Source organism: Oncorhynchus tshawytscha, linkage group LG01 (genome assembly GCF_018296145.1).
Source record: "Oncorhynchus tshawytscha isolate Ot180627B linkage group LG01, Otsh_v2.0, whole genome shotgun sequence".
In the NCBI taxonomy this organism is placed as follows: Eukaryota; Metazoa; Chordata; class Actinopteri; order Salmoniformes; family Salmonidae; genus Oncorhynchus; species Oncorhynchus tshawytscha.
The window spans coordinates 11,712,673-12,145,172 of record NC_056429.1 but is presented as its reverse complement, the minus strand read 5'-3'; the positions used below and the strand labels follow the sequence as shown (position 1 = coordinate 12,145,172).

Genomic DNA, 432,500 nt, shown 5'->3' with positions numbered 1-432,500 from the left:
AGGAGCATTGTTAAATCTCAGAGCTGTTTCCCAAAAGCATCATAAGGATATGTTAATCATTAGAACCTTCATAGGAGCATTGTTAAATCTCAGAGCTGTTTCCCAAAACCATCATAAGGATATGTTAATCATTAGAACCTTCATAGGAGCATTGTTAAATCTCAGAGCTGTTTCCCAAAACCATAATTAGTCAAGTTGCAGTTGAAAATTCTGCCTCAGACAGCTAAGTGCTTTGTTAAATGCTTTTTTTGCCCTTCCGCATCTCCTTCTGCGCAGAAGATCTCCCCTAAACATAGAAACAAGATGTTTATCTGTCTCTCTGTGACTGACGATAACTTCGGCATGAAGTTGACTACAAATAAACAGTTGTCAATGTCTTGGCAATTCAACAAGCTGTCACGACTTCTACCGAAGGTAACTCCTCTCCCTGTTCGGGCGGTGCTCGGCGCTCGGCGTCGCCGGTCTACTAAAGTGTCGGAACTGTGTTTGTTCCTCCGTGCGTTTGCACGAGTTTCTGATTATTCGAGAGCGTAGTTTTGGGATTTTTGTCTGTGCCGTTTTTGTATTGGTGGACTATATTATTAAACACGCTTCTCAGACATCCCTGCTCTCCTGCGCCTGACTCCTACACCGCTCACCAAGACGCATGTTATCACAGAATCCTGCACCTATATAATTATGGAGTCAGCAGGAGCGGACGCACTCCCAGGGTCCGTGGAGGAGCGAGTTCAACACCACACGGCAGTGTTACACCGACTGGGGACCGCCATGGATCAGGTGATGGCGACGATGGAGAGATGGGAGAGAGGTGGCCTTCCCACACCGTTATCAGCCACACCCCAACCAGTACCACTACCCTCTCCTTCATTGCCGGAGCACAGTGGGATTCGAGTCGCCCTCCCGAGGGAGTATGATGGGACGGCGGCCGGGTGCCAGGGCTTCTTACTCCAGATGGACCTATACCTGGCGACCGTTCGTCCGGCTCCTTCAAGGGGTGAGAGCGTGAACGCCCTCGTTTCCTGCCTCGCAGGTAAAGCCCTGGAGTGGGCCAACGCGGTATGGAACGATCCTGACTCGGCGAGGGACCACTACCCAGAGTTCACCAGCCGCTTTCGGGCCGTGTTCGATCACCCACCTGAGGGTAGAGCGGCGGGTGAACGGCTGTTCCATCTGAGGCAGGAGAGGAGGAGTGCTCAGGACTTTGCTCTAGATTTCCGGACCTTGGCCGCTGGCGCGGGATGGAACGACAGGGCCTTGATCGATCACTATAGGTGTAGTTTGCGTGAGGACGTCCGTAGGGAGCTGGCCTGTAGAGACACCAACCTGTCCTTGGACCAATTGATTGACATGTCCATTCGGTTGGACAACTTGCTGGCGACCCGCGGACGTCCAGATCGGGCTCTGTCAGTTCCATCTCCCAGCTCCACCACACCAACACCCATGGAGCTAGGAGGTGCTTCAGCGAGGGCGACCGGAGGAGGGGGCCTTTCCTGTGCCAGCTGTGGTCGCAGAGGGCACACTGCTGACCGGTGCTGGGGGGATCCCCCCGGGAGTCGAGACGCCAGGCCGAGCACTGCCTGGACACCTCAGGTGAGTCGGCACCAGGCTCACCCAGAGCCCCCTGTTGGTCACATGTATGTATGGATTGTTTTTCCTGAATTTTCCCCTCTTTCCCGGCATAAGGCGCTAGTAGATTCAGGCGCGGCGGTGAATTTTGTTGACCGCGGTTTAGCGAACAGGTTAGGGATTCCCCTTGTTCAGCTGGACAAACCCTTCCCAGTGCACGCCTTAGATAGCCGACCATTAGGGTCAGGGCTATTCAGGGAGGCCACGGCTCCACTGGGTATGGTTACGCAGGAGGGTCATGAGGAGAGAATTAGTCTCTTCCTCATTGATTCTCCTGCGTTTCCGGTGGTGTTGGGGATCCCCTGGTTGGCCCGTCACAACCCCAGGATTTCGTGGCAACAGAGGGCTCTACAGGGGTGGTCGGAGGAGTGCTCAGGCAGGTGTGTAGGAGTTTCCATCGGTGCTACAACGGTGAAGAGTCCAGACCAAGTCTCCACCGTGCACATTCCCTCAGAATATGCCGATTTGGCTATCGCCTTCTGAAAAAAGAAGGCGACCCAATTACCACCTCATCGACGAGGGGATTGTGCGATAAATCTCCTGGTAGGGGCTGCACTTCCCAGGAGTCACGTGTATCCCCTGTCACAGGAGGAGACGGTGGCTATGGAGACATACAAATCGGAATCTCTGGGGCAGGGGTTCATTCGGCCCTCCATCTCACCTGCCTCCTCGAGTTTCTTTTTTGTGAAGAAGAAGGAGGGTGGTCTGCGTCCGTGCATTGACTATAGAGGTCTAAATTCCATCACGGTGGGGTATAGTTACCCGCTACCTCTCATTGCCACGGTGATTGAGTCATTTCACGGAGCACGGTTTTTCACAAAACTGGATCTCAGGAGTGCATATAACTTGGTGCGTATCCGGAAGGGAGATGAGTGGAAGACGCGTTTAGTACCACATCCGGCCATTATGAGTACCTCGTCATGCCGTACGGGTTGAAGAATGATCCAGCAGTCTTCCAATCTTTTGTGGATGAGATTCTCAGGGACCTGCACGGTCAGGGTGTGGTGGTTTACATCGATGATATTCTGGTCTATTCCGCTACACGGGCCGCGCATGTGTCTCTGGTGCGCAGGGTACTTGGGCGACTGTTGGAGCATGACCTGTACGTCAAGGCTGAGAAATGCTCGTTCTTCCAACAGGCCGTCTCCTTCCTTGGATATCGCATTTCCACATCGGGGTTGGTGATGGAGGATGACCGCATTGCAGCCGTGCGTAATTGTCCGACTCCAACCACGGTAAAGGAGGTGCAGCGGTTCTTAGGGTTTGCCAACTACTACCGGAGGTTTATCCGGGGTTTTGGGCAGGTGGCTGCGCCCATTACGTCACTGCTGAAGGGGGGGCCGACGCGTCTGGGATGGTCGGCTGAGGCGGACAGGGCTTTTGGTCGCCTGAAGGCCCTTTTTACCTCGGCTCCCGTGCTGGCGCATCCGGACCCCTCTTTGGCATTTATAGTGGAGGTGGACGCATCCGAGGTTGGGGTTGGAGCCGTGCTCTCCCAGCGCTCGGGTGTGCCACCGAAGCTCCGCCCCTGTGCTTTCTTTTCTCGGAAGCTCAGCCCGGCGGAGCGAAACTATGACGTGGGGGATCGGCTAGCTGTTGTCAGAGCCCTGAAGGTGTGGAGACATTGGCTTGAGGGGGCCCAACACCCTTTCCTCATCTGGACTGACCATCGTAATCTAGAGTACATTCGGGCAGCGAGGAGACTGAACCCTCGTCAGGCAAGGTGGGCCATGTTTTTCACCCGATTTAGGTTTACCATCTCCTATAGACCAGGCTCCCAGAACACTAAGGCAGACGCACTGTCCCGACTATATGATACGGAGGAGCGGGCCATTGATCCTGCACCCATCCTCCCGGCTTCTTGTCTAGTGGCACCTGTAAGGTGGGAGGTGGACGCAGACATTGAGCGAGCATCGCGTGTTGAGCCCACTCCACCATAGTGTCCAGCGGGACGGGTGTATGTTCCGCTGGAGGTTAGAGACAGGTTAATTTGGTGGGCTCACACATCCCCCTCCTCTGGTCACCCGGGGATCGGGAGGACGGTGCGATGTCTTAGTGGGAAGTACTGGTGGCCCACTTTAGCCAAGGACGTGAGGGTTTGTGTCCTCCTGCTCAGTGTGCGCTCAGTGCAAGGCTCCTAGGCACCTGCCCAGAGGGAAGTTACAACCCCTTCCCGTTCCACAGCGGCCTTGGTCACACCTGTCGGTTGACTTCTTGACCGATCTGCCACCGTCACAGGGCAACACCACGATCCTGGTCGTTGTGGATCGGTTTTCTAAGTCCTGTCGTCTCCTCCCTTTGCCCGGTCTCCCTACGGCCCTACAGACGGTGGAGGCCCTGTTTACTCACGTCTTCCGGCACTACGGGGTGCCTGAGGATATTGTTTCTGGTCGGGGTCCCCAGTTCACGTCCAGGGTGTGGAAGGCGTTCATGGAACGTTTGGGGGTCTCGGTCAGCCTGACCTCTGGGTTTCACCCCGAGAGTAATGGGCAGGTGGAAAGAGTGAACCAGGATGTGGGTAGGTTTCTGCGGTCGTATTGCAAGGACCGGCCAGGGGAGTGGGCGAAGTACATCCCCTGGGCGGAGATGGCCCAGAACTCACTCCCCCACTCCTCTACGAACCTGTCGCCTTTCCAATGTGTGTTGAGCTATCAGCCGGTCCTGGTACCATGGCATCAGAGCCAGACCGAGGCTCCTGCGGTGGATGATTGGGTGAATCGCTCAAGGGAAACCTGGGAGGCCGCCCACGGGTACCTTAAACGGGCCGAAGGGCGGCAGAAGGCCAGTGCCGACCGCCACCGCAGCGAGGCCCCTGTGTACACACCGGGGGACCGGGTCTGGCTCTCGACCCGAAACCTGCCCCTCCACCTGGCCTGCCGGAAGCTGGGTCCGCAGTTTGTGGGGCCATTCAAAGTCCTGAGGAGAATAAACGAGGTGTGTTATAGGTTACAGCTCCCCCCGTATTACCATATTAACCCCTCGTTTCATGTGTCTCTCCTCAGGCCGGTGGTGGCTGGTCCGCTTCAAGAAGATGAGGTGCGGGAGGTCCCTCCGCCCCCCCTGGACATCGGGGGGGCGCCGGCGTATGCAGTTCGGTCCAGACTGGACTCGAGGCGTCGGGTGGGGGGTCTTCAGTACCTCGTGGACTGGGAGGGGTACGGTCCGGAGGAGAGATGCTGGGTGCCGGTGGAGGACGTACTGGATCCACCTATGCTAAGGGAGTTTCACCGCCTCCATCCGGATCGCCCTGCGCCTCGTCCTCCGGGTCGTCCTCGAGGCTGGCGTCGTCACGCTGCAGAAGCCGCGCGTCAGGGGGGGTACTGTCACGACTTCTACCGAAGGTAACTCCTCTCCCTGTTCGGGCGGCGCTCTGCGCTCGGCGTCACCGGTCTACTAGCCGCTACCGATCCCTTTTTCTTTTTCTGGTTGTTTTGTCTGTGTTCCTTTTCACACCTGGTTTTCAATTGCTCTGATTTCTGTGGGTATATAGGGCACCTGTTACCTGCCGTATTTCGTGCAGGATTAGACTTGTGTGTATTGCGCTCGATTGTATTCGAGGTTTGTTGTTTTTTTTCGCTATTACGCACGTGTATGTCAAGTGTCGGAACTGTGTTTGTTCCTCCGTGCGTTTGCACGAGTTTCTGAGTATTCGAGAGCGTAGTTTTGGGATTTTTGTCTGTGCCGTTTTTGTATTGGTGGACTATATTATTAAACACGCTTCTCAGACATCCCTGCTCTCCTGCACCTGACTCCTACACCGCTCACCAAGACGCATGTTATCACACAAGCGAAGTTCAGTAGGCTACATAGGCCTGTATTTCAATCATATTAAAATCTATTTAATCTTCAGTCAATTGACTTCTTTTTGTAGACTTTACGGTCTGTAATTTTTGCCTCAATATATAGTTCATGATGTTTAACTACATGTGCCAAATGAATCTGTGATTTAGTGCATTATTATAGGGTAAGTATCAGAAAAAGCCGCCTCAATATTTTGCAGCCATGAGGTGGTAATAGCTCTCTGGGAGCTGATCCGTCGTCAGTACTGTGGAATAATTCTAATGTTAAGGTAAGATTTGAATGGAGAAATCTGATCAAGGAGCAGCCCTGCCTTTCTTTCAATCAATATCTACACCTTCTCCAACAATGCACTTAGTGAATGTTCTCTCTGCGTGGGGTTTTGTTGAAACGCATGTGACATCTTCGGCCGTTATAAGAAAGCTGCATCACTTAAACACTAGTAAGCTTCAGTTCCATTGCTATCTGGAAACCGGGCTTTGGTCTTTACCTTTACACTTTGCTGGTTGCTCCTCCTGAGGTTTCAGAGTCTTTGCCTCAGCTGCAGCAACCAAGGAGACATCTAACAAGAAATAGGAAAATTAAGGATGTTAATACCAACAGTGGGGGAGGGGGGTGCAGTTGTATAACACTTTCAATGTACAAAAGAACTGTTAACTAAGATGACCTTTGCACTGGGTCTGTTTGACCTCAGCACCAGCCAACAAGATGGAGGAATCTGGAGGAGAGGGAGGTGGTATACAGTCAGTGTAAGTGAAAGTGTTGAAACTACCCTCACATATCACACTTTATTCTCTGTCTATCCCCTTTTTACCTTTGAGCTTTGCTGGTTGATTCTTGTCAGGGTCCTGAATCTTAACCTCCTCAGCAATAGAGATGGAGTAATCTGACATTTGAATAAAATGGTGTGTGAAAATGTGGGTGAAAAGGTAAGTGTTAATGATTTCATGGGAGTTTCCTACCATTACAAAATATTAGTGATGATTTTCACATGCTGTCAAACTAGCTCAGCACTCCTCATTGTAATTCCACTGACTGCCTTCTTACCTCCGCACGTTGCTGGTTGGTCTGTTTCCTCATCAATCTCAAAATCAGCTGTAATTTCCTCAGTCTCACTGTCACTCTCTGACCAGTCATTGTCCAGGTCCATTTCACCTTTGACCTTTGCTGCCTGGTCTGTCTGAGTGTTGTTAGTCTTTCCTTCAACTGCTAGTTGATCCTCGTCTGGGCCCTGAGTCTTAACCATTGCCGCTGCGAAAATGGAAAAATCTGAAAGAGATGACAAATGTTTGAAAAGGTAAGTGTCATTGATCAGTGGAGTTCTCTACATTTAATGACAGATCAGTGATCATTTACATATGTTGTCAAACTATTTTTTTTTTTTTTACCTTTGCATGTTTCCGATTGGTCTTCCTGAGGATGCTGAGTCTCTGCCTCTGCTCCAGCAAGTATCCTGTCCTCCTTCTTCTCCTCCTGACTCTCTAACTGTCCTGTGTCCTTTTGGTCATCCTTTTCTTTCTCTTGGTTGGATTTGACCCTCTCGCTGTCATTGCTATCTGACCCCTTTCCAGGAACCAAAGTGAGCTCGTCAGATTCTGTCGCTCCATTGGTTTTGTATGTCTCTGTGTCTTGGCTTTGAACCTCTTTTCTCTCACCCTCCTCTCTCTTTGTGTTGCTTTGAGTTGTTTTCTCTTTCTCAACGTTGTTGTCCATATTGTCTTTCTTCATGTTTGGTTTCCCACTCTTATCATCATCACATTCACTTCTTATCACATTTCTTACTGTTCTCTCATCACTCTCAGTATCTGTCTTATCTTCAACCTCCTCCTCCTCATCCGTTTCCTTTATTTCTTCACTAATGTCCTCAGTGTCACTGTCGATTATTTCCTCAATCTCGCTGTAGTCACTCTCTGACCAGTCTATATCACCTGCCAGGTCATTTTGAACTTTTACTTTTCCTGGTTGATCATTTTGACAGTAATTTGTAGCTACCTTCTCCTCAACAAGCATATTTTTATGTCCATCCTTTTGTTTCATCTCAGTGAAACCATCATCATCATCACTGCTGTTACATTTTTCCTCGGTCAGGAGTGCTTCCATCGTTTCATTCTTCTCTTTGTCTGTCTTCTTCTGGTGTGCTTTGACACTTTTACTGTCATCACAATCTGAACATTCTGAATCACTTCTGTCTTTCGGACATTCATGACTTCCAAAGTGAAATTCCCACACATCCAAGGCTGTCTTGTTTAGCTCTTTCATCCTCACTGTGTCTTCCACCCTCTTTCTTTCCTCCTTCTCCTCCTCCATCGTGGTCTTCTCTGCATGCTGTCTTTCCATCTTTTTCATCCTCTCCTCCAACTCTCTCATTTTTCCAAACATTTCATTCTTCATGTCTTCCAGTTTCCTCATTTTCATTTCCTCCTCGTGCTTCCTTTTCTCTTCTCTAATCTGACTCTCAAGATCTCTCTTCCTGTCCTCCTCCAACTCTCTCATTTTTCCAAACATTTCATTCTTCATGTCTTCCAGTTTCCTCATTTTCATTTCCTCCTCGTGCTTCCTTTTCTCTTCTCTAATCTGACTCTCAAGATCTCTCTTCCTGTCCTCCTCCCTCTCCTCCAGCTCTCTCATTTGTTTCTCCATATGTGTCAAATTTTCTTCTGCAATCTGTCTCTGCCTCTTTTCTTTCATTAGGTCCTCTTCCAGTTTCCTCATTTTCATTTCCTCCTCATGCTTTCTTTCCTCGTCTCTTTTTCTCATATCTTCTCTAATCTGACTGTCAAGTTCTCTCTTCCTCTCCTCCTCCAACTCTCTCATTTTTCCAAACATTTCATTCTTCATGTCTTCCAGTTTCCTCATTTTCATTTCCTCCTCGTGCTTCCTTTTCTCTTCTCTAATCTGACTCTCACATTCTCTCTTCCTCTCCTCCTCCCTCTCCTCCAGCTCTCTCATTTGTTTCTCCATATGTGTCAAATTTTCTTCTGCAATCTGTCTCTGCCTCTTTTCTTTCATTAGGTCCTCTTCCAGTTTCCTCATTTTCATTTCCTCCTCATGCTTTCTTTCCTCGTCTCTTTTTCTCATATCTTCTCTAAGCTGACTCTCAAGTTCTCTCTTCCTCTCCCCGTCCCTCTCCATCATTTGTTTCTCCATGTGTGTCAAATTTTCTTCTGCAATCTGTCTCTGTCTCTTTTCTTTCAGGAGCTCTCTCCTGTCTCCTTCCCTTGCTTCCTTCACACACTTTTCTCGCATATTATTTTCATCTTCCTTTCTCTCTTCCAGGTTTCTTCTCTTTCCATCACTCAGTGTCTCCGTTAGACTGGCTTGCTTTTTCAGCATCTGTTGTTCTTCTCCCATCTTTCTCTTTCCTTCTTCCACCTTTCTCTTTGCCTTCCTTTCTGCTTTCATCCATGACTCTTCCTTTCGGATGTCTTCTTCCTTCCTGTAAAACTCTTTCCATTCCTCCACTCTCTTATTTTCAAATATCTCCCACTCATCTCTCTCCTCCTGTCTCTTCTTCTGGAGCTCCATCTGTTTCTCTACCTTCTGCCTCTCAGATTTCTCCCTGAACCTCCTCATTTCCTCCTCCATCTCTCTCTCCCTTTCCCTCATTCTAATATCCATTAACAGCAACTCTTCATCCTTCATTTGATTTATTTTTGCAAGCTCCTTCTTCTCCTCCCTCTTCATCCTCTCAAGTCTGTCCCTCTCCACCTCCTTCAACACCTTCTCTCTATTCATCTCCAGATGCTGGTAATCCTGCTGTTGTCTCTCTTCTGCATACATCTCCATCTTCTGTCTCTCTATCCGTCTCGTCTCCTCCATACAGGCCCATTTCTTTAGCAGGCCTACCTCTTTCCTTAGCAGGCCCACCTCAACATGCCAGTCGCTCTGACCAATACTGTGCACTTCCATAACGAATGAGCTCTAAAAGAGAGTTTTTAAATGTTAGCATCCTACAGGATGCTGCTAAAGGAAAACAAGTCCTTTAACAACCTAAAGACGGCATCGGCATCAAAAGGCATCAAGCAAGTCACTTTTAACAGTTCATTATAGCCATTCAAACTACTATTAAAGCATTTAACCTATGCGGTGTCTTTCATCAATGCCTACATTTCTAGTGCCTCTAATAGTGCCTCTAATACATTATCTTGCATCTCACCATAAAACAGCCCTGTATCCAAATTTATAAAGCTGTGACCAACCAATTATGCAAACTTCTCTTTATACTATAGATTTTGTGTAAATCTTTTCTAAATGTTTATTGTATAGTACAATATGCTGTTAAATGTGTTTTGAGACATTACTAATCAATTGAAACTCCTCAGTAATCAAGCTCAGGTTCGATAATCCAGATTATACAGTTATCAGTTTAGATAAATTAATGCAAACCAATCTTTAACCAAGAAAATATTAATTTAAACATAAACAGGAGTTAGATACTTGCAGTAGGCTACGCAAGTAGATATGAATTTCTATCATATTTGCCTAAAACCGTCCTCTCCATTATAGTAGATTCACCATAACTTTTGGAAAAATTTATAAACATGACTTACCAATATCATGACCTTCTCCAACTAACTTTCTCTCGGAATGTTCTCCCACCTAAGATTCTAGCCTAATAGCAAGAGGATTCTATCTTCTTATGACCGCATGATCCATTATGACATCACTTTAAGAACGCAATTACTCATCCTCAATGCTTCACTGTGTGCAACTACAGACTCCAAGTTCATTGTTTTATTTATTTCACCTTTATTTAACCAGGTAGGCCAGTTGAGAACAAGTTCTCATTTACAACAGCAACCTGGACAAAATAAAGCATAGCAGTGCGACAAAAACAACAACACAGAGTTACACATAAACAAACGTACAGTCAATAACACAAAGGAAAAGAGAAAAAGAAAGATCTATGTACAGTGTGTGCAAATGTAGAAGAGTAGTGGAACTCACACAGCCACTACATAACAGAGATGTGTTGTGTTCCAATAAAACCAATGAGGCTTTGTTAGTGAGATCATTGATTATACAGTACTGGCCATTGAAGACATTGTTTTCCTGAATGATCTACTGCAATGACGAACTGGCACATAAGTTGATCTGCTTTGCAGCAATACATTTGGTAAGAAATGCATTCATTCCCTTTCAACATCCAAACTTCATGGAATTATCAAAAGCATAATTTTACAGTACTGTTTATGACCTACTTGAACTTAAAATGAGGCCTCAAACGAGAGTCCAGAGAAAGAAGAAACAGCGCCTCACGCCATGGAAGATTTAATTACAAACCACCTCCAGTAGAGTTTAAAGACCTACTGCACCCAAATGTACTAGGTGCTTTTAGCAATGCGGCTGTATTTACAGAACATACACTAACATTGCTTCAATTGTACTGGGTGGTACAACAACAGTCCGTGAGAAGCAAGAAGTTAAATACAATTCCATTTAAACTTACTGTACCGGTGGGTAGGGTGGTTGGACATTATGATGGGGGAATATGAGACAAATTATCTAAAGGATAATATTATTGAACATACTTTACAAATGTGGGTCTGTAGTAGACCCACTTCCTCTCCTCTTACCTCCTGTCAAAATAAAACTCCCCCACAAGTTATTAATTTTTTGTCCACCTATAACGGAAGTGCAAGGACTATAAGTGCTGGATAGAACATAGACTTAGATAGACATGGCATCATTGTATCTGTTCTATTATAGCATCTGTGCGAGCATGGGCAGTGCCATTGAGACCATCTCCATTTTGAAGTAGTCCATGTTCTTCTACTACTACATGTATAAGTTGGTAAACAAACTGAAAGGGTGCACACTGACACCTGGAGTGTGTTGTTTGAACAGGTATAAATCCAAGTTTGGCAATTTACTGCCACCTGCAGCTACGGAATGCTTACTCACAAGTGTAATTCATTGGCTGATCCACGCTGGTGACCTGCATGGAATTATATGACTACCAGTTGACTACTTCGAAATGGTGAAAGTCCTCAATGGTGCTGCCCATGCTAAAACGAGTAGCTTTTGGGTACTAGAGTCCTCTATCTATCTCTATGGGATACAAGTAGTAGGCCTAACATGAAAGACCGTTTGAGTGTGTCTGAAGTTTTGAAAATACATAACACTTATTTAATTGTATTTATTTTACCCATATATGGCTACACATAGGCCTACAATCATATTCATTCCATTTTATTGAAATATTTGCTCTCTAAACCTGCTCATCGCAAAGCCTCTTTCTCCAGCACCAAAATTAGAATACGTTGTGACGCCATGCGTAATTTTCAGCCCTTCCCCTTTTGGTGAATCCCGAAGAATCCGTTATTCAATTGTGGCAGTCGAAAACAGCAATGTTGTTTCCTTATGTATAGAATGGTTCTCAGTAACCTGATAAATTACTAAAGAAATGCTTCGACTAAGATAATATTGATACGTTCTCTAAGTCACCCAGTGCGGTGGCTTACTGGTGAAGGCATGGAAAAACAACCGAGGTTATTGGCATCCCAACTCTTCCTGAAAAACAGCGTCTTCGAAGTATTGTTAAACGGTGTGCTTCTGACATGGAAAGAGATTCCGGCCAATAAAAAAGTAGTTTCCGGCAGCATACATCACCCCATCAAAGGCGGTAAGTGTCATAAGATAAACCGGATATTAAGTGTGAAGATATATGTTACTAAAATACTCCGACTGAGATCGATGGACAGAGGTGATTTATAGCCTATAGTATGTTGTCTTTGTTGGATATATTCGCTGTTCAGGTGACGTGCGCAGACTAAGGTTAGTCTTAAAATATGTCAATTATTCGTTGCTGCACCTAACCTTTTTGCTGATGAAAGACAATACATTATTGTTATTGTCAACGAATGACATGGTATGTTAAAGCCTACTGTATAGGCCTATTCGAAACCGAGAGTGACAATTTAGTGCAGTCTTTTATTTTAATGTACATTTTTATTAGATACATTTTTATCGTAGCAGCGAGACTATCCATTTCCCAGAACTATGTTTTAAATGAACGCAAGCCAATTATGAGCTGTTGGATGACAACTGCGGCCCTGGTTTTGGGTAGCGTCGCTATTTCGGGTCAATTGGATGGTACGCCATTTGTTCTTGGAGTTCTTCTTTATGAGTTGCCTGACATTTGTCATCACCTCATACGGTAGGGCTAATAACCACTATAGCGCTTGCACGGTAGCCTTCATGTTTTACTTATCCTTCATGTTGTCAGTCTATTCCCAGTACATTTAAACGCACAAAGCATAATAATTCTAGGCTGTTCATTATGTATTAGCCTTTATTATAGGCTAATTAGATTCAGTAATGTATTGATATTCAGATTGATTAAATTGTTATTATAGCCTACTAGGTTACATGAGCCAACATGTCTGAATGGAATAGGCTGCGTTTGCCTACACAGGCAGCCCAATTCAGAAGTTTGTCACTTGGTCTTTTGACCATTCAAATCAGATATTTTCACATTAGATATTTTACAGGTCAAAATACCATTTAGTGAAAAAAAGATCAGAATTGGGCTGCCTGTGTAAAGTGAGCCATAGTACGACATCCCTTGTCACCTGAGATTCAGACGAGGAGCAAACATAGAGACAGGGGTCTCCTCTTTGTGTCTGTGGCATTATAGCGTCTAACAGCATTGGCTGTGCCGTTGAGGCTATCTCCATTTTGAAGTAGTAATTTTTCTTCACGATTGGCTGATCTGTCAAGATAACCGTTGGACATGACTCCAACAAGTTCACCAGGAAAGATCAGCCAATGAAGTGGAAGTCCCACCCAGTTGACTACATTGAAATGGTGGAAGCCCTCAATGGCACTACCCATGCTAATATGGACTTTTAGCCTCGTTCATTATCCTATGGGAGCAAAGCATATCCACATGGGGACGTATGGAATGTGCTTACGTTTGACATTTGAGTAATTTAGCATATGCGACTTACAGGAGCAATTGGAGTTAAATGCCTTGCTCAAGGGTACATCGACAAAGATTTCATCTAGTCGGTGCAGGGATTTGAACCAGCAACCTTTTGGTTACTGGCTCAACGCTCTTAACATCTAGGCTACCTGCCGGCACTGTTTAACTCGGTATGGTCTGTTGAATTAAATGTGGCAGTAGGCCTACCACCCCTGAAACCAGGCCTAAATGGAAATTGACTCTACTAAAAGCTTTTTGGATATTCAAAGCATCTTATTGTGGTGAATTCAAAAGCATAGGCTACACTAGAGATATGAGGGAAGAGAGCGGGTTCACGCTCCTTATGGTAAATGATAGGCCACGTAGAATTTATAGGAATCCACGGACAATTGTCGTCAACCAATCCAAACTATTTAGATTTCCAAGTCAGGAAATCAACAATATAACATGTTTGATGCTAATTCGGATATTTAATAACTTATCTAAAAATATGATGAAATTCTATGATTTTTATGATCGCTATCACAGATTGAGTTGCAGTCTTGTCTGCGGCCTAATTCTGTAGTAGACCCTGTGCCATTCAGATTCTCTCATTCTAACAACGAACAGGACAGCCTCACCAAAAGCAAACACACCCATCACTTTCACTGTCAATGGATAGAGGAAGGCCTAGCACGGGTCTTCCACAATGTAGTTCCTGGCACATTTTTCCATCAGGTGTTGTTGTAATGTTTCAAACAGTCCAATGCAAACCCATCCATATTTGTTTAAAGATGAACGGTGAACACTCTGAATCAGAGCTGAGAAGGGCATTCACTCATGATGTCACTCACCACACTATGATGGATAAGGGCCTACTGTTCTGTTGACATTTTCCCTCTGCTTGCTTGGCCCTTTGACATTTCCATGGAGGGCTAATGTTAGCTAGTCTGATTTGGTGTTAGCAGAAACATGTGTCCTGCAAAGCAGGCCCATAACCTACCAAGGGTTTTAATTTCTCCCGCTCCTCATCCCCCAACCCAACTTTCTTTCTATGGCTGTTATTAGCGAAACCAGTACACTAGTTGCACAACTAGGAAAGATCCGGCTAGTGCATAGGACAACGGTGACTTGTGTTTTCCAGAGCAGCGCCATACAATGTGGCTGGTACAGTATGTTGCTGTTGTGAGGAGCTAATGGATTTCAGTTATGTAATACTGTTCAATAAGTCATTGGGGTCAACTCTGGGGTTCAGTTTGAGCATCAGGGGTATGAGGAGGAAAGTCATGAAGAATTGCTGTGTGTGTGTTTGTGTGTCAGTATATTTCAAAAGAAAGAAGATTATCTTCAAACATTCCAAATATCAATTGTATTGATCTTCTCATTCAATGGAGAAACTGTCAAATGAGAACCTATGGTTTAGGGTCAAACTAGGTAGGTAGACCTTGATGAGTACAGTTTGTCTGTGATGACTCAGGCTGGGATTCAATCTGAAACCGTGCCATTTAAAGGCCGCTACAGACCCTACTCAAACAAAACGATGGAGTGCTGCATACGGTCCGTTCTAAAATTTGAGCCAAACAAAAGTATGTAGAAAACAACGCCTGTTACCTGCAGCGTTTACCATGAATGCGATCTCTGCTAACACGGTCACATTACCTTTTAAAAGCTGCCTTGTCTACTGGCATGATCATATTGACACCTGTCCTTGGACATAATTTTCGTTGACAAAATGACCCAGAGCACTGGAGCAAAGGCCCTACCCCCTTCACTTCACAATCACTGGCCTCCCTCCCTTCAGTGTTTTCATGCCTGATATTTCATGCCTGACCCATATCCAGATAGCTAGTCGGTAAACATCGGTATCTATTCTTAGCTCGCACAATATCATGTTGGCTTATTCTGTGGCTATGTATTAGGTACACCTTCCAAATATTGAGTTACACCCCCCTCCCCTTTCAAATTATTGGGGCATGGACTCTACAGAGTGTTAAAAGAGATGCTGGCCCATTTTGACTACAATGCTTCTCACAGTTGTCAGGTTGGCTGGATGTCCTTTAGGTGGTGGACCTGCAATGGTGCAGTTCTTGACACAAACCAGTGCATCTGTCACCTACTACCATACCCTGTTCAATGACACTTAAATCTTTGGTCTTGCCCATTCACCTTCTGAATGGCACACATACACAATCCATGTCTCAATTGTCTCAATGCTTAAATCCTTCTTTAACCTGTGTCCTTCCCTTCATTTACACTGATTTTAAGTGGTTTTAACAGGTGACATCAGTAAGGAATCATAGCTTTCATCTGGTCAGTCTGTCATGAAAAGAGCAAATGTTTTGTCTACTCAGTGTTTATCACTAGAAAGATTGTAGATATTAGTAAACCATGACCCAAGGAGTTGATAACATTGGCCAACTACGTATCTGAGAATCAAGTGTGTTATGTAGCATTTAGGCCTGCGATCAAATATGGTATGACTAACCATTATAATGTCCTCGGCTACAAAGGACCAATGGTGTACATTCAGCAGGCCAATGTTAAGACCTATATCTCTTACAGCTTATAGCTGTAAGTTGTCATAACAAAAATTATCCTGTCATACTTATGTGGTGGCTTCCCATGTGGACAATATATCTGTCTAGAGATAAAACGGACTAGTGACCTCCCTGTGTCGTTAGTTCTTTCATCTTGAGGCTGTCAAAGGTCTGTTCATTTATTTCAGAATGGATGGGCTTTGGCGTCGAATCTATTCATTTCAGGAGCTGGAAAAAGTCCATTAAATTCAGAGATATCTGATGTTCCAAGGACAAAAGTCTGGAAAATGAGCAATCACAAGCAGCGTTGTTGAAATAATAATCTCTCCAGATGAAAGGGGGATAGTCTTTGATAAAAACACTTTTTTTCAGGCTTAAATGGTAAATTAGTTTCAACTTATTTCTCATAAGATTATTATTTTCCATTCTCCAGCTAAAAGGGATCAAATTACACAAGACCTTATCTCAGAGTAGATTGAAAGCTGGCTCCACTGTCTTCAGTGCCAAAATCTGCTGCATCTGAGCGAAACGCACGTTGAACTAAGACCGAGAGGAAGCGGTAAAGTGAGAGGCCCAACTATGCTGAAATCGGTCTCCTTTCCTGCAGGTGGAATTTATATTTTTTCATTCGTTTAAAAAAAAAAAAAAAAAAAAAGCCCACCAAGCAAGGAGTTTTTGTCTGGGGGTCAATGAGTGTTGAATTTGACCAACAAAGAATGGCTTATTTGTTACGTGAGGTTTATTTGATTTGAATAGAAGTTTCATAATAAGGAGAACACGTGACATCCCTGCAACCTTCAGAAAAAAGTTGTCTCGAGATGGATGTGCATATTCATGGTTTGAGGCTAGTAGCATAGCATCTCTCCATTGAATACAGGCGGTTGATGTCAACAACCCTCATTGAGTATTCAAAAAAAAATATTACAATAATGAGATGTATCCACCAATCCAAAGAAAATATAGGCCGGCGCTAGACTGTCTACTTTAATTGGAGGATATTTTCATACATATCGGGTTAACTTTTTGTACATAGTCCCCCCATTTTAGTGGACCAAACGTATTGAGAGCGATTCACTTGTATTAGAGTAGTCAAGGGTTTAGTATTTGTTTCCATATTGCTAGCACACAATGATTACATCGAGTCACTTTTATTATAAATAAAAATAGAATGTTACTAAACACTTCTACATTAATGTGGATGCTAACATTATTACGCATAGTCCTGAATAAATTGTGAATAATGATTAGTGACAATGTTTGCAGCTCAAATATCATACCACCAAGACATGTTAACTTCTCCCCATTATAATAATGGGAGATTTGCAGTTTTTTTTTTGGGGGGGATTGATATTTATGCCTCTAACTTTCTCATCAATATTCAGGATTATCCATATTCATGGTAGCATTAACAGTAATGTTATGTTTAGAAACATTCTATTCTTAGTTACAAAAGTGACTCCAAAATGACACTACATTGTTTACTATTCATTTCTATTGTGCAGAACATAATCTGAAACACAGCCAAAACAAACAGCAAATGCATCAAACAAGTTTGTAGCGACACAAGCTTGATTTAATCACTGCATTCTAGGAATATGGGACCATATTAGTGAATTTATCCCAATACTTCTGGTCCCTAAAATGGGGCTACAATGTACAAAAAGTATTGTAATTTCGAACCAATTTATCCGATATGGATGAAAAAACCCTCAAACTTGAACCTAGTAGTCATTATACCAATTTGAAATCCAAAGTGCTAGAGTACGGAGCCAAAACAACATGTCACTGTCCCAATACTTCTGGAGCTCACTAGAGTGACTAGTTTGAAATGCTTTTGCCAGCTGTATTTGACGGGGTTCCCTTTGCTTGACAATGTTCCTATATCTCCGATCAGATTTAAAGGACATGAAAGTTGAAAAGATTAAATCAAACCCATTTGCTATGAAGAGGCCTAGTGAATCGGGCTGGATTTTGAAGTTCATCTTGACGAGTATGCTTTTAACCTCTCTAGGGTAGGTGAGATGCTAACGTCCCACCAGGCCAACATCCGGTGAAACTGCAGAGAGCTAACATTCTAAATACACCATTTGTTATAGTAAACATTCTTGTAAATACATTTATTTTACATCATTTAAAAGATGAACGTCGTATTAATCCAACTCCTGTGTCAGATTTCAAAAAGCCGTTACTGCGAAAGCAAACATGCTATTTTCAGGGGGACGGCGCCACGCACACACAAGTATTACTAGCATTTTCCAACCAAGCATTAGCATCATGAAAGTCAGAAATAACAATAAGGATGGTGCCGGGGCATGGACCACAAAAAATTTACATTTGTGTGGGACACCTGGGTGACTTCATGCTCAATATCATGTAGCTCGCTAATTTTCGAAGTTATCTGTCCAAAACTTTGCTCAGATATTGTTGCCATCTTATGTTCTTCATTCAAATCATCCACAGCATCCTATCTGTATGTTTGGCTGTTCTTGGTCATTTGAAAGATGATGCAGCAACAATAAAAAACAGAAAACAAATGTTTATTTCCTTGTATTTTCTTCTACCAGATCTATTCTGTGTTATCCTCCTACATTAAATTCACATTTTTCCACAAAATTCAGAGTGTTTCCTTTCAAATGATAACAATAATGTGCATATCCTTGCCTCTGGGCCTGAGCCAAAGGCAGTTAGATTAGGATATGTCTTTAGGCGGAAATTGAGAAGAAGGGGGAGGTACCCCAAAGAAGTTAAAGTAATTGCAAAAAGGTTCCTATGTAGTGACAGGACACAGAACACCTTTGACCCCCATCTAGGCTTACATCAAATACAGTGAGCTGTTTGTGTAGTGGTGCTCCTAGTTGTAATGGAGTGTGGTGTGGTTTCTTGCCCTCAGCCAATGGTGATATTCCCACAGGGAATTTCACACACACATCATCTGTGTTCACAACCTTGGTAAGTATGTACAAAATCAAATCAAATTTATTTATATAGCCCTTCGTACATCAGCTGATATCTCAAAGTGCTGTACAGAAACCCAGCCTAAAACCCCAAACAGCAAGCAATGCAGGTGTAGAAGCACGGTGGCTAGGAAAAACTCCCTAGAAAGGCCAAAACCTAGGAAGAAACCTAGAGAGGAACCAGGCTATGTGGGGTGGCCAGTCCTCTTCTGGCTGTGCCGGGTGGAGATTATAACAGAACATGGCCAAGATGTTCAAATGTTCATAAATGACCAGCATGGTCGAATAATAATAAGGCAGAACAGTTGAAACTGGAGCAGCAGCACGGCCAGGTGGACTGGGGACAGCAAGGAGTCATCATGTCAGGTAGTCCTGGGGCATGGCCCTAGGGCTCAGGTCAGTTGAAACTGGAGCAGCAGCACGGTCAGGTGGAAGTTGAAACTGGAGCAGCAGCACGGCCAGGTGGACTGGGGACAGCAAGGAGTGGCCTGTAAAATGTGTGGTCAAGTATTACGGAGATGTTTGTGTAAAATATCTAAAGAAAAGTGGTGCAAGTAAGCACATTCTCTGCTGATGCAGTTGCATGTTTCATGTTTATGTGAAAATGGGGGAACTTTTGTGAACACGGTTCTCTAACCAAATTGGTTTGACCTGGTTTGTAAAAGGGTTGGCACCTCTTGGGACATTGTGAAGGTTGAGGAGATTAGGGCTGGGTGATATATCAAATTAAGTTGATTATGCGTCTCATATATCCTGATAACAAGTTCAAACAGGTGACATTAATACAGGTAACGAGTGGAGGACAAAGGAGCCTCTTAAAGAAGAAGTTACAGGTCTGTGAGAGCCAGAAATCTTGCTTGTTTGTAGGTGACCAAATACTTATTTTCCACCATAATTTGCAAATAAATTCATTAAAAATCCTTCAATGTGATTTTTCTGGATTTCTTTTCTCATTTTGTCTGTCATAGTTGAAGTGTACCTATGATGAAAATTACAGGCCTCTCATCTTTATAATGTGGGAGAACTTGCACAATTGGTGGCTGACTAAATACTTTTTTGCCCCACTGTATATGTGTAAATGTATGTACCAGTCAGACACATCTACTCATTCAAGGGGGTTTTATTTATTTTTAAAATTGAGAATAATAGTGAAGACATTAACTATGAAATAACACAATGAAATAACACTTGGAGTCATGTTGTAACCAAAAAAGTGTTTGAGGTTCTTCAAAGCAGCCACCCAGCTGCCAGCTTCACCTGGAATGCTTTTCCAATAGTCTTGAATGAGTTCCCACATATGCAGAACACTTGTTGGCCGCTTTTCTATCACTCAGCGGTCTTTCATCCCAAACCATCTTAACTTCTCTAGGGAATTTTGGATAAAAAGCATGCCCAAATTAAACTTCCTGCTACTCAGGCCCAGAAGATATGATATGCATATAACTGGTAGATTTGGATAGAAAACGCTCTAAAGTTTCCAAAACTGTTAAAATAGTGTCTGCGATGATTGGCAGGTGAGAATCCACTTCCTGAAATCCATTCACAAAGTCGTTTTTTTTTTTTTTGGGGGGTTGTAGTGTTCTATTCAATGCCATTACAGTATCCATTGACTTAGGACTCAAATTGCAGTTCCTATGCCTTCCACTAGATGTCAACAATCTTTAGAAATTGTTTCGGGCTTGTATTCTGATGAATGAGAGAGTAAGACCAGTCTGAATGAGTGGACCTTGCCGTGGCAGAGCTTTTTCATGCGCAATCCCGAGAGAGTGCCTTTTCATTTTATATTGACATTATTGTCCGGTTGAAATATGATTGTTTATTTAGGCTAAAAACAACCTGGGGATTGAATATAAACATCGTTTGACATGTTTCTATGAACTTTACGGATACAATTTGGATTTTATGTCTGCCCGTTTTGACTGCGTTTGAGCCTGTGGATTACTGACGAAAACGTGCGAACAAAACTGAGGTTTTTGGATATCATTTTTTTTCTTAGCTCTCATGGTCTAGTTAAAAATACCTCTCTACGGCATGCAAAGACTGACATGAGGAAATCTGATTCACTACCCAATTTAGAAATGGCACTACCTGCCGACCCCTTGCACCTCACTGTGTTTAGGGACAGGGATGGTGCCTCACAGTAGAGGCCTTCACGGGTCCAAAACGTTTATCATACGGACACGATATGCATGAATATATATTTTTTATATAGATACCTGTTCCGAACGGACCCGAGAACCACTCGACCCATTGCATATAGGCCTGGTCGGCTCTAGACTCGATCTGAGTGAGGGAAGCAGCAGAAAAGTCAATTTTTAAGAAACCAGAGCTGAGGTAGAAAGTGGTGACGCTCTAGCAGGTGCCGTGCTGTATGTAGGCTACAGTGAGAGTGAGTGAGTGACTCAGGGTGCAGGGAGGGAGACACAGCAACCAATCAAGCCAACTTGCGCTATAGTAGACTAATAGCTGCCAGATATAGGTTATTTATCATCCAATAGGATTGCGTAATACTTGTCTTGACTGCATCAAACCGGGATAAGCTAGCTAGATAAGCTAATTGAAGCTGCATACACTTTCCTGTCCTACACAGTTACAAATAACATCTCCATTCAGAATAATAAGTAACAGCCTACCTGTTGGCTCTTGGTCGTTGTAGCCTATCCTTGCCTTTTAACTTCCATCTTCCATTGATTAGACATCTCTTAACTTTTGCCACACACTGAGGCTCTATGACTGTATCCTGTTGGTGCTTTTATGACTTATGATTGGCCAACAACAAGCTACACGCATCACTCATGAAAAGCAAGAGCAGCAGCATCAATTATACAAGCACCTGCTCCCTCACCTCTCCTCTTCTCTCCCCTGTAGCGGTCTCGTATGGGTCCTTCCAGACATCAGGTAAATTGCACATACCCGATAGTAAGACTAATTAAAAGCCGATCAGACCCGTGACATTAGTTAGAATTCTGGATCTGGACCCTCTCGGGTATTCGTGTACAGGTGGATCCATGAAGACCTCTACATCAGCTTGTTGAGCCAAGTTACTCCCGCCATACCTCTCCTCCCAAGTCACTCCCGCCATACCTCTCCTCTATAGTGGCCTTTATTTACACCCCTTAGCCAATGGGGTTGTTGGCACCTCCAGCAATGGTGGACTTGGTCAATATAGTCTTTGATAAATCTCACATGTTAATAACATGTCATAGGTCATGGATGGGTACTTTAAAAGTTGACTTCTCAGTCGACACAAACTGCATTCGAGGTCAGCTTGAAGGGTTTGGAAAGGACAGAAATAAAACATACACTACCGTTACAAAGTTTTTTGGTCACTTAGAAATGTCCTTGTTTTTTAAAGAAAAGCACATTTTTGGTCCATTTAAAATACAAGAAATTGATCAGAAATACAGTGTAGACATTGTTAATGTTGTAAATTACTATTGTAGCTGGAAACGGCAGATTTTTAATGGAATATCTACATAGGCGTACAGAGACCCATTATCAGCAACCATCACTCCTGTGTTCCAATGGCGTGTTGTTAGCTAATCCAAGTTGATAATTTTAAAAGGCTAATTGATCATTAGAAAACCCTTTTGCAATTGTTAGCATTGCTGAAAACTGTTGTACTGATTTAAAGAAACAATAAAACAGTCCTTTAGACTAGTTGAGTATCTGGAGCATCAGCATTTGTGGATTCGATTACAGGCTCAAAATTGCAAACTGGCTCTAACCAGACTAGAAAGTGGGAGGCCCCGGTGCACAACTGATCAAGAGGACAAGTACATTAGAGTGTCTAGTTTGATAAGCAGACACCTCACAAGTCCTCAACTGGCAGCTTCACTGTTGATGTTGAGACTGGTGTTTTGCAGGTACAATTTAATGAAGCTGCCAGTAGGGCTGGGCGATATGGCAAATAAATTAGCACGATATTTATATATGAACTTGAACAAACCGTGGTTAGAGCATTGGGCCAGTAACCGAAAGATTGTTCGATCAAATCCCCGAGCTGAAAAGGTACAAATCTGGCGTTCTACCTCTGAACAGGGCAGTTAACCCACTGATCCCAGATAGACTGTCATTGTAAATAAGAAGTTGTTCTTAACTGACTTGCCTAGTTAAATAAAGTTTACTTTTTTTATTATGTGAGCTACACATAAAATTATACTTGAAGGAAAATTGTTCCATGTTTTCGGCCAGGGAGCACGTACCTGTGGTCAATTAAATTGATAAGCCTCTTGAGACCTTCCTTTTCGACTGTGCTAATTGGTAGCATGTCCTTAGCAATGCAATGTATAATAGCATTTGTGATGTCTGTTTGTTTGTAGGGCATAAACGCTGTCAATGTTGACTGCTTCGGGCAAACATCCCTAGATTGGCTAGTGCTCGAGGGGCTTTTATCAAAAACTCAAACTTCCTGCATGTTCCTAAGAGTGACTTTGATTCAGATGTTGAAGAAGGTTTGTCGTATTACCAGACTTCGTAGCCACCTGTCTATGGCACAATTTGCACCGAACATTGCTCTGCTCTTTGTCGGACTTCAAAAGCCAAACCACTTCCAAATTACTGAAACAGTTTAACCCTTTTTATCAATAATTTCTTCGTTGGAAGCTTCTCCTTCTCCATGGCTATCACTGCCACTGTTTTTGCCTACATCACTCATTTTTCGTGGTTAATAGTGGCTACTCCATCACTTGAGGTGCTAAGTGGGTTTTAGTGGCCGTATACCTCTCCTTGTGCATAGTGTCACTTCTCTGCACACTCCTGCTGCGTCACAGAGGTGAAATGGACTGCTGTACCTAACTATTCTATATCAACATTATCAAAAATGAATCTAAACGTTTTATTTAGTTATTGAGAGAAGTAATTACCTCATTATTGATATTGATTTATCGCCCAGCCATAGCTACCAGTTGAGGACTTGTGAGCCGTCTGTTTCTCAAACTAGACTCTAATGTACTTGTCCTCTTGCTCAGTTGTGCACCGGGACCTCCCACTCTTTCTATCATTAATGAATGATCAACACAGAAGTCTCACGAGGTCATTAATGTTTCCCTGATTTCCTATAGAGCTGTTATAGAACTGCTGTGGGCACAAAAACAAATGAATGCAGGATCGGCTCATGATAATGACTTCAGGAAAATGGTGGTAATAACAGGCACCATTAATGTAGGAGTTGCCCTAACAATATGGTATTGTTTGGTCCATAGTGATTGATCTAATCTTTCTCCAAATGATCCCCTTCTATTATCCATCAGTAGTGCTCTCTATGGCAGGAGCGGTCAACAGCTATACAACACTAATGGTTCTCCCCCTCCTTGCCTTCCAACACTACCTCCACCCTAATGCTGAAATCAAACTGTTAATAGCCCATTAGAGCTCCCATCTCATCACATTAACTTTATTAGCAGGAAGATATCCAAGCTGTAATTGATATAGCCAGCCAAGTTTGTTTGGGTAGGTATAAGAGAGATTCTGAGATCCTGGCACATAGTCTGTGGCACATAGTCTCTCTTGTTTTGTGTGTGTGTGTGTGTGCTTTTCCAATACATTTAATTTCTAAAGGGTACATCTCTGGTTCCTGCCACATTGTGACAGATTGATTTGGTGTGTTTAACAGGTACCAGCCACAGCGTGTCCGTGTCTGAGATCCTAGCAGTCCGGGAGCTCGATGTGGGTGGTGGGACGAACGATGATGGCAGGTGGCAGAAAATGCCCCAGAAACTGACTGAGGCCTATCCATATGCATTCACAGGTACACATTGTTGGTCATCTAGACCAATCTACAGATAATGGATTCAATATGTAGTGTGATTACCCATAAAATTATGAATTCACTCAAGGTTTATACATATGTCCATTCAATAGAGAATTGCTTCTGAAAAATGATAGTCCAAACCATGTCTCTACCATATACACTGCTTTCAGAAAGTATTCATACCCCTTGACTTATTCCACATTTTGTTTATACAGCCTGAATTCAAAATAGATTAAAGTAAAAATTCTCACCCATCTACACACAATACCCCATAATGACAAAATTAAAACGTTTTAGAAATTGTTGCAAATTTATGAAAAATGAAATGCATAGATATCATTTGCATAAGTATTCACATCCCTCAGTAAATACTTTAGAAGCACCTTTGGTAGCAATTACAGCTGTGAGTCTTTCTGGGTAAGTCTCCTAAGCGCTTTCCACACCTGGATTGTGCAACATTTGCCCATTTCTTTAAAAAAATTATTCAAGCTCTGTCAAATTTGGTTGTTGGACATTGCTGGAGAACCATTTTCAGGTCTTGCCATAGATTTTCAAGTAACTTTGTCAACTGTAACTTGGCCACTCAAACATTCACTGTCTTCTTGATAAGCAACTCCATTATACATTTGGCATTGTGTTTTGGGGTATTGTACTGCTGAAAGGTGAATTAATCACCCAGTGTCTGGTGGAAAGCAGACTGCTCTTAGCTCCGTTTCTTTTTTTAATCCTGAAAAACTCCATTCCTTAACAATACAAGCATACCCATAACATGATGCAGCCACCACTATGCTTGGAAATATTAAGAGTGATACTCAGTAATGTATTGGATTTGTCCCAAACATAACACTTTGTATTCAGGACGAAAAGTGAATTGCTTTGCCACTTTGTTTGCAGTATTACTTTAGTGCCTTGTTGCAAATATGTTTTGGAATATTTGTATTCTGTACAGGCTTCCTTTTCACTCTGTTAATTAGGTTAGTATTGTGGAGTAACTACACTGTTGTTGATTCATCCTCAGTTTTCTCCTATCACAGCCATTAAACTCTGCAACTGTTTTAAAGTCATCATTGGCCTCATGGTGAAATCCCTGAGCGGTTTCTTTCGTCTCCGTCAACTGAGTTAGGAAGGTCGCCTGCATCTTTGTAGTGACTGGGTGTATTGATATACCATCCAGTGTAATTAATAACTTCACCATGCTCAATACGGTAGATAATACCGCAATGTAAATTAGTTTTGTTAAGCCTCTGTACCCTGTTACCCCTTCGCATCCCCCTTCCACAGTGTCTTATGTGGAGAGAGCGAGGCAGCACCGCTGGCGGTGTAGTGACGTCACCTTCCACTGTTCAGACGGGGTGCTGCGTCAGCAGTGGATCCAGACCATCAGAGAGCAGCTCACAGCACTGAGTATGGCTGAGTATTACTGACAATGAATATGCTTGTTGAAGTTTGGCTGCAAAGCTTACTCAGAAATGAGTGGCCTTCATTCTGTTCTGTTAATCAGTGTACTGAGCGATTAACCGTCATTTCATATTTTTTCCGGTCATTAAACAACTCATTGACCGTCTGTTCAATTACTTGAATTCAATCTAGTTTGTTTTTTTATGTGAGCCCAGAGTGCCATTTCTCTAGAGAGAAATCAACAGAAAGACAGAAATCTAGACAGAAATCAAGTAAACTATGTGGGACAAGGGGCTGAAGGGAGTTGTCATTTTCATTAAGCAAATATTCAACCTAGTTCAGCTCAGAAACATGATAATTAACTACAATCCAATTGTGCCAGGTTTTTTTTATAGTTTTGGACAGAGATCAGAGCGGTTGCCAACATCAGTCCAAAATAAGCCCAATGTGTTTCTATGTTCTTATTTTGGACCTCAACTTGTCGCCTGCCTTTGACAACGGCTCCCATTGTTAGGGCAGAGACATCATTATATACAGATCTCTGGACGGATACACTTTTACGCTTGCTATGTTAGGTTAGATGCACACAGAGCGGAATGTACACAATGCTGAGAGGGACAGAGACCGTTTGAAAGTATGCCTTATCTACTTTGAAGAACTAGTTAAATGATTTCATCAGACAGCTCTGCAACATAAGCTACTTAGGAAGGCTACCTAAATAGAATTACTAGACAGTACAGTATGGGGAGCACAGAGAGAACGTTAGTTTTGGCTCGCTGACTGCTACTACCTGAGCAGAGATGAGATGACTTTAAGGATCTGATATTTGATTTCATAGGAAATGACTGTTTTTCTATTGATCTCTGTAATATTTGTGTTGTGGAGAAATGACCAGGCAGGAGACGGGAGTACAGTTAGTTTTAGTTTAGTCAAAACCCCCCGTGCTCTACAGTTCGCGGCATTCCAGTGCGCATGTGCATTTCCTATTAGGTGTAGTAACGTAACACTGCCGTAATGCATTACTGCTTAATAACAGCACAGTAACTAATATAAACAGATGTAGATCCCAGATACTACACTCCTCCCCCATAGTGTTTACCTCCCAGAGAACAAGGTAAATATGTTAGGTAACTACTAATGCAATATCTGAACAATGCATTCTTAAACATTTTTCAACTACTGGGTTGAAGCAGACTTTTCAGAGCCCAGCACAAATCCAGGGGATTATTCTGCCCCGAAGATGGAGTTTGTGTCCTAATAACTAACCCAGGTAATGTCCTTTTTCTTTCCTTTTATCTAGGACATATTAAAGTGTTTGTTTTACTGTCCGTTACCTCCTTAACCAGCTCAACTCACAGGTCAAGCTTTTGAGGTGCCCTTCGCTGTCGAATAGGATATCTCCGCTCCTCCTGGGCTTCCTGTGGTGGGGCAGGTTCGGGTGGAAGGTCAGGCTCTGTCTCTCCCCTACGTCCACAGTCAGGAGAATAGTCCTGGGGGTCGTTATTGTTCTTGTTCTCTCGGCATGTCTCTGCTGGGGCGTTGGCCCGTAGCAGATGATCCACATGAACGTTGACCTGGCGATGACCAATTTGGACTTGGTAAGTCAAAGGTCCTCTGCGTTGCAAGATCACACCTGAGTTCCACAGGCGCTTGGGGTGTCTGAAATCACGTACCATCACCCTCTCTTCCTCTTTGAATTCTCTGACAGTCTTTGAGTGTCTGTCATGAGCTTTCTTCTGCTGTAGCTGGTGCTTTGCCACAGTGCTTGACAAGTCTGGTTTCAACAATGTCAGGCGGGTACGTGGTTGGCGTTTCAGAAACAGTTCAGCTGGTGTACATTCCGTTACTGTGTGTGGGGTGTTACGGTAAGTAAACAGGAACCGGGGAAGCCTTTGGTGGGTGGGCACAGACTGAACCTCGAGTCTAGTCCAGGCCTTAAAGGTTTGCACGACTCTCTCCGCTGCTCCGTTTGATTGTGGATGGTAAGGTGGTGACAGGATGTGCCTCACTCCATTGTTCTTGAGAAACATTTCAAAATCGTTTGACGTGAACGGGGGGGCATTGTCCGATACAAGCTCCTTGACTAGTCCAAAGGATGCAAAACAGGTGTCTGAGAAGATTGATGGTCTTCTCAGCTGTGGTCAGTTGAGTAGGGAACACTTCCACCCACTTGGAATGGACATTGACGACAACAAGGAAATGTTGCTTGTCAATTTCGCCGTAATCCACATGGATGCGTTCCCAAGGTGTAGCAGCCCAGGACCATGGATGAAGAGGTGCAGCAGCAGGCTTGTTGCGAACAGCTTCACAAGGTGAGCAGTGGCCTACATGCTGTTGAATGTCCTGATCCAGTCCAGGCCACCACAGATGACTGCGAGCGAGTGCTTTCATTCGAGAGATCCCTGGATGTCCCTCATGCAGGTCAGATGGCAGTCTCCTCTGGAATTTGTGAGGTACCACCACCCTTGATCCCCACAGAACACACCCTTGATCAGTGGACAACTGGTCTTTCTTGTCGATGAATGGATGAAGGTTATCGTCATTTACGAAGGTTGGCCAACCACCTAATGTTAAGTCCAAGACTTTGGAAAGCACTGGGTCTTTCCTTGTTTCCTCTGCTATGTCAGAAGCAGATATGGGCAGTTCATCAATGAGAGAGATCTGGAAGACTGCTCTATCATCTTCACTGTCGGAGTCACTATTGCATGGTAGTCTTAATAGTGCATCGGCATTTGCGAGATCACTGGATCGTCTGTACTCAATCTCATAGTCTTAGGCTAACTATCAGAGCCCAACGTTGCATTCGAAGTGCAGCAAGGGTTGGTATAGCTGATTTTGGTCCAAGGATGGCCAACAGAGGCTTGTGATCTGTCAGCAGTTGGAACTTCCTTCCGTAGAGGTATTTGTGAAACTTCTTCACTCCGAATATTATGCTCAGGGCTTCCTTCTCAATTTGAGCATAATTTTTCTCACTTGGTGACAGAATCCGTGACGCAAATGCAATAGGGTATTCTTCACCTGACGGTAGAACATGTGAGATGACGGCTCCTAATCCGTATGGAGATGCATCACACGCGAGTCTCAGCTTCATCTCTGTGTTATAGTGGGCAAGCCACTTGCTCTTTAGCAGATGCTGTTTGCAAGTCTTGAATGCTTATTCGCATTGTGGAGACCAATTCCACTTTGTATCGGCCTGCAGTTGGTGAAGCGGATGCAACAATGTGGACAAGTTTGCCACAAACTTTCTGTAATAGTTTAGGAGTCCCAAAAATGACCTCAGCTCTGAGATATTTGTGGGTGCTGGAGCGTTTACGATTGCTTCCACCTTGCTGTTGGTTGGGTGCAGGCCTTGTGCATCAATCTTGTATCCGAGATACTCCACTGAGTCCTGGAGGAACTCACTTGCTGCGTTTCATTCTCACTCCGTATTTCTCCAGTCTTGACATCACTTTGTCCAGCACTACAAGGTGCTCTCCAATGGTTGGTGCTGACACGAGGATGTCGTCCATGAAGCACACAACATGGTCTATACCGTCCAAGATCTGATCCATTGTTTGTTGGAATATCGCTGGAGCTGTCGATTCCATAGGCCAAGCGATTGAATCTGAATAGCCCCTTGTGTGTATTGATGGTCAGATACTGTTCTGACTCCGGATCCAGCTTCAATTGCTGATAAGCGAATGCCAGGTCCAGCTTACTGAAAACCTTCCCACCAGCTAGAGTGGCAAACATATCTTCAGCGTTTGGTAGTGGATATTCCTCTGGTAGTATGCAGCGATTTACTGTGACCTTGTAGTCACCGCACATTCTGACGGTCTTGTCTTTCTTTGGGACTACAACAATCGGAGCGGCCCAGTCGCTCCTTGCTACTTTCGTCATTGTTATTCTTCTGTTTGTGAAAGATAGGCTTGGTTCCTTCTTGCACTCTGACTTTTGCTGTGAAGTCTTGTATTTCACCGTAGCCATCTTTGAAAAGTTCTTTGTGCTTCTCCAGCATGTTAGTGAGTGTAGCCTGACTCACTGGTTTGTCATTTCTGAGACTGAAGATTTCTCCCCAGTTCAACTTGATCTTTTGTAGCCAGTTTCTGCCTAGCAAGGCTGATTTTTCTCCTTTAACAATGACAAGCGGTAGCGTCCACTCCTTTCCCTCATACCGGACTGGTACCTGGATCTGCCCTAACACAGGAATAGTGTCACCAGTGTATGAAGAAAGGCGGATGGACGCGGGCTGAAGAGGACACTTTCAGTTTTTCTTTGTAGAGTCTCTCTGGAACCAGAGATACAGACGCTCCGGTGTCCAGCTGCATTTTTACTGGTTTTCCCGCTAACTCCATGTTGAGATAGATTCCATCTTTTAGTTGTTGAGCTGTGTACACTGTGAACAGTTCCACTACTGTTTCAGTTGTACCTTCCTCTTCTTGTGCTGCGTCTGACACTTTGTGCGCTCTTTCTGTGCGTTTCAAGGCTTTACACACTCTGTAAATGTCCAACCTTTCCACAATTGTGGTACTTTTCCTTTTGGAATCGACATTCACTGTGCTGATGATTATCTCCCCCACATCTGTAGCAACTTGGCTTAGACATTTGAGATGTGGGCTGCTTTGTTCTTGTGTAACCTTGAGGACGGGACTGAAAAAAGTGTGACTTTTGTGAGCTGTTTTCACCACGTGCATCACTGACCTTGTTAACACCTTTCTGACGTTCTGCATGTCCTGATAGCTCAATAGTATCCCTGTGGGCAAGCTCGAGTCCAAGTGCTCTATCACAGGCTTTCTTAAAGGTCAGGTCCTTCTCTGACAGGAGCCTTCTGTGATATGCTTCACCTGTGAGACCACATACAGACTTGTCTCGGAGAGCATCATCAAGAAATCGTGCAAACTCACATGTACTTGCCAGCCTTTTCAAAGCAAGGATGTAGTCAGCCACGGTTTCCCCTGGACTCTGGTGACGTTGGTCAAATCTGAAACGTTCTGCAATGAGAATTGGCTTAGGCTTGAAATACCTCGAAAGAGTTTCAGTCAGTTCTGCATAGTTCAACTCCACTGCTTTCATTGGTTCAATGAGACCTTTCAGCAATCCATACTCAGTTGGACCCAAAACACTGAGAAATACGTCTGCTTTCTTTCCATCTCTGATTTCATTTGCAGCCAGCCAACGCTCAAAACGCTCCAAATAGGAATCAAAATCCTCTTGTAGCCTCAAACTCTGGTACTCGACCAATGGTTGCCATTTTCACAGTTTAATTGTTCAGTTTCCTTATATTCCTTAATTTTCTGAATATTCATTTACTTCTTCACTTCAGAAGTTTCTGCAATTACTTCATTCACTGCACTCATTTGTATTAATGTACACACCGTGTTACGTTCCTTCTTCCTTTTTTTGACAATATTTCTCCACTGAGATCGACTAATTCCAATGGGTTCAATGACAGTTTATTTTATTTAACCACCAGAGGGCAGTGTCACTATTCTGGACTCCAATAGTCTTGCTACTTGGCAGCTCCTGAATACTGTACTAGCAGTGCTAGCAGTGCTTAGCCTTCTCTACTGGCGAAAGAAAATAAATATAACTGACGAATTACATAATTATTTTGAGTTTCATTACTCACGCAACATTCCTTCCTTCAAGCAATGTCCGTTTATGTAGTTTAATCACCTCGTCGCCACTGTAATATTTGTGTTGTGGAGAAATGACCAGGCAGGAGACGGGAGTACAATTAGTTTTCGTTTAGTCAAAACCCCCTGTGCTCTACAGTTCGCGGCATTCCAGTGCGCATGTGCATTTCCTATTAGGTGTAGTAACGTAACACTGCCGTAATGCATTACTGCTTAGTAACAGCACAGTAACTAACATAAACAGATGTAGATCCCAGATACTACAATCTCTACCAAGGTGGACCTGACAGAGACAATGGAATATTTTCTATGTTTTGGCAGTTATTTTGTTTTTTAAAGCATTAAATACATTATTGAAAACCGTGCTTTTTTTCAAAAATCAAACCGAACCGACCTCAAAGAGCCCTAATTGTTCAGTACTATTGTTCAGCCTACAGCCTAGAAATTGATCTGGGGAAAAATCTTTCACTTGACTTCTTGCAGCTAGCAGACCCAAGCATTTGCTGGTGTACATCAACCCTTATGGGGGCAAGCAGCAAGGCGAGTGCATTTATGAGCAGAAAGTCGCGCCTCTCTTCGCCTGTGCCTCCATCTCCACAGACGTGATTGGTGAGTTCCTGCCAAAGACATTAAACATGCTTTAATAAAAGATGAGTCTTTATGGGCCAAGTCAAATTGTTCACTGTAGGCAAATGGGCACAAGCTCTCTCAGGCCGCACTGGAATATGACATAATTTACGGCCGCCATCTATCATCCTAGTTCCTCATTGGAAAGGATGATGGTCGATGAATACTGGATTCCTTTACATCCAGTTTACTTCTCAGACTAGAGAAAGACTGGACATTTGTCAAAGTCACACATTTTGACGAATTACATTTAACTATACAGCTGCTTGTGTTGATATCAAGATATTGATACAGTATTTGAACAATTGTAAAAAATTAAAAAATCTAAGGTGGGTGTGAATGTTTGCACATAAAATCAAACTATTCCTTTGGCTACAAATTGTTTCAATGTCTAACAATTAGAGAAGAGAAAATGTACTTTAGGACTTCCTCTATCTCAGACTTCTTTATAGAAAATGCTTAGTCGATATATTGCTCCAAGTGAGTGAATGATTACTCCCGAAGTCCAAAATATCGATTTATGCAATAAATTCGGAAAACATCATGCAATATAAATGAATCAATTGTAAACCTGTTCAAGTTGACATTTCAAGTGTGTCTCAACTACAAGAAGCACTTGAAAGACAAACGTGAAGCATGCTGAGACGTCTAACTCTTTCCTGGTCATTTGTTGTCATAGTTACAGAGCATGCCAATCATGCCAGAGACCACCTGAAGACAGAGGCGGAGTTAAAGAAATATGATGGGTAAGTCGAGGATGGAGATGTTCTCAATGTCATTGTCGCTATAGTAATCAAAGGTCTGTTTTCAAGACCTCTTTGTAGTCTGGTTTTCAGCTCAACTATCACCTAATCATATCCAACCAATCACAGTTGAACTAAAAACACCCCCGGTCAAGTATATTAATCTCAAACGACAAACAAAAAGATCAGTTTTGTTGTTCTGATCTTTGTGTGTTACATGACCTTTGACCTCTATGCAGAGTGGTGTGTGTGGGCGGGGACGGCATGTTCAGCGAGATAGTTCACGGCCTGGTCTCTCGAACACAGAGGGATAACGGAGTGGACCAGAACAGCCCGGAGGAGAAGCTGGTACCCTGTAGTCTCCGCATCGGCATAATACCCGCAGGTTAGTCAAGGCCCCACGCAGACATTCACAAGCACATGCATGTACACATTCTATACATGCCATCTGCAAGCATTCTCCTCTCTTTTTGTCTTGACAATATAGAATCTTATTTATATTTAATATTTTGGATTTAATGTAACAATGTTCTTGTCTATAGCTATTTTGTTTTATGTGGAAGAGTAGCTCCTGCATGTGCAACAGCTAACAGCTAAAAAACACACTATCACTATGTTTACACAGCAATGATCACATAATAAGCTATCAATAGCTCAATTTATAAACTAATGTCAACCATGAGGTCCATTTCATGTACACTACCTGTGTTGATTTCCGCGTTCCATTTTTCCATCTTACACACACACACACACACCCACCCTGGCCGTGATCCCACTCTCAATGGTGTTGGGATATGCAATAAAAAACATTTCCAATACATGCATGCATATTAGTACACACTTGTACATGTATGAGAGAGGACAATTATAAGCACCCACCAAATTATTATTATTATTATTACAAACACACACACTGCTAGCTTTTGTCTGTGTAGTCAGGAACATAATGTATCATTGTCTTGTTTTGTGTGGTATCCAGGTTCAACGGACTGCATCTGCTATGCCACTGTCGGCATCAATGACCCTGTGACCTCAGCTTTGCATGTCATAGTGGGTGGGTGTAGTTATCTACATTGAAATATTAACAGCACTTCCAATTAAATTGCCTTTTAAAAATAGTGTAACTGACATTTGTATACAGCACAGACTATAGTAGCATAAGCGTTCTTTGTCACTGTTCCAGGTCATTCCTGGAGATTCATTGTGAATAGAAATGTCTCGTGTTTGACACTTCTATGTTATCGCTATGGCACACTCAGCTGACCAACAAGTGACAGCCATGACCTACTTATTCAGAGCTTTTGAGATAAGATGAAACTGCTGGAGGTCAGTGTGGGTGGGTGGATGGGTGTGCAGGTGTGTTTTTTTTATAGTAAAAGCAGTGTGTCATCACACCTCTTTAAGACACTGTACCCCACACACACAGTATCTGTGGAGGATCACTCATACTAGACTTGGGGGGGCGTCTTCACAGGAGACTCCCAGCCAATGGACGTGTGCTCGGTCCATCACAACAACACATTCTTGAGGTATTCCATCTCCCTGCTTGGATATGGTTTCTACGGCGACGTGCTGGCAGACAGCGAGAGGAAACGCTGGATGGGACCAGCCAGATACGACTTTTCAGGTGGGTCAGAGGAGTAGCTTTAGCTGTTTTAGGAAATACAACCATTGTTGCAGTAGTCTCTTGTCATTGCTAGTGATATGGCATGATGTCGTTTTGTGCAGGTTTTAAGACGTTTCTGACACATCACCACTATGAAGGGGCTGTGTCTTTTCTACCAGCAACTGACATACTGGGAACACCGCGAGACAAGACCAGGTGTAGAGCTGGGTATGTAACACTGTACACGTACCACCTGTTGTGTAGTTTAGTATTACATGGTTGTCTAGATGGTGCAAAGGAGATTGCTCAATTGTCTAGCCAACTCATTCCTGCTTTCCAGGTGCTTCATATGCCAGCACGACGGGCAGCTGTATTCAGGGGATTCCCCAGAGGAATCCAAGACTGCTCCAGATGTCTCAGACAGAGGTAGGTACAGTATCTCTGCCTGAACGCACATATGGCCTCAACTCTACTGAAACCTGCTCAATGTTTTCACCACAAAGCCCCAACCTCTGTTTCTGCTCTATCCCAGAATATGAAGTGGGGTGGGGGGTGGTCAGAGGGAAGTTCCTGGCCATCAACGCGGCCAGTATGAGCTGTGCCTGTCCCCGTAGCCCCATGGGCCTGTCCCCCGCCGCCCACCTCGCTGACGGCACCACCGACCTCATCCTCGTACGCAAGTGCTCCCGGTTCAACTTCCTGCGCCACCTGCTACGCCACACCAGCAAAGACGACCAGGTAAAGACACTGGATGGGGCTACTGCAATGGTTTCTTGATTTCTGTGGGTACTCCAACCCGGGTCCATAGCAGTGGTTGCATGAGATGGTTAACTCGCCACTTTCCTGTATCAGGGATTTCACTTTCTCACTTCTGTTCCTCCCCCCTTCAGTTTGACATGACCTTTGTAGAGGTGCACCGTGTGCGGCGCTTCCGTTTCACACCACGCCACTGCCAAAACGACTCGGAGCTGGACCTGAGGGAGAACGGCAAGCAGCTCTTCAGCCAGATCTGCCGGGACCACCCGGCCTGCAGCTGCAGCCCTGCCTATAGCAGCTGGAACTGTGACGGCGAGATCCTCCCCCACGCTGCCATTGAAGTCGGGTACGCAACCCTCTACATGGAAATATTACACACTTCTAAAAGTTTATTTTCTGCACTGTGCTGTCTTCAACATTTGAATTGAATTCCTGTCTTTGTTTTTTTTCCCTGACAATGTTTTTCTTTGTATTCTGCCCTGCCAGAGTTCACTGCCAGTTGATCAAGCTGTTTGCACGAGGGATCGAAGAGCAGCCTTTGTTTGAGGACCTCGCCAACCCCCAGTGTGCACTCTAGGTCCCCTCGCCCCTCCGCTGCCCTACCCTATCAGTGACTGGAACAGTCCTACAGCGTTTCAAAGACTCCCTCTGCTGTCACTTACCTTAGCCCTGTGCACTACCTTTCTCTAATGTACTTTCTGGGGACATTTTGGAGGTCACAATTACACAGGTCAAAGAGTGCTGGTACATTTACGGAGGTTCATTATATCCACTATAGCGAAGAAGAAATCATGAACATTTTAAAAGAATGTACCCCCTTCCTGCTATCCTTTTGCAATAAAGAGATGTTAACCAACACTTAACGTGCTGTTCAACATTTGTAGAACTTCCGTTTGCACGTGTTGGAATGTATGCTGCTCCAAATGATGGAGAATTGTTACAAAGCTTTGTTTGTTTATTTATCCATTTGGAGAAACCCAATATTAAAGGATGTTTGAATGTTTCTAGCTGCTTGCCTTGTTTGATGTTATTTCCCTGCACCTAAAAAGCATGAATTTGAATACATTTGTGTGGATGATAGGATATTGGATGAACCAGAGCACACTATGGGTGCCAGATGCCAGCTAACCTGTCACCTTAATCTGGTAATTTAATATGTCCTATATAGCTACAGTATACCACCAGACTGGCTAGAGTCACACTGAAAACTCAATGTACTGTAGCGTATCAACAGTTTATGCCCTGAAACATGTGACTTGGTAGCATTAAAATAGACGCAGCAGACTCATTTTTACCAGGCTATTTCTTCCATTGCTGCGATGTCATTCCATGTTAATATGATGTGGTGTCTGAGGTTGCTGTCAGAAAAGTGTTGCAGTGCTTGGTGTCTTGCGTATCATATTGCCTTCTGCACACGCTGTTCTGGGTGTCTTTTCCCCGCACTGTCAAGCTGGCCTTGCTGGTGTGACCCCTCACTGTCAAGCTGGCCTTGCTGGTGCGGCCCCGCACTGTCAAGCTGGCCTTGCTGGTGCGGCCCCGCACTGTCAAGCTGGCCTTGCTGGTGCGGCCCCGCACTGTCAAGCTGGCCTTGCTGGTGCGGCCCCGCACTGTCAAGCTGGCCTTGCTGGTGCGGCCCCGCACTGTCAAGCTGGCCTTGCTGGTGCGGCCCCGCACTGTCAAGCTGGCCTTGCTGGTGCGGCCCCGCACTGTCAAGCTGGCCTTGCTGGTGCGGCCCCGCACTGTCAAGCTGGCCTTGCTGGTGCGGCCCCGCACTGTCAAGCTGGCCTTGCTGGTGCGGACAAGGAAAATAGTATCTATTCATGGTTGTTCACTGCTTAATTTTTTTTTTTTCATCTGACCAAAATACTAGTCTCAACTGTATGCTGTGGTGATGCAGCCTGGTTTAGATGTCATGCTGCTGTGGTGATGCAGCCTGGTTTGGATGTCATGCTGCTGTGGTGATGCAGCCTGGTTTAGATGTCATGTGTGCTGTGGTGATGCAGCCTGGTTTATGTGGTGATGATGTCATGCTGCTGTGGTGATGCAGCCTGGTTTAGATGTCATGGTGATGCGTTCTGGTTTAGATGTGGTGATGCATTCTGGTTTAGATGTCATGCTGCTGTGGTGATGCGTTCTGGTTTAGATGTCATGCTACTGTGGTGATGCAGCCTGGTTTAGATGTCATGCTGCTGTGGTGATGCAGCCTGGTTTAGATGTCATGCTGCTGTGGTGATGCAGCCTGGTTTAGATGTCATGCTGCTGTGGTGATGCAGCCTGGTTTAGATGTCATGCTGCTGTGGTGATGCAGCCTGGTTTAGATGCATTCTGGTTTAGATGTCATGCTCCTGTGGTGATGCATTCTGGTTTAGATGTCATGATCCTGTGGTGATGCAGTCTGGTTTAGATGTCATTGTGTAGTGATTTTGCCTAAAACGTCTGGTATACTCCCTCATACCATTGACTTAACACTGCAGCTAGTACTGGAGGTCACATAGCATCCCCAGTGTCTGAAAGTAAAAGATTGATCTGAGATGTGTCTTCAGCAATAAATGTACACACTTGATGAAGAGCTCTAGTCTGCCTTGATTTTGGAAGGATATAATTACAATCTCAAATCAAATGTTATTGAATTTGTATGTCACATGCCTTGTAAACAACAGGTGTAGACTAACAGTGAAATCCTTACTTACTGGCCCAACAATGCAGAGAGGGGGAGAAATGGAAAAATAGTAACACAAGGAATAAATACACAATGAGTAACGATAACTTGGCTATATACACAGCGTACCAGTACTGAGTCAATGAGTAACGATAACTTGGCTATATACACATTGTACCAGTACCGAGTCAATGAGTAACGATAACTTGGCTATATACACAGGGTACCAGTACCGATTTGATGTGCAAGGGCATGAGGTAATTGAGGTAGATATGTACATGCACTCAGTGGCCAGTTTTAGGTACACCCCTCGTTCACTAAAATGGTTCGCTCCTATAAGCGGTGAGTCACATGGCCATGGCTTGCTACATAACGCAGGCAGACAGGCATCGAGGTATTCATTTACTGTTAGAATAGGCAAAGCAAGAGACCTACAGTAAGCGACTCTGAGTGTGTTATGATCGTAGGTTCCAGTATCTTAGAAACGTCCGGCCTCCTGGGCTTTTCACGCATGACAGTCGGTAGACCCAGCCCAGGAGGCCGGATGTTTCTAAGATACTGGAACCGACGATCATAACAGGCTCGGAGTCGCTTACAGTAGGTTTACCGTGATTGGTGAGACAAACCAAAAACATCCAGTCAGCGGCTCGTTGATGAGAGGTTGAAGGAAAATGGCAAGAATCGTGCAAGCTAACAGGCAGACCACAAACCGTTAAATAGCGGCATAGTACAACAGTGGTGTGCAGAACGGCCTCTCAGAACGGACAACTCATTGGTCCTTGCTATTGCAGCAGATGACCACAACAGGTCACACTCCCATCAGCTAAAAAGAAGTGGCTCCAGTGGGCACGCGATCACAACACTGGACAATTGATTTGAAAAACATTGCATGGTCCGATGAACTGGAACATGCTGCCGTATACATCGATCCAGAGCATCCCAAACGTGCTCAACGGATGACATGTCTGAGTATGCAGGCCATGGAAAACTGGGACATTTTCAGCTTCCAGGAATTGTGTACAGATGTACAGACGACATGGGGTTGTGCATTATCATGCTGAGACGTGGCGATGGCAACGGATGAATGGCACGACAATGCACCTCAGGATCTCGTCACGGTATCTCTGTGCATTCCAATTGCCATCGATAAAATGCAATTGTGTTTGATGTCTGTAGCTTATGCCTGTCCATACTATAACCCCAACTCCACCATCGTCCACCAAAGTCTGTTACGATGCCAAACTGCAGTCAGGTCAAGACCCTGGCGAGCACAACGAGCACGCAGATGAGCTTCACTGAGTTGGTTTCTGACAGAGATTCTTTGGTTGTGCAAACCCACAGTTTCATCAGCTGAACGGGTGGCTGTTCTCAGACAATCCCGCATGTGAAGAAGCTGGATGTGGAGGTCCTGGGCTGGCGTGGTTACATGGGGTCTGCGATTGTGAGGCCCGTTGGAAAAACTGCCAAATTCTCTAAAACGATGCTAGAGGCAGCTTACGGTAGAGAAATGAACATTCAATTATCTGGCAACAGCTCTGGTGGACATTCCTGCTGTCAGCATGCCAATTGCCCATTCCTTTACAGCTTGAGACACCTGTGGCATTGTGTTGTGTGACAAAACTGCACATTTTAGTGGCCTTTTATTGTCCCCAACACAAGGTGCACCTATGTAATTATCATGCTGATTAATCAGCTTCTTGATATGCCACACCTGTCAGGTGGATGGGTCTTGGCACAGGATGAATACTCACTCACAGGGATGTAAACTAGCTTTTTGTGTATATGCAACATTTCTGGGATATTTTATTTCAGGTCATGAAACATGGGACCAACACTTTATATTTTTGTTCAGTATAGATGGGTGAACCTAATTAACTGTCCACTGAGTGTATAACTAGGAATAAAGTGACTAGGCAACAGGGTAGATAATAAACAGTAGGAGCAGCGTATATGATGAGTCAAAGTTCGTGCAAAAATGGTCAATGCAAATAGCTACCCGGATTAACTATTTAGCAGTCTTATAGCTTCGGGGTATGAGCTGTTCAAGGTCCTGTTGGTTCCAGACTTGGCGCGTAGGTACCGCTTGGCCTGCGGTAGCAGAGAGAACAGTCTATGATTTGGCTGGCTGGAGTCTTGAGGATCTGAGGGCCCTTGGCAAATCTTTTCAAAGTCCCGAGGAGGAAGAGGCGTTGTCGTGCCCTCTTCAATGCTGTGTTGGAGTGTGTGGACCATGATAGATCCTTAGTGATCTGGAAACTGAGGAACTTGAAACTCTCGACCAGCTTGTGGTGTGTACTTTATTATAATCTAAGGACATGTTAATTCCGCTATGCCACAGAATCGTCTACATGAATGTGGATGATACCATGATTACGGATAATCCTGAATTAATCGTGAATAATGATGAGACGCACATATCATACTTCTCAAAAAATGCCTGTCTTGGAGGTATGATATTTGTGCGTCTAACTGTCTCACTTGGTATTGTTCACGATTCATTCAGAATGATCCGTAATCATGGTAGCACCCATATGAATGTAGAATTGTTTCGAAATTCTGATTTACAATAAAAGTGACTCCAAAATGGCACAATACATGATTTACTATTCATTTCTATTGGGCACAAACTAATCTGAAACACAACCAAAACAAACAGCCAATGCGTCCAATAAATGTGTAGTCACAAGCTTGATGTAGTCATTGTGTGGTAGGAATATGGGACCAAATGCTTAACGCTTTATTACTTTAATGCACTTAAGTGAATTTGTCCCTGTACTTTTGCTCCCCTAAAATGAGGGGACAATCCACAAAAAGTGTTGTAATTTCAAAATGGTTCACCCGGTATGGATGAAAACAACCTCAAATTAAAGCTGACAGTCTGCACTGTAACCTCATAGTAATTGTACCATTTCAAATCAAACAATGACTATTGTATAAAGCTGATCTAAGAAAACATTTCTTAGAAAGTATACATTTTTGTAACAATGCAGCTGCTATTATACGGAACAATCAAAGACTGAGTACATTGTAGAATACTCTTTCAGAAAATTGCCTTGAAGTGAAGTTACAGCTGTTTCAGAAGCTGTGTCACTGACTGGTCCACCACTGTCACATCCTTGAGCATTTTTTTTTCAATATGACTTGGTGTGTGAAATAACAATGTTTGAACTGTTCTGACACAGTATCTGCTTAAAAGCTCAGCAAATTCTCAGCGTGCATTCTGTCAAGGGACTAAGAGACATCCTGACTCATGTCATTTCAAAAGCAAACAACGCCATCACTCCAATCCCCAATCCACTGTCTCCCTCTGTGTATTCCGCAAAAGACTCAGCTTTGTTCATTTTCTACTCTAGTTTTCCTCAAATACAGTCTCAGAATGGTCTTGTGCGTGCAGCTGAGATGAAGGATGCTTCTTAAACGTTCAGTTTGTCCAACTGTAGTTAGAGATTTTCATGAGCCCCTTGAGGATGGGGTTACAACGTGCAGAGTACATGCAGAGTGCCGAGTTACAACGTGCAGAGTCAGCCTCTTGAAATAGAACATCTATGAGGAGAGGTACAGTAGAACAATTGAGCGAGAATCATTCTTAACATGCTAGTTTCTCAATATCATTAATTTCATGAATTGAAAAGGAGTACTATGGGATATGCTGTTTGAGTAAGGTTAAGTGATATTTTCAAGATTTTATAAAATTTTAATGATGTATGTCCTTATGCATTAGTTAAGGGGATGTGAAAGGATCTGGCCTGAGATAGCGGTGTGTAATGTTTGAGTGGTACCCCTTTTCCACTCACTGTAAATTAGCTCGATGTGCATAAGTAGGACATTGCTGCAGATAGAGATGCACTGAAACGTCCTCTACTTGGGGGAAGAGAGAAGGGCTCTTTAATATGATATGTGCCGTCTGGCCTCCTAGATTAGGACCAGGAAAGAGACAAATGAAAGAAGAGGCTGAAGTACAAGAGTATTTTACCCAAGGGGGCACATTGACCAATCCCTTCTCTTCTTTTCAAATTACACCATCTACTTAGGCATCCTCGTTTTGCAAGGAATCTTGCCTACATTCCCAATTCCTCTCTGACCATCCTCTCTGAATTGTCCACCAGGCAGCCATTAAGACAGATGATCCTCCATCCATCCAAGATCCTTTAGCTTTAGCTCAGCAGAACCGAATTATGCCGATTCATCAGCCACTGTGACACCTTCCCCTCCACAAGCACTAGGCACCCCTTCAACTCTTGAACTCCAGTGTGTGCAGTTTGGTTCACCTCCGGACCCGTTAGAAGCTCAACGTATCAGCGGGGCACTCCTAATGCTGCATTCTTAAAGCTGGAGGTGCCTCCTTCATTTATGCCTACCCAATTTACAGTACAGGAGCCCTGAGAGTTGCTGACTGTAGCAGAGTGCGGTTTCCCTTATGGAGTGGAGAGCAGTGTGTGTGTTTGAGAGGCCATTACTCCACTAGGAGCTGTGGGGCCCTAGCCGTCACCCCTACGGAGTGTGGTGTGTGTGTGTGTTTGAGAGGACATTACTCCACTAGGAGCTGTGGGGCCCTAGCCGTCACCCCTACGGAGTGTGGTATGTGTGGTGCCAATGCAGCGCTGTGGGAAGTGCCGTGTAAACGCAGCCACAGCATGGCAGAGGAGGCTTAATGAAGCCCTACACTGCATGACACAGATCAACTCTGTCTAGTAAGCTTTCTCAATACAAGTGTAATGAACTTGCATTCTCCAGCACAAACACCCCCATTGCCCCTGAACACCACACACTCAGAATTCTCTCATCATGACATTACAACTGAGACCCTGATATTAGTACGTTTTCACCAATAAAACCTCAAACAAATGTACAACAGAAAGCTCCCTTATTGATCTTGCAGGTTTCAAGATGTTACAGATCGGTATGAAGAATGATGTGGAGATTCGTCTGTTTTGGTTGACAGTGTAATATTCTGAGTACATGACTGTATAAATAGTATTTAAACTTCTGAATAAATGTGTGGACTTCTTATTGACTTTAAATGTTATTTTTAACCTTCATTTTAACAGGGAGACAGAGACCTAGGTCTCTTTTTCAAACGTGCCCTGTATAATACAGCTACGCCTGGTGAAATTGGCCAATGTGAGGATGGTTTGCCAGACATTCATTTCCAACACTATGATGCAATAATGCATTTGGGCCCACTGTTGTTCATTTTGTATATCAACAACATTGGGGATCTTATTGAAACAGCGGATGTTCATTTTTATGCAGATGATACTGTTCTTTATTCAAGTGGTAGTAGTTTATCTTTAGCTTTTGAAAATGCCCAAAGAGCATTTAACATCACACAACAGAATCTGTATGATTTAAAGCTGAGTAAAACAAAATGCATGGTATTTTCAAATCCCAGGCATGTAACAAATCATGTCATTGCTACATTGACTGGACATACTATAGAGCAAGTTAAAGTGTACTAATATTTGGGTGTGTGGGTTGATGATAAGCTGAGCTTCACTGTGCATGTAGAGAACTTGATAAGGAAGCTCAAGCTGGAAATAGGATTTTATTACCAGCATTGTTTATTACCAGCATTGCAAGGCTTGTTTTTCTTTTGAGGCCAGGAAGGAGCTGGTAAGATGTACATTACTGTTGGTTTTAGATTTTAGTGATGTTATATATATGCAGGCCTCAGCCACTACCCTGAGAGCACTTGATTCAGTGTATCATGCAGCCCTCAGGTTCATTACAAATCAGAAATGTCTAACACATCATTGGGATCTCTACAGCGCTGTTTTTGTATATGTATTGTAGGCTTAAACACTGGTATACACTGATTTATCTGGCCATATTGTAGGCTTAAACACTGGTATACACTGATTTATCAGGCCATATTGTAGGCTTAAACACTGGTATACACTGATTTATCAGGCCATATTGTAGGCTTAAACACTGGTATACACTGATTTATCTGGCCATATTGTAGGCTTAAACACTGGTATACACTGATTTATCTGGCCATATTGTAGGCTTAAACACTGGTATACACTGATTTATCAGGCCATATTGTAGGCTTAAACACTGGTATACACTGATTTATCAGGCCATATTGTAGGCTTAAACACTGGTATACACTGATTTATCTGGCCAGGCTTAAACACTGGTATACACTGATTTATCAGGCCATATTGTAGGCTTAAACACTGGTAGGCTTAAACTAGGCTTAAACACTGGTATACACTGATTTATCTGGCCATATTGTAGGCTTAAACACTGGTATACACTGATTTATCAGGCCATATTGTAGGCTTAAACACTGGTATACACTGATTTATCTGGCCATATTGTAGGCTTAAACACTGGTATACACTGATTTATCAGGCCATATTGTAGGCTTAAACACTGGTATACACTGATTTATCAGGCCATATTGTAGGCTTAAACACTGGTATACACTGATTTATCAGGCCATATTGTAGGCTTAAACACTGGTATACACTGATTTATCAGGCCATATTGTAGGCTTAAACACTGGTATACACTGATTTATCAGGCCATATTGTAGGCTTAAACACTGGTATACACTGATTTATCAGGCCATATTGTAGGCTTAAACACTGGTATACACTGATTTATCAGGCCATATTGTAGGCTTAAACACTGGTATACACTGATTTATCTGGCCATATTGTAGGCTTAAACACTGGTATACACTGATTTATCAGGCCATATTGTAGGCTTAAACACTGGTATACACTGATTTATCTGGCCATATTGTAGGCTTAAACACTGGTATACACTGATTTATCAGGCCATATTGTAGGCTTAAACACTGGTATACACTGATTTATCTGGCCATATTGTAGGCTTAAACACTGGTATACACTGATTTATCAGGCCATTTTGGGTAAAATGCCATTTTATCTCCGTTCTTTTTTAGACAGGTCAGTAAATAAATATCAATTATGGTCCCATTCTGATTTGCTTCTAACAGTACCAAAAATTAGAACAGGTCATGGTAGAAATAGTTTAAGTTACTTAGCACCGTGGTCCTGGAATTCTCTCCTGAACATTTTAAAATGTAATGATCTAGTTTTGTTGGTGGAGTTAAAACACTTGATCGATGTATATATCATAGAAGAGTGTAATTGTTTTTAGGCCAGCTGTTTTTAGTCAAGATGTTTGTGTTTTTAATGTAATATATAATTGTTGTACTGTATGTGTGTTTATAGTTTTGTTTCATGTTGTGTTTGTGTATGTAAGTTGTTTTGTCTGAAACGTTGTTCTCCCTGCTGCTATTGGACCAGGTCTCTCTTGGAAAAGAGATGTTATCTCAATGAGATAAAACCTGTGTAAATAAAGGTAAAATACATTTTAAAAATGGTCTATTCAAGTCTAAATTTGTTGTCAGGGGATGAGGTAGTTTTACATAGAAGATAAGCTCTTCTCTTATTAAGTAACTTGATTAGGCATAATCAAATCCCACTAATTCACAATAAGACACACAGGAACCTATGATTATCAATTTCAGTTAAATACATTGGAAATGCAGTTGTTCATTCACAATGTCCATCTGTATAAAATGCTGTTGGGTTGGAAGAGATTTGTCTTACCCATGTCCTTGTGACTAGACTTGATTAACTTCCAGCTTACTGAGACGGTCAGAAGGAAACAAAGGTTAGGGAACTTTAATACACCTGAGAGAAAATGGACACCTGCATTAAAATAATGTCCCCTAACCTAATAAAGTGGAGGGACCAGAGCATTTGAAAGGTTGTGACATGGACCTGAAGGTAATAGAATGAGCAGCTTTTTTCACCACGCTGCCTCTGGAAAAAGATGACCTGTCAAGCAAGACTGTAGAGTCAGTCAATGTAGGGTAATTTCACCGGAGAGAATTCAAGACCCCAGGCCCTGCTGGTGGCAGGGTTCTGTGGTCAGATGTTCTCAGGAATTGGAAATTGAATTGAGCCTCCGCTATAAAGAAATGCTCCATGTGCAAAATTACCAGCAGTGTTCTGAAAAACACAAGCTATATTTGGGTCATATCTGATAAATGTATTAAAGTAGGCAATGTGCCAAATCCATTTGAGATTGACTTGCTCATTTAGAATCAGTACCAAGAGCAATTAAGATGGAGATCACTTTATTGGTCAATTACACACAAGGTCCAACTGAAATTTGACTTCCGCTATTAACCTAAGCCCTCCGAAACACAAACACTGTGTATACAAAACATTAAGAACACCTGCTATTTCCATGACATAGACTGACCAGGTGAAAGCTATGATCCGTTATTGATGTCATTTCAATCAGTGTAAATGAAGGGGAGGAGACAGGTTAAAGAAGGATTGTTAGGCCTTGAGACAATTGAGACATGGATTGTGTATGTGTGCCATTCAGAGGGTGAATGGGCAAGACCAAAGATTTAAGTGCCTTTGAACGGGGTATGGTAGTAGGTGCCAAGCAGGTGCCCCCGATTTGTGTCAAGAACTGCAACCCTGCTGTGTTTTTCACATTCAACAGTTACCTGTGTGTATCAAGGATGGTCCACCATTCAAAGGACATCCAGCCAACTTGACACAACTGTGGGAAGCATTGGAGTCAACATTGGCCAGCATCCCTGTGGAACACTTTCAACACCTTGTAGAGTCCTCCCCCAGCAAATTGAGGATGTTCTGAGGGCAAAAGGGGGTTGCAACTCAATATTAGAAAGGTGTTCTTAATTGTTGGTATACTCAGTGTACATACACAGGTTTAGGAGAGGTGCAGGAGGCTGCCACACTGGGCGCTGCTGTTGTGGGGGATTAAGTGCCTTGCTCAAGAGCACAACGGCAGGATATGGTATCTAGGATTTCACACCAGCAACCCTCCTGTTACTAGCTCACTTCTTTGACCAGGGATTCGAACTGGTAACCCTCCAGTTGCTGGCTCACCTCTTTTACCGCTAGGCTACTAGCTGAAGCTTACACAAAAATGGGGGAATCAGTAAGACTTTACTATTGGAAAGGATGTATCAGTTTAAATCACCACAAACATAAAAGTATTTTGGGCCACAAATGAAAGCAATTTATTAGTGTAAAATATATTTCAAAAAGCAAGTCTATTAACTTAGTGGGAGGAATGACCTCGATTCAGGGCTTGAAAGCTACAGTAGCAGCATGTCTCCAAAGCTCACAACTCAAAATCAAATAAAATCTAATTTTATATGTCACATACACATGGTTAGCAGATGTTAATGCGAGTGTAGCGAAATGCTTGTGCTTCTAGTTCCGACAATGCAGTAATTACCAACGGGTAATCTAACTTAACAATTCCACAACTACTACCTTATACACACAAGTGTAAAGGGATAAAGAATATGTACATAAAGATATATGAATGAGTGATGGTACAGAACGGCATAGGCAAGATGCAGTAGATGGTATCGAGTACATTATATACATATGAGATGAGTAATGTAGGGTATGTAAACATTATATCAAGTAGCATTGTTTAAAGTGGCTAGTGATACATTTTTTACATCAATTTCCAATAATGCAAACTCTATTATCAATACAGACTTGCCACCCAAGCCAATGTGTTCTCTTGTGTTATCTGAAAGGACCTTCAATGACAGCTGGCCTGTGACCCATTTTGTGTAAGGCAGAACACAGGATCCAGGAGAAAAACATATTCTTGGTCGTACTGATGGTGAGTTGCTGAAGTTCTTGTCGGCTGTATGTAAAGAAACCTAAGATCTGGGGTTAAGAAATAACACGTAAAAAAACAAAAAACTGCATAGTTTCACCAGGCGGCCAGGAAGTCGCGTTAGCAGATGTTAAGCTTGACAAACCCAAAAAGGATATAACATATCATACTAAGTGGGTGATGTAGAAAACAATTGTGCATTACTCCACTAGGAGCTGTGGGGCCCTAGTATCGTCACCCATATGACGGAGTGTTATCAAGTGTGTGTGTGTGTGTGATGTGTGTGTGTGATGTGTGTGTGATGTGTGATGTGTGTGTGTGTGTGTGTGTGTGTGTGTGTGTGTGTGTGTGTGTGTGTGTGTGTGTGTGTGTGTGTGTGTGTGTGTGTGTGTGTGTGTGTGTGTGTGTGCGTGCGTGCGTGCGTGCGTGCGTGCGTGCGTGCGTGCGTGCGTGTGTGTTTAAGAGGCTATTACTCCACCAGGAGCTGTGGGGCCCTATCCATCACCCCTACGGACTTTGGTATGTGTGGTGCAAATGCAGAACTGTGGGAAGTGCAGTGTAAACGCAGCCACAGCATGGCAGAGGAGGCTTAATGAAGCCCAACACTGCATGACACAGATCAACTCTGTCTAGTAAGCTTTCTCAATACAAGTGTAATGAAGTTGCATTCTCCAGCACAAACACCCCCATTGCCCCTCAACACCACATACAGTTGAAGTCGGAAGTTTACATACACTTAGGTTGGAGTCATTAAAACTTGTTTTTCAACCACTCCACAAATTTCTTGTTAACAAACTATACTTTTGGCAAGTCAGTTAGGGCATCTATTTTGTGCATGACAAGTAATTTTACCAACAATTGTTTATTTCACTTATAATTCACTGCATCACAACTACAGTGGGTCAGAAGTTTACATACATTAAGTTGACTGTGCCTTTAACAGCTTGGAAAAATCCAGAAAATTATTTAATGGCTTTAGAATTTTCTGATAGGCTAATTGACATAATCTGAGTCAATTGGAGGTGTACCTGTGGATGTATTTCAAGGCCTACCTTCAAACTCAGTGCCACTTTGCTTGACATCATGTGAAAATTAAAAGAAATCAGCCATGACCTCAGAAAAAAAATGTTAGACCTCCATGTCTGGTTCATCCTTGGGAGCAATTTCAAAATGACTGAAGGTACCCACGTTCATCTGTACAAACAATAGTATGCAAGTCTAAACACCATGGGACCACGCAGACGTCATACCACTCAGGAAGGAGACACGTTCTGTCTCCTAGAGATGAATGTACTTGTGTGCGAAAAGTGCAAATCAATTCCAGAACAACATTAAAGGACCTTGTGAAGATGCTGGAGGAAACAGGTACAAACGTATCTATATCCACAGTAAAACGAGTCCTATATCTACATTACCTGAAAGGCCGACCAGCAAGGAAGAAGCCACTGCTCCAAAACCTCCATAAAAAAGCTAGATTACAGTTTGCAACTGCACATGGGGACAAAGATCGTACTTTTTGGAGAAATGTCCTCTGGTCTGATGAAACAAAAATAGAACTGTTTGGCCATAACGACCATCGTTATGTTTGGAGAAAAAAGGGGGAGGTTGCCAACCGAAGAACACCATCCCAACCGTGAGGCACAGGGGTGGCAGCATCATGTTGTGGGGGTGCTTTGCTGCAGGAGGGACTGGTGGACCTCACAAAATAGATGGCATCATGAGGTAGGAATATTATGTGGATATACTGAAGCAACATCTCAAGACATCAGGAAGTTAAAGCTTGGTCGCAAATGGGTCTTCCAGATGGACAACAACCCCAAACATACTTCCAAAGTTGTGGCAAAATGGCTTAAGGACAACAAAGTCAAGGTATTGGAGTGGCCATCACAAAGCCCTGACCTCAATCCCATAGAAAATTTGTGGGCAGAACTGAAAAAGCATGTGCGAGCAAGGAGGACTGCAAACCTGACTCAGTTACACCAGTTCTGTCAGGAGGAATGGGCCAAAATTCACCCAACTTATTGTGGGAAGCTGGTGGAAGGCTACCCGGAACGTTTGACCCAAACGTTTGACCCAAGTTAAAGTGAAAGGCATTGCTACCAAATACTAATTGAGTATATGTAAACTTCTGACCCACTGGGAATGAGTCAGAAGGGAAATAAAAGCTGAAATAAATCATTCTCTCTACTATTATTCTGACATTTCACATTCTTAAAATAAAGTGTTGATCCTAACTGACTTAAGACAGGGAATTTTTACTCGGATTAAATGTCAGGAATTGTGAAAACTGAATTTAAATGTATTTGGCTAAGGTGTATGTAAACTTCCGACTTCAACTGTACACAGCACTCTTTGTTCTAAATTTGTTCTATAGCGGTATCCATACACATTTATATGCAGTGATCACAATATAGTGGGTATATCCAGGAAAGACAACATTACATATTCTGGGCCTAAAATAGTGTATAAGAGATCATATAAAATCTTTTGCTGACATTCTTATGTGGATAATGTTAAAAATATTTGTTGGTTTGATGTGAACAGTAAGGGCCATACAGATGCTGCACTTGATGAATTTATGACATTGCTTCTTCCAATTATTGATAAACATGCACCTGTTAAGAAACTGACTGTTAGAACTGTTAAGGCCCCATGGATCTTTGAGGAATTGAAAAACTGTATGGTTGAAAGAGATGGGGCAAAAGGAGTGGCTAATACGTCTGGCTGCACATCTGATTGGCTGACTCCCTGCAAATTTAGAAATTATGAGACTAAACTCAACAAAAAGAAGCAGAAACCGTATTATGAAGCTAAGTTCAATAATATAAATAATGTAGGGAAAAAACTTTAGAGTACTTTCAATTAAATTATGGTCAGAAAGACAAATTCAACTCCATCTTTCATCGAATCAGATGGCTTTTTCATCACAAAACCATTTGATGTTGCCAATATTTTAATGATTATTTCATTGGCAAAATGGGCAAACTTAAGCAGGAAATGCCAACAACAAGGGGCTCCCGAGTGGTGCAGCTGTCACGACTTCCACGAAGGTAGTTCCTCTCCCTGTTCGGGCGGCGCTCGGCGACGCTGGCCTACTAGCCATCACCGATCCTTTTTTCCTTTTCTGTTTGCTTTGTCTTTGGTTATTTCACACCTGGTTTAATTTGCCTTAATTTCTGTGTGTATATATTTACCCTGTTGCCTGCCTAGGTTTGTGCGGGGTTGTTTTATTTTGTGATGTAGCTCGGTGAGGTTTTGCCCTATTTTTTGTTTCACGCATTGACTAAGATTGTGCTATTTAGGAGCTCTGTTTGTTCCTCCTTGCGTGAGTAACGGGTGTCTTTGTTGTCGAGGGCGTTTGACTTTTGGATTGTGCCATACCTGTGTTTGGTGGACTTGCCTATTAAAAGTATGCATCTCAGACATCTCTGCTCTCCTGCGCCTGACTCCTTCACCTACCTCCTAACGCATTGTCACAGCAGCGGTCTAAGGCACTTCATCTCAGACATCTCTGCTCTCCTGTGCATGACTCCTTCACCTACCTCCTAACGCAACATTGTCACAGCAGCGGTCTAAGGCACTTCATCTCAGACATCTCTGCTCTCCTGCATGACTCCTTCACCTACCTCCTAACGCAACATTGTCACATCAGAGGTCTAAGGCACTTCATCTCAGAGCCAGAGGCCTCACTACTGACACAGCATGGATTCGAACCAGGGTGTCACAGCGTAGTCTGTGTTTGGCCGGTGTAGCCTTCATTGTAAATAAGAATTTGTTCTTAACCGACTTGCCAAATATATTTTTTTAAATGAACAATGAGACCTTGTACTAATGCAGGAAAAAAACTATAACGAAAGAAAAGCATTGTAAGTTAACATTTTGAAAAGTTAGTGTGGGAGATAAAATCATTATCTATCAATAATGACAAACCTCATGGTATTGACAGCATAGACGGAAAGCTACTGAGGATGGTAGCTAACTCTAGTGCCACTCCTATTTGTTATATCTTCAATCTGAGCCTTGAGGAAATTAGTTGTCCTCAGGCCTGGAGGGAAGCCAAAGCCATTACGCTACCCAAGAGTGGTAAAGCAGCCTTTACTGGTTCTAACAGCAGACCTATCAAAAACAATTGTGTTTGACCAAATACAATCCTATTTCTTTGTAAACAAATTAACAACAGACTTTCAGCATGTTTATAGAGAAGGGCACTCAACATGTAATGTACTGACACAAATGACTGGATGATTGGTTAAAATAAATGTTTATAAGAAGATTGTGGGAGCTGTACAGTTAAATTTCAGTGCAGTCTTTGATATCATTGACCATGTATTATGGCTTTTCAGCCTATGCCATATTGCTGATTCAGAGATATCTATCTAATAGAACACAGAGGGTTTTCTTTATTGGAAGCTTCTCTAATTTCAAACATGTAAAGTGTGGTGTACTGCAGGGCAGCTCTCTAGGCCCTCTACTCTTTTCTATTTTTACCAATGACCTGCCACTGGCACCAAACAAAGCATTTGTGTCCATGTATGCTAATGATTTAACCATATACGCATTAGCAACCACAACTAATGACGTTACTGAAACCATTAACAAGGAGTTGCAGACAATTTTGGAATGGGTGGCCAGTAATAAACTGGTCCTGAACATCTCTTAAACTAAGAGCATTGTATTTGGTACAAATCATTCCTTAAGTTATAGACCTCAGCTGAATCTGGTAATGAATGGTGTGGTTGTTGAACAAGTTAAGGAGACTACAATCTCAGATAGCACTAAGTAATTTAAACTGTCAAAATACATACACTAGATGACCACTAGATGTGGACGCCTGTTCGTCAACATCTCATTCCATGGTCATTCATATGGAGTTGGTCCCCCCTTTGCTGCTATAACAACCTCAACTCTTCTGGGGTGACTTTCCATTAGATGTTGGAACATTGTTGAGGGTACTTACTTGATTTAGCCACAAGAGCATTAGTGAGGTCGGGCACTGATGTTGTGGCAATTATGCCTGGCTCACAGTCAATGATTCAGCCAAAAGGTGTTCAATGGGTTTGAGGTCAGTGTTCTGTGCAGGCCAGTCAAGTTCTTCCACTCCGATCTCGACTAACCATTTCTGTCTGGACCTCGCTTTGTGCACGGGGGCATTGTCATGCTGGAACAGGAAAGGGCCTTCCCCAAACTGTTGCCACAAAGTTGGAAGCACAGAATCATCTAGAATGTAATTGCATGCTGTAGTGTTACGATATCCCTTCACTGGAACACAGGGACCTAGCCCGACAATAAAAAACAGCCCCAAACGATAATTCCTCCTCCACCAAACTTTACAGTTGGCACTATGAATTGGGGTAGGTAGTAATCTCCTGGCATCCGCCAAAAGCCAGATTCATTCGAAGGACTGCCAAGTTGTGAAACTTGATTCATCACTCCAGAGAATGTGTTTGCACTGCACCAGAGTCCAATAGCGGCGAGCTTTACACCACTCCAGCTGACACTTGGCATTGCTTATGTTGATCTTAGGCTTGTGTGCGGCTGCTCGAATGGCAGTTTGGAACTCAATAGTGAGTGTTGCAACTGAGGACAGACGATTTTTACACGCTACGCACTTCAGCACTCTGCAGTTCCATTCAGTGAGCTTGTGTGGCCTACCACTTCGCGGCTGAGCCGTCATTGCTCCTAAAAGTTTCCACTTCATAATAACAGCACTTACAGTTGATCGGGGCAGCTCTAGCAGGGCAAACCATTGACGAACTGACTTGTTGGAAAGGTGGCATCCTATGTCGGTGCTACGTTGAATGTCACTGTGCTCTTCAGTAAGGCCATTCTACTGACAATGTTTGTCTATGGAGATTGTATGGCTGTGTGCTCAATTATATACATCTGTCAGCAACAGGTGGTGGATCCACTAATTTGAAGGGGTGTCCACATACTTCTGTCTATATAGTGTAGACTCAATGGTTGTAAAGATGGGGAGAGGTCTGTCCATAATATGCTCTGCTTTTTGACACCAAACTCCACAAAGCATGTACGGCAGGCTCTAGTTTGATCTTTTATTGATTATTGTCCAGTCATGTGGTCAAGTGCTGCAAAGAAAGACCTAGTTAAGTTGCAGCTGACCCAGAACAGAGCTGCACGTCTTGCTCTTCATTGTAATCAGAGGGCTAATATTAATACTATGCATGCCAGTCTCTCTTGGCTAATAGTTGAGCAAAGACTGACAGCGTCACTTCTTGTTTTTATTAGAAACATTAATGTGTTGGAAATTCCAAATTGTTTGCATAGTCAACTTACAAACAGCACTGACACACACACACGTACCTCACCAGACATGCTACCACGGGTCTTTTCACAGTCCCCAGGTCCAGAACAAATTCAAGGAAACGTACAGTTTTATACAGAGCCATGAGTGAATGGAACTCCCTTCCATCTTAAATTGCGCAAGTGAACAGCAAACCTGGTTTCAAAAAACAAATAAAGCAACACATCACGGCACAACGCCTCTCCCCCATGTGACCTACTTGTTGTGTGCATGTACCGACATGTATGTGCAACTGATAGGTACACACACGACATGTTCATGTTTTTAAATATATGTACATTTTAAAGTCTTCTGTCTGTATGTTTCGTTATGTGTCGAACCCCAGTAAGACTAGCTGTTGCCATTGCCATCGCTTAATAAATACAAAAAAATCATCATTAAGCTACAACTGAGACCCTGATAATAATACTTTTTGCACCAATAAAACCCCAAACAAGCATACAACAGAAAGCCCCCTTAGTGGTCTTGTAGGTTCCAAGATGTTTCAGATCTATATGAAGAAAGTGTAAGATTCTTAGTAAATGACTGAATAAATAGTCATTCAACTTGTGAATAAGTGTGTGGACTGTGTTATGACTGCTGCAATCGGCCAATGTAAGGATGGTTTGCCAGACATTCATTTCCAACACTAAGATAATGCATTATCTATTCAATAAGTCAGAATTTGTTGTCAGGGGGTGAAAGAGACTAGCGGTTGAAAGAGACTAGCGGGTGAAAGAGACTAGCGGTTGAAAGAGACTAGCGGGTGAAAGAGACTAGCGGTTGAAAGAGACTAGCGGGTGAAAGAGACTAGCGGTTGAAAGAGACTAGCGGGTGAAAGAGACTAGCGGTCGAAAGAGACTAGCAGGTGAAAGAGACTAGCAGGTGAAAGAGACTGGCGGTTGAAAGAGACTAGTGGTTGAAAGAGACTAGCAGGTGAAAGAGACTAGCGGTTGAAAGAGACTAGCGGTTGAAAGAGACTAGCGGTCGAAATAGACTAGCGGTCGAAAGAGACTAGCGGTCGAAATAGACTAGCGGGTGAAAGAGACTAGCGGTTGAAAGAGACTAGCGGTTGAAAGTGACTAGCGGTTGAAAGAGACTAGTGGTTGAAAGAGACTAGCGGTTGAAAAAGACTAGCGGTTGAAAGAGACTAGCGGGTGAAAGAGACTAGAAGCAAATTGATTAGGCATAAGCTTACACAAGAAGCGAAGAATCTGATTTATCGGTTTAAATACAATTATTTTGTGACACAAATGAAAGCATTTGTTAGTGCAATATCTGTTTGAAAAGCTAGGTCAATAAACTTAAGGGGGGAATGACCTGGATTCAGGGCTTTACCAAGTCGATGAAAGCTAGCCACCTGTCTCCAAGGCTCACAACTCTATTATCAATACAGATTTGCGACACAAAAGCCAGTGCGTGCTCTTTTGTTATCCTAAAGGACCTTCAATGACACCCAATGCTGGTGCACCCCCCATTTTGTTGACGAACACACATTTGCGAGGGAGTTGACAAATTAGACGCCACCCGGTTTAATGGGCTCGTTACATAAAATGACAGCGAGCAGAAAAATAAAGCTACACCAGCACTTTAATGCCACTGCCCCTGGCATGATGAGGAGATATTTTTGCTCCCTTCCTCTCCCAACCGCTGTCTTTGCTCACTGTTATGATGCCGGTCATACATTACAGTGCTGTCTGGACCAGCATGGCAATGAAGCAGGGTCATTTTCCACTCGCTGTCACATCTGCAAAGATATGACAATTCCACACAAACAACCAAGACACGCAAACAGACACACACGCACACAGACACAAATCAAATCAAATATATTTATATAGCCCTTCTCTTACACACACACTCTCAAACGCAAGCAGGCACATACGCACACAGACACAAATAAAATCAAATATATTTATATAGCCCTTCTCTTACACACACACTCTCAAACGCAAGCAGGCACATACGCACACAGACACAAATCAAATCAAATATATTTATATAGCCCTTCTCTTACACACACACTCTCAAACGCAAGCAGGCACATACGCACACAGACACAAATCAAATCAAATATATTTATATAGCACACAGACAGACAAATCAAATCAAATCAAGTATATTTATATAGCCCTTCTCGTACACACACACTCTCAAACGCAAGCAGACACACACACACACACAGACACAAATAAAATCAAATATATTTATATAGCCCTTCTCTTACACACACACTCTCAAACGCAAGCAGACACACACGCACACAGACACAAATAAAATCAAATATATTTATATAGCCCTTCTCTTACACACACACTCTCAAACGCAAGCAGACACACATGCACACAGACACAAATCAAATCAAATATATTTATATAGCCCTTCTCTTACACACACACTCTCAAACGCAAGCAGGCACACACGCACACAGACACAAATCAAATCAAATATATTTATATAGCCCTTCTACACACACACTTCAAACGCAAGCAGACACACACGCACACAGACACAAATCAAATCAAATATATTTATATACTCTCAAACTCAAACGCAAGCAGGCACACACGCACACAGACACAAATCAAATCAAATATATTTATATAGCCCTTCTCTTACACACACACTCTCAAACGCAAGCAGGCACACACGCACACAGATACAAATCAAATCAAATATATTTATATAGCCCTTCTCTTACACACACACTCTCAAACGCAAGCAGGCACACACGCACACAGACACAAATCAAATCAAATATATTTATATAGCCCTTCTCTTACACACACACTCTCAAACGCAAGCAGACACACACGCACACAGACACAAATCAAATCAAATATATTTATATAGCCCTTCTCGTACACACACACTCTCAAACGCAAGCAGACACACACGCACACAGACACAAATCAAATCAAATATATTTATATAGCCCTTCTCTTACACACACACTCTCAAACGCAAGCAGACACACACGCACACAGATACACTCTCTCTCCATTTTCTATATGTATTTACTTCACAGGTATAGTTGCACTAATGACCATCCAGGCTCATTCTGAGTTGTTTCCTCGAGGACATTAGAGAGACAAATATCCATCATGCAACAAATGAACAGCTGTTTCCACCCAGTGTGTTTGTGTGCATAAACCTCTCCACAACTGCCCTCACTCTAAGTCAGTGAGTGGCGAGACTCAGAGTGTGCCTGGCGAGAGAGCAAGAGATCCCAGCCAGGCTGCAGTTAGTGTTCAGTGCTGTTTAGGCAGCAGTTCACTTCTCTGCCAGCCTAGACCGGGGTCACATGGAGAAACTGGCAGAATTCTGTCTTTCAACTCAGTCAGAAACCCCTCTCTCTCTCTTTCTCACACCATCTATCGCCATCCTCCCCCTGCTATCCCTATCCTTCCATACTATCTCAACTCATTGAGCCACCGCAATGCAGAGTTTATCTAGAAATCCAACTCATGACTAAGAGGAACATAAGCGTGTACAGTTTTGTTTCCCATTTACTTGTATCTAGGGGGAGGTAAATCTAAATGTTTTTATTACCATTTTCTAGCCCGTTGTTGAAAGCTCTTATGACGTCTGACTCAATGTTTCCTGGTGGGTGACTATTCAATACATGTTCATGTATTTATCAGTTCAATTATTTTCAGGATATGCAAATTGCCCATCCTGCTGGCAGAGATGGGTAATATTTATATTACTTGTATTTGAAATATGTATATAATTACGTTATATATATATAAACACACACACACAGAGTTGAAGTCAGAAGTTTACATACACCTCAGCCAAATACATTTAAACTCAGTTTTTCACAATTCCTGACATTTAATCAGAGTAAAAATTCCCTGTCTTGGGTCAGTTAGGATCACCACTTCATTTTATGAATGTATTTCAGCTTTTATTTCTTTCACCAAATTCCCAGTGGGTCAGAAGTTTACATACACTCAAATAGTATTTGGTAGCATTGCCTTTAAATTGTTTAACTTAGATCAAACGTTTTGGTAGCCTTCCACAAGCTTCCCACAATAAGTTGGGTGAATTTTGGCCCATTCCTCCTGACAGAGCTGGTGTAACTGAGTCAGGTTTGTAGTCCTCCTTGCTCGCACTTTTTCAGTTCTGTCCTTAAGCCATTTTGTCACAACTTTAGAAGTATGCTTGGGATCATTGTCCATTTGGAAGACCCATTTGCGACCAACTTTTAACTTCCTGACTGATGTCTTGAGATGTTGCTCCAATATATCCACATAATTTTCCTACCTCATGATGCGATCTGTTTTGTGAATTGCACCAGTCCCTCCTGCCACCCCCGTGCTTAATGGTTGGGATGTTGTTCTGTGGCTTGCAACCTCCCCGCTTTTCCCTCCAAACATAACAATGGTAATTTTGGCCAAACAGTTCCATTTTTGTTTCATCAGACCAGAGAACATTAATCCAAAAAATACATCTTTGTCCACATGTGCAGTTGCAAACTGTAGTCTAGCTTTTTTATGGCGGTTTTGGATCAGTGGCTTCTTCCTTGCTGAGCGGCCTTTGAGGTTATGTCGATATAGGACTCATTTTACTGTGGATATAGATTCTTCTGTACCTGTTTCCTTCAGCATCTTCACAAGGTCCTTTGCTGTTGTTCTGGGATTGATTTTCACTTTTCGCACCAAAGTACGTTCATCTCTAGGGGACAGAATACATCTCCTTCCTGAGCGGTATGACGGCTGTGTGGTCCCATTGTGTTTATACTTGCGTACTATTGTTTGTACAAATGAACGTGGTACCTTCAGGTGTTTGAAAATTGCTCCCAAGGATGAACCAGACTTGTGGAGGTCTACATTTTTTTCTGAAGTCTTGGCTGATTTCTTTGGATTTTCCCATGATGTCAAGCAAAGAGGCACTGGGTTTGAAGGTAGGCCTTGAAATACCTCCACAGGTACACCTCCAATTGACTCAAATGATGTCAATTAGCCTATCAGAAGCTTCTAAAGCCTTGACATAATTTTCTGGAATTTTCCAAGCTGTTCAAAGGCACAGTCAACTTAGTGAATGTAAACTTCTGACCCACTGGAATTGTGATACAATGAATTATAAGTGAAATAATCTGTCTGTAAACAATTGTTGGAAAAATTACTTGTGTCATAGACAAAGTAGATGTCCTGACCGACTTACCAAAACTATAGTTTGTAAAAGAAATACAAAATATTTTTCTATACCATTTTTTAAATTCTGGTTCACTATTATGTGAAATGTTGTTGGCACTATGTTGTGATAATAGAGTGTGCTAAAATGACCAACATTTTAATGTAATTTTAAAAAATGAACACTTAAAAATCACACTGATCTATTAGTCTCATGAGCTCCACCCCTAAACAAGGCCAATAATGATACCTTGTGTGCTTTGTATTTGTTCATTTAGGTAATTTAGCAGAGCAACTTACAGTCAGTGCATTAAACTAAGGTAGATAACAATCACATAGCACATTCATAGCAAACCTCTATTTTCTGGGAGGGGTTACTGTTACAGAGAATGTTATTGTAGTGAAGGTGTGTATTTTTTGTAAATTTAGAAAATGCAAAATACAGTACTGGTATTTTATCTAAGTAGAATACTTTGCCAAAGTATTTTGTATTTTAGTTTGATACTTTGGTCTTTAGAGTATCTTGTATTTGTAGCAAGATCCATTTGTATTTATCTGTTGCCTATCTCTCCCTGCTGCTATGGCTGATAAGTGAGCAACTGGACTGTTTCACTGATACATGCAGGTGCTTTTGCACAACTAATGATGCTGTAAGTTATTACAGTAATGCTTGCTGTTACACACACACACACTTTCCTATAAATGATGCTATTAAGCATACGTACTCATATGCAACTGTAATGGTTGGTGTCCCACTGTGGGTCTAATTGACTGGATAGATTCATTTGGAGATCATCCAGCAGGAATAGTGTTCATAAACAGCATGTGCTGCCATTTGCTGGCTTTCAGCTCCTTTTCGCTGTTCCGCTAAAGGGTCTGCTCCTGCTGAAGATATGCTAGTGAAGAAGCTAAATGACACCGTAGCGTCAAAGCCATAAATACACTGAATTTGGCGAACTAGGTTTGAGTTTCACAATTTAAATTGGCGCCGTGTTGGCACCAATGTGGGTGACTGCAAATTGCATAATGCTAAGCCATCATTTCTGCTCATCTCTAATGAAAGTGAAATACAATGTAATCTTAGCAAGTAGATAAATCATTGATAGTGTGTCTGAAACTATGAACTCACATTTGAGAATAATTAATTGAAAATAAATACTCATATCCTCTACTCCAGGGGTAGACAACCCTGGTCCTTGTGTGTCGCAGTAACTTCATGTTTTTAATAGTTGACTCATAATATAGATGCAGAAAGTACACAGCATAGTGGTCAATTTCCGCAACAACTTAGAGTGTTGGAGCATGAGGCTCAACTGCTGTTTCGGTCCCGTGGCTACCACGCTGTGAACGTGGTGAAGCGAACCGGTGCACACGAGCAGATACTGTGTGTGACCAGATACTGTGTGTGACCAGATACTGTGTGTGACCGTGTGAGAGTGAAGTCTTGCATCCCGCTCATCTCAATAGCTGCAGTGTTGCTCGTGGCAACGGCATTTCGCTGAGTCTACTTTTAACTGACCTGGAACACCAGGTGTGTTGAATTTAAGCAATCCCCGTACTGATCAATTAAGTAACCAGCTCAGTGTGGTGCCGAGTTGGGAAACAATCCTTCAGGAACAGGGTTGCCTGCTCTACTCCAACCGCATACAGCAAGAGCATGAACATCAGGTGTAGAAAGAGACAATACAAGTAACTAACTCCCAGTAATGGGAATAAACTGGGTCCCCTCTTCACAGTTCACCCAACAGATTATCATTAGATCCTTATGTCCCTCTCCCCCTATGGTCCATTTACTGTCAATTCATTTAGTGTGGGGAAGAGAGAAAGGGATACAGAGTTCAGTGAACAGGGAAAATGACCATATTGATCATGGGGTTGGCTGCCTTTGTGGCAGGGAGAACTGACCTTGTCGGCCTTCTCCTCTCAACCAATCAAATATCAATTTTCTCCATCTTCTCTCACCCCCAGGCCAATCAAAAGCTCACCCTCTCGACACTCAGCCAATGAAAAACTGATGTATTATGCCCTCTGACTCTCACCAAATGGGGTGGAAAATACTGTAGAAGACAACATACCCTTCCTTACAAGCTGCAGTAACAAAGTAGAAAATGTATTTTAAATTTGTAGCAGTGACAGTTCCACCTCAAATGCAATAAAACAAAACTCCCCAGAAAGTAACACCCTCAGATACATCACACGTATCCCCTCATCAGTGGAACCCTCATGCCTATCTCTGTTTTCAGGAAACATCAATCTGCCAAGTTGCAGAGGGTGTCATGCCAAACATGCAGGTAATGTATTCCCTGCCACTTCCTCTTCCTGTGCTGTGTGGGTCTCAACCCACAAGCCAATCTCCGTTCTGCTGCCCCAGAGACGGGCCCAGACTGACATCACAAAGAGCATTGCCTACGTTTGATTACACAGTGCTTGAAGGTTTTTCTCTATCATTTCCCTTCTGTGTCTAGATGTTTCTGTTCACTTCTCCAATGTTTTGACAGCTCTCCAAAGCTCTTCAACATTACAGTTTATAGGTGAGAGTGGGGTAAGTTGAAACAAAGGGGTAAGTTAAGCCACCTTTTTTTTGTAGGAAACCATACACAAAATGTATCATTTGACCATTTCATTGAGTCTGAGGGAAGAAACCGCATGGAAAAAGTGGTAAGCAGGTTAGGTCCAAAAAATGGATTTTATCCAAGTCAAATTAATTTGTGTTAGAGGTTTCATGATGCTTGTTTCAAAGCCAAGTAGATCATTTTAAGATTGTTCTATACATCAGCTGGGGTCTCTATAAGCTTCAATATGTTGCTGAATGTCAAAAATGTCTCAACTTCCCCCACAAGCGAAGATTGTTGTAAGCCAACCTAATAAGGATATGTGTTGGGAAAGGGGAAAACTAGAGTATTGGAACCCAGTCCCAGACCTTTCAGGTAAGAAGCCATTTCAGAGAATTGGAACATTGCCATAAAATCTAAACCTGCTCACCACATAGTGCCCCTAAAGTGCTGTATTCAATACAGCCAGTTGATTTCTCTCTGAACTTTGCCAAAAATCTAATTTAGAAGGACAGTGAACAAAAAGTAGTATTACTCGCACAGATGTTTCATTGGCCATTACTTTCAGCGGTCACCAGTGCTATTGAGGAGAGTAAATGGGCCCTCTAGAATACCCCATTAGTGCTAGTGATAAGCCCAACAGTACAAGGAGGGCTCTGGCTTCTGTGAAAGGTAAAGGCTCTGTGGAATAGTGCCCCAATGAACATTTTTTTCACTCAAACTCTTTCTCACCATACAATACAATTACACAGGAGAGCACGCAAAAGAGAAAGGTCTTCATGACTCAATGTTTGTGTGTTCAAACTGATTGTTACATGTGAATGCATACTCACAAGCCGGGGTACGCATGTTGGCCATATTCTGTTATAATCTCCATCCGGCACAGCCAGAAGAGGACTGGCCACCCCTCATAGCCTGGTTCCTCTCTAGGTTTCTTACTAGGTTCCGGCCTTTCTAGGGAGTTTTTCCTAGCCACCGTGCTTCTACACCTTTATTGCTTGCTGTTTCGGTTTTAGGCTGGGTTTCTGTACAGCACTTTGAGATATCAGCTGATGTAAGAAGGGCTTTATGAATACATTTGATTTGATGTGCACGTACTGTACACACATATACACTTTAGGGACTCCAGCACCATGTGACATAGCAACATCTTCTGGCCTAATGGGGAATTACTGAAATGCTTGCTTTTTAGCATGATAGACCATAGAGATAGATAGAGGACTCTAGTGGCCAAAACCCTGTTTTAGCAGCACATTTGATCAGACTTTCACCATTTTGAAGTAGTCAACTGGGTGGAACTTCCTATGGGTTAAGGATGATCACATAATTCCATCCAGGTCACCAGGAGGCCAATTAATTATATTAATGAGCAAATGTTCCATAATTGCAGGTGGCAGTAAATCGGCAAACTTGGCTTTATATATGTTCAAACAACACACTCCAGGTGTCAGTATGCACCCTTTCAGTTTGTTTACCAACTCATAAATGTAGTAGTAGAAGAACATGGACAACTTCAAAATGGAGATGGTCTCAATGGCACCGCCCGTGCTCTCACAGACGCCATAATTGGACAGATACAACGATGTCATGCCTATGTGAGAGACACTGTAACCTCCATCATCTGAAGTCCACGTAAAGATTGCAGAATCAAGCCAAGTTTGTAGTTGTGTGCAGGAGGATTCCACATGGTAGAGGAGATGCTGGGATGGAATGATTTGTCCAATTCAATGCTATGTTCCCTGCTGCATTTAGTTGACGTTTTTCCATGTTTGGCATTGAGTCTTCAGAGTCTTATAAAAAAAATGGGAGATTGACGCTGTCCAATAGTAGAGACCTGTGCTGTTAAACTCCCTCTTCCAGCTCACCTCCATGCTGTTTGACCCTGGGTCTCCTCCCTGCAGTCATAACACCTTTTCCCTACATCCTCTTTCATCTTCTCACCACAGATCACTCCCATCGTGCCTCAGATCTCAGCCATACATCCTGTATGTCTCCAGGTAGACACCGGCTCAAAATGACTGCCATCAATCATCTTAGTAGGTCAAACACTGTCACTCGGTCCCAAATCTAACCCCAGTCCGTACCTCGTGGGCACTAGATCTGAAATTATGTGACAGGTAAAAGCCAATACAGTCATAGCTCCTTCTATGGCCAAAATTGTATGGTTTCATACAACCTTAATCAGGACGTGACCTCCAATATTTCAGTCAATGTCACAAGCCTGCGAAACCAGAGCGTTCCCATATGAACTCTAATTGCAATCTGAGAGCACATATGTTATTTAGCCTTTCCAGGTGAAAAGTGTTGGGAGGGAAAGTAGAGTTCCTAATGGGAGTGGATTACACAGAGGAGGCTGGTGGGAGGAGCTATAGGAGGACAGGCTCATTGGTAGTAATAGCGATTAAGAAGAAATGTGTGTTTCTCTCCACCGTATGTAGAACAGTTGGACCATGGCAGAGGCAGTCAAATGGAGTCGCGTGGAGACTTTGGGATTTTGTCCAGATGCCAAAGAGTGACTCCCCGATGTAATAAAAATGTTTAAAAAACACACCCCTCTACGATTTGTCATTGGCACCAGCTGTCCCTCCCATCCAGCCCTGGGGGCAGTGTCACAGAAAAGTTCTAGGAGCGTGGCCAAATGGCAGTCCGAATCTCTCTGGGAGCCGCCAGGGACATTTGCTGGGCACATTTAAGTGACCTGACTAACTTGCCATTTAGTTCAAAACCATGGGAGGCATCGGTCCAGCCTCTGCAACCACAGACACAGAACAGGGCCGCCATCAGTCCATTAGCTAACGGCTAATTATAAAACACTCGCTAATTATGAAAGACAATAATGGCTGCCTTGCTAACTGCCTCTGTTTGTATCTTGCTAACTGTCCATGCTAACTGCCTATGATTGCCTGCCATTTTGTCTCTATCTGTTGCCTGGATGGATGAGGCCCTAAGCAACAAACAACAGAACACAGGTTGTGGTCCAGTTAGCTCCATCACCCAGCCAGCTTGGGTGTCTGAAAAGGAGGTCACCCAGTGCTTTGTGGCAAATGTACTCACTGTTATCATTATCTCTGGTCCTCTGTGGACAAAGTGCTGCAGTGTGAATGGCAGATGGGCCCTTGATGAGGTACCACACAGTGTTCCAGGAGACTGTTGAGTGTCTGTCTCCCTGTGAAGGCCAGGAGGCTAGCTGAAGTCTGATGGGGACTCAATGTTGAGGACATTTAGACAATGGGATTTGGAGGAAGAAGCTGCTCAAAGGAGTAAACCAATCCAATCACCCCTATGAGATGCTGATTAGACCAGAGAGAAGCACTTATATTCATTTAGAACATTTTCTGATTCAGATCCTGGCGTGTTTGGTACGCTGATCCCTGCTTAATGTTTCACACCAGAAGTAAACTGAGTTAGCTAACTAGATGTGGTTGTGGGTTCCGAGATTGCATCAAATCTGGCAAGAACAAATTCTGCTACTTGCCTGTGTGGTTGGTCCATGATCCAGTACCAGCTATTGTGATGTGTTCGTGCAAGTCGCATGGAGCAACATGTACAATATCATGGACATTACCCCACTCTACAACCTTCCCACAGATTGCTGTGTTTGAACTCTTCTAACACCAAAGTTATAATCTATGATAAGGATATAAATCAAAGAGAACAACCTCTCTGACTCTCCTCTATGTGTATCTATCTACATGGGAGTGCCTGGTGTGCTTGCAGTATTGTAATCACCTGGGGACCACTGAGACAGGTTGGGTACACCCCCCTGAACACTGCATTTACCCATCCACCATGCCTCCTGTACACCCACATTAGTTGAGCTATTTGGGGGGAAATATCACACCTGTGGGGGTCCATTTATCATGCAAGCGGGGAGTTAACTAAATGGGTCTCTAAAGTGATGCAAGGCTTCAGACATACATAGCATCATAGTGATGGTGAGGAAATAAACAAACACACACATTAACAACAGCGGACGAGGGGAAAGCTAGTTGGAGAAAGCTGGAAGATGTACAGTACCAGTCAAAAGTTTGGATACAGCTACTCATTCAAGGGTTTTTGTTTATTTTAACTATTTTCTACATTGTAGAATAATAGTGAATACATCAGAACTATGAAATAACACATGTGGAATCATGTAGTAACGTTAAAAGTATTCAACAAATCCAATCAAAATATATTTTATATTTGAGATTCTTCAAACCAGCCACCCTTTGCCTTGATGACAACTTTGCACACTTTTGGCATTCTCTCAACCAAATTCACCTGGAATGTTTTTCCAAAGGTCTTGAAGGAGTTCCCACATATGCTGAGCATTTGTTGGCTGCTTTTCTTTCACTCTGCGGTCCAACTCATCCCAAACCATCTCAATTGGGTTGAGGTCGGGTGATTGTGGAAGCCAGGTCATCTGATGCAACACTACATCACTCTCCTTCTTGGTCAAATAGCCTTTACACAGCTTGGAGGTGTGTTGGGTCATTGCCCTGTTGAAAAAACAATGATAGACCCACTAAGAGCAAACCAGATGGGGATGCCTTGAATTCTAAATAATCACAAAGTGTCACCAACAAAGCACCCACACACCATCACACCTCCTCCTCCATGCTTCACGGTTGGAACCACACATGGGGAGATCATCCGTTCACCTACTCTGTGTCTCACAAAGACACTGTGGTTGGAACCAAAAATCTCACATTTTGACTCATCAGACCAAAGGACAGATTTCCACCAGTCTAATGTCAATTGCTCGTGTTTCTTGGCCCAAGCTAGTCTCTTCTTCTTATTGGTGTCATTTAGTAGTGGTTCCTTTGCAGCAATTCAACCAAGAAGGCCTGATTCATGAAGTCTCCTCTGAACAATTGATGTTGATATGTGTCTGTTACTTGAACTCTGTGAGGCTGGTAACTCTAATGAACTTATCCTTTGCAACAGAGGTAACTCTGTGTCTTCCTTTCCTGTGGTGGTCCTCGTGAGAGCCAGTTTCATTGTAGCACTTGATTGTTTCTGTTTTTGTTTATATGGACTTGGTCTTTTACCAAATAGGGCTATCTTCTGTATACCACCCTTACCTTGTCACAACACAACTGATTGGCTGAAACACATTAAGAAGGAAAGAAATTCCACAAATTAACTTTTAACAAGGCACACTGGTTAATTTAAATGCATTCCTGGTTATTAACTCCTGAAGCTGGTTGAGAGAATGCCTAGAGTGTGCAAATCTGTCATCAAGGCAAAGGGTGGCTACTTTGAAGAATCTGAAATATAAAATATATTTTGATTTGTTTAACACTTTTTTTGTTACATAACTTACATGATTTTTCATAGTTTTGATGTCTATACTATTATTCTACAATGTAGAAAATAGTACAAATAAATAAAAACCCTTGAATGAGTAGGTGTTTCTAAACTTTTGACTGGTACTGTATATCTGATGTGTCAAATTGTTTTTGTAGGCAATATACACCTACACACACACACACACACACAGAATACAGTGAGGCCAGAGATTTCGCCTCCTTGTCTTCCAGCCTACTGATCTCCTGTTTTCCAACCTACTGTTCTCCTGTGGTCCAGCCTACTGGCTGCCTGTGTTCCAGCCTACTGACCTCCTTGTGTTGCAGACTACTGATCTCCTTGTGTTACAGACTACCGATCTCCTTGTGTTCCAGCCTACTGGCTTCCTTGTCTTCCAGCCTACTGATATCCTTGTGTTCCAGACTACTGGCCTCCTTGTGTTCCAGTCTACTGACCTCCTTGTGTTGCAGACTACTGATCTCCTTGTGTTCCAGACTACCAATCTTCTTGTGTTCCAGCCTACTGGCCTCCTTGTCTTCCAGCCTACTGATCTCCGTGCGTTCCAGACTACTGGCCTCCTTGTGTTCCAGCCTACTGATCACATTGTGTTCCAGACTACCTGTGTTCCAGCCTACTGTTCTCCTGTGTTCCAGCCAACTGATTTCCATGGTGTTCCAGCCTACTGGCCTCCTTGTGTTCCAGCCTATTGCTCTTCTTGTCTTCCAGCCTACTGCTCTCCTTGTCTTCCAGCAGTTCCATTCTACTGATCACATTGTGTTCCAGACTACTGATCTCCTGTGTTCCAGCCTACTGTTCTCCTGTGTTCCAGCCAACTGATTTCCTATGGTGTTCCAGCCTACTGGCCTCCTTGTGTTCCAGCCTACTGGCCTCCTTGTCTTCCAGCCTACTGATCTCCTTGTGTTCCAGACTACTGGCCTCCTTATGTTCCAGCCTGCTGGCCTCCTTGTGTTCTGGCCTCCTTGTGTTCTGGCCTCCTGTGTTCCATTCTACTGATCACATTGTGTTCCAGACTACTGATCTCCTGTGTTCCAGCCTACTGTTCTCCTGTGTTCCAGCCAACTGATTTCCTATGGTGTTCCAGCCTACTGGCCTCCTTGTGTTCCAGCCTATTGCTCTTCTTGTCTTCCAGCCTACTGCTCTCCTTGTCTTCCAGCCTACTGCTCTCCTTGTCTTCCAGCTTACTGCTCTCCTTGTCTTCCAGCCTATTAAAGCGATGTGGCCTGTCTTGTGAGTCCTCATGAGTTCTCTGAAAAAGAGTCGATGGCTCTGAGCACAACCAGGCCTATTCTCACAGTAAACACTCTCAGCCCGGCACCTGGAATGCAATAAGCAGGGGGGCCAGGTACTGGAACTACCACCTGTGGACCACTGTGTGAGCTGAGGAGAGGAGCGTGGGATGATACAGTGCATTCATCCTAAATTATATACAGTGTTTACTTCCTTCAGGCTTCTAACTGCTCTCCCCGGTCAGGCACTTCAGAGGAGTACAGCAGAGGTCTGAGGGGGAAGAGAGAGAGAGAGAGAGAGAGAGAGAGAGTGTGTGTGTGTGTGTGTGTCATTACTGAAGGAGCCCTCCTCCAATACTCGATTATCCAAAGTGATTCATTTGTCTTTTTTGGAAGCCCACACATAAGGGAGATCTAAGTACAACTCTTAGCTACCTTCCTCCGCCAAGGAGTGATGAGGAGAGAGAGAGAGTGTGTGTGTGTGTGTGTGTACCGTACAAAATTAAAACAACAGATGAAAAGTCCATTACAGAAAGAGGCCAGTCATTTACTATGCACCATCCTTAACAGTGCAGCCAGCAACTGTGGCTTCCTTTATGCACTATGGTTGTCATTCATGTAGACACACTGCCACGTCGTGGCGAGTGGATGCATGACAGTGCACTGCCTGCTAAGTTTTCAGTTTACCTTTGAATCCCTATACTGAACAATGAACCAATGAGATTCCCTTTCCACGACCAGCAGTTGAATACAGTTCATGTTAGGAAGAAAATGTTATCACTATCAAAATACTATCTCAGAGAGAGAGCGGGAGAGAGTTAAGGCGAGAGAGAAAAAGCGAGAGAGGAGGAGAGAGAGGAGGAGAGAGAGGAGGAGAGAGAGGAGGAGAGAGAGGAGGAGAGAGAGGGGGTATTGAAAAGGTAAAGAAAGAGCAGTGGATTAGTGAAGCTCACCTGAGCAGAATGTTTAACAAAGTCACTCCCGAGGGAGTTGATTAATGGGCAATGCGCTTCCCTCCAGATGGCCAACAAGCATCGCAGGCAGAAACAGGAACCCGCTCGATCACACCGAATGCCTCGTCGCCTACCTCATACTCACTCTGGATTAGCACAAACACTGACAAACGTTCACACAAACATTCACATAATGTTGGTACAGATCTGTTGTTAAAACCGCTGAAGCCACAAAAACCCACTGGGCACAGACGTCAATTCAATGTTGGTTCAACTTAATTTCATGAAATGTTGTGGAAACAACGTTGATTCAACCAGCGTGTGCCCAGTGGGAATCATTTTATGGTAAGCGTTTTCCACTCTCAAACCAATTTCACTTGCCCCAACTCCACCTATTCTCCCAACTCCACCTACTCTCCCCACTCCACCTACTCTCCCCACTCCACCTACTCTCCCCACTCCACCTACTCTCCCCAACTCCACCTACTCTCCCCACTCCACCTACTCTCCCCAACTCCACCTACTCTCCCCCACTCCACCTACTCTCCCCACTCCACCTACTCTCCCCACTCCACCTACTCTCCCAACTCCACCTACTCTCCCCACTCCACCTACTCTCCCCACTCCACCTATTCTGAAAGAAGTGGGAAATGCCACACAATGAAGCATCAGCACATCTGATCATCCAGGGGAGACATGGGCAGCACATGGGTGGGAGCATTGGGCCAGTAACCGGAAAAGTTGCTGGATCGAATCCCAGAGCTGACAAGGTAAAAATCTGTCGTTCCGCCCCTGAGCAAGGCAGTTAACCCACTGTTCCCTGGGCGCCGAAGACGTGGATGTCGATTAAGGCAGCCCCCGCACCTCTGATTCAGAGGTTGGGTTAAATGCGAAAGACACATTTCAGTTGAATGCATTCAGTTGTACAACTTACTAGCCCCCCCCCCTTCTTCTCTTTATTGTGTCTATGAACAGGAGAACAAGGTTATAACGTGAGGTGACACAATGTCTGTTTTCATCAGACAACAACTCTGAGAGTTTCAAACAACATCGCTTGGAAATGTGTAGCTTCAACCAACTGACCCCCTAAAGGTTCACTGACTTTCCTTTCGCTCCATCGAACTAACCAGTCCTTTTTGATGATTGATTTAGGAATTTCATCAAGTCACATAGAAAGGTGACACACCAATTTCTAGATGTCTGTGAGAAGAGATTGTGTTTTTCAATGGATAACCCCCAGATTCAGCTTTTAAAAATAGACTTATTTCACTAAGGAGAGGATTCTGAAATGCTCATTTTACACACGTGGTTCTTTTCTCAAATTCCCATCATAAGAAAACACAAGGCATCACATTTTGAAAGAGGGAATCAAAGCTTAAATTGTGGGTATTTCTCTGTCACCTTGATGTTAATGACTTTTCTTGAAATAATGATGTGCTTGGAAGCTCCACTCATCTCATTTGAAGACATATTAAGGCTATATTAACGGTAAGTGGGTTCTTCATATAGCACACCACAGTCACTCACGCACACACCTTAACTTCAACATCTGTTTAACCTCAACATCATTAACAAAAACACTGCCTCCACAGCAAACCAGAACCATGAAAAACAATCTCCCAAACTCCCATGGGCTCCAGATGATACATACCCAAGAAATGTGTGTCCAGCTAATTAGAATTGACAATGTGACAGCTTTCCACACAACTCTGCCTTGAAAGACTCAAGGGTTTATCCCAGCATCTTTTAGCAGTAAGAGAAACGGGAAGGTTCTTGGGAAATAAAAATTAGATTCCAGAAATCCATGAATAGTTTGCCTTTCCCTCTAGAATAGGTTGATTCAGAATCTATTCTCTTCTTCTCATCTCACCATTTGAAAAACAAACATAGGTACAACATAGATACAATATGGTAATGTGGTACCCTTTGAAAGCCCTGTGGTGAAGGGCATTGAAGCAAACAATGCAGTGACTGTCCTGTCCTCTGGTTCTCTCATTCACAGTTGAGCAGCTTATCAGAGGGCAGTAATGATATAGATTGGGAGATGCAGGCTTCCTCTCAGAGGAGCAGGTTCCCTCTCTAGGTTCAACAGTACGTGACAGAACAGTACACCTGCACACACAAATTGTTCCAAACCAAAATATGTCCAGAGTAATCTCTGTTTGCAAGTAGGAGAAGAATTGCGAGCAAACCACCCCAAAACAATAGCATTCAATATGAGGCAGGGCCCCACAAGTATAAGAGGAGCTGTCGCTACTCCAGCGCGGGCATGCATATTAGAAACAGTGAAGAGCAGAGGCAAATGAAAATACTGATGCCTGCTGCAAACAGGGTGCCATCCCTGGCTATGATTAAATCCAGCATCTGCTGATGTAGTTCACCTCTGGGAAGTGACAGAACAGACATCGTTTTGCGGTTCGGTGCAGGATAGAACCCAAAAGAGAAACTTTCAAATGGAAAAAGGCTGTGATAACACAGCAGACTGATGGATGCAAGGCGGCCCATATTCAAAGTCGTCCCCCAGACAGAATAGGAGCCAATTACTGAGACAGGCATCCCAAGAGCCACCATGAAGGCAATCACACCCCAACAGGAGATGTGTTTACTTGGTGTCCAGGGAGACATGGTGGCAGAGAAGGCCTTTGGGCCAAATGAAAATGTTCCAAGATTTCTTCCCAACGCATAGAGACACACCAATAGGAATTGTACAACTTACCAATGAAAACGGAATACAGATACCAAAACAATTCTTTACCACCCAGTCCCTTTATTTTCGACATATCTATACCCTTGGGAGGGTAAATATTTTTGGACAGAGTCCATTGCACAATGATGTCAGGCTGCTTACCTACAGGGGAATCATGCACCCATTAATTTAGATGGAGCACGGAGTACGTGAAGATGGAGGGGGGGTTATCAGAGATTTCTGAGAATTTAGCTTTTTTTGAAACACATAAAACAGCATTTTCCTGCAATCTAGAGCCGTAATCATTATTCCTAATCCTATCTAAAAAATTAAAAAATGTTTATTTTTCTGAATAAGCTAAGCATAGCGCTTTACATGTTTTATTATCATTTGAATTAATGATGCAAATGGGTTATTTAAGAACCTTTTTAGACATTTTAGCAAATGTATATAAAAAATATATACAGTATATATCACATTTACATAAGTATTCAGACTGTTTACTCAGTACTTTGTTGAAGCACCTTAAACAGCAATAACAGCCTTGAGTCTGCTCCATTCATCCTTGCCTCGATCCTGACTACTCTTCCAGTCCCTGTCGCTGAAAAACATCCCCACACCATGCTTCAGCGAAGGGATGGTGGCAGGTTTCCTCCAAATGTGACACTTGGCATTCAGGCCAAAGAGTTTTTTGGTTTCATGGTTTCATTCCAGAGAATCTTATTTCTCATGGTCTGAGAGTCTTTAGGTACCTTTTGGCAAACTCCAAGCGGGCTGTCATGTGCCTTTTACTGAGGATGGCTGGCCACTCTACCACAAAGGCCTGATTGGTGGAGTGCTGCAGAGATGGTTGTCCTTCTGGAAGGTTCTCCCATCTCCACAGAGGAACTCTAGAGCTCTGTCAGAGTGACCATCGGGTTCTTGGTCACCTCCCTGACCAAGGCGCTTCTCCCCCGATTGCTCAGTTTGGCCGGGTGGCCAGCTCTAATAAGAGTCTTGGTGGTTCCAAACTTCTTCCATTTAAGAATGATGGAGGCCACTGTGTTCCTGGGTACCTTAAATGCTGCAGACATTTTTTAGTCCCCTACCCCGGATCTGTGCCTCGACACAATCGTCTCTGAGCTCTACGGAGAATTATTTCGACCTCATGGCTTGGTTTTTGCTCTGACATGCACTGTCAACTGTGGTACCTTATATAGACAGGTGTGTGCCTTTCCAAATCATGTCCAATCAATTGAATTTACCACAGGTGGACTCCAATCAAGTTGGATGATGATCCAATCTCAAGGATGATCAATAGAAACAGGATGCACCTGACCTCAATTTCATGTATCATAGCAAATGGTCTGAATACTTATGTAAATAAGTTATTTCTGTTTTTTCTGTTTATAAATATGCAAAATAATTCTAAAAACCTGTTTTCACTTTGGCATTATGTGGTATTGTGTGTAGATTGATGAGAATTTTTCTAATTAAAATCATTTTAGAATAACGCTGTAACATAGCAAAATGTGGAAAAAGTCCAGGGAACTGCCTGCTTTCCGAAGGCACTGTATTTCACATTGAAGCTGTAATCCTGAATGGTGAAACGATCACGTCCATTTGAGATGTAACAAAAAAAGAAGTTACTGCAAACAATGAACATCATTGTGTGCGCGATAGAACAGCAGAATATGTATTGTCATTTTTTGTACCATGTTGCATAATGCTCCTCACCTCTGCTTCGTCAACAAAAACAATAACAGCAGCGGTGAGGGTGCTGCTGTTTCCCTTCAGCTGGTCATAACACATCACGTTTTGAAAGAGGGAATCTTAAATGATTTATCTTCGACAAGTAAACAAATAACATCACCTTGATGTTAATGACTTTTCTTGAAGATAACAATGTGCTTGGAAGCTCCAATCGTCTCGTTTGAAGACATGAAGGATATATTAAGTGGGTTCTTCATATGGCAGGTGCGCACACACACACACACACACACACACACACACACACACACACACACACACACACACACACACATACACACACACACACCTTAACTTCAACATCTGTTTAACCTCAACATCATTAACAAAAGCAGCACTATGAAAAACAATCTCCCAAACTCCCATGGGCCCCAGATTATACATACCCAATGAATGTGTGTGTCCAGCTAATTAGAATTGACAATGTGACAGTTTTCCCACACAACTCTACATTGAAAGACTCAAGGGCTTATCCCAGCATCTAGTCAGCAGAAATAAAAATGTAAAAGTTCTAGGCAAATGAAAATGACATTCCAGAAAACATTGAATAGCTTGTCTTTCCAACTACAAAAAGGTTGATTCATCATCTATTCTCTTCTTCTCATCTCACCATCAGAAAAACAAACATAGGTACAACATATAGTTTTAGTGCCTTCGGAAAGTTTTCATACCCCTTGACTTTTTCAACATGTTGTTGAAGCCTGAATTATAAAAAAACGACTGTCACTAGCCTACACACAACTCACCATAATGTCGAAGTAGAATTATGTTTTTCAAAATGTTGACAAATTAATTAAAAATTAAAAACTGAAATGTATTGAGTCAATAATGTTTCAACCCCTTTGGTATGGCAAGTCTAAATAAGTTCAGGAGAACACATTTGCTTAACAAGTCACAGAAGTTGCATGGACAATAATAGTGTTTAATGTGCATTTTGAATGACTACCTTATATCTGTGTCCCACACATATGATTGAGCAGTGAATTTCTAACACAGATTCAACCACAAAGACCAGAAAGGTTTTCCAATGCCTCGCAAAGGGCACCTATTGGTAGATGGGTATACAAAAAAAGCAGACATTGAATATACCTTTGAGCATGGTTAAGTTACAGTATTAATTGCCCTTTGGATGGTGTATCAATACATCCAGTCACTACAAAGATACAGGGGTCCTTCGTAACTCAGTCGTCAGAGAGGAAGGAACCACTCAGGGATTTCATCACAAGGCCAATGGTGACTTTAAAACAGTTACAGAGTCGAATGGTGGTAATAGGAGAAAACTGAGGATGGATCAACAACATTGTAGTTATTCCACAACACTAACATAATTGACAGAGTGAAAACAAAGAAGTTTGTACGTTATAAAAAATATTCCAAAACATACGTTCTGTTTGCAACAAGGCAATTAAGTAATACTGCAAAAAAATGTGATCAACAAACAATTTGACAGAGCTTGAAGAACTTTGAAAGGAGTACATTTACATTTGTAATTTAGCAGACGCTTTAAACAAGAGCAACTTATACTAGTGAGTGCATAGATTTTTATACTGGTCCTCCAATGGAATTGTACCCACAACCCTGGCATTACAACACCATGCTCTAACAACTGAGCCACACAGGATCACAAGAGAAACAGGCAAATGTTGCAAAATCCAGGTGTGGAAAGTGCTTACAGACTTACCCAGAAAGACTCACGAACGTAATTGCTGCCAAAGGTGATTAACATGTATTGACTCAGGGGTTTGAATACTTATCAAATCAAATATGTGTTTCATTTGTCATGTTTTTTTAAATTTTTTTTATTTTTTACAAATGTTACAAATGTCCTTCCAATTTGACATTACAGATGTATGTTATGCAAATTGTTTAAAAAAAAGACAATTAAATACCTTTTAATGCCACATTGTAACACAACAAAATGTAAAAAAGTCAAGGGGTGTGAATACTTTCTGAAGGCACTATAACTGCCAAAATAAAGGAAACACCAACATAAAGTGTCTTAAAAGCATAATGCAGTTAAAAGTGTGTTTATGTATACACTATATAAACTAAAGTATGTAGACACCCCTTACAATTTGTGGATTCAGCTATTTCAGCCACACCCACTGCTGACAGGTGTATAAAATCGAGTACACAGCCATGCAATCTCCAAAGACAAACATTGGCCTTACTGAAGAGCTCAGTGACTTTCAACATGACACCTTAATAGGATGCCACTTTTCCAACAAGTCAGTTCCTCACATTTCTGCCCTGCTAGAGCTGCCCCGATCGACTGTAAGTGATGTTATTGTGAAGTGGAAACGTCTAGCAGCAACAACGGCTCAGCTGGGAAGTGGTAGGCCACATAAGCTCACAGAATGAGACCGTAGAGTGCTGAAGTGCGTAGTGTGGAAAAAATCGCCTGTCCTCTGTTGCAACACTCACGACTGAGTTCCAAACAGCTTCTGGAAGCAACGTCAGCACAATAACTGTTTGTTGTGAGCTTCATGAAATGAGTTTCCATGGCCAAGCTGCAGCACACAAGCCTAAGTTCACCATGCGCAATGCCAAGCGTTTGCTGGAGTGGTGAGCGATGAGCTCATCGCCATTGGACTCCGAAGCACTGGAATCGCATTCTCTGGAGTGACGAATCACACTTCACCATCTGGCAGTCCGACAAACTAAGCTGGGTTTGACGGATGCCAGGAGAACACTACCTACCCCAATGCATAGTGCCAACTGTAAATTTTGTTGGTGGAGGAATAAGGGTCTGGGGCTGTTTATTAGTGTTTGGGCTAGGCCCCTTAGTAAGGGGAATCAATTACATTATAGACGATTATTTGCTTCCAACTTTGTGGAAACAGTTTGGGGAAGGCCCTTTCCTGTTTCAGCATGACAATGGCCCCGTGCACAAACCGAGGTCCATACAGAAATGGTTTGTCGAGATCGGAGTGGAAGAACTTGACTGGCCTGCACAGAGCCCTTACCTCAACCCCATCAAACACCTTTGGGATGAATTGGAACTGTGAGCCAAGCCTAATGGCCCAACATCAGTGCCAGACCTCACTAATGCTATTGTGGCTGAATGGAAGCAAGTCCCCGTAGCAATGTTCCAACATCTAGTGGAAAACCTTCCCAGAAGAGTGGAGGCTCTTGTAGCAGCAAAGGGGTGACCAACTCCATATTATTTTGGTCATGTAGTGCATTTACACACTATGAGGTTGGAATAATACTGTGAAATTGTGAAAATAATGATAATGACCTTTTAGTGTAAGAGCAATTTGAAAAGTTTAGTGAAATGGAGTTTTGGCCTAGGAAGGGAAGCCAAGCCGCGAGCCAAGCCGCGAGCAGTGACACGAGCCTACCAGACGAGCTAAATGACTTCTATGCATGCTTCGAGGCAAGCAACACAGAAGCATGCATGAGAGCACCAGTTGTTCTGGATGACTGTGTGATCACGCTCTCTGTAGCCGATGTGAGTTGACCTTTAAACAGGTCAACATTCACAAGGCCGCATGGCCGACCCGTAGCACTCACGTCTGTAGCCATTAAGTGTTTTGAAAGGCTAGTCATGGCTCACATCAACACCATTATCCCAGAAACCCAAGACCCCCTCCAAATTGTATACCAACCCAACAGATCCGCAGATGACGCAATCTCTATTGCACTCCACACTGGCCTTTCCCATCTGGACAGAAGGAACACCTAGTTGAGAATGCTGTTCATTGACTACAGCTCAGCATTTAACACCATAGTGTTTTCAAAGCTCATCACTAAGATAAGGACCCTGGGACTAAACACCTCCCTCTGCAACTGGATCCTGGAATTCCTTACGGGCTGCCCTCAGGTGGTAAGGTTAGACAACCACATGCTGATCCTCAACACGGGGGCCCCTCAGTTGTTCGTACTTAGTCCCCTCCTGTACTCCCTGTTCACCCATGATTGCGTGGCCAACGACGACTCTAAAACCATCATTAAGTTAGCAGATGACACAAAGGTCACCTGATCCCGACAACAATGTGACAGCCTAGGAGGTCAGAGTCCTGGCAGTGTGGTGCCAGGACAACAACCTCTCCTTCAACACAATCAAGACAAAGGAGATGATCGTGGACTACAGGAAAGGAGATCCGAGCATGCCCCAATTCTCATTGACGGGACTGTAGTTGAGCAGGTTGAGAGCTTCAAGTTCTTTGAAGTCCACAAAACCAACAAACAGTCATGGTCCAAACATACCAAGACAGTTGTGAAAAGGGCATGAAAATACCTATTCCCACTCAGGAGACTGAAAAGATTTGGTATGGATCCTCAGATCCTTAAAAAGTTCTACAGCTGCACCATCGAGAGCATCCTAACTGGTTGCATCACTGCCTGGTAATGCAACTGCTCGGCATCCGACTGCAAGGCACTACAGAGGGTAGTGTGTGCAGCCCAGTACATAACTGGTGCCAAGCTTCCTGCCATCCAGGACCTCTATGGCTACCCGAACTATTTGCATTGTCTACCCGGCTACCCAGACTATTTGCATTGACCCACCCTTTTTTTACGCTGCTGCTATTCGCTGTTTATTATCTACATATAGTCACTTTACCCCTACCTACATGTACATATAACCTCATTATTGTTATTTTATGATTTTATTTTCTTCTATTCATTAGTTTATTTAGTAAATATTTCCTTAACTCTTACTTTTCTTAAAAGTGCATTGTTGATTAAGGGCTTGTAAGTAAGCATTTCACGGTAAGGTCTACAGCTGTTGTAATTGGAGCATGTGACAAGTAAAATGTGATTTGATTTGACAATCAAATCAAATCAAATCAAATTGTATTTGTCACATACACATGGTTAGCAGATGTTAATGCGAGTGTAGCGAAATGCTTGTGCTTCTAGTTCCGACAATGCAGTAATAACAAACAAGTAATCTAACTAACAATTCCAAAACTACTGTCTTATACACAGTGTAAGGGGATAGAGAATATGTACATAAGGATATATGAATGAGTGATGGTACAGAGCAGCATAGGCAAGATACAGTAGATGGTATCGAGTACAGTATATACATATGAGATAAGTATGTAAACCAAGTGGCATAGTTAAAGTGGCTAGTGATACATGTATTACATAAGGATGCAGTCGATGATATAGAGTACAGTGTATACGTATGCATATGAGATGAATAATGTAGGGTAAGTAACATTATATAAGGTAGCATTGTTTAAAGTGGCTAGTGATATATTTACATCATTTCCTATCAATTCTCATTATTAAAGTGGCTGGAGTTGAGTCAGTGTCAGTGTGTTGGCAGCAGCCACTCAATGTTAGTGGTGGCTGTTTCACAGTCTGATGGCCTTGAGATAGAAGCTGTTTTTCAGTCTCTCGGTCCCAGCTTTGATGCACCTGTACCGACCTCGCCTTCTGGATGATAGCGGGGTGAACAGGCAGTGGCTCGGGTGGTTGATGTCCTTGATGATCTTTATGGCCTTCCTGTAACATCGAGTGGTGTAGGTGTCCTGGAGGGCAGGTAGATTGCCCCCGGTGATGCGTTGTGCAGACCTCACTACCCTCTGGAGAGCCTTACGGTTGAGGGCGGAGCAGTTGCCGTACCAGGTGGTGATACAGCCCGCCAGGATGCTCTCGATTGTGCATCTGTAGAAGTTAATAGACCAATAAGAAAGAGTTCCAAACCTCTCTGCCAATAACAACTAGTTTTCAGTTTTCTCCTTCCCACTCAGACCACTCCCAGACAGTCTAGCAATATATTTGCTTGAGAAATTGCTCTTAGCTAAAAAGCTATTTTTATTTTTTTTATTTTTACAATTTAATTAAAAACAAATCACAGTAAGGTACTTCATTCTTACCCAGAAATGACTTAATATTGAGATAAACATGAATACATTGGACCTTTAAAAGGGAGTTTGGCCACCACGAGCCAGATAAGCTTCAATGCACCTTGGCATAGATTCTACAAGTGTCTGGAACTCTATTGTAGGGATGTGACAACATTGTAACATGAGAAATTCCATAATTTGGTCTTTTGTTGATGGTATTGAAAATGGTTGTCTCAGACGCTGCTCCAGAGTCTCTCATAAGTGTTCAATTGGGAAGCACCTGCTTTCAATATACTTTGTGTCCCTCATTTACTCAACTGTTATCATTATTCTGGCAGTTACATGTAGATACAATATGGTAATGTGGTACCATTTGAATGCATTGTGATGAAGACCATTGACCCAACCAATGCAGTGACTGTCCTGTCCTCAGGTTCTCTCATTCACAGTTGAGCAGCTTAGCAGAGGGCAGTAATGATATAGATTGGGAGATGCAGGCTTCCTCTCAGAGGAGCAGGTTCCCTCTCTAGGTTCAACAGAACATGACAGAACAGTACACCTGCACACACAAATTGTTCCAAAACGTAATATGTCCAGAGTAATCTCTGTTTTCAAGTAGGAGCAGAATTGTGTGCAAACCACCCCAAAACAATAGCATTCAGTATGAGGCAGGGCCCCACAAGTATAAGAGGAGCTGTCGCTACTCCAGCGCGGGCATGCATATTAGAAACAGTGAAGAGCAGAGGCAAATGAAAATACTGATGCCTGCTGCAAACAGGGTGCCATCCCTGGCTATGATTAAATCCAGCATCTGCTGATGTAGTTCACCTCTGGGAAGTGACAGAACAGACATCGTTTTGCGGTTCGGTGCAGGATAGAACCCAAAAGAGAAACTTTCAAATGGAAAAAGGCTGTGATAACACAGCAGACTGATGGATGCAAGGCGGCCCATATTCAAAGTCGTCCCCCAGACAGAATAGGAGCCAATTACTTGTATTTTATTTAACTAGGCAAATCAGATAAGAACAAATTCTTATTTCCAATGACAGCCTATCAAAAGACAAAAGGGCTCCTGAGGGGACAGGGGCTGGGATTTTTTTAAAGTACAAAAAATAGAACAAAACACACAAACGTCATAAAGAGAGACCTAAGACAACAACATAGCATGGCAGAAACAAATGACAACACAGCATGGTAGCAACACAACATGACAACAACATAATAGCAGCACAACATGGTAGCAGCACAAAACACGATACAAATATTATTGGGCACAGACATTAGCACAAATGGCAAGAAGGTAGAGACAACAATACATCACGCAAAGGCATCTCAAGGCATCTCATTACTGAGACAGGCATCTCAAGAGCCACCATGAAGGCAATTCCACCCCAACAGGAGATTTGTTTATTTGGTGTCCAGAGATACGTGGTGGCTGAGAAGGTCTTTGGGCCAAATGAAAATGGTCCAAGATTGGTTCCCAATGCTTAGAAACACACCCATGGGAATTGTACAACTTACCAGTGAAAATGGAATATACAGTGGGGCAAAAAAAGTATTTAGTCAGCCACCAATTGTGCAAGTTCTCTCACTTAAAAAGATGAGAGAGGCCTGTCATTTTCATCATAGGTACACTTCAACTATGACAGACAAAATGATTTTAAAAAATCAGAAATTCACATTGTAGGATTTTTAATGAATTTATTTGCAAATTATGGTGGAAAATAAGTATTTGGTCAATAACAAAAGTTTATCTCAATACTTTGTTATATAGCCTTTGTTGGCAATGACAGAGGTCAAACGTTTTCTATAAGTATTCACAAGGTTTTCACACACTGTTGCTGGCCCCTGTGATGTACTGGGCCGTTCGCAATACCTGTAGTGCCTTGCTCATCTCTTCAGTGGGTCATATGATTGAGTGTAGTCTGGCCCAGGAGTGGGAAGGTGAACGGAAAGGCTCTGGAGCAACAAACCGCCCTTGCTGTCTCTGCCTGGCCGGTTCCCCTCTTTCCACTGGGATTCTCTGCCTCTAACCCTATTACAGGGGCTGAGTTACTTGAGTGGGTTGAGTCAATGATGTGATCTACCTGTCTGGGTTGCCCCCCCCCTTGGGTTGTGCGTGGCGGAGATCTTTGTGGGCTATACTCGGCCTTGTCTCAGGATGGTAAGTTGGTGGTTGAAGATATCCCTCTAGTGGTGTGGGGGCTGTGCTTTGGCAAAGTGGGTGGGGTTATATCCTACCTGTTTTTCCCTGTCCGGGGGTGTCCTCGGATGGGGCCACAGTGTCTCCTGACCCCTCCTGTCTCAGCCTCCAGTATTTATGCTGCAGTAGTTTATGTGTCGGGGGGCTAGGGTCAGTTTGTTATATCTGGAGTACTTCTCCTGTCCTATTCGGTGTCCTGTGTGAAGTTAAGTGTGCTCTCTCTCATTCTCTCTTTCTCTCTTTCTTTCTCTCTCTCGGAGGACCTGAGCCCTAGGACCATGCCTCAGGAATACCTGACATGATGACTCCTTGCTGTCCCCAGTTCACCTGGCCGTGCTGCTGCTCCAGTTTCAACTGTTCTGCCTTATTATTATTTGACCATGCTGGTCATTTATGAACATTTGAACATCTTGGCCATGTTCTGTTATAATCTCCACCCGGCACAACCAGAAGAGGACTGGCCACCCCACATAGCCTGGTTCCTCTCTAGGTTTCTTCCTAGGTTTTGGCCTTTTCTAGGGAGTTTTTCCTAGCCACCATGCTTCTACACCTGCATTGCTTGCTGTTTGGGGTTTTAGGCTGGGTTTCTGTACAGCACTTTGAGATATCAGCTGATGTACGAAGGGCTATATAAATAAATTTGATTTGATTTTGATATATATTGTTATTTTTTACTACTCCTCTTTAATTACTTGTTACTTTTATCTCTTATTCTTATCCATATTTTTTTAAACTGCGCTGTTGGTTAGGGGCTCGTAAGTAATCATTTCATTTCACCTGTTGTATTCGGAGCATGTGACTAATCAAATTTGATTTGATTTTGATTTGATTTGACATTGCACATTTTTGGAACATTGATGCTGCAACGTTCATCTGCCCAAATAGAACAGAATTCGACAGAAAACACAATGTTTACTGGACAGGACCCTTAACCCCAATTATCACTCAACAAGTGAGCCAAACCTTGGTGTTAACGGTCCTGTATCCGCTTTACCAGGGTGCGCTGTAGTGTTAGTCTGAGTGACCTGAACTTTAGGAATTTATTACACTGCAATTAGCAGGAACAGCTGGGAAACCAGAGGATGATTTCAGGCATAATTGGCTCTGAAATGTCAACTTTTAACACCACTGGGACATTCCCTTAAACCACGCTGGCTGGCTGCTGCAGCTACACAGCCTAGAGACCAGCTTGGCCACCGCATTACATATGTGACATTAATATTCACCTCACATGAAAGGCAAATTCAAACATGAGCAAAATAAGTGGACATGGAGCAAATTAGGGGGTGCGAGATAAGGGTGGTCAGTAAGTGAAGTCGTGAAAACCTGTATGATCAATTGTCTGTTGCATCTCCATATGTTGAACTGCAGCCATGCTAAGAGGGAGGAGAAGCACAGTGGCAAGATGAGACACTTTCCTTATCAATGTGGGTCCCTCTATCAACAAACCACCATTCATAAAGGCTTCATAAGCCCTACATAACTGCTTCTCAGAAGTCATACTACATAAACCCACTGTGATGTAGACTTTCAAGCATGCCCTCCCACTGAGAACGCAACCATACCTACACCTGGCTCATCCAAGGTGCAACCTGACAATTTACTACCAATTTGACAAAGGTGTAGTAAACAGCGCTGTGCTCCCAGAGCTGTAAGTGATTACACTGCTCAGTACTGGAGGGAGCCAGATGGTTTATTCATGCAGAGAAAAATGTGCAGAGCTTTCCTATTGCCTCTAAACAAGACGAGCAGCTTGGGGAATAAGCCAGACATTTCAACATACAAAACCCATCACCACCATTTGTTTACAAACAGCTGCAGGGACAGCACCATTGTACTTTAAACATCTGTTTATTTTGTTTACTCTTTCCATAATAACTTTATACGTATGGGTGAAAATATTAATTATATACAAGGCGTTCAGAAAACAATTATCGGAAACGAGGGCAGATTGTAAATGTTATATAGTATTGTGTAGACGACATTGGGCTGGAGATCATCCTTTGCATAGCTTTGAATCTTATGATCTAGTGACACCAAGTGGTTTCGGTAGGGAGTGTAAATCATAAATGAGTAAGCCACACACAGCAAACATTGAGCAGTGATACCAAGTTACTGAGAAACTTGAAGGAAATGAAAACAACTACGCCTACATGCCTGTGCATGCCACACCCCCTTCCATTGTACTGTATGTACCATGGCCACAAAAAAAGGCTTCTTAAAACAAACATTGATGCTGAAAATTGGTATAATTTTGTAAATGACAGATCTTTATGTCAAGACGCATCATTCACCCAAGTTTCATCAAAATCGGGCCAGTGGTATCTGAGATATCACGTGGGTTAGCTAGACTCATATCCCTGAGCATGTGTCAAATTTCCTCTCTGAGTCAAACAGATCAAGAGATATAGACATGTGCCCATAATAGCGCCACCATGTGGCCGATATGAATATTCTTACGTATGTTGAGTATTGACAGTGTTTGCAACATGTGTACCAAATGTTGTTACAATACAAACCTCATTGACTGATTTATATGCATTTATGTGTCCAGACCATGCCCACGTGAATGCTTGTTGGTCAATAGTGGCCATGGTGTTTTAGGTACTAGTCTGGAAAATATTACATTGAGAGAACTTTGTCCATAAATGGTACATAAAGTTTACTGTAGATCGGTCATTCTGTGCCACAGGAATAGCGTTTTAAGTGTTTTTCACAAAATTCGAAATGGCGGAAAAACCATCATGGCAAACCTTATGGGTCCCTGAGACAAATGTGTTCCTTGTGAGGAGAGAGACATGTGTACCAAATATCATGACTTTAGGTCAAATGGGGTTAGGGGTGTGATCTTTCAAAGTTTGCATTTTCAATCGCTTGTTATAGCAACACCATCTGGCCAATCAGTGTAATTTTGCAAATGCTGAATTTCTATGGCAAGACGCATCATTCACCCAAGTTTTGTCAAGATCGGGTCAGTGCTATCGGAGATATCGCTTGTGATGAACGAACTACTAAAGGACGGAGACATATTCCCAGGCCCCTCCCCGATCGTGGGGGACAATAAAACCCTAATTAGATCAATAATTTAATTCATTATCACAGTGAGCTCACAAAGTCTTCATTGTTTTTTATTTTTTATCTTGAGTTCCAATTGAATCTACTACAACTAAAATACAAGAAAGTTTTTGCTGGTAGGTAAAAAGACGCCCAAAACTTTTACAATCAGTATACAACCTGACTAATAAGACATTAGCCTAACTAGGAGTAGAATAGTCTCCTATTCTATGCCGTTCCTTCACTGTGAGCAACAATGAGATTACAGTAGTGCAACTCTTAATCTTCCTTTGGGTTCTACTTAGTTTGCTAAATCAGCTTTTAGTTTTCTTGCACCTTATTTGTGGAACAGTCTTCAAAATGTTCTTAAATGGGATGTTTTGGTGCCTCTAGGGCAATTCAGACAGCTGATTGAGGATCTTATAACTGATGAATATGTTTGTTTTTTATTCTGCTTGCATTTTGATGTGTGTATTTATGTAGTTTATGTAATTCAGGGCTCATCTGTGACAGAAACCTTGGTCTCAGTTTGACACCCTGATAAAATAAAGGTTAAATAAAAAATATTTAACAACTCCATTTATGAAGTGAGAATTGAGTGTGATTTTAATCTTTGGAGGTCTGAAAGCAGAGGACTGATGAGGTTCCTCTTCGGTGTCGTTATCTGGTGATATTATACAGTTGTGAGAGTAGGAGTAAGGTTTCTCTCCTGTGTGCACTCTGATGAACTGTTACAATATCAGATCTTGTGAAGGACTTTCTGCAGTCAGAGCAGGAGTAAGGTTTCTCACCTGTGTGCACTCTGATGAACTGTTACCATATCAGATCTTGTGAAGAACTTCCCACAGAGCAGGAGTAAGGCTTCTCTCCAGTGTGAATTCTCTGATGAACTGTCAGATGACTTGATGTTGTAAAGCACTTCCCACAGTCAGAGCAGGAGTAAGATTTATTTAATGTGTTTATCTGCTGAATACAATTGAAGTTACCCAATTGAGAGAAACTTTGCCCACAGTCAGAGCAATTGTAAAGCTTCTCTCCAGTGTGTTCTTAAAACTTTTTCAAGCTTTGATGGAAATTGAAAAATCTTCTCACAATGTGGGCAGTTGTGAGACCAGTTAGCTCTGTGATCTTCCTGCTGTTGCTCTCTGGATGTAGAGAATGTCTCGACTTTGTCAGGACTCTTTCCTGTGTGAATGACACAAGAGCCAATCAGTTAAAATAAACCATTTATCAATGCATGTAGATGACAAAGGTAAATAAAAACAATTGTAAAACTATATAAGGTACATTTTGTCAAGTGAATTTGGGTGTGCTTGATTCAGCTGTAGATTCAGCATGCAATAAAAGTGCACGCTCCTAGTTTCCATTGTTGATTGACATAGGCCTATCTTTGTGGCCTGATCAGTAATTCTAAAATGAGGTCACGGAAGACACACAAGAGAGAACAATGGAGTCAATACAGAAAGGGAAAGAACATTCATTATGGAGGTTGACCCTCTTTCTCTTTAAATAAAAAACAGATTTCCCAACCTCTTTTTTTCTACTCTTTGTCTTAAATGTTGACATTAAGCCTCATTGTTTGACTGCAGTCTTCCCGCTTCATTGAAGCCATCTCTGGATCCTACGCTGCATACTGGGCTCCACTGTCACCAACAGGACCCAGTGACTCTGGTTTGGGCTCAGTGTGGAAGGAGCGAGGCAGGCTGGGTTTGTCCTCACTGTCCAAAATTAAACACCAAACTGAAGTTCAACAAACTGGGGCTAGTTGTGTTGATAAATTGACCTGAAATAGCACTGAATTATTGTGCTCCTACGCTAAATAGTTATTTATGAAATAATAATAGTGCAATCCAATGGAGAACAAATCAATTAAAATTATCACTAGTTGGATGGTAACCCCGACTAGACCACGCTGGACAGCATGGTCATGTCAGAACTAGTTGGATGGTAACCCCGACTTGACCACACTGGACAGCATGGTCATGTCAGAACTAGTTGGATGGTAACCCCGACTTGACCACACTGGACAGCATGGTCATGTCAGAACTAGTTGGATGGTAACCCCGACTTGACTACATTGGACAGCATGGTCATGTCAGAACTAGTTGGATGGTGACTTGACTACATTGGACAGCATGGTCATGTCAGAACTAGTTGGATGGACCTAGACCACGCTGGACAGCATGGTCATGTCAGAACTAGTTGGATGGTAACCCCGACTTGACTACATTGGACAGCATGGTCATGTCAGAACTAGTTGGATGGTAACCCCGACTTGACTACATTGGACAGCATGGTCATGTCAGAACTAGTTGGATGGTAACCCGACTTGACTGCATTGGACAGCATGGTCACGTCAGAACTAGTTGGATGGTAACCCCGACTTGACTACATTGGACAGCATGGTCATGTCAGAACTAGTTGGATGGTAACCCCGACTTGACTACATTGGACAGCATGGTCATGTCAGAACTAGTTGGATGGTAACCCCGACTTGACCACACTGGACAGCATGGTCATGTCAGAACTAGTTGGATGGTAACCCCGACTTGACTACATTGGACAGCATGGTCATGTCAGAACTAGTTGGATGGTAACCCCGACTTGACCACACTGGACAGCATGGTCATGTCAGAACTAGTTGGATGGTAACCCCGACTTGACTATGCTGGACAGCATGGTCATGTCAGAACTAGTTGGATGGATCATACCAGTACAAGATTAACTACCCCAAGATATACTGTTAGCCTACTTCTTTCCCGTCCAAGGACCTTATACAGTAAGGTTTTTGGACAGCAACACATTATATATTTTTTTGTCTCTGAACTCCAGCACTTTGTATTTTAAATGATAGTTTCAAGTTTTTAATGTCACGTGTACAAGTACAGGGAAATGCCTAATATTGCAAGCTCCAAGCCCAACAATGCAGTAATCAATATCAATGTAGTAAAAATCAAATCAAAATCAAAAACAAGGTAGAACAAAAACTCACAATAAATCAAAATAAGGAATAAGAAGAACACGAGAAAGTAAATGCTATATACAGGGATACATTGACTGTGAGGTTGAACCATTTAGAAACTACAGCACTTTTTGTACATAGTCCACCCCAAAAGGGGGTCATCAATATTTGCACAAATTCACTTATATCTGTATTAAAGTAGTCAAAAGGTTTTGTATTTGGTCCTATATTCTTAACACACAATGAGTACACCAAGCTTATGATTACTTGTTTTGGTTGAATTCAGATGATGTGGTGCCCAATGGAAATTAATGGTAAATAATGTATTGTGTCATTTTGGAATCCCTTTTATTGTAACTAATAATAGGCTAGAAATTGTTTCTGAAATCTTCTACATCAATGTGGATGCTACCATGATTACAGATAATCCTTAATGAATCATGAATAATGATGAGTGAGAAAGTTAGAGGCACAAACATCATACCCCATTAGCAATAACGGGAGGTTAACATTTTTGGTGGGGTGTGATATTTATGCCTAACTTTCTCACTAATCATTATTCACGGTTCATTAATGATTATCAGTAGTCATAGTAGCATCCACATTACATGTAGAAGTGTTTAGAAACATATTATATTCTTATTTAATATAAAAGTGACTCAAAATTATACAATACATTATCTACCATTCATTTCTATTGGGCACAAAATAATCAGAAACAACCAAAACAAACTGCAAATGCATCCAACAAATTTGTAAGCTAATTAGAGTCGCAAGCTAATTAGAAAAGGTGGTCCTCTGTCTTCCATAAACAAGTACTGTAACATGGAAATATGGCCATGTGGGAACACTAACCCTATAAAGTTGTGTAGTAATTTAAGCTTTTATTATTAGTATTATTTCTCGCAGATATGAAATGTTTCCTGAACTGTATTGCAAGGGAGGCGTTTTTACGTTTAGACAGAGCTTTGGGGCAGCATCAGAGCATCGGTGCATTTCCCTCAGGTAATCAAAAGGTACGTGGAATGACTCCAGTGCCATTGGAGAACTGAGGTACAGTATAATAAGAGCTGGAGACCGAGTTCAAGATGTCCAACCGTTGTTCTCAAGGGTATACACACACGTTTGCATACGCCTATGTAACGGATGTGAAATGGCTAGCTTAGTTAGCGGTGCGCGCTAAATAGCGTTTCAATCTGTGACGTCACTTGCTCTGAGACCTTGAAGTAGTAGTTCCCCTTGCTCTGCACGGGCCGCGGCTTTCGTGGAGCGATGGGTAACGATGCTTCGTGGGTGTCAGTTGTTGGCGTGTGCAGAGTGTCCCTGGTTCACGCCCGGGTATGGGCGAGGGGACGGTCTAAAGTTATACTGTTACATTGATGCTGTTGCTGCGGAAAAAAGGAGGTCAAAAGGGGGGTGAGTGTAACGGATGTGAAACGGCTAGCTTAGTTAAAGATGAGAGAGGCGACCAAATACTTATTTTCCACCATAATTTGCAAATAAATTCATTAAAAATCCTACAATGTGATTTTCTGGATTTTTTTTCTTCTCATTTTGCCTGTCATAGTTGAAGTGTACCTATGATGAAAATTACAGGCCTCTCTCATCTTTAAAAGTGGGAGAACTTGCACAATTGGTGGCTGACTAAATACTGTATGTATGTATGTATGTTTTTGCCCCACTGTATATATATATATATATATACACACATATATATATAAATATAAATATATATACACATACACACACAGTACCAGTCAAAAGTTGACAGACCTACTCATTCAAGGATATTTTTTCCCCCTGTACTATTTTCTGTGACTTTCAACTGCATTTGCATTGATGTCAGAGTTTTTAGATGGACAATAGAGCCCTGAGTACCAGGCAGTTAGGACCTTATGGTAGTTAGCAAGTTAGGCAGGCCTACTACAAAAAGGCATGCACTGAGTGCATAAAAGATGACCATTGAGTCATGGTGACGTGGAATTTTAATGCAGTCATGACTCATGATTGCGGGTAATATAGTCACCGCAACAGACCTAGTCTTGACCCAGTGCTTCCCAAACTTTGCAAGTGCAGTACGATATGCCTCCCGAGATCAAGGGAGCATCCCGATCACAGGGCTAAAGAAATGAATAAGCAACACAGTCAACTTTGAACTGTGAAACAAAGTTACTGAGAAACTAAAGAAAATGCCAAAAAAAAATCAATACTTTAAATTGGTTTACTTAAATAATGTACATAACATTTTACAATAAACATTATATTCTTTAAAAAAATGAGGGATTTATATATTACATTATTTCATATATAAAATCATTTGTCAGTGGACACCGCAGATTACAAAGTATTCAAAACTAAGCAGTAATCTTTCCTAAAACAGTTAAATGGATTGGGAAGTATTATGCAAAATCTGCTAACAAGAATTTACAGTTAAAAGAAATACTTGGTTAACATGATTAGCACTGCAGTGTCCAAGCCTTTGAGTGGTTTAAACAATCTCTGCACCTCTGATACAGAACTATAGAGACAATGTCCATCCTTCTCTGAAAATGTATACAGGTTCACAATCCTCCTGAACCACTGTAAAGGACATGGTAGGTCAACACTGCAATGTGGCAGAAACTGCACCTAACCTACCAGAGGACTTGGTGAAGCCATTGCCATCATACTGAGAGTTAACAATTGATGAAGAGGAGTCAACGAGGGCTTTTTTTTTTTACAACACCTTGTTGATGGTTTGGGAACACAGTAATGATGACTTTCAATCTTCCAGTTGACAGCCATGCCATAAACTGACATTGTTCAGACAGAGAGTGGTGATTCACACAGATTTGTTAGCAACATTACTCCACGAAATGACACCTTTCAATTCACTCTCCTCTTGCAAAGAGTGTTGCATAGTGTTGCATAAGTCTTTGATTGGCCTAATTAGCATAAATACCTGCATGTTACTGCCAAAGATAGATACTGGATGATAGAGAGGAAGAGGAGAAGCTAAATCTGTTCTCTTCAGCAGCAGGTGGCATTTTTTCATTTTTAGAAGTAAAAGCACAAGACAGTTGTGACAGGAAAATATAAAAATGGAATACTTTACTAAACATCTGCATATGCGCAAAAAAAAAGGTGAGTTTAAACATGTGACCACTTAGGGTTATCAGCACACAAACGTTCTCCATCACAAGATTTACCAACCCAGTCTTCATACCCTCAGTCTCACAAGGAATCAAACGGTCCGAAAGCAGTGGAGGTTAGAACTGAACCACTGTAAACAGTACAGGTATAGGGCAAAACTAAATGAGAAGCAGTAAAATAAACCTTTTGGCCAACAACAAAAAATACAATCTGTACATTCTGTGCTTCTTAAAGGCCCAGTACAGTCAACTTTCAGTTTTTTCAGATTTTGTTTTATATCAAATAACACTGTTAAAGCCAGAACAAATGTGATTAGTATTATTTCCTGATAATTGCTGGTTGAAAATACAATCTACACAGGACCCTCTAATCAGCAGGTTTGCATGGGCGAGTGTCAGCTTTCCATGGTGACATCACCATGAGGCAAAATGATTAATAGATCAATAACAAATAGTTCCAAACCTTTCTGACAATAACAGCTAGTTTTAGTAGTATGTGTCCAGCCCACTTCCAGACAGTCTAGCAATGTTCTTGCTTGAAAAATGTATCTTAGCTAAGAAGCTATTTTGGTTTACTTCTTACCATTTTAAATGGAAAACAAACCACTCAGACCACTCTCAGCAAGTCCTAGAAAAATTCTTGCTAGAGAAAGTTTGTTGCTAAAGCAATTTTTTACCTATTTCTATTGGAAATCTATTAGAGTAAGAAACGTAATTATTACCCTGATATTGATATAAAAATGGCTGCATTGGGCCTTTAAGTATATATCTAACTTCCTGGAGAGGCTTGGAGAGTGAAAGACCTAAGTTACTAGATATAGACCAAGGATGTCAAACCATTTTTTGGATGCGGGGGGACGACAAATTCAATATACTTTTAAATGACTAAAACCAAATTGAAACTGTGTAGGAATGATAATGGACCTACATACAGTTTCTTGACTGTATCCAACTCGCTAATAATCACTGAAATGAAAGCCAGACCGTCAGGGAGCATCGGAATTTCCCAAAACGATGGATAGAGGTTTATTTTTTGCAGATTTTGAGAGCGAGGATTTTTATTTATTTATTCTGTGCTGCCCTCCAGACCTCGTTGAAGACCGAATGCGGACCCCCGGGGCAAAATGAGTTTGACACACCCTGGCGTACTGCACAATTTAAACGCTTGCCACCCAATCCCCCCTTCCCCAAAACATGTGTCGACATTGAACAAAAAATTGTGCCTTCCTGCATTATACTTATGCTCAAATGTTTAATCTATTCTACTGAGACATTTACTTCATGTTTGTATTCATATATTAAATGATTTATTGTTGTTGCATTGTCGAGAAGGAACCTGCAAGTCAGCATTTTGTTGGACGGTGTATACCATGTATCCCGTACATACGCCTAATGAAACGTAGACTAAAGGCATCAAACAGAAAATGTCCAGTTAGATAGAGTCACTAGTATGTGTTCAGCTAGAACATAGTTAAGCGTTTACTTCAAACCCCTCTACCATTTGGTGTCAAAACCCAAAAGGAAGTGTTATTACCAACATTTCGGCTCGTGATTCAAACTAGCACAAATTACCGATATTACACTGCACTTATTAAGTTGTCAAAATTTTTAAAAATACATTTTAAGAACGTGTACTTTCGTGATCCAATGGCAATTTCCGTGAAGTTACACCTCAGAATTAATGGAAAGCAAAAAGTACAGTGCCTCATTGGTTTGAATCCTGGCCTACATCTGTGAGAAGATTAGAAAAGGCTTCATTGAGTGGTTGAACAAGGCAGTGTAGAAAAGGCTTCTGCTTTTTGGAAATAGCTTGTTTTGGTATTGTTTTCCATGTAATCTGTCCAATAAAGTTCTCACAACACATTCCAAAAAACACTCCATAAAACCTACATAGTTTTACTAAGCCAATTAGGTATATGTAGAATGTCACATATTATAAATCACATACTGATCTACATAATAAACACACTCTAAGGCTTCAGAAATACTATGTCATGTTTATGTGGTGCGTATGAATGCATCATGACTCCTTAACATGTACATGTAAATCCATACCTTTCCTTTAACAAGACACAAATATGTGTGAGAAAGTTATTCCCTACAATATCTCCAGCATTCCCCCGGCTTTTAGCTGAACATCTTTACATTATTCCTGTTCCATCCCTCAAAATAAAGGCTACTGTTGAAATTCTACTAAAATATCATCAACTGGGGCACATGAAGGCTTGAGGTTTTCGTAAACGTGAGCACTATTTTTTTTAACCTAACAAGGCATGGTTTCTGGTGCACTTGTTAACTGACACTTCCAAAATGTGTAGCCTAAGACCTGTGCAAGGCCACCAGTGATATCTATATCAATCAAAATCAATCCTATTGAAGGCAGAAGCGGAGGGCATTCAGTGGAGCAATGGGCACCAATGTGCATGCGATACACACTATGGGATTGACAGACAATCCTGTCAGACAGACAAGGAGATCCAGCCTCCTCCTGAAACAGCACAATAGACGACTAATGTATAACCACCACACACACACACACGGCTGCTGAGGGGAGGACGGCTCATAATAATGGCCGGAACGGAGCAAATGGAATGGCATCAAACAACTGGAAACAATGTGTTTGATACCATTCCACTGATTCTGCTCCAGTCATTACCACAATACCTTCCTCCCCAATTAAGGTGCCACCAACCTCCTGTGACACACTGAAAACCTCAGTACAGAGAAACAGCTAAACAAGAACCAAGTGTGGCTCTATCCCTTGACACAACAGCCTCGACCCAACCAATAGGAGGCAGGAGGCAGCAATGGTCCAGGAGTCGTAGTTCCTTAGTTAGACCCAATGAGGAGCTTGAGTCATCAGCGAGAGGATAGAAAGACCTTGGGCTCTATAGTGATGGACGAGGCCTCAAATCAAGTGGATACCATATTCACATGCTAATCTATGTGCCAAGGCTCCCTGGCTTGGTGGAGGAATCCACCACCTTGGCATGGATACTAGCTTAACATATTTTCACAAGTAATAAATGGCCAGTCGCAGTGGTGGCTCTCGGTGTACTACATAGCTATGTCTCTGTGTCAGTAAGGAAGTCCCTGGTGAAGGTAGCCATCTTGGTTCGTTAGGTCTCAGGGTTGATGGCTGTAGTCATGGTCGCCGTCTTCATGTACTGTGTGAAGATGGCATCAAAGGCCTCGTCCCTGTGGATCATGGCACCAAACACCAACGGCTGAGAGAGAGAGAAATAAAGACAGAGGTAGACAAGTAGACAGATGTAGAGTGACAAGCCGGGAGGAAAGGAGGGTGGAAGATCACAGATCAACTTATTAATAGTATATTGACCAACAGTACCAGACCTAAATAGAGAGAAAACATGGTCTAAAATAGACTGTCCATAAGTGTTCCTACCTTCTGGGTGGACGGTGTTGCTATGGAGATTCCCATTCCAGACCCAGGCAGTACAGACAAGACTTTGTACTGTGGGACAAAAAAAAAACATTTACATTCTACTGCAGCAGTACATTTTTAGAAACCAAAGAATTGAGGCATTGGACAGAAGGTGGAGCAAAGATGAAGACACCCACCTTCTGAATATCAGTGATGTCAATCAGTTTGATGACTTTATTCTTTTTAGAAGAGTTTGACCTGGAGCTTGAGCTTTCAAAGCAAAGGTAACTGGTGATGGATAGAAAACACATAATAAGCATGAAGAAGTAGGCCAATATAATACACCTGAATACACAAACTAATACAACATGATGCCAAGTGGGATTTCTACATGTGACAGCTAGGTGTTGGCAGTAGATGGCTTACTTTTCAGTGACAAAGAGCACCCCATTACGGATGTAGTCAGTGGGACTCTTCCTGTCCCTGTTGATCAAGCAGCATCGCCAGCCATTCTCACACACTGCAAACAAAACCAATCAAGACACACGCAAAAGTCTGCCACACTGCCAACACACAGTCAATATTGATGGTTTCACAGCTTGCACTGCCCCAACATAACACAATAAATAAACACTAAGTTCATCATTGACTATGGAAACAGAGTCAACATGTAACAGGGGAGGAAGCTAGCCAGGCACAATGTAGCTGTCGCTGCTGAGGTTTATTCTGTGGCGCTCTACCAACCTGCTAGAGGGCGCTCATCCTCGGATAGATTGAAGACCTCGTGGAAAGAACCCTTCTTAGTATTGTAGACCCTGCCAGTCTGTTCCTCTAGACTGGTACCGCATGCTAGGCCTGTCCCTAGACTCCCACGAGCTACTGCCGGCTGAATCTAAGAGAAACAGAGTGGGGAAAAGGACAGAGGGAGAGAGGAAAGGACAGAGGGAGAGAGGAAAGGACAGAGGGAGAGAGGGATGGACGGAGGAAGAGAGGGATGGACGGAGGGAGAGAGGGATGGACGGAGGAAGAGAGGGATGGACGGAGGAAGAGAGGGATGGACGGAGGAAGAGAGGGATGGACGGAGGAAGAGAGGGATGGATGGAGGAGAGAGGGCAGCATGTTAGACCAGGAACCAGAGAATTAGCTAAACCCAAGCAGCACATGTGTATTATAGCAGACTCTCTCAAACCAGCAGCTTGGCTTTGACTTCAGCATCAATCAAAGCTTACTCAGGTGAGCAGTTGTTTGGGAAGCAGTGTATATTGGCTGGGGTGCTTGTAGAGCGCGTTGGGTGCCTTGCTTATGGGGATGTGAATGATAAGGTTGTGGTGTGTCTCATGCAAGGCATGAAGCCATGAACTCATACGGGACCATAATCTTTCACAGTAAAGAATGAAACGTGTCAAAAAAGACTGGAAGATAGTGAGACGGGCTTATCATTTTTAGTACATTTCTCCAGAATACACACACTGGAAAACATAGATAAATATTGATAAGTGATAAAACAACCTTTAATAATTGTATGTGATTTTATGAGAGAGTAGATATGATATTATGATAGATATTGCACTAGGAACTAAACTTTTGGCACAAACTACAAATACTATTAATGAACCACTATCTTTCCAAAACATATAAGCAGTTTCTACCAGTTACTACCTCACCACACACAAACACTTTGAATATAGGGTTCCTTCTGAAAGTGTCTGAGAACAGATCCAGTCAAAAGTAACATGAAGCTGATTGAGAGAATGTCTTCACTATTACAGCACTGTGGTAGATGCATATGTTTAAACTACGGGGCACATTTTGATCTCACAGTTATCATGGCTCTACTACTGAATTCCAAATGGGCAAGGGGACCATTTGGAATGCAGCTCATCGCTAATGACACACACACACAGGTGATGGTGGCGTACACACAGGCACACAAGAACCAAAGTGCACACTAGGTAGCCCTACCTTTTCATACCCAGAGAGCTGAGAGGGAGAAACAGAAAACTCAGGAGATCAGACATTGACATGAGGGATCCCACAGTCCCAGCTGCTGTGAACACCCACATGAATAGGGAGGAACCGCGACAATGACACACATCAATATGAAGTGGTTGGTTGCACCTTAATTGGGGAGGACGGGCTCGTGTCATGACTGGAACGGAATAGGTGGAACGGTATCAAATACATGGTTTGATGCCCCTCCATTTACGCCGTTCCAGCCATTATTATGCACCGTCCTCCCCTCAGCAGCCTCCACTGGTGTACACATATGCACATAAACACTGAGTGGACAAAACATTAAGAACACCGGCTCTTTCCATGACAGACTGACCAGGTGAATCCAGGAGAAAGATATGATCCCTTTGATGTCACTTGTTAAATCCACTTCAATCAGTGTAGATGAAGGAGAGACAGATTAAAGAAGGATTTTTAAAACTTGAAACAACTGAGACATGTATTGTGTATGTGTGCCATACAGAGGGTGAATGGTCAAGAGAAAAGTTGCCTTTGAAACGGGGTATGCTATTAGGTGTCAGGCGCACCGGTTTGTCAAGAACAACAACGTTGCTGGGTTTTTCACGCTCAACAGTGTGTGTATCAAGAATGCTCCACCACCCAAAGGACATTCAGTCAACTTGACACAACTGTGGGAAGCATTGGAGTCAACATGGGCCAGCATCCCTGTGGAGCGCTTTCCACACCTTGTAGAGTGGATGCACTGAGGAATTGAGGCTGTTCTGAGGGTAAAAGGGGGTGCAACTCAATATTAGGAAGGTGTTCCTGATGTTTTGTACACAATGCAGAAAGATACAGTTGAAGTCGGGAGTTTATATACACCTTAGCCAACGACATTTAAACTCAGTTTTTCACAATTCCTGACATTTAATCCTAGTAAAATATACCCTGTCTTAGGTCAGTTAGGATCAACACTTTATTTTAAGAATGTGAAATAAGAATGTCAGAATAATAGTAGAGAGAGTTATTTATTTCAGCTTTTATTACTTTCATCACATTCCCAGTGGGTCAGAAGTTTACATACACTCAATTAGTATCTGGTAGCATTGCCTTTAAATTGTTTAACTTGGGTCAAACGTGTCGGGTAGCCTTCCACCAGCTACCCACAATAAGTTGGGTGAATTTTGGCCCATTCCTCCTAACAGAGCTGGTGTAACTGAGTCAGGTTTGTAGGCCTCCTTGCTCGCACACGCTTTTTCAGTTCTGCTAACAAATTTCTACAGGATTGAGGTCAGGGCTTTGTGATGGCCACTCCAATACCTTGACTTTGTTGTCATTCAGCCATAACTTTGGAAGTATGCTTGTGGTCATTGTCCATTTGGAAGACACATTTGCGAACAAGCTTTTAACTTCCTGACTGATGTCTTGAGATGTTGCTTCAAAATATCAACATCTCAAGAAAAGCACCCCCACAACATGATTCTGCCACCCCTGTTCTTCGGCTTACAAGCCTCCCCCTTTTTCCTCCAAACATAACTATGGTCATTATGGCAAAACAGTTATATTTTTGTTTCGTCAGACCAGAGGACATTTCTCCAAAAAGTATGATCTTTGTCCCCATGTGCAGTTGCAAACCGTAGTCTGGCTTTTTTATGGCGGTTTTGGAGCAGTGGCTTCTTCCTTGCTGAGCGGCCTTTCAGGTTATGTCGATATAGGACTTGTTTTACTGTGGATATAGATACTTTTGTACCGGTTTCCTCCAACATCTTCACAAGGTCCTTTGCTGTTGTCCTGGGATTGATTTGCACTTTTCGCACCAAAGTACATTCATCTCTAGGAGACAGAAAGCATCTCCTTCCTGAGCGGTATGACGGCTGCCGGGTCCCATTGTGTTTATACTTGCATATTATTGTTTGTACAGATGAATGTGTGACCTTCAGGCGTTTGGAAATTGCTCCCAAGGATGAACCAGACTTGGAGGTTTATAATTAGTTTTCTGAGGTCTTGGCTGATTTCTTATGACTTTCCCATGATGTCAAGCAAAGAGGCACTGAGTTTTAAGGTAGGCCTTGAAAAACATCCACAGGTACACCTCCAATTGGCTCAAATGATGTTAATTAGCCAATCAGAAGCTTCTAAAGCCATGGCGTAATTTTCTGGAATTTTCCAAGCTGTTTAAAGGCACAGTCGCCTTAGTGTATGTAAACTTCTGACCCACTGGAATTGTGATAGTCAATTATAAGTTAAATAATCTGTCTGTAAACAATTGTTGGAAAAATTAATTGTGTCTTGCACAAAGTAGGTGTCCTAGCCGACTTGCCAAAACTATAGTTCGTTAACAAGACATTTGTGGAGTGTATGTAAACTTCCGACCGCAACTGTACATGTATTACATATAACAGTATAGAGTCTGAGACATACCCGTCTGGACAGTGTGGCGCCCCCACGCTCCTTCAGCTGGGGGTCTGTGGGCAGGCTGGTCCAGATGATGTGGGGCGTGTCATACTTGTCCCTTAGTTTGGGACAGCTCCTAAACAGGAAGTCGATGATGAAGAACTTGATCCCTGCATACAGCCCTGGAGAGGTGGCACAAGGAAAAGGGATGAGAGGTGGCACAAGGAAAAGGGATGAGAGGTGGCACAAGGAAAAGGGATGAGAGGTGGCACAAGGAAAAGGGATGAGAGGTGGCACAAGGAAAGGGGATGAGAGGTGGCACAAGGAAAAGGGATGAGAGGTGGCACAAGGAAAAGGGATGAGAGGTGGCACAAGGAAAGGGGATGAGAGGTGGCACAAGGAAAGGGGATGAGAGGTGGCACAAGGAAAGGGGATGAGAGGTGGCACAAGGAAAGGGGATGAGAGGTGGCACAAGGAAAGGGGATGAGAGGTGGCACAAGGAAAGGGGATGAGAGGTGGCACAAGGAAAAGGGATGGGAGGTGGCACAAGGAAAGGGGATGAGAGGTGGCACAAGGAAAGGGGATGAGAGGTGGCACAAGGAAAGGGGATGAGAGGTGGCACAAGGAAAAGGGATGAGGTGGCATAAGGAAAAGGGATGAGAGGTGGCACAAGGAAAGGGGATGAGAGGTGGTACAAGGAAAGGGGATGAGAGGTGGTACAAGGAAAGGGGATGAGAGGTGGCACAAGGAAAAGGGATGGGAGGTGGCACAAGGAAAGGGGATGAGAGGTGGCACAAGGAAAGGGGATGAGAGGTGGCACAAGGAAAGGGGATGAGAGGTGGCACAAGGAAAGGGGATGAGAGGTGGCACAAGGAAAGGGGATGAGAGGTGGCACAAGGAAAGGGGATGAGAGGTGGCACAAGGAAAAGGGATGAGAGGTGGCACAAGGAAAGGGGATGAGAGGTGGCACAAGGAAAGGGGATGAGAGGTGGCACAAGGAAAGGGGATGAGAGGTGGCACAAGGAAAGGGGATGAGAGGTGGCACAAGGAAAGGGGATGAGAGGTGGCACAAGGAAAGGGGATGAGAGGTGGCACAAGGAAAGGGGATGAGAGGTGGCACAAGGAAAGGGGATGAGAGGTGGCACAAGGAAAGGGGATGAGAGGTGGCACAAGGAAAGGGGATGAGAGGTGGCACAAGGAAAGGGGATGAGAGGTGGCACAAGGAAAGGGGATGAGAGGTGGCACAAGGAAAAGGGATGAGAGGTGGCACAAGGAAAGGGGATGAGAGGTGGCACAAGGAAAAGGGATGGAGGTGGCACAAGGAAAGGGGATGAGAGGTGGCACAAGGAAAAGGGGATGAGAGGTGGCACAAGGAAAAGGGATGAGAGGTGGCATAAGGAAAAGGGATGAGAGGTGGCACAAGGAAAGGGGATGAGAGGTGGCATAAGGAAAAGGGATGAGAGGTGGCACAAGGAAAAGGGATGAGAGGTGGCACAAGGAAAAGGGATGAGAGGTGGCACAAGGAAAGGGGATGAGAGGTGGCACAAGGAAAAGGGATGAGAGGTGGTACAAGGAAAGGGGATGAGAGGTGGCATAAGGAAAAGGGATGAGAGGTGGCATAAGGAAAAGGGATGAGAGGTGGCACAAGGAAAAGGGATGAGAGGTGGTACAAGGAAAGGGGATGAGAGGTGGCACAAGGAAAAGGGATGAGAGGTGGCACAAGGAAAAGGGATGAGAGGTGGCATAAGGAAAAGGGATGAGAGGTGGTACAAGGAAAGGGGATGAGAGGTGGCACAATGAAAAGGGATGAGAGGTGGTACAAGGAAAGGGGATGAGAGGTGGCACAAGGAAAGTGGATGAGAGGTGGCACAAGGAAAGGGGATGAGAGGTGGCACAAGGAAAGGGGATGAGAGGTGGCACAAGGAAAGGGGTGAGAGGTGGCACAAGGAAAGGGGATGAGAGGTGGCACAAGGAAAGGGGATGAGAGGTGGCACAAGGAAAAGGGATGAGAGGTGGCACAAGGAAAGGGGATGAGAGGAGATACAAGGAAAGGGGATGAGAGGTGGCACAAGGAAAGGGGATGAGAGGTGGCACAAGGAAAGGGGATGAGAGGTGGCACAAGGAAAGGGGATGAGAGGAGCACAAGGAAAGGGGATGAGAGGTGGCACAAGGAAAGGGGATGAGAGGAGATACAAGGAAAGGGGATGAGAGGAGATACAAGGAAAGGGGATGAGAGGTGGCACAAGGAAAGGGGATGAGAGGAGATACAAGGAAAGGGGATGAGAGGAGATACAAGGAAAGGGGATGAGAGGTGGCACAAGGAAAGGGGATGAGAGGAGATACAAGGAAAGGGGATGAGAGGTGGCACAAGGAAAGGGGATGAGAGGTGGCACAAGGAAAGGGATGAGAGGTGGCACAAGGAAAGGGGATGAGAGGAGATACAAGGAAAGGGGATGAGAGGTGGCACAAGGAAAAGGGATGAGAGGTGGCACAAGGAAAGGGGATGAGAGGAGATACAAGGAAAGGGGATGAGAGGAGATACAAGGAAAGGGGATGAGAGGTGGCACAAGGAAAGGGGATGAGAGGAGATACAAGGAAAGGGGATGAGAGGTGGCACAAGGAAAGGGGATGAGAGGAGATACAAGGAAAAGGGATGAGAGGAGATACAAGGAAAGGGGATGAGAGGAGATACAAGGAAAGGGGATGAGAGGTGGCACAAGGAAAGGGATGAGAGGAGATACAAGGAAAGGGGATGAGAGGTGGCACAAGGAAAGGGAATGAGAGGAGATACAAGGAAAGGGGATGAGAGGAGATACAAGGAAAGGGGATGAGAGGAGATACAAGGAAAGGGGATGAGAGGAGATACAAGGAAAGGGGATGAGAGGGAGATACAAGGAAAGGGATGAGAGGAGATACAAGGAAAGGGGATGAGAGGTGGCACAAGGAAAGGGGATGAGAGGAGATACAAGGAAAGGGGATGAGAGGTGGCACAAGGAAAGGGGATGAGAGGAGATACAAGGAAAGGGGATGAGAGGAGATACAAGGAAAGGGGATGAGAGGTGGCACAAGGAAAGGGGATGAGAGGAGATACAAGGAAAGGGGATGAGAGGTGGCACAAGGAAAGGGGATGAGAGGAGATACAAGGAAAGGGGATGAGAGGTGGCACAAGGAAAGGGGATGAGAGGAGATACACCTCCATGGATCACGAGGATCTCTCCATTCATCTTTTTTTCTGTATTTTTCTCAGTGCTTGGGGCCATCACTGGGTAGGTATAGTGGCAAGTCAATCAATCAAATGTATTTACAGATACCCAGCCTAAAACCACCAAAGAGCAAGCAATACAGAAGCATGGAAAAACTCCCTAGAAAGACCGGAACCTAGAACGAAACCTAGAGAGGAACCAGGCTCTGAGCGGTCCTCTTCTGGCTGTGCCGGGTAGAGATTTAAGAGTGCATTATTCAAGAAGTTCAAACGTTAACAGATGACCAGCAGGGTCAGACAATAACCATGGAGGATGTTCTGATCTCAGGTCATGCGAGGGTTTTACATATTGTACCAACCCATCATGAAGCCCATGAGTTTGTAGGGAAGGAGACAGGAGCAGATGAAGGCCACCCACAGACCGATGTAGAGCTTCTGAGTGATCTCAGGATGCACCCACATGAACAGGCTGAAACACAGGGGCACACAAGGATACAAAGTGTGAAACAAGTTGGTTAACAACCTTAAATAAACTGGAAACACACACACACACACGTCACTCACTTCTTTATTTTCTCCAGGACATCTGCCATCTTTCCAAATAGATTCTGTGAAGAACACACACATGTGAAAACAGCACACCAGCTTAAGAGAGCAACACCTCACATCACAAAGTAGATGTCATCGTGACACCTCTCGCACTTTATCTTCTTTTTTCTCTCTCCCCCATTTCGATCATGTCTCATCGCTGCAACTCCCCAAAGGGCTCAGGAGGTCGAGGCATGCATCCTCTGAAACATGACCCGCCAAACCGTGCTTCTTAACACCCGTCTGCTTAACCCGGAAGCCAGCACCAACAATGTGTCGGATGAAACACTGTTCACCTGACGACCGAGGTCAGTCTGCAGGCGCCCCGCCCGCCACAAGGAGTCGATAGAGTGCGATGAGTCAAGTAAAGCCCCCCGGCCAAACCTAACCCGGACAACACCGGGCCAATTGTGCACCACCCTATGGGACTCCCGATCACGGCCAGTTGTGATACAGCCTGGGAATGAACCAGGGTCTGTAGTGACGCCTCTAACACTCTAACGCGGCCTTAGACCGCTACGCCACTCGGGAGCCCATCTCTCGCCCTTTCTAAATCAAAAGGTGATCAATGATGATCAAATCACATGACCACAGCTCACCTGTGCTTTTTGAGCGACATCAAGAACTAACTGGAACTTCTCTGAAACAGTCAGATCCTCCTTTGGTGGATCCTGGGAAAAGATGAAAAGTTACATCCAAAACTATTCCCCCCCCAAAGCAGAAATTGTTCTGGTAACAACCAGTGCCCCCAAATTGGCAAACACTGAAGGCGTAAGGGCTTGAAGGGACGGCAGGGTAGCCTAGTGGTTAGAGCGTTGGACGAGTAACCGGAAGGTTGCAAGTTCAAACCCCCGAGCTGACAAGGTACAAATCTGTCGTTCTGCCCCTGAACAGGCAGTTAACCCACTGTTCCTAGGCAGTCATTGAAAATAAGAATTTGTTCTTAACTGACTTGCCTAGTTAAATAAAAGGTCAAATAAAAATAAAAAGGGGGAGGTTTGTTTTTGGACCCCCTTCCCAAAAGGGGGAGGTTTGTTTTTGGACCCCCTTCCCAAAAGGGGGAGGTTTGTTTTTGGACCCCCTTCCCAAAAGGGGGAGGTTTGTTTTTGGACCCCCTTCCCAAAAGGGGGAGGTTTGTTTTTGGACCCCCTTCCCAAAAGGGGGAGGTTTGTTTTTGGACCCCCTTCCCAAAAGAGGTTAACATCATACACTTCTTACCGCAGGTTCAGAGATCTCCGGCACAATACTCCACTGGATCCTCCAACCTCTGAGAAGAAAGCAGAGAGAGACATGTTTGACTTATTTCACAAGCAGATTGTTAATTGTTCCACTGGACTATAGGTGATGCACATTGCAAAGAGGTAAGCTACCTGGAAATGAGGTAATTCAAGGACAGCCTGAGAATGGCTAGGAAGAGAAACAAGGGGATGGCCCAACCGTGCCACGCTGCATTCACATAGATCTGTGGAAAACAGAGAGGGAGTGGGGGAGGGGAGAACAGGTCACACAATCTACCATCGCTAGTCTATAACCCATACCAAGTATGGTCATCTCGTTACTATGCAATAGATATTATACACTGTACTCATGCAGATGCCAATAAAGAGAGAAATTTTTATGTAAATCTATAAACAAATATATATAATGTATATGTATATAATATATATAAATATATATAGAAATATATAATACACACACACACGGGGATAGAGATATTGATCTTCATTGCTGGGATCTTTCATACGCTGTGATAGTGTGTGTGTGCGTGTGCACACTCACAATGAAGGCAAAGGTTGACGTATACACGGAGTGCCAGCTGGATAAGGCAAAAAGGTTCCTCTTGAAGTTAGTGACAGGTTTGGCACCTCGCTCTACAGAGGAGTAGAAAGTATTGACCATTAAAGCACAATCAGAGATTGAGACAAAAATCTATTTATTATTACAAACACATTTTTCATATTCCGATTTTCATATTCTGATTATATTTCAGAATATTCATCAAGATACCCCTGACAGAGTGTGATTGTTACATTTTGTCCACTAAATGTACAGTACTTACTGAGTCGTCTCATGTTTTCAGTCAATCTGAGGACAGGGGACAAGAGAAAGGGAGTTTGATTCAACTAGAACTCTGCATGACAAAAGCATAAACAATGTAAGACAAGCACAAACAGAACTAGATATGTTTTGGTGGAGAAAAAGTACAAAATGATCTTGCTGCATTTAGGCACCATTCATGAGAAAGTATGTGGTGCTTGGAAGAATCTCTGGTCTCAGAAGGTATTTTTGTCTGCCTCTCTATCCCATCTCCCCATCTCTTTCAGCCTCCAAAACTAACATCAAGGCCATTTCAACTGGTGCACAATGAATGCTCCTTCCATCTCTTCCCTCCCTCTCTACCATCTAATATGTACTTGGATAAAGTTACAGCCAGGATAGTTTGAGTCAGGCTACCCATGACTCCACAGGCATGGTAAACACTGAGTGTTCTCTCCCTTCTCTCTTTCTCTCACCCCTCTGTCTATTGTACTTGTATTCAGTACGAATCCCCATGACTCCAGTCTACGTCATTCAGGAGAGGACTGAGAATTGGAGAAAGAACCGGAGCCCTAAAAACTGACACGGGGCCAGTTGGTGCAGTTCCACTCAACAAGGTAACTGTATGAACTGTGTAGGGAGAGCTGATCCTTAATCAGTCATAAAAAGCGAAGAACAAAAAAAAGGCCAGCTGCAATGCCCTCAACCCACCACCAGGGGTCAGACAATCCTCCCACTTCCATAACACCATGGTTACAACCTCTGCTGTGCTGAAAGCCCTGGGATTGGCTGTAGGTTATAATATTAGGCCAATCAGACATCAGGGTGAGCTCATGAGGACAGTAGTTCCCATCATGACTGGCTACTTTACGGTGGGTGCTGATGAATAGCATGCTGACAGACTCTAGGCCCATTACAAAGCCATCAGTTTTATGACCCTTCTCTAAGCAGCATGTACTGTGCCCTTTGAGCCGGTTAACCTGATGACTACAGTGGCTGGCTGGTCGTCCACGCTGATCAAACAAGAGGAGAGAGGCCGAGGGGAGCAATTACAGAGGAAATGATGAAGTCAGAATCTAGAGTACATCATTTCTCAATGGGAAAGCATTGGTTGTCTGAGGTGGTTGTGGTTATGGGGGCAGTTCTCACCTCTTAGCGCTTAGCGGCTCCTCTGGCTCCACCGTGTTCACCTCCGGCTGGAAGCGGAAGTCCTCGATGTACCCTCCAAACCGGTCGTACAGCCACGTCTGCAGCCGCGAGTACATGGTCTCCTTCTGCTTGTCTGCAGAGGAACCGATTGGATATTGTTAGACCTCGTTTTGTTGAATCAAGTCTGTTAGAGCTGGGTTGCAACAAAAGCCTGCACATCCTTTCCAGGACTAGTGTTGGTGACCGCTGCCTATACTGTAGGAAATAACCATGTTGTTTGAAATGGAAATACATTTGACCAACTCAACATTTAACTCAACATTACCCGACTTGTACTTATAGTAGTATCAAATGTTGTGAGCACAACACCACTGTGTCATTTTGGTCAGGCCTAAGTTACCACACCCACTGTGTTATTTTGGTCAGGCCTAAGTTACCACACCCACTGTGTTATTTTGGTCAGGCCTAAGTTACCACACCACTGTGTCATTTTGGTCAGGCCTAAGTTACCACACCCACTGTGTTATTTTGGTCAGGCCTAAGTTACCACACCACTGTGTTATTTTGGTCAGGCCTAAGTTACCCCACACCCACTGTGTTATTTTGGTCAGGCCTAAGTTACCACACCCACTGTGTTATTTTGGTCAGGCCTAAGTTACCACACCCACTGTGTTATTTTGGTCAGGCCTAAGTTACCACACCCACTGTGTTATTTTGGTCAGGCCTAAGTTACCACACCCACTGTGTTATTTTGGTCAGGCCTAAGTTACCACACCCACTGTGTTATTTTGGTCAGGCCTAAGTTACCACACCACTGTGTTATTTTGGTCAGGCCTAAGTTACCACACCACTGTGTTATTTTGGTCAGGCCTAAGTTACCACACCACTGTGTTATTTTGGTCAGGCCTAAGTTACCACACCACTGTGTTATTTTGGTCAGGCAGGCCTAAATTACCACACCCACTGTGTTATTTTGGTCAGGCCTAAGTTACCACACCCACTGTGTTATTTTGGTCAGGCCTAAGTTACCACACCCACTGTGTTATTTTGGTCAGGCCTAAATTACCACACCCACTGTGTTATTTTGGTCAGGCCTAAGTTATTTCAGTTACATCAGTATTTCTTAATCTGCATCAAAGTGTATCTGAACACCCTTCTCTCTCACCACATGCTGAATTATCACTAGTGCACATCTCTGGAACCAATTAACTAACAGCTCTCTACCAGACACCTCATTCAAATGAATAGCAGCCCGACATCACACCCAATTAAAATAGACAACACTGCTTATTCCCCTTAGACACCTCACATGTGTACCATTAAAATCTGCACCACAGCCTCCCTGTTTGGAATATAGAAGAATTAAGAGTGGCTGAGTGGACGAGCAATGTGGTGGTCAGTCTTCCTACAGTAGGCAGACGGGTAGCCTCCCAACTCCCACAATGTTAACATCGGTCTGGGATTTCCGAGACTATGGTGGTGGGTTTTGGAGGGAGAGTGATGACAAACGGTTAAAGTGTTTACGTCTGAGGTCAAGCATAAGGCCGCACACTGAATTCTTACATCTGAAAATACACTGAACAAAAATATAAATGCAACATGTAGTGTTGGTCCCATGTTTCATGGTCTGAAATAACAGATCCTAGAATTGTTCCATATGCACAAAAAGCCTTTTTTCTTTCAAATTGTGTACACAAATTTGCTTAAATCCCTGTTATTGAGCATTTCTCCTTTTCCAAGATAATCCAGCCACCTGACAGGTGTGGCATATCAACAACCTGGTTAAACATCATGATCATTACACAGGTGCACCTTGTGCTGGGGACAAACGGTCACTAAAATGTTCAGTTTTGTCTCAACACAATGCCACAGATGTCTCAAGTTGAGGGAGCATGCAATTGGCATGTTGACTGCAGGATTGTCCACCAGAGCTGTTGGCAGAGAACTGAATGTTAATTTCTCAACCATAAGCCAACTCCAATGTCATTTTAGAGAATTTGGCAGTACGTCCAACCGGCCTCACAACCGCAGACCACGTGTATAGTGTTGTGTGGGTGAGCAGTTTACTGATGTCATCGTTGTGAACAGAGTGCCCCATGGTGGTGGTGGGGTTATGGTATGGGCAGGCATAAGCTACTGACAATGAACACAGCGGATCTATGGCAATTTGAATGCACAGAGATACGGTTACGAGATGCTGAGGCCCATTGTCGTGCCATTCATCAGCCGCCATGACATGTTTCAGTATGATAATGCACGGCCCCATGTCTCAAGGATCTGTACACCATTCCTGGAAGCTAAAAGTGTCCCAGTTCTTCCATGGCCGGCATTCTCACCAGACATGTCACCCATTAAGCATGTATTGGATGCTCTGGATCAACGTGTACGACAGCGTGTTCCAGTTCCCGCCAATATCCAGCAACTTCATCAAATCTTTGAAATTATTGCATGTTGTGTTTATATTTTTGTTCAGTATACTTAAATCTCTTGTGGACAGACAAAGGCATAACATAGGATGGTATCGTAGCGTCTGTCAATATGGGATGCGACGAATAACAAGGAAGTTTGTTCCCGAGACCCTAAAAGATTGTCACCGATCATTTGGACAAGTCACAATTTCTCAGGTGTTCGCATCTTTTGTTTTAGAAATGGGACATTTGGCCCATGCTTTGGCTGAGGGTTTCTGTTTGAGGTGGTGGAGACTTTACTAGTGTCATTAGTATCTTATCTCATAATCTAACCTGACGCAATTACGCCAGATTTTTGTTCTGGGTTTCCGAGAATAGCAAATACCTGAATAGGTTGTCTGACAAGAAAAGTAAGCAACCATTGTAGTTGGGGCTTTCAGGTAAAATGTCATTTCTAGGGCAGTCCCAGGCAGTCCCAGGCAGTCCCAGACAGTCCCAGACAGTCCCAGACAGTCCCAGACAGTCCCAGGCATTCTCCATACGGTGAAACATCTTATTCACTACAACGTTTTAAAAAGCTACAGCTTGCAGTAGGCCTACATAATGCATTTTTATGAACCATACGAGCCTATTTATTGTGGGGCAGGGACAATACCCACTTAAGGAGTTAAAGCAGCCACTAGAAGTACAAAGAAAGCCTCATTTGAAAACCAGGCTGACTGAATTAAGTGGAGAACCCTGGTGTGAGAAAATGTGGATTTGAGCATGGCCACAGGGGAGTAGAAAGGCAAATGCTCCACAGCCACATTCATACACCTTATAGAAATGTGTGACATTCCCTACAGAGAGAGAGAGAGGGATGCAATTCATCACACATTCCTCTTCCTCCTGTCCCCACACCTTCACTGGAGCACTCCCACTTACACACACTTCCTGTTTGTGCTGTGTGTTGCACACACACACACACCAGCGTAAGTGACACACACACACACACACACACACACACACACGAGAGATTGTTTTTTGATGGGTAGTGAGCAGAGAGGCTAAGAAAAGCACATTGCTTCAACTGTAACTCCCACACAGAGAAGCCGATCCCTGAGATTCAGAGAGCTGAAAAGATGAGACGAGTCACTCCTTCAACTCTTCTCCATTCCATTCCAGAGGCCTTATTAGACAGGTCATGTGAATTTGAAAAGGTGAGTGAGGTGGAGTGTTAAGGCGCTGGTGGCCTCTGTCTAATGACAGACATTCTAAAGATTTGTGAAGGAGCTCGTCGGTCATGATTCTAATAACCTGTGCGTATCTTTAGCTGTCTACAGTATATACCCGTTTCTGGGTGACCTGTACTGTTGGCTGTGGGAGCTGCAGGTGTTGCTCTGGGTGGCTGTGGTGCGGAATCTTCTGATCTAGGAACAGGAGAGACAAAGCATTAGTAGTAGGTAGAGCATTAACCATGGCTTCAGAAAAACACATTACCTTATTGAGACATTATTGTGCCAGACAAGTGAATGCAAAAACAATATTGGTTTCACTTATCAGTGATCACAAAAGAAAATAAATGAGACGTCATCTTAACGTTTTTTTTCTAGCCTTCAAAGGATTGACACAGAGGGATTTTTCCATGTAAAACAAATTGAGACTTCACAGACACAGATGTGTTTTATACTTAGACATATGACATTAGAGACCTTTGGGTTTAGTGTTACAAAGGCTAGGGTATTGAGGGAGTCACTATGTGCATGAATGCTTATTGGCAGCCTGGCTCGGCCTCTTGACATATTCCCAATACCCAACTCAAGGGAGAGGCTCTATTTTTAACAGGGACAAGACATAGAGACCGACACACACACACACACCGACCGACACACACACACAGGGACCGACACACATACACACACACACACACACGGACCGACCGACCCACACACACACAAACACCAACCGACAAACACACACACACACACACAGGGACCGACCAACACATAGGGACCGACTGACCCACACACACAGGGACCGACCGACAGACCCACACACAGGGACCGACCGACCCACACACAGGGACCGACCGACCCACACACACAGGGACCGACCGACCCACACACACAGGGACCGACCGACCCACACACACAGGGACCGACCGACCCACACACACAGGGACCGACCGACCCACACACACAGGGACCGACCGACCCACACACACAGGGACCGACCGACCCACACACACAGGGACCAACCGACCCACACACACAGGGACCGACCGACCCACACACAGGGACCGACCGACCCACCCACACACACACAGGGACCGACCGACCCACACACACAGGGAACGACTGACCGACCCACCCACACACACACACACACACACACACACACACACACACACACACACACAGGGACCGACCGACCCACACACACAGGGACCGACCGACCCACACACACAGGGACCGACCGACCCACACACAGGGACCGACCGACCCACCCACACACACACAGGGACCGACCGACCCACACACACAGGGAACGACTGACCGACCCCCACACACACACACACACACACACACACACACACACACACACAGGGACCGACCGACAAACACACACACGGACCGACCGACAAACACACACACAGGGACCGACCGACCCACACACACAGGGACCGACCCACCCACCCACCCACCCACACACACACACAGGGACCGACCGACCGACCCACACACACAGGGACCGACCGACCGACCGACCCACCCACACACACACACACACACACACACACACACACAGGGACCGACCGACCCACACACACAGGGACCGACCGACCCACACACACACACACACAGGGACCGACCGACCCACACACACAGGGGACCGACCCACCCACACACACACACACACACAGGGACCGACCGACCCACACACACAGGGACCGACCGACCCCACACACACAGGGACCGACCGACCCACACACACAGGGACCGACCGACCCACCCACACACACACAGGGACCGACCGACCCACCCACACACACAGGGACCGACCGACCGACCCACACACAGGGACCGACCGACCGACCGACCCACACACAGGGACCGACCGACCGACCGACCCACACACACACACAGGGACCGACCGACCCACACACACAGGGACCGACCGACCCACACACACACACACACACACCACCCACACACACAGGGACCGACCGACCCACACACACAGGGACCGACCGACCCACACACACAGGGACCGACCGACCCACACACACAGGGACCGACCGACCCACCCACCCACACACACACACACAGGGACCGACCGACCGACCCACACACACAGGGACCGACCACCGACCGACCACCGACCGACCGACCCACACACACACACACACACACAGGGACCGACCGACCCACACACACACATACACACAGGGACCGACCGACCCACACACACAGGGACCGACCGACCCACCCACACACACACACACACAGGGACCGACCGACCCACACACACAGGGACCGACCGACCCACACACACACAGGGACCGACCGACCCACCCACACACACACAGGGACCGACCGACCGACCCACACACAGGGACCGACCGACCGACCGACCCACACACAGGGACCGACCACCCACACACACACACAGGGATCGACCGACCCACACACACAGGGACCGACCCACACACACACACACACACACACACACACACACACACACACACACACACAGGGACCCACACACACAGGGACCGACCGACCCACACACACAGGGACCGACCGACCCACACACACAGGGACCGACCGACCCACACACACACATACACACAGGGACCGACCGACCGACCCACCCACACACACAGGGACCGACCGACCCACACACACACACACACACATACACACAGGGACCGACCGACCCACCCACACACACAGGGACCGACCGACCCCACACACACACACAGGGACCGACCGACCCACCCACACACACAGGGACCGACCGACCCACACACACACACACACACACACACAGGGATCGACAGACCCACACAGGGACCAAACAACCCACACACACAGGGATCGACCGACCCACACACAGGGATCGACCGACCCCACACACACACACACAGGGACCGACCCACACACACACACACAGGGACCGACGGACCGACCGACCCACACACACACAGGGACCGACCGACAAACCACACACAGGGACCGACCGACACACACACACACAGGGACCGACCGACACACACACACAGGGGCCGACCGACCGACACACACACACACACACACAGGGACCAACCGACCCACACACAAACACAGACAAATAAACTTTGATTTGATTTTGAGTTGAGCGGTTGTAAATCCCGCTCATCGCTCATGGAGCTCCACTAAATACCGCTCCACTAAATACCGCTCCACTAAATACCGCTCCACTAAATACCGCTCCACTAAATACCGCTCCACTAAATACCGCTCCACTGAATACCGCTCCTCTGAATACCGCTCCTCTGAATACCGCTCCTCTGAATACCGCTCCTCTAAATACCGCTCCTCTAAATACCGCTCCTCTAAATACCGCTCCTCTAAATACCGCTCCTCTAAATACCGCTCCTCTAAATACCGCTCCTCTAAATACCGCTCCTCACACACAGGAAAATAAACTCCCGCTCTATTCATTAAAAATCCCAATGTAACCATCTATTTTTGTGACTACTTGGACCTACCGTTTGGTTTTGAAGTATTGAAACCAAATGAAAAGTATTATAATAAAGATGAAAGGTGAATGTAAGAAGAGCTCATCATTTCAAACAGGCCACATGTCATATTAAACAGCAAATCAACTCTAAATAGGTCAGGAGCCAGACAAGGAGCCTAAGAAAGAACCAAATGAATTATTCAGGCTATATTATTTCTATTATTTCAAGGCTATAGCTTACAAAGAAATACATTGTGACACGAGGCTGGTAAGGAGTCAGGGACATTAAGCGCTCAGCATTTAAAAAACATTTTGTTGTATTAAATCATTATGGTCTATAAATTGTGCATATCAGCTGTGACTTACTTTAGAACAAAATACAAATAAAAAAATGTAAAAGCCTTATTATTAATTTTTGCCTTTGAATCTATTTTTAGAGTCTGTGGCATCAGGCTCATGCGATGGTTCCTGGAGAGTCAGCCAGCAGTGGAGAATATCCTCTCCACGCTTGCAGAGCCACTCGTGATGCTAAACACCCCTTTTGGCCAAGCTTGCCAGGCTGGGTAGGGATGCATGTTTTTTAAATTATTTATAGGCCTCTAGGTTTGTATAATTCAATCAAAACGGAAAGCTCCTTGAAAGTTGGAATATTCCAGGACTATTGGGACAAAAAAAATCTATTATTACGGCCTATTGTATAGACAATAGGACAAAAATGAAGGGAACAGATTTTATGTTTATAAATAGTTTGGTACATTGACACAATTATCTATTAATTAGCTACCCACCTCGTTCCTTTCTTTAGAAACTGTCTTTTCAGATTCCACAATGATTCTTTAGTTATGGACATTACGTCACCACACTCCCCCACTTGGTCCTCATCTTCGGAAGTCACTTTGCTTTTGCACCTGTGTGTTTTATCAGTTTCTTTATGAAAATATTTAGCGAACTCCATGATATTAGCTAAAGCACGGGGCTATAGCAGCACACAAGTAGACTACAAATGCACGCTGGGCCAAGGCATGCCCTGAGCTCGTGATGTGAGCGCTACTGGAGCGAAATTGGAGCGGGCTAGAAGGCCACCGCTTCAGCCTTTGGAAATCTCGCTCAGCGTTCCAGTCAAATCGGGAACGCTCAGCTCACACACACACACACAGGGGCCGACACACACAGGGGCCGACACACACAGGGGCCGACACACGGAAGCCAGCAGTAGAGCGTCTGCGCACACACCTCTTACCTCGTTTTGAGAACTTCTAAGTTCAGTTTCTGTTCCAAGTCCAGCCTTTTCGATCTCTCTTTCTCCAGTTCATGTTTCAGTGTCTCTATATTGGTTTCTTCTCGAAGTTTCCTCAACTCCTCCTCTGAAAAATAGAGCAATGAAAGCCCATAAGTTTGGCTCAGCCAACACATATTTCCGACTGTTACCACCTAGGTCTTGGTGAGTCACTGCCACAGGCACCTGTCCAAACTTGTCAATCTTAAGTCACCGATATTGATCAATTAGCACAGTTGATGAGGTTACCGGTGGAATCAGATATGGTTGAAACTAAAATAAGTACAAGCTGAACTTTAGGAACAGGGTTGCCTAGCCCTTGGAAAAGATGTTTGGCCATAATTATGTTTACAGTCCCCAAATCATTGAGATGTTATTTGACCGAGCAGAGAGGGGGAAAGGAAGATGAAGTAAACCTCGTCTCATTCAGAACCGGTTGTAAGTCATTACAAATGTATGTAGCACAGAGTCCTGCCAGAGAACACCTCAAATCTACTTTATCACTGTAATTGAACTAAGACCGTAGACAGAGTGAAATGTCCTTTCATAAGGAATGTTCCCCCCCATGACCACAGTATTACATGGTTCTCACAGAAAACAATGTTCTCAAGTAGACTGTTTCTCATTCTGTACTTCTGTAATCAGCAAGATAAATCATGATTTGATTGGATTTTAAAGCGGTGGGTAAAAGCAATTAGAACGAGGTAGACTGGTAGGCAACAGGGTACCAACTATGTCAACTGTCTTGGTCCCTCAGTTAGTTGACTGAGGAGAACACCTCAGGCCGGGGGCAAAAAAAAAAAAAAAGCAGTCACTTCCAGACCAGCTTGTGGTCCTTCAGTTTCAGCATTACAAGACGTTAGATTGGACCTCTGCAGAACAGATTTAGTCAGGCAAGGCATCTTGAGTATGTGTGGCATGATTTAAAATGGCTTACTTCTCACGAGTCCGCTCCTCTAGCGGTTGGCATTAAAAAGGGAACATTCTCATGAACCCATTCCATAATGTGTGAACTGTGACATATAGGCCAACTCTGGTCCACTTTGCATGTCATGATTCATTTGGTGAGAGGGGGACAGAGAAGAGGTGTAAAATAATGGAGGGAGATATTAGTGAAAAATAAGACCAAGGCCGAGAGAGATACTAAGGAGGAGGGGGAGGAGAGGACAGGTGAGAGGAAAGAGTTAGTGCAGGAGAAAGAGAAATTAGAAAGAGCTAGTATTTGCAGCTACTGGATGGCCCCCAATCTGTTCACTGTACTGGGAGAAAGTTCACCTCGCAAGCTCAACAGCACAAGAAACTGATAAAGGACCTACTAGAGGGAATGATTGATACCGGTGGTAAAGTTCTAGGTTGAGCAACGCCGGAGCTTGAAAGTGACTGCATGCCTGTTATAACAGCTTAGTGTTGTTACCAGCTTACCACAAGGTTACCTGGGACAACAGCAGCCTGGTTAATAATTCAATACAGCTAGAGCCTGCTGTAACAAGGGTCACAGTCTTAACCCTCTAAGCTTGAGGGGGGTTCTAAGCTAAAGATGGTCATACCAAGGATTATTTAGCTAGTCGATTTTGATTTTTAAGACCACTTAATGGAGAAAAAAATATATATATATATATATATACACACACACACACATATATATATACACACACACACATATATATATATATATATACACACACATATATGTATGTATGTATGTATGTACATATATATATATATATATATACACACACACACACACATACATATATATATATACACACACATGTATGTATGTATGTATGTATGTATGTATGTATGTATGTATGTATGTATGTATGTATGTATGTATGTACACACACATACATGTATGTATGTACACATGTATGTACACATACATGTATGTATGTACACACACACACACACACACATACATATATATACACACACACACACACACACACACACACACATATATATATATATATACACACACACACATACACATATATATATATATATACATACACACATACATACATACATACACACACATACATACATACACACATTTATTGGATGAAACATTGAATTTGGAATTAATGCTATTAGCCAATAGAAACCCACTGAATAACAGATTCAATACATGGAAGAGATAGTTCCCCCCCCAAAAAATAAAAAAGAAGATTGTTCTGAAGTGTCGGTCCTATATCTGAGAGATATAAGAAAGATCAGGAAACAATGTCATTTTAAAAAGTATTAAAACATTTTTTTCCCATTCATTTATCACTTTATTTTAGGCACTAAACTATCGAGATATATGCTTCCATTCATTTTTATAAAACGGTACCGGGGACCTTCAGACAAGTCTTGTGGGCATCCTACAGCACCATGGCGTCCGTGAGAGTCTAATCTGTCAATTGAGGATCATAATAGTTTGCAGGGCAAACTGTTCGGACGCTAGACGTTTCGTAACAAGAACAATTTTTGTGATGTCCCATGGTCCAACAAACACGGCTCTAGCTCTGCCACCTTTCACCTCAGATGATATCGGTGGATACGGTGGCTTGAAACGCAGTCCATGCAAAAAAAGATCTCTAGCCTAAACAGACGGATTTTGATGAGGATATTTGTATTATGTTAATTCGATTTCAGCGAGGACTCAGAAATTGTAGGCTAAGGGTTTTAAAGAGACACTTTCTAACCTGACCAAGCTAAAAGAACGATACAGCGGATGAGGCTTATCATTGTTGTTGTGTATCATTTACAGCTGAAGTCAGAAGTTTACATACACCTTAGCCAAATACATTTAAAATCAGTTTTTCACAATTCCTATCATTTAATCGTAGTAAAAATTCCCCGTAGGTCAGTTAGGATCACCACTTTATTTTAAGAATGTGAAATGTCAGAATAATAGTAGAGAGAATTATTTATTTAAGCTTTTATTACTTTCATCACATTCACAGTGGGTCAGACGTTTACATACACTCAATTAGTATTTGGTAGCATTGCCTTTAAATTGTTTAACTTGGGTCAAACGTTTTGGGTAGCCTTCCACAAGCTATCCACAATAAGTTGGGTGAATTCAGACCATGTCCTAGCCGTGTCTGAATCCTGGCTTAGGAAGGCCACCAAAAACCAAGAAATTTCCATCCCTAACTATAACATTTTCCAAATAGATAGAACTGCCAAAGGGGGTGGAGTTGCAATCTACTGTAGAGATAGTAAGACGGATCTCTGCAGGCTATCTAGGTCTGTGCCCCAAAAATTTGAGCTTCTACTTTTAAAATCCACCTGTCCAGAAACAAGTCTTTCACCGTTGCCGCTTGCTATAGATCACCTTCTGCCCCCAACTGTGCCCTGGACACCATATGTGAATTGATTGCCCCCCCATCTATCTTCAGAGCTGGTGCTGTTAGGTGACCTAAACCGGGACATGCTTAACACCCCGGCCATCCTACAATCCAAGCTTGATACCCTCAATCTCACACAAATTATCAAGGAACCTACCACCCCGAATCTGTAAACACGGGCACCCTCAGAGATCATCCTAACCAACCTGCCCTCCAAATACACCTCTGCCGTCTTCAACCAGGATCTCAGCAACTCATTTCCTGCGTCCGTAATGGGTCTGTGGTCAAACGACCACCCCTCATCACTGTCAAACGCTCCCTAAAACACTTCAGCAAGCAGGCCTTTCTAATCGACCTGGCCCGGGTATCCTGGAAAGATATTGACCTCATTCCGTCAGTAGAGGATGCTTGGTTATTCATTAAAAGTGCTAATCTCACCATCTTAAATAAGCATACCCCATTCAAAAACTGTTGAAACAGGAACAGATATAGCCCTTGGTTCACTCCAGACCTGACTGCCATTGACCAGCACAAAAACATCCTGTGGCGTACTGCGTTAGCATAGAGTAACCTCCGCGATATGCAACTTTTCAGGGAAGTTAGGAACCAATACACACAGGCAGTTAGGAAAGCAAAGGCCAGCTTCTTCAAACAGAAATGTGCATCCTGTAGTACAAACTCCAAAAAGCTCTGGGACACTAAAGTTGCTCCCAAGGATGAACCAGAATTTTTTTTCTGAGGTCTTGGCTGATTTCTTTTGATTTTCCCAAGATGTCAAGCAAAGAGGCACTTTGTTTGAAGGTAGGGCTTGAAGTACATCCACAGGTACACCTCCAATTGACTCAAATTATGTCAATTAGCCTATCAGAAGCTTCTGAAGCCTTGACATCATTTTCTGGAATTTTCCAAGCTGTTTGAAGGCACAGTCAACTTAGTGTATGTAAACTTCTGACCCACTGGAATTGTGATATAGAGTATCATAAGTGAAATAATCTGTCTGTAAACCACTGTTGGAGAAATGACTTGTGTCATGCACAAAGTAGATGTTCTAACCGACTTGCCAAAACTATAGTTTGTTAACAAGAAATTTGTGGAGTGGTTGAAAAAACATTTTCAGATATTTCCTGTACCTACCACACAACATCAAGCTAATTGGAAAATCTGCCACCATAGCAACACAACCTATGACACCCTCTGCGGAATGTTTGCAAGTTATAAATATTCAAATGTTCCCCTTGATGAATGAGGAACAAAATTGAGCATAGCCGCCCAACCACCTTAGCAGGATATTGGCATCATGGCTAAGTTCTCCTGTCGTCATAGTTACAATGTTTTAGGATTTCCCCACAGCTTCACACAAAAGAGCAAAAAGCCCAGTTGTTCACATCAATTCCCAACCGTCTTGTAAGCGACAACTTCAGCCCAGAAACCAAGGAGCTGATCAAGGCCTAGGTGATCGTTCTTCATTTAAACATCTGAATAGTAGGAGTCATCTGAAGGCAGAAACCGGGTTGTTACTCTTTAGCGCATCCACATCCTAATGTATCGTTTGTTTCCTGCTACATCAACTGTGACTGGGCCACCATGAGACTGGGGTAAACCACATCCTCTTCCTGGTATCAGGACACATGGAAGTATGTGAATGTACTGAACGTAACTGACATGTTGAATCCATTTCAAATATGACCCGTCATCTAACCAAAAAAACGGTTTCTAAAGAGAGAACGTTCTGGCCTACCTCTTGTTGAGTGAAACGATGTTCACGCCCTTCTCTTGATAGTGACATGCTTTTCAACAAAAGAAAGCTACATTAATTTCCATTCAAAGAGGACTAAAGAACTATCAAGGACAAAAGTGCATTCCTGTAGAGAAAAACCATAGGAACCGAAAACAACTATACTCAAACTATCCAATCAAAAGGTGGATGAAATAAATGCATGGCAAGTATACATATTAGATATTCTCCTCAGATGTGAAACTGGAGTGTGTTGAAGTATTCCTATTTCATTAAGGATCCACATTAGATTCTGCCAAGGCAGCAGCTACTGTCCCTGGGGTCTAGCAACATTAAGACAGTGTGCTCCACACTAAAAGACGAGCTCTCCCTTTTAGCCTCCAATTCTCAACTTCTCCAATTGGTTTGGCCCCCATAAAGCCCTACTATACAAGGCTTTTTCGGGTCATCACCTCAGTCATATAGAAACAGACTGCTTTTTCTGAATGAGTACCACACGGCATGCTAACCTGCTAACCAGTAGCTGCTGGGGTTGCTGCAGAGCCAGGAGGGAGAATAGGAAGCCACGTATGCCCCGGATAACCTAGTTATGTAAGTCAAACATTTGCATAGAGGCCTTTATTTAACAATGTGCCAGAGAGCATCCTCTCATTATCACATGCATGGCTTCCCATGTCTGGCCAAGCCTCTGGATGGGGGGACAGGGCACTCAGTTACCACAGTTCTGTGTATGTTTCTACAACAGCGACTGTTTTAGTAGCCAAATAGGCCCATATCTAAGACATTTAATCTCACTTCAGATTTTTCTGAGCCAGCGGTTGGTTTAAAGTGGTTGTACCCAGTTTCTAATATAACTGAAATGTATCTCCGACTTTCTGAATTCTGCTATCTCACAGTGCCTTGTTTTGACTAGCTGCCAACACAAGACAATTTTTCTTAATGTCTCCAACACACTGTTGAGGTCGCTCTCGTCTTTTATCATAGTATAGTAAATGTCCAACTGTCAGTTTCACTGGACACCTACTGGTATGTTAAGGGAGGTGCTGTATCTTTAACACTGGCCAACAGGGTAAACAAGTTATTTACTACCGTTACACAGGCTTGTTAGAGTTCGGTATCTAGCCTGTAAGTCTCTACTAGGTAGAATTACAATAGTGTTCTATGTGAGGTCTTCGCTTCATTCATAAAGCTATGTATTGTAACATATTGGCGGTAGATGACAGGAGAAAAATCATACAACCATGACCAACTGTCCCAGGATCAGTGTCTGACAGATAGGCCTACAGTGGGTATAAACATGTGAGTCAACAGACCAATGCCTGCCAGGAAATGCAGCATCACTTCACACCCAAATACTTTCCCCTGAGAAACCTGAGCTTGTCTGCCATGCTTCACAACAAGTAAACAGCGAGTGGGATAACATCTTCAGGCCAGCCTGGAGATTCCTTAGGTATCGCTATGCAACCTCACCCAGGCATTTCACAATGTCACACAGGAGGAGGTGGGCTGATGTGACTATCCCTTGTTCTGGCCTGGAGCCAGAGACTAGCAGAGGAACCTGGAAACAATCCTAACTGGTTCTGCCTCATGGCACCAAAGGACAGTTACTTGTTATCCACTCCACATCCCCTGATATCTCTGGGGGCAAGCTGTTATATAAAAAGTGCAAAAAGAACCTGGGATACTTTACTAGCAATGCTTACAAGAACATAATCCATAAATAACATCTGATACTGCTACTACCCCATCTAAAATAACGACCACATTCTACGCCACTGTTGAAGGTGTAGCCCTGGTTACACTGGTCCCACCCTTAGCAGCTTTGGCAGAAAGTCTTTTCAACCCCTGAAAAAGGGGGAAGTAGGGACTCTGCTCAGGCGTCTTTCTACACACGACCAAGTGTGTCAACAGATGAGGTTGGCTTCGAAGACTATAAAAATGCAATGTGGTTTCTAGCCAGCATAGGTTAATAATTACCAAGAGCAAGGGAGTGGACATATAGAGTACTACTGAAGAAACCATTCGTACTACTGCTATCCTCCAGTTACTGTACCAGTGGACCAGAAAAAAGACACCCAATGGTCTTTCAATGCCTGGCTGCCTTTCTTCGGAGTGGAGTAGCTTAAGTAATATCCTCTATTAATAACCACTGTTTTTATTTACTGGCACAGTAAGAAGGTCCGGGTCTGACCTTTCATGTCCTCCCCTGCTGCAGAGCCCTCAGGATGAGCGAGCACGCACGCCCACAAACACTGTTGGTGCCCCTCAAAGTGGATGATCGCCTCCCTACATGATTATTTCTTGTGAAGTGCCAAATTTTGTTTACAATTTTGTGAAGTGCGGAGGTCACTCTAGGATTTTTCATATCAAGACAGCAAGGAGGGGGAAAAAATAATAGAAAATACACATTTCTGTCTCTCTCTCTATGAGGCTCTTCCTGTGGCAGGTTGTGTAAAATGACAGATTGCGAGTGTGAAATCCAAGCTATTTAGGGGAAATGGTAAACATGATCAAAAACCTATTCAAATACAAACACAAAAGCAATGTGAATGTTATCCATCTCCAAAGGTTAGGCAACACTGTTGTCTGTGCAGTTGTAGAGGGTGATGATATCACAAAATGGACTGTCTGTTAGACAAATGTATTGATCGCAGAGCAGATTGGCCTCAATTGATCAGCAATGCAGGGTGTGCTGTTCATGTGTGTAAACATCACTGCGGTCGGGTATGTTTAACTTTTAAGATGCACTATGCAGAAATCACACCGCAATTTCCTGGTTGCCAAAATTCAGTCTGTGACAAAATAAGCAAGTATAGTGTAGACTAGAGAATCATTGTACCATCTAAACCGCTGTTGTATACAGTACCTGACCAAAAGTGTGTGGACACCTGCTCGTCGCACATCTCATTCCAAAATCATGGGCATTAATATGGAGTTGGTCTGCCTTTGCTCCTATAACAGCCTCCATTCTTCTGGGAAGGCTTTCCACTAGATGCTGGAACATTGCTGCAGGGACTTGCTTCCATTCAGCCACTCAAGCATTAGTGAGGTCTGGCATTGATGTTGGGCAATTAGGCCTGGCTTGCAGTTGGCATTCCAATTCATCCCAAAGGTGTTCGATGGGGTTGAGGTCAGGGCTCTAATACAGGCCAGTCAAGTTCTTCCACACCGATCTCGACAAACAATTTCTGAATGAACCTCAATTTGTGCACGGGGGCATTGTCATGCTAAAAGGGCCTTCACCAAAATGTTGGAAGCACAGAATCGTCTAGAATGTTATTGTAAGCTGTAACGTTAAGATTTCCATTCACTGGAACTAATGGGCCAAGCACAAACCATGAAAAACAGCCCCAGTCCATTGTTCCTCCTCCACCATACTTTAAAGTTGGCTCTATGCATTTGGGGAGGTAGCATTCTCCTGGCATCCGCCAAACCCAGATTCGTCCGTCAGACTGCCAGATGATGAAGCATGATTCATCACTCCAGAGATTGCATTTCCACTGATCCAGAGTAAAATGGGAGCGAGCTTTACACCACTCCAGCCCTCGCTTGGCAATCTTAGGCTTGTGTGCGGCTTTTGCAACTGATTGAGTCTGTAATACCAACCTGTTTCAAGCAGACTACCATAGTCCCTGTGCACAAGAACACTAAGGTAACCTGCCTAAATGACTACAGACCTGTAGCACTCACGTCCGTAGCCATGAAGTGCTTTGAAAGGCTGGTAATGGCTCGCATCAACACCATTATCCCAGAAACCCTAGACCCACTCCAATTTGCATTCCGCCCCAACAGATCCACAGATGATGCAATCTCTATTGCACTCCACACTGCTCTTGCCCACCTGGACAAAAGGAGCACCTACGTGAGAATTATATTTCTTAACTACAGCACAGTGTTCAACACCATAGTACCCTCAGAGCTCATCACTAAGCTAAGGATCCTGGGACTAAACACCTCCCTCTGTAACTGGATCCTGACGGGCCGCCCCCAGGTGGTGAGGGTAGGTAGCAACACATCTGCCACGCTGATCCTCAACACTGGAGCCCCTCAGGGGTGCATGCTCAGTCCCCTCCTGTACTCCCTGTTCACCCACGACTGCGTGGCCAGACACGCCTCCAATAACCTTATTAAGTTTGCAGACGACAACAGTGGTAGGCCTGATCCCCAACAACGACGAGACAGCCTATAGGGAGGAGGTCAGAGACCTGGCCATGTGGTGCCAGAATAACAACCTATCCCTCAACATCACCAAGACTAAGGAGATGATTGTGGACTACAGGAAAAGGAGGACCGAGCACGCCCCCATTCCCATCGACAGGGCTGTAGTGGAGCAGATTGAGAGCTTCAAGTTCCTTGGTGTCCACATCACCAACAAACTAGAATGGTCCAAACACACCAAGAGGGCACGACAAAGCCTATTCCCCCTCAGGAAACTAGAAAGATTTGGCATGGGTCCTCAGATCCTCAAAAAGGTTCTACAGCTGCAACAGAGAGCATCCTGACTGGTATGGCAACTGCTCGGCCTCCGACCGCAAGGCACTACAGAGTGTAGGGCGTACGGCCCAGTACATCACTGGGGCTAAGCTGCCTGCCATCCAGGACCTCTAAATCAGGCGGTGTCAAAGGAAGGCCCTAAAATTTGTCAAAGACCCCAGCCATAGACTCTCTACTACCGCATGGTAAGCGGTACAGGAGCGCCAAGTCTTGGACCTCCAAGACTCCTGAACAGGTAACCAAATGGCTACTCGGACTATTTGCATTGTGCCCCCCCAAAACTCCTCTTTTACGCTGCTGCTAACCTCGGTTTATCATATATGCATAGTCACTTTAACTCTTCATTCATGTACACACTACCTCAATTAGCCCGACCAACCGGTGTTCCCGCACATTGGCTACCCGGACCATCTGTATTGTGTCCCGCCACCCACCACCCACCAACCCCTCTTTTACGCTACTGCTACTCTCTGTTCATCATATATGCATAGTCACTTTAACCATACCTACATGTACATACTACCTCAATCAGCCTGACTAACCAGTGTCTGTATATAGCCTCGCTACTGTTATTTCTCACAGTCTTTCTTACTGTTGTTTTTATTTCTTTACTTATCTATTGTTCACCTAATACCTTTTTTAACTTAGACATTGCACTGTTGGTTAGAGCCTGTAAGTAAGCATTTCACTGTAAGGTCTACTACACCTGTTGTATTCTGCGCAGGTGACAAATAAACTTTGAATTGATTTGACACCTGTATTTGGGGAGTTTATGTTCAAATCGGGTTCAAGTACGGGCTCTGGCTGGGCCACTCGCCAGAAGCCACTCCTGTGTTGTCTTGGCTGTGTGCTTAGGGTCGTTGTCCTGTTGGAAGATGAACCTTCACCCCAGTCTGAGGTCCTGAGCAGGTTTTCATCAAGGATCTCGGTACTTTGCTCCGTCCATATTTCCCACGATACTGAAAAGTCTCCCAGTCCCTGCCGCTGAAAAACATCCCCACAGCATGATGCTGTCACCACCATGATTCACCTTAGGGATGGTGCCAGGGTTTCCTCCAGACGTGACGCTTGGTATTCAGGCTAAAGAGTTCAATCTTGGTTTCATCAGACCAGAGAATCTTGTTTCTCTTGTTTCTCATGAGAGTCCTTTATATACCTTTTGGCAAACTCCAAGAGGACTGTCATGCCTTTTACTGAAGAGTGGCATCCGTCTGGCCACTCTACCATAAAGGCCTGATTGGTGGAGTGCTGCAGAGATGGTTGTCATTCTGAAAGGGTCTCCCATCTCCACAGAGGAACTCTGGAGCTCTGTCACAGTGACCATTGGGTTCTTGGACAACTCCTAGGTGGCCAGCTCTAGGAAGAGTCTTGGTGGTTCCCAACTTCTTCCATATAAGAATGATGGAGGGCAATGTGTTCTTGGGGACCTTCAATGCGGCAGACGTTTTTTGTTACCCTTCCCCAGATCTGTGCCTCGACACAATCCTGTCTCGGAGCTCTATGGACAATTCCTTCGAACTCATGGCTTGGTTTTTGCTCTGACATGCACTGTCAACTGTGGGACCTTATATAGACAGGTGTGTGCCTTTCCAAATCATGTCCAATTAATTTAAATTTACCACATGTGGATTCCAATGAAGTTGTAGAAACATCAAGGATGATCAATGGAAACAACTTAAATGATCATAGCAAAGGATCTGAATACCTATATAAATAAGACATTTCTGTTTTCTATTTTTAATACACTTGTAAACATTTCTAAAAACCTGTTTTCGCTTTGTCATTATGGGGTATTGTGTGAAGATTGATAAGGAAAAACATGTAAATCAATTTTAGTTTAAGGCTGCAATGTGACAAAATGTGGAAAAGGGGAAGGGGTCTGAATACTTTGAATGCATCTTTTCAATAACCAAAAATATTGTATTTTTAGCTGGTGTACAAAACCGAAAGTAAAAGACGCACTAAAAACTTAGCAGGAAGCATAGAAATAGCACATCACAGATCTACCACTTCTTAGACTTCCTTTCAATGAGTGTGTGTGTGTGTTTCACTATTTTCTGATCATCATAGGGCTAATCTCCTGCGCATGCCGACACCCTAAGAACCCAAGTCTTATTTTCTTTCCATATCTGATATTTTTTTCCTGACTGTCCACACTCAGTTTTACATGTGACCCCTATCAGATGTGTGCATTCACATTGATGTAGCCTCTGAAGTATCACACATACTCAATTCTCATTTCCTGTCACTGTTCCTTTCAATTTTGTGCAGTTGTTGTTGTGGTAACGGCAGGTCATGTGCTAACAATCTGAGCGTCCAGACTGAGGTCACATATGGAGCATCAGAATGGTTTCTACTAAATGTGTATGTGATCAATAAAATGTTATTTGAATGAATGCAAGCATGACTAAGTCGCTTTGGATAAAAAGAGTCTTCAAAATGGCATATATTATTGTTAAATGACCGACTCATCAAAGCAGAAAAGGACAAAGCTGCTAATTTACTCAAATCACTGACCACCTCCCTGAAGGCTCATGGCAAAGCAGGGCCAGGGCTCAAAACAAGACAGACAAACAGCAATCCCTTTTACAAATCTACAAACTGCTCATCTCACAGTCATTGGAATATCAACTTCAGTACCAACTTTGGAAATCTGATTATTAGAAAAAGACTCACTATATACACATGTGCTTCAGTAGAGCAGCTACAGTACATTTGGCGATTGCACTCTTTCCATTAGTACCCTTTGGTGCTAGACAGAGGACAATGGGCTCTGCAATGAGAACCAGCCACCAGCCCATATTGCTGACATACAGCCTGCATCCCAGATGGAGGGCTGAGGTGAAATGAAGGCCACACACCACTTCTGTACTTCCATCTCCTCAATGTGTTGAATAATATCATGGTATTTTTGGGGTATCCGGATATTCGTAATAGATGCAACATCAAATTGTTGTAAAGAAGCTAGATAGCCAATACTCCATTCATTTGAAACAGCCTACCTGTTGGTTGATCATTGTAGCCTAATCCTTCTCATTTAGCCAATGTAATTCTGAAATTTTGATTCCATTTTGTATCGATTAGAAATCTCCCACTTAACTTGCTACACATGGAGCCTCTGTAGCGCCACTTGGATTGAGCTACGTGTGAAATGTGTGTAGACTATCGGTATGTCTATTTAAAATGGGGCGCACTCAAAAACTCTATTTTATAAAGATGACAAATTTAATGGTGTATCCTTGTAGGCTACGTAGCAATGTCACAGATAACAATGAAAATGCTTTGTCTAAAGTTAAAATAGGCCTATATTTTTTTTCTCTCTAAAAAATGAACACACTACCAAGTAATCAAATACTGTTCGGATATTTGAATAACTGTGCCCATTCTTATATAGGACTATAGTCACTCACAGATAGTACTGTAGCGAGGTCAGTGATCATACTAAGCTCAAGTTGATCTAATATAAAAGCCAGATATAAGAGGGCTATATGAGCAAATGCAATTCTGCAGCTAGGAAAGCCCTGAAGGCGAGTCCAATTACATTTACACACACATCCTAATGGGTTCACCAACTAACAGACAACTTGACATGAAAGACAGATTACCAAGGCTGCTTTGTTTATTGCTAAATCAACAAACAAACATGTGAAGAGATTTTCCCTTTTTTGCAAATCAAAATCTTACTGCTAGAGGTTTTACTAACTTCTCCTTAAACCTAGACTGAAAAAAAATGTGAAATACTCACGTAGGAAGTGCTTTTCCAGTAAGGCAATTTCCAGGTGGCCTTTCACCTCATTGAGTCCATCTGTCTCAGTCCTCTGATAGTCCTGGATGGCTGCAGCCATAGCAAGTGTCCCCGGACCAGCCTGGATGTGGGCACACACACACACACACAAGAACACGCAGTGAGGAGAGAAGAATAACCTCCCTGCCAATGTGAGCTACTGTAGACTCTGGTTCAAAACACCGGCACACAGCACCTCAAAACTCTCACACACACGTAGATAAATGCAGGCACGCTGACTGCAGAAGACTCCATTTCACCTTGCAGTTTCTCCCTGCACCATCCAGCCTAGCTCAAACTGCGGTGTAATTGTGTATGCAGACTATCATCTGAATCATGACCCAACACACACACAGAGAGAGAGAGAGAGAGACAGAGAGACAAACAGAGACAGAGAGAGAGAGAGACAGAGACAGAGACAGAGAGAGAGAGATAGAGACAGACAGAGAGCGAGCGAAACAAAGAATATTGTGAAAGTACACAAGGATAGCCACAGAGTTACATTGAGATAGTAACTAGTGTTGGTACTGTGCTACTCAAAAAGAGGGGAGGAAAACATCTAGATGACTTTATTTCAGATCCTCTCAGCAGGGGGATAAGAATAAGAATAAGCAAAGACAGCTTGTGTCAGAAGGTGGGAAATCAGCACACTTTGGTAACGATGAGTGGGAGAGGAAGATACCACAAGCCCAGCTTTGATTAAAAGGTCTCCTCTCAGATGAATAAAGCTAGTACATTTCGACAAGGGATATTATAATTCGCTACTGTACTACAACGTACTGTGTAATTTATTAATGAATAAGACTCGTCAAAGCCAGGTCTCAGTCTTCCACTATTACACTGAAACAAGTTAGAAACAATGACTGACACGAGAAGAATATTGACAGACATTGTGAAACATGTCAAGACACACATCCCTTACGGACCTTTAACATGACAACCAGAACAAAACATTCCATTCATACAATTGTCTTCAACATGAACGTCTGAGCACCGATAAGGCGGTGTGTAGGTAGAAACTGCTACATGATGTTAATCAATGATTGCATACGGCACATATTTTCCAAACTCTATTTTAGCTTAGAATATGCCATATCTAGGCCAGATTTAAGGCTACTTTAAGAGTGCAATTATGATGGGAAAGTAGTGCTCGTCTGCTCTGTAAAATGTAGTAATAGGAGTACATTAACACCATCCCTCGCACCATTACCCAGAGAAGCAGTGACCCAATTCACTAAGTCTGCTAATTGAGAAATGGGTCCTATTAATGTACATTCATTTATTCCATCTGTGTAAATTAGACCTCACTGTTAATTATATGTACCCCATAAAAGTGCAACAAAGTACAACAAAACGAGTTAAACAGTGACATTACAGGCCTGCTATGCCTACCTGTTGGTTGATCATTGTCGCCTAATCCTTCTCATTTAGCCAATGTAATTCTGTAATTTTGATTCCATTTTGCATCGATTAGAAATCTCCCACTTAACTTGCTACACATGGAGCCTCTGTAGCGCCACTTGGATTGAGCTACGTGTGAAAGTGTGTAGACTACCTGTATGTATTTTTTATTATTATTATTTTTTTAAATGGGGCGCACTCAAAAACTCTATTTTATAAAAATGTCAAATTGAATGGTCTACCCTTGTAGGCTATGTAGCAATGTCACAGATAACAATGAAAATGCTTTGTATAAAGTTAAAATAGGTAGGCTGTGGAGATAAATACAGTTGCTTGCAAAGGTATTCATCCCCTTGACATTTTTACTATTTTGTTGCATTACAACCTGTCATTTAAATGGATTTTTATTTGGATATCATGTAATGGACATACACAAAATTGTCCAAATTGTTTCCAAAAATTCAAAAACGGAAAAGTGGTGCGTGCATATGTATTCAACAGCTTTGCTATGAAGTCCCTGAATAAGATCTGGTGTAGGGTTGCAAAGGGTTGGACATTTTTTGGTAAATTTCTGGAATTTTTCTGGAAATTTTCCATGGGATGTTAAGCCCATGTGGGTTTTAGCTTGCTTGAGCCTGCTAACCGAGGAGTGTTAATTCACCCGTTTCCATACATGTTTCATTTTAAAACATTTATCTTACAAAGGAGTTGTTTAATCTAACTGCTTAACTTTTATCTGTACATGGAATTTGATTTGTTTTTGTATCTTTACAGGAAAATGCCACGGGCACCATCTGATGTGTGGAGACATTTCACTGCAGCTAATGTAGAAGGAAAAGCTGTGAACATTTGCAAATACTGTGCCAAATCACATGTGAGGAATGCAACAACGATGCAGAATCATCTGGCCAAGTGCATAAAGTTCCCTCAGCGCTCACAACAAGCAACCTCTAACAATAGTCCCTCTACTTCTATTTGAGGTGAAAATGATGAATCAGACACCTTTTCGATAGCAAAAGCTCATGTTCCTCCTGGTATCAGAAGTTTTTTTTTCTTGCTCAAGCTGTGTATGCAAATGGTTCACCTCTGATACTCACAGGCAATGTGTATTGGAAGACATTTCTGAATGTTCTTCACGCAGCATACACCCCTCCAACCAGACATGCTTTATCTACTCATTTCCTGGATGCAGAGTTCAACAGAGTTCAAATGAAGGTCAAGCAAATCATAGAGAAAGCAGAATGTATTGTAATAATATCTGATGGGTGGTTGAATGTTTGTGGGCAAGGAATAATTAACTACATCATCTCCACCCCTCAACCAGTGTTCTACAAGAGCACATACACAAGGGACAACAGACACACCGGTCTCTACATCGCAGATGAGCTGAAGGCAGCCATCAATGATCACAGAAGGTATTTGCATTGGCGACAGGCAATGCTGCAAACATGAAGGCTGCTTTGTCTAAAGTGGAGGAGTCCTAGCCTCACATCACACCTATTGGCTGTGCTGCTCATGCATTGAATCTGCTCGTTAAGGACGTCATGGCACTGAAAACAATGGATACACTCTACAAGAGAGCCAAGGAAATGGTTTGGTATTTGAAGGGTCATCAAGTTATAGCAGCAATCTACCTCACCAAGCAAAGTGAGAAGAATAAGAGCACCACATTGAAGCTGCCCAGCAACACCTGTTAGGGTGGTCTTGTTGTCATGTTTGACAGTCTCCTGGAGGGGAAGGAGTCTCTCCAAGCACAGTATGCTGATATGGACAGACCAATCAAGATTATCCTCTTGGATGATGTATTTTGGGAGAGAGTGGTAAGCAGCATGAAACCTGTAGCAGTAGCCATTGCACGGATTGAGGGAGACAATGCCATCCTGTCTGATGTTCAGACTCTGCTTGCAGATGTAAGAGAAGAAATCCGTACTGCCCTGCTCACTTCACTGATTCTCCAAGCAGAGGAAACTGTAGTTCTGAAATACAAAAAAAAACATGAAGACTTCTGCCTGAAGCCCATACATGCTGCAGCATACATGTTGGACCCCAAGTATGCTGGCAAGAGCATCCTGTCTGGTGCAGAGATCAACAAGGCCTATGGTGTCATCACTAACGTGTCTCACCACCTTGGCCTGGATGAGGACAAGGTTCTTGGCAGTCTGACCAAGTACACTTCCAAGCAAGGGCTTTGGGATGGAGTTGCAATATGGCAGTCATGCCAACATCTCATCAGCCACCTGCTGGAAGGGACCGTGGATCTGAGGCTTTTTCCCGTTGCCTCGATCATCCTCCAAATCACACCAACATCAGCCAACTCAGAGAGCAACTGGTCCATGTTTGGGAACACACACACCAAAGCACGCATCAGGCTGACCAATACAAGCGTTGAAAAATTGGCGGCCATCTAGGCAGATTTGAGACTTTTTGAGCCTGACAACAAGCCATCTACAACAAGGTTGGAAAGTGACAGTGAAGAGTCAGAGTCTGACGTTCAAGAGGTGGACATTGTGGTCCAGGGAGAAGACATGGAAGCTTGAGAAGAAGACAACCACAGCTTTAGTTTCTAGACTATCGTTTTACAGATGTATGTTGAAAACGCTTTTGGGAGATGCGATGGATCATTGGGGATCATTCAATATTTCCTTTCTTTTGTTGTTCAGTGAAATCATCATGTGAAGAGTCAACCCATTTATTTAAAGTTCAATTTGTAACTAAATAGTGTGTGATGACGTGATCAAATGACTCATAACTTTGATCTGTTTGAAATCATAGTTTGAAATGAAAGATATTTCTCCATCTTCAAACTTCTTCAAAAAAGAAGTTATCAACCTCGCTCAAAAAAATAAGAACATGAAAGCACAAGAATATGCAGACAAATGAAATAAGATAATTGAAAAATACTTGTTCTTCTCATGCACTAAGCGAAGTTGAGTTGGCCGGTAGTATGCTGCAGCTAGGCCCTGGTCTGCTCTAGTCTGACTAAGGCCTGCAGTGACGCAGACAGCGATTGGACAGCTTTCTCTCAATCCTTGAGTGGACTAAAATCAACAGAAAGGGGTTTGCATAAACGTCAAAAGGAAGACATTATGGGCGAAATTCCCCCGAAACTGGCGGCGGCACCTCGAGATGGCTAGTGGGTGGACTTCATGAAGTGATCTGGAAGAAACTAGATTAGGAATGCAAAACAATGACATATTTTGTTTGAGAGAGAATTAGGGGAAGTGAAGTCTGAAGAGATACAATTTCTGTGGTTATATTATAATACCAATATTCACTTACAGGAGCACTCACAGGGTCTTGCAGTTCTTCAGTGTCTTTAATTTTCAGCAAGGGCTTAGGCTTCATCAGGATCTCTTCGCTACATTCAGTGTCAGATGTGTTGGGCGATTCACCAAGATCCAGGAACACATCTGGCCGTTGGCCCCGAAACCGGATTTTGTCCAATCGCTTTAGCATGTTCAACACAGTCGTCTTGGTCTTTATCTTAACGTGGCATATGGCATCCCTGCAGGGACAAAAAGGAAGAAAGACAAGTGATTACAATCAAATATTTTACCGGCAACTCACTGACCAGGGCACGTCTCCATGAGATAAAAAGGTTGAATTGTCTTCAATAAAAATATCTGAAAATTCTATGAGCAATTTGAAATGCCAACTCAAAGATTCCTGTGCAACAATATAGTACTTACTTGTGCACTTCACATGACGTTGCATTCTATTACAGGCATCAGGATGGTATGAATTGCATCCACATAGTCATTCAATTCAGCATGACATAATTTCTCTGCAATCTCCTACGGGAGAAATAAAAACCTCTACTCATATCAGTAATGAGACTTATTGGAGAATGAACAACTCCCATATCACTTATCCCTATGATAAGACAATGGAAACATTGAATACTTCAGCCTTACAAGGAAATTAAGATACAATAAACATTCAGTATTATGATAGCCAAATGTCTATATTCTACCTTCTTAACTTTGACCCCTTGTAATCTAGAATCCACTATTCTAAAAAGTATTCTTTCTCCAAAACTTAACTGGATGGTTATACATGTTGCACCAGCTTCCTAAAGTAGGGTCCGAGTGGTATGAGTCCAATGAGCTTGTGACAGAAGGCGTGCGGGTGAGTTAGGCAATCATTTTAGGACTGGACCGCCCCTGCATGATCTCTTTACTGTATGTAGGTAAGAGAGAAAGCTGGACCCTTTAGCCTCTGCCCAGACAGCGAGATCGGGAAGAGACTGAAAGACGGAGTGGAAAAGATAGAAAGCGAAAAAGAGAGAAAGAGATGTGCTACACAGCCAAATTTCATCATCGCACCATAGCACCCATTCATCATGAGACGGGTGAAAAGTTGCCCTTTATAACATTAGATCCCAAGTTTAAATTTAGGAGGAATTAAAATCTTAGATCCTGCATTTCCACCCAGAGCACAGAAGAAAGCCAATCAGAAGTACAGAATTGGAACCCGCCCTCAGGAGTGCTAACAGACTGACCTATAGTATAAAACATGTCCTGGGATCAAACATGTGTTGCCTGCTCTGGAAATTAACTGAATACAAATATAAAATGAAACATGCAACAATGTCAAAGATTTAACGGAGTTACAGATCATAAGGAAATCAGTCAATTGAAATAAATTCATTAGGCCCTAATTTATGGATGTCACATGACTGGGAATACAGATATGCATCTGTTGGTCACAGATACCTTTAAAAAAAGTAAGAGGTCTGGATCAGAAAACCAGCCAGTATCTGGTGTTACCACCATTTGCCTCACGCAGCACGACATCTCCTTCGTATAGAGTTGATCAAGCAGTTGATTGTGGCCCTTGGAATGTTGTCCCACTCCTCTTCAATGGCTGTGCGAAATTTCTGGATATTGGCAGAAACTAAAACACTCTGACGTACACGTCGATCGAGAGCATCCAATACATGCTTAATGGGTGAGAATGCCGGCCATGGAAGAACTGGGACAATTTCAGCTTCCAGGAATTGTGCATAGATCCTTGTGCATCATTATGCTGAAACATGGCATGGCGGCAGATGAATAGCAAGACAATGGGCCTCAGCATCTCGTCATGGTATCTCTGTGCATTCAAATTGCCATTGATAAAATGCAATTGTGTTTGCTGTCCATAGCTTATGCCTGCCATACCATAACCCCACCGTCACCATGGGACAATCTGTTCACAACATTCACACCTGCAAACCGCTCGCCCACAAGACACCACACACATAGTCTGTGGTTGAGAGGCCAGTGGGACGTACTGCCAAGTTCTCTAAAACGACATTGGAGGTGGCTTATGGTAGAGAAATGACCATTACATTCTCTGGCAACACCTCTGGTGGGCATTCCTGCAGTCAGCATGCCAATTGCACGCTCTACTAAAATTTGAGACATGTGTGGCATTGTATTGTGTGACAAAACTGTACATTTTAGAGTGGCCTTTTATTGTCCCCACCTGTACACCTGTGTAATGATCATGCTGTTAAACCAGCTTCTTGATATGCCACACCTGTCAGGTGGATGGATTATCTTGGCAAAGGAGAAATGCTCACTAACATGGAAGTAAACTCATTTGTATACAGAATGAGAGAAATATACTTTTTGTCCTTATGGAAAATCTCTGGGATCTTATATTTCAGTTCATGAAAAACTTGACATGTTTCCTTAATAATTTTGTCCAGTGTATAAAGCTCCAGGGTAGTCCGTCTCATTCTAGATCCAGCTCACGGACGACAGGCCTCATGTCGTAATGAATGATACTATCAGAGGTTTATAGTGGCAGCCTGTCCATTATCCCACAGGAGTGGGGTGCTGGGGAGGGATCATCAATCAACAAACACAATCAGTGGGTTGGACAAGATCGGCCTGTGCAAGTCACGCACCTATTTCCTCCGGTTAACCATTAATAACCATATAACCATTAATCTTTTTGAGTTAAGGGGTTTGACATAAGCTGATCCCTACAGATTGTAACAAAATCATAAGCAGAAAGGTGTTCATCTGTGTAAAGTAAATGGAGCAATGAGAAAGAACCTCAATCTTTTACGCCAGGGATCATCGACTAGATTCAGCAGTGAGACAATTATTTCTTCAGTGGATGGTCAGAACATCATACCAAATATATTTTAGACTGCAAATTGACCGCAAGAAGCCTAATATTTGACTAAAACAATCATTTCAAATTATGCTTACATTTGTATACAATAACATCTCTCCATTATACAAATAAAATAACCCCGCCAGTCATGGCAAGTTGCTCGGTAGGAAAGGGCCTCGTGGCTTGGTTTTTGCTCTGACATGCACTATCAACGGTAAGACCTTATATAGACAGGTGTGTGACTTTCCAAATCATGTCCAATCAATTGAGTTTACCACAGGTGGACCTCCAATCAAGTTGTAGAAATGTCACAAGGATGAGCAATGCAAACGAGATGCAGCCGAGCTCAATTTCAAGTCTCATACCAAAGGGTCTGAATACGTATGTAAATAAGGTGTTTTTTTTACTTGTAATACATTTGCAAAAATTGTTGCACAACAATTTAAGTCAGTTATTCATAATGTTTGTCAAAGTATGATATATTTGGGCTTGAAATGACATCCAAACTGCCCACTTTGTGTAAGTCAAATCAAATCAACATTTATTGGTCACATACACAGAGGCTCAGATGTTATCACAGTTGCAGAGAAATGTTTGTTTCTAGCTCCAACAGTGCAGCAATAAATAAAAACAATACACACAATCCATAAAAATAAATATAATTATATAGGATGAGCCATGACTAGAATACACTATATACATATAAAGTGGGTGGAACAGTATGTAAACGTTATTAAAGTGACCAGTGTTTAATGAATATGTACATACGGCAGCAGTCTCTGAACAGGGTGGCGTACCGGATGGTAGTTGGCTAGAACAGGGACTAAGGTTCAGGGCAGGATACTCGGCGGTGGCCAGCTAGTGATGACTGTTTAACAGTCTGATGGCCTTGAAATTAAAGCTGTTTCGCAGTCTCTCTGTCCCAGCTTTATGCACCTGTATTGTACTGCCTTCTAGATAGTAGCTGGGTGAACAGGCCGTGGATCAGGTGGCTGATGTCCTTGATGATCTTCTTGGCCTTCCTTTGACACAAGGTGCTGTATATGTCCTGGAGGGAATGTTGTGTGCCCTGGTATTGCGTTGGGCTGACCACACCACCCTTTGGAGAGCCCTGTCATTGCGGACAGTGCAATTGCTGTACCAGGCAGTGATACAGCCCGACAGGATGCTCTCAATGGTGCATCTGTAGAAGTTTGTGAGAGAGTCTTAGGGGCCAAGTTGAATTTCTTCAGCCTCCTGAGGTTGAAGAGGCACTGTTGCGCCTGAATCAAATAACATTTTATTAGTCACATGCGCCAAATACAACATGTGACGAATAAAATTTCACCTTACATTGAAATACTTACAAAGTGACTACGCATAGATGACAGAGTAGCAGTGGTGTAAAAAGGGGCAATGCAAATAGTCTGGGTAGCCATTTGACTAGACGTTCAGGAGCCTTATGGCTTGGGGGTAGAAGCTGTTTAGAAGCCCCTTGGACCTAGACTTGGCGCTCCGGTACCGCTTGCCGTGCGGCAGCAGAGAGAACAGTCTATGACTGGGGTGACTGGGGTCTTTGACAATTTTTAGGGCTTTCCTCTAACCCCGCCTGGTAAAGAGGTCCTGGATGGCAGGAAGCTTGGCCCCAGCGATGTTCCCGGGCCGTTCGCACTACCCTCTGTAGTGCCTTGCGGTTGGAGTCCAAGCAGTTGCAATACAAGGCAGTGATGCAACCAGACAGGATGCTCTCGATGGTGCAGCTGTAGAACCTTTTGAGGATCTGAGGACCCATGCCAAATCTTTTCAGTCTCCTGAGGGGGGAATAGGTTTTGTCGTGCCCTCTTCACAACTGTCTTGGGGTGCTTGGACCATGTTAGTTTGTTGGTGATGTGGACACCAAGGAACGTGGTCACACAGTATTCCGGAACAGCTGGTGCTCTCATGCATGTAGCATAGAAGTAGTTTAGCTCGTCTGGTAGGCTTGTGTCACTGGACAGCTCTATGCTGTGCTTCCCTGTTGTATTCGGCGCATGTGACTAATAAAATTTGATATGGTACTTAACTAGCCTCTCAAAGCACTTCAATGACAGGAGTGAGTGCTACAGGGCAATAGTAATTTAGTTCAGTTACCTTTGCTTTCTTGGGTACAGGAACAACGTTGGACATCTCAAAGCAAGTGGGGACAACAGACTGGCATATGGAGAGATTGAATATGTCCATAAACACTCCAGCCAGCTGGTCTGCACATGCTCCAAGGATGCAGCTTGGGATGCCGTCTGAGCCGGCAGCCTTGCGAGGGTTAACACGCATAAAATGACTTACTCCGTCGGCCGCGAAGAACGAGAGCACAGTCCTCATGACCTGCAGAGAGCCGGGACCAAAGTAACAAAGCCTACCATCAGTAACACACTACGCCGCCAGGGACTCAAATCTTGCAGTGCCAGACGTGTCCCCCTGCTTAAGCCAGTACATGTCCAGGCCTGTCTGAAATTTGCTAGAGAGCATTTGGATGATCCAGAAGAAGATTGGGAGAATGTCATATGGTCAGATGAAACCAAAATATAACTTTTTGTTAAAAACTCAACTCGTCGTGTTTGGAAGACAACGAATGCTATGTTGCATCCAAAGAACACCATAACTACTGTGAAGCATGGGGGTGGAAACATCATGCTTTGGGGCTGTTTTTCTGCAAAAGGACCAGGACGACCAGGACGACTAAAGGAAAGAATGAATGGGGCCATGTATCGTGAGATATATCGTGAGATTGAGTGAAAACCTCCTTCCATCGGCAAGGGCATTGAAGATGAAACGTGGCTGGGTCTTTCAGCATGACAATGATCCCAAACACATCGCCCGGGCAACGAAGGAGTGGCTTCGTAAGAAGCATTTCAAGGTCCTGGAGTGGCCTAGCCAGTCTCCAGATCTCAACCCCATAGAAAATCTATGGAGGGAGTTGAAAGTCTGTGTTGCCCAGCAACAGCCCCAAAACATCACTGCTCTAGAGGAGATCTGCATGGAGGAATGGGCCAAAATACCAGCAACAGTGTGTGAAAACCTTGTGAAGACTTACAGAAAACGTTTGACCTCTCATTGCCAACAAAAGGTATAAAACAAAGTATTGAGATAAGTATTTGGTCAATAAAAGTTTATTTTCCACCATAATTTGCAAATAAATTCATTCAAAATCCTACAATGTGATTTTCTGGAAAAAATATTCTAATTTTGTCTGTCATAGTTGAAGTGTACCTATGATGAAAATTACAGGCCTCTCATCTTTTTAACTGGGAGAACTTGCACAATTGGTGGCTGACTAAATACTTTTTTGCCCCACTGTAGCTGTGCCACTAGAGATTCTGGGTCGAGTCCAGGCTCTGTCGCAGCCGGCCCCGACCGGGAGGCCCATGGGGCTGCACACAATTGGCCAAGCGTCATCCGGGTTAAGGAGGGTTCGGCCGGCAGGGATATCCTTGTCTCATCGCGCTCTAGTGACTCCTGTGGTGGGCCGGGCGCAGTGCACGCTGACACGGTCGCCAGGTGTACGGTGTTGACTCCGACACATTGGTGCGGCTGGCTTCCGGGTTGGATGGGCATTGTGTCAAGAAGCAGTGCAGCTTGGTTGGGTTGTGTTTCGAAGGATGCATGGCTCTCGACCTTCGCCTCTCCCGAGTCCGTACGGGAGTTGCAGCGATGACACAAGACTGTAACTACTACCGATTGGATATCACGAAATTGGGGAGAAAAAAAGGGGTGAAAACACACAAAAATAATAATCTTGAAGCATAGATTCCGATTGGTCAGACTAACCGTTAACAGCCCTTACCACGGGAGCTTCCTGTTTTAAGATTATGCCTATAGGTGGGGAGGAGCAGAATGAAGGCGTGATCTGATTTGCAGGGGGGTGAGAGAAGGACTTGTGTTGCGCATGTAGCACAGGAGATGTCTTTTCCTATGATGTGACACATTCTTTTCAGTCTACGTTTCATTTCAGGGCTGGGTTTTAGTTGAACGTTACCACCCACCAGCATGGCATTGTTTATTAATCAGAAAGAGCTTCAAAGTTATTCCTTTTCACGACTGAGATAAGCCAAACAGCCTTGTGTCCACTTGGCCGACTGACCCATGGAGCAAACTAAAATACCAGAAAATTATCATAATCCATTGGATAATTTGTAAATGTTCACTTATTTTTTTAGCTAATCTGTTATATATATGACCATTTTATAAAATGGTATAATTGCGTGGTATGATAGCATTTTGCAAACGAGCTCCCCCCGTCGCCCGAAGATGAATGGTTTTGCCCACTAAAGTTGCTTCACTGCTTTAATTGGTGTAACATTAGATATAAACCCCAAGTGTCTTCCAGATAATGAAAAGGCTCCCGCAAAAAAACAAACAGAATTCAAGAAGAGATCATGAGCAAAGCCATTGTAGCCTAACATTTCACTTCCCCCATGAGAACAATGAGCACGGGTTGACTTGGCTTTGTAGTACCGGGGCATGCTAGCAGCCTACCTACCAAAATTTGCACCATTTTATTTTACCTTTATTTAACTAGGCAAGTTAGTTAAGAACAAATTCTTATTTTCAATGACGGCCTAGGTTAACTGCCTGTTCAAGGGCAGAACGACAGATTTGTACCTTGTCAGCTCAGGGATTTGAACTTGCAACCTTCCGGTTACTAGTCCAACCACTAGGCTACCCTGCCGCCCCATTGTCCATTACAATGTATAAATACACATATCAGGTATCTGTCAACAGTTATCCATATTACCGGAGCGGCATCTTATTCTAACTATTCTATTCTGAATTCGCAATTTATGTAAGATAAGAAAAATTTGAAGATAACAATAGTTGGCAAAGTCAAATCCATCTGTGGTGAAGTTCCCTAAATCAATGCTTATGGCAAATCCAGCTACAGAACCAGCCATAGAGCCAGCTGGCTAATCTTTTGAATATAGTTATGTTTTAAACAGTAACAACACATAACATTAGCTAGCTAGATAAGGTTAGCAAGATAGCTAGCTATGTAGATCAGGTTAGCATGCTAGCTAGCTACACTGACAGCTGTCAATGCCCTATTTGTCGATGTTTATCAACTCCACATGGAAACTCCCACACCGAATTTGTGAATATGTATAAGTAGACTTCGTCATTCTTCAGAGGTGTAACTTAAGTGAATTTCCTCTTTTCCTCTATTTTTTACAACAAAATTCAAGAGCTAGTCACATTGCATGCTCTTTTACAAAGAGCACATGGAGCAACCATGACGCGACTAACCACTGTTGAGCAGCACAAGAGAGTTGATCAAGTTACACTTAATTCACTGTTTGCTTGCTAAATATCTTATGAAATAAATTAACTAGGATGTGCCAAATACATTTTATCCAGTGATATATTTGGTTGAGATAGTTGTATATATTTGAGCTGGATTGGCTGTTCTTGCATTTAGTTTGTGCGCTTGTTAGCGTTTACCTAGCATCCGCTATGGGAATTTGCTATTACTTTTTTAGCATATATTTAAAAAAACATATAATACATTTGGAAAGATAGCGCCCCTTGTGTTTACTGCCAGTAATGCCATATACCCCAATATGGTACAGGAACAGTATGAAAATCATCTGGATACCGCCCAAACCTTGTAAATGGTTTCCATTGCAAGACGTATTGAATACAACCCTAGTGAAAGCCCATCACTCCAATTGTTTGGGCAGTTCAGTAATGCCATGGAATTCCCTATTTATTTTCTGTTCTTGTGTATAGACATGAGGGGGTTAATATAAGATGACAATATTATGGACTGTGTTATGGTATTAATGGAGGGGGGGTAGGATTATTGACAGCTGGGATATCCCAGGATGCCCAGCCCACCTCAGAATCTGAATGTTCCGGTGCAAGACGTTTGGGTGAGGTTTTATACAACACGTGTAGGCTATCATTTCACGATAACAATGTTGCACCTCACCAGATAATCATGAAGAACATTGTATAACTATTGTAAATCTGACACAAAATTATCCAGTTTTAGTCGTACTGATGGCTAACACAAGAGGCAATACTACATAATGAAAATAAATAACATGTATTGTAATTGTATCCAAAAACTTCAAATGCAGTCAGGGGAAGACACGTTGACAAGTTCTCTATCTAGAGTAGCCAATGAGTGCAGAATGAGAGCGTGATATCAAGTTAAACCAACGTCGTGCAATTAACCTAAATGAATTGCACGACACGACTATGCCTGTTGCACTTAGAACTATCGGGTTGAATAAATAAGAAGCGGTCAGAAAGTTTCTTACCCATAACGAAATCGGTAACAAAGTTTCATTAACGCTATCGTTACTCCGTAGGTCGCCTTTTCCCACCTGCCACCTTGTTTCAAAGAAACCCTCCGTTGGTCCGCCCGGCTCACGCCCAAGTATTTACATTGAACTCCATAAATAAAATTATCTTATGGCAAACAATGCAAGAGGTCCACACAAAAAAAGGGTGGGGGTGCGATGACGTCCCGCTGCGTTCTACGAGTTTTATGAACTCATTCGACAACAATACCCTGTTTAAAATGTATGTTGGAGCCTTACAGTGAATGAGGCGTTCACGCTACCAGGAAATTTCGTCAATGTCAGCGACTAAACTCTTAAAGGGGCCGCCAATTAATGTTTTCACAGAACAGAGTTTCTTTTCTACAGCAACTAGCTACACAAAGAAATGTCCTAAAATTAAAACGTGACACAGCTATAAATAAACGTACGTAGGAAGGGTGTTATAGGTATGGCCTATAGAGAGACTCACTGAAACTTTCACAAAAAAAGTTGTGATCTATTGACATGATAGAATAGTTTTTCCATTAACATTGACTGATAGAGCATATCATGTTTTCATTTCCAATGGTGTAAGGCCAATGGGTGAGAAGGATGGAGGCTGCAATGTGTGCATTTTAGGGTCTCATATGCTCACACCCAGTGGGTGATCACCTGTCTGTTGGGTGTCATGGGTATTTTGCTCAGGAGGAAAGGGGCTTCTGCAGGAAGGCTACATTGATGTGAAGGGTCAATGGGAGTATGGTGAAGGTCACTGGAGGTATGGTGAAGGTCACTGGAGGTATGGTGAAGGTCACTGGGGGTATGGTGAAGGTCACTGGGGGTATGGTGGAGTCTGAAAAAGGCTATAGGAGGACACCACTATGTTATACTGTGTTATGTACACTCCCTATCAAAAGTTTTAGGATACCTACTCATTCAAGGGTTTTTCTTTATTTTCTCCATTGTAGAATAATAGTGAAGACATCAACACTATGAAATAACACACATGGAATCATGTATTAACCAAAAAGTGTTAAACAAATCCAAATATATTTTATATATTTGAGATTCTTCTAATAGCCACCCTTTGCCTTGATGACAGCTTTGCACACTCTTGGCATTCTCTCAACCAGCTTCACCTGGAATGCTTTTCCAAAAGTGTTGAAGGAGTTCCCACATATGCTGAGCACTTGATGGCTGCTTTTCCAACTCATCCCAAAAAATCTACATTTTAAATCTCAATTGTATATATTATATATATTACAACATCTCAAACATGGAAAATAAAAGTACCTGAATACAAATGAAAAGGTCAAAAGATGAATGAAAAGTTAAACTGCCTAATCTCTTCTGCAGGCAGCACATGAAAAGGGTGGCTCCCTGTTGCTTCAGTTGTTGGGCCTGTTCCTCCTCCCAGGCAGCATTGTGAAGTTCTCACCACATACGACTGGTCATCATCAGGTAAGGAGAACCCCCTTAATGACTCTTTTAGGGTCCTTGATCACTGTAATGGGGGAACCTCCGTAAGTGTTTTTGTTCTCATGTCCTGTAGTGTTGGGCCTGCATTCTCCACCAAATGTGTCAGTGTGGGGTGAAGCTGAAAGTGAGGTATTTTTAGGGCTTCAAAGGACACAGCCACCGCTTCGCCAAACTTCTCCAGAAGTGTGCCCTTGTATATACTATCGTGCAATAGAAGCAGTGTACTGAGTATACTTGGTTTAAAATGTAGTAAAACAATCTACCACACCGGTAAAGTTCATATGTACTTTACCGGTATCTCTCTTCATTGTTCATGCATGTTACTTTTTTCTTCTAGGATATATTCAGAGCCTCGAATGTATTCCATTATAATGTCAATTCTGGCCTAGAGCTCTTGCAAAAAACCTAAACACGTTTCGAGATAGATTACAGGTGTTGTGTTCTACAATGACCACAAGTTGGCAGTATCACATTATACTTGCCAGCATCTTGTGAGTTGAACATATTTGATTTCTTCCAACACTGCAAATCATATTTCATTATTTTTGAAAAAAGGATGAATAAAAGTAAATGACATTGGTATATTTTCCCTAAAATACAGTAGAACATTTGGATGCACAGACATTTCTTCTAAAGTAGCCTACTGTGTACTACAGTGCATCCGGAAAGTATTCAGACCCCTTGACTTTTTCCACATGTTGTTACGTTACAGCATTGCTCTAAAATGTATTAAATATTTCTTTCCCCCTCATCATACCACACACAATAACCTGTTTTTGCTTTGCCATTATGGGTTTTCAGAAATGTTTTGCAAAATTTAAAAAATGAAATATTACATTTACATAAGTATTCAGACCCTTTACTCAGTACTTTGTTGAAGCACCTTTGGTAGCGATTACAGCCTCAAGTCTTCTTGGGTATTGTAACGGCATCCCCTCTCTGAGGAGAAGCGAGAAGGATCGGAGGACCAATGTACAGCGTGGTAAGTGTCCATAACGTTTATTTTAAGATATAAACGGAACACTATGAAAATACAAAACAATAAACGTGAACATGAACGAAACCGAACCAGTAGCGTGTGGCAACAAACACACACACGGAAACAAACACCCACAACTCAAAAGTGAAACCCAGGCTACCTAGGTATGATTCTCAATCAGAGACAACTAACGACACCTGCCTCTGATTGAGAACCATACTAGGCTGAACTCAAAACCCCAATATAGAAAAACACACAAACTGCCCACCCCAACTCACGCCCTGACCAAACTAAATAAATAAAAAACAAAGGAAATAAAGGTCAGAAAGTGACAGGTATGACACTACAAGCTTGGTACATCTGTATTTGGGGAGTTTCTCCCATTCCTCTCTGCAGGTCCTCTCAAGCTCTGTCAGGTTGGATGGGGAGCGTCACTGCACAGCTATTTTCACATCTCTCCAGAGAAGTTCGATCGGGTTCAAGTCCGGACTCTGTCTGGGGCACTCAAGGACATTTAGAGACTTGTCCCGAAGCCACTCCTGCAGTGCCTTGGCTGTATGTTTAGGGTTGTTGCCTTGTTGGAAGGTGAACATTCGCCCCAGTCTGAGGTCCTGAGCACTCTGGAGTGCTTTCGTCAAGGATCTCTCTGTACTTTGCTCCATTCATCTTTCCTTCGATCCTGCCACTGAAAAACATCCCCACAGCACGATGCTGCCACCACCATGTCTCACCGTAGGGATGGTGCCAAGTTTCATCCAGATGTGACTCTTGGCATTCAGGCCAAAGAGTTCAATCTTTTTTTTTATCAGATCAAGGCCTGCGTTCTTTAGGTGCGTTTTGGCAAACTCCAAGCTGGCTGTCATGAGCCTTTTACTGAGGAGTGGCTTCCGTCTGGCCACTCTACCATAAATGCCTGATTGGTGGAGTGCTGCAGAGATGGTTGTCCTTCTAGAAGGTTCTCCCATCTGCACATAGGAACTCTGAAGCTCTGTCAGAGTGACCATTGGGTTCTTGGTCCACTCCCTCACCAATGACCTTCTACCCCGATTGCTCAGTTTGACTGGGCAGACAGCTCTAATAAGAGTCTTGTTGGTTCCACTTTATTCTTGGGGACCTTCAATGCTGCAGACATTGTTTGGCACGCTTTCCCAGATCTGTGCCTCGACACGATCCTGTCCCGGAGCTCTATGGCATGGCTTGGTTTTTCCTCTGACATGCACTGTTCACTGTGGGGCCTTATATAGACAGGTGTGTGCCTTGTTCCAGCGTTCATTATCTCGTCACTCATGATGATCTCAGGAGAACCGTGGGTGTTGAAGATGTCCATCATCGCCTTGGAGGTGGTCTTACCAGTCTTGTCCTTGATGGGTATCATACAAAATGAGAATCTATTTTTGGTTCCAAGCACCCTTTTTAATGGGTTACGGAATGGAATTTAGAGTTAAACACATACTCTTCCTTTACTGATGTTAATGGGTATTGCCTCCACCCACTTGGTAAAGTGATCGGTCGGGTCAGACACCAGCTGTTGCCATTTCTGTATTTCGTGAAGGATCCGATGAGGTCCACCCCTAACATTTGTAGTGTTAGAAAGAAGATTACTTTACTTTATTCTTATCCGTATCTGTCTCATACATTATGCCGATTTTCATATTTGTAAGGATACTGACACACACACACATTCTATAATATTGAACTCTGCTGTGGTCAAAAAAATTTGTGTCCCAATTTGAATTGGGACACATACCGATCATGTGCCTTGGTTAAACAACTTTGATGCCACAGTCTTTGCCTTCTCAAACTTCTTGCAGGCTAGACAGGGTACTGACCTTTTGGCAAAAAGTGACAAATTGAAACATTGTTTGCTCTCTGATGTGACATTCATTGAAATCATAATAATTTCAGATTCAATAGAATGTGTTTGATAAACAAAAGGTTATTTCAATTGCCCAGATGTTCACCTCCTTGACAATTCCCCGTCAGAAGAAGCGTAGGCTGATTTGGCAATCATGCGCTTCACTCCGTAATGGCCAGCATGCATCTCGATCAGCACGGCCTCCTTCTCCTCCTTAGTAAAAATCACCCTCCTGTATAGTATAGCTGGCCATCCTTCCCCCGTAGGTACATATGCTTGCCAATCAAGTTGGAAGAGAAGAGTTGTTGAAATACTCAAGTCTAAGTACATTTGCACTTCTGTCTTTCTCTATCGTTCTCTGTCTGTCTTCCACTCTCTTGTTATTTGATGCCATACCATTTACTCCATTTCAGACATTATGAGCCATCCTCCCTCAGCAGCCTCCAATGAACTATATATATATATATATATATATATATATATATATATATATATATATATATATATATATATATATATATATATAGCATGTTGCTAGCTATATATATATATATATATAGCTAGCAACATGTAGTTGACCAACTAGCTAGATAGAAAATGGTTGTACATAGCTAAATCAGTCCAGTTATCTAATAGAAGTTAACTGCTGAACGTTACCCTGAATTTCTCTGAATGTTGCACCTTTTGTCGAGATCAGTGGTGCCTTCATAGTACTTTGCCTGATTAGAAAGATAAAAGAACATCTCTTCGAGGGATGCCAATGAAGTGCAAGCTAGCTAGCTAGCTAGCTAACATTAGCTAAATCAAACTGGCTGGCTGGCTAGCTAGCTGACTAGGCAGGCTGAGGTAAATAAGTACAGTAACAGTAGCTAGCAACGTCAATCTAAAAACAGCTTAAATTATTTCTTCCTATTTAACAATATGTTCTTATATAAAGACAAATATATGGAAAAGAAAGTGTTCTCTTTCCAGTATTTTAGGTCCTCTGAATCAACAGTGGTCACTGTCAAAAACAATGTCCTAGGAGAGCAGTGTCCTAGAAAAACACTGTCCTGGGAGAAAATGATTCTGAGGTAAGAATTTTGTGTGGAATGAGCGAGCACTTATGAGGGGAAATGGAACTGGAACTACCCGCGTTCTCCTTCCTTTGAGACCGCTATGAGGTAAAATAGAGCCAAGCAACCAGCATAGCAATGGACTCTTTGGTTTATGACGTAATCCTATCAGAATTTTGCAAATTCTAGCAACAGCCCTAGCAACAGAAGCTACAGTAGAACTCATCAAATCTCATTGTGACGCTGGAGGGGGACACTTTTTAGCAGGGGGACACTGTTTAGCATGACAGGCCCTTATAGACAGGTGTGTGCCTTTCCAAATCATTTGAATTTACCACAGGTGTACTCCAATCAAGTTGTAGAAACATCTCAAGGATCATCAATGGAAACACAACGCACGTGTGCTCAATTTCGAGTCTCATAGCAAAGAGTCTGCATACTTATGTAAATAAAGTATTTTTGTTTTTTATTTTGAATAAATTTGCAAACATTTCTAAAAACCTACTTTCGCTTTGTCATTATGAGGTATCATGTGTAGATTGGCGAGGAAAATATGTATTTAATCAATTTTATATTAAGTCTGTAACGTAACAAAATGTGGAAAAAGTCAAGGGGCCTGATTACTTTCCGAATGCACCGTATGTAAACAGAAGCAGCAAGAACCTTTTGGCAAAATCATGTTAGGTTAAGTTATGGGTGGAACATCCCTTTTAAAGACAGGCGTTAAAGGCATGTTCCTCTCAAAATACAAAGTAACAGGATTTTTCCGCTTACCTTGACTGAAATGGATTGGGAAATTCTCCATTAGATCCTTATGCAGTGAATTTCAATAAATATGTTGGATGGACAGAATTATAGTGAAATTGAACACCCCAAACCTGGTGACAAACCATCTCATCCATTTGACCTTTGATCTTTGCTCTCACTTCATTCATTTAATAATTTAGCTCCAAATTGTATCACTTTATACAGCACAGTTCAAACATGTAATGTCAGAAACGTGATGCTGTTCTCCTGTCACCTGATGGAACATTGGCTTTCACTGAATGGTTCTCACTTCTGAAATGTTAATGAGGAGTTTCCACTGCCTTTTCATACCCTCTCCTCAGTGCCTGGACTACAAAACTGGACTGCAAACATTACTGGGTCCTTTGATTAACAGACAGGTGAAGTGGGTAAGGTGTGAATTAATTAGATGCCATGGTTGCAGCCATGATATGTGCGTTGCCCAGTGACGCCCATAGGGCTAATCTGTCTGCATATGTCCCTAAAAGTACTGATGGCGTTTTCCTCTTTAATTATTAAACTTCTGAAGCAGCTTTAAGCCATTGAGAAAAATATTAGTGAGGTTATGTTTGTGTGTGTGTGTGTGTGTGTGTGTGTGTGCATTTGTGGTAGTGTTTCTGGGTCATGCATGTCAATTTACTTTACTTTTGCTTTTAAGTTAAAGATACACCAAAGACTTGTAGTTGCTAATAATTCACACAATCCTTAGTTTTAGGCTAATAACAGCTTTAGGCTTTCACAAGCTCCACATTTGATAAACAGACCATGCTTGGTTGATTGGCAAGGTGCTAGAATCAATTCTTTATCTCTGCCCCCTGAAAATGCTTTCTTGCCCACACATGACCATAGTTCATGGACACAGACCTACTCTCTCCCAAACAAAAGGCCTCATTGACCAGTAGGCCACGTGCATTTAGCATGCGTAAAAACTGAAATAGATGACTAAGCTAAAGAGAGACCTCTGCAAAAAGGATCTTGAAAATGCCTACTAGACACAAGCAACCAACAATCCACTCAGAAAGAAGCTGACGTGATTGTGAAACGTAGCCTGATCCCTGCTTTTCAGATTCATCCCTCTTTGCGGTGGAACTGGCCAAATTTCATGTTAGGGGTAGCTTTCAAACAGGGCCACTGGCAGGGAGGGTATCATATGATATCTTTCTCTGCTACCCTACATACAGTATCAGGTCTGCACATTCTGCAGAGAGGCAACAAGGTCTAGACTCTAAATTGTATTCTAATCCTTCTCTCTCTCTGTCTGTGTCTGTCTGTCTGTCTCTCTCTCTCGCTCTGTCTCTCTTTCGTGTGTGCCTCTAATCCTGCTGTCTAGCTGCAGTGTGTGTGTGTGTGTGTGTGTATAATCCTGCTGTGTCTGTGTGTATGTGTGCATCTATAATCTGGCTGTGTGTTTAGGCACAGTGTACTTTAATCCTCCTCCTAATGTGGGCATCCGTGCACATGAGGGTGTGTGTATGCGTGTACAATATATGTTGGTTTACGTCACCTTGAGTCACAGCAGTAGTGAGGTGATATGGGGCCTTGATCAGGGGATACTTGATCTCTTAATTGGGGTTGATGAGAGGCGGGACTCTAGAACAAAGGGATGGGAAAGTGGTGGGGGTAGGGTATGGAATCAACACGTCCTCACTGCTCGCTAAGGTCCTTGAGGCAATAGCTAACCGAATGACTAGTGGGTGGAGAAGGGTTGGGTTGGGTGAGGGGACACAGGTTTAGTGGTTTGCTCCACAAGCATTAGCGCCCTAGTGCCACAGTCCCAGAGCATAGTATACCTCACAGGCAAAGGCTGAGCCACTGCCACGCAGCAGCCCCTGGATGGATATGCGTGCCTATTTATAGCTAATCCTGTTTCAGCGAGGTCGTGCTCTCTACCTTCCCTGAGACGGAGCAATTGGAGTTAAGTGCCGCTCGCGTGCTGTCGTCGTCCGAGAGGAGGCTGGCAAAGGATGCAGCTAGGAAGCAGACAGAGCTCCATTCCTGTTTGTGACCGTTGATGGACAGATTGTCAGGGCTCTTCTGGGATATTTCTGACATGGCTGCTTCTCTTCACCTCTGCACACAAGTCCTGCCCCGCTGACGGCCATATCTGTGACTCACCTGTAAGTGACTCCGCCTTGACTTAATATAAACATATATCATATCAAATCAATATGAACAGTCATTTGTGGGCTCTAGGGGGTTTTATTGGAGCTCATTAGATTTGCAGTTCATTTTATTAGGATTACAACAACAAAACATGTTAGTGAAAATAGGATCATTTGCATGACCAGATGTGACTGCTCTTTGGATTTAGAATGTAATTTTTTAAAGCTATACCAATGGTTTATTTATCCTTAATTTATGATTTGATCTGACACACACACACACACACACACACACACAAACACAGTGTGGTAGCAACACATATGTTATCAAGACATTCTCTAAGTATGCATTTACAAGGTGAAAGGTTAATGTGTGCGACCATATTAAGATTAAGCATCTTAATACTGGAACAAATATGACATGGTTTAAAACGTTGCCATACGGTGGGTCTACACACAATACTGTATACAAGCATTTGGGTGTCTGGCTAGTCGGTATTAGCAGTGCCTTCAGAAAGTATCCACACCCCTTTACATTACTAGTGCTTCCAGTGAATTTTACAGAATTTAAAATATAATCTTTTTCACCCTGGCTAATCAATCTCTCCTGTATAGCTGAGTGGCATTGAAGCTCATGCCGGATGGCTTTTATTCAGTCAAAGCCCATGTCAGGGCTAACTGTATGTAGCCATTATCAATGCCATAATATTGTCCGACACTACGAATATGGAGTTTTTGACTCCGTCCCGCCCCTCTGGAAACTTCTTTCTCAAAATCTAAGGATCTGAATCCCGTTCTGTTTATGTCATATTTTACACACACATTCACGTTTCTCTCTTTGCTCAACCTCTTCTGAACCCTCAACCAATTTGATCAATATGATAATGTAGCCTATGTCTCTGCCTCATATCTCAACAGCTGTGATATGAATGAACCTTCCAAAAATATATATGAAGGCTACAACCTTCTCTATTTGTTGTAACGGATTGTGCTGTAGCACTAGCATGTTGCAGTCTACACATTGCATTGGTGCAAAACAATTAGCATTTTGTGTAAAGATATTATCTTTATAGTTACGCTGCCATATAGCAAGCAGTCTGCCTCCTGTTTAGCCAATGTGAGAAAATAACATGAAATCGCTATTGACTTATCTTTCTGTGTTTTGCTTGTTTGATATGCTGTGTAGGCTGCATATACAGTGCCTTCAGAAAGTATTCACATCCCCTGACTTTTTCCACATTTTCTTCTGTTACAGCCCGAATGTAAAATTTATACAATTTTTTTTTTGTCACTGGCTTACAAACAATACCCCATAATGTCGAAGTGGAATTATGTTTACAAATTACACTGAACAAAAATATTATTTTTTGTATTTATTTGACCTTTTTATTTAACTAGGCAGGTCAGTGAAGAACAAATTCTTATTTTCAATGATGGCCTAGGAACAGTGGGTTAACTGCCTTGTTCAGGGACAGAGCAACAGATTTTTACCATGTCAGCTGTGGGATTTGATCTTGGAACCTTACAGTTACTAGTCCAATGCTCTAACCACTAGGCTACCTGCCACCTCAAATATATAAACACAACATGCAACAATTTCAAAGATTTTACTGAGTTACAGTTTATATAAGGAAATCAGTCAATTGAAATTAATTCATCAGCCACTAATCTGTGGATTTCACATGACTGGGAATACAGATATGCATTTGTTGGTCACTGAGCCCTTAAAAAAAAGGTAGGGGCGTGGATCCAAAAAACAGTCAGAATTTGGTGTGACCACCATTTGCCTCATGCAGTGCAACACATCTCCTTCTCATAGAGTTGATCAGGCTGTTGTTTGTGTCCTGTGGAATGTTGTCCCACTCCTCTTCAATGGCTGTCGAAGTTGCTGGATATTGGCAGGAACTGTAACACTGTTGTTGATCCAGAGCATCCCAAACAGGCTCACTGAGTGACATATCTGATGTGTATGCAGTCCATGGAAGATCTGGGACATTTTCAGCTTCCAGGAATTGTGTACAGATCCTTGCAACATGGGGCCATGCATTATCATGCTGAAACATGAGGTGATGGCGGCAGATGAATGGTATGACAATGGGCCTCAGGTATCTCTGTGCATTCAAATTTCAATTAAAATGCAATTGTGTTCGTTGCTCGTAGCTTATGCCTCCGCATACCATAACCGCACCGCCACCATGGGGCAGTCTGTTTACATCTGCAAATGGCTCGCCTACGCACAATGCTATACAGTGTCTGCCATCGGCCCCGTACAGTTGAAACTGGGATTAATTTGTGAAGAGCACACCTCTCCACCATGCCAGTGGCCATCGAAGGTGAGCATTTGCCCACAGACGTTGGTTACGATGCTGAACTGCAGTCAGGTCAAGACCCTGGTGAGGATGACAAGCACGCAGATGAGCTTCCCTGAGACGGTTTCTGACCGTTTATGCAGAAATTCTCCGGTTGTGCAAACCCACGGTTTCATCAGCTGTCTGGGTGGTTGGTCTCAGACGATCCTGCAGATGAAGATGTGGAGGTCCAGGGCTGGCATGGTTACCTGTGGTCTGCGGTTGTGAGGCCGGTTGGACGTACTGCCACATTCTCTAAAATGACATTGGAGGTGGCTCATGGTAGAGAAATTAACATTCAATTCTACAGCAACAGCTCTGGTGGACATTCCTGCAGTCAGCATGCCAACAACCCGCTCCCCCAAAACTTGAGACATCTGTGGCATTGTGCTGTGTGTCAAAACTGCCAAAGGTGCTTCTACAAAGTATTAACTCAGGGGTGGGAATACTTATGTTAAGGAGATATTACTGTATTTAATTTTCAAGAAACATGTTTTCACTTTGTCATTATGGGGTGTTGTGTGTAGATGTGTAAGAAACTATTGATTTAAATACATTTAGCATTCAGGCTGTAACACATCAAATAAGTCATAATAATGGAATAAGTCAAGGGGTATGGATACTTTCTGAAGGCACTGTTTCTTGCCTAAGTAGCTGCATGTAACTCCGCTCCTGAAAAAAGAACATGAACTTGCTAGACAATCTGTTTGTGTCGTGCTTATGTTTGCAATAACTTATTGTTACAACACACAAAGAACTTAGTTTTTGAACGGTTCTGTGTACAAGCGGCAGCGGAGTCACGGAGCAGCATCTGAAAGGAGGTAGGCTAGTGGATCCCACATGCGCAGAAATCTCAGTATTTTTAGCAACAGCAAGAAAGACCACCCCCACAACATTTCTGTTTTGTGCCTAAGAAGTTTTTCCTGATTATTGTGCTTGGTGAGCCAGGACATCATCAAAAGTCTTCCAGATGAGAGGCAACCCTGGATTAATTTACACTAACTACACACTGGTTTCCATGATACGAAACATTGTTTCCATGTAACCCAATGTTTTTTTCTACGTAATGTAATATCAAAACATTTCCATTTGATGACGTATCATCCTGGGAATTGTTGTGTTTCTAGTAGTGAAGTCATAAAGTACAGAAGAGAAATGCATATACAGGGGCACACGGACAGAGAAGGCTGGAGAGAGAACCCCGTCCAAAGGGGTGATGTGTGAGCTTAAGTGGTTAGCACGGCCACTAGACCAGACTGCGGCACAATGATTTCTAATAGCTTTCAGATTGTCTGTTGTTATAGTATTGATGGCATCAGTGGAGAGGGAAAGCTGTCCAAATTAATGTCTGTGCACGCATGCACAGACACACACACATTTGTTTCTCCAGCCTCCATTTAGCATTAAGACAAATATAATTGATGAGAGAGTCATTGTTTGTTTGTGCTTCCCTTACCAAGGTCTAGTTTGCCTTTACAAGGTATTTAAATAGTTTCCATCGTCACTGAGATTCACAGTGCATAAGTGTTATGGATGTAAGAGAAACGCATGCACACTCATCATCAGGGTCATGTGCTAGTTTTGTTCTGTTGAAATGCAACTAAATCCATGCATGGCTAGTGTAATGATGCATGCTTTCGCTTTCTGGTGGCAGTGTGTGAAATCAGACAGAAAATGGATAAGGCGCATGTACATTGACAGAGATCCTGGAGAAAGGCCCAACTGATATAAAGGTCCTGACATTAAAGAGCTGAATGCTTCCGGACAAAATATATCTCAGGTCGACGCGCTGTCTCCTGTCATTTTTATGAAATATTTAATTTAATTTTAATTTTATTTATTCATATTCATGCCATGTTTTCACATGACAGGGGTAAAGATGAAAGATAGTACTTCCAGATGTTGTGTACAACTTTCAGACAATCAGCCACCCTAGCACGATAGTGGAAAATTGTGTTTTATTAAGAAGGTACACACATTTTCCCAGGTTTTCTAGGCCTGCTCGCCATTAAAGCTAGTTTAGGAGCAAACCGACGCCAGAATGAAGGGTATTTTATGTAACTGTTCAGCTGGGCAGATCACGTCCAGACGATAGTGGATCCGTCAAAAGATGGGTAAATAGCGACAAATAGCAGCTGTCCAGGCTGAGTAGGAAGTTCAGTCTACCTGGAAAGATTTCACTCAAGGAAAGAGTACAAAGTGATACCATGCCTTACTCATGAGCTAAACCTCAACTGATTTCAGTAGAAGCATAAATATCCATTATCATTCCTTTAGACATTATAATATCTAAAAGTTCCACTCTTGTGTTTAACCTGTGGATATTTAATGTATTAATCAGCCCCGCAGTCCCAGCAAAACATGGTACATGCCCTGGTTGTGATTATAATAAATTCATCAAATTGAAATCTTCCTTTAGGGCAACAACTGTGCCCCAAGCTGCAATTTTTCAGATGTAATACCACAGGCAAAGTAGACCTGGCCTTACAGTGGTAAAAACAAAGGGGGTGGCGTTGTCTTCACTTTTCCACAGTGTGTCTCCCATTCACAGTGTTAGTGGCTCTCTCAGGAACAGCAAACAGTGGCTGCTGAGCGCACCAATGCCACAGATTGTCTAATTAGATTAAGCCAGAGGCTTTCCTGAGATAATCATTGAGCGAGCCTTTTTCCTCGAATGAAGCCTGTGTCGGTAGAGAGTCTGCTCGCTGAAGGTCAAACCAAAATTTTCGAAGGAAAATCTGCAATTTGTACATGTCCCCGAGAAGGTTAACTATCTGGATAACCTCGAGAAGTGCCGGAAGAGCTTCCTTTGGGGATAATGGGGGTGTTTCTGGAGTTCTGTGAAAGACACTGCCTTCTCTAACCGGACTGGTGGTATTACAAGAATATACCTCCTGTTGATATGAGGATAAGAAAAGGGGGATTTCTAGTAAGTACAAACTCCAATATTAGTTCATGTAGAAACAATTTCTAAAATCAATAGTTAGTGTCAATATGAAATGTTGTACAGAAATGTGTGTCATGTCCCTTTTAATAATGCTCCAGTTGGTTCTGCTGGTGTCTGCTACCATTGTAAGGTATTGTCCAGGGTCACTGGTTAGCTGTGCTTCATGGGGTTATACTTCTTATTGCTCCATGGGGTAGAATTAAGAGTCATGTATTGCAATGGTGATTTTTACCTGCTCATACTTTCTGGTGTTTGAGTTGAGGCCTGATAATCTTGTCTCCTTCCATCACAGACACTGTCTGTTCAGCCCTAATTAGAATCCAAGACTTTCTCGACCTCTGAATCGACTCCATGGATCGATGTCTTCAGGCTTCACAATTTTCACCGCAAGGCACACCCACCGTGTTTGTAATTAGTTGCACCTTGTGTGTTATTATTAGCCCTACTAGGCCTAGATATGTCAGTAAGGATGAGCATATGGGTCTTCAACATCTATTTGTCCTTTGACCTTAGAAAGAGTTCAGTTTTTTCTACAGTTTCTCTCCTAATTTCATGGGATTTTTCAAGTGAAGTACACTTTGCCTAAAGCTAATCATTCTAGGGCCAACATTTGTTATGTAGCTGAACTAATTTTAGTATTTCATGTCTTAAATGGACTTGGCAGATATTCCCTTCCCAGCTCCCTGGGCCTCATGTTAAAGCCATCTGTCACCTTGTGTACTAGCCAGTGGGTCTGAGTTTCAGGTGGGCTCGCCCCTAACATAACTCTCACTTCAAGTTCACTGAGCCAAAAACTATTAATTGATTGACTCAGTTGGGATGTCTAGAGCTATAACCGTTAGAGACAATAATTTCCTCATCATTTCAGGAGAATGATAACTCTGGTGATTCGATTGTATTGTAGTTTACAGCATTGACCTGGAATACAAAGATACATTGGATAACAATGTAACATTTAGAAAACAATGGTCATGTCTTTGTTGAATTATGGGTGAATTCTACCTCGTAGCTTTTGCACACAGAGGCTCTGCAGAAGCTTGGCATAAACGTTGCCTAAGATCTCCAAATATTTACTTTAAGGCAGATGTTCGCTATTCCTGTTGCTGTTAGCTTTGTGTTTGCTACCCAAGATATGGAGTAGTAGCAGGTAGCAGTTTGGTTTACAATTTAGAAAGTAAACCTAATTCTAATTATTCCTCTTTGGAAAGCATTGCAGAGAATTAAAATTTCAGTGTACTTCTGGAATTGAAAATGGAATCTACCCCAACCCTGGCAGACAGTTAGACAATATCAACAGGAGTATCAGCGTACATAATTGGTGAGGTTCAATGTTATTCTTCATTAATGTGGCAAAAGAACAGCATTTCGCCATATGCAGTATCCAGTTTGTCAAAATGAAAGACCTTAGACAAAAAAGGGAAAACCTTTTACTCAATTTTTTTTTTTTTTTTTTCAGATGTAGCCTTGTGGAGGACTTCAGCCAACACCAACAGCCAAGATGAGAGAGTGGGCTTACAGGAATCAAATTAAAATGTCAGTCTTCTTATCCAAGTCACGCTCCATGGAGTCAAGCAACGTACATCCCTGAGAAATAACAGCAGTTCATGGAAAATACCGGATTTTGCCTCTGAAGATTTGACTTGCCTTTTTTGGGAAAGCCTCTCTCCACCAGTCTTGAGCTATAGAGGAGACATGGCCAGCAACTCGTTCCGTGAGTCGAAGCGTGGTAGACATGCACAGGCCAACCATGATGTTGGAGATTTCAACTGCTCGCTCAAGGAGCTGCGCTCCCTCATGGAACTCAGGGGACCTGAGGGAATAACTAGAATCCAAGAATGTTATGGAGATGTCCAAGGACTCTGTACCAGACTGAAAACATCACCTATTGATGGTAAATATGCTGCTGACCATCCTTGCTTTGTGTCTTTTTGTTCTCTTTTCAGGTCTGGTTCCTGATATACCAATACTCCTATTGCTCATCAGGGCTTAACTCCAATGCAGTGAATTGTAATTTAAGAAAAACCCTCATTTTAGAAATGGATGCATTTAACTAATGAGTTGAATTCTAATTAATCTGGTTGATTCTGAAATTAAATTGACTTCAACCTGACCGATAATAAAAGTTCATGGTTACATTTTGAATACAATAAGAATTCTAGCATCTACAACAGCAAAGTAGAATGATTATAGATACTGCATTGATTCCATTGGAGTTGTCATGAGTTACTCCTGCTACACTAATCTCAAGACATGCATGCCTTTTAGCACAATGTCTTGTTGAGTTGATTGTATTGAGGGAAACTGGTGTGGGCTTTGAGTGGAAGGCACTCCGCAGGGCCCGGCTGTCACTTCTCTACACTTGGGGATAACTCACACTTTTCACACAGTTTGGCTGCTTCAGGGGACAGATGTCAAAGTGTGTTCATGTGGTTTGGATATGTAAGACTCATTGACAGACTGGACTTGTCTTGTGTTGGTATCAATGAGAGGTATGACTGGACTTCGAAATGGAGAATTAAGTAAAAAACTATTATGAATAGTGTGGCCTGCATAATATTCATACAATAATTTGAAAACATTTATAAGCTTTTAAAATGATTACAACTAATACAAAAATATACAGTATAATTTATAAAGCATTTAAATATGCATTGATATACATTTACTAGCAATATACACTACCGTTCAAAAGTTTGGGGTCACTTAGAAATGTCCTTGTTTTCCATAAAAACATACATTAAATGAGTTGCAAAATTAATAGGAAATACAGTCAAGAAGTTGAGAAGGTTATAAATAATGATTTTCAATTTAAATAATAATTGTGTCCTTCAAATTTTTGCTGTCGTCAAAGAATCCTCAATTTGTAGCAATTACAGCCTTGCAGACCTTTGGCATTCTATATGTCAATTGGTTGAGGTAGACTTCACCCCATGCTTCCTGAAGCACCTCCCACAAGTTGGATTGGCTTGATGGGCACTTCTTACGTACCATACGGTCAATCTGCTCCCACAACAGCTCAATAGGGTTGAGATCCGGTGACTGTGCTGGCCACTCCATTATAGACAGAATACCAGCTGACTGCGTCTTCATTAAATAGTTATTGCATAGTTTGGAGCTGAAATTTGGGTGATTGTCCTTTTGTAGGAGGGCTCCAATTAACCATAATTGGCTCCAATTAACCATAATCCACAGGGTATGGCATGGCAAAATGGAGTGACAGTCTTCCTTCTTCAAGATCCCTTTTACCATGTACAAATCTCCCACTTTACCAACACCAAAGCACCCCCAGACCATCACATTGCCTCCACCATGCTTGACCGATGGCGTCAAGCACCCCTCCAGCATCTTTACATTTTTTTCTGCGTCTCACGAATGTTCTTCTTTGTGATCTGAACACCTTAAACTTAGATTCTTCTGTCCCCATAACACTTTTTTTCAGCCTTCCTCTGTCCAGTGTCTGTGTTCTTTTGCCTATCTTAATCTTTTCTTTTTATTGGCCAGTCTGAGATGTGGCTTTTTCTTTGCAACTCTACCTAGCATCCCGGAGTCACCGCTTCACTGTTGACGTTGAGACTGGTGTTTTGCGGGTACTATTTAATGAAGCTGCCAGTTGAGGACTTGTGAGGCGTCTGTTTCTCAAACTAGACACTCTAATGTACTTGTACTGTTGCTCAGTTGTGCACCGGGGCCTCCGACTCCTCTTTCTATTCTGGTTAGAGCCAGTTTGCTCTGTTCTGTGAAGGGGATAGTACACAGCGTTGTACGAGATCTTAAGTTTTTTGGCAATTTCTCGTATGGAATAGCCTTCATTTCTCAGAACAAGAATAGACTGATGAGTTTCAGAAGAAAGTTCTTTGTTTCTGACCATTTTGAGCCTGTAATCGAACCCACAAATGCTGATGTTCCAGATACTCAACTAGTCTAAAGAAGGCCAGTTTTATTGCTTCTTTAATCAGCACAACAGTTTTCAGCTGTGCTAACATAATTGCAAAAGGGTTTTCTAATGATCAATTAGCTAATCCAAGTTGATCATTTGAAAAGGCTAACACAACGTGCTATTGGAACACAGGAGTGATGGTTGCTGATAATGGGCCTATGTACGGCTATGTAGATATTCCATTAAAAATCTGCCATTTCCAGCTACAATAGTCATTTACAACATTAACAATATCTACACTGTATTTCTGGTCAATTTGATGTTATTTTAAAATGGACCAAAAATGTGCTTTTCTTTCAAAAACAAGGACATTTCTAAGTGACACCAAACTTTTGAAAGGTAGTGTTTATTGGCTTATTCATATATATTTTTCCCCAGTTGAAGGCTGATGGGAAAGACAGATTTTGTTGGAACAGAAAACAGCTTCAAATCCATATGTGGATGGATTGATGTGATGTTAAATATTGTTTGGCTGACACATTAGCCATAAACCTTTTTCCAGTTTGATATACTTGTGCTGATGCTCTACTCTGCTCCTATCTGCTCACACAGAATACAGAGGCCACTTTGTGACACACCTAGACTACTACTTCCCTGTTGTGCTTCTGCGTAAACACTTTGATGACCTTTGTTGAACTCATAGGGAATTATATTTAGAATGTGATTCCGGATAACAGAAAAAATGTACAATGCTCCCTCCCTGTTTAAGATTGTATTATAATTTTTTAGAATACACTTTTTTTTCTGCAAATTCATGTGTTAAACATCAATTTTGCAACAACCGATGGTTCTCCCGATCACTGCAGGTTGTGATACACAGGTTCGATCCCGGGCTGTATGTAGTGACGCCGTCTTAGACCGCTACGCCACTCAGGAGACCCTTACTTTATTGTTTACAGAACATTAGGGTCTGAATGATCATTAAACCAAAGCCACACCCTTTCTTTAACAGGATTCACCCTATGACCACCCCTTCCCCCAACATTAGCTTAGCAAATTACCTTAAGATATATTTCCATCCAAAGTTTTGCCAGCTTTGTTGACCTTGACAGTAGCCTGTGGACCAGGAGAAATGTGACTCACTCTTGGGTTTGTATACATACATAGGTACAGCCACTATATGCTGATATTAGCATGTATGATAACAAAATAAAAAAGAGAGTTTAACTCTAAAGTATTTGTATTTTAATCAGCTTCAATTTCTTATACTATCACCTCCATATCCCATAATTTGTTCCCATCCCATAATGGGTATGTTGATTTATGTTTTTAAGAATAAAAAAGGGAGCTGAAATACAGTGTACAGTCGTGGCCAAAAGTTTTGAGAATGACACAAATATTAATTTTCACAAAGTCTGCTGCCTCAGTTTGTTTGGCAATTTGCATATACTCCAGTAAGTTATGAAGAGGGATCAGATGAATTACAATGAATTGCAAAGTCCCTCTTTGGCATGCAAATGAACTGAATCCCACAAAAACATTTCCACTGCATTTCAGCTCTGCCACCATGTCAGTGATTCTCTCGTTAACACAAGTGTGAGGGTTGACAAGTACAAGGCTGGAGATCACTCTGTCATGCTGATTGAGTTTGAATGACAGACTGGAAGCTTCAAAAGGAGGGTGGTGCTTGGAATCATTGTTCTTCCTCTGTCAATCATGGTTACCTGCAAGGAAACATGTGCCATCATCATTGCTTTGCACAAAAAGTGCTTCACAGGCAAGGATATTGCTGCCAGTAAGATTGCACCTAAATCAACCATTTATCGGATCATCAAGAACTTCAAGGAGAGTGGTTCAATTGTTGTGAAGAAGGCTTCAGGGCGCCCAAGAAAGTCCAGCAAGCGCCAGGACTGTCTCCTAAAGTTGATTCAGCTGCGGGATCGGGGCACCACCAGTACAGAGCTTGCTCAGGAATGGCAGCAGGCAGGTGTAAGTGCATCTGCACGCACAGTGAGGCAAAGACTTTTGGAGGATGGCCTGGTGTCAAGAAGGGCAGCAAAGAAGCCACTTCTCTACAGGAAAAACATCAGGGAGAGACTTATATTCTGCTAAAGGTACAGGGATTGGACTGCTGAGGACTGGGGTAAAGTAATTTTCTCTGATGAATCCCATTTCCGATTGTTTAGGGCATCCGGAAAAAAGCTTGTCCGGAGAAGACAAGGTGAGCGCTACCACCAGTCCTGTGTCATGCCAACAGTAAAGCATCCTGAGACCATTCATGTGTGGGGTTGCTTCTCAGCCAAGGGAGTGGGCTCACTCACAATTTTGCCTAAGAACACAGCCATGAATTAAAGAATGGTACCAACACATCCTCCTTGAGCAACTTCTCGCTATTTTGGGTCCATGGCCAGGAAACTCCCCAGACCTTAATCCCATTGAGAATTTATGGTCAATCCTCAAGACGTGGGTGGACAAACAAAACCCCACAAATTCTGACAAACTCCAAGTATTGATTATGCAAGAATGGGCTGCCATCAGTCAGGATGTGTCCCAGAAGTTAATTGACAGCATGCCAGGGCGGATTGCAGAGGTCTTGAAAAAGAAGGGTCAACACTGCAAATATTGACTCTCTTTGCATCAACTTCATGTAATTGTTAATAAAAGCCTTTGACACTTATGAAATGCTTGGAATTATACTTCAGTATTCCATAGTAACATCTGACAAAAATATCTAAAGACACTGAAGCAGCAAACTTTGTGAAAATTGATATTTATGTCATTCTCAACTTTTGGCCACGACTGTACACTTGACCTGCACACCTGCTATTATTATGGGAGCAATAGCTGCACACCTGCTATTAATATGGCATTGGTTGAAGCTAAATGTTAAATTCAAATCTCCCTACCATCACATCTAAGCCAATATGTCACCAATATTGATGAAAATTCGCAAATCAACACACTCCCTGCCTCTCGTCATGAGCTGTCCGGCCTTTACCGGAAGCCACATACCAGAATTTTAACAGGGTCATTAGCATCACCTCAAATTCTAGACATCGGATTAAAACGAGACTAATGCATCCATAATGTGACCATTGGATTTAAGAAATGTTGGATTGACTGAGTTTGTAGGTGTAATGTTTTTTTTAAATGTATAATTTATTGCTCTTACGTGCTAATTTCTGTCCATTTAGAACCAACGATGTGCTACCTTTTTTGTAGTATTTCTGACAATGCTAACATCCTTTTCAAGCAAAGTCCAATGTTCCAATACCGGGTCCAGTGACTCAGTTGCTCGGCAAAAACACAGCGGCTGCTGCAACATAAGAAGTGGTTGACAAAAAACCTAGGCTACTGAAGATGGCTAGCTATATGGTGGTTAATCAATTATTAGCTAGCTTGATAATATTACCTGGCTAACATAAGCTAACGTTAGCTTGCTTGTACAAAGTCCAGCAGCTAGCCTCTATAGCCAAGTTAGTTAACACCAGTCAGCTGAAAGCTAGCTAGCCAATGAACAGGCAAAGAAGGGTAACTAGCTATATTTTTTAATGGTAGGTTTTTACGCAAATAATAATTTAGCTAACTAGCTAGAGCCAGACAACAACAGCTGACATTGACACAGAAGCTAGGTAATAATAGCTAGCTCAGATCCAAATGCCAGTCCTACATTTTTCCACAAAACATAGCTAGCTGGCTTGCTAGCTAGGTATAGTACATCAGTTCAAAACCCACACCAAACTTTGCGGAAATTGTCATGCTGCTGCCTTACAATGCATGCAATGGGCTTTTGCAACACAACCTAGCTACTCTATAGTCCAAGCTACAGTAAGAGCTAGCCATATTTCACTGAGACAGGACAACAACTCAAACTGTAGCTGAGAAAGAAAATGCACATGTATACAGTGTGGTTGTGCAAATGCATGCTTGCCAGTTCTGAACATTCAGATTCAATTCCAGTATACTCCTTCTCCTGTCTTGGCATTTTAATCCAAATGTGAGATGACCAACATTGTCAAACTAACAACTCTGCCATTTGATTGTATTTACAGCTTTGATCTGGATGCTGTACTTGCCCTTTATGTGGGCACAAATTCCTCCATGGTTCGTTGGACAAAGCCTATGGGGAAATGAATGGAATTTTGCAGCGTTTTTGGATAATCGCCAAAAATAAGGTCTGTGGTAAACGCAGGCTTAGAAGATCTTATATGTTTTGTTCTATGAGATCATCTTCACCAGCTAACGTAACTTTTTGTAAATGTTGAAGCATTTATGCTATAAAAAAAGCACATAAAGCACATGAAGGCTTCATAATTTATAAAGGTGTCATGTTAACTGATTGATATTATCTCATAGAACAAAACGTGTTAAAATCAGACCTTATTTATGTGGTTTATCCCAAAACCCTATTCTTTCCCCATTCATTTTTCACATATGGATGGCTGAACAAACCATAGGTAACTAATTTCCGGGTTTTAGGACTACAAGCTGGCTAACTGTGGCTAACTCTATTCCAGTGGTGCATCGTGCTAGGGGTAGGGGGCAGGGGGCTAATGCCCCTCCAAACCCGGATTATACCTCTGCATACCTCTGCCGTGCTTTAGGCTAGAACTAAACTGTAGTTTCTATGGCTGAGTGATACAACCTTCAAAAGTCACTGACCAGCAACCCTTGCAGTTATCCAAAGACACCACCTGTGGCATTAAGGGACAGACTTTTTGGCAGAGGCAAAATTAAAGGTTACAAAAGCACTGGCAATGACAGACTTCTGGTTCCCCCTAAGAAGTCTGCCTTTGCATGTAGAAATGTTGTATAATGCCCTTTAAAATAAGAAATGCCTACTCCACCCATGCTCTACCAAGGTTTTCCAGTACACCGCTTTGACCTACTACAGTAGCTATGTTGGTCTATTGTACTTCAAACAATGTGTATGCAGGTTGCATAGGATTCAAACCTTCTCAAACACCCTAATACATACTCTTCAGAGGAATAATGGACTTTACAGTGTCCTGTTATTAAAATAATGTGTATGTAAAAATGTATATATATACAGTACCAGTCCAAAGTTTAGACACACCTACTCATTCATGGGTTTTTCTTTATTTGTACTTTTTTTTTACATTGTAGAATATTAGTGAAAACATCAAAGCAATGAAATAACACACATGGAATGATGTAGTAACTGAAAAAGTGTTAAACAAATCAAAATATATTTTATATTTGAGATTCTTAAAAGTAGTCACCCTTTGTCTCGATGACAGTTAATTTGTGGCATTTATTTCCATCTTAATGCATTTGAGCCAATCCGTTGTGTTGTGACAAGGTAGGGGTGGTATACAGACGATAGCCCTATTTGGTAAAAGAGCAAGTCCATATTATGACAAGAAAAGCTCAAATAAGCAAAGAGAAACGACAGTCCATAATTACTTTAAGACATGAAGGTCAGTCAATACAGAAAATGTCAAGAACTTTGAAAGTTTCTTCAAGTGCAGTTGCAAAAACCATTCAGGGCTATGATGAAACTGGCTCTCATGAGGACCGCCACAGGGAAGAAAGATCCAGAGTTACCTCTGCTGCAGAGGATAAGTTCATTAGAGTTAACAGCCTCAGAAATTGCAGCCCAAATAAATGCTTCACAGAGTTCAAGTAACAGACACACCTCAACATCATCTGTCGAGACTGCGAGAATCAGGCCTTCATGGTTGATTTGCTGCAAAGAAACCACTACTAAAGGACACCAACAATAATAAGAAACGTGCTTGGCCCAAGAAACACGAGCAATGGATATTACACAGGTGGAAATTTGTCCTTTGGTCTGATGAGCCCAAATGTGCGGTGTGGGTGAATGGATGATCTCCGCATATGTGGTTCCCACCGTGAAGCATGGAGGAGGAGGTGTGATGTTGTGGGGGTGCTTTGCTGGTGACACTGCTAGTGATTTATTTAGAATTCAAGGCACACTTAATCAGCATGGCTACCACAGCATTCTACAGCGATACGCCATCCCATCTGGTTTGCGCTTAGTGGGACTATCCTTTGTTTTTCAACAGGACAATGACCCAACACACCTCCAGGCTGTGTAAGGGCTATTTGACCACGAAGGTAATGACATATGTAATGAACTGCCTATCGATCAGCACAGCAATTGATTAAACAGGACCATGTTTGCAAATCAAGTGTTTCTGAGCTTTTGTCAATATTACACAGGTAAGCTAACAGTTACAGAAATCAGGCATGCAGACAGGCTGTATAGACCTCTATATACAGTGCCTTCATAAAGTATTCACACCCCTTGACTTATTCCACATTTTGTTGTGTTACAGCCTGAATTCAAAATTGATTTTTAAAAAAAATTCTCACCCATCTACAAATAATACCCCATAATTATACAGTGACAACATGTTTTTAGATTTTTATTCAAATTCATTGAGAATTAAATACAGAAATATCCCATTTACATAAGTATTCACACCCCTGAGTCAATACCCTGTAGAAGCACCTTTGGCGGCGATTACAGCTTTGAGTCATTTAGTTATGTCTGTATCAGCTTTGTACATCTGGATTTGGGGATTTTCTCCCATACTTCTTTGCAGATTTTCTCAAGCTATGTTAAGATAATGGGGAGCGGCGGTGAACAGCAAGGATTTGCCTGTATTTGGCTCCATTAATTGTTCCTTCTATCCTTACCAGTCTCCCAGTCCCTGCTGCTGTTTAAGGATCCCCATAGCATGATGCTGCCACCACCATGCTTTATGGTAGGGATGGTGTTAGACGGGTGATGAGCTGTGCCTGAGATATTTCTGTATTTCATTATCAATACATTTTCAAAAATGTCTAATGCATGTTTTCACTTTGTCATTATGGGCTATTGTGTGTACAGTGGCTTGCGGAAGTATTCACCTCCCTTGGCATTTTTCCTATTTTGTTGCCTTACAACCTGGAATAAAATGTTTTTTTTGGGGGGGTTGAATAATTTGATTTACACATCTTTGAAGATGCAAAATATTGTTTCTTGTGAAACAAACAAGAAATAAGACAAAAAAAAACAGAAGACTTGAGTGTGCATATCTATTCACCCCCCCCCTAAAGTCAATACTTTGTATAGCAATCTATTGCAGCAATTACAGCTGCAAGTCTCTTGGGGTATGTCTTTATAAGCTTGGCACATCTAGCCATTGGGATTTTTGCCCATTCTTCAAGGCAGCGCCTTCAAGTTGGATGGGTTCCGCTAGTGTACAGCAATCTTTAAGTCATACCACAGATTCTCAATTGGATTGAGTTCTGGGCTTTGACTAGGCCATTCCATATCATTTAAATGTTTCCCCTTAAACCACTTTAAGGGGTTTTAGCAGTATGCTTAGGGTCATTGTCCTGCTGGAAGGTGAACCTCCGTCCCAGTCTCAAATCTCTGGAAGGCTGAAACAGGTTTCCCTCAAGTATTTCCCTGTATTTAACGCCATCCATCATTCCTTCACTTCTGACCAGTTTCCCAGTCCCTGGTGTTCTTCGGGTGATGAGAGGTGTTGGGTTTGCACCAGACATAGCGTTTTCCTTGATGGCCAAAAAGCTCAATTTTAGTCTCAACTGACCAGAGTACCTTCTTCCATACGTTTGGGGAGTCTCCCACATGCCGTTTACCGTACACCAAACACGCTTGTTTTTTTTCTTCAAGCAGTGGCTTTTTTCTGGCCACTCTTCCATAAATCCCAGCTAAGTGGACCTATGGACAGATACTCCAATCTTCAATCTCCTCTGTGGAGCTTTGCAGCGCCTTCCGGGTTATCTTTGGTCTCTTTGTTGCCTCTGATTAATGCCATCCTTGCCTGGTCCGTGAGTTTTGGTGCGCGGCCCTCTCTTGACAGGTTTGTTGTGGTGCCATATTCTTTTCATTTTTAATAATGGATTTAATGGTGCTCTGTGGGATGTTCAAAGTTTCAGATATTTTTTTATAACCCAATCCTGATCTGGACTTCTCCACAACTTTGTCCTTGAACTGTTTGGAGAGCTCCTTGGTCTTCATGGTGCCACTTGCTTGGTGGTGCCACTTGCTTAGTGGTGTTCCAGAATCTGACGCCTTTCAGAACAGGTGTGTGTATATATACTGAGATCATGTGACAGATCATGTGACACTTAGTTTGTACACAGGTGGACTTTATTTAACTAATTATGTGACTTCTGAAGGTAATTGGTTTCACAAGATCTTATTTAGGGGCTTCATAGCAAAGGGATGAATACATATGCACGTATCACTTTTCCGTTTCTTATTTTTTAGAATTTTTTGAAACAAGTTTAATTTTTTCATTTCACTTCAACAATTTGGAATATTTTGTGTATGTCCATTACATGAAATACAAATAAAAATCTATTGAAATTACAGGTTGTAATGCAACGAAATAGGAAAAAAGGGGGGTGAATACTTTTGCAAGGCACTGTAGATCGGTGATAAAAACAAAGTATCATTTTAGCCATTTTGAATTCAGGCTGTAACGCAACATCATGTGGAATAGGTCAAAGGGTATGAATACTTTCAGAAGGCACTGCATGAATAAATGTGTCCAACACACCACCACCTGCTGTTATGTTGGGCACATACTGACCAAATAAAGATGTTATGAAATATTTTTTTCTCAAATACATGTTTTGCTAAAGTAACGTTGAATGAAATAGAGTCAAAACAGCTCACTCAATCAAGCATGATGGTCTTGTAAGTATAAAATTAAACTTAATTTCGTATAATTAAAAAAAGTTTGAAAAGGTAGTGGAATGGAGTATGTAGTGTAGTGTGTAGTGTGTAGTGTGTAAAGAATCTAATACAAATCACATTATTGTGTGATCACCTCTTCTTCTAAGAGTATGAATTAGGCTGATTTGCGAAGGTTTGAATCCTAATCAACCTGCCTACACATTGTTTGAAGTGCAATAGACCAACATGGGCTACTGTAGTAGGGCAAAGCTGTGTACTAGAAAACCTTGGTCGAGCATGGGTGGAGTTGGCATTGTGGTCCTCATGTGAATTTCCTTTCTGTTTTGGCTTCACACCAATGTCTGCATCTCACTTAAAACAATTTTTGTTTCTAATAGGTATAGGTGTTTTGGAGCCCAAGTTCCTTGGTGTTCCATGAGGACAGGGCTTTCCATGCAGTGTCACATTCTGTCCTTTGACATTTGCCAGGCATTATTTATTCATTCACAATGGCCTTCTCATGCACACTCAATAAACAACTTTAGCATTTTGTCGTCATGCACCATTTCTGACCCACCAACTGAGACATGATTGACATACATAGAGCATTAAAATGTCACACGCAGCTTGACTACATAGGAAAATCCATTCGACCGACACATAAAGATGCACTGCTGCGCCACTGCAATATAACTCAATGGCGACCTGTGGGTGCAGATTGATTTACCTTGTGTAATCTCCCTCACCTTAAACGCCCGAGCATGGCAGTTGATTGCTTGGTTCAGGACTAATCTCTCATGCTTGTGTAACATTTTTATTGCTCCTTTTTGTTCATTTTTGAAAGATGTGGCAGCTCAAAGCCTGTATGTCTAGCATTATTCAGTGATAGGTTGAAGCAGAACCGCAGGTGCTTTTCCCCTGAGTTGGATTCTAACCTTTAAGTGTCAGAAGAAGCTAAATTGCTTTGAGGGAATAAGCATACAAACTCAACTGAGGTCAGAGAAGGCCTAGGCTGCTCTCGATGCAGGCTGCCTGGAGTCACACAAGCAGCCATTTGACCCATACTGCAGTGATAACGATAGAGTCATCCGCTCTCCAGGGGGAATTCAAGATAGGTCATGCCTCATAATATTAGTTCAAAGTAGGGTGATATGGCGTAAAAATCATATTTCTGTTTTTTTTCTCAATCCCATGGGTGATTCATGATCTTGTTTTTCTTTTCTCAAATTACAATTAAACCTCAAGGCACTGCATTTCAAACAGTCAGCAATAATCTAATGAATTCAGGGCTTGTAATATTATACCTAGGCTTAATATAATCCTTCCAACACCATAGGACCCACTAAAGATTTTGTTAACTATTTTATCAAAATAGTTTAACCAGCTAATTTCGCAATAATCACTGATTTGGCATTCAAGTTTGTCTATGAAATGCCCCTTTTGTCAAAATAAATACCAGAACCATGCACAATGCACATCCCCACTAAAAATGACCAACTTCTTGTAACAAGCATTATAGAAAATTTAACACAGGTCTCATAAACAACCTTTCAAGCACAAGCTCACATTGTAGTGTTTCTTTCATCACACCATGTCACGTTGGCCATAAGACATACGCCCCCGCCCCTCTTCTTACCAGAAAGATGTTTGTTTCTGTCGGCGCGATGCGTGGAGAAACCCGCTGGCTGCACCGCTTCGGATTGCGGAGAATTCTCTTCGATTATAATCACAGCCGTATATATCCACCCCCAAGCAGACACATCGATGGCTCTGAACGAACTTTATTTAACTCTCTGCAAACTGGAAACGATTTATCCGGAGGCTGCATTCATTGTAGCCGGGGATTTTAACAAGGCTAATCTGAAAACAAGACTCCCTAAATTTTATCAGCATATCGATTGCGCAACCAGGGGTGGAAAGACCCTGGATCATTGTTACTCTAACTTCCGCGACGCATATAAGGCCCTGCCCCGCCCCCTTTCGGAAAAGCTGACCACGACTCCATTTTGTTGATCCCTGCCTACAGACAGAAACTAAAACAAGAAGCTCCCACGCTGAGGTCTGTCCAACGCTGACTACACACTCCAAGACTGCTTCCATCACGTGGACTGGGAGATGTTTCATATTGCGTCAGACAACAACATTGACGAATACGCTGATACGGTGTGCGAGTTCATTAGAACGTGCGTTGAAGATGTCGTTCCCATAGCAACGATTAAAACATTCCCTAACCAGAAACCGTGGATTGATGGCAGCATTCGTGTGAAACTGAAGGCACGAACCACTGCTTTTAATCAGGGCAAGGTGTCTGGTAACATGGCTGAATACAAACAGTGCAGCTATTCCCTCCGCAAGGCTATCAAACAAGCTAAGCGCCAGTACAGAGACAAAGTAGAATCTCAATTCAACGGCTCAGACACAAGAGGTATGTGGCAGGGTCTACAGTCAATCACGGACTACAGGAAGAAACCCAGCCCAGTCACGGACCAGGATGTCTTGCTCCCAGGCAGACTAAATAACTTTTTGCCCGCTTTGAGGACAATACAGTGCCACTGACACGGCCTGCAACGGAAACATGCGGTCTCTCCTTCACTGCAGCCGAAGTGAGTAAGACATTTAAACGTGTTAACCCTCGCAAGGCTGCAGGCCCAGACGGCATCCCCAGCCGCGCCCTCAGAGCATGCGCAGACCAGCTGGCCGGTGTGTTTACGGACATATTCAATCAATCCCTATACCAGTCTGCTGTTCCCACATGCTTCAAGAGGGCCACCATTGTTCCTGTTCCCAAGAAAGCTAAGGTAACTGAGCTAAACGACTACCGCCCCGTAGCACTCACATCCGTCATCATGAAGTGCTTTGAGAGACTAGTCAAGGACCATATCACCTCCACCCTACCTGACACCCTTGACCCACTCCAATTTGCTTACCGCCCAAATAGGTCCACAGACGATGCAATCTCAACCACACTGCACACTGCCCTAACCCATCTGTACAAGAGGAATACCTATGTGAGAATGCTGTTCATCGACTACAGCTCGGCATTCAACACCATAGTACCCTCCAAGCTCGTCATCAAGCTCGAGACCCTGGGTCTCGACCCCGCCCTGTGCAACTGGGTACTGGACTTCCTGACGGGCCGCCCCCAGGTGGTGAGGGTAGGCAACAACATCTCCTCCCCGCTGATCCTCAACACTGGGGCCCCACAAGGGTGCGTTCTGAGCCCTCTCCTGTACTCCCTGTTCACCCACGACTGCGTGGCCATGCACGCCTCCAACTCAATCATCAAGTTTGCGGACGACACAACAGTGGTAGGCTTGATTACCAACAACGACGAGACGGCCTACAGGGAGGAGGTGAGGGCCCTCGGAGTGTGGTGTCAGGAAAATAACCTCACACTCAACGTCAACAAAACTAAGGAGATGATTGTGGACTTCAGGAAACAGCAGAGGGAACACCCCCATCCACATCGATGGAACAGTAGTGGAGAGGGTAGCAAGTTTTAAGTTCCTCGGCATACACATCACAGACAAACTGAATTGGTCCACTCACACAGACAGCATCGTGAGGAAGGCGCAGCAGCGCCTCTTCAACCTCAGGAGGCTGAAGAAATTCGGCTTGTCACCAAAAGCACTCACAAACTTCTACAGATGCACAATCGAGAGCATCCTGGCGGGCTGTATCACCGCCTGGTATGGCAACTGCACCGCCCTCAACCGTAAGGCTCTCCAGAGGGTAGTGAGGTCTGCACAACGCATCACCGGGGCAAACTACCTGCCCTCCAGGACACCTACACCACCCGATGCTACAGGAAGGCCATAAAGATCATCAAGGACATCAACCACCCGAGCCACTGCCTGTTCACCCCGCTGCCATCCAGAAGGCGAGGTCAGTACAGGTGCATCAAAGCTGGGACCGAGAGACTGAAAAACAGCTTCTATCTCAAGGCCATCAGACTGTTAAACAGCCACCACTAACATTGAGTGGCTACTGCCAACACACTGTCAATGACACTGACTCTACTCCAGCCACTTTAATCATGGGAATCGATGGGAAATGATGTAAATATATCACTAGCCACTTTAAACAATGCTACCTTATATAATGTTACTTACCCTACATTGTTCATCTCATATGCATACGTTGATACTGTACTCTATATCATCGACTGCATCCTTATGTAATACATGTATCACTAGCCACTTTAACTATGCCACTTGGTTTACATACTTATCTCATATGTATATACTGTACTCGATATCATCTACTGTATCTTGCCTATGCTGCTCTGTACCATCACTCATTCATATATCCTTATGTACATATTCTTTATCCCCTTACACTGTGTATGACAGTAGTTTTTTTTGGAATTGTTAGTTAGATTACTTGCTCGTTATTACTGCATTGTCGGAACTAGAAGCACAAGCATTTCGCTACACTCGCATTAACATCTGCTAACCATGTGTATGTGACAAATAAAATTTGATTTGATTTGATTTGATTTAGTGAGTAACCAGATAAATATTTATATTTTAAGTCTAGCCAACTTGGATCTATTTACTGGCTAACAAGGTTGAACAGTTGACCTGTTATGAACACACCCTCCTGTCCATCTCCAACTGTTAGAACAGCATGCTAGCCTGTCCACTTTGTTTAGATGTTGAAATCAAGGGGCCTACCTGTACACATAAGACAATGCTTTTTTATCAGAATGAGAAGGAGTTGCCAATTCTTTATATAAATGTGTAATTTTATGCTCATTGCACATTTATAAAATGACTAGACAGCTAGCACATAACAGTCTGTGGCTAAAATGTTGCTAGCGGTATGTGCTACAACAATGCCACATGCAACAGAAGCTGAGCATTAATTTTCCAGAAACAAAGTTAATTGATATTCTAGTAGGGTCATATTTCTGGAGTTGTGACAAAAAAAGATATCATTAGAAAGGTTAAAGGGAAATTTCAAAATGTTTCATATTCATCATCTCCAGCACCACCCCAACAGCAACATATGTGAAAATTCTACGTTTCTACACTACCGGTCAAAGGTTTTTGAATACCTACTCATTCAAGGGTTTTTCTTTATTTAAAAAATAATAATTCTACGTTGTAGAATAATAGTGAAGACATCAAAACTATGGAATAACACATATGGAATAATGTAGTAACCAAAAAAGTGTTGAACAAATCAAAATATATTTTATATTTGAGATTCTTCAAATATCCACCCTTTGCCTTGATGACAGCTTTGCACACTCTTTGAAATCTCTCAACCAGCTTCACCTGGAATGCTTTTCCAACAGTCTTGAATGGGTTCTCACATATGCTGAGGGATTGTTGGCTGCTTTTCCTTCACTATGCAGTCCGACTCATCCCAAACCATCTCAATTTGGTTGAGGTCGGGGGATTGTGGAGGCCAGGTCATCTGATGCAGCACTCCATCACTCTCCTTCTTGGTAAAATAGCCCTTACACAGCCTGGAGGTGTGTTGGGTCAATGTCCTGTTGAAAAACAAATGATAGTCCCACTAAGCCCAAGCTAGATGGGATGGTGTATCACTGCAGAATGCTGTGGTAGCCATGGTGGTTAAGTGTGCCTTGAATTCTAAATAAATCGCAGACAGTGTCACCAGCAAAACACCCCACACCATAACACCTCCTCCTCCTTGTTTTACGGTGGGAAATGTACATGCAGAGATCATCCTTTCAACCACACTACGTCTCACAAAGACACGGCGGTTGGAAACAAAAACCTCAAATTTGCACTCTAATGTCCATTGCTCCTGTTTCTTGGCCCAATCAAGTCTCTTCTTCTTATTGGTGTCCTTTAGTAGTGGTTTCTTTGCAGCAATTCAACCATGAAGACCTGGTTCACACAGTCTCCTCTGAACAGTTGATGTTCAGATGTGTCTGTTACTTGCACTCTGTGAAGCATTTATTTGGGCTGCAATTTCTTGAAATGTTCCATATTGACTGACCTTCATGTCTTAAAGTAATGATGGAGTGTCATTTCTCTTTGCTTATTTGAGCTATTCTTGCCATAATATGGACTTGGTCTTTTACCAAATAGGGCTATCTTCCGTATAACCCCCCTACCTTGTCACCACAAAACTGATTGGCTCAAAAGCATTAAGAAGGAAAGAAATTCCACAAATTAACTTTGAAGAAAGCACAACTGTTAAGTGAAATGCATTCCAGGTGACTACATCATGAAACTGGTTGAGGAAATGCCAAGTGTGCAAAGCTGTCATCAAGGCAAAGGGTTGCAGACCATCTCTCCTCACTAGCTGGTTGAAGTTGTGTGCCCACAAGCAGCAATGCTTATTATTTTGCATTGCTAAATTTGACATGGCATGATTGAAAAACTACAGATGTCTTTGTTTCACACACACACACCACATTGGTGTCACTGACCATTACTTTTTAGGTATACTATGTTGATAGACAAGGCTGCCGTCTCTTGTCCCTTTTATTTTGTCATTGTCATAGAAGCACTAGAGATCTCTATAAAATCTAACGAGAATACAGTATAAGAGGAGTAAACTGAGTTTGTTGTGTGACTTCTTTTGCCTGTCCATTTGGCTCAGAGATTAGATCAGTTTGCTTTCTGTATCAGAGGGGCAGAGGCAGAATCACCTAATGGAAATGTGTGTCTTTGTCATCATTTTCTTTTAAATCAATGATTAAATGTAAAGAAAAGTACAGCCAATACAATCTCAGATCTGGTTGCATTATGAAGCACCTTTCAGCGAGAATACATGTGTCCATCAAAAAGGTTTTGGTGTGCTTTTGTGTAGTTTTGGTGTGACACTTTCTGTCTGCAAAATAACCAAAATCTTACCAAGAATATTGCAGGTCGCAGGTGCATCATTAAACAGGATCCCATACTGACTGTTGGTATCTGCATGGTATCTGCACAGTATCTGCATAGTATTGCCGTCATGGACAATGTAAAAAAAGATACATCTTACTGCAAGTATTTTGAGTGGTCTTTTTGCACATGCCAGTGCTATTTAACATACTTTTGAGTCTAGCATGTTGTTTGAGGGCAGATGAGGGCTTTGAATGGCATTGATTTGCCTAGCCTGTTCTAAAGACCCTTGTGATGTAACATTCCATGGGCCGTGTTCATGGTCCTCCGACCTTTGTCAGGTTTAGTCATAAACACAGCCCATGCAGAGCCACCACAAAGGTCTAAAGCTTCAGGTTAGAAAGCCTCCAAAAACAAACAACTCTAACCGTTCTTGACAGGTTCTGTTTCTGCTGTTCAGTGTGTGAACATAATGAAAAGTTCAAACAGACAAGTCTGCATTACTTTGCTCAGAAATGGGAGTTCAAGCAGGGGGAGAGTAACACTATTTTTCTCATTTTGGGATGCATGTACAGATTATCATCCTGTTGCAGATCTTTCCTGCAATGCAGACATTTAAAAAGGCTTCTGAAGTTTGTTTTGTCCCTACGAAAATGTCCATCAATAATATTTCACATAATAATTCACCTTTCCTGTTGCTGCAGTATTATGATGGTTCAGATTAAGATCCTATATCTGTATCTGATACTATATGAATTCTAGACAATACAAAATGCCATACAGTTGTTAATAATTCCTTTCCCTCCTTTCGTCTCTAGGGTTAGGAGGGCATGCTGACGACATCGCCAGAAGGAAAGAGGAGTTTGGACAGAACGTAATACCTCCAAAAAAGCCAAAAACATTTCTTCAGTTAGTGTGGGAAGCGTTGCAAGATGTGACACTAATTATCCTAGAAGTGGCAGCCATCATTTCATTAGGCCTTTCTTTTTATAGACCTCCAGATGCCGAAAGAGAAAGTAAGTATCTACTCTTATTTGAAATACCATGTCCTCTAATGCAGTGTTTCCCAAACTTGCACCCCTTCAAACATTCAACATCCAGCTGCGAACCCCCTCTACTAGCACCTGGGTCAGCGCACTCTCAAATGTTGTTTTTTGCCATCATTGTAAGCCCGCCACACACACGCTATACATTTATTAAACATAAGAATGAGTGTGAGTTGTCACAACCCGGCTCATGGGAAGTGATAAAGAGCTCTTATAGGACCAGGGCACAAATAATAATATAATAATAATCAATAATTATGCTCTTTATTTAGCCATCTTAGATATGAAACCTTATTTGTTAATGGAAAATTGTAAATAACTCAACACGGGTTAATGAGAAGGGTGTGCTTGAAAGGATGCACATAACTCTGCAATGTTGAATTGTATTGTAGAGAGTCTGTCTTAAATCATTTTCCACACACAGCCTATGCCTGTTTAGTTTTCATGCTAGTGAGGGCTGAGAATCCACTCTCACATAGGTACGTGGTTGCAATGGGCATCAGTGTCTTAACAGCGCGATTTGCCAAGGCAAGAAACTCTGAGCGCAGCCCTATCCAGAAATCTGGCACTGGCTTCTGATTAAATGACATTTTCACAGAACTGCTTGTTGCAATTTCGATGAGGCTCTCTTGTTCAGATATCAGTAAGTGGACTGGAGGCAGGGCATGAAAGTGATAACGAGTCCAGTTGTTTGTGTCATCTGTTTCGGGAAAGTACCTGGGTAATTGCACACCCAACTCACTCAGGTGCTTCACTATATCACATTTGACATTGTCCGTAAGCTTGAGTTAATTTGCACACAGAAATAATACAATGATGGAAAGACCTGTGTGTTGTTCTTGTTAATGCAGACAGAGAAGAGATCCAACTTCTTAGCCTCAATTTTGTCCCGCACATTGAATATAGTTGCGGAGAGTCCCTGTAATCCTAGATTCAGATCATTCAGGCGAGAAAAAACATCAACCAGATAGGCCAGTAGTGTGAGAAACTGATCATCATGTAAGCGGTCAGACAAGTGAAAATTATGGTCAGTAAAGAAAACTTTAAGCTCGTCTCTCAATTTAAAAAACGTGTCAATACTTTGCCCCTTGATAACCAAAGCACTTCTGTATGTTGTAAAAGCGTTACATGGTCGCTGCACATATCATTGCATAGTGCAGAAAATACACAAGAGTTCAAAGGCCTTGCTTTAACAAAGTTATTTACAATCGTAGTGTCCAAAATGTATTTCAAACTGTCAGGCATTCCCTTGGCAGCAAGAGCCTCTCGGTGGATGTTGCAGTGTACCCAAGTGGCGTCTGGAGCAACTGCTTGTACGTGTGTTACCACTCCACTATGTCTCCCTGTCATGGCTTTTGCGCCATCAGTACAGATACCAACACATCCTGACCACCAAAGTCCATTTGATATCACAAAGCTGTCCAAATATCCTCTCCTGTTGTCCTGGTTTCCAGTGGTTTGCGGAAGAGGATGTCTTCCTTAATTGACCCTAAACATAACAGACATTTACCAGGAGCTGTGCCAGGCCCGCCACGTCTGTTGACTCATCCAGCTGTAACGCATATAATTCACTGGCTTGTGAAGGAGTAGTTGTTTTTCGAAACATCTCCTGTCATGTCATTGATGCATTGTGAAACAGTGTTGTTTGATGAAGACATTGTCTGCATAGTTTTTTTGGGCCTTTCCCTCAGCATTGTCCCAGCCATATCCGCGGCAGCAGGAAGAAGTAAGTCCTCCACAATAGTATGGGGCTTGCCTGTCCTAGCCACTCGGTAGCTCAGTGTCACACCCTGGCCATAGAGAGGCTTTTATTCTCTATTTTGGTTAGGCCAGGGTGTGACTAGGGTGGGCATTCTATCTTCCTTTTTCTATGTGTTTGTATGTCGTTGGTTTTGGCCGGGTATGGTTCTCAATCAGGGACAGTCTGTCGTTGTCTCTGATTGAGAACTATACTTAGGTAGCTCTTGCCCAACAAGGGTTTTGTGGGTAGTTGTTTTCTGTTTTGTGTATTGCACCTTGCAGAACTGTTCGTTTGTTGTTTTTCTTCTAGTGTTGGTATTTATTAAACGTATTATGAATGCTTACCACGCTGCACCTTGGTCCTCTTCTCCTTCTCCTTCTACCACGCTGCACCTTGGTCCTCTTCTCCTTCTCCTTCTCCTTCTACCACGCTGCACCTTGGTCCTCTTCTCCTTCTCCTTCTACCATGCTGCACCTCGGTCCTCTTCTCCTTCTCCTTCTACCACGCTGCACCTTGGTCCTCTTCTCCTTCTCCTACCACGCTGTACCTTGGTCCTCTTCTCCTTCTACCACGCTGTACCTTGGTCCTCTTCTCCTTCTCCTTCTACCACGCTGCACCTTGGTCCTCTTCTCCTTCTCCTTCTACCACGCTGCACCTTGGTCCTCTTCTCCTTCTCCTTCTACCACGCTGCACCTTGGTCCTCTTCTCCTTCTACCACGCTGCACCTTGGTCCTCTTCTCCTTCTCCCACGCTGCACCTTGGTCCTCTTCTCCTTCTACCACGCTGCACCTTGGTCCTCTTCTCCTTCTACCCCGCTGCACCTTGGTCCTCTTCTCCTTCTCCTTCTACCACGCTGCACCTTGGTCCTCTTCTCCTTCTCCTTCTACCACGCTGCACCTTGGTCCTCTTCTCCTTCTCCTTCTACCACGCTGCATCTTGGTCCTCTTCTCCTTCTCCCGACGACATTCGTTACACTCAGCATCTAGCCCCTTCTTATTAATGGTATCTGTTGCTTTTACACATGTCTTACTTCTCGAAAGTAGTCTTTATTCTCGCTCAATAAACTCCTGTGGCTTATTTTTCAAATGGTCATGTTTTGTTTCTAAATGTCTGCGCAAGAGTGAAGGTTTACCGAGACAGAGTAACAGTTAATGTGATTGGATGTTAATTATTTGATTAGGCTAGTTGTATTTGACATTGTGTTATTATTTTGCTGAACACTAGATGGTTTCATTTCATTTTTGCCAGTGAAACAAGGCTACTCAGGCGAGAAAGAAACATCACCCAAATGTATAGCCCCGTTGGAAACTATAAATGTACTGTTTGAAAATGTGAATCACATTTATATTTGGCGTACCCCCCACGGCATTGCGCGTACCCCCCACGGCATTGCGCGTACCCCTGGGGTACCCCAGTTTGGGAATACCTGCTCTAATGGATTAATCACCAGGTGATTCATATTTACTCAATCAAATACCAAAAGATCTGATTGTTGCTACTTTGCAACTGTAAACTTCATGCATGCAGTCATACATGCGTTTGGTTTGTGCAGTTGCTGGTAATTGGTTATTGGACGGATAGTTAGTATTTCATTGCAGACCAAAACAAGCAGATCTAATTTCAGACGGCACTTTGTTTCTGTGTCCTCCTGGGGATCGTCACAAGTCTCTGACTTTGTTGATAGAAAGAGATACAGCTTGGTACACAGTGTGAGTATCCTGCCTATTATCTAATCATAAAGGGGTTCACTCTGAAACTGATACACTTCAATCAATCCATAATCCCATTCCACAAAGGACTTCAGTGGCAGTAGTCGGTCGCAGTGTACTTCCTGGGATCAAAACAGTGTACTTCCTGTTTTATAATCATTGTAGGATACTTTCTGTGGGATCCTTTGGGTAATGGCCATGCTACCAAAGACAATATTGTCAATGTCATCAGAATGAATGAGCTACTTGTCCTCAATTTAGGGTTAGGCCTGAGGTATAAAAACACAATTCTGTAGGGAATGCAATGTACTTCTGTCCTTTGTAGCACGTCCAGATAGTGACAACTGTCCCTTTCTTTCAGATTGTGGGAAGGCAGCGGGAGGAGTGGAGGATGAGGGGGAGGCAGACACGGGCTGGATTGAGGGTGCCGCCATCCTCCTGTCTGTCGTCTGTGTGGTCCTGGTGACGGCGTTCAATGACTGGAGTAAAGAGAAGCAGTTCCGTGGGCTGCAGAGCCGTATTGAACAGGAGCAGAAGTTCACGGTGGTCCGCGGAGGCCAAGTCATCCAGATCCACGTGGCTGAGATCGTAGTCGGCGATGTTGCACAAGTGAAATACGGTATGGTCCTGAAAGAAGAATGCCATTCAGTGTTTATTTGTGTGTGTGTCCGTGTGCTAGCTTGCATACAGTATGTGTGTGTGCCCTAAAACCAAAGAGCAATCCTACTTTTTTCCTCTACTCGGTCTGAATCTGGGGTAAATGAGCTAACTCACCCAGCTGAACAGTCTGGTGTATATGTATGTTTTTCCAGGTGACCTTCTTCCTGCTGATGGTGTGCTAATCCAGGGAAATGATTTGAAAATCGATGAAAGCTCTCTAACCGGTGAATCTGACCATGTCAAGAAGACATTGGACAACGATCCCATGCTGCTGTCAGGTAATGATGATGAGCCTTCCTCTCTTCATATAATATGGCTGATGTCTAGTTACAAATCCAATATGGATCAGACTGTATAACGCCCAGTGGTATCACTCCCCTTTCAAGCTAAAATCCTTAGTTGATAAGTACTTTTTAAAAAACTTATAAGTGAATGATATTGATTCTTGAAAAAATAACTTTATAAATGCCTCATGAGCTTTGTTCAACTGTTGTACCCCATCTAAAGCTAGTTTTACTACAATGTTTATCAACAACATAAAACAAACTCTGTATAGCCTTTAAACATGGTTAAAAATTTAATTTTGATATCCATGCTGTATCACATCCGGCCGTGATTGGGAGTCCCATAGGGCGGCGCACAATTGGCCCAGCATCGTCCGGGTTTAGCCGGGGTAGGCCGTCATTGTAAATAAGAATTTGTTCTTTAACTGACTTGCCTAGTTAAATAAAGGTTAAATAAAAAAATAAAACAATTATAATATCATGGATGGTCAGTCCTTGCATCCATTTCTTGTTCTATGAATTTGAGAGTGCTTACATTTATCCAGGCCCATCACTCAGCTTTTTAAAGAAACAGAGGCGGGGTGTCGCTTTGTTATTGTTTTAATTAATGAGGGAGTTAATTCCCCGGGCACGTCCCGGGTGAAGCGGGTTAGCGTTGATTGCATTTGTTTTGGAATTGAGTTGCCTCCCGGGCGTGAGCCAGGTGCCCTCGTTCTGGCCAACGGCGAAGTTGGCTCAAAACAAAGGTTACGTAGTTTGAAGCACGTGGAGTAATGTGTAGGATTCTGTGTTTTCAAATGCAAACATGATTGATTTTGATTAACAGGCTTTATCTGCCTTCTCAATGAAAAGTAGTTTGAAAATTCAAACATATATTTTCTGGTTTCTGAACGATGCATCATCCTGCCTTGTTGACAACAGATTACTGTTCCATTTGAGAAGGGCTCTTCTACCTCACCGGTTTTGCATGTTCACGTCATGGGCCATAGCCCCATGCAATTCGCAACATATCATACGAAATGGATGACGTTGTAGACAATTGTGACCAATTTCGGGGACCCTTTTTGTCTCGTATTTGCCAAAGCAGCAGCTACTCTTCGTGAGCCCTACTTTCAAAACTACTGGCTGAAATGATACAAGACCTTTTGGAGCGTCACTTTAATCAAACGTCCTCATGGATTGTAGCTTGAAGGCTTGACTGCCACTGCACAACACGACCACATGGGTCTCCTTGTTTGTAGACTACTACTAAGAGATGATAATAGATTGAGGCACTTGTTTTTCTCCCTTGAAATACTGTAGTTGCTGTGGCACTGGCAGGCACCTGAAAAAAAAGTGAATGAATGGGGATTTAGGTGACGGAATGGACCATTTGATTTCCCATCCCTACTCAAGTAGAGAATAACAACATTTACTACTCATGCCCTGTCTATCATGACCAAAAAAGCCTGGTATATATTATTGTTGTGAGAGAGGCTATAAGGACACAGCTGACGCTTAAACTGACTAGCCAAAACTTCCAACTGTCCCTTACCTTTACCCTAACCTTAACCAAACCCTTAGCCCTGACCCTAACACTTACCCTACCTCATAACCCTAATCTTAACCTAATTTTTATCTGTTTGGTGCATCAGACGTTATAGCCTTTTCCTATTACTGTCAATCACTCTTCTTAAGAGCTCTTAGGAGTCAACAGCTACTTGAAACAGCACGCTCTCTATTCCTCCATAGATACTGTTAGGCCATACAAGTTTAATTACATATTTAATTACATATTTAACAGATGCCCCTCTTCACTTTTCTCAAACATGCAATAAAAGTCTGAAAATGTACCATCCCATTTTAGTTGGAGAGATTCCATTGTTAAGGTTCCTGTGATCATGTCTGTCCCATGTCTGTCTTTTCTTTCGTCAGGTACCCACGTCATGGAGGGTTCTGGGAAGATATTGATCACAGCAGTAGGTGTCAACTCCCAGACCGGCATCATTTACACACTACTTGGAGCCGAGGAAGACGAAGATGACGATGAGGACGAAAAGGCGGAGAAGGAAAGGAAAAAGAGGGAGAAAGAGGAGAAGAAGAAAGAGAATGAGAGGAAAAAGAAAGAGAAGAAAGAAAAGAAGGACAAAAAAGACAAACTGGACAAGAAAAGTATGTTGAACTGGATTGTTCTTTCATAGCCATCTGTCACTAAATGTGTCAAACAAACCTCTCACCTCTGTCCATTGTATTAACTGTTACGAATAGACCTACTTGCTTTTTATTGAGACTCGCCATAGGAGTAAACATAAAATTGAATTGTTTTGAGAAACTCTGTCCAACAGGTGTTGTAAGATATTCGATTATGCTATCATTTATCCCAGAAGGCATACACTTGCTACATTGTGCCAGTGGCATGACATAAAGCTATCTGCTTCCATAGAGGTGATGGCAGACAGGGTTATTCTCCCTTTATTAACTGAAGTGGTCAATCAATCATTCAAGAGAGATAGTAAAATGACGTTTTTGGCTTTGGGTCATCTATTAAAATACCTGAAAATGTTTAAGCTATCTTCAATGATAAGATGTCTGCCAATGGTGTGTGAGTAACATGCACATTCAATACTTCCACTCAGATGCTGGGCCAATGATAAAAACACTATGAATAACAAAGTTATGGGGGAGCACACTACACAAACAGTTTCTATAGCTGAATTGTGGTGCATGTTAATCACAGCATGTGGGAGCACTATAGAAGATGCAGATTTAAGATCTCAGCTGGTTAACATATCAGTTAACTGGCTGCAGTTGGGTCAGTTGGACCATGAACCTCTCTCCTGTCACACCCCGGCTAAAAACAGTTACTGCCTGTGAATTAAACAACCTGGTCCTTAGCTTCCTGCCAAGAGTGTTAGAGGAGCGTTGTGTTTAAGTCTGTAATCCCAGTATCATTGATCAGGGGATTGTCATAGTGAGGGAGTACACTATTAGGGAGTTGAGACAGAAATGCATGTCAGAGCATTTACACCTCTTAGTTTCCAATGCGATGTAAAGGGCTAGCCGTCAATAAAACTCACATCCAAGGGAACACATTACAACTAGAAGGGTTTTGCCACTCTGCAAAAGTGAGAAGCTCTTTGCTGATGTGTAAATGGATAAGGTTTTAAGTGCAGTGGTTTCTTTCTCTCCACAGATAAGAAAGATGAGAAAAACAAGAAAGGTAGGTTTGTTATTGTGTGTTATATCTACATTGAAGCTGCTAGTTTTTATTTGTGTGCACTTCACGAGCATGGTGTGTTTATTTTGAGTACTGTATAGTTTGGTTTGTGTGTTTATATAGACTCTGTATGATCTGGTCTGCGTGAGGTGGGTAAAGTCTGAGCTAGGCCTCGCTGCCGGTGCGGCCCTGTGTTTCCCGGAGGGCATATGGTAATATGTGTGTCCCTGTGGTCCGAGCAGCAGGTGCTCTTGACTCCGCTCATGGTGATTAGGACCAAGGAGATTACAGCTCTTAATCTCAGCAGCTGCTTTCCCCCTCTGCTTTTCTTCCTTTAGCTAACAACCTGTACTGTTTTCGGATCAGCACACTTAAACACTTCCACCCACACGCTCACTCACACATTTGCCTGGATGAACAAGGTCCCTTTACTTCACTTACTAACGTGTTGAGTATTTAGGGTTCTAGTGCGTGTGTATTGTACATTTACAGAACATGGGCATGTTTTGGGATGATGGCGGTTGGATTGGCTTGTAGAGAATCTCAGCCAAGAAAGAGCAATAATCCCCAGACTAGGATTAAAGACTGCGAGCCAAACACCATAGTGTCACTGCAGTGTATTACATAGAATAGCACCCCCTATCCGTTTCCATGCAGTATCAACAACCCCTGCCATCCAACTATGAATCCTTACACACCAATGTACTATTTTATTTCCCCCATTTAATTATTTGTTAATTGGATGCATCAACAATTCTTATTACAATTATTGTATTATGAGGTGCTCATGTTTGCTCATTTTTGACTTTTTTTCTAATGTATCTGGAAAAAATAAAGAGAGAACTGAAGGGAATGTTACAGTATTGTCACGGTCGTCATGAGAAGTAGACCAAAGTGCAGCGTGGTGAGCGTACATTTTCTTTTTATTTGATAATGTCGCCAACAAAAACAAACAACCAAAAAAAACGACTGTGAAGCTTACAAGGGCTATAGTACCCCTAACAAAGACAACTTCCCACAAAACCAACAGGGAAAAGGCTGCCAAAGTATGATTCCCAATCAGAGACAACGATAGACAGATGTCCCTGATTGAGAACCATACCCGGCCAAACACAAAGAAATAGAAAACATAGGAAATAAGAACATAGAACGCCCACCCCAAATCACACCCTGACCAAGCCAAAATAGAGTGGCGCCTCTGGTGTGGGGACCCTCGTTGCGGGCCCCGGACTGGGGACCCTCGCTGCTGGCCCCGGACTGGGGACCCTCGCTGCTGGCCCTGGACTGAGGATCCTCGCTGCGGGCCCCGGACTGTGGATCATCACTGATGGGAGGAGACGTATAGGCAGCCTGGTGCGTGGGGCTGCCACAGGGCCCTCCAGGCTGGGAAGGCATACAGGAGGCCTGGTTCTGGGAGCAGGCACAGGATGAACCGGGCTGTGGGGGAGCACTGGAGATCTGGTGCTTATCCCTGGCACCACTCTTCCAGGCTGAATGCCCACTTTAGCCCGGCACCTCCCGAGCGCAGGCACAGGTTGAACCGGGCTTTGGGGGAGCACTGGAGATCTGGTGCTTATCCCTGGCACCACTCTTCCAGGCTGAATGCCCACTTTAGCCCGGCACCTCCCGAGTGCAGGCACAGGTCAAACCGGGCTTTGGGGGAGCACTGGAGATCTGGTGCTTATCCCTGGCACCACTCTTCCAGGCTGAATGCCCAATTTAGCCCGGCACCTCCCGAGCGCAGGCACAGGTCAAACCGGGCTTTGGGGGAGCACTGGAGATCTGGTGCTTATCCCTGGCACCACTCTTCCAGGCTGAATGCCCACTTTAGCCCGGCACCTCCCGAGTGCAGGCACAGGTCAAACCGGGCTGTGGGGGAGCACTGGAGATCTGGTGCTTAACACGTGCACCTCTCCTTTGGCTGAATGCCCACTTTAGCCCGGCACCTCCCGGGCAGGCACAGGTCAAACCGGGCTGTGGGGGACGCACTGAGCAGTCACAGCGCACCCTTTTGGCTGAAGACCAAGAGCTCTGAGAGTTGGCACAATCCGCCCTGGCTGGATGCCCATTCTTGCGTGGCACCGGAGACCAAGAGCTCTGAGTTGGCACAATCCGCCCTGGCTGGTCCCCACGGTAAGCACGGGGAGTTGGCTCAGGTCTATAACCCGACTCCGCCAATCTCCCCTTGTGCCCCCTCCCCCAAATTTTGGGGGGGCTGCCTCTCCTGCCTGCTTCGATGGTTAGCCTCCTCATATCGCCGCCGGTCCTCCTTCGCTGCAGTCATCTCCTCCTTTGGGCAGCGATACTCCCCAGCCTGCCTCCAGGGTCCCTTACTGTCCAGGATCTCCCCCCATGTCCAGGAGTCCCTTTCACCACACTGCTTGGTCCTTTGGTGGTAGGAAGTTCTGTCACAGCCATCGTCGGAATGACACCAAGGTGCAGTGTGGTGAGCGTACATTTTCTTTTTATTTGATAATGTCGCAAACAAAAATAACAAAAACGACCATGACGCTTACAAGGGCTATAATACCCCTAACAAAGACAACTTCCCACAAAACCAACAGGGAAAAAGGCTGCCTAAGTATGATTCCCAATCAGAGACAACGATAGACAGCTGTCCCTGATTGAGAACCATACCCGGCCAAACACAAAGAAATAGAAAACGTAGAAAATCAAAACATAGAACGCCCAGCCCAAATCACAAACCAAAACAGAGACATAAAAAGGCTCTCAGGGTCAGGGCGTGACAAGTTTGATACTGTAGAAGTAGATTTCTCCTGGTTTTTACTGCCTTATTCCTTATTTTATTCCTTACACTCAGGGAGTACAATTATTCAGGGAGTATAGTTACTCAAGGACTATTGTTAGTTACTCAGGGAGTATAGTTAGTTACTCAGAGAGTCTAATTATTCAGGTAGTATAGTTATTTACTCAGGGAGTGTAGTTGCTTAGGGTGTATAGTTAGTTACTCAGAGAGTATAGTTAGTTACTCTGGAATATATCCACTTCTGGAGTATAGTTAGTTACTAATGGAGTATAGTTAGTTACTCGGAGAGCATAGTTACTCAGTGAGTATAGTTACAGAGTATAGTTATTCTGGGAGTATAGTTACACTCTTGTCATCTCTGAGGAAATTCATTTTGATGGGCCCATGTTGTGAATTAGATGTGAACCCGATGTTTCCCAAAATGTCTCTATTTCAACTTAATGTCATTTGAACCCATCCTCTTGTCTCCCTCAGGTAAGTCTAAGGGTGGTGCAGGCGTGGAAATGCAGCCCCTAAACAGTGACGATGGAGGAGAGGAGAAGAAGAAAGCCAACCTACCGAAGAAGGAAAAGTCTGTGCTCCAGGGGAAGTTGACCAAATTAGCAGTGCAGATCGGCAAAGCAGGTAAGACCATCACAAGGGAAGCCCTCTATTTCAACCAAGCAAAATTTGGAAAAAATTTGGAATTCTGAATTCTGATTTCCACAGCAGATTGTCTCAGTTTGTAATTATTAAAGATATTTTCCTCTTTCATTGTGTTCACTCCTATCCTTTCACCTGTCCAGGCCTGTTCATGTCGGGATTGACAGTAATCATCCTGATAACTCTGTTTATGGTGGACACTTTCTGGATCCAGGGCCTTCCATGGGTCGCGGACTGCACACCCATCTACATACAGTTCTGTGTCAAGTTCTTCATCATAGGTGTAACTGTGCTAGTGGTGGCCGTGCCCGAAGGTCTCCCCTTGGCCGTCACCATCTCATTGGCCTACTCTGTCAAAGTAGGTATCACTACCAGGTTAACACAGTATGTATAATTCAGACAGGAGTAATTAAGAAACCCATTGCCAGATCACAAATAATAGCCTCCTCTCTTCTTCAGAAAATGATGAAAGACAACAACCTGGTGAGGCACCTGGATGCCTGTGAAACCATGGGCAACGCCACAGCCATCTGCTCTGACAAAACGGGGACATTAACCATGAACAGGATGACCGTGGTCCAGGCTTATCTGGGAGACAGGCACTACAGGGTGGTTCCTGAGCCTGACCTCATCCCAGGCAAAGTCTTGGACCTGCTCGTTATGGGCATCGGAGTCAACTGTGCTTACACTTCCAAGATCATGGTAAGTGAAAATATTTCACTCTGTTGAGATTTTCAACTCTGGCAAACAGAACACAAAAAGATCTGCAATAAAGCTATTTTCTTGGCAATCTTTTATTGACATCTGTTTAAATACATTGAGTGCCAGGTCAGGGATTTCAAGCCAGAGCCAAATCCTCTTGAGATCTGGGTACTTAGACTTTCATTTCGATCATGCATTGATATCAATGGGAAATATTTGTAAAGAATTGAATTTATGTTAGTTGATTTGAAGTTTGGAACTGACCTTAATGTGTAAATGGTTTGTCTCAGTCTCCTGAGAAGGAGGGCGGGCTGCCGCGCCAAGTGGGCAACAAGACTGAATGTGCCTTGCTGGGCTTTGCCTTGGATCTAAGACGGGACTATATGACCATCCGCAATGAGGTCCCAGAGGAGAAGCTCTTCAAGGTCTACACCTTCAACTCAGTCAGGAAGTCCATGAGCACGGTGCTAAAGAACGCAGATGGGAGCTACCGCATGTTCAGCAAAGGAGCATCAGAGATCCTCCTGAAGAAGTAGGCCGGGACTTTCTGTTTTTCCCTTTCGTGCAAATTAACTTGCTCAGTATTATTTGTCAGAAATATTAGAAACCTAATATAAATATAAACCTAATATATACGGTATATAAATATAAACCTAATATATACCGTATATAAACTTAATATCAATATAAACCTAATATATACAGTATATAAATATAAACCTAATATATACAGTATATAAACCTAATATAAATATAAACCTAATATATACAGTATATAAATATAAACCTAATATATAAGGTATATAAACTTAATATAAACCTAATATAAACCTAAAATAAATTCCCTCTTTATCTCAACACAGGTGTTGTAAGATCATGACAGCCAATGGGGAGGCTAAGGTCTTTAAGTCCAGGGACAGAGATCACGTGGTGAAGAAGGTGATCGAGCCCATGGCCTCCGAGGGCCTCAGGACCATCTGCCTGGCCTACAGGGACTTCCCCCCTGCTGACGGCGAGCCTGACTGGGAAAACGAAACTGACATCCTCACCGGCCTCACCTGTTTGTGTGTGGTGGGCATCGAGGACCCCGTACGGCCAGAGGTAAAAGGGCCATTGGAGCCCAAACAAAAGGTCCTTGTTGCAAACGTCTAATTAATTGAAGAAGGTAAATGTTTGTGTTGCTATAACCCTCAACAGTGTACATGTATAATCACTCTAAAAAGGAAAGCAGGTGTTTGTGAGTGTGTCTCTGGGGCATTGAATTATAAGCAAAACACACATTTCCATAATCTGAAGAGAAAAAATGGACAGTAAGGTATTCTTCTTCCACCCTAGGTCCCTGACGCCATTAAGAGGTGTCAGCGTGCTGGCATCACGGTGCGCATGGTCACAGGGGACAACATCAACACGGCTCGGGCCATCGCTAGCAAGTGTGGCATACTGCAGCCCGGAGATGACTTCCTCTGTATAGACGGCAAAGAGTTCAACCGACGAATTAGAAATGAACTGGGAGAGGTAATATTCCTCTCACAAAATAGAACTGTTTCTGTAAAAGAAATGGGATGATAGAGTAACCCAAGGAATGTCTACTTCCAGATTGAGCAGGAGCGCATTGATAAGATTTGGCCCAAACTCCGTGTGCTTGCAAGATCCTCACCCACTGACAAACATACTTTAGTGAAAGGTATGTTTGTGTTTTTTTTTCTTCTATTCATCACTATGTTTGGAAAGTTACAGATACATTTTTAGGTCTCACATATTATTTAAAGGGATGATGCTTGCCTCTGTTCACAGGTATAATGGATAGTACTGTACAAGAACCAAGACAAGTTGTTGCTGTAACAGGAGATGGTACTAATGACGGCCCTGCCTTGAAGAAAGCTGATGTTGGATTTGCCATGGTATTATTATACTCCAAGATCTGGCACATGTTATGTCCCATCAATATTATATGAGTAGGTTCTCTCTCTCATTCAACCAGACGGATACTTTTGGTGCTGTGACTAATACGCTGTGACATGATGTTCCCACAGGGCATTGCAGGCACGGATGTGGCCAAAGAGGCCTCAGACATCATCCTGACAGATGACAACTTCAGCAGCATCGTCAAGGCGGTGATGTGGGGACGGAACGTCTACGATAGCATCTCAAAGTTTCTCCAGTTCCAGCTGACGGTTAATGTGGTGGCTGTCATTGTGGCCTTCACCGGAGCCTGCATCACACAGGTGAGACACTCTCTATTTCTGCCATGTCCATTCTTCCCATCTTACCTTTCTGCTTGTAAAATTGAGGCACAGAGAGAGTCTAACTGCCTATAGGGAGTTTTTATTATCTACTCTACAAGTTACAACTGTCTTTGAAAAGTGGAGAGCTATACATAACTCAAACTACATCTCCCCTCAGGACTCTCCTCTCAAAGCTGTCCAGATGCTGTGGGTGAACCTGATCATGGACACCTTTGCCTCGCTGGCCCTGGCCACTGAGCCCCCAACTGAGTCTCTCCTGCTGAGGAAGCCGTACGGCCGCAACAAGCCCCTCATCTCTCGAACCATGATGAAGAACATCCTGGGCCACGCTGTCTACCAGCTCACCATCATCTTCACTCTGCTGTTCGCCGGTGAGTACCGCCTGGGGGTCAATTCAATTAGTCGTGCCAATTGGACATTGACACTAAAGTTCATGTATTTTTTTCCCCTCTTTCCCTCCAACTTTGTTCTTGATAAAGTTATGAAAGCAAATGTATTGTATTGAGAGGGGGTCAAATACTTATTTCCCTCATTAAAATGCAAATCAATTTATAACATTTTTGATTTGTTGGTTATTATTCTGTCTCTCACTGTTCAAATAAACCTACCATTAAAATTATAGACTGATAATTTCTTTGTCAGTGGGCAAACGTTCAAAATCATCTGGGGATCAAATACTTTTCCCCCTCACTGTATGTTTCCACCACAGGGGAGCAGATGTTCGACATTGACAGTGGGAGGTACGCACCACTCCACGCCCCTCCCTCAGAACATTACACAATTGTCTTCAACACCTTCGTCATGATGCAACTCTTCAATGAGATCAACGCCCGCAAGATCCACGGCGAGCGCAACGTCTTTGACGGCATCTTCAAAAACATGATCTTCTGCTCCATTGTGTTCGGAACGTTCGTCATCCAGGTGAGCAGCATTAAGATCTATACAGGAAATTCACACAGGGGATTTCATATTGGAAAGAAAGTAACATTGCTCTCCAATCACCCTGTGTTTTGTCATCCAGATTGTGATAGTGCAGTTTGGAGGGAAACCTTTCAGCTGTGTGTGCCTCACCATCGACCAATGGCTCTGGTGTGTCTTCTTGGGCTTTGGATGTCTACTGTGGGGCCAGGTGAGCTTATTGCTGGTTTCTAATGTCCTTCAAAGTCCCTGTGATCTACTTGCCTGTTATTAAATGACAAAAAAAAGTTTTGTCACAAATGAGTTCAACATTTGAGTTTGTGTCTCATTTATAGGTAGTCACCACTGTCCCCACCAGCCGGCTGAAGTTCCTGAAGTCTGCAGGCCATGGCACGCAGCAGGAGGAGATCCCTGAGGAGGAGCTGGAGGAGATGGAGGACCTGGATGAGATTGACCACGCTGAGATGGAGATGAGGAGGGGACAGGTCCTCTGGTGCAGAGGTCTAGGCAGGATCCAGACTCAGGTATGTATGGTCAACTCACAATTACATCTCAGCTCATAATCATCCCTCAGCTTTACACCAAAACGTAGCTACCATTGGCCTGGATACAAACTCAGTATTGTGCTTTATTAACTTTCAATGGGGTCTCAATACTCATATTTTGACTGCGTCTTTGTCCCCAAACTGTCCAGATCCGCGTAGTGAATGCCTTCCGAGACACTATGTCCCCCTACGAGGGTCTGGAGACCCCGGAGTCCCGCAACTCCATCCACAACTTCATGACAACCCCAGAGTTCAGGATAGAAGACTCAGAGCCACAGATCCCACTCATCGACGACACAGAGGGGGAGGACGATGCTCCCACCAAGCGCAACGCTGCACAGACTCTGCCCCCACACTCCAAGCTGGCCACCCTCCCGTCCTCGCCCAACCAGAACAATAACGCTGTGGACATGGTCATCCCCCTCCACAAGGAGAGCCCAAAGATTAGCGGGAATCCTGAGAGTGCTGTGCTTCCGGCGTGCCCTGGGAGCCCGCTGAACAGCCTGGAGACCTCCCTCTGAGCTGGACCGTAGTACCAGTAATGGCCCACTGACCTCAGCCCACTTAACAATACCAAGACGTGGGGAGAGGAGGCTTCTAGAAGTTTTGGTTTGGACTGGAATTGAGGACATCAGATATTTCAGCTTTTATAGTCTTGTATCGATGGAGGGGTGCATATTTTGAATGAAAGAATTATAGACTACGCTTAAAAAAAGAAATTGAATGAACAGGGAGGCTGGGACGCATTGCTGTACATCAGCAATACTTCTAAAGAATTCATGCATTGGCTATGTATATTTTTACGATTTCATTCATGTTGTGAAAGCAGACCTGTTTACACATTTGTGAAACTTTGATTGTCTGTGAAAGACCTACGTAATAACATGTACAACGTGGGGCTGTGAAATTAAAAAAATATATACTGTATTTTAGATATTGCTGTTTTTTAGGAGAAAACAGGTTTCTATTGAAACTGAACTATTTTGCCTGCAAGTTCTATTTGGTATGTATTTTGCTAGGTACATAGAAATATCTAGCAAAATAAGAAGAGGTGGTTTTATGGTCTATTAGGAGAGGTTAGAATAACTGGAAAACAACCACAAATATCCATGTACACAATTCCACACTGTAAATATTCACTCTGTTCCCAATCATTCCAAAACTACATTTCATGTTTACTGGAAAGTGGAGCTTCCATTTGTCACTAGTGCTATAAATCTAGACCACAGATGATAAGCACCGACTCCATGGAAAGGCTCATTATGAATCAAGGATACTATACATACTATACATACTGTACAATGTGTCTGTAGAGATAATTATGTGAAGTGAGTGTATTGTTGGTTTTAAGTCATTTTTTACCATTTTAAATCAGGAGTAGGTTGTTGCCTGATCAAAAACCACGTATTTCAAAGATGTTTAATGTGCTGAATGGTTTTGATGACCTGGGTTGTATTTCACAAATAGGATCAAAGTGTTTGCCCAGCTAACTGATATAACTTGATTCTCTACATCATGAACATGTATAGTTAGTTGATAAAGTAATACTTACCCATTGATGTCCCTTTCCATTTGACCTCTCCCGTGAACTGACCTGGGAGATTTGGGTTGTTATTATTTAAAGTTGACTACCATATTGATTCTGCTTTTTGAAATACCCTCCAGGAAACATAGAGACTACGCAAGATACAGGGGACTTTAGACTCTCGGCACAGAGTACTTTATTGCATATAACCTCCTTCAGAGAGACTTAATATTTTGTAAAATATAGCCTAGCTTTGTATCTTCTTCAAGAAAACTAAGTAGTTTTCATCCCTCACAAAAGTCAGGGTATCATCATTTTGGAGGCAGAATTGAAAAGGATTCAAAACAGAGGTTTTTTTTTTTGGGGGGGGATTCTGGAATCCAGGGGCCATATCCATAAACCATCTCAGAGTAGGAGTGCTGATCTAGGATCTGTCCTTTTAATCTGGTTCATTATGATCTAAAATATTCAACTGATCCTAGATCAGCACTTCTACTCTGAGATACGGACATATTTATTTGGGATTTCTTCCCTGTATTGCAATTTCAAACTTCATATTAAGAAGAAAGAAGGTATAAATCCCAATCCAATGGAAGTACTGTAGATGGTAAACAATGAAGAAAGATTCCATAAGCAACTTTTGTTTGTTTCTCTGTAGTTTCATTCAACATTGGGAATTACTGTTTATCCACCTCTATAAGGATTTTTTTTTATCTCAATATTTGGTAATAAAGTACTTTGTGTCTGTTTATTTTAAGCAATGGCTGTTGTGGTCGATATTCATTTTCAAAACTTGTTGAGTAATGTGTATGGTTTTGAAAATAAAATGAATTATTTAGCTTACCTAAATGGTTTTGAATCTGCCCTCTATATTTGTAAAACTTTTTCTCAACATTCAGTCATTATTGCAACACTCAGTTCATTTAAAAAGGCTATTGAATTTGGCCATCAGTGTCTCTGAAAAAATCCACACCACACCATTATAGGCCAACCGGTATCTGGTTCTCCCTGTTCGCAATGCTAGTATTATAATAGTCTATTATTGAAAAAGTAATACCTGTCATACCTGAGTTTAAGTGACATCTCTTAACAGAAAATGACTGAAGTAAAAGCGAAAAATTCCTCCTTAAAGGAGCTACATGTAGAATTTTTGGATTGTAATTTCAGAAAATGTGCATAATATTTCTGCAGTAATAGAGTGGAATGCTAGTGTTTCAGAATCTTTTTTCACTAAACAAACATTTTGGCCAATACAAAATCGCATTCTAAAATGCAGACTTTCTGACAAAAAAAGACAGACCGAAGAGGGAAAACCACCCTCCCTCTCTTATATTGGCATCACAAGAAAGTGTGGCCATCTCCTCGAGCACAACGCAACGAAAAATGGTAGACTGGCTGATACAAGCGTCAATGTAGAAATCGCTCTGTCATTTCCTGGTTGCTGAAATTCTACACTCTTCAATTTCAGTTTATGTGATGCATTTTTGCATCACATAAATTCCACCAGGAATTATAAATGTATCGGAGTAAAAAGTACATACATTTTTAAAGAAATGTAACGTTAGCTAGGAATGTAGCTAGTTGAGTAAAAATAAAAGTAAAACATATAAATACTCAAGTAAGAACAGATACCCCTGCAAAAGAAAGTATTTGTAGGCTACATACTTTATATTTATGTTTTCGCCCAGTCAAAATAAAGGTTAAATAAAAATGTAAAGGCAAAATGACTACAATTCCCAGTAGCGCTCTGGTGTCGCTTATGCCAGACGTTTCAACCAATGTCGAGGTAGCCTGCATGTCACATGGACTTGTTTGTTCACGAAATTTGAAATATCTCTTACTCGCGGACCAAATGCATGTTTTTGAAACAGATGTTGAACTGCATGACATCGATTTAGCAGAATATAACTAGCAAACTTATTTACTAACATAAGACGGTAGGTGCTGTTTGGATGTATTGGAAATACGAAATTCGTCATAACGACCTACGTAGCTAGCCAGATGCATTTTATTGTATGTCGTGCCAGCTAACGCGTTAGCTAGATTACTGCTAACTAGATACATTTTTAAAACGGCTACAAATACATTACCAACTAAAATAAGGATTGGGCTAAAGTTAGCTAGCTAACCAACAATGTAAATGAATTATGATATGTTAGCTAGTTATGTTCATAATACATGCTAGTCAGTCAAAACTAGCTAGTTAATGTTAACGTAGATTTATTAGATATAACGTTAGCTTTTAGCTAGCTTCTCTATCACTGTTTTTCATACGTTTTCAATTCCTCTTTTCCCTGTGAAGGACGACTAACGTTAACCTACTACTACATCTGCACTCTGGGCCCTAGCGACCTGTCCTAGTCCCGCGAGGAGTATGGATTCCCATGCCAACAGCGGTAACTCAGCTTTCTTATCCTTATTTCTTGTTAACTATAATTTATTCCATTGCTATTCACATTGTCAACTGTTTAACGTTAAAGTCCATGAGCCAGACCCCCAAGTTTGGGCCGTCGAGTTCACAAAGTCGCATATGATTGTGACATAACTAGGTTAGTTAGACCTTCAAGAAAATCACTGAGAGATCGTCACCTCAAGTGAGCCGACCAACCCCCATGGTTCATGTACTATTAGTAGCGAGACAAACACTGTTCTTCCTATCAAATGATTTTATTTTTTTGGTGCAGTGTTTGTTTAAATGTCCTTGTTCCTTTCCCACAAGAATTCTTCTCATTGGCTGAAGAGAAGTTTGATTTTGACGTTTCACTCTCACCTGCCAGGTTGGTGTCAGATATCTTTGATTTCCATTTCTTTGGTTTGTATGCATTTCTCTCTTGAATGCATTGCCACTGTACTCACAATCTGTCTTTGTATTTGATACTACCATTGTCTATACATTTTACTTGGGAAATGTTACATCACTTACATATGAAAAATAACATTGTAAAATCATTCCCCCTTGTTTAAAGCTCAAGAGGAGATGAAGACGATGACGAGGTTTTTGTTGGTCCGGTCTGTCACAAGGAGAGGTGTATCTCCGTCGGTCTGGAGACCATTGTCAAGGAAAACGTCAGCAGTTTTCCTTCTGTGGGTGAGGGGCCCAGCTGGAGTCATTTGGCTGTGGACAAGTTTGAGGAAATCTGCAAGGAAGCCAACCTACTAGCCAGTCAACTAGTTGTCAACCAGCAGCACCCTGATGTAGGGGTAACCAACGGTACACTCACATTGAGTAAAGAAGAACCGAAAGAAGACTTTGTGCAGGATGCTGGGGCCAAACTGGGCATGTTCAGAAAGCCAGTTGATGCTGTCCTAAGCCCTATCAAAAGGGAGACCTTCTGTGTGCAGGACAGTCCATTGAAGCAGCTCCCTCCTGCTATTCAGCAGCGGTTGTTAAGGGATGGTGGGGTTTCTAACTCCACTAAGAGCCGTGTTGGCACTTCCAGCCCTGTGAGAGCGGGGACTACGACTCGGACCAAGATGGTGCTCCGAGGAAGGATAGGGCTGGCCTGCAACACCGGGGTGCTCCCTAGCAAACAACAACCAGCAGCCCGAGGAGCGACCGTGACGACAGCCCTGCAGACAGCCAAGACCAGACCGGAGCATGCTGAGAAGACCACCATGCTGGCTCCTCCAAGCAAAGTATGGGCTCTTAGAACATATCTAGCCTCATAGCCAGACTACGTGCCCTCCAGGACACCTATAGCACCCTAGATCATTCTGTATAGTCTAAGGTCAAATCAGTACTGTAGAAAGTTTTCTCAACTCATGTAGTCTGTTTCTTTCAGGGTAACTTGGGGCTGAGGCGTAGCCCAGGTAGTCGTAACTCCAGCAGAGCAGCCTCCTGCGAGGACCTTCTCTCTGACACAGCCAGCATAGCCTCCGACATCAGCGACACCTCCCTCAACTCCAGTCTGCAGGGGAAGAGGACCCTCGTACCCCCTAGCAAGGTAACCCAGAGGAATTTGCTGATATCATCAGACACTGACATTTTAAACATAATTCTTAATTCATATATATATATATTAGGAGACTTCAGATCAGGTGGTAAAATATGTGAATACCCTCTGATAAAATGGCAGGTGTTGAAACATGAATGTCCTTGTCCTATTCAGAGTGGGATGCAGGCTCCGTCAGTGGTCAAAGCCCCCCCTCAGACCAGGAGAGTGACTGACCAGAGGAGAAACACGTCTTCCTCCTCTTCCTCAGTGTCCAGCTTCAACTCCAGTCTGTCTGTGTCACCCACAGGGAAAGGTGAGGCCCTGTGTAGAGCTTCACGGTGTAATTTCAAGGTGCTGTCTACAGTTCAACCATTTCAAAGATGTGAAGTGTATGGAAAGTGCAATGCAAATATCTGACCTGTTTCTGATTTTAGGTAAACTCAGCACGTCCCTCAACTCCAGCATCAGTGGCCCTAATGGCCGCCTGCCCGCTGGCAAGAGCCGACTCACCAATCCTGTTGTGAGTGCCACCAAGACCTGCAGGTCTACCCTCATCAGCCGAGCTCCGGGGCTGCCCTCTTCCACCACAGTAGCACGCCGTGTCATCTCAGACCCGGGAAGGAAGCTCTCTGAGCAAGACCGATTTAAAACGGTTCAGTCCACCCCTTTGAAGAGAGTTGAACCGGTGGCCACAGCCACCCCCTTGCACCAGACCCCAGCAAAGATGAACATGGAGAGAATGTCCTCTGTGCCCAACATCCCCACCTCATCTTCAGCGAAGACTAAGGACGTCGTCAAGGGCAACCCCAAACTCAAGGCGTTCATTGCTCCAACCCCTACTAGTCAGTTCAAGAGGAGATTGGAAGGTGAGGACTTGTCAACTGTTGGCTACCTATGAGCAGCTACTACTGATCACTGGCTTGTCTTACGTCATGTTCCTGAATGGAAAGGCTCATAATTGTTTGCTTGCAAAAATGTTAACATATTTATTTGTCTTCCCTACAAAGCTGTTTCATCCCCTGATGCCCCTCTCATCATGAAGCCAAAGAGATTGATGTCTGCTTGCAGTGTGGAAAGGTACTGTAACTAGGATTTAAATTATTATTTTTTATTCCTAAGTGTCTGGAGTCGGAAATTGTACACCATTGACGATTATTAGAATACTGAAGATGTTAGTCATCCTAGTCATACCATTAGCATTGAATATGCCTTCCTCCCCTCCTTCCATCAGTCTCCCCCACAAACGACCAGTTCCAGAGCTGTTCCAGACGCCCCCTGCTGGGGGGAACAAGGCAGTGCAACCCAAGATGAGACACCCCTCTGCCCTTCCCACCCCTGTGAACCGGAGGATCTCTGGTATCCCCATGCTCACCCCGAATAGCATTTCACGGCCAGGCAGGCCTTCCCTGAGCATGGCCATCCGGCCAGCCTCTATCCAGAGGGCCATCTACTGGAGGTGAGAAAGCAGCTGCCACACTAGGACCACCGCACTGGACTCTGTCTAAAAGGGCCAAGATAATAGTCTTGCCATAAGTGACAATGAATCAGTGTTAGGGTAAGGTGTTGTGATGTAATAAAAATAGGCTAGTTGGTGATAACATGATTATTTTTTTCAGTCCCGCCCAGGTGAAAGGGAGCTACCAAGAGGAGGTGGCAGCAGCACCAGAAGAGGAGACCGTCCAGCCATTTTCCCTGGAGGACGAGCCAGAGGTGCAGCCCCCCACCCCTGCTACGGTCCCCCATCCAGAGGAGCAGGGGGTATGTCAGGATGAACCAGGAGTGGACCAGGTGCCTCCTCCTACTAACAAGGAAAACAACCACCCTGAGCCGAATGAAGAATCCAAGGAGCTCGAGAACACTGAAAAGCTGCTAGAGCAGCCTCAATGCAATTGGATGAAGACCCAGGATGTTAATGAGGTAATGTCTTGATATGTGGAAGTAGTTGATATGTTTTCTTGTTTCAGCTTGCATAAGTTATTTGTCTTTGGTTGAATGACGTTTGTATGTTCTTTGTTGTGTCTTGTCCAATAGGTTTTGCTGGTAGATGCCCCGGCACCTGTGTTGAGGCCTTATGAGAAACTCCTAATTGACCTCTCCAGCACTCCTGTCCTGATCAGAACAGCCTCTGTGAAGCCCTCTGGTGGTCAGGTGAGAGAATGTACTCCATACATTATGATGACTGACTCAAACTATTTAAAAATTCCTATTGAGAAAGGCAGTGCCATGATACCCAGTTGACTCATCACATATGTTGTCAGGATTCATGACCACACTGATTTCTGGTAATTGTATGTGTATTTTTTTCCCACCTACAGCTGATTGACCTGAGCTCGCCCCTGATCAAATGGAGTCCAGAAGATAAGGACCATGCCTTAAATGAAGCACCCCTGATCAACTTATCCTTTTGATTAATAATATCGCAATAGAGCATTCCAGCATTTCCTCTACATGTATATTGATTCCAATAGCCTTCCTGCTGACACTTGTGCTTGTGCCTGTACCACACACAAATGACATTTATAATGAGAACTAGCTGCTGATGATCAAGGGTTTAAGAAAAGATTGTTTTAAGTCGAGACTGTTAGTATGTATACTATGTAAGTCACCAATCTGATTTCTTTTTAAGAATGGTACTGTACCTTTTTATTTTTGTTTGTTACCGTCTTGCAGCTCTGTGATTATTTTAAAAGCTCTAATAAATGTTCTTCATTTAACTTATTGTGATGCTGAGTCTTGCATGTAAATGAATGCAGGTCTGGTATTAGGGCCAGAGAGCTGACCTGTGCTCATTGCTTCTGAGACAGTCTACTCCACCATTGGCCTGGCACCCAGAAGTTTGCCTTTGACTGAACAGCTCCTGCCCACAGACAGATGTTGTTGTGCTCTCATAAATAAGATATCATCCACTATATATACAAAAGTATGTGAACACCCCTTCAAATGAGTAGATTTGGCTAATTCAGCCACACCCTTGCTGACAGGTGTATAAAATTGAGAACACAGCCATGTAATCTCCATAAATTAACATTGGAAGTAGAATGACTTTACTGAATAGCTTAGTGACTTAACGTGGCACCGTCATATGATGCCACCTTTCCAACATGTCAGTTTGTCAAATTTCTGCCATGCTAGAGCTGCCCCGGTCAACTGTAAAGGCTGTGTTTGTGAAATGGAAACGTCTAGGATCAACAGCTGCCGCAGAGTGCTGTAGTGCGTAAAAATCGTCTGGCTCGGTTGCAACACTCACTACCGAGTTCCAAACTGCCTTTGGAAGCAATGTCAGCACAAGAACTGTTCGTCAGGAGCTTCATGAAAGAGGTTTCCTTGGCCGAGCAGCTGCACACAAGACTAAGATCACCACGCGTCATGCCAAGCATTGGCTGGAGTGGTGTAAAGCTCTCCTCCATTGGACTCCAGCAGTGTAAACAGGTTCGCTGGAGTGATGAATCACAATTCACTATCTGGTAGTCCAACTGACAAATCTGGGTTTGGCGGATGCCAGGAGAAGACTACCTGTCCAAATGTATAATGTCAACTGTAAAGTTTAGTGGAGATGGAATAATGGTCTGGGGCTGTTTTTCATTGTTCGTTCTCGGCCCCTTAGTTCCAGGGAAGGGAAATCTTAACACTACAGAATACAATGACGTTCTAGATGATTCTATGCTTTCAACTTATTTTTTATTTTATTTCACCTTCATTTAACCAGGTAGGCCAGTTGAGAACAAGTTCTCATTTACAACTGTGACCTGGCCAAGATACAGCAAAGCAGTGCGACAAAAACAACACAGAGTTACACATGGGATAAACAAACGTAAAGTCAATAACACAATAGAAAATGTGTATACAATGTGTGCATATGAAGTTAGGAGGTAAGGCAATAAATAGGCCGTAGTGGCAAAGTAACTACAATTTATCAATTAACACTGGAGTGCTAGATGTGCAGATCAGGATGTACAAATACTGGTGTGCCTGTCTGTACCAAGAAATATAAAATTCTGATGCATTTTAGAAATGCCAAACATTTGATATATAAAATTAAATCATTTGTAGTGGAGAGAGAATTTAGGCAAGTCTGGGTATCAGTCTCTAACATTCCACTCCTTGTACTCTGTGTCATGCGCCAAAGACATGGGCAAATGACACAGAGTACAAGGAGTGGAATGTAATATCTAAACTATGACTGGCAACCAGGCTAACTTTAGGCCACATGATAGTAGATTCTTCCTATAGCAGGATTCCCCAACCAGGCTAACTTTAGGCCACATGATAGTAGATTCTTCCTATAGCAGGATTCCCCAACTGGCGGCCTGCGGGTGGTTTTATTTGGCCCTCCAAGTTTTCTGACCAATGAATTAAAAAATAAATAATTGTTGGACAGAAAATACTGTAAAAACACCAGGAAATCAGCGCCAAGTTATTTTAATTTAGGAAATCTGTTCCCAAGTATTCCCAGCATAATAGAGACTTGTGATTGTATACAAATGCAAGCAAGGTTTGAAATGAATATGTTTTAGTCAAATAGTAGATCTGTTTGGGCTTCAGCCCCCGACCATCCTCTCAAGAAAAAAGTCGTCCCGCAGCCGAATCTAGATGATCCCTGGCCTATAGGAAAGTATGTCCACTAGGTGACATCATTTAATCAATCTTCAATTGTCTGTGAATTTCTTTATGATTTTTTAAATACGTTATACAATGAGGACAGTTTTAAAATGTGAATGTAATTTTGCAAACCTAAGTCTGAGACGTCACAGAAAAACTATATACCTGTACAAATAGGAGGTTTTTAGAGAACATTACCCACATCACGTCATGGTACATTGTGATCGGCTGCTGAGATTTGGGAATCAGCGTTTGACTGACAAACAGTGCGGCGTTTACACAAGTAGTCCAATTCTGATCTGAGCAGATCTGTCAAAATACCAATTACTGAACAAAAATATAATTTGGTTGCCTGTGTAAACGCAGCCTAGAGTTGGGGAGCAGGGTAGCTTTCAGATCTGGGGCGGTGAGAGAGTGCACAGATGATCGATATACATGCAGACAAAATACATGTCTCTCTGCCCTAACAATGGGAGTGGTTGTCAAAATGGCAATGTGGGCGGTCTGGCTCCCGCCTATACTTTCTTTGGATTGGTGGATAGATCTCACTATTGTAATCTAGTTTTGTATATTCATTGACGGTTGTTGAAGTCAACCGCCGGAATTCAACGGAGATGCTATGCTACTAGCCTCAATACATGAATATGCATAGCCATCTCGAGACAACTCCGATATAGTGTTTTTTTTTGTCAAAGTTGGCGGGGTGTAACGTGTCCAACTTATATAACACTAGTAACAACTTAAGCGTTATGAAACGTATATTTGATCAAATAAAACTCACATAGCAAATAAGCCATACATTTTGTGTTTACCAAATTCGACACCCATTAACTGTCATACAAGAAACTTGCTTGGAGGGCAAACACCGAGAAAAAAAAAACACCTGCTGGAGGGGGACCGATTTTCCGCTGTGTTGGACCTCTCTCTTGTTCTCTGGAGAGTGAGACCTGTTCGAACTATTTAATGGGCGCGCCATGCTCTGCTACGATCCTCGCAACATTCTAACTAATCATGGAACGGGATTGGACGGCGAGGACCCGGGAAAAACCTCTTCAGTGGATTTTATAGCTGTTCTTGACAGATTCGGTGGATGCCATGCGTTTTAAACCATGGCATTACAAATGCTTTGGCCGTGGATATGTTTTCTATCACACTTTCCAGTAATTGCATGTTTTGATGTACACGTTTCGGATACTCTACAGCCTGGAGTAGTGCTCGGAAATGTATCTCTCGGACGGGGTTGGATCTATCAAATAGACAGGACTTTAACTCCTAAATACGCGAGACACATTTTCAATATCGAGAGACAACACGGAATTGTATATTTCTCAGGAAAAGTTGATTGTGCGCTGTTGAGGAAGAACCCTGCGCCGCTTTACATTCAGATCAAATCAAGTACCTCGGATAACTTTATTTTAATTCACTTCAATACTTTTGTGCACGGACAGAATTGTTTCATTAAATATAGGAGAAAGGCAAACGAAGGTAAGCCCAAGATTTACATGAACATTCTCTCAACAGTAGAGACATATCCATGCGTCTCAAATAGGATTTTGCTTTTGAACATTTATGAACATTTACCACTTTTTACTCGAAAACCTCACTCTTACCTTTCGTTATGTAAGGGAGGGGACTGGAAAGTAGTTTTTGATAACGGGAGTGTTTTGCCAAACTGTCTGCAACCCAATGAGCGAAACGAGTTGGATTTATTCTGCAGTGTGCAACATCTTTGGAATTACACCACTGTTCGTGTGAAACTGCGAATTAATTCTCTTCATAGTCATGCCATGTTTACAGACGGGGATTTGGGTAGACTGGGTTCATGGACCAAACGTAAAAAAAGAAATGTGAATACCGCTCCCCAGTTTCAACTGCCCAACTATCAGGTGTCTGTCCCGGAGAATGAACCGGCGGGAACTCGCGTAATTACGCTCAAAGCACTGGATACCGACGATGATGATGATGGTGAAGTAGAATATGATATTGAAGCTCTGTTCGATAGCAGATCCAATGATTATTTCAAAATCAATTTGCAGACCGGCAGCATTACAACATTGCAGCCTTTGGACAGGGAGGTCAAGGACACACATATCTTCAAAGTTATTGCTACAGACAATGGCACCCCTAAGAGGTCGGCCACTGCTTACCTCACTGTCACTATTAGTGACACTAATGATCATGGGCCTGTGTTTGAGCAGACAGAGTACAGAGTCAGCATTAGGGAAAATGTGGAGATAGGTTTTGAAGTGTTGACTATAAGGGCCACAGATGGGGATGCCCCATCAAATGCCAACATGATCTATAAGATTGTGAATGAGGGAGAAGATAATGCTGGTTTTGAAATCGATCCTAGAAATGGACTAGTCAAGATTAGGGTTCGGCCTGACAGAGAAACCTTGACCCAGTATCAACTGATGGTGGAGGCTAATGACCAGGGTAAAGACCCAGGCCCCCGCAGTGCCACGGCTACAGTGTATATCTCTGTGGAGGATGAGAATGATAACTACCCCCAGTTCAGTGAGAATAGGTATGTAGTCCAGGTGCTTGAGAGCGTGGCAGTGAACACCAAAGTGGCCCAGGTGAAGGCCACAGATAAAGATGAGGGCAACAATGCAAAAGTCCACTACAGCATCATCAGTGGCAACGTGAAGGGCCAGTTCTACATCCATTCCCCTACAGGTGTCATTGACATAATCAACCCTCTAGATTATGAGATCATCAGGGAATATAATTTGAGAATAAAGGCACAGGATGGGGGAAGACCACCTCTGATTAATGGCACAGGGATAGTTGTAGTGCAAGTTGTGGATGTCAACGATAATGCCCCTATGTTTGTTAGCACACCCTTTCAAGCCACAGTATTGGAAAATGTGGCGGTTGGTTGTTCTGTGATCCATATTCAGGCTATTGATGCAGACTCCGGTGACAACTCTTATTTGCAGTACAAATTAACAGCTATGGCTCCAGGCTTCCCCTTCATCATCAACAACAGCACAGGGTGGGTTACAGTTAGTGTAGAACTGGACAGGGAGACCACCGACTTTTACACGTTTGGCGTTGAAGCAGTTGATCATGGGGTCCCTGTCATGTCTTCCTCGGCCAGCGTCAGTGTGACTGTGCTCGACGTGAACGACAACGTTCCCACTTTCACTCAGAGGTTGTATAGCCTGAAGATGAATGAGGATGCTTTGGTAGGTACGAGCGTGCTAGCACTCTCTGCCATAGATCGGGACGCCAACAGTGTGGTAACATACCAGATTTCCAGCGGCAACACGCGGAACAGGTTCGCCATCACCAGTCAGACTGCAGGGGCAGTCATCACCTTAGCTATGCCACTGGACTACAAACAGGAGCGCCAGTATGTCCTGACGGTGACCGCCTCGGATGGCACGCATTACGACACAGCACAGGTCTTTATCAACGTCACTGATGCCAACACCCACCAGCCCGTGTTCCAAAGCACCAACTACCAGGTGACGATCGGCGAGGACCGGCCTGTGGGCTCCACCGTGGTGGTGATCAGTGCCACGGACGAGGACACTGGGGAGAACGCACGCATCAGCTATGTTATGGAGGACAACGTGCCACAGTTCAAGATCAACCCTGACACAGGTGCCATAACCACACAGATAGAAATCGACTATGAGGATCAGGCCTCCTACACGCTAGCTGTCATTGCCCGCGACAATGGCATCCCCCAGAAATCTGACACCACATATGTGGAGATCATTGTTCTGGATGCTAATGATAATGCACCACAGTTCCTCAGAGACATATACCAGGGGACAGTGTTTGAGGATGCACCTGTGTATACCAGCATCCTCCAGATTTCTGCATCTGACAGGGACTCAGGGTCCAATGGGAGACTTAGTTACACTTTCCAGGGTGGGGATGATGGAGAGGGTGACTTCTTCATTGAGCCGTACTCTGGCATTATTAGAACAGCCAGGAAACTTGACAGGGAGAATGTGCCTGTGTACAATCTGAAGGCTTTTGCTGTGGATAAGGGGTTTCCGCCGCTTAAGGCATCCATGGACGTCCAAGTGTCCGTCCTGGACATCAACGACAATGCTCCTGTGTTTGAAAAGGACGAACTGTACGTCTATGTGGTGGAGAACAGTCCTGTGGGTTCCATTGTAGCCCGCATCACTGCTACAGATCCTGACAAGGGAAGCAATGCGCAAATCCTGTTCCAAATTGTGGAAGGAAACGTCCCAGAGGTCTTCCAACTAGATATCTTCAACGGGGATCTTATCGCTCTCACTGATTTAGACTACGAGTCCAAGATAGAGTACACCATCATTGTCCAGGCAACCTCTGCACCGTTAGTCAGCCGTGCCATTGTGCACATCCGCCTGCTGGACGTCAACGATAATGACCCTGTCCTACACGACTTTGAGATCATCTTTAACAACTACGTCACCAACAGGTCTAACAGCTTTCCGGCTGGGGTGATCGGGAAGGTTCCTGCCCAGGACCCGGATGTGTCAGATAACCTCCAGTACAATTTTGTGGAGGGCAACGAGCTGAGTCTACTAATCCTGAACAAGGACAATGGGGACATGAGGCTGAGCAGAGACCTGGACAACAACCGGCCCCTTGAGGCCACCATGAAGATATCAGTCACAGGTAATTAAACTGTGTTCATTTAAATGCAATAGCTCTCCATATGCTTGGCAGATATTTTCTATTTTGTCTGCCCCTTCCACATCCTCTCTTCATTCTGCCATGTTGTTTAATTTTCTTGCTCTTGTCTTGCAATGTGACCTCTACTAATTCTGCTAGTTGTAAATCTGTTTTATCGCCGGTACTTGTCTACTTTGAAAGGGAGTCTGTCGCAGGTCTACTATGGTAAGATTGGGTCTTGTGCCTAAATCACCACATTACTCATTACAGGCTGGTTATCTGCTAAAAGTACAGGCTGGTTATCTGCTAAAAGATCCACAAAATGTTGTCCATTGGTATTGTTGCCATGACAACTACACAGTTTGTTCCCTTTGAGGTTCCTGAGGGGTTCTTTGTCTGGGGTTCTTTGTTCATGCCATGAAATGCTACACTTTTACAGTACACTACAGGCTACTAGTTGCAGTGAAAGTACGGTAAACAACATGTTACTGAATTTTGTTTTTTGTGCCAACCGTCAGTGGAAGTGTTGCACCGGTTTAAGTGGTTGATGGATGCAGTCTATCACAGTGCCATCCATTTTGTTATCAAAGCCCCTTATAACACCCACCACTGCGACTTGTATGTTCTAGTCGGCTGGCCCTCGCTACATATTCGTCGCCAGACCCACTGGCTCCAGGTCATCTATAAGTCGATGCTAGGTAAAGCACCGCCTTATCTCAGCTCACTGGTCACAATAACAACACCCACCCATAGCACGCACTCTTGCAGGTATATTTCACTGGCCATCCCCAAAGCCAACACGTCCTTTGGCCGCCTTTCCTTTCAGTTCTCTGCTGCCAATGACTGGAATGAATTGCAAAAATCGCTGAAGCTGGAGACTTATATTTCCCTCACTAACTTTAAACATCAGCTATCTGAGCAGCTAACCGATCGCTGCAGCTGTACATAGTCCATCTGTAAATAGCCCACCCAATCTACCTACCTCATCCCCATATTGTTTTTATTTACTTTTCTGCTCTTTTGCACACCAGTATTTCTACTTGCACATCTGTTCATCCATCACTCCAGTATTAATTTGGTAAATTGTAATTACTTCGCTACTATGGTCTATTTATTGCCTTACCTCCTCATGCCATTTGCACACACTGTATATAGACTTTATTTTTTTTCTATTGTGTTATTGACTGTATGCTTGTTTATTCCATGTGTAACTCTGTATTGTTGTTTGTGTCACACTGCTTTGCTTTATCTTGGCCAGGTCGCAGTTGTAGATGAGAACTTGTTCTCAACTAGCTTACCTGGTTAAATAAAGGTGAAATAAAAATAAAATAAAATGTTGTCAACGGTTGAGCACATTATCAGTTCTGCAATCTTTGCATGTGATAATAAAGAGTTGGAATATTGACAGGTTACTGTGCATTTCACAGTAATTTAATGACAGTTCGTTTTCTGGAAGTTTCTGTGAATATTGCGTTTCCTAACTGGCAACTAGCTGTCAGTAAGTTATTGTAAAATTCTCAGTAACTCAATGGTAACTAGTTTACTGTACTTTCCCTTAACTATACTGATTACAAGATAGCTTAACTAAGTATTATTTGTGGTGAGCACACTTGGGTCTCAACCTCTTGGTTGACAGCAAACTGACCTTCCTACCACACCATCAGGTCAGTGAGTGTGACAGAGACCAGCACCAGTAAGTTACTGTGAATTTTACAATAACTGCTTGCAGCAAGCTGACAGTAAGTTATTCAAAAATACTTCCTGGTGACCAACTGCAGTTAAGTTACTGGAAAAAACACAGTAACCTTTTAACAGTGCAGGTCTTGATTGTCACAAGCGCTTACAACGATGATAGAACTGGAAGTGGACAAATTATGTGCTCAACCTCCATCAACACAATGATAAAACCACTTAAAACATCTCTGCCAGGGAAAATGCAGAGCGCCAAATTCAAATAAATTACTATAAAAATCAAACTTTCATTAAATCACACATGCAAGATAGCAAATTAAAGCTACACTTGTTGTGAATCCAGCCAACATCTCCGATTTCAAAAAGGCTTTTCAGCGAAAGCAAAACATGCTATTATCTGAGGATAGCACCTCAGTAAACAAAGAGAGAGAAGCATATTTCAACACTGCAGGTGCGACACAAAACGCAGAAATAAAAATATAATTCATGCCTTACTACCTTTGACAAGCTTCTTTTGTTGGCACTCCAATATGTCCCATAAACATCACAAATGGTTCTTTTGTTCGATTAATTCCGTCGATATATATCCAAAATGTCCATTTATTTGGTGCGTTTGATCCAGAAAAACACCAGTTTCAACTTGCGCATGACTATAAAATATCGCAAAAGTTACCTGTAAACTTTGCCAAAACATTTCAAACTACTTTTGTAATAGAACTTTAGGTATTTTTTTACGCAAATAATTGATAAAATTGAAGACGGAATGATCTATGTTCAATACAGGAGGAAAACAAACTGTAGCTAGCTTTCTGGTCAGGCGCCTCTATCTAACAGTACACTACAAGGTACCCTCGTTCAAGATGGCCGTACTTCAACTAATTTCTAAAGACTGTTGACATCCAGTGGAAGCGGTAGGAACTGCAAGAAGATCCCTTAGAAATCTGGATTCCCAATGAAAATCCATTGAAAAGAGAGTGACCTCAAAAACAAATTCTGAATGGTTTGTCCTCTGGGTTTCGCCTGCTAAATGAGTTCTGTTATACTCACAGACATGATTCAAACAGTTTTAGAAACTTCAGAGTGTTTTCTATCCAAATCTACTAATAATATGCATATCTTATTTCTGGGGATGAGTAGCAGTTGAATTTGGGCATGTATTTCATCCGGACGTGAAAATACTGCCGCCTGTCACCAAGAAGTTAAACTAGTACAACACTACCACTAACGGTTGGCAAAAATACAAAATGTTTTACCATGCTCCTAAATGTGCCAAGGAGCCCCCGCCAGCACATTGCACTCACCTACATTTAAAAGTGCAGTAATGATTGTACCTTATAGTGAATATAATGGCTAGACATTTTTATTTGACATTATTCTAGATTTTGCACACATGTACCCTTAAAGGTTCCGACCAGAACCATGGGAGTACCTAACAGTGTGTTCCATAAGCAAATCTGAAGTATACTTTAAGTATAACGGTTGAACCTGTCACTGTTTCTACCTGGAATCAGAGATTTCTTCATGAGAGGGTTCTAAATGGAACTCTAAAGGGTCCCCCTACAGGGATAAATAAAAGGGTTCTACACGACACCCACAAGGATTCCCCCATAGGGACAAATGTCTATTAGTTCTAATATTCTAACAATCTCTGTCATACCCATGAACCAGGTGGTGTAGCAGGAAAGTCAGGGTGCTGGTAACCGAGAGGTTGTGAGTTCAAATCCCAAGTGAAGTTAACTCCCAAGTAATCATAATACAGCAGCATGCTGTTCCTTACAGCAATAATACCTTAATCCAGCTCTAAAAATATCAAATCAAATCAAATGTATTTATATAGCCCTTCTTACATCAGCTGATATCTCAAAGTGCTATACAGAAACCCAGCCTAAAACCCCAAACAGCAAGCAATGCAGGTGTAGAAGCACAGGGGCTAGGAAAAACTCCTTAGAAAGGACAAAACCTAGAGAGGGACCGGGGTGGCCAGTCCACTTTTGGCTGTGCCGGGTGGAGATTATAACAGAACATGGCCAAGATGTTCATAAATAATAATAATCACTGTAGTTGTCGAGGGTGCAACAAGTCAGCACCCCAGGAGTAAATGTCAGTTGGCTTTTCATAGCCAATCATTGAGAGTATCTCTACTGCTCCTGCTGTCTCTAGAGAGTTGAAAACAGCAGGTCTGGGACAGGTAGCACGTCCGGTGAACAGGTCAGGGTTCCATAGCCGCAGGCAGAACAGTTGGAGAAGAAAAAAAAACAGTAACTTTTGTGTATTTTCACTGCAATAAGTACCCGGGAAAGGTTTTTACAGTGTAATGAAGAACCCTCTGGTTCTATCAGTGTAATGGAGAATCATACAGATTTTTATATTATGGGTTATTCTAATATAAAAAGGTTCTCCACAGTCTAAAAAAGGGTTCCCCTACAGTATTTTCCCAACTCCAGTCCTCGAGTACCCCCAACAGCACACATTTTTGTTGTAGTCCCTGACAAACTCACCCGATTCAACTCATTGAGGACTTGATTATTAGTTGACATGTTGAATCAGGTGTGCTTGTCCAGGGCTTCAACAAAAATGTACTGTTGGGGGTACTCGAGGACTGGAGTTGGGAAACACTACCTACCCTTCAGGGAAAAAAATTAAGAACCCTTTTTTGAGAGTGTATGGCCTGACTTGACGTATTCAACATCAGTGATCAGTGCTTTGCTTGTAGCAGAAATAACGACAGCATTGCATGAAGTTGTCAAAATTATAGAGTGTCTGGGTATCCCTTTGCAAGACCATCCTCAGGCAATGTGCTCTTTAATCTAATGTTATTTGTAATCATGTGACAGTAGTTACTATGTTATTGTCTGTGCGTCTCCCAGAGAAAGGGTTTTCTTGAAGTAGTTCACAGTAGTTTCCATGAACCATTTGGTAATCTATACTCAAATTCAGCAACTTGTTTATTGTTATTCCTGAGAGTCACATGCTATTTATTACCCAAGCTTGTTGTATTGGTACAAGAAGAACTAAGGAGGGACTTTTTCAAAGTTGATGCACTTGTCACCACATTTCTGTGGAGACAAGCAGACTTTAAAGTCAAACCATTTCATGATAAGACACATTCAAACCAGCATCACAAGTAATAGAAATGCAGAGAAAATATTTGAACTCATTTCAGCTAACCAGACGTTCATTTGAGGCCTACATTGCAAGCATACTCCCAACACAAGCTTTGCCCCAAGCTCTGGCTTACATATTCATTATAAAACAATGATTGATTAGGCCTATGTGTCAGGAAGAAATTCCTCGTAACTTATGATTCCTAGTGCGTCTCATACGCACGCCGGTCTAAGATCAGAGCATGCTGCAACTAGCCCACTCTTGGGTTAATTTGAGTGTCTGGGCAGAGTATCAGTATATGTCTTCATTTTTTTCCCCCTCAGAAACATACACAAATATAATCACCATCTTTCTTTTCGAGATCTGTGTCTCCATTAGTACGAGTCTTGCTACTACTAGGTACAAACCAACACTGCTACTACTAGATACAAACCAACACTGCTACTACTAGATACAAGCCAACATTGCTATTACTAGATACAAACCAACACTGCTACTACTATATACAGACCAACACTGCTACTACTAGATACAAGCCAACACTGCTACTACTAGATACAGACCAACACTGCTACTACTAGATACAAACCAACACTGCTACTACTAGATACAAACCAACACTGCTGCTACTATATACAAACAAACACTGCTACTACTAGATACAAACCAACACTGCTACTACTAGATACAAACCAACACTGCTACTACTAGATACAAACCAACACTGCTACTACTATATACAAACCAACACTGCTACTACTAGATACAAACCAACACTGCTACTACTATATACAAACCAACACTGCTACTACTAGATACAAACCAACACTGCTACTACTAGATACAAACCAACACTGCTACTACTAGATACAACCCAACACTGCTACTACTAGATACAAACCAACACTGCTACTACTAGATACAAACCAACACTGCTACTACTAGATACAAACCAACACTGCTACTACTAGATACAAACCAACACTGCTACTACTAGATACAAACCAACACTGCTACTACTAGATACAAACCAACACTGCTACTACTAGATACAAACCAACACTGCTACTACTAGATACAAACCAACACTGCTACTACTAGATACAAACCAACACTGCTACTACTAGATACAAACCAACACTGCTACTACTAGATACAAACCAACACTGCTACTACTAGATACAAACCAACACTGCTACTACTAGATACAAACCAACACTGCTACTACTAGATACAAACCAACACTGCTACTACTTTATCCGGAGGCTGCATTCATTGTAGCTGGGGATTTTAACAAGGCTAATCTGAAAACAAGACTCCCTAAATTTTATCAGCATATCGATTGCGCAACCAGGGGTGGAAAGACCCTGGATCATTGTTACTCTAACTTCCGCGACGCATATAAGGCCCTGCCCCGCCCCCCTTTCGGAAAAGCTGACCACGACTCCATTTTGTTGATCCCTGCCTACAGACAGAAACTAAAACAAGAGGCTCCCACGCTGAGGTCTGTCCAACGCTGGTCCGACCAAGCTGACTCCACACTCCAAGACTGCTTCCATCACGTGGACTGGGAGATGTTTCGTATTGCGTCAGACAACAACATTGACGAATACGCTGATTCGGTGTGCGAGTTCATTAGAACGTGCGTTGAAGATTACGTTCCCATAGCAACGATTAAAACATTCCCTAACCAGAAACCTTGGATTGATGGCAGCATTCGTGTGAAACTGAAGGCACGAACCACTGCTTTTAATCAGGGCAAGGTGTCTGGTAACATGGCTGAATACAAACAGTGCAGCTATTCCCTCCGCAAGGCTATCAAACAAGCTAAGCGCCAGTACAGAGACAAAGTAGAATCTCAATTCAACGGCTCAGACACAAGAGGCATGTGGCAGGGTCTACAGTCAATCACGGACTACAGGAAGAAACCCAGCCCAGTCACGGACCAGGATGTCTTGCTCCCAGGCAGACTAAATAACTTTTTTGCCCGCTTTGAGGACAATACAGTGCCACTGACACGGCCTGCAAGGAAAACATGCGGTCTCTCCTTCACTGCAGCCGAAGTGAGTAAGACATTTAAAGGTGTTAACCCTCGCAAGGCTGCAGGCCCAGACGGCATCCCCAGCCGCGCCCTCAGAGCATGCGCAGACCAGCTGGCCGGTGTGTTTACGGACATATTCAATCAATCCCTATACCAGTCTGCTGTTCCCACATGCTTCAAGAGGGCCACCATTGTTTCTGTTCCCAAGAAAGCTAAGGTAACTGAGCTAAACGACTACCGCCCCGTAGCACTCACATCCGTCATCATGAAGTGCTTTGAGAGACTAGTCAAGGACCATATCACCTCCACCCTACCTGACACCCTAGACCCACTCCAATTTGCTTACCGCCCAAATAGGTCCACAGACGATGCAATCTCAACCACACTGCACACTGCCCTAACCCATCTGGACAAGAGGAATACCTATGTGAGAATGCTGTTCATCGACTACAGCTCGGCATTCAACACCATAGTACCCTCCAAGCTCGTCATCAAGCTCGAGACCCTGGGTCTCGACCCCTTCCTGTGCAACTGGGTTCTGGACTTCCTGACGGGCCGCCCCCAGGTGGTGAGGGTAGGCAACAACATCTCCTCCCCGCTGATCCTCAACACTGGGGCCCCACAAGGGTGCGTTCTGAGCCCTCTCCTGTACTCCCTGTTCACCCACGACTGCGTGGCCACGCACGCCTCCAACTCAATCATCAAGTTTGCGGACGACACAACAGTGGTAGGCTTGATTACCAACAACGACGAGACGGCCTACAGGGAGGAGGTGAGGGCCCTCGGAGTGTGGTGTCAGGAAAATAACCTCACACTCAACGTCAACAAAACTAAGGAGATGATTGTGGACTTCAGGAAACAGCAGAGGGAACACCCCCATCCACATCGATGGAACAGTAGTGGAGAGGGTAGCAAGTTTTAAGTTCCTCGGCATACACATCACAGACAAACTGAATTGGTCCACTCACACAGACAGCATCGTGAGGAAGGCGCAGCAGCGCCTCTTCAACCTCAGGAGGCTGAAGAAATTCGGCTTGTCACCAAAAGCACTCACAAACTTCTACAGATGCACAATCGAGAGCATCCTGGCGGGCTGTATCACCGCCTGGTATGGCAACTGCACCGCCCTCAACCGTAAGGCTCTCCAGAGGGTAGTGAGGTCTGCACAACGCATCACCGGGGGCAAACTACCTGCCCTCCAGGACACCTACACCACCCGATGCTACAGGAAGGCCATAAAGATCATCAAGGACATCAACCACCCGAGCCACTGCCTGTTCACCCCGCTGTCATCCAGAAGGCGAGGTCAGTACAGGTGCATCAAAGCTGGGACCGAGAGACTGAAAAACAGCTTCTATCTCAAGGCCATCAGACTGTTAAACAGCCACCACTAACATTGAGTGGCTACTGCCAACACACTGTCAATGACACTGACTCTACTCCAGCCACTTTAATAATGGGAATTGATGGGAAATGATGTAAATATATCACTAGCCACTTTAAACAATGCTACCTTATATAATGTTACTTACCCTACATTATTCATCTCATATGCATACGTAGATACTGTACTCTATATCATCGACTGCATCCTTATGTAATACATGTATCACTAGCCACTTTAACTATGCCACTTGGTTTACATACTCATCTCATATGTATATACTGTACTCGATATCATCTACTGCATCTTGCCTATGCTGCTCTGTACCATCACTCATTCATATATCCTTATGTACATATTCTTTATCCCCTTACACTGTGTATAAGACAGTAGTTTTTTTTTTTTGGAATTGTTAGTTAGATTACTTGTTCGTTATTACTGCATTGTCGGAACTAGAAGCACAAGCATTTCGCTACACTCGCATTAACATCTGCTAACCATGTGTATGTGACAAATAAAATTTGATTTGATTTGATTTGATACAAACCAACACTGCTACTACTAGATACAAACCAACACTGCTGCTACTAGATACAAACCAACACTGCTGCTACTATATACAAACCAACACTGCTACTACTAGATACAAACCAACACTGCTACTACTATATACAAACCAACACTGCTACTACTAGATACAAACCAACACTGCTACTACTAGATACAAACCAACACTGCTACTACTAGATACAAACCAACACTGCACTACTAGATACAAACCAACACTGCTACTACTAGATACAAACCAACACTGCTGCTACTATATACAAACCAACACTGCTGCTACTATATACAAACCAACACTTCTACTACTAGATACAAACCAACACTGCTACTACTATATACAAACCAACACTGCTGCTACTAGATACAAACCAACACTGCTGCTACTATATACAAACCAACACTGCTACTACTAGATACAAACCAACACTGCTACTACTAGATACAAACCAACACTGCTACTACTATATACAAACCAACACTGCTGCTACTATATACAAACCAACACTGCTACTACTAGATACAAACCAACACTGCTGCTACTAGATACAAACCAACACTGCTGCTACTATATACAAACCAACACTGCTACTACTAGATACAAACCAACACTGCTACTACTAGATACAAACCAACACTGCTACTACTAGATACAAACCAACACTGCTACTACTAGATACAAACCAACACTGCTACTACTAGGTACAAACCAACACTGCTACTACTAGATACAAACCAACACTGCTACTACTAGATACAAACCAACACTGCTACTACTAGATACAAACCAACACTGCTACTACTAGATACAAACCAACACTGCTACTACTAGATACAAACCAACACTGCTACTACTAGATACAAACCAACACTGCTACTACTAGATACAAACCAACACTGCTACTACTAGATACAAACCAACACTGCTACTACTAGATACAAACCAACACTGCTACTACTAGATACAAACCAACACTGCTACTACTAGATACAAACCAACACTGCTGCTACTAGATACAAACCAACACTGCTACTACTAGATACAAACCAACACTGCTGCTACTAGATACAAACAAACCAACACCAACACTGCTACTACTATACAAACCAACACTGCTGCTACTAGATACAAACCAACACTGCTGCTACTAGATACAAACCAACACTGCTACTACTAGATACAAACCAACACTGCTGCTACTAGATACAAACCAACACTGCTACTACTAGATACAAACCAACACTGCTACTACTAGATACAAACTAACATGTCTTTCAATTGTTTGCTCATGTACTCCATTCTGTTCAAACAATTCTATGCAGTTATCTTGAATCTCTGGGCATTGCTTCTCTACCCTTGAGATTTGAATTAGCGTCCATGCCTAGCCCAGAATATTGGCAGGTCGTAGAGTCTGCGCTCACTGGACCCCTATCAGACCCAGTTCCCCCTTTCTAATTCAATTTGGGTAAATGACCAACAGCATGTTCTGCTGCATATGACATGTCCTAATGCAAACCAATGGCCTTAAGTTCTTACAGTGGGTTTGACAACGTTGAGGCTTATAGGGAACCAGGCAAATACATTTTCCAGAGTTTGTCACGCAAACCCCATGTTCACTTTGAAACAAATGTAGCTTTTTCCTGATCATGTTTTGTCTTGCGATTTGTTTTGGGAAATGGAGTGTTGAGATTGTAGCATCTTCGGTGAGGGAAACATCAAGGGTTCTTGCAGTGCCTCAGAGTACTCATTAAAAAAACGTGTTGTTCATTCTTTGCACTTTTGGTTGAATTGTGCTTATCTTGCTGTGGAGTTTAATATTGGGTCGTTCCATATGAAACTCAAACATCTGAGTTGACACGTTTTTAGATAACTGACGTTTAAGGTAATTTAAAAAATAAATAAATCAGTTATTATTTTATTTTTTAAATCAAGACATTTTTACATATTTTGACAACCCTGTTTGTAATCTTTCAAATTATATGACACCCAAACATTTATGTTTTTCAGTGAGGAAGACATGGATGTCTCATGGTAGGGTGGAGACATGCAAAATGGGTCAACTTCTACCTCTTTTACCATGGGCAAACATGTATGGAAGGTTTAGTTCAAATCAAAAGTCAGAAAGGGATTGAAATCATATGGAAGACCCTATTACAGTAATACCATAGCCTTGGAGATGCAAGATGGCCAGCAATTCAGGACTCAAACTCAGACTGGGTTGTGTTCATTTTGGCCACTCTACAGAAGGCGTTAGTATACATTAGAATATCACCTGATTTTATTCATGTCACCTCAGAGGAAAGTTTGGGAGGACAGCGTTCGGCAGCACATTTCTCCTCAGTGTCTTCACAGTTAGTGGCAAATTAAATGTAGTATGTACCATAGTGAATGATCAATGATGAATGTGTTCCTGTTGAAACATTTGTTCACAGTGGAGATTTATGATTTCCTTAATCTCCATTGACAATCCCTTCAGGCGATCCAATGACGAAAAGCAGGTAATGACATATCTGCGTAATTTGTCATGCTCTGCCTGTTATGTGAACAATGGTTACATGTACTGGTCAACAAAAGCATGTCTGTTTGGAATGTACAGATGTCACCACTTAAAGGTACAACTTCATCAAAGTAATGTTGTGGGTGTCATATTGTACATCTTTATGTTGGAATGTACAGATGTCACCACTTAAAGGTACAACTTCATGAAAGTAATGTTGTGGGTGTCATATTGTACATCTTTATGTTGGAATGTACAGATGTCACCACTTAAAGGTACAACTTCATGAAAGTAATGTTGTGGGTGTCATATTGTACATCTTTATGTTGGAATGTACAGATGTCACCACTTAAATGTACAACTTCATCAAAGTAATGTTGTGGGTGTCATATTGTACATCTTTATGTTGGAATGTACAGATGTCACCACTTAAAGGTACAACTTCATGAAAGTAATGTTGTGGGTGTCATATTGTACATCTTTATGTTGGAATGTACAGATGTCACCACTTAAAGGTACAACTTCATCAAAGTAATGTTGTGGGTGTCATATTGTACATCTTTATGTTGGAATGTACAGATGTCACCACTTAAAGGTACAACTTCATGAAAGTAATGTTGTGGGTGTCATATTGTACATCTTTATGTTGGAATGTACAGATGTCACCACTTAAAGGTACAACTTCGTGAAAGTAATGTTGTGGGTGTCATATTTTACATCTTTATGTTGGAATGTACTTCATTTGATGTCAACTGCCCAGTGATTGAGTTATTGTAACGTCGGGTGAGTGATGAGTGAGGAGTCAAATGTAGAGAGCGAAGTGAACGGGAAAAACGCTTTAATGTCCTTCAGAACGTAACAGGTCCAAACATGGGTGAATGCCCTAAAACACTGGCGCTAAACAAACCCAAAACCTAGTTACAAACACTGGACAGAGAAAACCCAAAACAAACTTGCTACATCACCAAACGTAACAAACCAACAAGCCCGCACAATCACCAGCGGGCAAAACGAACCTAAATAACACCCATCCCAAAACCCCAACAAGGAACATGTGAAAACAATTAGACAAAAACAAACGAAAAGGAAAAAGGGATCGGTGGCAGCTAATACACCGGCGACGACGACCGCCGAGCGCCACCCGAGCAGGAAGGGGAGCCCCCTTCGGTGGTATTCGTGACAGTTATATTTTATGCTCCTCAAGAACAATGTCTCCATGTACTGTATTCTCATCCTGCATGCAATCTAGGGATGGGGGAGGGATCGATACAATAGAGTATCCCGATATTAATTTTTACTATATTATATCGATTCTATGACTCGAAGTATCGATCCTCCAAAAAAGAAAAAGTATATTTTTGCTAGTTAGTTACCATTAGCTAGCACTAGTCTGCTGTAACAGTGCCAACACGCCGATATTTCTCCTTCTACAGCTTTGTCTCAATCTTTTTAAATGGTGAGCCAAAATGTTTTAAGTGATTTTATTTCCATGACTGATCAAAACTCTTCATTATGGCTCTCTCTTGTCCCTTTGCAGCAGACATGGTGAGCAATATTTTTGGAACATCGGGCAATTCAGGCGGATGTTAGAGGGACTTTTTTTGACTAAAGAATGTATCTGTTTCATATAATTGTGTTTTGATTTTTGTGTTTGCTTTTCATGTATTGTGTAATTGATGTATATATACTGTATCTATATGTGTAGTGTTATTGTTGTTCATGCAGGTCTAAACTGTGAAAGAGACCATGGTCTCAGCATGACTACCTGCTTAAATAAAGGTAAAAAATAATAATAACTTGAATCTCAACAAAATCGCAGTATCAAATTGCAATACAGTATCGTGATACATATCTTATTGGCACCTAAGTATCATGATAATACCGTATCATGAGGTCGCTGGCAATTCTCAGGCCTTATGCACACCACATTTTCTGATAAGACAATAAAGAGAAATGGTTTACATTGACGTTAGGCCTATATCATAAAGCATAGGCTATATTACACATACATATACTGTGTATACAGTGCCTTTCGGAAAGTATTCAGACCCCTTGACTTTTTCCATATTTTGTTAGGTTTCATATTCTAAAATATATTTAATTGTTTTTTCCCCTCATCAACCTACACACAATAACCCATTATGAAAAAGCAAAAAACAAGTTTTTAGAATTTTATGCTACTTTATAAAAAAATATAAAACAGAAATATAGCACATTTACATAAGTATTCAGACCCTTTAACCAGTACTTTGTTAAAGCCCTTTGGGCAGCAATTACAGCCATGAGTCTTTTGGGGTATGACTCTACAAGTTTGGCACACCTGTATTCGGGGAGTTTCTCTCATTCTTCTCTGCATATCCTATTAAGCTATGTCAGGTTGGATGGGGAGCATCGCTGCACAGCTATTTCCAGGTCTCCAGAGATGTTCGATTGGGTCAAGTCCGGTCTCTGACTGGCCTACTCAAGGACATTCAGAGACTTGTCCCAAAGCCACTTGTGCATTTCTCTTGGATGTGTGCCTAGGGTCTTTGTCTTGTTGGAAGGTGAACCTTCACCCCAGTCAGAGATCCTGAGCATTCTGGAGCTGGTTTTCATCAAGGATCTCTCTGTACTTTGCTCCGTTATCTTTGCCTCGATCCTGACTAGTCTCTCAGTCCCTGCCCCTGAAAAATACCCCCACACTATGATGCTGCCACCGACATGCTTCACAGTAAGGATGGTGCCAGGTTTCCTCCAGATGTGACTCTTGGCATTCAGGCAAAAGAGTTGAATCTTGGTTCCATCACACCAGAGAATCTTGTTTCTCATGTTCTGAGAGTCTTTAGGTGCCTTTTGGCAAACTCCAAGCGGGCTGTCAGGTGCCTTTTACTGAGGAGTGACTTCCGTCTCGCAACTCTACCATAAAGGCCTGATTGGTGGAGTGCTCCAGAGATGGTTATCCTTCTGGAAGGTTTTCCCATCTCTACAAAGGAACTCTAGAGCTCCGTCAGAGTGACCATCGGGTTCTTGATCACCTCCCTGACCAAGGCCTTTCTACCCCAATTGCTCAGTTTGGCTGGGCTGCCAGTGCTAGAAAGAGTCTTGGTGGCTCCAAACTTCTTCCATTTAAGAATGATGGAGGCCACTGTGTTCTTGGTACCCTTCTCCAGATCTGTGTCTCGACACAATTCTGTCTCGGCGCTCTACGGAAAATTCCAATCGAACTCATGACTTAGTTTTCACTCTGACATACACTGTCAACTGTGGGAGCTTATATAGACAGGTGTGTGCCTTTCCAAATCATGTCCAATCAATTGAATTTACCACAGGTGGACTCCAATCAAGTTGTAGAAACATCTCAAGGATGATCAATGGAAACAGGATGCACCTGACCTCAATTTAATTTAGAGTCTCATAGCAACGGGTCCGATTTTTTTTAATGCATTTGCAAAAATGTCTAAAACCCTGTTTTCACATTTTCATTATGGGGTATTGTGTGTAGTTTGCTAAGGATTTTATTTTAAAGAAAAACAATTTTAGAATAAGTCTGTAAAGTAACAAAATGTGGAAAAAGTCAAGGGGTCTGAATACTTTCCAAATGCACTATATATACAGTGGGGCAAAAAAGTATTTAGTCAGCCACCAATTGTGCAAGTTCTCCCACTTAAAAATATGAGAGAGGCCTGTAATTTTCATCATAGGTACACTTCAACTATGACAGACAAAATGAGAAAAAAATTCCAGAAAATCACATTGTAGGATTTTTAATAAATTTATTTGCAAATTATGGTGGAAAATAAGTATTTATTTTAGCCCAAACTGTTGCATATACCCTGACTCATGAAAATCATGTTAGTAGGCAATATTAACTAAATATACAGGTTTAAACATATATACTTGTGTATTGATTTTAAGAAAGGCATTGATGTTCATGGTTAGGTATACATTGGTGCAACGACCAAATCAAATCAAATCAAATTTTATTTGTCACATACACATGGTTAGCAGATGTTAATGCGAGTGTAGCGAAATGCTTGTGCTTCTAGTTCCGACAATGCAGTAATAACCAACAAGTAATCTAACTAACAATTCCAAAACTACTGTCTTATACACAGTGTAAGGGGATAAAGAATATGTACATAAGGATATATGAATGAGTGATGGTACAGAGCAGCATAGGCAAGATACAGTGGATGGTATCGAGTACAGTATATACATATGAGATGAGTATGTAAACAAAGTGGCATAGTTAAAGTGGCTAGTGTTACATGTATTACATAAGGATGCAGTCGATGATATAGAGTACAGTATATACGTATGCATATGAGATGAATAATGTAGGGTAAGTAACATTATATAAGGTAGCATTGTTTAAAGTGGCTAGTGATATACTTACATAATTTCCCATCAATTCCCATTATTAAAGTGGCTGGAGTTGAGTCAGTGTCAGTGTCAGTGTGTTGGCAGCAGCCACTCAATGTTAGTGGTGGCTGTTTAACAGTCTGATGGCCTTGAGATAGAAGCTGTTTTTCAGTCTCTCGGTCCCAGCTTTGATGCACCTGTACTGACCTCGCCTTCTGGATGATAGCGGGGTGAACAGGCAGTGGCTCGGGTGGTTGATGTCCTTGATGATCTTTATGGCCTTCTGGAAGTCCAGTACCCAGTTGCACAGGGCGGGGTCGAGACCCAGGGTCTCGAGCTTGATGACGAGCTTGGAGGGTACTATGGTGTTGAATGCCGAGCTGTAGTCGATGAACAGCATTCTCACATAGGTATTCCTCTTGTCCAGATGGGTTAGGGCAGTGTGCAGTGTGGTTGAGATTGCATCGTCTGTGGACCTATTTGGGCGGTAAGCAAATTGGAGTGGGTCTAGGGTGTCAGGTAGGGTGGAGGTGATATGGTCCTTGACTAGTCTCTCAAAGCACTTCATGATGACGGAAGTGAGTGCTATGGGGCGGTAGTCGTTTAGCTCAGTTACCTTAGCTTTCTTGGGAACAGGAACAATGGTGGCCCTCTTGAAGCATGTGGGAACAGCAGACTGGTATAGCGATTGATTGAATATGTCCGTAAACACACCGGCCAGCTGGTCTGCGCATGCTCTGAGGCTGCGGCTGGGGATGCCGTCTGGGCCTGCAGCCTTGCGAGGGTTAACACGTTTAAATGTCTTACTCACCTCGGCTGCAGTGAAGGAGAGTCCACATGTTTTCGTTGCAGGCCGTGTCAGTGGCACTGTATTGTCCTCAAAGCGGGCAAAAAAGTTATTTAGTCTGCCTGGGAGCAAGACATCCTGGCCGTGACTGGGCTGGATTTCTTCTTGTAGTCCGTGATTGACTGTAGACCCTGCCACATGCCTCTTGTGTCTGTGCCGTTGAATTGAGATTCTACTTTGTCTCTGTACTGGCGCTTAGCTTGTTTGATAGCCTTGCGGAGGGAATAGCTGCACTGTTTGTGTTCGGTCATGTTACCAGTCACCTTGCCCTGATTAAAAGCAGTGGTTCGCGCTTTCAGTTTCACGCGAATGCTGCCATCAATCCACGGTTTCTGGTTAGGGAATGTTTTAATCGTTGCTATGGGAACGACATCTTCAACGCACGTTCTAATGAACTCGCACACCGAATCAGCGTATTCGTCAATATTGTTATCTGATGCAATACGAAACATATCCCAGTCCACGTGATGGAAGCAGTCTTGGAGTGTGGAGTCAGCTTGGTCGGACCAGCGTTGGACAGACCTCAGCGTGGGAGCCTCTTGTTTTAGTTTCTGTCTGTAGGCAGGGATCAACAAAATGGAGTTGTGGTCGGCTTTTCCGAAAGGAGGGCGGGGCAGGGCCTTATATGCGTCGCGGAAGTTAGAGTAACAATGATCCAAGGTTTTTCCACCCCTGGTTGCGCAATCGATATGCTGATAAAATTAAGGGAGTCTTGTTTTCAGATTAGCCTTGTTAAAATCCCCAGCTACAATGAATGCAGCCTCCGGATAAATGGATTCCAGTTTGCAAAGAGTCAAATAAAGTTCGTTCAGAGCCATCGATGTGTCTGCTTGGGGGGGGATATACAGTGCCTTGCGAAAGTATTCGGCCCCCTTGAACTTTGCGACCTTTTGCCACATTTCAGGCTTCAAACATAAAGATATAAAACTGTATTTTTTTGTGAAGAATCAACAACAAGTGGGACACAATCATGAAGTGGAACGACATTTATTGGATATTTCAAACTTTTTTAACAAATCAAAAACTGAAAAATTGGGCGTGCAAAATTATTCAGCCCCTTTACTTTCAGTGCAGCAAACTCTCTCCAGAAGTTCAGTGAGGATCTCTGAATGATCCAATGTTGACCTAAATGACTAATGATGATAAATACAATCCACCTGTGTGTAATCAAGTCTCCGTATAAATGCACCTGCACTGTGATAGTCTCAGAGGTCTGTTAAAAGCGCAGAGAGCATCATGAAGAACAAGGAACACACCAGGCAGGTCCGAGATACTGTTGTGAAGAAGTTTAAAGGATTTGGATACAAAAAGATTTCCCAAGCTTTAAACATCCCAAGGAGCACTGTGCAAGCGATAATATTGAAATGGAAGGAGTATCAGACCACTGCAAATCTACCAAGACCTGGCCGGCCCTCTAAACTTTCAGCTCATACAAGGAGAAGACTGATCAGAGATGCAGCCAAGAGGCCCATGATCACTCTGGATGAACTGCAGAGATCTACAGCTGAGGTGGGAGACTCTGTCCATAGGACAACAATCAGTCATATATTGCACAAATCTGGCCTTTATGGAAGAGTGGCAAGACGAAAGCCATTTCTTAAAGATATCCATAAAAAGTGTTGTTTAAAGTTTGCCACAAGCCACCTGGGAGACACACCAAACATGTGGAAGAAGGTGCTCTGGTCAGATGAAACCAAAATTGAACTTTTTGGCAACAATGCAAAACGTTATGTTTGGCGTAAAATCAACACAGCTCATCACCCTGAACACACCATCCCCACTGTCAAACATGGTGGTGGCAGCATCATGGTTTGGGCCTGCTTTTCTTCAGCAGGGACAGGGAAGATGGTTAAAATGGATGGGAAGATGGATGGAGCCAAATACAGGACCATTCTGGAAGAAAACCTGATGGAGTCTGCAAAAGACCTGAGACTGGGACGGAGATTTGTCTTCCAACAAGACAATGATCCAAAACATAAAGCAAAATCTACAATGGAATGGTTCAAAAATAAACATATCCAGGTGTTAGAATGGCCAAGTCAAAGTCCAGACCTGAATCCAATCGAGAATCTGTGGAAAGAACTCAAAACTGCTGTTCACAAATGCTCTCCATCCAACCTCACTGAGCTCGAGCTGTTTTGCAAGGAGGAATGGGAAAAAATTTCAGTCTCTCGATGTGCAAAACTGATAGAGACATACCCCAAGCGACTTACAGCTGTAATCGCAGCAAAAGGTGGCGCTACAAAGTATTAACTTAATTAAGGGGGCTGAATAATTTTGCACGCCCAATTTTTCAGTTTTTGATTTGTTAAAAAGGTTTGAAATATCCAATAAATGTCGTTCCACTTCATGATTGTGTCCCACTTGTTGTTGAATCTTCACAAAAAATAGGATCCATTCCGTTGTCCCGGTTGAAAGGCAGAACACAGGATCCGCGTCGCGAAAAACATATTCTTGGTCGTACTGATGGTGAGTTGACGCTGATCTTATATTCAGTAGTTCTTCTCGACTGTATGTAATGAAACCTAAGATGACCTGGGGTACTAATGTAAGAAATAACACGTAAAAAAACAAAACACTGCATAGTTTCCTAGGAACGCGAAGCGAGGCGACCATCTCTGTCGGCGCCGGAAGTAAGAAGCCATGTGTAGTTAACTAGTGATTATGTTAAGACTGATTGTTTTTTATAAGATACGTTTAATGCCCGCTAGCAACTTACCTTGGCTCCTTGCTGCACTCGCATAACAGGTAGTCAGCCTGCCACACAGTCTCGTCATGGAGTGCAATGTAATCGGCCATGGTCTGTGTCCAAAAATGCTGATTAACAATTGTTATGAAAATTTTAAATCGGCCCTAATTAGTCGGCCATTCCGATTAATCGGTCGACCTCTAATGTAGAGGGATGAGAAAAAGATGTATTTAATACATTTTCAATTCAGGCTGTAACACAATAAAAAATTGAATAAGTTAAGGGGTATGAATACTTTCTGAAGGCACTGTAAGCTGATCATATAGCTTTTTTATTTTTGTACTTATATATAATATATTCTGTTTGCAGTCACAATATGTATTGTATTCAGAGCTTTCTGAGCTTTCTGAGCTGTCAGTGCTTGCTCCATGTAGCTATAATAACGTTTAAATGTGTAATGCATCCTGAATTATATACATGGACAGAGCTTGACTTGGGCAGGAGCTCACAGGAACTGAGTTCCGGCACCTCAGATGTTCTACTGCTTCAGTTCCTGCACCTCTCAGAAAATATTGGCTTAAAGTTATTATAGAGTTCCCGAGTAGCGCAGCTGTCTAAGGCACTGCATCTCAGTACTAGAGGCATCACTACAGACCCTGGTTCAGTCCTGGCTGCATCACAACCGGCTGTGATTGGGAGTCCCAAAGGGCAGTGCACAATTGGACCAGTGTCATCTGGGTTAGGGTTTGGCCGAGGTAGGCCGTCATTGTAAATAAGAATTTGTTCTTAACTGACTTGCCTAGTTAAATAAAGGTAAATAAATAGTGTTCCTGCACCTTAATATAAACAGTGCTGGTACCTATTTCAATCCAATTCAAGCACTGTACATAGAGTTGAAGTCAGAAGTTTTCATACACTTAGGTTGGAGTCATTAAAACTTGTTTTTCAACAACTCCACACATTTCTTGTGAACAAACTATAGTTTTGGCAAATCAGTTAGGACATCTACTTTGTGCTTGGCACAAGTCATTTTTCCAACAATTGTTTACAGACAGATTATTTCACTTATAATTCACTGTATCACAATTCCAGTGGGTCAGAAGTTTACATACACTAAGTTGACTGTGCCTTTAAACAGCTTGGAAAATTCCAGAAAATTATGTCATGGCTTCAGAAGCTTCTGATAGACTAATTTACATAATTTGAGTCAATTGGAGGTGTACCTGTGGATGTATTTCAAGGCCTACCTTCAAACTCAGGGCCTCTTTGCTTAACATCATGGGAAAGTCAAAAGAAATCAGCCAAGACCTCAGAAAATTAATTGTAGACCTCCACAAGTATGGTTCATCCTTGGGAGCAATTTTCCAAACGCTTGAAGGTACCACGTTCATCTGTTCAAACAATCGTACGCAAGTATAAACACCCTGAGACCACGCAGCTGTCATACCGCTCAGGAAGGAGACACGTTCTGTCTCCTAGAGATGAATGTACTTTGGTGCGAAAAGTGCAAATCAATCCCAGAACAACAGCAAAGGACCTTGTGAAGATGCTGGCGGAAACAGGTACAAAGGTATATATATCCACAGTAAAACGAGTCCTATATCGACATAACCTGAAAGGCCACTCAGCAAGGAAGAAGCCACTGCTCCAAAACCTCCATAAAAAAGCCAGACTACGGTTTACAACTGCACATGGGGACAAAGATCGTACCTTTTGGAGAAATGTCCCCTGGTCTGATGAAACAAAAATATAACTGTTTGGCCATAATGACCATCGTTATGTTTGGAGGAAAACAGGGGAGGCTTGCAAGCCGAAGAACACCATCCCAACCGTGAAGCACAGGGATGGCAGCATCATGTTGTGGGGTTGCTTTGCTGCAGGAGGGACTGGTGCACTTCACAAAATAGATGGCATCATGAGGAAAGAAATTATGTGGATATATTGAAGCAGCATCTCAAGACATCAGTCAGGAGCCTGGTCGCAAATGGGTCTTCCAAATGGACAATGACCCCAAACATACTGCCAAAGCTAGGAGGCCTACAAACCTGACTCAGTTACACCAGCTCTGTCAGGAGGAATGGGCCAAAATTCATCCAGCTTATTGTGGGAAGCTTGTGGTAGGCTCCCCAAAACGTTTGACCCAAGTTAAACAATTTAAAGGCAATGCTACTAAATACTAATTTAGTGTATGTAAACATCTGACCCACTGGGAATGTGCTGAAATAAATAATTCTCTCTACTATTATTCTGACATTTCACATTCTTAAAATAAAGTGGTGATCCTAACTGGCCTAAGACAGGGAATTTTTACTAGGATTAAATGTCAGGAATTGTGAGAAACTGAGTTTAAATGTATTTGGCTAAGGTGTATGTAAACTTCCGACTTCAACTGTAGTTACCCAAAAAAGATACTTGAAATTGAATGGACCACTCAATCCAACTACCTGTATGCCAAAACATGCAGGTACATATTTTCCACTCATGCTTACTTAACTTTGTTTGTCTCAAAATGCCCTGCTCTGTTAAGTATGTGGGGAGAGAGTCAGGAGGGAATTCTCTATCATCTGACCTATCATTCCCATGGGGAGTCAGAGTTCATGATTTAAGAGAACTTGATGTTATTGAACTTTTCTGTCCTTTTATGAGTGTAGTGTGGGGTGTTGGATTGACCACACTGTTTCAACCTAATTTAGTTCTAGAGTTGATTTATTCATGTTTGTTGAATTGAAGGATATATTTTATTTAACACCTTTATGAAATGAAATAGACATTATTTAGACATTATTTAGGCTAGGCTATTTCATTTTAAAGATGTTGGTGAAACTGTCACTCCCTAGTTGCGCAGCGGTCTAAAGCATTGCATCTCAGAGGTAGAGGCGTCACTTCAGACTCTGGTTTGATTCCAGGTTGTATCACAATCTGGCCGTGATTGGGAGTCCCATAGGGCTGTGCACAATTGGCCCAGCGTCGTCCGGATTAGGGTTTGGCCGGCGTAGGCTGTCGTTGTAAATAAGAATTTGTTCTTAACTGACTTGCCTGGTTAAATAAAGGTTAAACATCCATTTGAGATTTTACATTAAGGACTGTTTTCTTCCCTCGGACATCATTGCACACGAGATAGAACAACAGAATTTGTAATGCAATTATTTTTCCCACAATGTCAAAGGCTCCTCCCACTCTTCCAAAGGCTCCTCCCACTCTGCCAAAGGCTCCTCTTACTCTGTCAGAGGCTCCTCCCACTCTGCCAGAGGCTCCTCTACTCTTACTTACTTACTTACTGACTTTATTATCCCCATGGGGAAATTTTGTTGCAGTGTCATGTACACTTTTAAAGTGGCGTTTAAATATAAAACAAAATTGACAATACAACTTTCATAACAGTTACATACCAATAAAAAGTTTTTTTTATAAAGCCTGCTGGCCTTACTGAGTCGATAGGAACATTAGCCCGAGCTATTTAGGAGGGATATCACACCTGGCACAAATGATTGTCTACTCTGTTTCAACAACAAAACAAAAGCAATGAATGTGCTGGGATGAACAGTGGCGCTGTTTCCTCTAATGTGCATTTGATCTCAATGTTCAACTTGAAAGCTGTTTCGGGTTGGAGGAATTGTAGTTGATGAAAGGTGAGGGCCGATGTAAGGGGCCGATGTGTCACTTCCCAAACCAGAAAAACTTTCATGATAATCCTCCAAAGCTTTCGCTAAGCCCACTAAATTTCCTCAGATCACTCGACCTTTACAATTCAGGATTTTCCCAAGTTTTCTTAAATGCATTCCCATTCCCTGGGAATAAGGCCGACCTTATTTGAGCAAGTTTGATCAAAGTCTGACACTTTCGTTGGAGTGAATGGTACTACTGGATAGCAGCACACACTCCTCTCAGCTTGGCACTTAATTTCCGTGGATACTAGACTAAGCACATAGGAATGATGACATCATCGTGACTTAAAGTGCTTCAAGTCCTGACGGATGGTGATTAGGGGAGAATCTGAATTGCATTTCCTCGATTCTTCACGTCTTCTCCTCACCTCCTTCTCAAAATCTATTGGATGAGATGGTCAGCGGGGAGGGACTTCTGACTTTCTCATCCAATGGGTTTTGAGAAAGAGGCGAGGAGAGAGGACGTGAGGAATCAAGGAAATGCAATTGAGATTTTTCCATAGGATGTGTGACGATGGGGTTGGACTCTTCAACTGATGTCATTCAGTAGTCCATGTCTTGAGCTATCCCGCTATCCCCAACACCTCATGTTGACTTCAGCGTGCCAATTGTCAGTGACTTTTCAGTCAGATCCTTTAATGGTAGAATGAATCCCAGTAGCCCATGTTGGTATGCTTGCTGGCATACTTTTTGGATAACAGGAATAGGGGCTTGGGGCGGCAGGTAACCTAGTGGTTAGAGTGTTGGACTAGTAACCAAAAGGTTGCAAGATCAAATCCCCGAGCTGACAAGGTAAAACATCTGTTGTTCTGCCCCTGAACAAGGCAGTTAACCCACTGTTCCTAGGCTGTCATTAAGAATTTGTTCTTAACTGACTTGCCTAGTTAAATAAAGGTACAATTCAAAATAAATTAGGCTGTCAAGTTGGCAACTGTTTAATTTGTTTACTACACACAGCACTGATGTTTTGGGACATTTTTTTGTCCTTACTTGGGGTTGGACTCTAACTTTAGGATGTGATTCACCCCATGTGTATGACATTTTCTATGGCTTAACATCTTATAAGACAACCTTTTTTTGTTAATGGCCCACTTTCGATTCTTTCGGCTACCTCCCTCAGTTCAAGTAATGTTAACCTGGCCGTCTCTCCTAAAGAAACTGTGGGGGAGGTTTCTATCTCCCTCTACACCCAAAGTGGTTCAGCCCTGGAGAAAGGGGCAAAGAGGGGGTAATTCAGAGGCTGAGAGGCTTTGGCAATTTGTGGGGTGTCACCATAGCAACCGGAAGCATTCTGGCTCCTTGGGACATTATTGGGGAGGGGTGGGGGTTCTAGAACGGGTCCCTTTTTTGGGAGTTACAGAGAGGGGGACCTCTCGGGCCCATTAGAAGCAGGGCATTGGGGAGCTATTGTTCCCATGCAGATTTCTGTCACGCTCACACAAAGCTGTTTGTGGGACAGCGACTCGGAGGAAAGACAAAACAACTGAAAGAAGGGATTAGCTTTTTCTCTTCATGTCTGGGGCTGTCAGACAAGGATCAGACAGTGGGCCTGTCAAAACAGGGATTTCATCGAACTAGCTCACATTTGATCGTATAAGCTAATTCACACTGGGCTTCTAAGCAAAAGTTCCACTTTTTTTTGTGTGAGATGCTGAACAGCATTGATTCTAGGTTGGCTGTTCTTTTTTGTATTTTGAGTTGGTTGCCTTTCCAGTTAACTGCTAACTGTTTAGTTTCTGTGCTAAATAAGCATTCTGCGTTTTGTTTCACTGTTCATCATGAAGCTGCAATTTATTGACACCATTGATTCAGAGTTTGTTGGGAAATTATATTTGTTCAGTGTTAAGTCATTGGTTGCTTTTTTTATTTGAGTTGCACATATTGTTCCCCTTTTCCTCAGCTACCCACTCACCAGAGAGGAGCTTTATTTTCAAATGGAATAAAGGGTTGCTGCGGGATACAAAAGGAATTGTTGAAATCTGAGACAGAAAGCATGAGTTCTGTGATGGTATTTTCTCTGAGATTACACAAATACATTGGGGCCAACAGGGGCCAATAGGGCATCAGCCACTGCTAGTGTTAAGCTCTATCTAACCTCTGAATTCCTCAAACACAGTTGTGGGAAACAATGGTTTATTACAGAACATTTTGATTGAACATTTTGAAGACAATCTGTTTAACAATTGCATTTCTGACATTCCAGAGTTAATGAATGCTGTTATTTCACCTCAGATATAGACCAGAGAAAATAGAATGCCGACACAGTTAACACCCACTCACCTCTCAGCGTTTTCAGTTGTGGAAATCCCCAAGCATTCTATTCCATTTATGGTCATTTGTCATAACCATACATAACCATACGTCGGCTATCACTATTAGAACGACAGTGTAGTGATTTATGTGTTGAACACCTACAGTAGCTGGCAAGTTATACAGTGTACATACAAACCTAGTCATTTGTAGCAATATGTCTGGATTCTTGACATTTGGCAGGGTTCCACTGAAAGTGGAGGAGTGCACTGAAATCCGTTCCAAATTTGAAATCCTTTCTCATTGATGCAAATTTGAAATCCCATATGTCTATTTGCACTTTAAATTCCCCCAAAATGTCACCGTCATAAGTACTGTAGATCTAGGCTATACTATTAAAACAATGCTAATTAGTAGCCATTAGTAGCCACACACATCTGTTTTCTATATCTGGTCATTATCCACTTTACTTCCATTTAGGCTGAGTGTTTTTATTCACCCAGCTCCCTGTCTGCAGTAGCATCTCCTTATGGCACTGTTGAATAGACACGCCCATAAACTAAAATATCATGGTCAGTTGAGGACCACCCCATGCTATTCTCTCCTGGTGTTTTATACCTTTGCCATGATCAAAGCCTCAATGTTCCCCACCGATGTTGTTTAGAGCCAGAGTCGGATGAATGGGGACAAGCTTTGGAGCGCTATGTGAGTGCTCAGTCCCTTCCCCTCCCTCCACTCCACTTTCTCTCCTCTCTGTGTTCTATCTCCCCCCAGCACTCTCTTTTCCCTCTCTCCCTTTAACATGTTTTTTTATTTGTAATTTCACCTTTATTTAACCAGGTAGGCTAGTTGAGAACATGTTCTCATTTACAACTGCGACCTGGCCAAGTGCGACACAAACAACAACACAGAGTTACACATGTAACCTTCTCTTTAAAAAAAAAAAAAACATTTTCCACTCCTTTCTTTCCCCATCACCCTTCTTCTCCCCCTCTTTTGTCTCAGGTCTGACTAAAAAGCAGTCGAATTGAACTGACCGACTTCTATTGTGAGCCTCATCCATTCCTGAGTGCCTATAAGATCCTTATCATGAGCTTTATGGCACAACATGGACACGTTTACTGCTACAGGCTTCATGAATTAACCTGGCGGTGCCTCACTCAGCTTTGATGGCATTCCTCTGGGGTTGTGTTGGGGCGGGTATGACCGTGTAATGTCTGTATTGTGGCAGTAGAATGCGGCCCAAACGCGTGTAAGGGAAAGTAATAGAGTAACTTCCAGTCGCATGTCAGACAAATGAATAGACCTACTCCTAAGTTAGTCATCTTCAATCAAAGCTGATAGTTTTGTTTCCAGGAAATGGATAAATGCGTGTTAGAGCTGTGATGAAGGCCATGCGGCCGAAAGGTTAGCACAAAATAAGAACGTGCAAGCTCAGTGTGCACAAGCTTCTTTTCACTGTACTACATTATGTTTTAATGTCACGTGCAAAGTACGGTGAAATGCCTTTCTTCAAAGCTCTAAACCCAACAATGCAGTAATTAATAACAATGCAGTACTAAAAATGACTTAAGGTAGAACAAAAACACAATAAATAAAACAAGAAGAAATAAGAAGCACACGAGACGTAAGCATGCATACTATATACAGGGTCAGTTTTAATACCATGTTTACAATGTGTAGGGATACTGGAGTGATGGAGGTAGATATGTATAGGAGTAAGGTGACAGGGATACTGGAGTGATGGAGGTAGATATGTATAGGAGTAAGGTGACAGGGATACTGGAGTTATAGAGGTAGATATGTATAGGAGTAAGGTGACAGGGATACTGGAGTGATGGAGGTAGATATGTATAGGAGTAAGGTGACAGGGATACTGGAGTTATAGAGGTAGATATGTATAGGAGTAAGGTGACTATGCATCAGGATATATGATAAACAGAGTAGCAGCAGCGTATATGATGATTGTATGTGACTGGGTGTGTGCAGAGTCAGTATAAATGTGTGCAGAGTCAGTATACATGTATGTGGAGTCAGTATAAATGTGTGTGGAGTCAGTATAAATGTGTGCAGAGTCAGTATAAATGTGTGTGGAGTCAGTATAAATGTATGTGGAGTCAGTATAAATGTGTGCAGAGTCAGTATAAATGTATGTGGAGTCAGTATAAATGTGTGTGGAGTCGGTATAAATGTGTGTGGAGTCAGTAGAAATGTGTGTGGAGTCAGTAGAAATGTATGTGGAGTCAGTAGAAATGTGTGTGGAGTCAGTAGAAATGTGTGTGGAGTCCGTATAAATGTGTGCAGAGTCAGTATAAATGTGTGTGGAGTCAGTATAAATGTATGTGGAGTCAGTATAAATGTGTGTGGAGTCAGTATAAATGTGTGTGGAGTCAGTAGAAATGTGTGTGGAGTCAGTAGAAATGTATGTGGAGTCAGTAGAAATGTGTGTGGAGTCAGTAGAAATGTGTGTGGAGTCCGTATAAATGTGTGTGGAGTCCGTATAAATGTGTGTGGAGTCAGTAGAAATGTGTGTGGAGTCAGTAGAAATGTGTGTGGAGTCCGTAGAAATGTGTGTGGAGTCCGTAGAAATGTGTGTGGAGGCAGTATAAATGTGTGTGGAGTCAGTATAAATGTGGAGTCCGAAATGTGTGTGGAGTCAGTAGAAATGTAAATGTGTGTGGAGTCAGTAGAAATGTGTGTGGAGTCAGTAGAAATGTGTGTGGAGTCAGTAGAAATGTGTGTGGAGTCAGTATAAATGTGTGTGGAGTCAGTAGAAATGTGTGTGGAGTCAGTAGAAATGTGTGTGGAGTCAGTAGAAATGTGTGTGGAGTCAGTAGAAATGTGTGTGGAGTCAGTATAAATGTGTGTGGAGTCAGTAGAAATGTGTGTGGAGTCAGTAGAAATGTGTGTGGAGTCAGTAGAAATGTGTGTGGAGTCAGTAGAAATGTGTGGAGTCAGTATAAATGTGTGTGGAGTCAGTATAAATGTGTGTGGAGTCAGTATAAATGTGTGTGGAGTCAGTGTGTGGAGTCAGTATAAATGTGTGTGGAGTCAGTAGAAATGTGTGTGGAGTCAGTAGAAATGTGTGTGGAGTCAGTAGAAATGTATGTGGAGGCAGTAGAAATGTGTGTGGAGTCAGTAGAAATGTATGTGGAGTCAGTATAAAAATGAGTCCGTATAAATGTGTGTGGAGTCAGTATAAATGTGTGTGGAGTCAGTATAAATGTGTGTGGAGTCAGTATAAATGTGTGGAGTCAGTAGAAATGTAGAAATGTGGAGTCAGTATAAATGTGTGTGGAGGCAGTAGAAATGTGTGTGGAGTCAGTAGAAATGTATGTGGAGTCAGTATAAATGTGTGTGGAGTCTGTATAAATGTGTGTGGAGGCAGTAGAAATGTGTGTGGAGTCAGTATAAATGTGTGTGGAGTCAGTAGAAATGTGTGTGGAGTCAGTATAAATGTATGTGGAGTCAGTAGAAATGTGTGTGGAGTCAGTATAAATGTGTGTGGAGTCAGTAGAAAATGTGTGTGGAGTCAGTAGAAATGTGTGTGGAGTCAGTAGAAATGTGTGTGGAGTCAGTAGAAATGTGTGTGGAGTCAGTAGAAATGTGTGTGGAGTCAGTAGAAATGTGTGTGGAGTCAGTAGAAATGTGTGTGGAGTCAGTAGAAATGTGTGTGGAGTCAGTAGAAATGTGTGTGGAGTCAGTAGAAATGTGTGTGGAGTCAGTATAAATGTGTGTGGAGTCAGTAGAAATGTGTGTGGAGTCAGTAGAAATGTGTGTGGAGTCAGTAGAAATGTGTGTGGAGTCAGTAGAAATGTATGTGGAGTCAGTATAAATGTGTGTGGAGTCAGTATAAATGTGTGTGGAGTCAGTATAAATGTGTGTGGAGTCAGTATAAATGTGTGTGGAGTCAGTAGAAATGTGTGTGGAGTCAGTAGAAATGTGTGTGGAGTCAGTATAAATGTATGTGGAGGCAGTAGAAATGTGTGTGGAGTCAGTAGAAATGTATGTGGAGTCAGTATAAATGTGTGTGGAGTCCGTATAAATGTGTGTGGAGTCAGTATAAATGTGTGTGGAGTCAGTATAAATGTGTGTGGAGTCAGTATAAATGTATGTGGAGTCAGTATAAATGTGTGTGGAGTCCGTATAAATGTGTGTGGAGTCAGTATAAATGTATGTGGAGTCAGTAGAAATGTGTGTGGAGTCCGTATAAATGTGTGTGGAGGCAGTAGAAATGTGTGTGGAGTCAGTAGAAATGTATGTGGAGTCAGTATAAATGTGTGTGGAGTCTGTATAAATGTGTGTGGAGGCAGTAGAAATGTGTGTGGAGTCAGTATAAATGTGTGTGGAGTCAGTAGAAATGTGTGTGGAGGCAGTGAATGAATGTGTGTGGAGTCCGTATAAATGTGTGTGGAGTCAGTATAAATGTGTGTGGAGTCAGTATAAATGTGTGTGGAGTCTGTATAAATGTGTGTGGAGTCCGTATAAATGTGTGTGGAGTCAGTATAAATGTGTGTGGAGTGTATAAATGTGTGTGGAGTCCGTATAAATGTGTGTGGAGTCAGTATAAATGTGTGTGGAGTCAGTAGAAATGTATGTGGAGGCAGTGAATGAATGTGCATAAAGACAGCTGTAGCTGTTTAGCAGTCTTATCACTTGGTTATAGGAGCTGTTCAGAAGCCTGTTGGTGTCAGATTTTATGCACCAGTACCACTTGCCATGTGGAAGCAAAGAGAACAGTCTATGACTTGGGTGGCTGGATTCTTTAATGATTTTCTAGGTGTGTGTCAACATTTCTGAAGCATCTCCTGCAATCCCTAGATTTAGTTTGTTCTGTGTAAAGTATAACAAAGCTATTTGACATGGATTCAAGTAAGGTGTCATTACTTTTCTCCACCATGTGCTACTGAAGAAATGTCATCAAATTTCTCTATGACGGGCTGGGAAAGACTCATGTTTGGGTACTGCTCCACGCTCAAAGTGTGCACTTGGGGAGGCAGATTGGCACTCTGACTGTTGTCTTTCCCAGGGCTCTTTGTGCGATGGCTGGCCACTGGCCCAGCACCAAGCACCAATGCATTATTTGGGTCAGCCACCAGCAATGCTGTTGCCAAGGCTTTTTTTGTGGAGGTAGAACATCTTGTATGTTGTGCTACTGATCTAGGAGACAAACTATAATCTTTCTACAAAAAGAGCAATTGACGAAGCCGCAATGGGAGAATCCTGGATTTGTGGATCATAGACCCTGTTAATGATTGAAAGTGAAGGGATGTAATTTCATTAGTTACAATTGAGACGCAGAAGGATCCAATCCAGTCAACTGTTAAGTGAATTCACACAGTGTGACATTGCCTTTGACAATCTGTTGAGCTGAAAGAAATGTTTTGATTTCTCAGCGTTAGCCTACATCCACCCAAATGATATTGTACGGTATTTTCAAACCTGTGGATTCAATGGTGGATAATGAGATGGATCAGTGTACTCATACGGGTTACATTCCAACTGAGAGGACTTGAACATTCACAGGGACATTCGTTTAGAAAAGTCTCTCCGTCTTTGTTTATGTCATTTCAACTTTAAAGCTTCTCATCTTAAACTCTTACTTTCAACATTGCTTCAACCTAAGCCATATTATTTACATCAACCGTACTTGTCTGCACGACCAGTTGATGTAATAAGACAGACCACATTTAAAAGCTAAACGAAGTAGCTAACCTCAAACCTCCCAGGAGTAATGAAATAGTTAGCCCCTCAGTGCAGTTGCTGGTTATTTTGGTATAACAGTGCTCTGCCTGGCTATAACAGTGACCCTATTCTTCCTCACATTGCTAACAGAGGTCACGGACGATTAAGAGCACTCCTTGTCTGCCTAATTGCAATGCCTATGCCTGTGATGGGGCGTAGTGGAGTTGATTGTTTCTTAATTTAGTTTTTAGACCCTGAAATAAAACATGCCAAAATGCTCAGTTTGTTGTTTTTGTTATTTACCAAAAATATGTTGTAAAGACAGCATTGATGGCAAAAAAACAAGTATAATGTCCAGTAAATCCAAAGATGTAAAGCATCACTATGCCATTTAAGCTTTATCGATTTGTGTTTGAGGTGGTGAATCAAATTCTATGTTGGGTCGGGTGTTTGTCATTGGAAAGAAAAGGTAGGTTAGGTCTTGAAAGAGCATAGATAAAAGTAGTTGTTTGTCTCAGTAGGGTCATTCTGTGAGAAACAGAAACATCTTCCTCCAAAGGACATTTCTTTGTGCTAAATTCCTGGAAAATACTGAATCCGATAGACGTTTTTTGTTCCATGTTCACATAGAATAACCCTATTGGGAGGAGGGAAGGAATAACCAACCCTATTGGGAGGAGGGAAGGAATAACCAACCCTATTGGGAGGAGGGAAGGAATAACCAACCCTATTGGGAGGAGGGAAGAATAACCAACCCTATTGGGAGGAACCCTATTGGGAAGGAATAACCAACCCTATTGGGAGGAGGGAAGGAATAACCAACCCTATTGGGAGGAGGGAAGGAATAACCAACCCTATTGGGAGGAGGGAAGGAATAACCAACCCTATTGGGAGGAGGGAAGGAATAACCAACCCTATTGGGAGGAGGGAAGGAATAACCAACCCTATTGGGAGGAGGGAAGGAATAACCAACCCTATTGGGAGGAGGGAAGGAATAACCAACCCTATTGGGAGGTGGGAAGGAATAACCAACCCTATTGGGAGGAGGGAAGGAATAACCAACCCTATTGGGAGGAGGGAAGGAATAACCAACCCTATTGGGAGGAGGGAAGGAATAACCAACCCTATTGGGAGGAGGGAAGGAATAACCAACCCTATTGGGAGGAGGGAAGGAATAACCAACCCTATTGGGAGGAGGGAAGGAATAACCAACCCTATTGGGAGGAGGGAAGGAATAACCAACCCTATTGGGAGGAGGGAAGGAATAAGCAACCCTATTGGGAGGAGGGAAGGAATAACCAACCCTATTGGGAGGAGGGAAGGAATAACCAACCCTATTGGGAGGGGCGAGGGTGTCTTGTCTAGAAATAACCAACCCTATTGGGAGGAGGGAGGGTGTCTTGTCAAGGAATAACCAACCCTATTGGGAGGAGGGAGGGTGTTTTGTCAAGGAATAACCAACCCTATTGGGAGGGGGAGGGTGTCTTGTCAATGAATAACCAACCCTATTGGGAGGAGGGAGGGTGTTTTGTCAAGGAATAACCAACCCTATTGGGAGGAGGGAGGGTGTTTTGTCAAGGAATAACCAACCCTATTGGGAGGAGGGAGGGTGTTTTGTCAAGGAATAACCAACCCTATTGGGAGGAGGGAGTGTGTTTTGTCAAGGAATAACCAACCCTATTGGGAGGAGGGAGGGTGTTTTGTCAAGGAATAACCAACCCTATTGGGAGGAGGGAGGGTGTATTGTCAAGGAATAACCAACCCTATTGGGAGGAGGGAGTGTGTTTTGTCAAGGAATAATCAACCCTATTGGGAGGAGGGAGGGTGTCTGGGCAGGGAAGAGCTAATGGCTAATGTTGACATTTGATCCATCTGTGTCCCACTGCTTGCTGAACTCCCATCTGTCACTCCCCTGTCCATAATGCATAGCTAGTAGTCTCCCAGTCCCACACACAATTCACCTTAAGTTGTTAGACAAAATTGGTTACATAAACATAGGATTTGGCGATTGCCACCTCTGGGTGGTTCTAAACTATTAATAAATGATGAACTATTGCTGAACAGCATATCTTTGCATTGTAAAATGAGAAGACTTGTACAAACAGAAGAAATATGGAGTAAATTGAAGAGGCAGCATTTGCCAGACAACTTGTTACTTCAGTTTAAAAACACAAGGTCCATTCAAGCGAAAGTAGGGGATGACAAGGTTGCACATACCACCAGCAAACAAATGAACTACTTTAAAAAATCTAAATGTTTTTTCGTTTTAAATTAAATGGAATAGTCTGATCAGCAACAATGAATTAGTAGGCAGTAGCGTGGTGGTACAGACCCTGGTAATGAATAGTGCATTAAAATCCCAGTCTAACACAATTACAACCCAGTCATGAATTCAGAGAGCGGTCTGCTTGGCACCCATTAGATAAAGAGCACCTCTTTGGCTTGTGTGCCAATTCTAGTGGCGGGTATCTCAGTGTCTGACAGGCACACACCAGGGTGTCCTGTTTGCCTGGGCATGCAAGCATCAGCATATCTCCTAGATAACGAGACCATTACTTCAAACGAGATGATGACAAAAGCCAATTGGTACAGTTATCAAACGCAGATATTAAGGCCTTTGAAATGGGACTGGGTTAAGGTGAGATGTGTGTGGGACTGGGTTAATTATAATAAATGCTAATGCAGGGAACAGGGTGCAGACATCTTACCAAATGTACAGTGCCTTGCCTTTAGCAAGTTGTTGGTTGTGTATCACCCTGTTTGTCTTCAGTCAGAGTGCCTTCAATTTTCTATTGTGATCCCAGCATTTTATAGCTCAAGATTATTTACCAGGATGGGCTTGGTACGCCTATTTAAAGTTTACCTCAAACGTAAAGCTTTTACATTGTATTGCATGATACAACACAAATAAAAGCCTTGAAATATGTTCTTTAGGCAAATATTCAGATTGCTTTTGTTCTAATCTTGTTAAGTGGGTTTTGAAAGACGAAATGGAAATGCAGTCATTGGCTCCTGAGGTAAAGTAAACGGTATCTGAGTGGGGTAGGGACAAGCATTGATTTGGACTGAGGTAGAGTTTCCCAAATTGTAGATACTTAATATACACAAATACATGTTCCTTGTAATTATGTGGTACAAGTACAGAAAATCTCTCTTTTGTCTACAAACCTTTGTGTGTCTTGGCACCATATGTCTTTGTATGACCAGCTGCTACTGGGGATCTTTCGTGTGTGTGTGTGTGTGTGTTGGGGGGGGCTTTTGTTGTGTCTACCCTTGCGTGTCTGGCTGAGTTGACAGTATGTGAGAGGACAGTGTAACAAGAGTCGAAACCTTGTCCTCTTTGTTTGGTAATTATACCACTCTGCGTTCACATGGTAGAGGGGTACTGTGAAGAACCATCAGGGTAGAGAGCACGCCAAACAAAGCCTTAACAATCTGGAAATAATTCCCTTGACCCTATTCAACCCACTGGTTTTAGGCATAGTCCTTCATCTCTCACTATAGGGCGTTGGTGTAGGGCGTTGGTGTAGGGTGATGGTGTAGGGCGATGGTTTAGGGCTATGGTGTAGGGTGTTGGTGTAGGGCGTTGGTGTAGGGCGTTGGTGTAGGGTAATGGTTTAGGGCTATGGTGTAGGGCGTTGGTGTAGGGCGTTGGTGTAGGGTGTTGGTGTAGGGCTATAGTGTAGGGCTATAGTGTAGGGCTATGGTGTAGGGCTATAGTGTAGGGCTATGGTGTAGGGCTATAGTGTAGGGCTATATTGTAGGGCAATGGTTTAGGGCTATAGTGTAGGGCTATAGTGTAGGGCTATGGTGTAGGGCTATAGTGTAGGGCTATGGTGTAGGGCTATAGTGTAGGGCTAAAGTGTAGGGCTATGGTGTAGGGCTATAGTGTAGGGCTATAGTGTAGGGCTATAGTGTAGGGCTATGGTGTAGGGCTATGGTGTAGGGCTATAGTGTAGGGCTATGGTGTAGGGCTATAGTGTAGGGCTATGGTGTAGGGCTATGGTGTAGGGCTATAGTGTAGGGCTATGGTGTAGGACTTTAGTGTAGGGCTATGGTGTAGGGCTATAGTGTAGGGCTATGGTGTAGGCCTATAGTGTAGGGCTATAGTGTAGGGCAATGGTTTAGGGCTATAGTGTAGGGCTATAGTGTAGGGCGTTGGTGTAGGGCTATAGTGTAGGGCTATAGTGTAGGGCTATGGTGTAGGGCTATAGTGTAGGGCTATGGTGTAGGGCTATAGTGTAGGGCTATGGTGTAGGGCTATGGTGTAGGGCTATGGTGTAGGGCTATGGTGTAGGGCTATGGTGTAGGGCTATGGTGTAGGGCTATAGTGTAGGGCTATAGTGTAGGGCTATGGTGTAGGGCTATGGTGTAGGGCTATGGTGTAGGGCTATAGTGTAGGGCTATGGTGTAGGGCTATAGTGTAGGGCTATAGTGTAGGGCTATGGTGTAGGGCTATGGTATATTGGACATTGTGTCTGTCAGATACTGACAAGGAACACTACACCATGTCATTTATTCATGCAGTGTATTGTTAGTGTTGCAACAGTGAACTTGAATGTGCTTCTACCTACTTTGCTAGCCTATATCCCAAATCCCCAAACTCTTTCAGTTTAAATGGAGGAAACACTGTCTGCGCTAATGTTCACAGGTTGGAGTTTTACCTTGGATTTGACACTGGATGAAAAAGTTGACACAGTCAGTAGGAATCTTTCTCCAGTGATCATTGTTGAAGATTCTTGCTTTATTGTGGTGATAAAGTTGAAAAGTTACTGGACCATTCTTCAAACCAAAAGGCATTACGTTAAAGTGGAACAAGCCAGCAGAGGTGAAAAGCAGTGCTTTGTTTGCAATTAGGTTAATGGGGTATGTTTTCAAATGTTGACTGACATGACCTTTGTGTCTTTAATGTATCTTTAAAGTGTTATTCTATGACCCTGGTTGATCCTGGTTGTCTCTGATTCCAGACGGTGTCCACCGTGTCACGGCCCTCTGCACCCTGCGTGTCACCATTATCACCGACGACATGCTGACCAACAGCATAACGGTGCGCCTTGAGAACATGTCCCAAGAGCGCTTCTTGTCCCCGCTGCTCGCCCTCTTCATGGAGGGCGTGGCAGCGGTCCTGTCCACCCGCCCTGATGGCGTCTTCGTCTTCAACATCCAGAAGGACACACACGTCCAGGGGAGAATCCTCAACGTCACCTTCTCCGCCCTGCGCCCTCCTGGCGGACCCGGGGGCACCATCCCCTCTGGACCTTTCTTCCCCTCAGAAGCCCTGCAGGAGCAGATTTATCTGAACCGGACTCTGCTCACCCTGGTATCCAGCCAGCATGTGCTGCCCTTTGACGATAACATCTGCCTCCGCGAGCCCTGTGAGAACTACATGAAGTGTGTGTCGGTGCTGAGGTTCGACAGCTCGGCACCCTTTGTGTCCTCGGATACGGTGCTGTTCAGGCCTATCCACCCGGTGACGGGGCTGCGCTGCCGATGCCCAGCAGGTTTCACGGGGGACTACTGTGAGACGGAGATTGACCTGTGCTACTCGGGTCCCTGCCAGAATAACGGCAAGTGCCGGAGCAGGGAAGGCGGGTACACTTGTGAGTGTCCGGAGAACTTCACCGGTGAGTGTTGTTATCCACTTTTTGGTTTCCTACTTGACTCTTTTTCTTTCACCCCATTCTTGATCCGCTCTTTTTCACGTCAGTCTTTCTTTCACCTTTCACCTTCTGACTTTGCTTTTGACTTTCTTTCCTATCTCTCTGTCATTAGGGTTAGGGTTAGGGTTAGTCTCTCTGTCATTAGTGTTAGGGTTAGTCTCTCTGTCATTAGGGTTAGGATTAGTCTCTCTGTCATTAGTGTTAGGGTTAGGGTTAGTCTCTCTGTCATTAGGGTTAGGGTTAGTCTCTCTGTCGTTAGGGTTAGGGTTAGTCTCTCTGTCATTAGTGTTAGGGTTAGTCTCTCTGTCGTTAGGGTTAGGGTTAGTCTCGTTAGGGTTAGGGTTAGTCTCTCTGTCGTTAGGGTTAGGGTTGTCTGTCATTAGGGTTAGGGTTAGTCTCTCTGTCGTTAGGGTTAGGGTTAGTCTCTCTGTCGTTAGTGTTAGGGTTAGTCTCTCTGTCGTTAGGGTTAGGGTTAGTCTCTCTGTCGTTAGGATTAGTCTCTCTGTCGTTAGTGTTAGGGTTAGTCTCTCTGTCGTTAGGATTAGTCTCTCTGTCATTAGGGTTAGGGTTAGTCTCTCTGTCGTTAGGGTTAGGGTTAGTCTCTCTGTCGTTAGGGTTAGGGTTAGTCTCTCTGTCGTTAGTGTTAGGGTTAGTCTCTCTGTCGTTAGGGTTAGGGTTAGTCTCTCTGTCGTTAGTGTTAGGGTTAGTCTCTCTGTCGTTAGGGTTAGGGTTAGTCTCTCTGTCGTTAGTGTTAGGGTTAGTCTCTCTGTCGTTAGGGTTAGGGTTAGTCTCTCTGTCGTTAGGTTTAGGGTTAGTCTCTCTGTCATTAGTGTTAGGGTTAGTCTCTCTGTCGTTAGTGTTAGGGTTAGTCTCTCTGTCATTAGTGTTAGGGTTAGGGTTAGTCTCTCTGTCGTTAGGGTTAGGGTTAGTCTCTCTGTCATTAGTGTTAGGGTTAGTCTCTCTGTCATTAGTGTTAGGGTTAGGGTTAGTCTCTCTGTCGTTAGGGTTAGGGTTAGTCTCTCTGTCGTTAGGTTTAGGGTTAGTCTCTCTGTCGTTAGGGTTAGGGTTAGTCTCTCTGTCGTTAGTGTTAGGGTTAGTCTCTCTGTCATTAGTGTTAGGGTTAGGGTTAGTCTCTCTGTCATTAGTGTTAGGGTTAGTCTCTCTGTCGTTAGGGTTAGTCTCTCTGTCATTAGTGTTAGGGTTAGTCTCTCTGTCGTTAGGTTTAGGGTTAGGGTTAGTCTCTCTGTCATTAGTGTTAGGGTTAGGGTTAGTCTCTCTGTCATTAGTGTTAGGGTTAGGGTTAGTCTCTCTGTCGTTAGGGTTAGGGTTAGTCTCTCTGTCGTTAGGGTTAGGGTTAGTCTCTCTGTCGTTAGTGTTAGGGTTAGTCTCTCTGTCATTAGTGTTAGGGTTAGTCTCTCTGTCGTTAGTGTTAGGGTTAGTCTCTCTGTCATTAGTGTTAGGGTTAGTCTCTGTCGTTAGGGTTAGGGTTAGTCTCTCTGTCGTTAGTGTTAGGGTTAGTCTCTCTGTCATTAGTGTTAGGGTTAGTCTCTGTCGTTAGGGTTAGGGTTAGTCTCTCTGTCGTTAGTGTTAGGGTTAGTCTCTCTGTCATTAGTGTTAGGGTTAGTCTCTGTCGTTAGGGTTAGGGTTAGTCTCTCTGTCGTTAGGGTTAGGGTTAGTCTCTCTGTCGTTAGTGTTAGGGTTAGTGTCTCTGTCATTAGTGTTAGGGTTAGTCTCTCTGTCGTTAGTGTTAGGGTTAGTCTCTCTGTCGTTAGTGTTAGGGTTAGTCTCTCTGTCATTAGTGTTAGGGCTAGTCTGTCTGTCATTAGGGTTAGGGTTAGTCTCTCTGTCATTAGTGTTAGGGTTAGTCTCTCTGTCGTTAGTGTTAGGGTTAGTCTCTCTGTCATTAGTGTTAGGGTTAGTCTCTCTGTCGTTAGGGTTAGGGTTAGTCTCTCTGTCGTTAGGGTTAGGGCTAGTCTGTCTGTCATTAGGGTTAGGGTTAGTCTCTGTCATTAGTGTTAGGGTTAGTCTCTCTGTCGTTAGGGTTAGGGTTAGTCTCTCTGTTGTTAGGTTTAGGGTTAGTCTCTCTCTGTCATTAGTGTTAGGGTTAGTCTCTCTGTCGTTAGTGTTAGGGTTAGTCTCTCTGTCGTTAGGGTTAGGGTTAGTCTCTCTGTCGTTAGTGTTATGGTTAGTCTCTCTGTCATTAGTGTTAGGGTTAGTCTCTCTGTCGTTAGTGTTAGGGTTAGTCTCTCTGTCGTTAGTGTTAGGGTTAGTCTCTCTGTCGTTAGGGTTAGGGTTAGTCTCTCTGTCGTTAGTGTTATGGTTAGTCTCTCTGTCATTAGTGTTAGGGTTAGTCTCTCTCTCTGTCGTTAGTGTAGGGTTAGTCTCTCTGTCATTAGTGTTAGGGTTAGTCTCTCTGTCATTAGGGTTAGGATTAGTCTCTCTGTCGTTAGTGTTAGGGTTAGTCTCTCTGTCATTAGTGTTAGGGTTAGTCTCTCTGTCGTTAGTGTTAGGGTTAGTCTCTCTGTCATTAGGGTTAGGATTAGTCTCTCTGTCGTTAGTGTTAGGGTTAGTCTCTCTGTCGTTAGGGTTAGGGTTAGTCTCTCTGTCGTTAGGGTTAGGGTTAGTCTCTCTGTCGTTAGGGTTAGGATTAGTCTCTGTGTCGTTAGTGTTAGGGTTAGTCTCTCTGTCATTAGGGTTAGGGTTAGTCTCTCTGTCATTAGTGTTAGGGTTAGTCTCTCTGTCGTTAGGGTTAGGGTTAGGGTTAGTCTCTCTGTCATTAGTGTTAGGGTTAGTCTCTCTGTCATTAGGGTTAGGATTAGTCTCTCTGTCGTTAGGGTTAGTCTCTCTGTCATTAGTGTTAGGGTTAGTCTCTCTGTCGTTAGTGTTAGGGTTAGTCTCTCTGTCGTTAGGGTTAGGGTTAGTCTCTCTGTCGTTAGTGTTATGGTTAGTCTCTCTGTTATTAGTGTTAGGGTTAGTCTCTCTGTCGTTAGTGTTAGGGTTAGTCTCTCTGTCGTTAGGGTTAGTCTCTCTATCATTATGGTTAGGGTTAGTCTCTCTGTCATTAGTGTTAGGGTTAGTCTCTCTGTAATTAGGGTTAGGGTTAGTCTCTCTGTCATTAGTGTTAGGGTTAGTCTCTCTGTCATTAGGGTTAAGGTTAGTCTCCCTGTCATTAGGGTTAGGGTCATTATCTTTGTTATTAAGGTTGAATGATACAGCTTTGTAGTGAATTACAATGAATAATTTAAAAAAGAACAGTCTCAACAGACAATTTTTGCAGTATATCTAAGGATATGCAATAACAACAACTACTTATGTCATTATGGTTAGGGTTAGTCTCTCTGGCATTAGGATTAGGGTTAGTCTTTCTCTCATTGGTTTAGGGTTAGGGTTAGTCTCTGTGTCATTAGTACTTAGATAGAAACATGCCTACCCCCACCGAGAACTCACATCTGCTTTGACAGAGCCTCTGTCTATAGAGCTTAATATTCCCCTATATTAAAGACATGGCCCACAGTCAAAACCATGATTCTGTGGAGAAGCTATTACCTGTTAATCAAACCCTAGCCATCTATGCTTTGAAGACTCTTGGCCAGCCCCAGGTAGTCTCAAGTCATAACGTGGCTGATGATGGTTGACCTGACAGTGTTGGCCTCAGGTTTCTCACACTTTCGGGAAAAAGATCCCTTGTAATTCCCTCCAAACCAGAGATTATCTGTCTTGCAGTCGGGTCATTACCTGCTGGAATTCCGTGCCCCGTAAGTCATCGGTGTTATTTTTATCCAGATCTTGTCAGGGTAATTTGCAGCACACAACACCCCACACTAGGAGCTGGAAATAGATCTGGTAGTGGCACATTGGAATGCAAAGACCTTGTGGGTTGACAATGTTCCTTTTGACCTGTGGGAAAATCATCTCTTGACTCCTTGGTGCTCTCTTTCATAATATGTAATACAATGACCCTTAAAGGGTGACATAATCCCACTTCACTTTCCACACACATTTCTCTGTAGTCTTCCTGTCTCTGTTCTCTATCGCTTCCATATAAAAGCCTTGTCGTGTAATACATTGTTACCATACTGTAAATGATCCTTTCCTGTTTTTTTTTATTGGGAGCTATCTTTCAGCTCAGTACGTGACCCCTTAATGGTCACCCCAAGCTGTTAGGGAAAGGAAAATAGAGTGATGTCATCACTACTGACATCAGCATCCATTTGAATGGTGTCACCTCCGAAACACATCTCAGGTCTAGTTAACCAGGCAGGACAGTGTCAGTGTGGGTTGCTGACGGGTCATGACAGGTGTCTTACAGACCACCAAGGTGGCCTGCTGCTTGGACAAAGACACTCCATTGTTTGGTTGTCATTATGCCACAAGCCGTTTGGTTCCAGCAAAGAGCCGAGGGTCAGTCTGGGTCACAGAGCATGGTGGTTACAATCTGCTGTGTTTTGACATGCTTGTGAAGGGGGGTTGGACCCCAACCCCCCTCTTTCTGAGTCCATTCAGACTAGCTTGTAGGTTGTGTTGTAATGGAGTTGAACTTGTGTCTGCTGAAAACCTGACTAATTTCAGCTTGTTCCCCAAAATATATTTGTGGGGCTTCGCCCAGGACACATCACAATATAAAGGCCTGAAAGGAGGATTTAAAGGAGAACATGTGTATTCCGTTTTTTATATTCAGCAGTTTTTTATACCCGCTCACCTGGGCCGCCGTTTCCTTTTCCCTTCCAACAGATGAGCATTGTGAGGTGAACCCCCGCTCACCTGGGCCGCCGTTTCCTTTTCCCTTCCTACAGATGAGCATTGTGAGGTGAACCCCCGCCCACCTGGGCCGCCCGTTTCCTTTTCCCTTCCTACAGGTGAGCATTGTGAGGTGAACCCCCGCTCACCTGGGCCGCCCGTTTCCTTTTCCCTTCCTACAGATGAGCATTGTGAGGTGAACCCCCGCTCACCTGGGCTGCCCGTTTCCTTTTCCCTTCCTACAGGTGAGCATTGTGAGGTGAATCCCCGCTCACCTGGGCCGCCCGTTTCCTTTTCCCTTCCTACAGATGAGCATTGTGAGGTGAACCCCGCTCACCTGGGCCGCCCGTTTCCTTTTCCCTTCCTACAGGTGAGCATTGTGAGGTGAACTCCCGCTCACCTGGGCCGCCCATTTCCTTTTCCCTTCCTACAGGTGAGCATTGTGAGGTGAACTCCCGCTCACCTGGGCCGCCCGTTTCCTTTTCCCTTCCTACAGGTGAGCATTGTGAGGTGAACTCCCGCTCTGGCCGTTGCGTCCCGGGGGTGTGTAAGAATGGGGCCAGGTGTGTGGATCTCCTGGTGGGGGGATTTGTGTGCCAGTGCCTCCCAGGGGAGTACCGGAAACCCTATTGTGAGATGAGCACCCGCAGCTTCCCTGGCCAGTCCTTCATCACCTTCAGAGGGCTACGGCAGAGGTTTCACTTCACTGTGTCCTTCATGTAAGTACACCTATGTGTCTTATAACATGTCCCTATAATAATGTGTACGTTTTGGATACATCTACTCATTCAAGGGTTTTTATAAATTTTTTACTATTTTCTACATTGCGGAATAATAGTGAAGACGTCAAAACTATGAAATGACACATATGGAATCATGTAGTAAACAAAAAAGTGTTAAACAAATCAAAATGTATTTTAGATTTGAGATTATTCAAAATAACTACCCTTGCCTTGATGACAGCTGGGCTGGCATTGTCTCAACCAGCTTCATGAGCTTCACCTGGAATGCATTTCAATTAACAGGTGTGCCTTGTTAAAAGTTAATTTGTGGAATTTATTTAGTTCTTAATGCGTTTGAGCCAATCAGGTGTGTTGTAACAAGGTAGGGGTGATATACAGAAGATTGCCCTATTTGGTAAAAGACCAAGTCCATATTATGGCAAGAACAGCTCAAATAAACAAAGATAAACCATAGTCCACCATTACTTAAAGACATGAAGGTCAGTCAAAATGGAAAATTTCAAGAACTTTGAAAGTTTCTTCAGGTGCAGTCGCTAAAACTATCAAAGGTTATGATGAAACTGGCTCTCATGAGGACCGCCCTAGGAAAGGAAGACCCACAGTTACCTCTGCTGCAGAGGATACGTTCATTAGCATTACCAGCCTCAAAAATTGCAGCATCACAGAGTTCAATAACTGACACATCTCAACATCAACTGTTCAGAGGAGACTGCGTGAATCAGGACGTCATGGTCGAATTGCCGCAAAGAAACCACTACTAAAGTACACCAATAACAAGTAGACACTTGCTTGTGCCAAGAAACACGAGCAATGGACATTAGACTGGTGGAAATCTGTCCTTTGGTCTCATCCAACCGCTGTGAGATGCATAGTAGGTGTACGGATGATCTCCGCATATGTGGTTCCCACTGTGAAGCATGGAGGAGGAGGTGTGATGGTGTGGGGGTGCTTTGCTGACACTGTCAGTGATTTATTTAGAATTCAAGGCACACTTAACCAGGATGGCTACCACAGCATTCTGCAGCGATACATCATCCCATCTGGTTTGCGCTTAGTGGGACTATCATTTGTTTTTCAACAGGACAATGACCCAACACACCTCCAGGCTGTGTAAGGGCTATTTGACGAAGAAGTAGAGTGAGGGAGTGCTGCATTAGATGACCTGGTCTCCACAACCACCCGACCTCAATCCAATTGAGAAGGTTTGGGATAAGTTGGACTGCAGAGTGAAGGAAAATCAGCCAACAAGCGCTCATCATATGTGGGAACTCCTTCAAGACTGTTGGGAAAGCATTCCTCATGAAGCTGGTTGAGAGAATGCCAAGAGTGTGCAGAGCTGTCATCAAAGCAAAGAGTGGCTACTTTGAAATTGCTGAAGTATATTTTGATTCGTTTAACAATTTTTTGGTCACTATATGATTCCATATGTGTTAGTTCATAGTTGTGATGTCTTCACTATTATTCTACAATGTAAGAAAATAGGAAAAATAAAGAAAAACCCTTGAATGAGTAGGTGTGTCCAAACTTTTGACTGGTACTGTACATACAACCCTTTGTAATAAGCAGTAATGGCTGTATCAATGGAATCACAAATAAAAATTGCCTCATTCTCGTTGTCTCACTCACTTGACATGCTTAGGCATAGGCACATCTGAACTTCAAATCACAGAAGTGCTGAAACACAGGGCTGGTACATCAGCCTTGACATTTCTGTTCTGTTTTCACGAAAGAAGCACAAGCCACTTCATCCAGTGGTTAGGTGCAGATATTGGTTCAAATAGTATTAATTTTTAATTTGAAATACTTTAAAAGTTTAAGAGCTTGCCTGGAGTGACATTTTATATATCAAGGCTGTAGTGAAACATCTCTTCCTCACGTCCAGCTCAGGTTCCCTGGCAAAGGTAAAAACAGGAAGTGATGCGTGGAGCCAGGGGACTCTAGATGTTTGGCTTTGTTGATCATGGTTTCCTGTGACGCTGCCCTGTGCCATATGGCTTTTGACCTTTGTGTCCGTACCCGCTACGTGCCAAAGGGTTCATGACACACAGCGGAATGGCTCCCAGTACTAGCTCTGGTTCTATGTCTGTCCGCACCAATCCTCCTTCCCTCCATAATTTTCCAAATTCCTTTTGCTCCTCTCATTGTCTCTAGTTCAGTATGTTTATTTTTTCAATTTTCCCTTTTCACTCTCATTGTCTGTTATTTCCCAGGTTAATTTGTCTCTCAATGTGTCCCACTCTCCCCCGTTCTTTCATTACCTCAAGACAGGTTTAAGCCTTGAGACAATTGAGACACGGATTGTGTATGTGTGCCATTCAGAGGGTGAATGGGCAATACAAAATATTTAAGTGCCTTTGAACGGGGTATGGTAGTAGGTGCCAGGCACTGTTTTTCACACAACAGTTTCCCGTGTATATCAAGAATGGTCCATCACCCAAAGGACATCCAGCCAACTTGACACAACTGTGGGAAGCATTGGAGTCAATTTGGGCCAGAATCCCTGTGGAATTCTTTCGACACCTTGTAGAGTCCATGCCCTGACGAATTGAGGCTGTTCTGAGGGCAACTCAATATTAGGAAGGTGTTCTTAATATTTTGTACACTCAGTGTACTGTACTGTATAATCAATGATAATATAATATATTGTACTGTTTAATAAGTAATAATATAGTATACAATCAATGATAATATACTGCTGATAATATACTGTACCAGGGTTAGGGTCAATTCCATTTCAATTTCAGTCAATTCAGAAAGTAAATTAATATCCAATTCCAAATTTTCCTAATTGAAAGTATTGGAAAAAATGTGGAATTGGAGTTAGAATTTCATTGTACTTCTGGAATTGAAATGTTTTTTACCCCAAGCCTGTACTGTACAATCAATGTGACCTTTGCTCCTGTATGACCTCCTGTATGACCTCCTGTCTGACCTCCTGTATGGCCTGAAGGTTTGCCACCAGAGAGAGGAATGCCCTGCTGCTTTACAACGGAAGGTTTAACGAGAAGCACGACTTCATGGCCTTGGAGATCATCGAGGATCAAATCCAGCTCACCTTCTCAGCAGGTAAGGTCGTAAAAGGATGCAGAGAAGAGATGGCCGCCAGACTCTTCCATTTACTCTGTTCCCTTTGCTTCACTTCACTTCTCTCTCCTATCCCCCTCTCTGTGAAATACTAAATCTCATTAACAGGGAGGTTCTGACCAACTGGGCAGGGGTCAGAGTTTATGGAGCCAAGAAAATTGAGGGTAAACAGTGATCATGCAGTTCACCCAGTGGACTGTGTTGTGTTGAGTTTGGCAGGGAATTACTGCCATGGAGGTATTAGCCTAGTAAACAATCATTAACCGACAGTTTATCTAACTAAAGTAGTGTTCACTGATCTGGATCAGTAGCACCGATATTAAAATAACTCAAGAGGTCCAAAGGTTTGTGTTTTTCTGAACCTTCCCCTTCCCCATCCCTCAGCTTTCTACCAAACCTTCCCCAGCCCCACCCCTCAGCTTTCTACCAAACCTTCCCCTTTCCCATCCCTCAGCTTTATACCAAACCTTCCCCTTCCCCATCCCTCAGCTTTATACCAAACCTTCCCCAGCCCCATCCCTCAGCTTTATACCAAACCTTCCCGAGCCCTATCCCTCAGCTTTCTACCAAACCTTCCCCAGCCCCATCCATCAGCTTTCTACCAAACCTTCCCCAGCCCCATCCCTCAGCTTTATACCAAACCTTCCCCAGCCCCATCCCTCAGCTTTATACCAAACCAAGTGGCAGGGCTGCCATTGGGTGTAACACGCTCAGGGTTGTGACTTCAAAGAAAGAAAGAGTAGTGAGAGGAAGTATCTATGAAAAGGGCCAAACTCCGTTGGAATGGATTCTGTGTCGATTAAACTCTTTCCTGTTTCCTTTGTCCTGTTTCCATCGCTCTAGGAGAAGCCAAAACCACCGTATTACCCTTTGTCCTGAGTGGGGTCAGTGATGGTCAGTGGCATAGAGTACAGCTACACTACTACAACAGGGTAAGCACACATCCTGGATAGGTGGAGGCTATCATGATAACATAAGATTTGATCACTAAAAGAATGATCCCTGTTTACTTGTTGTGCTTCGTGCCTTCACCCAGACCACGCTTGGTCTGTGGGGTAAGTGACGAGTTGTGTGGTGGGCGCGGGGGAGAAGGGGGTGGTCATTGTTTAGAAATCCTTCAATCACAGTTACTAGGGCACCAGTAGGATTAGGATGTTATTAACCCAGATGAAGTGCCCTCATAAACCTCCAGGCCAAAGGTCATTCAAGTAGTGCACTCATACTATCCCCCCAACCTCCTCAAACTCCACAAAGAGTCCAGAGTTTGAAAGGGTTGTCATGGGAACAGACACGCTAGTCTTTGTTTTGGGCGATTTTAGAGTTGATTTGAGGCCGTTGTATTGACAAAGAATAGAATTATTGAGATTCCATTTTGAGCTTTGTTCTCTTGTTTTGAAAGACAATCTGGGTTAGGCCTGTGTAACTAAACGGGATGGCCTCAAGCAGAGAAGTATTTCTGGATCCAGGGCTTTCTATGCAGGATTTTTTATGTTTATGGGCAGTGGAGGTTATTATGGTCACCTTCAAAGATGGAACCCACTGAGAGTACTGTTCCTGGAAAGATATTAGTTGTTTTTAGCCTGGCTAAACCTTTGAAAATGTGAGAATGTAGAGTCGTGACCAAAGGTTTTGAGAATTACACAAATATTAATTTCCGCAAAGTCTGCTGCTTCAGTGTGTTAAGATATTTTTGCCAGATGTTACTATGGAATACTGAAGTATAATTACAAGTATTTCGTAAGTGTCAAAGGCTTTTATTGACAAATACATGAAGTTGATGCAAAGAGTCAATATTTGCAGTGTTGACCCTTCTTTTTCAAGACCTCTGCAATCCGCCCTGGCATACTGTCAATTAACTTCTGGGCCACATCCTGACTGATGGCAGCCCATTCTTGCATAATCAATGCTTGGAGTTTGTTTGTCAGAATTTGTGGGTATTTGTTTGTCCACCCGCCTCTTGAGGATTGACCACAACTTCTCAAAGTGGATTAAAGTCTGGGAAGTTCCCTGGCCATGGACCTAAAATATTGATGTTTTGTTCCCCGAGCCACTTAGTTATCACTTTGCCTTATGGCAAGGTGCTCCATCATGCTGGAAAGGCATTGTTCGTCACCAAACTGTTCCTGGATTGTTGGGAGAAGTTGCTCTCGGAGGATGTGTTGGTACCATTCTTTATTCATGGCTTTGTTCTTAGGCAAAATTGTGAGTGAGCCCACTCCTTTGACTGAGAAGCAACCCCACACATGAATGGTCTCAGGATGCTTTTCTGTTGGCATGACACAGGACTGATGGTAGCGCTCACCATGTTTCCTGGAGAGAAGTGGCTTCTTTGCTGCCCTTCTTGACACCAGGCCATCCTCCAAAAGTGTTCGCCTCACTGTGTGTGCAGATGCACTCACACCTGCCTGCTGCCATTCCTGAGCAAGCTCTATACTGGTGGTGCCCCGATCCCGTAGCTGAATTCACTTTAGGAGACGGGCATGGCGCTTGCTGGACTTTCTTGGACTCCCTGAAGCCTTCTTCACAACAATTGATCCGCTCTCCTTGAAGTTCTTGATGATCCGATAAATTGTTGATTTAGGTGCAATCTTACTGGCAGCAATATCCTTGCCTGTGAAGCCCTTTTTGTGAAAAGCAATGATGACGGCACGTGTTTCCTTGCAGGTAGCCATGGATGACAGAGGAAGAACAATGATTCCAAGCACCACCCTCCTTTTGAAGCTTCCAGTCTGTTATTCAAACTCAATCAACATGACAGAGTGATCTCCAGCCTTGTCCTCCTCAACACTCACATCTTTATTAACGAGAGAATCACTGACATGATGTCAGCTGGTCCTTTTGTGGCAGGGCTGAAATGCAGTGGAAATGTTTTTGGGGGATTCAGTTCATTTACAGGGCAAAGAGGAACTTTGCAATTAATTGCAATTCATCTGATCACTCTTCATAACATTCTGGAGTATATGCAAATTGCCATCATTCAAACTGAGGCAGCAGACTTTGTGAAAATTAATATTTGTGTCATTCTCAAAACTTTTGGCCACGACTGTACTACGGTGCCCCTACTCATACATACATTCATAGTTGGTCATATGCAGACATAAACTATCATTTTGTAAGCTGTAAGAACATGAGCCTGGTCCTAGACTGTCTTCTGATTTACACATTTCCCCATGTGTACAACATCTAACATTAGCAATGCACCGATATGACATTTTTGGCCGATACTGATATCCAATATTTTCCTTGTCAAAAAAAAGATTCCTATTACCAATATATAAAAAATGTTCGGCCTTTTAAGCATTCTAGTACAGTTAATTAGTTAACACACACACGTAGACACAGCGGTCTAAGGCACTGCATCTCAGTGCAAGAGGCATCACTATAGTCCCTGGTTCAAATCCTGGCTGTGTCACATCAGGCAATGATTGGGAGTCCCATAGGGTGGTGCACAATTGGCCCAGCGTCGTCCGGGTTTAGCCGGGGTAGGCCGTCATTGTAAATAAGAATTTGTTCTACAACATCTAGGCTCTGTTCATTACCGATAGCCTGTTAGAGTGGTGGATAAAACATCTACAACATGTAGGCTCTGTTCATTACCGATAGCCTGTTAGAGTGGTGGATAAAACATCTACAACATGTAGGCTCTGTTCATTACCGATAGCCTGTTAGAGTGGTGGATATAACATCTACAACATGTAGGCTCTGTTCATTACCGATAGCCTGTTAGAGTGGTGGATATAACATCTACATGTAGGCTCTGTTCATTACTGATAGCCTGTTAGAGTGGTGGATATAACATCTACAACATGTAGGCTCTGTTCATTACTGATAGCCTGTTAGAGTGGTGGATATAACATCTACATGTAGGCTCTGTTCATTACTGATAGCCTGTTAGAGTGGTGGATAAAACATCTACAACATGTAGGCTCTGTTCATTACCGATAGCCTGTTAGAGTGGTGGATATAACATCTACATGTAGGCTCTGTTCATTACTGATAGCCTGTTAGAGTGGTGGATAAAACATCTACAACATGTAGGCTCTGTTCATTACCGATAGCCTATTAGAGTGGTGGATATAACATCTACATGTAGGCTCTGTTCATTACCGATAGCCTGTTAGAGTGGTGGATAAAACATCTACAACATGTAGGCTCTGTTCATTACCGATAGCCTGTTAGAGTGGTGGATAAAACATCTACAACATGTAGGCTCTGTTCATTACCGATAGCCTGTTAGAGTGGTGGATAAAACATCTACAACATGTAGGCTCTGTTCATTACCGATAGCCTGTTAGAGTGGTGGATAAAACATCTACAACATGTAGGCTCTGTTCATTACCGATAGCCTGTTAGAGTGGTGGATATAACATCTACAACATGTAGGCTCTGTTCATTACCGATAGACTGTTAGAGTGGTGGATATAACATCTACAACATGTAGGCTCTGTTCATTACCAATAGCCTGTTAGAGTGGTGGATATAACATCTACAACATGTAGGCTCTGTTCATTACTGATAGCCTGTTAGAGTGGTGGATATAACATCTACAACATGTAGGCTCTGTTCATTACCGATAGCCTGTTAGAGTGGTGGATATAACATCTACAACATGTAGGCTCTGTTCATTACCAATAGCCTGTTAGAGTGGTGGATATAACATCTACAACATGTAGGCTCTGTTCATTACTGATAGCCTGTTAGAGTGGTGGATATAACATCTACAACATGTAGGCTCTGTTCATTACTGATAGCCTGTTAGAGTGGTGGATATAACATCTACAACATGTAGGCTCTGTTCATTACCGATAGCCTGTTAGAGTGGTGGATATAACATCTATAACATGTAGGCTCTGTTCATTACTGATAGCCTGTTAGAGTGGTGGATATAACATCTACAACATGTAGGCTCTGTTCATTACCGATAGCCTGTTAGAGTGGTGGATATAACATCTACAACATGTAGGCTCTGTTCATTACCGATAGCCTGTTAGAGTGGTGGATATAACATCTACAACATGTAGGCTCTGTTCATTACCGATAGCCTGTTAGAGTGGTGGATATAACATCTACAACATGTAGGCTCTGTTCATTACCGATAGCCTGTTAGAGTGGTGGATATAACATCTACATGTAGGCTCTGTTCATTACCGATAGCCTGTTAGAGTGGTGGATATAACATCTACATGTAGGCTCTGTTCATTACTGATAGCCTGTTAGAGTGGTGGATATAACATCTACATGTAGGCTCTGTTCATTACTGATAGCCTGTTAGAGTGGTGGATATAACATCTACATGTAGGCTCTGTTCATTACCGATAGCCTGTTAGAGTGGTGGATATAACATCTACAACATGTAGGCTCTGTTCATTACCGATAGCCTGTTAGAGTGGTGGATATAACATCTATAACATGTAGGCTCTGTTCATTACTGATAGCCTGTTAGAGTGGTGGATATAACATCTACATGTAGGCTCTGTTCATTACTGATAGCCTGTTAGAGTGGTGGATATAACATCTACAACATGTAGGCTCTGTTCATTGCTGATAGCTTGTTAGAGTGGTGGATATAACATCTACAACATGTAGGCTCTGTTCATTGCTGATAGCCTGTTAGAGTGGTGGATATAACATCTACAACATGTAGGCTCTGTTCATTGCTGATAGCCTGTTAGAGTGGTGGATATAACATCTACATGTAGGCTCTGTTCATTACTGATAGCCTGTTAGAGTGGTGGATATAACATCTACATGTAGGCTCTGTTCATTACTGATAGCCTGTTAGAGTGGTGGATATAACATCTACATGTAGGCTCTGTTCATTACTGATAGCCTGTTAGAGTGGTGGATATAACATCTACAACATGTAGGCTCTGTTCATTACTGATAGCCTATTAGAGTGGTGGATATAACATCTACATGTAGGTACCAATCGGTGGGACTGGGCGAAAAAATGAAACGGCAACCACTTCTCCCCACGGCCTTCAGGCAACCACTTCTCCTCACGGCCTTCAGGCAACCACTTCTCCTCACGGCCTTAAGGCAACCACTTCTCCTCACGGCCTTCAGGCAACCACTTCTCCCCACGGCCTTCAGGCAACCACTTCTCCCCTTCAGGCAACCACTTCTCCCCACGGCCTTCAGGCAACCACTTCTCCCCACGGCCTTCAGGCAACCACTTCTCCCCTTCAGGCAACCACTTCTCCCCACGGCCTTCAGGCAACCACTTCTCCCCACGGCCTTCAGGCAACCACTTCTCCCCACGGCCTTCAGGCAACCACTTCTCCTCGCGGCCTTCAGGCAACCACTTCTCCTCACTGCCTTCAGGCAACCACTTCTCCTCACGGCCTTCAGGCAACCACTTCTCCCCACGGCCTTCAGGCAACCACTTCTCCCCTTCTGGCAACCACTTCTCCCCTCGGCCTTCAGGCAACCACTTCTCCCCTTCAGGCAACCACTTCTCCCCTTCAGGCAACCACTTCTCCCCACGGCCTTCAGGCAACCACTTCTCCCCTTCAGGCAACCACTTCTCCCCACGGCCTTCAGGCAACCACTTCTCCTCACGGCCTTCAGGCAACTACTTCTCCCCACGGCCTTCAGGCAACCACTTCTCCCCACGGCCTTCAGGCAACCACTTCTCCCCACGGCCTTCAGGCAACCACTTCTCCCCACGGCCTTCAGGCAACCACTTCTCCTCACGGCCTTCAGGCAACCACTTCTCCCCACGGCCTTCAGGCAACCACTTCTCTCCACGGCCTTCAGGCAACCACTTCTCCCCACGGCCTTCAGGCAACAATATGCGTCTGACTCCGGTAGGGATAACAAATCAACGAAGCGACAGCAAAATTCATAGTGGCAGATATGAGACCTTTCTCTGTGGTAGAGAATGCGGGGTTTAGAAACACGTTTAAAGTGATCGAGCCGCGCTTCAATTATTCTTCCCGTACACATTTTGCCCAGACATGAATATCTGCCTTATACAAAAAAACAAAAGAACAACTTGAGAGTGAGTTGTCAGAAACGCGGCCTGTTGCTCTAACAGACAGTTGGACGTCTAGAGCTAGATAGAGCAACCTTACTGTAACGGCTCATTTCATTACGGCAGAGTGGGAGTTAAAAAGCCATGTCCTTCAAACACGTCCCCTTGAGAGTATTCACACCAGTGTAAACTTGGGGGAAGAGCAGAGGGAAGTCGTTGGAGTGTGGAAGTTGGAGAGGGATAATGTAACGATTCATGTGACCACTGACAACACTAGAAATCTTGTAAATGCAGTTGCGCTATCTGGATTGGGGCAACAGATATGATGCTCTGCTCGTTTTTAATCTAACATCTCAAAAAGCAATGTCAGTGAATCCAATCTCTCGCCTCCAATCAAAGATCAGGAAGGTGGTATCCTTCTGTCATAAAAGCACAACTGCTGCACATGTTTTCAAGACAAACAGGAGATGCTGGAGCTGCCAAACCACAAACTAATCCAAGATGTCCGTACTAGATGGAATTCAAGCCATGACATGGTTGAGAGAAACCTTGAGCAGAAAGTTGTGGTGTATTCTACACTGACTGATCAAGCTGTGAGGAAGAATGTCAAAGATATTGTGACTTTGTCTGAAAATGACAGAAGACTAGCAGAGGAAGTTATCAAAGTGTGCAAACCTCTCAAAACAGTGATATGCACTGAGAGCATTCCATCATTCCACTAGTTTCCATGGCCCTGCTTATGAAAGCAATGATCCTGAAATCAATAGTGGCATCTGATGAAGATGACCCGGCAGTAAGTGATGTCAAGACTGCTATCAGAGTTAACCTGGAGCCTAGATATGCTGACCCTGGTGTCCAAGACTTCTTACACAAGAGCACCGCTTTGGATCCCCGGTTCAAGTCCCTGCTTCACCTGGATGCTGCTGCTCGTCTGAGAGTCTACAATGAACTCACAGCAGGTATTGTATTTATTTAGTTAATGTGACATTTATTATTTTATTAATTAGTGATTTAACAATTAATTCTAAAGTAATAATTGTAATTGTTATAATAGTGTCTGATGTATATTTCTAACAATAAATATTATTTTAAACCATATTTTTTATATATTTAAAGCCACTTTAGAGGTAGTAATTTTCATCTAATTTAATTCTGCAGGGTCAGGCCACAGATACCACAGGAGCCAACACCTCTCCAAAGACGGCAGGCGACAGGGGTTCTCCTCCACACATCGGCTAACATTGTCACAGCAAGCCGATCTGTGCTCACTGTAAATAATGTGGATAGACTAATCTTCTTAAATAAAAACTTGGAAATCTGATAAAAATGTTTTTGGGTAGTTACAACAGGTTAAGGCACTGCTAAGTGACTTAATGTTGATATATGCTGCTGGACTCTTGTTGAAGTTCTGTTTTAAATGACTATTTTATTTCATGTTATAAGGCAGGCACTGCTGTTTTTTGTTGCCCCTTCGTTTCCATCTGCTCCTGGGAATTCAAGCTACCCTGTTTACTATTATAATAAATCGCAAATCTAAATGAAAATGACATATTTCTCAGGCGTTTATTTTGTCGATGTATCGAAACCGTACCGAACCGTGACACCACTGTACCGTATCGTACCGAACCGTGACACCACTGTACCGTATCGTACCGAACCGTGACACCACTGTACCGTATCGTACCGAACCGTGACACCACTGTACCGTATCGTACCGAACCGTGACACCACTGTACTGTATCGTACCGAACCGTGACACCACTGTACCGTATTGTACCGAACCGTGACATCACTGTACCGTATCGTACCGAACCGTGAGTTTTGTGAACCGTTTCACCACTAGCTTTAAGACAGTACAGTATAAAGTTAGGCTTAAACTGCTTCTCCAATGGAAATCCCTAATCACACTTGTAGGCGATCATGGCGACGTTGGCTACCTAAGCTCATGAGTAGAAACACATAATCGGGTTTAACAGGTCATTTTGCGCCAAACTGTGCATTTGCAGGCCATCTAATCAAGGGCACTTCTTCCATATAAAGTTGTTTTTAATGAAAATCTAAATGTGTCAGTTTAACGAGGTTGGAGTAATAACAAGTTCAACTACTTAAGACATTGGCTCGAATCTAGGTTGTCTTTATATTTCAAGAAAATGTACATCTGAGAAAGAATGTTTCACTTCTCTCATTGACTTCTCAAAATCCCGGCCTGGTCTGCTTGGTCTGCTTCCCAAGGGTTCCCAGAAGTCTGGTGATGTTGCGCCTCTGGGTTTAGAAAGTCTGTGCTTTCACTCTCAATACAAAAGAGGGATAGAGCAGCTAGTTGTTTTGTCTAGTTCATTCTGGCCTTCACAGCCGTGGCATGCACCATCTGCATCATATGCACACGCATACACGCACTTATGCAGACACACACACACACATACGCACACACACACACATACAGACATGGTTTAGAATTTTCATCATTCAGCTCATTCTGCACATTCTGGAGAAGATATGCTAAAAGCATTGTTTTAGTGATTGTTTTGTACTCAGGCTTTCCTAGTGGACAGGAAGATGGAACACACATGATTAATGTGAATTTATGATAGTGTTTGTTTGGAATGTGTGGAATAGAGAGGGGAACAAATGTCACTGAGTTCCTGTTGTTTGAATTGACCTTGACATGGTGACATAATGTGAATAGAATGCAGCCTATATATGGCAACAACAAGGGAGATCTTGTATACTTTACAGTAGTTTTGCTATAATTAGTCTAGTAAGAGCTCTATTCTGAGTATGCCCTCTCTCATATTAAACATAGTGCCAAACCAAACAGTCCAAAGCTCTGCAACAACAGTCTTCCAGTTCCCTTCTGTCAGAGCCTAGATGTCTGAAAGATAAACCAGAACAGCACAAACAGACGGCCAACACAGTCAATTTACTACCTTTTTATCTACGGGGGATAGCCCAACCATGAGAAAAGAGGGATAAAAGAAACAGATGCCCAAAGAGTAGTATCTATGTTACTCTGGCGTTATTAATGAAGGCCAGAACAATATAAAGTAGTGTGGAGTGCAGCAGGCATTTGTGATTGATCCATAATCCAGATATTTCAATTCAGTATGCGAATATGGAAACTTTTGAACTGGGTAGAATGTATTGTGTGAAAAGAGCAAGACAATGTTAGTATTACAGTAGTACAATGTTCAGGCCTCTCCTCTGTCAACAGAATTACTTCATGATTCATTTCTCCCCAGGGCCTGTGGTCTTTCACTATGATGCTTTCACATTGCTCAGTGTACTGTGTAAACCTAGCGGTGCCTATTACCAAACTGCCGATCATATAGCCTATGTTGTAACCTAGCCTTAGGACCAATGTTCCCCCTAAGCTGCACACGTCCACGGGAGCCCAGCTCCCCTGGGACTGCTGCAGAAGAAAGATCAGCCTGCGCAGAGAAGCACGAGATTGAGCTTCACTCAACTTTGTAGTTTTTCCCGTTAGTCAACACTATCAAATTAACTTTTAACTAGGCACACCTGTTAATTGAAATGCGTTCCAGGTGACTACCTAATGAAGCTGGTTGAGAGAATGCCACGGGTGTGCAAAGCTGTCATCAAGGCAAAGGGTGGTTACTTTGAAGAATCTAAAATCTATTTTGATTTGTTTAACACTGTTTTTGGTTACTACATGATTCCATGTGTGTTATTTCATAGTTTTGATGTCTTCACTATTATTCTACAATGTAGAAAATAGTACAAATAAAGAAAAACCCTTGAATGAGTAGGTGTGTCAAACTTTGACTGGTACTGTACGTGTAGTGACATGTGCACGTTTGTACATTTGTTCATATCCTTTGCTAGTTACTGAGTTATTAGCCCAGTTGTAGATTATTTAAAGTCAGCAATGGGGGAGTTATTGCTTCCTACAAGAGCACAACAATCTTTTTTTTTGTCTTAAAGGGGCAGTGTTGTATTTTGAGAGTAGCCAATAGGCAGAGGATAGGATAATTTGTCTGATTCTCTGTAATAATGGTATGGAAATAATGATGCATGGTTTCTTGCATCAAACAACACAACAGCATGTTCAGTCACTTACATGTCTGAAGGACAAGTAGATAAATAGGTTCATGTCAAGCCCTGCATGTTTTTTTTCAATAGTCTCATGGAATGTAGGCCTACAATGAACACCACACATTGGCTGCTACTGTAGGCTGAATGATAGAACAGCTATTTCCATGTTAAAATGTTATGGGATGCATTTTCTCCATTGTTTTTAATGGAAGGCCACTCAGGTAGGCCTGCATTATGGTTTAATAGCCACAGTAGCCGCCTTGACCGCTATTAAAACTAACTTAAACCGGGTACAGCCTCAGTGTTCAGAGTAAAAGCACGCCGGAAGTTGCACAGAATTTTCACAATGTTCAAGTTTGCGCTCAGCAGACCTGAAATTTGCTCAGTGAGGAAAATGTTTTGAGGGAACATTGCTTCGAACTTATGCTTCGTGTTTGCTTATTGTCCAGTAGGTGTACATTAGGCACATTTCAAGACTATAGATTAGAGTCCTCACCATTCCAAAGTGAAAGTCTGTATTTATCAAGGCTTGGCTAGAGGAGAGAAGAGTGATACGTCTTTATCTTTGTTCCATGGTGTTGTTTTCATGTTCAGAACAAATGACCAAGAGAGAGGGGAAAGGGACAGTGGTATACATCGACATGTCTACATTCAACTATAAACCAGTGGAGCCTCAAGTCTCTTCAGTTTAATGGGAAAATTGCTATTGGTTTTTTTTAAGTTAAATGAATTGTCTGCTAAAAGGTTGAGTTAAATGTTGGTCTCTGCTAAACTTAAAGTAGAGCATCTTTGTTTTACAGATTATATTAGACATTTTAATAGTCACATTTACAGGCCTGCAGATGTAATTACATGGTACAGTGAAATTCTTAAACTCTGAGCACCAACAATGCAGGACAAAGTAATGTCTCTAGTGTGGAGGGAAGGAGGAGAAGTGATGTTTGCCAGAAACACTACCTCTACTAGCAGACACACAGTTGACAGATTAGAGAGATAAAGACTTGGGCGTCTGGAGATTACACGTAGATGACAGACGTTCCCAGGAGCTTAATCCCACCAACAGGAATATGCTCTTGGTAGGAATTATAATGATCATCCCAATTCCTGAATGGAGGTGTTTTCAGAAGTAACAGTCATATTCGTATCCTGTTACTCAGTAGGGGATATTTGGAGACTTCACAACAAAGTTGCTTTATTCACATATTGGTAGCTTTTGGCATGAATCCTGGCAATGGGGCTTGAAAGGCCAACAGTTAGAGCGTGAAGTCCTTTATTTTCCATCAACCCAGAATATTTAGGTAAATATGTCATCAGGGAATCTGATATGCTCATTGTGTGGAATGTCATCCCTGCTAGAGTAATCAGTTGTCTGAAACTCGACTCTTAGCACCCAATGGGCATCCCCCGTTTGACTTGTGACACCTGGAATGCTATCATTAATTAGGGAGTGTCTCAGAGATTGATAGTAGTCTATATGACTATAGGAGGGGAGTAATGTGATTATTGTGACTAGCCTGATATTTCCACCAGGGAGATTACTCTTAAACACATTACAATGAGCAATTGTGTTTGGTTTGTGCTAAAGTCCCAGCATGCATCTCTAAAAGAAACAGCTGTTCCTACAATATTGTTATACCTCTTCCTGTTGTCACACCTGCAGTTGCATAGGTCATCCTCCCTGCAATGTCACATCCCCACAGGAAAGAGATCAAAGGTCCACACACACACAGACAGACATACAGTTTGATAGAAACACACATACAAATTGTGTATTTGCACGCACAGATACACATTGAGGTGACACAAGGTCACTGAACGTGACGCTGCTTGGGGAGAACTCAGTGGATGTGGTGTCAATAGCTTGATAAAGCACCGTGAGACGAGTTGCTGGGGGGTTAACACTGACAGTTGCTGACGATATCTCCAATTGTTGTGGCCAATTGGTGGAAACTGGGGTCCCAGAGGAGGATTTGACATAGAATGGCGTTCTCAGTCTATGGTATGTCTTCACCCACCAGTGTCCAATCTGATGATCCAATTACACTCCAACAATCAACGGCACCTCAGCTTCACTGAGCGATAAACAGCCTCTTCACACTGGGCTTGAGCCCAGGGGTTCTTGCTGTCTCCAAATACTGTTGCACCAAACAAACAGTCCCGCGCTTCAAAAAGGGAAAACCATGACCATCAGACCATGACCTTCATTAGTCATCGAGAAGCTGTTCCACTTCCGAGAATGACAGTATGGTTCCTCACTTGTATGGCTGAAAGCCCCAATTTTCTCACTGGATATTGGTACCTTAGTTTATTAGCTGTGACGTCCTTACATTTCATATGACCTCCCTTCTCTTTCCAGCCCAATATTGGTCGCCTTGGCATCCCCCACGGACCATCAGGAGAGAAGGTGGCAGTCGTTGCTGTGGACGACTGCGACATCGCCATGGCAATTGGCTTTGGTGGCCAGATGGGGAACTACTCTTGTGCCGCCCAGGGCATACAGACAGGACAGAAGAAGTGAGTGCAGTCTCATAGGGTTTATCCTATTCACTTCTTAACCTTGTGATTCTTTATTCTTATGCAAATGCCCATATCTAAATGTGTTTCTTATTCAAATGTAAATCGCCTCCTGCTAGGGAAAAAATTGTTGGGTATTAGTAAATCACAAGATTTGACAATAGAGGGCATTTTGTTATATGCGAGCAGTGCATTTTTTTCGTAACTTGTGTTATGAGTTCATGTTACGCCAGCATTGGTCCCATTAAACTGTAGAGGTTTTGATGCAGGGGTAAAGTAGTTGTAAGTAGTTGTTCTCTTTGCCTTTTGGTTTGTGTGTTGAGTCACAATGTTAATAACAATGTTCTAGTGTGGTTGTAGCGTGATTGGTGCACTGGAATGTCAATCAGAGAATTATACTCATAACAAAAGGCCTTGACTCTCCACCCAGAATCAGACCCAGTTGATAGTTGTTCTATGTTGTCCATCTCTAGGTCCCTGGACCTGACCGGTCCACTACTACTGGGCGGTGTTCCCAACCTGCCGGAGGATTTCCCCGTCCGGAACCGAGACTTTGTGGGCTGCATGAGAGACCTGACTATAGACAGCAAGCCTGTGGACATGGCCAGTTATGTGGCCAACAACGGCACGGCCGCAGGTCTGTTCTAATCCTCACATGTGTGATATTCATTTAATAGTTGTCTTCTGTAGCTCAGTTGGTAGAGCACGGTGCTTGTAATGCCAGGGTAGTGGGTTTGATTCTCGGGACAACCCTGAATGTAAAATGTACGCACCCATGATTGTAAGTCTGTTAAATGGCATATTTCAACGTATTAGTCTAATCCTATTGATGCCACTGATTATCATAAGCCTGTATTACATGTCTGTATTCAGGGTGCACAGCGAAGAAGGACTTCTGCACTCAACGTGTGTGTCTGAATGGAGGAGTCTGTGTGAACAAGTGGAGCACGTACTCCTGTGGCTGTCCCCTGGGTTACGGAGGGAAGAACTGTGAACAAGGTAAAGGATTTTAGGAAAAGTGTATTGGATATATTTTTGGGGGGTTTCCTGTATGGGTGTGTGTCAGTCTGTATATCCTGCATGTGTGTGTGCATGTGCCCTGTGTGTATGTAGCTGTGTGTTTTATTGTGTGTCTCATAATTAATGGAGTTCAAAAAGTTTTAGTCATGCTCTTAAAGGATAGCGGTGAGTAAACAGACAAGGTCAATGTGGTCAAGTCTCCTGAATCTCCACTTTCCGACATTCCACATACACACTGACCTCTGACCTCTGGCCCTGTTGGAGTACTTTACTAATACATCCTTCCATCCCTGCCTGCTTGAGGTAATCACAGATAGACTGATGGTAACCTGGTTTTCACCTATCCTTAAGGAAGGTATTTACACTTGGCCCAGGGCCAAATGACCACTATTACATATCATTGGTGATCTGATTATTACCCAGAAGCATTATGGTGCAGTCAGTGGTACTTGTCAGTTGCAATGCTTGTTTTTATGTCTATAGTTGACTAACGCAGGATATAGAGGTAGGAGAGCAATTCATAGTTTATGGTACTATATACTCTATGTAGATTGATGAGGATATTTTTTAAATACATTTTAGAATAAGGTTGTAGCGTAACAAAATGTGGAACAAGTCAAGAGTTCTGAATACTTTACGAATGCACTGTATAACAAACAGTTTCATGATTGTGAATCACAATAATAGGGTCATTCCACCGATTCGGTGCCTTTTGAGAAGTAAAACTTTGGATTTCACCTCATTTTTACATTCTGTCATAAACAGCACATGTTCAACCATAAAAAATAAAAGGTTTTCTCTTCTCAAGAGATTAAATGAAAAAGTACTATAGTAAGTGCCTATTAAGTGCCAAATAAAGTAACAGGGTTGACCGTAACAGGGATGACGATTTCTTATTAAATCAGCCATAAATCCCCATCTGACAGGGGATGCAACGTGTTGTGTGCAATAGGGAGTGGAAATTGAAGACAAGCTTCACAAAAAAAAGGAAATTGTTAAAACATTTCTAGCTTGTCTAACTATGAGTAACAGGGTTGACAAATTATGCTTGACCGGCTCAGTTTTCCACCACAAAACACCAGGAAATGGCCATAAAGAGTAAAAACAGCTCACCTGCTTTTGACTGTTATATGTTCAATCTTTCTTTTGATTTTTTTTCTTTTTTAAGGAATGGTTTCACCATATTAAAACAAGAGTTCAGGTCACTTAACAGGGTTAACCTTAAAGGACAGATGTAAGTAAATCAGTAATCACAAAATAATTATAATCTTCAGAAATGACTTTGTCAAGCAACAAAATAACTAGGGCTTTACAATGATGGTGAAACCTGGAGAAATGTTATTATTAAGTGGTTCAATAAAATCTTCCTAGAAGTGACACAGGGTTGATGGAGGGACATGTCAAAGTGCTGAACATTGGCCCTTTAGCTAGCCTTTATTCATAACAAAATCCAATTTATTGAATTATCCTTGTGGTCTATATTAAAGGGCACTTCATTTAATATAACAGGCTTTTAAAATTCAACATTGGTTTACAATTTCTACTTACAATATCAAAGTGACGCAAAAGGCACTCATTTCGTGGAACGACCCATCAATCACCATTTCACAGGAAGCAATGAACAAGTACAGACTCTGTCCACAACTTTTACTGCTGAGCTCATCGTCTGCAAGACCATACACACAGAAGATCTACCTGTATGGCAATGATGTAATGATAGCCCCTGGATGTGTTGCCATGGATTTGTAGTCAGGATTTAGTCAGGCTGTTTGGAACAAGCCTAGAAAGGACCTAGTAAATAACTAAAGGTTTACTTGTATTCATTTGACTCTAGTTGGTTCTCCAACTGAAGTGACCCTATCTGTTTCCCTTCCTCCAGTCATGCCCTCCCCGCAACACTTTGATGGCCATGCCCTGGTGTGGTGGCGAGAGCCAGAGGTCACCATCAGTGTGCCCTGGTACATGGGCTTGATGTTCAGAACCAGGCAGAGCTCTGGCACCCTGCTGCAGGCCAATGCTGGGGACTTCTCCAAGATACACCTCCTGGTGAGTGGACCGGGGTAGCCCAGAGCCTACACAACAACACCCAGGGCCTTCCTCCATGTTATTAATGCTGGGTAAAGGCTAAGCTAATGCTATGATAAGGCTAAGCTAATGCTATGATAAGGTTAAGCTAATGCTATGATAAGGTTAAGCTAATGCTATGATAAGTTTAAGCTAATATGCTGGCGTTAAATGACTCAACTTCATGTTCTCTCTTTCTTGTCACCCCCCTTTCTCTCATGTCACCCTCCTCTCTCTCCCTCTTTCTCTGCCTTCCATCTGCTTTCTCTCACCATCTTCTTGACTCCAGATCAGCGGCAGACATGTGCGTTTCCAGGTGTTCCTGGGGGTGAAGCAGGTTGCCCTGCTGGACTTCTCTCAGGTCAGGGTGAACGACGGGGAGTGGCACCACGTCCTGGTGGAGCTGAAGAGTATCAAAGACGGGAAGGACATCAAATACATGGCCCTAGTATCACTGGACTACGGCATGTTCCAGGTACTCACTGCCTCATTGGCTGGCACATCATATTTGTGTGTTCTGTACTAGTGTTTGTGAATGTAATGGATGATCTAGTGTAATATGGTATGAATGCACAATACACATGGTCTCTGCAAGTGTTCTATGGGTGGGTGCGTTCCACAGAGGTCAGTGGAGATAGGCAACAAGCTGCCAGGCCTGAGGCTGAGGAGTTTGTTTGTGGGGGGGCTGATGAAGAAGGATGGGACGGTCCAGAGCGGACTCAAGGGCTGCATGCAGGTGAGCCTCACACACACCATGTAACTGTACTGTTCTCATCTTTGGAAAGCGAAATCAGTCAGCGCCAACACAGCACTGATGGTCCTTTACTCTCCTATGTTGCCAGGGCGTGCGGATGGGCGAGACGTCCACCAACCTGGCCAACGTCAACATGCTTCAGGGTCAGAAGGTCAGAGTGGAGGATGGTTGTGAGGTGGCCAACCCCTGCACCCCTAACGTCTGCCCTGAGCACAGCCACTGCACCGACAACTGGAGCTCACACACCTGCATGTGCCACCCCGGTAAGCCCCCCGGACGGAACCCACTGAAATGCTTTTAGTAGGGTGTCCATCTACTCCGCCCAGTGGGTGAAAAAACACGCTTTGGTGTTGACATTTCACTTCCTTATATTATATAATACATTTTACCAAGACAAATATGATTCATCATGTTCATCAGGTCTTTATCATGTCATTTTGACATTTTTTTAAATTTCACCTTTATTTAACCATTTCATTGACAGTATATCCAAATAGTCAGATTTCATAACCTAATACGTCCGATAATAAGCACCGAGCTCTGTTGACATAGCGCTACAGGTTTCTCATAATAACCTTTTGAGGATTACATGAAAAGTGTATACTCAAATATGAAAATACTACATCTCATGTCTCAAAATCAATATCCATCTTACCTCTATATTGTTTTATGTCCCGCGGGGTTCAAGAAGAAAGATGAAGCGTTCAACAGGTTTTTTCTCTGGCCTCCATTGATTTAATCACCCTAATTCTAGCCATCCTACAAGGGTAAAAACTCCAAGAACTCTTGAGCAGATTATGATAGAGACATGGGGTTTGGACCATTGGTTGTTTTAGAGGATTATTCACCCATTGGTGAAACGATGCGTTAATATAATTTTTTCCCAGGGTACTTTGGGAGGGAATGTGTGGACGCGTGTTTCCTGAATCCCTGTCAGCATGTGTCCACCTGCGTCCACCAGCCCAGCTCCCCCCACGGCTACGGCTGCCAGTGTGGTCACAACTCCTACGGACAGTACTGCCAGAACAAGTGAGTACCGACACTGATCTAAGGACAGTTTAGTTTATTTTGTTTTTTTCTTTTTAGATTCCGTTTTTTTAAACCCCCACCTGCTGTGAGTCAGTGCCAGTTCTGATGTTTTTGGAAAACAATTCACTTTGTTTCAGAGCTTACCCCAGTAACCCCACTTAACCCCTACCGTACCACTCAGTACATTCCATCAATTTCATCAACCTCTGTAGTAATTTGATTTTGTAAACTGTTGCCCCTTGGCTTTGGTATTCGTTGGTGTTAAACAGATTCATAGTAGTTTTGGCATTGGCTTAGCATATTTCAACTCCCTAATGATTTGCTCATGGTTTTCATCGGTGCATCCTTGCTTGCTAGGATAAACAGGTTTCTAAGTGGAATAACACATAGTTCTGTTGTTCTCCAGAGCCAACCTGCCCTGTGCTCGCGGATGGTGGGGGAACCCTATCTGTGGCCCATGTAACTGTGATGTCAGCAAAGGTTTCTACCGAGACTGCAACAAGACCACTGGGGAGTGCCGCTGTAAGGTACGGAAATGTATTTACCACACGTAGTCTCTTCTGGGCATGTGTTCTAGCTGTCCCCATTCCCTCCTGTATTGCATGATCAGTTCACGCTCTCTCCTGCCTTCAGGATAACTACTACCGGCCCGAGGGAGGGGACACTTGCTACTCCTGTGAGTGTTTCCAGCTTGGCGCCATGTCGCGCTCCTGTCACCCCCACACGGGCCAGTGTCAGTGCAGGACCGGCGTGATCGGGCGCCAGTGTAACCGCTGTGACAACCCCTTTGCCGAGGTCACCTCCAGCGGGTGCATGGGTAAGGATCTTACTAACTCTTACTAACGCATCTTACTAACTCATTCGCTCCCTGACCTAAACCCTAACCCTTACTAACTCATTCGCTCCCTGACCCTGACCCTAACCTTTACTAACTCATTCGCTCCCTGACCTAAACCCTAACCCTTACTAACTCATTCGCTCCCTGACCCTAACCCTTACTAACTCATTCGCTCCCTGACCCTGATCCTGACCCTTACTAACTCATTAGCTCCCTGACCCTGAACCTGACCCTTTCTAACTCATTAGCTCCCTGACCCTGATCCTGACCCTAACTCTTACTAACTCATTAGCTCCCTGACCCTGACCTGACCCTTACTAACTCATTAGCTCCCTGACCCTGATCCTGACCCTAACTCTTACTAACTCATTAGCTCCCTGATCCTAACCCTTACTGCCTCATTAGCTCCCTGACCCTAACCCTTACTAACTCATTAGCTCCCTGACCCTAACCCATACTAACTCATTCGCTAACCCCTGATCCTGACCCTAACTCTTACTAACTCATTAGCTACTAACCTGACCCTGATCCTGACCCTAACTCTTACTAACTCATTAGCTCCCTGACCCTAACCCTTACTAACTCATTCGCTCCCTGACCCTGCTCCTGACCCAAACTCATTAGCTCCCTGATCCTGACCCCCTATCCCTAACTCTTACTAACTCATTAGCTCCCTGACCCTGATCCTGACCCTAACTCTTACTAACTCATTAGCTCCCTGACCCTAACCCTTACTAACTAACCGCTCCCTGACCCTGATCCTGACCCAAACTCATTCGCTCCTGACCCTGATCCCCTAACTCCTAACTCTTGACCCTAACCCTAACTCTTACTAACTCATTAGCTCCCTGACCCTAACCCTTACTAACTCATTCGCTCCCCTGACCCTGATCCTGACCCTTACTAACTCATTCGCTCCCTGACCCTGATCCTGACCCTTACTAACTCATTCGCTCCCTGACCCTGATCCTGACCCTAACTCTTACTAACTCATTAGCTCCCTGACCCTAACCCTTACTAACTCATTCGCTCCCTGACCCTAACCCTTACTAACTCATTAGCTCCCTGACCCTAATCCTTACTAACTCATTCGCTCCCTGACCCTGATCCTGACCCTAACTCTTACTAACTCGTTAGCTCCCTGACCCCAACCCTTACTAACTCATTCGCTCCCTGACCCTAACCCTTACTAACTCATTAGCTCCCTGACCCTAACCCTTACTAACTCATTCGCTCCCTGACCCTGATCCTGACCCTAACTCTTACTAACTCATTCGCTCCCTGACCTAAACCCTAATCCTTATTAACTTATTCGCTCCCTGACCCTAACTCTTACTAACTCATTGGCTCCCTGACCCTGATCCTGACCCTAACTCATTAGCTCCCTGACCCTAACCCTCACTACCTCATTGGCACTCTGACCCTGATCCTGACCCTAACTCATTAGCTCCCTGATCCTGACCTTAACCCCAACCCTTACGAACTCATTGGCTCCTTGGCGCTGACCCTGATTCTGAGCCTTACTCATTAGCTCCCTGACCCTAACCCTTACTAACTCATTGGCTCCCTGACCCTGATCCTAACTCATTGGCTCCCTGACCCTGACCTTAACTCATTGCCTCCCTGTGCTTGGTTGTTCTAATCTCTTCACCAGTTGTATATGAAGGCTGTCCCAAGGCCTTTGATGCAGGGATCTGGTGGCCAACGACCCAGTTTGAACAACCTGCTGCCATGAAGTGTCCCAAGGGATCCACTGGTAAGCACAGCAACCCTTTTCAGAATGGGAAAATGGATTGGAAATGCATAGATTTGATTGAAATTTGAGCAGACTATACTGTTTATACTGTTGTTATCCTGTGTCAGCTAAAAGGCAATAGAGGTCAACAGAGAATCGTCACAATCAGTCCTGCTCTTCCTTACCCTTCTCTCCCCATATCTTTCTCCTCCCCACTAGGCACGGCCATCCGCCACTGCAGCGAGGAGAACGGCTGGCTGCCTCCCAATCTCTTCAACTGCACCTCTATCACCTTCTCTCAGCTGAAAAAAGAGGTATGTCTTGATTTAACATTTATTCAAACCAGGAAGTCCCATTGAGAGTAAAACCCTCTTTTATCATTGAGACAACTGTCTGACCTCTGACGTCTCCCTGACCTCTGGCCTTCAGGACGAGGAGTTGCACCTCAACAGCTCCAGGATGGACGGTGAGAGGTCAAAGGGCATGGCCGGCATGCTGCGGAGCGCCACCAACCGCACGGAAGACCTCCAGGGCAACGACGTGAAGACGGCCTACAGCCTCCTGACCCGCCTGCTGCAGTACGAGAGCCAACAGCTGGGCTTCGACATGGCCGCCACAAGAGACATTCACTTCCATGAGGTGGGCCTCTGTTGAATGTTTAGTGCCATTCGGTGCCTTGTGGTGGTCTTTCTCAGCTCTCAAATAATGTGTTGAGCTTGAAGTGAGGATAGTTGTGGAGTTGGCTTGTTCATTGGCCTTAGCAACACTACTACTTACAATGACGTCAGGAACTCATACACTCTTAGAAAAAAGGGTTCCAAGAGAGTTCTTCGGCTGTCCCCACAGGATAACCATTTTTGGTTCCAGGTAGAACTCTTTTGGGTTTCATGTAGAACCCTCTATGGAAAGGGTTATACATGAAACTCAAAAAGGTTCTACCTGGAACCAAAAGGTTTCTACCTGGAACCAAAAATAGTTATTCAAAGGGTTCTCCTATGGGGACAGCCGAAGAACCATTTTAGGTTCTAGATAACACCTTTTTTTCTAAGTGTAGAAATATACCCTCAAATAGTTCTCTATCATATGTTTACCCTAAATGTTCTCTCACAGTATTCGGAGACTCGCTCAAAGTTGAATGAATGACCCACATTGTTAAGCTCAACTGCTTAAGGATCCTACTAGCTTTAAGTCGCTAATAGTTTCCACAAATCCTGCTTATAGCTGGTGGTACCGGTTTGCTAAGAGCCTGTTTTCCCAGTTGGAGATTTCTCCCCATATAGAAAATGTGATCTAGGGCCTATTATGTGTAAGTAATACAGCGTAATGATTAGCATGTTTTCTATGAGCTTTATTAAGGCTATGACCATACTGGGCGCTGATGGCTAACAGTGTGCATTCTTGGCACCAGCTCTAGCTCTTTGGGATGTGTTAGATATCAGAAGGTGCATCTGGAAGGGTTTAAGGGGTCAAGAAACAATTTAAAAAGAGTGTATTGGGTGATTGAGCCAATGGGAGTAGCAGTTCCCCCAGGGGTGGTGAGGTGATGTGTGTACAGTGACCCCCCACCCGCCTTCCTTTATAGGACAACTCTCCTTTCTTTTGTTTTCTTCATTTATCTCTGTTCTGTTGGCTTTGTTTTCACGTGCTTCATTTAGGATATATGATACCGATTATGCATTCAGTTTGTCTCTGATGTATACTGGCCACACAGAGTAGTGATATAGATGTGATATAGGTGTATGACATGCCCTGTTAATGTTCTAGAACATGGTTCGAGCGGGCAGTGCCATCCTGGACCCTGCTAACAGAGGACACTGGGAGCAGATTCAACGTTCCGAAGGTGGCACAGCTCTACTACTGCACAGCTTTGAGGAGTACGCCCAAGCCCTAGCCCAAAACATGAGGAAGACCTACCTGAAACCTTTTACTGTTGTCACGGAAAACATGAGTGAGTCCATCTGCAGTGCAATGACACAATTATTTTGTTGCTGTAACATCATTTTCATTACTAATTAATGCACAGTAAGGTTACATTGTGCATTTCAAATAACCTACCACCAATACCTCTTGTGGAGACAAGCATAATTATCACACATTCTCTCTGTGCTCACAGTTGTTTCTTTGGATTACTTGGACCCGTCCAGGCCAGAACGGACAAACATCCCGCATTTCCAAGAGATCCAGGAGGCCTATTCCAAAGAAATGGAATCTTCTGTCCGCTTCCCAGAATTCCCAACACAGCAAGAGCAGCCAGAGGAGGTTAAAGGTGGGATTAAAGTAGTAGTGCAGCATAGACATTTTGTGGTTCATTATGTCACTTTCACAACGTAAATAGTTAATTAAGGAGGCAATCTGTGATTGTGACACATTTTTTTACTTTTAAATTATTGATATATACTCATTAATTATTGAAGATTATAACTTAAAGACTCTCCATTCTCATCTTTCAACTGTTCGCTAAAACAATGGCGCGGTGGCCACTTTGTTATTGTTTCAAATGCAGATTGCCCCTTTAAGTCTGAGCTGTTGTACTGTATAAACAGTTGGTCAAGTTTGTCAACCAGTCTGGAAGAGTTTTTTATGTGAGAATCATTCATTCATTCATTGTCATAGTATCGGTTTCAATCGTTATAGCGGTCTCGATAGCAGCAGCCACAGACGCAACAGCCATAAACGCACCCCCTGTCCAGGCTGAATCCACCACCGTGGGTCACCAGGTGTCTGCCAAGAAAATGCGTCGTCACGCTGAGGTCCCAGGCCCTCTCCCTGTTGCCGTGGTGATCATCTATAGGACCCTGGGACAGCTACTGCCTGAGAACTACGACGTTGATCGCAGGAGCCTGAGGTATTGTTTACCACTGGGAATGCTGGGTTTGGTTTTTGTCTAGTTTTCCTTGTGATAGATGTTTTTATGCTACCTCACTATAGGCCAGGGATGTGGCTATAGGCCAGGAATATGCAACTTTGAAGGGCCGCAGTGGCTCGCGGGTCTGTGTACCCACATCCACACCTAGAGAACAAAACATTTTAGCGGCCCTCTTGACAGCGGAGAGAAAAAAAAAAATCTTTAATTTTCTGTCATTCTTAAAATGTTCTCATGGGCGTAGAGCAAAGTGTACAGTTTTAAAGTTTTAAAGCAATTCTACACATTTTGCCGTGGGGCGGACAGAAGATTTAGCCATTTTTTTTATAACAAATTTCATGCAATTCTACACATTTTGCAATGGGGCAGAGAGAAAACTTTGCAGTTTTTGAAATGATAACTTAGTGAGAGTGACTAACAAAATCAATGGGGCCCTCTGATCGGTAATTTGACCATGATTACTACAAGTTTAGACAGCTGGCTAGACTACTGTATCAATCAACAACAAAAAATGACCTGACATGGGCTAATTGAGTGACTGTCAGTGACTAACATACCAACGGGAAAAACTTCTGTTACGCAACCATATATATATTTTTTTCTTTGTTTTTTTTGGGGGGGGGGGTTGATATGCGGGCCACCATTTGCACTGCTATAGGCCCTTGTGGAAAGTCACTCTCGACATGAACTTCCCTTGGATGACTAAAGTCAATGTAAACATAAATGTGTGTGTTTAGACTCCCCAAGCGGCCCATCATCAACACACCTATTGTGAGCACGGTGGTCTACAGCCAGGGGGTGCCCTCAACCTCTCTTCTGGCACAGGCCATCACACTCGAATACACACTACTGGAGACAGAGGAGAGGACCAAACCTGTCTGTGTCTACTGGAATCATTCCATCCCGTAAGGAAAAGCATACCTATCAATACTCTACCTCAGATCGTACATTTAGAATGGAGTTCATCTAGATTATGTTCAAGAACATACAGTACCTGTCAAAAGTTTGGACACACCTACACATTCAAGGGTTTTTCTTTATTTTTACTATTTTCTACATTGTAGAATAATAGTGAATACATCAAAACTATGAAATAATACATATGGAATCATGTAGTAACCAAAGAAGTGTTAAACCAAAATATATTTATATTTTTAGATATTTCAAAGTAGCCACCCTTTGCCTTGATGACGGCGTTGCACAATCTTGGTATTCTCTCAGCCAGCATCACCTGGAATGCTTTTCCAACAGTCTTGAAGGAGTTCCCACATATGCTGAGCACTTGTTGGCTGCCTTTCCTTCACTCTGCTGTCCAACTTTCCACACCATCTCAATTGGGTTGAGGTCTGGTGATTGTGGACCAGATGGGATGCGGTATTGCTGCAGAATGCTGTTGTAGCCATGCTGGTTAAGTATGCCTTGAATTCTAAATAAATCACTGACTGTGTCACCAGCAAAGCACCATCACACCTCCTCCTCCATGCTTCACGGTGGGAACCACACATGCGGAGATCATCCATTCACATACTCTGCGTCTACAAAGACACAGCGGTTAGAACCAAACATCTTACATTTGGACTCATCAGACCAAATGACAGAATTCCACTGGTCTAATTTCCATTACTCATGTTTCTTGGTCCAAGCAAGTCTCTTATTATTATTGGTGTCCTTTTATAGTGGTTTCTTTGCAGCAATTTGACCATGAAGGCCTGATTCATGAAGTATCATCTGAACAGTTGATGTTGAGATATGTCTCTTACTTGAACTCTGTGAAGCATTTATTTGGCCTGCAATTTCTGAGACTGGTAGCTCTAATGAACTAGGCCTCTGCAGCAGAGGTATCTCTGGGTCGTCCTTTCCTGTGGCAGTCCTCATGAGAGCAAGTTTCATCAAAGCACTTGATGGTTTGTTTTTGCGACTGCACTTGAAGAAACGTAAAAAGTTTGTTGAGCTGTTCTTGCCATAATATGGACTCGGCCTTTTACCAAATAGGGCTATCTTCTGTATATCACCCCTACCTTGTTACAACACAACTTATTGGCTCAAACACATAAAAAAGGAAATACATTCCACAAATTAACAAGACACACCTGTTCATTGAAATGCATTCCTGGTAACTACCTCATGAAGCTGGTTGAGAGAATGCCAAGAGTGTGCAAAGCTGTCAAAGGCAAAGTGTGGCTACTTTGAAGAATCTGAAATATAAAATATATTTTTATTTGTGTAACACTTTTTTGGTTACTACATGATTCCATATGTGTTATTTCATAGTTTGATGTCTTTGATGTCGAAATAGTACAAATAAAGAAAAACCCTTGAATGAGTAGATGTGTCCAAACTTTTGACTGGTACTGTAAATCATATAAAACAATATCTATTTTGGCTCCAGGTTTCAAGGAACGGGAGGCTGGTCTGCCAAGGGGTGTGAGCTGGTGTTCAGGAACAGCACCCACATCAGCTGCCAGTGCAGTCACATGTCCAGCTCTGCTGTGCTCATGGACATCTCCAAGAGAGAGGTACCACCCAGAGCCCCCTACCAAACATTAAGTTATGGTGACTCAGCTTATGTTAACTTCTATTATTTGATCTTACCCCTGGCCATGCTTACCTCCTCAGCATGGAGAGGTCCTGCCCCTGAAGATCATCACCTACATCACAGTGTCAGCCTCGCTGGTGGCCCTCCTCATCACCTTCCTCCTGCTGGCCATTCTCCGGAGGTTCCGCTCTAACCTCCACAGCATACACAAGAACCTGGTGGTGTCAATCTTCCTCTCCCAGCTCGTCTTACTCTTCGGAATCAACCAGACTGAAAATGCGGTGAGACCCTAGCACACAACCCTGAGGCACACCCAAAAAACACTTTATTTTGTCTTATTGCATTATTGTATACTGTCGACTTGTCAATATACACTACATGACCAAAAGTATGTTCGTCGAACATCTCATTCTAAAATCATGTGCATTAATATGGAGTTGGTGCCCCACTTCTCTGGTAAGGGTTTCCACTAGATGTTGGAACATTGCTATGGGGACTTGCTTCCATTCAGGCACAAGAGCATTAGTGTAGTTGGGCACTGATGTTGGGCGATTAGGCCTGCATTGCAGTCAGCTTTCCAATTCATCCCGAAGGTATTCAATGGGGTTGAGGTCAGGGCTCTGTGCAGGCCAGTCAAGTTCTTCTATACCGATCTTGACAAACCATTTCTGTAGGACCTCGCTTTGTGCACAGGAGCATTGTCATGCTGAAACAGGAAAGGGCCTTCCCCAAACTGTTGCCACAAGGTTGGAAGAACAGAATCGTCTTGAATGTCATTGCATGCAGTAGCGTTAAGATTTCCTTTCAGTGGAACTAAGGGGCCTAGCACGAACATGAAAATCAGTCCCAGACCATTATTCCTCTTCCAACAAACTGTACAGTTGGCACTATCCATTGGGGCAGGTAATGTTCTTCTGGCATCCACCAAACCCAGAATGGTCTGTCGGACTGTGAAGCGTGATTCATCACTCCAGAGAAAACGTTTCCACTGCTCCAGAGTACAATAGCAGCGAGCTTTACACCACTCCAGCCGACGCTTGGCATTGTGCATGGTGATCTTAGGCTTGTGTGCGGCTGCTCAGCCATGGAAACCCATTTTATGAAGCTCCTGGCGAACAGTTATTGTGCTGATGTTGCTTCCACAGGGAGTTTTAAACTGGTTTAAAGTGAGTGTTGCAACCGAGATGTTTTTTTTAAGAGCTATGCGCTTCAGTACTCGGTGGTCCCGTTCTGTGAGCTTATTTTGCCTACCACTTCGCGGCTGAGTCATTGTTGCTCCTAAACGTTTCCACTTCACAACAACAGCACTTACAGTTGACCGGGGAAGCTCTAGCAGGCCAGAAATTTGACAAACTGACTTGTTAGAAAGGTTGCATCCTATGACAGTGCCATGTTGAAAGTCACTGAGCTCTTCAGGAAGGCCATTCTACTGCCAATCTTTGTCTATGGAGATTGCAATCTCTCTATGGAGATTCCAATATTTGTCTGTGGAGATTGCCAATCTTTGTCTATGGAGATTGCAATCTCTCTATGGAGATTCCAATATTTGTCTATGGAGATTGCAATCTCTCTATGGAGATTCCAATATTTGTCTATGGAGATTGCAATCTCTCTATGGAGATTCCAATATTTGTCTATGGAGATTCCAATATTTGTCTATGGAGAAGACAAATCCACAAATTTGAAGGCATGTCCACATACTTTTGTACATATGGTGTACCTGCAGTCTACCCCCACCCAACCCTTCCCGCCGGGGAAAGGCCATTCTGTGCCATATCTGCCAGGGCACCAAGGCCATTAACCAAAATATCCAATTAAATTGATTTGAAAACCAAAAAACAGTAGCTATTCTGTTAGGAAAAACATAAGTGTATGTAAATAAATAATTAGCCTACATGTCAAAGTGCGTAGGTGATAGCCTATGCATATTGGCTTCAGCCTGCCCTGTCCAGGCCAATGCTGACATGAAGGCTAGTCCCCCTTGAGTACATTTTAGTCATTTAGCAGACACTCTTATCCAGGGTGGCGTACAGGAGTAATTAGGGTTAAGTGCCTTGCTCAAGAGCACATCAACAGATTTGTCAGTTAGTTGGCTCGGGGATTCAAACCAGCAACCTTCCGATAACTAGCCCAACACTCTTAACAGCAGTGCTAAGTGGCTTTATCTTTGACAATAATAGTTCTGTGTCTGTTTGGCAATATGTGGATTTGGCCTCAGCCATTGCGTTGTGTTCTGTTGTTATAGATTAGCAGTTACTGAACCAGACTTAGTTCACAGACAGCTTAAATAACAATTAGCACAGTTGGCTTTCAAAACAGTGGCTTTAATCATCTTTCCCTACCTCTCTGTCCCTCAGTTCATGTGTACAGTGGTAGCCATCCTGCTGCACTACTTCTACATGTGTACGTTTGCCTGGATGTTGGTGGAGGGCCTCCACATCTACCGCATGCTGACTGAAGTCAGGAACATCAACCATGGCCGCATGAGGTTTTACTACGCCATTGGCTGGGGCATTCCTGCCATCATCACCGGTGAGTGAGAGACACACACACGCACACACACACACGCATGCATGCATGCAAAGACAGAGAGGGACACAGATGCAACATAATCAACATAATCTGGAAGCACATGCTCACTGTGTGTGTTTTTCCTCTCTTGTAGGCCTGGCAGTAGGGTTGGACCCTGAGGGCTATGGGAACCCAGACTTCTGTTGGCTTTCTGTCCACGACACACTCATCTGGAGTATCGCTGGGCCCATCGCTATAGTAGTACTGGTGAGTGTGTATGTAGACGCTGGTTATTTGTTGGACTATACTGGATTGGTGCTGACCAGAGGATTATGTTACTCATCTCCGTCTCATGTATCTCCCATAGGTCAACATTGCTTTATTCTTCATGGCCGCCAAGGCCTCATGCGGAAAGAGACAGTGGACCACTGAGAAGTCTGGAGCAATGTGAGTACTTCGAGACAGGATAACCATGTAGGGTTAGAAAATAGTTAGCACGTAGCATACCATGTTGGCTGGATTCCATTCAAACATAACAAACATTTCCTCTCCAGCTGTTCCCTACATGTAGCCTTCCTCCACCTGTTGCTCCTCAGTGCTACCTGGCTCCTGGGCCTCATGGCGGTCAACAGTGACATCCTCTCCTTACACTACCTCTTTGCCATCTTCAGCTGCCTTCAGGTACTTGGCTTTTTGGCTTGTCAAAAACAAACTTCAAAAAGCCTTACTGTGGTTATATTTATCTGATGTGCAATTATCCATCCATCTCTCTCTCTCTCTCTCTCTCTCTCTCTCTCAGGGTGTGTGCATATTCTTCTTCTACTGTGTTTTCAACAAGGAGGTGAGGACCAACCTAAAGAACATCCTCACAGGGATGAAATCCATAGTGGAGGAGCCTACTGCCACCCGCTCCACTCTCCTCACAGTGAGTACACACCAGTCCATAGTTAAGTGTAGTATACCTGTACATTTCTGTTGAGAAATGAGTTCTGAGTTGTATCGGGCGGCAGGCAGCCTAGCGGTTAAGAGCACTGGGACAGTAACCCAAATGTCACTTGTTTGAATCCCCGATCCAACTAGTTGAAAGATCTGTCAGTGTGCCCTTGAGGAAGGCACTTAACCCTAATTGCTCTTGTAAGTCGCTCTGGATGAGAGTGTCTGCTGAATGACTACAATTTAGTTTATTACTTCTTTGTGTCCCCAGCGTTCACTGAACGCTAAGCATTCGTACACAGAGGAGGACAGTCTGTACCGTACGGCCATCGGAGAGTCCACTGCCTCCCTGGACAGCACAGTTAGATCAGTCCGCAGCTTCAGCAGAAGCCAGGCCAGGTGACTTACTGGGTGGGAACTGGGTTCTACTTAGCTAACAGAATGTGCCGGGCTAATGTGATGCTCTATTAGCCGTTACAGGTTAGGTGCTGTTTGGCGTAGCACAGATAATATTCTATCAACCTTAACTTGGCGATACTTCCTCAATTCCCAACATGGAAGACAACGAATGTCTTCTAAACATCCATGTCGAGTGGCAGGGACTTGGTTTGAATTTAGAAAATTCTCCATGAAGTAATCCAACAATGTGTATGCATCCATCTTGTCTATTTCAAATCTTCTCTCATTGATCGAGACAGGTGATTGTCATCATGACATGCCTCACTTTGGAGTGGAACCACCTGTCTCAATGACAACATTTGAGACAGACAAGACGGTGGGGGACACTGTTGGACTACTTAAAGTGGAACTGACAGCACTTTAACTACTTTGCAGATATAAAACAAACAGATAATCATGATATCAGTCAAAAATATCAAATGCCCAGTTTATACTACAAAATCAACTTCGTAGGAGGTTTAAAAAATAGGTTCTATTTGACAGAAATATTCCATGATGTAGATTACGGCATTGTTGGCAGAATAAATAGATATACAATTCACCATTACATTTATTGGTAGTCCAAAAAATGTTGCTCTCGGGTTGTAAATCACAGCTGTCCATATGTTGCTGCCTCTACCCATTCGGGATGCACTTTTTCAGTTTCAATTACTCCAAATTTTGGATAAAAACTGACGAATTTAACTAAGGCTGTTATCCACAGTTAGCATGCATATCTCTTAGTTGTCAATCAAATGTATTTGGAATCGATCAAATGGGTGGGCAGGTATTTTCCATTCAGTTGTCAAAACGTGGGTTGGGACAAGCATGCATTGGCTGGAAAGCTGCAGAAGGCGAGCAGGCTACTATTTCCCATTGTTTATCAGGGAAATTTTCATGGCCAACTACGAACGGAAAACATTTCAGAGAGTTTATCTACTCTTGCCTCATTAGATTTGAGTTCATCCCTCTCTGGCTGACATAGATGTTTATTGTAGGGAGGGAGAAATAAGCTACCTGTAAATAGTTGTCTGATCAATAGGACTGTAAAGTTCCCAAATGTAAGAGGACACCCTTGGTATTTAAATATTTGTAGAAATCCATTCAGGTGTATTTTCTGTATTGTAAAATGTAAAATAATAATAATTAATATCTTATTCTTTCTGGGGGTGTATAGGAACACATTTTTATAAGATGTCATGATGATAAAACCCTGTCAGTTCCACTTTAGTGGAGTTTTTTAAAATTTAATTTAATAATGGAACGTTTTCTAAATTCAAACGAACTCCCTGCAACTAGACATGAAGGTTTAGAAGACATTAGATGTCTTCCAAGTCGGGAATTGAGGAAGTATCGACAAGTTAAGGTTTGTTGAAAATGATATTTTCTATGTCAAAAAGTAAATACCTAATAACACCCATCCGCCAGCTGGAACAGAGTGGTGGTCTGACGAGCCAATATTTTTAATGACTAGGTTTTACTTAGGTTTGCAAAACTCCAGTAACCTTCCCAAAATTCCCAGATTTTTCAAGATTTTCAAGATTCTGGATTTCATGCTTATTCCTTCCTGGTTCAGGGAATCTTCCAACCAGAATTTCTGGAAAACCTGGGAATTTTAGGAAAGTTAATGGAATATCGTGACCACATTTCATACTCAAGTTATTATTTCTGTGCTCATCATGCCTCTTTCTTCCAACAGGAACGACTCAGGGCAGAAGCACACAACATCCTCCTGCTCAGCCAAAAAGAGTTCCCATGGGGAGGGAGACTCCTCCATCTTCCTCCGCAAGTGCTCCAAGAGAGATGGTACAAGTCCTATATAGTTACATTGAGTGTCATCAAATTGTATTGGTCACATACATGTGTTTAGCAGATGTTATTGTGGGTGTAGCAAAATGCATGTGACAGGGAATCTTAATGCATCCGAATGTCTCAATAATTTACGTGCCATTGGCTGCTCAGGCCTATAGAGTGGTGAGGAGAAGGAGTCTACCGTATTCGGAAGTGAATTCACCATTCATTTTCGGGATTCACTCAAACACCGTTTTAAGCTTTGTTTTACTATTAACTGTTACAGCTGATTTCAGGATTGTATATCAATTCGCTCTTAAATATTAGTCATCTGATGTATTTGTTTCAGTCTCTGAATTGTTTAAACAAACTTTTCGCCACCAGCTCTTGATATCAGGGCATAAAAACTACAATCTGTCTCCTGAATTAGCCTAGTGAAGGAGAAGCCTCCCCAGCTTCTCCTTCACCCATATCCAGACAGCAGATGTTCTGAAAGAGCTGCAAAACCTGGACCCGTACAAATCAGCTAGGCTAGACAATCTGGACCCTCTCTTTCTAAAACTATCCGCCACCATTGTTGCAACCCCTATCACCAGCCTGTTCAACCTCTCTTTCGTATCGTCCGCGATCCCTAAAGATTGGAAAACTGACGTGGTCGTCCCCCTCTTCAAAGAGGGTGACACCCTAGACCCAAACTGTTACAGACCTATATCCATCCTGCCCTGCCTATCTAAAGTCTTCGAAAGCCAAGTTAATAAACAGATCACTGACCATTTCGAATCCCACCGTACCTTCTCCGCTGTGCAATCCGGCTTCCGAGCTGGTCATGGGTGCACCTCAGCCACGCTCAAGGTACTAAACGATATCATAACCGCCATCGATAAAAGACAATACTGTGCAGCCGTCTTCATCGACCTGGCCAAGGCTTTCGACTCTGTCAATCACTGTATTCTTATCGGCAGACTCAATAGCCTTGGTTTTTCTAATGACTGCCTCGCCTGGTTCCACAGGGTTCCACAGGTACCACAGGGTTCAATTCTCGGGCCGACTCTTTTCTCTGTATCAATGATGTCGCTCTTGCTGCGGGCGATTCCCTGATCGATTCCACCTCTACGCAGACGACACCATTCTGTATACTTCTGGACCTTCCTTGGACACTGTGCTAACTAACCTCCAAACTAGCTTCAATGCCACACAACACTCCTTCCGTGGCCTCCAACTGCTCTTAAAAGCTAGTAAAACCAAATGCATGCTTTTCAACCGTTCGCTGCCCGCACCCGCCCTCCCGACTAGCATCACCACCCTGGACTGTTCCGACCTGGAATATGTGGACAACTATAAATACCTAGGTGTCTGGCTAGACCGTAAACTCTCCTTCCAGACTCATATTAAACATCTCCAATCCAAAATCAAATCTAGAATCGGCTTTCTATTTCGCAACAAAGCCTCCTTCACTCACGTCGCCAAACTTACCCTCGCAAAACTGACTATCCTACCGATCCTCGACTTCGGCGATGTCATATTCAAAATAGCTTCCAACACTCTACTCAGCAAACTGGATGCTGTCTATCACAATGCCATCCGTTTTGTTACCAAATCACCTTATACCACCCACCACTGCTACCTGTATGCTCTATTCGGCTGGCCCTCGCTACATATTCGTCGCCAGAACCACTGGCTCCAGGTCATCTATAAGTCTATGCTAGGTAAAGCGCCGCCTTATCTCAGTTCACTGGTCACGATAACAACACCCACACGTTCCAGCAGGTATATCTCACTGATCATCCCCAAAGCCAACACCTCATTTGGCCGCCTTTCCTTCCAGTTCTCTGCTGCCAGTGACTGGAACGAATTGCAAAAATCGCTGAAGTTGGAGACTTTTATTTCCCTCACCAACTTTAAACATCAACTATCTGAGCAGCTAACCGATCACTGCAGCTGTACATAGTCCATCTGTAAATAGTCCACCCAATCTACCTACCTCATCCCCCTACTGTTTTTTAAATGTACTTTTCTGCTCTTTTGCACACCAGTATCTCTAAATCAAATCAAATCAAATTTTATTTGTCACATACACATGGTTAGCAGATGTTAATGCGAGTGTAGCGAAATGCTTGTGCTTCTAGTTCCGACAATGAAGTAATAACCAACAAGTAATCTAGCTAACAATTCCAAAACCTTATAGACACAAGTGTAAGGGGATAAAGAATATGTACATAAAGATATATGAATGAGTGATGGTACAGAGCGGCATAGGCAAGATACAGTAGATGGTATTGAGTGCAGTATATACATATGAGATGAGTATGTAAACAAAGTGGCATAGTTAAAGTGGCTAGTGATACATGTATTACATAAAGATGCAGTAGATGATATAGAGTACAGTATATACATATACATATGAGATCAATAATGTAGGGTATGTAAACATTATATTAGGTAGCATTGTTTAAAGTGGCTAGTGATATATTTTACATCATTTACCATCAATTCCCATTATTAAAGTGACTGGAGTTGAGTCAGTGTGTTGGCAGCAGCCACTCAATGTTAGTGGTGGCTGTTTAACAGTCTGATGGCCTTGAGATAGAAGCTGTTTTTCAGTCTCTCGGTCCCAGCTTTGATGCACCTGTACTGACCTCGCCTTCTGGATGATAGCGGGGTAAACAGGCAGTGGCTCGGGTGGTTGTTGTCCTTGATGATCTTTATGGCCTTCCTGTGACATCGGGTGGTGTAGGTGTCCTGGAGGGCAGGTAGTTTGCCCCCGGTGATGCATTGTGCAGACCTCACTACCCTCTGGAGAGCCTTACGGTTGTGGGCGGAGCAGTTGCCGTACCAGGCGGTGATACAGCCCGACAGGATGCTCTCGATTGTGCATCTGTAGAAGTTTGTGAGTGCTTTTGGTGACAAGAATTTCTTCAGCCTCCTGAGGTTGAAGAGGCGCTGCTGCGCCTTCTTCACGATGCTGTCTGTGTGGGTGGACCAATTCAGTTTGTCTGTGATGTGTACGCCGAGGATCTTAAAACTTACTACCCTCTCCACTACTGTTCCATCAATGTGGATAGGGGGGGTGTTCCCTCTGCTGTTTCCTGAAGTCCACAATCATATCCTTAGTTTTGTTGACATTGAGTGTGAGGTTATTTTCCTGACACCACACTCCGAGGGCCCTCACTTCCTCCCTGTAGGCCGTCTCGTCATTGTTGGTAATCAAGCCTACCACTGTTGTGTCGTCCGCAAACACGCAGTCGTGGGTGAACAGGAAGTACAGGAGAGGGCTCAGAATGCACCCTTGTGGGGCCCCAGTGTTGAGGATCAGCGGGGTGGAAATGTTGTTGCCTACCCTCACCACCTGGGGGCGGCCCGTCAGGAAGTCCAGTACCCAGTTGCACAGGGCGGGGTCGAGACCCAGGGTCTCGAGCTTGATGACGAGCTTGGAGGGCACTATGGTGTTAAATGCCAAGCTGTAGTCGATGAACAGCATTCTCACATAGGTATTCCTCTTTTCCAGATGGGTTAGGGCAGTGTGCAGTGTGGTTGAGATTGCATCGTCTGTGGACCTATTTGGGCGGTAAGCAAATTGGAGTGGGTCTAGGGTGTCAGGTAGGGTGGAGGTGATATGGTCCTTGACTAGTCTCTCAAAGCACTTCATGATGACGGAAGTGAGTGCTAGTCGTTTAGCTCAGTTACCTTAGCTTTCTTGGGAACAGGAACAATGGTGGCCCTCTTGAAGCATGTGGGAACAACAGACTGGGATAGGGATTGATTGAATATGTCCGTAAACACACCAGCCAGCTGGTCTGCGCATGCTCTGAGGGCGCGGCTGGGGATGCCGTCTGGGCCTGCAGCCTTGCGAGGGTTGACACGTTTAAATGTTTTCCTCACGTCGGCTGTAGTGAAGGAGAGTCCGCATGTTTTAGTTGCGGGCCGTGTCAGTGGCACTGTATTGTCCTCAAAGCGGGCAAAAAAGTTATTTAGTCTGCCTGGGAGCAAGACATCCTGGTCCGTGACTGGGCTGGTTTTCTTTTTGTAATCCGTGATTGACTGTAGACTGTGCCACATACCTCTTGTGTCTGAGCCGTTGAATTGAGATTCTACTTTGTCTCTATACTGACGCTTAGCTTGTTTGATTGCCTTGCGGAGGGAATAGTTACACTGTTTGTATTCGGTCATGTTTCCGGTCACCTTGCCCTGATTAAAAGCAGTGGTTCGGGCTTTCAGTTTTACGCGAATACTGCCATCAATCCACGGTTTCTGGTTTGGGAATGTTTTAATCGTTGCTATGGGAACGACATCTTCAACGCACGTTCTAATGAACTCGCTCACCGAATCAGCGTATTCGTCAATGTTGTTGTCTGACGCAATACGAAACATATCCCAGTCCACGTGATGGAAGCAGTCTTGGAGTGTGGAATCAGATTGGTCGGACCAGCGTTGAACAGACCTCAGCGCGGGAGCTTCTTGTTTTAGTTTCTGTCTGTAGGCAGGGATCAACAAAATGGAGTCGTGGTCAGCTTTTCCAAAAGGAGGGCGGGGCAGGGCCTTATATGCGTCGCGGAAGTTAGAATAGCAGTGATCCAAGGTTTTTCCAGCCCTGGTTGCGCAATCAATATGCTGATAAAATTTAGGGAGTCTTGTTTTCAGATTAGCCTTGTTAAAATCCCCAGCCACAATGAATGCAGCCTCCGGATAAATGGATTCCAGTTTGCAAAGAGTCAAATAAAGTTCATTCAGAGCCATCGATGTGTCTGCTTGGGGGGGAATATATACGGCTGTGATTATAATCGAAGAGAATTCCCTTGGTAGAACTACTTGCACATCATCATCTGCTCATTTATCACTCCAGTGTTAATCTGCTAAATTGTAATTATTCGCTCCTATGGCCTATTTATTGCCTACCTCCTCATGCCTTTTGCACACACTGTATATAGACTTTCTTTTTTCTACTGTGTCAATGACTTGTTTATTGTGTTATTGGCTTGTTAATTGTTTACTCCATGTGTAACTCTGTGTTGTCTGTTCACACTGCTATGCTTTATCTTGGCCAGGTTGCAGTTGCAAATGATAACTTGTTTTCAACTAGCCTACCTGGTTAAATAAAGGTGAAATTTAAAAACGTAAAAAATAGCATGCATAGCGTACAGTGCCTTCAGAAAGTATTCACACCCCTTGACTTACTCCACATTTTATTGTCTTACAGCCTGAATTCAAAATGGGTTAAATAAAGAAATACATCTCACCCATATACTGTGTACACAATACCCCATAAGGAAAGTGAAAACATATTTTTAGATGTATTTATTTTTTAATTAAAGACCTAAATATTTAATTTACTTAAATATTCACAACCCTGAGTCAAAATATGTTAAAAAAGTCAAGAGGTGTGAATATTTTCTGAAGGCACTGTATACCTGGTCCCCAGCTCGCTTTCCCTGACTAAACTTGCTGGCTAGCTGAACTATGCTAGTTTTAGTCCTCATTGCTAAACTTCATAAATACTGTACCCTCGACTTCAAAACCCATTTGCTAGCTATACAGTCATGTAACTAAGAAATTTGCTGGAAAGAAACTTGTAAATTATTATTTTGTTGAATAGTGATGACTGGTTCGAGCTATCTGTTGTAAGACAACGGTGGTGAATTATATCATTGCTACGCAGATCCAAGTTCAGTTTTGAGATTTACCAACGTCACTAGTGAGAGTTAGCAGGACGTTTCTGAATGGTCTTGGAACTGTGACAACGGGCAGCCTCTCCCCGCCTGGTTCGATGGGATATGTGGTGATTTTGCCAACACAGCCAGATATGCACACGGTCTTGTACCCATAACCATTTGTAAACTGACTATCATATTGGTTGATTAAATCAGACTTTATTAATATAATGAGTAATCCAAGAATGTCCCAAGTTAATTGACACGAGAAAACGCAAAAATAGCAACTACGGTAATCAGAGTGCTAATGACTACAATGAATGGCTAAACTATTTCTGAACACTATGGGTCCGCGGGGCACTTCCTCCTCCTCACCACTCTATAGTTCAGCGGTCAGAGAGTAAGTTATAGCTCCTGTGTTTCCATGGTAACAGATTCGGACTCGGACAGTGAGCTGTCGGTGGATGAGCACAGCAGCTCCTATGCCTCGTCCCACTCCTCAGACAGTGATGATCACAGAGAAAGCCGCAAGCATAGGTGGAACAACGAGAGACCGTCCCAGCACAACACACCCAAAGGTAGACTCATGTTCACAACACACACACACACACACACACACACACACACACACACACACACCTCATATATTTAAAAGTGTTTATTTTTTTACTGTATCTGAAGTGGATACAGTGGCCAATCACGTGAAGCCCTACTCGCCAGTGGAGCTGCCGACAGCCAGTGAGAGTGAGGAGCCGTGCGGGGAGGAGTTGCTGCGTGTGGAAACCAAGGTCAACGTGGAGCTCCACCAGGACAACAAGATCAACAGGGAGTCCCTCTACCAGAATGATAGTGCCCCTCCCAGTTCACCTGACTGCAACCAGACAGACAAGAGAAGGGGTGAGCGAGCGACAGAGAGAATGAGAAAGAGAGAGAGTCGTCACTAGCTTCCATAGCCACAAAGTCATAAACCCTGCCCATTTCTACAAATGTTCTTCTTAAATTCTATTTGAAACCTAACCCAATCTTAACCACACTACTAACCTGAAAATTAATATCAAAAAGCACATTTTTTGTAGCAAATGTTTACTTTGGAATCTGACTTTGTGGCTATTCTAATTCTAAAAATTCTAATCAAATCAAATCAAAATCAAATTTATTTATATAGCCCTTCGTACATCAGCTAATATCTCAAAGTGCTGTACAGAAACCCAGCCTAAAACCCCAAACAGCAAGCAATGCAGGTGTAGAAGCACGGTGGCTAGGAAAAACTCCCTAGAAAGGCCAAAACCTAGGAAGAAACCTAGAGAGGAACCAGGCTATGTGGGGTGGCCAGTCCTCTTCTGGCTGTGCAGGGTGGAGATTATAACAGAACATGGCCAAGATGTTCAAATGTTCATAAATGACCAGCATGGTCGTATAATAATAAGGCAGAACAGTTGAAACTGGAGCAGCAGCACGGTCAGATGGACTGGGGACAGCAAGGAGTCATCATGTCAGGTAGTCCTGGGGCATGATCCTAGGGCTCAGGTCCTCCGAGAGAGAGAGAAAGAAAGAGAGAATTAGAGAGAGCATATGCGGGGTGGCCAGTCCTCTTCTGGCTGTGCCGGGTGGAGATTTTAACAGAACATGGCCAAGATGTTCAAATGTTCATAAATGACCAGCATGGTCAAATAATAATAAGGCAGAACAGTTGAAACTGGAGCAGCAGCATGGCCAGGTGGACTGGGGACAGCAAGGAGTCATCATGTCAGGTAGTCCTGGGGCATGGTCCTAGGGCTCAGGTCCTCCGAGAGAGAGAAAGAAAGAGAGAAGGAGCGAATTAGAGAACGCACACTTAGATTCACACAGGACAGTGAATAGGACAGGAGAAGTACTCCAGATATAACAAACTGACCCTAGCCCACGACACATAAACTACTGCAGCATAAATACTGGAGGCTGAGACAGGAGGGATCTGGAGACACTGTGGCCCCATCCGAGGACACCCCGGACAGGGCCAAACAGGAAGGATATAACCCCACCCACTTTGCCAAAGCACAGCCCCCACACCACTAGAGGGATATCTTCAACCACCAACTTACCATCCTGAGACAAGGCTGAGTATAACCCACAAAGATCTCTGCCATGGCACAACCCAAGGGGGGGCGCCAACCCAGACAGGATGACCACATCAGTGAATCAACCCACTCAGGTGACGCACCCCTTCCAGGGACGGCATGAGAGAGCCCCAGTAAGCCAGTGACTCAGCCCCTGTAATAGGGTTAGAGGCAGAGAATCCCAGTGGAAAGAGGGGAACTGGCCAGGCAGAGACAGCAAGGGCGGTTCGTTGCTCCAGAGCCTTTCCGTTCACCTTCCCACCCCTGGGCCAGACTACACTCAATCATATGACCCACTGAAGAGATGAGTCTTCAGTAAAGACTTAAAGGTTGAGACCGAGTTTGCGTCTCTGACATGGGTAGGCAGACCGTTCCATAAAAATGGAGCTCTATAGGAGAAAGCCCTGCCTCCAGCTGTTTGCTTAGAAATTCTAGGGACAATTAGGAGGCCTGCGTCTTGTGACCGTAGCGTACGTGGAGGTAAGTACGGCAGGACCAAATCAGAGAGATAGGTAGGAGCAAGCCCATGTAATGCTTTGTAGGTTAGCAGTAAAACCTTGAAATCAGCCCTTGCTTTGACAGGAAGCCAGTGTAGAGAGGCTAGCACTGGAGTAATATGATCAAATTTTTTGGTTCTAGTCAGGATTCTAGCAGCCGTATTTAGCACCAACTGAAGTTTATTTAGTGCTTTATCCGGGTAGCCGGAAAGTAGAGCATTGCAGTAGTCTAACCTAGAAGTGACAAAAGCATGGATTAATTTTTCTGCATCATTTTTGGACAGAAAGTTTCTGATTTTTGCAATGTTACGTAGATGGAAAAAAGCTGTTCTTGACATGGTCTTGATATGTTCTTCAAAAGAGAGATCAGGGTCCCGAGTAACGGCGAGGTCCTTTACAGTTTTATTTGAGACGACTGTACAACCATTAAGATTAATTGTCAGATTCAACAGAATCTAATCTAGTACCTAAAATGTTATTCCTATCCAAATAAGGTGCATGTGTCTGTCAAATCAAATCAAATTTAATTTGTCACATACACATGGTTAGCAGATGTTAATGCGAGTGTAGCGAAATGCTTGTGCTTCTAGTTCCGACAATGCAGTAATAACCAACAAGTAATCTAACTAACAATTCCAAAACTACTGTCTTATACACAGTGTAAGGGGATAAAGAATATGTACATAAGGATATATGAATGAGTGATGGTACAGAGCAGCATAGGCAAGATACAGTAGCTGATATCGAGTACAGTATATACATATGAGATGAGTATGTAAACAAAGTGGCATAGTTAAAGTGGCTAGTGATACATGTATTACATAAGGATGCAGTCGATGATATAGAGTACAGTATATACGTATGCATATGAGATGAATAATGTAGGGTAAGTAACATTATATAAAGTAGCATTGTTTATATATTTACATCATTTCCCATCAATTCCCATTATTAAAGTTGCTGGAGTTGAGTCAGTGTCATTGTCAGTGTGTTGGCAGCAGCCACTCAATGTTAGTGGTGGCTGTTTAACAGTCTGATGGCCTTGAGATAGAAGCTGTTTTTCAGTCTCTCGGTCCCAGCTTTGATGCACCTGTATTGACCTCGCCTTCTGGATGATAGCGGGGTGAACAGGCAGTGGCTCGGGTGGTTGATGTCCTTGATGATCTTTATGGCCTTCCTGTAACATCGGGTGGTGTAGGTGTCCTGGAGGGCAGGTAGTTTCCCCCGGTGATGCGTTGTGCAGACCTCACTACCCTCTGGAGAGCCTTACGGTTGAGGGCGGAGCAGTTGCCGTACCAGGCGGTGATACAGCCCGCCAGGATGCTCTCGATTGTGCATCTGTAGAAGTTTGTGAGTGCTTTTGGTGACATGCCGAATTTCTTCAGCCTCCTGAGGTTGAAGAGGCGCTGCTGCGCCTTCTTCACGATGCTGTCTGTGTGAGTGGACCAATTCAGTTTGTCTGTGATGTGTATGCCGAGGAACTTAAAACTTTCTACCCTCTGTTTGTGTGTGTGTGTGTTTTCTTGTATAACTAACTGACTGGGGTTTGTGCATTCACCCTCTGCGTTTACAACCAGGCATTCTGAAAAACAAGATCAACTCCCCTCCTCCCCTGACTGACAAGAACATGAAGAATCGCCTGCGGGAGAAACTGAGTGACTACAACCCCCACAGCATCTCCACCAGGACTACCCCAGTCCCACCGTCTCCCGTCTCCTCCCATCTACGCCCTGTAATCGGAGGCAACGGGGTCCTCATCAAATCCCCGCCTCGCCTACCCGTGCCTCCACACCCTCCTTTGTCTCCATGGGACCTGCGCAATGGGGTTGTCGTGACAACGACGAGGACGTCACCATTAGTCAATGGGGTCAACGGGGTTCAAGACACCCAAGACTCGGACTCCGAGTGAGTGTTTACGAGATATTGGTGGCCATGTTGCATTTCTAACAGATATATTGGATAATACGTCAGTCACTTTTGACTTTAGCAACTCTCTCTGTCTCTGCCTCTTTCAACAGCGGTAGCAACGAAACCTCAATCTGACCTGGAGAGAATTCCAGATAGACAACCAGCTCTCAAGGCAAGAGGGGCTACAGCGCCGATACCATGCGTGCTGTTCAAAGGTCACTGTGGGGCCCCTAAGCTCCTATGGAGACCAGTGTTAGCCCAGGCAACTGCCTGCCTGAGAGAAAAGGGGAAGAAAGGAGAGAGCCTGAGAACTACATCTCCCAGCATGCAGCAGCTAGTTGGAAAAACAAAACAATGCACTTCACAGCACGGCTAACAAGTGGCGCTGTCTGTAGTTGTTCATCGCGGGTGGCAACTGACAGCAGGTTGGGATTGAGGACTTTTCCAGGACCAGATGTGCCATGATGTGATATTGACCTCATGAATCAGTAAGACATTCACCAAGTGCCCAGCAGTTTGCCCACAGAGACAGAAACGTCCAAAAAACAAATCATTGTCTTTGGTCCGTGTAATTACTTTGTAGATATTTTGTATTTTTACTTTTTGGACTTGTTTATAGGAAAGGAATAACTAAGCTGTACATTGTAAGTAGTGTATTGTAATGTCATATTATTGGAAGAGCATGTGTAGATATGACAGTCAACAAGTTTTTTTACAGATGTTTACGAATTGTTTAAAGAAAAGAAAAACGCTGCCATCCGCAGCATGTAAAGTACTCCCAGTCTGAAAATACTCTACTGATAATATGATTCAAACACTCGCATAGTAAGTCTAGTAAAACAAAAGCCATCTTAAAATAGTCATTCTAACATAGGGAGACATGTTCATCTCCGTATTACAGTGAAGGTCTTGTACATTCCAATGGTGTCCTGATGGTTGAATGAGGAAAACGCACTGAAATCTTAATACTGTCATTACAGGTTCCAGTAAATGGCAGAGTAATATAGAAATCAATTGCTACTCTTGAGTGCTTAGTAGAAAATGACAGCATGTGCCTTTTGATTGTTACCATGCTGCCTCATTGTCACCCTTTTCACATTGTGCTTCTGAGTTTGTGTAGATCCTTATATTACTTCTACACATCATCTCTGGAGATTCTATTGCCAAGTGTTCAGCCAGTGACATGTCTGTACTCTTGATTTTTAACTCTTTAGAATAATATGTTGCAGTATTATTTCCAAGGAAATCATATTAATTTTAAGTACCAACTGTGTGCCTTTCTCTCTGCCTCCACAGAGCATAGTGTCTAAACCCAAGGTAACCCCTATTACTAGTTTTAGTATACCGACATCCCCTTTCCCATTCCCCTGTTGAGCTGTAAACACCCGTGTACATGATCTAGTTATAATACTGTCATCCCTCAGTCCTCCTTCTGCTATTTCATGTTTATAGATGAGCCATATCTCTTTAAAGCTGATATTGTGTCAGACACTGGAATCATTATTGTAACATACACGTATTTATTTTTTGTGAAAAGACACTGGCAATCAGACTAAAATAAACCACATTTGGATTTTTTCCCCTTACTTTTTTAATTGATTTTTTATGTGTTTCTTGTGTCATTAAGAATTGATCGGTATATGACATACAGTATTTGTATGTTTTCAGAATGGCCTGTCAAGAGGTTTGGATAAGGGGTAAACGAAATGTGCAAGTATTTAGGCTTTTTTCAAACAGACATTTTATTCAATGGCTTCTCTTATTTACATCAGTAAAAAGCAATATCTAGTAACAGGACTCGTTGATACGCCTCATGCTCATGAGCCTACCCATAGAGCCCATCTGACTGAAGTTTCTGTACTCTCCAGGCCTCATGTACATCATCCTGCCTCTGTACTGGGGCTGCTCATACATGAGCCAGTGGCCGTCCATAACGTTGCAGGACATGCAGTTGTTCATGCGGTAACGATCCATGATGCTGTCACAATCGTCCATCATCTCGTGCATCTGACCTCCAAAGTTCTCCCTCTCGTAGATCCTCATCCTGAAAGATCCTCTGTGCTGTAACATGATGAACAACATGTTTTAGGGAGAAATGGTGAACTGTAATGCTAAATGTATCACGCATGTATAGAAGATTGTAGTCATACTGACTAATGGGCATAGGTGTATGTTGTACAACAACAAAGAACAAAGAAGACTAAATAAGCAAGAATCATTTCTATTTACCATTCAAACATACAAAAACACATTGCTACATGTTGGGCCTTGTCCAATCCCACTGACAATCAGCTTTCTGGGATTAGGGTTGTGCTCTGACACTAGAGTACTAAAGTGCACTCAGTGTAACAAGCTAGGAACATAAATAGGCTAAATATAATACTTACTCTGCTGTTCATGTTCATGCCGGTGGAGGTCATTTTGTCTCTCTGTGCTGCTGCTGCTCTTGCTTGGGAACTGTTATCCTACTGGTTTAAAACCTTTCTTTTTAGACCTGTGAACCCCATTGTACTCAGCAACATGGAATAGAGGGCCATAGAGCACTGAGGTCTGTCCACATGTCCAGGGACACGGGTCTCTCAAAAGACTTTAAAAATGCTGTTTCTCTCAGAACAATGTAACAATGAGCCTTTGTGAAAGGGTTAACAACAGTGATGTAGTGCAGGGTAAACACCGTTAACGCACTTTTAAACATTTTGCATTGAAAGCATAGGGACTGTTACTTCTCTAATCCTGAACAGCGATCAGCGTTCTGCCACCAATTTTTTCACCACTACATCACTGGTTAAAGGGATAGTTCAGTCAAATAAAAAAATGACGCATTGGTTTCCTTAACCTGTAAGCAGTATATGGACAAGGTACGACAGAAATCCATGCTTCGGTTTAGTTTCCTTGGTACTGTTTCCCATTCCCATCCCACAAATCCCATTCAATTAAAGGGACCGATAATTAGAATTTTTCACACATCATGTCCAAAGCATCCAAAAGTGTCTAAACTTGTGAAGCTCAACAAAGTCACTAATGCTTTGAACATGGGTGAAAATGTCTAGTATCGGTCCCATGTCTTAAATAGGATTTGTGATTTTGTGCCACAAATGCAATTCAGCACAATTGGTAACTAACTATCTGGTTACCAGTGGTACAATTTGGTGCTTGTTTCAATTAAGTATTTTATCCCAGTTAGTGTAGCCTAATTTAACAAAGTCTTGGGCCATTGTCTCAATCAACACTATGGACATGGTGGCCAAATAGTAAAACAGAGAAGCTCACATTAGACACTTGTAGAGAGAAAAGTGTAACATGTTTAATCACAGTATTGACCAATGGAAGGATACAAAAAGATTCACCTTTTCCTCATTTGCATTGTACCAGCAAGCATCACATAGTATCTCACACAGCATCGTAAAAAAAATCCTAAAACTCTTGAGGAAGACTATTGGCGGAGTCTGCTTTGCTTATGATCTCCACTGAGTAATATGATCAATATAAAGAAGTGCTTTGAAGAACTTAAGCAATGTGCATTGTGATACAAAGACAGTAAAACAATATCAGCATAGTGGCTTTACATCAATCACAGCCGTAAATCTATGACCTATGTCCAGAAACACCCCTTATATCCATAGACCTTAGGCCTTTATGGTCACTTGTGTAGATAGCTAGGCAGAACCAATACCATCATTGATTTAACCAATCCTGTTCTTTAGGAAGTAGAGGTTGGTTTTGGACTGGGCCCATGCAAACAGTATATATAACCACATAGTTAGAAAAAGGGGAAATTGCCTCATGGGAAAACTGTTTTCCTGCTTCTATGATAGAAGCATCACAGATAGACAGTATGCACAGCATTACATGAACCACTTTCTATAGAACACACATTAGGGAAACAACAAACAGTAGGGAGACGGTTCATAATGTGTAACCTCCGAGTTACTGAGAGAGTAGCTGAGTTTACAGACTGACATGCGAATGGAAGTTTGCTATTGCACAAAGTGGGTTTTAACAGCGGAGGAGGACCACAGGCTCTCACAGCAGTTTCGCAATCATTTCTCATGATCATAAGAATATTTACACCAACCATAATAAAACATCAAGAAGAGAATTTAAAAAGCTACAGTGTAAAACCCTAAATGCATCCGGTGCATTATGCAGAACAGGGTGTAGGAAGCACAAAAGTTCTCACGAAAATCCTCATTTTAAACTTGTTTAGATATCAAAATGATCTGGAGTGAAAAGTTAACATTTGACTTTGAACATCTAATATTAAATAATACATTCATTGGCCTATTGTCAGGAGTAGTTCTCGTTTCCTCTAAAACAGTGCATTGTACTTATCCTGTCACATAAAAAGGAATGTTTTAAAAATGGTATAACTGACTTCATTTTGCTGGGCCCCCGGAAGAGTAGTTTCTGCCTTGGCAGCAGCTAATGGGGATCCTTAAAAATACAAATACAGATGTATTACACCACTTATTGGAGACTTGAGAGGGCACAGAAGAGAGGGGAGGTTGTTTCGTATTACAGTTTTTAGGGCAGTTATGTTGGGTGCTGATCCTATACCTAAAGCTGGAGATACTTTTCAACTTAACATTGGTCTCATTTAACAATAATCTACATCTGCATTACATTATTATATCAATATATAAAGCTTTGATTTTGATTACAAAGGTATGGCACATTCAGTTTAACCACACATCATTTCTTACAACATTGGCATTACAATCATAAAAAGAGACTAAGCAGATATTCAGAAGTAGCAGCAATATACAAATAAGGAAATATAAGAATTACATCTCTAAAATATAATTTGATGTACATTCCATTATTGGTCTTTGGATGGAATTTGTGCATCCGTTCCTCTCAACAAACCGTTATCTTCCATGTTATTTTTCCAACTATCATAAAACGTGACCAAATAAATACTAGAAAACCAGTTTGATTTAAACAACAAAAAAAAGACTAGAGAGTAAGGCAACATGATCAGTGAGAGTGAATAATCCCTTTTCTAAACCCTTCTCTACAGGCCTGTCTGACTGAGATGGGAGGATGGGGGAGACAGAGCAGTGGACGTGAGGCCTATGTGTTATGGTAGCCATTCTTAGCTGTATCTTTCCTTGGTTCTACGTTCTCATAGATGGTGAGTGCAGCCGTGTTCTGGTAGATTAAGTCCACGTTGGTTCCAGTTCTGGATCGGATTATGTCTATGGCACACTGGTTTAGGAACAAATACTGGTCCTGTAAGACAGTAACACAACATAGTTCAATATGATGAAGCAAGCTGACCATTCAGATGTCAAAACATTTCACCTAGAGACCACATAAGCTCCCATTAGCATAACTTCTACTTTTAACCACAGGGATGGATTGTACAGTAAGCCCCCAAACATGGTGAAGAGTAGAACAGTGACCTCGGTCTGAACCATGAGGGGCCGGTGCATGCGCAGGTCGTGGATGGTGCCGTACACGTCCACCATACTGTCCCTCTCTATCTGGAAGATCAGCCGGTCGATGGCTATGAAGGTACCTGTACGACCCACACCCGCACTGAGGGGAGAGAGACAGAAAGAGAAAGAGGGAGAGAGATGAGAAAGAAGTCATGTTAATGTACTGTTCAAGCCAATAACACTTGTTGAAGTTAACTGTGAGAAACTGTGTGTTTACCTGCAGTGGACGACGGTGGGGGAGTGGCGTGAGTACTGGTCCATGTGCTCTCGGACCAGGTGTCTGAAGTTGATGAGCAGCTCCGTGGTCTCGGGGACGCCGTGGTCCGGCCAGGCTGTGAAGTGGAAGTGACGCACCGAGCGTGTCTCTGCTGTCCTCACCTGTCAGCCAAACATAAACACAGCGACCGTCTTTTGTTTATAGGGAAGGGATCGTTTTTCCCAGAGCCATGTTTTACCCACTAAGTAGCTGAAGAGGAAAACATCAGTAATATTTGTTTCACTCATTATCACAGGAACTTACATTTTTTACGTCAAAATCCCTGATGGTCCAGTCTTCTAGGGGGATCTCAGAGGTTGTTGTCACCGTGATATTCTGAAAGTGCTTGGTCTCAGATGGCCAGTATTTCTCACATTTCACCTGAGAGGAGAGAGGTGGGTGTGTGAGTTATGAATTGGGGTAGCTTAGTGTAGTCCTTCTCAAACCTCTCCTCTGGGAACTCCAGCCAATTCACAATACTACACCTGATTCAAGGGCTCGTGCATAAGTCAATAAGTGGAATCAGGTGAACTAGAGTAGTGTTTTTTACTTTATTTTATTTAACTAGGCAAGTCAGTTAAGAACAAATTCTTATTTACAATGATGGCCTAGAAACAGTGGGTTAACTGCCTTGTTCAGGGGAAGCACAAAAGATGTTTACCTTGTCAGCTCGGGGATTCAATCTAGCAACCTTTCGGTTACAGGCCCAACACTCTAACCACTAGACTACCTGCCGGTATGCCTTTTGGGTTTTCTGTTTCTGTAAATATGATCATTTTGGTTTTCTGTTTCTGTATATACAGTTGAAGTCGAAAGTTTACATACACCTTAGCCAAATACATTTAAACTTTCACTATTCCTGACATTTAATCCTAGTAAAAATTCCCTGTCTTAGGTCAGTTAGGATCACCACTGAAATGTCAGAATAATAGTAGAGAGAATGGTTTATTTCAGCTTTTATTTCTTTCATCACATTCCCAGTGGGTCAGAAGTTTATATACACTCAATTAGTATTTGGTAGCATTGCCTTTAAATTGTTTAACTTGGGTCAAACATTTTGGGTAGTCTTCCATAAGCTTCCCACAATAAGTTGGGTGAATTTTGGTCCATTCCTCCTGACAGAGCTGGTGTAACTGAGTCAGGTTTGTAGGCCTCCTTGCTCACACATGCTTTTTCAGTTCTGCCCACACATTTTCTATAGGATGGAGGTCAGGGCTTTGTGATGGCCATTCCAATACCTTGACTTTGTTGTCCTTAAGCCATTTTGCCACAACTTTGGAAGTATGCTTGGGGTCATTGTCCATTTGGAAGACCAATTTGTGACCAAGCTTAAACTCCTTGACTGATGTCTTGAGATGTTGCTTCAATATAGCCACATAATTTTTCTACCTCATGATGCCATCTATTTTTGAAGTGCACCAGTCCCTCCTGCAGCAAAGCACCCCCACAACATGATGCTGCCACCCCCGTGCTTCACGGTTGGGATGGTGTTCTTCGGCTTGCAAGCATCTCCTGTTTTCCTCCAAACATAACGATGGTAATTTATGGCCAAACAGTTCTATTTTTGTTTTATCAGACCAGAGGACATTTCTCCAAAAAGTACGATCTTTGTCCCCATGTGCAGTTGCAAACCGTAGTCTGGCTTTTTATGGCGGTTTTGGAGCAGTGGCTTCTTCCTTGCTGAGCGGCCTTTCAGGTTATGTCGATATAGGACTCATTTTACTGTGGATATAGATACTTTTGTACCCGTTTCCTCCAGCATCTTCACAGGGTCCTTTGCTGTTGTTCTGGGATTGATTTGCACTTTTCACACAAAAGTACGTTCATCTCTAGGAGACAGAACACGTCTCCTTCCTGAGCGGTATGATGGCTGCGTGGTCCCATGGTGTTTATACTTTATACTTGCGTACTATTGTTTGTACAGAAGAACGTGGTACGTTCAGGTGTTTGGAAATTGCTCCCAAGGATGAACCAGGCTTGTGGAGGTCTACAATTATTTTTCCGGAGGTCTTGGCTGATTTCTTTTGATTTTCCGATGATGTCAAGCAAAGAGGCGCTGAGTTTGAAGGTAGGCCTTGAAATACATCCACAGCTACATCTCCAATTGACTCAAATTAGCCTATCAGAAGCTATTACATCATTTTCTAGAATTTTCCAAGCTGTTTAAAGACACAGTCAACTTAGTGTATGTAAACTTCTGACCCACTGGAATTGTGATACAGTGAGTTTTAAGGGGGAAAAAATCTGTCTGTAAACAATTGTTGGAAAAATTACTTGTGTCATGCACAGAGTAGATGTCCTAACCGACTTGCCCAAACTAGAGTTTGTTAATAAGACATTTGTGGAGTGGTGGGAAAAAAATGTAATGACTCCAATTTAAGTGTATGTAAACTTCCGACTTCAACTGTATGATCATTTGGCGTTTTATATTTCTGTAAATATGCTAATTTTGTTTTTCTGTTTCTGTAAATATGATTTTTTTTGTCAATATGATTGGTGCTTGTTTCCACCCCCCTCCAGGTGTCGCCAGTTGCCACCTAAGGCGGCAGGTAGCCTAGTGGTTAGCGCATTGGGCTAGTAACCGGAAGGTTGCCAGATCGAATCCCTGAGCTGACAAGGTAAAAATCTGTTGTTTTACCGCAGAGCAAGGCACTGTTCCCTGGGTGCCAAAGACATGAATGTTGATTAAGGCAGCCCCCTGCACCTCTCTGATTCAGAGGGGTTGGGTTAAATGCAGAAGACACATTCAGTTGGACAACTGACTAGGTATCCCCAGTGTATTTATACCTGTATTCTCTGTTGCCAGTTCATCATGTCTTACCTGTGGTCTTTCCCGCCTTATTGTTTCCTAGTTTTTCCCGGTTCTGACCATTCTTCCTGCCCTGACCTCGAGCCTGTCTGCCGTCCTGTACCTGCCTGACTCTGACCTGATCACGAACCTCTGCCTGCCCGGACCCCGAGCCTGTCTGCCGTCCTGTACCTGCCTGACTCTGACCTGATCACGAACCTCTGCCTGCCCTTGACTTGGCCCTTTTCCTGCCCCGTGTTTTTAATAAATGATCTGAGAACTGTACTATCCTCCTCCTGTGTCTGCATCTGGGTCATATCCTGAGTCCTGATAAATTTGGGATTTTCTGTTTCTATCAATATGATTATTTGGGGTTCTCTGTTTCTGTAAATATGATTATTTGGGGTTCTCTGTTTCTGTAAATATGATTATTTGGGGTTCTCTGTTTATGTCAATATGATTATTTGGGGTTCTCTGTTTATGTCAATATGATTATTTGGGGTTCTCTGTTTATGTCAATATGATTATTTGGGGTTCTCTGTTTCTGGAAATATGATTATTTGGGGTTCTCTGTTTCTGGAAATATGATTATTTGGGGTTCTCTGTTTCTGGAAATATGATCATTTTGGTCACCATCTTTTGAACAACAACCTGCTTGGGTTGGCCGACTGAAGAGTCGAAACCGAGCTGGCCTTACATCTATTAAGTGTGCTGTCTCGTGTGTGTGTGCGCACACACGTATATGTGTGTGTCTGAGTGTATGTGTGCGCACACATGTATATATGTGTGTATGCACTCACTCGTCCCTGTTCATTACAGCGTGTCAGCATGACCAGAGTCTGGACGTTCTTCTCCCAGATCATCCTCCAGAACTCATTGACGGTGACGGGCAACGGACCTTGGGCCGCAATAAACTCCTTCCTGGAGTTGTAACCCTGGCAAAGGACACATATTGACCCAGTACATAAGCATCTACTACAATCACCATCTAACTTTCCTAAACCTTTTCATACTTGTCTGTATCTCCTGGTTAATGTGAGATGGATGTGATGTAACTGACTCAATACTACTAACTCTAGCTATAACCTGACAATGAAGACCTATAACTGAGTCTTAATTGAAGTTATCTAGCTATATCGATCATATTTGTGAAATAACCTCAGAGCAGAACTGAAGCGTAGAGTGTCGGAGAAAGATGATTATGATGAAGATGATGACAGGTCAGTATTTACCGGGATGTAGTTAGAATTGATGTAGTCGTCAAATGGACTCCCATGGATGGACAGTTTCACTCTAGAGGATTCATCTGGGATGTGGGAAAGAGGAGGAATGAGGATCGATAGAAATGAAAGACAATTCCTGTCACTCTGCCCAAGTGGCAACCTTTCATGCAGAGCCCCACCTGTTTGAGCCCCACATTTTTAACAGGCTTGGCTGTTTTGCATGTTATTTTGGCATTAATACATGTCACATATTAGTTTGCAAACAATGTAAAAATATATATATCATTGAGTTAATAAAACTGCATACAACAAACATGGTCTCTTTTTTGTTTTCTTGAGTATTGCAGCTCCAAAATGCTGGTGTTCCAGCCTAGCTCAGTCCTTTCTGTGGTGGTGGGGCAAGCCAGCAGAAAATACGGAGAGTTGCACTGTAATTGGCTCCGTGTTCTGTCACTCATGGGGACACTATGTCACCGCGAAGTGTAAGGTGAGACCTCGAAAATTCTAGCCCTTTAGCTTCTGACGTAGAGTTACATTATAAGTGCCCATCCAAGAAGGCTCAAGGTTATTGGCCACAGATAAAATGACGTCAAATCACGTTATATGTACAGTAGCTTTGATTGGACTGATCATGTCAACATACTTTCAAAATCTTAGCTAACGGTCATGATCATGAATCAAGTCGACAATCTACTGGCGAATCCTTTTCAATCCTTGTCATATGAAGAGAAATAATGAAGAGAAATGATAGATAAACGTATCTGTGCTTATCGGCTATTGGATATAAAAATTACACAACAAGTTGGAAATGGCAAATTCAACAATGAGTGGTTTGGAAGAAAGTGACCACAGCACAAAAAGTCCAAAAATGTATTATATGCTGCTGCATAAATTATGTAATATACCAAGGAGATATGTATACTGTAGCTAAGAAAGTAATAATGTTACAAAGTGTATATTGTGTAGTAAGCTGTTAGTAGCCCATGTGCCTCACGCTAATAATTTGGGCCCTTTTCTGACTTTGTGGTGCACATGTAGCCTATAGTCAAACTCTGAGTTATTGAATAAACAAAGGAGTTAGTTAGTCTGTTCGACAATGAGGATGGAGGATTTGATATGATAAGCAATGGTAGCTGTGGCTGGAGGACAGGGGTCAAGGGTCAGGGTTTATGGTCGACTCACAGGGAAGCACGTTGTTGTAGCGGTTCTTAGACTTGTTCTCCATGGCCATAGCACTGGTTTTAGCTTGGGCTGTTCCCACTGGCTTCAGGTCCTAGAAGGAGAGGGAGACATTAGGCCACCAGGCACCAGTAGCGAACAAGCAAGCACAGGAATATTTACCGAATACAGAAAATCTGCCTGATAGAACTGCTGCCTGATGGAATATCCATATCATGTGTATGATTGAATAAATAGCTTTATGTTTTACCTCAAACTCCTCGGCGAAACCACAGTTGGAGTCTGCTTTCTGCCTCTTGTAATAAGCCTCGTAGTCCTCCACCCTCACGGCCACGCTTCTGCTCATAGAGACACAGGAGACAAGCATTAACACAAACACGTGTGACACCAAGCGACAGTGCTGCATCATTCAATAGTCTACTGTTACCATAAGAGCTAATACTCACACTTTAGCTCTGGAAATAAAGAGAGAGAAATTAAAAGAGAGTTATGTTAGCAGTTAAAGAAAAACGTAAGTAATTTTATGACAAATATTGTCTTATTTTGCAATTACAGAATTACAGTTTCATTAACTTCCAAACTGAGACAGAAACAAGTGAAAGATCCGAAGAAATCACCTCATGGAGTGAATCTGGATGTCTGAAGTGTCTTTCTTGGTTTGTCTGTAACAACAAAAGCACACAAAAATCATATGACCTTCCAAAAACATCTAATTTATCGAGTGATGATGATGATCGCTCACCTCCTCCAGTGGATAACTAAGGCAATGGTGATGATGAAGAGGATGGCAAAAACTCCAATCGTTACCCCGACAGCCACACCGATGACAGCTACAGAGAAGAAGGAAGAGAAAAAAAGGTAAGAGGACGCCTTGTGATACACTCCAAAAACCTTCATGCCTTTTATGACCCTATAGCGTATTATAAGATTTGCTATAAGCATTCATAACAGGTCAAAGTGCCTTATAAGTGCCTATATGAATACATTACTATGAATCCTTTTATAAACGTATTACATACAGGTGGTTTGTACAGTAAAAGAGCTGTAGCAACCTAGGTCCTGAGTTCCACAGGACTTTGGTTGAACAGAGTTATCGTGACAGAACAGTTTTAATATCTGTCAATGTCATTGTGTGAAAACATACATTTTCAAATTGTGAGGGTAATTATGTTGTTATATTCTATCCTATTCCATCAAATTTGAGACGACATTGCAATTATTTTTCTCACATACCATTAACGCCAGTCTTGCAGGTGAGGGTTTGGATGGTGCTGGAACTCCCACAGCCCAGTGTGGTTACAGTCAGGGTGTAGTCTGTATTGTGCTTAAGGTCAGAGACTGTGTGGCCACAGGCTGGTGTACAGTCACCACTAGTGTTATAGTGTGCCTAAACCAATCAATACATCATTCAATTATTAATGAAATCAATAATTAATTAATTTAATTAATCAATCAATAAATCAGCCAATCATAAATGTATTCAATCAATATTTGTTTTTATTTTGTGACCAGTATCTACTGTACTCACCTGGTCCTGGGGGGGTTGGTTGGTTTCATAAGCAGTGATCTGGAAGCCCTGGTTCAGACCTTTGGGTTTGGTCCAGGACAGGATCACCTTGGGGTCATTAGGAGAGTCACACTTCAGGTTGAACACAGGGCTGGCATCTATGGCACAGTGAAGGAGACACAGAGGTTTTCAGTTTAGATTTTTTTTTACTAGGAAATGTGTAGACCATGTCTGAATTTCATTACAATTACAAGAGATCAAAACACAGTTCAAAAATAAAATACATCTAAAATAAGATCCATATCTGGATCAGTGTCTGTTGGTGAAAGTAAATCTGGATCAGTGTCTGTTGGTGATAGTAAATCTGGATCAGTGCCTGTTGGTGATAGTAAATCTGGATCCATGTCTGTTGGTGATAGTAAATCTGGATCAGTGTCTGTTGGTGATATTAAATCTGGATCAGTGCCTGTTGGTGATAGTAAATCTGGATCAGTGTCTGTTGGTGATAGTAAATCTGGATCAGTGTCTGTTGGTGATAGTAAATCTGGATCAGTGTCTGTTGGTGATATTAAATCTGGATCAGTGTCTGTTGGTGATATTAAATCTGGATCAGTGTCTGTTGGTGATATTAAATCTGGATCGGTGTCAGTAGGTGATAGTAATGATAGTATGTCCTTTAAATCCCTATATGCATTATCAATGCATCACACACTGGTGGTACAGTATGGTAGCCTACGTTGGAAAGCATGTAAAGCATGTTATGATCTTACTGGTGCAGATGGAGTTTGAGACTGGAGCTCCCTTTGTTCCATCAGCTGTCTCTGTTGTCACAGTGAAATTATACAGACTACCAGGAACCAATTGATCGATGATTAGGTCTTCCATAAGTGTGGTTGTGTTACTGATGATTAACCCAGAGTTGATCCAGATCACATAGTAGTGGTAGCTTGGTTTGTGATCCACAGGCTTGTTCCAGGTCAATGTTATGTTCTCCTCTGCTGTCACTACACTGAGGGACTGGACACTCTCTGGTCCTGGGAAATGAGATGTAATGGAGTATAGAGAGGTTATTGTAACAATAGCTATGAATACAGAATACAAACGTCTCAGGGCTGGGATTGTATAAGTGGGTGTGCTTGACTGTATGTATGTGTTCAGAAATTAGTCTGTGTGCGTGTGTGTGCTTGTATGTCATGTATGTAGTGTGTGTGTGTGTGTGTGCTCACATGTCATGTATGTAGTGTGTGTGTGTTCGCATGTCATGTATGTAGTGTGTGTGTGTGTGTGTGCTCACATGTCATGTATGTAGTGTGTGTGTGTGTGCTCGCATGTCATGTATGTAGTGTGTGTGTGTGCTCATGTCATGTCATGTCATGTATGTAGTGTGTGTGTGTGTGCTCGCATGTCATGTATGTAGTGTGTGTGTGTGTGTGCTCACATGTCATGTATGTAGTGTGTGTGTGTGTGCTCACATGTCATGTATGTAGTGTGTGTGTGTGTGTGCTCACATGTCATGTATGTAGTGTGTGTGTGTGTCTGCTCGCATGTCATGTATGTAGTGTGTGTGCTCGCATGTCATGTATGTAGTGTGTGTGTGTGTGCTCGCATGTCATGTATGTAGTGTGTGTGTGTGCTCACATGTCATGTATGTAGTGTGTGTGTGTTCGCATGTCATGTATGTAGTGTGTGTGTGTTCGCATGTCATGTATGTAGTGTGTGTGTATGTGCTCGCATGTCATGTATGTAGTGTGTGTGTGTGCTCGCATGTCATGTATGTAGTGTGTGTGTGTGTGTGCTCACATGTCATGTATGTAGTGTGTGTGTGTGTGCTCACATGTCATGTATGTAGTGTGTGTGTGTGTGTGTGTGTGCTCGCATGTCATGTATGTAGTGTGTGTGTGTGTGTGCTCGCATGTCATGTATGTAGTGTGTGTGTGTGCTCACATGTCATGTATGTAGTGTGTGTGTGTGTGCTCGCATGTCATGTATGTAGTGTGTGTGTGTGTGCTCGCATGTCATGTATGTAGTGTGTGTTTGCTAAAATGTCATGTACAGTGGCAAGAAAAAGTTTGTTAACTCTTGGAAATACCTGGATTTCTGCACAAATTGGTCATAAAATTTGATCTGATCTTCATCGAGGTCACAGCAATAAACAAACACAGTCTGCTTAAACTAATAACACACAAACAATTATATGTTTTCATGTCTTTATTGAACACACCGTGTAACCATTCACAGTGCAGGGTGGGAAAAGTATGTGAACCTTTGGATTGAATAACTGGTTGACCCTCCTTTGGCAGCAATAACCTCAACCAAACGTTTTCTGTAGTTGCGGATCAGACCTCCACAAAATCAAATCAAATCAAATGTATTTATATAGCCCTTTGTATATCAGCTGATATCTCAAAGTGCTGTACAGAAACACAGCCTAAAACCCCAAACAGCAAGCAATGCAGGTGTAGAAGCACGGTGGCTAGGAAAAACTCCCTAGAAAGGCCAAAACCTAGGAAGAAACCTAGAGAGGAACCAGGCTATGTGGGGTGGCCAGTCCTCTTCTGGCTGTGCCGGGTGGAGATTATAACAGAACATGGCCAAGATGTTCAAATGTTCATAAATGACCAGCATGGTCGAATAATAATAAGGCAGAACAGTTGAAACTGGAGCAGCAGCACGGCCAGGTGGACTGGGGACAGCAAGGAGTCATCATGTCAGGTAGTCCTGGGGCATGGCCCTAGGGCTCAGGTCAGTTGAAACTGGAGCAGCAGCACGGCCAGGTGGACTGGGGACAACAAGGAGTCATCATGTCAGGTAGTCCTGGGGCATGGTCCTAGGGCTCAGGGCTCACAACGGTCAGGAGGAATTTTTGACCATTCCTCTTAACAAAACTGTTTCCGTTCAGCAATATTCTTGGGATGTCTGGTGTGAACTGCTCTCTTGAGGTCATGCCACAGCATCTCAATCGGGTTGAGGTCAGGACTCTGACTGGGCCACTCCAGAAGGTGTATTTTCTACTGTTGAAGCCATTCTGTTGTTGATTTACTTCTGTTGTTTGGGTTGTTGTCCTGTTGCATCACCCCTGTCCACATCATGGTTTGGGAATTCATTTTTCCGTCGATGATAGCAAGCTGTCCAGGCCCTGAGGCAGTAAAGCAGCCCCAAACCATGATGCTCCCTCCACCATACTTTACAGTTGGGATGAGGTTTTGATGTTGGTGTCCTGTGCATTTTTTTCACCACACATAGTTCCTTCCAAGCAACTCAACTGTAGTTGCATCTGTAATCCACAAAATATTTAGCCAGTAGCGCTGTGGAACATCCAGGTGCACTTTTGCAGTGGCTTCTTCCGTAGTGTCTTCCCATGAACACCATTCTTGTTTAGTGTTTGTTACGTATCGTAGACTCATCAACAGAGATGTTATCATGTTCCAGAGATGTCTGTAAGTCTTTAGCTGAAACTCTAGGATTCTTCTTAACCTCATTGAGCATTCTGCTCTGTGCTCTTGCAGTCATCTTTGCAGGACGGCCACTCCTAGGGAGAGTAGCCACAGTGCTGAAATTTCTTCATTGATAGACAATTTGTCTTACCGTGGACTGATGGACATCAAGGCTTTTAGAGATACTTTAGTAACCCTTTCCAGCTTCTTAATCTTATGTCTTCTGAGATCTCTTTTGTTCGAGGCATGGTTCACATCAGGCAATGCTTCTTGTGAATAACAAACTCAAATTTTGTAAGTGTTTTTTATAGGGCAGGGCAGCTCTAACCAACATCTCCAATCTCATCTCATTGATTCTACTCCAGGTTAGATGACTCCTGACTCCAATTAGCTTTTGGAGAAGTCATTAGCCTAGGGGTTCACATACTTTTTCCAACCTACACTGTGAATGTTTAAATGACGTATTAAATACAGACAAGACAAATGTGTGTGTTATTAGTCTAAGCACACTATGTCTGTCTATTGTTGTGAATTAGATGAAGATAGATCAATTTGATGACCAGTTTATGCAGAAATCCAGGTAAATCCAAAGGGTTCACATACTTTTTCTTGCTACTGTGTGTTGTATGTAGTATGTGGTATGTGTGTGTTAACACTCACTGGTCGTGACCAAACTGCTCCAGACCTTCTCACTCTGGAGCCCTAGCACTCCCACTGTAGCCACAGAGATATTGTAGGGTGTTCCAGAGGACAGACTGGGCAGTGTGTGTCTTGTGTTTGTCAGAGTGACCGTCTTGTTATTTAGTTGCGTTGAAAGGTAGGTCACTAGGTAACTGAAGGTGGTGTTGGTCATCAGAGGAGCTTCACCCCACTCCACAGAGATAGAACTAGTGGTCTTCTCCAAGATCAGGATGGGCCCAGGCTGGTTGGGATCTGAGAGAGATTTGGACAGAAATATCTGTTTATATAAGTTGCCAATAACATCTGTGAATTGAATTTCCTTGTAGAAATAATCTTGAAAGTTATCTCTGGTTAAGTGAGAAAGAAAAAAAATATTTGTCTTAGATTAAACAGTTGAAACAAATGAATGAACTCTAACAGATAAAAGAGGCATGCTTAGTAGAACTCTGGGCCTTCTCCCTCCATCTCCTCCCTCAAACTCACAAGTTGCTGTAGTTCCAGGTTCTGATGAAGCGTTGAAGGACCCACTGATAGTGGTCACCACGGCTGTGTAGCTTCTGCCAGCTGACAGGTTAAGGAAGGATGTTGACCGAATGCTGGAGTTCAGCAAATCTGAGAAAAGGACCTTGTTCAGATAGACGATATAATGCTCTACGTTTCCTCTGGGCGCTTCCCAGTGCACCACTATGGTACTGTTGCTACCATTGTTGTAGATGAACATATTGACAGACTCGGGCTCTGGTAGAGAGGGAGAGAGGAACAGAGAGGGGGGATGTTAGAAAGGAGAGAGGGGGAGATATGTAGCGATATGAACTCCTTTTGAGAGTTTTTAGAAAAACACCAAATAACTAAAAAGGTAAAAAGGAAGGAGATCTGACTTGTGTACTGAGAGGTTGAGACGGATTCTCCCTCTATGCTGTTCAGTGCCTTGACGGAAACACTGAAGGTGCATCTGGTTCCTGGTGTGAGTTCTGAGATGAGGTCCCCCTCTCCTGTCTCCGTGGTGCGGTTTGTGGGAGCGGACATGCACCCCTCAGTCTGGATACGGTATGTGTAACCACTCTGGTACTGAGGTGGTTTGGTCCAGGTCAGATTCACAGTGGTTGTGTTTACTGTAGAGGCTACCAAACCACTAACGGCAAATGGTCCTGGAAACAGAGGATCTTAGGTTAGTCTTCAGGATACAAAGAAGTGAATACATATCAACATACCAAACTGAGATTAGTTTTATTGCCATGGGAACATACTTGTAAAATAAGACACCGTCACCGGGGTTGCCATGGTGCCGTCCCCTGTGAGTGTTGTCACTGTAAAGGTGTAGTTGCTCCCAGACTGTAGCCCAGTGATGGTGATGTTGGTGGTGTAGTTGCTCCCAGACTGTACCCCGGTGATGGTTTTCATGGTGGTGTTGGTGGTGACAGACTGGTTGGTGACCTCCACTCTGAAGGTGTAGCCTGGTTTGCTCTCTGGTTGAAACCAGACTAGAGTCACATTGGTGGTTGTGATTCCTGCCTCAATCAGTCTGATCACAGACTGGGGCCCTGGGACAAAGGAACAACAAAGATAATTAACGAACATGTTCTATCTGTGTGTGTGTACACATGAGTATGTGTGTAACGGACGTCATGCTTTGTGAGTACCGCTTCCTCCTGATTCGGCTCACACCGGGGCTCAAACCCAGACCTCCTTGCTAGCACATGTGCTGTGTAGATACAGTGTAAATGTTTGTGTTCAGTAGCCACTCACTGGTAGACTTGGCCGTCGTCACCACTGTGCTCTGGTAGTCAAACGGCCCTACAGTTACCACAGAGATGTTGTAGAGTGTTCCAGACTGGAGGTTCTTCAGGAGGGTCCAGTTGTGTTCCGTCAGGTTCTGCCGGTCCAGATGGAACACAGAGAAGCTGTACTGACCTAGGTCCATGTCCAGGGGTCGGGCCCAGCTGATGTTGATGGAACCAGTAGTCTGGTCCACCACCATGATGCCTCCAGGAGGGTTGGGATCTGGGAACAAGCCAGGGAGAAGTCACTTATGGAAGAGATTGCCGATGGAGTGTCTCAGGCATGGGATTACATCAGACAACATTCCATCTAGATTATGATCTATCTCTGGCATTGTGCTGTATATGCTATTCAGAAAAATATAGAATGAACTCATGTGGGTTAATGAAGACTTGAAAACCCAGACGTGGAATCTCCACCACCAAATATGAATTTAAACAAATTGGTCCATGCTAAACAAATGGAGTACAGTTGGAATGTTGGACTTTTATAGACATGTACTGACTTACACGTTGCATTTGTAACATTTAGTGCCTCAGTGAGTGGTCCACTATTAGTGGCCACTTTGACAACATAGACTTTCCCTGGCTTCAGGTTCTGGAACACAACTGATAGATAGTTGTTGGTGATGGTACGGTTGTCTTCCATCACATTGTTTTTGTAGATAGTAACGGTGTAGTTGTCCACCTGTCCCATAGGTCTATACCAGGTTACACTCATGTTGGTTGTTGTTCCTATGGCGATGAGGTTTTTCACCACCGCAGGTTCTGAAGGGTGGATAGAAGGGATACAAACGTTAACATTTCACATTTTAGACTAGAGATACAGACATCTTAAAAGTGTTATGTTAAATGTGTTAATTGTGTCTTTAACTTGGCTTTTATTTAATCTTTATTTAACTAGGCAAATCAGTTAAGAACAAATTCTTATTTTCAATGACGGCCTAGGAACAGTGGCTTAACTGCCTCGTTCAGGGGCAGAACAACAGATTTGTACCTTGTCAGCTCGGGGATTTGAACTTGCAACCTTTTGGTTACTAGCCCAACACTTTAACCACTAGGCTCCTACACTTAAGATATGAAATACGCACTGTCACCCGTCTCGGATGAAATCCACTTTGCTATGTAAAGAAGGTAAAAGTGAGAAGGGGAGAAAGCCAAGGGATGAAGGGAGGAAAGGTTGATGGGAGGAAGGGTTGATGGGAGGAAGGGTTGAAGAGGGGAAGGGAGGAAGGGTTGAAGAGAGGAAGGGTTGATGGGAGGAAGGGTTGAAGAGGGGAAGGGAGGAAGGGTTGAAGGGAGGAAGGGTTGATGGGAGGAAGGGTTGAAGAGGGGAAGGGAGGAAGGGTTGAAGAGAGGAAGGGTTGATGGGGGAAGGGTTGAAGAGAGGAAGGGAGGAAGGGTTGAAGAGAGGAAGGGTTGATGGGGGGAAGGGTTGAAGGGAGGAAGGGTTGAAGGGAGGAAGGGTTGAAGAGGGGAAGGGAGGAAGGGTTGAAGGCTTGAAGAGAGGAAGGGTTGATGGGAGGAAGGGTTGAATGGATCAAGGGTTGACGGGAGGAAGGGATGAAGGGTTGAAGGGTTGAAGGATTGAAGGGTTGAAGGGATGAAGGATCGAAGGGTTGAAGGGAGGGAATAGATGAAGGGTTGAAGGGATGAAGGGAGGAAGGGTTGAAGGGAGGAATAGATGAAGGGTTGAAGGGTTGAAAGGAGGAAGGGTTGAAGGGAGGAATAGATGAAGGGTTGAAGGGTTGAAAGATTGAAAGGTTGAAAGGAGGAAGGGTTGAAGGGAGGAATAGATGAAGGGTTGAAGGGTTGAAAGATTGAAGGGTTGAAAGGTTGAAAGATTGAAGGGCTGAAGGGTTGAAGGGATGAAGGGAGGAATAGATGAAGGGTTGAAGGGAGGGATAGATGAAGGGTTGAAGGGAGGAAGGGTTGAAGGGAGGAATAGATGAAAGGTTGAAGGGAGGAAGGGTTGAAAGATTGAAGGGATGAAGGGTTGAAGGGAGGAATAGATGAAGGGTTGAAGGGAGGAAGGGTTGAAAGATTGAAGGGTTGAAGGGTTGAAGGGAGGAATAGATGAAGGGTTGAAGGGAGGAATAGATGAAGGGTTGAAGGGAGGAATAGATGAAGGGTTGAAGGGTTGAAGGGAGGAAGGGTTGAAAGATTGAATGGATGAAGGGTTGAAGGGAGGAATAGATGAAGGGTTGAAAGATTGAAGGGATGAAGGGTTGAAGGGATGAAGGGTTGGAGGAATAGATGAAGGGTTGAAGGGTTGAAAGATTGAAGGGATGAAGGGTTGAAGGGAGGAATAGATGAAGGGTTGAAGGGAGGAAGGGTTGAAATATTGAAGGGATGAAGGGTTGAAGGGAGGAATAGATGAAGGGTTGAAGGGAGGAAGGGTTGAAAGATTGAAGGGTTGAAGGGAGGAATAGATGAAGGGTTGAAGGGAGGAAGGGTTGAAAGATTGAAGGGTTGAAGGGTTGAAAGATTGAAGGGATGAAGGGAGGAAGGGTTGAAGGGAGGAAGGGTTGAAAGGTTGAAGGGAGGAAGGGTTGAAAGGAAGAAGGGTTGAAAGGAAGAAGGGTTGAAGGGAGGAAGGGTTGAAGGGAAGAAGGGTTGAAGGGAGGAAGGGTTGAAGGGAGGAAGAGTTGAAGGGCGGAAGGGTTGAAGGGGGATCTTTAGAACCGTACTTGTGCAGATTATCGTCTCCGTTGAATCAGACTTAACATCCTGGACGACCGTGACCACAGAGCAGTTATAACAGTTCCCAGGAGTGAGATTGGTGAACGTGTACATCTCGACCATGGTTGAGATCTCTACCACAGAACCATTCTTGGAGATGGTCACCAGATAGGAGTAGGTTGGTTTGTGGTCATTTGGCTTGAGCCAGGAAAGTCTGATAGCGGTTGTGTTCAGACCCTCAAATGTGAGGTTACTGACCACGTTGGGCTCTGAAGGGCAAAGAGGGCAGATATCATATTAATATCATCTATAACACAGAATCATATTGCAGACAGTGTTATACACCTCCTGACTACCCCAGAGTAACTGCAGTTTGCTGGCTGACTAGAATGCACTTGCATTTCTCTTGGATTCCTCTACGAATACCTTTGGAAGTTTAGAACACTGGCTTACTAGTGTTACAGAATGTGCGTTCTGGAGTTCCTTCGCTTCCCGTTGCTGCTACCGAGGTAACAGTGAAGTTGTAGCCAGTCCCAGGTTCTAGGTCATTGACTTGTGTGAAGTTGGTACTGACTGTTTTCAGTACAGGGCCTGTAGCCTTTATGTACTGGACTCTATAGGTGTAGTAGTTCTTAACCTCCACGGGGTCAGTCCACTGTAGCTTACATGAGGAGTTGGACAACGGGGTGGCTGTGAGGTTCACCACTGGTTTGGGTACTAGGAGGAAGGGAGAGAAAAAAATCTACCTTAAATCAGTGATCTTACTAGGATATGAAATGTGTTAAGGCATGTAGGATTATTAGAAAGGTTTCAGAATATTTCTGCAACATTTTCACAGTCAAAACGTCACCCAGAGCACAGTCTACTGAACGGTTGTCACAAGTCTACTCACAGGTACATTCTGATGCATAAACACTGGTGCTTTCTAGATTCTGAGGTCCCATGGTTTTCACTGTGATGGTGTAGCAAGTTCCAGAGGACAGAGAGGTCAGGTTACTGCTGAGACTAGTGGTAGAGGAAGACTGGTTTCTCTCTCCTAAACCAGTCCCATTAAGCTGGTAGCTGATGTTATAGGAGATGCCTTGCGCTCCAATCATTAGACCCGGGATTGTCCATTGGACAACGAGGGAGCTGGTTGTCCTCTCTGTGATGTTGAGGGGTCCAGGTGGGTTGGGATCTATGGAGGAGAAATAAGAGTGATGCTAGGAAAGTTGCAAACACAAATTCTCATTCACACAAACACACATTAGGTGCTTTTTCTTCAGGACAAAACCAGAGAAAACATTCTCACCCTCTCATACAAACTTTTATCAACTTCAAACTACAGTAAATGCATAGTATGGGCATCATTGACCATGACTTACTGGTGGCTAACTGGACCCGAGCAGACTGGTTCCTAAAGTCTCCAGCTACAGCAGTCACTGTGACCTCATAAACCCTCCCAGGCTGTAACCCAGTGAAGCTGGCCTCCCTGGTCTGTGTGGTATTGCTGGATCTATAGTTCAAAGCAGCATTAAATATGTTCACGCTGTAGTATTCCACACTCCCGTTACGCAAGGTCCATGTCACATTCAGCTGACTGGTTCCTCGTCTCGTAGCCACAATGTCCACAGGTTGTTCAGGCTCTGTCAAAAGCAAAATCGAAAAGGTTCAAATCAAATCAAATCAAATCTTATTTGTCACATACACATGGTTAGCAGATGTTAATGCGAGTGTAGCGAAATGCTTGTGCTTCTAGTTCCGACAATGCAGTAATAACGAACAAGTAATCTAACTAACAATTCCAAAAAAACTACTGTCTTATACACAGTGTAAGGGGATAAAGAATATGTACATAAGGATATATGAATGAGTGATGGTACAGAGCAGCATAGGCAAGATACAGTAGATGATATCGAGTACAGTATATACATATGAGATAAGTATGTAAACCAAGTGGCATAGTTAAAGTGGCTAGTGATACATGTATTACATAAGGATGCAGTCGATGATATAGAGTACAGTATCAACGTATGCATATGAGATGAACAATGTAGGGTAAGTAACATTATATAAGGTAGCATTGTTTAAAGTGGCTAGTGATATATTTACATCATTTCCCATCAATTCCCATGATTAAAGTGGCTGGAGTAGAGTCAGTGTCATTGACAGTGTGTTGGCAGTAGCCACTCAATGTTAGTGGTGGCTGTTTAACAGTCTGATGGCCTTGAGATAGAAGCTGTTTTTCAGTCTCTCGGTCCCAGCTTTGATGCACCTGTACTGACCTCGCCTTCTGGATGACAGCGGGGTGAACAGGCAGTGGCTCGGGTGGTTGATGTCCTTGATGATCTTTATGATGATGATCTTCCTGTAGCATTGGGTGGTGTAGGTGTCCTGGAGGGCAGGTAGTTTGCCCCCGGTGATGCGTTGTGCAGACCTCACTACCCTCTGGAGAGCCTTACGGTTGAGGGCGGTGCAGTTGCCATACCAGGCGGTGATACAGCCCGCCAGGATGCTCTCGATTGTGCATCTGTAGAAGTTGGTGAGTGCTTTTGGTGACAAGCCGAATTTCTTCAGCCTCCTGAGGTTGAAGAGGCGCTGCTGCGCCTTCCTCACGATGCTGTCTGTGTGAGTGGACCAATTCAGTTTGTCTGTGATGTGTATGCCGAGGAACTTAAAACTTGCTACCCTCTCCACTACTGTTCCATCGATGTGGATGGGGGGTGTTCCCTCTGCTGTTTCCTGAAGTCCACAATCATCTCCTTAGTTTTGTTGACGTTGAGTGTGAGGTTATTTTCCTGACACCACACTCCGAGGGCCCTCACCTCCTCCCTGTAGGCCGTCTCGTCGTTGTTGGTAATCAAGCCTACCACTGTTGTGTCGTCCGCAAACTTGATGATTGAGTTGGAGGCGTGCATGGCCACGCAGTCGTGGGTGAACAGGGAGTACAGGAGAGGGCTCAGAACGCACCCTTGTGGGGCCCCAGTGTTGAGGATCAGCGGGGAGGAGATGTTGTTGCCTACCCTCACCACCTGGGGGCGGCCCGTCAGGAAGTCCAGTACCCAGTTGCACAGGGCGGGGTCAAGACCCAGGGTCTCGAGCTTGATGACGAGCTTGGAGGGTACTATGGTGTTGAATGCCGAGCTGTAGTCGATGAACAGCATTCTCACATAGGTATTCCTCTTGTCCAGATGGGTTAGGGCAGTGTGCAGTGTGGTTGAGATTGCATCGTCTGTGGACCTATTTGGGCGGTAAGCAAATTGGAGTGGGTCAAGGGTGTCAGGTAGGGTGGAGGTGATATGGTCCTTGACTAGTCTCTCAAAGCACTTCATGATGACGGATGTGAGTGCTACGGGGCGGTAGTCGTTTAGCTCAGTTACCTTAGCTTTCTTGGGAACAGGAACAATGGTGGCCCTCTTGAAGCATGTGGGAACAGCAGACTGGTATAGGGATTGATTGAATATGTCCGTAAACACACCGGCCAGCTGGTCTGCGCATGCTCTGAGGGCGCGGCTGGGGATGCCGTCTGGGCCTGCAGCCTTGCGAGGGTTAACACGTTTAAATGTCTTACTCACATCGGCTGCAGTGAAGGAGAGACCGCATGTTTCCGTTGCAGGCCGTGTCAGTGGCACTGTATTGTCCTCAAAGCGGGCAAAAAGTTATTTAGTCTGCCTGGGAGCAAGACATCCTGGTCCGTGACTGGGCTGGGTTTCTTCCTGTAGTCCGTGATTGACTGTAGACCCTGCCACATGCCTCTTGTGTCTGAGCCGTTGAATTGAGATTCTACTTTGTCTCTGTACTGGCGCTTAGCTTGTTTGATAGCCTTGCGGAGGGAATAGCTGCACTGTTTGTATTCAGTCATGTTACCAGACACCTTGCCCTGATTAAAAGCAGTGGTTCGTGCCTTCAGTTTCACACGAATGCTGCCATCAATCCACGGTTTCTGGTTAGGGAATGTTTAATCGTTGCTATGGGAACGACATCTTCAACGCACGTTCTAATGAACTCGCACACCGTATCAGCGTATTCGTCAATGTTGTTGTCTGACGCAATACGAAACATCTCCCAGTCCACGTGATGGAAGCAGTCTTGGAGTGTGGAGTCAGCTTGGTCAGACCAGCGTTGGACAGACCTCAGCGTGGGAGCTTCTTGTTTTAGTTTCTGTCTGTAGGCAGGGATCAACAAAATGGAGTCGTGGTCAGCTTTTCCGAAAGGGGGCGGGGCAGGGCCTTATATGCGTCGCGGAAGTTAGAGTAACAATGATCCAGGGTCTTTCCACCCCTGGTTGCGCAATCGATATGCTGATAAAATTTAGGGAGTCTTGTTTTCAGATTAGCCTTGTTAAAATCCCCAGCTACAATGAATGCAGCCTCCGGATAAATCGTTTCCAGTTTGCAGAGAGTTAAATAAAGTTCGTTCAGAGCCATCGATGTGTCTGCTTGGGGGGGATATATACGGCTGTGATTATAATCGAAGAGAATTCTCTTGGTAGATAATGCGGTCTACATTTGATTTTGAGGAATTCTAAATCAGGTGAACAGAAGGAGTTGAGTTCCTGTATGTTTCTTTCATCACACCATGTCACGTTGGCCATAAGGCATACGCCCCCGCCCGTCTTCTTACCAGAAAGATGTTTGTTTCTGTCGGCGCGATGCGTGGAGAAACCCGCTGGCTGCACCGCTTCGGATTGCGTCTCTCCAGTGAGCCATGTTTCCGTGAAGCAGAGAACGTTACAGTCTCTGATGTCCCTCTGGAATGCTACCCTTGTTCGGATTTCATCAACCTTGTTGTCAAGAGACTGGACATTGGCAAGAAGAATGCTAGGGAGTGGTGCACGGTGTGCCCGTCTCCGGAGTCTGACCAGAAGACCGCTTCGTTTCCCTCTTTTTCTGAGTCGTTTTTTTTTTGGTCGCTGCATGTGATCCACTCCGTTACACTGGTTGTAAGGCAGAACACAGGATCCGCATCGCGAAAAACATATTCTTGGTCGTACTGATGGTGAGTTGACGCTGATCTTATATTCAGTAGTTCTTCTCGGCTGTATGTAATGAAACCTAAGATGACCTGGGGTACTAGTGTAAGAAATAACACATAAAAAAACAAAAAACTGCATAGTTTCCTAGGAACGCGAAGCGAGGCAGCCATCTCTGTCGGCGCCGGAAGTCATTGCAATGACTGAAGGAAAATATGGACAGAAAAGAGAAAACCACAACCAACTTTGCTTTTGTCACTTCTAGGTTAGACTACTGCAATGCTCTACTTTCCGGCTACCCGGATAAAGCACTAAATAAACTTCAGTTAGTGCTAAATACGGCTGCTAGAATACTGACTAGAACCAAAAAAATTTATCATATTACTCCAATGCTAGCCTCCCTACACTGGCTTCCTGTCAAGGCAAGGGCTGATTTCAAGGTTTTACTGCTAACCTACAAAGCATTACATGGGCTTGCTCCTACCTATCTCTCTGATTTGGTCCTGCCGTACATACCTACACGTACGCTACGGTCACAAGACGCAGGCCTCCTAATTGTCCCTAGAATTTCTAAGCAAACAGGTGGAGGCAGGGCTTTCTCCTATAGAGCTCAATTTTTATGGAATAGTCTGCCTACCCATGTGAGAGACGCAAACTCGGTCTCAACCTTTAAGTCTTTACTGAAGACTCATCTCTTCAGTGGGTCATATGATTGAGTGTAGTCTGGCCCAGGAGTGTGAAGGTGAACGGAAAGGCTCTGGAGCAACGAACCGCCCTTGCTGTCTCTGCCTGGCCAGTTCCCCTCTTTCCACTGGGATTCTCTGCCTCTAACCCTTTTACAGTGGCTGAGTCACTGGCTTACTAGGGCTCTTTCATACCGTCCCTAGGAGGGGTGCGTCACTTGAGTGGGTTGAGTCACTGATGTGATCTTCCTGTCTGGGTTGGCGCCCCCCCCTCCCCCCCTTGGGTTGTGCCGTGGTGGAGATCTTTGTGGGCTATACTCGGCCTTGTCTCAGGATGGTAAGTTGGTGGTTGAAGATATCCCTCTAGTGGTGTGGGGGCTTTGGCAAAGTGTGTGGGTTTATATCCTTCCTGTTTGGCCCTGTCCGGGGATGTCATCGGATGGGGCCACAGTGTCTTCTGACCCCTCCTGTCTCAGCCTCCAGTATTTATGCTGCAGTAGTTTATGTGTCAGGGGGCTAGGGTCAGTTTGTTATATCTGGAGTACTTCTCCTGTCCTATCCGGTGTCCTGTGTGAATTTAAGTATGCTCTCTCTAATTCTCTCTTTCTCTCTCTAGGAGGACCTGAGCCCTAGGACCATGCCTCAGGACTACCGGGCATGATGACTCCTTGCTGTCCCCAGTCCACCTGGCCGTGCTGCTGCTCCAGTTTCAACTGTTCTGCCTGTGATTATTATTATTTGACCATGCTGGTCATTTATGAACATTTGAACATCTTGGCCATGTTCTGTTATAATCTCCACCCGGCACAGCCAGAAGAGGACTGGCCACCCTACATAGCCTGGTTCCTCTCTAGGTTTCTTCCTAGGTTTTGGCCTTTCTAGGGAGTTTTTCCTAGCCACCGTGCTTCTACACCTGCATTGCTTGCTGGTTGGGGTTTTAGGCTGGGTTTCTGTACAGCACTTTGAGATATCAGCTGATGTACAAAGGGCTATATAAATAAATTTGATTTGATTTGACAGGTGATATTTTGCGGTTGTGGTGCCTGTACCACTGCATCGATTTTGTCCTGTGTTTTGTGCAATCCATTGCGGTCAATTTCACGTCCACAGAAGACAATCTTGTCCTTGAAGAACTCCCACTTCTGTAATATACCTGTAGTCCATACCCTTTGCTGTTTCTGTATGACAATGCCCCCGTGCACAGAGCGACATCCATACAGAAGTGGTCTGTCGAGAGTGGTGTGGAAGAACTTGACTGGCCCGCATGGAACCCTAACCTCAACCGCATAGAACACCTTTGGGATGAATTGGAACATCGACTGCGAGCCAGGCCTAATCACCCAACAGTGCCCGACCTCACTCATGCTCTTCTTGCCAAATTAAAGCAAGACCCAGCAGCAAGGCACCAACATGTAGTGGAAAGCCTTCCCAGAAGAGTTGAGGCTGTTATAGCATCTAATGGGGGGACAACCTCGATATTAATACTCTGTACTCTGTACTTCTTGTGATTTAGTGTATATAACCATTGAATGTTGAAGAATATAACTTATGAATGCCATGAAATTAGTTAAACTATCATACCCCATCAGAACCCAAAATATAATATTGTTTTACTCAAATTTTAAACAAACACTGCATAGCCTCAAAATAAGAATAGGATATGTTTCTAACTGAATCTATATTAATGTGGATGCTGGCATTATTATGGATAAAAAATTGTGAATAATGATGAGTGAGAGAGTTACAGACGCACAAATGTCATACCCCCCAAGACATAGTAACCTCTCACCATTACAATAACAGGGCAAGGCAGCATTTTTGGGGGGGTATGACACATTGAACAAAAATATTAACGCAACATGCAACAATTTAAAAGATTTTACTGAGCTACAGTTCTAATAAGGAAATCAGTAAATTGAAATACATTGATTAAGCCCTAATCTATGGAATTCACATGCCTGGGAATACAGATATGTATCTGTTGGTCAAAGATTCCTTAAAAAATGTGTCCCCCAATTTTAGGTGACCAAAAGTATAGGGACAAATTCACTTTGTTTATTAAAGTAGTACAATGAGAAGTATTTGGTCCCATATTCATAGCATGCCATGGCTACATCAAGCTTGTGACTTAAAGTTTGTTGGATGCGTTTGGTTTTTGTTTTGGATGCTACAATGATTATGCATAATCCTGAATAAAATATGAATAATTATGAGTGAGAAATTTAGACACACAAATATTATAACCCCCCAAAAAAAATGCTAACCTCTCACCATTACATTAACAGGGGAGGTTAGCATATCAATGAATACGAATAGTATCTGTGGCATTGAAACAATCTGACATAAAAGTGTCTGAGTTACTTACTTGTATACTTAGAAACTGTCTTGCTCTGTCCTACAGTTGTGTTATCTCCAGCCACTGCAGTGACTGTGAAGAGGTACTGCACTCCAGGAGTGAGAGCAGTAACATAATAAGAGGTTTCTGGGGTATTCTGACTGCCACTGGTATTGCCATCAGTCCATTCAATTCTGAATAAGGATCTGTTTCCCAATGGTTCAATCCAGCTCAGAGACACAGATGATGTTGTGATTTCAGTGACAGTCAGGTTCCTGATGACTGCAGGCTCTGTGCGTGCAAGAAAGTTATATTTTGGGAAAAGATCACCAGAATCATTATTATTCATGGTATTCACTATACACTCTATGTATATAATCAGAAGCATGCTAATTCTACATACATTTAAGGTCAGTATGTAGGACACAAAAGTGGTACCTCTATTTTAAAGATAGTAAGCATTATCAATGACATGAAACGTTTTGGGGACAAAAGGAGTTTTCAATAAAGGACAAGCACTTAATCACACTATCCAAGCCCAATTTTGCAGTTGATTGCAGATAAACACATTTCCTAAATATTCTGGATCAGTTGGAGTCTACACTCCCTCCAAAAAGAGAATTATGTGAACCAAAACTACAGTGACTGACAGATATACTGGTTAAAAATGATGGATAATCCTTCAGTAGTCTTATCAGCAGCGACTGCAGCAACTATGAGTCTGTATTTCACTTCAGCAGTCAGCTCAGTTACATTAAAGGCTGTCTCAATGGTAGTTCAATTCTTATCTCTACTGCCATTAGTCCATTCTACTCTATAGAAGGAGCTGTTTTCCAATGGTTCAATCCAGCTCAGAGACACAGATGATGTTGTGATTTCAGAGACAGAGGTTCCTGATGACTTCAGGTCCTTAGGTGAGCAAGGAATTAGATTTTACGGGACAATAGAAAATATTATATCTTGAAAGACATCTGTATTAAAAGTTCAATGTAGCTATTTGTTTCTCAATATTGAATCTTTTCTGGGTAACAATTCAGTACCTTACTGTCATTGTTTTCAATTCAAATGTTCAAAAACAAACTGGATAATATTTTTAATAAATTTAGCTCCTGGATATGTCACCATTCAGGCCAAAAAGTCACCCAACCAAAACAGACTGACATTCCAAACAGCTCTTACACTAAAAAGGCATGATCATAATTTTCACAATTTCACAGTATTATTCCAACCTCATAGTGTGGAAATATATATAAAACACAAAAATCCAAATGTTGACTGCACTGGGCCTTTAAATGCTACAATATACACTTCCCAGAGGGATGGATCAGCCTCTAATATACAGTGCCCAGAGGGATGGATCAGCCTCTAATATACAGTGCCCAGAGGGATGGATCAGCCTCTAATATACACTTCCCAGAGGGATGGATCAGCCTCTAATATACAGTGCCCAGAGGGATGGATCAGCCTCTAATATACATTTCCCAGAGGGATGGATCAGCCTCTAATATACAGTGCCCAGAGGGATAGATCAGCCTCTAATATACACTTCCCAGAGGGATGGATCAGCCTCTAATATACACTTCCCAGAGGGATGGATCAGCCTCTAATATACACTTCCCAGAGGGATGGATCAGCCTCTAATATACACTGCCCAGAGGGATGGATCAGCCTCTAATATACACTTCCCAGAGGGATGGATCAGCCTCTAATATACACTGCCCAGAGGTATGGATCAGCCTCTAATATGCACTGCCCAGGGGGATGGATCAGCCTCTAATATACACTTCCCAGAGGGATGGATCAGACTTTAGACATGAAAAATGTCCATTAACACCAAGAGTTCCGCAACTCAATAATATCTAATATTGCCTTCAGTCATCTCATCCCCATTAATTGCAAGCACTCTGAATGTGTACTTCACTCCAGCAGTCAGCTCAGTTAAGTTAAAGGCGGTTCTCATTGGTAGTTTCATTCATATCTCTACTGCCATCAATGCATTCTACACAGACAAGGCAACTTTCAAATCATCACCTTCTTGGATCCAAACGACTAACGTATAAATAAATATGAATAGTATCTGTGGCATTGAAACAATCCAACGCTAAAGTGTCTGAGTTACTTACTTGTATACTTAGAAACTGTCTTGCTCTGTCCTACAGTTGTGTTATCTCCAGCCACTGCAGTGACTGTGAAGAGGTACTGAACTCCAGGAGTGAGAGCAGTAACATTATAAGAGGTTTCTGGGGTATTCTGACTGCCACTGGTATTGCCATCAGTCCATTCTACTCTGAAGAAGGATCTGTTTCCGAATGGTTCAGTCCAGCTCAGAGACACAGATGATGTTGTGATTTCAGTGACAGTCAGGTTCCTGATGACTGCAGGCTCTGTGCGTGCAAGAAAGTTATATTTTGGGAAAAGATCACCAGAATCATTATTATTCATGGTATTCACTATACACTCTATGTATACAATCAGAAGCATGCTAATTCTACATACATTTAAGGTCAGTATGTAGGACACAAAAGTGGTACCTCTAAAAACATATTTAAAGATAGTAAGCATTATCAATGACATGAAACGTTTTGGGGACAAAAAAAAGGTGTTTTCAATAAAGGACAAGCACTTAATCACACTATCCAAGCCCAATTTTGCAGTTGATTGCAGATAAACACATTTCCTAAATATTCTGGATCAGTTGGAGTCTACACTCCCTCCAAAAGAGAGAATTATGTGAACCAAAACTACAGTGACTGACAGATATACTGGTTAAAAATGATGGATAATCCTTCAGTAGTCTTATCAGCAGCGACTGCAGCAACTATGAGTCTGTATTGCACTTCAGCAGTCAGCTCAGTTACATTAAAGGCTGTCTCAATGGTAGTTCAATTCTTATCTCTACTGCCATTAGTCCATTCTACTCTATAGAAGGAGCTGTTTTCCAATGGTTCAATCCAGCTCAACACAGATGATGTTGTGATTTCAGAGACAGAGAGGTTCCTGATGACTTCAGGTCCTTAGGTGAGCAAGGAATTAGATTTTACGGGACAATAGAAAATATTATATCTTGAAAGACATCTGTATTAAAAGTTCAATGTAGCTATTTGTTTCTCAATATTGAATCTTTTCTGGGTAACAATTCAGTACCTTACTGTCATTGTTTTCAATTCAAATGTTCAAAAACAAACTGGATAATATTTTTAATATTTTTAATAAATTTAGCTCCTGGATATGTCACCATTCAGGCCAAAAAGTCACCCAACCAAAACAGACTGACATTCTAAACAGCTCTTACACTAAAAAGGCATGATCATAATTTTCACAATTTCACAGTATTATTCCAACCTCATAGTGTGGAAATATATATAAAACACAAAAATCCAAATGTTGACTGCACTGGGCCTTTAAATGCTACAATATACACTTCCCAGAGGGATGGATCAGCCTCTAATATACACTGCCCAGGGGATGGATCAGACTCTAATATACAGTGCCCAGAGGGAAGGATCAGCCTCTAATATACAGTGCCCAGAGGGATGGATCAGCCTCTAATATACACTTCCCAGAGGGATGGATCAGCCTCTAATATACACTTCCCAGAGGGATGGATCAGCCTCTAATATACAGTGCCCAGAGGGATGGATCAGCCTCTAATATACACTTCCCAGAGGGATGGATCAGCCTCTAATATACACTTCCCAGAGGGATGGATCAGCCTCTAATATACACTGCCCAGAGGGATGGATCAGCCTCTAATATACACTGCCCAGAGGGATGGATCAGCCTCTAATATACACTTCCCAGAGGGATGGATCAGCCTCTAATATACACTGCCCAGAGGTATGGATCAGCCTCTAATATACACTTCCCAGAGGGATGGATCAGTCTCTAATATAGACTTCCCAGAGGGATGGATCAGCCTCTAATATACACTGCCCAGGGGGATGGATCAGCCTCTAATATACACTTCCCAGAGGGATGGATCAGCCTTTAGACATGAAAAATGTCCATTAACACCAAGAGTTCCGCAACTCAATAATATCTAATATTGCCTTCAGTCATCTCATCCCCATTAATTGCAAGCACCCTGAATGTGTACTTCACTGCAGCAGTCAGCTCAGTTAAGTTAAAGGCGGTCTCATTGGTAGTTTCATTCATATCTCTACTGCCATCAATGCATTCTACACAGACAAGGCAACTTTCAAATCATCACCTTCTTGGATCCAAACAAGTAACGTATAAATGAATACAAATAGTATCTGTGGCATTGAAACAATCCAACACTAAAGTATCTGAGTTACTTACTTGTATACTTAGAAACTGTCTTGCTCTGTCCTACAGTTGTGTTATCTCCAGCCACTGCAGTGACTGTGAAGAGGTACTGCACTCCAGGAGTGAGAGCAGTAACATTAAAAGAGGTTTCTGGGGTATTCTGACTGCCACTGGTATTGCCATCAGTCCATTCAATTCTGAATAAGGATCTGTTTCCCAATGGTTCAATCCAGCTCAGAGACACAGATGATGTTGTGATTTCAGTGACAGTCAGGTTCCTGATGACTGCAGGCTCTGTGCGTGCAAGAAAGTTATATTTTGGGAAAAGATCACCAGAATCATTATTATTCATGGTATTCACCATACACTCTATATATATGATCAGAAGCATGCTAATTCTACTTACATTTAAGGTCAGTATGTAGGACACAAAAGTGGTACCTCTAAAAACATATTTAAAGATAGTAAGCATTATCAATGACATGAAACGTTTTGGGGACAAAAAAAGGAGTTTTCAATAAAGGACAAGCACTTAATCACACTATCCAAGCCCAATTTTGCAGTTGATTGCAGATAAACACATTTCCTAAATATTCTGGATCAGTTGGAGTCTACACTCCCTTCAAAAGAGAGAATTATGTGAACCAAAACTACAGTGACTGACAGATATACTGGTTAAAAATGCTCAGTTACATTAAAGGCTGTCTCAATGGTAGTTCAATTCATATCTCTACTGCCATCAGTCCACTCTACTCTATAGAAGGAGCTGTTTCCCAATGGTTCAATCCAGCTCAGAGACACAGATGATGTCGGGATTTCAGAGACAGAGAAGTTCCTGATGACTTCAAGTTGTACATGAGCAAGAAAGGTGATTTTAGGGGACACTAGACAAGGGTTGGGCGGTATTCAGATTTGTGTATCATCATAACGTCCTTCTCTCAGGCAGGAATTTACGGTATTACAGGCTCAGTACAGAAGGGGGCGCCAAAAATTAGAAGCCCTTTGGGAGTCTGTTACCAGAATGCTAACAAAATTAGCATAAATGATAGCAAATTTCCATAGAGGCTGCTAGCTAAATATGCCAAAGAGTATAAACGAAAGCATTTTTTATAAAGAGACAGGCAGTCCAGCTCAATACTTATACATATATAGGAGCTACCGATTGTAATTTTTGGGGAGTTTGGACATTTGCAAGCGAATGTGAACAAGAGACATTGTGCAAATGAACAGTACTGGCCCTGGAGCAGCAGGTGTAAATGCTGTGTCTGTGTGGAGTCCGGAGTTGCTAGGGCAACAGGACTGTCTGCTCTGCTCGATGAAGATGGAAGCAGACGGGCTGATGGGGGAGAAAACAACGGGCCGAGAACAGACAGGAGAAAAAACTCAAGGAAATCGAAAGATAGTTGTGGCCGCTGTACAGATAACTCATCCAAAAGGCCTTTAACTTCTCAAACACGGCAGAAAGACAACACAATATGATGTCCCATCACCTTATAAATTCAGTCACTTACTTAGACAACTAGCTAAATAAACTTAGGGGTCGCATTAATGCAGAATTCTTAGTTATACATACAGGAAAAATATATAAATGCACAAGAAATATCTTTCTGCGTTTTGTAAACGCAGATCTAAAATGATTCTTAATGTGATTTCTGCTCAGCATCAGACAAATGTTGGCTTCAGTTGCACATGAACGGGCATTCTACCAGCAGACAGAGCTCTGACTGATGTGTGGCTACTTTACTCCAGCACTTTTCTCAGTGTAGCCAGCGTACTTTTCTTTGGTAAAATGTAAGATTAACTTTAAGAAAAACATTAGGAAAAGTAGCTGGATACATTCTCTCTATGATAAACATTAGAAATATGATGGCTAGAAAAGTTTTTGCAAGAAAAGACTGTACTTTTTCTTTGTAAGCTGATTTAGCCTACCAGCCAAATAGCATTGCGCTTCTGTTCTCATCTGATGAAAAATAAGCAATTTTCTGCCGAATGTGTTGCACTAATGTACTTTCTGTGAAGGAAAACTATAGTTGCACATCCCTGACAACTCTGTTGAAGCAAAAAACAACGGGTGACTTTCAATATAAAACGCAACCACTGTCAATACACAGCTTGACTCACCGGCTCCCGCTCTCACCAGTTGTGCTATTTATAAAGTAAAACGTGACTGGCTCACTATTCTGGTGAACTACGGTAAGCTTAATAATGTCAAATAATGTGACAGGTGAAATGAAGAACCCAATCTGCGTTATCTTCTAACATATTGCACAAGTTGACTGCAGGTATTTACTTAAAAAGTAGCTACAAATATGAAACTGTATAGAAAAACTTCAAAGAAATAGATTCAACAGTATTGACGGTATTGAAAAACCATCTCGTGGCTATTTCATAACACCCCGGTACACAGTATACACGGTATACCGCAAAAGCCTACACTAGACAATAATATATCTTCAAAGACATCAGTATTCAAAGTACAATGCCGCAGTTTTTATCTCAATATCAAATCATTTCTGGGGAACAATTAAGTAACTTACTGTGAATGTTTTCAATAAAAACATCTTTTTTTTTTTTTTTTTTTTTTTTTTTTACAAATATAGCTTCTTCACAAATAGAGCAACTTGTCAAGCAGGAAATTAGCTGGGACTGTCTAGTAGAGGTCTGAGTGGAGTTGGGGAAAACTTTAAACTAGCTGTTATTGGCAGAGAGGTTTGAAACTGTTTCTATTTGAAATGTATCACCGGGTGATGTCACAGGGCAGGCCAAAACTCCTCCCACCAAAACAGATTGAAATGTCAGGCGGTTTCTTTCAAGCAGCTCCTACATTAAAAGGGAATTAACATAATCTTCCTCTAATATCCACTACCCAGAGGTATGGATCAGCCTCTAATATCCACTACCCAGAGGGATGGATCAGCCTCTAATATACACTGCCCAGAGGGATGGATCAGCCTCTAGACATGAAAAATGTCCATTAATACCAAGACAAAGAGGTTCCTGATGACTTCAGGTTCTTACGTGAGCAAGGAATTTGATTTTACGGGACAATAGAAAATATTATATCTTGAAAGACATCTGTATTAAAAGTTCAATGTAGCTATTTGTTTCTCAATATTGAATCTTTTCTGGGTAACAATTCGGTACCTTACTGTCATTGTTTTCAATTCAAATGTTCAAAACAAACTGGATAATATTTTTATAAATTTAGCTCCTGGATATGTCACCATTCAGGCCAAAAAGTCACCCAACCAAAACAGACTGACATTCCAAACAGCTCTTACACTAAAAAGGCATGATCATAATTTTCACAATTTCACAGTATTATTCCAACCTCATAGTGTGGAAATATATATAAAACACAAAAATCCAAATGTTGACTGCACTGGGCCTTGTTACAATATACACTTCCCAGAGGGATGGATCAGCCTCTAATATACACTGCCCAGAGGGATGGATCAGCCTCTAATATACACTTCCCAGAGGGATGGATCAGCCTCTAATATACACTGCCCAGAGGGATGGATCAGCCTCTAATATACACTGCCCAGAGGGATGGATCAGCCTCTAATATACACTGCCCAGAGGGATGGATCAGCCTCTAATATACACTGCCCAGAGGGATGGATCAGCCTCTAATATACACTTCCCAGAGGGATGGATCAGCCTCTAATATACACACCCAGAGGGATGGATCATCCTCTAATATACACTGCCCAGATCAGGGATGGATCAGCCTCTAATATACACTCCCAGACGGATGGATCACATATGCCCAGAGGGATGGATCAGCCTCTAATATACACTGCCCAGGGGGATGGATCAGCCTCTAATATACACTGCCCAGAGGTATGGATCAGCCTCTAGACATGAAAAATGTCCATTAATACCAAGACAAAGAGGTTCCTGATGACTTCAGGTTCTTACGTGAGCAAGGAATTTGATTTTACGGGACAATAGAAAATATTATATCTTGAAAGACATCTGTATTAAAAGTTCAATGTAGCTATTTGTTTCTCAATATTGAATCTTTTCTGGGTAACAATTTGGTACCTTACTGTCATTGTTTTCAATTCAAATGTTCAAAAACAAACTGGATAATATTTTAAATAAATTTAGCTCCTGGTTATGTCACCATTCAGGCCAAAAAGTCACCCAACCAAAACAGACTGACATTCCAAACAGCTCTTACACTAAAAAGGCATGATCATAATTTTCACAATTTCACAGTATTATTCCAACCTCATAGTGTGGAAATATATATAAAACACAAAAATCCAAATGTTGACTGCACTGGGCCTTTAAATGCTACAATATACACTTCCCAGAGGGATGGATCAGCCTCTAATATACACTGCCCAGGGGGATGGATCAGACTCTAATATACAGTGCCCAGAGGGATGGATCAGCCTCTAATATACAGTGCCCAGAGGGATGGATCAGCCTCTAATATACACTTCCCAGAGGGATGGATCACCCTCTAATATACACTTCCCAGAGGGATGGATCAGCCTCTAATATACATTGCCCAGAGGGATAGATCAGCCTCTAATATACACTTCCCAGAGGGATGGATCAGCCTCTAATATACACTTCCCAGCCTCTAATATACACTTCCCAGGGATGGATCAGCTCTCTACATTCCCAGAGGGATGGACACTACACTGAGAGCCCAGAGGGATGGATCAGCCTCTAATATACACTGCCCAGAGGTATGGATCAGCCTCTAATATGCACTGCCCAGGGGATGGATCAGCCTCTAATATACACTTCCCAGAGGGGATGGATCAGGATGGATCAGACTTTAGACATGAAAAATGTCCATTAACACCAAGAGTTCCGCAACTCAATAATATCTAATATTGCCTTCAGTCATCTCATCCCCATTAATTGCAAGCACTCTGAATGTGTACTTCACTCCAGCAGTCAGCTCAGTTAAGTTAAAGGCGGTTCTCATTGGTAGTTTCATTCATATCTCTACTGCCATCAATGCATTCTACACAGACAAGGCAACTTTCAAATCATCACCTTCTTGGATCCAAACAACTAACGTATAAATAAATATGAATAGTATCTGTGGCATTGAAACAATCCAACGCTAAAGTGTCTGAGTTACTTACTTGTATACTTAGAAACTGTCTTGCTCTGTCCTACAGTTGTGTTATCTCCAGCCACTGCAGTGCTGTGAAGAGGTACTGAACTCCAGGAGTGAGAGCAGTAACATTATAAGAGGTTTCTGGGGTATTCTGACTGCCACTGGTATTGCCATCAGTCCATTCTACTCTGAAGAAGGATCTGTTTCCCAATGGTTCAATCCAGCTCAGAGACACAGATGATGTTGTGATTTCAGTGACAGTCAGGTTCCTGATGACTGCAGGCTCTGTGCGTGCAAGAAAGTTATATTTTGGGAAAAGATCACCAGAATCATTATTATTCATGGTATTCACTATACACTCTATGTATATAATCAGAAGCATGCTAATTCTACATACATTTAAGGTCAGTATGTAGGACACAAAAGTGGTACCTCTAAAAACATATTTAAAGATAGTAAGCATTATCAATGACATGAAACGTTTTGGGGACAAAAAAAAGGTGTTTTCAATAAAGGACAAGCACTTAATCACACTATCCAAGCCCAATTTTGCAGTTGATTGCAGATAAACACATTTCCTAAATATTCTGGATCAGTTGGAGTCTACACTCCCTCCAAAAGAGAGAATTATGTGAACCAAAACTACAGTGACTGACAGATATACTGGTTAAAAATGATGGATAATCCTTCAGTAGTCTTATCAGCAGCGACTGCAGCAACTATGAGTCTGTATTGCACTTCAGCAGTCAGCTCAGTTACATTAAAGGCTGTCTCAATGGTAGTTCAATTCTTATCTCTACTGCCATTAGTCCATTCTACTCTATAGAAGGAGCTGTTTTCCAATGGTTCAATCCAGCTCAGAGACACAGATGATGTTGTGATTTCAGAGACAGAGAGGTTCCTGATGACTTCAGGTCCTTAGGTGAGCAAGGAATTAGATTTTACGGGACAATAGAAAATATTATATCTTGAAAGACATCTGTATTAAAAGTTCAATGTAGCTATTTGTTTCTCAATATTGAATCTTTTCTGGGTAACAATTCAGTACCTTACTGTCATTGTTTTCAATTCAAATGTTCAAAAACAAACTGGATAATATTTTTAATATTTTTAATAAATTTAGCTCCTGGATATGTCACCATTCAGGCCAAAAAGTCACCCAACCAAAACAGACTGACATTCTAAACAGCTCTTACACTAAAAAGGCATGATCATAATTTTCACAATTTCACAGTATTATTCCAACCTCATAGTGTGGAAATATATATAAAACACAAAAATCCAAATGTTGACTGCACTGGGCCTTTAAATGCTACAATATACACTTCCCAGAGGGATGGATCAGCCTCTAATATACACTGCCCAGGGGGATGGATCAGACTCTAATATACAGTGCCCAGAGGGAAGGATCAGCCTCTAATATACAGTGCCCAGAGGGATGGATCAGCCTCTAATATACACTTCCCAGAGGGATGGATCACCCTCTAATATACACTTCCCAGAGGGATGGATCAGCCTCTAATATACAGTGCCCAGAGGGATGGATCAGCCTCTAATATACACTTCCCAGAGGGATGGATCAGCCTCTAATATACACTTCCCAGAGGGATGGATCAGCCTCTAATATACACTTCCCAGAGGGATGGATCAGCCTCTAATATACACTGCCCAGAGGGATGGATCAGCCTCTAATATACACTTCCCAGAGGGATGGATCAGCCTCTAATATACACTGCCCAGAGGATGGATCAGCCTCTAATATACACTTCCCAGAGGGATGGATCAGTCTCTAATATACACTGCCCAGAGGGATGGATCAGCCTCTAATATACACTGCCCAGGGGGATGGATCAGCCTCTAATATACACTTCCCAGAGGGATGGATCAGACTTTTGACATGAAAAATGTCCATTAACACCAAGAGTTCCGCAACTCAATAATATCTAATATTGCCTTCAGTCATCTCATCCCCATTAATTGCAAGCACCCTGAATGTGTACTTCACTCCAGCAGTCAGCTCAGTTAAGTTAAAGGCGGTCTCATTGGTAGTTTCATTCATATCTCTACTGCCATCAATGCATTCTACACAGACAAGGCAACTTTCAAATCATCACCTTCTTGGATCCAAACAACTAACACATCAATAAATACAAATAGTATCTGTGGCATTGAAACAATCCAACACTAAAGTATCTGAGTTACTTACTTGTATACTTAGAAACTGTCTTGCTCTGTCCTACAGTTGTGTTATCTCCAGCCACTGCAGTGACTGTGAAGAGGTACTGCACTCCAGGAGTGAGAGCAGTAACATTAAAAGAGGTTTCTGGGGTATTCTGACTGCCACTGGTATTGCCATCAGTCCATTCAATTCTGAATAAGGATCTGTTTCCCAATGGTTCAATCCAGCTCAGAGACACAGATGATGTTGTGATTTCAGTGACAGTCAGGTTCCTGATGACTGCAGGCTCTGTGCGTGCAAGAAAGTTATATTTTGGGAAAAGATCACCAGAATCATTATTATTCATGGTATTCACCATACACTCTATATATATGATCAGAAGCATGCTAATTCTACTTACATTTAAGGTCAGTATGTAGGACACAAAAGTGGTACCTCTAAAAACATATTTAAAGATAGTAAGCATTATCAATGACATGAAACGTTTTGGGGACAAAAAAAGGAGTTTTCAATAAAGGACAAGCACTTAATCACACTATCCAAGCCCAATTTTGCAGTTGATTGCAGATAAACACATTTCCTAAATATTCTGGATCAGTTGGAGTCTACACTCCCTTCAAAAGAGAGAATTATGTGAACCAAAACTACAGTGACTGACAGATATACTGGTTAAAAATGCTCAGTTACATTAAAGGCTGTCTCAATGGTAGTTCAATTCATATCTCTACTGCCATCAGTCCACTCTACTCTATAGAAGGAGCTGTTTCCCAATGGTTCAATCCAGCTCAGAGACACAGATGATGTCGGGATTTCAGAGACAGAGAAGTTCCTGATGACTTCAAGTTGTACATGAGCAAGAAAGGTGATTTTAGGGGACACTAGACAAGGGTTGGGCGGTATTCAGATTTGTGTATCATCATAACGTCCTTCTCTCAGGCAGGAATTTACGGTATTACAGGCTCAGTACAGAAGGGGGCGCCAAAAAATTAGAAGCCCTTTGGGAGTCTGTTACCAGAATGCTAACAAAATTAGCATAAATGATAGCAAATTTCCATAGAGGCTGCTAGCTAAATATGCCAAAGAGTATAAACGAAAGCATTTTTTATAAAGAGACAGGCAGTCCAGCTCAATACTTATACATATATAGGAGCTACCGATTGTAATTTTTGGGGAGTTTGGACATTTGCAAGCGAATGTGAACAAGAGACATTGTGCAAATGAACAGTACTGGCCCTGGAGCAGCAGGTGTAAATGCTGTGTCTGTGTGGAGTCCGGAGTTGCTAGGGCAACAGGACTGTCTGCTCTGCTCGATGAAGATGGAAGCAGACGGGCTGATGGGGAGAAAACAACGGGCCGAGAACAGACAGGAGAGAAAAACTCAAGGAAATGAAAGATAGTTGTGGCCGCTGTACAGATAACTCATCCAAAAGGCCTTTAACTTCTCAAACACGGCAGAAAGACAACACAATATGATGTCCCATCACCTTATAAATTCAGTCACTTACTTAGACAACTAGCTAAATAAACTTAGGGGTCGCATTAATGCAGAATTCTTAGTTATACATACAGGAAAAATATATAAATGCACAAGAAATATCTTTCTGCGTTTTGTAAACGCAGATCTAAAATGATTCTTAATGTGATTTCTGCTCAGCATCAGACAAATGTTGGCTTCAGTTGCACATGAACGGGCATTCTACCAGCAGACAGAGCTCTGACTGATGTGTGGCTACTTTACTCCAGCACTTTTCTCAGTGTAGCCAGCGTACTTTTCTTTGGTAAAATGTAAGATTAACTTTAAGAAAAACATTAGGAAAAGTAGCTGGATACATTCTCTCTATGATAAACATTAGAAATATGATGGCTAGAAAAGTTTTTGCAAGAAAAGACTACTTTTTCTTTGTAAGCTGATTTAGCCTACCAGCCAAATAGCATTGCGCTTCTGTTCTCATCTGATGAAAAATAAGCAATTTTCTGCTGAATGTGTTGCACTAATGTACTTTCTGTGAAGGAAAACTATAGTTGCACATCCCTGACAACTCTGTTGAAGCAAAAAACAACGGGTGACTTTCAATATAAAACGCAACCACTGTCAATACACAGCTTGACTCACCGGCTCCCGCTCTCACCAGTTGTGCTATTTATAAAGTAAAACGTGACTGGCTCACTATTCTGGTGAACTACGGTAAGCTTAATAATGTCAAATAATGTGACAGGTGAAATGAAGAATGCAACCTGCTTCACCTTCTGACATATTGCACAAGTTGACTGCAGGTATTTACTTAAAAAGTAGCTACAAATATGAAACTGTATAGAAAAACTTCAAAGAAATAGATTCAACAGTATTGACGGTATTGAAAAACCATCTCGTGGCTATTTCATAACACCCCGGTACACAGTATACACGGTATACCGCAAAAGCCTACACTAGACAATAATATATCTTCAAAGACATCAGTATTCAAAGTACAATGCCGCAGTTTTTATCTCAATATCAAATCATTTCTGGGGAACAATTAAGTAACTTACTGTGAATGTTTTCAATAAAAACATTTTTTTTTTTTTTTTTACAAATATAGCTTCTTCACAAATAGAGCAACTTGTCAAGCAGGAAATTAGCTGGGACTGTCTAGTAGAGGTCTGAGTGGAGTTGGGGAAAACTTTAAACTAGCTGTTATTGGCAGAGAGGTTTGAAACTGTTTCTATTTGAAATGTATCACCGGGTGATGTCACAGGGCAGGCCAAAACTCCTCCCACCAAAACAGATTGAAATGTCAGGCGGTTTCTTTCAAGCAGCTCCTACATTAAAAGGGAATTAACATAATCTTCCTCTAATATCCACTACCCAGAGGTATGGATCAGCCTCTAATATCCACTACCCAGAGGGATGGATCAGCCTCTAATATACACTGCCCAGAGGGATGGATCAGCCTCTAGACATGAAAAATGTCCATTAATACCAAGACAAAGAGGTTCCTGATGACTTCAGGTTCTTACGTGAGCAAGGAATTTGATTTTACGGGACAATAGAAAATATTATATCTTGAAAGACATCTGTATTAAAAGTTCAATGTAGCTATTTGTTTCTCAATATTGAATCTTTTCTGGGTAACAATTCGGTACCTTACTGTCATTGTTTTCAATTCAAATGTTCAAAAACAAACTGGATAATATTTTTAATAAATTTAGCTCCTGGATATGTCACCATTCAGGCCAAAAAGTCACCCAACCAAAACAGACTGACATTCCAAACAGCTCTTACACTAAAAAGGCATGATCATAATTTTCACAATTTCACAGTATTATTCCAACCTCATAGTGTGGAAATATATATAAAACACAAAAATCCAAATGTTGACTGCACTGGGCCTTGTTACAATATACACTTCCCAGAGGGATGGATCAGCCTCTAATATACACTTCCCAGAGGTATGGATCAGCCTCTAATATACACTTCCCAGAGATATGGATCAGCCTCTAATATACACTGCCCAGAGGGATGGATCAGCCTCTAATATACACTGCCCAGAGGGATGGATCAGCCTCTAATATACACTGCCCAGAGGGATGGATCAGCCTCTAATATACACTGCCCAGAGGGATGGATCAGCCTCTAATATACACTTCCCAGAGGGATGGATCAGCCTCTAATATACACTACCCAGAGGGATGGATCATCCTCTAATATACACTGCCCAGAGGGATGGATCAGCCTCTAATATACACTGCCCAGAGGGATGGACCAGCCTCTAATATACACTTCCCAGACGGATGGATCAGCCTCTAATATACACTGCCCAGAGGGATGGATCAGCCTCTAATATACACTGCCCAGGGGGATGGATCAGCCTCTAATATACACTGCCCAGAGGTATGGATCAGCCTCTAGACATGAAAAATGTCCATTAATACCAAGACAAAGAGGTTCCTGATGACTTCAGGTTCTTACGTGAGCAAGGAATTTGATTTTACGGGACAATAGAAAATATTATATCTTGAAAGACATCTGTATTAAAAGTTCAATGTAGCTATTTGTTTCTCAATATTGAATCTTTTCTGGGTAACAATTTGGTACCTTACTGTCATTGTTTTCAATTCAAATGTTCAAAAACAAACTGGATAATATTTTAAATAAATTTAGCTCCTGGTTATGTCACCATTCAGGCCAAAAAGTCACCCAACCAAAACAGACTGACATTCCAAACAGCTCTTACACTAAAAAGGCATGATCATAATTTTCACAATTTCACAGTATTATTCCAACCTCATAGTGTGGAAATATATATAAAACACAAAAATCCAAATGTTGACTGCACTGGGCCTTTAAATGCTACAATATACACTTCCCAGAGGGATGGATCAGCCTCTAATATACACTGCCCAGGGGATGGATCAGACTCTAATATACAGTGCCCAGAGGGATGGATCAGCCTCTAATATACAGTGCCCAGAGGGATGGATCAGCCTCTAATATACACTTCCCAGAGGGATGGATCACCCTCTAATATACACTTCCCAGAGGGATGGATCAGCCTCTAATATACAGTGCCCAGAGGGATAGATCAGCCTCTAATATACACTTCCCAGAGGGATGGATCAGCCTCTAATATACACTTCCCAGAGGGATGGATCAGCCTCTAATATACACTTCCCAGAGGGATGGATCAGCCTCTAATATACACTGCCCAGAGATGGATCAGCCTCTAATATACACTTCCCAGAGGGATGGATCAGCCTCTAATATACACTGCCCAGAGGTATGGGGATGGACTGCCCAGGGGGATGGATCAGCCTCTAATATACACTTCCCAGAGGGATGGATCAGACTTTAGACATGAAAAATGTCCATTAACACCAAGAGTTCCGCAACTCAATAATATCTAATATTGCCTTCAGTCATCTCATCCCCATTAATTGCAAGCACTCTGAATGTGTACTTCACTCCAGCAGTCAGCTCAGTTAAGTTAAAGGCGGTTCTCATTGGTAGTTTCATTCATATCTCTACTGCCATCAATGCATTCTACACAGACAAGGCAACTTTCAAATCATCACCTTCTTGGATCCAAACAACTAACGTATAAATAAATATGAATAGTATCTGTGGCATTGAAACAATCCAACGCTAAAGTGTCTGAGTTACTTACTTGTATACTTAGAAACTGTCTTGCTCTGTCCTACAGTTGTGTTATCTCCAGCCACTGCAGTGACTGTGAAGAGGTACTGAACTCCAGGAGTGAGAGCAGTAACATTATAAGAGGTTTCTGGGGTATTCTGACTGCCACTGGTATTGCCATCAGTCCATTCTACTCTGAAGAAGGATCTGTTTCCGAATGGTTCAGTCCAGCTCAGAGACACAGATGATGTTGTGATTTCAGTGACAGTCAGGTTCCTGATGACTGCAGGCTCTGTGCGTGCAAGAAAGTTATATTTTGGGAAAAGATCACCAGAATCATTATTATTCATGGTATTCACTATACACTCTATGTATACAATCAGAAGCATGCTAATTCTACATACATTTAAGGTCAGTATGTAGGACACAAAAGTGGTACCTCTAAAAACATATTTAAAGATAGTAAGCATTATCAATGACATGAAACGTTTTGGGGACAAAAAAAAAAGGTGTTTTCAATAAAGGACAAGCACTTAATCACACTATCCAAGCCCAATTTTGCAGTTGATTGCAGATAAACACATTTCCTAAATATTCTGGATCAGTTGGAGTCTACACTCCCTCCAAAAGAGAGAATTATGTGAACCAAAACTACAGTGACTGACAGATATACTGGTTAAAAATGATGGATAATCCTTCAGTAGTCTTATCAGCAGCGACTGCAGCAACTATGAGTCTGTATTGCACTTCAGCAGTCAGCTCAGTTACATTAAAGGCTGTCTCAATGGTAGTTCAATTCTTATCTCTACTGCCATAGTCCATTCTACTCTATAGAAGGAGCTGTTTTCCAATGGTTCAATCCAGCTCAGAGACACAGATGATGTTGTGATTTCAGAGACAGAGAGGTTCCTGATGACTTCAGGTCCTTAGGTGAGCAAGGAATTAGATTTTACGGGACAATAGAAAATATTATATCTTGAAAGACATCTGTATTAAAAGTTCAATGTAGCTATTTGTTTCTCAATATTGAATCTTTTCTGGGTAACAATTCAGTACCTTACTGTCATTGTTTTCAATTCAAATGTTCAAAAACAAACTGGATAATATTTTTAATATTTTTAATAAATTTAGCTCCTGGATATGTCACCATTCAGGCCAAAAAGTCACCCAACCAAAACAGACTGACATTCTAAACAGCTCTTACACTAAAAAGGCATGATCATAATTTTCACAATTTCACAGTATTATTCCAACCTCATAGTGTGGAAATATATATAAAACACAAAAATCCAAATGTTGACTGCACTGGGCCTTTAAATGCTACAATATACACTTCCCAGAGGGATGGATCAGCCTCTAATATACACTACCCAGGGGGATGGATCAGACTCTAATATACAGTGCCCAGAGGGATGGATCAGCCTCTAATATACACTTCCCAGAGGGATGGATCACCCTCTAATATACACTTCCCAGAGGGATGGATCAGCCTCTAATATACAGTGCCCAGAGGGATGGATCAGCCTCTAATATACACTTCCCAGAGGGATGGATCAGCCTCTAATATACACTTCCCAGAGGGATGGATCAGCCTCTAATATACACTTCCCAGAGGGATGGATCAGCCTCTAATATACACTGCCCAGAGGGATGGATCAGCCTCTAATATACACTGCCCAGAGGGATGGATCAGCCTCTAATATACACTTCCCAGAGGGATGGATCAGCCTCTAATATACACTACCCAGAGGGATGGATCAGCCTCTAATATAGACTTCCCAGAGGGATGGATCAGCCTCTAATATACACTGCCCAGGGGGATGGATCAGCCTCTAATATACACTTCCCAGAGGGATGGATCAGACTTTTGACATGAAAAATGTCCATTAACACCAAGAGTTCCGCAACTCAATAATATCTAATATTGCCTTCAGTCATCTCATCCCCATTAATTGCAAGCACCCTGAATGTGTACTTCACTGCAGCAGTCAGCTCAGTTAAGTTAAAGGCGGTCTCATTGGTAGTTTCATTCATATCTCTACTGCCATCAATGCATTCTACACAGACAAGGCAACTTTCAAATCATCACCTTCTTGGATCCAAACAACTAACGCATCAATAAATATGAATAGTATCTGTGGCATTGAAACAATCCAACGCTAAAGTGTCTGAGTTACTTACTTGTATACTTAGAAACTGTCTTGCTCTGTCCTACAGTTGTGTTATCTCCAGCCACTGCAGTGACTGTGAAGAGGTACTGCACTCCAGCAGTGAGAGCAGTAACATTAAAAGAGGTTTCTGGGGTATTCTGACTGCCATTGGTTTTGCCATCAGTCCATTCTACTCTGTAGAAGGATCTGTTTCCGAATGGTTCAGTCCAGCTCAGAGACACAGATGCTGTTTCGATTTCAGTGGACATGAGGTTTCTGATGATTGCGGGCTCTGTGTGTGCAAGAAAGGGGGTTTGAGGAACAAAAGACAATAGAGTGTCTTCAAATATTGACATTGACTGACTTGTGCAATCCAGCACACATTGTGAGAGAGTTTGTGTAAATCTCGACCAAACAAATGTCACTCAACACTAGTCTTTGATAAAAATACCATCAAATAAACCATAGATTTCGTAACCGACTTGCCAAAAGTCGTTTGTTAACAAGACATGGAGTGGTTGAAAAACTAGTTTTAATGACTCCAATCTAAGTGTATGTAAACTTCCGACTTCAACTGTACCTGTCAGCAACAGGTGTGGCTGAAATAGCCAAATCCATTTATTTGAAGGGTTGTCCAGATACTTTTGTATATATAGCGTATTTCTTAACACTTCTACATTAATGTGGATGCTACCATGATTATGGAAAATCCTGAATTAATCATGAGTGAGAATGTTACTTTGAACCTTGCGGTTTATACAATGACGTGGCTAATTTATGGATTTTTCCCGCTTTCACAAGATTCATGCCGCCAAAAAACTGAGCACCGTCACATAATGTGACGTAAATCGAGCGCGCTCAAACTTCCCATCATTCTGATTACGGTAGTAATTTTGTCACCCTCAACATGGGGCGGCAGGGTAGCCTAGTGGTTAGAGCATTGGACTAGTAACTGAAAGGTAGCAAGTTCAAATCCCTGAGCTGACAAGGTACAAAATCTGTCGTTCTGCCCCTGAACAGGCAGTTAACCCACTGTTCCTAGGCAGTCATTGAAAATAAGAATTTGTTCTTAACTGACTTACCTAGTTTAAAAAAAATCAAACTAATGGCAAAGACACGGAGAAATGCATATGATGCAGCTTTCAAGTTGAAGGCGATCGATCTGGCTGTTGGAAAAGGAAATAGAGCTGCTGCATGGGAGCTTGGCCTTAATGAGTCGATGATAAGACGTTGGAAACAGCAGCGTGAGGAACTGACTCAGTGCAAAAATACAACAAAAGCTTTCAGAGGGAAGAAAAGCAGATGGCCCAAAGTATTTCCTGCCACTCGACATCAGTGTAAATCGTGGCGTTCAGTGGGAGGCTTGGATGACAAGTGGGGAGAAATCCTTCACTAAAACGGGCCGCAGGCGAAGAGCATCTTATGGTCAAGTCTGCCAGTGGGTCCTGACAGCGTGTCAAAAAATCCCCTATCATCAACGGGTTTCGAAAGGCTGGACTGCTGCGTGTTGAGGGGGCAGCATGAGCTCAGCAGGGTATTTGCCTCCGGATGCGAGCGACAATGAAAACAATCCAACATCGGATGAAGCAATTCTGAGGCTATTCAACTCCGACACCGAAGGAGATGACTTCAGTGGTTTCAGTGCACAGGAGGAGGAAGATAGTGACCAATAACTTTCTTGACTTTAATTTTTGTTACAAGCCGTGTTTCGTTAAAGCCTATTTATTTTTGTTACAAGCCGTGTTTCGTTAAAGCCTATTTATTTTTGTTGCAAGCCATGTTTCGTTAAAGCCTATTTATTTTTGTTACAACGCTGTGTTTCGTTTAAAGGCTGTGTAAAGTTCATTTGTTTCAATGTACCGGTAGGCACCTGCGGCTTATAGACATGTGCGGCTTATTTATGTACAAAATACATATTTTTTAATAATTCAGTGGGTGCGGTTTATATTCAGGTGTGCTTAATAGTCCAGCAATTACGGTATACACAATTCATTCAGGACTATCTGTAATCATGATAGCATCCACATTAATGTAGAAGTGTTTAGAAACATATTCTATTCTTATTTATAATAAAAGTGACTACAAGATGACATAATACATTATTTACCATTAATTTCTATTGGGCAAAAATCATCTGAAATGTCTCATTGCAGAAAGACATGGCAACTTTCAAATCATCACGTTCTTGGATCCAAACAAGTAACGTATAAATGAATACAAATAGTATCTGTGGCATTGAAACAATCCAACACTAAAGTATCTGAGTTACTTACTTGTATACTTAGAAACTGTCTTGCTCTGTCCTACAGTTGTGTTATCTCCAGCCACTGCAGTGACTGTGAAGTGGTACTGCACTCCAGGAGTGAGAGCAGTAACATTATAAGAGGTTTCTGGGGTATTCTGACTGCCATTGGTTTTGCCATCAGTCCATTCTACTCTGTAGAAGGATCTGTTTCCGAATGGTTCAGTCCAGCTCAGAGACACAGATGCTGTTTCGATTTCAGTGGACATGAGGTTTCTGATGATTGCGGGCTCTGTGTGTGCAAGAAAGGGGGTTTGAGGAACAAAAGACAATAGAGTGTCTTCAAATATTGACATTGACTGACTTGTGCAATCCAGCACACATTGTGAGAGAGTTTGTGTAAATCTCGACCAAACAAATGTCACTCAACACTAGTCTTTGATAAAAATACCATCAAATAAACAAGAACTTCTGAACAAGATATGAAGCAAAACATGCAGTGTTTCCCCAATATTAATTTAGCAAATTGTTGCCGCACTCCAAAAAATATGATACAATAAAATATATACAGTGAGCTCCAAAAGTATTGGGACAGTGACATATTTTCTTTTTTGTTTTGGCTCTGTACTCCAGCACTTTGAATGAAGTAAATTTGCAGACAGTAAAATTTAATTTGAGGATATTTTCATCCATATCAGATGATCCGTTTAGAAATTACAGCACTTTTTGTACATAGTCCCCCCCACCCTCATTTTAGTGGACCAACATGTGTATCAAAGTAGTAAAATGCTAAATATTTGGTCCCATATTCAGAGCACGCAATGGCTGGAACAAGGTTGTGACTTTAAAAATTTGTTGGATGCATTTACTATTTGTTTTGGTTGTGTTTCAGATTATTTTGTGCCTAATAGAAATGAATGATAATTAATGTATTACGTCATTTTGGAGTCACTTTTATTGTAACTAAGAATAGAATATACACGACATGACCAAAAGTAAGTGGACACCTGCTCGTCAAACATCTAATTCCAAAATCATGGGCATTAATATGGAGTTGACCCCCCTTTGCTGCTATATCAGCCTCCACTCTTCTGAGAAGACTTTCCACTAGATCTTGGAACATTGCTGTGGGCACTTTCTTCCAGTCAGCGACAAGAGCATTAGTGAGGTCGAGCACTGATGTTGGGCGATGAGGCCTGTCTCGCAGTTCGCGTTCCAATTCATCCCAAAGGTGTTCAATGGGGTTGAGGTCAGGGATCTGTGCAGGCCAGTCAAATACTTCTACACCGATCTTGAAAAACCATTTCTGTATGGACCTCGCTTTGTGCACAGGGGCTTTGTCATGCTGAAACAGGAAAGGGCCTTCCCCAATCTGTTGCGACGAAGTTGGCAGCACAGAACCGTCTATAATGTCATTGTATACTGTAGTGTTAAGATTTCCCTTCACTGGAACTAAGGGGCCTAGCCCGAACAATGAAAAACAGCCCCAGACCATTATTCCTCCTCCACCAAACTTTAGAGTTGGCACTATGCATTGGGGCAGGTAGCGTTCTCCTGGCATCCTCCAAAACCATATTTGTCTGTCGGACTGCCAGATGCTGAAGCGTGATTCATCACTCCAGAGAACATGTTTCCACTGCTCCAGAGTCCAATGGCGGCGAGCTTTACTCCACTTCAGCAGACGCTTGGCATTGTGCATGGTTATCTTAGGCTATCTTGGGTTATCTTGTGTGTCCTACCACTTGGCGGCTGAGCCGTTGTTGCTCTTAGGCGTTTCCACTTTACAATAACAGCACCTACAATTGACCCGGGGCAGGTCTCTCAGGGAAGGCATTTGACTAACTGATAAGTTGGAAAGGTGGCATCCTATGACGATGACACTTTGGAAGTCACTGAGCTCTTCAGCAAGGCCTTTCTACTGCCAATGTTGGTCTATGGCTGTGTGCTCGATTTTATATACAGCTGAAGTTGGACGTTTACATACACCTTAGCCAAATACATTTAAACTCAGTTTTTCACAATTCCTGACATTTAATCCTAGTAAAAATGCCCTGTCTTAGGTCAGTTAGGATCACCACTTCATTTTAAGAATGTGAAATGTCAGAATAATAGTAGAGATAATTATTTATTTCAGCTTTTATTTCTTTCATCACATTCACAGTGGGTCAGACGTTTACATACACTCAATTAGTATTTGGTAGCATTGCCTTTAAATTGTTTAACTTGGGTCAAACATTTTGGGTAGCCTTCCACATGGTTCCCACAGTAAGTTGGGTGGATATTGGCCCCTTCCTCCTGACAGAGCTGGTGTAACTGAGTCAGGTTTGCAGGCCTCCTTGCTCACACATGCTTTTTCAGTTCTGCACACACATTTTCTATGGGATTGAGGTCAGGGCTTTGTGATGGCCACTCCAATACCTTGACTTTGTTGTCCTTAAGCCATTTTGCCACAACTTTGGAAGTGTGCTTGGGGTCATTGTCCATTTAGAAGACCCATTTGCGACCAAGCTTTAAATTTCTGACTGACGTCTTGAGATGTTGCTTCAATATATCCACATCATTTTCCTACCTCATGATGCCATCTATTTTGTGAAGTGCACCAGTCCCTCCTGCAGCAAAGCACTCCCACAACATGATGCTGCCACCCCCGTGCTTCACGGGTTGGGATGTTCTTTGGCTTGCAAGCCTCCCCGTTTTCCTCCAAACATAACAATGGTCATTATGGCCAAACAGTTCTATTTTTGTTTCATCAGACCAGAGGACATTTCTCCAAAAAGTAAGATCTTTGTCCCCATGTGCAGTTGCAAACCGTAGTCTGGCTTTTTTATGGCGGTTTTTGAGCAGTGGCTTCTTCCTTGCTGTCAATATAGGACTTGTTTTACTGTGGATATAGATACTTTTGTACCCGTTTCCTCCAGCATCTTCACAAGTCCTTTGCTGTTGTTCTGAGACTGATTTACACTTTTCGCACCAAAGTACTTCATCTCTAGGAAACAGAACGCGTCTCCTTCCTGAGTAGTATGACGGCTGCGTGGTCCCATGGTGTTTATACTTGCGTACTATTGTTTGTACAGATGAACATGGTACCTTCAGGTGTTTGGAAATTGCCTCCAAGGATGAACCAGACTTGTGGAGGTCCACAAATTGTTTTCTGAGGTCTTGGCTGATTTCTTTTGATTTTACCATGATGTCAAGCAAAGAGACACTGAGTTTGAAGGTAGGCCTTGAAATTCATCTCAAATACACCTCCAATTGACTCAAATTATGTCAATTAGCCTATTAGAAGCTTCTAAAGCCATGACATCATTTTCTGGAATTTTCCAAGCTGTTTAAAGGCACAGTCAACGTAGTGTATGTTAACTTCTGACCCACTGGAATTGTGATACAGTGAGTTATAAGTGAAATAATCTGTCTGTAAACAATTGTTGGAAAAATTACTTGTGTCATGCACAAGGTAGATTTCGTAACCGACTTGCCAAAAGTATAGTTTGTTTACAAGACATTTTGGAGTGGTTGAAAACGAGTTTTAATGACTCCAATCTAAGTGTATGTAAACTTCCGACTTCAACTGTACCTGTCAGCAACAGGTGTGGCTGAAATAGCCAAATCCATTTATTTGAAGGGTTGTCCACATACTTTTGTATATATAGCGTATTTCTTAACACTTCTACATTCATGTGGATGCTACCATGATTATGGAAAATCCTGAATTAATCATGAATAATGATGAGTGAGAATGTCACAGATGCATAAATACAGTATCATACCCCATGGCATGCTAACATCTCACCATTACAGTAACAGGGGAGGTAAGCATTTTTGGAGGGAGGGGTATGATATGTTGTGCGTCTAAGTTCCTCACTCATAATTATTCACAATTCATTCAGGACTATCTGTAATCATGATAGCGTCCACATTAATGTAGAAGTGTTTAGAAACATATTCTATTCTTATTTATAATAAAAGTGACTACAAGATGACATAATACATTATTTACCATTAATTTCTATTGGGCAAAAATCATCTGAAATGTCTCATTGCAGAAAGACATGGCAACTTTCAAATCATCACGTTCTTGGATCCAAACAAGTAACGTATAAATGAATACAAATAGTATCTGTGGCATTGAAACAATCCAACACTAAAGTATCTGAGTTACTTACTTGTATACTTAGAAACTGTCTTGCTCTGTCCTACAGTTGTGTTATCTCCAGCCACTGCAGTGACTGTGAAGAGGTACTGCACTCCAGCAGTGAGAGCAGTAACATTAAAAGAGGTTTCTGGGGTATTCTGACTGCCATTGGTATTGCCATCAGTCCATTCTACTCTGTAGAAGGATCTGTTTCCGAATGGTTCAGTCCAGCTCAGAGACACAGATGCTGTTGTGATTTCAGTGGACATGAGGTTTCTGATGATTGCGGGCTCTGTGTGTGCAAGAAAGGGGGTTTGAGGAACAAAAGACAATAGAGTGTCTTCAAATATTGACATTGACTGACTTGTGCAATCCAGCACACATTGTGAGAGAGTTTGTGTAAATCTCGACCAAACAAATGTCACTCAACACTAGTCTTTGATAAAAATACCATCAAATAAACCATAGATTTCGTAACCGACTTGCCAAAAGTCGTTTGTTAACAAGACATTTTTGGAGTGGTTGAAAAACGAGTTATAATGACTCCAATCTAAGTGTATGTAAACTTCCGACTTCAACTGTACCTGTCAGCAACAGGTGTGGCTGAAATAGCCAAATCCATTTATTTGAAGGGTTGTCCAGATACTTTTGTATATATAGCGTATTTCTTAACACTTCTACATTAATGTGGATGCTACCATGATTATGGAAAATCCTGAATTAATCATGAATAATGATGAGTGAGAATGTTACAGATGCATAAATACTGTATCATACCCCCATGGCATGCTAACATCTCACCATTACAGTAACAGGGGAGGTAAGCATTTTTGGAGGGAGGGGTATGATATGTTGTGTCTAAGTTCCTCACTCATAATTACCGTAATTTCCGGACTATAAGCCGCTACTTTATTCTCACACTTTGAACCTTGCGGTTTATACAATGACGTGGCTAATTTATGGATTTTTCCCGCTTTCACAAGATTCATGCCGCCAAAAAACTGAGCACCGTCACATAATGTGACGTAAATCGAGCGCGCTCAAACTTCCCATCATTCTGATTACGGTAGTAATTTTGTCACCCTCATCATGGGGCGGCAGGGTAGCCTAGTGGTTAGAGCATTGGACTAGTAACTGAAAGGTAGCAAGTTCAAATCCCTGACCTGACAAGGTACAAAATCTGTCGTTCTGCCCCTGAACAGGCAGTTAACCCACTGTTCCTAGGCAGTCATTGAAAATAAGAATTTGTTCTTAACTGACTTACCTAGTTTAAAAAAAAAACTAATAATGGCAAAGACACGGAGAAATGCATATGATGCAGCTTTCAAGTTGAAGGCGATCGATCTGGCTGTTGGAAAAGGAAATAGAGCTGCTGCATGGGAGCTTGGCCTTAATGAGTCGATGATAAGACGTTGGAAACAGCAGCGTGAGGAACTGACTCAGTGCAAAAATACAACAAAAGCTTTCAGAGGGAAGAAAAGCAGATGGCCCAAAGTATTTCCTGCCACTCGACATCAGTGTAAATCGTGGCGTTCAGTGGGAGGCTTGGATGACAAGTGGGGAGAAATCCTTCACTAAAACGGGCCGCAGGCGAAGAGCATCTTATGGTCAAGTCTGCCAGTGGGTCCTGACAGCGTGTCAAAAAATCCCCTATCATCAACGGGTTTCGAAAGGCTGGACTGCTGCGTGTTGAGGGGGCAGCATGAGCTCAGCAGGGTATTTGCCTCCGGATGCGAGCGACAATGAAAACAATCCAACATCGGATGAAGCAATTCTGAGGCTATTCAACTCCGACACCGAAGGAGATGACTTCAGTGGTTTCAGTGCACAGGAGGAGGAAGATAGTGACCAATAACTTTCTTGGTTTAATTTTTGTTACAAGCCGTGTTTCGTTAAAGCCTATTTATTTTTGTTACAAGCCGTGTTTCGTTAAAGCCTATTTATTTTTGTTGCAAGCCATGTTTCGTTAAAGCCTATTTATTTTTGTTACAACGCTGTGTTTCGTTTAAAGGCTGTGTAAAGTTCATTTGTTTCAATGTACCGGTAGGCACCTGTGGTTATAGACATGTGCGGCTTATTTATGTACAAAATACATATTTTTTTATAATTCAGTGGGTGCGGTTTATATTCAGGTGTGCTTAATAGTCCAGCAATTACGGTATACACAATTCATTCAGGACTATCTGTAATCATGATAGCATCCACATTAATGTAGAAGTGTTTAGAAACATATTCTATTCTTATTTATAATAAAAGTGACTACAAGATGACATAATACATTATTTACCATTAATTTCTATTGGGCAAAAATCATCTGAAATGTCTCATTGCAGAAAGACATGGCAACTTTCAAATCATCACGTTCTTGGATCCAAACAAGTAACGTATAAATGAATACAAATAGTATCTGTGGCATTGAAACAATCCAACACTAAAGTATCTGAGTTACTTACTTGTATACTTAGAAACTGTCTTGCTCTGTCCTACAGTTGTGTTATCTCCAGCCACTGCAGTGACTGTGAAGTGGTACTGCACTCCAGGAGTGAGAGCAGTAACATTATAAGAGGTTTCTGGGGTATTCTGACTGCCATTGGTTTTGCCATCAGTCCATTCTACTCTGTAGAAGGATCTGTTTCCGAATGGTTCAGTCCAGCTCAGAGACACAGATGCTGTTTCGATTTCAGTGGACATGAGGTTTCTGATGATTGCGGGCTCTGTGTGTGCAAGAAAGGGGGTTTGAGGAACAAAAGACAATAGAGTGTCTTCAAATATTGACATTGACTGACTTGTGCAATCCAGCACACATTGTGAGAGAGTTTGTGTAAATCTCGACCAAACAAATGTCACTCAACACTAGTCTTTGATAAAAATACCATCAAATAAACAAGAACTTCTGAACAAGATATGAAGCAAAACATGCAGTGTTTCCCCAATATTAATTTAGCAAATTGTTGCCGCACTCCAAAAAATATGATACAATAAAATATATACAGTGAGCTCCAAAAGTATTGGGACAGTGACATATTTTCTTTTTGTTTTGGCTCTGTACTCCAGCACTTTGAATGAAGTAAATTTGCAGACAGTAAAATTTAATTTGAGGATATTTTCATCCATATCAGATGATCCGTTTAGAAATTACAGCACTTTTTGTACATAGTCCCCCCCACCCTCATTTTAGTGGACCAACATGTGTATCAAAGTAGTAAAATGCTAAATATTTGGTCCCATATTCAGAGCACGCAATGGCTGGAACAAGGTTGTGACTTTAAAAATTTGTTGGATGCATTTACTATTTGTTTTGGTTGTGTTTCAGATTATTTTGTGCCTAATAGAAATGAATGATAATTAATGTATTACGTCATTTTGGAGTCACTTTTATTGTAACTAAGAATAGAATATACACGACATGACCAAAAGTAAGTGGACACCTGCTCGTCAAACATCTAATTCCAAAATCATGGGCATTAATATGGAGTTGACCCCCCTTTGCTGCTATATCAGCCTCCACTCTTCTGAGAAGACTTTCCACTAGATCTTGGAACATTGCTGTGGGCACTTTCTTCCAGTCAGCGACAAGAGCATTAGTGAGGTCGAGCACTGATGTTGGGCGATGAGGCCTGTCTCGCAGTTCGCGTTCCAATTCATCCCAAAGGTGTTCAATGGGGTTGAGGTCAGGGATCTGTGCAGGCCAGTCAAATACTTCTACACCGATCTTGAAAAACCATTTCTGTATGGACCTCGCTTTGTGCACAGGGGCTTTGTCATGCTGAAACAGGAAAGGGCCTTCCCCAATCTGTTGCGACGAAGTTGGCAGCACAGAACCGTCTATAATGTCATTGTATACTGTAGTGTTAAGATTTCCCTTCACTGGAACTAAGGGGCCTAGCCCGAACAATGAAAAACAGCCCCAGACCATTATTCCTCCTCCACCAAACTTTAGAGTTGGCACTATGCATTGGGGCAGGTAGCGTTCTCCTGGCATCCTCCAAAACCATATTTGTCTGTCGGACTGCCAGATGCTGAAGCGTGATTCATCACTCCAGAGAACATGTTTCCACTGCTCCAGAGTCCAATGGCGGCGAGCTTTACTCCACTTCAGCAGACGCTTGGCATTGTGCATGGTTATCTTAGGCTATCTTGGGTTATCTTGTGTGTCCTACCACTTGGCGGCTGAGCCGTTGTTGCTCTTAGGCGTTTCCACTTTACAATAACAGCACCTACAATTGACCCGGGGCAGGTCTCTCAGGGAAGGCATTTGACTAACTGATAAGTTGGAAAGGTGGCATCCTATGACGATGACACTTTGGAAGTCACTGAGCTCTTCAGCAAGGCCTTTCTACTGCCAATGTTGGTCTATGGCTGTGTGCTCGATTTTATATACAGCTGAAGTTGGACGTTTACATACACCTTAGCCAAATACATTTAAACTCAGTTTTTCACAATTCCTGACATTTAATCCTAGTAAAAATGCCCTGTCTTAGGTCAGTTAGGATCACCACTTCATTTTAAGAATGTGAAATGTCAGAATAATAGTAGAGATAATTATTTATTTCAGCTTTTATTTCTTTCATCACATTCACAGTGGGTCAGACGTTTACATACACTCAATTAGTATTTGGTAGCATTGCCTTTAAATTGTTTAACTTGGGTCAAACATTTTGGGTAGCCTTCCACATGGTTCCCACAGTAAGTTGGGTGGATATTGGCCCCTTCCTCCTGACAGAGCTGGTGTAACTGAGTCAGGTTTGCAGGCCTCCTTGCTCACACATGCTTTTCAGTTCTGCACACACATTTTCTATGGGATTGAGGTCAGGGCTTTGTGATGGCCACTCCAATACCTTGACTTTGTTGTCCTTAAGCCATTTTGCCACAACTTTGGAAGTGTGCTTGGGGTCATTGTCCATTTAGAAGACCCATTTGCGACCAAGCTTTAAATTTCTGACTGACGTCTTGAGATGTTGCTTCAATATATCCACATCATTTTCCTACCTCATGATGCCATCTATTTTGTGAAGTGCACCAGTCCCTCCTGCAGCAAAGCACTCCCACAACATGATGCTGCCACCCCCGTGCTTCACGGGTTGGGATGTTCTTTGGCTTGCAAGCCTCCCCGTTTTCCTCCAAACATAACAATGGTCATTATGGCCAAACAGTTCTATTTTTGTTTCATCAGACCAGAGGACATTTCTCCAAAAAGTAAGATCTTTGTCCCCATGTGCAGTTGCAAACCGTAGTCTGGCTTTTTTATGGCGGTTTTTGAGCAGTGGCTTCTTCCTTGCTGTCAATATAGGACTTGTTTTACTGTGGATATAGATACTTTTGTACCCGTTTCCTCCAGCATCTTCACAAGGTCCTTTGCTGTTGTTCTGAGACTGATTTACACTTTTCGCACCAAAGTACTTCATCTCTAGGAAACAGAACGCGTCTCCTTCCTGAGTAGTATGACGGCTGCGTGGTCCCATGGTGTTTATACTTGCGTACTATTGTTTGTACAGATGAACATGGTACCTTCAGGTGTTTGGAAATTGCCTCCAAGGATGAACCAGACTTGTGGAGGTCCACAAATTGTTTTCTGAGGTCTTGGCTGATTTCTTTTGATTTTACCATGATGTCAAGCAAAGAGACACTGAGTTTGAAGGTAGGCCTTGAAATTCATCTCAAATACACCTCCAATTGACTCAAATTATGTCAATTAGCCTATTAGAAGCTTCTAAAGCCATGACATCATTTTCTGGAATTTTCCAAGCTGTTTAAAGGCACAGTCAACGTAGTGTATGTTAACTTCTGACCCACTGGAATTGTGATACAGTGAGTTATAAGTGAAATAATCTGTCTGTAAACAATTGTTGGAAAAATTACTTGTGTCATGCACAAGGTAGATTTCGTAACCGACTTGCCAAAAGTATAGTTTGTTTACAAGACATTTTTGGAGTGGTTGAAAAACGAGTTTTAATGACTCCAATCTAAGTGTATGTAAACTTCCGACTTCAACTGTACCTGTCAGCAACAGGTGTGGCTGAAATAGCCAAATCCATTTATTTGAAGGGTTGTCCACATACTTTTGTATATATAGCGTATTTCTTAACACTTCTACATTCATGTGGATGCTACCATGATTATGGAAAATCCTGAATTAATCATGAATAATGATGAGTGAGAATGTCACAGATGCATAAATACAGTATCATACCCCCATGGCATGCTAACATCTCACCATTACAGTAACAGGGGAGGTAAGCATTTTTGGAGGGAGGGGTATGATATGTTGTGCGTCTAAGTTCCTCACTCATAATTATTCACAATTCATTCAGGACTATCTGTAATCATGATAGCGTCCACATTAATGTAGAAGTGTTTAGAAACATATTCTATTCTTATTTATAATAAAAGTGACTACAAGATGACATAATACATTATTTACCATTAATTTCTATTGGGCAAAAATCATCTGAAATGTCTCATTGCAGAAAGACATGGCAACTTTCAAATCATCACGTTCTTGGATCCAAACAAGTAACGTATAAATGAATACAAATAGTATCTGTGGCATTGAAACAATCCAACACTAAAGTATCTGAGTTACTTACTTGTATACTTAGAAACTGTCTTGCTCTGTCCTACAGTTGTGTTATCTCCAGCCACTGCAGTGACTGTGAAGAGGTACTGCACTCCAGCAGTGAGAGCAGTAACATTAAAAGAGGTTTCTGGGGTATTCTGACTGCCATTGGTATTGCCATCAGTCCATTCTACTCTGTAGAAGGATCTGTTTCCGAATGGTTCAGTCCAGCTCAGAGACACAGATGCTGTTGTGATTTCAGTGGACATGAGGTTTCTGATGATTGCGGGCTCTGTGTGTGCAAGAAAGGGGGTTTGAGGAACAAAAGACAATAGAGTGTCTTCAAATATTGACATTGACTGACTTGTGCAATCCAGCACACATTGTGAGAGAGTTTGTGTAAATCTCGACCAAACAAATGTCACTCAACACTAGTCTTTGATAAAAATACCATCAAATAAACAAGAACTTCTGAACAAGATATGAAGCAAAACATGCAGTGTTTCCCCAATATTAATTTAGCAAATTGTTGCCGCACTCCAAAAAATATGATACAATAAAATATATACAGTGAGCTCCAAAAGTATTGGGACAGTGACATATTTTCTTTTTGTTTTGGCTCTGTACTCCAGCACTTTGAATGAAGTAAATTTGCAGACAGTAAAATTTAATTTGAGGATATTTTCATCCATATCAGATGATCCGTTTAGAAATTACAGCACTTTTTGTACATAGTCCCCACCCACCCTCATTTTAGTGGACCAACATGTGTATCAAAGTAGTAAAATGCTAAATATTTGGTCCCATATTCAGAGCACGCAATGGCTGGAACAAGGTTGTGACTTTAAAAATTTGTTGGATGCATTTACTATTTGTTTTGGTTGTGTTTCAGATTATTTTGTGCCTAATAGAAATGAATGATAATTAATGTATTACGTCATTTTGGAGTCACTTTTATTGTAACTAAGAATAGAATATACACGACATGACCAAAAGTAAGTGGACACCTGCTCGTCAAACATCTAATTCCAAAATCATGGGCATTAATATGGAGTTGACCCCCCTTTGCTGCTATATCAGCCTCCACTCTTCTGAGAAGACTTTCCACTAGATCTTGGAACATTGCTGTGGGCACTTTCTTCCAGTCAGCGACAAGAGCATTAGTGAGGTCGAGCACTGATGTTGGGCGATGAGGCCTGTCTCGCAGTTCGCGTTCCAATTCATCCCAAAGGTGTTCAATGGGGTTGAGGTCAGGGATCTGTGCAGGCCAGTCAAATACTTCTACACCGATCTTGAAAAACCATTTCTGTATGGACCTCGCTTTGTGCACAGGGGCTTTGTCATGCTGAAACAGGAAAGGGCCTTCCCCAATCTGTTGCGACGAAGTTGGCAGCACAGAACCGTCTATAATGTCATTGTATACTGTAGTGTTAAGATTTCCCTTCACTGGAACTAAGGGGCCTAGCCCGAACAATGAAAAACAGCCCCAGACCATTATTCCTCCTCCACCAAACTTTAGAGTTGGCACTATGCATTGGGGCAGGTAGCGTTCTCCTGGCATCCTCCAAAACCATATTTGTCTGTCGGACTGCCAGATGCTGAAGCGTGATTCATCACTCCAGAGAACATGTTTCCACTGCTCCAGAGTCCAATGGCGGCGAGCTTTACTCCACTTCAGCAGACGCTTGGCATTGTGCATGGTTATCTTAGGCTATCTTGGGTTATCTTGTGTGTCCTACCACTTGGCGGCTGAGCCGTTGTTGCTCTTAGGCGTTTCCACTTTACAATAACAGCACCTACAATTGACCCGGGGCAGGTCTCTCAGGGAAGGCATTTGACTAACTGATAAGTTGGAAAGGTGGCATCCTATGACGATGACACTTTGGAAGTCACTGAGCTCTTCAGCAAGGCCTTTCTACTGCCAATGTTGGTCTATGGCTGTGTGCTCGATTTTATATACAGCTGAAGTTGGACGTTTACATACACCTTAGCCAAATACATTTAAACTCAGTTTTTCACAATTCCTGACATTTAATCCTAGTAAAAATGCCCTGTCTTAGGTCAGTTAGGATCACCACTTCATTTTAAGAATGTGAAATGTCAGAATAATAGTAGAGATAATTATTTATTTCAGCTTTTATTTCTTTCATCACATTCACAGTGGGTCAGACGTTTACATACACTCAATTAGTATTTGGTAGCATTGCCTTTAAATTGTTTAACTTGGGTCAAACATTTTGGGTAGCCTTCCACATGGTTCCCACAGTAAGTTGGGTGGATATTGGCCCCTTCCTCCTGACAGAGCTGGTGTAACTGAGTCAGGTTTGCAGGCCTCCTTGCTCACACATGCTTTTTCAGTTCTGCACACACATTTTCTATGGGATTGAGGTCAGGGCTTTGTGATGGCCACTCCAATACCTTGACTTTGTTGTCCTTAAGCCATTTTGCCACAACTTTGGAAGTGTGCTTGGGGTCATTGTCCATTTAGAAGACCCATTTGCGACCAAGCTTTAAATTTCTGACTGACGTCTTGAGATGTTGCTTCAATATATCCACATCATTTTCCTACCTCATGATGCCATCTATTTTGTGAAGTGCACCAGTCCCTCCTGCAGCAAAGCACTCCCACAACATGATGCTGCCACCCCCGTGCTTCACGGGTTGGGATGTTCTTTGGCTTGCAAGCCTCCCCCGTTTTCCTCCAAACATAACAATGGTCATTATGGCCAAACAGTTCTATTTTTGTTTCATCAGACCAGAGGACATTTCTCCAAAAAGTAAGATCTTTGTCCCCATGTGCAGTTGCAAACCGTAGTCTGGCTTTTTTATGGCGGTTTTTGAGCAGTGGCTTCTTCCTTGCTGTCAATATAGGACTTGTTTTACTGTGGATATAGATACTTTTGTACCCGTTTCCTCCAGCATCTTCACAAGGTCCTTTGCTGTTGTTCTGAGACTGATTTACACTTTTCGCACCAAAGTACTTCATCTCTAGGAAACAGAACGTGTCTCCTTCCTGAGTAGTATGACGGCTGCGTGGTCCCATGGTGTTTATACTTGCGTACTATTGTTTGTACAGATGAACATGGTACCTTCAGGTGTTTGGAAATTGCCTCCAAGGATGAACCAGACTTGTGGAGGTCCACAAATTGTTTTCTGAGGTCTTGGCTGATTTCTTTTGATTTTACCATGATGTCAAGCAAAGAGACACTGAGTTTGAAGGTAGGCCTTGAAATTCATCTCAAATACACCTCCAATTGACTCAAATTATGTCAATTAGCCTATTAGAAGCTTCTAAAGCCATGACATCATTTTCTGGAATTTTCCAAGCTGTTTAAAGGCACAGTCAACGTAGTGTATGTTAACTTCTGACCCACTGGAATTGTGATACAGTGAGTTATAAGTGAAATAATCTGTCTGTAAACAATTGTTGGAAAAATTACTTGTGTCATGCACAAGGTAGATTTCGTAACCGACTTGCCAAAAGTATAGTTTGTTTACAAGACATTTTTGGAGTGGTTGAAAACGAGTTTTAATGACTCCAATCTAAGTGTATGTAAACTTCCGACTTCAACTGTACCTGTCAGCAACAGGTGTGGCTGAAATAGCCAAATCCATTTATTTGAAGGGTTGTCCACATACTTTTGTATATATAGCGTATTTCTTAACACTTCTACATTCATGTGGATGCTACCATGATTATGGAAAATCCTGAATTAATCATGAATAATGATGAGTGAGAATGTCACAGATGCATAAATACAGTATCATACCCCCATGGCATGCTAACATCTCACCATTACAGTAACAGGGGAGGTAAGCATTTTTGGAGGGAGGGGTATGATATGTTGTGCGTCTAAGTTCCTCACTCATAATTATTCACAATTCATTCAGGACTATCTGTAATCATGATAGCGTCCACATTAATGTAGAAGTGTTTAGAAACATATTCTATTCTTATTTATAATAAAAGTGACTACAAGATGACATAATACATTATTTACCATTAATTTCTATTGGGCAAAAATCATCTGAAATGTCTCATTGCAGAAAGACATGGCAACTTTCAAATCATCACGTTCTTGGATCCAAACAAGTAACGTATAAATGAATACAAATAGTATCTGTGGCATTGAAACAATCCAACACTAAAGTATCTGAGTTACTTACTTGTATACTTAGAAACTGTCTTGCTCTGTCCTACAGTTGTGTTATCTCCAGCCACTGCAGTGACTGTGAAGAGGTACTGCACTCCAGCAGTGAGAGCAGTAACATTAAAAGAGGTTTCTGGGGTATTCTGACTGCCATTGGTATTGCCATCAGTCCATTCTACTCTGTAGAAGGATCTGTTTCCGAATGGTTCAGTCCAGCTCAGAGACACAGATGCTGTTGTGATTTCAGTGGACATGAGGTTTCTGATGATTGCGGGCTCTGTGTGTGCAAGAAAGGGGTTTGAGGAACAAAAGACAATAGAGTGTCTTCAAATATTGACATTGACTGACTTGTGCAATCCAGCACACATTGTGAGAGAGTTTGTGTAAATCTCGACCAAACAAATGTCACTCAACACTAGTCTTTGATAAAAATACCATCAAATAAACCATAGATTTCGTAACCGACTTGCCAAAAGTCGTTTGTTAACAAGACATTTTTGGAGTGGTTGAAAAACGAGTTATAATGACTCCAATCTAAGTGTATGTAAACTTCCGACTTCAACTGTACCTGTCAGCAACAGGTGTGGCTGAAATAGCCAAATCCATTTATTTGAAGGGTTGTCCAGATACTTTTGTATATATAGCGTATTTCTTAACACTTCTACATTAATGTGGATGCTACCATGATTATGGAAAATCCTGAATTAATCATGAATAATGATGAGTGAGAATGTTACAGATGCATAAATACTGTATCATACCCCCATGGCATGCTAACATCTCACCATTACAGTAACAGGGGAGGTAAGCATTTTTGGAGGGAGGGGTATGATATGTTGTGCGTCTAAGTTCCTCACTCATAATTACCGTAATTTCCGGACTATAAGCCGCTACTTTATTCTCACACTTTGAACCTTGCGGTTTATACAATGACGTGGCTAATTTATGGATTTTTCCCGCTTTCACAAGATTCATGCCGCCAAAAAACTGAGCACCGTCACATAATGTGACGTAAATCGAGCGCGCTCAAACTTCCCATCATTCTGATTACGGTAGTAATTTTGTCACCCTCATCATGGGGCGGCAGGGTAGCCTAGTGGTTAGAGCATTGGACTAGTAACTGAAAGGTAGCAAGTTCAAATCCCTGAGCTGACAAGGTACAAAATCTGTCGTTCTGCCCCTGAACAGGCAGTTAACCCACTGTTCCTAGGCAGTCATTGAAAATAAGAATTTGTTCTTAACTGACTTACCTAGTTAAAAAAAAAAAAACTAATGGCAAAGACACGGAGAAATGCATATGATGCAGCTTTCAAGTTGAAGGCGATCGATCTGGCTGTTGGAAAAGGAAATAGAGCTGCTGCATGGGAGCTTGGCCTTAATGAGTCGATGATAAGACGTTGGAAACAGCAGCGTGAGGAACTGACTCAGTGCAAAAATACAACAAAAGCTTTCAGAGGGAAGAAAAGCAGATGGCCCAAAGTATTTCCTGCCACTCGACATCAGTGTAAATCGTGGCGTTCAGTGGGAGGCTTGGATGACAAGTGGGGAGAAATCCTTCACTAAAACGGGCCGCAGGCGAAGAGCATCTTATGGTCAAGTCTGCCAGTGGGTCCTGACAGCGTGTCAAAAATCCCCTATCATCAACGGGTTTCGAAAGGCTGGACTGCTGCGTGTTGAGGGGGCAGCATGAGCTCAGCAGGGTATTTGCCTCCGGATGCGAGCGACAATGAAAACAATCCAACATCGGATGAAGCAATTCTGAGGCTATTCAACTCCGACACCGAAGGAGATGACTTCAGTGGTTTCAGTGCACAGGAGGAGGAAGATAGTGACCAATAACTTTCTTGGTTTAATTTTTGTTACAAGCCGTGTTTCGTTAAAGCCTATTTATTTTTGTTGCAAGCCATGTTTCGTTAAAGCCTATTTATTTTTGTTACAACGCTGTGTTTCGTTTAAAGGCTGTGTAAAGGTCATTTGTTTCAATGTACCGGTAGGCACCTGTGGTTATAGACATGTGCGGCTTATTTATGTACAAAATACATATTTTTTTATAATTCAGTGGGTGCGGTTTATATTCAGGTGTGCTTAATAGTCCAGCAATTACGGTATACACAATTCATTCAGGACTATCTGTAATCATGATAGCATCCACATTAATGTAGAAGTGTTTAGAAACATATTCTATTCTTATTTATAATAAAAGTGACTACAAGATGACATAATACATTATTTACCATTAATTTCTATTGGGCAAAAATCATCTGAAATGTCTCATTGCAGAAAGACATGGCAACTTTCAAATCATCACGTTCTTGGATCCAAACAAGTAACGTATAAATGAATACAAATAGTATCTGTGGCATTGAAACAATCCAACACTAAAGTATCTGAGTTACTTACTTGTATACTTAGAAACTGTCTTGCTCTGTCCTACAGTTGTGTTATCTCCAGCCACTGCAGTGACTGTGAAGAGGTACTGCACTCCAGGAGTGAGAGCAGTAACATTATAAGAGGTTTCTGGGGTATTCTGACTGCCATTGGTTTTGCCATCAGTCCATTCTACTCTGTAGAAGGATCTGTTTCCGAATGGTTCAGTCCAGCTCAGAGACACAGATGCTGTTTCGATTTCAGTGGACATGAGGTTTCTGATGATTGCGGGCTCTGTGTGTGCAAGAAAGGGGTTTGAGGAACAAAAGACAATAGAGTGTCTTCAAATATTGACATTGACTGACTTGTGCAATCCAGCACACATTGTGAGAGAGTTTGTGTAAATCTCGACCAAACAAATGTCACTCAACACTAGTCTTTGATAAAAATACCATCAAATAAACAAGAACTTCTGAACAAGATATGAAGCAAAACATGCAGTGTTTCCCCAATATTAATTTAGCAAATTGTTGCCGCACTCCAAAAAATATGATACAATAAAATATATACAGTGAGCTCCAAAAGTATTGGGACAGTGACATATTTTCTTTTTGTTTTGGCTCTGTACTCCAGCACTTTGAATGAAGTAAATTTGCAGACAGTAAAATTTAATTTGAGGATATTTTCATCCATATCAGATGATCCGTTTAGAAATTACAGCACTTTTTGTACATAGTCCCCCCCCACCCTCATTTTAGTGGACCAACATGTGTATCAAAGTAGTAAAATGCTAAATATTTGGTCCCATATTCAGAGCACGCAATGGCTGGAACAAGGTTGTGACTTTAAAAATTTGTTGGATGCATTTACTATTTGTTTTGGTTGTGTTTCAGATTATTTTGTGCCTAATAGAAATGAATGATAATTAATGTATTACGTCATTTTGGAGTCACTTTTATTGTAACTAAGAATAGAATATACACGACATGACCAAAAGTAAGTGGACACCTGCTCGTCAAACATCTAATTCCAAAATCATGGGCATTAATATGGAGTTGACCCCCCTTTGCTGCTATATCAGCCTCCACTCTTCTGAGAAGACTTTCCACTAGATCTTGGAACATTGCTTGGGCACTTTCTTCCAGTCAGCGACAAGAGCATTAGTGAGGTCGAGCACTGATGTTGGGCGATGAGGCCTGTCTCGCAGTTCGCGTTCCAATTCATCCCAAAGGTGTTCAATGGGGTTGAGGTCAGGGATCTGTGCAGGCCAGTCAAATACTTCTACACCGATCTTGAAAAACCATTTCTGTATGGACCTCGCTTTGTGCACAGGGGCTTTGTCATGCTGAAACAGGAAAGGGCCTTCCCCAATCTGTTGCGACGAAGTTGGCAGCACAGAACCGTCTATAATGTCATTGTATACTGTAGTGTTAAGATTTCCCTTCACTGGAACTAAGGGGCCTAGCCCGAACAATGAAAAACAGCCCCAGACCATTATTCCTCCTCCACCAAACTTTAGAGTTGGCACTATGCATTGGGGCAGGTAGCGTTCTCCTGGCATCCTCCAAAACCATATTTGTCTGTCGGACTGCCAGATGCTGAAGCGTGATTCATCACTCCAGAGAACATGTTTCCACTGCTCCAGAGTCCAATGGCGGCGAGCTTTACTCCACTTCAGCAGACGCTTGGCATTGTGCATGGTTATCTTAGGCTATCTTGGGTTATCTTGTGTGTCCTACCACTTGGCGGCTGAGCCGTTGTTGCTCTTAGGCGTTTCCACTTTACAATAACAGCACCTACAATTGACCCGGGGCAGGTCTCTCAGGGAAGGCATTTGACTAACTGATAAGTTGGAAAGGTGGCATCCTATGACGATGACACTTTGGAAGTCACTGAGCTCTTCAGCAAGGCCTTTCTACTGCCAATGTTGGTCTATGGCTGTGTGCTCGATTTTATATACAGCTGAAGTTGGACGTTTACATACACCTTAGCCAAATACATTTAAACTCAGTTTTTCACAATTCCTGACATTTAATCCTAGTAAAAATGCCCTGTCTTAGGTCAGTTAGGATCACCACTTCATTTTAAGAATGTGAAATGTCAGAATAATAGTAGAGAGAATGATTTATTTCAGCTTTTATTTCTTTCATCACATTCACAGTGGGTCAAACGTTTACATACACTCAATTAGTATTTGGTAGCATTGCCTTTAAATTGTTTAACTTGGGTCAAACATTTTGGGTAGCCTTCCACATGGTTCCCACAGTAAGTTGGGTGGATATTGGCCCCTTCCTCCTGACAGAGCTGGTGTAACTGAGTCAGGTTTGCAGGCCTCCTTGCTCACACATGCTTTTTCAGTTCTGCACACACATTTTCTATGGGATTGAGGTCAGGGCTTTGTGATGGCCACTCCAATACCTTGACTTTGTTGTCCTTAAGCCATTTTGCCACAACTTTGGAAGTGTGCTTGGGGTCATTGTCCATTTAGAAGACCCATTTGCGACCAAGCTTTAAATTTCTGACTGACGTCTTGAGATGTTGCTTCAATATATCCACATCATTTTCCTACCTCATGATGCCATCTATTTTGTGAAGTGCACCAGTCCCTCATGCAGCAAAGCACTCCCACAACATGATGCTGCCACCCCCGTGCTTCACGGTTGGGATGTTCTTTGGCTTGCAAGCCTCCCCCGTTTTCCTCCAAACATAACAATGGTCATTATGGCCAAACAGTTCTGTTTTTGTTTCATCAGACCAGAGGACATTTCTCCAAAAAGTAAGATCTTTGTCCCCATGTGCAGTTGCAAACCGTAGTCTGGCTTTTTTATGGCGGTTTTTAAGCAGTGGCTTCTTCCTTGCTGTCAATATAGGACTTGTTTTACTGTGGATATAGATACTTTTGTACCCGTTTCCTCCAGCATCTTCACAAGGTCCTTTGCTGTTGTTCTGAGACTGATTTACACTTTTCGCACCAAAGTACTTCATCTCTAGGAAACAGAACGCGTCTCCTTCCTGAGTAGTATGACGGCTGCGTGGTCCCATGGTGTTTATACTTGCGTACTATTGTTTGTACAGATGAACATGGTACCTTCAGGTGTTTGGAAATTGCCTCCAAGGATGAACCAGACTTGTGGAGGTCCACAAATTGTTTTCTGAGGTCTTGGCTGATTTCTTTTGATTTTACCATGATGTCAAGCAAAGAGACACTGAGTATGAAGGTAGGCCTTGAAATTCATCTCAAATACACCTCCAATTGACTCAAATTATGTCAATTAGCCTATTAGAAGCCTCTAAAGCCATGACATCATTTTCTGGAATTTTCCAAGCTGTTTAAAGGCACAGTCAACGTAGTGTATGTTAACTTCTGACCCACTGGAATTGTGATACAGTGAGTTATAAGTGAAATAATCTGTCTGTAAACAATTGTTGGAAAAATTACTTGTGTCATGCACAAGGTAGATTCCGTAACCGACTTGCCAAAAGTATAGTTTGTTTACAAGACATTTTTGGAGTGGTTGAAAAACGAGTTATAATGACTCCAATCTAAGTGTATGTAAACTTCCGACTTCAACTGTACCTGTCAGCAACAGGTGTGGCTGAAATAGCCAAATCCATTTATTTGAAGGGTTGTCCACATACTTTTGTATATATAGCGTATTTCTTAACACTTCTACATTCATGTGGATGCTACCATGATTATGGAAAATCCTGAATTAATCATGAATAATGATGAGTGAGAATGTTACAGATGCATAAATACAGTATCATACCCCCATGGCATGCTAACATCTCACCATTACAGTAACAGGGGAGGTAAGCATTTTTGGAGGGAGGGGTATAAATGTTGTGCGTCTAAGTTCCTCACTCATAATTATTCACAATTCATTCAGGACTATCTGTAATCATGATAGCATCCACATTAATGTAGAAGTGTTTAGAAACATATTCTATTCTTATTTATAATAAAAGTGACTACAAGATGACATAATACATTATTTACCATTAATTTCTATTGGGCAAAAATCATCTGAAATGTCTCATTGCAGAAAGACATGGCAACTTTCAAATCATCACGTTCTTGGATCCAAACAAGTAACGTATAAATGAATACAAATAGTATCTGTGGCATTGAAACAATCCAACACTAAAGTATCTGAGTTACTTACTTGTATACTTAGAAACTGTCTTGCTCTGTCCTACAGTTGTGTTATCTCCAGCCACTGCAGTGACTGTGAAGAGGTACTGCACTCCAGGAGTGAGAGCAGTAACATTATAAGAGGTTTCTGGGGTATTCTGACTGCCACTGGTATTGCCATCAGTCCATTCTACTCTGTAGAAGGATCTGTTTCCGAATGGTTCAGTCCAGCTCAGAGACACAGATGCTGTTGTGATTTCAGAGGCTGTAAGGTTCATGATGACTTCAGGCACTGTGCATGCAAGAGAGGTGGGTGGGGGAGAGAGTAAATAAATATTTCTGGAATTACTACAGAAGTAGGTGTTGTGAGTAAGAGCCATTAACATAAAACATAGGGTAGGAAGGCATTAAGGAGGTGCCATAAAGATTTAGTAGAAAGAAGACAACCGTTATAAAAAACCACAGTTGTTTAAGGAGATCTTGTCAGGATCAACATTGAAAGTTATTTTGAGTCCAGGACAAGACTTAATCATGGTCAAAACCAGCTCTTAGTGTAAAATACTCACTTGTTGTGCAGCAGCAGTTGAAGTTTTGGTTTTTATTCAGGACATTGGTAGTTAAGTTGGAGGGAACTGATGCATTGCCAGTGCTCAAGCTGCAGTTGGAATCTACCTGATCAGTACTGTCTATGTGTGTTACAACACCTTTGAAATTAGTACAGGGAGTGCCTAAAATGGTAGGAGAGTTCAGGGTAGAGGGAAACAAAATCAGGACTTATTTGGATATTATATACCGTACATGTTTGAATAACATGTGCCTTGGCTATGTTTCTGGAACGTTAAAATTAAGTGTACTTTGAATTATGAATCAACTATCTAAATAATATATTTACTTCAGATTCAAAATTTTACAAGTGGAAAAGACTATACTTACATTGAGCTTCTGAGCACTGTAAGGAAGAAAAGGAGGACAGTTAGCAGTCATACCAGTAGAGGTCAGAATTGTCTCAGAAAAGCGTTGTCAGAACACTAGTTGTCTCGACAAGGCTTGGCCATCGAGGGCCACATAGTATCTGCCTTCATACATTTCACATTAGGATTCTGTGCAGTAATACACAAGACTCTTCTCTTGCTCTAATAGTCTCTACACAACTTTTCAAACATAGACTAAATATGCATCCTCATTTGAGCATGTTTAGTAGGTTTGAGAAAACACACACATAGAAGCACCCTTTGTCAGGAATCCAAAATCAGATAAAACATCCACAGCCATCTTCATAACTTGTTTATTTCGTAACATGTCAGTATAGCTACCGGTTCTCTAAGGCTATGGGTGGGAAAAACCTGTTCTCTCCAGTGTTATAGGCATGCAGGCACCTGTGGCTCAATCTCTGGCTCCTACATATTCCACAACCTGAATAAACTCTTTCTATGTCCCCTTGGGACAGCCAGGTCACGACACACACTCGAGGGGTTCTTTATCAGGGGTGAGGGTGATATGTGTAACAATATAAATTTTTTGCACATCAGGAAGGGTTATTTACACTTCTGATGATTGTGAAAAACCATCCTGTTCTTTCCCTCTCCACCATGGTTTCCTTTATGCCATGAAATGCTACAGTGTTAAAAAGATCCTGTAATTGTACGATACACACAGACTAGACTACTGGTTGCAGTGAAAGTACAATAAACAACAAGTTACTAAATTGTGTGTATTTATGCCAACCGTCAGTGGAAGTGTTGTACCAGTTTAAAGGGAATCTGTTGTATACTTTTAGCCAGTACTCCTGAAAGTAGCGTCCATGAGCCAAAAGTGGTCCCCGAAAATTGAGTACTACATCACGTATGTGCAATAAGTAAACGCTCCATCTATCTCACTCTGCTGTTTTCAATTTTTTGTAGCTGTCACTCAAATGGTGAGGGTCTGAATCTCATTGGCTGGAACTCAAATTGCTAGGTGGCTGGCCCGCATGGGGGGAAATGTAGGGAAAATCACGCAGCACAGCTTCCATAAAAAGTCACTTTCAAACTAGGGATTTTGTGGCTTATTGACAGTAATTCTGGTCATAGATTATGCAAATTGACAAATTCCACCAAAAGCAGGGGGTTTAAAAAATACTAACTAGTCACCAAATGTAATGGAGCATGTCTTTAAGTGGTTGATTGTTATGTTGTCAAAGGTTGAGCACCTCTTTTCACACTGTCAGTTCTGACATATTTGCAAAGCATGTGACAATACAGACCTGCACTGTTAAGGGGTTACTGTACATTTCACATGACCTTAATGGCAGTTAGTTGCCTGGAAGCTGCGGTGAATTTTGTACTACCTAACTAGCAACTAGCTGTCACTAAATTAAAACGTCACAGTAACTTAACCATGATTCTACATCTACATTGCTTGCTGTTAGGCGTGGTGCAGGCTGGGTTTCTGTATAGCACTTTGTGACATCGGCTGATGTAAATACATTTGGCGGAAATTTGATTGAATACCCAGTAACTGCTAGTAACTTATTTGCAATTAGCAGCCAATAACTTACTGTGCTTTAACTGAACTTTACTGATTACAAGATAAATCAAATTGTATTTATCACATGGTACGAATACAACAGGTGTTGTATGGTGAAATGTTACAGTTCAAGAAAGAGTTAGAAAAGATTTAATAAATAAACTAAAGTAAAAATAGTAAAATAAAAAGTAACACAACCAAAACAATAAAGAGGCTATATACAAGGGGTACCGGTTCCTTAGTCAATGTGCGGGGGTACAGGTTAGTCAAGTTATTTTGTACATGTAGGTTGGGGTAATGTAGGGGAGGGGGGCATGTAAATAGTCCGGGTGGCCATTTGATGTATTGTTCAGCAGACTTATGGCTTGGGGGTAGAAGGTGTTAAGGAGCCTTTTGGTCCTTGACTTGGCACTCTGGTACCGCTTGCTGTGCGGTAGCAGAGAGCACAGTTTATGACTTTGATGATTCTCTTAAACCGCCTAGTATATAGGTCCTGGATGGTAGGAAGCTTGGCCCCAGTGATGTACTGGGCCGTATGCACTATCCTCTGTAGTGCCTTACGGTCAGATGCCGAGCAGTTGCCATACCAGGCGGTGATGCAACCGGTCAGTATGCTCTCGATGGTGCAGCTGTAGAACTTTTTGAGGATCTGGGGAACCATGCCAAATCTTTTCAGTCTCCTGAGGGGGAAAAGGTTTTGTCGGGCTCTCTTCACGACAGTCTTGGTGTGTTTGGACCATGATAGTTTGTTGGTGATATGGACGCTCTCAACCCACTCCACTAGACTATACCGAACAAAAATATAAACGCAACATGTAAAGTGTTGGTCCAATGTTTCATGAGCTGAAATAAAAAGCACAAAAAGTGTATTTCTCTCCAATTCTGTGCACAAATTTGTTTATATCACTATTAGTGAGAATTTCTCCTTTGCCAAGTTAATCCATCAGCCTGACAGGTGTGGCATATCAAGAAGCTGATTAAACAGCATGATCATTCCACAGGTGCAACTTGTTCTGGGGACAATAAAAGGTCACTCTAAAAAATATGCAGTAAAACACACAGCACAATGCCACAGATGTCTCAAGTTTTAAGGGAGCATGGGATTGGCATGCTGACTACAGGAATGTCCAACAGAGCTGTAACCACAGAATTGAATGACATTATTTCATCCATAAGTCGCTTCCAACGTCTTTTTTAACAAATTTGGCAGTACATCCAACTGGCCTCGAAACCACATGTAACGACACCAGCCCAGGGCCTCCAGATCCAACTGGCCTCGAGACCACATGACCACGTGTACACCAGCCCAGGGCCTCCACATCCAACTGGCCTCGAAACCACAGACCACATGTAAACCACACCAGCCCAGGGCCTCCACATCCAACTGGCCTCGAAACCAAACCACATGTAACCGACAGCCCAGCCCAGGGCCTCCACATCCAACTGGCCTCAAAACCACAGACCACGTGTAACCACACCAGCCCAGGGCCTCCACATCCAACTGGCCTCGAAACCACAGACCACATGTAACCACACCAGCCCAGGGCCTCAACATCCAACTGGCCTCGAGACCACATGTAACGACACCAGCCCAGGGCCTCCACATCCAACTGGCCTCGAAACCACAGACCACATGTAAACCACACCAGCCCAGGGCCTCCACATCCAACTGGCCTCGAAACCACATGTAACGACACCAGCCCAGGGCCTCCACATCCAACTGGCCTCGAAACCACAGACCACATGTAAACCACACCAGCCCAGGGCCTCGACATCCAACTGGCCTCGAAACCACAGACCACATGTAAACCACACCAGCCCAGGGCCTCGACATCCAACTGGCCTCGAGACCACATGTAACGACACCAGCCCAGGGCCTCCACATCCAACTGGCCTCGAAACCACAGACCACATGTAAACCACACCAGCCCAGGGCCTCCACATCCAACTGGCCTCAAAACCACAGACCACGTGTTACCACACCAGCCCAGGGCCTCCACATCCAACTGGCCTCGAGACCACATGTAATGACACCAGCCCAGGGCCTCCACATCCAACTGGCCTCAAAACCACAGACCACGTGTAACCACACCAGCCCAGGGCCTCCACATCCAACTGGCCTCGAGACCACATGTAACGACACCAGCCCAGGGCCTCCACATCCAACTGGCCTCAAAACCACAGACCACGTGTAACCACACCAGCCCAGGGCCTCCACATCCAACTGGCCTCGAAACCACAGACCACATGTAACCACACCAGCCCAGGGCCTCGACATCCAACTGGCCTCGAGACCACATGTAACGACACCAGCCCAGGGCCTCCACATCCAACTGGCCTCGAAACCACAGACCACATGTAACCACACCAGCCCAGGGCCTCCACATCCAACCGCTCTCGAAACCACAGACCACATGTAAACCACACCAGCCCAGGGCCTCCACATCCAACTGGCCTCGAAACCACAGACCACATGTAACCACACCAGCCCAGGGCCTCCACATCCAACTGGCCTCAAAACCACAGACCACATGTAACCACACCAGCCCAGGGCCTCCACATCCAACTGGCCTCGAAACCACAGACCACATGTAACCACACCAGCCCAGGGCCTCCACATCCAACTGGCCTCTGGCCTCAAAACCACAGACCACATGTAACCACACCAGCCCAGGGCCTCCACATCCAACTGGCCTCAAAACCACAGACCACATGTAACCACACCAGCCCAGGGCCTCCACATCCAACTAGCCTCGAAACCACAGACCACATGTAACCACACCAGCCCAGGGCCTCCACATCCAACTGGCCTCGAAACCACAGACCACATGTAACCACACCAGCCCAGGGCCTCCACATCCAACTGGACTCGAAACCACAGACCACATGTAACCACACCAGCCCAGGGCCTCCACATCCAACTGGCCTCGAAACCACAGACCACATGTAACCACACCAGCCCAGGGCCTCCACATCCAACTGGCCTCGAAACCACAGACCACATGTAACCACACCAGCCCAGGGCCTCCACATCCAACATCCAACTTTTTCACTTGCGGGATCGTCTGAGGTGGGGGAGGGGCAGTGCTGATGAGTATTTCTGTCTGTAATAAAGCCGTTTTGTGGTTAAAAAAAACAACATATTCTGATTGGTTGGGCCTGGCTCCCAAGTGGGTGGACCTATAGCCATTACTGCACCCCTGCTCAGTCATGTGAAATCCATAGATTAGGGCCAATTTCTGGTAATCTTTTCAAACAACTCTTACACGAAAAGGGCATTACCATAATTTTCACAATTTCACAGTATTATTCCAACCTCATAGTGTGGAAATATACTGTACGTAAAACACAGGAAAGTCATTACGTTAGCTTGACAACTATTAAGCATTCTTTCTGGTGAGCACACTTAGGAATCTGCCTCACCTGGCCTCAGCCTCTTGGTTGACAGCCAACTGACCTCCCAATAAATTATTGAAACATAAAATGAAACATAAAATTCATGGCAACTAACTTCAATTAATTTACTGGAAACTGCACAGTAACCTCTTAACAGTGCCACTCCTGAATAAAACAAATTATCTGCTCAACCTCCATCAACATAATGATAAAACCACTGAAACGGGTACAACACTTCCACTAACGGTTGGAACAAATACAACTTATTTCAAACCATGCCCCCAAGTATGCTAATGTAGTGATGCCAGCACATTGCACGCACTACGCACCACATTGCACGGACTTCAGGAAACAGCAGAGGGAACACCCCCCATCCACATCGATGGAACAGTAGTGGAGAGGGTAGCAATTTAAGTTCCTCGGCATACACATCACAGACAAACTGAATTGGTCCACTCACACAGACAGCATCGTGAGGAAGGCGCAGCAGCGCCTCTTCAACCTCAGGAGGCTGAAGAAATTCGGCTTGTCACCAAAAGCACTCACAAACTTCTACAGATGCACAATCGAGAGCATCCTGGCGGGCTGTATCACCGCCTGGTATGGCAACTGCACCGCCCTCAAAGGCTCTCCAGAGGGTAGTGAGGTCTGCACAACGCATCACCGGGGGCAAACTACCTGCCCTCCAGGACACCTACACAACCCGATGCTACAGGAAGGCCATAAAGATCATCAAGGACATCAACCACCCGAGCCACTGCCTGTTCACCCCGCTGTCATCCAGAAGGCGAGGTCAGTACAGGTGCATCAAAGCTGGGACCGAGAGACTGAAAAACAGCTTCTATCTCAAGGCCATCAGACTGTTAAACAGCCACCACCAACATTGAGTGGCTACTGCCAACACACTGTCAATGACACTGACTCTATTCCAGCCACTTTAATCATGGGAATTGATGGGAAATTATGTAAATATATCACTAGCCACTTTAAACAATGCTACCTTATATAATGTTACTTACCCTACATTGTTCATCTCATATGCATACGTTGATACTGTACTCTATATCATCGACTGCATCCTTATGTAATACATGTATCACTAGCCACTTTAACTATGCCACTTGGTTTACATACTTATCTCATGTGTATATACTGTACTCGATATCATCTACTGTATCTTGCCTATGCTGCTCTGTACCATCACTCATTCGTGTGTCCTTATGTGCATATTCTTTATCCCCTTGCACTGTGTATAAGACAGTAGTTTTTTTTTGGAATTGTTGGTTAGATTACTTGCTCGTTGTTGCTGCATTGTCGGAACTAGAAGCACAAGCATTTCGCTACACTCGCATTAACATCTGCTAACCATGTGTATGTGACAAATAAAATTTGATTTGATTTGATTTGATTTGATTTGATTTACATTTCAAAGTACATTAATGATTGTACCTTGTATATATTGGGTAGAAATTTGCACTATTATACTACATTTTGTGCACATGTACCCTTAAAGGTACTGACCAGTACCAGGTGAGTACCTAACAGTGTGTGCCATAGGCACATCTGAAGTATCCTATAGGTCATTATCAATAAATATCACAATAAGGTGCAGATCATTTGATTTTCCTGCTGGAGTGATATTCATCTCTTAAATGGAATAGTCAGAACTACAACTGAACTGTTGTCCTATCTGGGTGATGTTTTTTCGCCTGAATGATCTGAATCTAGGTGTGGCAGGCTTACAACGATGGCAAAAAACAACATTTGAGAGTGCGCTGACCCAGGTGTTAGAGGGGGTACGCAGCTTGAGGCTGAATGTTTGAAGGGGTACGGGACTATGAAAGGTTTGGGAACCACTGCTCTACAGGGACAAATCAAAGGGTTGTAGGTGGCATCTAAAATGGCATCCCCATAAGGACAAATTACAGAGGGTTCTTCATGAGAGGGTTTTACATACAGTATAATCCAATTGGGTCCCAAAACAGCTGGGTTCCAAAACAGCTGGGTTCCCCAACCGGCGGCCCGTGTGCTGAATTTGGCACGCAGGTGATTTCATTTGCTCCCACAGTTTCTGAGCCTATTTTTTTTATGTATGTATTTACAGACTGTCAAAACACCAGCAAATCAGTTCCAAGTGACTTTAATTTTGTAAATCTGTTACAAAGTATTCCCACACATAATAGAGAGAGATATGTGATCGTATACAAATGTAATCAAGCTTAGAAATTATTATGTTTTGGTCAGATATTATATCTGATCAATTTGCAGTCTACAAATTATTTGTAATTATGTTCTGGCCCTCTGACCATTCTCTGAATAAAAAAACGTCTGAATCTAGTTCATGGACCCTGCCCTACAGGGACAAAACAAAAACAAAACCAGGGTTCCTTGTGAGATGGTCCTAAAAGATCTAAGGCTTCTACGTCGCACCCAAAAGGGTTCAAATGAAAGGGACAAATGACAGAATATCTAGTGATTCTAATCATTTAACAATCTCAATCTCTACCCAGAGACCCAGTGGCATAGCAGGGAAGTCTTAGCTTGGTTGCTGGCAACCAAGAGGTTTTGATTTCATATCCCAAGTAAGGTTAACTCCCAAGTAATCAGAATACAGCAGCATACTGTCCCTTACAGAAATAATACCTGAAAATACAGTAACTTAATATTTACAGTGTAATGAAGGTTCGAGTAACCATACAAATGGTTATTCAAAAAACTGATAGAGAAAAGGTTGTCCACAGCAGCCCAAAAAGGGTTCCCCTATGTGGAACAAATGAAGAACCACTTTTTGGTACTAACTAGCACCTTCTTTTGGAGAGTGTAGGTCATCTGTAGTCTCCAAGCCTGATACCACATTACCCACCCGTTGAACACCTTCCTAATATTGAGAGCAGGTGTTCGTAATGCTTTGTATACTCAGTGTATAAGACAGTCTAGTGACATACAGTGGTTCCTCCTTCCTCCTAAAAGTTGCATCGTACTGCAGCACCAGTTGTGGGCTGCTGCAGCATTCTGTGGCACATTAATTATTTGTCAGCCATTTTTTCTGTTAATGTGAGTTAGTGCTAGTTTGACCACCAGAGGTCATCTTTGAGAAGCATTTGATAGTCTTCCATATGGGCATTACCAGAGAATATAAAATATTTTTTGTAATAACATAGTTTATGGGGTTGATTTTAAGAAATTAGGCTTAATTCATTTGATTAATATTATGGTGTTTCTAGAAAAAAAGGAAAATGAAACCCTCAGGGTTTCCATTAGGATAGAATGGAAAATATGGCGCTGTACAACATGACGGTCGGGAGTAGGCTACAGCATAAGAGGATTCTAAATTAATATCTAAGAGGCATAACATTTCCACACACTAATTGTAGTGTAACCAAACTTTCATTTGAGCGTACTTGCTCTTTGCCTTCTCAACTTTTCTACTGGAAGTTGATTCTGTGGCTATGCAACCTCTTGATAGCAAGTGTTATGGATACAGGTATCCTGTGTGTGTATTTTCTTTCCTTCTCCCCTATTCACAGGTGTCACCAATCAGTCACCAATCATCATTCCCCATTCAGTCATCAATCTGAAGACACACCTTCTCCTGTTTCCAATCACATCCCCTTTCCATTGGTTTAAAAACCCAGTCAGTTGTTTTCTCTAGAGCTTGATCTCTCTGTGCTTCAATCTCTCTGTGTCTCAATCTCTCGCTATATCGCGCTCTTTGGACTGAGCTCTCTTTTGGTTGTTGTTCATACATTTCACATTTGTCTGGAATTATGTGAGTATTGTTTTGTTACGGTGATTGACTGTTTGATGGTGGGAAAAGGGGGTACGAAGACAAGTCGCCCATGGGGATACACTACCCATAGGAATACTTTGTTTAAATACCCTAGTTAGAACTGGGTGGACCACCCGCTGTATTTTTGGTTAGCTGTATTGAAGTAGGCTAGTCTAGTTTTGGGAAATTTGTTTATTTTCTTGGGTCGAACTCAGCCCCTTTTCCCGCCCCCCTTTACCGTGTGTTTAAAAATAAACCGTGAGTGTTTGACTGTAATTTAGTTGTCTGTGGTTTTTCGTTCTCACTGTTACTTTTTCACTATTATACTTTGCATGAGTTATGTTACGAGTCTCCTTTCCATCCCCCCCTAGACTGCCGGGCCAAAGGGATTCGTAACAGCTAGTTTGCATAATACATTTCTAGTTAGACATTTTTTGACTTTCGGTGTGTTTTTAAATTCAATCTGGAGTGCCTGAGCTCATAAATTCAGAGCACTGTCCGTTTTGTAAATTCAGACTGTTTCGCTCTTGGAGAGCACACTGGACGTTCAGGCCGAGGAGTAGGGTTGATTTGAGTGTTCTGGCCTTACAACGGCACCCAAGCTAATGTTGGCTAGCTTGCTAGCAACTTCCAGACACAAATGAGACCACTATGACCATTTTACTCGCCCTAGCAGAGCTGGTTAGGCACTTTTGTGTTAACCAGAGCATTGGTGACTGTAACTGTGCTGCTGGAAAAAATTTAATTATGCTTTATTTTGCCGACGTTTACTGACACCGGTCATATTCAACAGGTGTTGAGCACTCATAAATTCATTATTCTGCGCTCTGGTACACTCAGACGAGAGTGTTTTGAAATCGGAGAAGATAGCCAGAGCGAATTTACGAAAGCACCCGAATGTCCATTGAGAACGCACAACTACTATACCATTTAGCTAAGCTAAGAATGACGGGAATAATCAAGTCAATAAATGTTGGGTAGTTAGCCTATAGTAAATATACTGGCAAGTTTGATGTATAACTACTAACGTTAGGTAGATAGCATATCATTACAACAGTATGTACCGGTATGTTAGCTATGTGCTTTGTAAGGACAGTGTGGCTAACAAATTGTCAACCAACATAACGTGTAAGGTATCTTATTTGAAAAGTCATTACTTTATTACATTGAGTAGCAAGCTACCACAAGGACGCGCAACTCTGTGGCTTGACCATGCTTTTGGTACACAGTTGATAGCACGCTGGACTTCGGGCAAGAATGATGAGGATGAGGGTTCGAAACCTGCTCCCTGCTTGTTCCATTTGAAGTTGTGCACATTTATCAGTTTATTATTTGGTTTATATTGCCCATTCATTGTCAGTTAGAGACACAGTAGTGCATTGGGACCCAAAAGCACCTAGCCCATCTATTAGACTATTCTTTAGTAAAGGTTGAATAGTCTGTTCAGTTATTAGTCCCCCTCCTCAACTTGCTACAAATAATTGTTCCTCGCCCTCTTCTACACGTCATTCTCCGCCTGAGTGGGTCTCTTGTGGGTGTGCTGGCAGCATATGGGAGCACCTTCGGTTGTGCGTCAAGAATTCTGCATAGCAAGTTTGTATGAAGGTGTGGTTATTCACAGGCAAAATGTTATATATTATGGATGTACATTTGTGTCATTTTGTCAAGAGCGAAACTTTCTTTTCAATCAAATAATTGTTCTGAAAGCAAAAACAAGGCTACAAAGTAAACGTTTTTTTTTATATCAAATATTTTGTAATGGAGCGCAAAACATTATGCATTTTATTCCACAAAAATATTTAGAGAAGAAAAAATGTATTTGAACACAACTCCATTAGAATTTTGTTATCAACCACCCTCCATTTTGGCCATTTTGGCTTCAACCAATACTGTTCAGCCTTTCTTTCCAACACAAAGGAAGTCATAGCGGACACCTACAAAGGACTGTGTGATGGCATCTCAGGTAAGCAGCACTGGGCCTTCTTCCATCCAGCTTCTACATAGCTAGTAGTTAGCTCCTACGATTCAGTGTCGGTTCATAACATTCTACTATATTACATACATACATACCGTAGAATGATAAATCATGCAATTATTATTTTCAAGCTAACCAAAAACATTTAGCTACGAATGCCTGTTCTCGCCATATTCAGTTGAATTCATCTAACTTTCTTTCATGGCAACTCGTAAGCCATGCCCTATTTGTTTCATAGTTGATATTTAATCATAAATCATGACAGTGTAATGGTTAGCTTTTTTTACAGAAGGATGAAAGAACACTGTCTATCAGAGAATGCTATTCTGATATGTCAGATGAAGAGTTATATCATAAAGTCAGGGCCATTAAGGAGAAGTATATCTCTAATTCCATTTATAACACTTGTATTTTCATCAACATTTATGAGTATTTCTGTAAATTGATTTGGCTCTCTGCACAATCACTGCGTGTTTTAGAACTACTGAATCTAACGCGCCAATGTAAAATTAGATTTTTTTTATATAAATATACACTTTAGCGAACAACATACATGAAGTCCTATGAGTGTCATCTGATGAAGATCATCAAAGGTTAGAGATAAAATGAATCACTATTTGTGCTTTTTGACTCCCTCTCTTTGGCTGGAAAAATGGCTGTTTTTCTGACTTGGTTGTGACCTAACATAATTGTTTGTGGTGCTTTTGCTGTAAAGCCTTTTTGAAATCAGACACTGTGGCTGGATTAATGAATTGTATCTTTAATGATGTAAAATACTTGTATGCTTGAGAAATTTTAATTGAGATTTGTGTTTTGAATTTGGCACCCTGCACTTTCACTGGCTGTTGGTGAGGTGGGACGCTACCGTCCCACCATATGCCAGAGCGGTTAAGAACAAATTCATATTTACAATGACATCCTAGAAACAGTGGGTAAAAGGTCTTGTTCAGGGGCAGATCGACAGATTTTTACCTTGTCAGCTCAGGGGTTCGATCTAGCAACCTTACACTCTAACCACTAGGCTAGCTGCCATGTTCATACCTTGTCTGTGGGCAGATCTGCAGCATTTCAGAGTTGGAATAATCGCCCTTTAAGTACAGAGGCGAACCTGACACCTCACCAGCTGTTGCCTTAACACTACACAACTGATTCAAATGATCAAGTCATCAAACTTCAAGTGGTATTTATGTATTCATTTGACCTGGTAATGTAAAAGTCCAATAATTATATTATCTTTGTTTGTCCATGTGTCTGTTTTTTAGCATACAGTACTCTGTAGCCACTTAGTGTGGACACCAGGGGAGACTACACACACATTCCTGTTGAACAGTGTCTTGTCTTTAACTACCTTATTTTCTCAATAACAGTCTCTCTCCTTCACTTCATCCATCTCCCTAAATCCACTAGGTTATATCAGCTGTGTTGGTGAACCCCTCCCGCATCTGAACTGGCTGACCGAGGGCACAGCATGATCATAGTTGAGAGGTCACTTGGTCTGGTCAACACAAAGTATTAGTAAAGATGCTTTACATTGAAATACAGAGATCTTAATCATGCTCTCTATCCATCTGCAGGTATGTTTTGATGTGAGAGAGGAAGCCAGTCCCGCCATCGCCAGTTCAACCACTCTTGAGATAACCGTTGGGCCGACTGGGAGCCCAAGGCTGGTTAGGAGACACCGCTAGAGACTCTATGTAATTGTGATGAACTGAGAGAATATTAGGGCAGCACTGATTCATTAATCATATGCTGTCCTCACTGTTCCTCTGTTTTACCACTTTTCTGTCTTCTACACCCCTCTCCCCACCTCTTTCTTTATAATGCACACCATGTGCATTACGTACAGATTGAACTTGTATTTATGATATTAAATTAAAAATGTATAATGTATGTATTTATAACTCATGAACAATGAACTTTAAATAAAGCATTTCACGTTCTCCACTGGTTGAAATTAAGTATCTCATTGAAATACTACCTCTATTTAACCAGGTAGGCCAGTTGAGAACAAGTTCTCATTTACAACTGCGACCTGCCCAAGATAAAGCAAAGCAGTGCGACAAAAACAAGTTACAAACGTACAGTCCATAGCACAATATAGTAGAAAAATCTATGTACAGTGTGTGCAAATGTAGAAGAGTAGGGAGGTAGGCCATAGAGGTGAAATAATTACAATTTAGCATTAATACTGGAGTGATAGCTGTGCAGGTAGAGATACTGGGGTGCAAGAGGGTAAGTAATAATATGGTGATGAGGTAGTTGGGTGTGCTATCCTGAGTCCTCAGATTAATGCAGATGACGGGAGTTAGATAAGCATAGGTAGTGTAGTGTACTGTATTTTCTGTATGTTAATTACAAATCAGCCTTTACCTATTTCATGTTTCTAGTCTACTGCATAGTTACAATGTGTAATCACTGATGTACCAGGTGTATAATTGTAATACATTCATGCAGACACAATCATTCAAAGAATGGAGTTTGATACACCTGGTATTGGAAATGACTGAGAAAATGTCAGAGATTCATACCTGAAATGCACCTTTACTTGCTAAGGAAGAGGACATGAGCAGTGAATATATTCAATGTACAGGCTACAATGTGGGGATCTCATGCGTGGTAATACAGTACATGTAAATATTATATTCTACTCAATCCATAGGCTTTAATGCCATTCAAACTTGAAGTCGATACAACTATGATAGCTGAGGTTAATAGGTTCTGAAATAATATTCATACCAAACGCTTTAGGGTCCATACACAGATCGGCTACATACTGTAGCTAGCTACACATCCATAGTTATTTTTATCCTCCACTACACAATAAGGAAATAAATAGCCATGTTACTTTAGCTGCATTGCATGGCAAATATAAGCAAGGCAAACTTAAACAAGTGTACATTCAATTTGCAGAAAATGCTTCAGCTAGCGATATTCTTTACATCCACTGTTTCACAAGACAGCCTGGTTTGCTGGTTGTCTCAGGAGTCCAAAACAAACACAAATTACAATTTCATCCTCATATCACACTAGCTGGCTAATGTTAGCTAGTCAGCTAACTAGATAAATAGCAATTTTCGTAAATTAGCTTGACAAAAAAATCTGCACAATCGTTTGTCTCTACATTAACATATTCCTCTCAATTGTAAATGTTTTGCTTGACTCGTTATGACAACTTACATTTGCTTCCACTGTAATGTTTTGTCAGCCATCTTTGCTGAGGAAAGTCACAAGTGACAGATGGCTCGTGTCAAATTTGTCATTGGAACCACTCAATATGATTGGTCATATAAAAACCTTGGGACCCAAATGCATATAGAGTGCTCTAACTCAGCCTTGCGGTCGTTGTCCTGTTGGAAGGTGAACCTGGAGCTCTGGAGCAGGTTTTCATCAAGAAACTCTGTACTTTGCGTCGTTCATTTTCCCCTCGATTCTGACTAGTCTCCCAGTCCCTACGGCTGAAAAACGCTTCACCGTAGGGATGGTGCCATGTTTCCTCCAGACGTGACGCCTGACATTCAGTCCAAAGAGTTTAATCTTGGTTTCATCAGACCAGAGAAGCTTGTTTCTCATGGTCTGAGAGTTCGTTAAGTTAATCAATCAAATTTAGAAAGCCCTTCTTACATCACCTTATGTTACAAAGTGCTGTACAGAAACCCAGCCTAAAACCCCAAACAGCAAGCAATGCAGGTGTAGAGGCACAGTAGCTAACACGGTGGCTAGGTGCCTATTGGCAAACTCCAAGCGGGCTGTCATGTGCCTTTTACTGAGGAGTGATTTCCGTCTGGCCACTAGCATAAAGGCCTAATTGGTGGAGTGCTACCAAGATGGTGGTCCTTCTGGAAGGTTCTCCCATCTCCACAGAGGAACTCTGAAGCTCTGTCAGAGTGACCATTGGGTTCTTGGTCACCTCCCCGAGTAAGGCCCTTATCCCCTGATTGCTCAATTTGGCCAGGGGGCCAGCTCTAGGAAGAGTTGGTAGTTCCAAACTTCTTCCATTTAAGAATGATGGAGGCCACTGTGTTCTTGGGGACCTTCAATGCTGCAGACACTCATTGGTACCCTTCCCCGATCAGTGCCTCAACAAAATCCTGTCTCTGCCGTCTACGGACATTCCTTCGACCCCCTGACGTGGTTTTTGCTCTGACATGTACTATCAACTGTGGGACCTTATATAGAAAGGTGTGTGCCTTTCCAAATCATGTCCAATCAATTGAATTTATCACAGGTGGACTCCAATCAAGTTTTTGAAACATCTCAAGAATGAACAATTGTCACGTGTGCTCCCTCTCCGGCCTCTAGATCACCAGGCTGCTCGTTATGGCGCACACCTGTCACCATTGTTGCACACACCTGTCACCATTATTACGCGCACCTGCGCATCATCAGTATGACCTGGACTCCATCGCTGCTCGTTATGGCGCACAATGGTCACCATCAGTACGTGCGTCTTCAGACTCACCCGGACTCCATCACTTCCCTGATTACCTTCCCTATATATGTAACTCCTTTTGGTTCCTTCCCCAGACGTCATTGTTTCTGTTTCATGTCTGTGTGCTGTTAGTGTTTCTTGTTCCGTTTATTGAAACACTCACTCCCTGAACTTGCTTCCCGACTCTCAGTGCACATCATTACAACAATGGAAACAAGATTAACCGGAGCTCAATTTTGAGTCTCATAGCAAAGGGTCTGAATATTTATGTAAAAAGGTATTGCAGGTTTTTTTAATATAAATTTGCAAACCTGTTTTTTCTTTGTCATCATGGGGTATTGTGTGTAGATTGAGGAAACTTTTAGTTTTAAAATAAGGCTGTAACGTAACAACATGTGGAAAAAGTGAATTGGTCTGAATAGTGAAGTGAAGTGGTCTGAATAGTGAAGTGAAGTGATCTGACTAGTGAAGTGAAGTGGTCTGAATAGTGAAGTGAAGTGGTCTGAATGCACTGCCTGTCCAGAGACCAGTGAGGTGTGTACCTTTAGATGCTATCAGGTGGTACACGGCAGGGTTTTCCCCATTCTTACACCGCACAGGGAAATGGAACAGAAAAATAGTTCCCTTTATTGTATGATTAGCTGTTATAGAACCCACTCTCATACAATCCATATACTCAATACACACACACACACACAGCTCTTTTCCTACTATTTTCTCTGTGCTCTGATGTATCATGGTAACTTGCCAGTTTCCTGGTCCAGACCAACACAATCTTAATGATTAGTCAAAACTAAACATTCCACCAACACAAACCACAGGCCTTGGCTGATGTCCTGCGGTCCACTCTGTTTACCAGATGGCTAAACATTAAACCCACATCACCGGCCCACTATACAAACCCTGTTCTCTCCCACACATCCACAGCTATGCAGTCCAGTAGATGAGGAGATTAATTTACTCCACTTAACATACTGGTTACTGTCTGGTTAGAAGAGTCCTACCCTTCATTACACCAGCCATAATAAGGGCAAACTTCACAACTTAGGTAACAACAATGATGAGCAAGTTGATTAAAATGTTGTAATATAAAAACCCGGACCCAGATCCAGATCAAAACCTGGACCCGGAGCAAAACCCGGACCCAGATCCAGATCAAAACCTGGACCGAGAGCAAAACCCAGATCCAGATCAAAACCTGGACCGAGAGCAAAACCCAGATCCAGATCAAAACCTGGACCCAGATCAAAACCTGGACCGAGAGCAAAACCCGGACAAAAACCCGGACCCAGATCAAAACCTGGACCGAGAGCAAAACCCGGACAAAAACCCGGACCCAGATCAAAACCTGGACCCAGAGCAAAACCTGGACCGAGAGCAAAACCCGGACAAAAACCCGGACCCAGATCCAGACCCAGACCCAGAGCATAACCCGTACCTGGACCAGACCAAAACCTGGACCCAGAACAAGATCTAGACATTTCAGATCCAGACCTCCAGATAGCAGCACAGTCATTGAAACATTCAGTGGGGCAGGAAGATGTCCTCAGTCATCACCCCCCCCCGCTAGTCTCTGGAGACCCTTCTACCCTCCTTAGCCTTTCAATCGCTATTCATATCACCAACCCTGCCCTTCCTCTCCAATCCCTCCCTCCCGCCTGCCACCCCTCCCAACCTTTTGCTCTCTTCTCTCACCCCCCTCTGTTCTCCTATTCTTCCTGAAGGCCAGGGGCACTGCACAGGGTGTGGGTTGGTGAGGTTAGGTTCTCTGATGTAATGAAGGTCTGGCAGTGCTCACATTGTGATAAAGTGAAGAGACCGAGACTTACTGGCATCTTGTAACTTGAAATACAACTATAGATGTTTTTCATAAACCGGCATTAACAATCTGTTACCCTGACATCACGTGTTTGATTCCGAAAAACATTTCCATTACTTATAAGGGAATTTGGAGGGTACAGTAGTCGAAATGGGACTTGAACCCACAACTGTGCAATTGTCAGTAAAAAACCTAAGACATTATGTCAAAAGTTGCAAACATCTTCAGGGGTTGTTGAAATTATACTATGAATGTTATAAAAAAATGTCCCGTTCACCAGATACTTGTGTATATTCATACATAGAAGGAGGAACTAATTCACTGTAGTTCTGCTCTCTGTGAATTGTTGCGTGACAACATAGACACCTGTGTTCCACGCCGTTGAGTGCATAATGTTGTCGCTTTTGGAGAACTGATATTATAGCCCTGTCGAAGCCAACAATCAGATGATATTTGACATTAAAGGGGGCTTTTGGGGGCTCCTGAGTGGCGGAGCAGTCTAAGGCACTGCATCTTAGTGCTTGAGGCTTCACTACAGACACCCTGGTTTGAATCCAGGCTGTATCACAACCGGCCATGTTTGGGAGTCCCATAGGGCAGCGCACAATTGGCCCAGCGTCATCCAGGTTTGGCCGGTGTAGGCCATCATTGTAAATAAGAAGTTGTTCTTAACTGACTTGCCTAGTTAAATTAAATACAATTAAAGTGGCAGTACAGTCAGAAATGGGATTTTCCTGTTTTTTTTAATGATATTTGTGATATTTTATGATTGATATTGTGAAAATAATAATAATGGCCTTTCAGTGTGTAAGAGCTTTTTGAAGAAAGAAAATGTCTGGAATTTCAGCCTGTTCAGGTGGGATGGAGTTTCAGCCTGTTCAGGTGGGATGGAGTTTCAGCCTGTTCAGGTGGGATGGAGTTTCAGCCTGTTCAGGTGGGATGGAGTTTCAGCCTGTTCAGGTGGGATGGAGTTTCAGCCTGTTCAGGTGGGATGGAGTTTCAGCCTGTTCAGGTGGGATGGAGTTTCAGCCTGTTCAGGTGGGATGGAGGTTCGGCCTGTTCAGGTGGGATGGAGGTTTGGCCTGTTCAGGTGGGATGGAGGTTTGGCCTGTTCAGATGGGATGGAGGTTTGGCCTGTTCAGGTGGGATGGAGGTTTGGCCTGTTCAGGTGGGATGGAGGTTTGGCCTGTTCAGGTGGGATGGAGGTTTGGCCTGTGGGATCAGGTGGGATGGAGGTTTGGCCTGTTCAGGTGGGATGGAGGTTTGGCCTGTTCAGGTGGGATGGAGTTTCGGCCTGTTCAGGTGGGATGGAGGTTTGGCCCACAGCATGACATCACAACTGGATCTGATTATTCTGACCAATGACCCACATGATCAGACTGAGCATTTCAATGGCAACATTGTGCTCAAGGAAATAAATTATACAACATTTTATTGAGTGGGGGCTTTAAGACAGTATAATAGCACTGAAATAATGTGTTTAATATCAATTCACTAGACCAGGCTTAATAACCATAGAATAATCTAAATCTATCTTTAAAGATGTATTCTGTTCTGTGGGTGTTTCCCAAGCCTTTAACAACCACTGAAGGATGTTTGCAGAACACAAGTCTGAATTAAGAGACATTAGAATGAGACATTTGTAACGGGTGACACACTTTTACGACTTGTCAAGTCAACTTGTGAAAATGTAATGCAGCACTTCAGCATCAGCAGATACAGTCCCTCTTCAGAGGAAGAGAATATGGTCGCCAATTATAGTAAGTTACTAGTGGTGGATCAACACACACAGACGAATGGTTCCTGGACTCTGTGAGAAAAACTGACAACAAGAACATGATTGTCGCTACTATGGCAACCTTATGTGTTGATATATTTATGTTTTATTGACCTCTGGGGATATGAGATCTGAGATCAACTGGCATGAGCTATTTAGGAGACACTAGCTACTGTACTAGGGCATAACAGTAGGCAAGAGTAAGAGCATTCTCCTGTTTACAATATCCTGGGAGCCTTATCATCATCCTTACCCCCGAGCACTACAGTACTCTACTGTCACAGATCCACAGTCCCCCTGGGTCATACTGACTGTTGATTCCTCTCCAGACAAACATTTTCCAAGGCCTGACTGCCCATAGGCCAAAAGCTAATGTCTTGACCCCCTAAGTTTTTCAGTACATGGTTTAGATACGTTTTCTGCAGTGTTTACATGCCGTAACAGATCCAGTGGGAAGCTACAGTAAATTGTACCAAAAGTAGGTGAATTCGTTAAACATTATATAAGTTCTTTATCAGTACCAGGGAATTATGAATATAATTGTTGCTTGACCACAGCATTTTGCAGATAACAAGAACTGAGAAGCACTATTGTCCACTTGATTGTCTCATGTTACAGGAGCACTTTCAAATACAATTCTTTATGATGCTGTGAAATTATAATACATTTCTCTCAGACTGTGCCTGTGACCTCCTGTATGGTGTATCTCTGCCCCTTGGCTCGGCCAGGCCGACTCAGAGAGAGGAAATAGCTGTGCTGAGCATTAAGTAAACATTACATCAACCCTGAGTGGGGCTGCTCTGCCCGCCCTGCCCGTCTCCATCACTCCTACCCATTTGCTCTCTCTCTCTGCCTAGCTTCAGATAGAATTTCAGTTCCTTCCTTCATAATAACAGTCCCAGTTGAGAAACAATGAAGAAATCCCTTTCGAGACGTTTATTCAACGACCCAACCCACTCAACCTAGATAACAAGAAAGAAAGAACACAGAGGGAAATCCCAGAGGCTTTTGTTTGTGATTACTACTGCAGGGTCTATCCTGGGATCAGTGGTGGTGCTGCCCTAAAGCGGCAGCAGGGTCTGTCCTGGGATAGGTGGTGGCAATGCATGACTTGTTGTCCCTAGAGCATATCCAGCCAAGTAAAGTGTCAAAGTGTTATTCTTTGCGCTTATTAATGATCTGGCTCTAATCAAAGTACATCTAGACAACTGGGGGGGGGGGGCTTGGCCTAGATGGGTGGAGGTATGGTGGGTCTTCTAAGTTAAATCACTGTGGCCTTAGATGTCCTCTTTGGTCGTGTGTCGGTGCGTGCTCACGTGCAACCTAGACCTGATTGAGTTGTGAAGCTCCTCTGATATGAGCATTTTTGGGGGGTTTTGAACATTTGAATACTTCATGGAGACAGAAAAAACTGAAACTGGACCTCATATTTTGTAGTATTTTCTGCAATAAACCCTGAATTGCTGATGCCATGAATTGACCATTGAGAGGCCTTGAAGCCACCGGTCGGCCATATTGGCCCTCCCCAGTAGGAGCAGTCCTCTATAGGAATGAATGGAATTCTACAGTGTTTCAACTACATGTTTCAAGATCAAAATGACATGTATTTACGTATGTTGTTGTGGGGACAGTAACATTAGTAATCTCAAACAATTATACTTGACGGAAAATGTTTTTATATATTAAAACAAAAATATATAAGTTTAGCTCACATAATATAATTTACAAATATACAGTAAGGTGTCTGTAATAGAATGAATGTGTCAAAAACGAATGTAGACATTAATAAAGGCATTTCTGTAGCTTCCAAAATATTTTTTACAACTATGGAGGAGTGCCAAGATGGTGGCTTCAAGACAGCGACCCCTATCTGTCATCTAGTCTATATATAAATAATATATTTTATTGCTACATTTTTAGTATAGCTAGGCTGATATTCTGTAGTGCAGGAATGGGTAGAGCATGGGGAGCCAATATGAGGGTTCTGAAGCCGAAGTTCTACATTCTACACAGTGGGTAGAATTCATAGAAACAGAATACATAAACCACACAGGACCACTGGTGCAAAGTACTTAAGTAAAACTACTTCAGTATTTTGGGGGGGTATTTGTACTTTCCTATATTTATTTTTTAGTGAACTTTTACTTTACTACATTCCTAAAGAAAATAATGTACTTTTTACTCCATGTATTTTCCCTGACACCCAAAAGTACTAGTTACATTTTGAATGCTTAACAGGACAAAAAATTGTCCAAATCATGCACTTATCAAGAGAACATCCCTAGTCATCCCTATCACTACAGTGAGTGTGCCCCTGGCTATCCATATATTTTAAAAACAAGAAAACGGTGCCATCTGGTTTGCTTAACATAAAGAATTTGAAGTGATTTACACTTTCCATACTTAAGTATATTTAAAACCAAATACTTTTATACTTTTACTCAAGTATTATTTTACTGGGTGACTTTCACTTTTACTTGAGTCATTTTCTATTAAGGTATCTATACTTTCCTCAGGTATGTTAATTGGGTACTTTTTCCACCACTGCACAGCACCATATGTGAACTTATCACTTGGAAATGCTGGACCTCACATTTATTCTTGCTGGTCATGAAACCAGCACCACCCATGTGGAGTTCTAGTAACTATACATCTATGGTATAAATGGCACCGAATAGGCCTACCCAGGCTGAAGACTGCTAGAGCTCAAGACTCATCCATCCCCAAGGCCATAGCTGCAGTGAAGGCTTAAGTGTGTTGACTTTGCTGCTCGATCTGTTATTGACTTTTGACCTTGTATTTTGCACATCAACTTGAACATTTGCACTTCTTATTGTACTTGCACTTATTGTATGCATATGTTGTATCATTTGGTTTTATGTTGTGTGTTTGGCACTGTATTATGAGAACTCTACTCTTGGAGGGGTGGCAGGTAGGTTAGCAATTAGACGGGTGAGGCAATAACCAAAGGGGTGCAGGTTCAAATCCTGGGTCCGGTGTGAAAAACCTGGCACCGAGTGAGCTAGGTACCAGAGGGTTTGCTGCTATCCAATCCTAGATGCTCAAGGGTACAACAGCAGTCAATGGCAAGGGACTTAACCCCACACAACAACACTGCCCAGTGTGGCAGTGCTCCAAAACCTGTCTGTGTGTGACTCTCTGAGGATTTCAAATTGGAGGTCAAATTCCAGTTGGACCTTGTATAGAAGCAACCAATAAAGTGATGTTCTTCATCTAACCAAATGCTAACTAGTCCAGTGTTGGTAGACCATGACACTTGCAACACCAGGGTTGTGGCTTTGATTCCTACAGGGGATCAGTATGAAAATGTATGCACTCACTACTGTTAGTTGCTCTGGATACAAGTGTCTGGTGAATGTAACTCTAAACTCTTGTGTAGAAATCATATTCAAATAGTACATTTCATTTTCACAAAACTCCACATCTTGCACACAATGTGGTTACTGGAAATAACACTATATCTGCTACAGTAGGATTAGAGCCCACACTTATCGAAACATGAATATATCCCATCTCTTTCAATGAGGCGGTATACTGTATGTGTCTGTGATGTGTGAAGTTTGTGACAAATGTCATTCTCACTTTGTGGAAAGTAAAAAACAAGTTTCTTTTTCATAAGAAGTTAGGTATCACAAAGTGTACAGTTTTGCTTTCCACATGGATTGTGTGGACTTCTATTCTATATGTAAGAATAACAGACCCTCTCAGGCAGCCATTACACCATTACAGACCACTCTGACTCCTTTATCTGGTTGATATGATAACACCATTGTTACGAGATGCGACTCCAGGAGATTATCAAACGAATGTACCTTGAACTACCCTTACGGAAAGATCACAGAAATGTCACATGATCTTGTGTAATCTAATGTGATCACATGATTAAATGTGAAGTTAACGTGATAACATGCGACAACATGTGATAACAAAACTACACGTGAGAAAATGTGAGCTTATGTGAGAACATGATCTCATTTTAAATGAATATGAAATACAGTAAATGGCAACATGAAACTACACGTGACAACATGTGATAACATGAAACTACACGTGAAAACATGTGACAACATGAAACTACACGTGAAAACATGTGAGAACATGAAACTACACGTGACAACATGTGACAACATGAAACTACACGTGACAACATGTGACAACATGAAACTACACGTGAAAACATGTGAGAACATGAAACTACACGTGACAACATGTGACAACATGAAACTACACGTGAAAACATGTGACAACATGAAACTACACGTGAAAACATGTGAGAACATGAAACTACATGTGACAACATGAAACTACACGTGACAACATGTGACAACATGAAACTACACGTGAAAACATGTGAGAACATGAAACTACATGTGACAACATGAAACTACACGTGACAACTTGTGAGAACATGAAACGACACGTGACAACATGTGAGCACATGAAACGACACGTGACAACATGTGAGCACATGTCAAGACACGATTTCATGTGAAATCAATGTGACAACATGAGGATGCAACATTTCAAGATGTGATACCATGACACTACACGTGACAACATTTCAGCATATGAAAGCCGTGATGTCAAATGTAATTTAGAATACTCTCCTTTAAAAAGGCATAAATTATATTAATTCAATTCAAACAGTCATGGTCCACTACAGGTTTTGTCTAGCTTATATTCATGATCTCACCTTGACTGACAGCTCTTTGATACACCTATGTCATGATCTCACCTTGACTGACAGCTCTTTGATACACCTATGTCATGATCTCATCTTGACTGACAGCTCTTTGAAACACCTATGTCATGCAATTTGGATACAGTGAGCAGTGTTGTAAAATCATCTCAATCAAATGTGGTGATACACAAAGCAACTCAAACAACATTTAAAATGCATCAATTATATAGAAAAAAATGTTATATACATTTCCCATTTTAATCTCCTGATGATGCAGTTCACAGCAACTGACGGATGTGTTGATGCAACAGTTATGAACGACCCATTCCCACCTTCTGATCAAAGATGCTGATAGCCAGTAACTGCTAACACCAGACACACATGAAAGGGGAAATATATAAGTATCTTTGCCATAGATGAATAGGGTCAACTTTTAATTATATTTGCTGACACGCTACAGTCACATTTTGGCACCAGTTGAGTAGCTATCTGAACCACGGCCTCTGTCAAATGTAATTTAAAACATCTTCTCCAATATTGGTTATAAAGTCATTTTCATACAGATACATCTCCTTCACTTATTTAAATTAGGTAAGAAAATATCCCGTTACTATATCATATTTCATTAGTCCATTGTTGATATAGTTCAGATATGTAACTTTCAAAATGCAGAAATCATCTGTTGGTCACTGACACCTTCAAAAAAAGGTAGTCATTTTTCATACTTTAGGGCTTTTTGTGGATCAGAAAACCAGTCAACATCTGGTGTGCACTGCTGGTTGGCACAAATCCAACATATTTTAGACAAACATCTCCTTCCCAAAGAGTTGATCAGGCAGTTTATTGTGGCCTGTGGAATGTTGTCCCACTCCTCTTCAATGGCTGTGCGAAGTTGCTGGATATTGGCAGGAACTGGAACACGCTGCCGTACACGTTGATCGAGAGCTACCCAAACATGTTCAATAGGTGACATGTTTGCTGAGTATGCAGGCCATGGGAGAACTGGGCCAATTTCAGCTTCCAGGAATTGTGTACAGATCCTTGCGACATGGGGCCGTTCATTATCAGCAGCGGATGATAGCAAGATGGCGCCGATAGAGATGGTCGACCTCGCGTCGCGCTCTTAGGAAACTATGCAGTATTTTGTTTTCTTAAGTATTATTTCTTACATTGTTACCCCAGGAAATCTTAAGAATTATTACATACAGCAGGGAAGAACTATTGGATATAAGAGCAAAGTCAATTTACTGACCTAGAATTTCTTAGAATCAAATGCTGACCGCATTATCAACCAAGAGAATTCTCTTCGAACATATACAGCTGTGTATATCCCCCCAAGCAGGAACCTCGACAGCCCTGAAAGAACTTCACTGGACTCTATGTAAACTGGAAACCATATATCCTGAGGCTGCATTTATTGCAGCTGGGTATTTTAACAAAGCTAATCTGAAAACAAGGCTCCATAAATTTTATCAGCATATCGAATACGCGACTCGAGCTGGCAGCATTCTGGATCATTGCTACTCTAACTTCTGAAACACATACTTAGCCCTCCCCCGCCCTCCTTTCGGCAAATATGACCACAACTCCATTTTGTTGCTCCCAGCCTACAGGCAGAAACTAAAACAGGAAACACCTGTGCTCAGGTCTGTTCAACGCTGGTCCGACCAATTGGATTTCACACTTCAAGATTGCTTCGATCACGTGGACTGGGATATGTTCCGGATAGCCCCAGACAACAACGTTGATGTAGACGTTGACTCGATGAGCGAGTATATTAGCAAGTGCATCGATGAGGTTGTACCCACGGTGACTATTAAAACCTTCCCTAACCAGAAACCGTGGATTGATGGCAGCATTCGTGCAATACTGAAATCGCAAACCACTGCTTTTAATCATGGCAAGGCGACCGGAAACATGACTGAATACAAACAGTGTAGCTATTCCCTCCACAAGGCAATCAAACAAGCTAAGCGTCAGTATAGAGACAAAGTAGAGTTGCAATTCAATGGCTCAAACGAGACGTATGTGGCAGGGTCTACAGTCAATCATGGATTACAAAAAGAAAAACCAGCTCCGTCGCAGACACCGACGTCTTGCTCCCAGACAAATTAAACAACTTCTTTGCTAGCTTTGAGGACAATACAGTGCCACTGACAAGGCCCGCTACCAAAACCTGTGGGCTCTCCTTCACCGTGGCCAACGTGAGTAAAACAGTTCAATGTGTTAAGCCTCGCAAGGCTGCTGAAGCTTGTTGAGAGAATGCCACGAGTGTGCAAAGCTGTCATCAAGGCAAAGTGTGGTTACTTTGAAGAATCTCAAATATATTTTGATTGGTTTAACACTTTTTTGGTTACTACATGATTCCATGTGTGTTATTTCATAGTTTTGATGTCTTCACTATTATTCTACAATGTAGAAAATAGTAAAAATAAAGATGGCAACAGACCTTAAGCAGAAAATGCAGGTTGCTGGCATCCAAGAGGTTTTGAGTTCAAATCCTAAGTGTGATTGTTTCCGAAGTGTGCTAACCAATGTTGAGGTCAATTCAGTTCCAGTCATTTCAGAAAGTGAACCAAATTCCAATTCAAAATTCTCTGGCATTGAAAATAATTGGAATTAGAATTGGAATTTCTGTGAACCTTCTTAATGCAGTTTGTTGCTGTTAGTATATTTACTGCAAAGAATACAGTTCAGCTGTAAAAATGTATTAAAAGTTGTTTCCACTATTTTCACTGCAATTCAGTAGCAATAACTTACTGTAAAATTACAGGATTAAAAAAAAACAGTTTGTGTCATAAGCGCATCTAAGGAAGTATCCTATAAGTGTAAATGCAACTGCAAGTGAGGCGTGCCAAGTTAATTTGCAGGATGGGACAAAAAGTACACAAGTGCATTGCGATTCACAGTAAATATATAGCAAAACACTATTACTATAGAAATTGACCGTAAAATGACAAAAATTTACCTCAAAATGTACAGAAATGGCAAAAAAAACGTTTTATTGTAATCACATGTTGAACCACATGATTTCACTTGTGGAAAATCACGATTGCACATGACAATGTATTTTTTCAAACACTTCATATACATTTTAAAATTTGGAATAACTGTTCAGCTGAAGTATGACACAACCTAGGATATAGCTGCCTAATGTTGGTATGGCATATTATTCTGTTTTAATGTTACTCCTGAATCACTATGACAAATATACTAGTTTTCTTGAGGAATACAGGTGAAATCAGTTTTTGACACAGACATTGTGGTGTAACAGGAAGATTGGAAAACTGTGAAGCAAGAGATTGTGAGTTCAAATCCCAATTAAGAACATATTGAATAATTATTACTGTATAAATAAATGTACAATATGTAAGTTGAAAAAAACAAGTTAATAGTACTGTGTGAGTATCATGTTTGCAGGGCATCACCTATCAAATCTTGTGTGAAAATGTAACTCCACATGAGAAATATCATTTTGTGAAGCGTTCCAAAAACACATGGTTTCATTTGATTTTTATTTAACTAGCCAGTTAAGAACAAATTCATATTTACGATGATGACCTACCCCGGCTAACCCCCAATTGTGCGCCCTATTGGACTCTCAATCACAGCCGGTTTTGATACAGCCTGGAATTGAACCAGGGTCTGTAGTGACACCTCTAGCACTGAGATGCAGTGCCTTGGACCGCTGCACCATTTGGGAGACACACATTTGAAACTTAATGTGAAATATCACATCACATTTCAAATGTGCAAAACGTATTAAATGTCACGTGAAATCATGTGATTTTTCACATGTGAAATAATGTGGTTTTTCCATAAGGGTAGACCAAATAAGTTCATCAATAACTATGTCATGGTGAAATTCTGTGGTGTTTATCAAATGAGTGGGGAAATTTTCTCACAATGCATGGTCTCTGTCCCTGCAGCCATCCAGCCATGTCAGGTTAGTTCTGTCTAGACAGTCTGCACAGTTCACTAACTGGTAATAACAAATCAATGGCTGATTGAAGTAAATGACAAGGAAGTAAAAAGAGTTGCTAAAACATTAACTAACCATGCAGGTGGATGAAAAAAACATGATACACATTATAAACTGGGTGGTTCGAGCCCTGAATGCTGATTGGCTGACAGCTGTGGTTTTATCAGACAGGATACCACGGGTATGACAAAACATTTAATTTTCCTGCTCTAATTACTTTGGTAACCAGTTTATAATAGCAATAAGGCACCTTGGGATTTGTGATATATGGCCAATATACAACGGCTACGGGCTGTGTCCAGGCACTCCCGATGCGTCACGCCTATGAACAGCCCTTAGCTGTGGTATATTGGTCAAATACCACACCCCTTGGGCCTTATGCTTAAATAGCCCCCGTCGGTTCACAGTAGGGTTGCAAAGGGTCGGAAACTTTCCGGTAAATTTCCAGAATTTTTCCTGAAATTTTCCATGGGAAGTTAAGCCCTGGAATTTAGCTTAAATTCATAAAAAAGTTAGCTTATAACAGTGAACCTTTTTTGTGGGATACACATAAAGGCAATTCTTGGTCTTGTGGCATATTTTGGTTAAACTATCCCCAATTCAATGGAATTGCAACCCTCTGCATGCACAGTGCATTCTCCCATGCATTCTTCGATCATACGTGCAGTGCACTCTTCCATCACATGTACAGCTGATTCTCAAGATCTTGCACATTAATGAGATGCTATTGAGCCCACACTACTACACTGTCTGAGCCAAGGACTACACGCTTCCTGGTAAGTTTGGATTACAATACTGGGTGGGGTGAATATATTTTATATGACATACATTATTTTTTGTTAACTAGTAAATAGTAGCCTACAGCAAAGTGTTTAAATAATTTCTATCTTGTTAACAATTTCTGCTAGTTAGTTTTGCTACCATGTGGGTTTTAGCTTGCTTGAGCCTGTTAACTGAGGAGTGTTAATTCACCTGTTTCCATACATGTTTCATTTTAAAACATTTATCTTAAAAATGAGTTGTTTAATCTAACTGCTTAACTATTTATCTGTACATGGAATTGTATTTATTTATTTTTCACTCATTTTTTCAAATCTTTACAGGAAAATGTTACAGGCACTATCTGATGTGTGGAGACATTTCATTTCACTGCAGCTAATGTAGAAGGAAAAGCTGTGTACATTTGAAAAAACTGTGCAAAATCATATGTGAATAATTTTTTTGACTCAATGGAGGAACATAGTCAGAGAAATGCTGATGAATGCCTTGCTCGAGCAAGGTGTATTGGAAGAGATTTCTGAATGTTCTTCGCCCAGCATACACCCCTCCAACCAGACATGCTTCATCTACTAATTTCCTGGATGCAGAGTTCAACAGAGTTCAAGTGAAGGTCAAGCAAATCATAAAGAAAGCAGACTCTATTGCAATCATCTCTGATGGGTGGTCAAATGTTCATTGGCAAGGAAAAATTAACTACATTGCCTTCACCCTTCAAACAGTATTCTACAAGAGCACAGACACAAGGGACAACAGACACACCGGTCTCTACATTGCAGATGAGCTGAAGGCAGCCATCAATGACCTTGGACCACAGAAGGTATTTGCACTGGTGACAGACAATACTGTGCACACGAAGGTAGCTTGGTCTAAAGTGGAGGAGTCCTACTCTCACTGGCTGTGCTGCTCATGCTTTGAATCTGCTCCTCAAGGACATCATGGCACTGAAAACAATGGATTCACTCTATAAGAGAGCCAAGGAAATGGTTAGGTAAGTGAAGGGTCATCAAGTTCTAGCAGCAAACTACCTCACCAAGAAAAGTGAGAGGAATAAGAGCACCACATTGAAGCTGCCCAGCAACACTCCCAGAGGGGAAGGAGTCTCTCTGACAAATGGCCATATCACAGTCTGACAATATGACCAGCCCCATCAAGAGGATCCTCATGGATGGCGTATTTTGGGAAAGAGTGGTAAGCAGCCTGAAACTCCCGAAACCTATAGCAGTGGCAATTGCACGGTTGAGGGAGGCAATGCCATCCTGTCTGATGTTCAGTCTCTGCTTGCAGATATAAGAGAAAAAAGTCGTACTGCCCTGCTCACTTCACTGTTGCTCCAACTAGAGGAAACCGCAGTTCTGAAATATATCAAAAACCGTGATAACCTCTGCCTGAAGCCCACACACGCCGCAGTGTACATGTTGGACACCAAGTACAGTGGAAGTCGGAAGTTTTTCATAATTCCTGACATTTAATCCTGGTAAAAATTCCCTGTCTTACGTCAGTTAGGATACTACTTTATTTTAAGAACGTGAAATCTCAGAACAATAGTTGAGAGAATGATATATTTGAGCTTTTATTTCTTTCATCACATTCCCAGTGGGTCAGAAGTTTACATACACTCAATTAATATTTGGTAGCATTGCCTTTAAATTGTTTAACTTGGGTCAAACATTTCGGTTAGCCTTCCACAAGCTTCCCACAATAAGTTGGGTGAATTTTGGCCCATTCCTCCTGTTTGTATAGATGAACATGGTACCTTCAGGTGTTTGGAAATTGCTCCCAACAATGAACTAGACTTGTGGAGGTCTACAATTTTTATTCAGAGGTCTTTGCTGATTTATTTGGATTTTCCCATGATGTCAAGCAAAAGAGGCACTGCGTTTGAAGGTAGGCCTTGAAATACATCCACAGGCGCACCTCCAATTGACTCAAATTATGTCAATTAGCCTATCAGAAGCTTCTAAAGCCATGACATCCTTTTCTGGGATTTTCCAAGCTGTTTAAAGGCACAATCAACTTAGTGTATGTAAACCCTTCTGACCTACTGGAATTGTGATACAGTGAATTCTAAGTGAAATAATCTGTCTGTAAACAATGGTTGGAAAAATTACTTGTGTCATGCACAGAGTAGACGTCCTAACTGACTTGCCAAAACTATAGTTTGTTAACAAGAAATTTGTGGAGTGGTTATAAAACGAGTTTTAATGACTCCAACCTAACTCCAACCTTCAACGGTATGCTGGCAAGAGCATCCTGTCTGGTGCAGAGATCAACAAGGCCTATGGTGTCATCACTACCGTGTCTTGCCACCTGGATGAGGGCAAGGTTCTTGGCATTCTGGCGAGGTACACTTCCAAGCAAGGGCTTTGGGATGGAGATGCAATATGGCAGTCGTACCAACATATCTCATCAGCCACCTGGTGGAAGGGACTTTGTGGATCTGAGGCTCTTTACCCTGTTGCCTCCATCATCCTCCAGATCCCACCAACATCAGCCGCCTCAGAGCACAACTGGTCGTTGTTTGGTCCATGTTTGGGAACACACACACACCAAAGCAACAGGCTGACCAATACAAGGGTTGAAACATTTTTACAGATGATGTTGAAAACGTTTTTGGAAAATGCGATGAATCATTGGGGATCATTTAATATTCCCTTTCTTTTGTTGTTCAGTGAAATCATCCCATGTGAAGAGTCAACTCATTTAATTAAAGTTCAATTCATAACTAAATTGTTTTTTTATTTTTTATTGGAAGGATTTAATCACTTGCAAATATATATCTGGTAAAAGGTTTATGTTTCTGTCTCCATATGACATGGTAAATATTTCCAATGCAAATGTCACGTTCTGACCTTAGTTCTTTTGGTTATGTCTTTGTTTTAGTATGGTCAGGGCGTGAGTTGGGTGGGTTGTCTATGTTCTTTTTTCTATGATTTGGGATTTCTGTGTTTGGCCTGGTATGGTTCTCAATTAGAAGCAGCTGTCAATGGTTGTCCCTGATTGAGAACCATACTTAGGTAGCCTGGTTTCACTTTTGAGTGGTGGGTGCTTATTTTCTGTTCTGTGTTTTGGTTCACTGGTCAGGACTGTTCGTTTTGTTCAGCATTTCTTATTAAAACAAGAAGAACACTTATCACGCTGTGTTTGGTCCTCCTCTCTTTCTCCCAACGACGAACGTTACAGCAAAAAACATCTACATTTAAATGTTATTCATATTCATTTGCATATATTTCCATTAATTCCCATATATTCCCGTTAATTCCCATATATTCCTGTTAATTCCCATATATTCCTGTTAATTCCAAACGGAAGTTTACACCTCTGAACAATCCCCAAAATGTGCAACCCTAATTCACAGCACATGTATTATACAGGCTTGGAGCTTATAAATCTTACTATCTCTGTATGCCAGTCTGTTTCTGGCAGTGATTCTGCAGTGTTCAGGCAGACATTTTGTATCTGCCAAAAATGAATTGCACCCATGGTTTTTCTATGGTAGTCATACGTTGAAGGCCGATGGAGACAACAACAAAATGGATGGCCGTGACTAGGTGATAGCATACCCATCTAACACTCCACAACAGCAATCACATTTGAACCGTTTAGAACCCAAATCCATTTTACAATGGTCTATTTGAGACCACATTTACAACTTGAAAAGCATCATCTAACACCACAGGATTGAAACGTTCTGAATCGATCGTTCTGTCTTTGGACTGTAGCTGTGTAGAAGATAAGATAAAGGTTTTAGGAGAACCCTTTTTAACAGAAGAGCCAGTAAAGTTGTCAAACCACGTTCACCAGAGAGAGCTCAATGCACAGTCTGTTTGATGATTATGCATTAAAAAATGTGCCTCTCTGTTGTGTTGAGTTTCCTGGACTCAGTAGACATGGCTGGCAGATGTGACAGAGGCGCTGTCAGGGGGATTGTTTTCCAGTCGGGGTTTAGCCAGTCACTACTTTGGCCCAAATTAGTCAATTAAAATGGAAAGTCCCTTATTGGTAATCTAATTGAAGTATTAAAAATAAAAGACAAGTTTTTGAACTTCAGTGGATTTCTAAAAACATAATTCCACTTTGACATTATAGGGTATTGTGTGTAGGCCAGAGACACAAAATCTCCATTTACTCTATTTAAAATGAAGGCTGTAACACAACAAAACATGTAAAAAGTAAAGGGGTGTGAATACTTTATGAAGGCGCTGTAGCTGTGTGTTTTCCCCATCCCACCTCCTACTACACTAATGTCCCACATCTGCTATCGCGGCTCTGATCGGGAGCTATGGAAATCAGCTGGGTGGTATTTAGCGTCACAGCCTGGAGGTGCTGTACTATAGTACTGTAGTGTACTGTGTGGTACAGTGCTGTGCTGAGATGCCTATCTGCCCTTAATGTATAACCATTTAGCACTGCTGCTTCCTGCTCAGGTTACTGGCCCAGCTGCAGCCCCACTCACGCAAAGACAGCAGCCAGGCAGCCCAGCAAACAGCGGACAACAGGGTGTTTGTGTTTATGACACCTGTGTCTATCGACACAGGTGTCGATGGTCCTAGACAGGTCCTGAGAGCAAACTACCACAGCACCACATGTGGTCCTAGACAGGTCCTGAGAGCAAACTACCACAGCACCACACGTGGTCCTAGACAGGTCCTGAGAGCAAACTACCACAGCACCACACGTGGTCCTAGACAGGTCCTGAGAGCAAAAACAGCACCACACGTGGTCCAGACAGGTCCTGAGAGCAAACTACAACAGCACCACACGTGGTCCTAGACAGGTCCTGAGAGCAAACTACCACAGCACCACACGTGGTCCTAGACAGGTCCTGAGAGCAAACTACCACAGCACCACACATGGTCCTAGACAGGTCCTGAGAGCAAACTACCACAGCACCACACGTGGTCCTAGACAGGTCCTGAGAGAAAACTACCTGAGAGCAAACTACCACAGCACCACACGTAGTCCCAGACAGGTCCTGAGGGCAAACTACCACAGCACCACACGTGGTCCCAGACAGGTCCTGAGAGCAAACTACCACAGCACCACACGTGGTCCTAGACAGGTCCTGAGAGCAAACTACCACAGCACCACACGTGGTCCTAGACAGGTCCTGAGAGAAAACTACCTGAGAGCAAACTACCACAGCACCACACGTAGTCCCAGACAGGTCCTGAGGGCAAACTACCACAGCACCACACGTGGTCCCAGACAGGTCCTGAGGGCAAACTACCTCAGCACCACACGTGGTCCTAGACAGGTCCTGAGGGCAAATGACCACAGAAACAGAGTATCATATACAGTGGGGTGTGAAATTATTGACACCCTTGATAAAGATGAGCAAAAATGCAAATACTATTTGGGAAGTTATATTATTTAATACTTATACAATTACTCAGAGAAATATTTTGTTTAACAAGTAATACTTTTTTTCTGGAAAGAATTATTGAGACCCGTTTTCAATTCCTTTCAATCCCTCACATTGCGAGGATAACGGCACTGAGCCTTTTTCTAAAATGTTTTATGAATTTGAGAATACATTGGGAGGCATCTTAGACCATTCCTACATACAGAATCCTTCCAGATCCTTAATATCCTTATTCTGCACTTATGGACTGTCCTCTTCAATTCCAAGTCTGGAGACAGAGATGGCCATTGCAAAATGTTGATTTTGAGGCCAATTCTTTGTGGATTTTGATGTGTGCTCAGGGTCATTGTCTTGCTGGAAGATTCACTTGTGGTCAAGTTTCAGCCTCCTGGCAGAGACAACCAGGTTTTTGGCTAAAATGTCCTGGTACTTGGTAAAGTAAAATAGCCCCATAACGTCAAAGATCCATCAGCATATTTTAAAGTAGGTATGTTTTTTCTTTCTGCTCATGCCTTCTAATTTTGATGACAAAACCCACCACTGGTGTGTGTGGCTAAAGAGCTCTATTTTTATGTCATCCAACAAATGTAAAAGTCTGGAGTTTGTTAAAGGCATTGGCTCTTGGATTGGAACCGGTGCTTTGGTCAGATGACATGAAAATGAAGCTCTTTGGCCACACACCAGTGGTGGGTTTGGTGTTGAAATGAGAACGTATGAGCAGAAAAGAACCTCATACCTACTGTAAAATATGGTGGTGGACACCCCTCATAAGCCACGAGTGATAGTGTGTGATAGTGAGTGATAGTGAGTGATAGTGTGTGATAGTGAGTGATAGTGAGTGATAGTGAGTGATAGTGCGTGATAGTGAGTGATAGTGCGTGATAGTGCGTGATAGTGCGTGATAGTGCGTGATAGTGTGTGATAGTGAGTGATAGTGCGTGATAGTGCGTGATAGTGCGTGATAGTGTGTGATAGTGAGTGATAGTGAGTGATAGTGCGTGATAGTGTGTGATAGTGCGTGATAGTCCGTGATAGTGCGTGATAGTGCGTGATAGTCCGTGATTAGTGCGTGCTATAGCCATCTGCTGACAGTACGAGCTTCGCGTCAGTCAGTCAGAGTAGCTAGTCTCTCATTTCCATGTGGCTGTAGCACTGGGTATTTTGGTCAGGCCCGTTCAAAGGCAACATGTTTGGGGCAATTAACTTGGAAGTGGCCTGTCTGGGTTCTGTTGGGGATGGGGGAGGGGGAAGGCAGCATTCCACAAAAGCACACTTGATACAGCCAATTGTGTGACAGCAGCACTTTTGACCCGCGTTGGACACAGGCATCTCTGCGATGGACACAGGCATCTCTGGCTGTCTGAGAGCAGGCTTAATACGTTCTGATTTCCTCAAGGCAGCACAGATAAAGGATAACATGTCAGTTGTATCACCAAACACGACTTCAAAGGTCTGTGATCGTGTTAGTGTAAATGGAGAGAGGAATTCAACCAATGTTCTTGTGGCACAATTTGAAAACAAAGTACAGTAAAACATTTGCTCATAAGTCATCTGTCCCCAACTGAACCTTAGCCGTGTGCATTCGTCTGTCCCCAACTGACCCTTGGCCGTGTGCATTTGTCTGTCCCCAACTGACCCTTAGCCGTGTGCATTTGTCTGTCCCCAACTGACCCTTAGCCGTGTGCGTGCATCTGTCCCCATCTGACCATGTGAATGCATCTGTCGCCATCTGACCCTTAGGCATGTGAATGCATCTGTCCCCATCTGACCCTTAGGCATGTGAATGCATCTGTCCCCATCTGACCCTTAGGCATGTGAATGCATCTGTCCCCATCTGACCCTTAGCCATGTGAATGCATCTGTCCCCATCTGACCCTTAGCCATGTGAATGCATCTGTCCCCATCTGACCCTTAGCCATGTGAATGCATCTGTCCCCATCTGACCCTTAGGCATGTGAATGCATCTGTCCCCATCTGACCCTTAGCCATGTGAATGCATCTGTCCCCATCTGACCCTTAGCCATGTGAATGCATCTGTCCCCATCTGACCCTTAGCCATGTGAATGCATCTGTCCCCATCTGACCCTTAGCCATGTGAATGCATCTGTCCCCATCTGACCCTTAGCCATGTGAATGCATCTGTCCCCATCTGACCCTTAGGCATGTGAATGCATCTGTCCCCATCTGACCCTTAGCCATGTGAATGCATCTGTCCCCATCTGACCCTTAGCCATGTGAATGCATCTGTCCCCATCTGACCCTTAGCCATGTGAATGCATCTGTCCCCATCTGACCCTTAGCCATGTGAATGCATTTTTTTTTTAACCTTTATTTATTATTTAACCAGGCAAGTCAGTTAAGGACAAATTCTTATTTTCAATGACAGCCTAGGAACAGTGGGTTAACTGCCTGTTCAGGGGCAGAACGACAGATTTGTACCTTGTCAGCTCGGGGATTTGAACTTTCAACCTTTCGGTTACTAGTGCAACGCTCTAACCGCTAGGCTACCCTGCCGCCTGTCCCCATCTGTCCCCATCTGACCATTAGCTGTGTGCATGCATCTGTCCCCATCTGACCATTAGCTGTGTGCGTGCATCTGTCCCCATCTGACCATTAGCTGTGTGCGCGCGACCTTGCTTTTAGTCCAGGATTAATCTGTATCCAGGAAACCACCCATAAATGTACAGTAGATGAGGCAGAATCCTGTACACTGCTACATACATAACAACCTCTGGCCAGAGAGATGTCATGGTGGACTGACTGACGCCTAAACAGACGAGGCTATCCATTCACCATTTTCCCACCATTAAAGAGTTTATGGGCAAAGAAGACATTTCTCACACACACACACACACACACACACACACACACACACACACACACACAGAGGCTATCCATTCCATGACAAACTCATGCAAAGCAATGTACTTTTCCCGGTTTTACTGGCTGAGGGTTAAGCCGTGACTCAGCACACAGTCGCTTTCCTAACTGTAGCTAATGCCTCACCACCCACACACAAGACTATTTGATCTGAAAGTCCATGACGATACTGCCATCTGAAATCCTGTATACAAATCGCATGTATACAAATCACATGCAAAGTTCATTGTTATGAAATAAATGCAAATGTGAACACCTATCATTAGGCTGTTTTCTTGTTTGGTTGGGTGCTGGAAGTTTCAATCAATACAAATAAATGACGATTGATGATTGATACTGGAACAGGTGAACCAGTTTACTTCCCTGTTTGAATGTCAACTTCCCTTCTGCTTTTACTACATACATTTTCAGCATTTCGATATGAAAACACAATCTCTCACGTTTATCTATTATCATCTATCAGAAATGGAAATGGTACGAGAGAGGAGGGCACAGATATGGAAACGGTAGGAGAGAGGAGGGCACAGACATGGAAACGGTAGGAGAGACTAGGGCACAGTGATGGAAACGGTAGGAGAGAGGAAGGCACAGAGATGGAAACGGTACGAGAGTAGAGGGCACAGATATGGAAACGGTAGGAGAGAGGAAGGCACAGAGATGGAAACGGTAGGAGAGAGGGGGCACAGATATGGAAACGGTATGAGAGAGGAGGGCACAGATATGGAAACGGTAGGAGAGAGGAGGGCACAGAAATGGAAACGGTAGGAGAGAGGAGGGCACAGAGATGGAAACGGTAGGAGAGAGGGGGCACAGAGATGGAAACGGTAGGAGAGAGGGGGCACGGATATGGAAACGGTAGGGAGAGAGGGGGCACAGATATGGAAACGGTAGGAGAGAGGGGGCACGGATATGGAAACGGTAGGAGAGAGGGGGCACAGAGATGGAAACGGTAAGAGAGAGGGGGCACAGAGATGGAAACGGTAGGAGAGAGGGGGCACAGAGATGGAAACGGTAGGAGAGAGGGGGCACAGAGATGGAAACGGTAGGAGAGAGGGGGCACAGAGATGGAAACGGTAGGAGAGAGGGGGCACAGAGATGGAAACGGTAGGAGAGAGGGGGCACAGACATGGAAACGGTAGGAGAGAGGGGGGCACAGACATGGAAACGGCACAGAGATGGAACCCTAGGGGCGAATGGGGAAACTGGATGCTCTTCAGATCCAATGTCAACCTATCAGTTTCATCACTCCCTCAGCGTTTTACATGTCCTTTCATTGGGCTCCCAGAAGGGAGCGAGGGCAACTATCCTGACATGTACCTGTCACTACCTGTGGGGATGCTTTAACGTGAATTGCAGTCCTCCGCAAACTTCCTGTCAGCAAACAGATTCCTGGTCCCCCTCCCTGCAGGATGCTCGGGGATATGAACAGACAGGACAACACACAGTAGGCGAGAGGAGGACATAGAGCTGGAAACGGTAGGAAAAAGGGGGAGGGGAAGGATGAGAAAGTGGGGAAGAGAGTGAGCAATGTAGTCAGTATGGAGGAAAACAGAATATACAAAGGGAGCAAAAGAGAGAGAAAGTGAGGGAAAGAGAGAGAGCATACGAATGAAAGCCAGCGAGCAAGAAGAATAACACGAAAGAGATTATGTAAAATGTCTCCTCCCTCTTGACCTCTCGATCCCAGGGTCCTTTGAGCTGTGAAACACAAACCATCTTATCTGTCCCCACCATCATTACCATCATTACCATCATCATCCCATTCATCCCACCTTTAAACAGGTCAACATTCTCAAGGCCGCAGGGCCAGACAGATTACCAGGACGTGTACTGCGAGCATGTGCTGACTAACTGGCAAGTGTCTTCACTGACATTTTCAACCTCTCCCTGTCCGAGTCTGTAATACCAACATGTTGTAAGCAGAACACCATAGTGCTTGTGCCCAAGAACACTAAGGTAATGTGCCTAAATGACTACCGACCCGTAGCACTCACGTCTGTAGCCATGAAGTGCTTTGAAAGGCTGGTCATGGCTCACATCAACACCATCATCCCAGAAACCCTAGACCCACTGCAATTTGCATACCGCCCCAACAGATCCACATATAATGCAGTCTCTACTGCACTCCACACTGCCCTTTCTCACCTGGACAAAAGGAACACCTATGTGAGAATGCTATTCATTGACTACAGCTCAGCATTCGACACCATAGTGCCCTCAAAGCTCATCAATAAGCTAAGGACCTTGGGACTAAATACCTCCCACTGTAACTGGATCCTGGACTTCCTGACGGGCTGCCCCCAGGTGGTAAGGGTAGGTAACAACACATCCGCCACGCTGATTCTCAACACAGGGGCCCCTCAGGGGTGCGTGCTCAGCCCCCTCCTGTACTCCCTGTTCACTCATGACTGCACGGCCAGGCAAAACTCCACGACTCACCATCATTAAATTTGCCGATATTCCGTGTGGTGCCAGGACAACATCCTCTCCCTCAACGTGATCAAGACAAAGTAGATGATTGAGGACCTACAGGAAAAGGATGACCGAGCACGCCCCCATTCTCATCAACGGGGCTGTAGTGGAGCAGGTTGAGAGCTTCAAGTTCCTTGGTGTCCACATCACCACAACACTAACGTGGTCCATGCACACCATGACAGTCATGAAGCGGGCACGACATTAACCTATTCCCCCTCATGTAACCAATAACATTGGATTTGATTTGATAATTTAGCCCTTTGGTGGCACTGTCAGACGCTGTTATATCACACACCCACAGACACACACACTCCCACACACACACACACACAACCATGGTTAGCAGGACCAGAGAGCTATCAATGGGGTCCCGCTCTCAACCACATAAGGATCCTAATGTCAAAGCCTTCCATAATTCCCCAGGGGCCAGCATAGTGTGCTCTTTCAAATGGCTGCAATAGTAGGATTCTATTTCTCACAGCTTTTCCTCATTCAAACATAGTTCCTTAATGACTGTAAACGATCTGAGGCTAATGGGAGAGAGAAACATGGAGTTTATGTGAAGTAATATCCAATCAAATCAAATGTTATTGGTCACATATTTTTAGCAGATGTTATTGTGGGTGTATCAAAATGCTTGTGTTCCTAGCTCCAACAGTGCAGTAGTATCTGACAATATCAGTGAAGAATTCTGTTCAACAAACAACCCTATATCCAAAATGTTGTTGTTTAAAATAAAGCTTCCTTAATCTCTATAAAACCATTATCATACGGCCAATCACTATTCGCACGATCCACTTTGGAAAGAAACATTTGCCCAACAGTACATTCCTCCCAGAGCTCTTTCACTCCTCTCAGCACTTCCATTTCTCCTTTTTCTTCTACCCCTTCAAATAATTAGCAGAACGCATATACTGACTGACCGATTGTGTCAACTTCCCATTAAATATTTTGCAGTTCCCCTCTTCTTCCTGTGTTATAGTAGCAGGGTTAAAAGTCTGTTTTGCAAATGTACCATGGCCTGTTCCCATTACTGACCACTGTATGTACTCTTCATAGAAGTTGGCAAGGTATCAGGCATCGCCTTACCACATCCCTTCCTCATCACCTTTAACCTGTTAGGCTGGGAGGAGGCTTGGAAGAGGCTGGGAAGAAACACCAAACCACAGCTTGTCACCCAAGCAACTTTTTATAAGAAGAATGCTTTTCAAATCCTGTGTCCTACCGCACTATCACTTACAAAGTATAACATCACATCACTGCGATATCAGTCTTACATGCTGACCAGAACGGACACGTCGCGTGCGCGAGCGTTGCAAAATAAATGTAGAAATCCATGTTATTCAATTATTGCACCCACACTGCTCGCACGTGCCAACGAGCGTCTGCGTTGCCAAGGGATAAAATAGAACTCCTTTCTATTTCTGACGCAGATCGCGCTGCAAGTCCTGCCTCTCTGATCTCCTCATTGGTTTATAGAAGCAGGTACCCACGTGCCATCTCCTCATTGGTTATACCCACGTGGGTGATTGAAAGACAAAATGTTTTGCCGGTTGTCGTGGTAATACTATGAAAGTGTAGATGCCCATCACCATATAAATTCAAAGATGAAAAAGCATAGAAGGAGGAGAGATGACTAGAAACGATTCGGTTGGCCGTTTTATGTGTGAATTAATGGTCGGAGTAGAGGACGTTGTGCATTTCAGGTAAAATAACAACTCAATGTTTATATCCCAGGACAAATTAGCCAGCAACAGCAAGCTATCTAAATAGGACAAATTAGCTAGCAAGTGCAAGCTAACTAGCTAAATTGCCATACATGTTTAATGCTTTTCAACCTGTCCCCAAATTAATGCCATTAGTTCAGAGTTTGTTTTGATATTTTAACCTGCGTGTCATGATAGCGTTTGGTGTAGGGGGACTAAATACATTCATGCACAATAGCGCACGATTGCGCACGCACGCAGCCGGTTTGGGTTCCGTGTTATACGACAGTAGCTACCAGTAGAAAAACCTATGTAATTATCCTGTAATAATAAACACAATTTATGGAATCGTAAAGGTACTATAGTTTAACGTGATATGCAAATGTAAAGTGTTAATCATGACTCTCTGTCATCTCTACCTGAAGTGTTACTCCTGTAATCTATACATTATGAAAGATAACCACTCTCACTCAGTCAGGCACACACACACACGCACGCACGCACACACACACACACACACACACAAGCGTACGCGCATACACACGCACCAGTGGCAGTCAGTGCCACTCACGAATAGAGAGGACCATGTTTTTTATGTGCATGGCCTTATTTCTAGTACAGCATATAGGATAACTGTCATTGAAAGTATTTCATTCACCCAGCTCACTAAAACAATGATAGGTTCAGGCTACAACATGATACTTGAATTTGCCCTGTATCCCTCATGAGGTTGCTACAACCTAGCCTCTGAATTAAAGTTTACAATGTAGGTGCACACACAGAGAGTGACACATTCAATACCACCTTCCACACTCTTGCCTGCATCTAGCTGATCTAGGGTGTAATCATCAGTCCAACAGTTGATACAACCTAGCCTACAAAAATACGTTTACAACGTAGGTGTACAGGTCGAGAGACAAATTAAAGTAATCAAAGTTACAGACAGTAACCTCATTTCCATCCACAGTTTTTATGCAAGTAAGGTCATACACTATAAAGACAAATCAAAACAGCTGTGATGGAAACTGGAAGTTTTGTTACAATTTTATAAATGTAGACAGATCATTTGTTTGCTCGACATGGTGGGGACTTTTTGTGTCTGTAAAATAAATGATGTGTGAAATGGAGGTGGAAACAACTTTATGTGCAAATATTGATATAATAACCATCATATGGAAGTAAACTTGGGAGCCACACATGTTGTGTGGTCCTCCCACTACGATTTGGGAAAGCATGCAGTTTATTAGACTACAGATTAAATACATTATGATGAACTTCACAGGATGGTGAATGTGCAAGGTGATGAGCTTGATGCTCCTTTCCAATAAATATACTCACTCTTATCCATAATAATCTCATCATGTAGACTAGCCTACCAGCACAGCCTATCTGCACTGTATCTGCTAGCTGTTAGCTAGAGCGCACGTGCCAAGACCAGAGTAGGCACATTTTCTACATAACGCAGAAGTTTTTGTGACAAAACGAAAGGTGGAGTTCAAAATGCAATGGAAACATATTGAACTTTAGTTTTTAATTCGATACATGAAAACTTAAGCGAAAAAGTACCTTTCGTGTGCACTAGGTCATCACGCAATGATTTTTATCTGCAACAAGTCCATTTGGTGGAAACACACCACTGGTGGGAAAAATTGCATATTTTCTTTATGCATATTTAACATATTCGCATTAAAATCTGTCGCCAATTAGATAGAAACCTAGCTAGTGACACACTACCTTGCACACTCTTGCCTGCATGTAGCTGATCTGAGGTGTAATCACTAGTCCAAACAAGGGTTTCTATTGGAAAAAGTCAGGTAAGTCCCTTCCCATTTCGTTACATTTTGCAACAGAATTGGCAGAATGAATACACCTCTGATCACCCGCACACACAGTCACTTTCATAGCAGCCACATACAGCATCATCACATCGTTTTATAATTCCTTCTCACATCTACGTGCTCTCCTCTCACCTTTTCCCTTCACTTGTGGACATCAGTGCACAACACATCAGCTGTCTGTGACCAGGGGCAAAACCTCTACAATTAAGCCAAACCTTCACACCATAACCGCTAACCGCTACACAGCCTACATCGTTGTCACCATATTAATGTTATAGTAAACAAACTTGATCTAACGGGTTATTAAACCCACAATCCAATCCATGTGTACAATCACGCAGTACAGTGCAAGCAGTTTACATCAAATCTAATTTTATTCTTAACATGCGCCGAATACAACAGTACTTACGAGCCCCCAACCAACAACGCACTTTCAAAAAATACGGACAAGAATAAGAGATAAAAGTAACAAGTAATTAAAGAGCAGCAGTAAAACAACAATAGCAAGACTATTTACAGGGGGTACTGGTACAGAGTCAATGTGCAGGGGCATCAGTTAGTTGAGGTAGTATGTACATGTAGATAGAGTTATTGAAGTGACTATGCATAGATGACAACAACAGAGAGTAGCAGCAGTGTAAAGACGGGAGGGGGGTGCAAGTCTGGGTAGCCATTTGATTAGATGTTCCGGAGTCTTATGGCCTGGAGGTAGAAGCTGTTTAGAAGCCTCTTGGGCCTAGACTCCGGTACCCCTTTTCGTGTGGTAGCAGAGATAACAGTCTATTACTAGGGTTGCTGGAGTCCTTGACAATTTAAAAGGCCTTCCTCTGACACAGCCTGGTATAGAGGTCCTGGATGACAGGAAGCTTGGACCCTGTGATTTACTGGGCTGTTCGCACTACCCTCTGTAGTGCCTTGCGGTCAGAGGACGAGCTGTTGCCATATTAGGCAGTGATGCAACCAGTCATGCTCTCGATGGTGCAGCTGTAGAACGTTTTGAGGATCTGAGGATCCATGCCAAATATTTTCAGTCTCCTGAGGAGGAATAGGATATGTCGTGCCCTCTTCACGACTGTCTTCGTGTGTTTAGACCATGTTAGTTTGTTGGTAATGTGGACACCAATGAACTTGAAGCTCTCAACCTGCTCCACTGCAGCCCCATTGATGAGAATGGGGGCATGCTCGGTCCTCCTTTTCCTGTAGTCCACAATCATCTCCTTTGTCTTGATCACGTTGAGGGAGAGGTTGTTGTCCTGGCACCACACAGCCAGGTCTCTGACCTCCTCCCGATAGGCTGTCTCGTCGTTTTCTGTGATCAGGCCTACCACTGTTGTGTCATCGGCAAATTAAATGATGGTGTTGGAGTCGTGCCTGGCCGTGCAGTCATGAGTGAACAGGGAATACATGAGGGAGCTGAGCACGCACCCCAGAGGGGCCCCTGTGTTGAGGATCAGCGTGGGGGATGAGTTGCTACCCACCCTCACCACCTGGGGGCGGCCCGTCAGGAAGTCCAGGATCCAATTGCAGAGGGAGGTATTTAGTCCCAGGGTCCGTAGCTTATTGATGAGCTTTGAGGGCACTATGGTGTCGAACGCTAAGCTGTAGTCAATGAATAGCATTCTCATATAGGTGTTCCTTTTGTCCAGGTGGGAAAGGGCAGTGTGGAGTGCAATAGAGATTGCATCATCTGTTGACCTGTTGGGCGGTATGCAAATTGCAGTGGGTCTAGGGTTTCTGGGATGATGGTGTTGATGTGAGCCATGACCAGCCTTTCAAAGCACTTCATGGCTACAGACGTGAGTGCTACGGGTCGGTAGTCATTTAGGCACATTACCTTAGTGTTCTTGGGCACAAGCACTATGGTGGTCTGTTTAAAACATGTTGGTATTACTGACTCGGACAGGGAATGGTTGAAAATGTCAGTGAAGACACTTGCCATTTGGTCAGTACATGCTCGCAGTACACGTTCTGGTAATCTGTCTGGCCCTGCTGCCTTGAGAATGTTGACCTGTTTCAAAGGTCTTACTCACATCGGCTGCAGAGAGCGTGATCACACAGTCTTCCGGAACAGCTGGTGCTCTCATGCGTGTTTCAGTGTTATTTGCCTCAAAGCGAGCATAGAAATAATTTACATCATCTAGTAGGCTCATGTCACTGGGCAGGTCTTGGCTATGCTTCCCTTTTTAGTCTGTAATGGTTTGCAAGCCCTGCCACATCCGACGAGTATCAGAGCCGGTGTACTATGATTCGATATTAGTCCCGTGTTGACACTTTGCCTGTTTGATGGTTCGTTGAAGGTTTAGCGGTTACACCGGCAGGCCACGGTGGAAATAAATTAATAATACCGAAAGCTTCCCTTGACTTGGAAGAGTTGAGGTGTTGGGTGCCTTAACCAGCTAACATAAATAGCATTCCTCTCTGTTTGGTTGCTGAATAGGCTAAATTAGCTGTGTTAGCTAAGTAAGTGAAAGGTAAACTAAGAAGAAAATAATATGCAATGAAATATAGCTCTCTTTATCTCTCTCTTTTCTTTGCTGCTTCTCTAATTTTTGAAGAAATGTATTTGTTCAAACCTGTTCAACTATTGTCTTTCTCTCTCTTTGAGTCAACTACTGAGCACACTTTATGAACAACAATGCTTGTTTCAAACAATTTAAAAAGTACTACTATTTAAAGCCCAAAGAACATCACTTACCAGAATGCTAACAAAATGCTAACAAATATTAAGGAATTCTCATAGTGAATGCTAACTAAATGCTAACAAGAACATTGCTAACATTTTGTTTGAAACATAGAGTTTCTGACCTAAACTATAAAAGTATAAAAGTAACTGAAAATTGCTACTCACAGTTTTGCTGCACACACAAAACGAATATTAACCACGAGGGGATTCTCTGCTATTACAAAGCTCATGCTTGATTTTGGAAGTCACTAACCACTTAGCTAGAGAGCAAACTAGCTACTAAATTAGCAAACCAAATGCAGGACATTTAGCAGATTTAAGAGAGTTACCGTAATAGTTATAAGATATCTAGCTGGCAAACATTTAGCTGTGAATTCCATACGATACTTAGATCACCTGGCGCATGACACTGAGTGATTCACAAGGCTCTGGTCTCTCATGGTTGTGTGCTTGCAAACATACACCATGTGACACATGACTGGGGACACCCGTAGGCTATATAGTAATGTGACAGCTGAAAATGAAGAATGCAATGTTCTTTATCTCCTAACGTATTGCACAAGTTGACTGCAGGTATTTACTTAAAACGTATCAACAAATATTCAAATGTAGAAAACAAAACGTTAAATAAATCGTTTCAGCATTATTGACGATATACCGCCCAAGCCTCCATTGACACACACACACACACACACACACACACACACACAGAAACACACACACACACACGCACACACACACACACACACACAGAAACACACACACACACGCACACACACACACAGAAACACACACACACACTCACGCTAACACTAACACTAACACTAACACTAACACTAACACATTCACTAACACACATCCGCAGTCCTCATTCCATCCCTGAACCCTTAGTGTTGGACTCACACATCTTCACATACAAGTCTCACTCTCCCTCTCCATAAAGACTCGGGGACCAATCTAGTCAGATACCATTCTGAGTTGGCCATTAAAATACCCTAGGCACCAGGTGGTGACTCCATGAGAAATCAGAAAATATTGTCAAATTGCTTAAAGAGAATCCTGAGAATAGAACAAATAATAATAGACCTCAAGAACAAATACCAGAGTAGGCATTTTTGCATTTCCTGTATGAAATCATTTGTTAAAAAAAAAACATGAACAATGACATTCTGTCACATTAGAAAACTAAATGCAGAAAATCCTGGTACTGCATGGCAATAAATAAACTAAAGGTCAGTGTAATAACTAATTAGTGACATGATTTGCATACAATACTAACAAGACCTTATTCATCGCACAATAGAAACACTGCCATATACTGAATTAATTATCCAACCGTTCAAATTGAACGACCATCAATGGATTTGACAGAAAATCGGAAATAAATCCATTATTATTACTATTCAATTAGTTTATAAATGCATGGCTACATAATTTCTATACAGACTAGTAAATAGCCTACGTCAGTGAAATTGTGTTTCCACCTGCTAACATAGAGTCGACAAAATAACAGTTAGACTACCTGGCGCGACAGGTGCAATGTTCGGCATCTTCATATATGACACAGTATTGTGGCTTTTAGAAAGACCTAAATACACATTTTCAAGATGTTCTTTGGTCAAATATAAATCAAACACTTACTTTGAGAAACAGATATAGCACAATAGACGCCCTGAGAAGAACACCGAAGCACGACAGTCGGCTCATGATGCCGGACAGTTTTGAAAAACTTCACACGCGTTTCTTGCCCGCGAGCACTTGCATTTTTTAAACTTTCCTTTTCTTGAAAAAAAATCTCCTTTACTTTTGATTCTATGTGCTGAGCCTTGTCGCTGGTGTGGTCCTATAAACCGTTGCGCTGGCTCCGATCGCCAAATGAGCAGTAGTGTATAGGAATAAGTAACTTTTCTGTGTCGCAAGTAACGGGGTGGAGCGGTAGCCAGTGGCGTCACTTTCAGAAGTTAAAGTTCTGTGCATGCCTGCAGCTGCCAGTTAGCTTGGCTACGCGCCTCCCTCTCTCTCCCTCGGTCTCTGTCAATGTTCTCTGCCGTCATTTCATCGATGCTGTTGCTAAAGTTACCGCATCCTTTTCCTCTGCGAGGACTTTGGGGTAGGAGTCTGTCATTCAGAAATGTAGCCATCCCACATTCTTGCCATAACTCCATGAGAGAGGGTTAATGAATGCATCCATGGGGTCTCGCAACAAAACCAAGCACAGCTAAGGCAAATGTTTATCGAAACAAATATCAATACCTCCTGTAAAAAATATCTGAGTGGACATAAAAAGTCCTATGTCAACATACACTGAACAAACATATAAACGCAACATTTAAAGTGTTGGTTCAATGTTTCATGAGCTGAAATAAAATATCCCACACATTTTAAATAGGCACAAAAAGCTTATTTCTCTAAAATGTTGTGCACAATTTTGTTTACATGAGCATTTGTCCTTTGCCCAGATATTCCACCCACCTGAGAGGTGTGGAATATCAAGAAGCTGATTAAACAGCATGATCATTACACAGGTGCACCTTGTGCTGGGGACAATAAAAGGCCACTCTAAAATGTACAGTTTTGTCACACAACACTCTGCCACAGATGTCCCAAGTTTTGAAGGGAGCGGGCAATTGGCATGCTGGCTGCAGGAATGTCTACCAGAGCTGTTGCCAGAGAATGGAATGTTCATTTTTCTACCATAAGCCGCCTCCAACGTTGTTTTTGAGAATTTGGCAGTACATCCAACCGGCCTCACAACCTTAGACCACGTGTATGGCGTTGTGTGGGTGAGCAGTTTGCTGATAGCAATTTGAATGCACAAAAATACTGTGACGAGATCCTGAGGCCCATTGTGAGGCCCAGATTTGTTAAGGTATCTGTGACCAACAGACGCATATATGTATTCCCAGTCTTGTGAAATCCATAGATTATGGCCTGATGAATTTATTTCAATTGACTGATCTCCTCATATGACCTGTAACTTAGTAAAAATCTTTTAAAATTGTTGCATGTTGCAGTCATATTTTTGTTCAGCATAAATAATATCAATGTGATTTCTATTGTGTAAACCCTATCCAGAACATACAGCGCTCACGCTTACCTTAGACACCCTACCAACAAACCCCGTACACCCTCATCTATGTCCATGGAGGTATTCAGTATTCTCCCTTGCTTAATGTATCTGAATTCCGTTGATGATTACATGTTGAGGGACTATTTTAAGCACCACTTGTGTTTGACAACTGCGCTGCCCACTCTGTCACTGATCTCCCCTCATTCTGGGTCCCCGTCATCCTCTGACAGACAGACATCTGCTTCTTAGACCAGCTTGATTGAACGTGGTTAAAAGAAACTCAGTTTGAAGTGACATAGAGTTGATTTTGCCATGCTATTTGGAATTTGTGTGTGAGTGTGTGTGTGTGTGACTGGTTGCAGGACCAAGGCTCCTCATCTCCTCATGATGAGTTCATCTTCTTCTTGACAGAATGAATGGATGCGTCACAGCGACCACTGTCCACCAGGATGTCTGAGTAAGTTTCATCATTCCCCCCTGATCAGTACTGCCCTCTGTCTCTGTTTCTGACTCTGCCTCTTTCTCTCTCTCTCTCTCTCTCTCTCTTTCGTTCTCTTTATGAATCTTTGCGTCTCTCTCTCTCTCTCTCTTTATCTGTGTCGCTCTCTTTCTCTTTTCTCTTTTTAAATTTTTCCCTCCCTCTCGCTTGCTCCCTCCCTCCCTCCCCTTCCTTCAGACCAGGGGAGAATGACTTCCCCTTGTCATTGAAGCCACGGAAGTTCAAGGCCGTACTGCAGGCACATTGTTTGCAGAAAACAGGTTCCCCATTATAGTAAATGGAAAAATGTTAATCTTCATGGTCAATCTTTGTGTAAATAAAAATGTTTTAGAAGACAATCATGATACCAATAATTGCTTCTAATACACCAGATGCATGTCCTTGAACCGATTATTTTAAAATCGCACACAGTATGTGCAGTATCCTGGTCGGTCTTCAACTTGAGTTACAACTTCAGAGGGGGCAGCACTGAACTAGTCTGCAACATCACTTCCTGGAGTAGCTCAAACTGCACATGTTATGTCTCCACGAAATGCCATCTTACAGTTTTTTCCAACTGCTTACACACTTTTTCAAAACTGTCTCCTTTTTTTCAAATCTCTACACACAATTCCCAAAACTGCACACACAAACTGCAAAAAGCCTCACATCTCCTTCAAAATGTAACACTGCATTCAAAATTACATAAACACATGTCAGAATGAAGCATTTACATCAAATGACAAACACAAACAAACACAAATATTTTTGGATATACCATGTAAACACTGTTGTTCTAAATCTAAAGCTCTTTGGTCTTTCATAGGCTTATATCTACATTTCAATACAATGTTCTACAGTGAAAGTAATCTGCTGAGAGGGGTAACAAGTACACTGTAAACACCAATGCAATGTAGAAATAGAAAATATTTATTAGGCCAAACATTACTGTTGTATACAGTAGCATACAACAAAACCATAAACATATGTAAACCAAAAGTATATTCTTTAGAACACAGTAAAGAACACAATTGTGTGTGTGGGGTCTCGGGGGGCAGTCCAGGAATTGGTATGGGGGGGCAGTCACCAGTGCTAAGCTACGCTTCATCTCTTCTCCGGCCTGGGTCTGGCCACAATACTTTGTCCACATCACAAGATACTTCCCTCAATGTATGGCAAGAGAAAACGTATCTCCTAGCATGGCGTATCCAACCTTGGACAGAGGCAACCTCTATGTCCCTACATGGAGGGAAGTATCTCCTAGCATGGCGTATCCAACCTTGGCCAGAGGCAACCTCTATGTCCCCACATGGAGGGAAGTATCTCCCCACATGGATGGGAAGTATCTCCTAGCATGGCGTATCCAACCTTGGCCAGAGGCAACCTCTATGTCCCCACATGGAGGGAAGTATCTCCTAGCATGGCGTAGCCAACCTTGGCCAGAGGCAACCTCTATGTCCCCACATGGAGGGAAGTATCTCCTAGCATGGCGTATCCAACCTTGGACAGAGGCAGCCTCTATGTCCCCACATGGAGGGAAGTATCTCCTAGCATGGCGTATCCAACCTTGGACAGAGGCAACCTCTATGTCCCCACATGGGGGGAAGTATCTCCTAGCATGGCGTATCCAACCTTGGACAGAGGCAACCTCTATGTCCCCACATGCGTCCTCCATTGCCTGGAGAAGCGACATGCGGGCATAGGGTTGGCGATCATACACTTTCCAGCGCCAGGCTGAGAAGAATTTCTCTATGGGATTTAGAAAAGGTGAATATGGGGGTAGGTACAAAACTACAAATTGTGGATGGGTGGCAAACCAGTTTTGGACCAGAACAGCCCGGTGAAAACTAACATTGATCTGGATCAGGGACAAGCATTGTGTAAATTGCATCCAGAAAAGTGAGCATATGGCCAGTGTTGTACAGACCCAGTGTGGCATTGTGATGGAGGATGTGCCTCTCTCATGGTCAAACCGTGGTTGATCACATGATCAACAAGTGTTACCCTAATCTCATCAGAGATGGCTCTCCTTCCTTTTCTTCTTTGTCCTCATCCTCTTCTTCCTCTTCCTCTCCCTCCCACTCCTCTTGCTCTCTGTCTATTGTTGGCATCCATTGTTCAAAACAGGTAATCTGACCTTTGACCTATTTATAGGCCTATACTACAGTAAAGCAGTGATTGGTTAGTGATCAGTTAAGCTATTAGTGTTTGTACATGTGAGGAGTGTGTGTGTGTGACCTGGTGAATAAGTGTAGCATTTTGAGTGGTTGTGTTTGTAAAAGGAAAGCAAGTCACTTCCTGTTCAATTTTTGTGTTTTAGGTAGAGAATTGTGAGTAGTGTTTTGAAAAAAGAGTTTTATGCAATTGACAACTGAGTCAAAGGCTGAGAAATAGCTTATGGTTTTGGATATTTGGTGTGTAGTTTTGCACTTTGAGTGAGAGGTTTCAAAAATCGTGTGACATGAAAAGATTTTGTATATAAGCAGTTGGAAAAAACTGTAACCGACTTCCTTTGGCTTCAATGCGCTATTGAGTCTTCACACAGGAAGGAATGGTGTCATGTGATTGATGCCTGGGCCATTAATACATACAGTCGTTGCTTTAGACAGTCAAATTATTGCTTGACAGTTTTGAATTTATGGGCTAAGCATACACATTCATTCTATTTCTGTTATGCGGATAGCCAAGTCAATAGACTAATAAGGAAAAGTGGGTAATCTGCCTACATAGCTGTGTTTTCTGGACTACAGATGAGAGCAGCGGCGGACGGGGCCTTTTAAGATGAGGGAGGACGATTTTCATTTTTTTAATTAGCGTGTGCTTCTTTCTATTACAGAATATTGGATGACAGTCATTCATATTCCATTCACCCAGTTCAAAGTAACAGCGATAGGTTTAGGCTACTACATGATACACAAATTGTCCCTATAACCCTCATGAGGTTGCTACAACCTAGCCTATGACTGAAAGTTTAAACGTAGGTGCACGCACAGACAGTTACACGTTCAATACAACCTTGCACACTCTTGCCTGCATCTAGCTGATCTAGGGTGTAATAATTAGTCCAACAGTTGCAAACAAGAGTTGCTATTGGACAAATTCAGGTATATTTATGCCCGTTTCGTATCGTTTGCTTCCTTTAAGAAATGCTTTTCAACAGGATCGGCGGAGTGAATTCACCTCTGATCACACGTTTACTTTCTAAGAAGCCACGTTGTATTCTTTCTCGCATCTATGCGCTCTCCTCTTCTCACCCTTTCCCTTCACTTGTGGACTTCAATGCACAACACATCAGCTGTATGTGACCAGGCGAAAGAAACTTTCCAAGTTAAACCATATCATAACCGCTACACACATCCTACATCGTTGTCTCCATATTAGCTAAAGTAATGTCATAGTCAACATAGCTTAAATAACTGACACATTAGTAAACCCGCTACAATCATGCAGTAATGTTACAGTGTATAGTCAGTAAGCAGTTGAACCAGCCCCGGTGACAATAAATTAGTAAAACCAAAAGCTTACCTTGACTTGGAAGAGTTACAGTGTTGTGTTGGATAGTCATAGCCAGCTAGCTAACATAGCATTCCTCTGTTTGAGCAGGGTGCTTTAGTAGGCTTAACTAGATAGCTGCATTTACTAGCTAAGTAAGTAAAACTGAAATTGAAAAAAAGGATGATTAAACTATTTATTGTCTTTCTCTCTTTGAGTCAACTGCTCACCACATTTTATGCACTGCAGTGCTAGCTAGTTGTAGCTTATGCTTTCAGTACTAAATTCATTCTCTGATCCTTTGATTGGGTGGACAACATGTCAGTTCATGCTGCAGGAGCTCTGATAGGTTGGAGAACATCCTCCAGAAGTTGTCATAATTACTGTGTAAGTCTATGGAATGGGGTGAGAACCATGAGCCTCCTATGTTTTGTACTGAAGTCAATGTACCCAGAGGAGGACGGAAGCTAGCTGTCCTCCAGCTACACCATGGTGCTACCCTACAGAATACTGTTGAGGCTACTGTAGACCTTCATTGCAAAACAGTGTGTTTTAATCAATTATTTGGTGACGTGATTATATTTAGTATAGTTATATCTAAAAAATCTTTTTTTTTTAAAGTTTCACCATTTTTATTTTTATGAAATTCACTGAGGGTCTTCCCAAAGTGAAATATTGTTAATGATATGGCCAAGCAATACACTTCCTTGCCTCTCCATAGCTCTTCTCTGTACGGGATTCTGTCCACCATCATGAGCACATGACCAGTTGACCACAGGAGAATGGTCACTCTGTTTTTGGACACAGTGGTGAGGTCACTAAGTTACTGTAATAGCCTTTCACATCCCACTGGGGAATTTGGAGCTGGGAGTGTGCATGTGTGTGTGTGTGTGTGTGTGTGTGTGTGTGTGTGTGTGTGTGTGTGTGTGTGTGTGTGTGTGTGTGTGTGTGTGTGTGTGTGTGTGTGTGTGTGTGTGTGTGTGTGTTTGACTGTGACAGTGCATGTAAGGGTGCACGTGTAATGTATGCATTTTGTCCGTGTTGGTCTGTTCGTGTCTGTGAGCCAGATGATGTTTGTTCGTTTGTGTTTGTGTGTGTGTGTTGTGTGTGTGTGTGTGTGTGTGTGTGTGTGTGTGTGTGTGTGTGTGTGTGTGTGTGTGTGTGTGTGTGTGTGTGTGTGTTTGACTGTGACAGTGCATGTAAGGGTGCACTTGTGCACTTGTTTTGTCTGTGTTGGTCTGTCTGTGTCTGTGAGCCAGATGATGCTTCACCCAAACGAACATTTAATGGAAAGCTAGACTGCCCATATCCTCCAATCCAGTGCATGTGAAGACTGAGTGTCTGTTAGTGGCCAGGACTAAATATAGCAGCCACCTTCGTTGTGTGAGTTTCTTCCTTCCGTCTAAACAGGCCACAATGCAAATCAGATGCACTCATTACCCCTGATGACAGGAGCCAGGGCTGAACTACCATGCAAATGATGCATCCACATTCCTATTCCCATAATACAGGACTGCATTCTGGGAAGAATGACTTAGTGTAAACAGGAGTTACTGTACGCTATTGTTCTGATGCGAAGAATCACCACCTGTCTGCCTGTTGACTGGTTCCTTGCAGATCAGACAGTCTGTGGCTGTGCAGTTGAATCACTCGTATCTGATTGTCATGGTGGAAGCAGAAAAACAATGTACTGTCCTATGACTCTGCCTAGGCCCAAGGAGCGCATTCTCATATGAGGCCTTGTATTTTTACATTCTGTACATTGAAAGTTACTGTATCCTCCATCATCACTCTTTGAAAAAATGGTTCCCAAAGGGTCCTTAGGCTCTCCCTAAGTCACGACTTCCGCCGAAGTTGGTGCCTCTCCTTGTTCTGGTGGCGTTCGGCAGTCATCGTCACCGGCTTTCTAGCTGCCACCGATCCATGTTTCTGTTTTCCATTTGTTATGTCTTGAGTGTACACACCTGGTTCCCATTAAGTTATTATTATTTCCCTATTTAACCCTCTGGTTCCCATGATGTTTTGTGCCTGATTATTCCTGGTTTGTGTTAGTTGTGTGTGTTAGGGTTGTTATCCCTGCGTGGATTATTTTAGCTGATTTATTTTTCTGAGTAAAGTACGTTATATTACTCAGTTCTGTGTCCTGAGCTTGACTCCGTCCTCACCTCTGCACAAATGACAAACAGTGAGGGAAAAAAGTATTTGATCCTTGCTGATTTTGTACGTTTGCCCACTGACAAAGAAATGATCAGTCTATAATTTTAATGGTAGGTTTATTTGAACAGTGAGAAACAGAATAACAACAAAAAATCCAGAAAAACCCATGTCAAAAATTGTATAAATTGATTTGCATTTTAATGATAGAAATAAGTATTTGACCCCCTCTCAATCAGAAAGATTTCTGGCTCCCAGCTGTCTTTTATACAGGTAACGAGCTGAGATTAGAAGCACACTCTGAAAGGGAATGCTCCTAATCTCAGTTTGTTACCTGTATAAAAAGACACCTGTACACAGAAGCAATCAATCAATCAGATTCCAAACTCTCCACCATGGCCAAGACCAAAGAGCTCTCCAAGGATGTCAGGGACAAGATTGTAGACCTACAAGACCATCGCCAAGCAGCTTGGTGAGAAGGTGACAACAGTTGGTGCGATTATTCGCAAATGGAAGAAACACAAATGAACTGTCAATCTCCCTCGGCCTGGGGCTCGATGCAAGATCTCACCTCGTGGAGTTGCAATGATCATGACAACGGTGAGGAATCATCCCAGAACTACACGGGAGGATCTTGTCAATGATCTCAAGGCAGCTGGGACCATAGTCACCAAGAAAACAATTGGTAACACACTACGCCGTGAAGGACTGAAATCCTGCAGCGCCCGCAAGGTCCCCCTGCTCAAGAAAGCACATATATATGCCTGTCTGAAGTTTGCCAATGAACATCTGAATGATTCAGAGGACAACTGGGTGACAGTGTTGTGGTCAGATGAGACCAAAATGGAGCTCTTTGGCATCAACTCAACTCGCCGTGTTTGGAGGAGGAGGAATGCTGCCTATGACCCCAAGGACACCATCCCCACCGTCAAACATGGAGGTGGAAACATTATGCTTTGGGGGACAGGACAACTTCACCACATCAAAGGGACAATGGACGGGGCCATATAGCGTCAAAACTTGGGTGAGAACCTCCTTCCCTCAGCCAGGGCATTGAAAATGGGTCGTGGATGGGTATTCCAGCATGACAATGACCCAAAACACACGGCCAAGGCAACAAAGGAGTGGCTCAAGAAGAAGAACATTAAGGTCCTGGAGTGGCCTAGCCAGTCTCCAGACCTTAATCCCATAGAAAATCTGTGGAGGGAGCTGAAGGTTTGAGTTTCCAAACGTCAGCCTCGAAACCTTAATGACTTGGAGAAGATCTGCAAAGAGTAGTGGGACAAAATCGCTCCTGAGATGTGTGCAAACCTGGTGGCCAACTACAAGAAACGTCTGACCTCTGTGATTGCCAACAAGGGTTTTGCCACCAAGTACTAAGTTGTCACCCCCTGACCGTAGAGGTATTTTTATTCTCTATGTTTTGTTGGTCAGGGTGTGACTCGGGTGGGAAACTCTATGTTCTTTGTTTCTATGTTTTGGCTGGGTATGGTTCTCAATCAGGGACAGCTGTCTATCGTTGTCTCTGATTGGGAATCATACTTAGGCAGCCTTTTTTCCTTTTGTAATGGTGGGTAGTTGTCTTTGTTAGTGGCATGATAGCCTAAGTAAGCTTCACGGACGTTTCCTTGTTCTTTGTTTTGTTGCCGACATTTATCAATAAAAGAAATGTACGCTCACCATGCTGCACCTTGGTCTGGTCATTTCGACGACGACAGCGATCATAAGTCATGTTTTGCAGAGGGGTCAAATGCTTATTTCCCTCATTAAAATGCAAATCAATTTATAAAATTTTTGACGTGTTTTTCTGGATTTTTTGTTGTTATTCTGTCTCTCAATGTTCAAATAAACCTACCATTAAAATTATAGACGGATAATTTCTTTGTCAGTGGGCAAACGTACAAAATCAGCAGGGGATCAAATACTTTTTTCCCTCACTGTATGACACCCCATAGGAGAACCCAGAAAGGGATCCACCAGGAACCAAAAAGAGTTCTTCGAAGGGTTATCTTATGGGGACAGCCAAAGAGCCCTTTTAGGTTCTACATAGCACCTTTATTTCCACGAGTGTAGCAGTCATCTGGGTTAAGCAAGGAGGCCATTTTGTGCCGTTGTTCATCTCATGTTACATACAGTAAATCAACATGGAAACCAGTATGTGCCCATGTAGACTGCCTGCTATAATTCTGGCCACACATTTCAATGACAAGGATTTGAGTAGAATTGACAAATAGTCTATACTTCATCCTAGTTATAAAAGTATAATATATTACATTGACATACAATAAAGTACTATTTTCTCTTAATGAGGACAACTTTCACTTCTTTGTTTCAGTAGCTACTCACACCTACAGAGAAACGCTCTGCCTCATAACCCTTGAGTAGGCGATGCAGCCACACACAGTCACTTCCTCTTTTTCATCTCATCTCATCTCTCTCTCTCTCTCTCTCTCTACCTCTCTCTCATTCTACCTCCCTCTCTTTCTCTCTCTCTCTCTACCTCTCTCTCACTCTACCTCACTCTCTTTCTCTCTCTCTCTACCTCTCTCTCACTCTACCTCACTCTCTTTCTCTCTCTCTCTCTACCTCTCTCTCACTCTACCTCACTCTCTTTCTCTCTCTCTCTCTCTACCTCTCTCACTCTACCTCACTCTCTTTCTCTCTCTACCTCTCTCTCATTCTACCTCCCTCTCTTTCTCTCTCTCTCTACCTCTCTCTCACTCTACCTCACTCTCTTTCTCTCTCTCTCTCTACCTCTCTCTCACTCTACCTCACTCTCTTTCTCTCTCTCTCTCTACTTCTCTCTCACTCTACCTCCCTCTCTCTCTCTACTTCTCTCTCGCTCTACCTCACTCTCTTTCTCTCTCTCTCTCTACCTCTCTCTCACTCTACCTCACTCTTTCTCTCTCTCTCTACCTCTCTCACTCTACCTCACTCTCTTTCTCTCTCTCTCTCTCTACCTCTCTCTCATTCTACCTCCCTCTCTTTCTCTCTCTCTCTACCTCTCTCTCACTCTACCTCCCTCTCTTTCTCTCTCTCTCTCTACTTCTCTCTCGCTCTACCTCACTCTCTTTCTCTCTCTCTCTCTACTTCTCTCTCACTCTACCTCCCTCTCTTTCTCTCTCTCTCTCTACTTCTCTCTCGCTCTCTCTCTCATGTATTTTCCATCCAAGCATTGAGTTCACTGAGGCACAAAGATAAAAGCAAAACACACCATGAAAGCAAATCTTCAATGTAACAAAAAATGTAAATGCGTGCCTCCATGCGTGCTTCCATGACGACGCCTAGACGGCCTTCTTTATGTCACACATAATAAAGGCACAGAGTTCTGTTGGTTCAGGAAGCTGCTGATTCTCTTCATAATTAAATACTGATTGTAGTATGCAGCCTATCTATGTGATAATGAATATTATATTTCATACACACACAGAATAACACAATCCCAATGAGTATGACCCTGGTCAAGTTGAAACATCACCCTGAGAGGCCAACCTGTCAAATGTTTGACCTTCTTCAAAGAAGAAGAAAGGAGGAAAGGAAACAAAAGCACTCTGGTTCCAGAGCAAATACTGAAGACAATGGAATTTGGTACATATATTTACTTCTGGCCACACGTGTCCCGGGGTGTCTCGAAAGGGGTCTGGGCCATACGTGTCCCGGGGTGTCTCGAAAGGGGTCTGGGCCATACGTGTCCCGGGGTGTCTCGAAGGGGTCTGGGCCATACGTGTCCCGGGGTGTCTCGAAAGGGGTCTGGGCCATACGTGTCCCGGGGTGTCTCGAAGGGGTCTGGGCCATACGTGTCCCGGGGTGTCTCGAAAGGGGTCTGGGCCATACGTGTCCCGGGATGTCTCGAAAGGGGTCTGGGCCATACGTGTCCCGGGATGTCTCGAAAGGGGTCTGGGCCATACGTGTCCCGGGGTGTCTCGAAAGGGGTCTGGGCCATACGTGTCCCGGGGTGTCTCGAAAGGGGTCTGGGCCATACGTGTCCCGGGATGTCTCGAAAGGGGTCTGGGCCATACGTGTCCCGGGATGTCTCGAAAGGGGTCTGGGCCATACGTGTCCCGGGGTGTCTCGAAAGGGGTCTGGGCCATACGTGACCCGGGGTGTCTCGAAGGGGTCTGGGCCATACGTGTCCCGGGGTGTCTCAAAAGAGGTCTGGGCCATACGTGACCCGGGGTGTCTCGAAGGGGTCTGGGCCATACGTGTCCCGGGGTGTCTCGAAGGGGTGCGGGCAACACGTGTCCCGGGGTGTCTCGAAAGGGTCAGGATCACACGTGTCCCGGGGTGTCTCGAAGAGGTCAGGACCACACGTGTCCCGGGGTGTCTTGAAGAGGTCAGGACCACACGTGTTCCGGGGTGTCTCGAAGAGGTCAGGACCACATGTGTCCCGGGGTGTCTCGAAGAGGTCAGGACCACACGTGTCCCGGGGTGTCTCAAAGAGGTCAGGACCACACGTGTCCCGGGGTGTCTCGAAGAGGTCAGGACCACACGTGTCCCGGGGTGTCTTGAAGAGGTCAGGACCACACGTGTCCCGGGGTGTCTTGAAGAGGTCAGGACCACACGTGTCCCGGGGTTGTCTTGAAGAGGTCAGGACCACATGTGTCCCGGGGTGTCTTGAAGAGGTCAGGACCACACGTGTCCCTGGGTGTCTTGAAGAGGTCAGGACCACACGTGTCCCTGGGTGTCTTGAAGGGGTCAGGACCACATGTGTCCCGGGGTGTCTTGAAGGGTTCAGGACTACACTTACAGTATCATCTAGACTAAGACAAGTAGAGTTATATTCTGTTATATTATACTATCTTCTCTTATCTATTTATTATTAAATAAATAATACATATGTATTATTATTAATTTATCTATATATTGTCTATGGAACTATCTTCTTCTTTTAGATCATGAGGGCTCAATCAGGGGTGTTATTTGGTATGGCAGAGTATGTCAGTCACTAGCTCAACACCAACAATTTAAAAAAGGTTACTAAAATCACTCAAATTCCAATTAAAAGGCAAATGCAGTTTAGCAGTATTAGTGGGTTATTAGAGGGTATTGGCTTTAGGATCATGCAGACCTCTCAGAGCGGGCGGACAAGCTCTGTGTTTATCAGTAGTAGGGTAGGGAGCATGTTTTAGCACCATGCAGATGCCTCAGAATAGCAGGTGAACAGTGTGACTTTTCTCTCAAAACAGTGCAGAGGTTGAAGATGGCTGTGGATGTCTAGGACGCTAGGTAACTGCTGTTTGACTTGACATGAAACTACACTAGAGTTTCTAATGCCGGTGCTGAGCTAGGGCGTAGCAGCTAGCCTAATTGCTGTATAACGTGTTTGAGGTGAATGAAACTACAGCAGCTAAGGTGATAATGACTGGATTCAATTTAGCTTGTTGTTGCTATTTTCCAAATAGCATTGTAGAGTTTTTAAATTGTGTATAAATGTAGTAAATTTGTTTTAACTTTTTTATTTACAGCATTTCTAGACTATTTAAAAACTCTAAAGAGTGTACTGCCTTTTGGGGTGCATGTGTGGACAACCCTCCTGTAAATCTGCTAGGTAGGTGAGATTTTGCTCCTGCGCTAACACACCTGATTCTGCTAATCAGCTGCCCTTCCGAACATTCATTACCTGTATAAAATGTGCTTAGAGCAGAGCCTGTAAAAATAGGTCTCCTATGAGAGGTTGATTCTGTCTCACACAGGGAGATTAAGAGGTGGAGCATGTATACCAGTGGTGGCTTCTGAGCGGAGGACGGCTCATAATAATGGCTGGTATGGAGTAAATGGAATGGCATCAAACACATCATGTATTTGATACCATTCCATTCCCTCCATTCCAGCCATTACACTCCATTCCAGCCATTACACTCCATTCTAGACATTATACTCCATTCCAGACATTATACTCCATTCCAGACATTATACTCCATTCCAGACATTATACTCCATTCCAGCCATTACACTCCATTCCAGCCATTACACTCCATTCCAGACATTATACTCCATTCCAGACATTATACTCCATTCCAGACATTATACTCCATTCCAGACATTACACTCCATTCCAGACATTATACTCCATTCCAGACATTATACTCCATTCCAGACGTTATTCCATTCCAGACATTACACTCCATTCCAGACATTACACTCCATTCCAGACATTATACTCCATTCCAGCCATTACACTCCATTCCAGCCATTACACTCCATTCCAGACATTACACTCCATTCCAGACATTATACTCCATTCCAGACATTATACTCCATTCCAGACATTATACTCCATTCCAGACATTACACTCCATTCCAGACATTATACTCCATTCCAGACATTATACTCCATTCCAGACATTATACTCCATTCCAGCCATTATACTCCATTCCAGCCATTATACTCCATTCCAGACATTATACTCCATTCCAGACATTACACTCCATTCCAGACATTACACTCCATTCCAGACATTATACTCCATTCCAGACATTACACTCCATTCCAGACATTATACTCCATTCCAGCCATTACACTCCATTCCAGCCATTACACTCCATTCCAGACATTATACTCCATTCCAGACATTATACTCCATTCCAGACATTATACTCCATTCCAGACATTACACTCCATTCCAGACATTATACTCCATTCCAGACATTATACTCCATTCCAGACATTACACTCCATTCCAGACATTATACTCCATTCCAGACATTATACTCCATTCCAGACGTTATACTCCATTCCAGACATTACACTCCATTCCAGACATTACACTCCATTCCAGACATTATACTCCATTCCAGACATTATACTCCATTCCAGACGTTATACTCCATTCCAGCCATTATTATGAGCATTCCTCCCTTCAGCAGCCTCCACTGATGTATACAGACCAGATAGGTTGAGCCTGTCTGTATCACACCTTTACACCAGATGGGCAGACAGGATTTTCAGAATGTTATTCCCTGCCAAGTTTATATATAATGTATATTACAAAACACCTGCTTTTGGTATTTTGGGGTATTTTATTAGGACCCCCATTAGCTGTTGCAAAAGCAGCAGCTACTCTTGCAGGGGTCCACACAAAACATTAAATATAATACTGAATAAAATAATACAGAACATCAACAGGCAAGAACAGCTCAAGGACAGAACTAAACTCAGCAAAAAAAGACATGTCCTCTCACTGTCAACTGCGTTTATTTTCAGCAAACATAACATGCGTAAATATTTGTATGAACATAACAAGATTCAACAACTGAGACATAAACTGAACAAGATCCACAGACATGTGACTAACAGAAATTTAATAATGTGTCCCTGAACAAAGGGGGGTCAAAATCAAAAGTAACAGTCAGTATCTGGTGTGGCCACCAGCTGCATTAAGTACTGCAGTGCATCTCCTCCTCATGGACTGCACCAGATTTGCCAGTTCTTACTGTGAGATGTTACCCCAGTCTACCACCAAGGCACCTGCAAGTCCCCGGACATTTCTGGGGGGAATGGCCCTAGCTCTCACCCTCCGATCTAAAAGGTCCCAGGTGTGCTCAATGGGATTGAGATCCGGACTCTTTGCTGGCCATGGCAGAACACTGACATTCCTGTCTTGCAAGCAATCACACACAGAACGAGCAGTATGGCTGGTGGCATTGTCATGCTGGAGGGTCATGTCAGGATTAGTCTTCAGGAACGGTACCACATGAGGGAGGAGAATGTCATGCCTACTATGCATGCCGGTCAATCTTGGCTAAGAGTTGATGAGAGACTGACTGCATAATTTCTTATTTTTATAAGAAACATTAATTTGTTGAAAATCCCAGATTGTTTGCATAGTCAACTTACACACAGCTCTGACACACACACATATCCCACCAGACATGCCACCAGGGGTCTTTTCATAGTCCCCAAATCCAGAACAAATTCAAGAAAGCGTATTGTTTTGTATAGAGACCTTATTGCATGGAACTTCCTTCCATCTCATATTGCTCAAATAAACAGCAAATATGGATAAAAAAAACAGATATAGCAACACCTTGTGGCACAACGCCTCTCCCCTATTTGACCTAGATAGTTTATGTGTATGTGTACTGGTCAGAATTGAAAGAATGATGGGTGGTGCTTAATACAGGGAAATTCTTGAGGGAAACCTGTTTCAGTCTTCCATAGATTTGAGACTGGGACGGAGGTTCACCTACCAGCAGGACAATGACCCTAAGCATACCGCTAAAGCAAAACTTGAGTAGTTTAATTAAAGGGAAACATTTAAATGTCTTGGAATGGCATAGTCAAAGCCCAAACCTCAATCCAATTGAGAATCTGTGGCATGACTTAAAGATTGCTGTACACCAGCTGAACCCATCCAACTTGAAGGAGCTGGAGCAGTTTGCCTTGAAGAATGGGCAATAACCCAAGAGACTTGCAGCTCTATTTGCTGCGAAAGGTGGGTCTACAAAGTATTGACTTTGGGGGGGGGGCGGGGGTGAATAGATATGCACGCTCAAGTTTTCTGTTTTTTTGTCTTATTTCTTGTCTGTTTCACAATAAAAAATATTTTGCATCTTCAAAGTGGTAGGCATGTTGTGTAAATCAAATGATACCAACTCCGCAAAATAAATGTTAGTTTCAGGTTGTACAAAATAGGAAAAATGGTAAAGGGGGTGAATACTTTCGCAAGCCACTGAACTCGGAATCCACAATATGGCAGTGGTTGAAAAGCCACTACCACAGACGTTTTTTTCAACAACAGGTTATGGTCAATAGTATCAAAGGCTGCACTGAAATCTAACAGTACAGCTCCCACACTCTTCTGATGATCAATTTCTTTCAACCAATCATCAGTCATTTGTGTCAGGACAGTACATGTTGAGTGCCCTTCTCTATAAACATGCTGAAAGTCTGTTGTTAATTTGTTTACAGAGAAATAGCATTGTATTTGGTAAAGCACAATTTTTTCCAACAGTTTGCTAAGAGCTAGCAGCAAGCTTATAGGTCTGCTGTTAGAACCAGTAGTGGAAAAAATTCACCACCCTTGGGTAGTGGAATGACTTTGGCTTCCCTCCAGGCCTGAGGACAAAGACTTTCCTCTAGGCTCAGATTAAAGACATGACATATAGGAGTGGCTATAGAGTCAGCTACCATCCTCAGTAGCTTTCCATCTAAGTTGTCAATGCCAGAAGGTTCGTCTTTATTGATCGATAAGACAAAAATATCCAAATTGCACTGCTTATCTTTCATTATTAGTTTTTTTATGCATAAATATAATTGCTCACTGTTCGTTGTTGGCATTTCCTGCCTAAGTTTTCCCACTTTGCCAATGAAATAATCACTAAAATAATTGGCAACATCAAATGGTTTTGTGATGAAAAAGCCATCTGATTCGATGAAAGATGGAGTTGAATTTGTCTTTCTGCCCATAATTTAATTTAAAGTACTCCAAAGTTTTTTTTCCATCAATCTTTATATCATTGATCTTGGCTTCATAATAAAGTTTCTTCTTCTTTTTGTTGAGTTTAATCACATAATTTCTCAATTTGTAGTAAGTTAGCCAGTCAGATGTTCAGCCAGACTTATTAGCCACTCCTTTTGCCCCATCTCTTTCAACCATACAGTTTTTCAATTCCTCATCAATCCATGGAGCCTTAACAGTTCTAACAGTCAGTTTCTTAACGAGTGCATGTTTATCAATAATTGGAAGAAGCAATTTCATAAATTCATCAAGTGCAGCATCTGGATGCTCCTCATTAATCACATCAGACCAACAAATATTTTTAACATCATCCACATAAGAGTCACAGCAAAATCTATTGTGTGATCTCTTATACACTATTTTAGGGCCAGCTGTTGGAACTTTGGCTTTCCTGGATATAGCAACTATATTGTGATCACTGCATCCAATGGGTACGGATACAGCTTTAGAACAAAGTTCTACAGTATTAGTAAAAATGTGATCAATACATGTGGATGATGTTGTTCCTGTAGTGTTTATAAACACCCTGGTAGGTTGATTAAAACCTCTTACGGCTGGGGGGCAGAATTGAGTAGCTTGGATGGATAACGTGCCCAGAGTAAACTGCCTGCTACTCAGGCCCAGAAGCTAAGATATGCATATAGTATAATTAATAGATTTGGATAGAAAACACTCTGAAGTTTCTAAAACTGTTTGAATGATGTATGTGAGTATTACAGAACTCATTCCCAGCCTGGTGCAGGTCTACAATTTTGTTTCTGGTGTCCTTTGACAGCTCTTTGGTCTTGGCCATAGTGGAGTTTGGAGTGTGACTGTTTGAGGTTGTGGACAGGTGTCTTTTATACTGATAACAAGTTCAAACAGGTGCCATTAATACAGGTAACGAGTGGAGGACAGAGGAGCCTCTTAAAGAAGAAGTTACGGGTCTGTGAGAGCCAGAAATCTTGCTTGTTTGTAGCTGACCAAATACTTATTTTCCACCATAATTTGCAAATAAATTCATTAAAAATCCTACAATGTGATTTTCTGGATTTTTTTTCCTAATTTTGTCTGTCATAGTTGAAGTGTACTTATGATGAAAATTACAGGCCTCTCTCATCTTTTTAAGTGGGAGAACTTGCACAATTGGTGACTGACTAAATACTTTTTTGCCCCACTGTATTATATAATTCCTGACTGTTAGCACTTGGTGGCCTATGGCAACACCCCAAAAGAAAAGGCTTTAGATGTGTCAAGTGAACCTGCAACCACAACACTACAATAACACTTGACATAAGATCTTCTCTAAGTATTACAGGGATATGGCTCTGAATACATACAGCAACATCTCCCCATAAGCATTTCTACCTATAGGGGAGGTGTTGCACATTGCTTATGGGGGAGTTCTTGCATGTTTTCCATGACAGGTGAATCCAGGTGAAAGCTATGATCCCTTTTTGATGTCACTTATTAAATCCACTTCATTCAGTGTAGATGAGGCTCGTCAGGTTTCCATGCCTCAGCTGGCTCGTCAGGTTTCCATGCCTCAGCTGGCTCGTCAGGTTTCCATGCCTCAGCTGGCTCGTCGGGTTTCCATGCCTCAGCTGGCTCGTCGGGCTTCCATGCCTCAGCTGGCTCGTCGGGCTTCCATGCCTCAGCTGGCTCGTCAGGTTTCCATGCCTCAGCTGGCTCGTCAGGTTTCCATGCCTCAGCTGGCTCGTCAGGTTTCCATGCCTCAGCTGGCTCGTCAGGTTTCCATGCCTCAGCTGGCTCGTCAGGTTTCCATGCCTCAGCTGGCTCGTCGGGTTTCCATGCCTCAGCTGGCTCGTCGGGCTTCCATGCCTCAGCTGGCTCGTCGGGTTTCCATGCCTCAGCTGGCTCGTCGGGTTTCCATGCCTCAGCTGGCTCGTCGGGTTTCCATGCCTTAGCTGGCTCGTCAGGTTTCCATGCCTCAGCTGGCTCGTCAGGTTTCCATGCCTCAGCTGGCTCGTCAGGTTTCCATGCCTCAGCTGGCTCGTCAGGTTTCCATGCCTCAGCTGGCTCGTCAGGTTTCCATGCCTCAGCTGGCTCGTCGGGCTTCCATGCCTCAGCTGGCTCGTCGGGCTTCCATGCCTTAGCTGGCTCGTCGGGCTTCCATGCCTTAGCTGGCTCGTCAGGCTTCCATGCCTCAGCTGGCTCGTCAGACTTCCATGCCTCAGCTGGCTCGTTAGGCTTCCATGCCTCAGCTGGCTCGTCAGGCTTCCATGCCTTAGCTGGCTCGTCAGGCTTCCATGCCTCAGCTGGCTCGTCAGACTTCCATGCCTCAGCTGGCTCGTCAGGCTTCCATGCCTTAGCTGGCTCGAGAGGTTTTCTTGCCTCGGATGGTTCAGCAGGCTCCCATCCCACGTCATACTTTAGCCGGCTCATCGGACTCCCACGCCTCAGCTGGCCCGTCAGGCTCGCCCAGGTGAGAAGCCGGGTGGCACCCCTAGAGGGGGGTACTGTCCTCACAGATGTTTTCTAAATGCTCTGATCCAAATGGGCCTTTCCTCTGTCCTATAGTCTAGTGACTGTATGACAGTCTCCGTATGAAAACAAATGTATACAATGCTTGTGTCAGTGTTTCATGTTAGATACAGTGTATTCCGAAAGTATTCAGACCCCTTGACTTTTGCAATGTTACAGCCTTATTCTTAAATTGAATACATGTTTTTTTTCATCAATCTACACACAATACCCCATAATGACAAAAAACAGGTTTTACATTTCTTTGCACATTTATAAATAAAAATAACTGAAATGTCAAATTTACATAAGTATTTAGACCCTTTACTCAGTACTTTGTTGAAGCACCTTTGACAGCGATTACAGAGTCTTCTTGGGTATGGGCACTCCTGTATTTGGGGAGTTTCTCCCATTCTTCTCTGCAGATCTTCTCAAGTTCTGTCAGGTTGGATGAGGAGCGTTGCTGCACAGCTATTAACAGGTCTCTTCAGAGATTTTCCATCAGGTTCAAGTACTAGCTCCGGCTGGGCCACTCATGGACATTCAGATATTTGTCCCAAAGCCATTCCTGCATTGTCTTGGCTGTGTCCTTAAGGTTGTTGTCCTGTTGGAAGGTGAACCTTTGCCCCAGTCTAAAGTCCTGAAGTTTTCATCAACGATCTCTCTGTACTTTGCTCTGTTGATCTTTCCCTCGATCCTGACTAGTCTCCCAGTCCCTGTCGCTGAAAAACATCCCCACAGCTTGATGCTGCCACCACCATGCTTCACCATAGGGATGGTGCCAGGTTTCCTCCAGACGTGATGCTTGGCATTCAGGCCAAAGAGTTTCATCTTGGTTTCATCAGACCAGAAAATCTTGTTTCTCATGGTCTGAGTGTCTGTTAGGTGCCTTTTGGCAAACTCCAAGCGGCTGTCATGTGCATTTTATTGAGGAGTGGCTTCTGTCTGGCAACTCTACCATAAAGGCCTGATTGGTGGAGTTCTGCAGAGATGGTTGTCCTTCTGGAAATTTCTCCCATCTCCACAGATTAACTCAGGAGCTCCGCCAGAGTGACCATCGGGTTCTTGGTCACCTCCCTGACCAAGGCCCTTTTCCCCCGATTGCTCAGTTTGGCTGGGCGGCCAGCTCAATGATGAGTCCATTGTATTGTTTGGGACCACTGTGTTCTTGGGGACCTTCAATGCAGCAGACATTTTTTGGTACCCTTCCCCAGGTCTGCGCCTCGACACAATCCTGCACTGTCAACTGTGGGACCTTATATAGACAGGTGTGTGTCTTTCCAAAAAATGTCCAATCAATAGAATTTACCACAGGTGGACACCAATTAAGTTGTAGAAACATCTCAAGGATGATCAATGGAAACAGGATGCACCTGAGCTAAATTTGGAGTCTCATTGCATAGGGTCTAAATATTTATGTAAATAAGGTATTTCTGTTTTTTATTTGTAGTACATTTGCAAAAAAAATCTAAAAACCTGTTTTCACTTTGTCATTATGGGGTATTGTGTGTAGATTGATGAGGGGAAAACAAATTCAATTAATTTTAGAATAAGGCTGTAACCTAACAAAAAGTGGAAAAAATCAAGGGTTCTGAATACTTTCTGAATGCGCTGTATTCCCTAAGGATCCCCATGAAGAAAATACCAGATTAAGGAACTATGGGACATTAACTGAATGTATCTTATTCACTTCCTGGAATATCAACTGTGCTTGTGAGTTCTTCGTACAGGGAATCTTTTAATGATGTCTTACTCCCGGACACTCCACAGAATGATCA

At 42.9% G+C, this 432,500-nt stretch overlaps 7 protein-coding genes across 14 annotated transcripts; 4 read left to right on the top strand and 3 right to left on the bottom strand.

Moving 5' to 3' along the window:
• The first annotated feature begins 11,702 nt into the window (after positions 1-11,702).
• On the top strand, positions 11,703-36,325 carry LOC112218443 (ceramide kinase). Of its 4 annotated transcripts, none has more exons than XM_024379273.2 (13): positions 11,704-12,049; positions 24,436-24,570; positions 25,855-25,977; positions 32,070-32,195; positions 32,893-32,959; positions 33,196-33,341; positions 33,936-34,010; positions 34,431-34,583; positions 34,685-34,790; positions 34,903-34,988; positions 35,095-35,300; positions 35,453-35,664; positions 35,805-36,325. In XM_024379273.2, exons 1-13 carry the CDS (start codon positions 11,899-11,901, stop codon positions 35,893-35,895), a joined length of 1,677 nt encoding a protein of 558 aa, XP_024235041.1. In that variant the 5' UTR covers positions 11,704-11,898; the 3' UTR covers positions 35,896-36,325. The 4 variants fall into 4 exon arrangements, with proteins under 4 accessions (XP_024235123.1, XP_024235041.1, XP_024235292.1 ...); XM_024379524.2 differs by lacking the exon at positions 11,704-12,049 and adding an exon at positions 12,087-12,201; XM_024379438.2 differs by lacking the exon at positions 11,704-12,049 and adding an exon at positions 12,106-12,130.
• Positions 36,326-89,794: 53,469 nt separating this feature from the next.
• On the bottom strand, positions 89,795-141,262 carry LOC112218056 (GRAM domain-containing protein 4). Its single transcript, XM_042327728.1, has 21 exons — positions 140,953-141,262; positions 131,858-132,071; positions 127,127-127,247; positions 113,779-113,902; positions 113,590-113,623; positions 113,327-113,514; positions 109,131-109,243; positions 105,427-105,559; positions 104,300-104,325; positions 104,020-104,111; positions 103,611-103,702; positions 103,459-103,507; positions 102,840-102,911; positions 102,217-102,260; positions 102,012-102,121; positions 98,478-98,632; positions 94,848-94,995; positions 94,530-94,623; positions 94,301-94,391; positions 94,125-94,193; positions 89,795-93,945 (listed from the first exon to the last, which is right to left on the bottom strand). The coding sequence occupies exons 1-21, from the start codon at positions 140,979-140,981 to the stop codon at positions 93,838-93,840; spliced, it is 2,106 nt and encodes a 701-aa protein (XP_042183662.1). The 5' UTR covers positions 140,982-141,262; the 3' UTR covers positions 89,795-93,837.
• Positions 140,460-192,207, top strand: LOC112217841 (plasma membrane calcium-transporting ATPase 1-like). Of its 3 annotated transcripts, XM_024378464.2 has the most exons (22): positions 140,460-140,559; positions 142,312-142,416; positions 155,963-156,397; positions 174,694-174,891; positions 178,733-178,990; positions 179,184-179,309; positions 181,230-181,466; positions 182,488-182,514; positions 185,753-185,902; positions 186,064-186,278; positions 186,380-186,622; positions 186,913-187,154; positions 187,486-187,723; positions 187,958-188,137; positions 188,219-188,306; positions 188,417-188,523; positions 188,656-188,847; positions 189,026-189,239; positions 189,578-189,789; positions 189,890-189,997; positions 190,122-190,310; positions 190,481-192,207. In XM_024378464.2, the coding sequence occupies exons 3-22, from the start codon at positions 156,199-156,201 to the stop codon at positions 190,850-190,852; spliced, it is 3,795 nt and encodes a 1,264-aa protein (XP_024234232.1). In that variant the 5' UTR covers positions 140,460-140,559; positions 142,312-142,416; positions 155,963-156,198; the 3' UTR covers positions 190,853-192,207. The 3 variants fall into 3 exon arrangements, with proteins under 3 accessions (XP_024234232.1, XP_024234302.1, XP_024234370.1); XM_024378534.2 differs by lacking the exons at positions 140,460-140,559; positions 142,312-142,416 and adding an exon at positions 148,855-149,226; XM_024378602.2 differs by lacking the exons at positions 140,460-140,559; positions 142,312-142,416 and adding an exon at positions 154,211-154,488.
• Positions 192,208-193,637: 1,430 nt separating this feature from the next.
• gtse1 (G-2 and S-phase expressed 1) lies at positions 193,638-198,515 on the top strand. The gene is made up of 12 exons (XM_024378337.2): positions 193,638-193,793; positions 194,159-194,252; positions 194,576-194,633; positions 194,823-195,492; positions 195,639-195,800; positions 195,966-196,104; positions 196,226-196,657; positions 196,799-196,868; positions 197,023-197,247; positions 197,408-197,708; positions 197,823-197,939; positions 198,107-198,515. Exons 2-12 carry the CDS (start codon positions 194,231-194,233, stop codon positions 198,197-198,199), a joined length of 2,289 nt encoding a protein of 762 aa, XP_024234105.1. The 5' UTR covers positions 193,638-193,793; positions 194,159-194,230; the 3' UTR covers positions 198,200-198,515.
• A 2,508-nt stretch (positions 198,516-201,023) lies between these two features.
• Positions 201,024-293,788, top strand: LOC112217705 (cadherin EGF LAG seven-pass G-type receptor 1-like). Its single transcript, XM_042294898.1, has 35 exons — positions 201,024-205,019; positions 240,745-241,401; positions 246,671-246,893; positions 249,868-249,983; positions 250,845-250,933; positions 263,387-263,544; positions 264,018-264,181; positions 264,418-264,543; positions 266,444-266,610; positions 266,918-267,103; positions 267,251-267,364; positions 267,471-267,645; positions 268,270-268,411; positions 268,818-268,938; positions 269,045-269,228; positions 270,904-271,005; positions 271,204-271,298; positions 271,414-271,623; positions 272,749-272,932; positions 273,098-273,250; positions 273,619-273,829; positions 274,585-274,752; positions 276,237-276,363; positions 276,464-276,664; positions 278,741-278,915; positions 279,049-279,161; positions 279,262-279,341; positions 279,449-279,575; positions 279,694-279,819; positions 280,099-280,226; positions 281,965-282,071; positions 288,136-288,279; positions 288,383-288,598; positions 291,872-292,199; positions 292,313-293,788. The coding sequence occupies exons 1-35, from the start codon at positions 201,500-201,502 to the stop codon at positions 292,335-292,337; spliced, it is 9,162 nt and encodes a 3,053-aa protein (XP_042150832.1). The 5' UTR covers positions 201,024-201,499; the 3' UTR covers positions 292,338-293,788.
• Positions 293,789-293,972: 184 nt separating this feature from the next.
• On the bottom strand, positions 293,973-294,260 carry LOC112217631 (gamma-crystallin M2-like). Its single transcript, XM_024378097.1, has one exon. It carries the CDS (start codon positions 294,243-294,245, stop codon positions 293,988-293,990), a length of 258 nt encoding a protein of 85 aa, XP_024233865.1. The 5' UTR covers positions 294,246-294,260; the 3' UTR covers positions 293,973-293,987.
• A 1,224-nt stretch (positions 294,261-295,484) lies between these two features.
• On the bottom strand, positions 295,485-411,500 carry LOC112217396 (receptor-type tyrosine-protein phosphatase eta). Of its 3 annotated transcripts, none has more exons than XM_024377846.2 (27): positions 411,246-411,500; positions 364,460-364,475; positions 364,093-364,254; positions 314,536-314,796; positions 314,064-314,348; positions 313,625-313,888; positions 313,180-313,440; positions 311,000-311,257; positions 310,458-310,712; positions 309,959-310,252; positions 309,590-309,859; positions 309,195-309,449; positions 308,691-308,963; positions 305,367-305,630; positions 304,618-304,754; positions 304,323-304,476; positions 303,832-303,919; positions 303,707-303,751; positions 303,536-303,544; positions 303,340-303,427; positions 303,093-303,183; positions 301,920-301,993; positions 301,488-301,622; positions 298,164-298,280; positions 297,861-298,021; positions 297,608-297,743; positions 295,485-297,434 (listed from the first exon to the last, which is right to left on the bottom strand). In XM_024377846.2, exons 1-27 carry the CDS (start codon positions 411,309-411,311, stop codon positions 297,276-297,278), a joined length of 4,578 nt encoding a protein of 1,525 aa, XP_024233614.1. In that variant the 5' UTR covers positions 411,312-411,500; the 3' UTR covers positions 295,485-297,275. The 3 variants fall into 3 exon arrangements, with proteins under 3 accessions (XP_024233614.1, XP_042150857.1, XP_042150884.1); XM_042294923.1 differs by lacking the exons at positions 364,093-364,254; positions 364,460-364,475; positions 411,246-411,500 and adding exons at positions 321,171-321,431; positions 323,264-323,524; positions 325,443-326,391; XM_042294950.1 differs by lacking the exons at positions 364,093-364,254; positions 364,460-364,475; positions 411,246-411,500 and adding an exon at positions 321,171-321,546.
• Between the last annotated feature and the right edge of the window lie 21,000 nt (positions 411,501-432,500).

Bases quoted from the DNA above. Each gene is read 5' to 3' on its own strand.
- LOC112218443 (XM_024379273.2), top strand. From the start codon at position 11,899: ATGGAAAAACAACCGAGGTTATTGGCATCCCAACTCTTCCTGAAAAAC. The intron at 32,196-32,892 runs GTGAGTTCCTGC...TTGTTGTCATAG, and splicing joins CATCTCCACAGACGTGATTG to TTACAGAGCATGCCAATCAT. The intron at 34,791-34,902 runs GTATGTAACACT...CCTGCTTTCCAG, and splicing joins AAGACCAGGTGTAGAGCTGG to GTGCTTCATATGCCAGCACG.
- LOC112218056 (XM_042327728.1), bottom strand. From the start codon at position 140,981: ATGAAACTTTGTTACCGATTTCGTTATGG. The intron at 127,248-131,857 runs GTGAGTGCTCCT...GCCCACATCCAG, and splicing joins CTGAAGAACTGCAAGACCCT to GCTGGTCCGGGGACACTTGC. The intron at 93,946-94,124 runs GTAGGAACACTT...TCTCTCTCTCAG, and splicing joins CAACACCGTCCACCCAGAAG to CCGTTGGTGTTTGGTGCCAT.
- LOC112217841 (XM_024378464.2), top strand. From the start codon at position 156,199: ATGGCCAGCAACTCGTTCCGTGAGTCGAAGCGTGGTAGACATGCACAG. The intron at 178,991-179,183 runs GTATGGTCCTGA...ATGTTTTTCCAG, and splicing joins TGTTGCACAAGTGAAATACG to GTGACCTTCTTCCTGCTGAT. The intron at 179,310-181,229 runs GTAATGATGATG...TTCTTTCGTCAG, and splicing joins CGATCCCATGCTGCTGTCAG to GTACCCACGTCATGGAGGGT.
- gtse1 (XM_024378337.2), top strand. From the start codon at position 194,231: ATGGATTCCCATGCCAACAGCG. The intron at 196,869-197,022 runs GTACTGTAACTA...TCCTTCCATCAG, and splicing joins TCTGCTTGCAGTGTGGAAAG to TCTCCCCCACAAACGACCAG. The intron at 197,940-198,106 runs GTGAGAGAATGT...TCCCACCTACAG, and splicing joins TGAAGCCCTCTGGTGGTCAG to CTGATTGACCTGAGCTCGCC.
- LOC112217705 (XM_042294898.1), top strand. From the start codon at position 201,500: ATGGCATTACAAATGCTTTGGCCGTGGATATGTTTTCTATCACACTTT. The intron at 205,020-240,744 runs GTAATTAAACTG...CTCTGATTCCAG, and splicing joins CATGAAGATATCAGTCACAG to ACGGTGTCCACCGTGTCACG. The intron at 271,624-272,748 runs GTGGGCCTCTGT...TTAATGTTCTAG, and splicing joins GAGACATTCACTTCCATGAG to AACATGGTTCGAGCGGGCAG.
- LOC112217631 (XM_024378097.1), bottom strand. From the start codon at position 294,245: ATGAGGATCTACGAGAGGGAGAACTTTGGAGGTCAGATGCACGAGATG.
- LOC112217396 (XM_042294923.1), bottom strand. From the start codon at position 325,893: ATGTCATTGATAATGCTTACTATCTTTAAATATGTTTTTAGAGGTACC. The intron at 309,860-309,958 runs GTATGTTCCCAT...CTCTGTTTCCAG, and splicing joins GACGGTGTCTTATTTTACAA to GACCATTTGCCGTTAGTGGT. The intron at 301,623-301,919 runs GTAAATACTGAC...GTCCTTTGCCAG, and splicing joins TCAATTCTAACTACATCCCG to GGTTACAACTCCAGGAAGGA.